Source organism: Pipistrellus hanaki (assembly GCF_964339955.1).
Source record: "Pipistrellus hanaki genome assembly, chromosome: 1".
NCBI lineage: Eukaryota > Metazoa > Chordata > Mammalia > Chiroptera > Vespertilionidae > Pipistrellus > Pipistrellus hanaki.
Window position 1 is genome coordinate 67,804,084 of NC_140503.1, and position 482,666 is coordinate 68,286,749.

A 482,666-nucleotide genomic window follows, 5' to 3' on the forward strand; every position below is an offset into this window, starting at 1 on the left:
TAAATTAGATAGTGTATGTAAAGCCTACTGTTTGGTACATACATACAAGGTGAGGCAAAAGTAGATTTACATTTATGAGTATGCAAAACAGTTTATTTTTACATTATTATTTATTAATTATTGTATTACGAGAGGCCTGATGCACGAAGATTTGTGCAAGAATGGGCCTTCCTTCCCCTGACTGCCAGCACCACTTTGGCTCTGGCCAGACCCACCTTTCTGCCTTCCCATACTGCCCAGGGGCCCAAAGCAGCTGGGGTGATGCGGAATGCCTGCATCATCACCATGGTGACAATACAAGTGTCTTATCCCTGGCTGCTTGGTGCCTGAATATGCAAATTAACCTGCAATCTTTGTTGGGTTAATTTGCATACTCACTCCTGATTGGGTGTCGTAAAGGTATGGTCAATTTGCATCTTTCCTACTTTTGCCACACCCTGTATTAAGTAGTTAGTAAAAACTGAGTTTAAGGCATGCACACACACACACACACACACACACACACACTTTATAGAACTGGAAAGAAATCAACAAATGTGTAAATATGGTGTGTGTGTGTGTGTGTGTGTGTGTGTGTGTGTGTAAACAGTGGTTACTTGGGGGTTGTGGGATTATGGGACAATTTTATTTTCTTTGTATTTGCTTTATTTTTCAAGTTTTCTATGATGAGTTTATAATCCATAATAATATATACTAATAAAAGGGTAATATGCTAATTAGACCAAAAGACCTTCCAGGAGACCTTCTGGACATCCTTCCAAACAAAGCCATGGTGGTGGGGCTGAAGCAGAGGTGGTTAGAGGCAATCAGGCCAGCAAGGGGGGGTAAAGGGGGACGGGAGACAGTTGGGGACGATCAGGCTGGCAAGGGGGGCAGTTGGGGGTGAGAAGGCCAGTGGAGGAGGGAAGTCGAGGGTGAGCAGGCCCATAGGCAGAGAGGTTAGGGGCAATCAGGCAGGCAGGCAGGCAGGCAGGCAGGTGAGCAGTTAGGAGACAGCAGTCCCGGATTGTGAGAGGGATGTCTGACTGCCGGCTTAGGTCTGATCCCACATGGATCGGGCCTAAACTGGCAGTCAGACATTTCCCAAGGGGTCCCAGATTGGAGAGGGTACAGGCCAGGCTGAGGGACACCCTCCCACCCCCATGCACAAATTTCATGTACTGGGCCACTAGTAAAAGCACAATATGCTAATTAGACTAACATCCTTCCGGATGTCCTTCTGGATGAAGACAGGGCTGCGAGGGAAGCCCAGGTCCTGGTTGTCTGCTGATGGCCAGAGGGAAACCCATGTCCTGGGTGCCAGAGGGAAGCCAGCACTGGCTGCCAGGGAAGGAAGACCTACTTTTGCATGAATTTCATGCATTGGGCCTCTAGTCCTATCTACTAAAGACAGAGTATGCAAATTGACTGTCATTTCACTACAAAGATGATGCCACCCACAGCCAATAAGGAGGGAATATGCAAATTGACATGACAAAGATGGTGGCAGCCAAGCCGGGACACCCTGGGCCTCTGGGCAGCGCATGAAGGCAAAAGGGGCAGCCAGAGCAAAGGTCCAGGTCCTGGATGCTGGCAGCCAGGGGAAGGCAGGCCCACTCTTGCATGAATCTTCATGCATCAGGCCTCTAGCGTATTTATCATGTTATAAAATCTTTTAAAAGATGTACTAAACCAGGATAGTGACTTTTTTGACCGAAATTATTGTACATGGATGTTTCTATGCCTTAAAAAAGAACAAAAAAAATGAAAAGATAAATCTTAAAACATGGCCTCTAGTAAGTAGAGATCTCAAGGGAGCAAAGGCTGGGAATGAATTCAGTAAGGCCAATGGGAAGAAGAAGAGGCAGGGCAGCAATGGCCTAACACCCGAGACCTTCAGTTTAATGAGCTCTCTCAGCAGATCTCTGAGCCCCAGTACTTTACAATTGAGGTAGAATGAGCTTTTCCTGGAAAATATACCTAAAAAAGATTGAGAAAACGAAGAACCACAGCAGTTCAAGCCCTAAGGGAAAGCAGAAAATCAATAACTGATTAAAGTCCCATCCAACTTTTTTCCAACCGTGAGGTCATGCCAAAGAGCTCAAGACAAAAAACAAACAAACAAACAAAAAACACACACACACACACACACAAAACACACACAACAAAACAAAAACACAATAAGACTTTTCAGACTTCCCAAGTCACCCAGTCTGTAGACAATGATGGGAGCTGAATTTGCAGCAGGTTCCGTTAAGTTCTGGCACTGGGCCTGTGAATGGTGAGAAAGGTATTTCTGCCTAGCGCTTTGTCTTGTCTCACACCACGTCTCTGCCAGCAGTCCTGGACATGGGAGATTCAGCTTCTCTTGCTACTAGGTTGGGCATCTTCTGGTTTCTTTTTCTCAGGTTCTGTCACTGCAGTGAAAATAACCCAAGAACTATAACTTTTAGTTAAAGTGATTCTTATGATTCAGGCAAAGGAGAGCCAGAAGAGTTTTTGTTCTGCTTGTACCACTCTGTGAAGTATTCATACCATTGACTGATTTTTACCAAAAATAGAAGTTGCTGTGGCATCAGGCCTTCCCTCCTTTCCCCTTCCCTCTCCTCCCTTTCCCTCCCCTCCCTTTCTTCCCTCCTCTCCCCTCCCCTCTTATTTTCTCCTGCTCCCCTCTTCTCCTGACCTCTCCTCTCCCAGTGTTCTTTCCTGTCTCCCTCCCCCTTTCCCTCCCTTGTTCCCTTTCTCTTATGCAAATAGCTCATTTAATAGCCTAACAATCGCCTACTATGTGGCATCCAGCAATATGCACTATAAATATAAAAATACATAAGACATGACCCATGCTGACATTATACTTTCCTTGTCTTTGCTTGAATTCTACCTAAACTCTACCATCTATGCAGACAGTGCTGCTTATTAGATGTCTGTCATGTATCTGGCACTTTCACAAAGCTTATTTTACTTACTTCCTTCACCCACCCAGAGGTAAGTATTACCATCCATATAACACAGATAATTGAATTTAGACTCCAGGAGTTTAAATATCTAACCTAGGGTTCCTTCAAGAAAGACTCAGAAATTTATTCTAATTTTTCTGACTCCAAGTTCAGTGTGTTTTCCCCTGTGTCTACATATTGACTGTGAAGGACGATGTCATACTTTTATGCTGTTGCCTTTTGCATACTGTAGTGTACATGTAGTGTACAGAGTAAAAACTAGCATGGAATGAGGTTGGAATTGTATTAAAATGGTCTGTAAGATTTGCCTTTTCATAAACGGTACTTGGCAGCATTGCTCAGAATTGTCGAGTTCATGCATTCTCCATCTATGGCAAACTGACAAATGTTTTCCTGCTTATGTGCAGAGAGCAAGGTGGGTAGCCAGGAGTTGACCCTCCTCAGAAGGCAACAGAGCAGCAGATAACAGTAATATGGGCTTGTATGTGTTTTGAAAACTTGCCTAGTAATTAGAACTGGTAATAGGTGACTCATAAGATGGAGAAATCCTCAGTGCCCAAATGATGATCAAAGTCACTTGGAATTCTGATTAAAAGACCAGATTCCATCTTTTTTAATTTTAAGAAAATTAAAAAAAATTATATTTAAAGAGAATATCTAACAAATAACCATCTACCATCACCTAGAAATTAAAATGGTCATTATTCTGTCATATTTACTTCAAGATTTTTAAAAATAATTTTTTTAAAGCATTATTAAGTTAAAATCTCTTTGTCTTCCATCCCTGATTCACCCTCCTCCATTCCATTCTGGTGGGCACCACCTAAGGTCTGGTTTCCAATCCACTATTTATACATTTACATGAATACATATGTTTTCATAAACAATTTATACTGTTGTTTTATATGTTTATTATAAAATATACATAATGGTGTCATACTGTTTATATCATTTTGCAACTTCCTGCTTTTCTTAAAACATCATTATGTTTTTCAGGTCTAGGTCAAAATATAAAAATCTAGTCCATTTCTGTTAGTAGCTATACAGCATCATTATATGAATAAAACAATTTATTTTGCCTTCTTGTGTTGATGGACACCAAGATTGTTATAAACAATACCGTAATAGAAGTGCTCACGCAGTTTTTAGTTCTTATACGTGCACTCAAGTTCTTCTACAGTGTTTACCTGGAAGTGGGATAGCTGGGTGATATACTAGGAGCATGTTTAATTGTCACTTATTGACAAACTAGAGGCCTGGTGCATGAAAATTCATGCACTGGGAGGGGGGTTCTCCTCGGCCCAACCTGCACCCTCTCACAGTTCAGAAGTCATCAGGGGATATCTTACTGCTGAGGACATCCCCTGGAGGGCTGATCAGAATCAGGGGATGGCCCCCAGCCCCCATCAGCCTGCTGCAGTCTCCTCCTGGACTTTCTCTGTGGGATCAACCCAACGCAGCCCCCACCACCCCACGGTGACCAAGCTGGTGGACTCCCTCTGCAGGAGGCGACAGGGCAGGCCCCCCCCACCACCTCCCTCCACCACAGCTTGTCGCCGCCCCTCTCCCCCATTGCAATTCCCTCCCTCTGCCTGCTGACAAGCACTTTGGCTGGCCTGGTGCAGCCTGCTCACTGGGCCCACCCCCCACCAACTGGTTGTTCTGTTGTTAGGTCGATTTGCATATTATGCTTTTATTATATAGGTTACTCCCTTGGAATGGTTATGCCAATTGATACTCTCAGTGGAGATGTATTTAAGTGCCTGCTTCTCTGTACCCTTTCCGATGCTGGATATTGGCAGACTTACATCTTTGCTAACCTGCTATATAAGCAAGGGGATCTTTTTATCTTAGTTTGCATTCCTTCAATTTAATAGTGTAACCTAGCATCGTTTTATGTTTATTGGATATTCAATTTTCTTCTTTTGTGAAGTGTCCAGTCATGTGCTTTGCCAACCTTTTTGTTCCTATTACGTTATTTGTGGAGTTCTTCCCTTATTAGTTTTAAGAAAACTCCATTCTGGACATGAATCATTTGACTGTTATTTGATCATTGCAAATATCTTCTTTAAACATTGTCCAATTAATTATCATATTTTTTAGAAAGGGCATACAAGATCATTTCCGAATGAATAAAAGCTTTATTCTTCTTTCATTTAATACAAGATGGCATACATAGCAGATGACAAGATGCTGTATATAGAGAACTCTAAAGATTCCACCAAAAAACTACTAAAACTGATAAATGAATTCAGTAAATTAGCAGAATACAAAATAAATATTCAAAAATCAGACATTTTTATACACCAATAATGAATTATCAGAAAGGGAAACTAAGAAAACAATCCCATTTATAATTGCATCAGAAAATAAAATACCTAGAAATAAATTTAACCAAGAATGTAAGAGATCTATACTTGGAAAATTATAGGACACTGAAAAAAGAAATTGAGGAAGATACAAATAGGTGGAAGTATATATTATACCATGTTCACAGATAGGAAGAATTAACATCATTAAAAAGTCCATACTACCCAAAGCAATCTAGATTTCACTGCAACTCCTATCAAGATACCAATTGTGTATTACACAGAACTAGACCAACTATTTTAAAAAATTATATGGAACCACCAGAGCCCCTGAAAGCAACAGCAATCCTGATAAAGAAGAACAATATTGGAGTAATCACTCTACCTGATATCAAACTATAGTACAAGACCGTATTAGTCAAAACAACATGGTGCTGATATAAAAACAGACATACTCTACTGGTTATAGTTCATAGTAGAGTGTGGTATTAAAATTTGCTAAGAGAGTAGATCTCAAGTGTTCTCACCATACACAAACAGAGAGGATCTGTGTGAGGTAATGGTTGTGTTAATTACCTTGATGGTGGTAATCCTTTCATAATGTATAGGTATATCAAATCACCATGTTGTACATCTTAAATATATACATTTTTTTGTCAATTATATCTCAATAAGTCTAGGAGGAAATAAAAATATAGTGCTTAAAGGGAAAAAACAAAAAAGCAAAACAAAAAAAAACACTCCAAGATGGCATACATAGCCTCTGCAATTAGGTTGAACGGCCACACACAGCTTTTGCAGCTCTCAGCAAAAGCTTCCCTACAAAGGCCTTCGAGGTTCTTCTCCAAATCCGGAGAGTAGTTCCGTCTTAGCATCTTGGGAATTGGATGAAGACACATTCTACAGAGAGGTGAGCAAGCAGGAAAAATGTACTTTCCTTTTACAAACCAATAGCTGAGCAGGATCTACATATCTCACAACAGCCCTAAAGTAATTTAACACTAGTTTCTGTAAGTGCAATTTATCATTTATTGATCATTGTTTAGGTCTCATATTTAAAATGTTAACTTCGACTACATGGAGTCATGCTATTTCTTTCCCCTCTTACTGAGAACTGGTTTCAATTATGTAATTAAAGAGGGCTGAAGCCCTGGCCAGTTTGCCTCAGTGAATAGAGTGTAGGTCTGTGGACTGAAGGGTTCCAGGTTCGATTCTCGTTAGGGACACATGCCCTGACTGTGGGCTCGATCCCCAGTAGGGGATATGCAGGATGGTTCTCTCTCATCATTGACGTTTCTGTTTCTCTCTTCCTCTCCCTTCCTCTCTGAAATCAATTAATATATTTATATGTATGTGTATATGTATATAAAAGAAGGCTAAAGAATTTTAACTCTTTTGCCTTCATCCTGATTGGATAATGGTTTGCATTGACTGGTTGAGAGCTGTGGCAACACAAATATGAGGCAAAAAAAACTTGGATACTGAAATAAATATTTGCGAACACACTAGACTATAAACTGTGAGGTGAAGGCCTGTGTTGGTCACATTCCTGATGGCTATGTCCTCAGCATCCAGGTGCAGTTGATGACTCCAATTCGTGGGTATGTGCTGAACGTCCCCAATCCACAGCTACTTTCGGAATCTTAATTCTGTGTTAGACACGCTGCATTCTGTGTGCATCGTGCAATCAGAATGACCAAGATAGACAAATCTCTGCCCTCATGAAGCTTCTATTCTAGTGGCAGAGAGAGGTCAGTGGCACTGAAGAAAAATGATGCAGTGAAATGGGATAGAGGGGTGGGGAGTGGGGGATCAGAATGTTTCCATTGTAAACAGTGTATTCTGAGAAGTCTCCTGGAGAGGGGTCAGCATGATGATCAACATCTTAATAAACGATTGAGATACACAGAAGCCACTGATTCAGGGCTCCAGAGCAATTTCTTCCAAATCAGCAGGTAAGTATTTTTATTTGGGGTGGCTTATATGAGTCTTGGAGGGGAAAGTGACTAAAGCATTAATTCTTAGATTAGAAAGAGTTGGTAAATTTGCAAAATAAGAGGTCTTTGAACGGATAGTTTACACAATGAGAGGACAGCTTGGTGGTGGGCTTGGCGGAACTGTTAATTGCCTAAGTATTTTGTGTATTTCTAACTCCCTACCTCTTCTGCGGCCATCCCCACCAGGGAAAGTCGTGAAGTCCTGTTGAACGTTCACATCCTGCAGGCAACTACAAACTGTGGCTCGTGAGATGATTTAAAAAACAAAAAATTATCGAAAACATTTAAAAGTGTAGCACTGAGTTCATGGGGGAGAAACTGCCCTTTGCACGAACAAAACATTCAAAGGATGGAAGAGTCTCTAGATACGGAATTAATGCAGATTTCCTTCTTGTTTCATTTGTTTTGAAAAATTGACTTCCAGTATCTAGTAGGTGTTCACTGTGTGTTGTGCCCCATCCCACGCTGCCTGCCCGCCCCCTGCCCAAAGCAGGGGGGAAAATCATGTTGTTTGGAGGTTTTGTTTTGTTTTGTTAGCCAAGTACTTAAATCACCACGGTTTCATAAGTACCTTTTGATGGGTTTCATTGTTTTGTTTATTTTGCTTTAGTCAGTGCAGAAACCCTCAAATTTCCTCCTATAACAAACTTCCCCCTCTTCCCCCCAATCTAACCTGTCTGAGGGAGGCGGTATGCAGACAGGCCTCGCAGCCAGCCGGGTTGGTTTTTACACGGGCTATGACTTACACACACACAAAACTCACGGCCTCTTTTAAGAACCAGTTTTCAAGCTTAGAGAATAAACGAAAGTGCTAGCTCATCTTTCGAAAAAAACAAACAAAACATGCTGTTGGTATGTGTTTGCCCATATCCATCGGGTTCTCGGTAATGCATACAGACTGTGGCCTCGGGGTTTTCACATACACAAGTCTTGCCTTAAATTTCGGGGAAGTTGTTTCCTTGTCTGACGGTTTATTCTCCTGGTTTATTCCATCTTTCACATGCCACACAAAACCCCCTCTCCTAGAGACTATCTCCCTTTTGAAAACGGCTGGGGAGTGAAGAATTTAGGCTTATTCTCCCATCTCCCCCGTTATTCCTTTCTGCACACTCACAGCCCAGACCGCCGGCTTCTGAGCTGGAAGAGCCCGCGGCGGCGAGGAGAGGACGGGGTTCCTTTGACGACTGGCTCCTGCAGGCAGCGACGAGCCCGCCGGGGTAAACGGGGGGCGCCAGGGTCAGAGCCCTCGAAGTTGGGGGCCTCGGGCGGAGCCGCGCGACCGCTCCACCTGAGCTCCCCGCACGCCCGTCCCCTCCGCGGGGAAGGAGTCGCCCCTGTCCTGGTCCCTCGGAGACCTCGCTCTCCGCGGTGCCACCTCCGCGCCCTTGCCCGTCGCGGGGCGGACGCCGGCGGCGGAGCCTGGGAGAGCAGAGGCGGGCCCGGGGCGGAGAGGGAGCCGGGGGATTTCCTCCCGCGCTTCCCCCTCCACCGGGAGCGGAAAATGTGATTTGCTGTGCATTCCAGGCGCGGTTCCCTGGGGTGACCTCTCCCGGCCGGCCGGGCGGGGGGAGCAGACAAAGAGGCGAGGGGGGCGGAGAGGGGACCCCGCGGGGAGCAGGAGGGGTGCGGGGGCGGGGGCAGCCCCGGGAAAGGGGGCGGACGGCGGGTCCCCGGCGGCGGCGGCGGCGCCTGGCCAATGGAGAGGCGCGGCCCCCGGGCGCCGCGCTCGGCCGCCGGCATTTAAACAGGAGCCGGCGCGATGGCCCGCACTTGGTGCGCCCTCCGCGGACCGGGCACCCAGCGTGCGGCGAGAGCGCCCCTCTCCGTCCCGCCGACCCCGCGCCCAGCCCGGTGGCTCGGGCCGCGGCTGCACCCCGCGCCCCGCGTCCAGAGCGCCGGCCGCGCCCGCCCGCCGCGCTGACAGGTGAGCGTCGAGGCGCCGGGCCGGGTGTGCGTGTGCGGCTGTGTGTGTGTGTGCGTGTGTGTGTGTGGTGGGTGGAGGGTGCGTGTCTGCGCGCACAGGGGTTTCCAAAGCCACTCCCGCGCCCCGCTCCGGGTGGACGCGCGGCAGCCCTCCGTGCGATAAGCTGCGGCCCTGCTGTCCCCCGGGGTGAACCTGGAAACGCCGTCGCGGGGTTTTCCCTGCCCCAGGCCTTGGCTGCTAGACCTCCCCTGGCGCCGTCTTTTGGGGAAAGGCCGGGGAAAAGGCGACCCTGAGCGCAGAGCGGATCCCGTTCCCGTCTCTAGGGGCCCCGCCGACGCTCCCCCGGGGCGCCCGCACTGCGAGGACGCGGAGCTCCCCGCGGCCGGAGTGCGGGAGCGGAGGGCCCGCGGGGAGCAGCGGGGACCTGCCGCTCGGCAGCAGACCGCGGGGAGCAGACCGCGGGGCCCGTGAAACGGAGAGGGTTCACGTTTTTGAGGCGGGGAGCCGGGCTGCTCCAGGTCTGGGGCACCGGCCGGAGCGCCCTGGATGAGCCGGCCCTGGGCTGGAGGAGCAGGAGAACCAGCGATGGACTCGCGCAAGAGTCAGGATACGTGGTCCGAGTGCGGACTCAGCGCTTCATTGGGGCTCACACGCCCACGTGCCGGCTGCGCACTCGTGCCCACGTTTCGTGCCTCGGTTCCTCGTTGTAGGCTCCTTTCCGTCCCTTGCGCATCTCCAGGAACCTCTGACCTGCAGGCGCCGGGCAGCGACCACGCGCCGGGTCCCTCGTCCGCGGGTGCCCCTGGGTTTGTGTTTTGGAGGCCCCCGCCTCGCCTCGCCGCGCCTCGCCGTGGACGGACCATGCGGGACGGGCGGCGGAGGCTGGTCTCCGGCTCAGAAGCCCAGGGAGCCTCTCGACCTCTCGCACCCCTCGCTCACCCATGGACCCCCCTGCAGCGCGGGGAGTGAGGCCAGGGGCTGTGGGGCTGAAGAGCTGTCACCTCATCAGCCAGAGTTCATTGTAGGCATTAGGCTTGGGGAGGACAGGCGCGCCCCCACTCCGGCGTGGCATTGTCTTCAAACCCCAGCTTTGCCTTGGGGGCGCCCCTGCCTGGCGTTCCTCTGCGCCTCCTTTAGTGACGGTCCTGGGTCCCGGGGGCACGGTGGGGGACAAGCGTGAGGTGAGCGAGGCCCTGCCATCGCATCCTTCCTGTGCGTTCGGAGCTGGCCTGGATGGTCTCCCGGTCGGACCCAGTTGCCGCCTCCTGCCAGACTCTTTTAGACAGAAATATAGCTTCGAAGTTAGGGGTTAATATCTTTTTTAAGAAATGGAACGAGGGCAGAGAGGCGACCATGGGTCGGTAATTGGATCTCCTGCTGGAAAGAGCAGATCCCAGCGGTGTACGGGTCTGTTTATGTTCCCCTTTCGAGATGGTGCCAGGACAAGCATCGATTAAAATAATCTATTGTGTTAAGTGGGTCATCAGGGATTTAAACTGTCCCCGGGACCCCAGCGCAGTGGCCTCCCTCTGGCTGTACACACAAGTTAAATAAATAGCGGAGAAGAGGTTAAGATAACCCCGTCCCCGGGTGAGGAGTCTTCTTTCTCCCCAGGGCTTTCCAGCTCCCCCTTCTCTTTCTCTTTCTTTTTCTTTTTTTGGAGGGGGTGGGGGCATAGTAACTTGAAGGGGTGGATTTTTCAAAGCAATGAGGGGAGATCTTAAGAAAACTACAGATTATCATCTCCTCCCTGGCACACCCAAGTCTACAACAGTAAGTAATTTGATTACTATCACTGGATAAATTGCACTTTCCAATGGTTCACTAATTATTTAAGGGTTCTTTAGATCTGTAGTTGCTCTGTGTGCATGTGTGTTTAACCCCCCGGGTCATTTAGAAATGAAAGCCTTTCATAAACTTAGTATAATTTCACAGATTCCTTATTTTCTTTAAAGTTCGTTTTGAGTGAGATGCTTTGGCAACTCATGATCTATAGGAAATTTAAGTTGGCGGACAGTCCGTAGTAGGTGAGTGCTCACACAGGGAAGGATAGAAGCTTATAAGTCCCCACATCTCTGAACGAGAACTGCCTGCCTGCCTTATCTTCCCCAGTCTCAATGTTTCAGTATTAAAAGTGATATCAATCCAAGAAATGCCTGTCAAGGGCAGAGCTGTGGAGCATGTCCTAGAACAGAGAGTGAAGAACCGGTCAGCCCAAGCCTGCCATGGAAGGTGAAGGGGTACCAGCCCATGTCATACATCTGCAAGGAATTTTCCTTCCTTTTAACATATGCTCTTAGAAATGCCAAGTGCAACAGTAATTCCTGGGACAAGGAATTTCCTTCACAGCGAACATGAAGTTACAAAAGAGAGAATCATTTGAGTTTAGGGTATTTTTCAAACGTTATTGCATGAGAAACAAGTCCATATGTCCTTTGTTAAATACTGTGGTGGGTGCCCACAGAACAGGGATGAGCGCTAGATAGAATTGGACTCAAACCTTGACTCTCCTAATTGGGAGCCCTGTAGCCTTGGACAGATTCCTAACCTCCCTGATTGGTAAAACAAACACAATATTATTGATCTCATATTGTGTTGTGAAAAGTAAATGATAAAATTTTCTCGAAATTTAGCAAATCACACTCACACAGGGGCCAACATCTTTTACTACAAGACAGAACCTATAACTTAGCTATCTCTCTTAGTGCTGCTCAGTGAATATTTAATGTTTATTCCTTTCAAACTTATTTCCTGTTAACTGCAAGAATTGTATACAATCGTTGAAACTGGTTTGGCTTAGTGGATAGAGCGTCGGCCTGCAGACTGAAAGGTCCAAGGTTCGATTCCGATTCCGGTCAAGGGCATGTACCTTGGTTGCGGGCACATCCCCAGTAGGGGGTGTGCAAGAGGCAGCTGATCAATGATTCTCTCTCATCGATGTTTCTAACTCTCTATCCCTCTCTCTTCCTCTTTGTGAAAATTCAATAAAATATATTAAAAAAAGGAATCGTATACATCATTAAATTCACACACACACACACACACACACACACACACACACAAATTTTCAATGAGCTTAGAGCTCCTGAGATACGAAACTACCAGGTTCAAAATCAGGAGGTCATAGTTATGGTACTTGCAACATGTACAGGTTGAGACTTTATGGTCCACTAGTTTGCCAACCACCAACTCTTCTTGGTACAGCTTGACTTAAAAGAAAGAAAATCAACCCAGCATATTCCTAAATTTTCTACTTAATGTCTGAAAGTTGACTTTTTAAAAAAGTAGAGATCAAAATAAACTTTGCCCTTCTCAAAGATTTAACTCTAAGATAAAGGAGTAGATTATTCTAAAATCTGGCCTGCACTTAGAGCATTTGCTTTCAGTTCCATTATATATACATATTTTTTTTATGCTGGGAGAATAATTTGATGCCATACCTGTTGAATTTCTTTCTAAAAATTTATTCACCAGGAGGAATTGATCAGATATCGCGGCACAGACAGCTGGCTTGCTGACCATTGTCTCTTCACTGTAATTCCCACTCAACACTCCATTTAACTGGTGATAAGCAGGTTGGTTAGCTAAAATGAGAAATATAGCAAGAAGAGGGCGGAAAGAGCTAGCCTAAACTTTTTCAAAGACACCAAGAACATTAGAAATAGTAACATGTAGCATTTTCATTTTTTATTCCCCAGAATTAGATTATGTGCTCATAGTCTTGTAAAGACAGGAATAAATCATGTCCCACTTAGGACAGAGGTGGTTAAACTGATTTGAGAATATCTATATTCTCTGGTACAAGTGCATTGGAGGGGAGGACAGTAATAAAGGAAAAAATAAAAAAAGATGGGATGGATCTTGCTGGTGGGGAACAGTAGTAGGGAAAGCTCACCACGACAATATGATCACATTACTTGGAGGAGAAATGCATTAAGGGGACATTGAGGTAAGGTTAAAAAATACTGTCTGTAAAGGAAAATCAAGGGAGGTTTTTGTGGGTGTCATGATGCAGTGTGGATCTGAGTTACAGCTTTAATTTAAAGATGTGAATGGGTCATTTTGTAAATGCAAGTTACCAAAAAAAAAAAAAATGTTTGCAACTCATGGTTGCACATGGGTGATAATTCATAGGAACCTAAATCTGAACTAGCGTTTGGGTTGAGTTTTGATAATGGGACACTCCACTTATTGATATGAAAAAGAATGGTCCTCAAATCTTCTTGATTTTCTCCATGTCTAGGATATTTACAATCCTAATGCTAATTATTTGGTGGCCATACAAATGGGATTTCAAGAGCAAAATAGTCCTATATCCTTCACTGAGTCATCAGGACCAGGTTGGGGTGTGTGTGGGGGGGTGGGGTGTGGGGGAGGAATGGGGAATGGAGGTGGGGGTGTGGGTGGAGAGTGAGTTGGATGGTTGGCCACAATCACTAGACAGAACCCTGGTTCCAGTCCTCATTGCCTCATCCCCTCACTCTCACTCCTGTGGAGTACTTACAGTCCTTCAGAGCACTGCTCTTCTCTAAGAAGCAGAGGACTCTGTTGGTTGAGATTCCAGAAGTTGGTTTTCACTCCTCTCCAAACAGCTAGTTAATAAGATTTAAGAACTCTTAAAAACCTCGCAATTAGCACTTGAAGACCTTTGAAGAATAGGCTTTTTAAAAATGAAAAAAACAAAACAAAACATTTCATAATATTTTCCACATCTAATAAATCTTATTTAGAGGCAAATTTACTTTTCTTATTAAAAGAAACCACCAGCCTGCCATTCTAGATTCCTTTGGCTTATGGGGTACACATACTCCCATAGGAACAGGAAGTCTGCCCAAACTAAAACTGAAAACCACAGTTTACTAATTTGGGGTTTACTGCTTGATTGTTGGTTTCTGCCGTAGTGAATACAATGACTTCAATTAGAAAATTGCCTTCTGCTGGGGATCAGGTAGAAAGTAGTGGCTATTTGGGGTTCTCCTAGAGAGAGGAAGGCAAGTATCTAGAAGCTCCCTAGACTAAGGAGCTTGCTATACTGAGGGTGAGAATGAGAGGACTGCAGTCGGCTGCACTGCTCACTGGTAGGTGGGAAGGCGTTTTAAAATGAAAAGAAACGGAAACTCTATAAATCCCACATGGTCTGTAATAATCACTCTTTTAAGAGCACCTACTGTGTGCCAGGTGCTGAGGATAAGGTGATGAGTACACCCTCGTGGCTCTCAGTCTAGGTATTTATGTAATTACAGATGTGAAAATGCCAAGAAGGAAAAGCCGAGTACAAAGAAGGGCCTACGTTGGGGGGGAAAAAAGACATTTTTAGACAAATGCTTGTGGGAGGGATGGCCTCATGACGTGAACCCGTCATACTGCTGTCAGCATACATTGCCAGTCAGCCTCAAGTTGGCCTCTGTGACGTGGGCTCTGCCTCCCTTGCTCTGGGAGGGCTGCGTTATCCTGTAGGGCTGAGGGACAGAGGGGGTGTAGGCCCGGGGCTCTCTTATATGCTCCTCTTTGAAATGGGCAGAGACTGTTTTAGTTTAGACCCTGTCCCCGAGCTGAATAAATGGCAGAAACTGGTGAAAGCGTTTTCAGTTTCACTCTATAGCAGTTGTGGAGGAGACTGAACGGTCCTGGCTCCAGCTATCCTGGGTTCTGGAGAAAATCAGCCCTGTTTTATAACTGGACTTTTCTCGTGAGTGATTTTTTTTTTAAAAGACAAAACAAGAAAATTAATTTTTTGGGTGGTGAGGCAAAGAAAAAAAAGGCTCTGTTTAAAGAACAGGGATGTTGTAACATAAACTGACAAAAGCCAGGGAGTCTGCAGTCAGAGCAGAGAGCTAAATGTCACATCATCAGCTCCAAACTTGAACGCGCCCTAAAGTATTAAGCTAATGTTGGGAAGATGGTGCTATTTAAGGATATTTTATTTATTTACTTATTATTATTATTAAAAAAAATTCTTTATTGTTGAAAGTATTACAGATGTCCCCGTTTCTCCCCCAGCCTGCCCCCGATCCAGGCCTTTAGCACCCTATTATCTGTGTCCATGGGTCACTTAAGGATATTTTAGATTTAATATCTAATGATCTTAATTTGACAGCGTCCTTCAGGTTGCATGGTGTTTACTGACAGGGGTGTCCTGTAGAGAATGTAGAGTCCACATTGCCTTTGTCTTTGAAAAGTGATTGCTCTAGCTCAGGGGTCTTCAAACTACGGCCCGCGGGCCACATGCAGCCCCCAGAGGAGTCTGATCCTGCCCGCCAGGTTTTTTGGGCAGTGAGCGCAGCCAAGGTGTTACAGTAGGAATTAGTTCATATAGTCCGGCCCTCCAGCTCTCTGAGGGACCGTGATCTGGCCCCCACTTTAAAACCTCTGCTCTAGCTGATAGTTCCTTGGGGGGCTGTGATAAGGTTTCTCTTAAATTGCACTTCGTTGATGACCTTGGGTAACACCAGTGTCCAGAAGAGAGCAGGGAAATGATGCTGCACATCTTTGTCCTTAAGCTCAGAAAACCGTGCTGAGTCCAGGGCAGGGCAGGCCAGGGGAGAAAGTTTCAGGATGCAGGTCAGATTTAGTGTGATGGCCTGAGGAGGGAGGCTGTGAATCTGAAAATGCCTGTCCCTCTGTACGCTGTGGCTGTAAGTGCTATAGGCCTTCCCGCTCAAAGCTCATTAAAAGGCAGTCCTGCACTCTCACAGCGTCCGTCCCCTGGTGACTACATGCATGTTCAGGTTTGAGAAGCTGTCCCAGGAGAATCCTCAGAGTCTCTGATGCTTCTCTCTTGCGCTTTCCTTTTAAAAGTATGCTCCTCCTGCTCCTCTTTCTCCTCTGTCTGCCCTCCCTTCCCGAACACCCTTCCCCAAAACAAATCTCCTTTTCCCAATTTACATTCCTGCCTCCATGAACTTTTCTCTCTCTCCATCCTTGTTTTACTGTTTTATTCTCTTGTCAGTTTTCCTTCTGCCCCCCCCCTATTTAATTTTTTGTCATTGTTCATATGCCATTTTCCTCTCTTATCTTTATCTAAATCAAGACCCACCCACAATAATTCATTGTCACCAATCTATTTAACACATCTATGGCATTTATTAATGCAAATATTTGCACACACCTGTTCTCTTGTGTCTATTTTCTGCCTTCTAAATTTTACACATGCGTGTGAGCGTGCATGCACACACACACACACACACACACGTGAATGACACATTTCATCATTTAAAGTGGAAAAATATATATATCTTTGTGTAAAGAATGATATAATGAATATCTGAATTCAGTTTAAAAATGAGAATAAGTGAAGGGTCCAGGAGTCTTTGTGAATTACGAGATCTTTGTGGTAAAGTAATTCATTCTGTCTGCAGTACTGTCAATCTCAAATTGCTTTCACTTTTACATCAGAACTTATCTGAATAGCCTGTCTGGGGAGATGCGGTATATACCGTTGCTTAAATGAAGTCATTTATTGAAAAGTAAAGTGATTTTCCTCAGCTCAGGTAGCAACTTTATGCTCGAGGAATTCCAGTAGAAACTCAGTCTCAACTTTTCGTTCAGAGCCCTTCCTGTGAAGTATCCTCCCTCATCCGGTCTCCCCACCGGTCACCTTCCTAAGCCTGAAAACGGTGAACATCATAAGCATCCAACCAGGGCACAACTCGGAGAGCACTGAGGCTAGTCAGGGGGAAAGACTGGGAGACCTGCCTGGTGTGTGAAGCTAACTTATTTTTGGGAAAAACAAGATACATTTCCCAAAGAGATGCAAGGTAATCTGGCATTGAAATAGTAGGAACGTACTGAATACTGTCAAGTTTAGGAATGAATACAGGTAAGTGACCACGATACAGATCAGAAGCCAGGAAACAATGGTGTCAGAAGCCAGGAAGCAATTCCCCGGGGAGTACGTGGGACGAGGGAAGAGAAGGGCCCTGGCTGAGTTCAGATCTCTACTTAGTCACTGTGTGATCTTGGGCAGGGCACCTCGCGGCCTGATGGCCAGGAGGGTAAAAGGAATAATAGTGCCAATTCATAGAGATATTGTGAAAAGTAAGTGAAAAATTTTACCTAAATGTTTATCAAGTGCCTGGTGTCATACTAGCTGCTATTCCATGTGCTGCCCAACACGGGATACAGTAGGTGATGTCCTCTGTGAGCCAACAACATAGAGCTCATGGGCCTAGACAGTATAGGCTACTGTCCATCAAGCTATAGGGGATAGCCTATTGCTTCTAAGGTACAAGCCTGTGTAGTATGTTGTTGTAGAGAACAACACAGGATTAAATCAAGCACGAGAGAAAATGGTTTCATCAAAACATGTGGTCAATACTAGATGTATGAGGCTGTTTTACAGAAACCTTTTTTCATAAGTAGGAAGAGTGCGTCCTAAAATAATAAAAACTTGGTATAATAAATGCATAAACTAGTAACATAGTCGTTCATCATCACTGTCAAGTTTATGAACTGTACATAATTGTATGTGCTGTACAGATATGTGACTGGCAGCACGGTAGGTGTGTTCACACCAGCATCACTACAATGTGGGAGCAATGCCTTGTGCCACAATGGCTACCGTGTCACAGGCCATAGGAGTTTCTTAGCTCCATTATAATCTCACAGCACCACTTTTTGTTTGTTTCTTTCGTTAATCCTCACCGGAAGACACTTTTCCATTGATTTTTAGAGGGAGTGGAAGAGAAAGAGAAAGACATGAGAGAAACACATGGATTGGTTGCCTCCTGCAGGAACCCTGAGCAGGGCCCGAGACAGAGAGGAGCCTGCAACAGAGGTATGTGCCCTGGACTGGAATTGAACCCTCGACCCTTTGGTCCACAGGCCGAGGCTCTATCCACTGAGCCAAACCAGCTAGGGCCAGGACCACTGTATCTGCGGTCCGTCACTGACCAAAATGTTGTGATACAGCACATGGCAATATTAACATTTTAATGAATTAACGTCTCTATTTTTCATGTCTTCCCTCTCCGTGTTTCCTTCCTTTAGCATGAGCCGCACCGCCTACACTGTGGGAGCCCTGCTTCTCCTCTTGGGGACCCTACTGCCAGCTGCTGAAGGGAAAAAGAATGGGTCCCAAGGTGCCATCCCCCCGCCAGACAAGGCCCAGCACAACGACTCGGAGCAAACTCAGTCTCCACAGCAGCCTGGCTCCAGGAACCGGGGGCGGGGCCAGGGGCGAGGCACGGCCATGCCCGGGGAGGAGGTGCTGGAGTCCAGCCAGGAGGCCCTGCATGTGACGGAGCGCAAATACCTGAAGCGAGACTGGTGCAAAACCCAGCCGCTCAAGCAGACCATCCACGAGGAGGGCTGCAACAGCCGCACCATCATTAACCGCTTCTGCTACGGCCAGTGCAACTCCTTCTACATCCCCAGGCACATCCGGAAGGAGGAAGGCTCCTTCCAGTCCTGCTCCTTCTGCAAGCCCAAGAAATTCACCACCATGATGGTCACACTCAACTGCCCCGAACTGCAGCCCCCCACCAAGAAGAAGCGGGTGACACGTGTGAAGCAGTGCCGTTGCATCTCCATCGATTTGGATTAAGCTGGGACGCCTGTCCCAGGGATGCAGCCCCAGGCAGTCCCAGAGCCAGACCTAAAGCAGCCTGATTTGTACTTGGCTTAAATCTAGAGACAAGAAGAACCACCAGCTGCCTCCTGACGGGCACCTGCGAGTGCGTAGTTTGCATGCATGCGTGTGCATGGGTGGATGTGGCTGCGTGCAGACACCAGAGGAAACAGTTTCTGCTGGAGGGCACTTCCTGTCACCCAAATGAATCTGCTTCCACAGGGGACGGCCCAGAAAGCCCACACCATCCCAGGCATCTTCAAAGGTGCAGGTCCGAGCTCTGGTTCTGCCTTTGTCTTCTGTGTGCCCTCTTAGGGACTCTCCCTTTAGAATGAATGTTGATGGAAGAGGCCGCTCTGAGGGCAGGAGACCTGTGTTAGTGCTGTATTACACTTGGAAGGGGCTTTTCAACCTGTGCTTGCTTCCCGCCTCCCTCCTCCCTTCCATAGTCAACCCCTTTGTAGGATCTCAGTGACTGTGTCAGTCTAATCTCCCATTTGCTAAGGGTCCTAAATTAACTCACTGGACCATGGACGTAAATGTTTCCCATCTTTGGAAGACCCTTCAGACTCTAGGGGAGCTGGTGCGGACAAGGACAAGAAGGACAGAGGAGTGAGAGAAGGGAGGGGTTGGACTTAAGGACCACTTGGGCCCAGCAACATTCATCAGGGAGATGTGCGGGATCTTGGAAGGCCAGCCCCCAAACACAGTAGACCCTTGTGTTAGCAAGTTTTCTCCTGGTGGTTAACAGAACCCAAGAGAACAGGGGAGAAATGAAATTGTGGAAAATAAAATCATTAACGTTGGCTGTCACTCTGATTGGCTGAAACGAGTTGGAGCCCAATTCCAAACTTTAAAATACGAGTACTGACCACTTTGAGTTCTGCCCCTTCCTGCTTTGCTTCTCAGGCAGACAAATAGATGTAGCTCAGCACCCCCCACGTAGGGATCAAAAGAGAACAGAAACCTCGTAAGCAGGAGGCACTAATTCCCTTTGCTTGGTTATAATCACCTCTTTTCCAATTCACTACTTCTGGGTAATGCTTGTGAGAGGCACAGCCTGGCTGTAAAGTCTCTGCCTCTGCTGGATGTCCCTGACAGTGAGGAACCAGGCTCAGAGGAGAGCGTGTAGGGCCTGCTCCATTCTAGCCTGAAGAATCTTTTGCTGCAGTCATTGAGAGAAGTTTGAGCTGGAAAGCAGAAGAGAGTGAGGACGTAAAGGAGGTTGCTTCTGGCTAAGGAGTAGTTTAATGCCTGGCAGGAGATGTGAGGGACGTGATCTCCCCCTCTTCCTTTGCCCTGTGAGGGCCTAGTGGGAAGCCCCGGTAAGAAATCCGAGCATTTGGGTTCATTAGCTGTCATGGTCACATTGGTGGGATTCATGGAACATTGTAACTCTCCAGAGTGTACTGGTAGAGGCTGTCCTCTGATTAAAATTAAACGTGAGCTACTTCTCAATAGCTACTTAAGATTTATGTAATGGCCCAAGTGTGGTGTGGATGAACCTTACTGCATTTGGGGTTTGTCTAACCTGTTCCTCCAAGCCTGAGGTTTTATATGTAAACTGTTCCCCGCCCCCTAACACTTTTTTTTTGTTGTCTTGTATCATCTCAGCCTTACCCCCAAGTTATGTGTAACCTGGGAAACCAATACCATAGATTCATGTTTCAGTTGCCCATCAAGGCTCCAGCATTCGAAGGCCCATTGTAACTAAAAAAGCTGTTTTTATTTTATTTTTTGTTGTTTTGGTTCAGTGTTCTCCCATTTAATAACTAAACAAAAACCATACTCTGCAGCAGAAGTTATTTTGAACACCCAAAATGTTGGGTCTAATTTTAAAACTTTAAAACTCACTACTGATGATCCTACTACACTAGGTGAATTTGTGCATTTCTTATACACTGTATGCCCCTGTCCTAAATCTTTCTATCATTCACATCCTCCAGCAATAAACCACAGAATGGATTTAATTAAGCACACAACTGCTAAGCCGGAGTTTTTGAGGGTGGGGGAAAGGACGAGAAAGGGAAAGGAACTGAAAATATAAAACCATACTCAAGAGGAAAAATGACATTCAGAACCAGCGTCACTGAATTTCTCTTGTTTTAACTGTGCCAGAAGCATGCAGTTGTATTAAGAGAGATGACTTAAGTTGGCAGCAGCAATCTTCTTTTACTAGCTTGTACCACATCTTGCATGTAAGTTGAATTTGGCTTAAGTAAAGAGAATTTCCTCAAAATGAACTTCACTGGGATAATCAGCAGCATAACTGCCCTAAAAAACACAGCCTAGCCAAAGAGGGAACTGTCTGCTTTTCTTATTGTGCCTATATTAGACTCGCACAAGTACGGTGTGTCTCCCAACATTTATTAAAAGTGCCATATCTGTTACATAGTGTATTGGAGTCACCGATGATGTACTGATATGTTTTTTCATTACTATAGTATAATTTTTTTTTTAAGTGGCAAGCTATTTGCAATCTCGATCCTTCCTTATTAAAATAATGCCAAACACCAAATATGAATTTTATGATGTACACTTTGTGCTTGGCATTGAATGAAACACACATCCTGCAAGTCTGTAAGTTGTTTTTGTTGTTGTTGTTATTATTGTAGTTCTTCAAAGTTTAAAATGTAAGTGAAAAATCTGGAGGAAAGGATAATTTCCACTGTGTGGAATGTGAATAGTTAAACAAAAGTTATGGTTATTTAATGTAATTATTAATTCAAATCCTTTGGTCACTGTGATTTCAAGCATTTTTTTTCTCCTTTATTTGACTTCCTTTGAGTTGAGCAAAGAAGAGGCGGGCACATTGTATGCTGTCGGAGGCTTTTATCAGGTCAGCGGGAAATAAGATCTTGACACATCTGAACATGCATTACAGAGTCCAGACCTGAGCTTTTATTTTTTTAAATTGAATGTTCCTTAAAGGTTAACATTTATGAGGCAATATTAAGAATCATTTTAACGGTTATTTTGGAAGACTTATGATGTGTGTGTACAAATAGTGGATAATAATGAATAGTTCACAAGCCCTTTTAAGGAGAAAATCTAAAAGGGAAAAAAGTGTGTGCAGAACATTTATAAGTGACAAGTTAATGCTTAAAGAGTGAAAGTAGTTCTATTGATTTGTCATTCTCAAGATATTTAATATCAACCGCATTGTGTATTATGTCTGCTTTAATCATTTAAAAACAACAGAGGATTATATAGACTATGATTAAGGTACTTTGCTGTGTATGAGGAGGAGAGGGGATTTGATAGTGTCATGGAAGTTAATTTGGTTTCAAGCAAAGTTTTATGAATCTGTAACTAGAATGTAATTTTACCCAAATTATGTTCTATATAACTTTCCCCAAAGAGCAATAAATAGAACCTCTTCTCTCTCTGTGTCTCTTGTGTGTCTGTGTAACTGGAAGTACTCATGGGATAGAGGTGACGCAAGGATTCACTTGTTGTGGGAAGGGATATAGGAAAACAATTAGATCCTGTGACCTCAAAAGGAATTTGTTTCTTCCACCTACCTTCCAGATTCTGCTTGGTGTCAGATGGATACCTCAGGCTATGGCAGTTAGAAGAGTTAGAAACATGAGAAGCCTTCAAATGGTGGAAGAATTGTCATAGAAATGATAATAGCTCCATTTTGAGGTGTTCAAGGGAAAAATGGGAGAAAGATTTAGGGCTCAGTACAGGAAGAGCTCTCTATAGATGGGAGTGATTCAGCAAAGCAGTGAGTTGCCATGAGATGGTGATGGTGAACTCCCTGCCCTGGGAAATACTAAACCATATTTCTTTGCTTAGAGACTTTGTCCAGAAAAGTCACTAAGCAAAGAAACAAACAACAAGCAGCAGCAGCAACAACAAATCCTGGTGAGGGGAAAAGAGACTGATTTCAAGAGTTACCATATTATATCACTTAAAATATCCAGTTTTCAACAAAAATTGATGAGTCATGCAAAGAAACAAGAAATCATGGCCCACATACAGGAAAAAAAAGAACAGCCCTTAGGAAGTCCAGACATCAGACTTATTAGACAAAGACTAACTCAACTCTTTGGATATTCAAGAACTAAAGAAAAATATTCTAAGGAACTTAAGGAAAATAGGAGAACGAAATTTCATCAAATCCTGAATACAAATAAGAGAAATTGCTTTTTTAAAAAAAGAAACAAATAGAAAGTGTGAAGCTTAAAAGTATAACTGAAACGAAAATTTTACTAGAGGGGCTGAACAGCAGATTAGAGCAGGCAGAAGACACCTTTACCTAGACTAATGAGAGGGAGGTAGGAGAGAAAAAGGACTCTATTAAAATCAGAAAATGAAGATTCCCATAAACTTTCCACAAATACCAGGAGGATTATAAGGGAATAAATACTATGAACAACTGTATGCCAACAAATTAGATAAAATGGACATATTATTAATGTAACAAAAAGTTTAATTCCATTTTTTTCATGTTTGACTCCTAACATCTTTTATGCCTCACTCCTCTCTCGTTCCCTCCTGCCCCACATCTGGGCAAGCTGATAAGAAAGCCCAGGCTCTCCCTTATTTGGCACTGATGCGATCAAACTATTCAAGGACCGGTCTGCATGTGAAAACCCTCAGCCTAGCTCACTCTTTAACCACCATAAAAATTCAGTCAGTTTTCTGTTCTCAGATCAGGTTGGGAGGCCTGCCCTGCTCTCCACAGAAAACCTTGTCATAAAACTTTCATTTACTCTTGGTGTGTGTAGTCGTGTCATCAGTCTTGACATCTGAGCCAGATTTTGAATAAGGTCCATGCTGTTTATGCTGGTGTCTATAACACCTAGAAACACACAAAGTATGAGAATTACTTGAGAAGAAATAAATATTTGAATAGAGCTTTCACAAAAAAGAGGTTGAATTAGCAATAATAATACACACACACACACACACACACACACACACACAAACAAACAAAAAAACAAACAACAAAAAAACTTGCCACAAGAAAAGTCCGAGACTAGATGGCTTCACTGGTGAATTTTACCAAATATCTAAAGGATTAATACCAAATGTTTACAACCTCTTCCAAAAAACAGAAGAGAAGGGAACACTTTCTATCTCATCCTATGAGATCAATATTACTTTGCTACCCAAACCAGACAAATACATTACAAAATAAAACTATAGACAAATATCCCTTAGGAATATAGATGCAAAAATTCTCAACAAAATGCTAGGTAATTGAATTCAGCAGCACACACAAAAAGTCATTATATAGCATGACTAAGTAGGATTTCCCCCTTGGAAAGTAAGGTTGGGTTAATCATCAATCAGTGTAATACATCATATTAGTAGAATAAAGGACACACATCACACAATCATGCAGAAAAAAATCACTTGACAAAATCTAACACCCTCTCGTGATAAAAATCACTTGACACATTAGGAATATAAGGGAATTCTGATAAAAGACCCAGTAAATGACATCTATGAAAAACCCACACAGCTAACATTACTTAAGGGTGCAAGACTGAAAGCTTTCCTTCTATGTGTATCTGCTTTCACCACTTCTTTTCAACATTGCACTGGAGGTTCTAACCAGGGCAATTGGCAATAAAGGAAAAAAGAAGTCATCTAGATTGGAAAGGAAGAAGTAAAACTATTTCTATTTTCAGATGACATAATCTTGTATGTAGGAATACTAAGGAATCCATAAAAGAAGTATTAGAGCTGTCTTGGTCCATTCAGACTGCTATAATAAAATATCACAGACTGGGTAGCTTATTAAAAACAAACATTTACTTCTCACAGGTTTAGAGGCTGGAAGTACCAGATCAGAGTGTCAGCATGGCCAGGTGACAGCTTGCTTTCAGGTCTGGAGCCTCTTTTACAAGGAACTAATCTCATTCGTGAGGGTTCCACCTTCTTTTTTAAAATTTTATTTTTATTTTTTATTAAATTATTATCTGTGTACATATCTTACCATTGTTCCCGCCCCCCCCCCCCCATATATGCCCTCCCTCCCCAGAGTTTTGTGTCCATTGGTTGTACTTATATGCATGTATACAAGTCCTTCGGTTGATTTCTTATCTTGATTTAAGCACCTCCCAAAGGTCCCGCCTACTGATACCATTACCAATGGGGATTAGGATTTCAACATATGAACTGGGGAAGAGAGAGGGCACAAACAATTTGGACCAGAGGAAGAGCTAATAAATGAGCGTATCAGTGTCACAGCAAGATCAAGATAAAAAAGTTAATTGTATTCTATTAAGGAAAAACCTAAAACTGAAATTAAGAAAATAATTCCATTTGCAACAGCATCATAAAGGATAAAATGCACAGGGATAAATTTAATAAGGGAAGTACTAGGCATGTACTAGTAAGATGAAAATACAAAACATTCTTAAAAATATTAAACACCTAAAGAAATAGAAATATATCCTGTGCTCATGGATTAGAAGACTTAATGTTACTCAAATTCAACACATTCTCTATCAAAGTCCTAACTGGTTTCTTTGAAGAAATGGACAAGCTAATCCTAAATTTTATATGAAAAAGCAAGAGACCCAGAATAGCCAAAACAATCTTGAAAAAGAAGTCTGAAGTTGAAGGGCTCACCCTTCCTGATTTCAAAACTTACAGAAAACAATTGTTACAAGGCAAACACCCTTTTAACAACCACTAGGATTTTTTCCAGCCTCTTCAACAGGTCTTCCTATGATCCACCTCTGTTTTAATCATTTTCCACACTTCAGTAGTAACCACTCTCAACTTTTATAATAATTTCTTCTTTGCATATTTTAATTGTTTTATCATCAAAGTGTGCATCCCTAAACTCCACACTTTAATCTGGTTATAACCCAACTAGTGGCCTGGTGCACAAAATTAGTGCACTGGGGATGGGATTCCCTCAGCCCACCCTGTACCCTCTCCAACTGGGGACACCTTGGAGGATGTCTGACCACAGGGATCAGGCCTAAACCGGCAGTCGGACATCCCTCTCACAATCTGGGACCGCTGGCACCTAACTGCTCACCTGCCTGCCGATCACCCCTAAATGCCCTCCCCTACCAGCCTGATCTTGCCCCCATCTGCTTTGTCCTGCTGGCCTGATCTCACCCCTAACTGGCCTCCCCTGCTGGCATGATCACCACTAACTGCCTCTGCATGAGCCCCCATCACCAATGCATTGTTCAGAAGGAAGTCGGATATCTGGAAGATGGCCAGTTGACCCGGTCTAATTAGCATTTTATTCTTTATTAGTATAGGTAGATTATATAGGATAGGATTGCTTAAATTGGGGAGGGGGAATGGAAGGAGCCTTTTTCAACAGGAGGAGATGCTCTTGGCAGACAAAAATACATAATTCCTATATCTGGACTGATAGCCATATGCACTATACTGCCAAACTGGTCATTAAAAAATTGAACCTTTCTTACATATTACACCAAGCAGCTGTTGCCCTTAAAACCCCTCCTCAGCCCCCACCTTATGTTCTGCCTTCGCAGTACACCCAGATTAGCTTATGATTGGTTGGTTTCTATGCCAGTCAGCATCAAAAGCTCTGCCCCCTAAGCAGCCATTGGATCCTTGCACTTTACCCAGATTAGGTTCTGATTGGTCTGTTTCTATGCCAGTCAGCATCAAAAGCTCTGCCTCCTAGACAGCCATTGGCTCCTTGCATTTCACCCAGATTTGGTTCTGATTGGTCTGTTTCTATGCCAATTAGCATCTCTGGGCTTAGCAATGGGCCTGATCAGGGAGGCGGGGCTGATAAGCAGCTCCAGCAGAAGCCTGAGAGAAAGAGAGGGAGGGCTGCTGGCCAGACCCCCAAGCGAAAGAGAGAGGCAAGTGCTGATCATCAGCTGCCATGGAGGCTATAGATCAGACCCTGTTTTTCTGTGCAGGCCTCAATCCAGGCCTGATCTGCAGCCCCCTTGACAGTCTGTGCTAGGTTGCAGAGCCCACAGTATTGGGCAGACAGTGCTGGTTGCCACAGCAATCCAACACTGACTTCCAGTTGGTCAAGGCTTACGGTCATTTTGGATGTTATGGACCATGCATTTTTATATATTAGAATTAAGTGAGAAAAGATGAAGGTCTAAATTAAGGCAGCCCTAAGCCCCTTCCTGTGATCTGGGTGGTGATTACCAAGCAATCAGTGTTCACTTCCTCCTGTTTCACCAACAAGTTTACGGGGAAGAGGTTAAATTAATTAGATATTTTAAAGTATTTTAAACAATTATTTTGTTCCTCATCATAAAAAAACAAAGCTTAGATTCTGATGGTCACAAAAGGATTTTATCATTTTCTATGTTTATAATTGAAGCTACCTTTTCTCCTCTGCTTATCATTAGCACATGTAGCATTAGTCCATTGCAAATGAACTTCATTACCTTGCAGACGTCCCACAAATCCCAATACTGACCCCTAGAATGTAGACATTTATTATTATGCACAGTGATAGCAGAAGTTAAAAATGGGAAGTAAATACCTATTGTTTTTTACTTCTGCACCTCTTTTTCTTAAAAAATTTTTTTAAAAGAAAAACTCTTGCCTTATGTGATGCCATCCAGACTTATTACTGTGCCTTTCATCCTTGCTCTCCCTTAGGCATAGGGCTGACATAAGAGCACATCAGAAAATCAGAAGACCCATTACATCTGGACATTTTGATTGATTTTAGAAATGGGTTTGAAACAACCTGGATGCAAAATAATCTTCCTTAAGATTTGAATTTGGAGACTGGGAGAAACAAGATGTTTTTGCTTTTCTAGGATTACAAGTTATAATAATGCTGTAGACCAAAATATGATGATAGTGATCTTTCCCAGGTAAATGGATGAAATTGTCTGAAGAATGAAGCCTCAACACACAAAAAATCAGAGCCAAATAAGGAGTAGGTATCTCAATGAAAGAATTTTTTTCCTATATGGGGAATCAGACCAACCTCTGGGTCATTCTGTATTAGTTATGTATCACTTTATAACAAATTATGCCAAAACTTAGCACCTTATAAGAACAAACATTTAGTATTTCACACATTTTAATAGGGATCTGGAAGTGACTAAATTGGATGCTCAAAATCTCTCATGAGTTTGCAGTTAAGGTCTCAGCAGGGGCTTGACTGAGGCTGGAGAATCCCTTGCTCGTAGGGCTCACTCACATGGCTGTTGGCTGGAGGCCTCATTCCTCACACTGTGGACCTTTCTTCACAACATGGTAACTGGCTTCTTCCAGCATGAGTAAGCCAAGAGGAAGCAAGGAGGAAGCCACAGTACCTTTTATGACTTAGTCTTCCAAATCACATTTTACTATCACTTTATTCTAATTGTCAGAGCAAATCACTAAGTTTGCCTACATTTGAGGGGAGGATTTTTAGGCTTCACCTCTTACAGGGAGAAGTATCAATGAACTTGTGGTCCTATTTAAAAATCAACGTACTCTTGCCTGGCCAGCGTGCCTCAGTGTTTGAGCGTTGGTCTATGAATCAGGAGGTCACAGTTCGATTCCTGGTCAGGACACATGTCCATATTGCAGGCTCTATCCCCAGCATGGGGTGTGTAGGAGGCAGCTGATATATGATTCACTCTCATCATTGATGTTTCTATCTCTCTCTCTCTTCCCCCTCCCTTCCTTTCTGAAATCAATAAAAATATATCTTAAAAAATCAAATCAAATCAACACACTCTTAGTTACACCAATCAGTAAATTTAATCTTTGGCTTAGTTTGCATTGGTTTTATGTCACTTAAGACCCACAGAACCCTATACCTGTGTCACTAAGGAAGTTTTAGATGTTACTATTTATTGCTTTTACTCTGTGAATTGATCTCTAATGATAGAATGCAGGCAAAGCAGAGCTACTTTTAGTGTCCTGCATCTGTATCACCAGTAGCACCAAAACGGGTTCTACAGAAACAGGATCTTAACCCATAGCAGAGAGAACTTACCTTCCAGGAGGGCCAGAGGCCCACTTAGTAGACAGAAGTTGATATTCAGTGCCACTGAGGGACCAGCTATGTGCCTTCCAATTCCTTCCCATTCCCTCTGCAAACCTCAATCCCAGGCATTCTCTTCATAGATAAACATTTTTGGATTCAATTTTTAATTAAAAGGATGGACCTAGTCAGCACTTTCCACCTTGCCATTTTCCATTTAAGGGACCAGGAAGAGACTCTTCAAGTTGAAGATTCTAAATATTACATTTTTTGAAAACTTATACCGGAGGAGCAAAGTAAACGATGCTTTGAATAGAAGGGGCCCTTCGCCATGGAGAAGAAATTGTCACTTGAATTACATTTATAAACTTGTTTACTAAAAAAATTATCACAGATTTTAAAAATTCTTATTTTTTATTAAATGTCAGTGAGTGTTCTTGCTTACAATAAACAGAATCTATATTTTAGGTTGTGGGATCAGAAAGAGGTGTATTCAAAGTGGTTAGGTAACTCACAGACCCTCTGAGGGTGGGGCAAGAATCTTGTTTGAATGCTACAGAGGAATATAGAGTCCAGAAATAAATGGTCATGGAAAAAAATGCCCTACTCACCATGGTGCTATTGTAGGAAAGTATTCCTGGTTTGCCCACCACCCCTTCGTTATGCCACTAGAGACAGATGTAGAAACTGCAGCCCAGATGCCCAAGAGCCCAGTCACTCCCTCTTGATGACAGACAGAAGTTATGCGATCCTATGAATGGTTGCTGACGCAGGTTGGTTGCTTCTGCTGCAGGTCTGGTGTGGTGTAACTGCCCATTAGAATCTAGGGCAATTTACAAACATAACTTCAAGGGAGTCTGGGAAGTGTGAGTGTTCTGCTTTCGATGCTCTACATTACAAGGAGGCACCCCGATAGGTTCCTGGAGTAGGCACCCAGAGAGCAAGAGGCCACATCAAAGTAATTTGCAAACATGGGTGAAAAAAAAAACACGTGACAGGCTTATTTGAAAACATCAGTCTCTTGTCCCATCTCTTCTACCTGATCTCCTCCACCTCATTTCTGAAGGTCAACCCTTTTCAATTCCTTTTGCCTGTTTCTTCTGCCATTGCTGAAAGTTCAACAGGGGCCAATGCCCAAAATGACTCACTCACATGGCTGGCGGTGGATGCTGGCTACTGCGGGAAGCTTAGCTTTAAGTGGTCTCTTCACATGTCTTCGGCTTCTGAAAGCACAGTGGTTGGGTTCCAAGAGCAAGTGTTCCAAGAAAAAGAAGAAGATAAAAGCTGCCAGTTCCTTAAGACTGGGTCTGAAAAGAAAAAGAAAACTCTGCCATTTGTGATACCACGGACGGAACTTGAGGGCATTATGCTAAGTGAAATAAGTCAGAGAAAGACAAATACTGTATGCTTCTGCTTATACCCTGTTTCCCCGAAAATAAGACAGTGTCTTATATTATTTTTTTTCTCCCAAAGTTGCGTTAGGTCTTATTTTCAGGGGATGTCCTATTTTCGGGGAAACACGGTATATAGAATCTAAAAAGATTGAACTCATAGAAACAGAACAGAATAGTGGTTGCCAGAAGAGGGGCTGTGGGGTGAAGAGGCTGCTAAGAGAGAATATCTGAAAAGTTCTCATGTCAAGAAAGAAAACTGATAACTATGTGAGGTGCTGGATATTAATTAAATTCATTAATGGTACATATATCACATCACTATGTTGTATACCTTAAACTAACACAATGTTATATGTCAGCAATATTTCAATAAAACTGGGGGGAATGGGGTTAAAAAAAGACTGGGCCTGAAAACCTATAGTGTCACTTCTACCATAGTTAATTGGTAAAAGCCATGTAAACCTGCTACAGTCAAGTGAGGGGATGAGAGAAATGTCAAAAAATCTGGGGCCGCCATTAATCTAACTCATCTAACTTACGGGAGGGTAGAGGGACATGGGGTTCTGCTGGCCTGTTATAAACTCGGATGCAGTCTCCTGTGTTCAGCCTTGCAGCTCATCATGACCTGTATCTCCTGCAGCACTTGCCTCTGAGCCTCGATTCTCAGGACTTTTTTTTTTTTTTTTTTTTTAAACTCAGTTTGAAGTTTCTTTCCTTGTGCTGTCAATGTTCACTCTTCTGTCTCCCTTACATCTCTGAAACTATTTACTGAAATCACTCAATTGCTATTGTCTTTTTTTCTTTTCTTACTCTTCATCCTTGTATGTTTATACTTTTAAAATTCCTTACTTTCACTTTAGTGGAGTTTCACAAGAAAAAAAATAGATTAATTTATATAGTGTATTTGTCTGAGTCCAACAAAAATGTATACCCATTGTTACTTGGTAACAATTTGATTTTGTAGAGTGCTTTAAAAGGGAAAAAATGCACTTTTGTATACATTCTATTTGATCCTCATTAATTTTTAAAGAAAGGCAGAACAGGTCTTTAAGTTGTCTTCATTTTAAAGGTGGAACAAGCTGAAATCAGAGACATAAAATGATTTGCACAATCTTGCTTTAGTGACGTGCTTTCTACCAAATCCTCCAAAGAAAGATTCTGGAATTAAGTGTAAGGGTAACAAGGAGAAGTCCAAGAAAATAATACTAGTTTTTCTTTTCATTTGAGGGGGAAGATGCAGTACACAGAGTTCAGTAAAACTACAATTTGTGTGGCATTGGAGCGCCCAATTCACAAACTGGAACTTGTTTTTTTTTAATGTAAGTGTGCAATTGTGGGGGGTGGGTCAGGAACCTACTAGAAAGAAACTAAGAAGACTTTGATGACCTAGCTCAGCTTCCTATTTCAGGCCACGCTGCTCATTCTATTCACTTGATCCACATGCTGGGATGTGAGAATTTTCCCCCACATCCCCTTGCAGGAGCCCATTTGGGCGGTTCTTATGGTAGTGGCTGAGTTTCAAAGAGGAAGACCCTGTAATGTCTCCCAGGCATACTACAAAGGAAATATAAGTCATCAGATAGTTGGATCTGGACCGGGGCCAGGATAACTCGACTCTTCTTGTAGAAGGTGCCATGGGATCTATGGTGATGGCAGGTGATGGGAGAAGTGGGTCCCCTCAGCTTTATGTCTTGTCTGAAAGATGATAACCATGCTAATAAATTTAGTGCCACATTCTTTACAGTGTGCTCATCCGACCCCTAAAATAAGGCCATAAACCATAATGGGGTCCACGATGCTTTCAATTATTAGACATTCATTTCTGCTCTTCATTTTTCCCCCCTCTCCGGCCCAAATTTGGCTTTATTGATGTGCTTTCAGGAGGCATGGGAGAGGGCAGTGTTAGGGGAAAAAAAGGTCCACTTTTTAGCAGTCTGAGAAAAATTATATGTCTATCAAAGTAAAACCTAGGCTCCCTAAAGGGAAAGACATAGCATTTTTGTCATTGTATCCACAATAAACACGTAGCCAGATCAGAATGAATAGAGCCTGTTTGGGGTTATTCCTGAGCATTTTCGGAATCATAGGTTATTTCATGTTATTAACACTCCAATTAAGAGAAGCATTAAGCTTTTCCTTTAGTAGCTACTAGTTAGGATAGGTACAACCCCACCTCTAGGGCTTTTTTGAGAGCAGGAAGGCATCCAGAAAAGTTTGTGGGATGTGGCACTGAGCCCCAGAGAGAGGCTGAGTTTGTAAAAAAAAAACAGTGTTACAGAAAATACATTATTTGGGTTTCTTGCCCTGGTACATAACACTGGAAATTGGCCTTTCTGGCTGTTTGAAGCAAGGCTGGAAGGATTAATTTCTTCACTACTGATCTCTCCCTCTTTCTCTGTTTTTTAATTAAGATTTTAAAAAAATTATACCTGACATTTAATATTATATTAGTTTCAGAAATACAACTAATGATTAGACATTTATATACTTATGAAGTATATGTCTTGTATTCATTGGACATCATACATAGTAGTCACAATATTATTGACTATTCTTCATATATATTTTATTAAGCATTTCAATGCTTTATTCTTTTCCAGATAGTCAACACTTGAATTCTACACCCATACCAAATCTAAATTCTGATGTTCATCCATGATTCGAAGGAAACTGGGCACTACTCAAATAGAGTTAAAGAACCATTAATGTTGATAAAAATACTAGATGGGAAAATCTTAATTACAACTCCCTCCAGAAACTGAAAACCTTTCAAATATCCTTCTACTCTGAGACCCTGTCATGACCAAAAAAAAAAAAAAAAAAAAAAAAAAAAAAAATTCCCATTCATTCTTACTTCTCACCTAAGATTCTTTGTATTTGTGAACAGGCCGAAGCCGGTTTGGCTGTGGTAGAGCGTTGGTCTGCGGACTGAAAGGTCCCAGGTTCGATGGTTGGTTGGGGGCACATCCCGGGGGGGGGGGGGTGCAAGAGGCAGCTGGTCGATGTTTCTCTCTCATCGAGATTTCTTTTTTTCTTTCCTTTTTTTAGAAATTTCTTTTCTTTTTAAAAATAATATAATTTTATTGATTTTTTACAGAGGGGAGGGGAGAGAGATGAGGAGGGGAGAGAGATGAGGAGGGGAAAGAGATAGAGAGCTAGAAACGTCGATGAGAGAGAAACACCGACCAGCTGCCTCCTGCACACCCCCTATTGGGGACACGCCTGGAACCACGGTACATGCCCTTGTCAGGAATCGAACCTGGGACCTTTCAGTCCGCAGACCAACACTCTACCACTGAGCCAGCCGGCTCTCATCGACATTTCTAGATCTCTATCTCTCTCCCTTCCTCTCTGTTAAAAAAAAACAAAAAAACAAAACAGTTTGGTTTAGATGAGAATAGGTTAGGAGAAGAGAATGTTAGGTAGTAGGTGAAGATAGAAAATTTTGATTTGCTATTGAGTTTTCAGAGGGCCTTTAATACAGGGGGAGAACCAAAAATCAGTAGAAGGAAATTGTGGTGGAAGAGAGGTGTACCAGTAGGACTGAGCAGTAGCAAGGAGTTTATGTGGCTCCTTCAGTAGAAAATGTCCATTACATTGAAAAATGAGTGAACAATATTAATCAAACAATGCTGCTGGCAGCTTTGGGTGAGTTCCCAAATGCAGGTTCATATTGCCATTGTCTGCATTCCTCTGCAGACTTTCAGAGGTAAGGAATTGGTGAGGGGAGAGAGGGTTGCGTTGAGGCATTACTAACAGGAGATTGTTCTTAATTGTGGTGCTTACTTCTTTGATCATTCCCCTTTGAGACAACCTGAAGGAAAAAAGAAGCCACACAAATATCTTGCATTTGTGCTACTCACTCAAGAGAACAAATGAAATCACAGCTGTGTACTGATGAAATAATTCCGTGTTTGGGATATTAAAAAGGGCCTTTAAATGGCTGTAATTCCCTCATCTGCGCCAGAATGGAGATTTTGCTTGGCAATTTAGACCTGAATTGTATATAGAATGTGTACATACATTAAATTGCTAGACAATGAGCATAATTAAATTTTTGTTCAAAAAAAATGTATGGTAAGGCAAATCTATGCTTTTATAACCAAAATGGAGGAAAAGAAGCATGAGAGTTTTCAATTAAACATTCTGTGACTCAGTTTGAACTGATTTTGGGAAAAGATTACAATAACCTGACATGTACATGTACCTCAATTATGAAGTTATCGTTGCAAACTAGAGAGTTCTAGCTTTGGGGGGGTGGGTTATAGGAGTGGTCAGAGGCCTGGGGAACATGATGACAGCCTGACCATGGCTTTGAGCTCACGAAGGCCTCCAACATGACCAAAGAGGCACAGGGTTGAACCCGTCATCACGGTTTTATAGGATCCCAAGGAGTTTGTTTCATTTCAAAAGGATGGGGAAGTTTGACTGAGTCACCCAACATGCTTTGCTAAGAGTTAAAAAGCCACGTTCTCTAGACCTCAAGATTGAAAGGACGGATGAATCTAGCGATTGGTAGGTAACGTGATCTGCCTTTTGTAGCAAGCCAGAAGCCAGATGTCCCCTCCCCTTTGATCTGAATAACACTTTAGGCTGCAGACAATAAGATTGGTTTTAAATTTATTGTCTCTTTGATTTCTGCATTCTAATGCTTTTTAAATTCTTTACACAAGACAGGGCTATATATAGGCAACTGGGGTGGTTCAATGGAGGCCAAAAAAAAAAAGTAAAAAAAAAATGCCAGTAGCTTTTGAGGAGGACAGAGTGGAGCCTTATGCATATTTCTCTGCAAGGAAACAGGGATAATACTCTCGGGGACACGGACTTTTTTGTTTCCAGGCGTATTACTCCGAAATGAAGTTTCCCATTCCTGTTCCAGCGAGATTTGTGAAAAGTTCTCGGCAGCACGCCCCCACCTCCCTCAGCAAAGTGCTGCAGCAGAACCCAATGTAAGCGAAGGAACCCACATCAGAATGCCTTCCTTTCCTAAGCCCTCCGTGACCTTCACCCCAGGTAGCGCTTCATTCCTACCCTTGGTACCCAGCTTGGGGGAGGCCGTCCGTGGAGGCCCAGAGCTTGAGTTCATCAGTCCTGTTGACTGTGGAGATGCGAACGTCTGAATCCAACCTCACCCGCCGGAAGTTACGTGGCATGTGGGAATCTTTTACTTTCAATTACTACTAAGTGAACAATAGTGACTGGGCACTCAATCAAATGGGGAAAAACCTTTAGCCCAGTTCCTTCACTCAAGGACATCCAATGCAGGACAAATTGCCCAAGAAGGCAGCGAACCAAAACCGGTTTGGCTCAGTGGTAGAGCGTAGGTCTGCGGACTGAAAGGTCCCAGGTTCGATTCCGGTCAAGGGCATGTACATTGGTTGCGGGCACATCCCCGGTGGGGGGTATGCAAGAGGCAGCTGGTCGATGTTTCTCTCTCATCGATGTTTCTAACTCTCTATCTCTCTCCCTTCCTCTCTGTAAAAAATCAATAAAATATATTAAAAAAAAAAAAAAAAAAAAAAAAAAAGGAAGGCAGGGAGTTCTGGGAGGAGCAGGAGCAGGGGTTCCAGGCTCCATGCGCTTCCATTAAAGCTCTGTGACTTTGAGGAGGCACGGCTTCCACTCATCTCTGTGTTCTCTTTTGGGATATTAGGTGAACTCACACTGACCTAGCATTTTATTAGATTAAAAAGCATTTCCCAGTCAGATCTTATTCGAGCCCAGTAATCACCCTGTGAGGCAGCCAGGCAACACTGCATATTCAGGATGAAGAAGTGGAGCTAAAGGATGAAGACTTTTTGGAAGACTCATTACTAGTCTGAGACAAAGGCAGGACTGGGACCCAGATCTCCTGACACCTTCTCCCTAGCTCTGTGCACTTCACAAAACCCACCCAGCCTCCCGGCCTGTGAGCTAGGAGGACCAGAGGGTTTTTATCTGTAAGAAGGGTTGGCAAAGTGATTACAGCAAAATTCTGATTCCTTCTCCCCAAGAACCCCTCTGAATGCCTCCCAGAAGGAAGGACAGCCACAAAAGCACGGGGGAAGGTGAGCAATTACAAAACAGCAGAGACTGATTCTTCCAGCAGGCTCATCTTGGCAGCGTGGGAGCGGAGTCCCAGGGGCTCTCCTTTGAGTCGATACATCTATCAGATCTTCCAGTTCGTTTTCAGTCATTTCCTTCAATATCAGGTATTAGGCCCTAAATGCACTTCTTCCTGCTTTATGGTTATGAAATATGAACAGTGGCCATGGCTGAAGCTTTCAATCCGATGGGGATGGCCCCAAGACAGGCTCTTAGAAACCTGAGTCAGGAAAGGCTGTGCAGTTGGAAGCCAAAGCAGACCCTCAGCACGGCTAATAATCAGGTCTTCCCATACTTTGTCTTCTGTGGTCCATGGTCACAAAACATGGTTCTAGAAATTTTTCTTTTTTCTTTTCTTTTCTTTCTTTTTAAAAAAAATCTTTTAAAAATCTTTTCCCCCCATTTTTTAAAAATTAAGGTATTATATGTGTACATATCTTACCAAAGCCCCCCTCCCACTCCCATACATGCCTTCCCCCGCGCCTCCCCCCCCCGCCCAGTGTTTTGCGTCTATTGATTATGCTTATATGCATGCATACAGGTCCTTCGGTTGATCTCTTATCTCCCCCACCTCTCCCTAATCTTCCTGCTATAATTTGACAGTCTGTTTGATGCTTTACTGCCTCTGTATCTATCTTTTTGTTCATCAGTTTATCATGTCCTTTATATTTTAAAAAAATATAAAGAAAATATAAGACCCAGTCTGTATACCCAAGAGCATTACAGACAAAATGGCAGCAAAAGCACTTAAAAAAAAAATCTGTGATGTCAGCAATTATAGCATGCTATTGGAATAGGTGTACATGGAGATAGACTCTCAGCAGTCATGGGACTGTGGATGTGATTGACTTCATTCATCTTCCATGAAGCAGTCTCTTAAAGTGACTACTTACTGGGACCTGGTGCCCACTTGCCTCTTCTCTGCACGTTCATCCTATTCCAAAAACCTTAGAATTTAACCAAGCTGAAGAAAGACCTCCATTGTATTGAATGAATGCCACAGAGGTTGTTTTTGTTTTTTATTATTTTTTAAAAATATATTTTATTGATTTTTTTACAGAGAGGAAGAGAGAGGGAAGAGAGGAATAGAGAGTTAGAAACATCGATGAGAGAGAAACACCGATCAGCTGCCTTCTGCACACCTCCTACTGGGGATGTACCCGCAACCAAGGTACATGCCCTTGACCGGAATCGAACCTGGGACCCTTGAGTTGGAAGGATGACGCTCTATCCACTCTATTCACTGAGCCAAACCGGTTTTGGTGCGCAGAGGTTTTAACTGTATGATCCAATTTTGTTAGATGGCTTGATAAAGAACTGTACAGGGACTATGGGATTTTATTCCAAAACACCAGAACCTCAATCTGTGCTCAGTGGCAGAGAATGAGCCCCATTTTCAGTTCAGACATGCAGTTCTGCCTCCCAGTCTGGCAAATGCAATTGGGTACCCTCAGTGCTGAGGGCTGGTCTGCAGGTGGCACAATGCTGTGGGCAGCGAAATGGGGTGCTTCCTTGGATTCTGCATGAGGGAAAGATCATGGCTAGGGACTGAGATGGGTAGTTCCGTGTGGCCTTTCCAATCCTGGGATCCAAATGTGCACAGGAATGCAGAGGAGCCTGGAAAGTCCATTGCTGGCCCTTGGCCTCACCCAAAGCAAACCGTGAGCAAGGACGCCAGGGGACCCCCACTTAAATAGAAATCCTCTGCTCTACATAGTAGCAGGTATTTAAAAATGAAAATGTATTAGGAATATTCCAGTCCTACTGTTTTATAATGCACAGCAACTTGTTTTTTCTAAGGTGCTAGTTACTCTGATATCTTTTAAAAAAATTTCTTTATTGATTAAGGTGTTACATATGTGTCCTTATTCCCCCACCTGATACCTTTTGATTCTTCTAATCTTGTGCGATAGGGAGGAGTGAGAGCACATTTGGCAGACTGATAAAGATCCTAAAGGGTCCAGCGACTGGCCTAAAGTCACAGAGCACAGTTGTGACAAGAACTCAGCCGCCCAATGCAGAATTCGGTGCTTTTCAAAGTATTTGTGTATCTTTGGCCACATAGTCTGATCTGCATGAGTCTCTGAGGCTCCCTGGGCTAGGATGGCATTGTGGCTTCTGTGTTTTGTTTTGTATTGGTCCTTTTAAACATTTCCTTTCTTCATCTTGCTTTATCATGCACAGACAGAAAAATACACAAAAACAGAGTTTATTGAGTTATTAATAAACAAAGACCTTTGTAGTAATACTGGCACTGTGGAGGCCTTTTATGGGTGCTACCTGGGTGGCTGTGAGACAGGAGCTTGTGTTTAGGAGGGCATCATGCTCGGCTTGGTGCTTTGCTGCCGCTGCTTTGAAATCGTTCATCATCTGTGAATAATTTTTTGTTTTGCACTGGGCCTGTCAAATTACATATCCAGTCATGCTCCTACTCAATCATGTTTTCTCCCCCAAAATGACTATTATCCTAATTTTTTAAAAATTTTAAATAAATATTTATTGTTCATATTATTACAAATGTTCCTCATTTTTTTTCCCCCTCCATTCCTCCCCTCAACCAGGTTCCCACCCTACCCTCTGCCCTTTCCACACCCCCCATTGACCTCATCTATAGGTACACAGTTTATGTTCAGTCTCTTCCCACACCCCTTACTCCTCTTTTCCCCCAAAATTGTCAGTTCACTCTCCTTCCATACCTCTGATTCTATTATATTCACCAGTTAATATTGTTCATCAGATTTTTTAATTCCCTTGGTTTTTAGATTCACTTGTTGATAGTTACGTATTTGTTTTTCATAATTTTTATCTTTATTTACTTTCTCTTCCGAAAGAACCCCCTTCAGCAATTCATATAATTATGGTTTGGTGGTGATGAACTCCTTTAGCTTTTTTTTTTTTTTTTTTTAATGAAGCTCTTTATCTGGCCTTCGATTCTGAGTGATAGCTTTGCTGGGTACAGTATTTTTGGCTGTAGGTTCTTGCTATTCATCACCTTGAATATTTCTTGCCATTCCCATCTGGCCTGCATGGTTTCTGTTGAGAAATCAGCTGGGTCCTTTATAGGTAACTACCTGCTTTTCTCTTGCTGCTTTTAATATTCTCTCTTTGTCTTTTGCTCTTGGTATTTTAATTATGATGTGTCTTGGTGTGGTCCTCTTTGGATTCCTTTTGTTTGGGGTTCTGTGCACTTCCTGGACTTGTAAGTCTAATTCTTTCACCAGGTGGGGGAAGTATTCTTTCACTATTTCTTTCAATATGTTTTTGGTATCTTGCTCTCTCTCTTCTGGGACCCCCATAATTCTGATGTTGGTTCGCTTGAAGTTGTCCCAGAAGTTTTTTATATTATCTTCAACTTTCTGGATTCTCTTGTCTTCTTGGTTCTGTGGACGAGTGTCTTCTGGGTCTTTATGTTCCAAATCTTTGACTTGATTCTTGCGATCTTCCATTCTGTTTTTAGGACTCTGTATAATATTTTTTATTTCAGACAATGTATTCTTTATTTCTAGTTGATACGTTTTCATATCCTCATAGGTCTCGTTTATTTTATCAGCCTTTTCTAGGAAATTCTTGAAAAACCTTATAACCGTGGTTTTGAACTCTATATCCAGTCGTTTTTTGTCCTCCATTTCTTTCGTTTGTGATCTTTTTCTTTGTCTCCGTATTTTTGCAGCTTCCCTGAGTTAGTAGGGTGGCTTTGTGTGCTAAAATGTCCTATATGGTTCAGTGGGTCAGCCTCCCAGTTACCTGAGGTGGATACTCTTGGTTCACGCCTTTGTGGACTGTGTGTACAGCCTTATTGTAGTTAAGTCTTGATTGTTGTTGGTATCACTGGAAGGAACTGACCTCCAAGACAAGTGGTTGTGAGGATCAGCTGTGTCTATGCCGGGAGACAGCCTTATTTGACTAGACTTGGAAAATTGCAAAAGCCTCTGTGTTCAGCTTGGATGGGGTGGGGTTTCAGGGTGGAGCCTACAGATTTCTGTCAGCCCCGCCCTATGAGGTTCCTGAGTCTCAGTGTTCCTTAGTGTCCTTTGGTACTCTCTGCAAGCACCTCTGAGAGAAAGGTGCCCTCGAGTTTCGCCCACTACCAGACAGTCTAGTCTCTCCCCCAATGAGCCTGGAACTGGGGTTCAGTGCAGTTGGAAGTGGGGTTGGAAGTGGGGTTCAGTCAGTTGGTAGCTTTTGTCTCCTTCCCGCTAGGGCAATCCAGTGGTACAGTCAACAGTCGTCCTCTGTGTGCAATGTGCACACCTCTGGGACTCTACTTTTTGCTGCTCCCCTGAGTTTCCGCCTTACAGCCCAGATTCCCTCTGTATGAATATGAGCCTGGGTCCCCAGGGTCTGGTCTAGAACTGGGGTTCAGTGTAGTCAGAACTGGGGCTCAGCACAGTCTGGAGCTTTTGTCTCCTTCCTGGTAGGGCAATCCAGCGGCATGGTCAACAGTCCATTCTCTGCGCGCAATGTGCGAGACTCCAGGGCTCTGCCTTTTGCTGCTCCCTGGAGTTTCAGCCTAGAATCCCTCTGTATGAGCTTGGGTCCCCAGGGTCTTGCCCAGAACTGGGGTTCAGCACAGTCCTGAGCTTTTATCTCCTTCCTGCTAGGGAACGCCAGCCAGGCACTCAGCCACCTCCTCCTTTCCGATTCTGTTCTCTCCCCACTCGCGCACCATGTCTCCATACCTTAGGCTTTTACAGCTCCTCTGATTTTCCTTCTGGTTTTCTCTTTCCTTCTAGTTGTAGAAATTACAGTCAGTCAACTTTCCTGTAGTTCTAGATAATGTCTATTTTTGTATTTTAGTTGTATTTTTTTGAAATTATTGTGTGAGGCTGCAGTTAGGTGTTTACCTATGCCACCATCTTGGTTTCTCCTATTATCCTAATTTTTATGATAGCCCTTTTTCTCTATAGTTTTGTCATCTCACTATGCATGTGCAAAGATTATATTTTATTTTTGAATTTTATATAAATGAAATATATGGAATATTATGTTATGTTTCAGTAAATTAAAAAAAAATTTTTTTATTGGTTTTAGAGAAGAAGGGAGAGGAAGAGAGAGAGAGAGAGATAGAAACATTAATGATGAGAGAATCCTCTATCAACTGCCTCCTGCACACCTCCTACTGTGGATGGAGCTCCCAATCCCGGCATGTGCCCTGACAGGAAATCCAACCATGATCTCTTGGTTCATAGGTTGATGCTCAACCACTGAGTCACACCAGTGGGGCAGTAAATCTTTTTTATGAGACTTACCTATGTTATTTGTAGCTGTCATTCATTTGGCCTTATTACTGTATGACATTCTAATATATGAATATCTATCACAATATATTTTTCATTTATTCTACTTTTGATGGAAATCTAACCATTTCCATATTTGGCTATTATGAATCAGGCTGCTTTAAACATTGTTGCATGTGTATCTTTGTACAAAAGTGCTTGCACTCCTGTTGAGCACTTATGTCTGAAGGAAATTGCTAGATCATGAAGTGTTTGCTGAGCTTTAGTAGATAATGCCAAACTATTTTTCTAAAGTAGCTGTCTCAGTTTACATTCTCTCCAAAAGTATGAGAATTTTCTTGTTCTGCATCCTTACCAATATTGGGTATGGGACAATCTTTTTTTTTTTTTTTTTAAATATTTTTTATTAATTTTTTTTACAGAGACGAAGGGAGAGGGCAAGAGAGTTAGAAACATTGATGAGAAACATCAATCAGCTGCCTCCTGCACATCCCCTACTGGGGATGTGCCTGCAACCAAGGAACATGCCCTTGACAGGAATTGAACCTGGGACCCATCAGTCCACAGGCCAACACTGTATCCACTGAGCCAAACCAGTTAGGCCCGTGATCAGCAAACTGTGGCTTCTTGAGTGTAACTCTTCCACAAAATACCATGGTCTGAGCAAGTCAATTTTGAAGAAGTTGTGTTAGAGAAAGTTTAAAAAAATTTGGCTCTCAAAAGAAATTTCAGTTGTACTGTTGATATTTGGCTCTGTTGATTAAGAGTTTGCCGACCACTGAGTTAGGCTATAGACAGTCTTTAATTGTAACCACTCTGGTGCATACAGGGTGGGGCAAAAGTAGGTTTACAGTTGTGAGTACACTAAACAGTTTATTCTTGTATTATTATTTTTTAATAATTGTGCTATTTTCCATACAAACAACTGTAAACCTACTTTTGTCCTACCCTGTAATCAGTGATATCTCATTGTGATTTTAATTTGGACTTTCCTGATCAGTAATGAGGTTGAGTATCTTTTAAAAAATGTATTGTCCACTTGGATATCTTTTGTATAGTTTCTTGTTGATTCTTTTATTACATTATTTGGGGATCTTTTGGTATGAATTTATACTAAAAGTTCTCTTTGTATTCTGATGGGAGTCCTTTTTCAGGCATATGTATTGCCAATATCTTTACATGGTCAGTGCCTTAGAGATATTTTTGAATAAGAGGTCTTACTTTTAAAATAGTAAAATTTATCTATCTTTATGGTTGAAATTTTTTGTGTGTAAAGAATGTTTTAGTCCTTAATGGAATATGATGAAAGTGACTGTGTATGAGTTCTGCACCTTAGTCAAAAATGCATAAATGTTTCACCTTGGATCACTCACGCAGCCTGGTGGAGAGGCACTGAGGCCCCCAGCCTAGAGCCAGCACCAGCATGGCAGCCAAGTGAGTGAGATACATCCCTATCCTATTCAAGCATTTCAGCTTTCAGATGATTACACACCCAATGGACATATTACTAAACCATTTTTTAGATACCAAGTGAGAACTGTCTTGGTGAGCTCTTCTCATACTAATAAAAACCACGGAAAAGAAGTGATTGTTGTTGATTTAATCCACTTAGTTTTGGGGGTATTTTGCTTTGCAGCAAATGATAAGTAACATAGTTACCATCACTTACCATTCACCCTCACACAATGATGGGCATGAAGCAAATGCTACTTTGGGGAGACTGACTCAGCGCCATCCAAAGCAATGCAGGCATCCATGCAGGCCAGGCCAGCGCAGGCTGGCCAACTTTCAATGAATACAGCACGGCCAGGGGAACAGTGGCAAAGTCCAAAGTAGAATATTTAGTCTCAGACATTTTAGGCCTATTAGTTGGATCACCAGCAAACACAGGTAGGTCATTTAAAGAATAGGCAAAAAATGTATACTTATAAAATTCAACAAGTATCACTGTGCTCAGCCAAGGAGAGTAAGCCGTGGTGGAACCAGAGAGGACTTTTCCTAAGGTTGGGTTGATATATTTCCTAGGTCCTTATGATACACAGGCCTCCACTCTCTCCTAGGAGCTCTAATTCAGAACACAACTTCAATAATGGTTTCTACAAACTCTTAGGATCATTGGGTCCCCTATTTTCCATCAACAGTTCTGGAACATGTCTCCATAAGGGAACATGGAAGAAGACGACAATTTATTATTTATTTATTTATTTATTTATTTATTTATTTATTTATTTATTATTTCGTTTGAACTGCAGACTTTTCCAAAGGAATATGGTTAAGTACACGCGTGTCCCGTGCATGTGGGGGACAACTGCACCGGATTCCATCGGATCTGCCCGCTCTGAGCCGGCACCTGGGTGGCCCTGGGTGAGGCTGGGAGGTTGGGGGGAAGCGTGCCTGTGAGTCTCTGTCCAGCTCTGAAGACAAAGGCGGGTCCACGCCTTCTTCCCACGAGAAAACATGAGCAGATCCCTCGGGCTGAGAGATCCCGCCTTTTCCTGCTTCCCCTTCCCTCCCTCTATGGGAACAAGGAACCGGGAATGGCCAGTAGTGGCCCCGAGAGCCCAGATACAGAAGAGAGGGATGGCACCCAGGCACTGGTGGGTGGTGCTTTCTGGAGGAGGACTGGAAGGGCCAGTCCAGACACAGGGAACAGTATGCGCGGAGCCTCCGTGTTCAGGGAAGTGTTTGCAGAGAGGCCCCACTGGAGAGAGGCCTGCGTGTTCAGCGAGATTCCGGATTCCGATTCCAGGACAACGAGGTGTCCCCGAAGGATTTTCCCAGGGGGTAACCCGACTGATCTGAGTCACGTTTGCTTTCATTGGATTGCGAGGGAAGCAGGGCTATCGGCGTTCTTCCTGTCTTTCTCACCGATGGGGAATAACCTTAACCGTTGTAAGGTATCGCCCCTTGGTATTTTTTATAAGGTTCCTTGTTTTTCCCTTTTATGATTTTTAAACTACAAAAGGTTGACATTTTTATAATCACACTTTCATGTGCAGGTCTTTCATTATTGTCATCTTCAAGAAGGGAAGACAACAATTTAATATGGTAAATGAGCTGAGCCTCTGGGAGGGGCTTTTGGCCTTGAGGGGTCAAAGGATTGGGATTCTAGTTTTGATATGTTCACTAAGTGTGAAGTCTCTTGAACCTCAGTAGTGTTTATTCTGTGAAACAGCTTTTATACAATGTCTAAAAAATGTCTATGACTATAATTTAGAAGATTTTCTAGTGGTAAAATGTCTCCCTAGATAATAATTCTGTCTATTTATTAAATGTCAATAGCCTCTGGGGCATATCTCAGAAAACTTCTAGAACTCAGGAGTGCATGGCATTCAGGAACACTGGATTCATCAATTAAAAAAACAACCACACAGAAGTGGATTCTGCTGGAATTATTTTAGTTTTTTTGTTTACAAATACCTACAAGTGTCATATCATTTCTTGAAAAGAATTTGTACCTTGTGTTGAGCGATGGACTACAATACCACTTTATTTCTGTTCTTTCCCTAGTATATTATTTACTAATCCACAACTTGAAGTCACCAATCCCTGTGGTTCTCCTCCCACTCATCCCGTCTTGGGTAATACATGTTTAGGTAGTGCTGTTTTTGGGTCAGCTTAGCTGAGACAATGCCTGGCTGGGTTTGTGTGTTTGGTGGTAGCCTTTTATGCCCAGGCAGGTTGCCATGCTGGCGGGATGGACAGGGCAGAGAGAAGGAAATATGAATGACAGGTTTACTGAGACCCAGCTCTTGCAGCTCAGTGGTAATGCAGAGATTGGGCAGCAATGAAAGTTAGAAGTGACTGGTTTCTCTAATGTAGAGTACTGTTGGAATATTTTTCCAAAATACCTCCTGGAAATAAATCTGCACTGCACACCAGATAGACATGAAACCAAGATTTATTAAAATACCCTTAGCATATTTACCATCGGAAGCCATGAATGCAGTTCTCTACAAATTGCAAAAAAATAGAGTTCTATCTCTTAAAACAAATTAACAGAGGTATCAATAGATTAGAATAAATATAACCTATCATAGAGATAGAATCCTTTGAGTAGACAATCTACATTTTTCTAACCAATATATACTATGTACAAAAATACACTTGATGTGGTAACCAAGTAGTGTCAAGGAGGAAAATATACATATATACGCACACACATATTTTCATTATGTACAATCAATATTGGTTCCATCACCTTTTCTTTTTAAAAATAAATACTTCATTTGGTTGCAAGTGACATTTACAAATTCAACTAATGAGCATCTCCAGCTCTGACAAAATTAAATAGGCAAACAAATGAGAAATATATATTTTTAAAAAATTTAAAGGAAAAAATACCTGAATCCAATTAGCTTATTACAGTAAAAATATCCAAGACCATGTCATATAAGGTTTCATGTCTTTAAAGTGCCACCTCACTTCTCAAAATGCCTTCATTATTGCTTAAAATCCTTTAAGATGACTTCTACAGATTGGTCTAATGCAAGTCAAACATTTGACTATCTGAGACATGCTTATACTTTCTCTTTATGCCCTTTCAAGAGTGTCACAGTTACTGTTGATCTGAAATCCACCACAAATTGTCAACGTCTGATACAGATGTATGAAGATGTTTGAATCGTGAGTAGTAAGAATGGAGTGGCAATAAAAAGCCCATGATTCAAAATGTTTGTACAAAACTGAAGTCAATTTGTCCAATAGCACTGAAAAGTTATTTGAGCTTCAAAAATTCAGTCACAGGCAGCATGGCTGGACTGATTTGTAATTTATCAAAAGAATGGTCCCAGTTAGACAGTTTTAAAGTAAAATCTATGAGAAGTTGAGGAGAACAACCCTCCCCCTAACTTTCTTAAAATAAAATAGAATAAAATGAAAAAGAAATGTATTTTCCATCCTTTTTATGGATTTTTCCCTCTTTGCCTAAGTGATGAGGTGATGCTGACATTAACAAGAGGCAGTAATAGTAGTGTGTCTCACTTGGTGACAGAGGAGCGCCCTGTCCAAAGGCCTGGGAGGCAGAGCACTGGGTGTGAGAGGAGGGAGTGAGGGCTCAGAGAGACACTGGGCTGTCTGTGAGGCAAAGGGTTAAAAGAGCTGGGTCCCGGAGAAACTGTAAAGTGAGAAAAAAATTAGCTGTGGGCGTGAAGGAAGGGGAGGCCACAGCATGTATTGAAAGGAGAAAACAGAAATGAAGCTAGATGCCAAAATGACTTTTGGACAGGCTCAGAGAAAAGAGAAAGATCCCTGGACCACCAACCCCTTGGCAATGACTCTGAAATTGAATGACATTATTTCAGCAGGAAATGCCAGTTTCCTTGGGGTACTGACCAGTATGAGACACTGGGGACTCCCATTTGCCTAATACAAATTCCCTAAGTGGCCATTGGTACAACCATCGTGAAAATGACCAGCTCCCTGACAATGCAGTGATCAGCCAAACAGTGCACCCTGGCCTTGTTCAAAGTTTCCTTCTTCCCTGTCACCTCTTCTCCATCAGCCCATGGCCTGCTATCTCACAAGGTAGAATGAACACACATGACTACATGGATCCAATGCATTTGAAGAAAGCAGTGTCCATTTTAAGAAAGGGTGTTGCTAAGAAAATCAAACATTTAAGCACTTGAGATAATTTACATTTCTGTTAGGCCTGATTCCTATTAGGATGCTGACTGACTTCACTTAGGTTTGGGTGTGCAGGCCAGCGCTGATTTTCCAGGCCAAAGCACGATTCCCTAAATCAAACTCTAGGGGCACGCTGCTCCCCACAGTAGTCTAAATTAAAACTCAATGAGAGAAAAGATGATAATGAATAAAAGACATGTTTTGTCTAAGGAGTCTTAAAATTTTTCCAGTTTTCATTTTAAAAGTTTCTGCCTTTTTTAGAATTATCTCAGATTGTTTATTTAAAGAGAAATCCTTTTTAAAATGCTCATATTCTTTGAAGATTACATATTCGACTGACAGTAGAGTCATATTATTTGTGTTTTGAGAAACTGAAGAACTGCGGAATTATAAAAGTAATTACGTGGAATAGTCCTATTCCTCTGGTAGACTAAAAAATCCTGGGAATGTCACCCTGAGCAGACAGGAGAATTGTTGCTAGACTTCCCCCTCTCTCATGGATTTGTTTCCAAAGAAAATGGATGTTTTTGGAGGATTACACAGAGTGGAATCTCAGTGGGACTGAGACAACCTTCTTTATGTCTTGGTGGTCAGATGTAAAGAAATAAGACAATAGTTAGGGACCAATTGCCAAGGAGCAAGGAAAAAAAAGTTAGCTAGTTAGTTTACTTAAACTTATTTAAAATGCAAAGATTTTGAATATGTTTTTAGTCTATTATTGGAAAGAGTAGTACATTTTTATTTGTATGCTATACACCCATTTTTATATATCTCATAGAAAGAGACCTGGAATTCAAAGTTCATCCCAAGAGTTCTCAGAGAGTTCATTTCTGAACACATTCATGAGAGGGAGAGAGTAATTTCCCTGTACACTCGGAGCTCTATGGGAATAACTTTCATTTGGGAAGCAGACTTATTGGTAAATAAAATTACAGTTGTTCCGTGAGACAAGAATGGAAATAAGCCCTGAAAGAGAACAAGAAAGCAAAGTAGGTACAACTTTGCCAGAGATGTTGACAAGCCAGCATGAATGCACACCTAAAAACACTTGACTTCTTCATTGCTAAGCATAATGTGTTGGCAACTCACACTATATATGGAGAAGAGTTATTCACTATCTTCTTGGACATTTTTATAGTTTAAAAGACAAAGAGCCCTTTGGTGCCTTGGTGTCTGTACAGACAGAATTTAGGAAATGCTCAGCCTACAAAACAGCTTAGGTCTGGTAGCTGGCTGTTTACTCCGTGGAGAAGAATGCCAAATTCTTTGGAGGTGAATTTCTACAATTTTGCTAAGTCGAATGCTACAGAATTTCACATAAAACATTTTTTTTTACAAGCCCATAAGAAGTAAGTATCTCGATCAGCTTTTAGAAAAAGAGGCAGACTGGAGGTTCTTGGTATTAAGGAAAAATTAAAAAACAAACAAACAGAAAATTATATAAACAAAGATGGAACATAGAAGAATAAATGAATGGCTTTAGCTACTACTTCCATATAAAAATTGAGATTAAGTCAGTCGTCCCCAGATCATAGAGAAGAAATTCATGAACAAGGACTTCATAGATATACCGTATTTTCCGGCGTATAAGACGACTTTTGAAAGGAAAAAAAGTCAACCGAAAAATCTGGGGGGTCATCTTATATGCCGAGTATATCCCGAAAAAGTCTCGATATACCGCTAAACGAATTTTCCAACTCGATCCCGAAAATCGTCTGGATATGCCATCATTGTTAATATTCTCTTTTGGATTTCTTGTTTCTCGGTCAAGTTCATGGCATTGCCATTTGTGAAGAGACCTTCCATTTATCGTATCAATATACGGTATATTATGGTATGTTCAAAAAATGTCATTCATTAAAAATTTAATTAAAAAAAGAACTGATGTTGCCTCGGAAGTTGGGGGTAGTCTTATACAGCGAATATAGGCCTAAACATATGTTTTAACTATAAAATTAGGGGGTCGTCTTATATGCTGGAAAATACGGTAATATGCAATAAAGTCTGGGGTTCATTTGAGCTGCTGATTGAAGTGAATCATCATACCAGAGAAAGGAAGGATGAGAGGGAAAGGGTCCTCTATGTTACAATCAGCAGGCTGCCTGGGAGAGGGGCTGGAGATAGAGGGGAAATGAGTCCAATACGCTCTATCTGAGGACAGCTAACCTACTGAATGAGGCTTGATTTGCTTCCCTAATCTCTGCACTGGTAGAAATCTCCCAGGGACTTAAGAGACAGAGTGAGCTAGCTGCCATTTTAATATCATTATGCTTTCAAGTAAGTTGTCAACCATACAATATGCTTCAAGTTGGACACATTAAAACTCTCTTAAATTCACTACTGCCCAGCAAAGCATTGATCTGGAGGAGGGTTTGTTAGAATGCCCATTCCTTGGGAAGGAGATGAAGAATTGTGAAACTAACATTCAATGCTTCTAACAAGGTGTCAACAACTGGTGGGTATAAGAAATGACACAAAATGGGCCGCTCAGTCCCATACAGCTGTTATGGAGCCTACTCTTGCCTGGGTTTAATTGCTAAGGTAGTTGTACATACTGATATGTGAGCCTAAGGGAGCCAGATATGCCTAGGCCTGTTTCTGAAGGTGCTTTTCTTTAAGTGACTTCTGCCCCAATTACAGAGAAGGTTCCAAGCAGCTGGATTGTTACTCTGTACAGCTGGAAAATGGACATATGTCCAAGTTATTTGCACTTTGGAGGGGCTAAAAGTGATTCCTACTTTTCAATTCCTACTAAATATTATTAGGTTGGCCACACAAACTTGTTTCTCTTATGCTGCAGATTTTTTTTTATGATGACAAAGTAGCTGACATGAATGAAAGGTCATGACTTTATTGAATCCACTCTCTTCAGTGGTATTGTTCCTGCAGGTACAATATGTAATATGTGAAATGTGATAGTCATGGCCTTCTGGATGTTCCATGCATTTATAAACTGCTCTTAAGAAAATCCAGAGTAAGGAAACTTAAATGGTCTAGCATTTCGACTACACCATGCCACTTCTCCTTCTACGTGGCTTTTCCAAAAATTAAATGAATTTCACAGTATGTTCATTTTTATATTATTCAGAAACCAATAAATTAATTTGTAGATTGCCAAATCTGCTGATGCTTTTTATTTTCCCTTCTATTTCTTGGCATTTTGTTTATTTCATTTGTGATTTTTTTTTTCCTGATTAGAACAGGCAGGATCAAATAAAAATAAAACTCAAATCCAGCAGTTCTTCCTAGTGATTCCTAAAGACAACTTAACCTGTTAACCGGAGAGTTCCCTTTTTAATTACGCAACGTACAGCGGGCGCATACTCTTTCACTAGGACGTGTCAGTACGTCACGCCCAGTGGACGTAATTTTGTATTATTATTTTTTTATTTATACTTAATTAAAATAAATGAAATATATACTTTTTCATTTATTTATATATAAAGCACAAAGGAAAATACGAAATTACAAACAAATAGAAAAGAATACCAACAAAAAATTGGAAACATCGAATTAAAAAATTATAAATTTTACAAACAATTATAAAGATTACAAAAAATATATACTGTCCCTTTCAGGGCGCAACATATATTTCAAGGATGTATTCATACATCCTACCCGTTCCCAATATTGTTTACGTTTGACGTATTTATAGGTCCCGCTCGATTAACAGGTTAAACTACTTTATAACGTTGTATATTTGATATTTTTGGGAAAAAGCTTTTTTTCCCTTTTTTTTCCCTTTCTCTCTTCTTGACACAAAAAGCCCTAAATTGATTTTATCTTTGTTTGGGGGAAGGGAGAGTGTCAAAATAGATCAACTTATTAGATCAAGGAGTAAAGAGGTTCCCTTGCCAAAGTTAAAGCCTGGTTATTGGGAAAGAGACTGTGGTTTTGCCAATTCCCTCTCACACACTGACTAGCTGCTGACTGCTGGGATGCTGTAGGCAGTGATCTGCATGAATGACAGCAGGCAAGGAAGGAGAAATAGAAATGAAAAAACATAACACTCAAGAAAGCAAGAATAATTGAAATGAAAACTCCCCCATTGCAAGGAGTGCAATCTATGGAGAGACATGCACAAATGCACTTACATCCCTTCTGCTATATCCAGGCCCATGGAAGAACCATACTGATGACTATCTGTGGGGAGATTTCCAATGCCACCAAAAATCCCTTTCCTTTCTTCAGTTTCTCCAGTTGCTCCACCAGCAGCATACGAGTTTTTCCACTCAGAAAACACCTTTCCTCACGGTGCTTATGGACAAAGGGGTGCTAAAGAGAGGTTCAGCAGATATGCAGCTTCTACTGTCCCTACTTGGAGAACAGGAGGTCGGAGACCAGCATCCAATCTGACATTCAATTCCTCAACCACATTGCCAATTTGTTTAGGCTACAACATTTCCAGATGTAATAGCACCACCAGGTTTCCTTATCCTACTTCTCAGGTTTTGGAAATTCTTCCTCCATAATTGCTAGGTAGTTGCAGCAAGCATTTGAAGAGACATCACGGACATCAATTCAGATATTCAAAAGGCAACAGATGGGCAGCAGGTCCATCACCTGTGATGGTGGGGGAGTCACCATCATCAATTTCTGCTTCACCAGACTCTTCCCTTTTTTCTCCCCCGGTAAGCTGCCTCTTCTTGGGTTAAAAGCCATAGCGCACACCTCTTTCTAACCTGATTTTTGACAACTCACAGGCCTGAGGTTTTTTGTTTGTTTGTTTGTTTGTTTTTACCTAAGATAGTTACATCATGCTCTGGTTTAATATATGATATACTTGTGTGCTGGAGGGATGATGCCAATTCCTCATGCAAGAATGTGAACTGCTATCAACTGTGCCCTGATGTAATGAATCTTGGCTAGAAGAGAAGATGATGTTCTCAAGCTAAGATTTCCCAGAGTCTGACTTAACCGATGTGAGTGTCTGGTTAAGCAGAATAGCAGTACCGGCCACTCTCCCGCTTGTTTGGGGAGGGCTGTGCTTAGAATAGCCACTTAAGTCCTGCTTGCCTGAAATGCTCAAGCTCTAGTGGTACCCCAACTATTTCCTCTCCAGGAGAAGTTCAGAGACACCTGGTGTGTGTAAACACAATCTCAACTGCATTTTAGAGGCAACATTTTAAGGCCTGCAGGCTGTTTTAGATGGCCTACCTTGAACAACTCTTGTGAACCTTGACTGATGATCAACTTAAGTTAGAAATAAAGGTGATGTCAACAGTGTAGCATGTGTGTGGATTGAGGAGGGGGTATCCGGATACACACCACGGCATTCAAACTGGGTGAAAATGATGGCGATACTACCCTGGTGTCTTAATATACTAACATATTGTCTTTGACTAATCTTACAAAATCACTGTCTCCCCAACATCGGCAGGCAAACTTTGCTCTTTAGAAAGAGGTATTTTACTGCCAATTTCTAGTCTATCCTTGAGGATAAAACCCACCTCAAGCTGCATTTGTCTAACTTTCAAATTAAATGTTCCCACTCGTTATTCCTCCCCAATGATTCCCTGAGAGCATGTCCCTGCTGGGTTATGTGGCCAAAGTGACAGTCCTATAAGCTTATCTTCAGTAATTTTCTTAGGAGACCACGCTTCAAGACTTAAAGTGGATGATGGCGACTCCAATGAAGGCCACTGGCAGCTGTCTCCCATCGGGTCTCTAAGGACACACATGGATCCAAACATATGTGGGGCTTACTGAACTCAAAGTTGATTCTCAAGGTATAGGCAAAACAGGCACTTTTTTTTTTTTTTTTTTTTTTTTTTTTTTTTTTTTTTACGATGATACCAAAAGGCATGTCACAGAGCCCAGGATGGCTGTAAGCAGAATTTGTTTTCAATTGATTTCCTTAGGTTTTCTTCACAGTTCAGTGAGAAAGAAGAAACAATATAAGAAAACAGTCTAGTCTAAAAAGCTTCTTGCTCACAAGTAACTTCTTTTAGTTATGTAAGTTTCTTACCAGCTTTCCTATTTTGCTTGTCTCATCCTTTTTTTTGAACTGGAAAACACAACCACCCAACTATGCTACCATATTCCTTTCTTTTGAAAAGGTGGTTAGCACCTGCATGAATATGGCTTCAGAAACTTGATTGGATCCTGACTGGGCATTCTTGATTCCCAAGACGGGCATTATAGTAGGATCTGGTGCCACTTCAATAAGCTGGATCTATTATGGGTCCCTGAGGGGGTTGATACCTGGCAGGCATGTCCCGGGTAAACATTCAGCCACCTGGAAGTTGAGAGGTTCTGGGAAGATCATGGGACAATCCACACCACAGCTTGATTGGGAAGGGTTTTAAGGTTGATGCTCTACCATTTGGAGGAGAAAGCTTTCACCTCTCTCCCTTCAAGGCCCAAACCTGATAGTCTTTGATCCTATTATCAATTCATCCTCAGTCCCCACTTTTCTCTACTCACAAGGTAGATTCCTCTCTCTTGTGACTCAAGGGGCAGTGGTCATGTCGGCTCCCAGGGTCCAAAAAAGCTGCACATACATGACGTTCCATTAGTGTGAACACCTTCTTTGCATTTGCGTGTAAAGAACTTTTCTGAAGTTAATTTTTCAGACACCAAAGACCTCTGTCACATGCCAGTCCATCAAGGGTCAAGGTCAGAACAAAGGTCCAAGTAACATTTGCAGTCCTGTCTGGAAACTGCCTCCTGGGGTTGGTGGGAAAGATCTGACTGCACACAGTCCGAGAACAAGATGTAGAGTTCAGGTGCACATCAACAAGACATTGCCCATTCACGAATGTTCTGAAATGTGAAATGTGCTCTGTTACTGGGTCACTTGTCCAAGCAACTGCTTTGACCCCAAGTGTCTCCCTGCTCAGGTATCACTGTTTCTTCCAGAATTTGGGATTGAGACTTCCTGCTGGTCCAGGATACCACAATTAATTGCTTAATGGCTGATGTCAACTCCCTGTATCATAATGTGTTCTCCAGGTTTATGAAGTTTATGGTTATTTAACCCCTTCTCCACCATGTATAATCCCATTTCCGCTCCTTACCATAACATGAACAACAATAAGATAACCATTTCTCTCCTCTTAGAAATACATAGTCTTGGACCTCTTTAAAAATAGTTTGGGCAAATGTCAACATTTTTGGTGAGAAAGAGACTTTAGGATCTTGATGCAATAGGATCAAAATGAAGGTCAATAGTTAAACCAGCAGTGTGTAAAGGCTTGAACTCTCTCAAGGCAACTGTCGTCTTATCCCTCTCTTCTTTGGTCACAAATTTACATATATCAAGAGTGGGTCAGAAAGCCTAAAATCTTTGCTTTTAAAAAATTTTGGAAAATCTTGGGGATTTCTTCTAATCTTATAACAAAGTTGACTTTGGACCTTTGCAGAAACAATCATCAAATACTCCTGCAATGTTCCCTTACACAGCTTGTCATTGGTTCTGTGGCTTAACCAGGGACTTGTTTGGGAAGGCACGAGTTCTCACTGCAGATGACCTCATAAAGCCATAAGCAAAAGCAATATTTAGTAACATGTCTTTCAATAACTTCCTGCAGCGCTGGTGTTGCAAAGGATAAGCAAGGTACTCAGTCTTGCTGTCACCTTCGGTGTCTCTTTTTTAGTTGGTGGTCACACTGGCTTCCTTTTGACGTAGTCTTTCTTTCTGTTGTTTAAGAAAAAAACAACAAGTTTATTATCATTCCTTTTCTAATTTTTCAACTTCCCCAAATTTTGATAAGTTTCTAAAATTTTGGTCTAGAATTCTAGAGTTGTACTACATTCCCTGGAGTGTTTCAGTTACCAGCCCCTGCCAACCTATCACCCTTACTCTCCAACAAACCAACATAATAATAACCAGCTAGTAAACCAAGTATATCCATCTGAAACACTGACCATTAGTATTCCAGGTTGTTGTTCTGTGACAAAAGTCCTAGTTTTGTAGTGTTACTCAATGGGTCCTTCCATCCCTAACCATGGCCCACTAATGGAATTATGGAATGCTCAAGAAATAGTTTCTAGGGGATCTAAATACGAAAAGTCAAACTGGAAGATGATCAGATGAGGTCTACACAGAATGGCAGGAGCTCTGGTTCACCGTAGATGTTCTGCTCTGTTTTCCCCGAGCTTCCCTCCCAGGGACAAATTTCTCATGGGAAAGAAGTCTGCTGGCAGGATGTAAACACAAACAAGAACACAAAACAGAAACACAGGCCCTCACTGTGTCTAGGGCTTTAGAGAAGTAAATATAATAAGAACAGTGATGGGTGTGTCTGCTTTTAGGGGTGGGAGAATAGAAGGCTAAAGGAGAAACAGGAGAAGTACATTCCTTCGGGAAGAGCAGAGGCAGAGAGAAGCCCTTTGAGAATGGATCCTCAGCTGCTTGTGATCAGGGGATATGATGTTACAATGAATTATTATATTGGTCTAGATGTAAATACATGTTGATGACTTTAGTTTAGATCCCATCCCTGTCTTATAAAATTAAACCAGGAATCAGTTTTCAAGCTCTTCTGTAATTTCTACCAAAATAAACAACAAAACAAACAACCCTAACAAGTTGAGGATCACAATTTGGAGCTTGCTCATAGTGGAGGTCACCTACAAAAGAATAGCACTGAGTCTCTTTTGTCTAAAGCAGATATTTTCAGCCCTTTTCGTCTCATGGCATACATAAATTAATTACTAAAATTCTTCAGCACACCAAAAAATATATTATCTTTTTTGCCAACCTGATGACAACAACAACAACAACAAAAAAAGGGTATAATTTTGATTCATTCACACTGGATGGCTATTGTTGTGTTGGCTGTTGTCATTTTTTAAAATCTTGCAATCTAAAGGAAACAAGGTCAGCACCTCTGAGTAAACAGTCAGGTATTGTATGTTTTAAAAATTCTTGTGGTACACTGGTTGGAAATTACTGGTCTGTTGAGCTATGTCCATTCTCTTTGCCACTGGATATGGGCTTGGCTATAAAAGTTAGGACAGAAATCCAAATAAGAGTCCTGGGGGAAGCGGAAGAGGCCAATGAAGACAGAATGTAAAAATCAGGGTTGAGCCCACTGTCACTGAAACCCTACAAGTGAGTGTAATGAACAGAGTGTCAATGGGCATGGAGGATATGTTGGCTCAGATAGGGGCTCTGTGCACTAACCACTGCCTTTGCTAGCTAAGCTGTGTGGCCCTGGCGTCTCTATTCCTCACTCATGAACTTAACTCAACATTTCATTTAGCTGCTGATGGGGTTATGAGAGACACCACAGTCAATCAACAGAAATAATCTCACTTTATAACTTATCTTCCACTTGGATTGTCACAGCAGTTGAAGCAGCTGGCAAAAAGTACTGTGACACAAAAGGATTATACCAAGTAGCTGTAGGAGGTCAGGACACAGGGAAGGGAGGGTCTGAAAATCAAAGTGAGGAGAGTGATACTCCTACTTTCCACTCACTGCTGTTCCCCATTGCAGTGCCAACCTATGTTGCCAAATTTCATAACAAGGAAAAGAACTAACACTTACTGAGCTCGTATTATGTGCTAAGCACTTTACATATCTCCTCCTACCTTACTCAAAATAACCCTAAAGCAAAGATAATATTATTTCCCTCTTTTCACAAAAGAGGAAGAAAAAAAAAAAAAAAAGAACTTCACTTAGGTTTTACAACTAGTGAGTGGCTGAGATAGGATTTGAACCCTGACACCTTGGGTTCATAACCATTTAGCTATTCCAACTATTGTCTGTGACAAACAGGTGGAGATTCATTGTGATCCACCCTGGAAACATGACCTTGGGGGACAACTTGCCCCCACAGGTAGGAAGACAGACCAGACTGCTGGTTTCTAGGACAGGGAGGGACTTCTAGGGCTCAGGTCCTGGCTTTTGTTATCCATCTGTGAAGTGGTACAGGTAGGCTGTATATTTTCTGCATCTCAGTTTTTCTATTGATCAAAAGAGGATAAGCCTGCCCCTTTCTTTACTGGGGAAAGAAAGTGATGAGAGTGAAATGCTTAAACATATTAGGAGAAAGGTGCTTTGAGATGAGAGGGATCATGGCATGTGGGGGAAGGGCAGTGGAAGGGTATAAAATGACAAGTGACTCATTTTGGTTTATTAGAAAATGACCTTTGTTGAGTTTGGTGGCAAATGCATGAAGTTGTTTTGTTCCTCACTCCCTCCTCTCATATATGTATATATATATATGAGGCCCAGTGCACGAAATTCATGTACTGGGTGGGAGGGGGTGTCCCTCAGCCCACCCTGCACCCTCTCCAATCTGGGACCCCTTGAGGGATGTCAAACTGCCTGTTTAGACCCAATCCCGGTGGGCAGTCGGACATCCCTCTCACAATCCAGGACTGCTGGTTCCCAACTGCTCACCTGCCTGCCTTCCTGATTGCCCCTAACTGCTTCTGCCTGTCAACCTGATCACCCCCTAACCACTCCCATGCCAGCCTGATTAATTTCTAACTGCTCCCCTGCCAGCTTGTTTGCCCCCAACTTCCCTCCTCTGCCAGCCTGGTCACCTCTAACTGCCCTCCCCTGCAGGGTTGATCGCTACCAACTGCCCTCCCTTGCATACCCGGTCCTCTCAACTGCTCTCCCTTGCAGACCTGGTCCCTCCCAACTGCCCTCCCCTGCTAGCCATCTTGTGGTGGCCCTCTTGGGGCAAGATCTTTAACCACATGGGGGCAGCCATCTTCTGTGTTGGAGTGATGGTCAATCTGCATATTACTCATATTATTTTATTAGAGGCCTAGTGCATGGCTGGGGGCCAGCTGAAGGGTATCCCTGATCAGGGTGGGGATTCCCTTGGGGTGGGGGGTGGCCTGGGTGAGGAGCCTGTGGCGGTTTGCAAGCCAACCATACCCCCCACGACCCAAGCCTAGAGCGGAGTCAAGCTGCCTGCTTGTTCTGTGACTGCCGCCATTTCTATTTGGATTTGTTTACCTTCTATAATTAAAACTTTGTAGCCTGGAGTGGAGTTCTAGGCTGACCAGGGCTGTAGAAGCTTGGCATCCTTTATTGCCTGGGAAACCCAAGCCTCTCTCCTGCTCTCTGTGGCTACAGCCATCTTGGTTGGGGTTAATTTGCATACTCTCTCTGATTGGCTGGTGGGTGTGACTGGTGGGAGTGGCTTGTGGGTATAGCGGATTGATGGTTAATTTGCATATTACTCTTTTATTAGGTAGGATGTACATGTATATGTATATATACATATATATGAGTGTGTTTATACATATATATACACACATATATATGAGTGTATATATATATACATATATATCTGTGTACACACACACATATATATGTGTGTATATATATGTGTATATATATGCATATGTATACATACATTTAATCTATACACTACTCTGGGGTGGGAACTGAGAACCTGGATACTAGCTGCCATTTCCCTGAGTTTTGTCCTTTAAATTCAGAAACACTCCTGGGCACACATCAGTTACAATGAAAAATCTTGAGTTTATGCTGAAAAATGTATCTCACCAGACTGGCGGTAGGATTGATTTTCTTTGTCTCCACTTTCTTCTCTGATGTCAACTTGCTGACTGATTCCTGAGCCATTTTCAATCTGAAATTAAAATTGAGTGGGGAGGGAAGAGGAGAAAAAAGAAGGAAGGAAATAAAGAAAAGAAGAAATAGGAAGAGGTCAGGTTAAACAGAAATCCAAATGATGTTGAGTTAATTAACAGTTTAGAAATATAAGGAATAATTTCAATGCTTTTCATTATTAAGTTCAAACTCTAATTAGGTATCAAGGTATATCTTCTCTATTATCAAAGGTGAACTACCTTGCCTGGCTAAGGGACTCACCTAGATGACTTTGGAAAGTCTGTGCTTTCGTATCCAATACAGTAGTTTAATCTACAGAAAACTAGATGCAGTTACTTTATTCTCCATGTGCACATCAAGACTATCTGACTTGTGATCCATCCACTCAGCAGACAATATGGACACAATTTTGAAAACTGAAGTTTTCAGGAAACATGAATATGAAAAATATGAAAATTCTCCAAATGACATCAAGAAAGTGAAAAACAACCCAAAGAATAGGAAAAAAATATTTGTAAATCATATATCTGACAGAGGACTTGTACTGAGAATACATGAAGAACACTTACAACTCAGAAGAACAAATTGCCCAGTTAAGAAATAGGCAAAGGATTTGAATAGATACTGCAAAGAAGACATACAAATGACGAATAAGCACATGAAAAAAAGACAACATTTTTAGTCATCAGGGAAATGCTAATAAAAAATACAAGATAGATACTTTTTTATATGCGTTAGGATGGCTAGAATGAAAAAGAAAGACAATAACAAATGTTGGAGGCAAGGACTTAGAGGAATTGGGGATAACAACAGCCTACTACATATAGTCATTGAAAGGATGGAAATAGTACAACTTCAGGCACAGTGCAATCACTCAGTACATGTTCCCTATTATTGTCTGTGCATGCAATATGCTACATTGTGTATGTTTATAAATAGAACCCACAAAACAGTATTGCTCATATGTGTGTGTAAACTAAGGTGACCAGATCATCCAGGTGTTGGCGGGACAGTCCTGATTTCTAACAATTTTTCCTGAGCCCCGCAGCATTTTTAAAAAGTCCCAATTTTTGGAAAGATTGGAAGCATTGGAAAGATTCTTTCCAAAAATCGCGACTTTTTTAAAATGCCACGGGACGTGGGAAAAATTGTTAGAAATCAGGACTGTCCCGCCAACACCTGGGCAATCTGGCCACCTTGGCGTAAACATACATATAAACATCTATCTATATGTATATACAGATTGGAAAGATACTCATTAGTTTCATGATGGAGATTATTACTAGAAAAATGGAAGAAGCTAATGGCTTTGGGAGGTGGTGTATAGAATAGTACAATTAGAATTTTATAATGCCTCATTATTTTTAAATTAAAGACTCTTAAATAATACTTGGTAAATGTGAAGAGGTAATTCCAGGTGATGGGAATATGGGTGCATATTCAAAAATCCACCAACTCACAGACTCTTTGAAAAATGAATATGCTGATGAAAAGCAAGGACCTACAACCAACATTACTCTATCCAGCAAAGGAGAGATAAAGAGCTTCCCAAAGAAGAAAAAGCTTAGGGAATTTATCACCACAAATCAGTATTCTAAGAAATGTTAAAGGGACTACTCCAATAATAAGAAGAAAGAATATGAATAAGAAAATATTGTAAAGAAAAATATTTTTACTTTATATCAGAAAACACTAGACAAATATCAGAAAACACTAGAGCTAGTACACAGGTTAAAAGGCGAAAGTAGAAAGATCATGTATAATTCCAACAGTAAATTAAGAGATACAAAAAGACACACAAAAGAAGCAAAAATAAAAAATATAAACAGAGAGGGCATGAGTAAAAATGGTAGTGATTTTAGAATGTATTTGAACTTAAGTGATCATCAAGTTAAAATAGACTGCTATACACATAGCTTCCTATATATGCAGCACATGGTAACCACAAACCAAAAATCTACAAGAAAGCCTATATAATAAAAGGCTAATATGCAAATGGATTGACCAATGGAACAATCAGATAACCGATCTCTATGATGTGAGCTGACCACCAGGGGGTGCGCGTGGAACATGGTGGGTGTCAGTCAAGGCGAGATGGTGGAACAGGTAAGTGAGGATGTCAGACCAAGGTAGGGTGCCAGTTGCTGTCATTGGGGTGAGCCTCTGGTGGATACTGAAATTTTTTTACTCTGGTGTGCTGTGGTTCTGCCCTGGGTTTGCACCTGCTGCCAGCGCTGGCTCCGCTGCTGGCGCCTGGCACTGGCCTCAATCTCTTGGCGTTGTCAGTGAGTGCAAGCAGTGGCTGCTGGCCCTGATTTCCCCTGAGGGCTTCTCCACCTCCCACTGCTCCTGAGGGGTGATTGGGCAGCAGTCACTGCTTGCACCAGCTGATGGCACCGGTCCCTCTTACACCTGCTGCTGGTGCTGGCCCCAATTGTTCCGTGTCATCAGCAGGTGTGGGTGGGGTTGGCACCATCAGCATGTGGGAGCAGCAGTGGCAGAAGTGGGGCTGTAGGCAAATAGGGGACCAGGGGCCATGGCAGTAGAGGCCAGGTGGGATCATGGAGGATGGGCCAAGACCCGCCCCTGTGCCCACTACAGCTCATGGCCCACAGTTCATTTAAAGGTGCATGAATTCTTGCACTTGGCCCCTCGTAAATAAAATAAATCCAAACACAACAAAGAAGTAATCAACATATAAGAAAGGAGAGCAATAGAAAGAGAACTACAAAAACAATAAAAAACAATTAATAAAATGTCAATAACTACATGCCTATTAATAATTACTTTAAATGTAAATGGATTAAATGCTCCAACCAAACGATGAATGGATAAAGAAAAGGTGGTACAATGGAACATTACTTGGCTATAAAAAAGAATGAATCACAACATTTGTGATGACATGAATGGAACTAGAAGGTATTATGCTAGATGAAATGTCAGACAAAGAAAGACAAATACCATATGATTTCATTTATATGTGGATTCTAAAAAAAAAAATCAATGAACAAAGAAAAACAAAAACAAACTCACAGATATAGAGAACAAACTACTAGTTGCCAGATGTGACAGGATTGTGAGGATGGGAGAAAAAGGTGAAGGGATTAAGAAGTACAAATTGGCAATTATAAAACCAGTCATGGGGGTGTAAAGTTCAGTTTAGGGAATATAGTCAATAATATTGCAATAACTATACATAGTGTCAGGTATGTGCAAAACTTACGGGGGGGATCACTTTGTAAGTTATATAAATGTGTAACAGCTATATTGTGCACCTGAAACTAATAAAATATTGAATGTCAACTCTAATTGAAATGTTTTTAAAAGAAAAAAAAAACTCTGATTTTTCTTCAGGGAATTAAATAAAAATATATTGCTCAACATTAATCACATACTTGCTTAATATTGAATAAGTGGCCAAGGTCTTAGCTCTTTATTAGCTAATTTTACACAATTTACTTAAAACATTTGCTTAATCTAATCTAACCTCTCAGTCCACATGCTAAAGTTAGTTACAATGAATTCAACATGCTGACGTGTGCACCAGGAAAGAAATATAAATGAGACAAAGATGAGCAATGATTTACAAAACCCACGAAGAACTACATCTGCAACGCTGCCCTGAGAACGGGCACTTCCCATCACTGACATAGGTCTGAGTGTATACACCACAAGGCCTACTCAACTTTTCCATTTGTAGCAATAACCATGACTATCCCCCCAAAAAAGAAACGAATGTACTAAAAGGAGCAAACCCAGGTCAGACTGCATTGGAATCTCTGGCTATTAAGGGATTTGCAAACCACGACAATGGTGTTATGAGGTCATAGCTTGGAGCATCTACTCCTCTCTCCAGCAAGGATGGTTTTCAAAGAGAACACCTATTAGTGACCCTCAAATTCCAGTTCCAACTGAGTGGTTTGGAATTACCATTTCTCTCCCGGCCCCCTAACTTTTAGGGAACTTTTTCTAGCCACCTTTTGCTTTCATAGTTCCTTTACACCTTTGAATTCTGGTCTCTTCTTTCAGAATTGATCTTCTACCACCCTCCTGCTCAGCATTGCCTTTTCCAGCTTCCATATCTTTTGGAAGCACTACAACTTCCCTTCACATTGGCCAGGTAGAGGCACAGGGATGGGAGTCAACCTAAGCCCTGTTTCCATTGTAAACCTTTTCCTTCTGGTCCTGGCTGTTGTGCAGGCCCCAGGCAGTTACCCATACCCCCTTCCCAAGGCAATTCCAACCTTAGTGACCCCATCCTGCTCTTCTCCTAATATTTTCATTCAGCGACTATGTCTCCCTTTCACAGGACACTCTTGAAAATCACACTGATGGGAAGAAGGCAAAAGTTGGGGCAAGTAGTTTCAGCATCTGCTAAATTTGAGTCTAAATCTAACTCTTCCAGTTATTAGAAGACTTGGAGCAAATAATCAACTTCTTTAAATTTCAGTTTCCTTATCTATGAAATTGTGGTTAATATCAAACACAAGGTAACATCATTAAAATGTCCACACTACCCAAAACAATATAAAGACTCAATATAATCTCTGTTAAAATATCAATGGCATATTTCACAGACCTAGAACAAACGCCAAAAATTTATCTATACTAATAAAAGCCTAGGTGGGCCACATACCCTCACATCATCACAAGATGGCCACCCCTACATCGTCACAAGATGGCCACCAGAAGATGGCTACCCCATATCATCACAAGATGGCCACCCCATGCCATCACAAGATGGCCGTCTCATTCCATCACAAGATGGCCATCCCCACATCATCACAAGATGGCAGCCACATGATGGCCACCCCCCATGTCAGCACAAGATGGTTGCCCCCACATTGCCATAAGATGGACACCACAAGATGGCTGGTGGTGGGGTGGTGGGGGAAGTGGGGGTGACAGGGCCTGCTGGGGGCGACTGTGCCTAAAGGGGATGGAAGTTGGGGGCAACCGGGTCAGCAGGGGAGGGCAGTTGGGGGTGATTGGGCTGGCAGGGGAGCAGTTAAAAGGTGATCAGGTAGGCAGGCAGGAGAGCGGTTGGGAGTCAGCAGTCCCGGATTATGAGAGGGATTTCTCAGTCGATTTAGGCCCAATCCCAGAGATCAGACCTAAGCTGGCAGTTGGATATCCCCTGAGGGGTCCCAGATTGATGAGGCTGCAGGCTGGACTTAGGGACATCACCCCAGTGCATGAATTTCATGTACCGGGTCTCTAGTATGGAATAAAAATAAATCCTGAATAGCCACAGGATTCCAGAGAAAAAAAGAACAAAATTGGAGGGATCACAATACCAGATATCAAACGATATTACAAAGCCACTTTTCTCAAAACTGCCTGATACTGGAACAAGAACAGACACATAGACCAATGGAACAGAGAACCCAGAAACTGACCCAAGCAATTATGCTCAATTAATATTTGACCAAAAAAAATATATATATATATATATATTTGATAAAGGAAGCAAGAGCATACAATAGTCTCTTCAATAAAGGTGTTGGAAAAATTGGACAGATGCATGCAAAAAGATGAAACTAGACCACCAACTTACACCATACACAAAAATAAACGCAAAATGGCCAAAACCAGTTTGGCTCAGTGGATAGAGTGTCGGTCTGCAGACTGGAAGGTCCCAAGTTCGATTCCGGTCAAGGGCATGTACATTGGTTATGGGCACATCCCCAGTAGGGGGTGTGCAGGAGGCAGCTGGTCGATGTTTCTCTCTCATCGATGTTTCTAACTCTTTATCCCTCTCTTTTCCTCTCTGTAAATAAATAAATAAATAAATAAATAAATAAATAAATAAATAAATAAAATATATATTTTTAAAAACCACACACACACAAAAACAAAACAAACAAACAAAAAAAAACACAAAAACACCTCAAAATGGAAGATGGTGGCATAGGCAAATACTTAAACTTCTGCCTTGCGTAATTTCAAAACTACAACTAAAAGACAGAATGGACATCATCCAGAACCTCAGAAAAGCTGGCAGAGTGGAAATTCTACAACTAGAAGAAAAGAAAAAATCTCATGGAAAATCAGAGGAGCTGCAAAGGACTGAGGAACGGAGACTCTTGTGCAGAGAGGAAGGGTGGCTGAGTGCATGGCTGGCTTTCTCTGGCAGGAGAGGGAAGGAAGCCCCCGACTGCACTGAATCCCAGTTCTGGGCAAACCCCATGGACCCAGGCTCACACGGGGGGAGTCTGATCTGTCAGGTAGAGAGAAAGGCACACAGAGACTCAGAGACTCAGGAAAACACAGTGGGCCAGGGGTGTGATGTGTGCGTGCAGAGAAGACTGACTACTGAGGTTGCCGCTAGTGGAAGGGAGTAAGAAGCTCCTGACTACACTGAACCCCAGTTCCGACTGCACTGAACCCTAGTTCAGGGTGAGCCTGGGGAATCTGGACTGTTAGGCAGAAACTCGGGGGAGCCGTGGAAGGCAGAGGTCTGGAGGTGCGCGCAAAATGGCAGGCTGATGGGAAGCCAAGACTGTCTGATCAGCCCTGAGACTCTGCCGCATTAAGCTGAGCACAGAGGCTTTTGCAATTTTGCAAGTCTGGTCCTATAAGGCTGTCTCCAGCACAGGTCTCCTGGAGTAGATACAGCTGATACACATAGCCAATAGGCCTGGAGGTCAATTTCTCCCATTGATGCCAACAACAATCAAGACTTAACTCCAACAAGGCTGTACACACAGACCACAAAGGATTGCACCAATAGTGTCCACCTCAGGTGACTGGAAGGCTGACCCACTGGGCGATATAAGAAATTTAGCACACAAAGCTACCCTATCAACTTAGGGAAGCAGTGAAAATGTGAAGACAAAGTAACAGATCACAAACAAAAGAAATGGAGGAAAACAAATGACTTGGATATAAAGTTCAAAACCACGGTAATAGGTTTTTCAAGAATTTCCTAGAAAGGCCGATAAATTTAGACAGACCCTCAAGGATATGAAAAAGGACCAACTAGAAATTAAACATACACTGACTGAAATAAAAAAATATTATACAGAGATCCAACAGCATACCAGAAAAATGTAAGAATAAAGTCAAAAATTTGAAATACAAAGAAACAAAAAACACCCGACTGGAAAAGCAAAAAGAAAAAGGAATCTAAAGGTTGAAGATAGTGTAAAAAGCCTTTGGGACAACTTCAAGTGTACCAATATCAGAATTGTGGGGGTGTCAGAAGAAGAGAGAGAGCAAGATACTGAAAACTTATTTGAAGAAATAATGTCAGAAAACTTCCCCCCACCTGGTGAAAGAAATAGACTTACAAGCCCAGGAAGCACACAGAACCCCAAAAAGGAATCCAAAGAGGACCACACCAAGACACATCATAATTAAAATGCCAAAAGCAAAAGACAAAGAGAGAATCTTATGAGCAGCAAGTGAAAAAAAGTTAATAATCTACAAGGAAGCACCTATACGATTGTCAGCTGATTTCTCAACAGAAACTATGCAGGCTAGATGGAGTGGCAAGAAATATTCAAAGTGATGAATAGCAAGAACCTACAACCAAGATTACTTACCCAGCAAAGTTATCATTCAGAATTGAAGGTCAGATAAAGACCTTCACAGATAAGAAAAAGCTAATGGAGTTCATCACCACCAAACCAGTATTATATAAAATGCTGAAAGGTATTCTTTAAGAAGAGGAAGAAGAAGAAAGTAAAGATAAAAATTATGAACAACAAATACATATCTGTGAACCTAAAAGTGAACCTAAAAATGAAGTGAATAAAAAATCTGATGAACAGAATAAACGGAATATAATAGAATCAGGGGCATAGAAAGGGAATGGACTGATAATTCTCAGGGGGAAAGGGGAATGGGGGTGCAGGAAGAGACTGGACAAAAATCATACACCTATGGATGAAGATAGTGTGGTGGGGGAAGGTAGTGGCATAGGGTGGGGTGAGAACTGAGTGGGGGGGGGAGTTATGGGGAAAAAGGAGAAACTATTGTAATAATCTGAACAATAAAAATTTATTAAATTAAAAAAAACTCAAAATGGATAAAGGAATTAAATGTAAGATGGGAAACCATAAAAATCTTAGAAAAATCCATAGGCAGCAAAATATCAGACATATCTCATAGCAATATCTTTACCGACACATCTCCTAGGACAATTGAAACTAAGGAGAAAATAAACACATGGGACTACATCAAAATAAAAAGCTTCTGCACAGCAAAAGAAACCATCAACAAGAAAGCCCACTGCATGGGAGAACATATTTGCCAATGTTACATCTGATAAGGATTTAATCTCCAAAATTTATAGGGGACTTATACAACTGAACAAAAGGAAAATAAACAATCCAATTAAAAAATATGCAAAGGACCTAAATAGACACTTTTTGGAAGTGGACATACAGAAGGCCAAGAGATATATGAAAACATGCTCAAAGTCACTAATCATCCGAGAGATGCAAATCAAAACAACAATGAGATACCATCTCACACCTGTCATAATGGCTATCATCAACAAATCAACAAATAACAAGTGCTGGTGAGGATGTGGAGAAAAAGGAACCATCATGCACTGCTGATGGGAATGCAGACTGGTACAGCCACTGTGGAAAACAGTATGGAGTTTCTTCAAAAAACTAAAAATGGAACTTCCATTTGACCCAGTAATCTCCACTTCTAGGAATATATCCCATAAAATCAGAAACATCAATCAGAAAGGATATATGCACCCCTATGTTCATAGCAGCACAATTTACCATAGCTAAGATTTAGAAACAGCCTAAGTGCCCATCAGCAGATGAGTGGATTAAAAAACTGTGGCACATCTACACAATGAGATACTATGCTGCTGTAAAAAAGAAAGAACTCTTAACCATTTGCAGCAGCATGGATGAACCTGGAGAGCATTATGCTAAGCAAAATAAGCCAGTCAGAGAAAGATAAATATCACATGATTTCAGTCATTTGTGGAATAGAATGAACAACATAAATGCCACCTGAGTATATCACCAATGCTCAAAACTGAAGCTTTGAAATGCAAACCAGGAAATTCTCACTAGATTCTCTGTATGTTGTTAACAAGAGTCCATTGTCATTTTTTTCGAGGGCAAGGCTGTTTCCCAGCTGCTTTTGTGTCATATCTATGATAAGAAACAAATCCTTAATATCATGACAATCTAGCTGTATTATGAACAATGGAAGGGCAGAACACAGAGGTTGATCTTAAAAATTGCTTTGACCTTACTAGAGATTGATGGTCTGTCTATCTATCTATCTATCTATCTATCTATCTATCTATCATCTATCTATCTATCTATCTATCTATCTATCTATCTATCTATCTATCTCATTTGCTTGAGAATGTTCTACAAAAATTGTGGGCAAAGTGTCCTACACCTGCTGCAGAAACTCCAGCAGGTGCTGCCGCTGATGGCATTACCTGTACTTGGAGTCAGTTTTCTGGAGATCACGTGGGAGAAGACTGCTAGCTAGAGGTCTGCCATGTGCTCCACCTCAGAGGGCTTATATACATTTAAGTTCACTTGCTAACATTTGTAAATGCAGAGCTTTTACAAGAATTCCCGCTTTGACCTTCCTTTTAAAACTGGAAGGTTCGGCAACATCCAATGGCATTTCTGTGCTGCAGCCTCTCAGTTCCTGCCACTCCCTGTCACCCTTGAAGCCCTGTGGCTGTCAGCCATGCCATGCCATCCGTCAGCCTTTTGCACAGTTGGTTTTTCTATACTCTGCACACTTTGCCCATTTTTGCTGCCTTCCTGCACTCTCTAAGCTTTGAGGTTTGGGCTGGGAGACTTACTGGAAGGCTACTGTGATACTCCAGGAGTGCAGACCACTAAAAGGGTCTTCCAATCCATCCTCCTGCCAGTGGAAATGGTCTCAATTAATAATGCATAACTCACTCAGCCAGCATGGCTCAGTGGTTAGCATCGACCTATGGACCAGGAGGTCACGGTTTGATTCCCAGTCTGGGCGCATGCCCGGATTGCAGGCTTGGTCGCCATTAGGGGGTGTGCAAGAATCAGTGGGTCAACGATTCTCTCTCATCATTGATGTTTCTATTTCTCTCTCTCTTTCCCTTTCTCTTTGAAATCAATAAAATATATCAATAAAATAATGCATAACTCTAAAAATGTCACTTCTCTGTTTGAAAACTTTCAATGTCTCCTATACTGTAGCCATAATAACAAAGGTTTTCTGAAAAGGACCAGATAGTAAATATTCCAGGCCTTAGTGGTTCAAATGTTCTCTGCAGCTACTCAACTCTGCTGCTATGGTGTGAAAGAGCCATAAGAAATACATGTATGAACAACAATGCCATGTGTTCTAATAAACTATTAGAGAAACCGGTGGTGAGATGGATTTGGCCTATGGGCCGTGATTTGCTGCTCTTTGAACTAGTTAGTGTATGATTCAATTTCTTACACTCGCAATCAAAGCTCACCCACTTTCTAAACTTAGTTTACTTGTCTGTTTGACCTTTAAAGACCCAGGTCTGGTTTTATATTGTCCTTAGACAAATCACTTAAACGCTTTGAGACTTAAATTTCCTCGCCTACTAAAAGTGGGCATAATACCACACCTCAGTAATACAATCACTGTAAAAATTAAAAAATATACTGGTATATGATCATAGTAGGTCCTCGGGTTACATTGGAGATCTGTTCTTACGGTGCGATGTAACACAATTTTTGCTGTAAGTCAGAACCCACTTATGTCACTCACATGGAACACATACACAGCAATAATGAAGTGAAACAGTAAAAAAATTTAAAAGAAAGATAATGATTCCTGACCTTTACTTGTAGTAAATAAATAACAAAAACCATAAAGCACATATGTACATATGTCGAAATGACGGAACTTTTTTTTTTATGTATAAATGGGAGATGGCAATGTAACCATGAAACAATGTACACTGAGTCCAATGTAACCTGAGGATTGCCTGTACTTACCAAATGTGATTATTTTCTTCACTTCCCTGTCCCAAGCAAACCACTCACCATTCTTTATATAAGGCTTTTCTCACCTCTGCATCTTGCTCTTACTGTTCCCTCAGTGATTTTCTTACTCATTTCCATGTGCTCAAATTCCTCTCATTCTTCTATTCCCAGCTTAAGTGCCCAAGTCATGAAAGCTTCCTTCATCTCTCTTAGCCAGAAGTAATTGCTCTTTTCTCAAGTGAAAGGGCACTTTGTGCCTCTCTTAAGGCACTTAGGACTTTTAATCTAAGGACTGACTAGGTGTTTTATTTCCTTTACACCACTGGGAACACTTGAGGACAATGATCACATCCTAAGCATATCTGGTCTCCTCCCTGTTCCTACCCTTAGCACTGTGTTGCACACAAACAAGTTATTAGCAGATATCTAAGTAACAAATGAATGACTTGCATTGACAGTTTTTCTTCCCTACCTTAAAAAAGTATAAATATTTAGTAAATACCTAGAGTAGTGGAATGACTATCTAATGCATTTGCATGCCATCTATCCTTGGGGAACAAAAGTAAAAACATTTAAAAGTCAAGTTCCAGGGAAAAACCAAGATGGCAGCATAGGCAAACATCTGAACTTGCTGTCTTGCACAACAACTTCAAAACTACAATTAAAAGACAAAAGAAACATCATCCAGGACCACAGGAAGGCTGGATAAGTGGAAATTCTACAACTAGAAGGGCAGAGAAAAGCACATGGAGACTTAGAGGAGCTGCGGAAGTAAAGGCAGAGGTACAGAGGTGTGCATGCGGAGAGAGCTGGTAACTGAGTATGCGGCTGTCTCTTTCAAGCAGAAGGGAGACAGAAGCTCCCAACTGCTCTGAACTCCAGTTCTGGGTGAGACTCTGGGGACACAGACTCATACAGGGAGAAACTGGACTGTCTGGAAGCAGGCAGAACTCAAGGGCAGCTTTCTCTTAGAGGTGTTTGCAACGATTACAGCAGGACACTGAGACGCCTCTTAGGGCAGGGCTGACTAGAAGCCATTGCTGTTTGCTCTGCCCTGAGAGACTCCACCCCATCCAAGCTGTGCACAGAGGCATTTACATATGAATGGCCTGGTCCTTTGATTCTAAACTTACTTAACAAACTGCAGCTGAGTCAGAGAGACCCAGAACATCCAAAAGAAGGCCCAAGGCCCCACAGCAGCTTGCATTGCTTCACAGCTGGACCTCATTTGGCCCCCTTAAAAACTCAAACAAATAAGAGGAATCTGCATATCTCTCCAAAGCTCCTGCTGGGTGGCCTCACACAGAGTCTAAATTAGTACCTCCTTGGAGATCCAAGAGCCAGTGTACCCAGGGATCAGAGTAGGACCATCCAGATTACAACTCCTCATAAGGGAAACACTCAGGGGACGGACTCAGTGAGCACCAAAGCCCCACTGAAGCAAGTCTTGTCTCATAAGGGTGTCTCCAGCCAGAAGTTCTCCCATTGTAGACAGAGCTGATCCTTATAGCCAATAGGCCTAGAGGTCAATTCCTCCCAGTGATACCAACAATAATCAAGGCTTAACTACAACAAGACTGTGCACACAGCCCACAAAGGGGTGCACCAAGAGTGTCCAACTTAGGTAACTGGGGAGGCTGAGCCACTGGGCCCTATAGGACACCTATGAACTCAGGGAAGCAGCCAAAATGCAGAGACAAAGAAACAGGTCACAAATGAAAGAAATGAAGGAAAGCAAACAACTGGATACAGAGTTCAAAACTACGGTTATAAGGTTTTTCAAGAATTTTTTAGTAAAGGCCGATAAATTTAGTGAGACCCTCAAGGATATGAAAAAGAACCAAATAGAAATTAAGTATACACTGAGATATATACAGAGATCCAACAGCAGACTAAAGTATCCCAAGAATCAAGTCAAAGATTTGAAATACAAATAACACCCAACTGGAAAAGCAAAAAGAAAAAAATCCAAAAATATGCAGATAGTGTAAGGAGTCTCTGGGACAACTTCATGTGTACCAATATCCGAATTATGGGGGTGCCAGAAGAAAAGAGAGAGCAAGAAACTGAAAACCTATTTGAAGAAATAATGACTGAAAACTTCCCCCACCTGGTAAAAAGAGCAAAAGACAAAGAGAGAATTTTACAAGCAGCAAGAGAAAAACAGTTAATTACCTACAAGGGAGAACCCATATGATTGTCAGCTGATTTCTCAACAGAAACTATGCAGGCCAGATGGGAGTGGCAAGAAATATTCAAAGTGATAAATAGCAAGAACCTACAACTAAGATTATTCTACCCAGCAAAGCTATCATTAAGAATTGAAGGTCAGATAAAGAGCTTCACAGATAAGAAAAAGCTAAAGGAGTTCATCACCACCAAACCAGTATTATATGAAATGCTGAAAGATATTCTTTAAGAAGAGGAGAAAGAAGAAAAAGGTATAGATAACAATTATGAACAACAAATACATATCTATCAACAAGTGAACCTAAAAATCAAGTGAATAAAAAATCTGATGAACAGGATAGACTGGTGAATATAATAGAATCAGGGGCATAGAAAGGGAGTGGACTGACAATTCTTGTGGGGAAGGGGATGTGGGGGGTACAGGAAGAGACTGGACAAAAATACACCTATGGATGAGGACAGTGGGGTTTGGGGGTAAGGGCAGAGGGTGGAGTGGGAACTGGGTGGAGGGAAGCTATGCGGGGAAAAAGAGGAACAATTGTAATAATCAGAACAATAAAGACTTATTAAAAAAAATAAAAAAAACCAGATTGGATTTTTATGTTGACATATTTGGGTCTAGTGCAACATATTTTGTATGCAAGCAGTTTCAATAAAATTTGATCTTCCTATGCTAAAAAATAAATAAAAAAGTTACTGATTAGCTGATTGAGTCCTAATAAGGAAACAGAAAGGGTGCTGGAGGCCACCCAAAAGTGCTGTGTTTATATATGTCAACTTATATATTCCAGAATGTCTAAAAGTAGCCACATTACTTTCCCACAAAGAGACTGAGGCTCAGATAGGTTATACGCAAATACTAATTTTGGTTTCAAACCTTATAATACTAATTTTGGTTTCATTCCCCTTCGAAAAATAGATACATAAAGAAAATAAGTTAGAAAGAAAATTACTGTTCTTAATTCATAAATGCCTCAGTAAAACAGACTTCTGAAAACCCATCTTTCTTCTTCTTTTTTTTTTTTTTTAATACTGCATATAATCCCTACAGAGTTATTGAGGGCCTCAGTAAATTTCATTTGTTGCCAAAGTCTACTGAGGAAAGACACGGAGTGAGATGGGACAGATGCATGCTTTCTGATGTTCCTGCTTAACTCGCACTCTGTGGAAGTGATTTGTAGCCTTTGTTTCATAGAAAAAGTACCTGGGGAGGGAATTTTGTTCCCAGTTAGAAAGTAGAAAGCTAGAAGAGACACTATTCCTATCCTAATGATGAAAACAGCTAGAAAATGTACAAAATCATATTTTCTAATATTTTAAAATTAATTTCAGAGAGATGAAGGAAGAGGGGCAGAGAGAAACATCAATGAGAAAGAGAAACATCAATCAGCTGCCTCCTGAAGGCCCCCTACTGGGATCTCAGGCATGTACCCAGATGGGGATTTGAACCAGGACCTCTCAAGGCATGGGACAACACTCACCTAACCAAACTACACTAGCCAAGGGCAAAAAGTCATACTTTTTTTTTTTTTTTTTTTTTTTTTTTTTTAATCAAAAAAGCTGGGATTACGTGGCACCTAAGTGAATGCATCCTGAAGAGTAGCAGGCCTTTCCAATTAAGAGGCTAGGCACCCCAGGACTACAACTTCATCTGGGAGGTCGTAACACTGGGCATACTGTGGGCTTTCTACAGGCCAGATTTATATGCCCACAGCTAAATCAAACCAATTCAGAATGCAGCCATATAAGACTGAAGAAGTACAATGTCTTTGTTCTTTTGACATTCAGTATTTCTTTGATTCATGGTGCACAAGGCAGAATATACTGAAATCAGCATGAAGTTTATATAAGAGAAGTGCTGTCATTTTTCACCATAGGAATGAACCACACCAACCAATCAAGAGATACATGAAATTATTGAGCAGGCGTGGTAGATAGAATGTTTAGACTCTTTTATACTCCTTGTCACTATTGGAAAAACCAATATTTTAGAGCAATGTTTTCAAACTGTCTCCGAAAGAGCCTTGATATTCAACAAAGATGTTTCAGGGAGAGGAGGAAGAGTTAGGGGACCTTCTAGTCCCCTAACATCTGCAAGCCCTGCTTCACCAGAAAAGCTTTATTTTATCTGTTTTATATATTGGGGCTTCAAGCATGTCTTCATTTGGACAAAAAGAGCTCTGCTGGTTTTTGTTTGTGTGTTTTTTCAAAAATAAAAAGTTTGAAAACCGTTGTGCATAGAATTCAATAGAACCCATAGAAACCCCTAGGGGACAAAAAAAAAATAAAAAATAAACACCTTTATCTTCAGGAGAATGAGAGCCAATAGAAGTCCTTTTCCTAAGGAACTATTCAGAGATATTGTGGAGGTAGACAACCAATTTAAGAAGACAATGTGTTTTGCCCTAGCTGGTTTGGCTCAGTGGATAGAGCATGGGCCTGTGGTCTAAAGGGTCCTGGGTTTGATTCCAATCAAGGGCACATGCTTAGGTTGTGGGCTTGATCCCTAGGAGGGGGCATGAAGGAGGCATCTGATCAATGATTCACTCTCATCAATGATGTTTCTATTTCCCTCTCCCTCTCCCTCTCCCTCTTCCTCTCCCTCTCCCTCTCCCTCTCCCTCTCACTCCCCCTCTCCCTCCCCCTTTCCCTACCACTCTAAAATCAGTAACACACACACACACACACATACACGCACACATATATACATACTAGAGGCCCAGTGCATGAAATTCTTACACAGGAGGGCGGGGGGGGGGGGGGGATCCTTCAGCCGGGCCTGCACTCTCTTGCAATCTGGTCCCCTTGGGGATGTCCAACTGCCAGTTTAGGCCCAATTCAGCTTAAAACGGCAGTTGAACATTCCTCTCGCAATCCGGGACCACTGACTCCTAACCATTCACCTGTCTGGCTGCATGATTGCCCCTAACTGCCTCTGCCTTGGCCCCTGCCACTGTGGCTTCGTCTGGAATTATGTCTGAAAGGTCCTTTGGCTGTCCAGTCTAATTAACACACTATGCTTTTATTATATATATATATATATATATATATATATATATATATATATATATGACAATGTGTTTTGAAACGATGATTCTTCTGACAGCCAGAGCCACTAGATTTAAGATTTTGGGCTCTAGTAAAATATCACGTTTAAATATCAGAAACATGGCCAGTTCTACCATGATCCCCTGCTTCTTATATTCCAGATATGTTCTAATGCTGAGAGATCAAAAGTCTCTGGCAAATACAGACAGGCCCTGTGGGGATGGATTCATATAAGCTGAAATGTGGGGAAAAGTGCCCATTCATAAAGAAAGGAATGACCTCACATTTCATTATGGATCATTTTCTTTATGGTCTTGCTTGGAATTTTGCATGATCTTCCTGATTTTGATCCTTATGTACTTTTCAATTTCTATTTTCTATTTTCTTCTTTTGTTTAAATAAACCTGGAACAAAAATGAAATTATGGACCCATGTGATTGCATCCTGCCCAAGTTTCTTCCAAATTTAATTCTGTGACTACAATTCTCTCTCTCTCTCTCTCTCTCTCTCTCTCTCTCTCTCTCTCTCTCTCTCTCTCTCGTGTGTGTGTGTGTGGTCATATCTTTTCCTTTTCCTTTTGTTCCATTCCGAATATCTTTCTGAATTGTAACAAAACTGTTAGCCTATTAACTTTTGAATAACTCTTAAGTATGAGGCCACGTCATATTTTTAATGAAAATATCACACAGGCAACTAGTTGGTATCTGGTCTTAACTTATCTCTCTCAAATCATGGCTCAGGGTGGGGGCATATACTCTAAACAATGGATTTAATTTTAGCGTTTAAAAATGATTCAATGTTATGGAAAAGGCAAAATGATGAAGACAATAATATCAATGGTTATGGAGCACCAGGGAGCCATGACTTGGCAGAGCACAGAGGATCTTCAGGGCAGAGAAAATACTCAATATGATATAGTAATGGTAGATAAGAGTCATCATACATTTGTCCAAACACCAAGAGTGAACCATAAGATAAACTATGAACAATGGGTTCATCTTTGTTTTTATTTTTTTAAAGGTACTATTCTGATGAGTAATGTTGATAATGGAGAAGGCATGCATGGAAAATTTTTGTACTTCATTCTCAATTTGGTTATAAACCTAAAACTTCTCCAAAAAATTCAGTCTTTTAAAAGTGAAAAAAAAAAAAAAAAAAGCTCCTGGCCAGGTGGCTGAGTTGGTTGGGAGTGTCATCCCATACACTAAAAATAAAAAGGTGTGGGTTCAATCCCCAGTCAAGGTGTGTACAGGAAGCAACTGATCCATATTTCTCTCTCTCTTCCTCTCTTCACCTCTCCCCCCCCCCCTCCAATCTTTCTCTAAAATCAATACAAACATATCTTCAGGTGAGAATTTTTAAAAAATGAAAAAAAAATACTATTCTAAAAATATTATTCTAAACAGCTGTTGGAGATATTTATTAGAAATTCTCTTAAATGATAATGGCTAATTAATTGATTTTAGCAAGTAGAGAAATATACAAATAACAAGGCATACATCATTCACTTTTGTAATGCAGACAACAGGACCAAGTACAGAAGTTTTTGCCTATAGTGCTACCAGCCTCAACGAGGAAACTATTAGACATCAGGTGCTTTGTGATCTAAAACATAAATCACTGCATGACCTGGATCAGGTATATCTTTACTGAAGACTCCGAAAGTCACATTGGTGGATAAAGGCAAAGAAAAGGGAGGCATTGCAGGGAATACAGGTAATTGGACCAGCTGTAATGTGGATTTCTTTAGAGAAGACTTAATATCCCTCATCACTGAAGAGAGGAGATTAAAATAGTCTCGAAGCAGGAAAGGCAGCTTCTGTGCACCAGCATTTGTAGTAGTGGGCCTCAAGCCAACATGCCACAGAGAATGCCTAAAAAGTTTTCTAGAAAAGCAGAATCATAAAAGTGAAGGTCCCAACCACTATACCACTAGACTAATCCTAAAATTCGGACATGTTAATCTGAATCTCTCTAACAAGGACAAGAACTTTCATTCTGGTGACTATTTTAAAATCAAGGAAACGTAAGAAAAACATGCCTCTGTTGCTGGCCCAGTAAATTCTGGCTTTGGGCTCTTTGAATGGTGGATAAGGTTTTGGTGGGATGGAAAAGTCATTGGTACCTACGGGAGATTGAACGTGTAAAATAACTTGCCAGTCTGACTCCCCTATGTGGGCTGGCTTTACAAATCATGATGAGAGAGCTGCTTCTAACAGCAAATGATGGCATTTTTATGGTCTCCCTTTAGGAAAAATAGTCACAAAAGAGGTATAAGAAGCTGCAAAGATGAAATACCAACTGGTTATTTATTCTTTGCCATGATCTCCTTGCAGCTTTGAAGTAAGTAGCGTCAGGCTAAGGAACAAAGAAAACCATACAAAGAGACTTTGGAAAGGTGTGGAAGTGTCTTACTCAATTAAGAAAGTTCAATACATTTGATTTATGCCACTTTAGATGGCGAAGTTTGAGGTTAATATCTTCCTCCTCTCCTTCAAATAGTATTTTTTGTTTGTCTCCATTAAATATCTAAATTTTAAACAGACTATTGGATTAGGGCCTCATATCCATCAGCTCATTCAACTTTAGCACCTGTCTCATCTTCAGTCGCTTTTCCAGAACTGCTGCCTTCACTAGGAAGCTCCATGAGTTTTCCAAGTTAAAACTGGGCTTCTCCAGCATTTTGACTTTTCTAACAAGACATCATACAGCAGAGAAATAGAACAATAGGGTTTTTCTATGTCTCTCCCAGAGCTCTCTGGAATCAGCTTATTGACCACTTCTTTCAAGTCATTTGCCTACACCTCTTGGATCATCTTGTTCAGGACTTGGCAGACCTGCTGATGCTGAGCACAGAGGTCTTCTGAATCTGATTGTTGCTGTTTTTTTAGTAAAACCAACACAGAATAGACAAAGCAAATGACCATCGGTTGTCTTGACATCAGTATGAGCTTCAATGATGCTCTGCCATTTTTTGACCATGAAGCACATTTTGTCATAGGTAAAATCCTTGCCATGAAAATTAGGTAGTTTTTGCCCTGAACACCCTCAGTAATTAGCCTGAATTTCCTAAATGTAACTTCATCATTCTGCAGATCAGCGAGGCTCACTCCAAAAACACGACCCTTGTGACCATCAGCTGCGATTTGGTTCCTTGAGTTCTCATGACTAGTATTTTTCTATCTTTCGTATAGAACAGAGCTGGTGCTTTCATATCATACCAATCTTTCTTAGAAAATGGATCAACCACTTTCTTCTTGGCTGCCCTTCGGCCGCTTTTTGTAAGATGCCTGTTCTTGCTGACAGCCAGGGTACTGCCAAGACAACCAAAAAGGAGGATCACATTTCGGTCTTTTTCTCATGAGGTTTACATGAGGCGTTAACATTATAGAGTGGTTTTGAATGCTGTGCTTTTAGAAGGACTTAGCTATGTCAGGCCATGCTCTAGCCACTGGTAACCTGAACATCAGAAATAAGGCTGTGTGTGCTCTCTGGGTTTGTTTGGGGCCTTTTGATAATCCTCAACTCTCCAACAGGAACTATCCTCAGTTCACTGAATCAGCTTGTTTCTCCACAGCCAGGGGGAAAGGGGCTCCTGCCCAGCTTTAGTTCTAAATTACTAAGTGCAATAATGGACACCTGCCAGGGGTTGTGGAAACCTCCCTGAATTCTATTCTCCTGGACAAATCTCCTTCACTAGGTATTGCTGAATTCTTTTTTTAAAATATATTTTTTATTGAGTTCAGAGAGGAAGGGGAGAGAGAGAGGGAGAAAAGGAGGGAGGGAGGGAGGGAGGGAGGGAGGGAGGGAGAGAGAGAGAGAGAGAGAGAGAGAGAGAGAGAGAGAGAGAGAAATAGATACATCAATGATGAGATAGAATCATTGATTGACTGCCTCTTGCATGCCCCCTACTGGGGATTGAGCCTGCAACCTGGGTATGTGTCCCTGACCAGAATACAACCCAGGATCCTTCAGTCCAAAGGCTGATGCTCTATCCACTAAGCCAAACCAGCTAGAACTATTACTGAATTTTTGATATAACAATTACACATGGATAAAAGTTATGAAAGTGAATGAAATCAGTCTGTCTTCACTGTCAGTAAAACACAAACACCACAAAGACCAAACTCCTTAGTTCCTCAATGTAAAGAGAAATTTCTTCCTCATTACAGCAGCTGATGAAAACATTATTGACTAGTTTATGTTTCCAAAGGGCAAGGAAATAAAACGGAAAGAAGAGAGCCATAAAATATGAAATAATGAATATACCGACAATTATGTATCTCAGACACACCAACAGGACCACAGACTTGAACAGACACACACTCTCCTATGCTCATTCTTTCTTCAGAGTCTGATCCCTGACCCAGACTACTCCACCACCCCCGTGTTTCTTACTAGCAGGTCATACGGTAGATAAAAAGACTTAGCTCCTTACACATCAGAATCTAGTCTCTAAAAGTTAGTCCATCATAAATCAGCCCGCCACTTCTACTTCCTAAATTTGACCATTTCCCTAACTCATTCTTAAGAGATTTTTCTATTTACAATGAAGGAAGTCTTCTTACAGACCAAATTTCATCAGCTACACAATCAGCCACTTCATGGTTTTAGCGGCCTATCACTTGTAGCACCCAAACACATTTTGACTGCAAATGATTAATGGCAGAACAAAAGCCGCTTCCGTTTGCGGAGCCTCTCCCCCAGGCCACAGGGGAGTGGAAGCCGGGAGGTGGGGGGTCCCTGGACTTGCCCTGGAATGCACGATCAGTTAAAGCCAATCACTCTGCACTTGGTAGAGGAAACACCCTGAGCCGCCCGGTGATTTAGGTGCGGAGTGAAAGGTAACAGCATTACATTTCCTTGTTCGGGGAGAGGTAGGTGTCTGGGAGACAGATTGGAAACCGAAGGCGGCCCTGTGTCATAAATCTGCACATTTAATTGCAAAGCACGGCTAGGCTTTGGAGGGCCTTTCCAATCCTGATAATGAAGACATGCATGTGCTCGTAGACGCCAACTCCCCACTCTTTGATTTTGAAATCTGCACCACCTACCAAGTCTCACCAAACAACGAGAGCTGATCAGAGGCTCTCTGCGCAGTGACTAAAACAAAAGGGCGAGGGAACAGGGGAGATTATGTGGAGCAGGCAGCCTTTCTGGCGCCCCTTAAATCATACTTCCCGGGCAGACCCCTATTCCATCTAGTCTATGCCCAAGGCAGGAGCTGTCAGGAGGCCCATAGATAAGCAATTTAGAAATATTCTAGCTGAATGAAGGAGACTTACTTTGGGTTTCCACTGCTGTCTGCCAAACTAGGGAAATAGAGTGCAGACAGATGCTCTCTAAGGTTCTTATTTGAGCTCCAAAGAGGTTTGAGGCTTGGCACAGCCATGAACCCCAAGGATCTTCACTTTCTTTTCTTTTTCTTTTTTTTTTTTTTTTTTTTTTAAGATAAATTGAAAGTAATATAGTCAAGAACAGAGAAGGTGATTGTTTTACTCCATTGACTAATCTTTCTTGTCCGGAACATGTCTATTCTTTTTAACAAAGCTCTTAAGATTTTAAATCCTTGGAAAAAAGCAACCCATATGGGATGTATTTGGGGAATTCTACCACCAAAATCCAAATAAATAAGATCTCTCATCTATCAGCAGCAGACAGAAAACTGTAATCAATTTCAACATGGCAAAAGAAATCACAGTGATTGTTTATTTATTCAACAGATGTGAATTGAGCACCTACTATGAGTAAGGACAAAAAAGGTGCTACAGAGAAAATGAAGTAGAAGACTTTGCCATGGTCTTCTAGGACTTAGGATTTATTTAAGAGAGGAATTGCCTGTAACTAAAAGAATGAAAAAGAAATCATTAGTGCTAAAATTGAAGAGACAAAATTTTGGAGGAAAGTCGGCTCACAGAGATTGGGTAAAACTTCATGAAGGAGACAATATGTGATCACTAGATTAAATTCTTCCAAAGTAGGGTTTCATAGCTTGTACAGCAGTTAAAACATACCAGTAATAGGTACTTTAAAAGAATCTGTTTAAATGAAGCTGATTAAACTGCAAATTTATATTGTGGAAATGCAAAATGCAAATACAGGTGAGGCCGATGTGGACTGAGCACGTAGAGAGGCAAACAGAAAACCCAGCAGCTAGGCTGGCCCCACAAATCTCACTGTCATTCTTCCAAAACGTGAGTTGAGCCTCCCAAGTCCAGGCCTTCGCCTTGTGATCTCTAAGAATGCTCTTTCTCCTTTCTTCTCTAAGGAGCTGAATTCATCAGTTCTGTCAATGCCCAGCTCATTTCCTATCTAAAATCACAGTAAATCAGGGTTGGAAGAGACCTTCAAGATCACCTAAGTGTAGCAGTTCCTAAACTTGACTGAGAATGTCGCAAGATCTGCTGGGGAGGTATCCTTCTCCCTCTCACCTACAAAGTTTACCCTGGGATTACAATTAAGTTTGTGTACATTTGCACAAGGTTCTCCAGGAGATCTGGCAGATCTGCCACATTTGCAAGCCACTGATCTCCATCATTCCCCCAGTGCCACGGCTGGTCCTGTGTGTGACTAAACATTTTTCTAAGACCCTCCCTGGCTTTCACATGGCTTTGGGGTCACTTCCCCCTTCAGTGCAAAGTCTTGCACTGCCAAGGATCTTCCATGCACACTTTAAGTCACTTTGTTTTATGCTGTGAAGTCCTTTTTACATCAATAAACAATTACTAGGCTCTGTGCTGAAGAATGCACCATAGAAGACAGAACAAGGAATGGGTTTCTATTGAACAGGTGGGAAAATGCACACAATTGTTAAAAAATAAAATAACTTGCAATGAACTGCTAAAGGATGGAAGAAAAGTATGTTGTCAGAGGTCAGAAGAAAGGGTGGTTCTAATTAGAGGCAACTCAGAAAATATCTAGAAGAGCTGGTTTTGGAGGTAGTCCTTAAAGGATGACAATATTTTGACCAACAGGAAATAACCAGGACAGTGCAATGTAAAGAAATTATCCAATGAGAATTCACTGCAAGAATGTGCAGGTGTGAGAAACAGTGAGTTGTACATGCGGGTTGAGGATATAGAAAATGAGATTGAGGAGTGAATTAGGGGAAAATTTTTGGAGGCTCATACTCTAATTTTGGAGGGAAAGTGAAAGAGCTCAGGCTTTACTGTCAAATAAGACCCAAGTCCTTTCCCCCAATACTGCTGATACTGGTAAAACTGTAACATTGGCAAACTGTTTACTCTCTCCTTTGCTTACCTATGAAATACCAATACACCTTTTTAAAAATAATTTTTAAAAATATATTTTTTATTGATTTCAGAGAGGGAAAGAGAGATAGAAACATCAATGATGAGAGAGAATTATCAATTGTCTGCCTCCTGCAGGCCCCCTACTAGGGATGGAACCCAAAACCCCTGGCATGTGCCCTTGACTGGTATAAAACTCAGGACCCTTTAGTCTGCAGGCCGATGCGCTATCCCCTGAGCCAAACCAGCTAGCGTGCAATACACCTTTTCAGGGCTGTTCTTTCAAGGACCCAACAAGTTAATGAATATAAGTACCAACCTTATACATATATGGCTAATTCTCTTACCTTTATTTCATTAGTAATAGAAAACAACAGAACATGTTTGAAGAAATAGATATGATCTAATGTAGGTTGTAGAAAGACAAATGGATACAAAAGAATATTGAAGAGGAAATAGAAAAACTATAGGCAGAGAGAACAGGTAGGAGGATGTTTTAATAATCCAGGTGAGAGATGGATTAGGGCAAAGCCACTGTAAAAGCAGGGAAAAGCAGAATATCAACTGAGGACGCAAAACTGAAAAATCAGCAACTGGTGGGAAGTGAATCTGATAGCATTAAAAATGATTCAGGTTTCTAGCCTGTCTCTTACTACTAGGAAGATAGTGGTGCAATTGAAAGTTAGGGGACCCAAGAAGAGTAGGCCTCCGAGGGGCCAGAATAAATTCTTACTGGGATGTACTGTACTGCAGGTGAAGGTTGGGCATCCTATGGGGAGGTCTGGTGTGCTTTAGGAGACTTGGGTCTGAGGATTAGAACTAAGAGGTTGGCTCTGGGTAGGAAGACTCAGGAGGCCTTCACAAAGAAGTGATAGATGGAGCTGTAAAAATCACTGAGACTAGATGGGGAGAGGGTATCAAGCAGAGAAGAGGAACACTGAGATCTGAAGCCTGGGGAAGGTTACTTAAGATAAAAGAGAGTGACAACCTTCCCAGAAACATACTCAGAATACTATGAGAGCCATGGGACATTTCAAGATGGAAGCAACTATCATCAGAGTCAAAAGCTAGTAGTGGTAAGGAGTTAGAAAAAGCTATTTGACTTCACAATTAAGAAAGGTGGGAAAGCCAAAACCGGTTTGGCTCAGTGGATAGAGTGTTGGCCTGAGGACTGAAAGGTCCCGGGTTCAATTCTGGTCAAGGGCATGTACCTTGATTGCGGGCACATCCCCAGTAGGGGGTGTGCAGGAGGCAGCTGGTCAATGTCTTTCTCTCATCGATGTTTCTAACTCTCTATCCCTCTCTCTTCCTTTCTGTAAAAAAAAAAAATCAATAAAATATATATTAAAAAAAGAAAAAGAAAAAAAAGAAAGGTGGAAAAGTCTCCTAAAGGTCTCAACATCCTTTTTCTCCTTCTGCCTCTAGTAATAGAAACCATGAGTCTTTAGTGGGCAAAGGGCTCCCAGACAATCCTACATTTCCTGGTCTCCCTTGTGTACGGCCATGAGACTAAGTTTTGCCCAATGAAATGTGTGTGTCTTCCAAGCCACATGTTTGAAAGGAAAGTGTGTGCCCTCTCCTTCCTACTGGCAGGAACTTAAGGAACTTAGCAGTAATGGTGCTGGTGGACGGGATGTGAGCCATCTTCAACTCTGTCAATAGGGACCTCATCTTAATGATGGCTGCCACAGGACAGAAGGAATCTAAGACCCTGACATTCAAGCAACTTACACTCAAATTATTATGCAAACCAAACTAAATATTTCTTGTTTAAGCCCTATTGGATTTGGCTCAGTGGTTAGAGTGTTGGACTGAAGAGTCTCTGGTTCCATTCCAGTCAAGGCCATGTACATTGGTTGTAGGCTTGATCCCCAATGGTCAGAACACGTGCGGGAGGCAACCAATCAATGTGTCTCTCTAACATCGATGTTTCTCTCTCTCTCTCTCTCTCTCTCTCTCTCTCTCTCTCTCTCTCTCTCTCTACCTTTCTCTAAAAATCAATGAAAAAATATTCTCAGGTAAGGGTTAACAATAACAAAATTTTCTAATTTAAGCAACATTTATTTTGATCTTTATTATGGCAACTGAGACTTTGTCCTTAATGATACTGGAAAGAATAAGCATATGCTAAGGAAAAAGAAGTAAAGACATTAACATAAATTCTTCTTTTAAGAAGCCAAAAGAAAAAGGAGAGTGAGAAAGAACAATAGTTTCCATAGGAAAGGGACTCAAAAGAGGTGTTTGAGTTTTTAAAAAAATCAATAATTTTATCATTCTTACCATTTTTAAAGTCTATCATCTCCTCTCCTTATTCATAGCATAGTTTTAATTTTGCAGAAGTAATTTAAAATTTATTGCTTGGGAAATAAGCAGTTTTATTTTTCATGATCATGATAATGTGGTTTAAAGTTAGCTCTTTGGGACATTTACTGTTTATGGATTTGTACAAAGCTGCCTTCCAATGTGACTTGGGGAAATTCAAAGTTTTGCCAGTCAACCAGAGGGTGATTTGTATTATTAAAGGGGTCCCTTGAAATATGAAGCTTCTGAGCAGTTAAGTGTACACAAACCATTTAACCACATAAGAGAGGGCCAGTGAAGAGAAAGTTAAGTTGTGAGAAGTTACTGTAATGATCATGTTTGCATGTCAGCAGGAAAGCAGATTTCAATAAATAAAAATGTTAGTTCATGGAATTTTTTCCAGGAAAACTTGCTCATCTGAAGAGAAGAATTCCTACATCGTCTACACTGCAATCAATTGCCCCTTTGTGGGCTGAGTGATGGTCTCTCTAAGTCCCCAGCTCCTGCTCCTAAAGTGACCTGAGCAACAGGGAGCTCTGAGAACAGCTTTTGGGATAACCCCACAGCAGCTCTGAACCATCTGCTGCCAAGGGAATGGCAGTTACATAATTAACCATAATAGCTGCAAATGATATAGTTACAACAAAAACCCTGTTGGTATTTAGCTGAACTAAAAAAAAAACACACACACACAAAACAATGGTGTAAATTATAGCAATGTGTATTATAAAATTTCTTATTTGCATTTCACATAAAATTCACCAAGCTCCTTATTCACTCATTACTCACCCATTATGGGTTTTTTAAATGGCACTTTGAAAGTTTGCTTTGGCTCGGGGTGAATTATTTGCCAAGACTTTATTCCTGGAGTCATGACTCCTTGGGGACTTCTTTACCTTTTGGCAAATTCATAGCTCATTTTGTGGGTGGTAGTGGTTTGTGGCCGCTATGTATGCATGTGTGGTCATATGAGGGGAGTAGTCTTAGGATATCCTAAATAGTGGTGGAATATTTCATAAGGAAGGGTCCTATATCCCAGAGTAATTAAACAGAAAAAAGAAAAAGTAGAAAATGAGTAAAGCATAGTAATAAACGTAGCAGCAAAAATTAGTTTGGTTCCTTCCAATTATGCCTGTGCTTGAATAATCTGCTGACTTAATAGGTGGAAGAGATGTGCATTACAAATATCCATGGAATGTTTGCATATCAAGAGGCACAAAAGAGCATGAGAAGGTACAATTGAGGCAAAGCTGTTTCTGAGAATAAAAATTGCGATGAACTTTAATAAGCCATAGGCACAATGTTGGATACAGATGAGCAAAGTTTTTTTTTTTTTTTTTTTTTTTTTTGCATGTACACTTCCATAAAAAAATGTGGTCGTTAGGGCCAACATTAGTATGTTAGGGGAAGAACTGGGGCATAAGACAAGGTAGCTGTAGATATTCACCAATCCCAAGAGGGCAATGAAAATTCTTCCTCCCCAAACCTCCCGACTCACTGCAAGACATTGGCTTGAAATAGCTTCCAATGGAGTCCTTAATGAGCTCAAGACTAAAGGTAAAGAGAAATTCCGAAACGAAACACAGTTTTTGGAATAGTAGGAAACTAGTTTCTAGATTTATAGAGATTTCAAGCTAGAAGATTTCAAGCTTCTCCCAACCTATACACTTTACAGATGTGATATGCCGTTGGGTCCCCCAAGAAATAATAAGTGACTGGCCAAATATTGTGTAGCAAAATAATGGCGTTAGAATGCTGGTTCCTAACTCTCTATCAAGAGGTCTTTTTCACACCACTGAGGGCACACTGCCTGCACTCATAAGGGGAGGGGAAAGGGCCTGGTACATTTCCCTGGAGGATGAGTTCCGAGACTAGGAGCTGCATGAGAACTGGGCGGGTGACAGAAAGGAGACATAGGGGTGGTGCATTATGTATTTGTGCCCGGACACAGACGTTTCCTATCTTGCCTAATATTGGCTTAAATGACAAGGAAAGCTAAATGCCATCAATATACCATCATAAAGTAGCTTTCTCTTTTCCTGGGTATAGTTAACCTGCAGGTAAACCATATCGCTCACAAGGCACAAGAACAATGGGAGCTTTTATAGTCATTTGTGTGTTCAGAGGTTGTTCTGGGTCTCACAGTGGACAGTTGTTACCCTGACATGGAGCCGCATCAATGCAATTGTGCATCAGGCTAACAAATGTGTTTTCATGGAAACCATACTAAGCAGAGCAAGAAGTAAAGAAACTCCACTACCTGAGATTGACCTCAAGTGGCTCAAGGTAGTTTCAATACTTCCATTCCATTTAGGAGTGATTCTGTCCCTTTAAAAACACTATTATTGATCCTTCATTTCCCCCAATATCTGGGGTTTTAGTTGGGCTTCAAATATATCTAAAAATCAAGTGGGTGCAATTTCTCCTGATGCTATCAGAACCAGTTTTTTTCCCCTTATACAAGCCATGAAGTTTTCATTTGAATTTTGTTTCTGAGGACGACTTTGGACTATGTTATATTACCTTGTGACATTTAGTGTTGTTGGGATTTATTGGATCTCTGGGAATTGTATAATAAAAAATGATAATATCAAACATCATTAATTAGGTGTCAAACAAAGTACTATTGTTTCTTACTTTAATTACAATAGAATTCAAGTTAATTTGCTTATTTTATCAGAGCAATATGGGATTCCAACCTTTTAAAATCTAAAATCTTTAGCAGACAGAGGACAATTATAAAAAAATCCCCACTTCACAAGAAGATATTAATCAATTTGTTGAAATGGCTGAGCACTAATAAACATAACGTGCTAACATCTCTTAGCAAATAGATTTTTGTAAACAAGCTGCTTTCAAAAATATTTTATGAGGCATCGTTAACATTCAAAGATGCTGCTGTTTAGGTTGGAAACCTCGGTGATCCATCTCGCACAGCGCGGCTGGAATGGAGAGACCCCCTCAGTGAGAAGAACTGGAGAGGGGCCTGTAAAGTCATGACCCTTGGAAGGTGTTGGTTTACAGAGTGTGAAGTGGGCAATTCACCAGCTGCACCCAGGAAGCAGTGCTGCAAATGCCTATGGCGAGGAGTCAGAGGACACATCATTTTAAAGGACACCAACCATCACCCCTGCAGACCCACAATTTATCTGGTCTAACTTCAGTGACGGGGAAAAGGAACTTCTTAAGTTAGAACACACTTGCCTATTTTGACTGAAGATTACTACAATGAAAAGCAATCAATTACCCTCTCAGTTGTTTTTGTTTTTTGGACCACTTTAGCGCTCCCACCTCAAGGACAAATTTAGTAAGGACTATGCTCCACATGTGAGGTGCGAAATCTTAAGCAAAGGCCACACATTCGGAGCTCACTGCTGGTCTCCTGGCTGTCAGGTGTGGACGTGGGGAGGGAGAGGAGCTTGGTGCTACCACTTTCCTATGAAGCTCACAAAAGAGGATTTATTCCTTGGAAGCTAAAAGGGTTAAATAAGCAGCTGCAGGGCAAGAGCAAATGAGGTGGGTGTCAAGGTTTTTAGAGTTTTTTTTCATGTTATTATCAATGATCTTTTTCTTTAAAATGTCACTTAACTATTTCTCTGCTCTGCTTCTCCATATAATGGATGTACTAACGTTAATTCCCATGTTCCCAAAGAGGTAATGGTGGAAAGATATGTTGATAAACATTTTTAAAGCTCTCTGACTTCCTTAGAAAGAAAGCAGGCTTTTGAAAAAAGAACACATTTAGATACTCTCAGCAATACTGGGTCAAAAAATCTCTAACTTTTGATCACTTTTAAAAATAGCTTTTTAAGGTGAAATATATCAGTGTATTGTGTGTGTGTGTGTATAGATATACTATACATATGCCTTTTCTCTGATTACAAAGTAAAGAAAAAAAGTACTGATCTTAGAAATTTTAGATCTCAATTTTAGTGAGATATAGATGCTTTGATTAAATAAATCATTTCCCTTAATTTGTAGAATTTTTTTTGTTTGTTTCCTTCCACTCTCCTTTGAGTGACACTCTTATGCATCTGTTCTGCAGGGGTAGTAGCAAGACCTGTTTGAAGTTTAAATCTGTGACACCTCTGTAGAACAGTGGCAACCTGATCAAAACAGTGGTCAAGCAGAAATGCTCTCTTTCTACGAATGAACACACACACACACACACACACACACACACACACACTCACACACCCCTCCCTGCATTCAGAGCCGAGGTTTTCCTTCTACCCCCAACTAATAAAACCAGGAGGCTGCAATGAGGCCTAGCGGCAGGCAGTTTGATGTCCTCAGCAGGATACGGGGAGTCAGAAGTGGCGCTGTAAATCCAGAGCGGGGCTTCAACACTGTGTTAAGTGTGGCCCGAGTCTCGGAGATTTCCCTTTGATGCAAGTTCAGTATATTAATGGGAAAAGCATTCACTTTTATTTGTCTGTACTGTCTGCGACAGCAAGGCTGCCTCATTTAGCCCCGGCCAACATGAAAATACACAGAGAAGCAATCTGTTGCAAATTAGCACAGCTCCCCTTTCATTTACTAGCTAGTAATTGGAAGGGGTTAAGAAAGTGTAACTTATCGGACCACGTGAGGGTATCTGCTTGTGTGGACAGCAAGCCTCCCCCGAATTGCCCTAGGAGCCCCGAGGCAAAAATCCTTCCCCATGGCCACTAGGCCTGAAAGACAGCACTGACGTGTGTGAAATGTGTGCGTGTTGCTAGGCCTGAGAAGGCAGTTTTCTGGACTCCCAAAGGGGGTATTTGTGACTTTGTCGGAACTTACCTTTCTTTAGATATGTTTTTACTCTCTCGTTTCCAAATCGTCTTGAAGTCACTGCAGAACTCGTACCACACCATAAACACATAGTTTGGAGTGATCTCCTTCTCACCAGACTTTGGCTTCATCCCAAAATATCCCACTGTCGTTTCAAAACTGCAACAGGCAAGAGGGGAAAACAGAGTGAGGGAGAGGGTGAGAAACTGTCAACACCAGTAGGGTGATGGGGGAACACAGGGAGCGGTTTCCTGCTTCTCCACTCTCTGTCTCCATTACCCGTTTGCTCAAATCTATTTTCTAAGAAATTCAGTTTGACTGGGGATACTCCTAGATATATCTCATCCATGTAAAATCCAGTGTGTGTGTAAGTCCAGGGGGTATACAGGTAAAACTTTTTGAGTTTGTTCTTCATCTCCAATCTATGTCATGTAACTGTTCTTCACTTGACGCTTAATGATGATGAGGAACACTGCTGGCATATTGGCTCTGTGGAATTAAGCTGTGGTCAGTTAGAGAGCCCAGTGGGAATAATTAATCGGTTGAGTGTTTCATGGAAAATCAAGACTGTTCTCTCCTATTCTGGCACCTTCTGGCATTGTAACCTGGGGCCAATCACTCAGCATCAGACTCAATTTTCTCAAGGGTAAAGTAAGAGACTGAGCCCCTATGATCTTTAAGAAGGCTACAGTTTTAAAGCTTTATATGATACGAGAATACAGACCACCAAATGCACAAAAGTATAAATACAGTTGAGGGCATAGCAAGATTTGGATGGAAAATCATCTTTGATCTTAATAAATGATCTCCAACCTGGTCCAGGTTTTGCAAAGTAGATTCCCAGAGATTATTGACAGCCTCCTGATCTACCCCATGGACTCTCACATCAGACTAGCTGGGCCTCCCAAGCAGCCCTTCTTGGAGGCACTAGCTTGGCAGCAATTTATAGCTCTGCACTCAATCTTTCTACCCAGCCACCCCCACCCACCCCAAGCCTCACAAGCTCATTTGCCATGAGCAAGAACACTTAAATAAATGGCTCCCTTTTCTAGGGTGTTGGAAACTAATCAAAGCAGGAATGGCTGGCCAGGTTTATTACTACTCAATGCTCTATCATCTGTTCAGACACAGAATTTTTTTTTGTGGCCATCCTGAATACTGAGTTCCTAATGGAACTCTATTCAATGGCAATTGTAAAACCCCGAAGCCCCATTACTATTACAGAGCATACTTTCATCTCGTTCTCAGTTATTGGCCAATATGTATCTCATAAGATTTTACCACAGTTCACAGATGAACTGTTAATTGATTCCATGGCTATGATTAGGCGAGATCCAAGCTGGGGCTGCAGCTCTGAGTCCCATAAATTCTTTGTGCTTCTGTAAATAATAAATCTGTTTTTAATGCAAATTAAACTACTGGTCAGGGAATTTTGGCTCCCAGTTATTAAAAGACTGGGAGTGTATAAGTGGAGAAAGGCAACAACTGCAGTAATTTCTTAAGGGACTCTCTTATAATACTGAACATGCATATTTTGGCGCAAAACCAGCAATGGAAGAAAGTAGCAATGTTCACTTTCACCAGGCGGGACCCATTTTGTGGCAAGAAGAATTCTGATAACACCAAAGCACACTCTATGGCATGTAATTCTATTTCATTCAAACTGAAAATTATATTAATGCAGCATGGAAATAAATGCATTGTAGAAAGTTTTGGGAGCTATAGGATCTGGCCATGGTTTTCTTACAGAGTGCTGGGGCTTTTGAATCAGAAGAGAAATTACATGTCAACTTGTCCAATATTCTCATTTTACAGACGAGAAAACAAAGACATGGAGAGACTGATTGTCCCTTTTTATTGGCAGTGTTGGGCTGATCTTGGGCCTCCTGATTCTCAGGGAAATGCTTTGTCCTTCCTCCCTCCCTGTGGCTCATGCTTGCTGACCTGGGCATTCAAGAAATACCACAGTTTCCCCCCCCATTTTCCCTTTAGACATAGTTGCTCCTGTATCTTTCATAACGTGTGCTACCCCCAGCAAAGGACATCATTATTTTCTTCTCTTCCAAGATGCTAATCTTCTATACAGAAACATATTTCTTTGTGCATTCATAGAGCGGAGAAAGTCTTCCAAGGTGAGTCTTTAGGGGAACAAACGGTCTTCCTACAGCCCAGCAGGACCCAGTGAAGAGCACAGAGTCCCAGTCCGGGCTCCTCGGATCTCCCCACACCTCGAGCGTTATTGGGAGTCTCGAGTGCAGGACCAAAGCATTGCATGCACTGGTGCAGTTGCAGAGAATGGCAGCTCTGTTTGGGGGCTATCGCAGAGCTTGAGGAAAGCATACCATCGTCTGGAGGCCTCGCTTTCCCCGACTGAACTGAAGCTAACTGTGTACCTCCCTCTCTCCCCTGCGAGCTGTGAGGTCCTGCTTACTCACCCTCAGAGGGGGCAAAAATAAAGGAAAGGGAGAACTTGAGCATTTCCCCACGATGTGCTTTGGGAACTAAGAAGGCAAGCGAGCCTCTTTAGAAGAACCGAAGTAAACAGAGTCACAGGGGATGGCCTGGCCTTGGCACCGCAGCCGTGACGGAGAGCAGCTGATCCGAGGTGCGCCTTGTTTGGATCCCGTGTTCTCCCTTTGCCCAAGGAACAGCTAAAAGCCCATCTATGAACCTACAACTACCTGATAGTCTAGACTACTGTCCTCCCAAACAAAACTCTTCCTTTCAAATTCAATTTTGACTCACAGAAGACTGATGATTGCAAACCTTCTGCCATTTGGGCATGAAAATTATCGATCCCAAGCAGCCAGGAGAATTTTCTCCAACAAAGGGGCAATCATGCTTTCTGGAACATTTATTTGCCAGCAGATGACTCTAAATTAGCTTTCGACTTTTAAAAAGTGGATGGATTTTTGATCATGTTTCACATAACTTCTTGACTTCACTCTAAACTCTTCCCTGACTCCTTTTCTCCCTGCTTCCATTCCTCGTCTGAGCTGAATCCTTACAATTCAGCTAAACGTTTTTAGAGTGCAGACAGTCATTCTACCAAAGAGCGCGTGGCCAACTGAACGGTTTTCCTTTTGCAGCGTTGAGAGGCCAGAGCGGAACACATCCCCTTACTGTTTCACATGCGTGCCTTCAGAAACTGCTTAGGAAAAGCAAATATTCCTTCGCCTCAGAGTAAATTGTTTCTCTTGAGAATAAAACATAAGAATTTCCTAAATCTCACACGAATATTGCAACACTGACCACCAACCTCCTTAAAGAGGGTAACCAAACAACTGTGGTTTCTACATTAAAGATGGGATCGGACATATTTCATGTATGACATGAAAGCTAGACTACCTTCACCACAAAGTCACGGAAAACGCTGACAGCCAGAATTTATGGTCCCCCTCAGCATGGCTAATGCGCAGCAGCAGCTTCAGCTCCTCGAAGGTGGGCCCCCTGCTCCTGACGCAAGAATCCTGAAGAAGTATTAGAAGTGACATCCACCCCAGAAGCTGAATTTCTGTTTGGCCTAATACTCATGTGCCCTCATTGAGTTTCCTTTATGCATGCTGGTTATTTCTGTCTCACAGACGGAGTACTTGGACACATGGAGGATGGGAAGCTTCCTGTAGGGATAAGGCAAAGGGCACAGAAATCCACACACACACACAACCAGGTGACTGTCTTCATTGTCAAAGATTATCATGTGAAGATGAAGCCACGATTCAAGAACATGTCTGCACTTAGGAAAATGCAGGGTTTACATTAACCTCACTCTCATCTGCATTTTAATTTCATTAGCGAATACAGTGGAGAGCAGGGCAGGATGTGGGACTTGTCAAAGCAGAGCAGACGGCATGGCCCTGTCTTTCAGAGCCCCCAGGAGGAAAAGGGCTCATTTGTAAAGTTTGTTCATTTGCATTTAGTGATCTCCTCTCCTCACGTATTTGTAAAGCCCGTTTTTCTGTATTTGCCTCTTCCTGCTCTTATTTAATTTTCTAGTACTTTTAGAATTATACCAGTAACATTTATCTCAGTTTTCTGCGCTGGATATGAGAATGCCTCAGTATATTCCTATTCCTCCTCTAAGAGGGAGGGATAGCCACACTGACTAAGCTGGTCAACTGATAAAAAGAGAATTCCTCTGGGGCCCACAGCCGATGATTACTGGCCTCTCCCACTCTGATGGCCATTGAGAGAGGGAAGTAGGGAAGAGCTTGACTAGGAGACCTCTGAGGTCTCTGACCAATTCTGTGGGAGTTTTCCCTATAGAGGTCATCCCCTTCTCCCCACAATGTCCTCTAGGCTCTGAGGAAAGACACAGTAAATCTCTTAGGTGGTTGGATCTAGTTGTAACACTAAGAAGGACCACGTTGTTCCTGACTCCCAGGCAGTGGTTCAGGAGCAGAGTGATGGAGGAGAGGCAAAGAGATGGAAATAGCGTCATGACATGAGGCAGGTGAGTCATTTCAGAATGATCTCCTGCTTTTTAAGAAATCTCCTGCTTCTTTGAGGAAGAATATTCCCAAGTCCTGTCACAGTGCTTTCACTCCAGCTCTCCACAGACTGTGATTGTTCATGGAGGCATAGTATTAACAAATGGGGCCAAAAGAATGGTCAGACATTATTCGAATGAAACAAGCCAGTCACAAAAGGAAAAGTACTGTCTGAGTCCACTTACAGGAGGTCACTAGAGCAGTGTCAAAATCACAGAGACAGATATTAGAATGGTGGTTGCTAAGGGCTGGGGGAAGGAAATGGGGGAGTTAGAGTTTAATGGGTCCAGAGTTGCCTTTGAAGAAAATGAAAATTTCAGAATACACATGGTGCTTATGGTTGCACAGCAATGTGGAATGTACTTAATGATAATTAATAATAATAATAAAATGGCTAGTCAAAGAAAGGGCTGGGGCCAAGTTAGAACTGCTTACCTTTTCTGTGCATTCTCCAAGTGACTTTCTTCCATTTTATGCTCTTTTTTGGCTGTGAAAGAGAAATAATTATGATTAAAATAGTATTTTCTTCCATCATATTTTTTACATAATATTCTAACTTTGATTATACCCATTCATTATGGAAATAAGCCCAAATTCAGGGGTTGGCAGCTCCTACCATGCATAGTGGAAAAGGCACTCAGTTTACTATATTTATCACCACTGTGTTCTTTTTCTTAAAATCTTCAATTGAGGATGTGCTTAGAGAGAGAGAGAGAGAGAGAGAGAGAGAGAGAGAGAGAGAGAGAGAGAGAGAGGGAGAGGGAGAGAGGTGAGAGAGAAACACCGATTGGTTGCCAGCCCAGGTATGTGGCCTGAGGACTGGGAACCTTTTGGTGCATGGGACAGGGACAACGCCCATCATGCTCAACCAACTGAGGCATTCTGGCTAGACAGCATTGCTTTCTTGATAACAGGTGTAGCTAGCAGCATGGGGTAGGGGGCATTTAATTTATGTTCTTACTGGGACACTTGTGAGAGTGAAAGAAGGTGACAGTAATAATTGCCCCTGGACAAAGTCATACACTGGTACAATCCTGGCCAGGATGAAACATGTGGTCACCTGGCTATGGTTGGCCTCTTTGTGAGCCTTGGCCTGTGCTCAGCACTTCCCCTTCTCTCCCAAACATTATAAACCCAGCACCGTTTGCACTTATGCTCAGATTCAAACAAATTAATTGAATCCTTGTACACTCTCTACACTCACAGGCCCCTTTGACAATCTGGGGAGGCCTCTGATTTCCTTTCTCAGAATAATGTGTTGTTTTTAAAAAAATATATATTTTATTGATATTTTACAGAGAGGAAGAGAGAGTGACAGAGAGCTAGAAACATCGATGAGAGAGAACCATCAATCAGCTGCCTCCTGCACAGTCCCCACTGGGGATGTGCCCGCAACCAATGTATATGCCCTTGACTAGAAACGAACCTGGGACCCCCCCAGTCTGCAGACCGACACTCTATCCACTGAGCTAAACCAGTCTTGGCCAGAATAATGTTTTTAAGTGCATTGAAAAAATACTCAAGATAACTCAAGAAATTGGTGATACTGAGATACAATTCTGAATTTAAAGATTAGAAACTCATGCTCTGACATAGATGTGTGAGAGAAACATTAATCGATTGCTTCCCATATTTGCCCTAACTGGGGATCGAACCCACAACATAGGGATGTGTCCTGACCTGGCATTGAAACTGCAACCTTTTGGTGTATGGGACAATGTTCCAAGCAACTGAGTCACTCAGCTAAGACTCACCATTGATTTTAAAATGTAAATGTTATTAAAGTTACTCTCATGATTAAAATCTTCCAACAACTTGCCATTGTCCTTGACATAACCATTTGAAGTCTTCACAATGTCCCAGAAGGCTCTGCAAGTCATTACTTTTTTTTAAAATCTTCACCTGAGGATATTTTTTCCATTGATTTTTTTTTTTTTTTGAGATAGTGGCAGAGAGAAGGAAAGACAGAGAGAAACACATAGATTAGTTGCCTACTGCATGTACCCTGAGAGGGCCCAGGCCAGGGAGGAGCCTGCAACGGAGGTATGTGCCCTTGACAGGAATCAAACCTTGGACCCTTGGGTCCAGAGGCCAATGATCTATCCACTGAGCCAAATCGGCTAGTACCTCTTCTTTTCCATGCTCATTCCTTTCCAGGATGGCTGGTCACCTTGCTGATGCTTGAGCACACTGAACACATGCACTAGGATCTTCGCACTTGCCTTTCCACCTCCCTGGGAAACCCTACCCACAGTCTCTGCATTGCTGGCTCCCTTACCCCAATAGGTCTCAGCCCAAATTTCACCTTCCCTGACCTCATTCAATAAAAGATCATCCTTTGCCACGCATCCTCTCCTCCCCTTCCTCCTTTCCCCCCCATAGCCATTATCTACCTGATGCACTAATTCATTTGCTCATTTGTTTATTATATGACAACTGAATGTAAGCTGCAGGAAAGAAGCAACTTCACCTGGCTTGTTTTTTGTTGTGCCTTAAACATGGAAAGTGCCTATATATTAAATCACTTATTTTAGCTTAAAAATGTGTATACTGACCCTGGTTGGTGTGGCCCAGTTGGTTGTGCATCATTCTGTGCACCAAGAGGTTGCTGATTTGATTCTTGATCAGCACAAATGCCTGGGTTGTGGGCTCAATCCCCAGTAGGGGGTGTGCAGGATGCAGCTGATGGATGTTCCTCTTTCACATGGATACTTCTCTCTTTCCCTTCTTCTCTCTCTCAAAATCATAAACCATTCTTTAAACAAATGTATATGTTGCATATAGGTTACTTAAAAAGAGATATACTAGGATTCCTAAACATAAAGCATTATAATTAGAATATTGACATAGGCTAAAGAAGGTCATGAGGATATAGTTGTATACTATATTCTCTAAGTCCAGTACATTTTAGCTAACAAAAATAATTTCTTTTTATATTGACACTAGAGACTCGGTGCATAAAATTCATGCATTCAGGGAGGGGGCGTGTCCCTCAGCCTGGTCTGTGCCCTCTCACAGTCCAGGACCTGACTGATGGCTTAGGTCCGCTCCCACAGCTGTGCTCGCCAGCTGTGAGCCCAGCTTCTGGCTGAGTGGTGCTCCCCCTGTGGGAGAACACTGACCACCAAGGGGCAGCTCCTACATTGAGGGTCTGCCCCATGGTGGTCAGTTCGCATCACAGTGACCGGCGATTCCGCCATTTGGTCAATTTGCACATTAGCCTTTTATTACATTGGATGATTTGGCTTTGATAGCTATACCATTTTAGATAAAGCCATAGTTATGGGCAGCTATTGTGATATAATTTCCCCCCACTCTCCCAGCAGCAATCTTAGCCAGATACAGAGAAGTGACCTATGTCTCTCATAGGTGACACCAAGTTCCCCCAAATGTGAAACAACCTAGTAGTTTGTTCTTATCCAGTGGTTCTTAATTATCTGCCTGGTCAAACAAGAGGAAAATTCTTCCGAGGCCTAAGTGGTCTTCCTGGACACCTTTGCTGTTCTCCATCACCAATGGGCTCTAGCTGGATGCTCTCATGCTGTGTTAAGTAGACTATGGTCAAGCCGTCATTGCATATACACATAGTGACAAGAAATACGCTCCCCAAACTGAATTAAGCTTTAGATAAGCACTTGCAATGGCTCTATGAATATGGTTATGGGGGGGGGGGGGGATGGCCTCCAAATACAAAAAGAGGTATTCCTAAGAGGCAATGCATATAGTACAACCTCTGAGGGTTTTGGGGAAAAGAGCCCTCAGAAAAATGGTAAGAATCTAGAAATCTCAATTTTTCCCAAGCAAAAGGTCACAGAAAGAAATGGTAGCCTCAGTCCATGGTGTGACCTGGAAGGTCTCCCAGCCTAAAATACTTCTGCCACAATGTGTGACATTCCTAACCATGTTATTATCCATTTTAAAGTCTTCAGACAGAACAAAAAGATATTATCTGTAAGGAAAATATTTAAATATTGGAGTCACATACACAAATTCTAACATCTCCAACAAATAGGGCAACCACAGGCCAGGTGCAATATGCTGATATTCTAAAACTTGACCTTTAGCTTCTCAATATTGGTACTGATTCAATTTCAGTCTAGGGAAGCCAGAGGGCATGGGAAGGCTACACCCCATTCAAGGGAGGAAAGGCACCTGGCAGTGTTACCAAATTTCTATCTTTTTCACAGAAGCTAAGATTTTTAAATGGATGTTCTCAACTTAGGAAAAAATGTTTCAAGCACTCAGTAGGACAAAGAGTACATTCCTGTTGGCCATATCTCATCCTGCAAGCTCTCACTTAAGCCTTCAGTAGCTTGATATATGGCATAGGTGGAAGTGTGCATTCTTCTGTGTGCCAGATGGGTGCATGGAATTCCCCACTGAAAAAAGGCAGACAAGATCCCGAGAGAACTTTTTTCCTGGCAATGGTCCCTAGAGAACTTGCCTTCTGGCTCGGGAAGGTAGACAATTAAACCCAAGAGAATAAGATCAGGTGTGAGCAATTTTTGATAAAGGGTAGCAAAAAAAAACCCCAAAACAAAACAAAAGAAAAAAATCATTAGAGCACAAATTGTTGCCTATAAAAGGAGACTCTATGTGGGTTACTGCATTAAGGGGCACCTGGGCAGCAAGGGCATGCTACAAAGGTATTGGGTACAAAAAAGGGGCAGTGTTTAATTGAAGATAATAAGTCTTAGATAAAAACTGTCCTAACGTACAACTTTGGCTACCAGTGGCCTTGATCTTTGTGTGGGATTTACCTAGACTTCTATTTTACATAGTCACCTGGATAGTAGTATTTAGGTGCTTCTTTTTCAGTTTAAACTTGGCACTATTTGTGTGGTCGGCGGGAGGGCAGACTTATTAAAAGTTTGGAGAAGTTGTCAGATACTGACACTGCACCAGGAGAGACAGAAATAACATGTATCCCCAACCTTGCTCTTCTTTCTCCTTTTTTCTTTCACAAAAAGATGTCTCATTGTCTGCAATGAGTTAAATATAATTGCTTTCCAAGTTGGTGTACTAAAGAAGCTGCTTAGAATGCAGATAGTCTCAAAGATTAAGACAATAAAGAAACAAAGGAAAAAGTCAGAGTACAGAGTACTGAAAATGAGAACTTTTGCATAACATCAATTTTGTCTTCCGAACTCCTTTATGAAAGCTACATATATACTGTGGTGATGTGAATGTTTGGAAGTGCTCAGAGAACACTGGGTGGCAAGTTTGTATGATGACCTACCTACAGCATACATGTTCTGTCATTGGTAGAACTATGTTGCTTTTCTTCCACTTCCATTTCCTCCAATAAAGAACATCTATTACTTTTCATAATTCCATGTCACAGAGAGAAAACAACATGGCTTCTTTAGAATGATTTTTGTTTGTTTAAGAAACATCAATGTGGGTTTTATTTAATGCAGCCTTTACTGAACAAAGAACATTTGCTTTTGCATAAATCTTCAGTGCCTTGGAACTTGGTTTCCTGATTAATTTCATAGCCATTGTCTCATTAGTGATTATAAAATTTCTCCATAAAAACAATTCTGAAATTCATAAGTACTGTGGCCTACCAAGTGAAGCAGAAAAGGCCCTTTTTATTCAATGGTTATAGGCCCAAGGAATGCAATCCAGAACTCAAGAGAGCTAAATGTCAAGTTTTAAGCCCAGCTCTGCCGTTCAAGTGTCATGGACAAATTGTATGTATATCCCCTGTTCCAGTTTCCTCTGCTCCAAAATGAAGATGTTAATTTCTACCTCCCACATAGTTATGAGAGCCAGACGCAAAGGGAACAGTGCTCAGCTGCATGAGAATCCCTGCAGTCAGATCTCTGATGGCTCCACCTCATGCTGAGGCTAAGAGGCGGTTCAAGCTTCCAGTTGGACAGCTGATTTGACAGAGTTAAATGCAGGTATAGGCTAGTGGGAACAGCGTGAGCTTTGCATCAGGTGGACATGGGCTGAATTTCTGCTCTGCCATTTATTAACTGAAAGACCTTGGGGGAAGTCACTTAATCCCATTGCGCCTTAACCATAAAACTGGAGTAATAAGATGTACCTTGCAAGATGGTTGTGACTATTGGATGTGCTGAGCATGAGAGGTTAATGTAGTGAATAACATGCTAGGCCCTCAAAATCAGCAGCCATTGATTACTGATTGACTGGTAGCAAATGCTAGGAATCACTATTCTGGCTCTCTGTCTTTGGTATGGTTAATACAATAATTCAAGCATAATGCTTTGTTCTTTCTTAAGAATGTCCACAGCCACACTCAGTGGACAATAATTTTGCTAGTGATCAGTTTTAAGTTAGACTAGGTATCCTCTGCTTAAAATCTCAGTTTTCCTTTTTACTCACAAAGCCAGTGTCCCTACCATGGCTGCTAAGGCTTTTCCACAGAAGCGTGTTCCCTGTCCCATCCCATCTTGTTTTATTTAATCCCCAGGAGTGAAAGAGAGTAACCAATTTATAATTTTTTTTTTTTGGGGGGGGGCAGGCGGGGAGTGTAGGCATGAGCGGACAGGCACTTATGATTATTCTCATCTAATTCTTTTTCCCACTTAATGACCATTGAGTTTTACAATCTCAGATCTGATTTAATCAATCACTTTCTAATATTAAATGAAAGATAATGATGCAGGAGTCTGTTTCTAAAAGGTAAGGAGCAAAGATTCCTCCTTTAAGTTCTAGATTCTATATAGTGACCTATTATAGGTTCCCTGCATGGCACATAAATACAGTTTTCTCTATTGACACTAAACTGTCAACTTAAAAAGGCAAACTGACTGCAATCCTTATCAGAATACCAACGGCATTTTTCACATAACTATAATAATTAATCCTAAAATTTATATAGGATCATGAAAAACCTCAAATAGCCAAAGCAAATTTTGTTGTTTGTTTGTTAATCCTCTCCTGAGGATATTTTTCCCACTGAGTTTTAGAAAGAGTAGAGGGAGGGAGGAAGGGAAGAAGAAGAGAGAGGGAGAGAGAGAAGAAAAAACTGATGTTAGAGAGATCAAACCTGCAACCCATGTATGTGCCCTTGACCCAGGAATCAAACCCTTGGCCCTTTGGAGCAGGGACCAATACTCTAACCACAGAGCAACAACGATTATGGTAGCAATCTATTTTTTTTTAATTAAAAAAATAATTTTTAGGGAGAGTGGGAGAGGAAGAGAAACATTGATGTGAGAGTGAAATATTGACTGGATGCGTCCTACATGCCTCCCACGAGGGATGGAGCCCACAATCCAGGCATGTGTCCCAAACTGGTAACGCTTTGTTGCATGGGATGATGCCCAACCAACTGAGCCATACTGGCCAGGGCTAGCCAAAGCAATCTTGAGAAAAAAGAACAAAGTTGGAGGTATCACACTATCTAACAGCAAACTATATTACTGGGCAAAAGTAATCAAAAGAGCATGGTGCTGGCAAAAAACAGACATATAGATCAATAAAACAGAATAGAGAGCCCAGAAATAAACCTATACTTTTATGGTCAATTAATTTATTAGGAGGCAAGAATATATATATATATATATATATATATATATATATATATATATATATATATAAAACCTTAATATGCAAATAGATCAAATGGCAGAACAACCGAATGATAGAACAACTGGTCTCTATGACATGTGCTGACCTCCAGGAGGTGTGTATGGAACATGGTGGGTGTTGGCAGCAGGCAGCAGAGCATGGAACATGGCAGGCATTGGCTGCAGTGGGATGGTGGGGCAGGTGAGTGGGGATGCCAGACAAAGGCAGGGTGCTGGTCACTATCATTGGGGTGAGCCTCTAGTGGTTACTTAAAATTTTTTGCTCCCATGTGCCATGGTCCCGCCGGGCATGCTCACCCACTGTTGGCGCCAAAGCTACTGCTAACCCCAATAGCCCTCGAGGCCTTCTCCACCTCCCCCTGCTCCTCAGGGGCATTTGGGAATGGGAGCCATCTCTTACACCCACTGCCAGCAATGGCTCTGCTCATACCTGTAACTGGTGCCAGAACTGCAACTTGCACCTGCTGCCAGTGCCCTGTGCTGGTCCTGATTGCTCAGCGCTGTCAGTGGGTGTGAGCAGTGGCTGCTGGCCCCAATCGCCCCTGAGGGCTTCTCCACCTCCCCTTGCTCCTGAGGGGAGATCAGGGCAGTAACTACTGTTCACACCTGCTGCTTAACGCCAGTCCCACTCACACCCACTATTGGCGCCGCTGACCCCAATTGCTTCGTGCTGTCAGCAGGTGCATGTGAGGCTGGTACCATAAGGACCAGGAGCTTCAGCAGGCGGGGCCAAGTTGGGGCACAGAGGATGGATTGAGACCTGCCTCTGTGCCCACCACAGCCTCGTGGCCCACAGTTCCTTTCAAGGTGCACGAATTCATGCACTGGGCCTCTAGTGTGTGTGTGTGTGTGTGTGTGTGTGTGCGCGCGCATTATGCAATTAGCAGGGCAGAGCAGGGCCCACAGAGAGTAGGGAGCAGGGAGGGCCTGCCTGGGGCATGCCAGCAGTCCTGCCTCTGCATATGAGCTGTAGAGGAAACACCTTTTCTGACCGCTTATTGGCTAAGCTCCCAGTATGCCATTTGCAATGTTCTTGGTAACTTGTGTAATGAGAATCCAAGAAGGTGATCTAGGGTTTTTCCACCTCACTCCTGGAGGAAAAACTAAGGTCTGCTACTAGAGGGACTAAGAAATGTCATATCCTACCCTAGCTGGTTTGGCTCAGTGGATAGAGTCTCGGCCTGCCAACTGCAGGGTCCGGGTTTGATTCTGGTTGCAGGCTACTACCTAGGTTGCAGGCTACTCCCTGGCCCGGGCCCAGGTCAGGGCTCATGCAGGAGGCAACCAATCAAAGTGTCCCTCTCACGTTGATGTTTCTCTCTCGCTCTCTCTCTCTCTTTCACGCTCTCTAAAAATCAATGGAAAAATATCCTCAGGTGAGGATAAAGAAAAAAAATGTCATATCTTATAAAAGAGACATCTTGAAAATGCCTGAAGAGTGCTGTCATTTTTTTTCATAGTGAAGGGACTGGAGTCCATGTTAATGAAAACACCTTTGCAGTTATGGCAGCCAGCAGTGGCTGCAGCAGTGGGGTGATGGGGGCAGCGCCTTCCCTTGATCAGCCTGGTTGCTTCCTACAGAGGGAGGCCAGACTGTGACATCAATAGGACATCCTCTGAGAGCTCCCAGATTGCAGAGGGTGCAGGTTGGGCTGAGGGAACCCTGTCCCATGCACAGACTTTGTGTACTGGGCCTCTAGTCTCTCTATATAAAAGCCTAAATGACCATTACTACCAAATGACTGGTCAACCAGTTGCTATGATGCACACTGACCATCAGGGGGAAGATGCTCAATGCAGGAGCTTCCCCCTGGTAGTCCGTGTGTTCCCTCCTGTGGTCCCTCTCCCTGGCTATCTGGCTCCAATGAGCCCCAATCAGGACTGAGTGAAATGGCTCCAATTGGCCCCGATTGCCAGCCAGGCCATGGTACCCTGCCTGTGCATGAATTTGTGCACTGGGCCTCTAGTATACAATGAAATAACAACAGTTTCTTCAATTAATGGTGCTGAGGAAACTGAACAGATACATGCAAAAAAAAAAAAAAAAAAAAAGAAAGAAAATAGACTAATCTTTTTTTTTACCATATACAAAAATAAACAAACAAAAAATGGATTAAAAACAAGACCTGAAACCATAAAACCTCTATAAGAAAACACAGGCAATAAACTCTTTGGCATTGGTCTTAGCAGTTTTTTATCTGCATATGTCTCCTAGGGTAAAGATAATAAAAGCAAAAAGGCAACTTATTGAATGGGAGAAGACATTCACCAATGATATACTGATAAGGAGTTAATACCCAAGATATATAACATACTCATACAAGTTAATTTAAAAAACAAAACAAAAAACAGACCCAATTAAAAAATTGAACACTGTTGGTGGGATTGTAAATCGGTACAGCCACTATGGAAAACATATGAAGGTTTCACAAAGACTTTAAAAAAGACCCACCATATGACCCAGTCATCTTTATTTCTGGGTATTTATCAGAAGAAATCCAAAACACTGATTTGAAAATATTAAGTATCGCTATGTTCACTGCAGCATTATTTATAATGGACAAGAGAGGGAAGCACCCTAGGTATCCATTGATAGATAAAGAAGAGGTGGTGCATATATACTATGGAATATTTAGTAAAAAGAATGAAATCTTGCCATTTGCAACAACATGTATGGACTTAGAGGTCCATGCTAAGAAAATAAGTCAGACAGAGGAAGACAAACACTATATGATTTCACTTCTATGTGGAATCTAAAAAACAAATTAACAGACAAAACAGAAACAAACTCAGATACAGAAAACATACTGATAGTTGCCAAATGAGATGGGGGAGGGGGGGTTGAGGAAATGGGTGAAAAAGGTTAAGAAGTACAAATTCCAGTTTATAAAAGTCATGAGGATGCAAAGTTCAGCCTAGGGAATATAGCCAATAATATTGTAGTAACTATATGGTGTCAGATGGGTACTAGACTTACTGGGTGATCACTTCATGAAGTCTGTAAGTGTCCAATCACTAGTTGCATACGTGAAATATAATACTGTGTGCCAACTGTAATTGAACAACAGCAAAAAGAAGGCAAACTGGATCATGCCACTACTTGGATAATGTGCTGACTAGCACCTCCTCTGTCCAGATGAAGAACACACAGTGCACAGTAAGCCCTTCACAACCTGGCTTCTGCTACTTCCCATTAAAACCCTCCATGCTCCTGGCACTCCACTTGCTTTTTTTACGCCTTTATTTTGGGCCCATTGCTCCCTGTACTTTGAATATCTCTTGCCCCTTTGCCTTTCTCCTTCCCAAACACCACTATTGTAAAAGTCTTTTCTTTCTTCAAACTCAAGATTTAGAGTCACCTCCTCTGTGAAGACCTCCGCACGGGCCTCTGATCACAAAGAGCTGTTCTCTCTGTGGAGCTCCGGTGGCCCTGTGCTCACAACCGTGGGACGTGGGCCGAGACCATCTGCTGGCAGGTGGCTCATTCTACTAGACTCCACGCTGCTTGAGGGCAGCAACCAAAATTCATTTCAGTGTTTCTCTCAACTAACACTGAGTAGATCCTCCACTTACTTGACAAATAGATAAACTGGCAGTGAGGGACACACACGAACAGAACCTGTCCCTGCTCATTATCTTCCACTGGGGCACCAGAGCCTAATCGCTGGCACAACAATGTCTAATCTCCCGTTTTCTTTTTGCAACAAAATAGAAAAGAGTCCAGCAGAGAGTATTTGTTTTCATCCTGCAATATCCTGTTTTAGATGGATATACTGTTTAGATTGATATATTCTAGGCACAAATAACATTAATCTTTGCATTTCATCTGGTTCAGACTGAATTTTTAAAATATAGAGTAGGGCCGAAACCAGTTTGGCTCAGTGGTAGAGCGTCAGTCTGCGTGCGGACTGAAAGGTCCCAGGTTTGATTCCGGTCAGGGGCATGTACATTGGTTGCAGGCACATTCCCGGTGGGGGCTGTGCAGGAGGCAGCTGGTCGATGTTTATCTCTCATCGACATTTCTACCTCTCTCTCTCTCTCCCTTCCTCTCTGTAAAAAATCAATAAAATATATTAAAAAAAATAAAATAAAATATACGGTAGGGCAAAAGTAGATTTACAATTGTTCATATGGAAAATAATACAATAATTAATTAATGATAAGAATAAGCCCTGTGTTTTGCATACTCACAACTGAAAACCTCATGTAGTAATTATTAAAAAAGTAAAGTTTTTATAAATAAAATTAAACTTCCAGAAAATATTCAGACTAAGACTATTCATCATCTAAATATACTAAAATATCCAAATTTTATTCTCAAAAAGGTGGCATTCATGTACTTGAAAGTGGCTGAAGGAGGTCACTCTTCAAAGAAAGTGGGAGTTTATGCCAAGCATGATTAAGTCATGTTTACGGATACCTATCTGGGAGGTAGTAAATTGTGGAATGAGGGGAAGGGATCGAGGTTGGAATATCTTCCAAGTATTCTTTACACAGTCTATTACACTTTAATATACCATGGTTTATAGACCTGACAGGGCTGGTATAAACCAACAGGACACACAGTAAAGAAGCTGTTTTTATTACTGCTCTCCAAATAGAGGAGCCAGGGGATGCTAACAAGGAAACAAAGGGACCTCACTCCCCTTCATGTGGTATCCATCTGATGAGAACACGGCAGTCATTTTTCATTCCTTACAAATCGCTCCGTCATGCTCTTTCCAGGAGAAAAGAATGTTTTCACCAACACCGGCCACAGCACACTGACGATGGGAACAGGGATGCCTTTTTAGCATTGATGTGAGAGGGGAAATAGGAATACGTGGATCCACTGGGTTTTGGAGAGGTCATGCCCTTGCATCTTTTTCTCTTAGTATGCTCACCCCCGGGGGGATGATGTCTTCTCAGCTCATCTTCCTATTGTATTGCTTTTCCTTGTTGTGATTGAGTCAGAAGAAAGATCACTGCTGATCTTGTCATAGAGTTTACATTTGCAAATGTATAGCTGGACAGTACATCTGAAGAGCTTAAGAGGCCATTTGTGAGATTTGCTGTATAAATTGGTATGAGGTTGTGTAAAGGCATGATATCAACATTTCCAAAATATGGGTATAAGTTGATTTCCAGGTCACCTGTCGAAGGCTAAAGTGGACCAGAAAACTCAGCCTTTTGATGAAAGTACCAAGTAGAAAACATTGTATTAGAAGACTTTAAAGAGGTCTTTTAGAGTCATAAAATCAAAAGGACCCAGGTAAAAGGAGTCTTGAGAGTCATCTAACTCTCAGGCTGATGTTTGAGACAAGATCTGTTGTGTGCTCAGTCAGACTTTCCAGATCTCATCTTTTTTCATCATTTTTATCTGCCATTTTCAGTTGCCCTTTATAAATGAACCTGAATGTTTTTATGGGCATCAAAGAAAGGCAAAATGCTGGTATCACCTAACTTGGGCACCTGGGGCCTTTCTCAACCAAAGTTCTTCTGAAACGCACAACTTGGAAACTGATTCGAACAGCTATTCTCTGTCTCTTCCCCCGAGTGCACATAAGCAGTACCATTCTAAATGCACAGGGAGATGCCAATTCTTCACACACAACGGTGGCCATAATAGGGTTTAATTCTTTCATAAAAGATTGAAATAATTCCTGATGCCATCAAGCTTACAAATGACTTACGATTTTGTGCATTACATTTTTTTTAACATTTCTAAACCACGGCACGATAAAATTCAATGCCTCATAAAATAGCTTATTGCTATACTAATTTGAATTAGAAAAATCTCTATGATTTTATAATAGAAAGAAATATACTATTTTTTTAATATTCCGTGATGACTATAATCATTATTGGTGTTGGTGATGAATACAGTTGGAGAGACTACAATGCAACTCTAAGTTGTCATCCGACTATGCATCTGGTTTTTCTCTATAGTAACTATTGCAAAAGTAAACATTTATCTGTTCACAATTCTAGGAAGTAACCAGATTATATGTATGACTGGAATGTAAGTGAAGTAAATTTATCTGCTATTTATGAATGACTCATGAGTCAGCTCTCTGTAAAAGCTGTATGACTACTTTTTTTTCAATATACCTTCACCTTTGATGAGACTTTTGTCTCCACAGGTAAGTTTTTCAGCCAATCACAATAATGACACAGTCCTCAACCTTTAGACTTTATGAGGAATTCTGCTCTTTGGTTTTTTGTTTTTTTTTTGTTGTTGTTGTTTTTTGAAGGAAACCGTTTAATTAGCTGCTACTATTCTACTACCTTTTCACTTTTGCTTCTGGTAGTCTGGTGAAGTCCCTCAATACTGTATAACTATCTGTATATAGCAATTTTTTTACTTCAAAGTGATACAGATACATTACTTCATAAAGTTGGCAAGATAGTATAATCAATGGCCTAGTATAATCTACTCCAATAATTTGATTTTATAAAACTGAGAAAATGGATATCAATGAAAGGAATTTTCCTGGGTCACACTGATAGTGTCAGAATCCAGGTCTTTTGACTCACAATCCAATATACTTTCCAATGCACCCTGCTGCTTCCTAGGAGGGGAAGGAAGGGGAGAAGGCAGTGTTTTTCTCCAGAATTTGCAAATACTAAGGTGGTACCTTGCAGCAGCAGCACTGTAGTGCACATTTTCTATAAAAGTATATACATCAGAGAGAAAGTGCCAAGATGGAATTTCAGCTTTCACTCTAAATTTCCTGACTCTTGATGCTTTAAAACAGACCATGGGGGTAAAATTTTAGAATGATCTGGTGAGAGGCTCATTAACATTAATGGGAGTCAGGTGGTTGCAGTCTCAAATAGGGCCTGAAATTCTCCATGTATCTCCTCCTCTAGGCCCATATAGACCTTTAACTTATCAGCATTAATAGAAGTGACATGTCTTTGTAAAAATGGTTTTTCTTAGTCATTTTAAAAATAGGTACTTCTAGAGAAACATATTGATAAATATGATTTTGTCTAAAAAAGAATGACAAATAAATCCTGTTTCCTGCCGTGTCTCACTGCCATCTCATTCCCAGTGGGAAGGCTCAGCCCTCCTACCAGACGTTAGAATTTTTGCAGGGGTCATGGAGGAATAGTGAACTCTGTCCACAGCTTCATCATTCAGGGAGCAGGCACCCAATGAATCATCATTTAGGAAATATTAGGAATTGCAAAGAAGCTAGATTTGTAAAAGTGGGCTGCCCACATTTTGTTCCATAAAGAACCTTGCTGAAATCTCAAAGACCGCAGAGTTCAGAATCATGAGACTATAAATGACCATTTGGTGATAAATGGCAGGTATACCAATGCTGGAAGGAGGGCTTCTTTCCCGCACACCTTTGTGCTATCTTGGCATTAACACTAGCCTTAAGTTGTATAATTTCTGGAAGGCATGGACTATATATATTTTTTAAACTTTATATTTCAAATGCTTAGCACTTGAGGCTATAAACTTAGTGTTAATAAATCAGTAACCTGTTGCTCCATTAATTGGTGAGAATGACTACAAAATGCTAGTCATTTGAATTTGAGGGCAGGCTCATGAGCAAAGTGGTAACAGGATCTATGCTCATTTTTTTCTTTCTTATTTAAAGTGGTGCTTTTTAAAGCAAAGGGCTTATTTATTTATTTATTTATTTATTTATTATGTCAGAGCTTTTTAATACTTGATTTTCAACAAGTCTTTCTTTAAGCATCATTTAAAAAAATTAGAAAATAATATTCACCAATCGGCTTTGTTTGGTTTCCCATAATTGCTTCTGATGACCATCCATGCTATTTAGAGACAACACTTGATTCTTTTGTATCTAAATTTGTTCATCTATATACACCATACGGATCAAACCTTACACTTGAGAACTTTGGAGCTAGAATAAATTAAATAAATTCCCTTGTATACGCTTCTCAATCTACAAATGAGTTAAGTTAAACAATAGGGGACTGAATTAAAAAAAATATTAGATTTATGATAATAGAATAGTGTCCTGAACCACGTGTGACCCCTTCAGCCCACCAACCACAGCTAATGGGATCCAAGGAGAATTAATCTACTGGCTGATCAGTTGCTTAAGAAGCAGTTTAATACAACTGATTAATAAGTTGATCATGGTGGTGGTAGTGGTGATGATGACTATGATGGACATTCACTGAACATTGAGTGTGCAACAGATAATATGCTAAGGTAGTTACATTGATCATTTAATCATTTCAATGCACACATGGGTTCTATATTGTGGACGATGACAGGGCCAAAGCTTCAAATTGCTCCATTAATTTCTAGCTGTTGGCCTTGGACACGTTGTTTAACTTGTCTAAGACTGAGTTTGCTAATCTACAAATAGAGGCAATAATAAGATCTAAATCAGACAAGTGTTGTGATTAAATGAGATGTTTGAAGGTGCTCATTCATTGCACCTGGCACATTAGCTCAGTAAATGTAAACTATTGCAATCATTACCACCACCACCACCAGCGCAAATCTTCGTCATCCAATGACATTTGCTTGTTCCACTTTTCTTGGGCTCCCATGAGATTTGTCTGAATAATTGAGCCTCCTGTTTTTCCTTAGTAATGTGTACTCCTACAATAAACTCCCCAAGACCTGAAGCAAATGTACTAGACCCAAATGCTAAAATTATGCTTTCAAATGATATTATGGGGAGATGCTATGATGTAGCTAAAAGTACAAGAATTTAGAATATAAAGCAGTAGATACGGTATGACTAAAATTACATTAAAATTTATATTACATAAATAAATGATACACCTATATTTAAAAACAGCAGAAGTTATAACAAAATATTATAGTTGCTCTATCTCTCTTTAATAGCATTTTTGTTTTACATGTTTTTAATTTTATTTTTGAAGAATTAGCATAATTTAATATAATAAGTAAACAAAACAATCACTGCCATTGGAAGCAGCAGCAGCACCCACTGAAAATAAGTGACTTGCCTAAAGGCATACAACTGGTTTTGGCAGAAAAAGACAGAATTGTCCCCTTACTTCAGTCTAGTTTTCCTTACATCACATTATTATTCTTTATAAATTCCTGCTTAAAGATGATAGAGTTGTCATATCATCACACAATAGAAAATTAGAGAAGTCATAACTGAAAAACAAGCATTGAATGACTAAGTTAAATTTAAACACATAGTCACCTATACAGTATTCAGTCCTAAAGTCCTTTATTTATACTTTCCATATATACACACAAATGTGAAATTCTACAATCTCTATAAAGTAACTATCCACATATTTTTATAAATTGTTCAGAAATATATTCAATATGGAGAATGGTTTTAATCATATTTTAAAGACTAAAACTCAGATAAAAAGCGGTTATGCATGGTCAGAGATCTTAATAGCTTAAGATTGATCTTAACTAATCAAAAACAAAGAGGGGGGGAGCCATACTCATATATCAGATAAAATATAATATGGCACCCATACCTTTACAAAGGAGATTTCTTCTTCGTCTAGGTCTATTTATATTAAACTTCTGACATCTTCGTTCATAAGACATTTGCTAAATAACTGAAGCTCTCTCAATAAGTGTTCAGATGTTAGTGATGAACATGAATGAATGGGCCTCCAGAATGTCCAGTTACTCATCACAAAATACCCATTGCTACCCTTAAACCAGTCTTTTAGAACCCTGGCAGAGGCTTCGTTTATTTACTAGGAAACTGATTTACAGAGCCACGGTAATTGAAAAGAAAAAAAAAGTCTAGCTTTCCTGACATCTGCTATTGCTTTGAACATTAAAATACTTTGTTGCCGAAACTGGTTTGGCTCAGTGGATAGAGCATCAGCCTGCGGACTGAAAGGTCCCGGGTTCGATTCCAGTCAAGGGCATGTACCTTGTTGCGGGCACATCCCCAGTAGGGGGTGTGCAAGAGGCAGCTGATAGATGATTCTCATTGATGTTTCTAACTCTATTCCTCTTGTAAAAAATAAATAAAATATATTTTTTAAAAAATACTTTGTCTACTTTTCTTTCATATTGTCAAGAATTTGTGATAGCCGGGGACTTAAATTGGCCCCCTGGAAATGGTAACCAAGAATTCCCCTAACTTCAGTAGTTGTGATGTTACCTAGAATCTAGGTGCAGGGAAGGTAGGTAATACTCTGTATCTTGGGCAGTATTTCCAAGAAAATAAAATTTCTGGGAGAACTGGGATTCCCAAAGAAGATGCTACAGAAAATATTTTCCACATTAAAGACAAAAAGTGGGTATGGAACCTATTCAAATAAAACAAAATAATTTTATAAAAACCTAAGATAGCATTTCAAACTTTTGACAGTATTTCTTAAATGAGATTTTTGCAGAAGAGAAATGTTTGGTTAGATAGTACTATTAAAATATTAAAATATTATCAAGTATAATTAGCAGACATTAATCTTTTGATTCAACTTGAAAATAACTCATTGCTTTACCCCTTAGTCTTCCTTTTTTGTGGCTTAGTAGAGAAATGTTTTAGAAGACCACAAGTATTTGAGTTGTCTCTAATGCTGCAAAATAAGTTAAAATATCTGCCCACTATGTTTAAACCCAATATACTTGTTCTGTATTTGAAAAAATACAGGATAAAAAATACCTTTAATAGAAAAATATTGAGTTCAGTATATGTTTGAAAGCAAGTGTGAGGCCTCTGAGCGCATAACAAGCCACACACACCTGATAGGAAATAGGTCTCTCTTAAAATCTGAGAGAGGTGGAAATATTTGAATACTAAGTAAGTGGGAACAGGACCTGAAGTTAATTGTGCAAATGGTATGAAGCTGATTTGGGAAAGAAAAAACACACAACACAGCCCAACTCATGAAACCAGAGGCCTGAAATGTTTTACTGGAGAAAAACCATAGCATTACCTCCTCCTGTGGGATGATAACCATGATTTATGAAGCTGAAGTCATTTCTTGTGATTGTGCTTTGGGGAGATTGGTTTCACATGATCTGCGAAGCCAGGCAATGGGAGCTGAAGAAGAACCCCACATGTTCAATGGAGGCTAGGATCTGCCCTCTTCAAGGGGATTCCAGAGCTGGGAGGAGGGGGAGGAAAAGCTATTGCTTTCTGATCCACGAGCCCCCTCCTCCCCTCCCACAAGCTCATTAGGTGGACACACTGGCTCTCTCATTCTCTCATTCCTTTTAAAAGTATTACCACTTCTGCTGTGTGGGAGTAGAAGCTCATTGTAAATGCACAGCAGGATAGTAGCAAAGCCCAGATTAATTCCCCATGGATTTATATGGCTCGTTCTCACCCACGATGACTTGTACCATTTCAAAGGTGCTTATGCTGCTGTTTTTATGGCTGGTCACTAACTTTATTCTGGCATATGGCGGTTGGCGCCATGACACGGAGTGAACATTTTATACCTGAATTAAAGTGGCTATTTGACAGTTTCTGTCAGAAAGTTCAGAGCAAAGAATTTGTGGGACAAGATTTATTGCATATTTTATATGGGACACATCTGTTTCTTTGCTAGCTTTGTTCCCTCCTTAAAAAAAAAAAAATTAAAGACATTTCCTAAAGAAACATAGCAACTGATAGAATAAATAACTTTCTAAAAGCAGAAGAAAAATATGGTCAAAAGTTGGGTACTTAGGACCTAATTAAAGAAACAAAACAAAGCAAAAACAAACAAAAAACAAAAAGAACCAGCCCCACTTCTCATTTTGAGAAGGAAACATGACTCATAGTCATGAATAAAAGCTCAGTTGAAACAATGCAGTTACCATTGGCAATTATTTTATGGTTGGTTTAATGCCATTTATAGAATAAAATTAAAAATTTAAGTTCATAACCTATCACTCTCCACATCCTTGAAACAGGGTTGGAAAGAATAACCTGCCTTTGATGTACTTTTAAGGATTTTGCCATCCTAAGTGGTGAGCTAAATAATAAGTCCAACCAAATCAGCATTAAACAAACAAACAATTACCCATGCTTGAATATTAAAATGGGTATACCTAACAATATGTATTGTTAGGTATACAATACAAAGTGCAGACAATTCCCAACCAGAATTCATCAACACAATGTGAAGGGCACATATAAATTCCACCCTCAGGTAAACACTCCACCTATTGTAGGTAGTGAGCAGTGGGACAGAGATTCGTGATTGCAGAAATAACAGGCTCACCAGAAACTTGGAATTGTTAGCACACTGGCCACTTTATCCTATAACTTCCATGGGGGAGCCTTTAGTTCTAAACACTGAAAATAAACTTCCACTCAAAGATTTTGAAGAATTACTTTTCAATTACGTTAGGTAATACTCATTCTCCTCATAAAGATATTAAACATGACAGATGTTCTCTCTGAGAGCTGTCTGCACCGCACCCTTCATTACCCCCAACGCACATGCTCATCCTCTCCTGAGTCCTGGCTGCTGTTACTGGTTTGAAGACTACCCTCCCGGGACTGTTGAGCGTCCTTGTGCAAATGTGTAAAGTTTTTGTAAGTCAGATATAGAGAAGAAAATGTGCTTGCTCACCAGGTATGTATGGTTTTCACTTTAGTTGAGACTGTCCAATAAAGTGGTACTCTAAAGTTGGAGTACCACTTTATATTCCCAACCAGTAAGTGATATTGCCAAACTTTAATTTGTGCAAATCACGTAGATTTTGGAACAAATCCTTACTATATGTATTGCAAACATCTTTTGGCATGCTTTTGCTCGCCTTTTGACCTTGCAGTGTCTTTTACTTATACATTTAATTTTGCCAAAGTAGTAAGTACTTTCTTCATATCTTCATATCTTTTGCTTTTTTAATTCACTTGAAAAAAAAAAAAAGGCCTTGGTATACGGGGGGCAGGGCGGGTCAATGGTGATGGAAAAAAAAAATTAAAAAAGAAAAAGAAAAAATAGAGACCTTTGCTACTCCCAAGTGCACAAACATATCCCATATTTTTCTTCTATATATCTTGTTTTTATTCATCTTTTTATATTTAGTTGATTCATCCTTTGAAATTGTGTGGAGCAAGACTCCTTTTTTTTGGAAATGGATAAGCACTACTGGAAGAGGACTGGTTTTCTAAAAGATAATTAGAGAATGAAAATAACCACAAGTTTGTTTCCTCTCTCATATGTAAACATGCCATTTCTTTTTCCTTCTCATTACTATGGCTAGTGCTTTCAGCTCTTGAGTTGAGTTGATCCTTTGTGTTCACTGGGATTACAGATGTATTTGAATTTATCTCCCTCATATTTATTTTTGTACTTTCACTTACCAGTCTATTTTCCTTTTCCCCCTTTCCTGAACTTTGTTGGCTTCACCAAGTTGTATTTGTCTTCTTTTTCCTTTACTGGCTTGAAAATGATTAATTTTTTACTTTTTGATTGGTGGATACATTTAAATTTCAACACCCATAACCCAATGTCTGTGATCCTGAGTATCTAGAGTTAATTGTAGCTCTCTGCCCTAACTCTGAACAGTATAGGTGGCCTGATTTTTCTTTCTCCATCAGCCAAATCTCATGGCCACATTCTGTGCACATCTCATGTTGATATCATCTACAATTTTACTTTTAGATTGCCTAAAATAAATTTTGTCTATTTAATACTTAATCACCATTTTATGATTTTTTTGTTGTTGTTGTTGCTCATTGTGCCTTTTGCAACTCTGCTTCTTCCTGGATTCTCTTTCTCACCGAAGGACTGCAACTTCAAGAGTGGATGTATGGACAGTAAAGTACTAGGCTCTGTATGTCACAAAAACTCACTTTTCTTCAATCTGATGATGTTTTTAACTAAATATAGAATTCCAGTTCCAAAATTATTTTGTTAGAATTTTAAATTTATTGCTTTATTGTCTTTGTGTATCCAGTGTTATTGCTGAGAAGTTTATTGTTTAGCTCACATAATTTTTCTAAATCCTTGTTTCTCAAAGTTGATTATAAAGAGTTAAAGTGTGCATTTATCTCTTGTTGCCCTAAACAGCTCTTAAAAAAAAAAAGATGCAATGTCTTTCTTTTATAGGAAACAATCTCATACTGTTTTTTTGAGTATTTCATCCTCTCTTCTTTTAACTTGTATTAAATAGATTCAATTTCTAGAAAAAATTTCTAGATCTCAACCTTTCTCCACATTATCCATATGGTTTTCACTTTATGCTCTATTCTAGAATAAGTCCCTTGACTTGAACTATCTTTCAACTCTCTTAATTGCTTTTTCTGTGTTGTCTACATTACCATGCTGTGAATTCATGCATTTTTTAAAAAATGTTATCTAACCCAAATCTCATTTCGATGTTATACACTGGCTTCTTTTTTTATGGGGTGGTGCCCTTTTGTAATTTGCTGAGATTATAAAACACATATGACCTGAAGACCTGTTCTGTCTACAAGTGTATTTTCTCAGGTGTAAGCTCTTCTGCCTGTTGAGTTCGCTGGCTTTCCTCAGCTGTTGATTCTGGAGTAGGAACCAATCTTTTTAGTTGAGCATCACCATTGGATGCAGGAGTGAGAGTGATATGGCAGCTATATCCTAGTTGTTTTGGAGAGAGTAGATGAGGGACAGAATGTTTAACTAGGCAGCATGTTCCCTCATGTCCTGAGAAATCTCCAGTTACTCAAGGCACTGCTATGACTCTACCCTCATAAGCCCCATTCTTGACTGTGTCTCAGAGTTAGATGCTTCCTATTGTGGTTGTCTACTCCAGGGGTGGCCAAAGGAACTGCCTTTGCAGAATAAGAAAAGTCTCCCAACAGCTGTCACTGCAAGCAATTGCTTAAATTCAAACCTCAACATTTTATACGCCTTCTCCATAATTTATGATAAGATACCTTATGCATACTTTTCTTAGATTTTAAAACCAAATAAATTGCCAAAGTAGCAATTTTACTATTATCATAAGTACTGATGTGGGGTATAAAAGATTGTAATTAACCACTTAAAAATCCATTTTAAAGGAGCTACATGGAAACAAAGCCTCTGAAACACACACTGTTCCAATTCATACTAGAGTCTAGTAGTCACACACACTGCACAGGTAACACATTTGCAAAGCATGCTTCACAGAACGGGCTTCCCTGAACCCACAAGGGAGAATGCACAAAGCCCGGAGCTGTAACATCCTTCTGCAAAAATAGTGGAAGGCCAAACTGGAGCTGTGTGCCCCTGACAAAGCCATGTGCTTTCCTTTTTACAGTTCTATAAAATGGCATCTGTGAAGAAATAAGATTTCATTTAAGTGCTGGAAGCCACACACATTTGGAGAACAAGGGGTTGGGGATGCAGCACATGGAATCACAAACAAATACCATACTGCAGCCATGGGGAAGATTGGGGGTAGAAGTGAAAGCAGGGTTGAGTAAGGAAGGAATTTTTAAAAATCCTTGACTACTTTATTATTAGTTACTAGAGGCTCGGTGCATGAAAATTCATGCACTGGAGTGGGGGTCCCTCAGCCCAGTCTGCCCCCTCTCACAGTCTGGAAGCAGGAGGCAACCTGGTGATCAGAGGAAGGTGACGCCTTATCACACCTTTGCTGCTGCCACTGCTGGCAGTGCAAGCCTTAGCTGGCCCTGGTTACCTGAGCCTTGAGTGGCCCTGAGTGGCTGGGCAGCCGCCATCTGAGGCTTGCCCGTTCTTAGGGCTGGCCCTGGGTGGCTGGCGGGTGAGGGGACTGGGTGACTCCAGAGGCAGGGGTGAAGCAAGGCTGCCATCCTGGCGGGGCTGAGGGGACTGGGTACCACCATCTTGTAGCTGTGGGCACCACCACCTTTAAGGGCATGGCAGTCAATTAGCATATTCCCTCTTTATTGGCTATGGGCACTGCCATCTTTGAGGGTGGGACAGTCAATTAGCATATTCCCTCCTTACTGGCCATGGGCACTGCCATCTTTGTGATGGCACGAGGGTCAATTAGCATATTCCCTCTTCATTAGATAGGATATTATTAAGTAAATGTGAGAACCATTTGAAAAGGGACATGACCTATTTCCTGCAAGCCATGAAGTATAAGTCTACTTGAGCAGGGTCAGGAGTCCAATAGTGATTGGCAGAGGTTTAAATTTTTACATGGTTCCCTTAGTTCTAAATAAACCACATGTTATTGATGCATTAGTTACATATAGATAATGATTTATAGTTTATCATACATTTTCAGAAACAGTGTTTTGTTAAAATTATAATGAAAGGCAAGCCAGATAGGTACATGTTTAATACTGGTTAATATCTCAACCATTCTAATCACTTCTTGATTCCCTTCACTAGCTTTCTTCTTCCTCCTCTGGCACTCGAAATATATTTAGCCCCCAAGCCTATATCTCTTGGCTCTTTCCTCCTCCTTTATCTTTATGCAATTATTTAGACATACAACTACCATTCTTCTGCTGATGAATCTGAAGTGTATATTGTGAACTTCAATATCTCAACAACAGAGTTGCATTTTTCATGTCCTGCAGGACACCATGACCTGAATAGCCAGCCTGGAATTCAAATTATCCCTGACTCCCCCACCACAACACAAACTTGTTCTTTCCAGGCGCTTCCATAGTTCAGTGAATGGCATCATCATTCACTAAGATGATCAAAATCTGGGAATTATTTTTGGTTCCTCTCTTTGCTTCAAATACAAGGTCAAATTGTTATCAAATCCCTGTCTTTTCTAATTCCAAAATATATGTTCAATTCATCCATATTTTTCTTTCTTTTTTGGTTAATCCACACCTAAGGATATTTTTCCATTGATTTTTAGAAAGAGTAGAAGGGAAGGGCACAGACAGAGATAGGTGAGACACATTGGTTGGTTGGCTCCAGCACATGCCCCGAGTAGGGTGAGAATCAAGCCAGCAACCTATTTAAGTGCCCTTGGCCAAAATTGAACCTGGGACTGTTCAGTTCAAGGGCCACTCTAGCCACTGAACCAAACCAGTTAGGGCCATCCATATTTTCCAACTGATTTTCCACAATCCTGGTGCAAAGAGCTTTTGGATTTCACTTGAGTAATTTCAGTAATCTCCTTGTATCTTCTCTTTCCCCCTCTTTCATTTATTTTCTACATAGCAATCAAATAATCTTTAAAAACATAAATATAGTCATATTACTTTTATTTGAGCAACTCTTCTGAGGTTCCCCATTGAATACTAAATAAAATACAAATTCCTGTAGGCCTTCAAGGTTCTGCATTCGCAGATTTGCCCTACTTCTAGCTGTGTTAGCCTATGTTAGTTTCTCAGTATGTCAACCTCTTACCCAGCTCAGGGCTGCCACCGTGATATTCCTTCTGCTTGTGGTGTTTTTCTTCCTACATTTCCTGAGAGTAAATCCTTTCCTGGCCTAAATGTCATCACTGTAGGTTTCTTTAAAAAATATTTTTATTGATTTCAGAGAGGAAGGGAGACAGAGAGAGAGATAGAAACATCAATGATGAGAATCATTAACTGGCTGCCTCCTGCACACCCCCTACTGGGGATCAAGCCTGCAACCTGGAAATGTGCCTTTGACTGGAATCAAACCTAGGACCCTTCAGTCTGCAGGCCAACACTCTATCCACTGAGCCAAACCAGCTTCCCCCCCTCCCTCTTTCTCTTGTTAATTATGAGTTTGTCTGCTTTATTCACAACTACATAAATTGTGTCTACACAGAACCTGACACACTGTAGGCTCTCCACATTGGCTGAATAAATTTTCTGTTAGTCTCTGTGCTGCAGTTGCTCTACTGTGCAATTATCTGTTTGGACTGGCTCTCCAGGGTAGGCTGAAAGGTCTGTCTGCCAGGGAACTGCCTCCCACCTTGACTTGGCACAGTATCTGACACATTATGGGCCTATACACGAGAAATGAATGGTGGCAATTAGGTTCTCAGTAATCTTTTTTCACATTATATTAGAGCTGACATGTGAAATCAACGTAGGTGATGTTGTTTAGAGTAAGTAGTCTTGAGAGGTTTAAAAAACGGTGGATGATAAAGACCTTTATAAACTGATGAACCAAGAGACAGATATAGAGAAAGTAAAGCAACAGGCAGACTGTCAAATTACAGTGGGGAGGGTAGGGATATCAGGGGGAGATAATAGATCAACCGAAGGACTTGTATAAATGCATATAAGTACAACCAATGGACATAAAACTATGGGGAGGGAGGGGATGTGTGGGAGGGAGGGAGGGGGGCAATAAAAAAAAATCAAGAAAATATGTAAAAAATAAATAAATAAATAAATAAATAATAATAATAATAAAAAAAAGAACATAAAAAAATAAATAAATAAAAAACACACAAAAAAGAATTGGTAATAATGAGAGGCCAAGGGAATCATGGATAAGGTCTGTTTGGATAACAAAACCTGAATGATGGAAACGAGTTCAAAATAGTAGTCAGAAAGAACTCAAAGAGAGGCCCCAGGGACTGACTCTCCCTCAGGATGTCTAAATCCATTACTGACTTAGCAGATAGTCTACTGTCTCTTAGAGCATCCCTTCCCTCATTTGTCAAGAGGCCTGATAACGGTTTTCTTCACAAGGATAGTGGGAGTACAAATGAGGTGGTAGGATAGTAAGTGCCCTGCAGTGCACTGGAGAAAAGGATCTCTGAGGAGAATGGAGGGCTCTGAGGACCAGCTCACTGCAGCCTGAGAGGCTGTATCTCAATGGTGAAGCTACTGAACTAGATCAAAGTTGAATTCCTTTGAAAAAAAATGTTTATCTGATATTAAAAATTTTTTAAAAAGTAAACAAACCAAGTGTGTATGCTCAGAAACGAATGGAAAGAATTGATGCCAACCAACCAAGCAGAAAGATTTAGTAAAAAGAGACCAAAAACAGGACAAAAGTACCCTAGGGCAGCACAGACCATTTTCCTGAGAAACAGAGAAGCATACAGAGAAACAAGGGTGGCCTCTGGATAGTCTCTCTAACCCACTGCCGAGCCCAGACTTCTTGACACGAAACTCCAATGCGTTGGTTCATTTCTAAGTGAATTTACTTTGAAATTTTGTGTAGAAACCGAAAGAGACCTACCTTACATTAGAACACTAGGGATATAATACTGAGTTTCATTAAAATATTCTAGGCAGTTTCCAGATAGCAACAAACTACGGAAATACTATTCTGTATGCCCTTTACTGGTTCTTTCCAAAGGTACTCGTTCTTATCACTTTCAACTACTTTCTAAACAAGTTCAGAAAATGCAAATGTCTGTCTACAACTGATGCATTCACCTTGCAAATAAAACTGAAAGGGAATTAGAAGAGAGGATGAAGGGCTCGCATTTTCCTCAGGCTGGTTGCCATGTCTCCATTAGATTCTGGGTATGTGTTTATTTTTATAGCTCTCTTTTGTGGATAGATGGTGTGAGGCAGAAGTCTTATTTCCAAGGTTCATTTTACTGAGTGGCCTATAGTCAGCTTTTCCAAGAAGAAAAATGGAAAATTATGGCTCATGAGCGTTACTGTCCATCCAGGGACCAAGGAGAATTCTGGACCGCATCCACTCAACAGCTTAAATGGTCATTTATGAGCAGCAAAATGATTGTCTTGTCTTAGCAGCATTATTTTGGGCTGAGTTTATGGTTTAAAGCCCAGTTAAACACAATGATATAACTGCATTCCCATCACTTCCACATATGCACTATCACTACTGCATTATTTAAGTAGAAAAAACCCCCCACAAACTTGAGGAATCATGTTCTCTACGGAAAGCAAAGTATAAGAAATTAGAATTAGTTTTAATGCTTGTATCATTTCATAATAAAAGAGTTCTAGTCATGTCACATAATTGTCTTGTTTATCTTTCCCAATGAAGAAGAAAGGATATACAGATTACTGGCTCTCCTTTAGAGTGGAGTTCCAGACTGATGTGACTAACTTAATGATAGCAAGGAAAAGGTGTAGAGATAAAGAAAAGCATGGCTTATTCATACAATGAAATAATTGATAGCAGCTAAAGAATTAGACCCACATGTATCAATATGGGTAGATTTTAGAATAATCTGAAGTGAAAATTAGGGTCCAGAATGATAAACCCAGTAAGCTTATGATAAACCCAGTAAGCTTCAGCCTATCTATTGTTCATTCACTGCCTCCCTGAAGAAAGTCAGAAATTCTTAATCTAAATTTGGTAAATTTTGATCACTGAAAGTTATCCAAAGATAATTTCAATTATCTAAAGTAATGAAGGCAATTAAAAAAGTGGTCTTATCTTAAAAAAATGTTTCTATTGATTTCAGAGAGAGAAATGGAGAGGGAGAGAGAGATACAACATCAGTGATGAGAGAGAATCATTGACTGGCTTCCTCCTGCATGCTCCTTACTGAAGAACCAACAACTCAGGCATGTGTCCTGACCAGGAATAGAACCATGACCTCCTGGTTCCCGGGTCAACACTCAACTACTAAGCCACACTTGCCAGGCTGACTTATCTTTTTACCATGTAGAATTTTATTTCCACACTTGGCTTTTGAAACAGAGAATGGAGTTTAGTCTGCTGGTAAGACCTAACAATTTGGATAACAGTTCTGCACAGCATCTATTGCATTCTGCAGAGGATGATCCAAAGAGGCTACCCATCTCCTCTGAGAATGAAGAATAAATATTTGTGGTTACAATGGTGTCACGATTCTCAGATTAAAGGAGGCATTTAGGCCTACCACTTGGCTCATGCTCCCTTCTAGGAAAACCACAAATTTTATTTATTTATTTATTTATTTTTAGCAACCTAATAAAATTATTGGGGAAAGAAAGCACGCTCTCTGATGACTAGGAATGTTAACAAATAAAGGAACCTTTTAGTAATTTCAATGTGTTTTAAGGATTTCAGAATTCCTCCCTTATGTTACGTTATGGCATTTCCAGTAAACAGAGAGATAGGTAAAACATAGTATTTCTTGGAAGATGACCTAAGGCAAATCTCTTTATCTGCTGGCACCTTTATGCATGTGCCACACATCAAATGTTTTGTCCTCCTTTAAAGGAAAGGTCCTGGTGGATGCAAGTATGGTAATAATTTCTTTCTTGTAGCAACAGCTAGCCATTTGGTCACAAACTCAAAACTCAATTTGTAAGAACATGCAATTGGGACAGCAAAACTCCAGCCAAATTGGAGAAAATGTCCTCTCTGCTTCCTCAGGGTCTACTCTAACTTAATATGGATGCAACTAGCCAAATACCCAAGAATAAAATGTGTTATGCAATATCTAGTCTAAGGCTATACAACAACTCATGAAACTATTCAAATCTTCTTATGTTAAAAATAGATACTGAGACAAGTTCTGTAAAGCTTAGGGCTCCACATAGTGAGATACCAGGAGGATTGGACAAGCCATCTTCTCGTTTCCAGCTGCTAGCTGATGAATAATAATCCAGGCCCCAGGATAGTCAGGGATGGTTTTCTCAGAATGAAAGATTTCCTCCAATTTACACTTTCTTTAATATTCAGGGCTCCATCCGTGGCTGCTGAGGCAGAGTGGTGCAAGTCAGGTCAGCTGCTCACACCTTTCTCGGAGGCCAGTCTCCTGGGATTGGCTCTCTGTGCCTCTATTGCATGAGCTGGAAATAGATGTATGCAATCACATTCCAAGACACCTTATTTGGTTTATTATAACTGGCCTACTGTCTCAGCTTTTGAAAACAGTAAGGATCTGTAGACCCCTGCCAATCCATGTAAATCACCCTTTTCTCTGTTTAAGGTCTAGGATCCATGGGTGATGGAAACTGTTATGACTCTCCTGTTGCTGGCATGAAAAACAATGTTCCACATCTAGATATAACTCTGACCATGAATTTAACCCTTCTCAAACTCAATGAGGAAAAGGAAGAAAAGACTTAGACAAATACTCCTGCCGAAATGAAGAACAGGGACATGTTTCTCCCAGGAGGTACTGAATCCAAATTATGTACTTATTTAGAGACCTTATGCTAAATGAAAAGGAGAAATAAATAACTAAATAAGATTACTTTTATTTGCAACTCATTTTAATGTCTCCTTTGTTTTTAAAATCACTTGGACAAGTGAAGGGAATTTCTATATTTCTCTGGGTAATACATGATCCTACATTTAGATTGTACACAATTTCAAGGAACCCAGAAGGCCCCAAAATTATCAGAAAATATGGGCTGCCTAAAAAATGTCAAGAGACAAAGAAAATCTCACAATCCTTGCATTTGACTAGACATTGATTATTAGATAACAATAGATTCCCGCCCCCCCGCCCCAAACCATCAGGAGGGTAGACCCAACTGACTCACTGTCTGTCTTCCATTCTTCATTGGTTTGTTCACTGATCTCATTCCTGACCTTCTTCTTTTGGTTACACAGTGGTAGGGAGTCTTTGATATTCCTTTTTAAATTTCCAGATACATTTCATCCCATTTATGATTTAAATGAGGAAGAAGAGCTTTAAATATTCCTTTCCTTTTCTGGACAAATTCGTGTGTTTACTGAGCTCCCACTGCATACCAAGCAGCATTCGAAAGTGATCAAAATAGATACTTTCCCTCTTTTATTAGCTAATACCTCAAATGTTTAAAAACTGGTGGAAGAGCCATAGAGGAGACAGGAGTGACAATTATATTAATAACATGGGGAACAGAATATTCGCAGGGGTATGTCTAAGGAAAACCTTACCCCTCTGAGAGGTTATGCCACCCAAATACCCCTCACTTCTATTCTCTCTCTCGACTTGCTCGACAACTCTAGTCAAAAACCATGAAAATCCTACACTGAAATCTTAAGATACTCTCACTGGGGCCTTCCCTTGACATCAAACTAATACATCCTGTCTGAGCTTAGTTTCCTCATTTGTAAAATAGAAATAGTAATAGCCCTGCTTCACAATCTTTTTAAAATGAGACTTAGACTAAATATCAAACCTGGCTGAGGACATTAAATAAATGTTAGTTCATACTATTTTTATTATTCTTAATAATAAAGAATAAATACCTTAGGAGCTTGGGAGTTTGCATAGAAAAGGTGAGATTTGAGGACAGGCTGGAGGGATGAGTGGGGTGTGTGAGGTGTAGGTGTGTGTGTGTGTGTGTGTGTGTGTGTGTGTTTTAGGGGTCAGGGAGTCAACAAGGAGACTCCCTAGACTGGAGGAAAAATCTTTTGTGGGAGCAGTTAAGCTTAGACAAGTAGAACAGAGACCATGGATATAACATTTTAGAGAGTGACCCAAATAATCCACTCATGCAAATAATCCCCAAGAATGCAGCATTCTTTTCACTAACTTTTGATTCCCTGGGGTGAGGAAGGCAGGTAGAGAAGGGATGCTTGTTTCTGGTGTGTGGAATAAAAGCCTTCAATGAGGACATTGCGAAAATACTTGTAGGTGAAGTTCAATGCTTTTCAAAGTGGGAAAAATGGCATCATCAGGGATTTCTGTGTTCCTGCCTGGAAATGCTGGGCTTCAATGTAGGGCAGATTTGAACTTTTGCAACTCTCAAAAATATCACCATCCCTGAGGGCTGCAGGCTTTGCTGAGAAAAGCTATTCTGTCCCATAGGTTAGCACCAGCCTACCAGAGTTCCTGTGACCACTTACGACTTAAAACAAACTCAGCCTTTGCATGTTTTTGCAACATCCCTATAACTATGGGTTGTTTAAAAATAGCTATGTCCCAAAGAGTTTATTTCCAACATCTGACATGATTGTAGTCTGCAGTGATTTGTTATGTAAATAATGGTAGCAGAGGAGAAATATGAAAAAAACATTGCCCCTTCTCAAAGCCCAGTAGAGTTAGTGCTTTTGTCAACTCTGGGTTCCCAATCTGCGGGTTGTTTGTCTGTTTGCGGTGTGTAAAATGGGATACTCTATGCCTGCCTCAGCTTTTCTTCTGAGGTAGCAGCAATCTGCAAAGGAACTCTTGTTCTTCCATGGTGTCCCTAGCTTTCTTTGGAAGACCACCGTGCTTCGGTGTGGAGAGGGGTTTTAATGTGGTGACTGTTGAGATGATGCTGTAAATATGTGTAAAGCAAAGGGAAGAGCTTTCTGAGATAATGACTCAAGTAGTGTTAGAAAATGCCAATAATTCAAGGCTTGATGATGTGTAAAGGCATGTGCCAAGCCTCTATAATGCAACTCTCAGCTCTGTCCCAGGGCTACCTGAGCATGGGATGCTTTCTGTTTTGGGGTGGGGGGTGTATGGGAGACAGCAGGAAAGACAACATATTCTTAGATTTGACGATGGGAGAAGAGCAAGGGACAGATTGTTTTCCCCCAATTCTGTCCTCATTTCAGAACAGTGTCTCATTATCTCTTCTCTTTCCTCTCTTTTCATCATTTATTGAATGTCCACTGTATGCTAGCTTTCTAATTTCCTTATCTTTTATGGTCATATTTTAAGATGCAGTCCCTCTAAATGGCTGCTTCCTCTTCTAGAGCAATCCTACTCTAATTCTTCTCTTAGAGGATGAGTAGGAAAGACAGTGAGAGAAAAATGATTTTGGTCTGCAGTTAGTTTCACTGATGGGGGAAGGGACTGGATGATGGGAATGTCTTTTGAAGCTATGGTTGTGTTGGAAGGCGCTTGCCTGGGTAAGTGAGATGCATCCCATACGGATGAGGAAGAAGACCCACAGAAAGCCAATTAGCAACAAATACAGTCTTGGAAGCCAAGGGCAGAGAAGGGGAGCCTTCTGACCCATATTGTCCAAAATTCCTCCAAATTAGATCATTGACCAGATGGAGCAATAGCCCAAGGAATAGTTTGCCACCCATATCATCGATCCAAAAGTGTAAGGGGGTTTGCTTTGTGATTACAGCTAGGCAAAAGGGGTTAATAAGTCTGAATATTTCTCTCAAATCTGATGATGTATCAGAATATCTTTTCTGAAGATCTCCAGTCCTCCTTCATGGAAGTTGCCAGAAAGTGGTATTTTCATACTTCTCAGTGTAACATGAAAAACTTACTGCCTTTCTTTCTTTCTTTCTTTCTTTCTTTCTTTCTTTCTTTCTTTCTTTCTTTCTTTCTTTCTTTCTTTTCTTCCTTCCTTCCTTCCTTCCTTCCTTCCTTCCTTCCTTCCTTCCTTCCTTCCTTCCTTCCTTCCTTTCTTTCCTTCCTTCCTTCTTTCTTTCTTTCTTTCTTTCTTTCTTTCTTTCTTTCTTTCTTTCTTTCTTTCTTTCTTTTACTTTTAGCAAATAATCTTAGGTTCTAAACATATTAAAGCCTAAATAAAGTTAAAGTTCAATCTGTAGGGAAAGAAATGTGCACATCTTCATTTAATTATGATTTTTTAAACTTCTTTTTCATTCTTGGGCTCCTTCATAAGTTCAGGCAGACACTTCTCACATTGTAGCAGATTTTTGAGACACTCACTCTATAATCTCTACTCTGACCCTCCCCATTTTTTCCTGATCCTCAAAACCTCCTAGTTTATTCCTAACCCTGTTCTATTTGTTTCTCCCTATCTCTAGTTAGATAAGCCCAGATCCCAGCATGCCTACTTTGCCATATTATAATGAAAATAAATTAAGCCCTTAAATGTTGAGCTCTCTCTTCTTAAACATTTTTTTTCTCCAAGAAAATTTGAAAAATTGAATTTGTCATATCAACCATGATCTTGAGTACAGCTCAGTATTCTTTCTGTCCCTTAACCAACAAGCTGATGAAACTGCCTAACTCATTCTCCTCCTCCCACATGGCTTTGGAACAGAATGTGGTCTCCCTTGGGATTTTATAGTAGCAAATTGAGGGAGTAAGACCTTACTCATATATAGATATGTTTCTTCTCCTATGTGAACTCTACTCCTTTGCCTTTTCTTTTCAAGTTTGCCTCAAGGAATAAAATAAAAGATATATAAAACAAAAAACACAAACAAACAAAAAAGCTAAAGCCCCAAATTAAGATTGATACTAATTACCCCAAGCAAAGAAACCCAATTGCCATTGCTCAAGTCTCCTCAGCTAATTCCTCTTCTCCCCCAAATGTGGCTGAAACCCTGGTTCTCTCTCACTTCCACTATTATTTTTAGCCATTTCTTAGCTCAAGAAAAGGAGAATCATCGAGAAGCGAGCAGATAAAAGTAATCTAGATAGCATCTTCTCAGAACAAACACTTTTGTGCCTTTTTCTTATTACTACTAATCCTGAAAATGGGAATCAAAGTTAAACAAATGGTGGTGGTGGTGGTGGTGGAACTAATCAGCACTGATCACCTGGTCAACTTCAGAACCGGGTGCTTCATAGTCATTGATAGAGAAGTTTGAGGCTTTCACTTATTTAAATCCTTCAAATGCTAACAGTATGATACCCCCAAAATTCAGAGCTTTGCCATAAAAATAACTGCCGTGCAGTTGGCCTTGTGTTTTTAGGCATTGTTGGCAAAGGCATCACCATTGTTACAACGTGTGAGTTTGAATTCTGTAGGGTTGGTTTGGAATCCAGTTCCTCACTTTCCAAAAGCACACAGCTGCTGGGAGAGACTCGAGGAGACAACAGGACTTGAGGAGACAGTGGCACCCATCCTGTCAGGGACTCACATCAGTCCTGACTACATAATCACAGATGCTCATGCACATGGGATAGCAGATCATTCAGACACAATGAAAATGGGCTGACTTCAAATAACAGGCATCCCTTACTTGAGTTTATTTTCTTCTAAATCCATGACTCTAAAAAGTAAACACAGAATTATTTTCCTCTTCCAAATTGATATATCACTTTCCTTCCTGGCGCGGACCACCAACCAGGTTTCTGCCACCGGAAGTGGGGAAAGGACTGGATATTCTGTGAGGAAGCCTGATCGAATGCCCTATTCTTCCAACTTCCAAACCAGACACTTGGAGATGCACACACATTTTATTTTTTTTTGTGTGTGTGGTCTAAGTTGCAACCTCAAAAGAACTTGGCAGTTTTCTCACCATGGCCTGTGATTTCCGTGATGTGATGGTTTGCAATGTTTTTGTTTTAAAATAGATGTTATGGGTAATTCCATGGGAATCCTTTTTCAATTCCCCTGAATTGATAACCTTTTCTTCTTAAGTGTGACCTTGGTGTTCGGATAACCTTGGGCCATAGACAAGGAGGATTCCCAGTGGTAAATGCCTGTCTGGTGCAAAGGGGGGAGGAGGAAAGTAAAACTTGTGAACTCATAGAAATAAATTAAAAACAAAACAAAACCCAGCTTTGTATGTGCTGCCCTGCCCACTGCCATTTTTCTTTTAGGAATATAGAGAAATGTTTGCATCTTCTCCTGTTTCACTGGTTCTATTCATTGTAATTCATAGCAATAGTAACTCATATTCTTAGCTTTACTTCAGCAAATCCTTTTCTTTTTCTCTTTGATTTCAAGACTAAAATGCCCAGATGCTCTCTCCCCAGATCCAAGTTCTTCATATTTTTCTACCTAAACTGTATACATCTCACAAACTTTGCACTTGGTGAATGGGAGATGGGCCTCACCCAGTGAAGATGATATCCCATGATTTGAGCACATCTTCCTTGGCCTCTTTATTACATGCTTAATCAACAAGAAAGTCTCAAGCTTCTATCCACTACAGAAATCCTGATGACGAGGCAAAGGGCTTCAATTAAGCAACACAAGAAGAGTAGACACCATGCAGGTACTGCTGTGAGAGGTGTTCTGGGAACAGGGAGAGGGGGCAGCCAATGTCCACAATGCAGGGCTATGCTCCAGAACCTTTGTATCTTTCCAGTTCCTCTCCTAAGCCCTCAGAAGAGTGCACTAACATACTGAACCAAAATGGCAATTTTCATGTTTTCCCCCCAAGGCTTGATAATAACGCCACAGTAGACAAATGCTTTACTGTTGTAAAAATATGTGTTAAGATTTATTTCTCTGTACAAGTAGAAGACAGTCTTCTGGCAAGCTTGGGTCTGAGATGCAAACATATGGTTGACCGGGATTCATGGCTATGGAACCATTAAAGAATGATGTGATTTGAATGCTGACTCCTGAGCCCAGAGGTCAGAAGCCTCCTCACTCTACTCTCACTATTGCACTGGCAAGTTTGTGACCCCAGGGTCACTTCTTATCACCTGTATCTACGCTCGAAGTGCATAATTTGGCTTATGGTGACATTCGATACTCATTTCCTTCAACCTCTGCAATATTTAACACCGCTGATAGCAGATCCTTGGAATTCTCTTCCCTTAGCTTTAGTGCTTGTACTTTCTTAAGTCTTCTCCTATTTCAGATAGTTTTCTATCTCTTTGGTATACTACCTAACATAGCCCACCTCAACACTCTTCAGTGCTTTTGTCTTCCTCTTCTCTCTCTCTATTTTCAATCTCATAATAGTGCACCAATGGCTGACTGTTAGATTCAAGTATTCCTACCTCTGGACACATGGTTCAGGTATAATCCTAGAATGTTCCAGAGTAAAGTCAAGCTTTACAATACATGTTCACCTTCAAGTGTTCACCATTTCTTTTAGTGGTAATCTATTCCTTCCATCACTGAAGTTCGGAGTCTTGCTATCACTTTCAATCCCTACTCTCCTACACCTAATTACTCTTATTCATCCATCAGCAAACACTTAGTGTGCACCCATTACAGGCGCTGGGCATACATCATTGAACACAACTGAGGTGTTTTCTGTCTTCATGGAGCTTGCATTCAATCAGGTGCCTAAATCCGGGAGACCTGGCCTCGGTAATATCACTCATATTCAACTTCTAACATTTTTTCCCATAAACATGTACTCTACTGCAGATCTTCGTCACCTTTTTTCTTAATATTACTGTATGTCTTCTTAAATGATCACTTAAAGTCATTGTCCTTCCTGCCTCCAGTATCATCTTTTAAAAAAAATATATCTTATTAATTTCAGAGAGAAAGGGAGAAGGAGAAAGAGAAACATCTATGATGAGAATCACTGATTGGCTGCCTTCTGTACGCCCCCACAGGAGATTAAGCTTGTAACCTGGGCATGTGCCCTTGACCAGAAGCAAATCTGGGACTTTTCAGTTCATAGGCCAACACTCTATCCATTGAGCCAAACCAGCTAGGGCTCCAGTATTCTTTTTATTCCACAGGCCTTATCACATGATTTTCCTGCTCAAATCTTTAATGGTTCCCTATTACATATAGAATAAAATAAAAACCTTTTGGCCTAGAATTCTAGACTCTTCACAATTTATACATATTTTTCAAAATTTTCCAACTTTATTTCCTATGACTTGTAGATATATAGAATGGTGAAGCCAGATGGGACCTTTGGGGTCCCTATAACTTCAATTTTATCAATAAAGACAAAGGCCCGGAGAAGTAAAGTACCAAAGGGGTTCAATGGAAGGAAAGCCCAGTGTGAAAAGAAGCTTTCAGTGTAGCATTTAAAGATGGGTAGGACTTAGATAGATGGAAGGCTCCTGATTGATACAGCTGTAGAGTATTATCAAAAAATTTTTAGTTTTTAGAAATATATCCATACGACTTACAAAATGCCTCTACCAGTTGATTCAATCTTCACTGCCTTTCTATATCTACTTTTTCTCTGTCTTCCTCACACTCCCCCAAAAGCAATTCTGTGGTTGTGCCAAGAACACCTCTGGTTCTATCAGTAGCCTGCCATCTAGTTACCTTCTTATGGGTCTAACACTGGCTGATCAGAAATCTGATTTATGCAAGACAAATGCACTTAGATCAGAGTGGTCAGGAGCACAGCTAGAATTGCCTCACTTCCTGCTTTATCCTCCTGGACAGTTGGGACACTGGGTATATAATGCTCCAGTTACAATAAGTATATTTACTGTACTTTGTATGTGTTCCATGGAATCAGTCAATTGAATTCCCTTGGAATATTCTTTACATTCATACATCAGTAATCAGCTCACAATCCACCTTAATTCCTGATTTCTTTTACCTCTGAGTTACATGGTATACCTTTTATGCGTGTCCACAAAGGTGCTGTTTTTATTCCTGAATTTGAAAATATTTATAGAGTGCCTATATGGAATAGAACAGAATTCCTGACCTTGAGAAACATACATTTTACGGGAGCAGACAGAAAACAATGAAAGGAATATATGGTATGTCTGATGGAGATCGGTAAGAAGCTATATAAAGCAGGAAAATGGGAAGAGAAGACTAGAGTCTGTAGAGATGTTATTTTATCAGGTGTTCTCTTTTATTTTTATTTTATTTATTTTTTTAATATATTTTATTGATTTTTTTTGCCCCCCTCCCTTCCTCCCATACATACCCTTCCTCCCCAGAGTTTTATGTCCATTGGTTGTACTTATATGCATGTATACAAGTCCTTCGGTTGATCTATTATCTCTCCCAGATCTTCCTCCCCTCCCCACTGTAATTTGACAGTCTGCTTGTTGCTTTACTGTCTCTATATCTATCTTTTGGTTCATCGGTTTATAATGTTCTTTATTATCCATAAATGAGTGAGGTCATGTGGTGTTTCTCTTTCATTGATTGGCTTATTTCACTCAGCATGATGTTCTCCAATTCCATCCAGGTTGCTGCAAATGATGAGATTTCCTTCTTTTTTACGGCAGCACAGTATTCCATTGTGTAGATGTACCATAGTTTTTTTGATCCAATCATCTGCTGACGGGCACCTAGGCTGTTTCCAAATTCTGGCTATTGTAGATTGTGCTGCTATGAACATAGGGGTGCATATATCCTTTCTGATTGGTGTTTCTAGTTTCTTGGGATATATTCCTAGGAATGGGATTACTGGGTCAAATGGGAATTCCATTTTCAGGCGTTCTCTTTTATATTTCAGCAAGGATCGGAATGAAGCTTGGGAACAAGCCATGTAGTATCTGAGGGAAGCAGATTCTGATCAGAAGAAGAGACAGTATACCTCCTGCAATGGGAATATGCTGGAGAGGCTCAGATATCAGTAGGAAGGCTAAGGATAATGGAGAGAACAAGGCAAAGAGACGTGAAAATTGAAGACAGTAAGATCATTGGAGTCAGAGACTTGTAAGTTATAAGGACTTTCAGTCTTATGATGATTGAAATGGAGAGTGTTTGAAATGTTTTAAGAAAATGAATAACCTAATCTTACATTAATTTTAAAAGAATTTGAGGGGCAAGGCTAGACGCAGAAAGACTAGTTAGAAGATATTCCAACAGTACAAGTGAGAAACGATAGCTTGAAATCAGTGTAGTAGCAAGGGATACGAAGAGGAATTGTTGGATTCTGGATATATTCTGAAGGGACAGTGATAAGATTTGCTGATGGATTGGTTATGAAGTGAAAAAGGTGCGAGTTTCCACAATTTTTGAACGACAGTTCCATTTACCAGGGAAAGCAGATGTGAGAAGGTGAGAGGGTGAAGTGGGGAAGTCAGGTTGGTTTGGGAACTTCCTCAGGGCCTCCCACACAGTAGAGAGCCTAAAAATGCTGAATGGACAACTGATTTAAAAAAAAATAGTTGTGATGGGTCACAGAGAAATGAATGTGCTCTCTGCTGCTTCCCTGCCCATCAACAGATGCCTGCCCTAGGGAAAAATGGGGAAAAGGTGACCATTCCCACAGCTGTCATGCTGAAAGGGCCACCGGGTGCTCTTGCCTCGTCTATGCGCCATGACACAGGTTCTAGGAGGTGGAAGAGGATGGCTGGGAAAGGAATGAATGCAAGAGGGAAAGTGATGAGGAGAAAAAAAACACACACACACACAAAAAAAACAGGACCAAAATGATTGGAATGCCATGGGCAACTATAATGATTCCTGAATAAGAATGAATCTGGAGAGCATGTCACAAGAGACCAAAAACGTAAGTGGGGGAGGGGGCAGCAGAGAGAAAACAGAAAGCTATGAAAGAAGGCAGAGAAAACAGAGGTAAGAGGGGCAAGAAAATTAAAAGCAGAAGGAGAAAAAGAAAGAAAGAAAGAAAAAAAAAAAAAACTTGAGGAGGTGAAGCCAACGTCTGAAGAAAGAACAAAGGAAATGCCATGCCATCAGCTTACACTGAGAGCGGGGCCTGGGGTCTGATTTCAGTGCACCTCAAGGAGAGACAAACAGGGGGAAGCCCTCCACAGAGCCTCTAGGCATTTTGAATCCAAGAAGAAACACACAGGCCAGGATGAATGCTCACGCAAACAAACGAAAGCAGCCCTGGGGTCGTGAGTGAGCGGACTGCATGTTTGACAGGGCCACGGCGGAGCAGCCCCAGAGACTCCAGCCCGGCCCGGCCCCCATCCGTGTGTACAACATACAGCTGCTTCAACTGAGTGACCTCTCTTGTCAGCATTTGGCTAATTAAGGAAAGATATTACCTACAGACCTCTATGTCTCAGTCCTATTTCCTGCTCATTAAAAAAAAAAATAAAAAAAAATGGTTTAATGAGAAAAAGAATCAAGGCAAAGAATCTAAATTATTTTCCCCCCAAAGTGAGCTGAGTGGCAGTGGTTGCTGTTGCCAAAAATGCTTGAACAACAGGATTTTGACACGAAGACTGGAATCTAAACAGCATGAAGAAATCTTGAAAGCCAAGCAGCCCCCATTATCTCATGCTTGCAAGACTATAGTCCAAAAGATGAGTGATGAGTCTCCATTTGTGCAAGCAGAGCGGTGGGCCAAGGCCCTGACAGAGTCACTAATTGCCCATCCGCTTGTTTACACACCCCAGAGATGGTGACTGGACAAACAGTTCATTTCCCTTGAAATTGGACCAAAGTTGGGGGGGAGTCAGGGGAGCCAGTTACATGTGATAGAAGAGGAGCAGGCAGAATTCTCCCGGGAATAAGACTCCAGATCAAAGCAGAGACCAGTGAGCTGAGCAAAGACTGGTTTGAGCAGCTAGCTTTCCCTAAGCAGCATTAGGTCCAGGCTTTCTGCATTCTATCCACCTACAGCCCCACGCCCTGCCCTTTAGGCCAGAAATTTTGTGATATTCAGATGCAAGGTTCAATGGGGGATGTCAACACCAAGCTTACTTCCAAGGCTTCTGCGGCTAAGACAAATGAAGTGAGCTTCTTGCCCGTTTTGGACTGCAGTTGACACTTAGCATTTGCTGCACGGCACAACTGCTCACCACTTCAGTGTCCTCATTGTCACCTAAACTACAATCTGAGCTACTTGAGGACAAGGATTGGAAGCCTCCAGATTCCATGGCAGGACACGCCATGTGGAGAGACACCAGCCAAAAATGGCCATGGTTGTTAATGACTATTAGCAACTCCTCAGCTTATGCATTTTTTCTTTGTCTACATCAGAAGGTTGGTTTCTTGAGATAAGAGATCCAGACTTCTCAGTTACGCCCTTGGCTGACCTTGGAAGTCAGTAATGCCTGGCGCTGAGTCCTGGAAACAGAACTGAGAGGACGCTCTTGAAGACCTATTTTTCCTCAAAATGAGAATGGGCTTAAAAAATAAAAAAGCTATCGCTGTATTGCCCAGCCCACAGTTATTGTGTTAATGTGCAGAAATATAGCCATGAAGTACGAAGCAACTGAAAATTATCACTTTCAGTTATCTAGAACTTACTGTGGGTATACTGAAGACTCAACTTAAGAGGAGGGAGACCTATGTTGGTAAGTAAACCCAATACATTTCAGGTTTCGCCCTCTGAGCATTTAGGGTGCTACATATCAGAAACGTAGTAAACTAGGATTGATCAAACCTGAGAAGGGACCAATCTGCCCAGGGAGGAGTACCACACCCTGGAATCAAAACATGGGGTGAATAGCAGCCTGAGGTTGTGAGCAAAACTCAGCAGTCCCAGCCTGATGCATCCTTCACCCATAACTTCAGCCTTCCTCTTGCCACTGTGTCCTAGCCCCAGGTGAGTGGGATTTCATGTGCTGTCAAATTACAGGGATCCCGGAGGCTTGGTTAGTTCACTTAGCATAATGGCAAAGGTGGCTGCTTGGGAGGAGAGCAGTCACTGGGGCAGTAGAGCAAGGCTTGGGATGGCAAGAATAGGGCCCAGGTGGGAGGTGGAATGTACGAGGAAGGTACTGACACAAGAGGAAGTTTACAGCGTTCACATGGCCCGTCATACAGAGCAGTAAGTGGACTGTGATTCTGGACAACTAGAGTGCTGGATAGGGAATGCGCACAAGTGGTGAGGTCTGGAGCCGCATGAGCAATAGTTGTTTAAAAAGAAAAGATGACTCCTCACTCTACCCCCACTGCCCCTGATCTTTGGAAGACACACTCAGACAGGAGTGTTACACAGTACAAAAGGTTTGTATTACACAGAAACTGTTGCTCAAAGAGGAACTTACACAGAGGAACAAAATTCAAAAACAAACAAACCACCCCCATTTATCACAGTTGAGCCATCTAGTGGTTTCTCTATCCCTTTGGCCATTACTTCAGATATATTTGCTAGAATTTTTCCCCCCTCCCTTTTCCCTGACAGCTCATTGATCTTAGTGGAGTTTGGATAATCACAGTTTGTGGGAAACAATCTAGGCCACTCTTCTAGTGTGCTGCTCCTTAGATGCTTCTTGGATGTTGTCCATTTAATATTTTTTGAGAAAAAAAATTACATATTCACACACACACACACACACACACACACACACACACACACGATATTCTATAATCTCAGGGTAAATGTAGTGTGTCTCTGAAAAGAAGTTACATAAATCCAAGGGAACAACGTCATTATTTTAAATTAAGACATATGGTATTTCAAACCAATCCACCTGGAACATGTAATCAAAACTCATGAACTTTTATATAGATTCCAGATTCTGATTTCTTATCTATATTTCCAGGAATAGAAAACTGGTAGAAAAATTAGCACCTGAAAAACAATTATTTTCAATGCTATATAGAAGTAGCTCTTAAATCTATACATTCCATTGACCCTCCCTTGGCCCCATCCCAACCAGAAAGCATTTTAAAGTTTATCTATGTATATTGCAATTGGTGATAACTATTTTCTCTGTTATTCGGCAGCTCATAGTTAAGACTTTCAGCTACAACAATCTTGATAAACACAGAAAGAGCTCATATAAGTACAAAGGATATTTCCTGATTCCACATGACCAGGCTGCTGTAGCTAAGAAGAGTCTTCAGAAATCTGAATTTATTATTTTATTTTTTTAATTTATTTTATTTTTTTAAATTAAATTATTATTCCAATGGTGGGAATGCAGACTGGCGCAGCCATTATTGAAAACAGTGTAGAGTTTCCTAAAACAATTAAACATGGAACTGCCATTTGACCCATTGATCTCACTTCTAGGAATATATCCTAAGAAACCTGAAGCACCAATCAGAAAGAATATATGTACCCTTTTGTTCATAGTGGCACAATTTACAATAGTGAAGAATTTGGAAACAACCCAAGTGCCCATCAGTAGATGTGTGTATAAAAAATGCTGTGGTACATTTACTAGTATACCATGGAATACTATGCAGCAGTAAAAAAAAAAAAAGAGAGAGAGAGAGAAAGGATGCCTTATCCTTTGAGACAGTATGGAGAGACTGAAAGAGTATTATGCTAAGCAAAATAAGCCAGTCAGAGAAAGACAAATATCACATATTCTCACTCATATGTGAAATCTAGTGTACAAAACCAATCCAGAGACAAAGAAGCATGGAAAAGAAGGTAGAATCTCAGAGGAAAGGCAGGGGAAGATAGCTGGGTGGGAAGAGATCAACCAAAGAACTTGTATGTGTATATGCATATCGCATGGACACGGAAAATAGGGTGGTGAAGGCCTAGAGCAGAGCAATCTAGAAGAAGTCAATGGGAGGGACCTATTTATGTAATGCTTTCAACAATAAAGATTTAAAAAAAAATAACACACCAACACATTTCTTGCCTTCTTGGGGGTGGGGGGGAACCCTCAATTTTATGATTCATATGAAAGCAAAATGCTTTTCTGACAGTGGAGCACAGCTGGTCTTCAGCTCATCAGGGCAAGCATTACTAACCTGGCAATTGAAGGACCAGACAACAGGTCAGAACCCACTGAAACGGCACTCAGAACTTACGGGTTTTTGAGTGGACAGTTTTATTAAAGGCCAGACTACAGAAAGGAAACATTCCTAATTTTGTCAAATTTCTGATAATTTCATCACTTGAAAGTTGTAAAATCCAGACCTTAAATCAGTTATTTATACTGACAAGAATAATATTTATTGCAGCTTAAACTTACATTTTTCTCTCATGCTGGTGTTGGGAAAGTTGACTTGTATGCTTTTTTTTTTTTCTTTAAACACACGAACCATATTTAAGATGAGAAGATTATAAGGTTATTTGAGGCCATGTGTCCCTGGAAAGAGGAGGGAAGTATGTCTTCATCATGTCTTCTGCACAAAGTGCTGAGTTGTTAGGGATTCAACTCCAAGGAGAATCTCTTGAAAGGAAGGGAGTAGAAACCTCAGCAAATGGGACTTTATATTAAGTTCCAGAAAAAATACCCTGGCTGATGCTTGGTTCTCCTGTAGGGTGGATTTGTGAGGCTACTCTTTTTGAGGTGTTTCTTTCCATGTAGAAACAGACAAATAAGGACTTTTCTTTAGAGAGAGATTGAGGAGAATGAAGAAAACTCATTCCCTGGAAACTCTCTGTACTAAAGAAGTTTTAAGAACCAGAGCAAACACATTTGCTATTTATCTGATCCCTAAAGACAACATGGACCCCACTGCCTAGGGCAAGCTTCACAAATCTTGATGGACTAAGTCAGGTAAAGCCAGAACCTACAAGGTAAGAGTCTAGATATTAATCGAGGAACAACCAGTTATGCTCTGTGGTAGGCTGCCTCCAGATGTCCACCATCAATCTTGCCTTCCCTGTACATATGCACTGCTCTCCACTGAGAGGTGGAGTCTGTTCCTCCACTCCATTGAAACTTAGCTGGCTTGTGACTTCTTTGACCAAAAGGGACACTATGTTTTATCTCTCGCCCTTAAGAGGATTAGAAGCTTCTGTTTCCTTCTTTGGAGGGAGTGACATTTGCTTTGGAAAGAGACAGCCATTGGTAAGAAATCTAATACCCCACATCCACCATGCTGTGGAAAAGCCCAAGTCATGTGGAGAGGCTACACAGATTAGAAGATGTCCAGTCAGGATCTGTAAATGTGTATCAAGAAGTTTTCAGACAATTCCAAATCCAGCCACCTTCTGACTCCAACTTCTTAGAAAACCTAGTTGAGTCTAGTGGACTCATAGAACCATAAGAGATAGTAATAAATTGTTGTTTCAAGCTCCTAAATTGGTTATGTAGCAATATATACCAGAATATACTCCAGGGAATCCTGATACCAACAGGCTATAACCTTTATAGCAAATAAAAATCCCAGGTGCAAGGACTGTGTTCATCTTGCTCATTATTATATCAACTAGAGGCACAGTGCATGAAATTTGTGCAGTGGGGGGGTGGGGGGGAGGTGTCTCTCAGCCAAGCCTGCACCCTCTCCAATATGGGACATCCCTCTCACAATATAGGACTACTGGTTCCCAATTGCCCTCCCCTGCTGGCTTGGTCCCCCGCAACTGCCCTCCCCTGCCAGCCTGGGTCCCCTCTAACTGTCCTTCCTGTAGGCCTTGTTTCTCCTCCCTCCCCCAACTCTCCTCCCCTGTAGAACTCGTCCCCAGCAACTGCTCTCCCCTGCCGGCCTGGTTCCCCCCAACTGCCCTCCCCTGCTGGCCTGGTCCCCCCCAACTGCCCTCCCCTGCAGGCCTGGTCCCCCCCAACTGCCCTCTCCTACTCTTCTGGTCTCCCCCAACTGCCCTACCCTGCAGGCCATCTTGTGTCCACATGGGGGCAGCCATCTTTGACCACATGGGGGCGGCCATCTTGTGTGTCTTGGTGTGATGGTCAATTTGCATATTACTCTTTTATTAGATAGGATAGCAACTAACACAATCTCTAGAACATAGTAAGACCTGAATTAACATATAACTAATAGTTGGGCTAGATCTGTGCTAGTATGGCAAAAGAAGGACTCATGGTCAACAAATATCTGAGATGGAACTAAATCTGACTTTGCTTAAGTAATGTAAGTCACACCAAAGTACAAGTGAACATAAGAGGAATGCAAAGGAAGGCAGAGAACAAATATTTATGTCTATGATCATGTTAGGTAGTATACTGGGTGGCTGATATATGCTAGCTGATTTGATTATCAAAACAACCTTATGGTATTGGTGTGATTATCTCTTGTCTTTGAGATGAGAGAACTTAGCCTTGTGTAGATGAAGTAAATTTCCCAAGGTCAGACCATTAGGAAAGGGATTTGAACTCAGGTTTGTGAAATTCTGAAGCCAGCCCTTTTTTCACAAGAATCTCCCAGGAGACTGAGCTCAACAGAAACATTAAGGAAACAGTTTGAAAGAGATACAAAACCCATCCCTTGAATCTTACCCAGGACTATGGAGCTCCATCAATTGTGGTCAACATGTTGGAACCTATTTCACCACATGAAGCTCAGATCAACTACAATTAATGCCACAGCCATGACTACAAACTGGGAACCCACGCCAGAGGAAGCTTAAGTTTAAGAATGCAGATGATCACGCACATAATATTATGTTAGCAATTAGGCTTAATCCTAGAATCATGAAACTGAAGGAAAGATATTAAGGAAAGAATATAGTGTCCTCCTGGGAAGAATAACAATTTCAAACAGATTTTTTTTGTGTGTGTGGATTTCTGCATTACCAAATTGAATATGTTACACTCCCCTAGAATCATTATAATTTCTCACTCCACATTTAATTTATTTCAGCAAGAAACTGGGATGATGCAATGAGCTCAGTAAGCAGATGGTTTGTTCATTTCAATGAATAATTTGAATGTCAACAAGTCAGTAGATGCTAGGAGGAGAGGGAAAGTGGTAAATAATAAAGGTCCTTGTGCCAAGCTTTGAGGTGGAGTGAGGATGTGCTACCAAGGACTGGCACTTTAAGAAGCCAAGCACTCAGATTTTGCTAAGTTTATGAAAGGTTGTGTGTGAACTGACATTGCATATTTCCTATAATGAAAAACCATTCATTGCTTATCCCTGTTGAAAAAGGTTGTGATCTGCTCTAATACACTTTTTTTTTTTTAATTTTCAGGAGGGAAATAAAGATCAAGAAAACTTAAATATATACACTGGTAGAGAAAGGCAGCTATATTTCTTTTCAATCCAAAAAATTAATACAAGGATTAAGGAACTGACCACATTCTCTGTTTTCAGCCTGCAACCTTTCAAAAGTCTCATCATTCTCCCACCTACAGGAAAGCAGAGCTTGAATGTTCTAGTTAACAGTTATCAAGGATAGTTAAAGTCATTTACTCTAGTGGTGTTTACTGTCATTTCTAATCACATTTAGTCAGAAAAGGCTCTCTCTGTGGGTCCCAAGGATCATGTGTTTGCAGTTCAACTCAGCAGCCACTAGATGGTAATATTGTTGATTTGGGTAGCCATGACATGAGATCCATAAGGCATGCCTTCCTTAAAGGAATTATGTAAACACTTTCTCTCATTAAGATGTAACTATAGAAATAAAAATTACACTTCAAAATAAAATATTTTAATGGTGGAAGAATACTATGCTTTAGAAAAGCTCCATACCTACCTGCCTACCCGATTTTTACTCTAATTACATACATAATGATCTACAAATTATAACAAAAAGGCAGCTTCAGGTCCTAGGGAAATCCAGCTTAGGTGAATTGCATTTGGCTTACTTTGAAGGGAGATGAACAAGATGAACATGATTTTCTAAGATCTTGCACTGAAATTATTTATTATTTGCCATTTGAATTTGGAACTAGAGCTATTCACAGGAAAGGAACACTTCTGTGATTGACTATCTGAGCTCCACCCTCTACACCCTCTGATAAGACTGTGACAAAATGACTGAGACTATAGCAGCAGCAGCTACTGACATCTAGTGCCAGGCTCCGCTCTCAGTGCTCCGCAAACACTGTCTCCCTCAGCCCTGGCCTCTACTGGTGTTGCCACAATTCTCCTAAAGCGAAATGAACTCAGCAGAAGCAACACTGGTATTATTTGAAAGAATAAAGAGGTCTTTCCAAAGTTGGACATTATCTGAAACACCACGTATTATTTAATACATATCCTGCGAAATGACTCCCAGAAGACAGTATAGGTGTTAAGTTCTTCCAGCATGAAGAAGACAATAACTGAGTAATTCAAAGAGAAGTCATGTGATACCAATTACAATCAATCACTGATTAAAACCTCAATGATGGCTGTAAAGAATCCAAAGAGGAAACGATGGCTGAGCCAACGATTATATGAAGCAATTTATCCTGAAAACAACTATTATGCAAGAATTTGGAGCTCAATATTGACTCCATAAAACACTTAACTACTTGTCACCACGGTTATTTCCAGAGTACAAATGAAACTTCTCCGTTGTTACTGTTGGGGAAGGTGGTACAGAGTCTCCATCAGGACTCTAGGAATGGGAGTCCCTGGGGTTAAGCTGTGGTGGCTAGGTCTGCTAGTCTCACATTTTTCTTGTTTAGATAATGGGAGCAAAACTTTCTAGTTACCCACAAGGCCTTGGGACACAGAGAAAAATAAATGATTTTCCAAGTCACCAGGATGGCATAGTATCAACACTGAGATTGAGATCACACTGACCTTGTAGAAGTTACTGAAATCCTCAGACTCAGTTTCCTCATTTAGAAAATTAGGAATTACAAAATAAGCTTTCAAGGATTGCGGCAAAGGTTCAATGACGCACTGTGCATCAACTGTTGAAGTCGGGAGGCATCCTTCCAACTCCCTGTCTGAACTGAAAACGCAAGGGAAATTTCCAGCCCATTGGTGTTTTTCATGGAGGGTGACGGTGAGGTAATAATTGTGCACTAATTAGTAATGGTTTATATAGTTCATACAACGGCTTTACATATATTTTGTATCATTTAATATTCATAATGACACTCTGCAGTAGATATTTCTATTTCCGTTTTATAGACAAGAAAATAAAAACCTGCCCAAAGTCACATAAGAAGTTACAGTGGGGAAGCGAGGGTTCAAACCCAGGTCTCCTAACTTCAAGTACAATGCGTTTTCTGCTACATTCAGAATGCTTAAAGAGTGAACACAAACAAACAAACAAACAAAACCCCTATTTAACCTAAAAGTATATGTGCAGTCATAACAAGAAGATTAAATAATGCAATTATGGCTCAGCATCAGGAATAAAACTTTAGAAGTTCCTAAAATCTTGCTTATGGGGAACATAACTTAGTCTACTTCCAAAACAAACCAGTGAAATATGGAAAAAGAAATTCACAAATGGATGACTTTCTATACACAGGGAAAAAAAAAAGCCTGCCTCACTTGGCTTCATCCCATACTTTACCTGCGGATGTTTCTACTCCTCAGAAAGGAGTTACAATAACTGAGTAATTCAAAGATGAATCATGTGATACCAAATGCAATCAATCACCGATTAAAACCTCAGTGATAGTTGTAAGGAATCCAAAGAGGAGATGAGGATGTACATGTGTGCATGCATGTCTGTGTACGCACATGCATGCTGGCATGGCTCCATTGCCTAGAGCAGTTGTGGAGGGGTGATGCGAAAGAGAACCATAATGAAAGAAAGCAAGGTCCCAGCTCATTGACCTGGTTGTCCATTCACAAGAGAAGGAAAATACAAGAGGCCCTTAAATTTCCTTCTGTGATCCAGTCCCACCCCTGGGAAAGAGTTGGTGAATGAGCACATTTAATTCCCAGTCCCTTGGAAATTGAACATAAAGGGCTAGATTCAGTAGTTGAAGGGACTCCAATTGGTATCACAATGGGGAAGCCTGAAAAGGAGGCAGTCTTGAAAGAAAAAAATTAAATGCGAAAATTTAAATTTTGGGGTTAGGGGAAAAGCAAGTTGTTTTTAAAAAATATTTTAAGTTTTTTGAAGAGGTTCAAATTAATTAAAAGTTTTATGGAGTCTACGTACCACCAGTAGAATACCAGCCCTAGATTAGTTTCTTATGTGTCCTCAGAGATTTTCATTAATATCCATTTTTTCCCTTCTTTACTTAAATGGTAATATAATATATTCACTCTTCTGACACTTGTCTTTTTCCACTTATAATACATCTTAGAGATTCTTCCCTGTCAATGCATAGTAAAGAATTCACTCATTATTTTCTCTTTTTAAAACAGATGCTTAGTATTCCATCATATGGAAGCACCATAATTTGACAATTCCATTATTGACGATCACTTAGGTTGTCTCCAATCTCTTGCTATTACAAACAATGTGACAATAGTAACATGATACATGAATCACTTTGCATGTGGGAGCATAAATAATGGTATGCATTTAGAAGTAGAAATGCCAATTCAAAGGCATATGCATGTGTAACTTTAATAGATATTGCTAAATTGACTTCCATACAGATTGTAACAACTCACACTTTCACATGCAATATAAAAAGTGAAGTTTACCCTACTTCATTGCCAATATAGTTTATCAAACATTTTAATTTTGCCAATATTATAGATGAAAAATGAAATTTCAATGTAACTTATTTTGCACTTCTATTTTGAGATATGCTTTTTAAACATATTAAAAGATTCTTTTTAAACAAATTATTTGTTCCTATTGGATGTTGGTCTTTTTAAAAATCATGTCCATGAGGTCTTATGTATTAGGTAGATTTTGTTTATGATATGAGTTATAAATTTGGGACTGTGACATATTTATTTTTTATTATATAAAGTAATGTTACTTAATGTTTTATTGAGCTTTTGAATGAAGAATGCATATTGAATTTTGTCAAGTGCCTTTTTAAAAAATCTAAAGAGGTGTTTATATATAAAAATCTGAATTTTCTTGTTAGGGCTATTAATAATGATGAATTATATTAATAGACTTCCTAATATCACATATTATCCTTATGTTCTGGGAATAAACTCCATTTGGTTGTGAAATGTACTTTTTATTTAAAAAATTTAAAACTACAATGAGTTCAATCTTGGGTCGGGGTACATACAAGAGGCAGCTGATTGATGTTTCTCATATCGATGTTTTTTCTTTCTCCCTTCCTCCTCTCTTAAATCAACAAAAAAGCATATCCTCAGTTGAGAATTAAAAAAAAAAATAAACTACAGTGAGATTGACCTGTAGGGTCTTTTTTTTTTGGGGGGGGGGAGCTCTACCTTTTCCAGGTATTTAAGTCAATATTATAAATACTTAAAAATAATTTAGGTATTTTTGTTCTTTTTGCCAAACTATTCATTGGAGAGAAAAAAGAGAACTAGAGTTATTCAAAAGACAATTTATTGGACATTTGTCCAAAAAGAAAAATTGAGTAAATTAAAGATAAAAAGGGAGAGGGATTGAGAGAGAAACAAGAGAGCAGAGATGGGGCTATAGAGGGGAGAGAGAAAACTGGTTACTGAGGGGCAGAGGGATGTGCTTTTTACAGAAATTTCTGGGGGAAAAACAAATAAAAACAACTAATTTAAACTAACTCTTTCTGATAAGAGTCTAATAAACCTCTGATAAGACAGCTTACTCCATCTTTCAAGATTACTCCTCTGTTACACTTCAGTGACCAAGAGATCACAACAGATTACCTTAATTCTTGGCCATCTAATGTGGTTTGAAGCCATCCCTGCTGGTGCCTTTTTTGAGTAGTTGTGAGGAATACAAAAATCCTATTTGGCCCATACAGAGTGTTCATTCCTGCAGCCACAGTCCTTCCTTCCACAAGCTCTTTAAAGAATGTAAGAATTACTTCCTCTCCTAGGTCACACTGTCCAGATGACTTGAACATGATAACTCAGATGGTTTTCTTCCTACATTTTGGGGGTTGGAGAGATTATTTAACAACCTGCTCTTATTCTATAGTTTAGAGATTTAGTTATGGTTCTTGTCAATCTAATCTGAGCTAAGTATTTATTAAGAATGAATTGTAGCATGGTCAATATGGCTCATCCACCTATGAACCAGGAGGTCACAATTCGATTCCTGGTCAGGGCACATACCTGGGTTGCATGCTAAATTCCCAATAGGAGGTGTACAAGAGGTAGCTAATCAATGTTTCTCTCTCATCATTGATATTTCTATCTCTCTCACTCCCTTCCTCTCTGAAATCAATTATAGATATGATGGATTGTAAGCATATCTATAACATAGATGTTTTGATATCCAGACATGCATTATTGAGCAAAAATTGCACTTCACCAGATTCTGGCATGATTTCCCAATTCTAAAAGAATCTAAGTAGGAAAATCACAAAGGAAAACAAATACCCTCCAGGAACTTTGCAAGACTCAGGCTGTTTGTTCACTAATTTAACAAATCATTATTAACACCTTTCGTGGGCCAAGGATGATCCTTCATTATTTGGGATAAGAAATGTAGGACACATAGGCCTAGTATCAGCTTTCATGGAGTATTTGGCTATTGAGGTCATTCTTTTTTTCTTTTTTTTCTTTTTTAATATATTTTATTGATTTTTTACAGAGTGGAAGGGAGAGAGAAAGAGAGCTAGAAACATCGATGAGAGAGAAACATCGACCAGCTGCCTCTTGCACACCCCGTACCGGGGATGTGCCCGCAACCAACGTACATGCCCCTGACCAGACGAACCTGGGACTTTTCAGTTGGCAGACCGATGCTCTACCACTGAGCCAAACCAGCTTCGGCCATTCTTTTTGCATTCAATGTGGGAAATCAGAGTTCTTGTTTTATTTGTTTTTAGTTTTGTAAGTTTATTTACTTCTTACTAGAAAATAGTTTCTTGACATTTAGAATATCTCTAATCTCAGATGGTCAAAGAACCTTACAGGATAGTTTGATTAACTGGGACAAGCATGGCTCATTCAAATTCGTTTTGATTTGGATCCATTCATGGATGCCACATAAAATTAATGGAGACTGAGATAAGGCCAAGTGTAGGAGAGGGCTGGTATTAGCACCAGTTTAGGTTTCAGCCCTCCCTGCCAAAGCCATAAATACAAATGACCAATTTAACAGCATGAAAAGACCACCTACAAGATCTATACCTCGGACCTAATCAGTTGCTCTGCGCCTTCTTTCAATTACAGGATCCCTGCCACGTTTATGGGGACATTTAATGTGAGCATCACATTTTGGAAGGCCATATCATTATGAGCATGTTTGATCTGAGGGTGGGAAAACATGCGCTCACATAATGCCTGCACAGAGCTCCTCTGCGCTGAGCTGTAAACTGGGGTCAACAAGAGCCTACTGTGGAAAAGGAAAACCCTATAAGGAATGGGGGTCAGATGCTGTTGAGATTGCAACTCTTGAAAAGTGGTGCCATTAAAACTGCTTTCGGTTCTGCGCAGGAAATGAAATTATTAACAAGTACCCAAGATTCGTCAAATAATACTATTTAAGGGCATTTTAAGTAGGGAACGATGATAAAAGACAGGATAAACACATCGCTCCCACTTGTGTGTGGAAACAGGATATGATTTACAGAAGAAAAATTAAATCATCATGATTGTTAGAACTGAATTGCAACTCATGTAAAAGTTAGTCTGACCATGAATCAACTGAGTCACAATGTCTGTATGCAACTTCTCAGGCATAAAGAATGCAATTGCTTAAGACTTCATGAGTGATAAGACCCTTAAATAGAAAAGTAGCCACTTTCCTGCCAAATTTCCAAATATTATGAAAGTATAGAAGTATCTTTTCTCAATTATAGTTATTATATCCCATCCTATGCTCAGATACTCTTGAGGAACTTCTTATTCTACATGCATTCTTTGTGCTATCTCATTCATGCCTGCTACCCTCTGAAGTTTCACTCAGTGCACTCCCATGAGTCCAATATCTCTACCTCTGTGTCTCATCTGTATATGAAATCAAGATGCCCACATTTATGGCACTCTTTCCCATCCCAAATCTGGTCCTTCTCATCAGTATCCAGCCAGTTATTCAGGCAAGAAGAAGGAATTATCCTTTTCTCCCACCACTTTTTTCTGGAACTTTTTGTATTGCCAATGAGTTATCTAGTCCTATAACTACTAAAAGCTTTATAAATGTCCCTTCCTTTCTCATTCTTACTGTGATTGCTTTTGCTCAAGTTCTAACCATCATTTTCCTAGACTACTATTCAGAAGAGCTTGATGGACTGGCTTCCAGTCTTTTACCATCCCAAGTATTCCTTATATTGCACTTTTTTTTTTTTTTACTATTCATTTAAAAAAAATAAATCTTTATTGTTCAGATTATTACAATTGTTCCTCTTTTTTTTCTCCCCATATCTCCCTTCTACCCGGTTCCCACTCCACCCTCTGCTCTTAACACCCCCACTGTCCTCATCCATATGTGTACAATTTTTGTCCAGTCTCTTCCGCACCCTCCACACCTTTCCCCCCCAAGAATTGCCAGTCCATTCCCTTTCTATGTCCCTGATTCTACTATATTCACCAGTTTATTCTGTTCATCAGATTTTTTATTCACTTGACTTTTGATTCACTTGTTGATAGATATGTATTTATTGTTCATAATTTTTATCTTTACCTTTTTCTTCTTTCTCCTCTTCTTACAGAATACCTTTCAGCATTTCATATAATACTGGTTTGGCGGTGATGAACTCAGCTTTTTCTAATCTATGAAGCTCTTTATCTGACCTTCAATTCTGAATGATAGCTTTGCTAGGTAGAGTGATCTTGGTTCTAGGTTCTTACTATTCATCACTTTGAATATTTCTTGCCACTCCCTTCTGACCTGCATAGTTTCTGTTGAGAAATCAGCTGACAATCGTATAGGTGCTCCTTTATAGGTAACTACCTTCTTTGCTCTTGCTGCTTTTAATATTTTCTCTTTGTCTTTTGCTCTTGGCATTTTAATTATGATGTGTCTTGGTGTGGTCCTCTTTGGATTCCTTTTGTTTGGGGTTCTGTGATCTTCCTGGACTTATAAGTCTATTTCTTTTATTAGGTGGGGGAAGTTTTTTGTCATTATTTCTTCAAATAGGTTTTCAGTAACTTGCTCTCTCTCTTCTTCTGGCACTCCCATAATTTGGATATTGGTACACTTGAAGTTGTCCCAGAGGCTCCTTATACTATCTTCATATTTTTGGATTCTTTTTGCTTTTCTGGTTGGGTGTTTTTTGCTTCTTTGTATTTTAAGTCTTTAACTTGATTCTTGTGATCCTCTAGTCTGCTATTAGATCTTTGTATATTATTCGTTATTTCAGCCAGTGTATGCTTAATTTCTAGTTGGTCTTTTTTCATATCCTCGAGGGTCTCACTAAATTTATCAGCTTTTTCTAAGAAATTCTTGAAAAACCTTATAACTGTGGTTTTGAACTCTATATCCAGTTGTTTGCTTTCCTCAATTTCTTTCATTTGTGACCTCTTTGTCACCTCATTTTGGCTGCTTCCCTGAGTTGATAGAGTAGCTTTGAGTGGTAGGTGTCCTATAGGGCCCAGTGGCTCAGCCTCCCCAGTTACCTGAGGTGGACACTCTTGGTGCACCCCTTTGTGTGCTGTGTGCACAGTCTTGTTGCAGTTAAGCCTTGATTGTTGTTGGTATCACTGGGAGGAATTGACCTCTAGGCGACTTGGCTTTGAGGATCAGCTATGTCTATGGTGGGAGAACTTCTGTGCTGGAGACACTCTTATGAGACAAGACTTGCTTCAGTGGGGGTCTGGTGCTCACTGAGTCAGCTCCCTGAGTGTCTCCCTTATGAGGAGTTGTAATCTGGATGGTCCCACTCTGACCCCTGGGTACACTGGTCCTTGGATCTTTAAGAAGGTGCTAATTTAGCGTCTGCCTGAGGCCACCCAGCAGGAGCTACTGAGAGATATACAGATTCCTCTTCTTTGTTTGGGTTTTGGAGGTACCCAGATGAGGCCCAGCTGTGAAGCAATGCAAACTGCTGTGGGGCCTTGAGCCTTCTTTTGGATGTTCTGGGTCTCACTGACTCAGCTACAGTTTGTTAGGTAAGTTTAGAATTCAAAGGATCAGGCCATTCCTATGCAAAAACATCTGCACACAGCTTGGATTGGGTGGAGTCTCAGGGTGGAGCAAACAGCAATGGCTTCCTGTCAGTCCTGCCTTGAGAGGCCTCTGGGTCTCAGTATACCACAGTAATTGTTGCAAGCACCTCTGAGAGAAAGCTGCCCTCGAGTTTCACCTGCTGCCAGACAGTCCATTTTCTCCCCGAATGAGTCTGGGTCCCCAGAGTTTTGCTTGGAACTGGAGTTCAGAGCAGTTGGGAGCTTTAGTCTCCCTTCTGATTGAGAAAGCTAGCCTGGTACTCAGTTGCCAGCCCTCACTGTGTGTGTGCGTATACCCCTCCATACCTCTGCCTTCCATAGCTCCTGTGACTCTCAGTGTGCTTTTCTCTTTCCTGCTAGCTGTAGAATTTCCACTCAGCCAGCCTCCCTGTGGTTCTGAATGATGTCTGTTTTGTCTTTTAGTTGTAGTTTTGAAATTGTTGTGTGAGGCAGCAGTTCAAGTGTTTACCTATGCTGCCATCTTGGTTTCACCCTTTATTGCACTTATGTATTTTTAACAACAAAAAAGCAACATGATCTCACATACCAAAAAAAACAAAGGTAACTATGTTACCCCCACAGATACTATTTTTCAAAGGCTCTCTGTTGCTTGTAAGACAAAGTTCGCACTCATATTGTGACTCTCCTCTCCCTTTTGGTCTTGTGTTCTTCCCATGTGCCATGTGATCTAGCTACACCAAGTCAATTGCCACTCACCAAACATGTCATGTCTTTCATCCTGAGATTTGCAATGTTTTCCTCTGCCTGGAATACTCTTCAGAATTTGTTGGCTGAGAATTCCTCATCCTCAATTTATTCATTTGTACAATGGAAGATAATAGTGTTTACTTCAGAGAATTGCCATGACAACTAATAGGAAAGATCTCCTATAGTGACTGACATACGGAAGCACTCACCAAATGTTAGCTTAGCTATCATTGACATTGCTGAAAGTCTTCCCTGACTTACCTATTCTAGTTGTGTTAGGCATCTATCCTCTCTAATTCTATATGTCTAATTAACCACATTACATAAACTTCAAAACTGACAAAAGTTTCATATTTTAGCACTTATGATATTACAATAAATCATACAATCTATGACACATCGAGGTTTAACTGCCAGAAATTTTTCTTTCTTAGTAATACTTGTCATAATGTTTCTTACAATGAATGGCATATTAAATGATATACTATAGTTAAACTATATGATAACTGCCATTAAAATTTTATTATTCAGGGTGAATAATGCATAATTATTATGCATGGAAAATCCTATATTTTCTATGAATCAGTGAAATATCAACATAAGAAAAGGGACTATTAATTAGAACTTCATAGAAGCAAAAAAAAAAAATTCCATTTGTATATCCTACAATTTGGTCAAGCCCCACTCACTCCTGAATCACAGAGGAGTAGTCAGGTGAAGTGCATGCTGGCATATTTTTCAGTTAAGCACCTCACCTGAAAGCCACACAATGGGTACACCCAGAGCAAAAGTGGGGATGGACTAGCTTATAAAACTGCATTCCCACAATCTAGGATTCACATTGAAGAAGGTAGAATAAAACAGTGAAGAGGAGAGTGAAGGAATAAGATGAGAAAGGTCAAGGGACTATGTCTTCTGGACTAGCACTTTCCAATAGAAATGTAATGTGAGCCACATATAGAATTTTAAGTTTTTGATGGCCATGCTTAAAAACTAAAAGAAATAGGTAAATTAATACTAGCATTTTATGTTTTTAACCCAATATATTTAAAATATTATAATTTTATCATATCACCAACACAAGAATCAGAAATGAAATGTGTTTATTTTTGCACCAACTCTTCAAAATCTGCTATGTGTTTTAGCCTTACACACATCTTAAATTGGATTAGCCTCATTTCCACTGCTCAACAGCTGCGTCTGGCTAGAGCCTGCCATTTGTATTGGACAGTACAATTCTACATTGATTTTGACCAACTCAATTAAGTAATGAGATAACAGTAACAGGCTGTTTCAATAGTGGCTCTTTTTATCACAAAATACTAGACATGTTTAAGATTCAAGAAGTATTTACTTATATATTTTAAAATTCTTTATAGGATGGTAGTTTTCCTTTAGAATCTTTTTGTGCTTTGTTTTGGCTGATTTTGTTTTAATTATGATTTGAGGTTATTCTTAATGTCCTTCCCATATCCCCTTAACTATGTTGGTTAGAGAAGAGCTGACTCCTTTATTCAATTAGATCTTTCCCCAACAAGGCAGTCCTTGGGAGACAGCAAGAAGTGTGATTCATCTCAATATTCCCAGAATTTATCGCAATCCCTAATGGAGAGCGAACTCTGAAAAATCTAGCTAGACAGTAGTGGTTTTCACCCTGGGCTGCACACTGGAATCGTCGGGGCGGGGTGGGGGGAGATAAAAATCCTGAGGCCTGGCCCGACCCCTAGAGATGCTGCTGGTAGGTCCAGAGTTTGGCCTGCATGTCAACATTTAAAAAATTTCCCCCAGGTGTGCAGCCAGGTTTGAGAACCACTATACTAAGGTTTTCTTAGAACACCATTCTGTAACCATGTCCTTACCTCTCTGACATAAGGCCCACTTTGCCTCAAGTCAGTTTCCTCTAGAACAGGCCAGATGTTTCTTGAGAAACCTAGTAGGAAAGACACTAACACAGAACCCCAAAAGGAATTTGCAAGTTCCTTTCCCAAGGCACCAAAGAAGATATTCAAGGGTCCAAATATTTTCATATTTATCTTTTTCTAACAAAAAATAAAAATAAAACTCACTATTTAAGTTTTAAGAGTCAAGCTGGCTTAAGGAGAAAAAGTAAGGCCACTATAGCACACAGGCAGATAATACCCAGATACAAATATTGCAGAATATGCCAGTTATTGGATAATAGCAATTAAAAATAAAAATGGAATCTAAGTACACATGAGCCTCCTTTCAAGTGAAGTCCATACATGTCAAAAGCAGAAATTCTTAATTGGGGGTCAGCAAAGGGAAGTATTTCATGCTTTTCTTCAGCCCCTTGAGGTTACATTTACATAGTCATAAAGCAATACATCCACTTTGATAAGTCACAGGACACATAAGTGTTAGTATCACTGTTTGCTCTCATGGCACTTTGCCTGAAAACATTACTTCCATCAATCTGAGGTTCAGCAGTGTCCCAGGGAGAGCTCCGACGTCCACTTCAGCACAAACACGCTCTCACCCAGGAGGAGGGGAAGCGATATCTGCACGAAGGGAGCAGCGGAAATGGAGTTCTTCTGAATCATGGACTGAGGTTCCCTGCCAACCCCCGAGGTGGTCTGTCCATATGGTATGGATTCACCCTGTAACGGTCTTACTTGATGGTGTGCTATCATGTGACCTTATTAACAAATAGAAACAAGAACATATCCCCAAATGTCCCTACATGCATTTCCTCTGGCTTTCTAGCAGATACAAAAGCTCCCTCTAACTGCACCACACTTTTTTTTTTCCTTATTGAAATGTAATTGGCATATAACATTATATTAGTTTCAGGTGTACAACATAACGATTCAATATATGTATATATTGTGAAATGATCATCATAATAAGACTTTACCCCATTACTCCACAGTTATAATTTTTTTTCCGGCGATGAGAACTATTAAGATCTACTCAGCAACTTTCAAATATATAATAAAGTAGTATTAACTATAGTAACCATGCTGTATATTACATTCCTGGGGCTTACTGGAAGTTATGCTCCACACTTATTTTTGTTTCACATCTTAAGCTGAATTTGATAGAATAAGAGGTATCCAAAATGCATTAAACTTCCACATTCACTAACAACAATCAACAAAAATCCCTTATTCCTGCCAAAATCATGGAGGAAGAAGCACAACTTGATAAGCTTTCTAAGTAAGTACTGGGTTTTGTGCATATCACTCCCATCTACCAACCCTGAAGGGCTGATGGGTGTCAAATGATTGAATGTGACATTCACCTGGCCCAATGTTCTTTCCTGAAAAATAGTGGAAAATTTACAATACAAGCTCCCAAATTGCTATACTCATAAAACCAGGAAGATAATAACTATCCACCTGTCCAGGCTGACTGTGAATCTGAAATGTCTGACTGAATATACTTGGCATGGATATCATTTGTCAGTTAATATGTTCTAAGGATCCTCTTGGGTTCCATGAAGAGACAAAGATAAATTCTCCTTCCCAAAGTTTAGAAAAACAAAAGTAATATTAAAATTTACAACATGAAAACAGATTTGAAAGATGATATGAAAATTATAGGACAACTCCATATACATTGAATGTGTAACCACCACGGGAAGATGGACTCATGGAATCAATGAACCTGTCGGTGGTCAGCCAGGATGCATGGGGAAGGAGGCCCCAAAGAAAAATTGTGGAATGAAGGATGTTTCAGGGCTTCCTACCTTTCTGGAAGAACTCCTCTAGTTTGTCCTTGAAAGGTTGGAGGTACTGCTTTGGAGACTCCTTGCACACCACTGCCATCTGTTTCTCACTTGCTGTGAAGAGAAGTTTGGAATTAGACTCCCCAAGCACATGTATTTGCTAAATTCATGCTCTGAGCTATGCATTTGGGGATCGTGTGAAATCCTGCTTGATCACTGTTTATCCAAATTCAAGGGTGGGAGGGAAGGGAGCAAAAACAAAAACAACAGGAACAAAAGTAATTAGCTCACTCTACACCTTTCTTCAGGAACTGGCAAATGTATTTTAATTTTCCTTTTAGAGATGCTGCAAAACTTCTGGCTTGGGATGGCGAAGTACTCTGCTTTTGGTCTCTCAAAAATAGGTGCAAAAAACTACTGAAGAACTGAGGGTCCTAATTCTCTTCAGATCATACTCCAAAAGTAGAGTTTGAAATTGATTTTACAGAAATTCTCAGGCATTCCAGTTGCCTTAAACTACCAAACTGGCTATTCCTCAGGGTGACATCCATATCCTAGCATGAGAAACTAAGCCCAGGTAGGGAGAACCACATCTCTTTTCATGCTTCCCATTCACCTACCCTTCTCCTTTAAATTCTGCTAACATATGTGAAATCATTTTATTTGTGACTTATGTCCCTAGATTCCAAATTCTTAGAAAGGGAATAGTCGTTATTGGAAATAAAAATCTTGATAAATTCTTAGAGTCAAGCATTCCACCATCCCCAAATGAGGACTTGGTTGTTATCCAATATTCTGACTTCAGGGAAATGGCATGTTGTCTTTCATAACAGATGAAGAAGGATTTTGATCTGTTTCAGGAGAAGAGATGGACATGGAGAGAAAAGGGTAGCAAGAGAGAAGAATAATTTATTTGGAGAAGAATGGTCTCTGGGGCATCTCCACTGCTTTAGCAAAGCCTCCTGAAATCACAGTGTTTGCTGTGAGTGAATGTGGGCTGTGGGCACCAAATTAGGGCTTAACTTTTCACTGAGTTTGGAACTAGTGCAGAACAAACATACCTCACAAGGAGGCAGAGGTGCCTTTTCCTATGCACCCCTCTAATCTTTTTTCCTTCAAATCTTATAGATAGTTCTATTTTTCTACAGAGATTGGATTTTGGCATAAATTATTCTTAGATAATAGGAGATAGGTTGGTTTCTAGCCCTACAATGCAAATATATGGGTTACACAAACACTCATATATTCAAAGTATTCATTGAATATCTGAACTATGCCACTGTGCTAAATGTTGGGGGAAAATATTTAACCAGATCTATTGGTCATCTCTCCTCTAAAAACATTAAGTGTCTAGTCACAGAGAGACAAGGAAATCAACAAATTATAATATAGTGTGAAGTTATGGGATACTTAGTAGGGGCTTCCAATTCAGATTGGGATTGGGTGGTGGCCAGGGAAGATTCTCCAAAAAAGATAACATAAGTCGAACTGCAGAGGTCAAAGAAGAGTTAGCCAGCCAGACAAGGGAATAAAAAAAAGTGGGGAGTAATTTCAAAAGACAGGAAATATACTGAGTAAAGAATTATAGAAATGCATAGGTCTTTTGGGATAAGTTAAATGGTAATAGTATGACTGCAACTCAAGACATGGACCTTCTTTCTTTCCCATGTCTACAGTTTCCTGTGTCTAGATTTTGATTCAAAGGAACAAGATTCAAGGAACTGGACTTAAAGGAACTGGATCCAAAGGGATTGGAACTACTCTGATTAGGGAAGAGAGGTCAGATAAGGCCACAGAAGTAGGAGACATATAATTTTAAATAACATGATCAGGAAAAGTTCCCCTCTGAAGATATTTGACTAGATACTTCACCAATGAAAAGAAGGAAGCCATGAATAAGTTTGAGGGGGAAAGTCAAGAGGTATTTAGGATATGTTAAGTTTGAGATGCCAATTAGACACTCATTATATACAAAACTCTACAGCAGGGGTCTTCAAACTACGGCCCGCGGGCCACATGTGGCCCGCAGAGGAGTCTGATCCGGCCCGCCAGGTTTTTTGGGCAGTGAGCGCAGCCGAGGTGTTACAGTAGGAATTAGTAGTTCATATAGTCCGGCCCTCCAGCTCTCTGAGGGACCGTGATCTGGCCCCCACTTTAAAAAGTTTGAGGACCCCTGCTCTACAGTTTAGGCTGCATGGCTGGGATAGAAAAACATTTCAGGAAGTCACATGCATAAAATTGGTATTTAAAGCCACAAAAATAGATGAATTGGTAGGGAAAGAATGTAGCCAAAGAAGAGAAGGGTTTTCAGGACAAACCCTGAGGCTTGTAAGCAGTGGAGGAGAAGCCAGAAAAGGGTAGGGAGTGAGAAAGTGGAAGTATGGAATCACACGATCTGAGAGGAAGCCCATATTGCAAGAAAGAAAGAGCAGTCAGCACTGTGCAATACTGTTGAAAGGTCAAGTGGAAGACAGAAAAGTAACCATTGATTCTAGCGGCATAGAAGTCATGGTCATCTCAGGAATAATTTGGGGAAGTGAGGGATGGAGGGAGGAAACCAAATTGGAAATGGGAAAGGTAAGTGAAGACAGATTCTACAGCCATTTGTTTAAAAAGTTAAGCCAGGAAAAGAAGAGTAAAATGAGGAACATCCTTCTACCCAAGAAGATGTTCTCTGGAGTTACTCCAATTCAGAGTGGGTGCCCCATTCCCCAGAGGAATGTTGTGTAAAAATAAACCCACCAGGGAGCCTGAGCTCAGGGGAATCCCATGACGCTGATTCATTTCACAGAGGGAAGCCGCCTACGATGAAATTCACCTTAACGTCCCATGATCATGAGCATTCTCCATGAAAAAATTTAAGCAGAAGTGACAGGGCCAAGTGAGGACATGCCAACATGCTTTAGGACTTTTGGAAAGACTTGCGAAGCTGGGCCACCGACTACAGCCTTTGCACGGAACCATCTAAAGCGCTATTCAAAGATCCCTCCTATCAAACATCACAGCTGAATCAGAATTTCCACTGTGATGATTATGTGGTTATAGACGCAGCCTTGATCTGCGAAACATTAGCATGAAAAATATTCATTAATCACCTACTCATGACTAGGCCTAGATGGATGGGTTGGGAATGATTTGATTTATAGGGTGCTAAGCAATCCATCTATTTATTTAAAAACATCCTTGGTTGCATGAAAATCGCCATCATCAGAAGCATTCCCTTGATCAAAAGATGCTAACTTCAGAAGATCTCCTTAGAAATACATATATATGTTAAAAATAAAAATATTAGCAAAGAAGAATTTATTAACACTTTAGTAAAAATTTATTTCTGAGACCTGTTTGGTAAAGGCTGGGTCTCAAACAATTGACAGAAATGTTGTGTTAAAAGGGACATTCCTGTGGATTCTGATCTCTAGGTAGACTGTATAATAGGAAGCCTTGGGCAGATAGCTCCAAACATGAAGTTCCTGTGCATCTTAGGGAGAACAGCATTAATTTCTGAAAAGTATTATGAAGGTAATACAAAGAAATACAAAAGGCATTTATAAAAAGTAGCAGGAAACAATTCATGATTCCATGACTAGGACAGTTGCCATTTCATACTCTGGTACCTGTTTTTTAGTGTCTCAGCATCACACAGGCCCTCCATAATTTGATAGGAGTTGCCTTTATATGTTATTTTTTTTTTACACTTCCATTTGATAGAGAAATTTGTGTACCTTATTCTTTCTACTAATCATATCATGCACACTTTCTCATATTATTTCACAAAATTCACAAGCATTGTATTTAACAGCCATATAAAATTTCATCCAGTTGTAAGTGTCCTAGTTCACTGAAAAATTCCCCTGGAGTTGAATAGTAGAATCATTTCTAATTTATTCTTACAATAAATCATTCAGGCTTTAAGTAATATCAGTGCCCAAAAAACCTCTTATTCTGAGTTTAAGATTACTTCTTTAGGATAGATTTCAGAAGTGGAATTATTGGTAAAATAGAAAAAAAACACCAACTTTTAGAGTTCTTGATACAAACTGCTTTTAGTATAACATGGATTGTACCAAAATGAGGAAAACAAAGGACAGTGATTTTGAATATAAAACTGTGGCTTCCCTACTGCTTTGCAGAGGTGGCTAGCTACATACAAGCTGGAACTGTGCCTGTCACTGTACATGGGGCCTGTGATCCTTGCACTGAAGTGAGCACACTCTAGAAGAGCAAACATAGAGATGACCATCCATGCAATGAGGCAATTTATTCAAAGGCGAAGACATACAAAAGTAGATGCAAGATAATGTTGGGTTAATTAACTACAGGGTAAGACTAGGTTTGAAGCCTGTCCCTGAAAGTGGCCTTTTTTGAAAGGTCTTAGGAGTGACATTTAATTTGAATGTACACTGTCAATACCAATGGAGCTATCTGAATTTTGGAAAGGTCTATGGTAGATTTAAAATTTATATCAAATGTTCAGATTTGAACACATATACATATATGCATATAAGTTGGTTAATCTCTTCTCAGAACCCCTTCCCTCTGAGATCTGTCAGTCTGTGGCATGCTTCCATGCCTCTGGACCTATTTGTTCATCAGTTAATTTTGTTCATTAGATTGCACATATAAGTGAGATCATGTGATATTTGTTTTTCTTTGACTGGCTTATTCCATGGGGAATAGTGTGGTGAAGGCCTGGGGTTGTGTGGGAGCAGGATAGAGTGGGAAAAAGGGGGATAACTGTAATACCCTCATCAATAAAAATAAAAATACATATACATTTATATACTTAGAAATGCATAATTTTAAGATGCTCAGACCTGTGGATCAACAATATCAAATAAAGCCGAGACCGGTTTGGCTCAATGGATAGAGCATTGGCTTGGGGACTGAAGGGTCCCGGGTTCGATTCTGGTCAAGGGCATGTACCTTGGTTGCGGGCATATCCCCAGTAGGGGGTGTGCAAGAGGCAGCTGATTGATGACTCTCTCTCATCGATGTTTCTAACTCTCTGTCTCTCTCCCTTCCTCTCTGTACAAAATCAATAAAATATATTTAAAAAAAAAACAAAAAAAAACAATATCAAATAAAAACATGGACACATGATTACAATTCAATCCATTTTGTGAAGAACAGATAAGAGCCTACATTTTGGGGCAACCAAGTGAGCATTACTTTAAGAAGTATTTTTAGTAAAAATCAGTGGGTAAAAATTAAGAGGTTGCTGATGGAATCAGCAAAGGCAGAGAAAGCAAGGCCCTATTGGCTAAGATGCCTCATTCTCATAGAAATGATATTAGAGGTCAAGCAATTCATCCTATCCAGCGCTCAATCCAGGACAGTGGTTTTCTATTGGGAATGCTTAAATAAAAAAGACTTCCTCTGGAGCCAAAGTGCTTAATGCATGGCAATTTTTACTAAAATTAAGTGATGAATTTCCTCATATATGTAAATCTTGAAGGTGACAGGCCTGCCTCTAGTATATGATCCAAGGAAATGGGTAAGTGGAAGAGGTAGCAATGCTGATTTGGGGATTATTTCCTTCCAGCAGTGCAACAGCTGGCTAAAAAGAGACCGGTGATTGAGATACATGTGCCCATTACCAAAAAGCAACCTGTTTGCACGTCGCTCAAGCAGCACAGCTGCAAGCCTTCCTTAGTGTCTCTGACCTCTGTTGGGGCCCATGTTCTGGTTTCAGCTTTTGCTGGTCAGTCACATTAGCTGTAATTCTGGAAAATGTTTACATCTAAATAAAACATGAAGAAGTAAAAGAGAAAATATGGAGAGGCCTGAGGAGGAGAGAGAAAGGAAAAGGATGGAAAGTTATTTCACAACACACCGCCGAAACTGGTGGATGAATTCTGGTGTCTAATCTTGGCGATAGGAATCACTGGCGAAGCACGAACCTGGCAACTACTGCTAATCAGTTTGCCACTGTCTTCAGATTTAATGCAATATTTGGCTCAGACCTTTTAAAAAATCCCCCATTCCAGCTAAAATATTTACACAGTTCTATGTGTCTCACTTAATGCCTGTTAAGCAATCGTCTTTTAAAACTCCACAGACACTTGTAAATCTGTCGGGAGAACTGTGGCCTATAAACAAAGCTTCATATAAAGCGGGCTGCACTGTCAATTTGCTGGGAGTTGGGATTTCTTAGATGCATTTGAAAATAATGTTGAAAATCAGAACTAGTTTGGCGTGGGTAACAAAGTGGCCAGGAATCTCGCTGGCGGGATGCTCTTAGTGTTATTAACGGGAAATCTCCAGACACTGACCTTGGCTATTTAAAGCCCCACTCTCCTGTAACCCTGTCATTGATCTGCCTCTCTGCTGAGTTATGGCACAGGGAAAGTTACTGGTCCAGCAGCCCCGTGTAGTCTGCATCCCAGGGCCTGCCCGGTTAGAGAAGGTGAGGTGGTGAGGTTTGTAACAGGAGGCTACTATACGGTTCCATGACACTTGACCATGTGTAAAAATTTTAGGAAAGATGGGGATTCTTAGAGGAAAGGGGAAGTTCTCCCCTAGGGGGGAGACTAGGCATAACAGATTCTGAAATGCTTATTAAATGCCCTATCGTCTTTAGCCTTGATGTTAATGAGCACAAGTGATAAAAGTTAAAGGCAGGGGAGGCCTAGCAAAGCTGTGTGCTGCTCTTCAGGGGCCCCTAGGAATTTGTCCATGTCTTCAAGATGACTCAGGTACTTGTGACAGGACCTCAAGCAACTTGCCCAGTTGTTTAATTATTCCTATTAGATTAGCTTCCTTTTTATTTCTACTCCGTGTCACTGACTTGGACATGTCATTGAGTATGACTCACAATTAATTTTATAACATTTTAAGGAAGAAAAATAATACACTTCATTTTAAAAACCCAACCCCCACTTAAAACACTCAATTTTGGGTAGGAGGATGAAGAGAGGTGTGCCCAGGATTAAAAAAATAAATAAATAACAACAACAACAAAAAACACACTAGGTATTTTTAATTCCAAGATAAGGTTCCTTGAACAGGAGGTAGCAAAACATTTGTTCGTTGTCTTTACACTATCACCATCAGAAAGGGTTTTGCAAATTATTTTGTGAATCTGCCGAGTTCACAAAACTCTGCTCACCTTCCCACCTATCACACAGGCAGCAGGTTTAATTGCTGTTCTTAGACACAGATTACTGCTCCTGCCAGAAGAGAGATCAGAAGAGAAAATAGGAATACATTTCTCCCCTAGAAAACGAAGGCAACACTTGTGCTTAAAATGGGTTTACAAATTACTTAATATGTCAGCAAGTTTATTTAAAATTAGCAGCTAACTCCGAGCTTTGAATAAATATTTGCTCAACAAATAAACTGATGGAAAAGGTCAAACAAGGTCCTCCTGGTATTTTGGAGATTTTTCCTCCCCCGGATATGTGGAGATTTGATGGTCTTCTTAAAGACCATCAAAAATAGTTAAGAAAGGCAGTTTTAAAACACAGTAAATGAGTAGTTTGAGTACATCAGCCATTGTAGATTTTCTTCGGGCTTTCCCCTTTCTATGCATTATGGCACTGGAAAAGTTACTGGCCATGTACACTGAATTATACATAAATTCATCTGGTTTTATCTCTGTACTCAATGATTTTCTGAAAACTATACCAAATTATCAACTTGTATGATTAAAAACGAACGACTCTTAATGGTCAAGGGTGTCTCCAACCTCAGCCTGCTTTATATGTCCCGTTTCATTCCTCAGAAGAACTCTCTGAGCTTGGTCCTGCTCTCATCCCTATTTGTAGGTAAGAAAAGTGAAATCTGAACTAAAGGATGTCCCACCCATTAGCCTTGTGATGTCTTGCTTCATACTCCCAAACCATCTACAGGAAAGTGCCAGGAACCAATGGAGTATCTATGAAAGTGCTTTGCAAAAGTTAAGGAACAAGGCAATGAAAGCTAAAAATCACCAAGCATCACCAACTGGGACCCTTTCATTTTAAATGAAAAAATAGAAGGCTGGAGAGGTTAGATGAAGGGTAGGAGAAGGTAAGGTTATTCAATGGCACAGAGGAGACCAGAACTAGGGCTGCTGATCCCAGGTAAGTCAATGACCTTTCAACAGGTACTTAAAAAGTAGAGTTACAGTCTATGACCTCTATCCATTTAAAAGCAATGCTGCGGCTAAGAAATCTGAGAGAAATAAAGATGTTGGCAAAACTCCAATCCTCTTTGCTGGGCTTAACAGGTCTCCCTCTAACTTTCTTCATTTGGCAGTTTGACACACAAAGACTCCATCTGTGACGTGTGAATCCTCCCTAGGGTCCAAGATACACAATTTTGGGGGGCAAGAAAATATTTTGATATTCACAAAACCACCCACAAATCTATTTCTGTGAAGAAAATGTCTTTTTTGTTGTTGTTAGGAAGGGTTTTTTCCCCACTGGTTTTTAGACAGAGTGGAAGGGAAGGGAGAGACAGAGAGAGAGAAACATCAGTGTGAAAGAGACACATCAATGGGTTGCCTTCTGCACACACACTAACTGCTCTCCTGATGGCCTGATTGTCCCCAACTGCCTTCCCCTGACAGCCCGGTCACCCCCAAATGCCCTCCCCTGCATATTCCCTCTTTATTAGATAGGTTTTTCTTTAACATATTGGACAGCCCTAACTGGTTTGGATTAGTGGGTGGAGCAATGGCCTGCAGACTCAAGGATCCCAGGTTTGATTCCAGTCAAGGCCATGTACCTTAGTTGGGGGCACATAGCCAGTGGGGACTGTGCAGAAGGCAGCTGATCGATGTTTCTCTCTCATAGATGTTTCTAGTTCTCTATCCCTTTCCCTTCCTCTCTGTAAAACATCAATAAAATTTATCTAAAAACCCCCCCAAAAAACATTTAAGGTTCCTCCATATCTACCTGGCTGGTGTGACTCAGTGACTGAGAACCCTGACTGGGCAGGGAGGGAATCTCTGCATGGGTGTGGGCACCGCTGCTGGCTTGAGACCCCAGGCTGGGAGTGTGGGCCCAAATCACCTTTTGGTGCTGGAGCATTCCCAAGTGGCTGTGGGCGAAGTGGGAACATCCCCATGTCACTATGGTTCCCGCCCCACCCCCAGCCGCTTGGCTCCTGCACTCATGGGCTCTGAGTGGCCAGGGGGCGTTCTGGGACCCCTGCTGCTCAGGGCTTATGGGCCTACAGGCTAGGAGTAACCTGGGTCCAGAGGATCTTGCTGTTGCCTGGGAAAACCAAGCCTCCCTACTGCTCTCTGTGGCTGTAGACATCTTGGTTGGGTTTATTTGCATACTCACTCTGATTGGATGTTGGGCATGGCTGGTGGGCATGGCTTGTGAGTGTAGCAGAGTGATGGTTAATTTGCATATTACTCCTTTATTAGGCTTGGCAATCAAAAGACCAAAATTGAGTAATCCCAGCCATATTGCTTCCTATGCTGGAGACCTGTTTTCTCCACTCTATATGCCTGCCTTACCCACTTTAAAGAATGAAGTTCTAGATACAGGTATACTATCACCATTATAATTATCTTAGTACTTTTTTTGAATGGGACATATAGAAACTACTCTTGCCAATGACTTGCCAAATTAATGCTATTTTACATTGCTTTTACTTGTATTTAAAAAAAATATTTTTTTAAACATTGATTTTTAGACAGAGGAAGGGAGAGGGAAAGAGAGAGAAACATTGATGTGAGATCATAACATTGATTGGCTGCCTCATCCACATCCTCCAAGGGGATCAAGCCCAAAACTCTAGATGGCATATGCTCTTGACCAGAAATCAAGCTGAAACCTCCTGGAGCACAGGCTGATGCCCAACCAACTGAGCCATACCAGCCAGGGCCCACTTGTATTTTCTATTCCTTCTATAGCATGCTGAAAGTTTGCAGCTAGAAAGCTTCTCTCTGGTTTTCCTGGGAAATTCTTCCCACGGTTGAGTAGAATCCTTATCAAGAGCAGTATGCTGTTTCTAAACAAGTGGAAAAAGTTAAAAATACTGCTGTTAAGTACAGGTGTAAGAGATCAGTGAAGACTGAGGAGACATGGTAACTCAATGCAATGTGGTACTCAGGGTTGGATCTTGGAACAAAGACAGAACTAATGGAAACACTGGTGAAACCCAAATAAACTGTGCCAGTTCCTTAGTTTTGATGAATATATCATAACAATGTAAGATGTTGATGGGGGAACTGGATAGGGGCTATATAGAAACTTTATATACTATCTTTGCAACTTCTATAAATCTAAAATTATTCCAAACTGAAAAATTTTTTAAAAGCCCATTTTTATGATCATGTGAGCATCCTGGCTGCTGGACAGCTTAGTTATTTGGAGCATTATCCTGACATGCCAACATTGGGGGTTCAGTCCCTCATCAGAGCACAAACAAGAAGCAACCAATGAATGCATAAATAAGTGGAACAACAAATCAATGTTTCTCTCACTATATCTCCTGCTCTCTCTCTCTCTTGCCTCTCTCTCTTTTCTTCCCTCCCTTCTTTCTCCCTTTTTTCTCTCTCAAATCAATAAATAAAAATGGAAGAAAAAAAGGTATGGGCAAGACATATGTAAAAGATTGAGAATAATTATAACTATCTAGAAAGATTCTGTGTTGATATTTGCAAAAACCATGACTCCACTTTAAAAATTCAAAAGGAAATCACAGCTGGTCTATTATAGATGTGGAGTGTGTAGGAAAGACCCATAAAACTCCATTCAACATATCTATAATTAAAAAAAAGCCTCAATCCTGCACCAAAAGACAGATGAATGCTACTATATTTAACTTGTTTTAGATTAAAGGTTAAGGAATGTTATATTATTTACTATGATTTCTGATTTGGGCTAACTTTGTTCCATTAATCAACTATACTGGCTAAGAATTCTACTTATAAAAATTATTAAACGGTATCAACATTAGTTTTTGAGATCAAACCTGATAAGATTTTACAGTTGACTTTAGACCCTGTATATGACCAGAATTCCAGGAATTTTTAGCTGTTCTATTTAACTAAGTCTAGGGAAGAACCCAATAAGCCTTACTGCATAAGAACTGTAGAATGCACTGAAATAGCATAGTAATAATAATCACCTTAGAAACTCAGAGTTGGAATGCACTTTTAAAATCATCCAGCACAACTACACTCTTTAATGTTACCTGTCCTGCACATCCACCATAACACAGTCTTCTAAGCAGAAGTGGGCGAGGCACCTACTACCTCTCAAGGCCCTTTGGGCAGCTTTAAAAATCTGTCTTCCTAAACCTGTTTATGCTCATGTGACATCTTTGCCCATAGGAAACAATCTAATTTCTCTCTGGTAGCAAGGTCAGTGATTACCTGCAGTAAGCTTAGCCTTTTTTACCTCTTATTCATTTGCTCATTCACCCACTCAACAAATATTGGCTGAACAGCAACTACGTGGCAGGTACTGACCAACACATAGTAAACATAAACACTAAAAAGGTCATTGGATCCATTGGAGAAGGGGAGGGAGAGAAAATTCACAAATAAATATACAAACAGAAAATAATACAGTATCAAAACTGTGGGCTATAAAAGACAGAGACTATTAAAAGTGGCTGCTGAAGTTTGCGGGGGGGGGGGGGGGGGAGGGGGGTGTCAGGGAAGGCCCAGGGCATGGAGATATCTACATAAAGAACATTCCAGGCAGAGGGAATAGCTGCCCCAAAGGTCCTGAAGCAGAAACAAGCTCGCTGTGTGGGAACCCAAAGAAGGCCCATGAGGCTGGAGTTCAGTGGGCAGGAGGGGAAGAGGTTCCGTGCGATGAGTCAGGGAAGGTGGACGTGGGCATATTGTGTAGAAACTCAGAAGGCACGGCTACACGTTTTGAAGCTGGATTTTATTCCAAGAGCAATGAACATGAGCCAACAAAGTGCCCTGACCTGTCTGGTATGTGGAGCCTCCGTGAAAGGGAGGGCAAACGTGGAAGCAGGGCTCCTGGGGAGGAACCTGGTGCGAAGGCCCACGCGTGGAGGTGGAGGGCAAGAAACTGATTCAAGGCATGTTCTGAAGGAAGAGTCAATAGGATTGGCTTATGGACTGGATGTCAGATATAAAGGCACAAAGGGAATCAGGAGAAAGTGTTTTCCTTTTGCTCCTACTCTGCAAAGGGGCTTCCTTCATACAATCCCCCTCTCAAATAATCTGGAGTGGGCAGGATACCCTCTGTTTCACAGAAGGACACTGAGAGGTGGGGGTTGACACTTCCGGCCAAGGGTGACACAGCTGCAGAGGCACGCGTTTGAATTCAGGGATTGTGACTCAGGCTTTTCCATGACAGTAGCCTTACTTCAATATTTTATGTTTCTTATTAAAGAAAAAACAAAATAAGTTCTATTTACTGTGTTGATTTATAAATAAGGGTAAGAAACAAAGTGCAAACTGAGAGGAGGGAACCAGGGCAACATAACTCATCCTTCCCACCTACAGATGTCACAACTGTGGCTTCAAAGAAAAACACAAACTTCTTCCATTAATTAAAGGGATGAATCGGGTTTCAGTTTCCGTGTCCCCTCTCCTTTCCATACAGCCTGGCTTTGAAGGCGTTCCATTTGGGAAATGTGTGACCTTTACCCATCATGCTGCACTTAATTGAATGCTTTGCATCAAAAGTCTCCGCGCTAATCAACATTTTACATCCACTGCCCTTCTGAAACTCTCACCCGAGTTCCTTATGTCTGTTTAGTTGAAATCGTTTTACAAAAATAAATCATATCAAAGTTTTTCTTTTATTATTTCTAAAACTTTGCTAGCAAAACTAAATATTTTTAACACCATGGCAACGTGGTCAAGACTCTGGCTAATGTATCCAGTCCATAGCAGAGTTCAGACTCAGCACACCATGGCAGTGGACAAATGGGCTACGAGGAGGAAGGAGCCATGGATTAGTCAATAATCATTCAAGGCATGTCTTCTGGAGCTTCCTAAAAGGTGATAAACTAGCCAGGCTTGTCCTAACCGATCAATTTCCCCTCTCTGTTCTAGGACTCACCAATATGCACACACTGAGCAAACTGCATGGCTCTGAATGAGATTAAGTAATACCTCCCTCACCTTCGCAAGTACTTCCTCAGCCATCTGTTCATCTGACCCTTCCTCTATCCCTCAGGGTTGGACAGGCTCACCGAGGTTAAGTGATTTGTCAGAGTTGTATGGCTTATCATGTGGTTAGTAACAGGCAGAACTAAATTTTTAAACTGTATCTCTTATGTCTCAGGTCGGTACTCCTTTCCACACACTAGCTTCCACTGTTGAATTTAACTAAACTGTTATAAATGCTGTGGGGTTTTATTTTTTGTATATTTATTTATTACATACATGCATGCACATAGTTAAAAAAAAAAAAAGAAAGAATTCTGTGCAATAGACAAAGAGCAGATCCCAATCTCCAGTCACACCCACCACACGGGAGTCCCTCACAATATAGCAGCACTGTGACTTTCAGACTAGTATCCAGTGTTGACATTTTTATGACTTTGCAAAAACAACTCCCAGTCCTAGCTGATATATGTAAATTCTGGTTAACTCTCCTTTTCTAAAACACTGCTGCCCAAACTACCTAATCCATGATTTGCTTTGCTTTCTATGCATTTATCACTAAATGGGCTCCAAAGTTACTAGTTGTATAAATCCTGTCAAAGAATTCAGACACATGAGACTGCATATTTCTCAAGAATCTTCTTCATGGTTCTTCTGACCTAATCTAATCTGGAATGTTTGCTCTTCGAGCCTGGTTGCTATCCTGAGCTCACTGTCTGTGGGCACCCCTTCACCTCCCTTTTCCACTGGATTTTTTATTTCCCGTCACCTTTGTCTTCCCACTTGGTGGTAAAGCACATTCTCTAGCAACATCTTGAGGATGGTTGCATGGAAGGTAGGTTTTTTGAGAATTTACATGACTGAAAACACTTTTATTCTACCCTCATGTTTGATCAATAATTTGGCAGAGTAAGACTCTGGAATGATTTTCCCTCTGATCTATTTCTAGCTTCCAGTGTTCCATTCTGCTTGCTGATTCTCCCTGTGTAATCTCTTTCCACATCTCACCCTTTCCTCTCCCCAAAAAGCTTTTCTTTTTGGTCCGAGCATTCTGAAACGCTCTAACAATGGTATGGATGTTTTATTCTCTGAACCTTTTAAAATTAGGAACTTGTAAAAAAATAAAAATTAAAAAAATAAAATTAGGAACTTGTGTCCATCTTTTTATGGAAAATGTCTTGAATAATTTTATTGATTTATTTACATATGAATGTTTATGAATGCATATCTACAAGTTTACATGTGAGTTTGTGTTGTGTATAAGTCTGTGGTAAAAATTGTATTGCTTCTCACCTTTCTCCACTCCTGGAATAGAATTCAGCTTTCTTGTTTGGCTAATTTACTTATCACTTGTCCATCTACAGAAATATTGTGGTCATGGTTTTCTCTCTTGTTCTGTGCTCTTAAGTTCATGATTTTAAAGAACTCTCTCTACTTTTGTTTTACTAATTTTCAAGTGGAACTGAAATCCCACAAGAGTGTTCAATTCAAATGAGTGTTCAGTTGGCCATCACTTTTCAGAAGTCCCAGAGTTTTCCAAAATGTTCCTCTTTTCTTCCTAAAGCCATACTGCTTTTGGACAATGCACATATGAATAGTTAAAGAGATATTCACTTTCATGATGAGATCTAGTTTTTCTCTTTTCTTTTCTCTCTCTGATCATACAAGGTGGTAGAAGTCATTCATCCTGCAAATCAGGGCTGGCTCCAAGCACAGAAGCAATGGTCTGCTCTGCTGTGTGACTTTTACAAGTCCTGGAAGGTTCTTGTACTTTCACATCTATGTCAGAAGCCATGTAATTTCACAAATGGAAGTCAAAACCACGTGGGTTGCCTTGGAGTGCCCTGTAATACTCTGTTATTTGTCTGACTAACCACATCGGGACATGTAGGGACAAAACATAGGCTAGATAATTGTCAGAGAGATAGTTGAAGAGTGAGTATGTTGGAGAAACCAAAAGAGACTGAAAGGCAGGTCACTGGAGGATGGAGATTATGACAGGTAGATTAGTTGAGTGGATATGGGTAGAGAGAAGAAAAAGCCTAATTCTAATCCAAAGATTATTTGTATTCCCTGTAGAAGATGAACTAGAGAACTACGTGGACCTTATTCTCCAAACTTTATTATCCTAGATCATTTGTTAATGTGTGAGGGTTGGGTCTGCAAATAGTAAAAGATTAAAGCATGATATAGTGGAAAGAGTATTAGCTTTGTAATCAGATAAACCTGTTTCAAATCTCAACTTTGTCATTAGTAGTAAAGTTGCTTCAACTTCTTTACTGTAAAAATGCAGGCAGTAATTGTTTTGAAGTAGTTTTAACAAATAGAAATGATGAAAGCAAATTTGGTAATTGATCATTAAATGGTAACTTGTCATTAGTGATTGTGGAAATGGACAGGCACCGTACCCTTATATTTATTGCACCTGAGTCCATTGTCTACCCCTGCAGGGATTTTATGAGAGATTATTTAGAATTGTCAGCACATAATGGTAATAAAATGTGAACCAACTTTTAGTAGGTTTTAATATTTCTGCGAAATTCTGGACAGATGTGCCAGGTAAAAAACAGGACACCAAATTAAATTTGAATTTGAGGTAGACAAGAAATAATTTTTTTAATGTAAGTGTGTCCCATGCAATACTGAGACATACTGATGCTCAAAAAAATCCCGTTTACCTGAAATTCAGATTTAACAAATCTGGCAACCCTGAGGGCATCCCATATTGCATGCTCTATAGTAGGTTCCCTGACTATATTTATTGCAAATACAAAGGAACAGCCATTACAGACTTTCTTTAAATTGTTTTTTTTGCTTCCTGAGATAATATCAATAGGCAATAATTTTTTAAAATTTCTGGCCCAGTCAGCATGGCTCAGTGGATGAGCAATGACCTATGAACTAGGAGGTCATAGTTCGATTCCCCATCAGAGCACATGTCTGGGTTGCGGGCTCCATCCCTAGTGTGAGGCCTGCAGGAGGCAACTGACCAACGATTCTCATCATTGATGTTTTTCTCTCTTCCTCTCTGAAATCAATAAAAATATGTTTTTAAAAAATCTGTTTTGGGATCAGCAATACTGACTTAAGTCGACCAAGGCCACACTTTCATCCAAGTGTTGGACAGATACATAGATTCTAGGCTGGGGAGAAGCCAACATGGTTTCAGGAAAGACAGAGTCAAAGAGGCCAATGGAGAGGCAAACTGAAACCAAAAACTGGATAGTGACCCTGGCTGGATGGTTCAGTTGGTTGGAGCATCATCCTGTACACCAAAAGGTTGCAGGTTAGATCCTGGTCAAAACACATATCTTGGTTGCAAGTCTGATCCCAGTTAGGGAATGTGTTTGGGAGGCAGGCAATGTTTCTCTCTCACTCTGATGTTTTTCTTATTTTCTCTCTCTCTAAAAATTAATTAAAAACAAAACAAAACATATCATCAGGAGAAAATTAAAAAAACAAAACAAACACACACACACAAAAGCAGTCATGAGCAAGAGGAAGTGCACATTCTGCTAACTGCCCTTTCTACCTTCCTCCACCATGGGGACACCAATGCTCTGCAGGCAGAACCATTTGCAGATGCCATCAGTGCTCAAAGTGTCAAACTGCATAGATGGAGTTACACATATGTTGATATATATGCGATTTGATATGTATTCTATGTTGTTGTATTGACAACAAGCTTCAAAACTTCATATGTCAAATTTGCTGAAGGTGATAACATCATAGATATTTTTACACTTAAAAATGTCAAATTTCATACAAAAAAAAAGGGCATTTGTGGGAAGTTTTAATTCATTACTTTATTTTTAAGAAAAAGTGCTGGTGAATATTTTGGGAAGCTTATGGTGAACACGCTCCATCTCAAGATAGTTGTGACATTGCTTTAAAAATGATGATTTTGATGTGAAAGACAAAGAACGTACAAGTCAACAAAAAAAGTTTGAAGACCAACTATTACAAGCATTATTGGATGAAGATTCGTGTCAAACTCAAAAACAACTTGCAGAAAGATTAAACGTTGCTCAGCAAACAATTTTCAATTGTTTACAAGCAATGGAAAGATTTTAAAGGAAGGAAAATGAACAAAAAACAAATGGAAAATCGAAAAGTCATAAGTAAAATGTTGCTTCAACAGCACAAAAGAAAGTCTTTTTTGTATCGAACTGTGACTGGCGATGACAAGTGGATTTATTTTGAGAATCCCAAATGCACAAAATCATGGGTTGATCCAGGTCAACCATCAACATCGACTGCAAGGCCAAATCGCTTCGGAAAGAAGACAATGCTCTGCGTTTGGTGGGATCAAGAAGGTGTGGGGTATTATGAGCTTCTAAAGCCAAGTGAAACCATTAATACTAATTACTACTGACAACAAATAATCAATTTGAACCATGCTTTGATGGTGAAATGACCAGAATGTGCCAGAAGTCATGGCAAAGTAATTTTGCTTCATGATGATGCACCATCACACACTTCAAAACCAGTTAAAGACACGTTAAAAGATCTTGCCTGGGAAGTATTAGTCCACCTGCTGTATTCACCAGACCTTGCTCCTTCAGATTACCACTTGTTCCTATTGATGGCACATGCACTTTCTGGGCAGCACTTCAAAACATACAAACAAGTAGAAAATTGGGTTTCTGAATGATTTGCCTCAAAACAAAAAAAGTTCTATTGGGACAGTATCCACAAATTACCTGAAAGATGGAGGAAATGTGTAGCTAGCAATGTACATTACTTTGAATAAAGCATTTTTTATGTTTCTCTTGAAATTATCATGTTTTCTTTGATTATAAAATCTGCATTATTAACCGGTACCCTAATATTTGCTCAGACACTTAAGTGAGCTAAATGGCAAAAGAGAGGACTCTTTCCACCTTTCAAGAGAAATAACAGGTAGTCTACTGCTTACCATGTAGTTTCAAACAAGAAATATTTTCTAACATGCGAATAATATAGCTCATAGTGATTAACATTACAAATAATAGACTAATATGTAAAAAACTATGACTAATCCTTAATCATAGTACTCTACCTGTCTATAACTGAGAGTTGACCATAACTTATGTGTTGTTGTTTTTACAGATTAAATATATATATAATTTTTATTGATTTCAGAGAAGAATGGAGAGGGAGATGACAGAAACATCAGTGATAAGAATTAGTGATCAATCACCACCTGCACACACTCTAGTGGGAATAGAGCCTACAACCCAGGCATGTGCCCTGAGAATCAAACCATTACATCCTGGTTCATATGTCAACACTCAATCATTGAGCTATGTTGTTCTAGCTAACATTTTTTAATTGATTTTTTTAGAGGAAGAGGAAGGGAGAAGAGAAACATTGATGTGAGAGTGGCACATCAATAGGCGGTCTCCTGCATGCCCCCTACTGGTGATCGAGCCCCAACCTAGGCATGTGCCCTGACTGGGATTCAAACCAACAACCTTTCAGTACATGGGATGACACCCAACCACCTAAGCCATACTAGCCAGGGCTATAACTTATGTTTTTAAACTTGATTTTAATTGTAAAAATTTCATATGCATATCCTAATAGTCAAACTATTGCCACTACACCAGTCTTAGCCAAGAACCATGAGAAATGTATAAATGTTCTCACTTCATGATTTCACATGTGTAGGTGTGTGGTTTCCTCCCTAATTTCCCCTCTTTTACTGATTAAAATGGTTTTGACTGCATGATCTAAATAACATGTTAGTATTTTTGGTGAGCCTTTAGAAGGAAGTGGAGCTAAATGAATGAATTCAATCTGCCATTTTCATCTGGACAATATTGACTATATTTTGACTATAATTTCAACATTGACTATAATTTAGAAAATCTACCACCACCCTTCCCCAACAAAAAACAACCACTCTTTCTTGAACTGTTACTTTCATATATGTATGAATTTATATCCTTCTATAATTTAAATTTTGAGTAGAATGTTTAAGTACTAGCATTATACAAACAGAGGCTCATCTGGATGATATAGGATTTATCTGGTCACTTCATTAAAATAAGGACATCAGAATGGAAAATGCCTACAGATGTATTTCAATATAAAGTTAGTTTAGAACTATTACTATTCAAACTTAAAATAAAAATGTTAGCATTTTTCAATGTCTGGACTATGAATTTCACATAGCATCTCACTTTAAAAAGGCTTAAAAGAGTTAACATTTTAGGATAAACATTTATCAGGTAAACATTTATAGAGTGGCAACAGATATCAAAAAAGTCAACAGAGACTCTTGCCTTTCCAAAAATGTATAAGTGTATTTCTAAATATTTCTAAATGGCTCATCAGAAAGGACATGTTCAAATATATAGTCTTAAATATTTAGGGAAAAAGACATCATTGAAATGATCTTAAAACACACACAAACTTGCACCTCAGCCAACATTCTTAGATAAGTTTGTATATCTTACACTGAGGGTTAACTGCTAATTCCATTTTCCCAATTTATATATGCAATAACAGGGTTCAGAATGCATCATTTTCAATGCAGATTTAGATCATAGTTAGCTGGTTAAGTAGCCCACCCTTAATGACAGGGATTACTAAGTAACTTTTGTTAGCTAAAATGACAATTTATTTTTATAAAAATAATTTTCTAATTGATTTGAGAGAGAGAGAGAAACATCGATTTGTTGTTCCACTTACTTATGCATTCACTGGTTGATTCTTCTATGTGCCCTGCCAAGGGATCAAATCCACAACGTTGGCATATAGGGACAATGCTTTAATCAACTGAGCTACCCAGACAGGGCTATTTTTCTTCTTAAACTTTTTAGAATAGGATGACTTTTCAAAACCTATCTGAAGAGTTCTGACTTATCTTCCAACAACAAAAAAATCATTAAACTTCTTACTTTCATAGCCAGAGTGAATTTTTCACAATTAAATACTATTGCAGGATGATGTGAAACAAATGTGGATTTGGGAGTGGTGACACTAGGGTAATTTTGAGTAACACTAGGGCTATTCATTTTGGTTTTCAAGCATCAACACTTCCAAGAGGATGCGACCCACTCTGTTTACATGGATGACAGCTAAGGACAGTGTGGTCAGGGAGTATTAAGAGCAACATTAATGGGCAAAGAGCATGATTGTTTATCACAGCTCCTCCTGTTAAGGTCATCCAGGAATGACGCTTTAATAAATAGTTGTGTCTTTATATTAAAAACTTGATAGTCAACATCATTCCTTAAGCTATATTTCACAGAATGCATGTTCTGCAACATATTACTAAGTATTTAGTGAAAGAAAAAAACACACAAAACATACATATACACACATGTTTCATGTTTTAAGTTGAGAAATGTTGCTTTAAAAAGGGATAAATTGTGGGGTTTTTTTTTGTGTGTTCTTTTTTTAATTGCAGAACTTCCTAAAATCTTTAATAAGCTCATGTGCACTATGAATTCCTATGATGTGATTTCAGGATAGAGCATATTTCCAGGTTTATCGGACTAGCCACTCTTTCTTTAGAAAGCACTATTCACATTTTCTGCAGTACTGGTGAGCACTAGTACCAGGGAAATCCCACATCTATGGCCTCAACATCTGTGTGTGTGTGTGTCTGTGTGTGTGTGTGTGTGTGTGTGACTGGTATCAACTGACACAATCAGAAACGCACCTTTGGTGTGTTTGTTTTCTATTGGTACTTTAACAAATTGCCACAAACTTAAGTATCTTAAAACAACATGAATATATTACCTATAGTTCCCATATGTTAGAAGTCTAACCAGGGTCTCACTGGGCTGAAATCAAGGTGCTGACAGGCTGAAACCCCTCTGGAGGCTCTAGGGAGAATCTATTTCTTGCCTTTCCCAATTTTGGAGGCTTCCTGCATTCTTAGGTTCATTGCCCACTTTCTCCATCTTCAAAGCCAGCAACATCGCATCTCTCTGATCATTCTACTGTACTACCTCCTGCTGACCACAGACAAGGAAAGTTCCCAACTTTTAAATATCCATGTGATTAGATTAGGCACACTTGGCTAGTCTAGGTTAATCTCCCCATCTCAGTGTTAGCAAAGTCCCTTTTTGCCATGTAAGGTAGCATGTTCACAGATTCCAGAATTAGGGTTTGGACACCTTTGGGAGCCATTATTCTGTCTACCACCCACATAGGTTGATAATCATACTTTCAAAATTTTGGCCAGCAAGGTTGACAAGTACGAAAGAGAGCAACTATTCCTACTGCTTGCTGGATTTCCCTCAAATATTACTTATATCAGAAAAATCAAAATTATCATCTCATTAAGGGCTGTAGAACAGTGAACAAAATTTGGAACATGCTCCCAAGCACCAAGAACTTGGTTCTGTTTCCACAATGCAGAGAAGAGTGTACAGTGATCTGGGAATTCAATTCTCCATAAACAGCCAGCTGGCTGACCAACATTAGGGGCCTGATTCTACAAGTTGTGCATTTTCCAGTAAGAGGTACTCACATACCCCCAGTCGGCTTTATTAAAGCTTTCCTTACTCAGTAAGTGTGCATTCATGACCTCCTATGGTGTATGTACTATAATTGTCCCATTTTGTGAGTGAGAAATTAATACACTCTATGGTTGTTACTTGACAAGATCCTACTTTCACCAAACCGGTAAAAAATGCATCTGATTCCAAAGCCTGAGGTCTTAATCTTATGCAATACTGTGTTAATTCACTTTTATAACCCATCTCTCCCACAGATCCTCCCTCTTTTATCCCCAACCCAAGAGTTTCCTTATATGGTTCCAGGAGTATGAATTGTACTCATGCACATGTTCAGTGATGCTCTTTCTGTATTTTTATGAGTCCTAATGTCTTGATTATATATATGCCTTTCTGTTTTGATCCATGATAAGGTATGGAGACTGCTGGGCCACTGGCAGGATATGTCATTAGCACATGGTTTAAAGTCACATCTAGTTTTAAAATGTAGCTAGGTTGTCACCTGTGAAGTAATTTAGCATGTTACATGAACACCATTAACTTCATTTTCCTCCTCTTATGAGAGATTGGTAATAATATCTGTTTCAGATGGTCATTGTAAGAATTCAAGAAATGGTATATGCAAAGCACCTGATAGATAACAATAATGTATTATTATTGTATAATGCAATAAACTGAAGTTGATATTACTGTCATCAATTCCTTGCTGTGTTTACCAACATACCGTATTTTCCGGCGTATAAGATGACTTTTGAAATGAAAAAAAGTCAACCAAAAATAGGGGGGAAAAGACCAAAATTGCACAAAAATTACCTGCAGATCTTGACAGCAAAGTAAGTCTTTTCTTTGAAGTGGGGGGTAGTCTTATACAGCGAATATAGGCCTAAACCTATGTTCTAACTGTAAAATTGGGGGGGGGGTTGTCTTACACGCCGGAAAAGAGTGCTCTTCAAAGTTCTTGTCTCTATGAAAGGTGCTTATTGAAAACCTCTACTTAAGTCAGTGACATTTGTCCAGCCAACAATTCTAGTTTCATTCTCCTCCTATGGTTAAGGTGTGGTTCAGGCTACTCAAAACAAAGTTCTCCTGAAGGGCCACGACTGCCAGGAGAACCGGGGCTTGAGACTTCTTGAAATTTGCTAATCACATCTGGTTTAGCTTTAGACATTTTCTGGGGTTTTGCCAGCAGCCACGACATTTTAATGGCTACAATAAACCTCAAAGCCTCATCAAATCTTTGCTGTATGTGTGAAAATTATGTCCTCTTCAATTAAACATTCAATCTAGGCTCACACCACGGCCTTATGGAAAAGGCGGTGAAACCTGAATGGGGACGGGAGATGAAACGGACCGCCACGACTCTGGCCATCTTGCCAGATGGTATTTAGAAGAAAAAGAAATTCATTAGAGAACCAACGGCCTGTATTTTCTTTAAATATTTACTAGGTACCTTTCATGTGTTAAAAACACTGGCATCCCTCAAGATTAGCAGGGATTTTTTTGTTTAAATATTCAATGTGTGTGGGGGAGTCCTAGTTTCTTCAGTCGCCTTTATGGTACTTCCTTGGTGAAGTCCAATACAAAGAAGAAAAATAACTGTGATGATCTGCTTTCCTTCCCAGGGCAGCCCCTCCAGCTGCAGAAGTTTGATATCTCCTTAAAATGGACTGAGAAAAGTGTCAGTTGAGTACTGAGATCTGCAATGACAGCTAGGATTTCCTTAGAGAGAATAAGAGACACCAAAGTGGGGAGCTTTGGGGAACCCCTGCCTGTCCACTGTCTTCCTCATTTACTCTTCTCATCCCTTTGCTACTTATCATCAAACGCACGGGTGTCTAGGGTGTTTAAGGGAGGTGCCGAACCAGGATGCCTTAAAGAGGAAGTCCCTGGAAGGAAGGCCGGAGAGGAGGAAAGATCACACGCAGATCAGGCTTCTGTTTAAAAGACAAGAGGAGCAGCAGGCCCAGGCTGTCAAAGGGGCCAAGAGCTGGGGGATGGGTCTTCAGGGGTAGCTGAGGAGTGAACAAACATGGGTCTTTGCTGCCACTGCTCACCTGCAGCCATCCTGGGGCCTGGCCTGGATCCTAATTCCACCTCTGGAGAGGGACAGAGGAAACTGCTCCATGATGGCTTACTCTGCTTTGCTCAAGTAAGAATCAAGCTCCTCATGTTAGACAAGAACAAAACTGTCATTTTTTATTTTATTTTATTTTTTTAGGAAAGGGAATAGAATAACCACAAGTCCACATATTGCATTCCTCAACAAAGCATTCATTTGGTTGAATTCACGCTCTCAACCACATCAACAAGAGGCGGAAAAAGTCCACATGTTCCTTTAAAAATAATTTACAAGGTAAAAATATTCACTTGTAACCACTGTCCTTATTTAAGCAAGTTTATGCCCAAAGTAAAAACAAATGGTTTTCCCTGCCACTCCAAGCAGACCTTGCCCCTTCACTTCCAGTCCAAGCTGTTCTCTGTCTAAGACTTGGGTTTCTGAGCACTCTTTCACAATAAACATTTTTTGAATGTTTATTTTATGTCTTAGTGTAAAAATATTCCTGGTTCAAGCTCTTCATTTCCTCAAGCTCGCCTTTTGGCACTCTGGGCTCCATTTCCACATTAACACGCTCCCTAAATCCTCCACAGAGCTCTTCAGTTGGAGCTACAAATGCTCCAGCGCAAGTATTTATATTCTTGGACAAGGAGATGTCTCCACAGTGAAAACACAAGACTCTCGTAATGCCAAAGGAAAATTCCTGCCCAAGAGAAGCATATTTTCACCTTTTAAAAAAGCCCAAAGGGCTTTTAGAATCTTGCTTTGAATAATTAAAAAATGTAAAATAAATGAAAATAGAATGTCTTGCCATCCTTATTAGACTCATATATATAAACCAAATATATAGGAACACGTGTGTGTGTGTGTGTGTGTGTGTGTGCACGCTCGCGCGCACACGCACAAGCATGTGTATGACAAGAAGAGGGAGAGGGCATGGGAGCAAGTGGGAAGAGGGAGCTGGAGAGAGAGAAGGCAGCATAGTAAACTTGTTTAGAAAATGCATAAGTTTTAATCAGATAGAATTCAGTAAGTCTGTTTTGCACTGCCTGTGTGAACATAACTTCTCCAAGCCTCATTTTTCTTATCTGTAAAAAGAAAGTTAGTATAGTTCCTGCTTATTAGGTTTGTTATAAGAATTATATGAGACCCCAGTAAGCATCCAGTAAAGGGTTTGGGTTGTTAATATTATTATTATTATTATTATTATTATTAAAATTATATCTATTATGTTTTGGGAAATGTGGATAAAACAAGTACTAACACTAGTAAAAGAGAGAGATATATGTAAGTCCAGTGTCTCCAAAAATACCTAGAAATGGAACGCTTCGTAAGGGTTGTAGCATACCTTAGCTGAACTCTGCACCCATTCCATTCCATGAGCCACACACAAATAATCCTCTTAAATCATTTTTAAAAACTCTTAGCTATTATCATAACAGAGCAGTTCCTGTTACCTTCCAGTTGCCTCTTCAGTTTTCTCAAGTCTTTGATGAGGTCTTCAAACTTGACCTGGGAAGCCAGAAAGAAATCTTGTGGTTCAGGCAGGGGGAAAACACTCTTTTCTGTTCCTGCTTCCTGAAAGACATGGTGGAGAAAAGCACATTATACTTCCCAATAGTCACTTTCAGTTGGAATTCCAAAGCATATCTTATTGAATGTTTGAATAAACATCGCAGCAACATTCCTCTGGGGTTCCTCAGTTTGGACTGGTTACTTTGAAGTGCTTTGTTGTCTTTCACAAAATCCTTTTGTTCATACTGGCATTTAGATTGGCTATGGCATGGGTGAGGTTCCATTTTGCCTCATGAATAAAAGAGAAAATTGTCAGGTATGTCCTGATCTTGGGCACTCTATGTCCATGGAAAAGGGCATAGGAGGAACACATGAAAGTATTTAAATTAAAAGTCCCTGTATGGGTTGCATATGGTAGCAATTAGAAACTCATCATTGAGGTCTGCCAATGGGTGTGAATTGGAAGGTACTGAGTAAGATAGCACTGCAATGGAAGAAACAATTACTCTGCCTTACACTTTTACCTACCTTCCTCTGCACCTTAAAGCATGCATGTACACGTGTGTGTGTGTGTGTGTGTGTGTGTGTGTGTGTGTGTGTGTGGAGGGGGGTTGAATTCTTCACATATTTGTAAAAATTTTCCAAATGTTGTTTGGGTACTCATACCACATATTTAATGTGGACATGACTGGGTATAGTTTTTGACAAGTCCCACAACTATCCCTCAAAGACCTGAGCTAAGAAACATCTTGAGGGACAAAACGTTCATCAGGCACATTGAGAGAAAAGCTGAGTCTCCAATTTCTTTTCCAGTCTATCTGGCTTCTTCCTGGGTTGTTTAATGTAGCTTCGTATCTTGCTCATCTCAGACAATCCTCAGGTCTCTCCACATAGGCTACTTTGCCAGCTTTCCTTCACATTCCATTTTTCCTACTGCTATTAGGACTGGTTCCAGACTCTAAAACTGCTTTATAAGGCACTTTATGATCTGGTCTCTGTCTACATCTACAGCCTTATTTCTACCTTCCCCCTATTTCTAACTCCCTTCCCCAACTTTCATAAAAAAAAAAAAAAATAGGACAAGTCATGGTCTCTTGCCTCTAGGCTTTTGTAAAACTTTTCTATGAAACCGACCCTTCCCCAGAACGTCCTCATACCTCCTTATTCATACTCATCCTTCAAATCTCAAAACAGATATCACTTCCTCAAAGATTCCCCTTAAGTCCCAGCAACCAACTCTTGATGTTTCCAAGAGCCCCTTGTATTTACCATTCCCACAGCACTTACCAACATTAATTTATAAATTTCCTGTAAGTTTGTACGTCTTCCCTATTAGACAAGAAGGCAGGCACTGTGCCTTGGTCTCCATATAGAATGTAACCTCTGGCCTCTCAATAAATTCTGTTTGGAAACATCACAGAGGAGCTACAAAACACTGTTCTGGGAAATATGTACCTTCAGCAGGAGACATCTAACTTACCTTCTTCATATTTTCTTGTGGTTTCAGAATTCCCTTGACTCTTCCCCTTTCTTTAAGACCTTTAGCTTTACTTGGGATGCTAAAAGAAGGTGGTTCTCCTCATGTGCATAGGACAATATTTTACATGATCAATGAACTTTTTTCATCGTCCTATACTTATTTGACTACTTTAATGACCATGGAAGCAGTATCGAGTCTGAGTGCCAAGATGGAACGACATCTAAGACGCTTGCCACAAAACTCCATGGTGATCCACACTGGAAGGACTCATGAATAATATCTCTTCCTATTTTCCAAAACTTTTTATCAAACTCAGTCCAGCTTCATTTTTCTTTTTTTTTAATTGAGAAAATGCTCCTGAGCCAATCAGCCTAGTAGTAGTTCTTGTGAAATTTGCTCAATTAGAGTTCAAAAGACATGGCTCTAGATGGGTTTCTTTAAACTTCACAGACCTAGACTTGGACCCAAAACCTGGCATGAGTGGAAGAAAGCCTGGAACAGAAGTCACCTTTCCTCAGCTAATTGCTCATCACTACTAACCACAGAAATCATCGCATATGCTCCTAACGGGAGAGGATCGTTTAATAAATCACAAAATTCTACGCTCTTGTTGAGTGAAATGCATTCTGCACAGTGAAAACTAGGCGAGGACCACACGAATGTTGACTTCTTGTTTTTCCTAAGCTGGACCATTCCAAGTTTGAAACTCTTCTTACGATAAGATTTTCCTCTGGAAAGCTGATTTCACTGGGTTTGTCTTTCTTCAACGGGAGCCATATATCATAGGCAAATCTCAGTCTTCCTACACAATGTATCAGACACCAGGAGGTATATCTGCTCACGTCAACCTGGGATTAGAAAGGTCACCTCTCAGAATGCTTCTGCCACACCGGTACCTGCTGCCAGAACTTAGGGTACGTACATATTGCCTGAAGCAATATACTTCCCCACTCTACCAGAAATTAGCTTTCACCTCCTCATACCTAATTCTTTACAGATGGCTTTATTACATTCTTGTCAATATTCGCAGAACATACAACTCAGCAAGTATTTATCAGGCACCAACATTACAGACACTAGAAAGAGATAACGAGTTCTGGATCTCAGGAAGCAATACCAGGGCAATGGTATTGCTCATTGATATCTGCAGATGAGGCAGAAAACGTATTTTAAGTGAGTCATGCAAACAAAGTGTTCCTGGGCTTAAAACAATTAAAAGAAAAGGAACTGAGCAAAACCCTCTTGGAAGAAGGGTCATATTGTAAGATTGCAATATTTTTTATTATATCTTTTTCTCCTTTTACAAAAGTGACACATGTTCATTAGGTTTAGTAATTAAAAGGAAGAAGAAAGTAAAAATCTCTTACAATTCTTTACTTTCCTTTGTTTACAATTCTATCCATAAATAATCAAACATTTTAATATATATCTTTCCAGGTACTTCTGAGTGTTTGTGTGTATTTATATTTACATATTGGAGATTATAGTATATATTATTCTAAACACATTTGTAATTTAAAAGCAGATCAAGAGCATTTTCCAATGCTAGTAAACATTCTCTTAGACACTTTCCATGGTAGTGTATTCCATTTTATGATTCTAGCATAATTTATTTGACCTCAGTGTCTACCTTTGGACGCCTACTAAAAAATTCTGTGATATTTTGCTACTACAAATTATTTAAAATAATATAGTGATACATGCCCTTACTTTTTTCCTAAGGATAAAAACCCTTAGAAATATGTATAATATTACACATATTCATAGGGTTTCAAATACAAAAAGGTCAAAGTCTCACTAGCCCATACAGCGCATCTGAATTAGGAAAAGGGGTTCCCTGTAAGCAGGCACAGCTCTCTGGGAAAACAGCTTGAGAAGCACATGATGTGAAATTTTTTCAAGATACCCATATGGACATATAGCTCAGTGAATCCAGAGCAAACCAGATAAGGGTCTCATTTGACCTACAGATCTTAAACAGATAGGAACTCAGTCAACCATTCAAGCAGACCTGAGAAAGGTTGGATCAGTATAGATTGCTAATTCTATACATACAGTTGGCAACTTATATCTTCTATTTGTTTTCTGTGGTTACCTGCAGTTTGTTTTGCCACCTTTTTTAAAAAAAAAAAAATGAGAAGGAATAAGATGATTTTTGCTAATTGATTTTGAAGAGCTCAATATATATATTTATATTAGTGGAAGCTTTCCCCCCAAAAAAGGTATTTTAAGAGATATTCATAAGAAAAAAGAGAAGTCTTATAAAAAGGCTAGTGACAAGAATAATTCCAATTAGGGAGAAAATCAGATGTAAAAACACATCAGGAAGAAAGCACAGGGTGTGTTTGGAAAACATCAAGTCTTGAGTTGAAGCATAGAATGTGCACAGAGGGAAAGTAATAAATCTGGTTGTAAAACACTGGCATTAAATTGGATAGAGTCTTAATTCACTTGAAAAAGGGGAGCCATTTTGTTTTAGAGTATAAAAGTGATGTAAAATGATCAGAACTATAAAATGTAATCAGGCCGAAGGCTATGGGATAGACTAGAATGGTAAGAAGGCCACCCGGGAAATCAAAATTCCCCTGGGTGAGTTATCTTAAAGCCTGAATGGTCTGGGGTCACTTACGATAGAAACCAGGGAAGAACACGACAGACAATTTGAATTGAAGGACAGAGATCAACCAAAGAGAAGCACAATTTCTTGTCTAAATGACCAAAATTATAATATCTTTAATAGAAACAGGGGAGAAGTTGAGGGGTGGGGTGGGATGAGAATCCTGGTTGTAGATATATTGAGAACAGTTAGATAAACCCACCAGGAGGGCAAGAAAGGGAACTAGGAACCTCATCAGTGCTTAGCTGGTCGTCTGGATGAAATTGTAGGCCCTTAAAACTAAGGCTCTGGCATCTTTAATTTTCCTTCCCTCAGTACCTAGGAAAAACTCTGCTTCCATGGATAGTTAAGCAGGAGTCCTGACAACATTTTCCGGAGACTTTTTCCATTCATCTTGATTGCTAGATTTCTCAACATCTTACAACAGTACCTCTTTCTTCTCAAAGCTAGGACTCCTTGTTCTCAATTTAATGAGGAGGAATAAAATACAGAAAATTATGCTCAGGTAGATTCTCACAGAAAACGTTATTTCTAATTGCAAATGTAATTTAAGCAAAGAGAAGGGATTTCAAATTCCACATCTGCAACTTGTTCCCAGATGAACATTTACTGAGAATGTATTGGGCATTCTGAATATTAATTTCCTAAATTTTGGTCTGCATCCCAGAATCTAGTTTCAAATATAACCACTTACTGAATGGCTATAGACTTCACAAAGGCCCTGGCAGCCTGGTCAGAAGGCACGGGGGTACTGGGGGTCTCTCCAAAGCTGTGACACACAGCGGAGTGAGAGTCAGTAGACCTGTACCACCAAATAGAGCTTCTCTTCACAAGAGTCTGTGAAACACTCTTGGCTTCAGTGTTTCCATCCATAAACCAAGGAGGCTGGCTAGCTCTCAGATTCTATGTTGGACTTGAAATCCATCCATCCATCCATCCATCATCTGATTGCTGAATGCCAACAATGTGTAAGAGTTGAAGCCCCATTTGTGTAGTTTTCCACATAATGCCATTTCTTACCTGATCGTAGTAACGCAGGTAGTATTTCACGACATAGTCCACCAGATTAATCCCATTATCCTAGGTTTAAAAGAGAAGCTTAAATGAAAATCATTCATACGAGACTCTGCTGTATTATACAGCGGAGAGCCAAAAATCTTAGTTTTTGACATTTAACACTTTTAGTTTGTGATACCTGGCCCTAATTCTGAGACCGGCAATATTTCTCTCTCTCCTCTTTGTCGCATCCATTTTTTATGGTATCCATGCAAAGAAATGACACTATACTGCTCTTTGTGGAGTAAAAAAAAACACAAAAACCTACAAATAATCCATAAGACCTCTGAGGTCATGGCTAAAACAAACAAACAAACAAACAAACAAACAAAATAAACAAACAAATAAATAAATAAATAAATAAAATGGTGTCTCTATATTTTCTGGCATAAACCAAGACAGGAGGGGGCAGGGAGTGTTAAAGGGAATCAGGGACTAGAACAGAAAACCATCCCTCCCTTCCCACCTTTCAAAAGATGTGTGTTCTTAATGGTGTGAAAAACAATCAGGACAGCTTAAAAGGAATGCCATGCCACTTTATGACCCTGGGAGGCCAGGCCCTCCTACAAGGCAGCCTTTGAGTCTTGTTCACATGGATCTAATTCTAATTTGCCTCTATGTTTCCCCTCCCTCCACTCCCACTGCCCCCGTATAGGATGCCTAGGTATGGCTGGTTGTTTCTAAAGAGGTGGCTCTGCAGGGGTGTGGAGCCAAATGATAATCAAGCTCAGAGAGTTTGACAGTTAACCTCCAGCCTTATTGTTGTGGGCAAAAGAATAAGTCAAACACTCAGCTCAAGTGGTGATTCAACATTGGTCCATCCACAGGAATGAATAAATTACAAGTGGTCAACAATAAATTCAAGCCTGTGCTATGGCTAATACCATATGCTATCTGTTTTACTCTCTCACTGCAATTCAACATCTAACTGCATTTTAGAGCAAACAAATATGTAGTGGGAATCTTGACATCAAAATAAGATCAAACATTAAAAACAAAAAGCTAATTTATTCCAAAGTCAAAGGAAAAGTATATTGTTATGAGAAAGATGGAGATAAATGGAACAATCAGAAAAATGTTTTCTTTTTTTTAATTAAAGGGATATAAGAAAAATAATGGCAGATCATAGACATTTATTACAAAACAAATAAATACCCGACTTTTGACATCCTTGAGTTTGGGCAGGATTTCTAAGCTGTATCCATCTGCTTGTCCCCGAGTCCTATTTCCTCCATTCATGTAATTTCCAAAAGCCAGAATGAGAGCTAAAATATCCTTCACACTTTTCATGTTCAGCAAGCCCTGTAACGATAAATACCAATTATTATGCAGCTGAACTCCAAATATAACTATGTTCATTCAACAACAAATGTTTATTGAGAACCCAATTGGCTGTTTGGTGGCATGTTACCAACAGAATTAATAGTTAGCAAGATGGAAAATACACTTTAAACCAAAAGTGTCTTTTAAAAAATACATAAGAGTCATCATTTCCTATCCTTTCAATGAATGACAATCTGTGTGGGTTAAATATTAGTATTTACATTTCCATTTGAGCCAGTTTTATTTTGAAAATACTTGAAAGTATTTATAAATTGAGGAAAGAGCTGTTATAGCTAGGCTTCACATTCGATGACTTGCAAGTAGAAAGTGGTTTAATATCATTTGAGGATCTCTTTTTGGACTATTATCTATGTAAACAGTACAGTTAAGTGTAGGGGAGTTATAATAAAAAGTCAATTCTTCTTTATTTGTGGTTCTAACCTCAGAGGTGAACTACAATCATGTAGTTCAAGGCCAGAAGCTACCTGTAGTAAGTGTTTGCTGATATGTCTATTCAGTGTTATCATTTCAAGCTGCTTAGACTTTGCTCCCTATTTCATTTCAAGCTGCTTAGACTTTGCTCCCTATTTCATTTGTGTTCTCTCCTGCTCTCTCTCTCTCTCTCTCTCTCTCTCTCTCTCTCTCTCTCTCTCTCTCTGCTTCAAGTGCACACTTCCAAATAGATACTTTTCCCCTTTCTCTATAGTCTTAGTTGGCTTTATTTTTCTTTTATTTTAGGGAAAAGAAAGCCAAATGCAGCTCTAAGCTGACTTCTGATCCTGACTCTCTGGGCACTATTAAAGGGTATATATCATACTTTGGTGTATATATGCTTTCCTTATTGAAATCTCTTATATTTTAGAAAAAAAATAGTGCCTTCAGATAAGTAACTAAGTATTAAACTAAAAGCTACAGTACGTGTGGAGAGTGTTCTTAAGGACATGGGTCTTTGGGAGAAAAAGCCAAGTGCTAGAATTTAACTTTATAATGAATACCAATGTGGTAAAGCCAACAAAAATTTATTGCTCATCATTCATTATCATAATCATTTGTTTCCTTTAACAAATCTCTAGAATCTTTTTATTTCACTAGGTAGCACATTTCAGATGATCAAATTCATGGGCCTGAGGCAAAACCGCTTTTTTAATCCAGACAGTCAATTTTAAGTGAAAAATAAACTATACTATTTGGGTTGGTATTAAATGGCCAGTATGTACATTGGAAGGTGTTTGGAATATTTGAGAAGAAATCTGTAAGAATGCAATTCTCCCTCCCCCCCGTCCCCCCCCCCCACACTCACTTCTTTCCCTTTCTCTCCCCCTCTCCCTCGCACTTCATCTGCATGCACACACATACTCACACTTAGGCAGGATAATAGTCAGCCTATTATCCAGCCTATAGTCAGCCTAAAGAATAGAAAAACACACAATCTTAAACCCAAAAAGTTTTTGCAAAGGGACTCTAGCTAATCCCTCCCACTCCCAGCTTTCTCCTTTATCCCTAATAAGGACAAATTTGTCTTTTTAAATTAGACAGCAACATACCTTAGAAGCTCGTGTGATGATCTCTACCTTTCGATGCAAGGAGGTGATGCCTTCGGAAAAGACAGATCTGAAGATGATGCACTGAGCACGCTCAGCAAAATTAGGGATCTGGGCTAACTCATGTAAAAATCTGTAAAAATTAAGAAGGAATCATCTAGCTTCATATAAAAATCATAAGGAAAGTAAAAAGACAACTGGAAAAGATCCATCATGAGAGCATTCCTTATTTGACAATTAATTTAACAAATTTAAAAGGTACCAGGCTAACTTAAGCGACTGTAAGATGATGTGTTCTACTGTTGATAACAAAGCCACTTTTTTTCTTAAGTGGGTTTTTATGATAGTAAATAAATGCATAGTGGCCAGCCAGCATAGCTCAGTGGTTGAATGTCCACCTATGAACCAGGAGGTCATGGTTCGATTCCCAGTCAGGGCATATGCCTGGGTTGTGGGCTTGATCCCCAGTGTGGGGTGTGAAGGAGGTAGTCAATCAATGATTCTTTCTCATCATTGATGTTTCTCTCACTCTTTCTCTTCCTCTCTGAAATCAATAAGATACATAATTAAAAAATAAATGTCTGGTATATAAATTGCCAAATGAGAAGTGTTAAGTCTTTAGTACATGAAAAAAAATATATACAATACACTTGCTGTATAGTGCAGCATTCTCTAGGTATATATTTATACAGGCTGAGTAAAGTGAGGACTGGAGACAAGTGTTACAGAATCTCTTACTGAAGTGAGATTTTTGCTTAATAAATTAGATAATGTCCCTATTCTACAGATCCCTATTCTACAGAGATTTGGTTACTCTTCCACATCAACTTACTTATATAAACAGAGCTCAGAGATCAGTGCTTAGAACAAAGCAGCACTCATTAAGTGGACACAACCTAAAGCTGCTTAAAAACTGCGGCAAGGCAGATCTTAAAGCTAAAGGCGAGTACTAACCTACACACAAAAGCTCACTGTCTGAGAAGTTGCCCAGTGCCCTTTGCAAAATTAAGTTGGAAGAACTACATACTCTCCCGGCCAACCACCAGAGGAAGGGGCATAAAACTAAACGGGTGGAAAGAGTTGGACATGAATTCAGAAAAGGAGAGAATCCACTAACAGCAATTAAATTCATAATGGGGTCGAAATGATTATTACCTGACATTTCTGAAAGCCTCAGTCAACTCATAACATCATTACTTTGACATTTTGCAATCTCTGCCCAAGAATGCTTGCGATGCTGGGGCCTCCTTCTTTCCATTCCCAAAGCAATTCCCTTAGCTAACACTCAGCGCCTCTTTTACTTTATTTTAGGGAGCGCTGGGTGTTAATAAGATTCTAATTATCAGCTGTTTTTCTTATTTATCCCACAACCAGGTAATATCTTCTTTAAAAATTTTTTTTTCTTGAGTGGACTTTCTATATTCAATCTTCTAAGACAACTCTTCTTGTTGTTTTTAAAGATTTTTATTGACTTTTAGAGAGAGAGGAAGAAAAGGGGCAGAGAGAGAAAAACCTCAAGGCCAGAGCGAGACATCTGTTGACTGCCCCCTACACGCCTCCCACCAGGGTTCTAAGCCACAATCTGGGCATGCGCCCTGAACGGGAATTGAACCAGGGACCCCTTGGTGCACAGAACAACACCCAACTGAGCCACACCAGCCAGGGCTCCTCTTCTTTTTTTGTTTTTAAATTACGCTGGGATGAGGTAAAGAATACGCATAAAGAAACCACACCTGTGCTTTAAATTTCTGTATTGTATTATTATGAAAATCATGTAATGGATATAAAACCCATATGATTTCTCATTAGGACAAGATGAAGAAATTATATGTTTATATAAATTGTGTTTTTTAAAAAATAAAATTAGTATTAAACCACTGATTTATTTATAACTGGAATTAGGGGTATCAACAGTTTTCACCAATATGAGTAGTAAAAAGCTGTGGGACAGGGGCATTTGGTACTGTGGTAACTCAGGGAATTTACTCAGATGCTGCTGAGAGCTACCTCAAGAGAGTGCCCTGCATTCCTTCATCTTCCAAATGTGACCCTGAGACTCTATGCACAAGCAGGACCTGATCCCCAGTGTGTGCACACTTCCTAGAGTAAATGAACACAGGAGTGAAGCATTTACAGAGACTGTGTGGGAGAATATATGACTCAACACCTGACCTCAGCAAGAAGGACACACAGATGAAAAGGAGAGCATGATGTATGATCTAGTTTCATAACAGGAGGATTGGGACCAATATGAGAAGACAAGCCCAGAGGCTCACTGACTTATGTTGCACAGAAGAGAGCAAAGTAGAGCTGCAAGGCAGTCTGAATTAAGGCTCCCTGGAATCCGGGCTATCACCAGGAAGGCTGACAGACTCTCAGAGCCAATGTGCTGTGCATGGAGAAGGGTCTGACATATATCCAGAGTTGGAGGGGGAAGGGAAGTTCAGGAATTTTACATTTTTGGATGGAACTGTAGGAAATGCATCACAGAAAATACAAGAGCATCAGTCACCAAGACTGATTTTGGTCTGTCCTCAGATGCGTGTGAAGCATTTACAGTGTGTCAGGCACCATACTAGGAGCTGAGGACAGAATTTTACTTCATAAACAGTACCTTATTGATAGCCTGAGAAATAAACCAACATTTCTATGGAGTGTGACAAGTGTTCTCAGTGATGGGGCTATAACAGGAACTACGAAAGCCACATGCAGGGCACAAAGTCAGAGCACTGAGGGACCGGGTCAGTCAAGGTTCCCTGGAGCTCTCTCTGGTGCTGTGCAGAGCCTAGACAGCTTGCATAATAATTGAGGAGGAGTCAGATGCTAAAATGGGGCATGGTGTTCTAAAGAGTTTAAACTCTTTCTAAATGAATGTAGGGTTTTAAATAGAGGAGTGACCATTTCAGCTTATTGTTTTAGAAAATCACAATGGCCCTGGGTTGGCTGACTGATTGGTGGTGACAGCAGATCTGAGGCTGGAAGACCTATACAACCTCAGTTGCAATATTCTAAGAGGGAAGGCAGGAGGGCCTGCAGTGTGAACGGAGAGGGCAAGTGCATGAGAAAGCTACTAAGGCAGCAAGAACCAGAGTAACTGACCAATCGCAAAGGATTCTGAGTAGTGTCCACAATGACTTGTAAGTTTTTGACTTGGATACCTGGTGGAATGTGAAGATGTGATATAATGGGAAAGCAAATTTAGGGAGGGGGTGTGATTTTATGTCACATTCTGTCTAAAAATAGCCATGCAAAGCCTTCAGAAATGACACCATACTCCTTTTCCATTTATCTGGGAAAATATCAGAAGCATAAGTAACCTCAATGGCTATGAAGCAAGTATCTGATAAATATCTTATACTCCAATTGTGTTTTATTCACTACCCATAAGAACTCTGAGTTTGGACTTTGGGTCTTGGTACTTAAGATTATTTACAGATTGATTTCCTTTGGACTTGTCTAAGTTTATACCCTAGTGTCAGTGATAGATAGAACTATCAATACATACCCGCCCTCCCCAAATAAGCCTTTCTTTCCCCAGGTTATGCTTATTTTCCCAGGAAGAGCTAAACTTTCAGCCTGTTTATAGGAGGGAAGTTCTACATCTCACATCATGCGGGTTACTCATCCACAGTAGCAACTCAACTGAGAGATGGGATGAGGTAATGCGGCCCATTGGTTTTAAGGACCTAACATTTGGTTTATCCTGCCCTAATCCCCCAAATGGTATTATCTTAAGTGTGTGTGAGCACACAGGGCCATGTACACAGGATCATTTCGTGTTGTAACCTGTGTTCTTCCATAGAAGACTCCACTCTCAGAGCCTTGTTTCAGAATCCATGTATCTTCCCAAGGCACCTATGGGCCCTAGTGGAGCATCCCGATAGGCTGTAAATAGTGTCCTCACTCGGCCACAGAAAGCTTGCATCAGGCCTAATCAACCCAAATCTCACCTCACATCACCCCACCTCCCCTCCCCAGCCCAAGGTAGACTGTAAAGAGTCAAAGAATCCCAGGTGGATGACATCTTTATGGGAAATGGCTTTCTAAACCTGGCACTGGAGTGCAAGAAAGCTGATGAGGTGAGTAATGAGGCCAGCCTCTCCGTGCTATGATTTATAGGACCGGGCATCACACGGTTCTTAGGAAATTGTAAAGCCGAGACTTCATATTTTCCAGTATGCACAATATGTGTATAGTCAACTAACTTGGAGTTAATGGCAAAGGAGTTGCCAGAAAATCAAACTCTGGCATAGATCAAACAAACGCTGTACTGTGCAGGAGACAGAAAGCAAAGGTGGCATTCACTCGGGCCTGAACTCCCCATCTCTGCGCCTTTCCCTCCAGCAACTGAGCCCAGGCACATCACCTTACCAGGACAACACACAGGCCTCTTTGCTGTCAGTCACACCTTAGCATGTCCAGGAAGCTGTTACAGTGACCAATTACAAACTTTAAAAAATGGGCTTCTATCCAAATCATTAGGAGAGAAAGCAGGAATAGTAAGGTATATGTAGCCCTGGCTGGTGTGGCTCAGTTGGTTAGGCCTCGTTCCAGGAATTGAGGGGTCACTGAATCAATTCCAGGTCAGGGCACATGTCTGGGATTCCCCACTGGGATGTGTGCAGGAAGTAACTGATTGATTTGTCTCTCTCCTCCTCCCCCTTCTTCTTTCTCTAAAAATCATTTTAAAAATCTAAAAAATAAAAAAGTTATATGTTAATTACCTGCCACCATTATTGTGTGCAATTAACCTTAAAAAAAAATTAATGCTAGAAAGGCATTAACACAAAAGGAAAAGGGGAATACTCCCAGGGACAAAAACCAAATATTCATTTCACTGGGCTGGCCATGCCCATAACTTAAAGCAGGTGTTAAAAATTACAGCCCTCAGCCAAATTCAGCCCACCACTTGTTTTGTATGGCCTATCAACTAAGAATGGCTTTAACAATTTTGAATGTTTGAAAAACATCAGTAGAAAAATACGTAAAGTTCAAATCTCAGCGTCCGTAAATACAATTTTATTGGGACATAGTCACACCCATTTGTTTAATGCATTGCCTGTGGTTGCTTTTGCACTACAACAGAAGGCTTGAATAGTTCCAATGGATCATATGGCCCACAAAGCCTAAAATAATTACTATCTGGCTCCCTACAGGAAAAATCTGACAACTCTAGGCTTAGAGTATCATTGCTCAAGGTGGTATAGTTGGCCTTAATCAAAAACTTATTATCCTTGTTAGGGAGTAAATATTGTGCCCCAGTGATGAGGGGTCACAAGGGTAGAACCTGCAAGAGTGCAATTAACGCCTAGAAACACAAGAGCTTGCTTCCTCTCTTTGCTTTCGACCATGTGATTATACAAAGAGAAGTCAGCAGTCCTATCCGGACATCCTGATCTTAGACTTCCAGCCTCTAGAACTGTGAGAAATAAATTCCTGCTGTTTATCAGTCAACCAGTTTAGGGTATTTTGTAATAGCACCCCAAGCTGACTGAGACAGTCTTGTCAGTGTCCAAATATTCCATTATTACTCACTTTTCAGTGATTAGCTCGTTAGTGGGGATTAGTTTACTTATTAGGAAATACAATTTGAGAGTGGACCACGGAATTCCCCAGCAGTGGGGGCTGATAAAGAGGATGGCTCAGGCTGGTGGAGCAGAAGGCCAGTGGAACTCGTTTGCATTGATTCACTACTAGGCTTCATGGACTAACTGGGGCCGGGTGTTCTGACCTATGTAAGAACAATTCACCTAAGGTTCCCAAAAGTATCATGGAGGTTTGTTAATGACTGAATAACCCTAGAAATCCCCTACTCAGCCCAGGCATCCAAGGGAAGAGGTGCATTCTAGAGCAGCGGTTGCCAACCGGTGGTCCGTGAGGTCCGAAAGGTTGGCGATCGCTGTTCTAAAGGACCCAAGGGCAAGGCAGGAAGGTTTCTGCACAAGCCACAGAACCTCAGATGCCTCCAGGGCTGACTCGTTAGCCTAAACTTGATCACTCTTCTCTTTGTTTCCCACCCTTGTCTCATCTGCAGGCTGAGAGAGGTGGCCTGAATTGGATATGAAGCACTCAAAACAGCAATAGGCTAAGGAGCCCTGTGTCTGCTCTGGACCCAAATGTGCACAAAGTTTGGACTTTGAGTCTTTGGTGGGACCTGGGGGCTGCAGAGCCGCAGGAGCTTCTCTCTGGTTTGCAGACCTAAGTGCCCAGCCAAGGACAAGAGTCACTCAGTTACACATTAGAGTTCTGGGTTTTCAAAGGGTGTGGACAGACACCCCAAACTATAGAGCAAAAACTCTAGATAGTGAATGGAGAGAAAAGCACACTCCAAGAGAGGATGAAAAAGTCACATCTAAACTGGGCAGAGCTGGTGGAGAAGTCTGGGGGAAAGCTGACACACTCAGGCTACGTTTACTGGATGTGCCACTTAGGAAAATCAAATTCAGTGCTGTGCTCTGACATATCTTCTCAACTGCATCAGCAAAACCTTAAACAGAGCAATGACTTCTTCCTTCCTCAGTTACCCTTTTGGCCAGAATGTTTAGTCTAGGAGGGATTAATAAGTTGCTAGAACGAGAAAGGGCAGTCATGAGGGTGGGGAGAGGGGTTGAGAAATATTCTATCCAGCAGCACAAATCTCCCTGGTGCTTTTCCCAGCAGGCATGTCATTCTGCTACAGGCAATAGGTCAGAGGCATGGCAGAGCTAAGGCTTAGCTCACTGCACAGCTTAGAGGTGATTGCTCAGAGCTGGGAGGGAGGGAGAGAGGGGCTGCACTGGGGCCCAACAGAAAAGTGTTCAAGCCTTCTTACTGCTCAGGTTTGTCCAGCAGCTTCAATTCTTCCTCTTTGGATGTCTCATAATACTTTCTTATTTTAACCAATTCATCTTCTTGGGCTCTCTGTGTTAAAAAAGAAACAGAACAAAGCACACCCAAAATAATAAGCACTGAGAATCAAGCAATAATTCATCTCGTAGCTCATATAAACTAATAACTAAAATTCTACTGCACACCAAAAAAACTATATTTTTTTTGCCAATCTGACAAAAAGAAACAGGTATGATTCTGATTCACTCAAACCAGATGGCTATTGTTGTATTGGCTGTTGTCATTTTTTTTTCCTTGACAATCTAAGGAAAAAGAGGTCAGTGCCCCTGACTAAATAGTTAGGCATTGCATGTTTAAAAAATTCTTACAGTACACCAGTGTGCCATGGTACGCTGGTTGAAAATTGCTGGTCTAAAGCAATATGTCTCAAAGTGTGGTCTTTGAACCAGCAGCATCAGTACCACTTGTCACTAGTTAGAAATGCAAAATTTTGGCCCTACCATAGATTTAAGAAACTCTAGGGGTGGGATCCAGCAAGCCTCCCAAGTGATTCTGGTGCATTCGAATGTTTGAGAGTCCCTGGCTAATGCAAATGGTCATAACAAGTGATATCAGCTGATTATAGAAGCCAGGACATTGGGCTGCTGCCTTTGAATCCTCTCTCTGTTTGCCCATAAGCAGATAAGGGTCTGCTTATGGGCAAACAGAGAGAGCATTTGCTTTCTGACTCTCAAAAGCCCTCTAACTTATATAGGCTTCTGCCTTTTTTAATTAATTAATTTATTTTTTTTAGCATTCCTTGTCTATACTGCTCATTTTGGCATTTAGTTGCACACTTTCTCAATGTATCCAACTATTTCAGTTGGATGCAGCTTACCTCTACTGTGAGCTAACAATTACTGACCATGTATACAGTTCCGAGCTCAGGGTAACAACAAAAAGCATTAGAAAGGCACTTTGCCTTCTGCGAAGTCCTTTAACACAACCGCTTATCCTCATTATATAGGTGATTCCCTTGGGCCACGAAATACCTGGTACAGAACCTGACTCGCAATCTCTCTCAACAAATGCAATGTCAGCTCCTGATGGCCTCGTATTTGTGCACCTTCTTGTGTTTTAATGAGAGCCTTACTGATGGAAACGTGAGAAATTCCCACCCAGTAGTACTAGACAACTCTTGATACATGTAAAGGATATAAAAATGTGTAGGGAACTGTCCAGAAAACCTGTAATTGTGCTCGTTATTTCCACATACAACCCAAATTTAAAGACCATATATGTGTATAGTGCTGTTTGTTTTCAAAATACATTCCTACTGCTACATATATTGAATTATCTTTTAATGCTCATAAAATCAAGTAGAGCACATTAGAATTCTTGTTGCACTGATAAGCAGACAGGCTTAAGGAATTTAAATGGCCCAAAGTCGCTCAGCAGTCAATGATAGAGCTAAACATGTCTGTTTCTAAATCCAGAACACACACTCACCATCCTATGCTACTCCCCACATTCAACACCGTCAGCTCACTTGGACTAAAAGTAATCCTCCTGGCTGGTACTAGTGTTTCCCTTCCTCATAGGAAGACACTGGTGTACACCAACATTGAGTCAGGAGCTTACCTTCGTTAACTCTGATAGCAGGCCCCAGGGCTGAGTCCCACGGCACAGAAGTGGACTCCACCTTGAGCCACCCTCCCTTGCTGGTGTGCAAAGTGATCTACTAACTCAGGTACCACAGTGAAGGTGAGAAACCTTGTGCTTTTCTCATGTCTGCTCTTATTTGAGCTTACATTTCTTTCTGTGCCTTCACCTCATCCAAAATGCTTACCACCAAAGAACATGAATGCATGGCTCAGCAATTTTTCAGGATGGAGTCACTTGTAACCATTATTTTCAGACCTTAATATTTTATTATTTATTTATTTGTTTGTTTATTAGTAAAGACATGGAAATATGGAAACTCCTGCTCAGAATGGCTTTGATACTCACATTTTCATATAAGGCCGCCAGGGTCTCCAGATCAACCACAGAGTCATCCACATTGAAAATGGCTGCCGAGCACCCAAAAAGGGAGAAAAAAGAATAACAGCTTTGATTAGACTCACCCATGCTAACGTTTATTCTGTGCCTAGCTCCCAAACAATACAATATCACCCTTTCTTGTACAAGGTGTGTCTTTCAGCATGTCCTGTCTCTTTCCCTTTGCATTAGGGCTCTGGGAAAAGAAACCAAAATGGTTAGCTGCTATTGCTGGCCTGAGCCCTCGCCCCGCCCGGTTCAATTTCTTGAGCTCCGTGTCCTTTCTGCGGTTTAATTTAGGCTCCACGGGAGAAGTGTATGTGATTTAAAACTAAATCAGTTTGTAGGTTTAAAGCACATTTTTAAATCTTTCTTCCAGGCTGGTAATTGAAGAGATTTAGTACCTAATGCACCAGAACTGACTCTTGCCCATTACCAGGAAGAAAGAGAGAAAAAGGACAATGTTGGCAAATTAAATGAATTCAGCCATGTGATTTTAGGCACCTTTCCATGGCCACTGCAAACATCTTGTTTGGATTAAAAAGACAAGAAAGAGCAATAATTGCATCAATGGCAAATTAAGATTATGGAAACCTCCCAAGAGTTGGTCTTAAGGCAAATTTTCATTCCCATGGTTTTATTAGGATTCCTCTTGTTGTTCTGTATCTTAAATAAGTCACTTAGCTGTTAACTGATATGCTTATGATTTCATCTAGAGAGATTCCTTTCCATATATACCAGGATACAAATGCTGAATTTAAAGTCTTAATGCATTTGGCAATCAAAGTGTTTGAAATAGGCTGCTCCACATCTTTAAATAATTATTCAAAACTAATAAGGTTTGTTCCCTCAACCCCACCTCCCTTCTCTGACTTTACATTGTGAAATTAACCAGCACGCTAGTAAATTTTCTCTGTGGCAGGCTAATTAATTTTATTAAACCAACCAGTGATATTTAGAATGCCTTAAAATTCTGCTCGTCAACCATTATTCTATTCATTGGCATTACACCATGGTTTTCAGAGAAGGTAGGGATCAAGGTAAAGGGCAGGTTGCTTTCAAATTGCTTTGCTTCTTCTGTAATTTAGAATCATATGAATCCCTTTATACAATTTTAACAAAGTTAATTAACTCAGCTAAGATCATGTAACTTCACAGGACACCGAGAAATGTACTTAAAATTCCTTCACAGGCCGCCTTTCTCTAACTTAGGAGTTAGTCAGCAAGCTATTCCCAGATACATGGGCTAGTGAGAAAAGAAGAGGTTAGCACGCTAGAGACAAAGTCAGTCATCTCAGATTCTACCAAGACAAAGAAAAATTACCCTTCTGAAAAGGCCAATCTGAAACCACAAAGGAAAATGTAGTTTGAGAAAGAATTTACCCTCCCAGCACTGTTCTTTGTACATGGAGATAATATGAATTCACTAATTTGTTGGATAGACTAGGTACTTTTAATAAGTTGCTTTAAAAAAACAGAAACTGGCCTGGAACAATGTTTTGTTTTATAAATGTCAATTCCAACATTCTCCTACAAAAATCAGCCAACAGTAATGCAATGAGAAAAGGTGAAATTCTAAATAATGTATCAGAAATATTCACTTTTAATCATACATCTTAGTTACTATATATGAACTAAATAAGCGTAGTTATAATTAAGAACTTTTATGAATGAGAAAGAGAATATCTGCGGGTTTCTTTTCTTGGAGAGTAAATATTTGGTTTTAAAAGTTAATCAGGCCCTAGCTGGTTTGGCTCAGTGATTAGAGCATTGCCCACAGACTGAGAGGTCACAGGTTCAATTCTGGTCAAGGGCATGTACCTTGGTTGCAGGCTCAATCCCCAGCAGGTTGTGCAGGAGGCAGCTGATCAACGATTCTCATCATTGATGTTTCTCTCTCTTCTCCCTTCCTCTCTGAAATCAATAAAAATGTTTGTTTGTTTTTAAAGTGAATAGTATGGGTCCCAGATACACAATTCGATAGTTTATAGTCAGCCAGTGCCTCTCCAGTGGGCCTGGTGGCAGAAGGAACACATCTAGCAAGCACGGGGCAGAAGTACAATCATGGGCTCTGGAGACATTTGGTTGCTCACTCACCCATCCCTTGAGTAAACATTTGTTGAATGTGTACTAAGTTCTAAAAACTGTTCTAAAATGCTGTGATTATATATATCAAAAGTGTATAAGATATTCAAAACACTTGACCTCTCGACATTTATACTCTAGCTTAGTGGAAGGAAAAAAAAAACAAGTAAATTGTTTCAGATATTGATACATTATGAAGAAAGTAAAATAGAGAAACGAGTGACATTAGATAGAATGATTGATGAAGGCTTCTATGAGGAGGTCACATTTTAGCTATGCACTGAAGGGGTCAGTTCTTCAAATGTCTGGGAGAAGAGCATTTCAGGGAGAGGTAACTGCAAAAGGAAATTTCTTTTTCTGGTGAAGAAACAAGAACAGGGTACAGAAAAAGACCAAGATGATTATTATGAAGGGATCAAGACATCCTCACTATGTGATCCTGGGCAGGTTAAACTGTCAACCTCAAACATACAAAACATATACCCATAAAACATAATACCTATAAACAAGTAATACCACTTACTGAAAATATTAAGGGAGGTAATGTGTATGCTTGGCATTGCACAGAGAGCATATAAACTCAAAGTGGTATCTATGAACTATGACTATTATGATTTTAAATATACACATTGTTCATGTGTTTTAATGTTTGTTAATGCCTTATTTGCTCTAACATCTGGAAAGAATTAGAGAAAGAAGACTACAACTACTGAGTAGTTTGCTATACACAAATTTCCCAGAATTCTTGAGTGTTTAAGGTAGGAGGTTCAACTTTAAAGAAGCATTATTAATAGAAAAGGCATATGCACAGATAACACTACAAAAATAATGTATCAAATATGTCTTAAGGTTATTATAAGAAGGCTTCAGGTCCATTCAGAATGTTAACCTAATTTTATCTTTAGTTTCCATCTTTCTCACTAATATACCCTTCATCATACCACCAAAGCTATTTTTTGAAAACATGAGTCTCAAAATTTTACTTTGATGTTTAAAATACCTTGGATGTCTTTCCTTTATCTATTGGGTGAAACCCAAGCTTTTTGGCCTGATTTTTAAGCCCACCCACTTCCTGCCCCCCAGCTACACTTCCAGTCTCATTTCCTACCACTTCCATTTCTCCCATATACACTGTGCTCCAGCCAGATTGGACAGCTCCCCATTTCTGAACATGCCACACTTTCTGCCTTTCCCACCCTCATCATCCAAGGCCCTGGTGCAAGATTTTCTGCCCTGGAAGAATCCCCTCAATCTTGGGATCCTTAATCCTCACTCTTTGCCTCTTCCATGGTATAGTACTCTATTCTTATTTTAAGAACCTGTAGTATGGTATATTGCATAACAGTTTCCTCTCCCATTGAATGGTATGCCCTTGTAGTCAGGGATCATTCTATGCATCTTGATAAACCCTGCTCCCAGCAGAATACCTGGGTTGTAATAGGAATAAAGTAAACATTTGTGGATAGGAAAGATGGTACAGGAATCCCAAAGACTGATGAGTCCTTCTGCTAAATGTCAAAGTTTCTTTTCTTTTCTTTGTTATTAGATATTTTAAAAGCTTGATTTGAAAAAGTATGGGAGAGGGAGAGATAGAATCACCAATGAGTGAAGGAAACATCAAGTGGCTGCCTTCTGCATACTCCCTCATGGGGATTGAGCCCGCAACCCCAGGCAAGTGCCCTACCAGAAATTGAACCGGTGACCTCAGTGCATGGGCCCATGCTCAACCAACTGAAACAGGCATCAAAGTTTCCTGATAAAGAGAGCATGGGGTCTTGAAAAAGAAAACATAGTACATTAGAAAGGAATAATATGTTGACAGATAAAATAATATGGAAATGTATCTGAATTAAAGTGGTTTGCCCACCCCCATTTATCCATGTTAAAAAAAAAAAAATCAAGCCGAGACCGGTTTGGCTCAATGGATAGAGCGTCGGCTTGGGGACTGAAGGACCCGGGTTCGATTCCGGTCAAGGGCATGTACCTTGGTTGCGGGCATATCCCCAGTAGGGGGTGTGCAAGAGGCAGCTGATCGATGACTCTCTCTCATCGATGTTTCTAGCTTTCTATCTCTCTCCCTTCCTCTCTGTACAAAATCAATAAAATATATTTAAAAAAAAAAATCAAGGTTTAGCCCTGTCCAGCGTTGCTCAGTGGTTAGAGTGTCAGCCCATGCACATACCTGGGTTACAGGTTCTGTACCCAGCCCCAGCTGGGGTGTGTGAGGGAGGCAACCAATCGATTGTCTCTATCACATTGATATCTCTCTCTCTCTCTCTCTCTCTCTCTCTCTCTCTCTCTCTCCCTCCCTCCTACTCTCTCTAAAAATTAATAATAATAATAAAAAAATCCTTCATGAGAATTAACTAAACAAAACAAAATAAAATCAAGGTTTAGTTAATACAGTTGCATAATTATGCCCTTAGTATAGGTGCATTGCTTGCAAATATTCCATACCAAAACATAACTAAGTATAACAAGTGAATTTTCTCATATTTTAAGAAAAATATTTTCCACTTCATTCTTGACCTTCAAAAACTTTTAAAATAGCAGTATCATCTTAGGGAAAAGGTTACCAGTAAATATTCAATTGTTATATGGCTTCAGGAAGACACCTGAAACACCCATTTATTAATCACCATTAATTAAGCTAAATTCATCCCAAGCCATGGCCAGTGAGCATCGACTGGAAGGATGTGGGACATTCCCAATGGAAAAAGCAGATGCAGACAGGCTAATGGAACTTGCAGGCAATGGCAGGTAGTTCAATGTTGGCTTGAAGAAAGCATCAATTAATTGGACTAAGGAGGTAAATTCCAACCTAGTCTGGAGAAAGAGATTGTGAGATTATTAATGCCACGATGAGGAGTCTGCAGTGCACCTGATATATTGCAAGGAAGCACTGAGCAGTTACAAGTGGGGGAATAAATTGGATAGAGTTATAATACACTAGAGGCCCACTGAACAAAATTAGTGCATGGGTAGGGTCCCTAGGCCTGGCCAGCGATCAGGGCCCATTGGATCCTTCCTTTCCCTGGTTGCTGGCTGCCGGCCAGGGCCTTTCTTCATTCTGCGCTGCCCCCAGGTGGTCACTGCCCATCATAACGAGTGGTCAGACTCCTGGCTGGTTGAATTCCTGAGGGACAATTTGCACATTAGCATTTTATTACATAGGATAGGACACATCAAAACTTGGAACCATTAGTTTCAAACCCCTTCCAGTGGCCAAAGGGAACAAAAACTTGAGTACTATGGACAGAAAGAACAGGAACAGAGGAGAAACACAAAGAGAGCATACAGAGTTGTATCACTAGCTAGCTCTGGACTGAGGAAACGAGTATAAACTACTCAGAGGCTTTGTGCCTAGACATGAGGGAAGAGCTTTGGGTTACCCACAGAAGTAGGCAAAGGAACTTAAGAGCTGGACATCCTAAGTGATCTTCTCACCTCTACCCCCACCCCCAGGTCATAGGGAAGGAATGGGAGAGAGGAAATGAGTGGTGAAGGAAGAAGTAGATGATAGAGCAATTTAGGGCCAGCACCAAGTACTCCACTGAAGCTTCTCATCTTCCATGTAAGGATCTTAAAAGTAAATGTAAAATAAAATCCACAAGTGGAAGGAGCACTATGAAGAGATCTTTGGGTTGAGCACATGAGCTTAAGGATATTAAATTATCTCTATTATTTCTATCCTACACAATGGCCAGGGGAGGAGGTTAGGTTATTGGCCAAATGTCTAAAAAGTGAAAAACAAAACACAACAAAAAAGCTTAAGACTCAGTTCTTCTAGGAGAACTGTCTTGCATGTACTCAATTGTGCCTCCTATTTACCAAAACAGTTTAAATTCCTACATACGGACAGAATCAATACTTGATAATTCTATTCCCTAAAATTCTGGGGCAGCGTATTAGAGAATTAACTCTTAAAGATACTTACCATCACACTGATAAGCATTACACAAACCCATTTAATAAGTTAACTGATTATTATGATATCAAAATAAATCAATCATTAAACTAATTTTGTAGTTACCTAGGATTGGATAGTGCCATCCATTTTCTACTTTAAAATCATACTCTGTTTCTCTTGCTCTGTCTGCCTCTCCCTCACACACAGACTCACACACTCATGCACCCATACACACCTTTTATCTTGTAAGTTGAATAAGCAAACCCCAGCTTACACAATTCTACAGCACACCTCAAAGCCCTGATACAGTAATTCCAAGTAATCCTAGCTTTTGTTCCCTGTGTACAGGGCTCATTATACCAACACGCCTGCAGATGGTGTCAGAAAGGTGAAGTGTCAAATCCACAAAGGGGAGACCCCAACAACTCATTGCTACTGCAATATCAATCATTGCTGGTGGGTTTTACTTTTATCTCTCTCTCTCCTTAGTTATTCCGACTCACACTGTCAGTTCAGCTAGAATATTTCACCTACACCTCACAATATGCCGAAAGGAAGTAGACACACGCTGTGAAAAGCTGGTAATTTTATTGGGTTCCTTTACCTTTAAAAATCTGTTACTTGGTCAAGTCTGGTTTCTGGGCTCCTTTTTTGCAGGGAAATTGAGGCAAACATTTTTATGTGGTCCTCTGGTGCCTGCTCTGTACTCCAAGAATTATATACACAAGGATCATTAGAGTCGTGTTTCGCCCATTAAGATATAATAACCGTCAGCAAGGACAAAAAGCAGATCAGTATCACAAATTCAAACTAACAGGCGCACATAAAAACTATGCGCCTGCTCAGGGCACAAGCACAGGGTCAGGGTCTCACACAAGAGGTAAATCCCCCCTCCCGTTTGCAGACAGCTTTGCACAGACCAGGGTAAGCAGAAAGAATACGCAGGAATTCTCAGCCCTGTAACCACTTTTAACCCTGAACACTGTTCTATCCCCGCGTATACCTCGTCCAAATAAACAAAGGATGGCTGCTCGCTGTTTGAAGGGCTTCTAATTAGTAAAAAAACAAACAAAAAACAAGCAGTTACTCACAGGAGCTGATTTTAAAAACTATGTTTGTTTGTTTTTTATTGATTTCAAAGTAGATGGGAAAGGGAGAAAGAGGTAGAAACCTCTTTCAATGATGAGAGAGACTTATTGATCGACTGCCTCCTGCAGCCCTACACTGGCAATGGAGCCTGAAACCCAGGCATGTGCCCTGACCAGGTATTGAACTATGACCTCCTGGTTCATAGGTTGATGCTCAACCACTGAACCACACCGGCTGGGCAAGAGCTGATCTTTTTGATTGAAGGAGCTGAAGTGGGCAAGAAACAGGGGAGATGGAGGGAGGAAGGCACATGGCCTAGTCAAGGGGAATCTTGTCATCCAAGGTGTAGAAGACAAGACCGGGTCGGTTTACCAGCTTTGGTAATGTTGGCTTTAAACATAAGCTCTGGGTAGCCTGCTTTATTCTTCTTTGCATTTCCTAAAGTAGTTGACCAGGCTACCTTACACAAAAGGGGATTTTAATAATCATTTGCAATTGCAGTAGCTTTGTTCTCAGCCCAGGAAACCAAAGATTAATAAGATTATTTGACTGTATGAACAGAAATTATTTTGTTAATATTGTTAACTTCCAAATAGCCAATATACCTAATACTTAGCTGTTTTTGCCCAAATAACTAATATTTTTGGGACTTGATAAATACTCAGTTTGTAAGGAAAAGGAACCAGAATGTGGAAAGGAAACTAAGAGGCCATGGGTTTTTAAAACTCTCAGGCAACCTGTCCCTGAAAACTACCACAGACTAATCCCTGTGACCTCTACCAAGGAAAAGGCAAGGGTGTGGGAGCGTGGAAGGAGGCGGTGGAGAGTCTGAGATGAGGAAAGGCAAAGCAGAAACATCTCCCAAAGTCTCACTCCCAACAACAGCCCATCACTGAGAAGAAAGACCAAGTTCATGACAAAACTGGGCAAAAGTTAAAAGAAGGGAGGAGCATGGAGGTGAGCCCCCACTGAAGGACTCTATAACCACGCCTCTTCACAATGTCAAAGCTCTCTCATAACCTTTCCTCAGAGTGTCTCACTTTTTCCCCACTGGCCGCTACGCTGCACCTCCCATCGGCACCACGCACGCCTGTGCAGAGAGATGCGCATGAAGCCTAGCTCTGCACAGATAACCAGATGAGTGCTGAGGACACCCACTATGAAGCAGCTCAAAGGGATCTCTGTCCACTCCACCAGAAGGTGGGGACAGTAGGCAAACCTTACTGGGGGGATTAATGCTTAATAAATTATCAGCCAGCATTCATCGGGAGCTTCCTATGTGCCAGGTATTGCTCTGTTTTATATTTAATCGTATAAAACAGATGCTAGTGTGGTCCCTAGTTTTACAGATGACGATGCCAAGGCACGAAATCACACAGCTTGGTTTCCAAAGTGCGGTTCCACAAACACATTTGCTAAACTAGAGTATACTTCAACCCTTCAAAAGTGTTAGCCAATAAATGGTCACTCCACCTAAAACCTTCACCACTTGAAAAACCACCACACAGACAACTCAGTTAACCAGCTACCCACAATGTCTACACAGAGGCCTTGGAAAACAGCATCGCTGGGCTTTGCATTACCTAGCAGTCTCCCAGAGGGGCCACATATGGCCCTGACACAGGAACTTCACTTACACATGCTTCACAACCATAACTTCCTTACTCAGTTGTCACTAATACTTAATTCAATTTGAATATGCTGTCTCAATATGTGGAATAAGATGATCAAAATTCAATCTGTTTAGCTATTTGCAGTTATTCAAAATAATCAGGATTGCAATTTTGCTATGAAGTCATAGAAAAAAAATAAAAACAAAAACAAAAAACCCTAAAGAGGAGAAATCTGGAACTTGAAAAGTCATTATCTTAAAATAAAACAAAATATAAATGTAAAGATAAAACATAATAGGAAGACTTATTTTCTCGAAAATATATTAATAACTGCAACTTGACACTGCATGCTAGGACTAAGAAGGGAAGCAGAAGCACCAAGAATGAAGAAACACAAAAGTTGCCTTCAGACACACAAAGAACAAGAATTACCCAGGGACTATAGGTCACAATCTTCTCTACCCTGCGGAATGCCTGCTGGTGCTACCGTAGTCCATGTAGACCTTACTTGGGGCTTTGATGGAGACAGGAGGCAAGTGTAAAGGGCACAGTGAGCAGGAGCTGGCCGGAAGGTGGAAGAAACAACCCCAAAAGGGACACTGATTGAATCTCTTCCAAAACCTCAAAATCACTCAATGTTATACAGTAAAAACCCCAATTCTTGCCCAAGTCCAGACATGTACTATATTTCTGGAAATGCCCAAGGTGCCATTTTATAGGTGCAATTAAAATTGTCCATGGTTCAAACCTCAAAGAAGGGCTACGGCATAGAAGTCACACCACTTCCCCTCCTTCCTCTCTCTTCTCTGTAGGGCAGTGGAATGAGAAACAGTTTGGGTTAAGCTGCTTCTGTTCTTCCATTAGTTCTGGTTCTTTCAAGCCAAAATTACATTCCAGGCAGATTGGATGGTCTCAGCCAGTGCCTGAAGGTAAAGTACAAAGAACAGCCACCCTCTGCTCTCTGGATGCAGCCCCGAGTGAAGGAATGTACAGTGGTTCAAAAAGAGGTGGGCGGACCCCGGCTCCTCAGGTGTTTGACTCAGTGGGAGGATGAGAAAAGTGGGAGAGAGAAGGGCAGCATTAGAACTACTGTTTATATTTATCTAAAGATTTTTTTAAATGGAGCTCTGCCGACATATAATAAGTTGACTGACCCTGGCAGCTTCATTCAGTATGTCTGCAGGTCATGATTGCACGTCACCTTGGGTGGGCAAAGGCCTTCATACGTGCATCCTCCTCACGTGTTCTTTTACTTTCAACATATTGTGATGGGGGAGGGAGGCAATTAAACAAAGGTTTCTGATTCTAAAATCTGGTTTTAACTAAATTTGACAAAACAAACAAGTTGCCTTCAAAAGGTTCCTGGAGAGAAACCCCAGATTGAAGATAATCCATCAACAATAAGAAAATGACAGAGCAGACACTTTGATTGTTAGTACAAGTTTCTTCATCAGCCATGGAATGAATTAAAAGCAAGGACACTCGAATCAGATTTGCCAAGACTCTGACCTCCGTAAGTCATAACAGAATTTATCAAGGGACTGTTTGAAATCTGGGTTTAAGTCCACTATTGTTAAGAAGGAGCCTCCCCCTATTTATAGATTGAGCCTTGAGATATTAGCTAATGAGAATCCAAAGCCATCAAAATTAGCAAGATACTTAAATTATTATTAATCTCATTTTAATTAATTAATATTTTTGCATATGTTTCAAAGTGTCAATATTAGTTCTGACACACATTTACATGATATACACATTTTAGAAAACATACCCTGAGGAGCAGGCTCTAAAACTTTGTTATGGAGATGAGTACACAGTACAAATTTAGGAGACCAACTGCCTTTGAGAATAGGGTGTTTTAGGCTAGAACCTCAATGTTCCTCAGGAAAATCCTAGACATGCACGGTGAATTTGAGATTCCTGGTTAAATTAATTCTGGTTAGCCCTGGCCGGTGGCTCAAGAGGTTGGAGTGTTATCCTGTCCACAAAACGGCTGCACGTTCCATCCTTGGTTGGGGCACATATGAGAGGCAACAAATAAATAAATCAATAAAAACAGCATGGGGTGAGGATTAAAACATTAATTATGTTTTAGACAGCTAGCCTAAACCTTGACAGATACTTCTAGAAATTATTAGGCAAAAGTGAGCAAAGTCCAGTGGGCATTCTCAGATCTGAGATTCAGACTCTGGGAATATAACTAACTGGCATCCTCTTACATTTTAATTTAAAATTTACATTTGAAATAGAAAAATAATCTTTGATGCTGCTGCACTCCCAAATTGAGATTCTGGGCTAGTAGAAACTAAACTGAAAAATGTTTTATTTTGATGTTAGATTAAATGTTATAAATATAAATCCTGAGTGTACGGGAAATTTCCAAATGAGTGCCAGGAGGTTTCTGGCACCCAGTCTGTTGCAATGCATACGGAGGTTTATATCAAGAATAGTCAACAGCAATTTTCCATCCCCCTGGGAGAATAAGAGGAAATCACTAACGTGGAATGAAAACACTAATTTGCAATCATGCAGGCAGTAACTGTGCCCAAGGATGCCAAAATGCTTTTAAATGCAAGTCATCCAGTTTAGTGGATGGATGAAGTAAATCACTTATTTAGAGCCTCTCCTGGACCACATACAAGCGCTGTGGGCATTACGGTCAGTCTCCTGAAACCACTCTTCCTCCATGACTAAGACCCTGCCTTCACCATGCATGGCTTTAAACTGCAGGCAGTACTGGATTTGGCTTTCTCCCACAAGATGCCAATTCCATCTTGGGTAGAGAGAAACAGATAGAGGCCGTTACCTTTCTGGGGATGTTGTATTTCTAACCTAGCTCTATCTCCTTAGCATTAGGCCAGAATGTTCAGATGCTCTTTGAATACTTCAGCTTAAATATATCCAGTAATTTCAGATTCAAATAATCCAAAACAAGGAACCCTCGTGCATTGCTGGTGGGAATGTAGACTCGTGCAACCACTGTGGAGAACAGTATGGAGCTTCCTCAAAAAACTGAAAATGGAACTCCCATTTGACCCAGTAATCCCACTCCTAGGAATATATCCCAAGAAACTAGAAACACCAATCAGAAAGGATATATGCACCCCTATGTTCATAGCAGCACAATTTACAATAGCCAGAATTTGGAAACAGCCTAAGTGTCCATCAGCAGATGATTGGATCCAAAAACTATGGTACATTTACACAATGGAATATTATGCAGCCATAAAAAAGAAAAAATTCTCATCGTTTGCAGCAACCTGGATGGAATTGGAGAACATCATGCTGAGTGAAACAAGCCAGTCAATGAAAGAGAGACACCACATGACCTCACTTATTTATGGATGATAAAGAACATTATAAACTGAAGAACCAAAAGATAGATATAGAGACAGTAAAGCAACAAGCAGACTGTCAAATTACAGCGGGGAGGCTGGGGAGATCTGGGGGAGATAAGAGATCAACTGAAGGACTTGTATACATGCATATAAGTACAACCATTGGACACAAAACTCTGGGGAGGGAGGGTATATACGGGAGAGGGGGGCATTGGTATATGTACAAAAATAATAACTTAATAAAAAAAATATATTAAAAAAAAGAATCCAAAACAGAATTGACCTTTCTGCTTCTACCCAGGCTTTTTCTCCTCTAGTTCCAGTTTATGTTTTCAACATCATTATACACATGCTTGTTAAAGTCAGAAACCCATGGTACATATAAGATTTCTTCAACAATGCTTGCACCTGATATGAGAATTAGCAATTCTCTCTCCAAATATCCCTATATATAGTGTCTCCTCCTCTAAATTTCTACAGACACAATCTTAGTTCTGGCTTTTATCGTTTATCTCAAAAATCCCAATCCCAATCCTGGCCGGTGTGCTCAGTGGTTAGAGTGTGAGCCCCTGCGCTGAAGGGCCTCAGGTTTAATTCCCAGTCAAGTGCACATTCCTGGGTTGCAGGCTCAATCCCTGGCCCTTGTCAGAGAGTGCATACAGGAAGCAATAAATAAATATGTCTCTCTCACACCGATGATTCTCTCTCTCTCCTCCTCCCTTTCACCCTCTCTAAAAACCAATGGCAAAAAAAAAAAAAAAAAAAAAAAAAAAAAAAAAAAAATCATCAGGTGAGGATTAACAAAAAATAAAAAATAAATCCCAAACCCTTTCTATCAGATTTATCCACTTTCAGACCTTTTTTTTTTCTGTGTGTGTGTGTGTGTGTGTGTGTGTGTTCATTCAACAGACACTTGATAATCACCCAGGTGCCAGGCACAGTACAAGGTGCCAGGGACACCAGTGAGCAAGCTCCCTCTTAGAGAGTATGTTCTGGAGAGGAACATAAATGAGAACATAAGTAGATGAACAAAAAATGATTAAGTGCTGTGTAGACTAGGAGAGAATTAACTCAGGGTGACTTAAATTAGGGAGGAGAGGTCTGGAAAAGTATTTGAACCAAAGCGAATGGGCAGTGCTGTTCATTTGAAATGTGCTGAGCCTTCAAAGACTCAGAGGAAGGAATGGATATGCCCTTTTAAGGAGTGAGAGGACCACTGTGGTGAGAGGGCAGTGAGAGGGAAGCAAGCACAGTCAGCTGCAGTAGCTGATGAGCTCTGTGGCCAGTCTTCCCCAGCCTGAAAGGTATTTCTGCACTCAAAGTCAGATCACAGCACTGCCCATCTTCAATGCTGTCTCCCTGTTACTGATGGGATAATGTCCAAGCTCTGTGTGATGAGACTCAGAGCCCTTCCTGTGCTGGACGCTATGCCTTTCTAACCCTGTGCCCTGAAACAGTCACACGTGATCTATACACTCAAGCAGGGCCTCCTTTACACAAGCCTCCTTTCCATTGGAAAGGCTCCTTCTGTGTGTGATGACCATCGTTTCACCCTCTAAGACTCATCTAAAGTTTTACAGGAGGAGACAAGACATTGCTTTGTTATTTCACGGGCAACTCTTGTAATCTTGGGCTGCTTTTTACATTTCTCACCATCCTGTGAACTCTTGAGAATCTTAGAGTCTGGATCTTATATTGTGGTCATCATGGTACCTGATACAGAGCTGGCTTCAAAACATGTTTACTGAGAGAAAGAAGGAGGGAGGAAGGAAAGAAGGAAAAGAGGGAGGGAGGGAGGGGAGAAAAGAAGTTTTGTCCAAATGCACTAATGGAATACATGACATTCAGATTCCATATAAGGTTCAATTTATTTATTAAATCAAATTAAAATTTAAAAAAAACATTTATTGAATGACTTTTACATATGATACATTAGCCCAATTAGTTGTGCCAGTAAACAATTCTTAATTAGCCGAGAAATTCTTAGCAAAAAAATGGAACATGACATAATGGAAGAGACACTGGGACTCTACTTGCAGCTTTAAGAAGTTGAGGTATAGAGCCCCAAATTGCACTTCTTGATTACACACTACAGCCAGCATCTAGTGGACATTGGAGAAATGTCCACCCTACAAACAAGGATAATAAGGTTTCTTTTTAAGACTTGAATCAGTAAAAATTCGATCACCCATCTGTGGGAGGTAATTGTGGACTGAAATACCCCACACTGTCATCTAGGTGACCAACCTGCAATCTCAGCAAAAGGGAAGAAGGCATAAACAATATATCATGCCCAGAGGAGACAACTGACATGGAGGTGATGATGATGAACAGATACGATAAATATTTTCATCTCGACAAGGAAAAGTTCTCTAAGTGAACACACTGGCTGTACGGCTTATACCTTAAGCACCTTATAAGTTTGAAAAGTGAGAGTTAGTGCATTTGTGCAGTGGAAAGATGAACACATGACCAGGAGGCTGAAGAACAATGTCTGAACTATGGTCATTTTACCACAGTTGTCGTGCTGTGCGACCTTGCCTGGCTGCCAGGGGGCCTGCCCCAATCAGATCTCACTGCAGCCACACACCCCGCATGAAAACAAATGTTTTAGGCCAACGTCAGTACAGAAAGTCCTTTCATCGGGATGACAACACAAGGCCAAGTGCATTCCATTCACGACCAGACATGGACTCAGAATGAAATGTAACTGACATAGCCCAGCTCCTAAGTGACCTTCAGATGCCAGTGTCAGTCAAATGACTCTAAAGAAAAATTAAGCTCAGGTTATAGTGCCGAATTCATCTGGAGTGCATTACTAAATGAAGACATGAAATGGAGCTTAGGAGCCAATTCTGTGGTGAATTTCAGAGGTGCCTGGAGCAGGAGGAAAGTAAAATGGCGCCTGCACGTCCCAGGAGCCTGCAGTGCTACAAATGATGTTTCTCATGCTCAAATGTTAGTTCACTGATGCTTCTCATAAGCAAGTTCTTGTCCAGAGTAGAATATTGGAAAGGTCTCTTACATGACTCACAATGGGCATTTGATAACACAAGGCTTATGGTCCTGAGTTGGTGACTGGGCTGCCACATGCTGGAGTGAATCTTATCCACATGGCAACCTGCTGTCCTATAGCAGGACATGCTGAGAAAGAACTGAATACAGCCTAAGAAGCTGTCACCAGTGGGAAAGCTCATGTCCATAGTGCTATGCACCCTGGTGGTGAGACCACACATGCTTGGCTTCCCCAGGCTTCTGAAGAGCGATGTTGTTTAGGACAAGACTCTGCCACTGAACCTGGAAAGACTGTTTTCTACCTTCAATGACCACATCAAAAATGTTAGGATCCTGGACATAAGACTATACACTTTCCTGTTGATAGTTTTCTGTTTTGTTTTATTTCTGCATTTTTCCTTTGTCCTAGCATCATTATTTCTTGGTTTGAATTTACCCAAAACTCAGTTCTTCTAGAAGACCTATTGCCTAAAGTTACTAAAGAATTCCTTTCTAATTCTGATGGCGGACATTTTTCTAGTCATCCTCTGCCTCTAATTCAAATCAATTACTCCAACATCTTTGGATGTTTAATATTCGTATTTATTTAGTTCTACTCTTAAGCTTAAATACTAAAAATAGACAGCTTATTTGTGTGTGTGTGTGTGTGTGTGTGTGTGTGTGTGTGTCTGTGTGTGTATTTCAAATATATTTTATTGATTTTTTACAGACAGGAAGGAAGAGGGATAGAGAGAAACATGGATAAGAGAGAAACATCGACCAGCTGCCTCCTGCACACCCCCTACCGGGGATGCGCCCACAACCAAGGTACATGCCCTTAACCAGAATCGAACCTGGGACCTTTCAGATGCTCTATCCACTGAGCCAAACTGATTTAGGCATGAATATATTTTTAATGATTTTAGATAGGAAGGAAGAGGGAGAGATAGAAACATCAGTGATGAGAGAATCATTGATTAATTGCCTCCTGCATGCCCACTACTGGGGACTGAGCCTGCAACCCAGGCATGTGCCCCAACTGGGAACTGAACCCTGAGCTCCTGGTTCATAGGTTGATGCTCAACCACTGAGCCACACCAGCTGGACCTAGACAGCTTATTTGAATACTCTGAAAACTTTTTAGTTTTATGTGGAATTTTTAATGTTTGCAATAAAGCAAAATGTTAAGACCTTAACAAAGCTCCTTTGAAATGAAGAGTAGTGCGTGAAAGAATAAGCATTTTTTAGTTCAAGACCTATGGGAGTCTTCTTCTGGCTACCAAAGCAAATTAACTTTGGGGCAACTTGAACTGAAACCTGGGTAGTGTGGTTTGAGAGTGTCTCCACTGTTACACTCATGCTAAATTCTATTGAAAATGTCTACAAGAGACTGTATTATTACTCAGGAAATATTTTCAGTGACATGTTAAAATAACGATTTATAGCCCTGGTTGGTGTAAAGTGGTTAGTGCCAGCCTGCACACCAAAGGGTCTCAGGTTTGATTCCCTGTTAAGGGGATGTACCTGGGTTGCAGGTTCAATGACTGGCCCTGATTGGGCACCTGCAAGAAGCAACCAAGTCTCTCTTTCACTAACATATTTCTCTCTCTCTCTCTCTCTCTCTCTCTCTCTCTCTCTCTCTCTCTCTCTCTCTCTCCTTTTTCTTTCTCTCTCCTTTCCTCCTTTCCACTCTCTACAAAGCATTGGAAAAATATCCTTGAGTGAGGATTAACAAAACAAAATTTATATTTAATAGATTACTAAGAAAGGGGAGTATTATTTTAATGCAAGAGGAATATTTCAAAAGGCAAAATCACTTTGGGTCAACTTTTTTACTAAGAAAAATATTTACTAAGAAAAAATTAAAAATTTCCTCTTTAAATGTCTCAATTCAAACTGAGTCAAAGATAACCAAATTGAAATAGTGTCATTTAAAAAAAAGAAGTGATTAACAAACAATAACAGAACAAGTAGATAAATCAATGAGTTTCAAGGTCTTTGAGAATATTATCTTAAGCAAAATAAGTCAGAAAAACCTAAGAACCATAAGATTGCATTCATATATGGGATATAAAACTGAGACAGACAACAATATGGTGGTTATCATAGGGAAGGGGGAGGGGCATGGTAAAGGATAAAGGGAACCAAATATATGGTGACAGAAGATTATTTGACTTTGGGTGGTGGAAACATAATGAAATATACAGACTGTATATCATAGAAATGCACACTTGAAAACTATATGGCCCTCTTAATTAATGTCACCCCAATACCTTTTATTAAAAAAAGAAAGACAAAAAAAAGTAGAAAAAGTGTTTCTCCAGAATAGTGTCCCAAGTAATGAAGAAATGATGGAATTTATATATTATTATTTTTAAAACTTCTAATAAAATAATGAATCTAGGTAAAGATCATTAGTGCTCACTAACATCATAAAGAGATGATTAAATGTGATGTACCTCTTGATAGAATATTCAATAGTATCTATAAAGTATTTCCCCACCATTCAGGTTAAGTCCCTAGCAAACTAACAGTTTATAAGAACCACAGGGGACAGAAGAACATAATAAAAACATGGCAATACAATCAGCAAATTTTGTGGAAAACTCCACAGGACAAAAGGACATGGTTTCGTCAAAATATTAATTACAAAGGGCAAAAAAAAAAAAGATGGATGGTAGAAACTTTTAGATCAAAAGAAACCTGAGAAACACATCAAAGGCAATGCATAAAATTTGTTTGGATTTTCAATCAAACTAACTATAAACAAAAGGACGAGTTAGTGAGTATACAGACAATCAGGGAAATTAGAACTACTACATATTTGCTGATCTTGAGAAATCACTGTAAATGTTTTTAAGTACATGATAATGGCACTGGAGTTATGCTTGAAAAATGTCCTTATCTTTTAGTCATGTACTAACATTTTTAATAAATGAATTATGTCTGAGTTTTGCTTCATAAAAATCTAGTTGGTGAAGAAAGAGTGTTTCAGATGAAATAAGAGTAAGCTGATTGTTTTGAAGCTGGACAATGGGCACATGGCATCCTAATTTTGTATATGTTTGAAATCTTTCACAATAAAATGCTGAAAAATATTAAAAATTTTTTGGGAAAATGATAGAGAAGACTTACCCTGCTGGATATCCTTCATTTCTAAATGCAAACTAGATATCAAGATTCCCACAGTTTGAGATCGTTTTCCATCCAATAACTTGATGATCTGGAATTTAAACATAAAATTAACACAAGCTCAAATGACCATGCAATTTTTAGAAAGTATGTAAAAAAAAAAAAAAGATTTTTATATACTCTGATTGTTGAACTAAATGGACACTATAGCCGAAACTGGTTTGGCTCAGTGGATAGAACATCAGCCTGTGGACTGAAAGGTCCCGGTTCGATTCCGATCAAGGGCATGTACCTTGGTTGCGGGCACATCCCCAGTGGGGGAGGGGGGGGGGCGGAGAGGGGGGGGGGAGTGCAGGAGGCAGCTGATTGATGTTTCTAGCTCTCTATCTTTCTTCCTTCCTCTCTGTAAAAATCAATAAAATCTATATTTTTAAAAATAAATGGACACTATAATTACTTTATTTTAATAACCTTTAATTTAAAAGTAACTTATCCACAACTAAAGATATTTTAGAAAATTAAAAAAAACATCATCCCAATCTAATACAAGCACACAAATCTTTATAATATTGGTATATCTAAATATATTCAAATCATGCCACAATATGGATGAACATGAAAATATCATGCTAAAGGAAAGAAACCAGTCACAAAGGCAATATTATATGATTTCCACTTATATGGGTGACAGTCAGTTTGCATATTACTCTTTATTAGATAGGATATATGCATATTAAAACTTTTAATTTTTTGAAGAAACTCCAAATAGCTCACTGCCAATTATTTCAACTTTTATGACTATTCCATAAAGAGGGCCTCATAGTTTTGTTTCCTCTAATCCCAGCGAGCCAAATAAGTTCCTAATAACATATCACACAGTAGTCACCAAGGAGAAAAGGTTATCTTTTTTCCCACGGGACATGGCTACAAAAATCAATATGACATGCACTCAAAACATCACCAATTCTTGTGTTTTGTTTTTTTAAAGCACTTTCTTGGGCAAAATACAAACTAAATAGCTATGACTCCTCTCTCACCAAGGTACATATAAACTTACCAAAATATAGTGAAAACAAGATTAAACAGAAACTAGCACCTGCTTGTATATTAGTACTAGACTAGCTGAATTGTTTGCTGGTTGAACAGTAAGAGATACCATAAATATGTTCCAACAAAGATTGTCTAATTACCTTTCGATTGATTGATCCTGAATCAACTATTGCCAGCCCTTTGTCTTTTCTTTCTTTCTTTAAAAAAAAAAATCTTTATTTTGAAAGTATTAGTCCTGTGTTTTTTTATTTCTCTGCTCAGGATGGCTACTTTAAAAATATATATATATATATATATATATATATATATATATATATATATATATATATATATTTTATTGATTTTTTACAGAGAGGAAGAGAGAGGGATAGAGAGTTAGAAACATCAATGAGAGAGAATCATCGATCAGCTGCCTCTTGCGCACCTCCTACTGGGGATGTGCCCGCAACCAAGGTACATGCCCCTTGACTGGAATTGAACCCGGGACCCTTCAGTCCGCAGGCCTACGCTCTATCCATGAGCCAAACTGGTTTCGGCAGGATGGCTACTTTTATATAACTATCAGAACTAAAAAATAGTAAATACCAAGTTTTCATCAAAATAAAAAGAAAATCTGATTTTTCAATTTAATGTGTTTAATAATTTCAACCTTAACCTTAGAGAAAAATTCTGGGGCATACAGAATTTCAAGAAGTGTAAAATAAATAAAGAATAAACTTGGTATTATTTATTTATTTGTATATAAAAGCAAAAGCAGAGGAGGAAGAGATTAAGTATAATCAAATATCTCCTTTAAAGGTGCAAAATCTGGCTTTTTCTTCGAGAACACAAATTTAAAGTGAAATGCTATTTAAAAGTCCAGTACCAAATTTAAAAAACCCACATATGTTTTAAATAAATATTTAACCACTCTAGACTCTGAGTGTGGGAGATGACTGTCTGTTCAAGTATGCAGAGCTCAGTGATTTTTAAAAAAATTCTGAAAAGAAAAAAAAAAGGCAAATAAAACCATCACTTGAGCTAATTGCAAATTCAAATTCAAAATAAGAAAGGCTTTGGGAATTGACTAGATTTATCCTTAAATGTCCAGGATAGTGACTGATACAACCTTGGCCATGGCATGTACATCAATGTCAAGGAGGAAGATATGAGAATCGAATGTATGACAAGATCACAACTGGGTAGCAAAGATTCCTTCAAATAAACATTCCCCTAGCTATCCAGTTAGAGTTCTGAAAACCAGGGTAATGCAGTCAACCAACAGAGAAGACAAAGTTCAAATGTTAGTTTTTCTATTAGCTAATTAAAAGAAAGCAAGAGAGCAACCTCAAGAGAACTGAGAGAAAGAGAGACTGAGAGATTGAGATCATCTGTCATTAAGAAACCAGCAAATCCATCCCCACCTCATTGCTCAACAGGCTGAACTTTGGAAAGAGTGTCACCAGTCAGTCGTCCTTGCAATTTTGTCTGATGACTTGGCATGGCAGACATTTAGAGAAAGAATGCTACTTTTAGCTGAACCAAAAACCTTAAGAATTTTCTGAAATAGTTGGCATCAATTTACACTCCTACAAATATATAAGAGTGACCATTTTCCTGTTCCCTCACCCACTGTGGGTATTATAAATTTTTAAATTTTGGCCAATATGATAGATAAAAATGTTTTTATCAATAATCTGCATTTTTAATTATTTAATGGTAAGGTTAGGCATTTAGTTCTTGGTCACATGTTCTTGTAAATTGTTTTTGTATAATTTTTGCTGTTTTCCTATTACTAAGTCTCTTAATCTGGTACAGTAAAAAAAAAAAAAATAGGTAAGAACATAGCTCATATGATTTCACTCATACGTAGGATATAAAACTGAAAACAACAAATGAATAAACAAGAAGAATAAACAAGACACAGAAAATATTATAGTGGTTACCAGAGGGGAGGTGGTGAAGGTAATAGGTAAAGGGTATACAATTTTGGGTGGTCACAATGTAATATACAGATAGTGTATCATAGAAAAATACACCTGAAGCCTATAATATTATTAACAATGTCATCCTAAAAAATTAGAAAAGAAGAACATAGCTGAATTCATAAGAAGAAAGAGCTATACACAGAGATTACTGTGGATAAGGGGCATCAGGAAGGAGAGGGAAGAGAACTACCTTGTACTGAACCCCCACTAAATGCTAGGTATTATGCTCACAACTAATCCAAATGAATAGTTGTGAATTGGGGGCAGTGAACACCACAATATTGTAAACTGTATTCCTTTAGTGTATCCCACTCTCCTGCCCTGTGGATTTCTAAAGTAATAACAATACTTCAGCTCAAGTGTCCTGTGAAGTGAGTAGTCACCTTAAAGCAAGGCTCATAGAAATGAAACACTGTTCTGCTAACCCAATACTGCTTTTTGATATGTGATCAAATTTCATAGTCCTTAGCCAGCTATATACCTACTATTGGTCTGGTGCACATATTTGTGCACATTGAGAGGAAATTAATTAGAAGAAATATTTAAATATTGCTATTCACCTTTTTTCTATAATAGAAGTGTCAACCCAATTCATGATCAACAATGACAGATGGAAACACACGCGTGCGATTGGTGCCAGTGAGAGCTTTATATATATATTGAGTACTTGTGAGTCAACTTAGCCTTTTATAGATACAGAACACACTTGCTTAATTAATCTGCCTTCTGACTTAGCTAAACTTTTCCACCCCAGTGAAGCACCCCAACTTCTCTTTCAGGTAATTGCCAGCAACATAGAATTAAATATCAACATGAAGCAGATTATTATTGTAGATAATGCAGAGCAAACAAAGGGTAAAATATCTAACTTCAGCAGTGAGATATTCTGTGCAGTGAGAAAACCTGAAGTAATTTTCAAGGTTTACTATTTCTTATTTCTTTTCAGGTGGGTCAAGTTTCAAAACTTTCTAAATCTTCATTTCTGGCTAAAGAAAAGAAAATAGGATTCCACTGAGACTCTATCTACCTATTCCAGGACTTCTGTGAAGATCAAATTAGATGAGGCATGGGAAAACACTTTACAGGCATTTGGTTAAAGTGTAAAATGTTTCCACCTGGCTATAAAGCAAGTTGTGTTCCTGGGTTGAAGAAACTGCAAGGAGACTAGTCATTGCTAGGGAGAGGAAGCTGGGTGTAGCTACATGAATTACCCGGATGGAGGGAAGTCCTACCTCAAGTCTTTTATATACATATATTATCTGAGGTGTTTACTTTCACACTAGAATAGTTAAAAAGAAAACATTAAAAGTGAAAGAAACAAAGAAAACTGATAGCAGGAATAAAAAAGGGGGGGGGGAAGAACAGATTTAGAACATGACAAAAGTTTTTTAAAAAGATGTCTAATTAGTTGTCAATCAAGAATTATTTCATCATTTAAAAATAATTTTTAGGACCATGGTGAAGTTTCAAATAACCATGTGCAATTTATGTAGAATCTTTTATTAAATGAAAATTCCCTCTTTTTTATTGTACTATATGAATTCTCAGTAAGCCAACTTCAAGACAAAGTGAACTTCAAAAATTTCTCTCTGAAGAGAAAGAGCATATGACAAAAAGATAAACTAATATTGTGTATTTATTCTCCCCAGATTTTCTAATATATTCTGGGCTTGAAAAAAAAATCAAATGCAGCCACCTACACCTTCCATATTCACATTACTGCACAGTATGGACTGGTGATCATAATGATCACCTGAAAAATTTTTAGAAATCTAAGTTGCCTGAGATTGTCTGATATTTAACAGTCTGCCCTTTCTATAGCAAGAAATTTAACTAATACATTAAAAAATAACCACAGCATTTTATTTAAAAACTAGAGGCCCTAGTGCACACAATTTGTGCCTGGGGGTGTGTGTCCCTCAGCCCAGCCTGCATCCTCGCCAATCTGGGACATCCCTCTCACAATCCAAAACTGCTGGCTCCCAACTGCTCGCCTGCCTGCCTTACTGATTGCCCCTGTTTGCCAGCCTGATCACACCCTAACCACTCCCCTGCCAGCCTGATTGATGCCTAACTGCTCCCCTGCCAGTCTGTTTGCCCTAACTGCCCTCCCCTACAGGTCTGGTCACCCCTAAGTGCCCTCCTCTGCAGGCCTGGGTCCTCCCTTTTAAATTTAAATACTATTACAGGTAGCCTGGCTGGCATGGCTCAGTGGTTGAGTATCCACCCAGGAACCAGGAGGTCACTGGTACAATTCCCAGTCAGGGCACATGCCGGGGTTGGGGGCTCGATCCCCAGCGCAGGGCTTGCAGGAGGCAGCCGGTCAATGATTCTCCCTCATCACTGATGTTTCTACCTCTCTCTCCCTCTCCCTTACTCTATGAAATAAGTGAAAATATAATTTTAAAAATAAATTATTACAGAATATTTCATACAAGGCACACAAATTTATAGCCATTTTCTATCACCAAACAAACAAAACACAGTCCTACCTTAATTAACTGTAAACATAACGTAAACTTCTCATGCTATTCCTATACCAAGATTACTCCCATACCCATTTTTCATTCTTCTTTGTCCTCATATACATATTCTTGATTTGTTTAGTCCTCAAAATCATTTCCTAGAATTAAGTAGCTTAAGCACCAAAGCATTTTATTTTTTCTGACTCAAATTCCTCCTGCTTCCATGTCAACGTTTTCTGCTCCCAGAAAGCCAGACAATAGCCAGTCTCACCATCTCCAACACAAAGCTCCTTCATAAACTTCAAGACCATCTTTTTTTTTTTTTTTTTTTTTTTTAACAAGAGATGCTTTATATCAAATCCTTAAAAATTCATGTTTGAGAAACGTTAGTAAGCTCTCAGTTTATCTTGGTCCTATCTGGAGTCAGCTGAACTTGGCAGCACAAGGCCTTCTCCCAGGTATAATTATAGTCTGCAGGAGAATGCAATTTGTGCAGCATTCCACTGGCCTACAAGATGACCTTGTGCAGGGGCAAATTCACAGGTTGCGTTAAACCCTATTAGACATGCCTAGTTTAAGGCCAAGCCTTTCCAGACCTCCGCTGCATGCTAGGATTAGGGCATGTCACACATGCGTACTATTATAACGCAGAAGGATCTCTCAAAATGCCTGCCAGAAGGGGAAAAGCAGGCCCACACCCCACACTGTCTAAACCTGCACCTTGAGCCAGTGTATCCAAATTATTATTATTTCTTACATGTGTGGATTGTTTGAAAAACCTGCCTCTTTGAATGAGAATTAAGACAGAAATGGGAAGAAAGATTTGCTGCACTGGAAAACCACACCCTGACTACTACTCAGCTAGAAAAGTCTTGCCAGACAGACTGAGAAATAATTCCTGCCAGGTCCAGTGGGACTTTCTCATCTACATAAAACCCATATATATCTCCAGCTTGTGCCTGAGTTTGGAAGACATGGCCAGAAGTAAAAATAAAAATACACGGTCTGAACATGCCATGAATGTTGGAAGCTTGCTCAGTGAGTGAGTTTGACATAGCTACAAAATGAAGATAATCATACAAGCCTTCTTCTTCCAGAGAGCCTTCCTAGCTGGAAATAAAGATGGCTTTATACCTCCACCCTCACTGCACACCAAACACTCTCGAACCTATACTAGATCAAGTAGGTATTCTCTTCTTTGACTTAGTCTTCACGGCGACTTTTCTCATTTTCAGTTCCAGGATTTCCATCTCCAACAGAGTCAGTTTTATCATAGAACCTGGAGAATAGGCTCCAGGCCTAAGTAAATACAGCCACACGAATTATCACCAATAAACTTTTCCTAGGCACTGAAAGCAAATAATGGCATGTTGCTTCTTTCCTGTCCAAATCACCCTCCCTCAATGAAGAGCAAACAAATAAAGGATCCACATATGAGCAGATATCTGTTTTTATGACAATGGTATATATATATATATATATATATATATATATATATATATCTCCAAATGTAGAACATTTTCAATATTAAAGAACAAATGAACAAATGAGTACATGGTTTGCCTTTCTCAGGGAGATTGACTGCCACAGTGGAAAATATACAGAGGGTAGACAACATGACTCTCCAAACAAAAAGTCTAAAAAACACCATTTCTATATTTGCCTTCTGACTTGCAATATCTTTTGTTTATGCTTCATATCAACACCATTGAATGCCACTACTTGACAAAATTATAAGCTTTCAGAGGCTGGAATAAAGCAAAATATGCTACTGATGACAAGCCAGCCTGTCTCATTAGCAGTAAGCCTTTGCATTTACAAGTCACCGGATTCCAAAGAGATCAAGGTGCTCTCATCATGACTGTGGCATTTATCTTGAAGACATTCTTGTGGACTTGAAGGCAGGTAGAATCCTGTAGAGACGTAGACAACGATGTGGACACTAGTCCCATCCTAAGGACTACCAGCTCAGATGATCAAGCTGATAACTTACTGGATACCTCTAACTCATACATTCGGATACCTCTAACTCATACATTTAAATCAGTATGGGGTCTGACTTTGGCTGGATTAGAGAGCAGTATTTTCTGGGAATGACGTAGGGTAAATCGAGGGGTGACCTAGGTTTAATTTTACTCTCATTTAATTGTCACCCATTCACATACCACCAAATTAGAAATTCTTATTTTTATATGTAATAAACATCTAATTTGGAAAAAAGAGTGATAATTTCCCAGTGGAAGGAAGTTTCAAGAAGTGATATAAGATGGTGCAAGGCCATGAGGCATGGTAATGAATAGGTGCAGACCTTACATAAAAACAAACAAACAAAAAACATCATGCAGCCAATAGACACAGGCCTTATGTTAAAAAGACAACAACACCAAAACACAAAACACCATGAGAGGATGCAACTGACACAGCCCCACTTCATAGCTGCAGCTATTCTTGTGCCCTCCTTCCATTTCTAGAGCTGCAGTGACTAGAGATGAGACAGATAAGCGACTGCTGCTCCCAGCCAGTCCCAGGAGCTGAGGGCCAGCTGGAGAGTTACAGCAGGACCAGAGCTGGCAGTCATCTCGCTGTCTCTCCTCAGGGAGAGTGAGCGCTTCTTTGGAAACATTCAACTGTTTCTTGGCAGGTGCCCAGGAAAATAAGTGCTGACTCAGCTTCCTTGCTCCCCGGTATTCTCCCCTCTGCCACTCTCTGGCACCACACCCAGAGGAGCTGGATGGCTGGCTCCATGGGGCCACGTTATGAAATGTCACCTGACTTGGTACAAACAAGCCCTCACTGCTGAGGGCCATCGTGGCCGGGAATGCTTCTGGGTAGCAGCCTCCGTCGACGGGCCTGAATAATGTCACTAAAATAAGCTCTCCACACGCAGCCTGATTAGCTGTCCCACTAAATGTTTCGAGGCACACTGAGCTGCACTGTTCTGTCAGGCTGCTAAGTCTGAATCTCTTCCAGGGTCTTATTTTTGGGGACACATAAAACTGCTCATGTGAAGTTTACTTTAAGGATTTAGGCTCTTCACCAAGAAATGTGAAAAGGCAAATTGTCACCCTGTCCTGAGTCTGAGAACATATTTGGCATCCCATTCCTTTACTGATGAGACACAAAAACCCTTTTATTGGTTTTCAGGCTAGTGGATTCTGTGCAGAAAGCAAATGGAAAGAAGGCCATAGCAGGTGAAGGCTGTAGCTAGGCAGGGGGTAGAGGGTACTGTGGGATGGAGGAGAGTGGGAACGTGGGCAGGAGGTAATTTTGGTGGTTTTGGAGTTTTTGTGCCATGCATGAAACAAACTCCAAACCAAAATCACATGCGTTTTCTTACTGATTAGAGACTTAGGAGAGAATATGACCAAGAGACATCAGTTCATTCATTGCTCTGTCTTCAGACAATGCCAAAGCTACCGTCACACAAAGGTACAGATACAAAACATCATCTTGTTATTCCTTAGAGCTCAAGGCCCCTTAAAGAGTGCTTGCCTGTAATAGTCATGAAACAATTCTAAACCACTGTCCATTAACCTAGTGGAAAACAACTGGATAGAGGGCTACAGAGTAGATTCTCTATCAATCTACAGTGAAGAAGGAAACAGAAGGACTATGAGAGATTCAACCTATGTTAAAACGTAAAACTAAAACAAAACAAAACACAGGCCAACTGTCCAAGACTCTACTTTTCAAACTGATGGTGTGAATATTAAGAAAATGAGAGAAACTAGGACCTTTGTTTGGGACAGAAAAAATTTAATTCTGTACCTTCACGTGGCCTCCAATTATCATGGTTCAACTCTAAGGCCAGGAATGTATTCCATATATGTAATTCAACTTTTAACAGCAAGGAACATAATTTACTTATTCTCTGATTCAGGAGGGATGAGAATTCAGAGGCTTACCATTCAAGATATACCAGAGGCCACAGGTATATAAGTTTGTTTTACTACTCTTCTCTCTGTTCCTCCTGCCCCCAAAATCAATCTGCATGGCTGTCAGTGACTGGTAGATGAAATGTCCCTTCACTTTCCTTCTCCACCAGCATTGAGAAGAAAGCTTTTTTTTTTTTTTTTTTTTTGATCATTCCTAAATTGCATGATCATCCTATATACATATTAGGCAAAGCCCTTAGAAAAATTTGGTAGAGGCACTAGAAAGTTGTCTATAGTATAAAGCAATGGTCAGCAAACTGTGACTCGTGAGCCCCATGTGGCTCTTAAGCTCCTTGAGTGTGGCTCTTCCACAAAATACCACATGTGGACGTACAGTGCGATTGAAACTTCTTGGCACATGCACAGAAGTCAATTTTCGGCTCTCAAAAGAAATTTCAATCGTTGTACTGTTGATATTTGGCTCCGTTGACTAATGAGTTTGCCAACCACTGGTATAAAGCAATCAAGAATTTGTGGAATGTCTTCTAGAAGTTTTGTGTGCATGTGAATTACCTGGGACCTCATTGAAAACACAGCCAGTGTGGCTCAGTGTGGTTGAGCATCAACTTATGAAGCAGGAGGTCACGGTTTGATTCCAGGTCAGGGCACATGCCCTGGTTCTGGGCTCAATCCTCAGTAGAGGGTGTACAGGAAACAGCTAATCAATGATTCTCTTTCATCATTGATGCTTCTCTCCTTCTCCCTTCCTCTCTCTGAAATCAATTAAAAAAAGACATATTAAAAAAAATATAGGTTCTCATTCACTAGGAATTGGATGGGGCCTGTTTTAGATTGAATTGCAGTCCTAAAAAAAACATATGTTCAAGTCCTAACCTCTAGTACCACAGCATGTGACATTATTTGGAAATAGGGTCATTGCAAATGTACTTAGTTAAGATGAGGTCATACTGGAGTCACATGGGGCCCTAATCCAATATGACTGATGACCTTACAAGAAGATGGCCATGTAAAGACACAGAGACACAGAGGAATAATGACAATTGATGATGACGGCATAGACTGGAGTTATGCAGGTACATGTCAAGGTATGACAAAGATTGCTAGGAAACCACCGGAAGATAGGAAGACAGTAGGATTCCCTACTGGTTTCAGAGGAAGCATGGCTCTGCCAATACCTTGATTTCAAACTTTCAGTCTATAAAACTGTGAGAGAACACATTTCTGTTGTTTTTTTTACTCACCCAGTTTGTTGAGACAGCCCTTGAAAACTAATACAGGGCCTGAAATTCTTATATTTCCATTAAAGTGCTGCTTTTGCTTTTGGTCTGTAGACCACACTTTGAACATCCAGGTGACCACCATTGAATGCATTATTTTGTTTACTATCACTGGCACTTAGTGCAATGCCTGGTATGTATGTATGTATGTATGTATGTATGTATGTATGTTTATATAATCCCTGATTCCCAGAGCTTTTTCGGTTAACTAGCTGAAAATGTTTTCCCTTCTCTATCAATCTCCATAGAGTCTTTTCTTAAAGCTATGTGCTCAGTCCAGGAGAAAGGCTTTCTTAGATAAGTACAATCCCAGGTACACAGATAACCACATTGCCTCCTGAAGATTCTAAATAACAAAGTTTATAAGACCTTTGGACTTCTTGTCTCATCTATATAATTTCTCATTTAATGTTCAGACATTGAACCCAGTCTTGTATATATTCCTGATGGCTAAAATAGGGCTTTTCTCTCCAAAATGTAAAGTGTTAGGCTTTTGGAAAGAACACATGCTAATAATTACTCCAAGCTGTTTAGAGATAATGGACAACAGAAAAGTTATTATCTTCAATGTCATCGTATGTCTTTGATATGATAATCATTGCATTCAAGATATCAGAAATGATGGATGGCCTTTGATTTAGAGTGTATCATGATGCAAATTACCTGGCTCTTTCCCACTCCTTAGAAGGTGAAGAGCTCCTGACCTTGGCACTACTAGCTCCAGGGCCTTGGGTCACTGGACAGCAAAATCTGTGACAAAACTCAAAGGGAAACACTTCCTTCTTTAAAGATCCAAGGCTACTTTACTTTTTCTTTTTACGGACATACTTCACCTAGAACCATCTCACCTCACGCACAGTCTTAACTTGCAGCTATTGCTGTAACATACACTATTTATAACTGAAGTCACTCTACTCTGTTCACTTTCTGGCTAACAACAGTTGACATAAGTAACATATTGCTCTGGTAGACTCACTGAGTTCCTTCCATAAACATAAAATGACTATTCCAGGAAATGTTAGGAAGAGAGGAAAGATGAAAGAGCACTCTCTGTACATACATATTTTTAAATTGCTACAAGATTCTGTTAGGGCTTACGGTGTATAACCCAGCACATTTCCCCTATAATTAGTCTCTACCATCCTCCTTACTCTCACAGCACATCCATCATACAATCCACACATTATATTCTATCCCTCAGTCATCCATATGAATGAATAACAATGATCCAAAATATTTACTCACCATCATCCATGAAAAGTGAGCCAGCCTTTTCACCCACCCTGACTGGAATCATGAAGATGTGTACCTAGAGGTTCTCTCATACGGATGAGTCACCTTCCGATACGAATGCCACAAACACACGGTAGGTAATTTGCCCAGAGCCACTCAGGTTGACTACAAGTCCTATATCCTTCACCTTGAAATGCATCTCATTCCAGCAAAGATGCACATGTTGCAACAAGGCAATGGCCTCTAAGATGTGAAAAGCAAAATTACTACTTTGAGTTTTAAGCTATCAGAGTAAAGACTTATTCACTTCCTTTCTCCTATAAAATAATCTACATAAATGATAAGGCTGAGGATCAGAAACACAAAATCTATCTTTAGTGAACTCCTAGACCTCTGTGGTTTCAAAACAGAAAATGGGAAGGCAGAAGTAGTTGTTGTACATTTCATGCAGAGTGATGAAAGGACAAACCTAATTTTGTGCAGAGGAAGGCAGAACCTTGGACATGTGCAAATTAGAGTCATCATGTGCTTAGAAAAATGTAAGGGTGAGGCGATGGCTAAATATAAGGGGGTTATTTAAAAGTTAGACTATGGTGCACCCTGGCCAGTGCAGCTCAGTTAGTAGATCATCATCCCATGCACTGAGGGTCCCAGGTTCAATTCCCAGTCAAGGCACATACCCAGGTTGCAGATTCGATCTCCAGTTAGGGTGCTTACCGAGGCAAGCAATCTTGATCAACATTTCTGTCTCTCATTGACACCTCCCTCTCCCTCTCCCTCTCCATCTCCATCTCCATCTCCATCTCCATCTCCCTCTCCCTCTCCCTCTCCCTCTCCCTCTCCCTCTCCCTCTCCCTCTCCCTCTCCCTCTCCCTCTCCCTCTCCCTCTCCCTCTCCCTCTCCCTCTCCCTCTCTCTTTCCTTCTCCTTCTCCCTCCTCTCTTCCTCTCCCTCTCTTTCTCTTTTCTATCCCTTCTTCTCTCTCTCAAATCAATAAAAACATATCCTCAGGGTGAGTATTAAAAAACAATGACACAAAGTTAGTCTATGGTGCAATTAGGTGCCAGAAGTAAAATCCCAGCTATCGTGATCAGAAAGTATAGTTTCCAGAGAAAGTCAACCAGACAGACTCACCATGGACACCAGGCACACTTGGATAGGGTTGAGGTATTGTGCTAGAATGGAATGATTATCAAAATTCCATATCCTTTCTAGGCTTCCCTCAGAATGCTAGCAGTAAGGTTGCACCCACTCCCAGCCCCAGTCAGGGGCCTGGAGAAGTTCTGTCCGGAAAAATTGATTGGCTAAGAGCTAAGAGCTTATCATTTGGGGGGGAGGGGTGGGGAAGAGAAGGAGGGGTAAATGAAACAGCTGGTCTGCAACAGTTTGACCCACCTTGAGATCCATCACTGGGCAAAACTTGTCCAATTACATTGAACTTCCACACAGGATCATCACATCCCAATCTTATATATAAAACAACAGCCAAGCATCACCAAGTATTTGAAGAAATCCTCTAACTAAAATTCGGAGGTCATTATATATAAATGGAACTTAGAAGAAGAAACAGAAAGTAATAAACAAATATAAAGAAACATTTAGACTTAAAGTTTGCATTCTTTTTAAAAAAAAAGTTAAATGAGCTTTTATAAATTAAAATATAATTCTGAAATACAAAAATCCATGTCTATCAAAATAGGAATTCCATAGTAACTATGTAAAACTGTACAAGCAATAGATAATATATGCCAGAGAAACAGGTAAGAGAGTTGAAAACTGGTACCTCTGGTGAGTCAAGGTGGGAGTGAGATGGGGGCAATAGAGAACTTTTATTTTTACTTTTAAAAACTATAAAATATCATGCAAAATAGCAGCATATGTACATTTATGCATAATTTAACCAGTGTCAAAAATAAAGCATATACTCACTTCCCCCCTTAAGAAGGTGAGTACTACTAATATATCTTTGAAGACTACCTTCCTCCATAGTTTTCCTCCAAAGGAACCACTCTTCTGAATTTTGTGTTCATTATTCCTTTGCTGTTGTTTTTAATAGTTTGGCTACAAATATATGATTCCATAAACTTACTTGGTTTTTAATGATTTTTTAACTTCAGACCAATGATCTCATTCTTTTGTGACTTTTTTTTTAACTGAACATCAGGTTTATGAATCATTAATATGGATGCACATGGCTGTAGTTCATTCTTTTTCAAAGCTATATAGTATTCTATTATGTGGCTTTACTTCAGTCCATTTATCCACTCAAATGACAGTGAATAGATTTTTGCTATTATAAACAAGGCTTTTTACAAGCATTCTCATATGGGTCTTTTGTACAAATGTGCAAAAGTGTGAACAGATGGTATATACATGTTCACATGAGATTGGTACAACCAAACGATTTTCCAAGTATATGGAATCTGACCCTTCCATTAATATTAATAAGAGTTCCTACTGCTTGACCACCCTCTCAATATTTCAGTCACACTTTTCAATTTTTTGCCATACTGGTGGGTCTAAAGTGGTGTTTCTGTGTTTCCTAGTTGCTAACTTATCTTTTCATGTTTATTGATCATTCATTCCAAGACAAGCCTGTTCATATCATTTGCCCATCTTTCTCTTATTGATTGGTATGAATGCTACCTGCATTTTGGGTAGAAATTATTCTTTAGTTATTTATGTTACAAACATCTTCTCTAAGCTTGTGGCTTATCTTTCCATACTCTTTGTATTCTTATCTTTAGATGAGCAAGAATTTGTATTTATTTTAATGTAATTTTATTTTTAAATTTTATTTTATTGTTTAAAGTATTAAAAATAGTAGTACATATGTCTTCTTTTTTTCCCCATTGACCTTTCTCCGGCCTCCCCTATCCCCTAGCACAAGCCCTCACCCTCACCCCCCAGTGTCTTGCATCCATTGGTGAGACTTATATGCATTCATACATGTCCTTCAGTTGAACTCTTACCTCTCCTCCCCCCCTGCAACTCTCCCCATCATTCCCACTGTAGTTTGACAGTCTGTTCGATGTTTCTCTGCCTATGTATCTATTTTTGTTCATCAATTTATAATGTTCTTTATTATCCATAAGTGAGTGAGATCATATGGTATTTTTCTTTCACTGACTGGCTTATTTCACTTAGCATAATGCTCTCCAGTTCCATTGTGATCTGAGAAGATGCTTGGTAGGATTTCCATCCTCTTGAATTTGGAGAGATTTTGCCTGTGTCCCAGTATGTGCTCTATCTTTGAAATATTTTGTCAGATACAAGTATTGCTAACCCTGCTTTTTTTTCTTTTTCTTTCTTTCTTTCTTTTTTTTTTTTTTCATTTCCATTTGACTGATAGATATTTTCCATCCCTTCACTTTCAGTCTGTGTGAGTCCCTTGTTCTGAGGTGGGTCTCCTATAGACAGCATATATATGGGTCATGTTTTCTTATCCATTCAATCATGTTTTCTTATCCAATGTCTTTTGATTGGAACATTTAATCCATATACATTTAATGTTATTATTGATAGATACTTGTTTGTAGCCATTTCTGTACTTTATGCCTGTGTTCCATTTCTCCCTTTCTATTTCTTCTTTTTACAGCATTCCTTTTAGCATTTCTTGCATCACTGGTTTGGTAGTGATAAACTCCCTTAGTGTTTTTTGCATTTGGTTGTTTGTTTGTTTTTGTCTGTGAAGCTCCTGATTTCCTCTTTAATTTTGATTGATTGTCTTGCTGGATAGAGTATACTTTGGGTCAGACCTTTACTTTGCATCACTTTGTATACTTCATTCCATTCCCTTTTAGCTTGATATGTTTCTGTTGAGAAATCATTTTGTAATATGATGGGGGATCCTTTGTCGGTAACTCTCTGTCTCTCTCTTGCAGCCTTTAAGATTCTCTTTTTGTCATCAACATTTGCCACTGTAATTATGATGTGTCTTGGTATGGGTCTTTTGGGATTCATCTTGCTTGGGATTCCCTATATTTGTGTAATTTTTCCTTCCACATATCAGGGAAGTTTTCTGTCATTATTTCTTCAAACAAATTCTCTAAACCTTGCTGCTCTTCTTGTCCTTCTGGCATCCCTATTATACGTACATTATTTTGTTTCATGTTGTCCCAAAGCTCCCTTACACTCTACTCCTGCCTTTAAATTTTTTCCTCCAGTTGCTGTTCAGATTGGGTTTGTTTCTCTACCTTGTCTTCTAATTCAGTTCTCTGCTTCTTCTGGTCTACTGTTGAAACCTTCCATGGCATTTTTGATTGTAGCTATATCACTTTTGATTTTTTCCTGTTTTTTGCATAGGTTGTTGATTTTCTTATTCATCTAGTTTATGAACTGTATGACCATTACTTTGAATTCTTTTTCTGTCATGTTGCATGCCTCAGTTTCATTTATTTCCTTTCTTGGCAATTCCTCTTTTTCTTTCCTGTGGGGTTTGTTTCATTGTCTCCCCATTCTAACTATCAACAGAAAGTCCAATCACTGAGTTGTGGGGGCCTGGGCTGTGTGCAGTGGGAGCTTTGTGCCACCTAAGTGTCACTGAAGAGCTCTGACACCAAGACGTGTGGCTGCCGTGGGTCTGTGGGCCCCACTCGCCCAGGATCAGTCACTGCTGCTCAGTGTGGCCTTATGTCCCTGATACATCTAGGATCAGGGACCCCACTTGCTCAGTCCCTGATACACCTAGAATCAGGGACCCCACCTGCACCTTGCTGAAAAAAAAAAAAAAAAGACCCCTCTATTGTGTGCTGAAAGTCAGATTCCCCTAGCATGCTTCAGGAGTCAGTGTATCCCTATGCCTGAGCTGAGAATTGAGTACTGGAGTCTCTGTCACTTGGTGTGGCCTTGCACTGAGAATCAGGTCCCTGTGTGTGCACGTGCCGACTATTGGAGTCACTTCTTTGTATGTTTTGAAGTGCTGCTCAGAAAGTGGGTATGCCATCGATCAGAATAAGTGGTAATCTGAAGGAGCAAGGTATGGTGAACAAGGTGAGTGGGTTAATACTTCCCAGATCTTTTAAAGTGTCATTAACTGGTTTTGAAGTGTGCGATGGTGCATTATCATGAAGCAAAATTACTTTGCCATATCTTCTGGCACATTCTGGTCATTTTATGATCAAAGTGTGGTTCAAAATGATTATTTGTTGTTGATAGTGTTCAGTATTAATGGTTTCACCTGGTTTTATAAACTCATATTATACCACACCTTCCTGATCCCACCAAAAGCAGAGAATTGTCTTCTTTCTGAAGTGATTTGGCCTTGCAGTCCATGTTGATGGTTGACCTGGATCAACATGATTTTGTGCATTTGGGATTTTCAAAATAAATCAACTTTTCATTGCCAGTTACAATTTGATGCAAAAAGACTTTCTTTCGTATCATTGCAGCAACAATTTACTGATGACTTTTTGGTTTTCCATTTGTTTTTGTTCAGTTGATGTGACACCCATTTTCCTTCATTTAAAATCTTTCTCATTGCTTGTAAATGATTGGAAATTGTTTGCTGAGCAACATTTAATCTTTCTGCAAGTTGTTTTTGAGTTTGATATGCATCTTCATCCAATAATGCTTATTATAGTTGATCTTCAAACTTTTTTGTTTTACCTGGACGTTCTTTTTCTTTTATATTGAAATCATCACTTTTAAAGCATTTAAACCAGTGTTCACAAGTGTCCTGAGGTGGAGCATGATCATTATAAGCTTCCTGAAGTATACAATAACTTTTAGCAGCACCTTTTCTTCAAAATAAAGTAATGAATGAAAACTTCCTACAAATGCCCTTTTATTTTGGCATGAAATTCTACATTTTTAAGGGTAAAAATATCTATGATGTTAACACCTTCAGAAAATTTGACATATGAAGTTTTGAAGCTTGTTGTCAAAACAAAATAGCATACATATCATATCACATATATATCAACATATGTGTAACTCCGTTTATTGAAAAAAATCTGCATTATTAACTGGGACACCTGGTATTCCAGGACCCCTTGGGGGATGTCAGAGAGCTGGTTTCAGCCCGATCCTCGCAGGCCAGGCCAAGGGACCCCACCTGCCAGAGGGACTCTGCCACTCCACAGACAGTGTATGTGGCAGGGGAGGTGGAACCACGGGAGGTTGGATCCACAGAGTGTCAGGCCGATCTCGCCCAGTCCTGCCCTGCTGGCCATCTTCTAATTAATTTCCTTTCAATGTGCATGAACCCATGCACTGGGTCACTAGTTTTACTATAATTTAGCCCTATTGCATCATTTTCTTTGACACATCTTGTGGACTGTCATCTTTGAGCATGGAGCTTAAATTAATTTGCTTTAATTACACAGTGTGTCTGAGTAACACAGAGAGAAATGATAGGATAAAACAAAGATCATGCAGCTCTCTGGTGCTGAGGAACCATTTCTGAATGAGAAATGAGGCTTCTGGTTGGAACCTAACCTTCTGTTCTCCTTTTAGGGTGACATGAGGATTTTTCTTCAGTCTTATTCCTTCCTACTCCTGATTGTAATGATGGTGATGGTATGGTGGCAGCAGCAAATATTTCTGTATCAGGCACAAAGCTAAGTACTTTACACAGATCATTTTAATCCTCATAATCACCCTTGGAAGTTGGCACTATTATTTTTCTCACTTTGTAGATGAAGGAACTATACAGAGGAGTCTTAGAGAGATGAAGGGATTTGCCCCATGGATAAAGTGATGACTTAGCAAGAAAAAGGCCTGTGTGGTTTCCAGGAATTGCTATTGAACCACACTACCACCCTCTATACTTAGAATAGTGTAGCTCTCAGTGCATGGGAGTGTTGAAGGAAGCAATCTATATATAAAAAAAAAGCCTAAGCGACCGAAAGAACCACCGAATGACGAGTCAACCAGTTGCTATGATTGCACTGACCACCAGGGGACAGATGGTCAATGTAGGAGCTTCCCCCTGGTGGTCAGTAAACTTCCACAGCCAACCTCCTGCAGCCCAGGCCCTCCCCCCCGCCAACCTCCAGCAGCCCTGATTGGCCCTGATCACCAGCCAGGCTGAGGGGCCCCACCTGTGCACAAATTCGTGCACCAGGCCTTCAGAAGCATTATAACTTGCTAATTATTAATAATAGGAAAGGAGCAAAAGAGAGGCCAGACATTGAAAGCATGGTCATCAAGGCAGCTTCACCAGACAACTGTGATTTTGCACTCCCTAAGAAACCTTTCCCTGCAAATCACTGGGGGAATAACTGGGGAAAGAACTGCCCAAAAAAAGGGGAGATGGACGCATGCTCGGCAAAGTAGGGGGGACATAGGGAAGGTGCCTGTCAGTCTAAGCTGGAAACAGATAATTGGCTAGAGGGGATGGGGCCATTGCAAGTACCAAAATCTTAGAAGGTTAAATTAAAATCCCCAGACAAAGGAGTTCCTTCTCTTACTCTCTTGTTCTTCTGGCTGTGTTCCTGCTCATATTCCCCCTACAGCCATGTGGCCAGAAGCTGCATAGCCCACAGCCATGTGGACCCCACATGCAATGGTCTGATGGACTGCAGCTGGGAATATAAGCTAAGCTAGCCTGATTCTGGGTTGGACTGTGAAAATACGGAACAGAAACTTTGGACAATGGCTTTAATCTAGCTCTGCTAAGGACACAACTATACTTCTTTCATGGCAGGACAGAGGTAGAAGGGACCTTGAAAACTCAGAGGTTTGATTCCATGCAAATAAATGCTGCTCATTCTCTCATGCAAGTCTCAGAAAATTCCTTTTCTTGTGACATCGCAAGAGGCCCACCTCCCCTGCAACAGGCAGGGACCCAGAGAGCTCCCCACTGATAACAGAAGCAGCTGGTCAGAGGCCTGGAGCTTACGCCTCTACGACAGCCCTATCACTGGCTTCCTGGTGGCTCTGAGGGAAACACCACAATGGTAGGTGATAGACATGGACACGCTATGCTAGTCTGAGTCCTATTTTCTCTGTCAGCCTCTGTGGCTCATCCCTTTCTTTGATGGCAACTAAAGGGCTGTGTCCTACAGGGCTGAATTGTTCATATATCCCCACACCGGGAGAATATATGTAATGCACAACAAAAGCATCACATGGCCCGGTTTCTCCGATGTCTTACTAAATCATTCCCAACATCATATGCTTTAGGCCTTTTGCTGCTACATTGTGAATCACATTCTTCTCTAATCAACACTCGCAATGTCTCAGTTTTTCCATTAGTAAGATGATTGTAGTACAAAGTGAACTATTTATAATGAGCCCCAGCTCAAGCAATGAGGCTTTCAGTTGGCTTCATCTTAAATAAATCTTTCTTTGTTAATTAATGTACCTTATCCTAGTGTTATAAGTAACATTTATGTTCCTGAATTGGACAGGGAGGAAGAGAACCACACCCAGAGTGGAGGATCCAAAAATCCTCAGCATCAATATGAATGCAATAACCATTTGAAAAACAAAGTCTAAAACTTTTTGTGCTTGTTGTAAACTAAGGAAGTTGTACAAGAGAGTCTACAAGAGAATAAAAAGTGATGTGATAATTAGGTCATGAATTAACCCCCTGGTACTTGTAGCTCTATACTATTTTTAAAGACCTTCTCACCTCCTAGGGTATTTTTCACATGCAAAAATGCCTAATGTGACTAATAAGGTACCTAGCATAAAAGTTAATTAATGAAAATGAAAACACTAAAACTCAGGTTCTTTAGTAACCAGGGCCTGGAGCCAGATCCCAATTAAACCACTCTTCTGGTGAAGACGGGGATCAAAATGTCCAATAGGTCCCATCTGGCTGCTCTCTGTGGGTCAATCTAGAGCCTCATAGCCTCTTCAAACTGGTCTTTCCAAGCTCTCCTTTCCATTGCAAGGAGAAGCTCAGGGCAGCCCCCCTCGCCCTTTTACTGGGGAACTCTCAGCCTCTCCCATTCCCTTGTAAGGGGCTTGGAAGCTAAGGAATCCAGCTGGAAGCAAGCAGGATTCACTAACTCTTCCCTGCCCAATCCCTTTTGTCATTCATTCCAGTGGAGGGGCCCCTAACCCTCCAATCCCATTTGTACCCCACTGAGGAGATCTGATAATGGTGCTGGCAGAGCTGTGGCTTTTCATAACTTCTGGCAGGGACCTCACTGACCCATAGCATGGCTGCACACATGATTTCTTCTCATACTGTCTTTGTAAATTGACCATGGCTAACCTTGCTGCCCTAATCAGATCAATCAGAATAACATTTCTTTAGCTGCTGCATGCCCTTGCTGGCAGCCTCCTGGGCTGAGGCGTGACTCAGAGTCAGGCTCAGATACTGAAGGCGGATTTTGGAGTTTCCAGTGGTCTCAGGTTTCCTTTGCTTTTATCACAGTTGGTGAGCTTTGTAAGGCCTGTGTTTACAGCCATGCAAATTAGCCTCAGCTGGAGAGAAATCAGGCCAGGCCCACATGATTCAAACTCTGGCCAAAAGGTATGTTATCAAAAATTGAAAGTGTGGCCATAGTATTGGAGCCAAGCCAGGCTGTCCTAAGGAGCCTGTGACGGCTTTGTCTGGTGTAGCCTGAACTCCTGGCTTGGCCTCGGGACCCTGAAAACTGAGAGGAGGAGGGGAAAATGGAAAAGGACCATGCAAGCCAGTTGGGGGGCTGGCCAGCTCAACCAAGGGCTGTCGCTGCCCGGTGCATTCTTTGTTAAGTAGAGACAAGTGTAAGGAGGGAAATGTTACATCTTTGAGAGAAGAAACACCATGGTTGAGAGGCTGGTTTGTAGTAAATCCCCTGTTATTCACTGACAAAGCAAGGTCCAAATTCACAGTTTTATTCTACTCATACACTCAGCTTTAAAATGTATGTGTGAAGGCCTCCATATACAGAGATGATCTTGTATGTTGCATCGGAAAGAATCTTTCAAAACATCCATCTCAGACATCAGGACAGTTACGGAAACTAAGGCGGGACAGTCTACATGACAGAACACACAACAATGGCTAACTACTGGTACCTTCCCGACAAGATCTCAGCCACCTTCCCCCTGCAGCTTCCCCAGCATGTTTCCCGTATCCTAGCATACACACAAGCCTGGCTGACTTTGAAATAATTCTCCAATACATGTATGTCTCAAGACTGGGAGGTTAAAATGCTAACACTTATTCCTGGGCTCCCTCCCACATTCTCAGGGCCCACACCACATGGTGCCCAAGGTGTCAGGCAGCCTGGTCTATGGGATGCGCCTGGAGCTCAGTGCTGAGATGTGGGATCACACGTGAATGTCTTGTCCGTCTGCCCTCCAATAAGCTAAACAAAAGCTGGTGGGTCTTAAGTGTCCCCATTTGCAAGTGGAAGTCATGACCAGATTGTTGGGATTCTTCTAATTAAAGTTCTCATTGTTTAATATCATAGATAAAGAGATCTGAGACCAGAAAATTGAGGGGACTTGCCCAAGATCCAATGGTTGGTTAAGGGCAGAGCCAGAAGTGAAAAGCAGGTCTGCTGACACTAAAGCCAGTGGGCTTCTGACCCTGAACAAAGACCAGAGAACAAAATTCAGACTCTCCAAGAGAATGTAAAGTCGAGTCTTGTAGCTACATCCATACCAAAAGCCCATGTGTCAGGTAACTAAGAGCCCAGACTCTGGGGCTGTTGCCAGATTCACTGCCTGGCCACTTAAGAGCTGTGTGATGTTGGGCAAATTACATAACCCCTCTTGGCTCCAGCTTCCTCCCTCACCTACAAAATGGGAATAATAATAGTACCAACCTTACTAGGTTCTTGTGATGATTAAGTAAATTAATACATGCCAAGCACTTACCCAAAACCCACTTACTTAGCATTAACTATTATTATTATTATTATTATTATTATTATTATTATTACTATTGAAATCTTCACTTGAAAGATACTAGATGAATGCAAGGCCATTAAGACTTCTCTCTGCCCATGTTAAGCGTGTACCTGTGAGAACATGTGCATGGGCAGAGGCTGTGTGTATTGGAGATGTGTGCACTTCCAAAGCATGCATTCAGTTGAGAAAGCATCGCTGTGGCCTGGGTTTGTGACTTAGACACACATATAAGATCTTTGCCTGTTCTGTTATCTTCTCACATACTGCTGAGCTTAGACTGGAGGTCAGAGCAGTCGCTGCTGGGACCACGGTGCCAGCATCAGCACTCGCCCTCAAACCACTGCCCAGCACTAGCCTTGGAAAGGGGCCCGTGTTAACCAGAGATGAACACGGTCCAGGAAAATGCAGGCAAGACTTCAAAATGTTCCTCAACTAGGCGGGAAGGATAAATACTTATTCAAAATACAAATATTTATAATGGTTCTCTCACAGACTATCTTGTAATATCCAATCACTCATTTTTGTTTTCCAATTAGATAACCCCAAATCCATATTGAAATAAATCTTCACTCCCTTTAGATATTAAAGATTTAAAAAGCATGTGTGTGTGTGTGTGTGTGTGTGTGTGTGTGTGTGTGTAGGTGATTCCAGAATTAGACCCAAAGGGGCTAAGTCTAAAACTTCATAAATTTTTATACTGCGGTCATTCATTCTAAACACTGGAACTATGTCTACTAATGATTTCTGTTCTACTAATACCTACAAGCCTTTCTAATATGCATTTGGCTCCCAATACTGTCTGTGGATAATTTGCTGTGAAATTTGGCCCCGTGGCCCACCATAAAGCGATTTAACAAGACTAAAGAGGGTGCAGAGGGGCAGTTACTCTCTGGTAGGTTCCCCTTTTCAGGGCTCCGGGGAAGAAGCTAAGTTAGATTCTAAGTCAGCATTCTAAGGTGCCCTCTGGTGGTTTGGGGTAGGTAATGAGCATCCTAATGACACTGCAGCTGGTCTGAGGTGCAAGTCCAGATTAAGTTACTGTTTAACAGCCAACAGGAGAAACAGAGCTGAACTCCAAGAATAATATTCAGAGTCTACATTCTGAAAGAATCATTGATGCCCACACTTGACAAGTTCTAACCACCTTTCCCCCACCCCACCCCCAATAAGTAAATAAAGTAAAAGTACAACTTAACTTCTTGGGCCATCTTATTTCCAAATAAAATTTACAAGGCAGAATTTTTGTAAACTAGTGCCTGTCAGCTCCTGTTTGCTTTTAATAGATTTAGCCAGTGATGGGGCCTTTAAGCTGAAAAACAGGACAGCCCCAATCACCCCAGGTGTCACTCAAGGAACCTGGACGTAGCATTGATGACCCCCAGGTGCAATATACTGGTGCAATAATCAACACACACGCAAGTTATTTCACTCATTTCTACAGATGATAACCCCTAACTCCCCTGCTCATTTTTTCCACACATGAGAAATATAAAGGGGGGGTTGCAACCTCACCCCCATTCCTGGAGGGGAAAATAATGCACATACCTTACCCAGGCAGCTGGATAAATTATTTTTGTACACAAAAGCTGAAATTATATAAACTTGGAAGGAAACAGGTTATGAAACCCTATAAATTTATGTTCGGGCTTCCAAACAACGTTCTCCGTCCACCCTTCTCTCCCCACTCAACTGAGACACCAAGTCTGGGATTCGAGAATTACAGCTAAGATCCTCGCCAAAGTGACCAAATTACAACTGATGGCTTTTGGCTCCAGGACTTTTCAACAGACGAGTGTCTGCTGAGCCATCCCGCACCCCTCCCCACCCGACTCACCCCCCCTCACCCCCAAGAGCTCAGGGAAAAGCCATTAGTTCATTATTCTTAAGAAATAGCTATCAAAAACGAGGGAGAGGAATGATCTCACGTATCTGACAGAGGAGGGAACGAGCACAGAGATTATAATTCAAAGTGACATGGTGACATTTCAAGAGAAGAATAATATTGGCAGGTCATGCTGATTCTCTGAAAGTTGTTGGGCAAGTTTAAAAAGCAACTGGAGAGTTTATCAGAGTAGCTACTTCCTTGACAGGCACCAGGAGAAAGAATTTCAGACAATGAAGGCAGATTTCTGGCTCCTTGTCAAGGTGCTGACCTGTCTTTCCCAGGAACAAATGTAGCTGAGAGGCAGTATAAATAGGGGCATATTGACAGTGGAAACTTACTCTACAGCACAGAGAGACTATATAAACCAATGTAAGACAAACTGTTAAAAGTCTGTATGTGTCATTAGAGAAAGTTGTGGAATTCTATAAATATTGAAAAACAGAAATGGTGTGGAGATTACCCTCTGCAAACAGTTTCAAGAATGGACATACGAATGTTTTAAGATCTTCAACAACCTGTGGGAATCAACGAAGTTCAAACATGTATCTCTGTAAAGCTTTCATATTAGTTGGTAAACTAAGAGATTAATACATAGTTCTAGAGAATACTTAGAGCACTTTCATAACCATAATTTCACTTTACCCTCATAACAACCTGTAAAGAGTGGTTATGCCTTATTTTATAGAGAAGGAAGTAGTGTGTGACAATTAAATTCTTGCTCTGAAGGTTATTACAGAGCAATAAGTAGGAGACAGTACTAAGTTCTGGTGGTGCAAACAAGGGCTGATGTTTTGAACCCTGGCTCTCAGTTTGGTTGTGGCTCTGTCTGTCCTGGCAGAATGGACTGGTGCCACAAATGACATTGGCACATGCCTTAGTATCCAAAACAAATGTCATGGTTAGTATTTATTTACAGTTAATATTTAAAATATTGGTAGAGTCAAAGGGAAACAGCTCCCTCTCTACGTATTTCACAATTAGATGCAAAACATCTTTTTATTCAAAGATTTGGCTTCCTATTGAAAGACTCTCAAGAAAACTGCATGATTTTTACAATGTAGGAAATATTTTCAATTTAGACAAGTGTAAGCTATATTTTTTGATGATTTTAATAATAGCTAATCTCGTTTACAAACATCAAATCACTCATCTCAATAAATGTTGTTACCATCACCAAATGTGGCAAATTGCTGTGTAAATAAAGGGGCAATGAACATGCTGTGGCTCTTGTACATCCTCTCAAGGGCTTATCATTATCAGTGTCATCCCAGAAAAAGTGTGCAAACCCTAGAAGCCACTTCATCGTCCTAGTCCAGTTTCTCATGTGCCAGATAAGGTACTTAGTGAGATGATTGGGACGCTATGGTATAGAACAGGATACCTGCCCAATTAATGATATGTGTATCTGTTTACCTTAAGCTAGTGCCACTGATGGGAACATCAAGTGCTAGTACAGAAGATGAAACTAGAAACTACTACTAGTATCTGTGTTCAGCAGAATCTTGACAGTTATTTCTGAACTAGGAATGTGGTCTGTGGAGAGAGATGAAGACCAGATCCATTTAAGAGATGTTCACATGTATGTCTCAGTGCCGGCTAAGCTCACAGGCAAGATTCAGAATGCTGGCTCTCTCTATCTCCAACATATACTCCACCTTAGTCCTTAGAAAAGACCTATTTGGCAAGTGTCCTCCTGGTCATCTCGGTAACCATTTTGTGCTTAAGCAGATGAAGTTAGCCTCTAATGCTGAAATCCCTCAGTTGCTCACAACCTCCAACATTCACTTTCATTTTAAGATTAAAAAAAAACAAATATCTGACTCTTGGAAGAGACCAAGGGGTCCAACTTAATGCTGGCAATCTGACCACAGGCATGGAAAGAAGGCTTACAGGAGGCATGTTCAGAGTTTTCTGGCTTTGATTCAGCTTGTTATTTTCCTTAAAACTTAAAATCTCAGCTCTAAGGTAGACCACAAAGCTCACTAAAACTTCAAGCAGCCTCAAGACCATCTAGCCCACATGTGTCAAACACAAGGCCCGCGGGCCAAATCCAGCCCGCCAGGCCTTGCAATGTGGCCCGCACTGCGCTGTCATCACTGCACTCCGCTGTCAGTTTATGAGATTGTCAGTTTATGACTGTTCAGTAAACCATTCGGCCCGCGATTTAGGCTGGATTTTAGATTTTGGCCCCTTCTCTGATTGAGTTCGACACCCCTAATCTAGCCCAATAGACCTATATTCTTAGCTTTACTTAAAGAAAAAAGTGGAAACTACACAGGTGCCGATTATACGGGTTAACAGCAACCTCACGGTTCAGAAAGATTAAAGAGTTCAAATGAAGGGTATTTTCCTCCTCAGACAGTGAAACAAAATAAACACATTATGTACTAACTGGCTTAGTGAAAATCCTTTGTTGAACAGGCAAACAATTATGAGATAAGAAATAAGAATAACCAACCAAATGCTTTGATCTTTTAAAAATACTCATTTGCCAAAACAGAAATAATAACATGTTACCAAGCGCCCAAAGAGAGAAACAAAAGAAGTAATAGCAATCTGGAAAGAAACAGAGAATGAAATTAAATTTAATATGATAATGAATAAGAATGCATTTAGCAGAGTTCCTGGTTAGTCAGAGGCAACTTCCTGGAAGGGGCAAATTGAGGTGAGCTTCTGGAATACAGAGGTTCTTCTTTTGTGTGTTGTATAGAATCTAGTCTTCTGTTTCTGTAGATAGCTTTTGAAAAGCCAGCTGGCCTATAAAGCACACTTCCTTCCATCCCACACAAATCTCACTGCATGGGAATACATTTTATAGTATATCAGTTGACTTCTTGCCTGGAACAAATTGTTTTAGTAGAAAAATTCAAATTGTCCTATGCAATATTTCTTTTTATTTCTTTTATTTTTTATTTTATTTAGAGAGGGAGGATGGAAGAGAAAGAGGGAGGGGTAGAAGAGAGGGAGGAACAAAGGGAGAGAGAGAAAGAACAAGAGAGAGACATTGATGTGAGACACACTGATTAGTTGCCCCTACCCAGCACTCACCCTGACTGGGGTTCGAACCCACAACCCAGGCATGTGCCTTGACCAGGAAACAAACCCACCATTCTTTTGTGCATGAGACAATGCTCCAACCAACTGAGCCACACTGGCCAGGGCTGCAATATGTTTTCTCAAAAAGTTTGTTGTGAAATTTAATTATTGTCAGGATTACACTGTTTTCTCATAAAAATACAATTACAATGGATTTAAGAGGTGAGAAACTTTGATTATGGTTTTCATTCATGATTCAATTCAGTGGGGAAAATCTTTCATTAACAGAAAACTACACTCAGACTTTTGCCATTTTTCCCCTGTAAGGCACAGCTGATTTCATAATCACAGTGTTACCTGAGATCTGAATCAGGGGATAAACCCAACAGTATAATTTAAGAATGAAGAGTTGATGATAACATCATTCAATATTACAAACTTTTCAAAACAGTTCCTCAATCCCTCTTAAATTTCACAACATTCTGGTGAGTCATGTGGACTCAGATATTATTAGTCCTCTTTTATAGAAAAGGGAAAAAATGATCTAGAGAAGAAAACCTACCATGGCAAATCAATAGCAGAGTCCTGGTCTGTGTTGCTCAATGGTTAGAGTGTTGGCCCATGCATCAAAGGATCATGGATTTGATTCTGGTCAAGGTCATGTACCTGGGTTGCAAATTTGATTCCTGGTCCCAGTTGGGTGGGATTGGGGTGAGTGCAGGAGTCAACGTACGCTTCTCTCACATTGATGTTTCTCTCCCTCTTACACCCCTCTCTCATCTCTCTTTTTTCTCTTCCTTCTCTCCCTCCCTTCCACTTAACCTAAATATCAGTGGGAAAATGTCCTCAGGAGAGGATTAAAATAAAACAAAAAATCAATAGCAGAACCAAGTACTTTACTTTTGCTCAACACCATCTAGGCTATTATCAAAACACTTAGGAGAAAAAAGAATGAACTCTATACAAAAAAAAAAAAAAAAAAAAAAAAATATGCAGAGAAATAACAGCAGTGGCAGCAACAGAAGCAAAATGAGAGTAGCCATCATTAGCTGAGTGCTGACAGTGTGCCAGGCACAATGCTAAGCATAATATATATACATATATTCTTATTTAATAATTAGAATAATAATAGAAGCAGATGCCATCTCATGTCATGGTTAGGGGACGGAGACATAGGGTGGAAGAATTTTGACTTAGGACATAGCCAGTGCATGGCCTGGTTGTGATTCAACTTCACATCTATCTGATACTTGAGGACCTTAAACCTTTTCTCTGATGGGATGACTAGGAGCCTCAGATTTCAAGTCCTGAAATCTTTGCTCAGAAGGCACCTTTCTCAATGAGGACTACCCTAAACCTCCATTTAAAGCTGTAACCTCATCACCACCATACCAAAGTCCTTAAATCATGGTTATGTGACCTAATTTTTATTTTTAAGATTGATTGTTAATATAAGCTCCAAAGAGTAAGAATCATTGGGTGTATTTTTTTCACCAACAAATCCCAGATGCTTGGATAGTGCTAGCCAGTAGAACTTTCTGTAATGACCAAAATGGTTTATATCTATGCTATATGGTAACCACTAGCCACAGAACAAAACTGAAAAGTGGCTAGTGCCACTGAAGGACTGAATTGTTTATCTTATCTAATATTTTAGTTTAATTTAAATAGCCATATTTTTTCAATAGAATTAATGGTTAAAAAAGGGTTCAGATTAAATTAAGGAAATCGCTTAAAAGTTCAGGAACTATGACTAAAATAGCAAGCACACATGCTCAAACTTTTGGCTCCTTTTTGTCATCTGTGACATGAAATCATCCATAACTTTTTTTTGAAAGCAAGGAAAGCAAACCAGCAGCACATAATGAATTCCCATGTATGTGATTTATATATGATTACAATGATTATGATAATCACGCAGTACCTTTTTGACCTTGTTTTTTTTCTCATAGGTCTCTGACAGTGGTTTTTTCTTCTGCTGAGTTGTGTCTTTGGAGAATAAATACTCAAATTCACTAGGATCCCGAATATCAGGTTCTTCTAAGGAGTCCCATAAGGTTGGTGTAGCACTTTGGCTTAAAAGAGAAAATGATAAGAGATAAAGAATAAACACAATCGCTAATTCATTTTTTAACTAATTAAAAAATAATAAAAGTTTACAACTGGATTTAAAAAATAAGTCAACAAACTGCAAGCCCCTGTTAATAGAGCTCTTAATTAAAAAAAAAAAAATACACACAGCCCTAGCTGGTATGGCTCAGTGGATAGAGCATTAGCCCCCCCCCCCCCCCCCCTGGACTGAAGGGTCTTGGGTTTGATTCTGGTCAAGGGAACATACTTTGGTTGCAGGCTCGATTTCCAGTCCCAGGTTAGGGGGAGTTTGGGAGGCAACCGATCAATGTGTCTCTCTCATATCAATGTTTCTCTCTGTGTGTCTGTCCCCCTCTCTTCCACTCTCTCTAAAAATTAATGAAAAAATATCGTCGTGTGAGGATTAACAAAAATATATACATACATACACATACATATGCACACACATCCTTACTAGAGCTCAGAGTAAAGCTTTTTGCAAAATACGTATTTTTAAAAATTTTTATTGATTTCAGAGAGGAAGAAAGAGGGAGAGAAAGATAGAAACATCAATGATGAAATGATGAGAGAGAATCATTGATCAGCTGCCTCCTGCATGCCCCACACTGGGGATTGAATCTGCAACATTGGCATGTGCCCTTGACTAGAATAAAACCCAGGACCTTTGGGTCACAGGCTGACTATCCACTGAGCCAAACCAGCCAGGGCAAAACACATTTTTTAAAAGTCAAAATATAATATAGAACATTAAAGCAAATACACATTTCCAAAACAGAAGTGTCATTAGATATAATCAGAGAGAGATCTAGAGAGAGAGAAACTTGTGGGACCAGAAATCCTGGGGTTCAGACTATTAGAGCCATGTGAGCTGCTTCTCCCTCAGTCTGTAGCATTTCCATGGTGAATAAACATGGGCATCAAATAAAGGCTGAGGGATAGCCAATCTCGAGACAGTGATGGGATAATTCTTAAACAGAATGAAAGTGAAGTACTAAGGTAAAGATTTAGCCTCTCTTTGGATTTCTTCTACTGGTTTTAAATAGGGTTTTCTGGTGAACTAAGTGCAGGACCTGTAATATGTGAATAGGCTGTGCTCATTTAGAAATATCAGATTTATAATACCATGCTCCAACAACAGTATTAATAATAAAAAATATTATGGCTCAGTGTTTGAGCATTGACCTATGAACCAGGAGGTCACAGTTCCATTCTAGGTCAGCTCACATGCCTGGATTGCAGGCTTGATCCCCAGTGTGGGGCCTGTAGGAGGCAGTCAGATGATTCAATGATTCTCTCTCATCATTGATGTTTCTCTCTCTCTCTCCCTCTCTGAAATCAATAAAAATATATTGGGGGGAAAAAACAAAAAACAAGCCAAATAATAAAAATGGCCCTCACTGGGATTTCAACTAAAACAGCCCTAGGGGGACTATTTTGCTTTGTCTTCAAAAAACAGGGTCACTACCAAAACTGGTTTGGCTCAGAGGATAGAGCATAGGTCTGCGTACTGAAGGGTCTCGGGTTCGATTCCGGTCAAGGGCATGTACCTTGGCTGTGGGCACATCCCCAGTAGAGGGTGTGCAAGAGGCAGCTGATTGATGTTACTCTCTCATTGATGTTTCTAACTCTCCCTCTTTCTTCCTCTCCTGTGAAAAATCGATAGAATATATTAAAACAAACAAACAAAAAGAAAAAACAAAACAAAAAACAGGGTCACCTTGGTCACCTTAGTTTTGAAACAAAGAAAGAGATGAAGATATGGAAAATCAGATACAGAAAACCTGCCTCTGAGAGCTGATGGATGGGTTAAGATCCAGATTCCCTTCAGTCAGAACACATTTTCTCCCAAATGTCTGCTTTCTTAACTTGGTTTTTAATCTCATTTTAAAATACTTTTAATGCACACAGATAGAAAAAAAATATATCTCATTTACATGTTTGTTTTTCAAACATATGTAGATGTTATTATCCATAATATCTACAAGTACTTACCTTTGTTTCAATATATATTTTCTCAATCAGTGAAAACGAAAAGACCTATTATTATATAAAGTGGCCCATACAATGTTTTGATACTAAAAGATGATTTTCATATTCGAAATTGCTTTTCAGATCTGTATTCACATTTTGCTACATGTCTGCCTTTCCCATGAAATGTGATATTTTGGTTCTGGGCACATTCATTTCTCTCCACTTGTTAAATTATAATTTTTGCAATATATCATTTGAGCCATTTAAGAGCATTTATGTGACATATGTGAGTTATAATATATAACAGTATAGTAAATACCTGTAAAATCATCATCCACTGGCTAGAACATTTTCAATGAAGTATATCCATCTACATGCTCCTTCCTCAGGCCCCACCCTCTGTCACTCAACTTCAATTGGTGTTTATCTCAGCTGCCCTCAGGAAGGGGATCTTAGGGTTGGAGCTCACAAAAGTTCTGGGAAGCTGGGAGAGGATGCTTGGAGGGAGGTGATGTGATGCGTAAGGCAGATTGCTCAGATTCACCCCCATCACTTCTGTACCTGTACTGCTTGGCCCAGCTCCAAGGACTGAGCTTGGGCCAGTACCACTAGGGCTATACCTCATGTTCTGAAGCAAATTGGGCCTGGCAGTCAGGCTGAGCACTTCATTGCCATTTACAACTTGTTTCTACGGGAAAATACATTTCCAATAATGAATAAAGAAATTCTGAAATACCACCTCTCAGTGAGTTGGCGGTAACTGGCATTTAGTGGGGGCAGTGACAAGAACTCACTTGCAATGAACCATCTGCCCTCTAATCAACTCTTATCTGACCACCCGATTTATAGTTTTAGCTCAAAAGAAGAGGAAGAGGGAGGCAGAAGGAGGATGGAAGAAAAAGAGTGGGGATGGGAAATTGAGAAGGGAGGAGGAGTAGGAGGAAAGTGAAGGGAGGAAGGAGAAGAGAGTAGGAAGATAGATATTTATCAGGAAGCTGAAAAAGTAGATACATGAGGATTTCTTTTTCGTTAACTAAATGTCTCTTCCCTTTTCTAGAAATCAGAAAATAGATTTTTTTTTTTTTTTAAAAAAAGCAAAATGGCAAGAATTAAAAATCAGTTCTCATTAGTAGTGAAAAGCAATCTAGGTGGATGAGATGCCATGTATATATATAACTTGGAAAAAATTCATATTTTACTCCCAGTTCCCTAATAGACCAAGACCAAAACTTTTCATGTGTATATTATACAAGGTGCTTACAACATCCAGTTATATAAAATATTAAAGTACCATTTCATCCCCTTTGAAAGAACATATCCCAAATAATTTTACTTTTTTCCATTCATAAATACTACACAGAATTTTTAGACCATTTTAGTTTAAAAGAAGTAGTTGGCCCTGGCTATTGTGGCTCAGGTGGTTGGAGCACTGTCCCATGCACCGAAAGGTCTCCAGTTTGATTCCTGGTCAGGACACACATTCAGGTCACAGATTCAATCCCCATTCAGGGTGAAAATGGGAGGCAACAAATCAATGTTTCTCTTTTACCTCTCTCTCTCTCTTTAAAAAAAAAAAAAAAAAAAAAAAAAAAAAAAATATATATATATATATATATATATATATATATATATATATATATATATATATATATATATAATAAAATAAAACAAGTAGTCATGGTCTGAGGAACATAAACTCTTGCCATAATAAGAGAGATGAAATGTGTGATGCAGCAGGAAGTACCATGTCCCAGTCTTCCCCCGAAGTCAGGCTCAAGCTGATAAGTTCACCTAATAGGGCTCTCCTGACGTCCGGGTCAGGAAAGTCAGTACATTCATCCACTTTTCATTAGGCTCAAAATGAAGCCCTAAACTTACGGTAAAATTGATAAGAACTTGAACATTCAATTGTTTCCTTTCTCAAAATGGCCAAGTTCATAAGGAAGGAAAAACACCAACAATGATTACCTGCAGCTTGACTTTGTCCCACCTTGAACCCTGATAAAGGGCCCATAGCGCCTAGCAGCACTGTAATACCCCTGCTGCAGTCATGATAGTGGTTGCTCAGAAAGTCTTGTGGGGAATGAAGTGTGGGCACAGGTGTGAGACACACGTGTGGACAGCAATGTGTGATCTGAACAGGTGGGATTCATCACCCAGGAAGGGCTGCACATTAATTTCAGGACACTAATAAGGAACACAACTCCAAATAAATATTCCAGGAAATTATTTCTTAGGCAAGGCCATCTGAGTTTTGAATGGGAAAAGGGGAATACTAGTAGTTCACAATATGCTTAGTATTCCAACTCCTCCTATATTGATTTCCAGTTATTTTATAATTGTGAATTATGTTATCTTCTTCAATATCCTGTCTTTCCTAAGTAAAATGTTATATAAATTGAAAAATTCACCATTGTATCTGGATTTGTGAATAATTTCAAAAACAGCCCAACTGCCATCAGCAGATGAGTGAATAAAAAAGCACTGGTACATTTACACAGTGGAATACTATGTGGCTGTAAAAAAATAAAGAACTCTCACCATTTGCAACAGCATGGATGGACCTGGAGAGTATTATGCTAAGTGAAATAAGCCAGTCAGAGAAAGACAATATCACATAATCTCACTTATATGCGGAAACTAATAAAGAAAATAAACTGATGAACAAAATACAACCAGAGACTTAGAAGCATGGAATAGGATTGACGAATTTCAGAGGGAAGGCAGGGGTGAGGGGAAGGATGGAAAAAGAGTGATTAATGAGGGAGCTTACAAGTACATATACATAGCCCATGGACATAGACAATAGAGTGGTGAAGGCCTGGGAGGGGCAGATGCTGGATAGAAGGGATTAATGGGGGCAAAACCAAACAAAGGTGACACCTTTAATGTTTTTAACAATAAAGATAAATTAAAAAACAAAACAAAACTTAAGAAATGTGTTCTGTATTTTCTGTTCACTATAAACAAGTGAACTTCAAGCCTAGAGAGCAGTCAAGAAGCAACTCAGCATCTCTCATTATCCTCTCAACAGGTTCCAAAATAAGGCAGAAGAAATCCCATTCAAATTACAGACCCAGTTTAACAAGCTATCCAAATGGAAGATGCTCTTTAGCTATTCACACACTGGCACTTTCTCTGATGGGCAGCAAGGTATAAGAGATGAGGGCGTTCACCGCAACCGGTTTGGCTCAGTGGATAGAGCACTGGCCTGCAGACTGAAAGGTCCCAGGTTCGATTCAGGTCAAGAGCATGTACCTTGGTTGTGGGCACATCCCCAGTAGGAGGTGTGCAAGAGGCAGCTGATTGATGATTCTCTCTCATTGATGTTTCTAACTCTCTATCCCTCTCTCTTCCTCTCTGTAAAAAAATATATTTAAAATATATTTTAAAAATATATTAAAAATATATTATAAAAGAAAAAAGAGAGAGATGAGGGCGCTGAGCAGTTAGGGGAACCAGAGTTTAAGTAGAATTTCTATTCTCTGACCTGAAGAACTAATGACTTAGTTATGTCTTGTTCTTGTAGTAAAAAAAAAAAAAAAAAAAAAAAAAAAAAAAAAAAAAAAAAAAAAAGAAAAAAAAAAAATTACACATACCTATTAGAAACCAGACATATGGTTGATGATACTATCTAAAGACAAGACAGATATTTAAAAAATCTTCAGTGAATCTTCAGTATAGATCCCAGTTCAATGTCTTTGTGATTCCTCACTAATTGTAGGAACGTTGGAGAAGGTTCTGGCTAAGACCTGAGCTCTTCTCTAGTCTGTAAAGTGGAATGTTTATCCTAGAGAGGGACCTGACCCTGAACACATTGTTTCTCTCAGCAGCAAACCATAGAGAATACAGACAAAACTCTCCAAGGCATTCACTGTACCACACTTGAGAATGAGTGCTGCACTGCACATATAGAAATTAAATTGGTAAGGATAAAACATCACTTGTGCAAAAGTCTGGGAATTCACAAGCTGAAAATGGGCTGGGGGGGGGGAGGGTTGAGCTTACCTCTTATCACTTATTTGTATTCTAGTCCAATACAGAGGCTTCATGGGACAACTGGGCTCAATGGCTGGCTTCCGAGGACATTGGCTAGAAGAAGGGCCGACTCCAAAGAAGAGGCCAGGAGGAGGTGGGGGCACAAGTCCTGGGGGTGTTGGAGCAGGAGGAGGCCCCCCACTGCTGGGCAAAACGGTTGAGCTAGGAAGTGGTGGTGGGGGAGGAGGCGGGGGAGGTCCAGTGCTTGGAGGCAGAGGAGGTGGCGGAGGTGGTGGTGGCCCTGCACTCATAGGCGGTGGCAGAGGTGTTGGTGGCACAGGCCCAAGCCCAGGTGGTAGGGGAGGAGGGGGAGGAATGGCTGCTGGTGGGGGTGGAGCTAGGGGGAGAGGCGATGCCTTCTCCTGGCTCGGTGAGATGCATCCCACAGACTGAAGTGGTGCAAGGATGTCTTTGTTGTCATTTGGGGGGGAGAGTTGGCTTAGAGAGGAGATGTTCAGCTTTTTGGGTATTATTTGGTTACTTCTGGTTGTCTTGCCTTCCCCTTCACAGGGTTTGAGGAAAGTCTCTCTGTCTGTCTGGATGCACACATTTCTGTAGGTCTTGGGAGGGCAGTCATCATTGGTGGAAATACACACATCTCTCATCTCTTCACATCCTTCTCGCCATCTGTGCTCTATCTCGTGTTTGAGATTTTCGATGGTTTCTTCTAGTCTCGCTGTTATCACTGCATGCTCACCCCGGATGTGAAAGGCCTGAAGTTGAAACTGAACCTGGAGACATAGCAATGGGAAAGAAAGGAGAGCGTTTATAAAAACAAATATCATAAATTAAAAAATGCAATACCTTCCCGTGCCACCCGAGCGTAGCTCACAGAAACGTGGGACAATACACAGATGTTCTTTAGAGAATCCAATGGGGTGTAAATTTCACTTTATGAATTTTCCAAGGACTTAAACAGTTGGAGTAGAGGCAGAATTTCATCCAGTATGAACTCATGGGGAATAATTATCATGGATTAAGGCTTAAAGTAAAACTGTCATCTAAGAACTTTCACCCGGTTTTAATATCAAATGCAAGACAAAATTTTTAATAAAGGTCTGAACATGCATGACTACATCTTTTATTACTTTTGGATTTGGTTTGGAAAAAGAACATTTTAAGAAAAAAATAGATTTGGAGATCCTTGGAGCTGCTGTTCTCACAGTCTTCCTCAGAATGTCTGTTCTATGGGGATTCCTGGTCAATACAGCAGAAACAAAAGGAGCAAGAAGAAGCTATAATCTATGTGTATTTTCTTTAAAAGTTTCCATAACAAAGCTGCTCATGATAAGTATTGATATCTTTCATAATAATTCACAATATAGTAATAAATAAGCAATATAAATGCATTGAAAATGAAAATATAACTATTTGCTATTTTTCTCTTTTATATACCCAGCATTTTAAACTATACTTATGACAGTCTTTTTAATACTTTTATATTTTCAGTTATTTCAATCCGTTGAGTCTATGATTTTATACTTATTAGCACAGACCTGGCACAATCCCAGTATTAACTAGTCTATTTCCAGGTAGCCTATTACAGTTAACTGGGAAGCAGTCAAATTTACAACTTTATTTAGAGTTTCAGAAATCTAATTAAGAGTAATTAAATATTCCCAGTGAATTTATTTAATTTCTGCCTACCCATCCGATTGTAAATGCCACGAGATGAAATCAGGGACAGTGCCTTAATTTCTGTATCCCAGCAGCCTGCACAGCACGTATGCAGTACTGAAGAGATGGATAAAAACCACTGCCACAGTTCTATTCAGTTACTGTCCCAAGAGCCTTCCTGTGTTTAACAAAACTGTCTTCACTCTAATTTAAGCTCCCAAATATCTACAATACCAAAGTGTATATAAGGATAGATCCATTTTGCCTCGAAAAGGAAAAGAAATATTTTTTTAAAATATATTTTATTGATTTTTCACAGAGAGGAAGAGAGAGGGATAGAGAGTTAGAAACATCGATGAAAGAGAATCATCAATCAGCTGCCTCTTACACACCCCCTACTGGGGATGCGTCCGCAACCAAGGTACATGCCCTTGGCCAGAATCGAACCCAGGACCTTTCAGTCCCCAGGCTGACGCTCTATCCACTGAGCTAAACCGGTCCTGGCAGGAAAAGAAATATTTTTAACTGCCTACTCAGAAAAGATTAAAAGACATAGGAAGATTTCCTACTTTCATTAAGACTCTTCTTACTGTATTTTTGTTAGGTTCACCTTCCCCCCAATGAGTCAACCCCCTAATAACTATGGTCAATAGAATTAGAGACAAGGATTTTCTGAAGCTGACTTTCTTCATATGTGGACATGGCAGCCCCGATGCAACTTAGAAAGAATTATCCAGTTCGGGGCACCACGTATTTCCTGTCTAACACAGAAAAGTTAGCACCTGACTTCTGGATTCATGCTACCTCGTTCACGTCTGCTTAGCCACCAGGCTAGCTCTATGTTCTTGGGCAGGTAACTTTGTGTTTTCAAGCCTGAACTTCCTCAAATGTAAAGTGAGGGTAATAGTGAACCACCTCTAGGTTTTTATAAAGATAAAAGGAGATACTTCCTATAAAGCAATAGGCATTATACCTAAAATATGGTAAGTTCTGAATAAATGGTACTGTTAGCTACTGTTGCTCATGACAATATTATAGTAAGAGACGAACAGACCTCTAATTCTTAGACATTTCCAAATCATACCACCTTTGTGGAGTGATGGGCACCAAACGAGGAAATGCTTAGTCAGTATAAACAATGTCCTACAAATACAATCATTTAGCCCATCTTTCATGAGTTCCACTTACCAAATGCCTGGAAGTAATTTCAAGCTTCACTCAACTATGTGATCAAGATAATCTTTGTTTCAACATCTTATGCCATCTCCTTCTCTGTCTCCCTCCCCTGCCCACCTCCACCCAGAGTTCAAGACTGATTCCCATCCTGAAATACTTGCCACCATTTCATTTTAGTGAATAGTTCAGTTCGGCCACAACAAACTAACTCTTGGTTGTTATTCCCAACTAACTTTCCTTCAAGGAGGTTAAGTGCCAAATAATATTGATGGGCCAATAATTTTACTCAATCTTCATCTTCTTAATAATATGAAAAATTTGTAAGGATATGCTCGCAGAGAAACTTGCCCTTTATCTCATAGCTGGCCTGTAACTATACCAAAGACCCTGGTCCCCACCTCTTTAGCTTTCCATCCAATCAACCATCTTTTGAATCCGCTGAAGCTGAAGTACATCTAAATACAGTTTTTTTGTGGTCCTGGAATGCATTTGCTTAGTGTAGAGAGCAGAGTACAAATTGCACAGATTATTTTAGCTCTCTGTTCCTCAGTTTCCTCATAAGTAAAATGGGGATGATAAGAGAATTCACCTCATAAGGAAATTATGAGAAGCAGATGAGTTAATATGTGTAAAACAACATTTAGAGGAGTTGGAACATAGTAGGTGCTATGTTATCATTATTGCTATCTCCTTCCTATGGGACAGATAAAAGAACTGTGGCCATATCAACTTGCTTTTGACTCTTGGCACACTCCCCTGCTCATGTTCTATCCATATAAAGCAAAAGTAAAGAGATCTAAATCCTTCTTTACCCTTCTAGATGTAACCCTTTCGTTCTCACTACCTCTTTCTAGTCACAGCAGAATTTTTTTTATAAAATAAACCACAGGACTCTTATCTATTTTCTCATTCATCTTCCTTTCAAACAATTACAATTTGGTCAGCACTTTTTAAGTCCTTTCAGCTGCATTGTTAAAGTTGACCGTTGCCCATGCCTTGAAATTCTTAAAATTCTCTCTGCTTCCCTAAACTTCCAATATACCCTCTGGACCCACCCACATTTCCCTCCCACTGCTGGGCTCTCTCCAGTCAATCTGTGGACTCCTCTTCCTCCATGCATTCCTTGCATGCTGTTCATCAGGCATCCTCCTTGCCATCTTACATACCCATATAAAATGACACTTGCTATAAATTGTAACTTTCAAATTGTTACCTTCAAACTGTAATTCCAGCTATCCTATAGTTTGGTCTACCTGCATATTTAAACAGCCATCTCAGACTCAATACACCTGAAAATGTAGTCATCATTGCTCAACCTCAAGTTATCCCCCCTTTAAAATCCCTGCTTGCAGTTAATAGCACCCTTGTCTTCCCAATCATCATATCCAGAAGCCTGGATGCCATGCTGAGTGCCTTGTTCTCTCCCATTCACAACATGTTATCTATTAGTTACATTAACTTCTCTGATGCATCCCTTTCCTCCCATCCCACTGCCTCAACGTTTCTTTACCTGGACAATGGCAAGAGCCACCTAATTCATTTTCCCATCCCCCATCCAAGTTTGGCTACATTGGTTCTAGAAGGATGAAAAAAAAAAAAAAAAAAAAAAAAAAAAAAGGCAGATCTTTATTTCTTAAAACCCTTTCAATAATTGGCCATTATTCTCAGACTGACACTGAAAACCCTTTAACATGAACACACAAAGCTCTTCCCATCTGTTTTCTAACAACTTTCTCCACTTTGGGCTCCTGCCCCTCTCCCAGATGTGTCCTGGACGCCAATGTTACATAACATCTTGCCTCTCCAGGGACCACTTTCTTTCATGCATCTGAGCTTTTGCAAATGGTGCCCTCTCTCAGTTCCCCTCTGCCGAAAACACTTAAGGTAAGGGGACAGATTGCCAAATACAGATCCCATGAATGGCTTCCTTACAAACTGTATTCACTGATAGGAAGATTTACCAAATAAGGAGGAAATATTGAATGTCCATGTACTCCATATCAATATGCTGAGATTATAGTAAGAAACCCTTCTGAGCATTAAATTTTAAATGGCCCACATAAAGAAACAACTTACCTTTGCCCTTCCCTGTTTCACAACCCCTTTGATCATTCTGATTTTGTCTTGGTTGTGTTCAGAAGCTCAGCGTGACACAGTAATTCAAAGTGATTAAAGTAATAAGCACCTCATTCATTCTGTATCTGTCCATAACCTATCAATTATTGCCAATTGTGTCTGGCTCTGCTACAAATGAAGCATCTCAAGTCCATGCACACCATGAGTCGCGCCTTTGGGAAAGCTCGTTTTTAGCCCCATTTTTCACTCTACTTCCTGTGAAGTGCCACTTCTACTTTGCACATGGAAACCATGTGCTGTTCCCCATCCTAGAGCCATAGCTAGAAGGACTGTTAATGATTTGTGAATCAAACACAGAGTAGAACTTTCTGTTGGATCAGAATGTATTGCTGGATAATGTTTGCCTGGGATCACGGGAATCTTTATGAAATGTCAAACCCGGGTTCTTACAGCCAAAATTATAGCTAAGGCTGGGTCAAGGGAACATAATGCTTTTAAACCCTGCCAATTCTCTTTTCAGTGTCCTCTACTTTCATATCGAACATAGTGTTTGTACACAGAAGACAAAAGAAACCTTCCATTCACTTTCAGAGAAATGCTCTTTAGAACATTTAAAACATTATGGGTCTCCCTCTCCCTGATCCTATCTACTAAAAATCTGTTTTTCTGCATTCATCTCAATATGTAAGTTGAAAGGACATAGATGCTGAGGTTTCACATTTTTCCAGTTTTCCCCAAGTTTTATCTACCAGACTTCATTCAGTCTATCTACCTTCCTTTACTCTTAACTTGATTGCTTCTCTTTTTTTCATGTTTAATCACATCCTCTTTCCACTTGCAATAATAGATTTACCTACACCCATCGCCTTCTAAACAAGATTCAAATTCACAGTCTTTCCGAGAATAAACCCAATTAAGCAATTCTGTTTCAATTATCCTTTATTTCACTGGCACTATTTTTATGTTTAATGTACTGGCTCCCATTAGACAGCTTTGTAAAAAACAAAACAAACAAAAACAACAACTACAAACTCGCTGATGGGCAGGACCATCTCACATATCATCATTCAATTGGTCTGAGGTGGTGTCCTTAGAGCTCCCCAAGAAGTTCCAATGGGCGGCCAGAATTAATACCAACAGTAAATGTTCTTAATCTTAATTGTGCTCTAAACTCAGCAGAGAGAGTATACCACCAGAATATCAGTGGGTTATTTTTGGTAATGACTTTTACTTGGGTCATTTCAGAATCTCCAAAGTAACTTGTGTTACTTAAAAATGCCCCTTCCTGATTCTGACATGTCCCCATAAGGGGAGAATCCCTCCATCACCAATACTGAGGACAGTTATTCTCCATAGCACATAAGCCTAAATCAGGGGTCTTCAAACTATGGCCCTCGGGCCACATGCAGCCCCCAGGGGAGTCTGATCCTGCCCGCCAGGTTTTTTGGGCAGTGAGCGCAGCCAAGGTGTTACAGTAGGAATTAGTAGTTCATATAGTCCGGCCCTCCAGCTCTCTGAGGGACCGTGATCTGGCCCCCACTTTAAAAAGTTTGAGGACCCCTGGAAATGCTTTACATGGCTCTTCAAAACATGCCCTCTGCTGACCTCTCCAGATACTTCTCTATCCTTTCCCTATGTTGCACCATTACAGATATAAACATATGATCAACTCCCACATCTGTATGCTTTCATGCATATTCTTCCCCCTACTTAAAACACCCTTCCTCTCCATTTTCACCCCATGAAAGCTCCAAGGACAATTCAGTCCATCTCAACTGGACCTTCTGGCTTAAGCTTTTCTTAATTCTTCCTGACAAAAGTTTTCCTTTGATTTTGTTGCCAAAGAACTTGCTAGGTTCACATTACATTAGAGTCATTTATGTTTATCTTCTTTGCAAATCTTAAAGCTCCAGGCAGTTGGGGACCATATCTTATTTGTGTTTGAACTTCCAGAACAGTGCACACTGCTTCTCTGGTTAGTGATCCATAAATGCTTATTGGATGGAATTATTTCTTTAGCCTTCAATATTAAGACTTTTTTTGTTGTGCCTTTGTACTGCCCACCAAACTAGACTTGAAGCTCCAAAATTTTTTATTTTATTATTTAAAAAATATAGATTTTATTGATTTTTTTACAGAGAGGAAAGGAGAGGGATATAAAGTTAGAAACATTGATCAGCTGCCTCCTGCACACCTCCTACTGGGGATGTGTCCGAAACCAAGGTACATGCCCTTGATTGGAATTGAATCTGGGACCTTTCAGTCTGCAGACCCACAATCTATCCATTGAGCCAAACCGGTTAGGGCTCCAAAAATTTTTAAATAGACAGGCAGTTGCCTTCCTCTTTGTCACCCCATGCACAGCACAAAGGATGCGAATCCATAGTTGTTATTGCCTAGAAAATTCAGATAAAACATCTAGGCTTTTTAAAAAGTGCAGGTATCTCTAAAAGTTGATGTTGACCATATTTAATTTTAACAATTCAAAATACTTCATGTAGATAAGTGTTCTCTCTACAGTAAGCTTAAAGACTGTTCTCATAAATATGATAAACTATCCAGTAGAATTGAATCACGTTTGTGATTCTAATCTGATTAGAAATTGGGCTCTAGGCAATTTCCCCAGCCCTCCTTGGGGGCTGGTCCTCCCTTCCCCTACCAAATCCTCATTATTTTTTAATATCCTCCACATTACCACTGCTCAGAGATATCATCAAAGGAACACATTGTACTGAAACCCAAGCAACAGAGGGAGACTTTAGCTTGTCTGGTCCCCACAAATGTGTCTGTCAAAAAGAAAAGTGCCCACTGATGAAAGATATCATCAAAGTGCCAAGCACTGTGGAAAAATCATCCATTAGCATTTTGTTGTTACGAACATTCTCTCCTAAGCGTGCTGCCAGGGCCCATAAAATTCAGGTTATCTGCTATACAACTTGAGTAAGTCAACCTTTTCCAGGTACTCTTCCAAATATGACATTCTTAGGGTGGGAAAAGCAAGAGAATTCCTGAGACTGCTCAGAAGTACAATGAAACTTTACCGCTTCAGAAAAACAGTGTAAGCAGAGGAAATGGAGGAAAATGGGGCTAGAGAACATGAAATGCCTTGAAGGGAAGGGATTCCATTCATACATACTTCATAGGTTAGGCAAGCAGATGAAGGCTCTATGGCTTTGCGTGTATGCATCCTGGCTTTTCTGTTCTGCTCATAAAGGTTGCATAGACTTCAAAACCCCCCTACTTAACTGACACTTCCTACTGTAAAAACAAAAGTCTCAATTAATGAAAATAATGGCGTTGGATTTGATGAAAATCCCATAAGTTAACAATATGTGGTTTTAATTAACTGTGATCAATACTTTTCTTTTCTTATCAGAAATAGATCACATTGTGTTATAACTAGGAGGCCATCCCGAGGACACTCGGAAACATGACACACATCTGACACATCTCCGTAATTGGAACTTGCTAGGAGGGATAAAGACATAGAAGAAAAGAGCAAGAAAAGAAGGGATAAAGAGCAAACAAGAGATGAAACAGCACTTGAATTGACTCAGGAGTAAAACCCAATCCACACAACGCTCAGGAGTCCAAGTTAAACCACACAGGTGGAAAAGCAGTGCTATCTCCAGGAATTATCTGCGACGCTGATGGCCAGTCCTGATAGTGAGGGAAGTGAAACCAACATGGAGTAAGTGTGTGGACACTGCACTGGGTGCCTTCATTTAGTCCTTGCAGCTCTGTAAAGCAGACAGATGTTCTGGATGATGTGTTAACTTGTATAAGAATATAACTTGTACAGTGAGAAAGGAATTTGAATCCTGATCAGGTATGAAAATTGATGCTCTTTCTTCTTTACCATTTTGAATTGATATCAAATGATAGTGGCTAAAATAATAATTCATAATTATTTACTGGCAACATTACATACTACCTATGCCTTACCATACATTTGTATTATATTAATGCATATAATTATGGCAATATCCTATAAGAATGCTGGTGTTGTAGCTGCTTCCTAGATGAAGGAAGGCAGAAAGAAATTAAGTAAATTGCCAATGAGAGACTCAAAGCCTGACTTTTTACCCTAGTCTAATGCTCTTTTCACGTCATCAAGATCCTGAGTCATCAGTAACCTTCCCTGTTCAATAGTACTATTTAGGTCGGGAAGTCAAACTGCTAACACAAAAATGGAAATACTTTCTCATTAAAGATGCTTTCTTTAAAATAGATGCCCTCCATCCTTTTGGGAAAGAACTGGAGTCATTGAGTAAATAGATCTGAAGTTTTCTGGTTCCTAGTCAAGTGGGAGGGCAACACTGCCTGAGGGTCAACAGATCTAGATTCTGCTCCATTACTCCAGTCATTAGCTACTTTCACTTAGCCAATTCTTTCCCACTTCCTGTAATCTTCATTTTATTAGTATCCAATATGAAAGGTTTCATTAGTTAACACTAATCTGGTTATAAAATGCTATTCCTACACCCAAGACTTCATTGTATCTTTCTATCAAAACTTGCTAGGCCCAGCCAATATGGCTCAGTGGTTGAACATCAACCTATAAAACAGGAGGTCATGGTTCGGTTCCTGGTAAGGGCACATGCCTGGATTGTGGGCTCAGTAGAAGGTATACAGAAGGCAGTTGATCAATGATTGTCTCTCATCATTAATGTTTCTATCTCTCCCTCCCTCTTCCTCTCTGAAATAAATAAAAATACATATTTAAAAAAACTTTCTAGAATTCAGTTCTGCTCATGAAAGTTGCATCAGGACTTAAGCACAGTGTTATCTAATTAATATAAATAAAGAATCCCAACACTCATTATAAATGCAAAAGTACACACAAGGCCAAAGAGCTCATTGAGGTGCTCTGAAAACACACAGTAGTTCAGTATGCAGTGCAGGTGGAAACTGTAAATTATTTTTGAAACATGATAGTGATCAAAAGTATTCGGGAATATACTTCAAAAATAAACAAATATAATTACGTACTGTCATCCAAGGAAGTAGTGGGGAAGAAAAATACACAAAAAGTCTTTGAAATGTGGAGTGAGGTTCCTACCTGGGACATAAAATAAAGAACCACTGTAGCCAAGAGCGATTTTTGTGAAATAAAAGGAAAAAAAATCGTTATTCATGGGAGATTCTGGTAACAATTTATTTTTTAAAGTTATTAGACTCACTATATATTGTGTGGGTCACAGAATGGGTATACCTGGGGATATCCATAGAAATGATTTTCAGACTTCATTTTTCCAAAGAGTAATTCTATAACTAATGAGCAAACCCAAGACTGTACATTTCTAGGCAATGAGCCAACATACTAAGTCCTTCTCTATTAAGAGAGATGACTTGGAATTTTATGTTGCATTATTATTATCACTACTGAAACTACAGTTAGGAGAATGAGGTATATACAACCCATTCCAGAGAACATATGACCTTAGAAGCAACAGGTGGTAAATCCTGACTCTTAAAACTGACAAAATGAAGCACTTCAAGTAATTAGAACAATTACTTTAATATTTCTTTCTTGCCTCATGCATTTCTTATTTTATTATTATTGATTTTTAGAGAGAGGGATAGAAGAGGGAGAGAGAGAAAGAATCATCAATGTCAGAGCTGAACATCGATTGGCTGCCTCCCACACATTCCCTACCAGGGATTGAGCCCCCAACCTGGGTATGTGTCCTGAGCTGGAATTGAACTAGGAACTTTGCAGTTCACAGGACAATGTCCATCCAACTAAGCCACACTGGCCAGGGCTCGGCTCATACATTTCTATGAAAAGATACCTTACTATGGCCAATGCCCATCTGTCGAATAGTATCACTTTGGAAACTATGAAATGGATCTCTCAATTATGTTTGCCTCACATACTCCCAACTTTGTATTTTTTAATTGAAAAGGGGTAAGAAATTAAAAATGGCATTAGGTCACTTAAATAGCATTGTCCAATTAGAGCAAGTAAGGAGGGATCACTTGTTGAATTCTTTTTAATATTAAAAGTAAAGATGAAACTTCTGCATAAGACTCTAGGATTGCTGATTAGAAAAACATTTTCCATATCTTTACCAATTATAGCACTCTGGCAGTGAGAAGAGGCTCAGGAGACAGAGTGTGATAAATTTCCTACTTATGAGCTTACTCTTCACAGTGGTGTTGTTAAACTCAATAGACTGAAAAGAAGTCTTCATTATAGCAAAGTGAGATAAGACTGTGGTCTCTCTACCATCTAATATTCAAATAAGTTTTAATGAGCATTTACAATACAGCAGGTCTTGTAAAAAAAAATTAAGGACAAGAACTGTATGATTTTATTCATATATGAAAAATAAAACAAGAACAACAATGAACAAACAAACCAAACATACAAACACACACAAATCCAAAACCAGCTGACACAGACAACAGAATGGTGGTTACTGGTGGGGAAAGAGTGAGGGGAGGACAGAGGGTAAAAGGGATCAAATATTTGGTGATGGAAGGAGACTAGGCTTTGGGTGGTAAGAACACAAGGGAGTATACAGATGTCATATTATAAAGTTGTAAACTTGAAATTTGCATAATGTTACAAACCAATGTTATCCCAATAAATTTAATTACAACTAAAAAAAAAAAATCCACCCTGGCTGTGTAGTTCGGTTGTTTGGATCATTATCCTGATTGTTGGTTGTTTGTTCAATCCCCATGCAGGGTGCGTGTAGGAGTCAAACAGTGAATGCATGGGTGGGTGGAATGACAACTCAATATTCCCTCCTTCCTTCCCTCCCTCCCTTCCTTCTCTCCCTCTCTCAATAAATCAATAAATTAAAAAATTAAGAAAAAAAGAAACCATCCACACTTTGAGAATTTCTAGCTGAAAATAGATAGTTGTGAATTATTTTTCATTTTCAACACAGCTGAGCTATGTGGGTCTTACATTACTATTATTACTAGAGACTTGATGCACAAAATCCATACAAGAGTAAGCCCTCACAGCCCTGGCTTCATCATCTGGACAGTTGTTCTGCTGTTCAGCATTTCAGTCAATTTACATATTATACTTTTATTATTATAGATAATAATTATTGTTATTATTCAGACATAACTTTTTCATTGATAACTGAAAAAAACCAAAGATGGTCAATTTGTGCAGCAAAGACATCCCAGGTTGTCTGTGTTGCCTTCCTTATCCAGTAATGAGACACTCCAGGCCCAAACACTCATAACTAACCTCCCTGAATATAAGCTCATGAGTCAGCAAGGAATATTTGGCTTCCTACGTTAATATTTGAACAAATGACCAATGACGTGTACCTAGGCCACAACCACCTTCTCTTTGCCACTTCGAGCTTTCCCAGGGATTAGTCACTTGATAAATCTGCCATTGAGTGGGTTTTAAATTATAGGGTAATCGACAGGGAAAACAAACAAAGGGGTTTATGTGTTTTTCATTAAGATCTGGGCTCTGGCCTAAGATGCCTCCTTAGAGGAACCTAGGAGGAGAAATGTCTTAAATATCCCAAAATTGCACACCCCAGCCAAAAGGAGCCCTCATTATACAAGACATTAGGTGAAATGCCAAAAAAGGGCTCACAAAATTGAGTATAGTCTTCATTCTCTAAGTATCAGACCCAAGGAGAAATATTTTCTACTATAATTGGAGAGGCTGGGTCCAATAATGGAAAGAACACTAAAATCATGGTCAGAGTGCCTCAATTTAGTTCAGCATTAGACTGCTGTATGATCTTAAATTTGCTTCTTATCTCTGGCTATTTTCTTCATCCGTAAAGCAAACAGGTCAGAAAAAGATTAGGAAGCTTACAAACCAGTTTTCTAGGGACCCATGGAGGTGTTTCAGCAGTTCTGCAAACACTTAGTTTTAATGTTATTTTAAAAGTACATTTAACCTGTAGTCCCAAAGTGTCTAAAGAAGTACCTATGTCATAAAGAGACACAAATGTCCAAATTCCCTGAGATAAAAGTTGAACCTTTCTCACCAAGGCTATAGTATTTTCACTTCTGTAGCCTACTTTCCAGAGCTCTCTCTCTCTAGGTCAGGGAAAAGGGGTTTAGTGGTAATTACCTAAGATGGTACTGCCACATTCAGTGTCATTCTCACGTTGCCAGAGAGTGAGTGACTACTGAAAGGTCATAGTGTTAGGCAGGATGTTACATTGCCTTTAACACTGTGATGTCTCATTTCTTTCTCTTTCTCATGGTCTATTTTCTACCACATTGTTTATAATTGATCTGATTTTCTCAAAGTAGTTGATCAATAAGCTCTTCCAAGAATACATGGTCTCAATTTTCTGTTCTGTAAAGAAAAGGGAACTCACATCTTCTATTCCCAGGCCAACTTGAAGAGTTACTAATATTTTCCAAGTTTAAAAAAAAAAAAGTATTCCGTTAAAAGTACACCTTGGATTGATAATTTTTCTTCCCTCAGTTAGAGATACCACCTATAAAACCAGTCTGTTCCACAGCACAGTCAGAACAGGTTCTTTCTCTACTTATAGGGGCTCCAAAAATGCCAAGGTCTATCCTAACTCCAGTATGATAAGCTTCAAGTTTTCTCGAATCTGTAAAATGAGGGTAACATTACCTGTCCTGTTTCCTAATCTGTATTTCATGGGAAGTTAAAGGAATCCAGAATAACGTAGTCAGAACAAATTAAGAAACTCTGACTGAAAAACACTCAGAGTTTATATAATATTGGGTAAAACTTACAGCAACTAGTTGAGTTTATAGGTGTATTGTCAGTTGGAAGCTACTAGCGCAACCCATATGTCTCATATGAATAGGTTTATATGTATTTTTAAAATGAGTGAAAACAATGTGGTTTAAACAAAAATGAACATTTCTTCTAAATAAATTGCATTAAATAGGATCCATATGCCGGAGAATGCACATTAAAATAGACTAGCATTGTATCCGAAAACAAAAGCTACGGTACCTCTTATGTACAAGGTACATCGATGCTTATGTCAAGATTCTTCTCAGGCAATTTTTACACATTCATTAATAGGTACCTCTCTTGCCTTTTTACAGCTACCTAAAAAGTACTCTCTTTTCACTTCTACCCACTCCTCACAAAAAAGCAGAACGCTTGACTAATGCTGCCACTCCAACCACAAGATAAAACCTCCCATTTTGTTCACTTACAAATGTTACTCCCAAAGATTTTCAATTACCTACCGTCTTTGCATCTTTTTGTAAAATAAGAAAAAATTCAGTTTACATTCAATATTATTTTGTATTCGCTTCAGTTGTACAGTGGCTAACCAATCAGATAAGTTTTTGCATCTTTGTGTAATTACCTTTGTGTAATTTTTCAAACACCTAATTTAGGTCACCACCATTATACTGAAAAATCACTAATAACTTCCCCAGTTACCCAATTTGATGGGACTCTACAGCTGAACTTGAAGGTGGCCTCTCTTGCTTTCTCTGGTCCTCCTCTTACCTTGGTGGTTATTCTGTCTACTACTGTGCTAGCTTCTCTTCCTCCTTCCACCTTCTAGCCAGATCAGCTTTATAAGGACTCACGATTTTGTCTCCCTCGCTCACTGAGCATTCCTAGAACCATGAGTATTGTCTGGTGTGTAGCAGGTACTCAGATAGTAATGCCCCTAGCCAACCTGTAGAAGTCACTAAAGTTATTGTGCCCATGACTATTGCATTCATAGAGAAAGGCAGAGAATGGGGCAGAAATTCTGAACAGCATCCATGTAAGCCCTGTTACATGTATGATTAAAAAGCCTCTAATCTATATGATGACTGCTATCAGCCCTCAGTGAGGTTCTAGCTCATAAATGCATAGCTGTTGGAGACCATGTTCTTCCCAACAAGTCTCATGTAATTCCAGCACTCATAAGCCCAAAGATGCAGGCCCAGCTCCATTCAGACCCAGTAAGTTTGTTTCACTCGGTGGACCTCCAGGCCTGATTACTTTACAATATGCTCGGGGCCTAAATGAGAGATGACAAATGGATGGACCCCAAATTAGTCAAAATAAACCTTCTACTCCAAAGACATTCATAATGTCATCATTGTGAATACACAATCTTTTATTGGTAAGAATTTTTATAGTTCCCAATACATTTCCATTTCGAAATAATTGAGGAACCCACAGACATGTTTTATTCCATGTACTTCCAAGTGTTATGAGTTAAGTTTCCAATTTTCTTTTGCTGGGACGGACACCAAAATGATTAGAACGTGGGTCATATAAATGCCTGGATCAACAAAAAGAACTTGCAAACTGCACCCACAATAATGTGGGTGACAGGTTTACTCTTCACCATGGTGAGGCTCTTTTAGAGTTTCTGTACGCAACAATAAAGCTTATCAAACATCTCCGGTTATACAGCCCTCTTAGAAGAGGCACAGATATTTCCAGAGCTGTGCTTGCTTCATTTGGAATATCTGCAACTGAGGACGCACAAGTGAGAAGGTCCACCCCCAGCACCTAAACTCATAGTCTGGAAAACTCAGGGAAACAGAATACCGTAAATGTTCTTTTTGAACATCGAGAGAATTCTGAAACTTCCTGACTACAGGGCATCAATACCCATGTTTTTTTAAGAAACAATTTTGACAAAGTAGCATGCTGATTTATTTGTGCTCACAAAGATCTGAAGTAATATTTAAAAACAGATCTCTTGCTTTCTGTAAACACAGATTAAGAAAAATGTAAATCCCCCATCTAGGTTTATTTTTTTTTAATGAGGATTTTAATTATATATTTATAAACCTGGGGTGCTCAATGCCTTAAACAGTTAAGAAAATAAATGGAATTTGGCAGAACATTTGTTCTGATTACTAGATGTTTAATGATACTTGGAACATAGAGATGCATGTGAAATTACACTCAAGTATGATGCACACAGAAGAACTTGGAAACGGCCAGATCTCATTTTGACTTAATTCTTTTCTCCTGGAATACAGACAAACCGCATTCTTGTTTTCCTCTCCCACTCCACCTCCCCTTGGGTTAATCTAGTGTATTACTTTTGATTGATATTCATCACCATAATTTGTGTTTCTTGAAAGGATAATTATTATAAGAATTACATTATCTTACTTCTTCCAGAAATTGAAGTATATGAATTTAAATCAGTATTCTTCTTTCCTAACTGACCAAAGGGAGAGCATAATTCATGAAATAGTTTCAAAATTAATGTTTAACTATTCTATGCAAGGTTTAAATGTAGTTTGACAGAGGGTTATGGCTGGCTGTAATTTTTTTTTCTCCCTGGCAATATTTCCATTTTAAGTATTACAGCTACACATATTAATAATGTGAAAAGACAGGGGCACTATTACCTGAAAACTCATATATAATTTCTTCAGAAGGCATTCAAAAGTTATTAACTAAATATACAGGTTAATGAAATGCAGGGCCAGCTATAAAACGTCTATATCACTACATAACCGCTGTAGCATTTCATATCAATGCACTGCTTTCTCATGTTCTGGGCCTGTCAGCTACAAGAGCTCATAGGTACCAGGTCGTGCCATGCACCCTTCATGAAAAAATGAACTGACTCAAATACCCACGCCAGTCGTCTATTCTAAATAATTACAACCTACTTACACTCTAAATATTTAGATTACTAGGAATCTCGGTGTTGGACCATCACCTTTCCCACACTGCCCAGAGCAGAAGGCGCTCCAATCGCATGCCCTTGAATACAGTATTAATACACATATGAAACAGATTAGAATGGCTGAGGTGTCTGAAAGAAAGGAATTTTGATTTTTATAAAGATTGGCATGAAGATCATTTTTCTTGGTCCAGATTTACTTTGTTAAACATACCCCAACCTCCACTGTTGTTGCCAAATATAAAAGCAAATGCCAATTTTCTTCCAAGTCACTTTCTTTTTTATACTTTTCTTTCATGTGTTTTCAGATTTTCATATCAACATAGCACAGGTAAGAATAAAAGTGTACAGTGCAATCCAATCATGATGTACCAGCGGAGAAAACGCTGATCAGCCCAGCGCTATCGGGGCTCACGAAGAAGAAAGCATTAGTCTTTTTGTTTCTGGTTATGATTGGTTTTAATGCTGATTTGTGGGGAGGGGAGGGAGAGGGTGCTATGCAAAATCCCCTCACAACATTCATAACTTCTCAGTAATAGTCCTTTGTTAAGGGTGGTGCTTGGTTGCACAGGTTTGGGGCGGGGGATGTAAAATTGCCCCAAGAGGTATTTCTGACAACTGGCAGCCTCTCTGTCTCTCCACTTAGAAATATATAAATATATACACACACACTAGGTAATCAGTTTGCTAATGAGCAGGGAGTGAGCGAAGCTGTGGGAATCCAATGGTGGAGTCTAAGTCACAATAAAACAGAGCAGAGTCAGTCTGAACACCGATCCGTATCTCACAAATCTAGAAAATCTTGTCTGAGAACTATGACATAATCTCTCAAACTCCTATTTATAAACCCTGAAAGCCATTTTTAATCTTGCAGAGATAAAAAGTGAGGAAAGAAGAAAAAAAAAAAGTCTTAGACAATCGTCTGACCTTAAAAATCAACAAAGTTGGAAACGAATTAAACGTTTGGAAGAGGTAGCCCTATTTTCCTCCAATTGATCTGTGCATTCCTAAAAGAACTGTGTTTAATTTTGTTCGTGTGGCTGAAGACTGTGGTTTTAAACATGTCATTTGAAACCTCAGATAGCATGTACTCAGGACTGCCCGCCATTAAGGGCTCCATGGCAGCTTCTCTGCCCATCACTTAATTGCTGGTAACACTTTCTCTGCTTTTGGCAGAACCATCTCCGTATGGCTTAAGTGATGAAACACTGGATTGGGACAAATCCTGACTTCCAATCATGGTACAGCTATCAGCTGCCCACAGATTCTTGGGCTCTATTACTGCTAATGAGTAGTAACCAGAGGTGAACCTCAATGGGTGGTCGCCCTCCTCCACTAGAAAGACCCCTGTCCAGCCAAAACCGGTTTGGCTCAGTGGTAGAGCTTCGGTCTGTCGTCTGAAAGGTCCCTGGTTCAATTCCGGTCAAGGGCATGTACCTTGGTTGCGGGCACATCCCCGGTAGGGGGTGTGCAAGAGGCAGCTGGTCGATGTTTCTCTCTCATCGACGTTTCTAGCTCTCTATCTCTCTCCCTTCCTCTCTGTAAAAAATCAATAAAATAAAATAAAAAATAAAAAAGACCCCTGTCCTGTTGGAGGCATGCTGCTTCCCTCAAGGGCACTGAGGAAGAGAGGTTTGAGAACCATTAAGCTCCATTCTAAGATCAGCTCTTTCAGCCTTCAATTCCCCACCTATAGAATGCAAGGGTTAACAACTTACCACAGATTCAAATGAGTCCATGTTGCTTTAACCTAAACGAATACAAATGACCCCTCATCAGAAGCTGTCTAAACAGGCAACACGTGATAAATGTGCATCTAAAACAATGAGAAACAATAAACACCATTCTCCCCGAAGAAAAACATAAACTGTAAAAAAAAGATGTCTTTTAAAAAACCTTCTGGGAACATAGTTTTCTTTGTATAGTTATCTGTCTGTACTGAAGAATACTGCCTGTAAAATCACTTCGGTTTAAGCCCAGTTTCCATTACAGAAAAATAGAAAGGGAAACCAACCAGTGGTTGATTTATGCATTAATGCGTGCATTACTGTGATGGTAGACTCAACTGTGTGCTATTTACTGAAGGTTTGTGTCCCTCTTGTGCTCAGCACTGGGGGTGGGAGAAAGAGGTGACACCGCCGCTTTCATGGCTATGGGAGTCCGCTAGGTGCCTGGGTGAGGTATGAAGCGCCTGAGGTTTCAGAAGAGGAAGCCCTAGGCAATCAGAGATGGTTTCACATATGAGGATGAACGCTTGCCAGGCTACAAAGGATTGGCAAAAGGTGAGCAGACTGTGAGCAATCCAAGTGGGAGAACAAGGCAGAGAGATGGGAAGGCATAGGCAGCTAGTGGAAGAGAAAACTAACATCATGCCGAAACCGGTTTGGCTCAGTGGTAGAGCTTCGGTCTGCGGACTGAAAGGTCTCGGGTTCGATTCAGGTCAAAGGCATGTACCTTGGTTGCGGGCACATCCCCGCTGGGGGGTGTGCAAGAGGCAGCTGGTCGATGTTTCTCTCTCATCGATGTTTCTAACTCTCTATCCCTCTCTCTTCCTCTCTGTAAAAAAATCAATAAAATATATTTTTAAAAAAAAGAAGAAAACTAACATCATATCTTTGAATCGGATTTTAGAAGGTTTTAAATGCATGTGCAAGACTTTGAACTTCACCTGATAGGCAATAGGGAGCCACCAAAGGTGTTTAAAAGAGGAACAACGGTCTCTAAGTAATTTATAACATGGCTGGAGTACAGGCAAGCTATGAGAAGGGCTACATCTAGGATGAAAACACAGGGTGCCAAGGAACAAGTGTATATAAGGGACCGGATGTAAAATTAGCATAATTTAGCAATGAACTAGATGTAGAAAGTGAGGGGCTAGGAGTTGCCAAAGAAGCGCCTGAGATTTTTGGCCAGGACTTTTACTTTTAAGAGAAAAACAGAACGTTAAATGTATAGGGCAGCTAAGAAAAGAGATGGTTTGTATTGTGTTTATAGTGGGGGCAAGGGGGTTCAGCAAATCATAGGCAGACAAGTCCTTTCAACCCTGGGTATTTTTTTGATAATTCTGATTTGGCAATTTTAAATTTGTGATACTGAAAACATTTCCCAGTGTAGGTTTTCTAGAGAAAAACAAAACAAAACAAAACAAAAAACTAGAATTTCTCTGGAGCTGGAAAACTTGAATCCAAATAATTAGGTCTGAAAAGCCTTTATACAGCAATAAATGAAATCTCCAAGAGATAATGCATAGAAAGTGAGGTAACTATAGGCCACCTTTTGGAGAGTCATGGTTGGGAGTGCTGCAGAGTTAGAACTGAGTGATAGCAAGTAAGATGTAGAGACACTCAGAGGAGGAAGCACAGGAGAATTCAGTGTCTCAGATGTCCAGGGAGGAGATTTTAGCACTGACACAATGAAGAGTGGTAGGGACCAAAAGAGTTCGTAATTACTGCATCTGTGGCCTCAGCTGTTTCAGAACAGTGATAACAGACAGCAAGTGGTGTGAGAATCGTCTGCATGGAACTAAGGTTTGAGAACATTACCAGTGAGAGGAGAGACGGAAGCTCTAGGAAGCAGAGTGGTCAAGCGAAGGGATTTCAAAATAAAGGATGGCTGAATTTATCCTTAGAAATGGGGAAAGGCACCTGCCAAAAAGAGAGCAAGGGATGAGAAAACGTGCAGAAGGGATGGTAGGGGATGGCATCAAGGAGCTCTGGTGGACAAATATTCACTGTTTGAGTTTCTTTTTCTATGCAGAGGGGCCAAAATTAAAAACGAGGCAAAGAGCCCTGGCAGGTTTGGCTCAGTGGATAGAACATCGGCCTGTGGATTGAAGGGTCCTGGGTTCAATTCCAGTGAAGGGCATGTACCTCGGTTGCAGGCTCCTGGTCCTAGTCAGGGGCATGCAGGAGGCAACCAACTGATGTGTTTCTCTCACATTTCTGTCTCTCCATCTCCCTTTCTGTCTCTCCATCTCCCTTTCTGTCTCTCCATCTCCCTTTCACTCTCTCTAAATATCAATGGGAGAAAATATCCTCAGGAGAGGATTAAAAAACAACAAAAAAACACAACAACAACAACAAAAAACGAGGCTAAGAAATGAAGGTGTCAATAGCCTATAATCAAAGGCACTCATTTTTAAACTATTGCCTTCTTATTTTAAAATAAATCCTCCCTTTCTCTACCCAGAGTTAATTTAGCCTCTGGAGTCCCTATTCTCACTCTCCTCCACCTTCTCAAGGACGTTTTCTTATCAATTTGTTCCTGACTGGGCAGCTCTCCCCTTCACCTACACAGATTTCCTGTGGACAGTGCAAGGCTGGCTCCGCTGGTTCCAGGCCTAATCTACACCTAGTGCACATCTGTTCTTACTGTTGGGTGGTAACTTCCTAAATATTTCACTACATAATCCGGACTATGTACTCTGTTGGTGAAGGTAGGATCTGTGGACTGTCTGAAACCACAATCACACACACAAAGCGTCAGGGCAATGCCTCAAGGCTGGGTCTGACGCTGAAGCCTCGTGCTGCTTTCTCATGCGCAGGCCTCTCTCTAGACACTTGTCAAGAGGCCGCGGTAGACTCTGTTTCTGTCTAAACATTACAAAGTACTGGCTTGCTGTCAGAGACCAAACGCTAAATGGCTGCAATCGCTTGATAGATTGTGTGAAAATTTTATGGTCCTTCCGTCAGACACCATAATTTATTATCACATAATACACAGTCAGAAGAACCAAAAGAAACCATCCCACAAGGGCAAACAATGTGGAGGCAGTGGCCCTTTGACACTCTGAGGCCACAGGCATTACATGGATCCAATAAGAAAGCCGCCTCCAAGAGCGAGAGAACCACCTCTTGATCTTGCAAAATGTTTTTGGACACCTAAAGGCTCTTTTATTGCTGGGGCTGATTAAAATGAAAAGCTTAAACGACTAAAATGTTCTTTTTGATGAGTTTTTGCCATGAACTATGGACCCTGTAGTCCAGTGGGATTCGAGCCCTTTGATCCTGGGCACTCACATAAATTCAGAGTCATAAAACAACATTGGATTTGATTTTACTAGTGCGGCTGATGTGCCAGATTTGTAATGCAATCTTGTTTTCTCCCCTCCTTGTTTCTGGGCCCGTCCACCATTGTTTTATAGCAAAAGGAAAGGAGTTTCCATTTGCTTTTGGCAACCAAGCTTCAAGATTGAGCCACTACTCTGCAAAGTGGGAATTTCATACAAAAATAATGATACTCTATTACAGTCATCACCATTAGAATCCATGTTATTTTATGTGCTGAAAATAAAATACAAAAAAAAAACACACCCTTTTGTGCATAAAAAGAATTACAGTTTCATTATTAAAGAGGGTTAGAAGATCATGTGGTTGGAAACTATAATAGAAGTTTTAAGTAGGAAAAATATAATCAGGGTAACATTCATAAATTTATAGCAGGACTAACTGAAAATAAAATTTAAATAATAAAAGACGCCCAGGTTATTTAATATGTTAGTGTTCAAATTTCAATTATCTAAAAAAAAAAACAAATTGGTATCTGTGAGGGAAGTAAAGGAAGTAGTCAGAAACATTTGTGAAAATATATGAAAGGAATGTAGCTGAGATATTTAATTCACTTCCTTACCTAATAGTCTAATCATTTTCCTGTGTCTGTATCCATACAATAAAATAATCCTATATCTTCTAACTTGGAAGTGAAAGTGTAACTATAAGACATCTATGAGGGAACAAAAATGCAGATAATTTTACAAAAACTTGTATAACAGAGACCAAACTGATCAGTAATAGATCACAATTATGTATTTTTTCATGGCATAAAACATCAGTTTGGGCTCATTTAGAAAGCGCAATGATATATTCAGCCTGTTCATTAGACCAGGGAATGCTAATTTAAGTTGTATAAATAATTTTTAGCAATTTTATTTTTCATAGATTATCTGAATACTGGAAAATGGCTCACCAAAATTATTTTGTAAATGACATGGGCACAAGAGTCATTAGAGGGCTCAACGATTCTAATTTGAAAAGAAATAGGGTTAAATATAACAGTGTCATTATCCCATGGGCAATGCAGGATGAATTTTCAGCTACAGTCTCTCAATCCATGTGTGAGGCCCCAAGAACATCTCAGAGAATGTTCCATCCAGAAAAAAAAATTCCAGCACACATTCACCTCCTTGTCTTTATGTGTGACTATATTAGAGTAAACCATATGAAATGTTTATTTTATCAGTTAAAATAGGTCAAATATCAGCAATTTCAGATGGATAAAATCCATAAAAATGGGGGAAAAAACTATTAATTTGTTCTTCCAATTAATACTTCAAATTGTTATTCTATCTATAGCAGATATAGGTCAGTCAGGGGATCTTTTGAAAACCCAAATCTATTTATGTCACAGTCCTCTGCTCAGAATTAGCAGATTCTCATTGTTCTGAGGATAAAATTGGGAAGCCTTAAAAAGGACCAACAAAGCCCTCCTGAATCTTGCCTCTGGCCCTCCTCCACTTCATTGTTTTCCAAGCTTCAGTCCAAGCAAACCACCTTATGCTTTATCACAGCATTTTTTTCAAGAGAGTTGAATACACCAGGAGATCAGATTAAACAAATTCTGTTTAATAAAATTATTTCTCATATAGACATACATACACATGTAATCTGGGTTTCAATATGAAATGCGTTTTTTATTCTGAGATGCAGCCTAACAAGTCTGAAGTATGCTACTCCAGAGATTCACCCGAGCCTTTCTCCTACTTGTCACTTACTGCTCCAGTCACACTGTCTTTCCGCAGTCCTTCAAACCAGCCAAGCTCCTATTCACCCTTTGGACCTCAGCTTAAATGTCACTTCCTAAAAATTATCCTCCCCTGACCTTCCAAATCTACATTATAGCCTATCATAGCATCTTGTTCTATATATTTCTCCAAAGCACTCATCTAATTATATTTATTGAGTAGCTGTTTTATTAATATCTGTCTCTCTAACTGGACTACAAGGACCAGAAATTAAGGAACAGGTCTGTTCTGCTCCCTAAAGCATCTACAGTGGTACAGGACCTGACACCCAGTACGTAATATATAGTGAATGAATGAATGAATGAATGATAGAGTGACCTCTAATTTCCTTTTGATGACTTCATTCTTAGATGAAAGATAGATAACCAATTTCATTAGGCACTATTTTTAGATGGCTTTGTCTTTTTTGCATATAGAATGTGTGTGTGTGTGTGTGTGTGTGTGTGTGTGTGTATGCGTAAACACATCATATATTGCTTCTGTAAGTACATTAAGCATTATGCCTATGAGTACAGACCTATATGCACATATCTGTGAATGCTGCTCTGTGAAATAAGCTAAGGGAAATTTTATTTTTCATGTGTTTTGAGCAAAGCTCTGAACTGGAATGCTGTTTCAATCATCAAAAGAAAATCTACTTGAGTTTTAAGAGAAAAGGGGTCAAGCTGACCTCCAGTGGTGAGATTGGGAAATGCCTTCTAAAATAATTGTAAAATATCCAGATTACCTATCACACAAAGGGATACATGATGCAATATACCTGTCACAATTGATACTTTCAATTATACGTGTTATATCTATTTGAAACAGGTAGAGGTCATACAGAGTATTAAAACAAAACAAGCACAAACAGTTTTTACAGAGATACCTACAGCAGTTTCCAAAGACAGCAAAAGAAACTGCCACTCATTTATTGCAATCACTAAAATCTGAGACTTCACAAATCTTAGTTGAGATGTAAAATCTGGAATTCACAAAACACATTAAAAGCAGATAAATTCTAGATACTAACAGTCACATTAGCATAGGTCCTAATATTAGCTCATATTAAAAACTTAGTTTAAGCTGCCTTAGTTTAAGTTATCATTCAGTTATTGCTTCTCAGGCTAGTATAAATTCTATTCTCCCAATTAAATGGTAATCACTGAGTCTAGAATCCAGGTTATGTGCTGAGTATAGTGTCTGGTATATAGTAATAGGCAATAAGTGTTAGCTGCTATTGCTATCATCATTATTAAGAGATGTTTTATTCTCTAGCACATCTCTTATATTTGACAGATGCTCAATTAGTATTTGATTACATAAAAGATAAATAATAAAAAGCACAGTTAGCATATAAAACTAGAGGTCCAGTGCACAAATTCATGCATCAGTGGGGTCCCTTGGCCTGGCCTGTAGGATTGGGCCGAAACCGGCTCTCCAACATCCCCTGAGAGGTCATGGATTCTGAGAGAGTGCAGGCCAGGCCGAGGGACCCCAATGGTGCACGACCAGGGCTGGGGAGAGACTTGGGAGACTGGCTAGCCAGGGAGGGACGGCAGGAAGGCTCCAGGGTGTGTCTGGCCCATCTGGCTCAGTTCTGGATCGGCACTCCAGCAGCAAGCTAACCTACCAGTTGGAGCGTCTGCCCCCTGGTGGTCAGTGCACATCATAGAGAGTGGTTGAGAGGCCTTAGCATATTATTAATATATTACACTTTGATTGGTTGAATGGCTGACTGGTCAACCAGACATTTAGCATATTAAGCTTTTATTATATAGAATTATACTTTAGAAAGTTAATCTTCATAGCAAAAACAATTTTGAAATGCAAATGCAACATCTTCCTCAGGCCCCCCAAATCTATGCTATAACTATTGGGGTGTTTTTACATATCAGATATTTTCTTCATAAAATCATGGCAGCAGTAATAAAAATAAGATAACACTGTTATAGCAAAAATATTAAAAGCAATGCTCTTTGAAACATTATGTGTACATTAATCACAGAATTTTTTCTTTTAGATAGGTACATGGTTTATATTGGGAGAACTTTGCCACCATAAAATACTCAACAGTAACTGACTTAAACTAAATAAAACCTGCTGCTCCTCAGAACAAATGCAATAGTTACCACTTATTGGACATCTACCACTTGACATTGTACTTCCGATCCCATACTTAACGATCACAACACCTGCAATCAGTATTCTATCCACCAAGTTAAGATATCATCACAACCACTTTTCAGAGGAGAAGCTGAAACTCAGAAAGGTTTAAATAATTAGTTCAGCAGATAGTGGAGACAGAATTCAAACTCAAGGAAGATTTCACATCTGTGTTTCTACTCGCTGATCTGCCTATAGTTATGCTGCATTTCTTTCAATGAATGACTAGATGACTTCAATATACAGATCTATTCTTTAACATATTTTTCTCCTGAAGTCCATAACTTTTAAGGACCAATATTCTACCCAGGGACAGATCAAAGAAATAAGATCATGTCATGAATACTCTCCAGGCAAGGACCTTTAAGGTATAGAAACTTCCATAGGCAGTTGAGTACAGAAGTCAAGAGTGCCATCTTATAGGGTTGGCATAGTAATTCATTTGATCCTAATTTAATTCTGGCACATAGTAGGTGATCAATAAATACCACTAGGACTCAGAGCAAGCTAGGACACAGAATTGCTGTGAAACGGTCAAAGCATACACATGCTTACTTGTATGTACACACAAAGACAAAATAAATTCACACTATGGACTCCAAAACTCATGAGGTTGTACTTATTTGAAGAGGTCCCGCATTGGGTCTAAACAGGCAGTCAGATATCCCGCTCACAATCCAGGACTGCTGGTTCCCAACTGCTTGCCTTCCTGCCTGCCTGATTGACCCTAACCGCTTCTGCTTGCCAGCCTGATCACACCCTAACCACTCCCCAGCCAGTCTGATTAATGAAAGTTGTTATTTTCTCGTGGTGAAGGGACTGGAATCCATGTTGATAAAAACACCTTGGCAGCTGTGGTGGCCGGCATTGGCAGCAGCAGCAAGTGATGGGGGCAGCACCATCCCCTGATCAGCCCGGTTGCCTCCTACAGAGAGAGGCCAGACAGCAGCTTAAGCCTGCTCCCCATATGGAGTGGGCCTAAGCTGTCAGCAGGACATCCCCTGAGGATTCCCGGATTGGGGAGGGTGCAGGTCGGGCTGAGGGGACCCCCCTTGAACAAATTTCATGCACCAGGCCTCTAGTTCATTATATTTTGACCAGTTGCCTAGCACTGTTGCAGGAAATGTGGGACATGGGGACCTCCAAGTCTTTTAGATTGAATTGAGGTAGACACATGGAACCACTCTACACAGTCCACAGTAACAGAACTTCAGAAGTGGAAGGAAACTTAGACCACTTAATCCTACACTCTTAATTTATAGCTGAAGAACCTATTATTAATCCAATGGTACAGGATTATAGAAAACTCACAGAATTATTGGGTGAGGCAAAACAATTCTGGAGAGAAGGAAGCACCTCCACTGGCACTAACATACCTCCCTTCCTCCTTTATGAAGAGTTAAGAAAGCAAAGGATACCACTCAGAAGGTCACCTGCTACAACATCAGCCTGTCACCTAAAGTATAAAAACAAACAAAACAAAACAGATACAAAAAAGCAAACAACTATTGTAAAAAGGAAAATTATGTTAGTCCACACAAGTGGCTCATGTTTAGACTTTAAGACTCAGACTCAGCAAAGGTGATTGGAGCAGGTGGTGCATGAAGGGGGCATACACAACCTGCACCAGCTTCCATGATACAAATGAGTAATATACATATTCTTTGTTCTACAACCAGCTTCCCTCCATTTGCAAGCATGGCTTGACATACTGTCTGACTCACATGGGACCAGACAGCACCCCGAAGGCTGAAACAAAGGACTCCTGGGGTAAGTCTGCCAGGGAATTAATTGCTTTGTGTTTTTCATGAAAATTCAATTCCAAAGATGTCTTCTGGCTTCGAAGTAGCCAGCAGCCTAAAAGGCATCGCAACACCAGTGAACTAGCAAGTGTACTAAATTCATAATACTGTATTATACACCCACAATGAAACAATGAATTAAAACATTTCTCAGCATTTAATTTTCTTTCCTTCTTTTTGGCATCTCAGAAATGAGTTATACTAATATCAGCACTTAGGGGAATACCATAAGGGTTTGATGAAATCATTATATTTCATTTTTGTGAAAGATTTGTTTATTGTTCTATAAATTACTCCTTTTCCATTGCAGTAATCTCCAGGAATTAACAGATTTGAATGTATTGTGTTGATAACAAAGAACATAATAAATGGAAAAGGCTCAGGATTTATGTCTCTATAAATTTAAGCTGTATCAGCCTAAGTGTAGTCTGCACTCAATTTTGTTTCAATGACAGCAATGTGTAACCAGTGGAGTGGTTTGAGAGAGAGAAAAGTAAGGAAACCTGTAAGTTTCTCTTCATGGAGGCCAACATACCATTTGGTTCTCTGGGGGACAGCAAGGTACAGAGTAAGTTAATTTCCAGTTGGCATTCATCCCTGGATCGTTTCACAGAGAGAGTTACCATATTAGAAGTGTGACTGCATTGCACAATGAGCAGGGCCTGCCAGAGGCCATTGCTCAGCAAACTTTCCCTCAGTTTAGGGCTATGGTTATGATGAATGGGGTACAAGGAAAAGGTTCCTCTAAAGGAAATGTCACTGTTGGCTAGTCCTTTGTCTTCAATCCCACAACCCAAAGAACATTAGTTAAAAACAGATAAAAACAATCTGTCATTTCCATGGCACTTATTTCCAAATTGCCTAAAGTACTGGTCAAAAACCAATATTCTTAAATTATCCAAAGCTGCTCAAAGCCAGACAAGGGGTATGCAGGTTATTTTTCAACTTTCAAAGTTGAGGAAGCAGAGAGCCAAAGAAGCCCTACCCATCCTAGGCTCCCTCTCCCTCTCCCTCCCTTTCTGAAATCAATAAAAATAATAACAAAGTAAAAATTGTTTTTAGAAAAAGTTCAGTTCTATTATTTTTCAATCACAAGTTATTATATAAGAAGTATTTGCATGTCATCTATATGCCAAGCACTTTGGTAGCACTTTGAAGAGATGTAGAGACAAACACCACTGCTCCCCCAGGGTGTGTGGCCTTGTTGGCATGAACATGATGCTGAAACCACTTCAAGAGCTTAACTTAAATCTTACATTGAAATGATAAGATTATATAAATTAACTTAGAATTGTATTCCGAAACATAGGTTATTTGGGGGAGGGGGGAATTATGTGGGAAACAAGTTATACAATTTTCTCTCTTGTAGTTCTTCTCTATACATGGTAAAGTCCCAAAAGGAGAATCAGATATTTCTCAAACTTATACAACCATGAAATCTTCTTGTCAATAAGCATTTCAGAGGCTCCCAGTTCAGTTGAATGAGTTTCAGGAAACCTGGCATAAACTACCCTGATAGAGAGCACATAGGCAGAGAACAGCTGAAAGATCATGGAAAAATCATCCTAAAAGAATAAGTCAAATGTCCCAAGGAAGTCCTCAACCAAGAGAGTCCGAGGATCACTCTAAACTCAATCTTGCTTAATCATAAGGAGATCTGTGCAGAGAAAAGGAATGAGAAATAACACATAACCAGTATGATTGGGTGTGCCCTGTGCCAAACAATCCTAGAAAGACATTATCAGCAGCAGCATGAGTATTATTGTACAGATGTGAAAACTGAGAAAACTAAGTCCCAAAGAAGTTGATTCATTTCTTAATGTCACAGTGGAAGGAGCTGGACTGAGCCCTCACTCAAAGATCTGAGTTCTTTCACATTCTCATCACGCATAAAGTAAAATCTCAGCTTTACAGCCACACAGCCTGTACAACAGCCATGATGGTGGTTTTCAAACGTGGCTCCTAAGCAAGCTCTCAGAAAAAACTCTATGTGTAGCATGAAAGATTTAGTTTTACCGTATGCTTTGGAAGGGCATCTCTGAAGTATGTTTCTACCCAGTAGTCGTGAACTATGTTTCTACCCAATCATCGTGAACTCGTGTAATGTCTACCACAGGCAAAACTTCTCAAATTAGTGAAAACCTGTAAAGGTAGATGGTAACGTTTTAAAATTAAAGTCAGTAACACAGAATTATCTAAAAGTTAAAAATGAACCAGATGATGCCCAGGATCATGAAGTAAGAATCATAAATTCTCAAGGTACAGTTTGCTAAAGAAAGGGCCCACTTGGACAAAATTTAGTAATTCTGCTGTGGCTATTTATCAATGACACAAAATAGAGAAGCCACAGGGAATGTTCAATGCAGGAAGCCACTGCTTGCCAATACTATTATATCATGAGAGTGCACCAAGGGATGCAGAAGGCCAATGGACCCTGAGCGTTTGCAGGGCTGACATTAAGCACTGATTGTTGGTGTTGAGAGAGTGGTGGCTCAAAGAAATCTCCTGACTTGATAGGCTCCAAGAAAATGTTTACTGGACCTTACTGATCTTTACTGACCTTAGAGATGGTAGGTCTGCTACCTGTTTGCCGTGCTTTACTGAGGGCAAGATATGTACCTAAAACTGAATAAAAGCAGACGGGACCTAGTTTTGGTGTGTCTCTTCAAGAAAGAGGCCCCACCTGACCCCAATGCCTTCTAAATTCATATTTCTTGTATTTTCATTTGTGCGTCAGCCCCTCCTTCAGAACCTGAACCCCACCTCGAAGGTCATGGCAGTTCAACCTGCCACCACTCTCCTACCAGAGATTGTAATAGAAAAGTCAGCTAAGTTGACTTTGTGTAGAAAAAATAAAAACATAAGATTCCTGAAATAGATTCATTCACATAAACAACAAACCTATGTTTTTTTATAAGGGGAATCTGTATGTTACTTGTTACACATCTTGAAAAACTGTTACCAAGACCAAGCCCTGTGTCCTCTCTATAGTACAGCACTTCACAATGGCAGGAATGTGATTCGGAACTCCCTACTCTCCCACTTACAAGACTTGGGACTCTGGGCTAAAAATGTCAACCTCCAACCAAATTATTGTAGGTGGTAAGAATCTCTTTTGCAGGTTGGAGAACTGAACAATTACGGTTCTCTGAATTTAAGGTCTCATGTTGTTTCTTTAAACTCTCTGAAAACATTCAAAAAATTAAATGTGATACATGTCAATTCTTGTATTTGGTCACATAATTAATCACTATTTCCTAGTCCTTTACCCATGAAATCTTCCTTATTCTAGAAGGGCATGCTGAAGAAGTCCTGAAACACGCTGGGTTGGCCATGAGTTATAAGTGGAGAAAGAAACTCTAACAGGCAATTGAAGGCTGCCAATGGAAACCACATACTAAGAAATGGACATCGCCACAGCAGTCCTCCCACCCATTCATTGCCTTCCACAGCTCCTGTGACTTCGCTGCTTTGTAGACTCAAGCAGGTAGAGGTGATATAACGGGGGTGCCCATGAGGACAGCAAGGCCAGGTTACTGTCAGTTTTATGCGCACCTTCTGTGCAGACTAGTTGTGATGCTGCCAATCTAGTTACTGTATTTTCAAGATCTCCCAGAGAACAGGGGTTAATGAAAGCATATAGGAACCAGGCCAGTGAAATGGCCCAGAGTAGGACAGTGGCAAACCAGAGAACAAGTGTACCAGTTGAAGTGGATACCTGCTATTCAACCCCTGCAGGTTGAAGTCGTGCAGGAAAATAAGCCACTGTTGACATATTTTCCTTTAAAACAAACAAACAAACAAAACCAGCTAGAAATCCCTGCATATTTTAAAATATTTATCCCTAATTCAATCTTTAAAATGTTGTTTGCCAATAAAAACTAGAATATGAGTTGCCAGTTTCCTGTTGAGAGTTATCTGTGACTGCTAAAACAGTTCTGGACTACAGTTAACTGTACAGACTGGGCACCAGGCCTTGCCCTGGTGACCTTGGTATGCCATGGCAATTAGGTATAAATCACAGGTATATGATTTCAGCAATTAGTTATAAACCACAAATATGGGACAAAAATATTCCTTATAGTTTACTGGAAATAGCATTTTAAAGAGCAGATAATTCTTTCAGAGATACATAACACTTAAGATATAACTAGAAACACTTTTTTAACCTTTACTCTTGCCAGTCATACCTTGTTCTGATTTTATTTTTAAATAGAGATCACAATTTCAATATACTTTTTTCTTTTCCATTTACTCTTCTCTTTCCCTTCCCCAAGCTTCCCTTCATTTGAGATGGAAGATTATAGGACTTTTATGGAGATGACACAAACTAAAGTATGTAATGTCTAAAACAATGGCCAGCACAAAGTGAGAACTCAAAAACTGTAAGTGCTTGCTATTTCTATGAATATCATTGAGCGGTCAAAGTCCTCTACAGGGCTGGTCTATAGCCTGTGGAAAGCTAGTGTTAACTTTTAAAACCAAACTGTTACATAAAATTTCTGCTCACAGAACCACTCTGTACCTATTCGAGTTAGCAACCTGTTTCTTAAATTAATCCCATTTCAGCTCCTCTGAGACAGCTGAGAATCTTTTGCACATCAGAACACAGATAAAGAAAGAGAGGTCTCTGTAGAGCATTTTGCAACAAAGGAGATAAGGGCCTCTGCCTCTCTTTTTCCCTTAGGAGACTGAGGTACTTTTCCACCTTTTTATTTCTTTGTGCAATAGACTCATTCCCTCTTCCAAACTACTTAGACCCAGCTGGATGGGGGTGGCATGAATTTATACACCATACGACTTAATGATCTTTTTGCAACTTGCAATTGCTTCATGTATATTCCAACACACTGTCTGAGTTATTATAAAAGTTATTTCAGCATTATCGCTTACTGAAAAGGAGAATATCTGATCTACTATGTTATTTAATTAACAAGCAATCAGTTAACACTAAGCACCAAGTTTTATTTAAAGTTTGCTACTGTCCTCTCCTGAGGGATGGAGTTTACCCAGTCATCAGTGAGCTAGAATCGGTGCCTGATTCGATATTCACTTATTTGAAATTAAGACTCTGAAACTTCCTGTTACAGGCACAGCAAGCAAACCCCCAAAATAAGGGGTTGACAATTACATGGTGGGAGGAAATGAGGCCTCAGTCTTTCTGAGCTTCGCCAAGGAGGATCAAGTCAGCCATTTCCAAGCACACCCCAGGGACACACAACTCAACACAACTTTTCCTCCTAGGAGGCTCACTTCCTTAATGCCTTAATCTGCATGACATCATATTGCAGGCATGTGCTAACAGGCAGACAAATACAAACACATGAGTGGAAGTAAGCCAAACAAAATGATTTACACTGTGCCTACAAAAATAACTATTTAAATACTTCTTATAAACAGCAAAAGGCTAAATACACCATCATCTTTCCTGCTTTACAAATAAGCCCATCATTTTTCCTGATCAAATTCTTTCCCCATGCTAATGCATTTGTGGTATTTTTTAAAAATAAGAATTGAATTATATTAAAAACAGAGTCCAACGGTTTCATCCCCAGGGCAGACTCAGTGCCCACTGGCAGGTGCAAGCTGCAGGTGCCGTCCAGGTAAATATGCTTTCAAAGGGGATGTGTTTACTTCAGCACATGAGAAAACTAAGAATCAGCCTCAGTAACCAGTTCAATAGAATCAAAGAGACATACCTGTAGGTTTTCAATTTCCTCTTTGTGCTCCCTCTTCAAGTGTAAAATAGCAGCTTGATATTCTGCAAGATCACAAAAGAAGCCAGTTACAAAGAAGCACAAAATGATACACAAAATTCCAAGTGAGCATCTCCAAGATTCCAGAGGTGCTTCTACAAGTAAACTTACTGAAACACACACATACAGACAGACACACATATGAGGGAATAAATGCCACAATTTGATATTCACTTGACAAGAGATGTTGCAAACTGAGACAAAACAGAACAAGGAGCTCAGGATAAAAGGAAGATTTTCTTCCATTTAGCAAACTTTGAATTATCATAAACTCCAAATTAGGCAGATAGGAGAGGGTTAAAAAAAAAAAAAAAAAAAAAAGCTTGATGAGTGTTCCAGATAAAGACTGGGTCAGGGTTTGTCTTTAAGGAGGAGTTGGAAGCTAAGGCCCCACAGAGAACAAATACAGATGTGTTAAGAACAGACACACAGGAAATAAAACTTTCTATGTGAGATCAGAGAATTCAATTTTTAACTCAATTTTTAACTCCCCCATTCACTCCCCTCTCCATTTGAATGCAAGGCTAAGCAAGCACCGAAGGCTGATTTTAATCTTTAGATCAACTTCAGAAAGTCAAGACCATTTGTCATTTGGGTGAGAGAATAGAATGTAGGGTAAGTTGAAGTTGAAAGGAGGACAAAAATAAAATCCTGGTCCAATTTTAGTCTGAGTCTAATAATGTTTATTCCAACAATAAGTCCCAAGTGTACACAGGAACTGCAGCCAACCACTAAAACAGCCATTCCCTGGCTAAGCATGAAGCAGCTATGACGACTTGATTCCCAGCAATACGGCTAAGTATGTGGGGTCACAGAACTATGCAGGCTGCAGAGAACCACAGAGCAAAATGCTGTGAGAAAACGTTTTTGTGGCATAAGCCAGTTTTTTACAAATGGGTCTGGGTTGTGAGTATGAATAAGAAAAATGTCAGTTAGATGTCATTTCAAGATGTGCCAAAAAGACAGGCTATTTCTTCAAGTGAATTTCAGAATGAAAGGCTAGGTTTCAGTTCCAAAGTGGATGCGGGAAATCTTGGGTAAAGCCATAACAAGAGGAGTGTTGCTGTTGATAATTATGACTAGTTACACCACTGCTCTTATGGGGAATGTGGTTCACTGAGCTGGGAATCTGCCAGCAAATTTTGAGGTGTCTACATCCATACCATGCCCTGAATCGAACCACTCCTACCATCCCACAACCACCACTATGGTCCAAGCCACCAGCATCTTTTCCCTGGACCACTTAAGTAACCTGAAAAGGTTACCTGCTCTCTCTTACCACCACCAAAACCCATTCCCCTCACAGCAGCCTGAATGATCTGTTAAAGGCATGGACCAGATTACCACCCATCTCTGGGTTTCTGCTGCACACAGACTGAAATCCAAACTCCCTCCTACAGCTCATAAGGCCCTTTGGAACCTGATTCCTATATACCTCTTCCTGTGTTTTCCTTGCTCATCACACTCCAGGCACACTTACTATTCGTTGAACTTATCAACTTCTTTTCTACCTCAAAATCTTTACTAATATTGGGGACAGTAATAATGAATTATATTTATTGAGTACTAACAATGTACCAGGTGTTACCTAAGCACTTCACATGTATTAACTCATTTCATCCCCACAATAATCCTATGATGTGGATACATTTTCCTCAGTAAAAAAGAAGAAACTAAGTAAGTTACAGAGCCAGAAGACACAGATAATTCAATGAGTGAATGTATAAACAAGCTGTGGTATATCAATAGAATGGAACACTCAGCAATAATAAGGAATGAACTATTAATACATACACCAGCATAGATGAATCTCAGAAGCATTATGTAGAGTGAAGAAAGTCTCAGGAGACTATTGTTTAACTCAATTTATATGACATTCTGGATGAGACAAAACCATAGAATGAAAACAGATCAGAAAAGAAAAAGTGGCTAGAGGTTAGAGATGAGAGAAGGTTTGACTACAAAGAGTCAGCACAGCACAGCTGGTGTGCCTTAGTGGTTGAGCATCAACACATGAACCAGGAGGTCACAGTTTCATTTCTAGTCAGGGCACAAGCCTGGGTTGCAGACTCGATCCCCAGCAGAGGTTGTTTAGGAGGCAGCCGATCGATAATTCTCTCCTATCATTGATGTTTCTCTCTCCTCTCTCTCTCTCTCTCTCTCTCTCTCTCTCTCTCTCTCTCTCTCTCTCTCTCTCTCCCTCCCTCCCTCCCTCCCTCCCTCCCTCCCTCCCTCCATCCCTCCCTCCCTCTCCTTTCCTCTCTCTGAAATAAATTTATCATATTTTTAAAAAATAGTCAGCCTGGTTGGCATGATTCAGTGGTTGAGCAACAACCTATGAACCAGGAGGTCACTGTTCAATTCCCAGTAAGGGCACATGCCCAGGTTGTGGGCTAGATCCCCAGTGTGGGGTGTGTAGGAGGCAGCTAACTGATGATTCTCTCTCATCGTTGATACTTCTATTTCTCTATCCCTCTCCTTTTCTCTCTGAAATCAATAAAAATCTATCTATCTCTCTATCTACCTACCTACCTACCTACCTACCTACCTAAAAGCTTATATGCAAATTGTCTCCTCGGGAGTTCAACCAGGAGACTGGGAGTTTGATCGCTCGCTATGATGTGCACTGACAACTATGTATGTACATATATAAGAAAATAAAAATTCCAAAATTCTCTAGATTTAATATGTGAGTTTAGTAGGGTTGCTTGATTTAAAATCCATATATAAAAATTCTTATACCAGCAAGAGTATGAAAAAATAAAACTTAAGATAACATTTACAGTGCCCTTGCTTAGGACAATATACTTAGAAAGAACCTTAACAGAAATATGTAAGACCTGATGAGAAACCAGAAATGTTATATTAAAATATATTACAAAGGAAAATATAGACAGGTAGTGGGCAAGCCATTTTTGGTAAAACTCAATATTGTAAAGATGTTAATTTTCTCAAATTGATCTATGGATTCAGTGCAATCCCATTCAACATTTCTAATAGTTTTTGTGTTTGTTTTTTTTAAAATTGAGGAGCTCAATCTAAATACCAGTTGAAGCACAGAAGTGGAAAAAAAAAAAAGAGCAAAAATAATCTTAAAAAAATAAATAAAAGTAATAATTATTTTTTTAATATTTTATTGATTTTTTTACAGAGAGGAAGGAAGAAGAATAGAGAGTTAGAAGCATTGATGGGAGAGAAACATGGATTAGCTGCCTCCTGCACACCTCCTACTGGGAATGTGCCCACAACCAAGGTACATGCCCTTGACCAGAATTGAACCTGGAACCTTCAGTCAGCAGGCCAACACTTTATTCACTGAGCCAAACCAGTTAGGGCACAAATTATTTTTAATTATCACCACATAATTAAAGTGTTGTGGTACTGACCCAGGGATAACAAACACACTAAAAGAATAGACTAGAGAGCCCAGACATAAACCATGAATCTATGGTCGCTTGGTATATGACAGAGTAGCATGGGAGATATTTGTTTACAATAATTATCTTTTCATTAACTATGAGTTGGGAAAAATAAATATTTACATGGAAAAACATGAAACTGGACTCCAAATTTGCACCATATAATAATCTATTCTAAGTTGTTTAAGAGTTAAATTATAAAAAACAAAACCATCATTGTTTTAGAAGATAATATAGCATAATTTTTAAAACCTCAGGCTAGATAAGAATTTGATTCAAACTGCATTACATATTAAGAAAAATAATAAATTTCACTACATTAAAATTAAGGACTTTTTTTTCATAAAAATACACCATAAGAGAAAGAAAAGGCAAGCCACAGAGGAGAATGTACCAGAACTTGAAACAAATAATACTATAAATATATATGTGTGTGTGTGTGTGTGTGTATACACACACACATATATCAATAATTTCTACAAAATTATAGAAAATCTCAATAAGACATACAAATAATGTATAAATATATTAAAAGGTGCTTATTCTCATTAAAATATTTAAGGCCCAAACTGAGGGTCAGTGAAGATGTGGAGCAATGGGAAATCTCATACACAAGTGCAAATTGGTACAATCCCTGTGGAAAATGTTGGTTTTTTTCTAATAAATTGAAAAATATGCCTACTCCCTATCCAACAATCCTAATCCTAGGTACACATAAATGAAAAGCCACTATAAAAGAAAAGAAAATAATATTAACAAAAGTCAGGATAAGTGGTACCCAGGAGAAGAGAAATTGAGTTAGGTCATGATAGATTGAGCAAGGTGGTGTCACATAGGCATTCGACGAAAAGTTATTTTTTTAACCTCTGTGTTTTATGCCATTTTATGCATACTTACAATATAAGAAATAAGATTGCTCTGGTTATTATCATATATCAAATAAAGAGTATTACATAGGCACAACAGAGCCTTTCGATTCATAAAATAAGGACAATTTAGTAAATGTGAGTCGTATAAATGTTGAGTCCTAAACAATATGATGATCAATAACTAAACCTTAATCAATTCTCAGATTCTATAAAGTATGCAAAGGATGGTTAGCTAAACCAACCTTCTTGCAAAACTGATGCTCCTTAGGAACAATATCTACATTCTAAAAATAAATTACGTAGAATATATTTTGAAATGATTAATTTTGTGTAAACTGTGCCTGTAAGGGTGTGACAGACATGGTTATGACTAATTAACAGCTTGATAAAGGAGATCATCACAACGCTAACACCCAGGAAATACTGATTCATATCCTCCTTAAACAAATAAATACTTTTACCAACAGCCCCAGTGTGACAGTTGGCAAGAAAACACATCCCCATTCGTGACAAGGATGACGCAATATGATGCCTGGGCAGCACATAGAAGCAGTAAGCTAACGCCCTCACTTGTAGAATACACATTTTGGGAGTCCACAAGAAAAATGATGAAAAAATAAAGATTACAGAATAATGAGTTAGGGGGTTTGTTATTGAAAGCTCCTGGGTTTTAGCATAGTTTGCCACAGAGCATTATTGCAGCGATAGCTGATGAATTCATTTGTTAAGTGTCTAGCTGGGTTTACTTTGGAAGATCAGACCATTTTGGAGGCTTAAAATAACTGGAATGGAGTCTCACCAACCAATACAAATAGACAGGGCTCAGGAGAAGAGGATAAAAGAAGCAGGGGAAGAGCAACATATTTATATCATTTATGTCAAAAAATTATCTCAGTACAGTAATGGTTCTTTATGTACTAGGATGCTGGTATGAAATATATACAAAAGTCAGCTATGTCTCTTTGATTTTTACCTGGATTTCCCAGGTAAGTATTAAAGACCAAACGCCATTTGATGGACAGCTTACCATGGAGAAAACAGTCATTAAATTAACTCCTAGCTGCCAACACTTTGATAAACTATCTTTTCTTTTTGCTTCTCCTCTTGTATTTATTTTCTAGTCGTTAAAATAGGGATGCCAAGAAGTTTTGAACTCTAGGGACACAAGCTCAGATAAACGTATATTCCCTTTTCTATCTATGTAGATTTATGTATGCAGAGTAAAGTATATGATTGTCTAACCACTATGCTGTCACCTGAAAGCTAATACAAAATAATATTTAATGTAGACTGTAATTGGGAAAGAAAAAAAAGTCAAGCTAAATAAAATAAATAAAAGCCACAAAACACCTAAAGAGACACAAAACTTGTCAGAAAAACATTTAGTCTACCCAATGGCTGCCACTAGGTGGCAGACACAATACTTTATATTTAAACAAAACTTGCTACCAAGTGGCACAGTAACACTTGGAGTTGGCAGGGGCAGGCAGGTAGGGAGAGATGAGGGTGCACCGCAGCTATGAAATGAACGTTTTTATTTGATATGAAGGATAAACTAGTATGGATATGGTAGCTATATGAGAAAAATTAGAATCAGTAGGGGATATTTACAGCCATATTTCCAAAGTTAAAAGTGACCCAATAGACTTCCAGTTGTTATAGGTTCAACCTTTTTTGTTCCCTCCTAAGTCTGCATAGCTATGAAATCTAAAATACGAAGCAAGAAAGTTTAAAGTCATAGGCTAGTACCAAACAGAATAACATCTCTCAGAAACAGCAATGGAACAAAGCAGCAAAGGGGTGCTCTGGGCCGGAAGCTCTGGGCCTGCTGCTCCCCAGTCCCAGAGGCAGTCAGGTGGCCTGGAGTTAGGTTACTGCAGAGAACAGGGGCTGAAAGGGACCCTGTGGGGCAGGAAACCAGGGCCAGCCTTGTGGCTTAGGAAAGGGGACAGAGTGGGATTCCCAGATGGTAGAGGGAAGCTAGAAATTGCTGTCAATTACTCCCTAGGGGTTAAACAGGAAGCTATAGGCAGGGATTAAGAGCCATCTCCAGTCCCTGTCCATTTCTGTCCCCAGTGACGAGACCTGCTACATCCACATCAACACCTTGGGTTGGGAACCCCAAACACAACTGTAAGACCCCCTTCTGGGCTGGGGGTCTTGCAAGGACCAGGGGAAGCTAATGCAAAACAGACCAATATAAAGGGGAAGAGGAGACATCTTTTTTTTTAAAAAAAGCATCCTACATGTCATGAGACTTCAATCCAAACTTCCAATAGACATGAAGGAACCTAGATGTCCAGACAGACAACAAAAACAACTGAGACAGGAAATCACACAAAACAAATTTTAAATGTTAAAAACTGAAATATTTTAGTAACATTTAGAATCCTTACAAAGATAAAATGATAACAACCATTATAAATAATTATGACAGGAACAGCATGCTGTGAAAACAAAATAAAACAACAGTAGGTGACTATAAAATTTAGAAATATTATAAATGTAAAATACAGTCATTAGAATGCAAAGGTCAAGAGCTGAATAAACTCTAGCACAGTCAAGGAAAGGATGTGTGAATAAAAGAAAATGCTGAAGAATAATAGAAATGTAGCAGGAATAAGAAAGGGAGAATACAGATGAATCATAATTAAGAAACTGGCACTGATATAGGGATATCAGGGTAGACCATAAAACAGAAGAAAAGAAAGTCTGTAAAAAAGAGACATGCACGTATGGAAACTGACTGTGTGATCTCAGATTGCATTGAAGACTGGGGGGAGAAGGAAAAATAGACTATTTTTTAAATCCAGATTTAAGAAAAATATTCATTCTTTAAAAAGAACCAATCCTATGGGATTAAAAATCTGTGAAAGCTTAACAGAAAAAACCTTGGAAGAACATTAGATTTCTTTTTTATTGATTTTAGAGAAAGAAAGAGGAAGAGTGAGAGAGAGCAAGACTGAGAACGAGAGAGCGAAAGAGCAAGAGCGAGAGCGAGCAAGCGAGAAAGAGAAAGTTTGCAGGCCTATGTTCTAACCATTGAGCCAGGGCAAGGAAAACATTTTTTAAACCCAACTATATTAAAATTACCAAAATTTAGTATATTAAAAGATATCATTAGAAAGTGATAAGCTACAGATTGGCAGTGTGGCTCACTGGTTGAATGTCAACCTATGAACCAGGAGGTCATGGTTCAATTCCTGGTCAGGGTACATGACTAGATTATGGGTTTGATTCCCAGTGTGGGGTGTGCAGGAGGCCGCTAATCAATAATTCTCTCTCATCATTAATGTTTCTAACTCTCTCTTACTCTTCCTCTCTGAAATAAAGAAATCAATAATTTTTTTAAAAAGCTTTTTTTTTAATTAAAAAAAAAGCAATAAACCCCATACATAAATGGAGAAGACATTTGCAAAACATATGACCAACAAAAGATTAGTTTTCAGAACAAGCAAGTACTATAAAAAACTTTTGAAAAGAAATCAATATAAAATTGAGCAGGGAAAAACTAAGATGGCGGCATAAGGTATACACCTGTATGTGCTGCCTTTCACAACCACACCAAAACTACAGCTGAAAGACAAAACAACTATCACCCAGAACCATGGAAAAGCTGGCGGAGTAGAAGTTCTACAACTAGAAGGGGTAACCAGACTGGCAAGAAGGTCAGTTAGGGGCAATCAGGCCAGCAGGAAAGGGCAGATAGGGATGACAAGGCCAGCAGGGAAGGGCAGTTAGGGACAATCCGGCTGGCAAGGTGTCGATCAGGCTGGCAGGCAGAAGCAGTTAGGGGCAATCAGGCAGGCAGGCAGGCAAGCGGTTGGGAGCCAACAGTCCTGAATGGTCCAGGATAGGGCCTAAACAGGGACCCAAATTGGAGAGGGTGCAGGTTGGGCTAAGGGACATCCCTCCCCCCATGCACGAATTTTGTATACCGGGTCACTAGTAAACATATAAAAAGATATGCAACTTCACTGGTCCTCAGGATAATGCAATTAAAACTATAGTGGATGCCATTTCAGACCTATCAAATTTGCAAATATTAAAAAGTCTGGGTAGTTCATTTGAATTTGACTGTTTTAATATCTTTTGTTAATAAAAAGAAATGCTTGCAAAACAAAAAAGGTCTGCTAACACTATTTGTTGGTGAGAAAAAGTGGTATTGAGAAGCCCACACACTGTTGATGGGAGTGTTGTTTAGAATCACTTTAAAGATCATTTTGAAAATATCTAGTAAGTTTAAAGGTGCACATAAATAAAACCAGAAATTCTACTCTAAACTTTAGCCCTAGTGAAGGATTTATTTTACAAATGAACACAAAGGTTTAAAAGGACACTTATGGACACATTGTTTCAAACCATAAAAAATAGGAATAAACAAATTTTCATCAACAGCTATACAGATAAGCAAATATTGAGTGACACATTCACTCAAAGTGATGCATTGAAATGAATGAATTAGAGCTATACATACCAATACAAGTAATCAAACAAATAATCTTGAAAGAAAAAGTTGCTACAAGATGCCATTTCAAACACATAACCATATTATATATAGTTTGGGGATTTTTTCCTAAGTATTAATAAGTACATAGGACTAAGAAACAAGTTCACCTAAGGTAGAGGGCACATAGGAAATTTTAAATGTATTTCTAATGTTTTATTTCTTAGCTGGTGGGTATAATCATGAACTTAAATTCAACTAACATCTTAGCCTTAAAATATATGAAGTAAAAACTGACAAAAATGTAACAAAATTAACAAGTAAATCAATAGGAGATAAGTAGTACCAGTCTATTAGAAATTGATAGATCAAGCAAATGAAAACAGTGATTAACACAATTAACAATCTTGATTATATATATATCTCAGAGCCCAACCAAAGACAACATGCATCCTTTCAGGAGCATATATTTGCAAAATATTGATGATTCATTGGAACAATGCCACTCTGGAGCCACCGTGACGAGCCATAGTGAACCCCACCGTGTTCTTCGACATCGCCCTCGACAGCGAGCACTTGGGCCACGTGTCCTTTGAGCTGTCTGCAGACAAAGTTTCAAAGACAGCAGAAAACTCCCGTATTCAGAGCACTGGGGAGAAAGGATTTGGTTATGAAAATTTCTGTTTTCACAGAATTATTCCGGGACTTATGTGTCAGGGTGATGACTTCACACGCCATAATGGCACAAGCAGCAAGTCCATCAATGGGGAGAAATTTGAGGATGAGACTTCATCCTGAAACATACAGGTCCTGGCACTGTGTCCATGGCAAATGCTGGCCCTAATACAAACGATTCCTAGTTTTTCATCTGCGCTGCCAAGACTGAGTGGTTGAATGGCAAGCATGTGGTCTTCGCCAGGTGAAAGAAGGCATGGATATTGTGAATGCCACAGAATGCTGTGGATCCAGGAATGGCAAGACCAGCAAGAAGACACCACTGCTGACTGTGGACAACTCTAATAAATTTGACTTGTATTTTATCTTAACCACCAGACCATTCCTTCTGTAGCTAAGGAGAGCACCCCTTCACCCGATTTGCTTGGAATGTTCTCTAATCTTTGTGCTCTTGCCATAGTTCATTGGGTTCCATAATTTCCTTACCCCCTCCCAGTCTAGCTGGATTGCATAAAGTTTATGATTATGAAATAAAAACTAAACAGTTGTCTTTAAAAAATATTTCAAAGTAATATTATCATACAGATGATGTTCTTTTTCTATAATGTGGTTTCAAAAACAATAAAAGAATAGACTGTAAATGAGAAAAAACTAAAACTAGCAAATCTAAATAACAAGTTTGTGAAAGCAAACAAACCATACAACTATGCAGAGTTTATTCTAAGAATGTAAGATTTGATATATATTATCTGAAAATTGTATCAGTGATATATGCCACATTAATATACTAAGAGAGAAAAACCATTGCCTCAAAATGATACAAATGATAAAGAAAAAAGTCTTCATAAGCTCAACACTTATTCATTTTTAAAAAATAACGCTTAATTTACTTAGAGTAAAAGGGAATCGGATTCACAACTATCGATCAAAAAATTTCAGCAAACTTCAAACGAAATAGTGAAACTTCAGGAAACAAGATTAATAATGCCCACCATTGTTCTTATTTTTCTACTAGTGGCTCGGTGCATGAAATTCATGCATGGAGGGGGGGTTCCCTCAGCCCAGCCTGCATCCTCTCCAATCAGGGACCCCTTGGGGGATATCTGACTGCCAGTTTAAGTCCGATCCCACAGGGCAGATCAGACCCTGCCTCTCTCTCTGGGCCTAAACTGGCAATCAGAAATCCCTCTCACAATCTGGGACCATTGGCTCTTAACTGCTCATCTGCCTGCCTGTCTGATCATCCCTAACTGTCTCTGCCTGCCTGCCTGATTGCCCTTAACCTCTCTGTCTGCCTGCCTGATCACCCCTAACTGCCTCTGCCTGCCTGCCTCAATGCCCCTACCTGCCCTCCCCTGCTGGCCTGATCTCACCCCCAACTGCTCTCCCTCTCCCCTGCTGGCCTGATCTTGCCCCCAATTGCTTCTGCCTGCCTGATTACTCCTAACTGCCCTTTCCTGCCAGCCTGATCTTGCTCCCAACTGCCCTCCCCTACCAGCCAATTTGGTTCTGATTTGGTTGATTTCTATGCCAGTCAGTGTCAAAAGCTCCACCTTCTATTCAGCCATTGGCTCTTTACAGTTCACCCATATTTGGTTCTGATTGGTTGATTTCTATGCCAGTCAATGTCAAAAGCTTTGCCTCCTAGGCAGCCAATGGCTCCTCACAATTCATCCAGATTTAGTTCTGATTGGTCAGTTTCTATGCCAGTTACATCTCTGGGCCTGATCAGAGACATGGGGCTGATCAGCACCCCCCATGGAGGCCCAGAGAAAAACAGGGGCGTGGCAGCTGCTGGTGAAGCCTGGAGAGAAAGGGAGAGGCAACGGTTGATCAACAGCTGCCATGGAGGATGCAGATCACACCCTACCTCTCTCTCTGGGCCTCTCTCCGGGCCTGATCTCCAGCCCCGCCTCAGCAATCAGTGCTGGGTTGCTGCACCCACACTGGCAGCAGTCAGTGCTGGGTCACCATGGCAACCAAGCACTGACTGCAGGACTGACTTCCGGTATTCGTAGAGCCTTCGGTCATTTTGGACCCTGGGATTTTATATATTAGGATATGCTAGTGTGGAACAATGCAATATGAAGAGAAATGAGATGTAAAAACTGGAAAGGAAGAGACAAAACTGGTATTATTTAAAATGATATGATTGTCAAAATTTAAATGGTGATACTGATACCATTATAATATCATGGTTATTATTTAACAGGAAGGGAGCAAAGGGGAGAGTAGATAATATAGGCATGCATTTATACAGCTTTGCCAGGAAGCTGCAGTAACATTCTCCAAGTCTGTTCCTCACAGATCACCAGGGGAAGGGACTGGGCAATAGACACATGCCCAGCAAGTCTGGGTGACATGGAGAGATGCTTACCTGTCAGTCACACCTGGGAGGGGTAATTGGCCAGAAAAGGCGTGGCCATGGCGAAGGCCTGGAATCTGAGATCCCTACCTCCTGAACAAAGACAGTTCTCTCCTTAGCGCTCTTGGCCCTCTTGCTCTCTTGGGATTCCAGTTGCAGGGGGTGAGCTCCCCTGCACTCGTCCACACAATGGACAAATGGACTAAATCTAGCCTGATGCTACATCAGACTCGACTCCACTCTGGAATGGAAACTCTGGACACTGGCCCTGCTTTTAGCTCTGCTAAACGCCCAGCTGCACCTTCTTCAGGTCTGGTTTAAGGGACATGGGACGTTTGAACCCGAGGGATAGAATTCCACACAAATAAAGCTTTCTACAACATCTCATTCTCCCATGGGACCTTCACAAATTCCTATTCCAGCGGAACTCCAAGAACCCCACTCCCATTCCAACGAAGGAATTCCACCCACCCAGTCCTCCCGCAACAATACCATGTGTACAGGGTTTAGGAAACCCGTACTACGTATTGCCTGGGGGCACATAGGTTGATTGTGAATGGTACCACCCCAAGTTCTGCTGGTGATGAACCCCACACAAACCTTGGGAAAGTGGCTATCTCTGGGGAGACAAGCAGATGAACTGAATTAAGAGGGGTTTAAAAGAAAGCCTCAGCCACTGGCTTTAAAATCCTGAAGAAAATATGGCAAACTGTTTAAATATAGATGGCTAATATACAAGTGTACATTCACTTTGTTATTTTTCTATTAGTTTGAAAGTATTCAGGATTCTCTTCTATAAATGGTAATGACATGTCCAAAATTTCACATGTAGACTTTTTTTTACATAAGACTAGTTTTAGCTTTATAGTTAGTGAGGCAAATTATCTACCTTCAACGGAATGAATATACAAAATCCTAATTAAAAAAAACCAAACAGAATAGAAACAAAAAAGAAAACAAAACATATAAGCATTAGTTGACTTGACTGAAAACCCTGGGAGAAGTTCCCTGCTCTGTAGAAGGTGCCTGGACTCAGGAACTGACAGAGTCCTTTATTTGAAGCCGAGAAAATGAACTTCAGGAAGGGGGTGAAGGGCAGTCTCTGGAGAGGCAGGTGAAAGCCAGCCAGCTTTAACTCGAATGAGAGTGGAATTTTCTAGTAAACCAGGCCAGACAAGTACCCAGGAGGCCAGGCCACCTGCCCAGGTTTCTAAGGGAGACAGGACACTTGTGTCTCCCACATGGTGGAAAAGTACTCCAGATGAAAACATATTGCACCTGCCACCGGGCTTGGTGCCTATTAACTATAAGGTCTTAACCTGCATTACTTCTACCATGCAGAATTTAAGGACTGACTTTTGTGGCTATTTTCAAGTCTCTTCTTATCAAATATAAGAAAAGCTATTAGACATACAGGGGAAAATAACAAAAAAAGTGAGAGCTTGGGATGGAAAGCCGTGTACATGTAAGGTCTTAACTCACATTACTTATACCAGTCAGAATTTAAGAATTGGTGTGTGTGTGTGTGTGTGTGTGTGTGTGTGTGTGTGTGTGTTTAAATCTGCCATTTCTCAATCCTAATACCAAGATGAGATGAGAAGACCTATTAGACATATAGGAAAGCCAGTACAGCAAGCATTTGAGGTGGAAAGCTTAGTAGCTTCTCAGTAAGAATATGGTGAGAGGTAAGGTCACACCAAGGAGATCCAGCTCAGAAAAAAAAAATAAAAATGGACATTTCTCTGGCCCTCTGGTTCAACCTCCACAAGGCTTCCAGACTCAGAAAATAAAGTTAGAGGATACTCAGTTAAATGTGCACTTCAGATAAACAACAGATACTTCTTTAGTATAAGTAGGCCTCACGCAATATAGGGGATGTACTTATACTAAGTAATTATTCGTTGTTTATCTGAAGTGCACATTTAACTGGACATCCTGTGTTTTATCTGACGACCCTAATCTAAGATCTCTTAACACTCTTAGTGGAAACTGTTCAATGGGCCATTCCAATTTCTGGAAACTGGAGACTGTGTGCACACATACAGAAACAGGCATCCCCCAAATACTGCTTCTACACATTTCAGTGTAACGTCGTCACTAAAATCTGATGTTTTAGTTTTACTGTGGTAGTTTTAGCTTTATTTCCCCCCATGTAATCTGATTCCCCCCCCTTTTTTTTTTAAAGATAATTCCTCACGGAAACAGCTATGAGGAAGTCGATTATCTAGTTTTCCAAATGAACAGAAAGAATAAGGCACCAAATGAAATGGAAACAACACACATCTTCCAAATGTACACACCTCCCACTTTTCATTCTGATACAGCATGAGGAACCCACCGATAGAGCATGTGAAAGAAGTGTACACTCACTCACAGGCAAAACACAGTTGCTACTCAAAGGTTGTAAAAACACTTCTGAAAAATCAGTCCTGTGCAGCTGGCCACCTCGGATCCTGCTACTGTGTTACGAAAGGCAGAATCAGCACAGTTAAACTGGAGACATAATAGCTCACTTCTAAAAGCCAAGACTTCTCCACCAGCCAACCAATTTAATGCTCCCCTATAAAGGCTTTATTCAGTGCTTCTCAACCCTGCTTACATATTAGAATCACCTGGCGAGGCTTAAACACTGTGCATGGACCCAGGCCCAGAGACAGATTTAATGGGTGTGAGATGCATGCCAGGCAAGGGGGTTTTTAACTATCCGGGTGATTCTGACACACAGCCAGGCATCAGTGTTATCCTCAAACAACGATGTCGGCGAGGTGGAAAGCGATGCATTTGCCTAGGTTGTAAAGGGCCTGCTCCTCCATTCGTTAACTCCAAGCTCTCTCCTCTACCCGGCTGACGAAGCCACAAAGGCCAATTGCATTGAGCCAAGAGCTTATACAAAGGAATTGAGTTCTTGCCGCACCACAGTTTCTCTAAAATTTCAGAATCCAGAAATAATGTTCAAATACTGGGAATATATAAAAGGGACTTCAGATGGGAAAACAAAACAAAACAAACAAACAAACAAAAAAAACACTCTTTGAGGAAATCCCATTTTTATCAGAAAACCCCAAACTTAACCAGCCAGATTATTGTTTTAGAAACAGCTGGCAGCATGTGAAGGCTATCAGCTGGTTTCACAGAGACCTTCAGTTTGGTCTGCAGCACAGCTCCAGGCCCTGCTGGCCCACATGCCCCACCCACCCTTTGGAGTAGAACCCAGTCCCGAAGCACATCCTTCTTCCTCTGAAGCCCCAGGCTGAGGTTCAAGGCAAAGCTTAACTATTACAGAAACAAGACACTCTTAACTCTCTCCTCCTTCCTATGGATAAAATAAATGATGGGCCAAACCATAAGTCATTTCACCAGTTCAAAAATAATAAAATAGTAAAAGAATCGGTCTGTCATATTAAAAGGTAACGTGCCTTACAGGTTCCTATGATAAGTGAGACGATTCCTGTTTTACTTAAGAAATAGCATTGTCAGAACTAGTCTCTATCTGAAGATGAAAGCTGGTTTGGAAAAAAACAACAATCATATATAAAACTTAAATCATAAAATCACAGAACCTTAAAGATAGAGTCTCAGATTTCACTTAGTCCAGTACCCCTCCCTCAAAGAACACAGGCAAAAACTAATACCCAAATAAAATCACTTACTAGTAACCACTTTACAGCGTAGAGAACCTCCGATCAGCACCCAGGGGAAACACATGTTCTGACTACAAGAGGAGAACAAGGTCACATGACTGTTCGGCAGCTTGCAGGTGTCCTGACCACTTCCAATCCACTTCCCACCATGTTTCACAGCCTCTTTACAGCGGTTAAGTGAGGTCAAGTGTTCAGACAAGAACTAGAAGTCCTGAAGCAGTAGAACATTATTTGAAAAAGCAGCTGCTGCAAACCGAACAACAGTACAGGCTAGGTACACATATTAGGGTCGGAAGTGAGAGATTGAAGGGAGGGCAGTGAGCAAGGCCCACTAGAAATTAGAGACCAAAAGTCACAGCGGCAGATCCTGGACAGTTGTGTCATTTTCTCCAATAGCTTCTCCCGTTCAGACACAGGTAGGGGGCAGAGATTTAGATATCTGCAGGGCCAGGGCTTTGTCAGGTGGCTGCTGTGGGTGGTGACGGGGTACAGAAAGGAAGAGCATCATGAAGAATGTCCCTGAAGCGATACGTAGATCACAGAACCAACATCATAAGAAGGAAGTGAAGACAGAATGGTTGGCAGCCATGTAGAAAGATGGAAAGATGCTTGGGGTCAAACTCCTGAGAGAGAAAAGGGAGAACTCGGGGAGAAAGCTGGAATGATAGAATGATGGACAGAAACTGGGTTCTGCAACTTATCACTTCAAAGTTAAAGCTCTCTTGAGTAAGTTTAAGGTCTAGGATGTGGACAGAGCATTAGCTGACTGGAAGGGAAAAGTATAGCACAGGAATGGAGGAGAAGCCAGGATTTGAAATAGGTTATCCATGGGTCTGACAGGAAAGCAGAGGGTGTGGCCCGGCCTGGGAGGGCCATGGTAAGTGCAATAAGGAAAGTCACACAATTCAGCCCTGATGCCCCAACAGACCAAAAGTTCATGTGAGTCTTTGTGGATATATCTTCTGCCTTCTTACTTGGGGTTTTGTTTTGCTTTAAAGAACTCTCACAGTATAAGGATATGGAGCTTGCAATAAATGTATCCTTTCAGGTTTATTAAGGCCTTTGGATCTGGTTGTGATTATAAAACCAGGTAAATGGTAACTAACAGTAGCATTTTCTATTACCAAGTCATGCCTAATGCTTTACTAATAACATATTTCATCAAATACAGAACACCATGAATCCTAAGATGCATCAGTATTTATATGTCTATACTTTCTTTATCAGAAAATAATTATAATTCTAAAATGTAAAACATGCCAGAATTTCAAATGTGGAAAATGTGCATCGGACGTTAGATAAAATAAGTTATTAACTCATTGAATTCTCATAAAAATTGTATGTGGGAAGTGTTGTTATTGCTACCCCAGATTAGAGATAAGAAACCAAGACAGAGAAGTGGAGTATTTTCCCATGCTCACACAGATAAAGAACACAGACCAGATTTGAACCCAGAAAGCTTGGCTATAGAATATACTCTTAATATCCGCACCATTCTATCCCAGCTCAGTAAATATTCATTCTAGAGGACAACAAACAGCCGGATACACCAACCTACACGTGCCTCATCCCCTGCGGGAGGGAGCTGGCATGTGTAGCACCTGCTGCTGGCGCAGCCTGAGGACATGGACTTCCTGAGAGACTCACATTCCCTGTTCTGACTCAGAGGACCCGCCCCAAATAGTGGTTTCCTGAAATTCACTGCTCCAAGCACCAACTCATCCCCAAACATCCACAGGTGTTCTCCACGTGGCCGTTCCTATGCTCATGCATCTGTAGCCACGTTTACTTTTCCTCTTCTTCCAGTTGTCGTCATGAGCCACACTTCACGAAAGGCGACTCCCGGAGCCACATTCACAGCCGCCACAATAAAGAAGCCTCAGCTGAACGAGCACCAGATGCATGCAGCCATCAGATCACACCGCCTCAGGCTGCTCCCATCTCTGGCTCTCATGAGGCGTAAGCTGGGCCGGGCTCATGAAAACCACACACTCCCTTTACAGCTCGCTGCCTTAGTTACTGTGGGAACAGATATCACACAAACACAAAGTCCGTGTCACTGTTTCCATGTCCTATAAACATACGAACGAATGTTCAACCCTGCCAGGCACTAAAGAAATATTAATAAAGCATAACATACTGTTTTGTCCCTCCATGTGAAAAACAATTTTAAATCAAGAAATCTAGTGTTGTCTAAAAGGCAGTAAGTCATGAATTGTCAACAAAATCAACAACAAAAAATTACTGCAGTTAGAATTACTGTTTGCATTAACATTTATTGACTATCTCCTATGAACCAGGCATTGTGCTAAGTAGTTTACTTTCTCTAATCCTTGGAATTAGGCACTAGAGTATTCCATTTTGTAGGACACTGAGGGTCACTGGTTAAGAGAAATGGGTACTGCCTTTTCGAACAGGGGTGGGGAAATGTTTTTCTGCCAAGGGTCATTTGGATATTTATGACATCATTTGCTTAATATAATTCACTTAATAAAAATTTATGTTGCTATGATAAAAGCTCCTAGATTTATTGAATTTCGAGTCATTCCTTATCCCTATTTTAAAAGGTGAATTTGGCAATTGGTATCATCGTGACTGAGAGCAGATTCTGAACTCAGGAGGCCTGGTTCGAATCCTAGCTCTGCTACTTATGCACAGTAGGGTCTGGATTGTGTTTGTTTACCTCCTGTGTCTCTGTTTCGTCATCTGTAAATGGTGATAATGATGATTTCTATCTAACAAGGTCGTTGTAAAGTTGAAATCTAATATTTGTACAGTGCTTAGAGCAGTACCTTGCATATAGGTACTTCGTAGGATATCCCCTGAAAATGTATATACACACTTTGAATAATTATAAAGGCAGTGTTTATTAAAACATATTTCATTTTCAAAATTGAGTTATCAACTATTAAAGTATATATACATTTGGGGGACACCCTGTGTGTTCTCAGCTGTTATTACTATTATTATTGTTTCATCTTCATTCTTAACTGATAGCTTTGCTTACTACTCCATTGACAAAAGTGAAACAGCCAGGTGAATTTCCACATCTGCCCAACTCCCAGCACTGATATCCACGTTCTCCACCTTTGAATTTATTACCAGAGATGACTTTCCATGGTCCAATCAAAGCCAATCCCTCTGCTAGTCCACAACATCTCCATGAATCTCCTAATAACTATGACCTTGGGCCTACCTATCCTCACACCTTCCCACCCCCGTCTCATCCCCAAACTCTAGTCAAACAGCAGCCAGAGTGAGCTTTCCAGACACAAGAATAAACATGCCAAAACTCCTTAACAGTGCCCCATTTCACTCTCAGCACAAAGGCCAACATGAAACAACATCCTACATTGGCCTACAATGTTGCCATAAGGGATTCTTTCATCTTTTTGTGCCATAGAAATTGGAAATGTCTACTGACCCCTTCTCAAAATAATATTTTTAAATGTATAAAATACAATAGATTATAGAGGAGACCAACTGAGCTATCAAAATATTTTTTATGTAATACAGTACCACTGTACCCCCTTCTTAATACATCAAATAACAAGATCTAGTGGCAGGTATAACTGCTAACATAATTTCAATGTGACATGGTGATGAACACTACCACTACCTATGATGTGATAATATCTGTGACTTCTGACAAGGTTGTAGACTTTATTAAGTTACTGAGGTTTTTTTGGCCTACAGTCATAACTGAAAGAAATGTTAAATTTCTTTTTTATTTATTATATCTAATTTATTACATCTAAATTTCAGTTAGATGTAATTTATATATTATTATCCTATTAATAAAAGAACAATATGCAAATTAACCCAACCAAGATGGCTATGGAGTGAGCAGGAGGTTTGGGTTTCCCCAGCAATGAAGGAAGCCAAGCTTTCCGCACACCCTGGCAGGCCCAGGCCTCCACTCAAGGCTACAAAGTTTCAATTATAGAAGATAAATAAATCTGAGATACCAGGGCCTCTGCTTGGGTGGCCGGGAAGAGTGGCCAGCCTGCAAACCATCACCAGGCCCTAGCCCATGCCACCGCATGCCCCAAGAGAATCCCCACCCTGATCCGGGACCCCTTCAGGGCAAACCAGCTGGCCCCCATCCATGCACCAGGACTCTATCCTATGTAACAAAAGAGCAATATGCAAATTGACCATCACTCCAACACACAGATGGCTACCCCCATGTGGTCAAATGGCTGCCACAAGATGGCCAGCAGTAGAGGGCATTTGAGAGGGACCAGGCCTACAAGGGAAGACAGTTAGGGATGACCAGGCTAGCAAGAGAGGGCAATTAGGAGTGACCAGACCTGCAGAGGAGGCAGTTAGGGGCAAACAGGCTAGCAGGGGAGCAGTTAGGCATCAATCAGACTGGCAGGAGAGTGGTTAGGGGGTGATCAGGCTGGCAGGCAGAAGCGGTAAGGGGCAATCAGAAGGGCAGGTAGGCAAGCAGCTGGGAGCCAGCAGTCCTGGGTTTTGAAAGGGATGTCCAACTACCGTTTAGGCCCAATCCTACTGTAATCGGGCCTAAACAGGCAGTCCAAGAGCCCTCAAGGCAGCTGATAAATGATTCTCTCTCATAATTGATGTTTATCTATCTCTCTCTCCTCTTTTATCCTCTCTGAAATCAACAGAAATATATTTTAAACTAGAGGTTCAGTGCATGAAATTTGTGCAGGGGGAGGGGGGAGTAGGGGTGGTGGTCCCTCAGCCCAGACTGCACCCTCTCCAATCTGGGTTTCCCTCTCACAACCCAGGACTTCTGGCTCCCAACTGCTCACCTGCCTGCTTTCCTGATTGTCCCTAACCACTTCTGCCTGCCAGACTTATCACCACCTAACCACTCCCCTGCCAGTCTGATTGATGCCTTAACTGCTCCCCTGCCAGCCTGGTCACCCCTAACTACCTTCTCCTGCAGGCCTGATCCCCCACAACTTCCCTTCCATGCAGGCCTGGTCATCCCCAACTTCCCTCCTCTACCAGTCTGATCACCCCTAACTGCCCTACCTTGCAGGCCTGATCCCTCCCAACTGCTCTCCCCTCCTGGCCTGATCGCCCACAACTGCCCTCCTCTGCTTGCCATCTTGTGGCAACCATCTTGTGTCCACATGGGGACAGGATCTTTGACCACATAGGGGCAGCCATCTTGTGTGTTGAATGATGGTCAATCTGCATATTACTCTTTTATTAGATAGATAGAGTCCTGGTGCATGGATGGGAGCCGGCTGGTTTGCCCTGTAGGGTGTTCCAGATCAAGGAATGTGGGACGGCCTGGGTGAGGGGCCTGAGGTGGTTTGTAGGCTGGCCACACCCCCTGGTGACCCTAGTGGAAGCCCTGGGATCTGGGGTTTATTTATCTTCTGTAATTTAAACTTTGTAGCCTTAAGTGGAGGCCAGGGCCACCCAGGAAATTTGGCTTCCTCCATTGCCAGGAAAACTCAAGCCTCCCGCTTGCTCTGTGGCTGCAGCCATTTTTGTTGGGATTTATTTATCTTCTATAATTGAAACTTTGTAGCCTTGAGCAAAGGCCAGGGCTGGCCAGACGGGGTGGAAAGCTTGGCTTCCTCCATCACTGGGGAAACCCAAGCCTCCTACTTGCTCCATGGCCAGCCACCATATTGGCTGGGTTAATTTGCATTCTTACTCCTGATTGGCTGGTGGGCATGGCTTGTAGGCATAGTGGAATGATGGTTAATTTGCATGTTTCTGTTTTATTAGTGTAGACTGGAGACCCGGTACAAGAAATTTGTGCACTCTAGGGGGAGGGTGGTCCCTCAGCCTGGCCTATGCCCTCTTGTAGTTCAGGAGCCCTCAGGTGATGTCAGACTGATGGCTTAGGATGTCAGTCATTCTTAGCACTGCCACAGAAATGGGAGAGACTTCTGCCACCATTGCTGCATTCACCAGTTGGGAGCCCAGCTTCTGGTTGAGCAGCACAACCCCTGTGGGAGTACACTGACCACCAGGGGGAAGCTCCTGAATTGAGCATCTGTTCCCTGGTGGTAAGTGCATGTCATAGAGACTGGTCATTCCACTGTTTGGTCAATTTGCATATTAGCCTTTTATTATATAGGAGAATATCCCACCAGGGTTGTTACCATTCACATCTATTTTTTTTTTTTAAACAACATTGAACTCTATAGCAAGAGACTTATTTCTGACCCTTAATAAACTTCAGAAATAAAGTAAGGCAGAAACCACACTCCTGTCTTGCTGATCCAGAGACCAAGCTCATGTTTGGAAGACCAGCTCATGCCCCAGACAGAAGCCAGTTGGTTCCCCATGCACAGCACACAGGACAGACTCCCTTTGTTCCTGGTACAGACATGGGTGTTCTGACACTCTCCCTCAAACACCCTACAGATAATCGGAGGGGAAAGAGGTGTGGAGGATTGAAGGAGAGAGATTGGAAGTGTCTTCCCTAAGACCCTACAAAGACAGGCTGGCTCTACAGGCAGGGGAAGGGAGGGACACAAGTTCTGAGCAGGCTCATGCTTGAGGGAATTGGTTGTGTCCTTTGTAACCTTAGGTTGCAGTTACAGCCACTGAAAACCAGGCAGCAAGCCATGGGGAAGGAGCTTTGCCATGCCCTCGGGGAAAGACAAACATTATTGACATGTTTTGTAGAAATAAACGTCGCGCTTTCACTAGCTCTGGCGCACAGAGCTATATAAATGTCAGCGGTTATCATGCACATTATCATTCCCTGTGGGACACAGTAATTTACATTTTTAACATGATCCCAGGAGACTCTCATGCAGTGTGTTCAAAGAATAAACTTAAACAGTGCTTTTCAAGTTCTTCTGCTCATGCAAAACATTTTTCTAAAAAATAAATTATTTCTCACAGATTTTTAAGTTGACATCTAAAATTTTCATTACAAGTTTAAGTAGCTGCAAAGCACAAAATCATGGGAATTTATGAATGCTGATACCTTAAAAACAAAACCATTACACTTAATTTTTTTTTTTTTACATTTCACCTTAAATTTAAATATAATTTATTTTTTAAAATAAATAATAACCCAGTGGTTCAAAATTCAAAAGATAACAAAGGGTAAACATTAAAACATAAGATAATTTGAATTTCAAGTCATATCTTTGTCCAATGCTGAAATGAATGTGGGACTTAATAGTGATGTATGTTAGTCTTCATTATGTTTATGGATTACCCAGTTTTAGATAAAATGTATGTTCAGCTCTAGGTCAATTTGCCTGAAATGAACTCACATAAAAACATTTGTCTAACAGAAGTTTACCTAAATTAATATTATCAACAACATTTTTCTATTTTTAACAGTAATTGTCATGCTTGCAACAATCAAACCAAACAACCACTGCAATTGCACCACGGTCTCTCTCTCTGATGAGCCACATACAGTGGAACCTCAGTTTTCGAACTTAATTTGTCCCAGAAGGCTGTTCAAGAAGCAATTTGTTCAAAAACTGAATCATTTTTCCCCATTAGAAATAATGTAAATTGAATTAATCTATTTCAGACCCACAAATAATTCCTTGTCTTAACCTTTGTTACATATAGTACATGACTAATGTACTGTTTTATCTTTAAATATTTATTTTCTTAAAGTTGTCAAACCACCTCCTACTAGCCTTAAACAAATCACTTTCAGCACTCATTTCAGAGGTGTCTTTAAGATGGTTAGCATCTTGACTTTTGCACATACCCATTGCCTCTGAAATGCTATCACTGGCTAATGGCTACCTGCTTTCATTTATCCAAATCAGCAACAACATTTCTACCTTTTCAATTGCCTGTGATTGTTGTTTTGTGGGTGCTTTCACATCCTTAGCAACGTTAGCACTTTTTTTCTTCTCTTTTATTATATTTATATGTTTTGTTGAAAGTATTACAGATGACACACACCCCCCCCCCTTTTTTTTTCCCATTGACCTCCTCCACTCCACCCCTTGCCTCTCCCAGGCCTTCACCACACTATTATCTGTGTCCATAGGCTATGTATATATCCATATAAATTCCCCTGTTAATCTCCTCCACCCCCCTTACTCACCTTCTCACCCCCCCTTTTTCCTCTGATCTGCACCTCTGGATCTATTTTATTCATCACCAACATTAGCACTCTTGATATGGCCTCTATGTTTTAAAATTGTGCTAATCATGGATTTTGGATTTAACTAGCAGCAAAAGCATTCCCTCCTTTAAGGACTAAAAGGGTTGTCTGATGGAGAACCAAACTAACCACTAACCGCCCCACTTCCACCACCACCACCACCACCACCACACACACACACACACAACTGAGACATTTTTTTCCTTGAACTGAATAGTTCGAGTTGGGAGATATTCAAGAACCGAGGTTTGAATGTACTTTCTAAGGATGTTAACTGCTACTTTCTAGCCTACAAAACCAATGTCACACTTTTCAAACTTGGTAAGTTTTTTGCCTCAGCCTAGTTATCTTTCAAACCTTTCCCACCTTCCCCCTGACTCCCCTCCAGTGTAGTTTCTTTTATAAAGCCTTTGGCTATCTGATCTGCTCCTGAGCTCTTCTGAATATCTTGGCTACTAGACACTGCCTATGATAGGTGTTTTATTGTTGAAATTTATTTAAATATTATATTGATTAACATCTTATGTGTTTGCTTTATTATCCAAATTTAGTTTCAGTCTTCACTGGGGGAAATAATCATCTCAGGAGTCTGTTATAATTCAAATATCTAGAGTGGGGTCTGGATATTTGTTTCTTTGATAAAGAAAGCACCAAAAAATCTGTCCTAATTACTCCAGACAGGATTGACCAGGCTCTCCTTTGTGTTTTACTATAAGCCACGCATTCTTCATTAAGAGCATCAGGATGCTTTAATACACTTACTAGTGCACATTTTACCTCTCCCGACCCTACTCTCTACCACCTACCTACACTACCAAGACCACCACCACCACAAACCCAAAACAGAACCATAAGCTGTTTGAGGGCAAGGATCTTGTCTTATTTACCTTTGTATTCCAGTACCTATCCCACATAGTAAATGCTCAGTAAATATATGCTAAATGAATAGACAAATATGTTATTATTTGTAATAATAGCATTAGCAACATCAATAAGTGAGACACTAATCATGTGCTAGATGTTACTAAATAGAGTTAAATGTGATCTAGGAGCATCAGTAACTCTGATGTCACAGCCATTTACCTGAAACTCTGAGATTACAAAACAAGATAGAACATGTGTTCGAAGTCAAGGGAAATCAATCCCCTAGGAGTCAATCTTAGCCTTTCCATGCAGCTCAACACACAATAGCAGCTTTTTTTTTTTTTCTATTCAAAGTTCACTTCTACTTATCCTGGTTGATGGTATACTGAAGTAGTCTTAACATTAAGGGTGATAAAAAAAAAAAAAAAAAAAAATTAAAAAAAAAAAAAGGCAGAATAACAAAGAGCAGATCTGAAAACCATTCTAGTGCTCTGCTGTGGAGTCACTGCATATTTTACTACTGAAAATATAGAAAGTGTCTCCATCATTTCCTTTAGTTTTCCCTTAACTTGAAGTCACAAAATTCATTATTTTTGGCTAAGACCTTTCCTAATTTAAAATGACCAAAAAAGTCAGTAAATCAAATTCAGCAATTTATCATGACAAAATAGGACTATTTCAAAAATGCAGAGATGGTTCTTCACTAGTATCTATAAAATGTAATCACTAGATAATCAGGTTAAAGAAAAATCACATGACTCACACAGTAATTTCAATAAATATAACCCTAATACATACATTCAAACTACTTTTTGTGATGCCAACACTTATGAGCCGAGGTATATAAAGAATGTTCCTTAACTTGATAAAGGTTATTGATCAAAAATATGACCAACATGCTTAACTGGAAAACATTAGAAGAAAGCCTATATAAGCAAGAATAACACAAGGAGGCCTACAACTCACTACTTTTCTAGCTTTGTTTTGGAGGTCCTAGGCAGTAGAAAAGGATTAGTAAAAAAATAGGAAGCAATTTGTGTTTTATTTTCTAATGTTAAAAACCTGCTTGAAAATGAGCAAAAGACTGGAATACACATTTCTCCAAAGAAGATACACAAGTGGCCAATAAGCACATGAAAGACACCCAACATCACTTATCATTAGGGAAATAAAAATCAAAACTATAATGAGGTACTACTTCATACTATTAGAGTTTCTAATAGTAAACAAACAAGATAAAAAAAGGGGGGGGGGAGACAAAAAACAAAACACCCGAAAACAAGTGGTGGCAAGGATGTGGAGAAACTGGAATCAGTGTGCACTGTTGGTGAGAACGTAAGTGGTGCAACCATTGTGAAAAACAGCATGGAGGTTCCTCAAAAAATAAAAAAGAGTTGCCATATGATCTAGCCATCCCACTTCTGGATATACACCCAAAAGAACTGAAAGTAGGGTCTCATGGTGTACATCTTTGTAAACCCCTGTTCGTAGCAGCATAATTCACAATAGCCAAAAAGTGGAAGCAACCAAAGTATTTATTGATATTTGAACAGATAAACAAATATACATACAACAGAATATTATTAGCCTTAAAAAGGAGACTGCCATGTTACAACATGAATGAATCTTGAGGATATTATGCTAAGTGAAATAAACCAGTCATAAATACTGTATGATTCCAGTGATTGCCCCTTACGAATGGTTTCATTTTCCACAGTTTTGGTTACCCGTGGTCAACCAAGGACTGAAAACACAAAATGAAAAATTCCAGAAATAAACAATTCGTAAGTTTTAAACTGTATTTCATTCTGAGTACAGTGATGGAATCTCATGCCATCCAGTCCCATCCCCCGCAGGACATGAAGCATTCCTTCATCATATTCCTTCCGCATATTCACCTTTTACAGTATTGCAGTGCTGGTGTTCACTTAACCCTTATTTTACTTAATAATGACCCCAAAGCCATTCACAAAACTTCATTCCAGCATATTGTTACAACTGTTTTACTTTATTATTAGTTTTTATAGTTGATCTCTTACTGTGATAATTTATAAATTAAACAGTATCACAGATATGTACGTATAAGAAAAAACATAGTCTATATAAAGTTCAGTACTATCTGCAATTTCAAGGCATCCACTGGAGGCCTTGAAAAGTCTCTCCCACAGAGGAGGGAACACCTAAAGTATATGAGGTAACTAAACCCATCAAAAATGCATATGAACAGAAAGTAGAATGGTGGTTGCCAGAGTCTGGAGGAAGGGAAGAAATGGGAAGTTGTTTAATGGGTATTGTTCATAAAACTTCCCAGGCCAAGAGACCAAAGAAAGGGGCTGACAACTCCATCATTACATCAAAAGTTTTCTAAGGGAACTTACCTTCCATGCTGCAAGGCAGGCACTAAACAATTATATGGATATAGGAAGGATGGATAAGGGGAAAATGCTTTGCATTCTTGCCCTGGGAAGGCCTAGGGCCTGTTCCAGAAACCAGAAGGCCTGGGGCTAAAGGGAGGGGTCTCTCTGACAGTCTGGGTGAGGATTTACTGGACTCAATCTCAGTTCTGGCCTGGATCTAGTTGGTGGATCCTGCAGAAGTGAGCTTATGGAACAGTTTCCTCTCCAGGAGTATAGTTTCAGTTTTATATAAGAACAAAAAGTTTTGGAGAACCATTGCACAACATGAATATATTTAAAACTACTGAACTATACTTTATATATTTTTTAATTTTTTAAAATATATTTTCTTGATTTTTTACAGAGAGGAAGAGAGAGGGAGAGAGAGTTAGAAACATTGATGAGAGAGAAACATCAATCAGCTGCCTCCTGCACACCTCCTTCTGGGGATGTGCCTACAACCAAGGAACATGCCCTTGACCTGGGGATGTGCCTACAACCAAGGAACATGCCATTGAACATGTCCCGAACCTGGGACCCTTCAATCCGCAGGCCGATGCTCTATCCAGTGAGAGCTGAGCTATACTTTAAAATGGCTAACACTTGCCCTGGCCACTGTGGCTCAGTTGGTTAGAGCATTGTCCCACACATGGAAAGGTGGGGGGGGGGGGTGTTGATTCCCAGTGAGGGTGCATATGGATACGGATCTCTCTCTTGCTCACCAATAAAGCATATATCCTTCAGCTCTGCACATGAATCGGTGCACCAGTAGGTCTCTCCTGTAGCTCTCTGCCCACTGCTCCATCCTCCTGTAGCTCCTTCTGTTCCCCCCACCCACCCCCTTTCCTCCCCATCAGAGCTTGCTGCCCTGCCCCCTTGTGTAGCTCTGGGCTGTCAGCTTGTAGTTTGCTGCCCCACCCTCCTGCAGATCTGTGATCTGGTCTTTATGTGGTTGGTTGTTATGCCTCAGGGCATAACAGATAATTTGTATATTCCTCTCTTATTATATATGTGCTACATACGCAAAGTGAATAAATGCTTGTGAGTGAAGTGATAAATTTTAATGGTTAAGCCGAAACCGGTTTGGCTCAGTGGTAGAGCATCGGTCTGCGGACTGAAAGGTCCCAGGTTTGATTCCGGTCAAGGGCATGTACCTTGGTTGCGGGCACATCCCCAGTAGGGGATGTGCAAGAGGCAGCTGGTCGATGTTTCTCTCTCATCGACGTTTCTAACTCTCTCTCCCTCTCCCTTCCTATCTGTAAAAAATCAATAAAATATATTAAAAAATAAAATAAAATAATGGTTAAGATAGCAAATTTTACATTATGTAAATTTTACTACAATTAAAAAAAAATAAAACAAATTGTTATGATTTTTTCTATCTCTTTGCCCAAAAAATCCAAGGCTCTCAACTAAAAAACTAGTGGAACTAATATGAGTATAAAGTCAGAATTAGAAAACATAAAAATCAATTGCTTTGCTATACCAACAAGACAGACTTGAGCAGAGCAAGGACAAGCTAGGTACATTAGGTCAACGGGGTGGACAATCAAGTGTTGGGTGGGACCTCACCCCAACAGTGACTTTTCCTCCTCAAGCATATCGCAGACTTGGATCCCTGACCTTTCCTCCCTAAAGATAACATCTAGGCCTCTGTTATATTTATGCTCCAGGCCCAGATAAGCAACAAAACAGCCACAGCCCTCAGGACCAACTGCATTAAATAATGACCCTTTATTGCTGGCTAATCCATGGAGATCACAACCCTGAGAGGACATGCCTAGAAAGCTACTGAATACTCTACTGAGATCTTCTCCTAGGACTTCCCCTAAAATCTCCACCCTTAAAACCCTTAGGAAGGAGGACCCAGTGAGCTCTCCTTCCTGGGAGCACATCAAGGCCTTTCCCTTTCTCTTCCCTCTCCCCTCCTACCTCAGGAATGTTACCATTAGTTGTCTAACTCCCAAGCTCCAGGGGGCTTTCCTTTACCTCTATAACTTGTTTCATAAGCCCATTTCTTCTAGGAATTACTTCTACCTCTGTGATTTGCCCAATACATGTTTTATTATAGTTTTGGGTCTTGGTTATGAATTCTTTCCTAGCCAGAACCCAAGTACTGAGGTTGCTGAACTCAGGTTTGATCTGACCCCCCCTGGCTATATACTAGGTGCCCTTCCTGTTGCCTCCAACAAAACAAATTAAAAGCAATTAAGCCAATTTAAAATGGAAAATTAATCCATCCTATCTTTAAAAAAAAAAGAAAAAAGAGTAATATGCAAATTGACCATCACTCCAACACAAGATGGCTCCCCCCATGTGGTCAAAGATGGCTGTCCCCATATGGACACAAGATGGCTGCCACAAAATGGCCAACAGGGGAGGGCAGTTGGGAGGGACCAGACCTGCAAGGGAGGGTAGTTGGGAGTGATCAAGCCTGCAGGGGAGGACAGTTAGGGGTGACTAGGCCAGCAGAGGAAGGAAGTTAGAGGTAACCAGGCCTGCAGGGGAGGGCAGTTAGGGGCAAACAGGCTGGCAGGGGAGCAGTTAGGCATCAATCAGGCTGGCAGGGGAGTGGCTAGGGGTGATCAGGCTGGCAGGCAGAAGCAGTTAGGGGCAATCAGGAAGGCAGGCAGGTGAGCAGTTGGGAGCCAGCAGTCCTGAACTGTGAGAGGGATGTCCGATTGCCCATGCCTAAACAAAGGGTCATCCTTCGAAGGGTCCCAGATTGGAGAGGGTCCAGGCTGGGCTGAGGGACACACACCCCTGTGCACAAATTTCGTGCACTGGGCCTCTAGATTATAATAAAATATGCAGAAATTAATTTAAGTATGCACAAGCTATAAGAAGAGAATTATACAACTTTACAGAACATAAAAGAAATTCTGAACAGTTAGATAAATCATGCTGTTGGATGGAAAGATCTTATTATCAGGCCCCTTGATATTGATCTTAAATTTAATATAATTCCAATGGGATCAGATCTTGAGAAACTAACTTTCAAATTCATATATAATAATTTATGTTTAAAACTATCAAAACAACATTTAGAAAGGAAATAAGAATACAGGTGAATTGAATCACCACATATTTGAATAACTAGAAAACCACATTAATTACAAAGACATGCAATTACCACTGGGTCTAGCTAATCATCTCAACAACAACAATAAGAACAAATATTAAGGGATCTAGAAATAGATTAGCAGGTAGAAAGAAATTTATATATGAAAGTTGGCACTCCATATCTGCTGAGCAAGAATGATCTATATTAAAGAGTGTTGGAGCAAGTAGTTACCAGGGGAAAACAAATTAACAGCAGTTTACAATGTTTGGGTTTTACAATGCTCCAGGCTAAGGTGTTTAAATGCATTATTTCATTGAATGCTAAAAACAACATTTTTAAAAACATATAAGGAACTCAAGGCATAAATGGGTGATTAGCTTGCCCAGTAACTTGTCCAATAAAGGTGTGACTGCTTCAGTAACTACTGAAGCCTTGAATTTGACTCCACATTAGATTCCATAGCCCAAGTTCCCCATCATTACAGCACACTGCCACCCTTAATACACCTTTATTTACACAAAAACAAATTCTAAATTAAAAAAAAATGTAAACAAATATGTATGTATTTTAGCTAAAATATACTTATTGTTAAAGTTTAGGTTAGGAAAAACTTCCTTAAACTAACAATAAATCCAGAAAAGATGTAACTACTGTACATAAAATATACAATGTCTATATAATGAAAGAACGGGAGATAAAAGACATAGCAAGCTGGAGATTAAGAATGTAATATAGCCGAAATCCGTTTGGCTCAGTGGATAGAGCGTCGGCCTGCGGACGAAGGGTCCCAGGTTCGATTCTGACCAAGGTTGCGGGCACATCCCCGGGGGGGAGAGGGGGGGTGTGCAAGAGGCAGCTGGTTGATGTTTCTCTTTCATCGACATTTCTAGGTCTCTATCCCTCTCAATTTCTCTCTGTGTAAAATCAATAAAATATATTTTTTTAAAAATAATGTAATATATACAACAATCAAAGGATTCATTTCCTTGATATATAAAAAGCTCCTTCAAGTCAAAAGAGTAAAGACTAATGATGCAATTTACAAAAAAAGCTAAGTAAGTCACAAAAGAAAATAAAATGAACAAGATATCCAACCATGCCAGTATCAGAAAAATAGACACTTAAAACAAATGTATGCAACTTTTAATTGCATAAATTGGCATAAAATTAATGAACATTGGTGAAATGTGAGTAGTGGTCATTCTTATTTTAATTTAGAATTGGTTCAATATTTTGAGAGGGCAATTGTGCAGTGTCTACCAGTGGTTAAAATAGGCAAGGACTATAACACAGCAATTCTGCTTCTATCCTATTGGACTATTTTTTAAAATATATTTTATTGATTTTTTAACAGAGAGGAATTGAGAGGGATAGAGAGTTAGAAACGTTGATGAGAGAGAAACATTGATCAGCTGCCTCCTGCACACCTCCCACTCGGGATGTGCCACAACCAGGTGTATGCCCCTGACCAGAATCGAACCTGGGACCCTTCAGTCCACAGGCTGACGCTCTATCCACTGAGCCAAACTGGTTTTGGCCTTTTGAAGTATTTATAGGTATGCACAAAATAGACATGAGAATTTCATTAAAGCACTGTCTATAATAGTGAAAGAATCTAAGTGATTAAAACATCTGTCAGTAAAGGAATAAATCAATATTTTACAGTTACTATTTTATTGAGTACTATGCAGCCGAAGCAGGTTTGTCTCAGTGGATAGAGCGTCTGCCTGTGGACTAAAGGGTCCCAGGTTTGATTCTGATCAAGGGCATATATCTTGGTTGCGGGCACATACTCAATGGGGGTTGTGCAGGAGGCAGCTGATCAATGTTTCTCTCTCATTGATGCTTCTAACTCTCTCTCCCTCTCTCTTCCTCTCTGTAAAAAAATCAATAAAATATATTAAAAACAATAAAAATAAAAATAAGGTAGAATGAGAATACTCTTTGTATGTACTGCAAAGATCCTTATTGGGAAGAGCTCCTCATTCTTCCAAAAGAAAAAAAGCTGTGTGGTAGTGTTCTCTCTCTCTCTCTCTCTCTCCTCTTTCCCTCCATCCATACGTCTCTTCCACATGCTCTAAATATCAATAGAAAAACAACAAGGAGCACACCTGGAAAGCTGATGAATATTCTTTTGAGACACTCCCCTAAAACCTCCCCTAAGAATCCCCATCAGTAAGAGAGGGGACCCAGATCATGCCCCGCCCCCCCCTCACCACCACACCACACTATCCCTTCTTCCCTCTCAGGGACCCCAGACACTTGCAGCCAGGGGAGCAATGGTCAGTGGCAGCTCATCCAGGCTAACCCCCTGAAGCTATCCTCAAGGCCCTCTCTTCTCTCACTTCCCAGTGAGCCAAAGCAGCCCAGCCTAGGCTCACCTGCTTCTTCTGTGCGCTTCTGTCTCACTGCCCTAAGTGTATTTTTACTGTGGCCAAGAAATCATTGGATTGCTTTATTGCACTTTGTCTCTTGACTGAAATCTTTCCTTCAAGAAAACAAGAACAGAGGTTTCATCACCTGGCCCGTAACAGTAACATATCACACAGGCCTATAAAATAAACAATGCACAAACTCATTGCCTAAACCGAAAAAGAAGAAACTTAGCATAATCCTGTCTAGACACAGAACATTAAAGAAAAATCCATTCATGGCTAATGAAGCCTGTTAGCTATGAATGGAGAAATTTTTCATAGTATAATAGGCCACTAAAATATTCCAAAATATTTATAGCTTTCCCTGGCTAGTGAGGCAAGGATGTCTGGCTCACTAAAAAGGGTAGCCAACAGCTCTATAACTAAGGGAACCCAAATTAGAAACAAACCAAAAAGTAGGCACTTGATGAGAGAGGTGAGTTATTTCTCTATCGGATCCAAAAATATTCTGAATAAGGATGTTCCTGAGCTACTCCCAGGTCTGGGTGCTGTGAGTAAGCCCCAAGGAATGCCACATGCATCAATAGCTTGCTCTCCAATCTCCAGTGGCCATGGTGCCCCCTGCTAGGGCCTCTTTCCCATGCGCTTACTCTCAGGAGGGCAGTCTATATGCCATGCCCTGGCTGCAGGCCAGCTCTGAGGTACAGCCAGAGGAGAAGAGCTTTTCCAGATGCACATTGGAAAAGAAACCAAATATGCACAGTTCATTTTGTTTCAGAAAACATGAGTACTTTTTTCTCCCTCATTTCATGGGTAATTAAGTTACTGCCAGCTCCCCAAATGGTACCATTTAATCTCAAAACATTAACTTCATTAGGAAGACATGGGTCTGAAATATATGCAAAATTAACTGCAGTGTCTTCTATCATTGCTCTCTATCATCACTGGTTTTTAAAGGCATCACAGAATATTAAGAATTACTAATCAGAGCTGGTTTTCATGAGTCACAAGATTCTTAGGAACGCAGTTGACTTTTAAGGAAAATAAATTGCAAGACACAAATTTATTCATTGTATTTATTTTTTTAAAAATAATAAGCCTTGGAATATATTTAAATAAAAATAATAAAAGAAAATTTGAGTAGTTTTATAAGCTATGTTCCTAGGCAAAAATACTAAGCATTTTAAAGATCTCAACTTTCATACCCACCCTCACATCAATTTAAAAATTAATGCAATTCCAATAAAGGTCCCAAAGGAATACTTTTGAAACTTAACCAAGTAAACTAAGATTTTCTGTAAGAATAAATAAGAGAAAGCCACAAGCATATTTCCAAAAAGTATGCATGACAACTTGAACAGATTCTGAGATACAGTATCATGCTGCAATAATTAAAATGCTGATACAAAATTTCAAACACATCAAAGAGAGCAGAAAGCCCCAAATAGTCCCAAACGTAGCACACAGAGGGATAATTATTCCAGAAGCCTGCTGTAAAATTAACAACTTAGAAAAAAAGAGATTGGCTTGGATTTCTACCTCAGGCGACACACCAAAATTATTTTTTTTATATGAAATTGAAGGAAAGCGAGAAGAAAGGAAGAAGTAGAAACAAATTATTTAAGAAATTTGAAGGTATAGATGATCTTTGAATACAGAAAAATCTTCATAAGCCAATAGAAAAGATACACAATAAAATGAGAATATATGACTACATAAATATTTAAAACTTATGTACCCCAGAAATTACAATTAAAATTAAAGGCAAATGATAAAGGAAAACATTATTTTCAGTGTTCTAAAAATATTAATTTTTATCTAAAGATATTCAGTATGAAAACATAACTTTGGCTATTTATTAATATGCATCAAAACCTTAAAAAGGCATATACCCTTATATTTAGCAATTCTACCAGAAGGAATTTTGTTAAAATGTAACAAAAGTCATTAAAAAATAGTCAAGTTTTCAAGTGAAAAAAGCAGCCTGCAGAGTGTGATCAAATAAAATTTTAAGTCTTAAATTCGCATTGGCCTATCATGATGCAAAATGTTGGCAATGGTTTCTCTATGGAACAGGATAACAGACAGTTTCTTTTGCTTTCTGATATTTCAGGATATTTCCAAAATATTATTTTGCAATATACAAAAACATTTCTAAAACTTTGAAAGAGAATGATCTTAGATGATGATCTGAGATGAGAAAACAAAGCCTCTATCTATATTAAGGAGAAGTAGATATCCACAGAGCAAGGCTCTGAATGATGGCCATTGTATTTTCTATGAACCAACTGGAGCAGAAAACATAATGCTTCTACAGGATAGTAAACAAACAAACAAACAAGAGTTTTTGTTCATGCCATTGTATAAAGCCTGTGTGGTCAGGGGTACTGATGTATGTACCAATCCTGTCCATGCAGGCCAAAGAAGCGACCGGTGGGAAACCACAGAGCAGAAGAGGGTCAGGGTATAGGAACCCACTTCCCCACCCCTCCCCCATACACACACATTCCTCTCCCTCCTGGGGAGATCACTGCAGTCCTCCACCCAAGTCCCAAGTGCCCTGCTGGGTTCCTGTTAGGCAGTGTTTTCCATACTACTAAGCTTCTCTCTGAAGTTCTGGGTTTCCCAATAGCTTCTCCGACTCTTGCCCCTTCAGGTCCAGGACTGCAAAATTTTCTCACTATTACCAACACAAACTACTGCTTTATCTCTTGTTCAGTTTCCTAAACCCTGTCCCCACCTTTATAAAGTCTAATATGCAAATCAACCAAACTGAGGAAGGACCAGTGGAAGGACTGGTGCACTGACCACCACAGAAGCCATCCCCTGGTGGTCAGTGTGCTCCACAGGGGGAGCACCACTCAGCCAGGAGCCGGGCTCACAGCTGGCTAGTGCAGCAGTGGTGTGGTGGCAGGAGCCTCTCCTGCCTCTGTAGCAGTGCTAAGGAGCAGCCAGCCAAGAGGTAAGGGGCAGCAAGCAAGCGGGTGGTAAGAAGCGAGAGGTCCTGGACTGTGAGAGGGATCCTGGACTGTGAGAAGGCACAGGCTGGGTTGAAGGATCCTTCCACAGCCCCGACCCCCTAGTGCACGGAGCCTCTAGTTCTCTAATAAACTCAATCAAGTCACCCAATTGGCATGTTGCCTGATTCCCAATGGGACTGTGCTTGATGTAGTAATACACACAATGAAAAGAAAATAAGGTCAAGTGCCTTTATACTGCACAAAAGATCTGACCTAAGGTGGTTAATAAATTATTTTCATTCAAGTGTGAGATAAAATGTTTAACCCTATGTTAACTCTTATTATTCAATGATTCTATGATACCGAGAGCATCTTATGCTTTCTAGGTTTTTGTTTTTAAAGACTAAGGAAGTTACTAACCCTTACATAACCTCAGCACATTCAGGACAGTGTATTAGAAAAGGGACAGAATACTGGCTATCTATTTCTCATGAGACAAATTGCTTTTGCCACAAATTTAAAAGGTAGGCATTTTCCTCTCAGGTCCCCCTTGTATGTGTCACAGAACACCTTTTTACTTTGTTGTGATTGGGTTTTGCTTAGCCCCGAGCTCCACAAGTTCACTGCTATTTCTGGTCAGCTCCACAGGAAAGTGGCAAGGACTCACACTGGGCTGACTATCTGTGAAGATGTGAGAAGTCCACTAAAGAATTCCTTCTGAAAATGTACAGGAGCTTGTTTCAACAGCAAGCTCCTGTGCTCTGAGGGGAAAAGACGGTTCTGAGAAGAGAACATGGGGTTTGTTATTCAGGTTGTCTCCAGCTCAAGTCCAAGGAAAAGGGGGTGGGAGGATTCTCTCTTCACACAAAACTGCAGTGGGGCATTCCAAACACAAGGAAGAATGTAAGAAAGCACAGCCCAAGAGATGGGAGGAAGTGATTCTCTCTCCTGGAGCAGAGCAATTCAGGCACAACAGTGAGCCAACACTGGGGCCCTCCCAGAGTAGTGGAGGTCAGCTCCAACACCTGAGAGTCCCCTGAGTGACAGCTCTGGAGATTCTGGTGTTTCTCTCAACGGGCACATCACCAAGGCTCCAAGAGCTCAGAGATTGGCAGCAGAATTGCCCTTGATGGTGGGCACAATGTCATCAAAATGGCATCAGAGACTCTTATGGGAGCCAAAGGCTTTAGCTGCCAAGGTAGTCACAATGATGCCGAAGGCCTTGGGAATGACAAGAGAGAGAATCCTTGGCATTGGCACCAGCAACAGCGGCTAGCTACCATCCTGTGGCAAAGAGGATTCAAGAAGCAGTAGTTTATGGAGACAGCTTCTCTGATATCAGCTCTCTCTTACTTTTTATTCTTGAACAAAGTGAGTTTACAGTATTAGGTGTTATCTTAAGCCTCAGAAAAAAGAAGATCATTGAACGATAAGCTCTGAATAGAGGGAAATCTAAGCAGTGGCAAGTCCGAAGTGGCCGAGGGCAGCATAAGGACAGCGTGAGACTCATGATGAAAAACATCATCTCTTTTTCATCTCTGCCAAGAACTACTAGTAGGCTCAGATGTCAACAGCTCACAATTGCTTTCGCACAACTGAAATATGAATGCTAGAGTCTTGACCTCCTGTTTCACTCATTTAATGAATAATACACCCTAGAAAAAGTAAAAGCACTGAAGGCATAAAAGCGTAAGATTTCAAATACCTTGAAATATTTTGTATCTAGTTTTTCTGTCTCTGTGATTCCTATAGAGTGGCAAATTTTGTATGTTTCCCTAAGGGCAGGGGAATCAATGAAAATACCATAGACTGCATTGTTATAGGCCAGACGCTTATTTCTCAACAACAGAGACAATAACAAGGAAAATGTTAACTTCCTCAAGATTAGCAATAAGTGACAAGGTCACCATGCTAATATTGAGTACTGGGTTAAAAACAAATTTCCTTCAGACATGGGGTATCTTATTCTTTTTATATATCCACCCCTCACCCTTCCCAAGTGTATCCACCCCTCTCTCCCCAAGCCTATCCACAGGGTATTGTGTACCCCCCAAGGCTCTCAAGAACCTGAGCACTAGCCCTAGGAACACAGTAATTAAGCCACAGTACTGTCACTCGTGAGAACTGGCTGGGGACCTAGATGCCTTTCCTTAATAGTCATTCTCTCTCTGCTGCATGATGTCATTGTGCCGTCAGAGCCCATCTAGGAGAACTATCATTGTCCGGCCCTTCATCCTCATTTTCCCCATCTCACCCAAAACCTCAGAGACCTCTCAGGACACAGATCATTATATTAAAACAAGAAAGTAAGGAAGACTGGAAAAGCCACATATGAGGTAAACTAGGGTGCTCCGCTGAGCTCAGAAATAAAAGAAGACAGAAGTGAAACCTATGGAATCTCTGTAGAAGTATAATCACCCCCCAAATACCACTGAGGTTTATTTCTTTCTCTCTTACCAAATGGAATTTGGCTAATTATTCCCTGAAAGTAAACATGTTAATTCTAACATTAATAAAATTAACATTAATGGCCAGTTACAAGGAGGATGCCATGATACATTGGTAGGGATGAGACTATTACTAAATCACCTAAACTTTGATCCACTATATCTACCTAAGAGTAGAACTGAAGGAAGCACTTTTTTATAACCAAATAGATTGACCTTAATATGCACACATACCTAAGGCAACCAGCAGAATATAAGCATGCATAAGTAAGCTACAAATGCTAGGATGACAGAGGATTCATTAAAGACACATGCATTCACACATATGCAATTAAAATACACTATCCTCTCATCTTTCATTTCTCTTTACAATTTCATGTGAACCTTTCACTTACAGAGTAAAAACGTCTAGATCCCCACTCCACTTAAATATATTCAAGCAAAACTCTTAGGAAGGTTTCCAGAGAGTTAGGTTCCTTTAAAAATGGCCATCCATGAAATAAAGCTTTTGTCTAACACAAGTGAAAGAGTAACTGATATGGGATCTGTGCATTCACTCTGCACAAGGTTCCTGTGGCTGAAAAGCATTAGTCACAGACAAACAGCAAATCAGATTACAGCTCTGGAGAACCATACTCTGCCTCTTCCAGCAACCCAGCCAGCTCACACATTATAGAGGGCCAGCCACCTGCTTCCTGAGGAATTTGTAATCTACCTTCTCCATTAGTTCCCCAAAGGGTCTCTTACTTCACACCGGTGGCCCCCTCCATTCATTCCACTGCATTCACCTTTCATTTCGAAAAGATTCGTTAACGATAAGAGTGTAAGGGTTCCCTTTAAAGGCGCAACCAAAGAGAAAAGCCTTCGGCATTACATTTTATAACAAAACAAAAACTCAAATTCCGAGAGTCTCCTGAGTTAGGACTAAAAGCCATTGCAGCAGGAGACCCTTTCCTGGGTGCCTGGCCTGCTTTCACATTACCTGCTTCAGTGTACTTCAATCCCACTTTTTCTTCGGTGTCCTTTGTCTTTGGGGGTGGCCAGACAGCTTGGAGTCTGCCAGGAGTCCTATCGTCCTGCTCAGTGGGGCTGTGCTCAGGCTGTTTAAAAAGCGGGCAAATAAAATAATAAGTTAAGTGAAATACGGCTAAAGCTAATTACTCCCCAAAATCAACATGTTAACTCTAGCATTAATAAAGTAATGGCCAGTTGCACATTGCATTCAATGATCTTTTCCCAGACATCTAAAGTGACCAGTGGGAGTGAAAATTAAAAAGAAAAAACACCTCAATGCTATAGGGATATAATTAATGTACAGCACAGTAACTATAGTCAATAGAGTTGTAGTTTAAATTTGGAAGTTATTAAGAAGGTAAATTTTAAATATTCTCATCGTATGAAAAGAAATTTGTAATTCCGCATGGGGATAGAGGGTAAAAAGCCTTACTTACTGTGCTAATTGTTTCGTGATTCATACAAATGTTAAATTATGTTGTATACTGGAAACTAATATAATGTATGTTGATTATACTTCAATAAAACACACACACACACACACACCTCAAGGCCAAGTATTACACAACCTTTGATAGATGATTTTTATGATGTAACTATCTTTAAAAAAAAAAATCACAAATACACTTTCAGCTGAAGTTATGCAAACGTAATCCAATCAAGCACACGTATAGGATTGTTTACAAGTGTATCCCAAACAACTCCATGCTTATTTATGACATAATGACTACTTTTCTACTTTCCCTCAACATTAGCTGTATGCCAAGATACATTTCTCAAGCAGCCCACATTGCTATTTCAATCCTCTTTTTCTTTCCTATTAAAAAAAATAATAGTGAAATAACCTTCAAGCTATTTTTATCCATTGATTTTTGTAACTATGCAAGTGTTACAAAAATAATTCTACCAAAAACTTTTTAATTTTTAACATTTTAACTGATGAACTATATAAGAGGAAATAATTGTATTCTGAGTTGATATAACCCAAGACATTCTATTTGTTGTCCTTATGAACCTCTAAGAGTTCTTGGACAGGTAGTCTATACATTACCAAATTAATTTTCTTTGAGTAAAAGCTTTTATTAATTAGTCACCATACACTAACTTCGCTTAATCTTCACAACCACCGTATAGGTTGAGGGTTAGCCCTTTCTTTTTTTCTTTTCTCCTCATGAGGAGTTTGAGGCTCAGAGGTGATCAGGGTCACCCAGACAGTAAATGTCATTGTCAGAATTAAAATCCAGGTCTCATTTTAAATCCAGTGCTCAGTCAGGATGCCTTGTAACCAACACGGAACATTTCAATTACATCACAAACAAGTATTCCGCCGAGTGAGTGGCAGACATATACAGGAAAAATAACTTCTCATGGAGGTATATAATTAAGTGGTGAGGAAACCTGAGCTGTTTCCATATTGCATCGCATCCTCATGCTGCTCAGTTTTATAAGAACATTTACTATTGATGTTTAAACTCCGAGTGACAGCTTCCCTTTCCCACCAGCACATAATGACATACACCTCTCTTATACCAACCCATAAAAATATAAGGAAGAAAGCGCTGCTGTCCTACTCCTTACAAGGACAATTTCCATAGTAGTCATCATTCACCTCAAAGACAGTCACTAACAACAGGTGACCGGAATTCACTTTGACAGGACACCTTAAATACAGCAGCATCACATTGCATAACAAAATGGAAGACCTAAGTCTACATACGCTTTTGGAATCAGAGGGGCTGTCCGCTGGCCTTGCCTTGGACCGTTCAAACACGGCCCTTAGGGACTCCTTCTCGTGCCTCATCTTGCGCTTGAGAGCCTCCAGCTCGGAGGTGTCCGCTGTGGTCCCCTTTTTGGGGGGACGGATGAACAAGGCTTTGAAGGCCTCCAGGGCGGTTTCTGGTGGCTTCGGTTTGACCTCTCCACCCTGGGTCTGTGCTTCTTCTCCTGGGCCGCCCTGGCTCTCCTGGCCAGCGCTGCAGCCCATCTCTCCTTGCCTGGGCAGCTCAGGGTCTTCTGCCTTCACCTCAGCCCTGGGCATGTCGATGCTGAGGAGCTGGGAGAGCTGCTCCAGGAGAGTGGGAGTGGCCTTCAGGTCGCTGGCTTTCTCCCCAGTCTTCCCTGTCTGGGGCGCTGTCTGAGGCCCTGTCTGCGCTAGGGACTTCTGCACGGGCTGGGTCAGTTTGAGCAGAGCCAGGTCCCCATCCTTTCGTTTAATTTCGGTGATGGTCTCCCCACCGTCGGCGGGAGCCCCCTTCTTCAGCACGCGGAGCCCGCTGAAGAAAGCTGGCAGCTGGAATGACTTCTCTCCGGGGGCTTCTTTTTTAGAAGAGGTGTTCTCGGTGACACCAGCACTCAAGGTCTGGTCTGTCCCCCCAGGCAGACCTTGGGCACCTTCTTCCCCAGCCTGTCCTGGCCTGGGGCTGTGCTCCGTCTGAGGACTACCATCAGCAGGTTCCCGTGTGCTACATGTCTCAGGGGGAGCCCCCCGAGGAGGACCTTCCTCCCCGGGCTCTGCAGCATCCCTGTCCCCCGCGGCAATGTCCTCCCTACAGTCTCCTGGCTTTTCCTGGGGCTCCTCGGATGGCTCGGATAAAACAACACTGAGGGACTCTGGGCCATTGGTGTTGCTTCCCTCTTCTGGCTCCTGGCCACCATCATCCTCATCAGAGTCCGAGTCACTGGTGGTGGTCACCAGGGTCCCGCGAACCAGGATGGCATCGTCTCTGCCCACACTCAGAGCATTGAGGGGAAGAAGCTCTTGGCCAGGGAGAGGAGGAGTCCCTGCCTCTGCTTTTTTCTGACTTCCCTCCGACTCCCTCTCTGTCTCCTCCTCCCTCGCGGTCTTCCCATCACCTCTTCCTCCGAGGCCGCTGGGTGCAATCTGAGCCCCTGCCTCCTGCCCATCAGAGCCCTCGCCGGGCCCATCCTGTGGGCGCGCGGGATCCACCACCAAGGCGTGGAAGGCTTGCAGCACCACGTCTTCCTCCTCGGGCTTCGCAGGCTCCAGCTTACTCGCAAATCCGAAGAGGGATTTCATGGAGAACTTACTCAGGATCGACTGGGCCATCTCGGGGGCAGCTGCAGGCGTGTCCGGCTGCGGGACATCACTGCCATTCACAGGGTCACCCACGGCCTCCATGCCTCACAGCCGTGCCCTCGATGGAAGTCCGGGCTCCGGTTACCTTCCCCTGCTCTCAGTCAGTCTATCCACTCCATCGGCTCTTCACTTACAGGACGGGATGGGAGCAACAGGAGCCGCAGCCCGCTCCGCGGCCGCCCGGCAGGCAGCACACTTGGGTTCTTTCAGGCCGGTCCCTGCGCTCCCCTTCCGGTCGGTCTGTGCGCCCCGGGGCGCCCGGGGCCACTGTGAAAAGTCCGCGGAGCTCTGCGCCCAGGAGCTGCCTGGGCTGCGCACCTTACTACTCGCGGGCCGGGAGGCTGCTCCTCTGGGACTTCCGTATTTATTTCCTCGGACAAAAGGCTTTTTGTCGTAAGGAAAGTCAGCCGGGCCCCAGTCATCCCAGCCCAGGACTTGGCCGCAGCTCCGCCCCAGCGCCCGTCTTTGCTCCTGGTTGCTTTCAACTTCCTCATTGGTGAGCAAGTGAGGCTCCAGAAAGTGCTGAGCCGGCAAGCTGCTCCTGACAGCCCTCCGCCACCCCAGCAGCCCAAGACATTCAAAAGTGAATCAGCAGAAAATGACTGAAATACATTTTTTTTTTTACGGGCCCTAGGTTGCCATCTAACTTTATGGTCAGAAGCCTGTGTCATCCAGGCCAAAACACACACACAAAAAAAAACTAGCAGTGCACACAGAGCAACAGCCACTCACAAAGCCCAAGGCAAAGAAGTAAAAGTAAAGAAAGAACTAGATCATCTCAAAAACCCTGCAACTCAAAAGCAGTTAATTTACTGCCCTTGAAGTTTTTGTGTTTTTTTTTTTTTTTTAAGTGCTTTCTTCCGCTTCCCTGCAGGTTTCATCTGGAATGCAGATTTTAGCTGCGGAGGCCAGAGAAGGAAAACCAACGCGACTGGTTTCAGATTACTGCTGTTTTAGCTCTGCCCTGGTGTCTCAGTGTTCCACAAACAGGTACTCAGACAAGCACGCCCACCACACCCAGTGTCCACCAGCCTCAGGGTGGCAGAGTAAACAGCCCCAGCCGGGCAGGATTGGTTCTTCTCCACGCTCCCTGCCAACCTCAGGCTTCTTCGTCAGCGCCAACTTCCTGGATCTCTCAGGAATCCGGGCGACTAAAGGGCACCTCTCTCTGCTTCAGTGATCCAATCACCTAAAGGAAGTCTGGCATGGTACATGGTAACACACAACCTGCCTTGTTAGGCAAAGCAATTCACAAAGTCCCCGAGGAGCCACATTCCTCTTAGGGACAAAACATCTGAAAGGTCTCTACCAGTCGGGTCTCTATCAAAGACTCAATTTGCCTAAAACAGAAACAGAACAGACAAAACAACTGCCCGGCATCAGCTCAATGTAGTTCCCAACCCTCTGATTATACGCTGGGAACCTGGCAACTGAGGTCGTGAAAAAAGTGCAGCCCTGTTTCCCAGCTGCATAGTTGCCTCTTGGGACAGCTTCCAGTCGCACCTGAAGCTCTCAGTGTTTCTCTTTCAAATCCTGTCCTGTCAGCAGGCATTGAGTAAGCACCTGGGATAGGCAAGGCACCGTGCTGGATCAGGAGAGGCAAGCTAGCTTAATAGTTACCATCCCTCAAAAGTAATCACCGACTCTATGTGAGCCCAAGTGTTAAACACAAACAGCAATTAATTCTGCAAAATAGTTGTTGCCACAAGCCAAAGGACAGTCTTGCCTCTTCTGTAGCAGGGAATGGCTGTGGGTGCCACGCTGATAACTTGTATCGTGTTCCCCAATAAATATGAACACTAAGAAATTCTGATTGCAATAGCACGTCTAGCAATGTGTTCTGAGCTAAAACAGCAGTACACAAAGGAACCCTGGCACAAGAGGGTACATATTGTATTCCATCAGTCCTTATAGGAAAGTTAAGATAGCACTTCCTAATCCTGGATTTCACTGTGTCTAAATGTATATTTTCCTGTTTGCTAGTGATCCTAGTATATTTTGGGATAATTAACTAGGGCACATGCAACAATAATAATTAAAAAAGTCCACCACACATGCAGAAATATTCATTGGTGCCATTTAAGTCTCAGAATCAGATTCCTGTCCAGAGAAAATGCACATTGATCAAATCAGACTTCTGTTTCAAGGCGGAGGGAAAAAAAGGAATCATCACACCTGCCCATAAGATCAGTCTTCCAATATACGGGTGACAGGAGGAGACGTGGCACATATTTGGTGCTTTCCCTCTTTAACTGAGAAGGCTCCATTTTCTCAGACATATCAGAATACATTTCAAGAATCCTCAGATTTGGCAAAATGTCACATAAACTAGAGAGACTTGTTGACCATTCTACACTATAGCGTGGAGCAAAATTATAAAGTTTCAGAATCCTCTCAATACCCACAATGCCAATACATCATTGGGGGGGCAGCGGGAAAGCCATGGGTCTCTGGAGATGATGTGATTCCAGCCCCTCAAGGTGGGTAAGGTATTATTAGGTTCATTTTTAAAAGTGAAGCAGTCATGGCCAAGAGAACATAACTGCCCCAGGTTGCACAGCTAATGAGTGGAGAATAGTAATCATATCTAACAGTTATTAGGTGTTTACTATGTGTCAAGCACTGTTCTACATTAACTGACTGATACACATAACTATGAGGTCGGTTTTATCCTCTTTTTCCTATTTGGAAGCACAGGAGGATAAAGTAGTTTTCCCAAGTTCATAGCATCGGTGAGTAGTGAAATGAGAACCTGAGTCCAGGCCATCAGGCTCCAGAATCCACACTCTTTATCACTCTCCTAAAACCCTGACTTCTACCTCCTGCCAAAATAGGATGCCACACACACCTGAATTGTGAGATATAAAGGCATATTGGCTTATGTGGTTGGTGGTCTCAGTAGGATGCGTAATGTACTTACCCTCTGATATGACACAGAACACTGACTTCACAAAAAATGTAAGAACAGCCAGCCATTCTTTTCTCTTGTTTTAATTTAGGGGGGGGGGGGGAGGGGGGGAGGATCTAGAGGCGCTGCTTAGAAAAATCAAGCAAAAATTCCTATCTGGCCCTGGCTGATGTTGCTTAGTTGGTTGAGCATTGTCCCATGCACCAAAAGGTTGCTGGTTCAATTCCTAGTCAGGGAACATGCCTGGGTTGCAGGCTCAATCCCTAGTGGGGGGCTTGCAGGAGGCAGCCATCAATGTTTTTCTTTCCCTCTCCTTTCTGTCTAAAATTAATAAAAACATTTTTTAAAATTACTTTTTAAAAATATACTTTTTATTGATTTCATATAGGAAGAGAGAGAGAGAGAGAGAGAGAGAGAGAGAGAGAGAGAGAGAGAGATAAAAACATTAATGATAAAAGAGAATCATTGATTGGTTGCCTCCTGCATGTTTGTTACTGGTGATGGAGCCCACAACCTGGACATGTGTCCTTGACCAGAATCAAACCTGGGACCCTTCAGTCAGTAGGCTGATGCTTTATCCACTGAGCCAAACCAGCTAGGGCCCTAGTTGACTTTTCTGCTGGTCACAATCAAGACATTGAATCCTCTGGACTAAAACACATCAAGAGGTTGTCCAGCTTGCCCCTATAATTCCCATTCTTTCAAGAAGCATGACTCCTGCCCTAGCTGGTTTGGCTCAGTGGATAGAGGAGTCCCGGGTTTGATTCCAGTTAAGGGCACATACTTCGGTTGTAGTTCCCCAGCCCTGGACAGGGTGTGTGCAGGAGGCAACCAATCAATATGTCTCTCTCACATCAGTGTTTCTCTCTGTCTCTCACTCTCTCTAAAAGTCAATGGAAAAGTATCCTCGGGTGAAGATTAATAAAGAAGAGGAGGAGAAGCATGATTCCTATCACAGATATATTCACCCAAAAATAATTATTAAGCGCTATGTACAAAGCTCTGGTGATATAAAGGTGAAGAAACTCCAGCCCTCCACAGTCATGGAATGTGTAGTTTAATGGGGGAAATCAGCCAAGAAAGAGGTGATTCTATCCATAGACTGTAACCAAGTGGTTTATACCCCAGCTCCAGACTGAACAGCAATAAGTGGACCTAAAACAATTTTGAATGAAAGCAAGCCATGACTGCCTAAATATGAAGCTAAGAAAGAGCAGCATGTTCGTTCAAATAAATCTCTGAATATTGACTGTCTTGCAGGCCACTGGTCCTCATGACCATGAAAAATATTACTACTTCTGGGCATTTAGGGAATTAAAATTTATTTCAGACTGTAATGTTCAAATAAGCAACCAACAAATTTGATCTTAGTTGGTTTGAAAAATGATTCCATTTACTGCTATAACATTTGCAGGAGAGAAATATCATTTCTCTTGGACATTATTTAATTCAGTGTCTTATTCCACTATAAATACTTATTAAACACCTAAAAACTACCTCAAACCAGGGACAGTCAATACTGTCACATTTACAACCTTGCCTGATTTTTTTTTTTTTTGTTCTAATCTCAAGACACTTCAGCTCTTTAATAGCTACACTTGAGAGCAGAAAACCAAATAAAAATGATCTACCTTCGACAACTAAGAAAACAGGCATGATAAATAATTAGGTAGCATTTGGCCCACATGATGTTCTTTCAACTATTTGTTAAAAAACAATCAGTACCCAGCTTCTTGAAATTGGAACATAGTACATATTTGTGTGGAGAATTTACTACCAGTAAATTTTCCATGTTTATCTCATCTCACTATCCTCTCAAATTGAGGCAATAAGAACATCTCATAGCAATAAGAACATCAGTCCAACTTGGTAAGATAAACCTTAAAAAAGTGATTACAACAAAAAAGGTGCATCACCTCATGGGAGCAGTAGAACCAAGCTCCTTGATTCTCACAAGATTAATCAGCATTAAAAACTAAAAGAAACAACAACAAAAACACAAAATAAAATAATAAAAAACACACACCTATAAGCCGAAGTTAGATGTTGCCTAAAAAAAAAACTTCCTAGAACCACTTCCCCTTACTTTGTGTGACTTTCACCCATATCATTCAGTTTCGATAATCCCTTCCCACATTCTCATAAAACCCTGAAAGGCAAGGGAAAAGTAAAGCAATGAGATTACATTTTACAGCATTAGGCTACTTAATTCTCATGTTTCTCTTTATCCAATTTATTTCAAATTCTGGGCCTGAATTGAATGACTAATAATTGCTTCCAGCTTCCTAAAGTGGTTCAACTAGGTTCATGTGAGGCTTGCTAGAGACAGCAAGTAGAATTTACATTAGTAAGAGAAAGTAAAAGAGAAGAAACTATATCAGTGAAAGAAAAAAGTTTGAGCAATAGATTGGGAAAAGTAAACTATAAATAAGGTCTGAGTGGGGTAATGTATGGAGATAAGTTTTGGGGGTTCAGGAAGTATGTTTTAACTTACCAAATGAAGTTGAGATCTGAGGAAATTATGACATCACAAGTACTGATACTCCAAAGACATTTGTTACATGAGTCAGAGGCCACATGGAAGGAGTAGGTTATGAAAGAATGTTGGTAGAATCAAATAGTTGGGAGGTTGAATGGGACTTCAGAAATATTAGAAACCAATTAGCTTAACCTTATTTTATTTTATTTTAAATTTATTTAAATTGATTTTTTACAGAGAGGAAGAGAGAGGTTTAGAGAGTTAGAAACATCGAAGAGAGAGAAACATCGATCAGCTGCCTCTTGCACACCGCCTACTGGGGATGTGCCCACAACCAAGGCACATGCCCTTGAACAGAATCGAACCTGGGACCTTTCAGTTCGCAGGCCGATGTTCTATCCTCTGAGCCAAACCGGTTTCGACAGCTTAACCTTATTTTAAAGAGGAAGTCAAGAGAAGCTAAATAACTGGTACCAGTTCACACTTCTCAAGCACAGCAGCAAGATGGAAATGGGTGTCCTGACCCCTGTCCACCCCATATCACACCCCCTGCTCCTGCCTTGGCATGTGTGACCTTACCTTCTTACAGGTCAGCATCCTTCTTATCCTCATTCTCCACATCTTCAAAATCAAATTATGAGGCCAAATGAAAGACAAAGCCAGAGACCTCCATAAGCTTCCCTTCTACTTTAGTTCTACTAGTATAGCACTTCCCCTGCCAACTAACACAACACTTAATACAGCCCTTCTGCATCAGCCTATCAGAATCTGGCAACTGTTTTTACTAATTCGTTAAGAAAGAAAACAGGCTTGGCTGGCATGGCTCACCAGTTGAGTGTCGATCTATGAACTAGGAGGTCATGGTTCAATTCCCAGTCAGGTCACCTGTCTGGGTTGTGGGTTCGATCCCCAGTGTGGGGCGTGCAGGAGGCAGTAGATCAATGATTCTCATCATTGATGTTTCCATCTCTCCTGCCCTCTCTCTTCCTCTCTGAAATAAAAATATATATGTTAAAAAAAGAAAGAAAGCAGGTTGCACTTGCACTTGCCTACTCAAAGAACAAGTTGCAGTGATTAAGGCCTTTTTCTAGTGAGCAGTATCAAGGATTGTGTGGAAATGTGTTGAATGTTGGTAACAAACTAGAAGACTCTTAAAGGGAAAAGAAGCTGTGGTGAAGCTAAAAGAAAGAAGAGAGCAGTGGGTATGTGATCTTTCAATGATCAATTCAAGAACCTTTCCCTGAGTCCTGGGCTTACATCCTACTCTGCTCCTTCAAGAAGCTTGACCTCAATAACTGATATAAGCTCCCTCCTCAGCTTCCTTGCCTGGAAACTGGGAATAAGAAAAATACTTTATGGGTTGTTAAGAGCATTAAATAAACTAATATCTGTTTGACACCCTCATCAATGCCTGACACATAGTAAGTACTATATGATACATTTTCATAGGAAAGAAACTACTTTCTTAGGGATGTCAACCAGCATCCAAAAAAATTTTTTTTTAACTCTGTCAGTATGAAACAGGTATTTACTGAGAGCTAGAACATGAAGGTGCCCCTCCCCTACATGTGCACTTGGGCAGAAGGGCCATTTGGTCTGAACAGGATTGTTCACTATAGAAAGACCTACTAAATATGCCTCGCCACGCCACATGTGTGCCACGAGTGAATGGAGTTCCAAAAAAAATTCTTTTAAGGGACCCCTTGGGGTGTTTCAGGGCAAGTGCTCTCTGGATTGTTTTTTTCCATCATCTGAAAAGAGTAATTAGCTTAAAGTTTTCCCAGGTCACCACTGTAAAAGGTGACAGAGTTCACCCTGTTCTTTATTGCTTTTCCTATGTCCCACGATGATTTTTAAATCAACTCAATCACTCCAGGGAGGGGAAAAAAATCCATAAATTTGGATTCTCTAAAGAAAATCCTTGCCCTAGCCAGTTTTGCTCAGTGGAAAGAGCATCAGTCTGTGGACTGAAGGGTCTCGGGTTTGATCCCAGTTAAGGGCACATGCCCAGGGTGCAGGCTTGATCCCCAGTGTGGGGCGAGCAGGAGGTAACCTATCAATGATTCTTTCTTAACATTGATGTTTCTATCTCTCTCTCCCTTCCTCTCTGAAATCAATAAAAATATATTTTTAAAAATCTTTTTCTCAAGAGCCTATTGATAGACACTGATGATGAGACTGCATATGCAGTCCCTTAGCCCTGTTATGCTGATGAACAAAAAATGTAAGAGGGAAAAGGAAAGGCTGGGGCTTACTTGTGAAGCTGGAGAGGAGAGCTGGGGGAAAGCAGGCATTGTTTAAGGTAAAGATATCCTGGGACAAGTTTTTGAAGGATTTTGAGCTTTTCCAAAATGAATAATATGATGTCCCCTGTGAATAATCGCTGCACAAGCCATGAAATCCATGCAGAAAGCATTTTATTGTGGCGGAAGTTGATCATAATAAACATTTTAGATGAAGGTCTGGATTCTAATAAACCATACGTACTTATTGCTGCCCATATGCTCCTGCTTCCCAAGTCATTAAACTAGACAGCCATTGGCTGTGTTGTTACTGGGTATCTTTTTTTTTTTTTTTTTCCTTCCTTAAGTTTTTTTTTTAAATTAAAAAAAATATATATTTTACTGATTTTTTACAGAGAGGAAGAGAGAGGGATAGAGAGTTAGAAACATCGATGAGAGAATTATCGATCAGCTGCCTCTTGCACAACCCCTACTGGGGATGTGCCCGCAAACAAGGTACATGCCCTTGACCAGAATCAAACCTGGGACCTTTCAGTCTGCAGGCTGACACTATATCCACTGAGCCAAACCGGTTTTGGCCCTTTCTTAAGTTTTTAAAGTAAAATTTATTTTGAGACTAATATTTCAAACAAACAATGAAGTTTCAGGTATCATTTCCCCCCTTTTCTTTCAGGTATCATTTTTAATTATTTTTTTAAATGTAAAGGATGCAATATAAAAATTAGGAAATGTGAGGATTTACCTAAAATAAAATGAAGGTAGATAAGAAGAGCACCCATAATGGGAAAAAAAAACTAGCATTTTTTTAGTGTCATTCTTGTCCTAAGTAGATACCATCCTAGATTCTTTAGGCAAGTTTTCTTGTACCTTAACTCCCTCATAACTCTAGAAGAAAGGTATCAGTGAGTTCATTTTATAGATTAGCAATGTCCAGTGCAGTTCTCTGCAGTAATGGAAATGTTCTATATCTGTGTCATCAATATAATAGATACTAGCCACGGGTGGCCTCTGAACAGTTAAAATGTGGCTAGTGTGACTGAGGTACGGAATTCTTAATTTTATTTAATTTGAATTAATAGCCATGTGTAGCTAGTGACTACTGTTTGGACATTGATGGAGATGTTAATACTGAGGTTCAAAGAAATTAGGTCAATTCTAAGATTAAACAACAATTTATTGGCAAAACCAAAATTTGGACTAGATCAATCTGATTCTAAAGGTTCATTCTTTTCATTAAGTAAAAAAAAAAACAAACAAAAAAAACCAACTATGGTATTTTAAAATAGTTCTCTTTCACATTGAAACATCAGAATGGGGGCTGAATAAATCACCTGGTTACCGTTACCAAATGGCTATTGAAGTTATTATAGAAGGAATTTACAGAGAATAGAAAGGACATAAAGATTATGAGTCCTGATTTTATCAGTAATGATTTCTTGAAGTTAATACTCACATGAGTTAGTCATTTTAAGAGAGAAAAAATGGAAACAAATGTAAATTCATTAAAATCACAAAGGAGAAAGGAAGCTAGGCATTGCCACAACTATGAGCCTATTCTTGAACACAGCTGAGGTGAAAACAAAGTCACTTAATGTCTATGAGTGAGTGTCTGCATGTATAAAATAGAAAAAATAATTAACTCAGAAGGATTGCACTAGGAATTAAAAGTGCTAATAGTCCTAACGCAGTGCCTTCTTGATTCACCACAGATTCAGCGTGTAGTTGCAGGAATCATCGGGTGGGAGAGAGGTGTCACAGTCCCACAGTTCTGAAATATATTCGCTATTGCCTCCACTTCGTACACCATTTTAATTTGGTGTTTAAACAAGTGCACATAGCACTGCTGTCATTTTCAACACTTTAAAAAGTATCATGAAATATTTTGAAAAAATGTTCTAACAGTTCCTAGAATCTACAGCTGGAGAGGAAAGGTTACAATGTTCATGCACAGAACAGTTATGTAGCAGCTGCAGTTCGGGGCCTTTAAAAACTGAAACCTTATGTTAACATAGACATGCTCTAACATTCTCTAGGCAAAGGCTACTACACTTCATATTCTAAATAGGACATGTGGGACTGAGATTTTAACCACAAATTACCATTTTTATGCTGGAGAGAGAAGAAAGAAAATGCTTTTCAGAAATATAAACATGGAACATAAATGATATGTGTAGAAAGAGACCAGGGTTTAAAAAGACCATATGAAGTTTATAGCACCCCAAGTCCAATAAATGCACATGACCCTGCAGTTTTTGTTTGTTTTTTTTAAAAAAATACAAAACAGAGAGGCTGAAAAAATTGAACTCTTTGAAAAGGGGGCAAAAAAGAAATTATTTTGATTTTAGAGAAACCAAATAAGATATTTCAGCTGCAACTCATTTAAATAAAATTCCTAGATAAATTTCTCAACAGTTGTATAAAATTCAACTCTATTCTGTGTGCTCTCAGGCTCTGAAAGCATACCAATACTAAGTGTTCTCTTTGAAACTCCCAAAAGTCCAAACTTTACATGAGCAACTAATATATTTTACATCAGAATAGACCTACGGGCGGCAAACTCATTAGCCAACAGAGCCAAATATCAACAGTACAATTGACGTTTCTTTTGAGAGCCAAATTTTTTAAACTTAAACTTCTTCTAACGCCATTTCTTCAAAATAGACTCGCCCAGGCCATGGTATTTTGTGAAAGAGCCACACTCAAGGGGCCAAAGAGCCACATGTGGCTCGCGAGCCGCAGTTTGCTGACCACTGGAATAAACAAAGAGAGCATCAGCACACTGAATGTTATCAAGATCAAAGAAAAAAGAATCTCAGAGTTCCATTATCCACTAAGGTGGTTCAATGATTAAGTCAAATTTACTGTTCCTTTTGTTTTACAGAGAAATTTGAGATGATGCTAGATTTGAGAGGACAGGTGGGTGTTAAGGGAAGCAAGGGAAATGCCATAAGAACTGAACTTTATGATTGCCTACATTTTCCATTTAATTTAATGTGATAACAACCTCCCACACCAATTTCAAAATTGGTACTAATTTGAGAAAACTGGGTAAATTTCATGGGGTTTAGAAGTGAAACCAGATTACTTTTTATCAATTGTTTTATTATGACTTAAAGTGATAAGGAGTTTGTAAGGTAAAAGAGGGAATTCTCCAAATTGATCATTAATTCATCACTTTCCGCTGTTATTTTTCCCTGTGTCATTTCTTGATCATTTATCATACAGCCAACAGACACTTGATCTCTGTCTTTTGTTGTTAATCCTCACCCAAGGATATGTGTCCACTGATTTTTAGAGAGAGCGGAAGGTGAAGAGAAAGTGAAAGAAAGAAACATCAGTACATCAATTGGTAGCCTCCTGCAGGGCCTGGGATCAAACCTGCAATCTAGGTACATGTGCCCTTGACCAGAATCAAACCTTGAACCCTCCAGTCCACAAGCTGGTGCTCTATCCACTGAGCCAAACTGGCGAGGGTGACCTCTTTCTTCCTTTCTCTGTTTTTCTCATTCTGTCTTTCACGCGTATATACTCATATACAAAATAGCACACCCCTTCAGAAAACAAGCTACTTTGCTATTTCTGAATTCACTTGTACATACAAACCTCATTGTCATGATTATCCTAATGTTTTGGGTAAGTCTAGCTGTGGCCTTCAGCCTTAGGTGAAGGCTTTCATTGGCTTCCATGAAAACAAGATGAGGTGGCCCTTTTCCTGTGCTGAAAAGGCACCATCCAGAGAGCACTGTGCACTGTTTGCCATTGAATTAAATTAACCTGTGGAGTTTGACATTTAGGAGTGAAGGAAGGTGGAAGGACTGATATCTGCTCATGCTCCCATCAGTGTTTCCTCATGCATTTTAAAGGGACAGGATCGTTAAAGGGCACGTTGAGACATCTAGTGTTCCATGGTAGCCACTGCAGAATCTTCACTGGATTGAGGTCTATGGGGTGATTTGATTGTGGTCTAGTTGTTTAATTCTGAGCCTGAGTCTCAATCCTTCTCACTGATTATGGGAGCTAACTCATACCCATTAAATGCATGGCTTTGTTTCGTACATTATAAGCAAAAGAAAACAAACAAACAGAAAAGTATCTGTAATAATGGGGAGGTAGAGAGGTTTACCATTTAAGCACTTGGGTCTAGACCCAGACTTAGATTCAAGTCCCTGCCCCTCACTTTACTGAGCCTCTCTCTTTATTTGTACAGTAGGTATAATGATATCTCAAAGGATGGTGCCTGGCAGTTAGGAAGTGATCAGTACCTGGAAGTTTTTGTTACTGGGTAAGACGGTAAAGGTTGGATGTGGGCTTGGTAATTATGTCATTCCATTCATAAGATACAATTACTTGGAACCTGATGCTATGTCCTTCCCATCCACTTAGGCCAATTCAGTCAGAAGAGTTCAGAGCTCCAGAGGTGAGAGGGAGATTGTGATGATCTTTGGAAATCAGAATCACTAAGAAGAAGTCAAAGTTTGTGTTTTAAAAACTGGCAAGCAAAATCCTACTTCCAGGATTTGTGCAACCAATAATAATCATAATGACTGCTTTTCTTTTTCTTTCTTTTTTTTTTTTTTTTTTTTTCAATCTCAGGTCACACCATTTTTAGTGGGGTTTCTATCTCACCCATGTCCCATGTTTACAGACACTTTATATACCATCCTCTATGGGGAGAATCCTCTCAAATGTGATCTTTGGGAAATTTCACTTCTAAGAAATTAGGCTGCATTTGCTCTCCAGTATGTCCATCTTCAGTGCCTTTGGCATTTCTGGATCAAATGCGTTGGGAACTGAGGGGCATGGCTAATGGTAGCTTCTTGTTTGGTGGATACAAGAAACTTTCCTGCCGAAACTGGTTTGGCTCAGTGGATAGAGCGTCAGCCTGTGGACTGAAAGGTCCCAGGTTCGATTCCAGTCAAGGGCATGTACCTTGGTTGCGGGCACATCCCCAGTAGGGGGTATGCAGGCGGCAGCTGATGGATGTTTCTCTCTATCCCTCTTCCTTCCTCTCTGTAAAAAATCAATACAATATATTAAAAAAATTTTCCTTTAAGTGTAACTTTATAATATTCAGCTCTAAATGGGGATTCTGGGGTGACTGTTTACCATACACAGATGCCACTGAGGGCAATTCACACGGTTGGTGCATTTGAATGCTGCCTGAAAAGTGATGCTTAGGGTTGCCAGATTTAGTAAATAACATAAAGGACAACCAGATAGATTTGAATATGAGGAAAACAACAAGTGATTTTTCACTCTAAGTTCATCCTATGGACTATTTAGCAACCTCGGGACCTGAATGGAAACTGACTAAGCACTGGGTTGAGTATTTCAGGAGTTTTGTAGGTCACCCAGAATGGTCCACAGAATTTGCTTGCACAGGTGTACAGGATAATCACCTAAACAGAACCCCTCTACACGATAGTCTGGCTGACATTCACCCAAGAGGCATCAAGACTAGCACTGGTTGTTTGAACATTAAAATACATACTGGTTGGTAAACAGATGCTGCCCTCAATATCTCTAGTGTCTAGCCCCACATCCTGCCATTTCCCCAAGGATGTCCAGGACCTTTTCACAATTTAGTGATTGAAAGACAAATATCACAACATGGATGGCTCTGAGGCATATGCTATGCTAAGTGAAATAAGTCAGACAGAGAAAGACAATACTATATGTTCTCACTCATATGTGGAATCTAAAAACACACACACACACACACATACACACACACAAATCAAACAAACAAACAAACAAACAAACAAACAAAAACTGAGCTCACAGAAACAGAGAACAGTTAGGTGGTTGCCAGAGGTGGGAGATGGGGGGTAAGGGAAATGGGTGAAGGCAGTCAAAAGATACAGACTTCTGGTTATGTGATTAATAAGTTCTGAGAATCTAATGCATAGTATTGTTACTACAGTTAATAATACTGTGTTACATTGTTAAACGTTGCTAGGAGAGTAGATCTTAAAAGTTCTCATCACAAGAAAAGAATTTGGTAATTGAGGTGATGGATGTTAACTAAATATACTGTGGTGATCATTTTGTAATATACACATATATAAAATCATTATGGTGTACACCTTAAACTTATACAATGTTATATGTCAATTATACCTCAATAAACTGGCAGGGGGGACTGCACTGGAGAAGCAGAAAGCAGTGGTGGGTGCCTTCAAATAGAGTTAGGAAACTACAAATTTTGGTCTTACTATCAGAGATGTGACATTATTTCTCATATAAGAACGAAGATTCACATTGGGAATATTGAAAGGTTATTTGTTTCCTTTAAATAAACTAATTTCCATTCTAAATATCATTACTCCGGTTGATTTATGTTCCTATAATAGAATCAGGAAAACCAATATTTTAACTAAAAGGAACTTTGTTTCATCTGTTCCTGGTCCTCACCATTCTGTTAAAACACATTTGATAAAAACAAAACAACAAAAAGAACACACATACAACAAAACAAACCAACAAACAAACAAAACCCTGAAGCCCACAGAAATGCAGCAATGCCCAGGGTGCCATGGCTAGTTAGTGATTGAGCTAAGAGGAGAAGTGAGAGAGACCTTCAACTCCTGGTCTAGAGCAGGGGTCGGTCCACTTCCTGTTTCTGAGTGGCCTGGAAGCTAAGAGTGACCTTTATATTTTTCTTAATTTAAAAAAATTGACTGTTATTGTCTTAAATATTGATATTCTAAGTGAGATTTTCCATTTGGAAGGGTTCTAGTGACTTGGTAAAAGTTTATATCCTGTTAATAATCAGCACACCAGCTTACAAGGACAGGTTTCTCCAGGGAGACTTTGAACACTCGGTCAGGGAGGTGTTTATGACTGATATTGTGATCGGCCTTACAGCTTTGACAGGACTGCTCTGTTATGCATTGCCACCATCAGAAAGTTCCTTTCCCAGTCTTTTCCTGTGGATGTGCTGCCACTTATTAGTATGCAGGGCGATAGCTAAACCTTAATAATCAGTGGGAGTCTGGCATCCACCAATCAAAATCGTAACTGGAAGGGGGGCTGGTGCTACTATGAAGACCCTTTCTTTAGCTTTGTTTTTTTTTTTCCTATAAAAAGCCGAGAGGCGATAAGAGTCAAATGGTACTGAGGGGAAAGGGCTTGGAGGTGAGGAGCCTTAGGGCCCAAAGTGTAAAGAAAAGATAATGTAGAAAATAATCTTTAAAAAATTATCCTAATTTGTAAAAATTATAATTAATAGCAGACTAAGAAACATATAAATATATTTTATTATAATGTATATAATATGTTAATTATGTTTTATAAATGCACATATTTGCCACAAAAGGCTAGTTCAGGAAATAATGCAATGATATGTATCAAAAGCCTAAAAATACTCAGAAGAGAAAGGGCATAGGATAAATTATATGTGTGATAGTGCTATTTACTTCCATATTATAGTATACTATTCCAAAATTGGAAAGAACTTCAACATCCAATAATAGAGAGTAATTAAATAAATTTTGGGATATGATATAGTGGGACAATATACAGTCATTTAAGATACATCTAGAAAGAATCTGAAGCAACATGGGTAAGCAATGTAAAAGTGATTGATAGAGAAAAAAAGAAAGAGAGAAAGAAGGATATAAAATCTATGTTTATATGTCAAAAAAATTCCTTACTGAACATAAATAATACATAGTAAAAAGCACAAAAAATTATCAAATTTTAACACTATTCTTGGCTATTGAGATTACAGATTATTTCTTTTCTTTCCATTTAAATACATATTTCAAGTTTTCTAAAAGGGTTGGGTAAGATTCTTATAACTAAAAATAAACTAAGTAAAATGAAGAAATAATTTAATTCACAAGGGAGAAGGCAAACCTATTTAGCCAGCGCCTAAAAAAACACACACATAAACACAGAATTTTTTAAAAACACACACAAAAAATAAGTCTTTCAGAATCCGTTTCTGAACTTCCATGTTCTAGGCCTTCTGCAGCAGCAAGCTGCACTGAGAAATCTGACCAGGAGATGTCACTGTTCCACTTCTTACTTGGAGCACATCTCAAGATACACAATTGTACTCTTTCAGAGGGACAAAACAAACTACCAATTCCCATGTCACCTCATGAAGGGTTGTAGATTTTCCATCTTTCAGTTCCATTCCAAACCTCCTTTTACAATAACTGGGATGTCAAGTGCTTTTCTAAAAAACATACTGTGACTAAGGTTTTATAGTTATAATACAAGGTTCTATTGTTGGTTGCTTGAAAAAACCCATCACCCATATGAACATCACAGACCTAACCCACACTCGTCAAACACATACTTCCAGGCCTGAAAGTAATGAATTGAGAAGTATTCAAGATTGTCAATAGGCATGAGAGTTAACGGGGGAAATAAGTGCTCTCTGGATTTCCAATGCTCAAGTCCGTCTCTGACAGGAAACTGGGAGGTAAAGGGGGTGAAGAAGGGTGGTGAGAATGGGGCAGTTGGTCAATTCTGTCAGGTCACTACAATGTGGAAGTAGCTAAAACTGAGCCCCCTGCTTTGTATAGGGTCGTCAGTGCTTCTGTGTCAATGAATACAAGAATGACTGAGAAAGAAGAAGGCTGTATTTTTAAAATGGGTCATCTTGCATTCTGCAGATTTCCTGCCAACCAGATCACCTGTTTTTTGGGTAGCTGAAGAGAGAAGAAAAAAAAAAAGGTTTAGGAATATGCAAGAAAGGCAGACTATTTGGGTTTCACTGGAAAATCCAGAGCCTATCAGTCAGCTAACATATGTCCTCACCTTTTAAGAAAAAATGATATTAAGAGATGAACAGCATCAAATGATCATTCCCACAATGAGGTTTAGGCAGCTGAGCTGATGTGAACAGAGGACTTGAAAGGCTCAGATAAAGTGTAAACACAGTTACTTTCTAGCACATAAACTTCGGATAACCAGGATCTGTTTTCTGCCATCAGTTGATTTTTAGACAATGACAGTCCCCCCCCACACACACACACACACTCACACACACACACACACACACACACACACACACACACACAATGAAGCTTCAGCAGCTTTATGAGCATGACTTACATTAAATGCATATTAAATGAATCTATGCTGACTGCAAAGAATCACAGCACAATCACAATATTTCTACTTACATGGAGATCCAAGTGCAATTCACTTCTGTTTGTCTTCTCTCTCTCCTCAAGGAGCAGAAAGGGACAGGCTGGTCCAGCTCTATGGCCCAGGACCCACGCACCTCCATCCCTGACGGTAAGGTCCTTAGTGGCTGACTGCTCATTGAAGCAGTCCCGGGGAAAGCTCTCGGAGGAGATGCCTAGACAAATACAGAGAAGACTTTCAGTGACACAGTGGCCAGAAAAACATCAAGCCACCATGTTTGGGGACTCGTGTGGGCCATTTCATACTACCTTCCTTTCTGTAAGTTCTAGAATTTGCTTTCCTCAAAAGTGCTTTTCTTAATTACTCTTCTGAATCACACTAACAAAGAATTAAAATATGTGCCCTCATACCTGCTTAAAAAAATAAACCTATTAGCTCAAATCTATGCTCCCTATTCTTGCTTACCAATCTTGCTATGCATAACATTCTCTTTCAGGATTGAATCAGGGAATGAGGTGGAGGACAGAGGCCGCCAGAAGGCTGGGTTGTTGGCTTTGTTACTACAAGCTGTCACATGAGCCACGTCACTAGTGTGTGTGTCTTCTGGGTTAGGAACTACCCAGTGCTCATCTTCATTGTGGGGGATGGAATCATGAGTGGTGCATGTTGGCAGTTGGTCAGCTTGTTGAATGTGTGAGGCTGCCTGAGTGAACTACATGGAACTGAACTCACTTTTCTCATCCCCAGAATGAGGGTGTTCTGCTAGTTCATATCTATCTGCTAGGATGAGAATAGGCAAGTGTGTGCCAGGCACTGTTCTCAGCCCTGTGCTTTAATTTTTTTTTAAAAGGACTCTATTGGCAGGTATCGTTAGTGTTCCAGTTTTAGAAGAAGAAACTGAATCACAAAGATCATACAGTCAGAAAATGGAAAAGCCAGAAATTGAACCCAGGCAGCTAAATGCTAGAGGCCATGCTCTCAAAGACCAGACTATATGGCCTCTGCCTGGCATTCTTGTGATGACAATGTGTGTTCTAACACAAAAGGACTTTGTGGTTGAATAAGTGTGAGAAAAGTGGCATGTCTTATCCCTTGACCTATGATTCATGTTAGCATATTACAGACCTTGAGTGTCCTTTAGTAAATAAATTTAGCTCTGTATAATAGTATTTCCACACTCATCTGACCACAGAATCCGTTTAAAGGGGCACCCAATAACCTTGTTGAAAGCCATTAGCGTTCCAATGGAACACAGTTTGGGAAAAACTAAGTTAGATCTCTAAAGTTCCATCTGACTCTCAAGTTCCTGGCCCTCTTTTAATTCCTGGTAAGCAACCCTGGCAAAATATTATGCAACTAGGCAGAAGTTAAGGGTTTAGGCTCAGTCTACTTTCACAATAGAGATCAGCATTGGATATATGATAGGGTGTTTATTACACATAATCCTTGTAAGAACGTCTCTTTGGCAGTGGCCCAAAGCCAGCCAATGACTTCCGCCATGCTGCAAGCCTGACTTACCAGTGACCCGAGCTGAGAGTAAGCAAGCTAACAGAGGAATCATGGGGTGAAATGTTTCTCCTTTCCATGAGAATGGCATTTTAGAAAAAAACAGTATTTAAAAACGGCCAAGATTTTGCTTGTTGTTTGCTTGTCCAGTCAGCTGATTTCCAAACACCTCAGAGTGAAAGGTGAGGCAGGTCCCAGCGTCTCTACAGTTGCCCTCTGGCAGGCTGCCCATAGAACAATCTCTGTGGAGACTGAGAACGTGGGAGTCCAGGGCCTCAGGTGTTTACTCTGCTGACATAGGGTGTCCAGATTATTATAACTAAGCTCTTCCTTTCTCTGTGCCAGATGTCCTACAGAGTTGTTTCAGTCACCTGGCCTCACCCTCTCCATATGCTCCTTAGTACCTACACTCTCCAGAGCATTTGCTTTGGCTCTCCTGTTAGTGCCCCCACTCTGGCTCTAAGAAGAGCACTCTGCTAAGCACCTTCCCTTAATCTTCATGGTGACCCCGAGAGGAAGGTTGCTGGCCATGCTTTCATAGACGAAGAGATTCAAGCCCAGAGCCTTTTTAGCTGCCATTTATATGGCTCATCACTCTCCCAGAATATTTCTGCTCATATTTGGCAAAAAATGAGAGAACAGACCTTGTTAAATATATGGTATACTCTCACCACACTATGTTATCTTCAGAAATTAATTACTAGCCCTATTTTTCATTTTATGGCCCTCCACTTTTCATTTTTATTTTGGAATAGCTGCCGGCTTTGAGTAAAGTTTATACTGCTTAATAAAACGACATAAAGCATAATATATACATCACAGAGAACATAATGTACAACACCTAAGTTAGACACCCAGATCATCAAAGGCACATTGTCTGGTGAGCAGAAGTTCATCATTTGGGTTTAAGAGAGTGGTTAATTCCCACGATAACTAGGATCTGTGTCCTTAGAGAAAAGGCAGATGCACACACAAACTAGCTCGTACACCCTGAGGTGCTATCCGGCACAGCATTCATGAGGTGTGGAGTACAACCCAATCCACTCCTGTGCAGAGGAAAGACAGTGTGCAGTTCAGGTAGAAACAATACTAAGGGACTTTGTTTTAGAAATAGTTTTAATTTTAAAGAGCCAATTTCTCAGACCTAGTGTTTAACCAGACAAAATCCCTATGAAGGAAACATGCAAGGTAAAAATCATGGCGCACAGTAATTTTGGTGAGGATCAATTTGATAGCACAGGACCAAGGGCAAACGTAAGTAACATTAAAACATTATTCTTAAACGTCTGACAACGTAGGTTAAGACATGGGACAAATTCACCATTAGAAAGCACATAAACTTATAAAGTAAGTTTTTTAATGGAAATTTTAATAACACCAACACAAGTTTTTTTTTTTTAATAGTTAGAAATAAAGCACATGTCTATATTTATTAAAATGGGTAGTAGCCACACTCCTCTCTTCAACTGAATAAATTTAATAAAAAGAAGGAAAACTTACCTAATTTTAGGTAACTATATTTTGTCAAAAGTCAAATGTCATTTAATTTTCTGATACAGATTTTGAGGTATTTGATTTTCATTGAACATTTTGTAAAAAACTTACAAGTCTAATCAACCTAATCATGTATCTTTCCCTTTCATGTGCATATTGTGTATTTTTTTACTCAATATTTATTGCTTATTTTGCTTCTCAAAGACATCCCAACAGCTGGATGGACCACACATACACACACAGGTTAATTCCACAGCTGACCACAATTAATAACACACAGCACAGTCACAGTACGGTAAGGGCGACTTACCTTGGGACAACCTGGAAAGTCTGCTTGTCTCAACCATTCAAATGATGAGCTGCACTTCCTGATGCTAACCTATGACATCAGACTGGGGTTTTGCTGTCAATTATCAATGTAATGGAAGCAGAAAGAAAGGAAAGGTAATATGCCATTTACAACTGAAAGTAGTATCCTTACCTTATCTTTCCAAAATTGAATGTCTCTCTACCTATGGAGTATTGTTACCACTTCTTTACTCTCACCCTGTATGATTATTATGCACTCAAGGCCTTACCAGTTGTCTTGGTAGTTCCTCCCATTGGCCCATGGATATTGGACCTGGCCTCATGACCTGTTTTGGCCAAATTGAATGTGGGCATTGTGACACTGTGCCAATTCTGAGGAAAAGCCTTACTAGTAAGAAGCACTGTGTGTTTTTACACTCTGCTTTGTGTGTATGCCATCATTATTTGACAAGTCCATCCTAGGGAGTCTAGAATTAGACATGCAGAGCAGACCCAAACACAGTCTTACTGCCTGGAGCCAACCTGGGTCAAATCAAATGAACCTTAGCCAACTCCTAAGCCAATGAATGGGAACAATACATTTTGCTGTGAGCCATTGAGATTTGGGGTTCATTGTTGAAATAGCTGCCTAATACACTCTTTATCATCTGCCTCCACCAAAAGCACTACACTTTACCATTTCACTTGAGCAGGCTTAAAGACTACAGTAATCTAATTTGTACTAAAAACAATTATTCAATGTATCAGGTTTCAAAAAAAAAAAAAAATCAAGTGAATACTCATAGCATGCCCATTTCCTCATTCATAACAAGATTCACACACAAACTACATTTCATTTAAAAAAGTTAAACTTATTTATCAGGTAATGCTTTTAATTATCTAAAGAATTTATGTCCACATATATAAAGACATTTTCAAATAGAAGCTTGCAAACATACTATGTAATTTTACAAAATTACAGTGCCTTTTAGCCTTCCTTTTTTAATTTTTCTGTAATACCAAGCCCTCACTTGATAGCAATGAAGTAGTTATGCCTCCAAAAAGAAAAAAAGGAAATAAAGCCTGAAACTCTCAGGATTTTTTTGTTCCGATGCTGTAGTTCCCAAGGCTATTCATTACACTCGACTTAAAATAAATCCAAGAGGTGAAGTTTCCCCAACCGTGAAAATCAGAACTGATATGTAAATGTAGACAGGTTGTCTTACGTTATGTTATTCAAACATGTACTTACAGGCAAGAGAGACAGCAATCTAGATGTGTAGCTAATGGAAAGTGACTTTAAGTACTTGTAGGGAGGTGTGTGCCTGTGTGTGCAATTATTCATGTCTATATCAAGAAAGGCAGCAATTTGGCAAAAATACAGTCTCGTGGCTGGTTTCTGTCAATTAGGGGTCAGCTCTTTCTCATTCTATTGCCCTCATTTTTATTTCTAGTGATGTTAAATGATACAATCCCAGCTACGTAGATATAATTCTGAAAAAGCCTCTGATCTAGCCATCCCAGCCTCTAACTCTTCTTGCTAGAAGTATGTGGAAAGAGAAATTATGAGCAAGGGCATGTAGGTAGAAGGCTGACTTCCCCTGACTGGGATTGTATCATTTAACATCACTAGACATGAAAATGAGGGCAATAGTATGAGAAAGAGTTGATCCCAAAATGACAGAACTGGGGAGTAAGCTATGTCAATTTCAGAATCCTTGGGAAAAGCATCCATATCCACTAATAAATGCAATGTTGTCCATATTCAAATTCAAGTAAAATATAATAAAATTAGATCTGGAAGGAATTTTGCATATCTTTCCACCCACCTGCTCATTTTATAGTTGAGGGAACTGAAATCCAAGAAGATTGTGATATTTCCAACACAACCATCTAGTGGCAAAGGCAGAACTAAAATCCAGATTCCAGGGAAATCGTGCATGCTATTTAGAGAACATTATTGCCAATCCACAAATGGCGATACTGAGGTCTGAGAAAGAAGATGTCAAGGGTTGGACAGGTGGGTTCAGCTCCTGACTATGACCTTGGTTAATTGCTAGACCTTGGTGAAATTATTAAACCACCCTGAATATTTATGTCCTCATTAATAAAATGAAGATAATAAGAATATACCTATGCTCAAAATTGTGGGTTTTTTTTTTCAAGAACCTTTCCATGGGTGGGGGTAATGTATTCATGAGAGATACAAACAAATCCCTTTTTCAAATAAAGAAGCCTGAATGTACTGAGAGCATATTAGACAACACAGGCTGATGTTAAGAACTATTTTTTGCCAAAGAAGACAAAGAGAAAAATAATTAAACTTATAAGAGTTCTCAGTAGCACTGCACTGCAGCAGATTCCAAATCTGTTTGAGTCCTAAAAATAGAACTCACGTCATCAAATGCAATAGCTCCAAGTACATGGATGATAATCTTCAAAAAGAGCAGCTCTTCAGGGGCCTTCACAGACACCCTATGACAGTCAAACATGAGCCTGGAGCCATGAATGAAATTATTTATAGACATAGGTTTAAATGAAATCACATTTTAAAGAGGTATATGAATACATATTGTTATGATTATTATATTAACCTCTCTCCATGATAATTTCCCGTGAAGAATACAGATGATAGGCAGGAAGCAAATATTACTCAGGTCAGGACTCATTTACAGCAGTAGTTATACTGAGTATTTTAAACACCTGAAAAACAGGGGCATGTATTTAAAGTAGCACAAATGATGCTGAGTCACTCAACTTTAAACTGAATAAAAGGGAGGAGCAGATGCATCAAAGTATGGTTTGGTACAGAGAAGACCAAGAAAGAATCAAATTTGGAAGACTGCAGAATTCACTGAGATTTAAAAAAATATATATTTTATTGATTTTTTTTACAGAGAGGAAGGGAGAGGGATAGAGAGTTAGAAACAGCAATGAGAGAAACATCGATCAGCTGCCTCCTGTGCACGCCCTACTGAATATGTGCCCACAACCAAGGTACATGGCCTTGACCGGAATCAAACCTGGGACCCTTGATTCCACAGGCTAACGCTCTATCCACTGTACCAAACTGGTTAGGGCAGCATTTTTCCTTCTTATGTAATATTATTTTAGTTATTATGGGGATAGTTGAACCAATGGGGAAACTGACTCTTGAAGAGATATCACATAATCACTAATTATCTCAATATCTAAGAAGGTGTAACAAAATCTACAAAATACTAAGTCTTGGATAAAAAAAAAAATATCTACACTAATAAAAAGAAACATGCAAATTAACCATCATTCCACTATGCCCACCAACCAATCAGAGCAAGTATGCAAATAAACCCAACAAAGACGTGGTTAATTTGCATATGAAGACTTGGGAGTGAAGGCTGAAGACAGAATAGAAGGAAGAGGGAGACACAGCTGAAAGGGAGGCAGAGGCGGCTGTGGCAGCAGGAGGGAAAACACAGGGTGGGGCGGTGGCTGTGGGAGGGAAAGCATAGGGGGAGGCGGTGGCAGCAGGAGGGAAAGTGAGAGTGGGGGGCAGCAGCGGGGTGTGGGGGTTCGGGAGGGGTGGCAATAGCAGGAGGGAAGCCCGCTGGAAGTCCTGTTCTTGCAGGAATATTCCTGCAATGGGCCTTGTGTGTGTGTGTGTGTGTGTAATGACTTTTTAAAGAACTCCTTTTAAGAAAGAAATGATTTTAAAAGATTCACAAAGACCAAATATATATAACAAGATTAATAAAAATAAATAAAGGCACATATGTCAATATTAAGGATAAATATTTAAGAGATTAAGAACAAAATATGCCTTTGAATGTCCTTGCAAACAAAGCAAGAACATTTGGTTATTTCACTCCTATTATCAAAAGAAAGAAACAGTCCAGCTGGTGTGGCTCAGTTGGATGAGCATTACACCATGATAAGATAATCTGAGTCCCAGCACCATTATGTTGGTGAAATAGCACTAGAATATCACTGGCAATTGAAACTCAGGTCAGCAACCTCAGTTCTTGAGTTCTGGCTAAGAAAGAATTTGGATCCAAGACTCTATAAAAGAAAGTTTATTTAGAAAGTCACATAGAAAGAAGAAATAAGTGGCAGAAGAAATGAGCTCAAGTTACAAAGGGGAAAAAAGGGCCTTTGGAATGTAGGAGAGAGAAAGGGAAAGGGTGAAGAAGAGGAAAAGTAGAGGCATGGGCGTATTTCTAGGAGGGCGAGTGCCCACAAATTCATGTTTTTGAGGGCCAGGGATGTCCTACTTATGGGACATTTACTATATGTCACACACTTTACGTACATTTCACATTATTGAGAATCTTTACAATAATCTAGAAAGGTAGCTATAAGCAAACCCTACTTTAAAGATGAGGAAACAAATGAAATAGAGATGTTAACTTTGTCCAGGTTCAATCAGTAAGTAGTAGTACTAGCTTCTGAAACCAGAGCCTGGAATTAACCTCCTACCATAAATAACTAGGAACTAAGCAAAACATAGCAAACAACTATTTTTAAATATTCTATTGCAACCAGCACAGTATTATAATACTTGAGATATGTAAAATAAATTAAGTGAGTCTAATAATCGCCTAGGCTAAAAGGTGATTTCCAAAAATAATTGATAGGGTCCCAGTTACCTCTGGAGCAGTATCAATTAGTCTAACATATGTAAAATTAGAAGCAGGGGTGTAAGAGAAACAGAAAATTATTTAAGCCAATACTGACTAGAATTTTACAAATTTGATAAAAATTATAAACCTACAGATCAAAGAAGCTCAATAAACCATAAAGGAGATAAACACCAAAAAAAAAAAAAAAATCTCTATATATAAAAGGCTAATGTGCTAAGTGTCTGACTGACTGGTCACTATGATGTACACTGACCACCAAGGGGCAGATGCTCATTGCAGGCGCTGCCGTAATGTGCACTGACCATTTACAAAGAAACAGCACCTTAGACCTGACGTCCACAAAGCAACACCCAGCTTCCCCCAAGTGGAACACAGGCCTGGCTACCACCACAGAGTGACAGCCGACCAAACCACAGCCCATGCTCTTGAGACCCCATGGTGCAAAATATGGCCCACAGCCCAGCCCAGCCCAAAAACGGTGGTTGTGGATGCTGGGTAATGATGTCATGTAGCAATGCCCACCTTCCTCTCCCTAGTGACAGGCCTTTTAACAATAAACAGCACTATGAACCTGGTGCCCACAAACCAACACTCAGCTCTCCCCAAGTGGGACACAGGCCCCACCAACACCCCAGATTGATACCCCACCAATCACAGTCAATGATGCTGAAACCCCATGATGCAAAATGCAGCCTACAACCCAGCCCAGCCAGGAACGATGGCGGTGGGTGCCAGGTAATGACATCACATAGCAACTCCTGGTTTCCTCTCCCTAGCAACAACTAGCATACTTGGAATTTCTTCAGCCCAGGAACACAACTTGCTTTATAGCCAGGTGCAAACATTTTACACTTTAACCAAATGTCTGTGAAGCATTTTCCCATGCCTCATCTCATTTGATCTTCACAAATGTCCTCGAGTAGGTAGATAGGACACTCAGTGAAATCCTATTTTCTTTTCATTAGTTGGAAAATGGAGATTTAGAAAGTTTAGAAACTTGACCCAACTTAAAATAAGTAAAAAATAGTGGATCTTGAAAATGACTTTAGGTTTCCCCATTGCTCAGAATATAGTCAAACTCTGCTACAGTTAAATATTTTACCCTGTGTGATTTACAATAATAATCTACTTCATGTTGACATTTACAGCTGTGTTGCTAACAATTACCTGAAAGAGAAGATAGGGTGCTTCACTATGCTAGAAAAAGTTTAGCTAAACCAGAAAGCAGGTCTAATTAAGTTTATTCTATCCTATACAAAAAAAGGCTAATATGCAAATTGACCAAACTGTGGAATGACTGGTTGCTATTACGAACATTGACCACCAGGGGGCAGATGCTCAATGCAGGAGCTGTCCCCTGGTGGTCAGTGTGCTCCCATAGGGGGAGCGCTGCTCAGCCAGAAGCCAGGCTCATGGCTGGCAAGCAGAGCCTCTTCCTGCCTCTGCTGCAGCACTAAGGATGTCCGACTGATGGCCTAGGCTTGCTCCCCACAGGAGTCAGACATCCCCAGGGCTCTCAGACTGTGAGAGGGTGCAGGCCAGGCTGAGGGATGCCTCCCTCCCCCAAGTGCATGAATTTTGTGCACCGGGCCTCTAGTAATAAATAAAATTGCTGAAAATCAGTGATAAAAAGAATATTGTAAAAGAAGTCAGAGAAAAAAGTAATATTATATATAGAAAACCAAAGAATTATAACAAACTTCTTGTCACAACATGCAAGCCAGAAGACAATGGAATGACAATACTGAAGTACAGAAAGATTTAAAAAAATGCTAAAAAATAAAATATTTTAAAATTTAACCTAAAACTTTATTTTATTTGTTATTTTTTGTTCAACCTATAATTATATATCTAGCAAAAATACCTTCCAACATGAAAGAAAAATCCTACAATCAAAAGCTAGACAATTTATCTCCATTTGACTTAGACTAAAGAGAAGTGTTAATTTTTTTTCAGGCAAAGAAGGAAAAAAAATGACCAGAAGAAAATATAGTAAACACGAAAACTAAATAAACATACAAATAAGTACAGAAGACATTTTTCTCAATATTAAAGTTATTTTAAAATATAATTAACTATAGCAAAACAAATAAACAAAAACAATGTATTATGGAGCTTATAACATATGTAGATATAAAATATTGACAATAATAGCACTACATACAAGAGGATGAAATGGAAATATTCTGTTGTAAGATTCATATATTTATGAGAAGTGGAAAATATTATTTGAAAATAGACTGAGATAAATTAAATTTGTATATTATAAACCCTAGAGTAACCAGTTCTTAAAAATAATATCTTCAACAGCGAATATAATATTAAATCCTAGAAAGTACTCAATCCAAAAGAAGACAGAAAATTATGTAAAAGGAACAAAGAACAAATGGAAGGTAGATTAAAAGCCATAGTGATAGTTACTTTAAATATATATAATCTAAAAATCTCTTATTTAAAGTCAGAATTTATCAGACTTGAATAAAACAATAAGACTAAACTATATGCTATCAACAAGAAAATCTTCTTAAGTATAAAAATCATATTGATAAATAGATTAATCCTAAAAGTATAGAAAACATTATATGGTGAAAACACTGGTCTCAGAAAGCTTGAGTTACTATTTTTTAAAAATTAGTCTTTATTGTTGAAATTAATACAGATGTATCCTTTTTCCCCCAGTGATCCCTTCTAGCCTGCCCCTTGCCCCCTGCCCCAGTGACTATTTTAATATTAAAAAAAAATAAACTTCAAAATGAGATATGTTAACAGGAAGAAAATCACTTAATAAATTTAAAAGGCTCAAAGTCATTAAACATGTTCATGCCCAGCGGGTATGGCTCAGTGGTTGAGCATTGACCTATGAACCAAGAGGTCATGGTTCAATTCCTGGTCAGAGCACATGTCTGAGTTGCAGGTTTGATCCCCAGTGGGGGGCATGCAGGGGGCAGCCAATCAATGATTCTCTCTCATTTTTTTAAAATATATTTTTATTGATTTCAGAGAGAAAGGGAGAGGGAGAGAGGGAAACAATTAATGAGAGAGAATCATGTACAAACAATTAATGACTATGAGACATCTGAGGAGAATGTTTTTAAAAATATATAAATAAAGAGCAATAAAGTAGAGAGAAAAAAAAAGTAAAAGAGGTTGCATCACTCTAAACCTGCTGGTTCAAGATTGTGGAGGTGGCAGCTTTCTTTGGCAGCTCTTCCACATGGCTCTCTTCCCTTCCTTCAGCCCTGGCCAGCTTCCTGTGATTCTGTCCCCACCCTTTTCTCCTAGGCCCAGGTGAAAATGGCTTTTTGCCATTACTAATTTCCGGTAATCCCACAAACCCATGCTGGTTTCCTTAATCAGTCTGGACTTGATCTCTTCATTAAGTTATTTTCAGTTTAAACCCTTTTGAATGTACATCTCTTTTCTGCCAGGACTCTGACTGATAGGGCAATTGTTATCAGAAGTATTTCCTACCCTTTAGCATGCTGGTCTATTACTAAGGCAGCTAGTGTGCTTGCTACCTGATGTTTACCATAGCCAGTGAGAATAATAGCAGCAATATAATGGGCCAGTGTAGACTTTTGTAGCATATGAAAATGATCAAAGTCCTTTCAGATTATATTATGAGAAAAGGAAAGTTGCCAAAGCCTTAAAGTAAGGCAGTGACAAGTGTACTGGCGTCTTTTCCAAATGAAGATAAATTGGTTGGTATGAAAACAAAGCATCTTCTGAATCAATAAGTGCACATAGCTCCCAGGGCCTGTTCTGATATACTCAGTAAGTGAACGATATCTGAAACAGTGCTTGCAATTTGCACCCTTGTGTAATTAAGTTTACAATAATCCAATCACTCTCTAAAAGCCATCTGTCTTCTCAGAGCCCTAAGAAAATTTAAACAGAAGTATGATATGAATCACCATCCCTGCATCTTTCAAATCTTAGATGGTGGCACAAATCTCTGCACTTATCCCAAGAATGTAGTATATATTTTCAACTACTGAGGGGAATACAGTACTATTTCTCCCTGAACATCCAAACCTGGAAACCCAAAGTAAAGTGGCCCTTCTCATTGTTATACCTAAAAAATCACTTGGACAATTTTTGCAACCTTGGGCTTGGTGGGTTTGGAAAACTCAGTGCCTAAAGGAGGAAATGCTTCCACTAGGACAGTGGTCGGCAAACTCATTAGTCAACAGAGCCAAAATCAACAGTACAACGATTGAAATTTTTTTGAGAGCCAAATTTTTTTAAACTTCAATTTCTTCTAATGCCACTTCTTCAAAATAGACCCGCCCAGGCCGTGGTATTTTGTGGAAGAGCCACACTCAAGGAGCCAAAGAGCCGCATATGGCTCACGAGCCACAGTTTGCTGACCATGGCACTAGGGAACAAAGTCATGGTTGAATGAAGCTGAGAGTGCTCCCAGGCCTTTTAGGTTCTTCTACATTAGAGATACATTTATTTGACTTTAGTGTCTCATGAAATAAATGTCTTTAGTAGAATATCTTGAGCTGGACCTAGAATATTAAACTTCTGCAATCAAAGAAATAATAGTAGTTGTTGAAGCTGCATATTTTAAAAAATACTATAAAATGAATGTCCTCATATGAATATTAATATGATTAAAAAAACTGCTGTGAAGCATATACTTTCGAAGCTTCCCAGTAAAAGAGTACATTGGTATACATCCCTGAAAAGTTATTGACAATATATATCTGAAACAGCCTGTAAGCTAAGAATGATTCTTTCATTTTTTCATGTTTAAAGGAGAGGAAGAGGTGGAAGGGAGAAGGAATAGAAGAAGAGAAAGAGAATCAGCAGCAGTAAAAGAGACCTATGACCTTTAAAGTAAAAAATATTTACTATTTGTCTTTTTACAGGAAAGCTTGCTAGTTCCTGTTCTAAAATGTTAACATATCTTTTAACTAGCAAGATTGACTTGTGTGAATCTATCCTAGAAAAACAGGTGTTTTGCTGTTCAAGATCTTTGTGAAAAATACATTTATGGACCAAAGAGGGGGCTCTACAGAAAGTAACCTCCCATTATAAATTCCTAAGTGGGCAGGTCACAGTGGGCAGACATGGCCCAGGCATGTAAGTTCTTTAGTAAAAATTTTTGTGCATCTAGTTTAACACAATTTTGAAATAACCACCCTCAAGAAAGCACATAATCTTAATTTCTTCTGTAATTCAATCCCTGCTTCACTTTCTCTCTCCTTTATGTAATCATCCTTACTTTTCCTCCTTAATTTCAAATGCATAAAAGAAATGCAAAACTCATCATTTGAGATTTTGCTTCTAGTAACTGTTGCCAGTTTGACTCAAATAAAATATTATGAAATTCCTTGCCTTGGCTAGTATGGCACTAAGAGGTCATTGGTTTGATTCCCTGGGATGCAGACTCAATCCCTATAGAGGGCCTGAAGGAGGCAGCCAATCAATGTTTCTCTGTTTCCCCCTTTTCCTTCCCCTGACTGTAAAATCAATAAAAACATATTAAATTTTTTTAAATAAAAAATTTTATGAAAATTCTTTTAAGCTTTCTACATTTCTTACATCAACATATTATAAGTATAGGTGGCATATCAAAGTGTAATTTATGAAAGAAAAAAGTAGAAAACTAAACACCATAAACATATAAACCCTTATTGTAAGAACTGTTACTTTTTAAAATATATTTTTATTGATTTCAGAGAGGAAGGGAGAGATAGAAACATCAATGATGAGAGAGAATCATTGATCGGCTGCCTCCTGCACACCCCCAACTAGGTATGGAGCATGCAACCGGGCATGTGCCCTGACCAGGAATCGAACCTGGGACCCTTCAGTCCATAGTTTTACGCTCTATCCACTGAGCCAAACCAGCAAGGGCAGAACTGTTACTCTTTGTTCAGTGCTCACTGGAAGCAAAAAGGAAGAATGAGACAGAACTCCATTTCTCCAATGTGTTTTCTTTCAAGTTCAAATGAATAGTTTAATAAGTATGTTCTCATGTTCTATTTTACTCATTTTGAAACATTTCTGTTATCATTTCCCTTCTGCTCAAAACAAACAAACAATAGATCCCAAATGAAATCACTTTGCTAAGCCCCCACCAAGACTTAATTCCTAACCTAACTGCAGTGTCAGCCTGTCCTAGGAGTGGAATTGTAGACCAACCAATCTAGAATTTCTTAGTGGGCACCAAGGGGGTAATCTGCCTGATAGACCCCCTAAGGGAAAGTGACTTGCCTGAAATAATCCACTCTTTTAAATTTCTTGTCCCACCATATTTCTGTCTCTAAAAACCTTCCATGCAGTACAAGTCCTTAGTGCACTCTTCTAGTTGCTTTTTGGCATACTGCCTGGTTTATGAAGACAATTAGATCTTCAAGTTTACTTGGTTGGATTTTGTCCTTTAACACTTCAAACTATAATATGTCCCCAAACATTACAAAACAAAACATCTAAGCCACCGAAATGAATTTCAGGCAGAATATTAGAGGATTTAGTGTGTGTGTTTTTTCCCCTCAAATTTTTATTTGAGAGGAGAGAGAGAGAGAGAGAGAGAGAGAGAGAGAGAGAGAGAGAGAGAGAGAGAGAGAGAGAGAGACTGACTTATTTGTTGTTCTACTTATTTATGCATTCATTGTTTGATTCGTGTAGCCCTAACCAGGGATCAAACCTGCAACCTTTGTATATGGAGACAACACTCTAACCAACTGAGCTACTTGGCCAGGAAGTGTCTTTTCAGAATGTTTTGTTCAGCTAATCTTTTGTTTATCATAGTTTCTTTTTCTTTATACTTTTCATCTATTTGGTCGAACATAAAATCAATTTACTAAAAGAAAATTCACTTGATAGGCAAATTTTTCAGCAAAGCAACTGATCCATAAAGTAAGCTAAATCTATACTAAAAATAAAATGGAGTTCAACATATATTTTTCAGCCAAGAAGAACTTATCAATATACTCAAGTTCATGATAAACATTTCTCTGGAATGACTCCACCAAACAAATAATAGAATAGAAACTTTTGAATCTATCATTGCTGAGAAATTATAAACAAGCACAAGATGGTCAATAAAGGCTTCAGAAGAGCAAAGAAAATCACATGGCAACAGCATGGATGGACCTGGCAAGCATTATGCTAAGCCGGTCTGGGAAAGATAAGTATCACATGATCTCACTCATTTGTGGGATATAATGAACAACATAAACTGATGAACAAAAATAGATCTAGAGACAGAGAATCATCTAACAGACTGTCAAAGCTCAGAGAGAAGAAAGGGGAGGGTGAGTGGGGGGATGGGAGGGTGGTGAGAGATCAACCAAAGGTCTTGAATGCATATAAGCATAAACAATGGACACAGACAATAGTGGGGTGAGGGCCTGTGCTGGGGGTGGAGGAGGCTGGGAAAAGTCAATGGGGGAAAAAGAAGACATATGTAATTATTTTAACAATAAAGAATTAAAAAAACAAAAAGCAAAGAAAATCAGCCTGAATTGTATTGTGCTGACAGTATTTTAGGAGTAAGATTTTTACGATGGGTTCATGTTTTATTTATATACATAGAAGTAGACTTTCTTATAAAATGCTCACAATTTACAATTTAAAATATAGTATTGGGCACTGTATTGACTTATTGCTTATGAATGGTGGAAATGTAGAAAATTCCTAGAGAAAGCTACAGTCACTGAGGTACAAGGTTAGGGAAAAGTACTTATTAGAGGATTGAGCACCATTAGAACATGAGCTGTATCCAAGCTGACTCAAGCCATTGAGAACTAAAGAAAATGGAAACATAATTACCAGGGAAATTTGTAATACGTGTCTATTACTATAGCAATGTCTTCCAACTAATTTAATTCTAAAAATAGTTCCGTAATTTGCCAGGAAAGCAAGCATAGATTACATTAACCGAAAAGAGAAAATAGTAAAGAAAAAAATAAATAACTTGATGTAAATCAGTAAAGGTATTAAACTTTGCTGAAGAGATTTGATGCTATTTTCTTTGTAGAAAAAAGGAAAAAACATTTCTATTTTTAAAATAATGCCAATTTGCATATTAAAACAAAGAGCAAAAGAAAGATTTCATTGTGATGGCTTCTGTGGTAAGCAGAAGGTAGAATTATTTTCTCCAAGGGTTGGTTCTCAGAGAGATGGTGGAGCTGCCCTGGGAGGCAGCATTTATAAGCTGGGAAGTGTCTGGAAACATGAAGTACATGCTCTGACCTAATGACCAATGTACATGATGCTATCTCACTGCTTGGATACAAAGAACCAATATCTAAGGGGTTAATAGCAAATGTTTTTATTCTAGTTCTAATGAATCTAGGCCCAATGCTGTGGGTGGTCTGGGTGTTTCATTACCTAATGGAAGTATGCTCCCACTGGACAAGGGTGGGAGGCAAGAGTCTCCTCCAGAATTAGAGACATTCTCTGGGCCATTTTTAGCTTTTCCTGTCAGGAAATGAACAGGTAAAAGAGGGTCAGGGGTTATGATTAATAGCTAGCATGATTTATCCTATTAAAGGGAAGTAGGATTATTGGAGAATAATGAGAGGAATCCAAAGAACAGGTTAGCAGAACACTCTCATAACATTATCTAGTCTATACTGGATCATGAAAGTTCAGATCCCTAAGAAATAAAAGATTTCCCATGCTCCAAAGAAATTCAGACCAGCTAAAGCCAAGGACAACTTGACATGTGTAATCAATGGGGAAAGACCCAATGCAGTTCATATGATTAGGTGGATAGGAAGGGAGAGGGAGAGAGAGAAATATCAATGATGAGAATCATTAGATCTGCTACCTCCTGCATGCCCCCTACTGGGGATTGAGCCCACAACCAGGGTTTGTGCCCTGACCAGGAATCAAGCTGTGACCTCTTGGTTTATAGGTTGACATTCAACCACTGAGCCACACCAGCTGGGCTAAACCTAATATTATTTACATTTTCTTTTTGTTTTCATAACCTACTGTCTTACTACTATGCTATATTAATTATAGTAAAAATATTCATTTGATTCATAAATTGCAAAATATTGAAATGGATTGTGATGGGAGAGAGGAGGAATGAACACTGCCCAGTAACTGTGAACTCAAAGAACAATGTCCCCATAACATCACTTCTGGACTCAGTAATTGTATGAGCTTGTGTCATCTCCTACTAAGGAAAAAGTATTTGTGTTTCTGCCTGGCAGGATTAGAGCAGAACTATTGAGGACCTCTTTGGATATATAGATGTTTAGAATAAAGAAGTGAGATCTAGAAGGTATGTCTTGGCATGGCTGTCTGTCCCTTAACTGTTCTCCCTTTTCTGGAAAATCCTCCCAGAATCAAAGGAGAAGCTCTGAGCAGCCATGCCATAATGAAATGTGGACTTTTCAGAGCTGAGTGGTCAATAAACAGCTATCTAACCCAAGTTGATGTTAAATTTATGCTATATATTTTAAAATATATTTTTATTGATTTCAGAGAGGAAGAGAGAAGGAACAAGAGATAAAAACATCAATGATGAGAGAGAATCATTGCTTGGCTGCCTCCTGTACGCCCCCACTGGGGATCGAGCCCACAACCCAGGCATATGCCCTAACTGGGAATTGAACTTTAACCTACTGGTTCATAAGTCAATGCTCAACCACTGAGCCATGCCAACCATGCTACATTTTTTTGTTGTGGTAAAAACAAAACAAACAAACAAACAAAAAACAACAGAGAGAACAAAATATTGAAAGAGACTGAAAGGATCATTGGATCTGGGTCATGTAAATGATAGAAATGATCTATGGAATCTTGAAAAAAAAAAAAGGTGGATGATAGCTTTCTTCAATATGTACTTGGTTTTTAGAAAAATGTATAAATATCATCATTTGAATTTATTAGTCTTTAAAGGAATCTTGGATCCTATGGATGCATCCCAAAGTCTTCTATCTTACAAAAAACCAGTGGTCAATCCTCAGACCTCATGTCATGAAATTTAGTAGTATCAAGCAGAGCTGAACACATTTTCCCCCTTGAAATTCCTTTCTAGAAACCATATCCTTAACGCTCTCCAAGTTTTCCTCTTGGTTCATTACTCACTCCTCTGTCACCTCTTCATCCTGTCTACTTTTAAATCAGGGTTCTTAGCCTCAGTACTGTTGACATTTGGGGCCAGATAATTCTTTGTTGTGGGAGGATGTTCTGTGCATTGTAGGATGTTTAGTAGCATCTTTGGCCTTGACTCTCTAGCTACCAATAGCACCCCCCTGTTCCAGCCAATTGTGACAATTAAAAATGCCCCCTGACTCCGACCTTACCAACTATAACTTGCATGAAAACCACTGCACTTATTGTTCCAACACCCAGAGATCTATCCTGATCCCTCTTCTCTTCTTTATCTTCACTCATTCCCTTGGTTAAAACTATCGAAACTAGGGACTCCCACATTGGTATACCGAGCCAGAACTCTCTCTTCACCTATCTCATACAGTTACTGACTACTCATTGCAGGGTTCAGATGTACTCTTCTTAATCTAGATTTTCCTCCTAACCTTGCTTTTTCTCAGTCTTTCCTACTTAAGAAAATGGCATCAATATACACAGTTTCTAAGATTAAAAATAGGTTCCATCTGTAATACTTTCAACAATAAAGATAAATTAAAAAAATAAAAATCATATAATGTATGTGGAATGTGAGTCCTTTCTGTCTCTCACATTCCACATACATTATTTGAACAAGACCTGTTTATTCTACCACTAAATGGTAACCTAAATCTGACCAGTTGGCATATGGCTACCACTCAGTCTAAGCCACTATCTAATCTCATCTGGGCACCTGAAATAATCTCCCAGCCCACCTCCTTTCCTCCACTCCTGTCCCCCATAATAGTTTCCAAAAGCACCCAAGGGATCCTTTAAACATCACACTAGCCCTCCGATGAAAATCCTGCAATGGCTTCACTCCTGCCTGTGGCATTGGCATGTGTGTTTCCTCTGCTGGAATTCTGTCCCCCAGATCATCACATGGCTGACTTCTTTGCATAATTGATATTTCTGCTCAAATACCCTTCCAAAAGAGGTCTACTTGTCACTGCTCCTCTGCCAACATTTTTCTTTCTGAAGTATTGTAACCATAACTCTTATCATGACCTGACACTATATAGCTAATGAGTCTCAGACAAAGTTGACTATAGCAATGAACATTACCAGATCGGTTTTCCTCTATACAGATGACATTATGGTAGTCCCTCTTTTAAGAAAAAGGAGAAAAATGCCAGTATATTTCAGATGTTTTATGTAGATCTCTGGTGTTGGAACAATAAGTGCAGATGTTTATTACAGTAAACTTGAAATCCCAGAAGCATCTCTGTAGATCTTATATTAAGACAATAAAATAGGTTTTAGCTTGGAAGCCACATTATTGGGAATAATGGCTAGAATGTAACATTGGCAAGAATTCGAGGCCGTGTTCAGGCTCAATGGGAAAGAAGCTCAGTGATTGATTATTAATGCCTTTCCTAACACAAGAGTAAAAGAGTGGTTGTGCATGTGCCAACTCTTGGATCCTTCTTTTGTCTGCTCACTATCTAGCAGTTCTTAGTCATTGGCATCCTCACCAACTAAATAAGAAAACAGAAGAGATATGAAACTCAAACAGACAACTCAAATACTTGTGACTCCAGTAATAATTTTGATGGAGGAGGGGAAAAATAACCATGTAAGGCTAAAGGATATGCTGAAATAACCAGAAGGTGTGAATCATCTATATAGTGCTTACCTCCCACAATTAGAGAAAGGAGATATGGCATAGGAGAGAAAAAAAAAAAAAGAATTCAAACATCGGTTTATAAGAGTATGGGACTATTTTATTTTCCTTGTCCTTCAAGAATAGACAGATTGAATAATGAAATTATGAGATTACAATGTGAAGATATTTGAAGAATCTTTATTTTCTAATTCCCTAACTCTGCTGTTAAATAATTAAGCAAGGACAGACAGAGAAACTAAAGATGGAGGAGAAAGAAAAAAAGTGAAAGAAAAGGTCACTATATGACAAAAACTTCCCAGTCATCCATACTCCCCTCCCCACACTTAAGAAAGGTCAACTGATAGCCTTTGGCTCCTGACTTGTAACTATATCCCATTCCTCTTTTGATGTTCTCACCAAGAGGGATTTAACTGCCCTTTCCTTGATTCATTAGATGATTACTTCAAAGAAACTCCAAAGAGGCATCATTTACCCAAACAACTCCCCTGTCTTAGTAAATCCAGACAAAACCTTAAAAGCAATTAATCCTAAACTTCACACATTATTATCTTTAGCCCCTGTCAGTGACCTCAGCCTACAATATTGATTACCACTCTGCCTCCTAATATGAATCATTCAGATGATCAATCAGTTTCCAGAACAGGGAAGAGTTATAGGCATTCTAATACTGAAAATATGCCACGGTCCAAAATTAGCCCAAGAACAAACCAAACTTAGCAAACTTGTCATAAGTTTATTACAATTTATAATCAATTTCTTACCCCAAACTCAAGGAAGGAATAATCCATATTCAGTCTAAGGAATGCTTCAAGAGAAAGTGCATTTAAAATGAAGATGGGAAATAAGCCAGTTGGAAAAAGATGTATATCACATGATCTCAATCATTTGTGGAATATAATGAACAACATAAACTGACAGAGAAGCATCAAACAGACCATCAAACCTCAAAGGGAAGGCAGGGGAGGGTGGGAAGGGGGAGGGGGTAAGAGATCAACCAAAGGACTTGTATGCATGCAAATAAGCATAACCAATGGACACAGAGAGTAGGGAGGTGAGGACATGTGCTGAGGTGGGAGTGGATGAGGAGAGATCAACGGGGGAAAGGAGACATATGTAATAGTCTAAACAATAAAGAATTTAAATAAAAATAAAATAAAATGAAGATGGGGGATTACGTGAAAAAGGTAAAGAGATTGGGAAGTACGATTGGTAGTTATAAAAGTCATGGGGATGTAAACTACAGCATAGGAAATATAGTCGGCAATATTGTAATAACTGTGTATGGTGCCACGTGGATACTGGAAATATTGAGGGAATATTTTGTAGAGTTTGTGATTATGTATGCTGTACATCTGAAACTAATATAAAATAATATTTAGTATAACTTGTATTGAAAAAAATCAATTTATAAAAAAATGAAGATGTGCATTTGATTTAGTAGCAAATGTACTAAAACACTATTAAATGAACAAATATTTCCAACTATTCTAACATATAAATAAGATTTGTGAGGCCTCTGTGAAAGGACAACATACAAATCCATGTTAGTTTTCATGTTATATTAAGACTTTAAATAGTCAAGGGGCAAATAAGATCAATGACCAATGAATATGGAGAAATGTTCAACATCATTAGTAGTAAGAAAACAAGTACAAGTGAAAGGAGCAATAAAATACATTTCCCCATCAATTCAGAAAGATAAAATCTTGAAAACGTGAACATGCAATGTGGGGAACAGAGCAGTCAAGTAGGCTCCCTGCTCTAAAATCACAGCTCAGCCGAGACCGGTTTGGCTCAATGGATAGAGCATCGGCTTTGGGACTGAAGGGTCCCGGGTTCCATTCCAGTCAAGGGCATGTACCTTGGTTGCGGGCATATCCCCAGTAGGGGGTGTGCAAGAGGCAGCTGATCGATGACTCTCTCTCATCTATGTTTCTAACTCTCTATCTCTCTCCCTTCCTCTCTACACAAAATCAATAAAATATATTAAAAAATAAAAATAAAAATAAAAAATAAAAGCACAGTTCAGTGCCAGCATGCTCTTTAGCTCCAGCCCTCCACAGGGGTGAACATAGCAAGTTTTCATTAAATATCTGTTGAGTAAATAAATAAAATAAGTGCATGGTTCTTGGCTGGAGGGAGTATACTGAATAAAATTTGGAGAAGCAATTGGATAATAAATATTAACATACAGATGATAGTCATACTTTTGACACTGCAATTCTTCTCCTAGGAACCCACTATAAAGAAATTCTTTAAAAATGTAAACATCCTATCCAAAAATGCTTATCACATTATTAAAACACTGAAAAATTGTAAACCCGCCAAGATCCAAAATTAGGTAAATGATAATAAACAGATGGCCCATTCTCTGTACAGAATATCTTACAATAATTAAAATATTATTTTAAAATGTTTGAAAATATGGGGAAAGGCTTATAATATGTTAAGCCAAAAATTATGTTTTAAGTATAGGAATTTTATATAAGCACAGTGAAAAATAACTTTAAAATGCAAATTTTAACAGTATTTCTTCTAAGTGTGGTGATAATGGAAAGGTGTTTTCTAGTCTCATAAATCTATCTATATTCTATAATTCTGTATGAATTAGAAAGATCATCTTCTCAGGATTATTCTGCCCCCCCCAAAAAAAAACAATAACAAGTAACAAGGATAGGATATATCCCCCACAGCCTCTCAAATCAGGGCTTCTCTACTATTTTTCAAAATTGTAAATAAAAAAATAACTTATTTGTTTATTTACTAGAGGCCCAGTGCACAAATTCGTGCATTGGGCGGGGTCCCTAAGCCTGACTGGTGATCAGGGCCAATTGGGGGGTCCGGTCGGCTGCGGGGGAGAAACAGTGGAAGGTTGGCCATGGGAGGTTGGCCAGCGGGGTGGGGGTGCCCATGGGAGATTGGCTGCTGGCTGGGGGGAGAGACTGCAGTAGAGGGTGGGAAGAGGGACTTCAGGAGGTTGGACGGCTGCAGGAGGGTGGCTGTGGGAGCACACTGACCACCAGGAGGCAGTTCCTGCATTGAGCACCTGCCCCCTGGTGGTCAGTGCACATCATAGCAACCAGTTGACCAGTCGTTTGGTCATTCGGTTGCTAAGGCTTTTATATATATATACTTGAGGCCCGATGCACGAAATTCATCAATGGTAGACTTTCACAGCCCCGGCTGCCCCATAGCTTCGGCAGCCAGAGTCTTTGCAGCCCCAGCTGCCTCCTCAGGTCTGGCTGTCTCCCAGCTGTCTCATGACCCCACCTCCAGACCCCATGTCTGCACCCACCTTGGCCTGGCACTGCCCGCATCTGCCACCACACACCCTGGTTCCCTGGTTCCATGGAGCTCCCCAATTGATTGCAGAGGGTGGCCTGGGTCTCCCTCTTTAGGGTGATAGCCCCCTGGCTGGTGGTCTGGGCCTTCCTCTTTGGGGTGACCACAGAGCCCCCCAATTGATCACCCTACTGGCTGTGGCCTGGGCCTCCTTCTACGGGGCAATCTTGGGACAATGGCAGGCCCCCCCGATTAATTGCATCACACCCACCTTGGCTGGCCTGGCACCAGTGTGTGTCATAACATGGTTGTCTGGACTGTCCTTCTGCTGTTTGGCTGTTTGGTCAATTTGCATATTACACTTTTATTATTATGGATTAAAAAAATATGTTTTTATTGATTTCAGAGAGGAATGGAGAGAGAGAGATAGAAACATCAATGATGAGAGAGAATCACTGATTGGCTGCCTCCTGCACAACCCCTACTGGGGATCAAGCCTTGACCAAAATTGAACCTGGAATGCTTCAGTCCACAGGCCGATGCTCTATCCATTAAACCAAACTGACTAAGGCCCATTTTTAATTATAATGTTTGACTATTATTCAAGAAAGGTTTTATAAGTGCAAATCAAAAAGGCATATTTTTTCATTTTCTTTTTATCTTTTTATTAAATTTACTGCATGGTAATTTACAGCCTGATACCCCCACCCCAAATGCTCCCCTTGCTGACCTGCTCACTCCCAACTTCCCCCCCACCAGCCTGTTTACCTCCACCTGCCCTCCCCGCTGGCCTGCTAACCCCTAACTGCTTTGTCCAGAAGAACATCTGGAAGTTCTCCTGGAAGGTCTCCCAGTCTAATTAGCATATTACCATTTTATTAGTATAAATAGAGCCTGGTGCACAGGTGGAGATGGCTGGTTTGCCCTGAAGAAGTGTCCTGGATCAGAGTGAGGGTTTCCTTTGGGGGCGGGGTGGCCTGGGTGAGGGCCTGTCATGGTTTTCAGGCTGGCCATGCCTCCATTGGGGTTGGGTCCCCACTGGGGATGGTGCCGGCCTGGGTGAGGGGCTGAGAGCCATTTTCAGGCTGGTCACATCCCCTTCAGGGTGGGGGTCCCTACTGGGGTGGCTGGCCAGCCTGTGTGAGGGGCTGATGGCTGCTTGCACGCTCGCCATGCTCCCCAGTGGAGACTCTCACCCCATGGTGGCATGGCCAGCCTGGGTGAGGGGCTGAGGGCTATTTTCAGGCCCCTCCTTCAATGGCTGGCCTAGGCAACACAAGCCTCCCGCACACTCAGGCTGGCTCAATGGCCACCACCCACAGGCCCCTTCTTCAGCAGCCAGCCGAGGCAGTCAAGAAGTTTGGCTTCCTCCATCACCGAGGGCAGCCCATGCCTCCCACCCATTCCAGCTGTCTCCGAGGCTGCTGCCATCTTTGTCCCACTAATTTGCATATCCCCTCCTGATTGGCTGTGGGTGTTGCAGAGTGATGGTTAGTTACTATATTTCTCTCTTATCAGTATAGATTGGCATGACCTTGGTTAATAAAAGTACATAGGTTTCAAATGTACAATTCTATAATACATCATTTGTATACTGCACTGTGTGTTCACCACCCCAAATCAAGTCCCCTTCTTCACCTACCCTGTTCTACCTCTCTCCACCCCACTTTCTCTCTAGTAATCACCATACTGTTTGCTGTGTCTATGAGTTTTGGGGTTTTTTTGTTTTTTGTTTTTTGGCCTAGTCTCTTCAACTTTTTCATCATCTAACCCTCCCTCCATCTGACAGCTGTCAGTCTATTCTCTGTATATATGAGTCTGTTTTTATTTTGTTTGCTAGTTTATTTTGTCCATCAGATTCCACATATAAGCAAAATCATATGGTACTTCTCATTCTCTGACTGGCTTATTTCACTTAACATAATACTCTCCAGATCTATCCATGCTGTGGCAAAATGTAATATTTCCTACTCTTTTATGGCTAAATAGTATTTTATTGAATAAATGTACCATGGCTTTTTTTTATCCACTCAACTACTAATGGGTGCTTTTAAATCTTGGATATTGTAAATAATGCTACAATGAACATAGGAGTGCATATTTCTTTTAAACAAGTGTTTCAGTTTTCTTTGATTTTTCTTCCCTTTTTTTCTGTATCCTTGCCAACTCTTGTTTGCTGAATTATTGATGGTAGTCACTCTGGCAGGTATGAGGTGACATCTCATTGTGGCTTTAATTTGCATTATTCTGCTTAGTGAAATTGAGTATCTTTTCATATATCTATTGGCCATCTGTATGTCACTTCAATAAATTTTTTAATAAGCAGCATGGTATTGGAGTAAAAAAAGAAATATAGATAAATTGAGCAAAATAGAGAGTCCAGAAATAAACCCATATATGGTCAATTAATATTTGACAAAGGAGGCAAGAACATAAAATGGGATAAAAACAGTATATTCCATTGGACAGATACATGCAAAAAATGGAAGTAGACCACCTTCTTACACCATATACAAAGATTAACTCAAAATGAATTAAGGACTTAAATGTTAGAGTCAAAACCATAAAAATCCTAGAAGAAAACATAGGCAGTAAAATCTCATATATTTCTCATAGAAATATTTTTTGCCTGATATATTATATCTCCTCAGGCAAGGGTAACAAAACAAAAAATAAACAAATGGGACTACATCAAACTAAAAAGTTTTTGCACAGCAAAGGAAACCATTAACAAAATGAAAATACAACCCACTTTGCTCCCATACACTTTGGTTCTGCCTGGCGCTTACACCTGCTGCCAACACCAGCACTGCTTGCACCCACTGCTGGCACTGGAGCTGCTGCTCGCACCCACTGCTGGCACTTGAGCTGCTGCTCTCACCCACTGCCAGCACCCCGCACCTGCCAGACCCGATTACCTCTCAGGGCTTCTCCACCTCCACCTGCTCCTAAAGGGCAATCAGGGTAGCACAGCAGCTCGCGCCCGCTGTTGGCACCAGCCTAAATTGTTCTGCACTGTCAGCAGGTGTGAATGGGGCCAGGGTCACAAACACATGGGAATAGTGGTGGCAGGAGCACTGCTGCTGGCAGACAGGGGACCTGAGGCCATGGCAGGAGGGGCCAGGTGGGAGCATGGAGGATGGGCAGAGACCTGCCCCTGTGACCACTGTAGCCTTGCAGCCCACAGTTCCTTACAAGGTGCACGAATTTGTGCACTGGGCTCCTAGTATAAAATAAATGACAGTAGTCATGTAAAAACACTATAAAAAGAGTTGAGATGATTGGATTGTGGAACATTTTTATTATTGTTTTTTTCTAATAGTTTTCTTATATAAACTTTTAAATTAAAAAATAAAAATTTGTTATTGTTTAAACCACTAATAAGCACAGAGATCCAATAACATTAAAAGGTTCTCTGGAGATACCTAATGAAAGAGCATTTGGTACATGTGGGGGAAAATTTCAGGCACCAGTTTTTATTTTTAAATCTATGACAAACCAAAACCAAAACACTTTGATGACATTAGAGGCAACAAAGTGGTTACAAAGAGCCCAGTTCATCAAGTGAACGGCACATATACCTCTGGTATATACTTACTATCTAGTGTTTTTCCAGTGCTGCTCAATCAATAGAAGTGCAAGATATTGTCCTTGTTCTCCCAGGGCTCACAACTGGAAGTGTAGGAATAGCATAATAACTAGTACTTAAGTAATAGGAGTGTGCACACTGATGCTGTGAATGTGCTTTGCTAGGAAGTGATGTGGGGAGATGGCAAGAAATGAAGGACATTCAGGCAGAGTGAGGTATACCGATCTCTAGGGTTATAGCTACTGTGCTTACACTTCTGAAAGATTTAGCCTTCACATTATAGTTGTCCTCAGCAGTGCGGATGCACAAGGCATCAGTTGAAAGTAGAAAGATACTTACTACAATAGAATATTTGCATTAGGTGTATTGACAATAGGCCAGTATGTATGTATATATGTATATATGTGTATGTATGTATACATGTATATATTTTGCAGGGAATGAGGAAACGAAGTTCTTATAGGCAAAGTACAATAAAAATATTTGATTCCCTCCAGGCACATGTATTTAAATGCTAAATAATTGTTTTCCAATGTCTATATTGATTGGTGTAACCTGGATACCATACTCCCAAAGCTTGACCTGTGTACAGTGTGATCATTTGTTAATGAATCACTCACTTTCTGACATATTCCCCAAAAGTTAACTGTCTCCTTGACATGAATTCAATCAACTTCCACATAGGAATTAAACAAAATGAGTATCTCCATGAATTTTGACTTAGGTGCATCACAATCTTTGAATCATCTGTTGTTTTTAACTATCTAAGCAATTTATCCCTTCAATGAGTAGTTAATAAAAATGAAGTAATACTGTGAAGCCTGAAAAATTTGGTTAATATCCTTCCTATGTACCTTTTTTCAATTAATTGTTTTATTATTCATTATTAAGGTAGAATTTGCTTATGGTGAAGATTTAAAAAATACCTATGAGGCCGGGACCGGTTTGGCTCAGTGGATAGTGCGTCGGCCTGAGAACTGAAAGGTCCCGGGTTCGATTCTGGTCAAGGGCAGGTACCTTGGTTGTGGGCATATCCTCAGTAGGGGGTGTGCAAGAGGCAGCTGATCGATGATTCTCTCTCATTGATGTTTCTAACTCTCTATCCCTCTCTCTTCCTCTCTGTAAAATATCAATAAAATATATATATTTAAAAAAATAATAAAAAATACCTATGAGTAGAAAGAAAAACAGCCAGCCATAGACTCCATATTCAGGAATGACTATCACAAACATTTCAGTGAATTTCATTCTGGTCTCTCTATACACAATTTTTGTTGAGACCCTGTATTATTTCTTTAAGGAACATAGCTTAAACATAGGTATACACAATTATAAAGTATACTTTCCCCAATGACAGTTTGCTCCTCCATGAAGCACAACTCTGTTCCCCAACCTCCACCTCCAGTCAATACCTGGGCATCTGCCGAAAACAGAAAAATCGCCCTGGGTCACATACTCAGGCACCTTCCTCCATAGCCCACACCATCCCCCAATGTAAAGGGTCCTACTGCTCACCTCTGCTACTACTCTCTCCCTTCTAGACAAGAGCCCCTGGGATACTACTACCAGTCACCATCAGGCAGACATACCACGTCAGCTAGAACACTGCTCGCTGCTTGTTGGATTTCTGGCATTACATCTCAGAGCCAGCTAGAGGCTACATCAGTTTCTTCAGCCCTGTTTCCTTCTAGACCTTAGAGTTTAGCTCCTTACCATAATTCAAAGCAGAGCCTTCTTTAATAATATAGCCCTGACTGAAAACTGATCCTACTGTCCCTTTAATTATTAACATTTATGTTTTTATCTACAAGTGTGGGAAACAAGATAAAGGGATCCTTAGCTCAGGAATTGCTCCAGGACCAGATCTCCCCTCCCCCACCACACACACACCCAAGTCCTAGTCAAGCTCCTCCCTGGTCAGCTCTCCATGAATTGTCTCCTAGGCTGGTTTCCTACCTCTTTCCTACCTTCCTGCTCTTGGAATAGTTTTGTTCAGAAACTCTATCTGGAGGTCCTAAAGGACACCGCTGCTGGTGCTTGCTCTTCATCTCAATGCTCTGCAAGTGTGGACAGAAGGTTGCTCAGCCTCTGCCCAGTCCAGGCCTCTGAGGTATTACTCCCGGGTCCAAAGAGGAAGAATCAAGCAGCCAGGACTCGAAGAAAGTACTGTAACAGGCTAATTTTAGGGCAGTGACGTAAAAATAAAATTGGCCTCTCACTTCCTGAATATTTAGACCTAAATATAAATAGAGAAAAACCATGAATATCTGAATATTTTCTAAGAAGTTTTCAGAAAAGAGTTTAGTATGTAATGTGTTGTTACTGGATTCCCAGAAACCCGCCTCTGCCACATCTGTTCCTTCTCAAGACAAGTCATTATTGCTTCAACATCTGAATCATCCAGCTGCTTATTTGTGTACACCACAGAACACCACACAAACGTGAGTCTCCTCGCCTCATGACCGAAGCACTTAGGATTTCCTTCCCGGGCCACATGACTACAAGGCTCCTTTCTTAAACACAGTGAGTAATGGCTGCTGCGATGTCTCACCCAAACTATAAAGTCTGTATTTCTCATTGCCTGAATGAAGGCACAGCCCTAATGCGCATAAATATTGTAATTAAAAGAATGAAAGCAATCCTACTTTTACTGATCAGTGGAAGGTGTTTGACTTCCGGAAACACATTTTTTTTTTCCTCCTTCTTTTTGCCTATTGTGTTAAAAAGATGCAAACATTTATATAGTTACTGTTCAACCAACCACTGAAAAATTGAGGGGTCTAGGTTATTGAATGTACCTTGAAAGGTAACTGACCTGTGCCCATCTTTAATCTAATGCATAATCAAAGCATTGATTTAACACATAATATTCACAAGGTCATCAAGACTTCACTTATCCATTCAGTCAAAACACTGATTAAGCACCTATTAGGTCAGGCACTGAATCATGCAATACAAAGATAACTAAGACAAGCCCTTGCCTTCACAGAGGCCAGTAACCCATAGGGAAAATGAAGAAACAAACAAATCCTTGGGATGTAAATGCTACAAGAAGAATACTAAGGAAATAAAGAGCAGAACTAATTGAGTCAGTCCCAAGGAGAGTGGTGTGTGTGTGTGTGTGTGTGTGTGTCTGTGTAATGGGATACTTCTCAGAAGAAATAATACTTGTTACATAAAGAACAAGATTGTGTGTGTGTACAATGAATTTATACATATGTATTATTAATCCTCATCTGAGGATATTTTTTCCATTGATTCTTATAGAGAGTGGAAGAGAGAGGGAAAGACAGAGAGAAATATCAATGTGAGAGCAACTCATTGATTAGTTACCTCTTGCATGTGCCCCAACAGGGGCCCAGACCTGGGAGGAGCCTACAACCAAGGTACGTGCCCTTGACCTGAATCAAACCTTGGACACTTATGTCCACAGGCTGACACTCTATCCACTGAGCCAAATCGGCTAGGATGAGTTCCTATATTTTTAAGAATAAGATGTAATAAGAAAGGACATGCACATGTAAAAGAATGTGTCCACTCAGCAGATGGCACATGCCTCACTATGTCTGGAATGTGGGCTGCCGTGGAAGAGGCAGGTGAGGGCCAGGTGGCTAAGGCCCTTGTGTACAACTTTGCTAAGGAAACTAAATTTCATCCTCAAGTCACAAAAATATTTTTATCAGAGGAGACCTGATGTCTTGTCAGTCCTCTTAATTGCCTTGCCCCCATCCTTTTAAATTCAAATGGTTTATTCTCCCATAAGCCACAATGCACTAAGCCTGAAATCCAGCTGTGGACTGTACCTGCAGGTAATTGTCTGGAACAGCTTACCTGTTTCCTTAGACTTATTCTTCCTTACTCTTCTTTGCCTCTCAAATACCTAAATCTATTCTTAGTTCCCATATTGCTGCTTTCTGCCATGTTTTAGTTACCACTTAGGAGTTCTCTTTCTGCATCACTGCTCAACTCTTGACTCTTTCTGGTCAGGTGACCTTACAGGCCTTAGCTTCAGGTTACAGGCATTCCTCATCACAGTAACCTGTGATCCTCTGCCACCAGACCCATGGTTGCATCACTATTCCTCTAGAGGCCCTAACATGCTTGCAATAATAATGTTTCTCAGGGTTTTTAGCTGTGAAAGAGTTTTCTTACAATGGATGGAGATTGTAGCCCTTTAACTTGAACACACACACACATACACACACACACACACACACACACACACACACACACACACAGACTAGGACTGAAGGGCCTATTAAGAAGGAGAACCCAAATTTTAGCTATGTCCCTGGTGCTTGGTTCATCCTATGACCTTTTTAGCCCTAGTTACTTGAACCCCCATTTTATAGAGAAGATAGAGACCCAGATACATTTTCTTACTGGAGTTCAAGTCTAGAAGCCTAATTTTCTTCTTTCCCTTGCATCTGGTTGGGAAAACCTTTTACGTCTTTTAAAGTATCATTGGCTCACATTATTTCTTGCTTCACCCAATGACAAAACTTGGAAATATTTAGATTTGCATTCAACCTCCAACTATTAAATTATTCATGTTCACTATTTGGCCCTCCATTCCAACCTCTCCCAGCAAAATTAAAAGATCTAATTTTGAGACTGTTCCAGTAGTCATAGGGGAGTTTCTAGATGATTAATGTAGAAAAAATGTTCATAACTATTGAATGTTGGCAAACAACTTACTCCCCTCTATCAGCTCCCACCAGCACTCCACAAGTGATAAAAGCAGGACTGGAGGGGAATTCATATTAAAGCCCAAACATGATTACCATCCATATATTTGGGCAAGTTCTTCATCTATAAAATGGAGATAATAGAACCCTCCCTCCCACCCTAAGAATTTTGTGAGGATTAAACAAGATGAAATAAAGTACTTTATATTGCACTCAAAAAATTGTTGTTAAGCCTTAGACAGTTTGGATCAGTGGCTATTGTTAGGTTTGATCAAATAATTGAATCGATATCCCACCTTTGGGAACTGGCCTTTAGGCCATTTCACTATGGACATTTCCTTTTGCTGAGACCACACTCAGATGATCGAATAAACTGGTAATTTCTCACCATTCTGGCCTCGTGTGTTCCTCCTTCGGTGACCTAACAGATAGAGCATTGGCCTGAGGACTAAAGAGTCCCATCTAGTCAAGGGCACATGCCCAGGTTGTGGGCTTGATTCCCAGTGGGAGGAGTGCAGGAGGCAGCCAATCAATGATTCTCATCATTGATGTTTCTGTCTCTCCCTCTCCCTTGTGACTCTTTCTGGTCAGGTGACCTTATTGGCCTTAGCTTCAAGTTACAGTGGTGCCTCGCATAAAGAACGCCTCGTACAGCGAACTTTGGACAGGTTTTTCATGAAACCATCGGCCAAAAAGCAGAAAATGGATGAAGATGTGCAAGATTCGGTAGACTCTACTTAGTCTGTCTTAAAATTAAAAAAATGTGTGTTTTTTTTAAAAAAAAAATTATGTTTTTAGATGTATCTAAATAAAAATAATAACAAAAAATTTATCTTTTTTTATGTCATCTTAGCATATTTTATGCTACAGAACGAATTATTTTTTTTAACATGTATTGTTATGGGAAAACGCGTTTCACATAACGAACTTTCCGCATAAAAAACTTGCTCCTGGAACGAATTAAGTTCGTTGTGTGAGGCACCACTGTACAGGCATTCCTCATCACAGTAACCTTCCTCTCTGAAATTAATAAAAAAATTAAAAATATATTTAAAAATTGTTGTTAATACTTTTATTACTATTAATACTACTAATATTACTTTTACTACCATAACCAATGAAGTGTGACACTAAAGTCAATGGCCCACCTTTAAGATGAGCTAATGGATGATTCTGCAAGGATTTAGAAATATTCTATTTAAAACTAAAATTAGGCTTATATCCAGGCATATCACTTATATATCAAGAGGGATGAGAAAGTATAGTGTAAGGAAAAATGAAAAGATCTAATTTTGAGACTGTTCCAGTAGTCCCAGGGGAGTTTCTGGATGATTAATATAGAAAAAATGTTTTTAACTATTGAATGTTGGCAAAGAACTTACTTCCCTCTACCAGCTCCCACCAGCAGTCAGCACCCACTCCACAAGTAGGAGAAAGAAAACAAATCCAGTTGCCACTGCTGGAAGCTATACGCCCTCAGTTCTGGCAATAACAACAAAAGCATTTGCAATTTCCTGCCATAAAGAAGACAATGCAGAAATCCTGCATCTAAGCAAGAGTAATTTAAAGTCTGGAGGTTATAGAAACTGCAGATGCATTTTGATTCCTGGCATTCTGGGAAATACAGGGGTTGTCTGTGAGATTGACAAGATGCATTCATTTCTTGGAGTATTCTTATTGAACTAGGATATGCTATTAAACATCTTCTCCCCAAAATACATTATTTAACCTTAACAATTGCTGTTGGAAAATCTCTATGAATTGAGTTTATTATTTGTTCCTTGCAACTCAATAAATTTGAGTTCACTTCTGAGATCAAAATTTATAGATATATAAAATAACAAATTAAAGTTAATAAATAAATAAATGATTCCAATAAGTAAACATTAACTTCTGAAATGGGTTTCACCTACATCTAGTAGAGATAATCATACTGCAAACAGCATTTTTTGTATCATTTTGATTAGCTAGAAAGTGCACACTTAATCTACTTATAGGAAGAACTACTAAAGCAAATAATGGTCATAAAACATATTCAGGCCCTAACTGGTTTGGCTCAGTGGAAAGAGTGTCAGCCTGCAGACTGAAGGGTCCCAGGTTTGAATCTTCCAAGAGCACATGCTCGGGTTGTGGGCTTGATCCCCAGTAGGGGGTGTGCAGGAGGCAGCCGATCAATGATTCTCATCATTGATATTTCTATCTCTCTATCCCTCTTCCTTCCTCTCTGAAATCAATAAAAAGAATTATGTTTTAAAAAGAAAACAAAAACATATCCAGGATCATATAGCAAATTAGTGCTTGAACTAGGAATAAAATTCTGATTGCATTCAAATGCCTATTATTAATCTAGTCTAGGTTATTGGTGATGGGATGGTAGTAGGGAGGGGAAAACATACTCCCCCTTCATGATCCTAGAAAGAAAATCTTTGTTTTCCCAAATCAAAATAAATGTGTTACAAATTTAAACAGACTTTTTATAAAACTTTCTGATTGTCACAAGATAAAGTCATATGAATTCTGAACAAATATGTATCTCTTTAAGAAATGCTTTTAGGTTACAGAACACAGCTTGCAAACTTAAAATTATTTGACTCACTGCCTAATATTCTCCATACAAAACTTTAGCCTTTTCTATTTTAATTACTAGTTCCTACTAAGCAATTATAACTCAAGGAATTTTCTCATTAGCTTTATTAATAACTTTCCTCATAGTTTACTTTCTACTCTATTTGGAACCCTTAATGATCCCCTTTCCAAACACAGAGATTCTCAAGGGCATACTAAGAAATCTGCCTAAAAGTTGAGAGGAACCAGAGAAATAGAGATTATGGCTTCTAATAAATACCAGCAAACAAGGAGAAATAGGAGAATAAAAAATTGTCAATGTCTCTCTTAAGGCTAAAATTAATTTAGTTTACATAACTTATTTTTTCTAGGTAACTTCTCTAATTTGAATATAAAGTTAGATAGTATCTACCTCACAACCACAAAACTGTGTTTAATAGGATTGAGGGACTGGTCTTGTAGGAAAGAAGAAAATCTCTCCCTCTGAGATTTTTATAATGTCCATATTAGATATTGAAAGCAAAGAGCATATTTAAACAATGTCCATGTTAAAGATTAGATGCACAGTGTTTTTATATACTTTGGCTAAATAATACGGATTAAACATTTCTTGATATTGAGACAGCTATTTATGACATCAACTTATCTTTAAAGAACTGTATAAAATCTTCACAAAAATACAACTAATCGCATTCACACTCCAAAGTCTTTTTTTTTTTTTTAATCTTTATTGTTGAGAGTAACACTCTGAAGTCTTTACAATGAAAATCTCTCTAAATGAAGATTATTCCTAGGCTTTCCTTTACAAATTAATCAACACACAAACTCTTAGCTTTGTTCAATAAAATTGAATGAGTATATTAATACTCAGCTAGTAGGATTTCTAAAATTTGAGATCAGCAGCCCTGCAGGTTACAACTAGAGAACACCGGAACGTACTTGTCCTGTGCCAAACAATGACCTTCACCAAGAACTCTTCTTTCATGGTTCAGTCCATAAACTCTAGCAAATTAAAAGCATTGATTAAGTAAAGAGGAATTTAAACTCTGATAATCTGAAGAGATTTATCTCAACTTTAATAAGAAGCCTTTCTTTCCCCACCTGCCGTCAAGAGCACAGGCTTCTGCTTACCTTCCTCTGGGGCCACTGGCCTTCTGTGTCGGCACTTCCAGATCTTGGGAACTGAAATTGACTGACCATGTCTTGGGTTATAGTAGCAGCATGCACCCATGGTGCCAAAGGGTGGGGAGCCTGAGGCAAACATGATGGGCTCTCAGGACAGTTTGAGAGGAAGGAACGTGTGGAGGATGCCCTTCCCTGGCTCCATCGAAGGAGCAACTGGTACAGTGCCACCTGGGAAGAGACTCTGCCAAGCACTAATGAGTCAACCTTCCGTATGCACAGTGGGCCAGACAGGTTTCACCACTTTACAGTCATATTAATGACAAGACCAACACTATTTTTCAAGAGCTTCTTTTTATTTTCTTTCTCTTTCATGGGAAAGGAGGTGATCAATTTTCAAAAGATGTTTTCAATTAAACACAGAAACCTAACTTTTTTTTTGACCTTTTTACCTATGGGTTTTTTGTTGTTTTGTTTTTTTTTTGTTTTAAATCATTCCTGAAAACTAAGTTATATATGAACTGTCCCTTATTCCATTCTAAAAACAAATGATTCTAGTATATCTGTCTTCAAAATGTGTTAGGGACTTCATCTTCAGATTTCAAAAGCCAAATCAACCTCCATCCCTTCCTCTATGAAGTGACCTGCAACACTACACTTAGCCTTTTATGTAGATCTGAACTATGAAAAATCACTATATAATTACCTTAATGAGACTCTGTGTTTGTATATCGAGCCTTTTATCTAAAGAGCTCAAAGCCTTTGGCTAACATGATCTTATGAAACTTCATAACACCCCACTTAGGAATGCAATACTAAGGAATATTACTATCAATTTGAACAGGCGGGGAAAACTGAGAGGTTAGTGATTACATGACTCAATTTGAGATCCCAATGCCAGCTGAAGGCAGTGTGAGGACTCTGACCGTTCTTTTCAAGGACATACCCAATTGACCAGAGGAGGGCTTCATGTTGAAATGAGAATTAGCTTTCACTTCTTTTGCTCTATGGTTTTAAAAAAACATAAAAATAAGGAAAATATAAATTATTTTGTTTGCAAATTCTGGCACATGTGCTGAAGATAGCAGATGTGCTAACTCCAGTAACTTTATTGCCCTCTTTCCCTTTCCTTTCCCAAGGCCACCACCATCTTCCAAATAGGATGGTTAGCCAGTGCACTTTTTTCATACACCAGGAAGAAATAAGTTTTCAACGTTGGCCATCCTGTGCATGTTCACTGTGAGATATTCAAACACTATGGAATTATACCATGTTTTAGGTGGACTTCTAGTATGCCCTTGAGAATCTCTATATTTGAACAGGGGATCATCAACAGTTCTAGAGTTGATAATAAACTATGAGGAAAGTTATTAATAAAACTAATAAAAGAATTCCTTAAATTATAATTGCTTAGTAGGAGCTAGTAATTAAAATCTCATTCTGTCACTCCCAGAGATTAACACTGTCATATGTGGGGATGTATGAATACACACATGCAGTGAAGCCAGACATTCCGTTCTGCATGTTTTGGTTGTCTTCATTTTCCTGTATTCCTTGGTCATCAGTTTTTGTCAGCTCATATATCTATACACCATTCTTTTAAATGACTACATATCCCTTTATTTTGTAATCCTCATCTGAGGATATTTTTCATTGATTTTTAGAGAGAGTGAAAGAGAGGGAGGGAGGGGGAGAAAAGGGGAGAAGAGAGGAAGAGAGAAAGAAATATCGATGTGAGAGACAGATCAATTGATTGCCTCCCACACATGCCCCAACCAGGGCTGGGATCGAACCTGCAACCCAGGTATGTGCCCTTGACTTGAACTCAAACCCAGGACCATACAGTTGGCACAGGCCAATACTCTAACAACTTAGCTACACCAGTCAAGGCAATATACCCATTTTTATGTATATATGCATAAGAATATATTAAAATTTATTTCCCTAACCCCTTTTACTGGACATTTGGGTATTCCTTTTCTTTTTCCATCTTATACAATGCAGTAAATATCCTTGTATGCTAACATTATGTGTTTCTAAAATATTTCTTTGGATCTACTTTCCATTTTTTACACGATCCTGACCTCTTGTTTGTGAGAATATACCTGTTGCTCTATACACTGAGATGCTGATGGTATTGTGACCCTGAAGCCTCCGATGAAAACTAGTTTCCTCTTTCTTTCCATCTCTGCTTGGTTTTGTTTGTTTATTTGATTGATTGATTGATTGATTGATGTATGTGTGTGTTTACTTTATTGTTGATAGCATTACAGATGTCTCTTATTTTCCCCCTTCTTCCCCCTTTGTCCAGCCCCTACCCACACCCCAGGTTGTTTTGTGTGTGTGTGTGTGTGTGTGTGTGTGTGTGAATATGTTTATTGTTTTTAGAGAGAGAGAGGAAGAGAGAGGGATAGATGGAAACATCAACCAGCTGCCTCTGGCCCACCCCGCCAACTGGGGATTGAGCCTATAACCTGGGCATGTGTAATAACAGGGAATCAAACTGGTGACCTCCTGGTTCATGGGTTGATGCTCAACCACTGAGCCACACTAGTCAGAGGTTTTGGCTTTATTTGCAAAATACTACTTTGCTTTATCCATATGACCCAAAAAATGTGAACTGGAGAACATTCCACATGAGATAGATGGAAGGACAGCTAGTGATGTTGCAAGAAAACAATACATACAATCACCCAGATGGGACTCACAACCCATTTTCTCCAAGACAGTCCAACAAAAAAAATTAATTCCTGGACTTCTACCAAGACAGAGTGGTGGGTCCTATGTTTTTGTATTTGTTTTCCCAAGGGGGGGGTATTATACAAATAAGACTTAGATCGTATGCCTAAATTTGAATTTGAGCAACATAGTAACTGATTACATTGTGCCTCTGCCCCCTCAGACCAAATGGAAGATTCAGTGTCACATTCAATCCAATACCAATGCCCTTCACAATGTTGTGGTTTGTCTATAAATTGAAAGCCCAAAAAGAGTGTTCTATTCCCTTGTTTCCAAAGGTATTACCCAAGTATCACAATTATTTCCACATGGATATCCTGTCTATTACCGTGTTTCCCTGAAAATAAGACATCCTCCGAAAAGAAGACCTAGCACATGGAAAGATAAGACATCCCCTGAAAATAAGACCTAGCGCAACTTTGGAAGAAAAAAATTAATATAAGACACTGTCTTATTTTCGGGGAAACAGGGTATCTTACTTCCAAATAATGCACACAGCTCAAATTTTACTTTGTATTTTAAAAACTGAAGGAAAAAAAAGTAGTAGACTTAGAGAGCCACAACATGCAAAATCCAGAACTTAAGGCAGTCACCATTATTGTTTTTCCTATTAATTAATTCATTTGTTCACTTGCTAAATATGTACTGCAAGTAAACAATGTGAATAAGACACAGTCCATGCTTTCAAGGAGCGGACAGAACATTCAGAGCCACTGACAAAGAAAACAGGCAATAAAAACAATACTCCTGAAGAGCAAGGAAGGGTTCCCAGAAACTGTTACAGTTAACAAATAGAGAAACAACAACAGAAAACACACACCTTGCTAACACAATGAAGTGCAGTGTTCTTGGGCTTGTGAAGCCTAAAAGATTTTGAATACCCTTAGCTCCCCTCACCAAGAAAGTAAGCTGAAAAGCCTTATTTATTCCAATCATATTCCAATTCTATTTGTTTCTATCCCCCTTCTTAAAATATTGCCATGTTCTCTAAGCTCAAGTAGCCAAGTAATTATACACTTCAAAAAGAAAGAATTTTTTTAAAACCAGTCATTTAGTAACACTCCAAAAAAGTACATGATATAGTAGGAAGAAAGATAATTCAAAATAGGTTTTATAAAATTATATTGATTTTAGACTATGCACATTAGGCCCACCCACTCTTTAAATGTTCCCCCATAGTAAGTTTCATGCCTGCCTGCTAGGTTTCCTGAGAGTATAAAACACAGCAGGATAAACAACCAGGCCATTATCCTAACATCACCTTCTAAATAGTTCCACTCAATAACCCAGCAATGTTTGAATCTCATTGCCACTGACAACCCATACAATATGTGAGAGAGAAACCTTGTGTCTATGTCAAGTCCATGAATGTTGAATTGACCCATGTTGGCCTGTCCTACTTCAAGTATGCTCCTCCAAAGAGCTGAGAATAAGGGTCTTTGTTCCAATTGCTGCCACGATCTTGCTATATAATTTAAAAGAAGAGGGAATTGATTATATTTCTTATAGTAGGGATGGCAGAAGATTGGCATAGTATAGACTATCTAATCTTAATAAAGGACACTAATATTTATTTCATACATATCAGATATTAAAACTAAGTATTGCTGTAGTCTTACAAGTAAAGCTCAAATTTTGGAACCATCTAGAACCGTTCTCTCTCAATGCCAGAACATTAAGCTTTGTGGATTTATCTGTACAATCTATATAATAAAAGCCTAATGTGCAAATTATCCCCTCAATTGGGAGTTTGACAAGGAGGGTGCCAGCCAGCCTACTGTGGGAAAGGAGGCCCTGGCTGGTGGTGGTGGCAGGCAGCTATAGGAAGGGAGGTCCCGGCTGGCAGCCAGCAGCCAGTAGGTACCCTACCTGTGCACGAATTTTGTGTACTGGGCCTCTAGTGCTTTTATATATATATATATATATATATATATATATATATATATATATATATATATATATATATTATTGCTTTTTTACAGAGAGGAAGGGAGAGATTTAGAGAGCTAGAAACGTTGATGAGAGAGAAACATCGACCAGCTGCCTCTTGCACACTCCCTACTGGGAATGTGCCTGCAACTCAGGTACATGCCCTTGACCGGAATCAAACCTGGGACCTTTCAGTCCACAGACCAACACTCCACCACTGAGCCAAACCGGTTTCAGCTCTAGTGCTTTATTATATTTACCTTTTTTTCTCCCAGCCCCTGTTTGAGTTCTCATCAATTGCAACCATGACCAACTGACCTTCATTATTCTAATATCTTGTTGCTCTTCACTCTACTGTCTAGTTAATCTTCCTGAATCACTGGGGATCTATCACTTCTCTACTCAAAGGTCTTCCATGGCTTTTCATGATCCATTAAATTAGGTAAGCATTCCCCCACATGGTGTTCAAAGCCCCCTACACTATCTAGGATATAGATTTGACACAACCAATGTTCAGTGAATGAATACAGGACACAAAATGAATGCTCACTGTATGTGCAAATAGTTCTCCAAAGTAGCATCATAGCATATCAACTATTGAATATATCTTCAAGAGATAAATAATGTCTGGATCTGTTTAGCCCTAAAACCAAGAATGTCTATTGAGAAAAAAAAAATGAAATCTCATGTATCTGGGCTGGAGAGATGGTATGGGATATTGCTCAAATAGAGGTGGCTATTTGAAGGAATGTGTGCTTTAACACAGACTCACATATCCCAGAAATATATGTCCCTTCCATGACTCCAATAACAACATATTACTTTCTCATTTGGCCTATTGGACCCAATGAAGAGAATCACTTAGCAAGAATTCTTTATATTTTAATAGAAATACAACTAAACTAACATAAGAAAAAGGGAATTTATTAGCTCATATAATAAAAAAGTCCAGGGTATAGGCATGGCTGGTTCTAGGTACTCAAATAATATACAGAATCTCAAATGATATAAGGCATATTTTGATCCTGTTTTCTTATGTGGAATTAAGATAGTTATTACAGCTTCACAATTATGCCCTTCTACCATAAGTTACAAAGTGTCCCAACTGTTCTAGAGAAAACCCAAAGATCACTCCTCATAGAATAACTTGAAAAATGTGCCCATTCCTGAACTGATCATAATAGCCAGGTCTTGAGTCACATGACTGGGTCACATGATCTCTGGGAGATTAGCCTTATCTTTTTTTCTTCCTTTTTTATTGAATTTATTGGGGGAACACTGGTTAACAAAATTATACAGGTACACAATTCCATAACACAACATCCATACACTATATTGTGTGTTCAACTCTCAAGTCAAGTCTCCTTCCATCCCTTCATACCCACCTCCCCTACCCCCTTCCCCAGGCACTCATGCTGACCATGTAAAGTGAGAGGTGGCTCCTGGTAGGAAAAGTAGGGCACTATTATAAGCCAAAGGGGAAATAGATGCCATGTGAGAAAACACATTGATGCCTACTGTAAAAAAGTTCTGAGACACAGAATGAGACAGAGATGGTCAGCTTGTTATGTTGTTATAACTTCTCTGTGCTATTATAGCTTCTGACCAATGAGGGAGCCCCTCAGTATGTTTCACCCACCCTTGTCAGTTGACTTCTTTACCAGCAATGCTTTCGATGACCCTATCACTCCTCAGGAGAGGGCCCATTGACTTCCCCCCTGGAACAGAGTCTGAGGATTGCTTTCAAGTTCCCAAGTGATCTCAATTTGTGGCCTGGGCTGAGAATCACTGGAGTAAAGAAGCACTTGGTCTTCACCACCAAGACATATAAACACCGCTTCAATCTTACAGCATCTGTTTTGTTTCATCTAATCTGCGTTCTGAAGACAAATCTGGGGTGGCTGCTTTCATTTTCAGCAACATATCCACAGGTTTGAAGGAAGAAAGAGTAATATCCACAAATCAGATACTAGGCTCAACAGCACTCTGTTGCACTCTTATTATATTTTTTGAATAAGATCAATTTAATATGAGCTGGAGAAAAGGGGCAAAAGTGGGCTTACAGCAATTTTTATTACTTACAACTTTTCTTTATTTGAGAAGAGAAACAAACCATGGAGCCTTACTTGACACAAGGACAGATGTTGAAGTTACTGTGTGCCACTTTCATCTACTGAAGTCAGAAGCAGTTCAAGGAGGTTACATCCTGCAGTATATCACTGCTACCCTATCAAAGAATTCTGAGATAATTTAAAGGGACTGAGTTTATCTGTATCACCCTTCTTTCTATAATAGCATAAATCCATACAACAGATTATATCCAGCGGGGAGGTCATATGATACAGTAGAATGCAGAGTTGGAATCCCTGATCAAAAATGTACTAGCTGTGGACACTCAGGTTAAGAAAGTTAACCTTTCTAAGCCTAGTTTTTGTCATTTAGAAATGGAGGCAATATATAACCTTTCTCAAACACTCTTGAATGGCTTCCAGATAATATAGAGAAAGCATCTGACACACAGTAAACTGTAAGTAATTATTAGCTATTATCACCTGGGAAAGTAAATTTTTTTTAGCCCAGTCTTGAGGATTAGTTCTAAATGAAAAGTTACACTATTCCTGGGTTGTAAATGCCAAGACAGTAGAACAATACCTGTAAACAGTTATTTAAAGGAAATATCTATGGAAGATTACAAATTAATGTTGGTGTTTAAACAAATGCTCTTGAATCTGGATGTTTAAATTATACTTAAAAAAAATAAGAATAGGGCTCATTAAATGAGCAACTTTGTATGGTGAAAATTTCCTAGAAGCTCCCACAGTTTCAGTAACTGGGGTGTTTTTCCTCTTTATGTGAGTTTATCAAGAAAGTGTTTCATTAACATTAAATATCTAAATTTTTAACTTCCTAAATAGGATTGATTGCTTATTTACATCCCATTTAAAAATGCCTAATTTCTTTCTAAAAACTATCTCTTTCATAATCCATGATTAAAAGCTTTTCTTTACAATAAGTCACTGGGCTGGGACTAAAGATCTATACATGAGATAATAATAATAACACCAATCTTACAGTGAAGAACCAGATAACACAGATGAAAGGGCTTTGCAAATGATAAAGCACTGTCTAATGCTCCCCTTTGGCAGTTGCAGATGCCACAGCTGCTGACAAAAAGGAGTTTATCTTTGGTCACATGGGGTGTCCACCCTCATTAGAAACATAATTGTGATCAAGCACCATGTGATGGGATACAGAGAGTTCTCCTAGATTGAGAGTGACAGAAGTAATACCGGGAAGAAGGCAGAATAGGGGGAGGGGAGTGGCCTCAAATGGGCAAGAGAGGGATGAGAGGAAGGAGAAGGTCATTATGGGAAGGTGGTCCAACAGAGCAGCATGGAGTGTTCACAAATAATATGGAGCCTTTAGATACAGAGTCGGTGCAGGGAAGCAAATTGTGGATAAAGCCAGAAAGGAAGGTGATTACAGGTGATGAAGAGCTAATGCCTACAACATCCAATATTTTTTCGAGTAGGTCAACTCTACATGTATTCTTACTATCCACTGAGTACTTATATTACTTACTAGAGGCCAGGTGCATGAATTTGTGCATGGGTGGGGTACCTCAGCCTAATAGGGAGGGACTGCAGAAGGTTGGCTGCCTGGCCCTGCCCCTCATTGAGGTGATGGGAGGGTTGGGGGGAGAGGAGAAGGGCTAGCCAACCAGCTGTGAGAGTGCACTGACCACTTGGGGTCAGTTCCTGCATTGAGTGTCTGCCCCCTGGTGGTCAGTGTGCATCATAGTAGTCATTCCGGTCATTCTGGTTGTTCAGTCATAAAGGTCATTTAGGCTTTTATGTACATAGATATTTAAGGTTATCATTTATCAGCCTCCATAACTCATTTTAAAAGTCCCACAGATGAAGGATGTAGCTGAAGGGTCTTGCGCTTCTGCTATTCTTCAGTAGGTCAGAGAGATAAAGGGAAGAGACAGGAAATTGGCTGAAAAGGGAGAGCTGCATATCCTGGCAGCATTCCCAGGATGGAGGCAGCTCCGTGGATGTAAAGAGATAGCAATAAAGCAGCAGTGTAGGCTGCAGGCAGGTTGGAGCAGAAACCAGGGGAAGGAAGGAAGACAAATGACTGTAACTACCAATTTGCAGGGCCATGAAACCTGAACTCTTCTGGATCTGCCTTCCTGGTGAGTCCTCTGGCTCCAAAGCCCTGGAAAGGAAAACTGATACCCATAAAAAAAAACTGGCTGAGTAACTACAAAGTGTGATAAATGCTTCATCTTGATTAAAGGCAGTGGTTTTTCTGACAAAGAAAAATTGTGGCTGGTTGACTCCACAGAGAGGTTATAATGCATGGTTACACGTGGGAGTTTGAGAAAACTGAATAATGCATGTTGCAAACAGCATTAGGAGCTGGGAGGAGAGAGGCAAGTAAGACAGAGTCCTATCCACAATGAGCAAGGAGGAGATGTCACATCTTACATTCCCTCCAACAGAGGGAAAGTCAGGCTGAACTTGTTTTTCTTTGGGACTGTGGTCTCCAATTGTATCAATAGTAGGCTGAATTATCGTAACTCAACCACAGATATCCATTAAATTTCAGTAATGCCATGGTTAATGCTCCTCTAGTTTCCACCTGCACCCTAAGCCCTTTTAACCTACTCGATTCTGCCTTTACATGGACCGTCACTTAACCCCAGTCTCCAGGGATAGACAAGCATAACCAACAAGTTGAGTCAATAAGTGAATTAAGATTTAACTGTCAACAAAACAATCCCTATTACTCACTAAACAAAATTCTTGTTAAATTGAAGAAATATTATTTTAAACATTGGTATACCTTTTAAAATAGGAGTCAAATCTGTACGTGTACTAAAGCTACTCAACCAGGATTAAAGTTGAAATAAATACTATGTTTCCAAATCAAACTCAGCTCCATTCTAACCAAAGCTCCCTTGTTTGAGCTCCTCTCTGGGACTGTGGAGCTTCCTTCTCGTGTATAGGCTGTGCTGTGTGCCCAGGAGACGATTTCAGGCAGGCTTTATTGTAGTGATACTTATGAGGACACCAATGCCACATTCACTTGCAGTGTCAGTGGAGAAGTAGGTGCAGCAAATCCAAGATCCTATCCCTAAGTCTTCCTGAAGGGTTACAGAATGAGATGGTGGCTATACCTCTGAGGGATGTCATGTCTCTGTTCATGCTAAAGGAGGATTTGGATGGAGGATTTGGAAGAGGCAGCAACAAGATAAAGGAGAGATGCCTGGCCAGGGTGGTTCACTAGTTGAGCCATCAACCTATGATCCAGGAAATCATGGTTCAGTTCCCAGTCAGGGCACATGCCTGGGTTTCAGGCTTGGTCCCCTCTCTCACCATTGATGTTTCTATCTCTCTGCTTCTCTCCCTTCCTCTCTGAAGTCAATAAAAATATATTTTAAAAAGTAAAAGAATAAAAAAGTGAAGAGAGAGGGAGAGAGGGGAGAGGAGGAGAGAGATTGAGGATATAAATGAATAAGAGACAGAAAAGTAGATCAAGGCAGATGTTCAGACACGGAGATGTGAGAGATATGCAGGCTGCAGGCTTGTTGAAACAGAAACCAGGAATGAGGCCAGAGGAAGGAAGAGGAGAACATGGTGGTGGGAGCAGGAGAGATGCCTAACAGAAGTAGGATGGAGAAACAGAGAAAGCAAACAACTTGTCCTGGAAAAAGAGAATAGAAATCAGATTTGTGGATCACCGAAGGCCATAATTTCTAACAACCTCAGAGAAAGACAAGGAACAGATGGTCATGACTGTTCCTTAGACAAGAACAGAAATGAGGGCTCTAATTCTGGGCTTTGGATTCCTGAAGGGTCCTGAAGATTCAACACCACTCTCTGTACTCCCATAGCCTGCTTTTGTTCACCAGGGAATGCTCTCTCCATAACTTTATATTACTATGATGTTTCCAGGCCCATTTATGAAATGCCTCACAGCAGTTACCACTGTCATTACACTGAGACATCTAGATAGTTTATGTAAAGACGTATTTTAAAGGTGAGGTAACACAACTCTCAGTGGAAACAGCAATCAGGCAACCCCACAATGTGATTAACTATCAGAAGTTGAGGGCAAGAATTGAAAAAACTCAGTGAAGTCTCAAAACTTTAGATTATAAATAAGTGCTTTACATACAAATACTTTAATATATCAAATAGAAAAGGTTGGTAAACCACCAATCTTAACTGAGCTGAAATAAACCTGAGGCTGGAGTGGCAGTCTGTATAAATAATATTATTTTTTAAAATGCTTAAAACTCAGTAACTTTTAGAACTTTGTCAGTACTTGAGCCCTCCCTCATTACTAATTTTTTAAAAGTATATTTTTATTGGTTTTAGAGAGGAAGGAAGAGGGACAGATAGAAACATCAATGATAAGAAAGAATCATCAATTGGCAGCCTCCTTCATGCCCCAACTGGGTATCGAGCCCGAAACCCAAGCATGTGCTTTGACAGCGAATCAAACTGTGTCCTCCTGGCTCATAGGTCGACACTCAACCACTGAACCAACCCAGCTGGGCCCTTATCACTAACTTGAAATACTTATTTTTAACATACATTTCATTAGCAGGTTAAACTGGCATTTTCTGATGTCTACTTTATAGCACACATTATGTGAGACACCCACATGATCTCACCTAATCTCACTACCGGTGTTATTATCCCAATTGTACAGAAGAGGAAACTGACTCTGGGGGTGGTTAAGATCACATGACTGGGAACTGGCAGAGCCAGGATACAGACAGAGGACTCAGAGTCAAAGTCTGGCACATCTTGTAAGATACCAGACTGCCTCCATCATTCATACCTGTGGCCAGAAAGGAGTTGGCTATCATCCAGAAAGTAGGATGCTGGAATGTAAATATTATCTTCTTGTTCATCTACAAGCATGTCAAATATTTCACAATAAAAATATATAAGAAGTAATGTAATAGACTAGACTATGTTCCCCCAAAATCTGTATGTTTCTCTAACCCTTAGGACTTCAGAATGTGACTTTATTTAGAGATAGGGCCTTTAAATAGGTGATTATATATATAAAAGCCTAAGTGATCCTTGAACATCCAACCATCTGACCGATAGCTATGACATGCACTGACCACCAGGAGGCAGATGCTCGACACAGGAGCTATGGTGACTTGGCAGCTGCAGTTCTCAGGTGACACACCCAGAACCAGAGAGGAGGGAGTCTGATTCCAGGATGCATCACCCGAGAACCACCCTCTTGCAATCTGGGACCCCTTGGGGGATATCAGAGAGCTGGTTTCAGCCCGATCCCCACAGGTCAGGCCAAGGGATCCCATTGGTGCACAAATCTATGCACCAGGCCTCTCATATACTATAAAATTGGAACCATACAGAGAAGATTAGCATGGCCCTGTGCAAAGGTGACACACAAATTCATGAAGCGCTCCATAGTTTTTGAAAAAAAAAAAAAAAGTATAAATAAATAAATAAATAAATAAATAAATAAATAAGCAAGCTGATGTGGCTCAGTTGGTTGAAGCAATCATCCCCATACACCACAAGGTTGTGTCCAATTCCAGGTCAAACAATTGATGTTTCTCTCACACACCGATGTCCCCCCCCCCTCCCTTATTCTCTCTCAAAAAATTATTAATAGTTAGAAAATGGACTGACACCTTTCAGAGGAGAGGGGGTTGAGGAGCTGGGTGAAAAAGGCCATCAGGATATTGATCAGAGCAATGGAAAAGTGGGAAAAATTCAGTTAACATTAGATTACCACTAGGCAAATGCCCTCTAGGGGTAATCTAGGCTCAAGTGACAGAAACACCTCTCTCAGCCACTAAATATTATTTAAGTAGATGTGAAAAAAGCTATTTCAGACCCCGGTAGAAAGCCACTGACCAGATGTAGTATGTTATCAAGATTTTCCCATGCCTGGACCCTTTCTACAAAAGAGAAAACAGAGATAAGGACTCTAGGAAGTGCCCTGAAATGACCTATGCCACTTAAAGCAATAATTTTCTTTTTCTTTCTTCATTTCCACCACTAACTCAAACTTGTCCATCTTCCCCTGTCTTCCTTTCTCCTTCTTTCCTGGTTGTAAATGCTTTTCTGAATTCTGATAGTCCAGATTATGAGCAGCTGAATGTGTCCAGTAAGACAGCAATTCCCTAAAACTCCTCTCCACCTTCAGCATCTCCAGTGAGGACTCTATTAGTACTTCTCCTTTCTGCTCTTCCATGCTCTGTACAGGGGAAATGGGCATCACATTTCTTTCTTGGGACTCTGTCTTCATGCACTGTGATCTGTCACTTTAACAAAAGATGGAAGAATCAGCTGGTCTTTTGCCCAGGCCTCAACACACAGGTCTCAGGTGTGAAGAAGCTACCTGCGTGCCACTGGTGTCAAGAGGAAACATTATATTTCTTCCCAATGTAACCCACACTATGTCTTTGGAAAAGGAGCCCCAGACTGGGACTGGCATGACATCATGCATATTACTCACTACTCCTAAGAGCAGAGGGGGAAATCTACAATAGAAACATTCAAACCTGCAGCTTTTTAGCCTGCCATTCTTCTTGGTCAGGCATTAACCTGAAAAGAATTTCTGGTACCCTGGTGATCTGTTTCCCAGGAATACCTTTCATCTCCTCTGCTGATTCCGAGCAGCACAGCTTCTTGAACTCTCCACCACAGTCTCCAGCTCCTCCCATGTGCTGTCATGCCCAGACTTGCATCTCTTTCACCACACCCTCCAGGTTCCTCCACAATAATCCAACTTGTAAGAGGAGCCTGGGGGTCTGTTGGTCTGTGAGCACACACTACCCTCTACTGGACAAACACAAAGGAACATACAGGGCTGGAGGACCACAGAATTCCCCCCAACAGGAAGAAACATCTAAGTCACTATCCTTACCCTGTATATGAGAAAGCAGAGACTTACAGAAGTTCCTGGAATCAACAGAATTACAAAGGGAATTGGAGATCGAGCCCTGCATCTCTCCGCCTCCCATGTCAAGCTCCATCATGTGAAACTATGTCCTTCTAGTCACAAGACGAGAGCACTGACTGAGTTCATGGGAGTCTCTAGTTCTGAGATGAAAACCTCTCCAAGGCACAGCCATCTATGAAGAAGTAGAGTGTTGGTTAAAAAGCACTGGGTTGGAGTTAGAGGACCTGGTCTCTAGTTCCATGTCTAGTATCTACAACCTCTGTGAAGCTGGACAAGACCATTTAATGTTAGAGAACAGATGATCTCTAAGGGGGCCTCTCAGAATAGGAGCACAATTGTAAATGAGTGGGCAAACAAGTGCAAACAGAATCACAGCACTCAGAGGAAAGTGCATTAACTGGAAACCTTATCCTAATCCTGGCTCTAGAACCAACCAGTTGCTTGACCTTAGGAAAATCTGTTCATCTTCAGAACTCTGTGTTAATAATATGGATCAAGCTAGATGATCTTGGAAGAAAGACTATACCTTCTCAATCCCTAAGTTCCTACAGTCATGAGTAATGATAACTCTGAATATGAATGCTTTCTTCAAAGGATCCTAAAGCCACAGGGGCAAGTTAATACATTGACCTTTCTACTTGTTTATAGTATAAATATACCTAAGAGTACATAAATTCAAATTATCTACATGAAGTTCAAAATTATCTGCACACTTACTTCAAACCTGTATAATGGATAAGATATTAGTCTAAGATCCTACCATCAAGAGCTTCTGTAAACCACATTACAGAACATCCAGGAGATCACTGTTTTCTATGAAATAGTAAGTATAACTAGTAAATTATCAAATTAGATAATTAATTTCACTAATTTTAAATTAGGCTGTAGGAATTGACATAAAGTTTAAAAGAAGAGACAAAATACAATGGCAAGGTTATTTTCCAATGGCCTAAGGATGACTCTGGAAGCAGAGGGGAAGGGCCACTGAACTATCAGGTCCAGCCCACCTCACTCCAAAGACTCAATAAACAGAAATCTATATAAAAATAGTGTGCTTGCCATGGAAATGCAGTATCAAAACAGGTTCTGTAGGTGTATTACCATACACCTCCAACCTGGCTGCTACTACCCTTGAGTTTGGATTCCTGCAGACAAAAGGGGACACAGTCCCCTGGAAGAACTTCATCACCAACTATAGGACTGGCAGCCACAAGGTCAAGTGGAAGGACAGTGAAAGGTTAAAGAAAACTATGATCCTGGAAGACTTGCTTAACCTCTCTGCCATTCATCTATCTCACCTTTTCTTAAAAAGACAAAATTAAAAATAAAAGCAAATACATCTGAGTCACAATGTTTTGCAGCTAAATTTAAGGCAGCCTATACATTTAAAATATTTTCTTTATTGAGTTTCTCCATCCAAATTATTTTCCAATATCCCTACCTCCTTTCTGGCCCCTCAAGAAATTTTTTTGAAAGTGTTAAAATTCAAATGATGTTCTGTTTGACCTGTACCTACCAAGACTAATAAGCACTTTAGATATTATATACACAACTAGTTGAGGACCTTGTTCCAGAAGTTTCTCTACATATTTTTTGTTCCAAAAGGGCTGTGTAAAGTTTTGAGTCTTCAGAATCTCACCCCCTGTCTTAAGTCCTCTTTTGTAAAGATGCATTCTGAAAAATAGAGAGAATATTGCTGTCAAATGTTGGTACAAACTGAACAAGGGTAGGAAGATCACACAGTGAGATAAGCCAGAGCACAGACTAACCCAGTTAGCAAGGAGAATGTTGGCTCTGTCAGCTAGCCTTCCCTACTGCTGCTTCCCACTGGCATCCAGTAGGAAAGATCCCTTTCACACCTGACACAAGAATGCACTGTCCTCTGAAACATGAGCAAAGCCATCCCCTGGGGAACAGGAGGCCTCTTGGCAGGAGTGAAGCTAGAGGAACCAAAGCATAGCTGGCAGGGCCCATGTAAGAAGTGACTCTCCATGGAATACTGTTGGAATCAGTTAGGTTGTGCAATATTCTTAAAATATATTATTTAAAACTGGGTAGAATCATCACTGTGCATTATGGACCAATACAAAGCTTCCATAAAGCTATGGAACAGTATCCTGTTTTTTGCCTTGTTTCTCTCCATTACACATATCCCCACCAAACCAGTGCATAAATGACTGATTTTATTTTGGTCCACAATGTGAGCTTCATGAGGACAGGGATTAGCTTATTAACTTGTTTATTTATTTATTTATTTATTTATTTATTTAGGTTTGTTTTGTCCACTACTGTGCCCACTATATCTAGAATAGTGATGCATATATGATAGGTAGTCAATAAATACTATTGAATGAATGAATGATTTTTGAGTGCCTCGCAGAGATATATACACACATCACCGCAGTGACAGGGCTGTGTTTGCTGTTAGAGTTCAGAGAAGATGGCTCCATGGCCACAGGGGACATGGCAATGTGATGAAACTGCGGACAGTGATTTGATATCATCTCTCCTCTGCTATTTAGCAAGTCACGCTCTCTGAATCTTCTTCCATCCCCGTTCAGGTGGAGATGGCATTCTCTGCCTCTGGCACAGGCGGGTTAGGAATCATCCAGGAAGTACATGGCATTGAAGAGGTTTAAACCTCTTGGGAGATTATGAAAACTAAGCATTTTATGCACATACACTTCATACCCATATAGACAAGGACAGAAGCATAGGCATAAAGAGAGATGGAAGAGTTTGGGAACAATTTCAAATAGGAATAGAAAGTAAGTACCTACTTCTGCCTATGGAATAGCTTTTAAACTGCTGCATCCTAACCTTATATGATAATATTTCTGGATGAAAGTGTCAAAGCAAGTGATTTTATTGATGAATAATGTTATTTTTCCCCCCTGAAAATGGAGCAAGGGTGGTGTTAAGGGTCCCAGAGTGTTTTGGATACAAAATTTAGGAAGGTCAACAGAACCCAACCAAAAGAATGTTTTTTTCTCTATTTCTTAACATTTTTTAAAAAAGCATTTTATCTCCTATATTTCATGCAAATTTCTTAAATCCTTTCAGAAACAAGGTAGGGAATAAATCAATAAATGATTTTTAAAAAGCAAATAGAAATATACCCACTCATCCAATGGGGGTTTCTGTGTGGGTCTGATGATAAGGTATGTGGAAGTTCCAAGTAAGCAACAGTATGTCCGCACAGATGTCACTGCAGTGGGGGGTTCTTACCCACAGCTTTCTTTAGCCAACACAACCCTGTCCCCTGTCCCCTGTCCCAGTGAGACCTTCACTACTGTCACCACTCTGCAGGCAGCTGCTCTTCCACATCTGCCTCTTCTGAGAGGTAGGGGCCACAAGGTAGGGGTTTTGAAAGCATTCTGGAATGGTGTCTCCTTTCTCTCTGACTATCTTAAGTGAGAAGGGTAGTTATAGATTCCTTAGAGAAAGAAAAAAAAAAGAAAAAAAAAAGAAGCCTACCTGATTGTGAACCCTAGTAACCCCTGAAGGGTAAGCATGACACAACTAGTCAATAAAGGCTGTTGATTGATGTCACCAAGGAAATGTCCTTCCCAGGGAAAGATTTTGAGTCTTGTTCATATTCCACTCAAGAAATTAAATTTAAATTTTTCTGAAAGTAAACAATATATTTCCTTTCACCAAAGCTATGTGAAAGTCTTGCATATTTCTTTACTCTGGGCATAGCTTTTCTATGTGATATTAGGCCTTAGGGAAACTAGGGGAGGCCCAGGTACTGCAATCTCTTCCAGCAGCCTCCACTGTGTGGCCCTCTCAACACACTACCCTGCTGCTCTGGTTCCCGGCTTTCCTTCCAGTCCCTGTCACCAAGGAAGAAGTACAGCAATGAGGCAGAGAGATGAGGGACAACAGTGGTAGTCAGTTGAACTTTAACTGCCACTTACTAGCTGAGTGACCCAGACAACTTACCTCATTCTTTCTGTTCTTTACCTATAAAACGGGATAGTAGCTATTGTATAGATTGTGGTTTGCACTAAATGTAATATTTGTCAAGTGTTCAATTCAGTGGCTGGTACATTAGTGTTCAATAAACAACAGTTGCTGCTGTTGTTACTATTATATTTTGGCCAATGTCCATAGGCATAATCTGTCTAGGACACAGGGAGGGTCAAAGTCAGTGCAGGAAAATGAAAGGGATGAAGGAACATGAGAAGAGAAAATAAGCAAATGCCTTCACAGGAAAAGGCCTCCAGGAACTGTCTGTCAGGGGGAACACGATCACTCATTGCCTGCACTTGTGGGAATTACATTTCTATCAGGTAATCTAAAGAGGTGTAGGGAGAGGATATATCACCATCTCCTGCCAATGGATCCTGCAGCTGTTGTTCCTCATCCCCGAGAGCTTCCTCCTGTTTCATTTTCCCTTCCTCTTGCCAATGGGACGTGTACCCTCTACACTCACCTGTTCCTATATTCCCATTATCTCCTCCTTTGTTGTCCTCTCCCCAAGATCAGCCTGATGTGTCCCCCAGTAAGCCTCCCAGAGAGATGCTGCCCTCTTCTTGTCTAACCTTTTAACGTGGACAGCCAGAGGCTTGAATTAACCAAGCAATTCTTCATTTTCATGGTTTGCTAGATAACCTGAATCCACCTAGCAGTGAGGACACATTGCTGTCTGTCCAACTAGGCACACAGCTTTGATTATTCTAATCAACAGGCTTGTTGAAGTATGATAGCTATGAATTAGGGCTCCTGAACACACTCAGAGTTACATCCTGCATGAGGAGGTGAGGACCATGGCAGAGGTAAAGGCAAAAGAAAGGGCTCAAGGCAAATGACAGGAGCAGCAGGTACCTAACTCTGCTCTGGACCCTCGCCATCTCTGACCTAACCTGAAGGCCCCTCATATTTCAAATCCTTGGAGATCTTCTTCATGAAATTTCATACCCTGTCTACTCTGTCACAGGGTGACGTGCCTGGGCTTCAGTCATCCCAGAGAATATTGCTATTCTCTAAGATGGGAAATGAATTAAAGAGGGGGGTGGAAGGAAGAAAAGAAAAAAAGGGAAGGGAAGGGAAGGGAGCATGCTCACCCACAGATCCAACCCCAGACCTAGGGAATGCTGCTGAGGAACCTGACCATACACCTGACTGCTCAGTGAATCAAGAAGAGCAGCCAGAAAGTACCTTCAAAACAGATCACACATTGAACCTCCTTATTTCATGAATAAGAATGATGAGGTTCCTGGGAAACAGACTTACCAAGACCATCCAAGCCGAGACTTACCCCAGTCTTAGGCAAACTTGAAGTTTTATAAAATTTAAAATCAAGTTTTGCTTGTTTGTTTTCTCTGAGGATTCTGCTTTTGTATGTATGTATATGTGGGTGTTGTAAGGTTTCCAAAAATTGTCTAATGAACATTTCCAAATATACATAAAAATAGAAAGAACATATAATGTAGCCATAGAAAAGTCTTACTCAACAAAACAATTATCAAGATTTAGCCACACTTACTTCATCAAATTTTTTTAAACCTCACCCAAGGATATTTTTTCCATTGATTTTCAAACAGAGTGGAAGGGAAGGAGGAGGTGGGAAGAGAGAAACATCGATGTGAGATAGACACATCAATTGGTTGCCTCATATTTCAAATCCTTGGAGGCACAACCAGGGCCGGAGATCAAAACCACAATTGAGGTATGTGTCCTTGACCAGGAATCGAATCCGCAACCTTTAAGTCCGAGGGCCACTTTCCATTCACTGAGTCAAACCAGCCAGGGTGCTCCATCAAATTTTTACCTTCATTTTAAATACTGTAAAGCCATTCCTAGATCTTATATCATTTCACTACTGCATACTCTTTTAAAATGTGGATATTTTCTTGCTCAGCTGGCATGGCTCAGTGGTTGAACATTGACCTATTAACCAGGTTCAATTCCCCATTAGGGCACATGTCCGGGATTGTGGGCTCGATCTCCAGTGTAGGGCATGCAGGAGGCAGCCAATTAATGATTCTCCTCATTATTGTTTCTATCTCTCTCCCTTTCTCTCTGAAATAAATAAAAGTATATTTGTAAAAATATGGATATTTTCTTATATCAGTGATTCTCATATTTTTGTTTTCCCTTCCTCCCAAGAGTTTTATATTCAGTAGGTTTGGGGTGGGGCTGAGAATTTTCATTTCTCACATGCTCCCAGGTGATGCTGGTGATACAGTCAGAGGCCACACATTGAGAAGCACTGTCTTACATACTTACAATGCCATTATCATATCTAACAGACTTAACAATAATTTCTTGGTGTTACCAAATATCTAGTCTGTATTCAATTTTCCTGATTGTCCCAAAAATGTTGGTTACAACTGGATTCTTTCAATTATATTTTCATGTCTACAGATTATATTTGCTTGTTATATTCTTAAATTTCTTTTGTATGTTTACCATACTAATCAGTTTCCCCTTCCTCCCAACCTGTCTCTTTCATTTACTGCTTTATAATCTTCAAAGTTGATAAGATTTTAATTGTTCTCACCACAAATAGGAAATAATAATTATGTGATATGATGTAGGCTTATGTAATGCTATGGTGGTAATCATATTGCAATATATAAATTTATCAAATCTACATTATAACTTATACAATTTTATGTCAATTATCCTTTATAATAAAGAGGTAATATGTAAATTGACCACCATCACTCCAACATACTAAATGTCTGCCCTCATGTGGTCAAAGATAGCCACCCCCATGTGGACACAAGATGGCCACCACAAGATGGCCTGCAGGGGAGGGCAGTTGTGGGTGATCAGGCCAACAGGGGAGGGCAATTGGGGGCACCAGGCCTACAGGGGAAAGCAGTTGGGGGGGACCAGGCCGGCTGGAGAGGGAAGTTAGGGGTGACCAGGCCGGCTGGAGAGGGCAGTTAGAGGCAATCAGGCTAGCAAGGGATGGAAGTTAGGGATGACCAGCAGGGGAAGGCAATTGGGGATCACCAGGCCTGCAGGGGAGCCCTTTGGTGTCTATCAGGTTGGAAGGGGAGTGGTTAGGGGGTGTTCAGGCTGGCAAATAGAAGCAATTAGGGGCAATCAGGCAGGCAGGCAGGCTGGTGAGCAGTTGGGAGCCAGAAAACCTGGATTGTGAGAGGGATGTCCTACTGCCTGTTTGGAATTGGGCCTAAATGGGCAGTTGGACACCCCTTGAGGGGTCCCAGATTGGAGAGGGTGCTCGCACATGCACAAATTTCATGCACCAGACCACTAGTATCTTAAGAAAAAAAAGAACTTCAGTACAGTCCCACATATGGACTTATTTGTTTGCTTGCTCATGGTGCTACTTAATATATCTCTCTGGCCTCCATATTTCCTGTGGACTGGAAATCAGCTCTGGGTGTCTAATTACCTATACATTCAGCTCTTTGGTAAGAATACTCCAGAGATGGGGCTGGTGTGTGGTAAAAATCAAGGTTTATTTAAAAAAAAATTATTGAGAGAGAGAGAGAGAAGAATGATTTGTTCCATTTTTAATGCATCTATTGGTTGCTTCTTGTATGTACCCTGACTGGCATATTGGGGTGATGCTCTAACCAATTGAGCTATCTGGCCTGGGCTCAAGGTTTAAATTTTAAACTCAGATCTGAAACATAGATTTTTATATATTTGGAACATACATTTAAAAACACTAACTTACCTATCTTTAAAGCATTTTAAAAATAATCTATGAACGTTATACTAAAGCATACCTTTCTCACTTGAAAGGTTATGGATCCCCCTTTTTTTCTAAGGAAAAAAAAAAAGAATTTCTCAGATCCCTCAGTAAGCCACACACCTGGAACTCAATTCTTGGTGACACCACAACACAAATGTTATAAAACCCTATACAAGTTAGCATGCATTCCATGAAATGCCTGCAATCTAATGAGGATACTGATTTAGTTTGTAAACCACCAATACTATTATTTTCTACTATTACTACTGTTTCAACACCCACCTCTAAGCTACTCAGATCCCAACAGAAATGTCCTCTGGCTTATGCCAAGCAGGAGCCTGCCTCTCCAACCAGCACAATTCCCCAGGTGGATGGTGTCCTGATGGTGAGGAAAAACAGAGCAAACTGTTGGGGATGAAATGTGATCTAGTGGAGGAAAGTGAACAAAAAGAGCCAGCAAACAGAATTCTTCTTGAGAATAAACTGATTCCTAAAAATTAAAAAAAGCATGGATGGCATTTTAAGTCATTTTGGCAGATTCAACTTTTATCAAAATGGTTTATATTGGCAAAATGACTTTCTCAGTCATAAAAGAGCACTTATCTGAGTAATTTTTAAAAAATATTCAAAAGATAGAAGTGCAGAAGGCAAAACAAAACAAAAATTATACAGTAGTAGGGCTCTCCTTCAGCAAATCTCATTTCTTTTCTTTAAATTTATTTTTCACTTATAGATTGACTTTAGAGAGAAAGAGATGAAGGGAGGGAGATAGATGATAGATAGATGATAGATAGATAGATAGATAGATAGATAGATAGATAGATAGATAGATGATAGATAGATGATAGAACGGGCATAGATTTATTCTTCCACTCATTTATGCATGCATTGGTTGATTCTTGTATATACCCTGACCCCGAAACTCCCACCTTTGATATATCAGGACGATGCTTTAACCAACTGAGCTACCCCACTGGGCCATTTCTTTTCTTGTACACACACAGGCATGAGATGGTGTGAAAAGCACAGGCTCCTAAGGGTTAAGTGAAATTTCCATTTAATTAGTCTAGCACAGTAGGACACACTATAATAAACGTTACTTCCCAGGTCTCAGTCAATTTTATAAACTTCCTTGTTGATGTTTCTAGAATTTTATGCCTAGGCAAAGGAGGGAAAAAGAGCTGCATTCTGGCAGTCAATTGACTAATGATGAATAGATCCCACTAATCTCTTCTGTTGAAATGGAGAAATAGAAAACATTGGTAAGTGCAAGCAAAGATAAATAAATTTTGTACACTGTAGCAAATTTTTCAGTTATTTAAAAAAAATAACTGTGAGTTGTAATAATCAACTCTGAGCAGCAGTAGGGCACTGATAAAAATACTTATTTTATTTTTAATAAAGAATCTATATTTTATTTTGTTTATTATATTTTTATTGATTTCTGACAATAAGGGAGAAAAAGAGAGAGAAATAAGAAGGAAGAGGAGGAGGAAAAGGAGGAGGAGGAAAGAGAGAGAGAGAGAGAGAGAGAGAGAGAGAGAGAGAGGTGAGAGAGACTTATTGATTGGTTAATTCCTGCATGAGCCCCAACAGGGGCCCCGGGATCAAACCTGCAACCCAGGTACATACCCTTGACTCTTCCTCCCTCCCTCTCTTCCACTCTCTAAAAATCAAAGGGGGGAAAAAATCCTTTGGTAAGGATTAACAAGACAAAAATCTTGTTTGAAATAATTAAGGTTTCTTATGTATTAAAACATTACTCAGGACATGGGCTATGGTTTAAGTTATGAAATTTCCTACATACAAAATATTTATCATTAGAATTTAGATGGTTTTTCCTCCTCCCATGAGCTCTATAAAATGTTCATTACTGAATTTATTTATGCCAGCTGGGTTATGGAAATGCAAACATGAACAAAACCTAGCCTTCTATGAAAGAAATTCACAGTCTACTGATTCCAGCTTCTAGGGAATTTACCCATTGGTCTTTTTTGAAGACCTTTGCAGAAATCCAGCAATCTTTTTCCTATGCTATTTCCACAGAACAGAGGGGTGGGAAAGGAAAGTGAAAAATTTGTGGTGGAAATCAGAAACAATTACTCCCATCTTCACCAGCACATAATATTATGACCATTGTGAATCCACAATTAAAAAGTAAGTTTTTAAAAATACTTACTGCAGGATAGTAACAGCAAAGCACTTAAAGCTTCAGTTAGATCAATAGGAAAAGTGGATGTCAGCACCAAAATGAACAATTGTACTGGCATTTAGAAGATCTGAAGTATTTTATCACTAAACAGTTAAAGCACTTTGGATGGAATCTCATTTTCATTACCTTTACCATGAAGGCATTGGGCCAAAGGATCCCTCTCAACTTTACTCTTTTATAATCACAGTCCATTTGGTACACCCTAATGCTTGGCCTCTTATTTACTCTTCATAAGAATGCTATGCAGTACACTTCGTTACTCACAAAGTAGAAAAGAGAAAACTGAGACTAAGAGAGGTTGTATAACTTGCATTAGGCCATAACAGCAGAATTCAGATCCAAATTATATATATATCTGTGTCCTTCCATATAATGCCCCGTTAAAACCTTAAGTCCATCCAACCAAGCACAGAAAAGCCATGGGGTCTGGAAATTGTAATTTGTTTACTTTCAATAAATTGCAGTCATACCAAGTAAATGAAGGACAGAAACACATATATGGAGACTAATAAAGACAAAACAGAAAGACAAGACAGCATTTCAGTGATAGTCACTTTTCAAAAACAATAATGAAGAAAACCTTCTTTGTTAAGCAATACCAAACATCAGCTAACTTTGCAATCCAAACCAAGTCTAGACGACTCCTCTGTTATTACAATCACAAAATGAAAATATTTAGACTTGAAAGATTCTCAAAGATAGATTGTCCTCAGAGATTTGTTATAATTATTCATTTTACCAATGAGCAAATGGAAATACAGATATATTAGCAACTTTATTTCAATTATCATATATGAGTATTACATTTAAAAGAATATCATAATTTACTTAATAAATGATTAAGTAAAAATTTAATTTATTTTACAGGCCTTCACCTTTTACAACATATTGACATGAGCCTAAATAATTATAATCCTTTAAATGGAGTTATTTTATCCCCTTGAGTTTAGGTGTTAATGAAAATTAATTATTAATGGTACAAAGGCCATCAAGCAATTGCTTATTGGGGAAATTTCCAGGGCTCCAAAGTAAATACTTAAGTAGTGATTGTAACTCAAAGTCATTGAAAATCCAAAGAAGCTTCTTGTTACCTTCAAATTGGTGATGGGGACAGGATATGAAGATAAGGAAAGAAGCATAATTGAAGTTAGAAGATCTGACGTACTCTATCACTAAACAGTTATAGCACTTTAGATGGAATCTCATTTTCATTACCTGTACCATGAAGGCACTGGGCTGAAGAACCCCTCCTAACTTAAGTATTTTATAATCACTATAAGAGGTGACAAATAACAACTAAATCATATTCTCTCATGTGGAGTTTGTAGAACAGCTGCTGTCTTTTAAAAAAGAAATTTTAAAAAAATTTCATATGCTTTAAAGGTCAATGTCTCCAAAGACTTAACTTTCCGGAGGGATATACTTATATATACGTAAACATGTCAACATATTTCATCTCTCTGGGCAAAGTATACTTCTTTCATTTTTTTTCAGGATTAAAAATAAATCCTAATAGTACCTCTAAGCAGCAATACATCTGGAAGAAAAGCAATGAATAATAAAGAAAAATAACATAGGGACAAAATAAGTGTTATTTTTCTTCATTATCCATTGCTGTGGTGAAAAGAACCAGCTTATCTGCTTCTTTAAACTAAGGGTGGGAACCACATCTAATAATATGCTCCATTATAGGTAATGAGTATTAAACGCTCTTTACAAAATAAGAGTTTAATAATATTATGGTGCTGGTTGGATATTGGAAATATCAGGGGGAACACTTTGTAAAGTATATGATTGTCTAACCACGCCTGCAACTAATACAAAATAATATTGATTGTAAACTTTAATTGGAAAAAAATTGTTTTAAAGGATAAATTTTTTTAAAGAAAAAATCTGAAGCCCAGAGAATTAATTTCTTTAAGGTAAAAAAAAAAAAATTAGAGCTGATCATGAACTAATTTTAGTGATTAGATAAAAAAGAAAACAAAGCAAGCAGGACAAAGCATTTGACTTGCAGCTCCTATTTTATTTGTTGTTGTTTCTTAATATGTTTTTATTAATTTCAGAAAGAAAAGGAGATGGAGGGAGAGATAGGAACATCAATGATGAGAGAGACTCATTGATCAGCTACCTTCTGCCCTTGACCAGAATTGAACCTGGAACCCTTCAGTTCCCAGACTGATACTCTATCCACTGAGCCAAACCAGCCAGGGCTGCAACCCCTCTTTTAAAGAAGTCTGATCTTATGGAAGAAACCACTGGAACTAGTCCATCACCCACTGAATACATACCAACTGGTCAAGCACTGGACAGTATGATAAATGCCAGGGGCACACAAACATTTTATGATTCCTGACATCCAGGGGCTCATGATCTAATTAGTGTCAGAGACTTGCCTGTAAACAACATGTCAATGCCAAGTATTTTAAATGGAAGAAGCACAAACTCTAATCTGGAAGATTAATGGAAAAGATAACATTTGTGCTGTCTTCATGGATGAGTAGTTTATCATGAAAATAGCATGTCAAAAGCACAGAAGCAAAGAAAGGAAAGAAGGAAAAAAGGAAAAGGTATTATAAAATACATTTAAAATTATTTTTTACAATCTGATATGTGTGAAATAGGATCTTATTTTAATTGTCATTTTCTTTCTTTTTTTTAAAATATATTGATTTTTTACAGAGAGGAAGGGAGAGAGATAGAGAGCTAGAAACATCAATGATAGAGAAACATCGATCAGCTGCCTCCTGCACACCCCGCACTGGGGATGTGCCCGCAACCAAGGTACATACCCTTGACTGGAATCGAACCTGGGACCTTTCAGTCCGCAGGCTGACTCAGCTCTATCCACTGAGCCAAACCAGTTTCGGCTTTAATTGTCATTTTCCTAATTGCTGTGAGACTAAGCATATTCACATACTCATCATTCAGACTTTCTCTTAAGTGAAGTGACTATTTATCATTTACCCCCATTTTGTCCTCCTGGGTAGTTTGCCTTTTATTTATTAATTTGTATGAATTCTTCATATATTATGGATACTAATTCTTTGTTGCTCATAAGTACTGCAAATATCTTCTCCCTGCTTTTCTTATTACTTTTAAAAATGATACCATTTGTGACAGTAAATGAGTTTAAATTTACCTAATTTTAATTTCATATAATTTTAATACTAGAGGCCCAGTGCACAAAATTCATGCATGGGGAGTCCCCTCAGCCCAGCCTGCACTCTCTGCAATCCAGGACCCCTCGGAGATGTCTGACTGCCGATTTAGGGATTAGGCCTAAACTGGCAGTCAGACATCCCTCTCACACTCTGGCTCCTAATTCCTCATCTGCCTGCCTGATTGAACCTAACTCCCCCCCAACACACACTGGTGGCCTGGTCACCCCCAACTGCCTCCTCTGCAGGCATAGTCGTCCCCAATTGCCACCCCCCCCCCCACACACACACACTGGCCTGATCAGCCCCAACTGCTCCTCTGCTATCCTGGTGGCCACTTAGTGCTCCCCCCACCAGCCTGGTCACCCCTCACTACCCCCACCTCCCTTGCTGGCTTCATTGCCCTACACTGCCCCCCCCCCCCAATAATTTTCTCTATGGTTTGTGCTTTTAAGAAACCTTTTCCTGCTCAGCTGGTGTTGCTCAATGGTTGAGTACTGGCCCATGAACCAGGAGGTCATAGTTTGATTCCTGGTCAGGGCACATGCCCAGGTTGTGGGCTTGATCCCCAGTGTAGGGTATGCAGGAGGCAGCCAGTCAATGATTCTCTCTCATCATTGATGTTTCTATCTTTCTCTCTCCCTCTCCCTTCCTTGCTGAAATCAATAGAAATATATATATTTAAAAAAAAGAAATGCTTTCCTAAGACTTACATATTTTCTACAAAAAGCTGTAAAATTTTGCTTTTCACATTTTGGTTCTAAATCCACCTGAAATAGGTTTTGTGCATGGCACAAGGTAGCTCCAACTTCATTTTCTCTTTTCATATAGATAATCAATCCTTCCAGCATTGCTTATTCAATAATGCATCATTTCCCAGTCTTTGTAACATCAGCTGTTGCAGGTAGGATTCCCTGGGAAATGGACTGAGAAGAGATTCTCATGCAGGCTGGTGGAGAAAGGGAGGGAGGCAGGACTGGGCAGAGTAGGTGCAGCTGCCACAGAGGCCTCAGTTCACCGGGGGAGCTCTGAAGCAGGGGTGGCCCTTCAGAGTTGCCCTGCACAAGGCACCAGGACTGAGCCTTTGGACTTTCACACACAGACCAGTCACTGGACAGGACTACCCTTGAGGAGCAGGTGGAATTGCAGGAGAGGCAGCTACTTTTGGCAGAGGGCAGTTCTGAGGGGTGAAGTTGGGGTGGGGTTGGGGAGAGATGGGATGACTCAGCCATGAACCATCAACCAGCAACTCTCCCAGCAGCTGAGGGAACTAGGGCCTTGATTTTAATGGAGAATTTGGGTGGCACACACAGTATCTTCTACAGCCTTTGTCATGTATGCCCTTTCCAATTTTATGGGCTCACTATTCTTTTGGAGTCTTTTTCCTATTAAATAACTTCCAGAAATGTCTCCATTCTGGTCCCCTGAATGTAATCCAATTTGTCAATGGCCTCCTTCCAATATGTTCCCATAATTACATCCCAAACGCCGTATTTGTCAGACTATTTACAGTAGAGTAGTACATTTTTGCCCTTGATATCAATATCTATTACTAATGTAGTCTGGCTTTTGCTTTAAACAGTCACATCACCCAACTGCCTCAAAAATCAATATGTTGTCAACTAAAACTGAAACTAAAGTCCCTGATATCCTTTACTGGTAAGTAGATATTTTATTCTAAATGCAGGGTGTTTCCATTATCCTCTTGAATTCAATCTTGTTCCATTTAGCTTAGGAAGGATTTAACAAGCTATGATTCTGTCATCTAACACTTCTTCTCCATCTCAGTTTTTCTCCATTGACTAAGAACACCAATAAGATGTTGAAAAAAAAAATAACTGAACAGGATTGGGAACTGTGAGGAGCCTTGTGACATGCAAATGATACCTTTCCGTTTTTTGGCACAGATCCATTCATCCACACTGTAAGGCTGAGGGCTCCTGGCTGCAGACCCTGTGTGTCTGTACACAGCACTTGTCTTCCCAGTCACTGGAGGCAGGGACCTTAGCGTGATCCTTGACTGTTTCTTTCCTCAACGTTAGAGCCAATCATCTTGTTTTGAGTCCACAGAATTTTGGAATCTATTTCTTATTATTAGCAAAACCAAGACTATTACAGACTTATTTGATTATTACTCCTATTTGTAATTTAGGACATTCCCACTGTGGCCAAAGCTATTTGCCTTGGAATAAAAGCTGATAGCTATTCCCCTTTAGGGGTTCCCCACCAGGAAGAGATAAGGGTAAATAGTGCCCCTGCGGGAAGAGAAGATGCATGTAGCTTCCCAGGATGCAGTCTGCTGAGAGCATCCATAGAGCCTCCAGACTATTGGGCTCACTGAGGATAATGGAAAGGCGGCAGCTCTTTGTGAGGCTGTGATTTGTAAACATAAATCAACTCTTCACATGTGTAATGCACATTCATGTATGCTGCCTCCTTTCATTCTCACAGCAACTCTGAAAGAGTGATATTATTGACCCGTTGTTGAGTATGAGAGCTGGAGGAGTATGTTACTCAGGGACACATAGTTAGTAATTGACAGAGGCAAGATTTAAACGTGGGCTTCCTCATTTCAAGGCAGCTGTGAATCGGGAAACTAATTTCAATGAAACAGTTGTGTGAATTATGGTTTATTTTGCACAAAAAAGAAAAAGCCATCTAAAGGCAGAGGGGTTCTGAAAGAACAACCCCAAACTTGTGAAAGGAAAATATTGCCCAGAAGACACAGGAAGTGATTTTTCTTGTGACACAGAGGCTGAGATGGGTCAGCTGCTGCAGCTGAGAAGCAGATGCTTTCCTGATTTGGGCTCTATGTAAGATTAGTCATACGTTATCATATGACTTTTCAAGACATTTGCTCTTAAAGGAATCGGAAAGATGGCAACAAAATAGCAGTGCTGTTCTTTAGAATAAAACTGCAGATGTGTGATCGCAGTATCATAGATACTTACTAGATGGAATCCTGCAACTCCATAATATTTGCTGATAACATAAAACTGGTCGTAAAAGCTATATACTCAAAGCTTAATGGATGCTTAAAGACAATTTGGAAAAGTAGCATCTTGGACCACATGGCAGCAGCTGGCACTTGGAAGGTATAGGTAGTAATTTGAAGACATCTGTATTGAGGCCAGATGTTAATATTATGATTAATGCAAAAAATAAGTTGTGATCACAGTAACAATTGTTAAACAAGAAGCTAGCATTCTACCTTCAAGAATAGCAGTTTACCTTCCTATATTATGCAATGTACAATGTCAGTAGAATAATACAAAAACAATAAACTTTCATGTTTACAAGTGTATAGGTCCCTATCTCTGATACAGTCTATAATAATTATTACAAAAATGGTTAAGTGGGAATTAAACTGTTTCTTAAGGACAACTCATCTATATCATTTCCCTTTAATAAAATATTTGCACTTACAAGATTGTGAATTCATTTAACAAAGCTATACTTAGTATAATAATTTATATTTTACCTTGGTCTCCACTAATGTGGCTTAAGATGGAGAGCTCAGCCCCACCCCTAGGAATTCTGATGCAGTAGGTCTGGAGGATGGGGCCCAAGAAACAGCATTTTAATAAGTTTCCAGTTCTGGCTATAACACTGAGTGCTCAGGAAACCACACTTCTTTATAAACACCATTCTATAGCACATTGACCCTCCCTTTAGTTAAAATTTCAAGTAATCACATCTCATCTTTTCACAGTGAGTCTTGTATGCACAATAAATAAAAACCCATTTAACAATCAGCATGTATATAATACTAGAGGCCTGGTGCACAAAATTCGTGTATAAGGGAGGGGGAAGGGAGGTGGGTGTGTTTATCCCTCAGCCCAGCCAGCACCCTCTCCAATCTGGGATTTCTCTCACAATCCAAGACTGCTGGCTCCTAACCACTCACCTGCCTGCCTGCCTGATTGCCCCTAACCACTTCTGCCTACCAGTTTGATCATCCCCTAACCACTCCCCTACCAGCCTAATCAATGCCTAACTGCTCCCCTGCCAGCACGATTGCCCCTAACTGCCCTTTCCTGCAGGCTTGGTCACCCTTAAATGCCCTCCCCTGTCAGCCTGGTTGCCCCCAACTGCCCTCCCCTGCAGGCCTGGTTCCCCCAACTGCCCTCCCCTTTTCCTGGGTCCCACCCAACTGTCCTCCCCTGCAGGCCTGGTCACCCCCAACCTCCCTCCTCTGCCAGCAAGGTCACCCCTAACTGTCCTTCACTGCCAGCCATCTTGTGGCAACCATCTGAGTCCACATGGGGGCAGCCATCTTGTGTGTTGGAGTGATGGTCAATTTGTACATTACCTAAGGATATGTTTTAAGCTGTATCAAATGTGATGCTGTATTAGAGATACAAAGGTAAATAAAGCTTGGTCTCTTCGTCCATAAAGTTTACATTTATCATAGATGGACATGCAAACAAATAATTATGGTGTAATACGATAATGTGTAAAGTTCTATGAAATTTTTCATTTTACAGTGAGGGATGTTTTATAATGGAGATAACATTTAGAACTTTTAAAAGACTTTTTATCTTGAAATAATTTTAGACTTACAAAAAAGTTGAAAAATAGAGAGTTCCCTGTACCTTTCCCAATATTATGCAAACATTTACATTTTGTATAACCAAGGTTAGGGTGGATTTTGAAGAATGCCTAGAAATTTATCAAGAATCTCATATAAAGAAAAAATTTATGAATAAACCCACTGAGTTATAAAATACTATAATAATACCTAAATATTTTTGCAGAACTATTGTGCCAAGCTTTTTAAATATATCACATAATCCTTAAAACAACTCATAAGTATTTAAAATATTATATCTATAACAACTCCCATTTACATACTGAGGCAGTTGCCAATCTTCTGGTAGGTAGCAGAGTTGGAATTTGACACTGAAGTGTTCAGCTTTCGCACACACACTCTCAACCAGTACACTGTGTTCAATGATCCAGAAATGGAGAACAGTCTGTTGTACATACACATTAGGTTACATTAGGGAAGGCTGTGGGGACAGTGTCTGACAGTGGAAGGAGAAAATAAGACCAGAAAAAGGATGTAAAACCCTAAATAATGGAAGGATACCTTGAAAGGCAGAATTCTAAGCTAGTTCCTGTCCCCTGGGGGACATGCCCAGAATAATCCCCTCTCCTTAAATGTCAGCAGAATCTGTGAATATGAATGCATATCACTTCCATGATCCAGTTATGTTATACGACAATGGCAATGACAAAGGAATTCTGCAGATAGAATTGTGGTCCCTGGTGTACTCACACCACTCCATTGGTTTGGGCCTCAAATTCTCAAGCCATTTTCTAGACCTAATTACTCTTTTTCTGGCCTTGATTCCTGCTTCCACTCTTGGAACCCTGTCCCACACTGTAAGGATCCTGCTCTGCTAGGTAATAACAGGCGTTTTATGGGCAAATTAATACAGTGAGTTTTGTGCAATCACACGGCCTCAACTTATATTTGCATTGTATATTCTCATAACAGTGCTTTCACATAGAAGGCAAACTTCAATAGTGGACACCAGGCACCCCGTGGGAGAGCCTTGTAGGAGCTTTGAATCAGCCTAGAAGAGCTTCAAGTAGCTGCCCAGTCTTCTGGTTCATCAGCGTGTGGGTCATAAAGTAGCTTGGTGCAAATGTGCCGCCCTTTGATCATGCATAATACAACATTGCTGGTTAATCTGTGACCAGCAAAACACATGACACGGTAAGCTGCCTCTGGTTTCCATTTCAAGTTTGATCACTTGGCTCCACCTCAGTGACTGCTGTTGACAATAAAGTTAAGTCTCACTTAAGACTAAAAAAGGTCTGTTGTAGTAAAACTGATTATGTTGCAAAATTATTCCAATTAAAAGAACAGTTTCTTTGTTCACACAAAAGTTTGGCTTTGAGAACACAATTTCATTTAATTTCAGCCCCATCCCCTGAACATATTCAGATTCTTAAACCTATGCGGAGATGAATACTTTTAAGGTTAGTTTAAAAATAAAGCATCATCTATTAAACTAGCATGATAGTAATCACATAATATGATATGAAACCAATTTCATTCTGTTTAACATAGGATAGGTGGGGAAAATTTACCCCTGTTACCGGTTTGTAGACCAAGTTTTCTTGTCATCCATTTGTTCTTCTACTTATACATTCATTTAATGAAACATTCATTGAATACATGCCATTGTCAGTTACTAAACCTGACTCCAGGTAAATAATGAGCATGACACTGTTATTGTTTTTTATTTTAAAAAAATAAGAAAATATCTGTTTCAATTCTGACATACTCTATCACCAGCAGAAGCAGGTTCCAAATGAAGAAGGAACACAAAGAGTATGGCAGGGACAAACCCACTTCACGCTGCTGTATGGCAGGGCTGCTGAAGGGATTCTCAGACATTTTGTTAACTGCTCCTGGGGCAATTTGTCACTCACAGTCACTGCCTTGTCACTTGTAAATTGGAGGGTGTTTTTTGTGTGTTTATTTTTAAATCCTCACCGGAGGATATTTTTCCCATTGATTTTTAGAGAGAGTGGAAAAAAGGTGGAAATACAGAGAGAAATATTGATGTGAGAGAGACACATTGGTTGGTTGCCTCCTGCACATGCCCTACCAGGGCCTGGGCCAGGGAAAAGCCTACAGCCATGGTATGTGCTTGCCTATGGGTAGAAAGACTCTTCGGGCCACAGGCCGAAGCTCTGTCCAATGAGCCAATCCAGCTCAGGCTGAAGGGTGATTTTTTAATATATTTTTATTGATTTTTTTTACAGAGTGGAAGGAAGAGGGATAGAGAGTTAGAAACATCGATGAGAGAGAAACATCAATCAGCTACTTCCTGCACACCTCCTACTGGGGATGTGCCAGCAACCAAGGTACATGCCCTTGACCAGAATCAAACCTGGGACCCCTTAGTCCACAGGACAATGCTCTATCCACTGAGCCAAACTGGTCAGGGCTGGAGGGTGCTTTAAATTAAAGTCAACAACCAAAAATTTAAATTAAGTCAATGCAGATTGACCACCAAGGAACTGCAAATCATCCATTTGAAGTATAAGACAGGGTCCTACCTTCAAAAGCTTGATGGGAATTCAAGACTGACATAGAAAACAATGAGAGAATGTTGTAAAAATATACTGTATATACTAACATAATAATCTATATATATAAAAAGCCATCGGTATAATGACCCTAACGAACAGTTGCTATGACACCCACTGTGTCCAGTTAAGTGGCCTGATCAGGGGGTGGCGCCAGCTGGCCAACCTCACAGCCCCTTCCCCTGCCGGGTTGCCCCTGTTCAGACTTTCCCACCCCAATCAAGGATGGGGCCAGATAGCCAAACATCCTCCTTTCTCCCCCATTCCCTCCAACCAGCCCCACTCCTGATCACCAGCCCCACCTTGATAGGCCCAAACCCCCTCCCCCTGGCCCGCCTCACCCCTGATCACACCCCACACACCAATAGGGGATGGGGCTAGCTGGCCAACCTCCCCCAGCCTCTCCCACCACCTAGCCCCACCCAAGATTGCCCCCCCCACCCTGATCAGGGGCAGGGCTGGCCAACCAACCACCCATGGCCTTCCCCCAGACCTCTGGCCCCCATTCAGCTGGGGCTGGGGCTGGTTGGCCCACCTCCCACAGTCCCTCCCCATGGCTGGCCCCAACCCCCAATGGATCCCCTAACCCCAACAGGGGCAGGGCCTGCTGGACAATTGCCTGCGGCCCTTGCCCCCAGCTGGCCAGCCTCCTGCCATCTCCTCCTCCCAACAGGCCTAGCCCTGATCCACCTTGATTAGGGCCGGGCCAGCCAGACCCCACCTGTGCATGAATTCATGCACTGGGCCTCTAGTATGGAAATAATGGAAGTCCAAAATGTATTGCCTTCACAAAAAATAATATAGATATCAAGAGGGACCAAATTATATTTAGTTGAAAAAATTGAAAAAGCTTTGTAGGGGAACTTATGACTTCAGGTGGCTCAGAAATAATTGGTAGGAAGAAAGAGCACTTTAGTTTTTCTTATGCTATATCACCCTTTAACTTATGATTTCATAAGGGAATGATAATTAGTATTTGAAATGCAATTTTAATTTATTTTTACTTACTTTAATATCAAAATAAAATTTCACTGATTAAATTCAAAAGCTATTGAGTGAGCCAGTTTCAAGCTAGACTGTATAATTTTTTTAAAATTCACTGGAAAATCAAAGTTAACCTACAGAAAACAATGAGACAAAAAAAAAATCTATTTAAGTGATTTAGAAAACAGAAGTAAATGTAGAGGCTTTCATTGAGAACAAATCAAGAAATTCACATTGAACAACCAATTGTGAGCTATTATTTGTAGCATCGTTTCATCACTGAGAAACAACAAAAAGTAAATTATTGAATTTTTTTCTGGTCCTCTGAGTCAACACTGGTCTGTAATTATAATAAAGCTATTACTTTCTAATATTATATGAAGTATTTTCATCAACATTATATTACTTGGTTCTAAAAAGAACCCTATGAATGTGATATTATTCTTTCTAGCAAATGTAGTCAGGGAAGTAGCAACCAGGTGCAAAATCGCTTTCTCTGGCTCTACCAATGCTGGTGCTCCCCGCCCCTCCAAAATTTCTTCTAGTTATTCTAGGAATCACGTGTGCTCTCAGATGCAGTCCTCCCATCATCACTGCTGCTCTCTCCTGTTCTGTTTAATGTGCCTCTAGACACGCTAGAATCGTCAACTGGGCTTTTGCAGCTAAGATGCCAGATGCATTCCCAATGGACTACTGCCCTCCTTGTGCTCTTCTCCTTAGTATGAGGTAAAGTCTGATTCACTCCACAAGCTTCCAGTCACACTGCTTCAAAAGCATTTCGAGTAGGGATTCTACATCCCCAAGTTTGTTATGCTGTTATGAGACCCTGCCTTCAATATCTGAAGGACATGTTAGTGAAATTACTCTGTAACTTTCTGCACTGCTTCTTTCATTGCAGTCTTCTCTCCCTATCATCCAGTCACTGAGAGCTAGGTCAGCAGAAAATCTGGAGTACATCCATCATGCTATTTTTACTGTTGTTCCTCCCCTGAGGTTGATACCCTCTCCTGCTCCACCCGGTGACAATCTTCGGAGCACTGAGGCAACAAGCTCTCATTAGGTCTAACCATCTCATTATCCAGACATGCAGAGACTCCTGTCTGAACTCCAGACAGCATATGTTTAGGCTTAAGCCACATGTGTTATTTGCTCTCTCCACAAGCCTTCTGGGCTGACCTGGAAACCAACAGCTTTAATCAGTCACAGGATTATTTCTGGAGCTCTCTTCCCAAATGCAAAACTCTGAGTCAAAATTTTAATTAAGGCTTAAAACAAAAAAAAACTACACCACAACATTTTAGAATAAAATATGCGAAACCTTTATGATCCAACTTACTGCCTTAAGTTGAGAATACAACTGTCACAGGAATCACAATAATCGGAATCTCAGTATCTGAAGCTCTCACTCACTAGCTTGGTAGGAAGTGAGGTCTTAGACTCTTTCTCCCATTATGCCCTCCAGGGGGCCCACAGGTTTCCTGCTTGGGAGCCTATGACCCTGGCCCCCTGGGGCTCTGTTACTCTGTCACTCTGCCACCCTTGGGTTGCAAACAACCTCTTACTGACCCCTGTAGCCGGGGCTGTGCTCTCCCTCTGGTCAGAAAGTTTCTGCTTCTCTCAAATAGCTCTTCCACCTGACAAACCACTGGGCTTCTGATGACCAAGTCATTTCTTCCTAGAGCATAGTTAGGGCCCTTCCAGGAGTTTGAGAAAATATCTGTACACAGACTTTTGGTCCAGACTTGTTCTCTCACAATACTGATACTTCCCTTTCCATTGTCCATTGTTCCTACCTATTATCGGGTATCCTTCAAAGACCCCACAGGTCCCTCTACATCCTAAACATATCTGAATTCCAATCTAATGCGGTTTCAAGTTCTTTTCTATAAGGCATGGGGCCACAGAGACAGCCTCTGGCCCATGTGCAGAAGCAATGCGTAACTGTGGGGAACTCCCAGGACCTTCGGGAGAGTGAAGAAACTCTGGAGCATGGTCTGGCGGGCAGCTGAGCTACCAGGGCACAAAGGAACACCAAGGGATGGTATGGCCTAATGTCACAACCCAGAGGCCACAAAAGTGTACTCAGTAGCATGGATTGATTCCCATTTGAGAACTAACAGGAGTTAAGATCTTTGTAAGTGATCAGAGAATGAAGTAAAATAGGCAGTGAAGGTCATTTACCTGATTAAAAGTGATCAAGAAGAAGAAAGTGGGCCCAGAGCCGTTGTGTACTGTTTTCAAAAGCACCCTCTCCCAGAAGGGTCCATGATGAATAAAACAAAACATACAGCTTCAATATTCAGTACTTTACTTTGTCAATTTGATTAAATGCTTGTAATTCAATTATAAGCTTTAAAGTTTGTCTTTTTTAATGCCTCCCAGCAATGATGCTATGAGGTATAATAGTTGAGTCATGTGAAAATACAGGATGGGAAAAAAGTAGGTTTATAGTTGTTCCTATGGAAAATAATATAACTGTTAATAAATAATAATACAAGAATAAACTGTGTTTGGTACACTCACAACTGTAAACATTCTTTTGCCTCACCCTGTACATATGCAATAAATCTTCAAATTTTAATCTCTTTATTTAAAAAATGGGTTTTATCTCTCTTTCTTTTAAATGGTCTTTTCTTCTAGATTTTTCAGTGGCTATTACTTTTAATCACAGTGTTAATTCTGCCATTTCTATATTTCTTCAGAATCACTTTAGATGGATATATTTGGCTCAGGACCACAGACTGCCACCATTGCTTTAAATCTTATACTCTGAATCCAAGAATAGAAAAGAGACAAATAAAAAACAATTCAATAGAAGGTGTTATCCTTATGGCACAAATGGATACTATCCTGGGGAAAAAAGCCATTTACCTAAAGCTGGTTTGGGATTTTAAAACATCAGATCTTGGTCATGGTCTTGGCCTTTAAAACAAATTCTCTTTTGAAAAACAAAATCTTAATAAGAGAAGCACTTTATTTTATATAGAATCTGACTCAAAATATAAATTGTTCATTTATAGAAAATCTATTTCATATTTCATATGCAAATTAGTTACTTTCAATTTGCCATAATCGGAGAAGATATTTTTAAGTTATTTTTGTGCTTTGCATAAAAAGCAACCAAGCGCAATGTGTTGTCAATCACTGGTAAACATAAGAGCTATACATTTAAAAAACAGGTTAACCTTTCTGAATTAACAGACTGAAACCTGCATCAGAAGACCTTCCAATTCTTTCACTTCCTCTATACTTAAACTTTAAACAATAAGACAGTTGACCTAATTAAATTGAGAGGTAGAAAGGTCAAACAACAAATACATGAAACAGTGCAGTGATTATTTATTATCAAGATAACCAGTGTTCTATAACAAAACATATACTGCACATACACACATCCTTCTTTACCTCATTGCTCATTTAAAATATCATTCTATCTTTCTACACTTTTTGGTCCTCATGGCGCAGTCTGTCTGCATTATCTTGTCTCACTCTTGCCCACCCTCCGCCTTTCTGCACATGCTCTTGGCTCCAAAGGCTGACCTTTTAGATCGCATCTACCAACTCTCTTACACTTTGCTTTATAGTTGGTCCAGTGCGAGGAGTTTTCTAGGCAGAAAAATCAAAGAAAAGTAAGGCCAGGATATTTGTTCCCAAAACTTCCTCTCTGCCAGGTACCTCTACCGCAGGCCACTGTTCCTGCCATATGGTCTACCTGATTAAGCTCCCCTGTCAGGTTCCAGTGACCCAAGCTGCTTCCCTTGTTCCTTCAGATCTGGGGATGTGAGTTACCTGTCCGGACCCTGTCTAACCCAGGAGCCTTTCTAAGCTTCCTTCTTCTCTTGGTTTCTGGATAATGCTCTGTCCTCATCTAGTCCTACCTCCCTGACTAGTCCTTTTTGGGCATTGCTTTCACAGGGCTCCAGAAGCCTGAAATTTCCTTCATAACATTGCTGTGTATCAATGCTGCACTTTTGCTTCATTAAAGGACAAAGGTAAAATACAAAAAAGTGTGCTTTTAGCTATAATCTTACCATACACGCACATCACTCTAGAAATATCTCTTTTCTTTAAAAAAATAAGTTTGGCTCAGTGATTAGAGTGTCAGCTCATGCACTGAAGTGTCACAGGTTTGATTCCCAGTCAAGGGCATGTATCTGGGTTTCAGGTCCGATCCCTGGTCCCAGTCAGGGCGCATGTGAGAGGCAACCAATCCATGTGTCTCTCACAATGATGTTTCTTTCTCCACCCTCCATCCCCCCTCTCCACTCTCTCTAAAAATCAATGAAAAAATAAAATAAAAATCCTCTGCTGAGGATTAACCAAAACCAAAAAATAAAAAAGTAGTTACAAATCACTCTTTAAAAAATCATAGATGACACATTCACCACAACCAGTGCAACAATGTAAATATAAATAAAGAAAAAAGTGTGTGCTCTTCCCCAGTGCTTCTGGAGCCTTCACCTTAGTCCCCACCTTCTCCCTGCCTTGGCCATAAATACAGCATTGAACAGCCTGGCCAGTCTTCTCTGTACTGGTCTCCATGATATTCAAACCTAGACCAAAATATATACTCACACATGGAGAAGGTGATACACTCTCTAAAGAAACTGAGAGCATCTTACTAGATGTAGATCTAGTTCGCTACCTTAAATAGTCTCATAATATTACAGAGTATAAACATACTATAATTTATCTAACCATTTCTCTACTGATGAAAATTCAAAAAATTTTCAGCTGTCTTTGGTACTACAAATAATGCTGCAATAAATGCCTTTATGCATATATTCTTATTAATGCATCTATTTATGTAAGCTAAATTCCTAAAAGTAGGTTGCTAAGTCAAAGTTTTATATATATATATATATATATATATATATATATATATATATATATATTTCAACTACTTAAGTAATTTTACTTACTTTCTTAAAAGTATATAGCAATGTATTTCCTGTTATCTTAATTCCTTATTTGTTCTATATGGATATAAGATGGTATATGCAATTTTTGAACATTATTTTCTTTCTTAGCATTAATTACAGATAATTTTCTATATGTTTCCTGCAATAACCTTTCAATAGTAAATCTTAACATCTGTCCATTAATGTTGTAAAGTTTCTTTAAAATTTTATTGGAATTGCCTCAAACCTCAATATTACATCTACTCCCCTATAATATATATGTAGAGAAGAATTAAGGGTTTGACAGTAGCATTAGATATAATAAAATCTATTACACATATGCCTCTCAACCCTCAATCAGTTGACTTAACTACATCTTTTCATGGGCACAACAATTGGACAAGTGAGTCACCATATCAAGAAGAACTATGCCTGAGGCATATGCTTCCATCACCACCCCAGTGGTTTCAATCAAAGGGAAAAGATCACGAGATGGCTGAGGAGCACACTGCAGCACTGGACATTTTCCTGAGGATGGGGAGCCAAGTTCCATGTGATTCTGCTGGCTTTAAAAGGGTCTACTGAAGATCAAAGGTAAAAGAAACCATCGAAACAGAAAGGAATTCAGCCCCAAGGCTGCTGCTATGCAGGCTGGCACAGCTAGAGTCTCGCAAGGTTTGAGAAAATATCACAAAGGCTTGGGAACATACTACAGCAGTTTCCACCCCAAAGTAAAAGACCATAAAACCAATTCTAAGGTGGGGGAGCGGGGGAGAGAAGGAGGATGAGAAGAGAAATCTGGCCACTACTCATTGTTAGTATATTCTCTATTTGATCATATCACCACCAGACAAGAAAGTCCTGTGTGTACCCCTTGAAATGGAGAGTTTGAAAAATTACAAAGCTAGCAGGATGTGGGCCAATAGGCTCTGTGATACCTCTGAGCTATCTCCTCTGTGGATGGAGATGTTGGCTTTAACGGCTTGGTCCTGTGGGAAGGAGAAGCGGATTTCACTCTTTCCTGGGAATTACTGCTTGTCCATAACACTTAAGAATCTTCCAACTGGAAATGGGTCTGATTACTTTTGCCAGGCTTAATATCCTACTAAAGCAGTTAATGGGAGCTTTCAATAATGCTAATCACATCACTTCAGTAAAATACCTTCATGTTATTTCCACAGGAAATAAATGTCCACAGACCATAAACTCAACGTGGTAATAGCTGACATGGGAGAAAAGTGGGGAGTGGATGCAGATAAAGGCGCACTGTGCAAAGATAGTAAATGAATTACAGACCCCTTCTCTGGGCTGTAGGGACTGCCTGAGGCCTCTGTGGTGGGAAGAAAATAAAGTTAAAAAGGCAGCTGGAAGCAGGAAAGTCCCCCTGTCTAGATCCACCAACTGCAGGAAGTCACTGATGGGTCCAGAATAAGAAGAGGACTCATGGCTGCAGAAAGGGGGAATTAAAGGGAGGGCAGGGGACAAGAATCCCTCCTTTAATGGTTTTCAAAAGAGGGCCAAGCTAAGAGCTAAAATTTGGATGTCCTGGGGCAGTGGTCAGCAAACTTATTAGTCAACAGAGCCAAATATCAACAGTACAACAATTGAAATTTCTTTTGAGACCCAAATTTTTTAAACTCAAACTTCTTCTAACACCAACTTCTTCAAAAGATACTTGCTCAGGCCGTGGTATTTTGTAGAAGAGCCACACTCAAGGGGCCAAAATGCCGCATGTGGGCTGCGAGCCAGTTTGCCAACCACTATCTTGGGGGAAGGTCCTAGCAAAAGGGAAGTCATTCAGGCCAGAAAAAAAAATGGTCCCTCTGAACCCCTATTTTCCTTTCCCTTTCCAACGCCTTTCATAAAGTTGGATGCACAGGGTGTGTCCCTAACAAGGAATCCCTGTGATTCTAATGACTGGCTCAAGATCCCAATGGAAGACCTGGGACTAAAATACAGGAAGTGGTTTGAGCGATTGTATGGAAAAGCCAAGGAAGGAAGTGATCATCTGTTGAGCTTGCCTCTCAGTGGGCTCATGGTCAGTCACCTTGAAGCTGAATGTCCTCCGGGTGCTTGCATTGACCCACGTATGGCAGATAATGTCTTTTATATAGAAAGAGAACAACAAAATAAAAAGATAACTATAAGTCAGGGGGAAAGGTTTATGGATGCTCAATGCATGTACACTTTCTGGGATGAGGAACACATAGAATCCTAGGATTTGGTGATTTCTAAAAAGAACCGTCAGAGTGAAGCTCGCCATTCTCCAGGAGTCTCTGACGTAATAATAGTAGAGAGCTTATGTTCCAAATATTTCAAAGTATGCATAGTATTCAAGAATTTTCATCACTAGGGTTTCAGGATACATGCTTATAAAATCTACAATTCTATGGCTTTCTTGATGACACAGATTGGTTATATTATGAAAAAAGCAAGAGTTATCAAACTAAGATCAATATATTGCAAAAACAAAATGAAACCATATACCACGTTGTTTAAAAGCCAGCCCCTGGACCAATGATTTAGAAACATTTATTAAAATGTCAAGAATTCAAAATAGAAAGCTTTTGAAGTTTTTCTTTACTACATAAATATTTTTATTTCAAAAAATTGCCATGATGTTTGCTCTAACCTGTGAGAGACCATATATTATGTTACAACTATTCCCTAGACAAAGCATTGACCATATGGTGCTAAAGCACTGCTGAAAAAGAACCTGTTATCCACACGATGGCACACAAGACCCTGCGCATCTGGCCACACTGGCCTGAAAAATGTAATGAATACTTCTTACACACTGCCATTTTTGGTCTTATTGGACCCACTTACAGAAGCCCCAAATAATGTTCATGTAAAACCTTAAAATCACATTAAGCACATGAGCCAGATTGTCTCTGTAGCACCTTTTGCATAAGAAATGATGTTGCACCAGGAGTGGTAGGAACCCATAAATAAGTTATAACTTCAGAGCAAATGTTGCTTTGTGCTCCTTTAGGAAATTTAAAAAGAGAGAAGTTAAAAAAAATCGGAGTTAATTCTCTTCAAAGTAAACTGAATTCATCTCTCTTCTGTTAAAAAACAAAAAAAGTTTTTGTCATAAAATAATGATGTTACAAAGGTAGATTACTAAAAAGAAAAACAAACAACAAAAACCTCTAACAATAGACAGAGCACGCTTTTGCTCTTTTCCTTGGAGAATCCCAACAAACTCAAGCCACTCAGCAGCACCGCCAGCAAAATGCAGGCCAATGGGCCGATTACCCAGGGTTTGCATCAAAGGCAGCGACAAGTTGCTACTTCTCCCTGCTCGTTCGTTCCTGTTCCTTTGAGTCCTGTGGTAAGCAACCACGGAGGCAGCCTTAGCGTATGCCCACCAAAATAAAACAAAACAAAGACATTTACAAAGTATTGCTTCTGGAAGCAACTACAACTTTGACTCCGTAAGTAAATAGCGTCCTCTCAATCTCGGCACTCCCCTATACCACACCCAGTTTTCTTGCTAAAAGCAGAATTGACTAACAGGCCCAGGAATGTTGGTCCATTGCTCACTGACCTGTCCCTGAATAGCACAAGCAGTTTGTGAATCACCCCCCAAAAAACTATGTAAACCATCTGAAACAGGGACTAACCTGGAGGTGACTGGTGCTGAGGCTGAGCTGTGATCCTCCCGGGCCCCAAGATCTTTTCCAAAGGCTCCCCAGGCACCAACCGAGGTTGGTCTGCTCTGAGGAAGGCCGAGCTGGCTCCTTTGGTCTCCGTGACCTTCGCAGTGGATGATGGCTCCAAGGTGTCAGCAGGGGTGGACCCAGGGAAGGTACCACTCTTTCTACCAGGAGAGTCATCAAGAGTGGCCTCGCTCTCGCCAGGCAGCCGGAGGAGCCTGTGGTGCTGAGGAGGGCTGGGGATCCTTGGAGAGAGAGGCGAGGGAACAGGTGACATCCGTGTGTGCGTGCCAGACTGAGAGGATGAATTATTAAATACCATGCCCAGAGCTGGTGGGGGCAGTCTCTCACCACCTCCGCCCTGTGAGGAGTCAGGGCCAGCACTGCAGGGCAGATCCAGAAACAAGGTCTTGTGGCCGCTCAGAGACTGCCCAGCTCTCCTCTTGCTTCCAGTGTCCGGGAGGGTGCGGGGGGCCGTCCTGCTGAGGGGGAAGCCCAGCCTCTTGCCCTCAGTGGCTTCAACTAACTTCTCACTCTCTATCACCTTCAGGAGGACCTTGTTCACAGCCCCCTCGGTGCTGGCTGGAGGACACTCCCTGGCCGGTGACTGCCATGACCCGTCCCCACGCTGCTCCTTGTCCTGCTGCTTGGAACCAGGAGCCCCAGCCTTGGCTGCTGGGAGGGTGAGCAGGTCTGCGCTGGGAATGAACTCAGCTTGGGCTGCTAGGCGAACAGCAAGCCTTCCTTCACCCTCAGGACGCGTTTGAACTACTCTGTGCACCTGAGCAGACAGGTCCTGGACTTTGGCCACCACTTTGGAAACATGTTTCTTCCTGTGAGTCCGCTCAGCACACTTCTCCCTCCGGCCCCTCTCTGTGGGTGGATGCTTCTTCTCGGGGTGCTTGTGACTTCCAGAGAAACCGGTCTGCTGATGTGCCGGCCTGTGAGGCGCCCTCGGTAGCCCCCCAGCACCACGGTCCCCTGGCTCCGTGGAGCTGCAGTCAGGGGGCGACCCTCCTCTTCCAAGCTCAGCATCCTCAGAAGTGAGCCCCAAGCTCCCAAAGCCAGGGTCAGGGTCCAGCGTCCTGGCGATCTCCGGGGAGCAGCTTTCTCTCTGCCGGGAAGAGGAACGGGCCCTACGTGGGAGCAGGTAGTCTCTCTCCTCTAGAAGCCCGTGATTAGGCCTCTCTCCAGAAAGAGGAAGGGAGTTGCCGGAACAGATATGGTCCCTCCCCATCGGAGGAGCCGATTGCTGGCCCCCACGCCCTTTTCTTCTTGTCCTCTTCTGTGGAAGCGCCTCCGTACTCGCTCCCCCTCCCCCAAACCTCCGGGGCTTTTTGCTCCTCTTATTGAGACAGCCCACGAGGGGTTCTCCCTGCAAGTCGCCAGCACTCTGGAAACAGTCGTCCTCAGGGGCCAGACTCATGGACAGCTCCGGCAGCTTCCCCTCCTGGCTCCCCATCGTGATCCCCAGGATGTGGTCTGAGCTGAGGAGATTGGCCAGCAGTCTCTCCCTCTCTGCTGTGAGTTTGTACAGCTCAGTTAGGATGTCCTTCGTGGGAGTCTGCTTGAAAAATATGTCCCCTGGATGTTCATCCGGCTGTAGACTGAGGCTGATGGCGTCTGACCCCTCCCTGACTTGGTAGCAGTTCTGAAATGCCTTATTGGATCTGTCTAGGGTTACAGTGCCCTTGTATGAAAATCCTCGGACTTCCCCCCGTGGAAGATAGAAGCTGATGTAGCAGAGTTCAGTAATGGGCTTACGCAATCGGAGGGAGCAGTGAGTGCCTTCCATTATGCCTGCCTAATTATTCATGCCTCAGAGATGCTGGTCTGTGGTCAGGCTTCCCAGGCTCCGAGGCTGGGGCATGTGATGGTGGCCACGCAGAGAGAGCAGCTGACCGTCATCTCCAGCAGTGAGACTGCCTGAGGAACAGGGGAAGAAAGTAGCTTGTCTAACAGAGTGGATAAATCACACACCAACATAAATCAAAGCATCCCCATGACTTAGCCTTCCTCTCAGGCTGACCTCAACCAATCCAGACATTAGCCAAGAGGCTGGCTGCAACCTCTTCCCCACTCCCACCCCGCCCTGGACCAGGCAGAGCTTCTCTATAGCTGAGAGATGCGAGAGTGCTCAAATTTTAGCCCCAAGAAAAAAGTTCCTTCTCCCCACATGGAAACTCACTATATCCCTTAGAGAAGGTCTCTCAACTTCACTAGGCTTCAGTTTATGTTCTTCTATGTATCTCCCATAAATCCTATGGTAAGGGGACTTTGAGATCCTTGGAAAACAGAGGCATTTTAATAACCTGTTTTTGGAATATCGTTTTTGCAAAAATAAGACAAGCCTTTTTATTCTCCAAAAAGCACTTTCTAAGATTTGACATTATCTATTTAACTTAGAGTACAATTGGGAAAAGGTATTCAGCCACATATTTGGATTTTTTTCTAAACACAATTCATATTTTGCCAAAAGAACTAAAAGTGAAAAATTTAAAGTTTAAAATTTAAATAAGTGATTCAGTAGTTTTAATCAAGTTTTTTTTCTTTTTCTTTCATCCTTCTTGCCCACTTAAGACCAAATGGAATAAAGAAAAAGCAAAAATCCGACAGCCAATGCTAGCCCTATATGGGTTTTCAAATATCTTCACCATTGGAGTGACTAAAACATCACATAATCAGTAAAGGTGGCTGTTCTCTCCTATAATTTGAGGTATCCCAGGAATATCTCTGTGGCTAACATCTTTACACACAAGCATGGAGATTAGAATTCTATAATATAGCATTTCATTTCTTCATTTAAGGCTTCCATGCTTAAAGGAAATCTCCTTGGGAAGGAAAACACAATAGTCATTTATTCACCATTGATATCTTCAGTGAATGATTTTTCTCAAATCTTTTCTAACTGGTTCTAAAGAGTAAAAAGCTATACAAGGGTTCATTTTAAGTGGAAGAAGAGTAAAAGGAAGATTAATTTTATAATTGAATCTCCTCGAAGAAGAGTGATAAAATGAAGGTTAAAAACAAACAAACAGAAGTGCCAGGTGGGCTCAGAGTATTTTCGGAAAAAGAAGCGGAACAACATTTTTAAAGTACTGAAAGAAAAAACCTGTTATCCCAGAATTTTATATCAAATAAAAAATATTTTTCAATAATAAAGATAAAATAAAGGCATTCTCAGATAAAGTAAAAGTAAAAAAATTAGTTGTAAGCAGACTTGCTCTAAACAAATTTCTAAAGAAAGCTCTTCATACAATGAAAATGTTACAGGAAGAAACTTGTAACATCAAGAGTGAAGAAAAAGCAAAGGAAATGATAAATATGAATATAATATTCCTCCTTTCTTGAGTATTTGAAACGATGTTTGGGGAGAAAAACCAAGATGGTGGCATAGGTAAATGCAGATACTCACTGCCTCCCACAATCACATCAAAATTACAACTAAAATACAAAACAGTCTTCATCCAGAACCTCTTGAAAGCTGGCTGAATGGAAGTCCTAGAACTAGAGAAGTAAAGAATAAAGTACATTGAGACTGGTAGGAGGATGAGAGGCACAGAATGGGCTGGAAGGTGGGCTGCTTTTTTAATTCAGAGGGAGATTGTCTCTGCAGGGGCCGTCATGAGGAGCAAGGGATCACAGACCCACATCAGATACTCCACCAAGGGACCAGAACTAGGAAGAGAAGTCCCCATAACATTGGGCTAATAAAAGAGTAATATGCTAATTAGACCAGACAGATTCCAAACATCCATCCTGACAAAGCCAGGGGCATAGCCAGCCTGCAAAGGACCCTAGGCCCCTTGCCCAGGCTCACCATGCCCCCAGTGGGGATCCTCATCCTGATGGGGGCATGGCCAGTCTGCAAACAGCCTTCAGCCCCTTGCCCAGGCTAGTCCCACCCCCAGAAGAGACCCCCCACCCCAAAGGGGGTGTGGCTCGCCTACAAACAGCCCTCAACCACTCATCCAGGCCTGCCTTACCTTCCAGTGGGGATCCTCACCCCAATCAGGGGCATGGCCAGCCTGCAAACCACCAGGCCCCTCGCCTAGGCCAGCCCTGCCCCCCAAGGGGACCCCTACCTTGATCAGGACCCCCTTCAGGGCAGACCAGCCAGCCCTTAACCATGCACCAGGTCTCTATCTATACTAATAAAAGGATAATATGCTAATTAGACCAGACGTCCTTCCAAACAAAGTCATGGTGGCAGGGCCAAGGCAGAGGTGGTTAGGGATGATCAGGTCTGCAGGGGAGAAAAGTTAGCGGGATCAGGACAATAGGGGAGAGCAGTTAGGGGGATCATGCTAGCATGGGAGAGCAGTTAAGGATCAGGCCGACAAGCAGGCAAGCTGTTAGGAGCCAGTGGTCCTGGATTGTGAGAGGATGTCCTAAACCAGCAGTTGGACATCCCCCAAGGGGTCCCGAATTGGAGAGGGTGCAGGCTGGGCTGAGGGACACACCCTCCACATACACAAATTTTGTGCACCAGGCCTCTAGTAGAAGATAAAAGGAGTGAATTTTGGACTGTACAAATGTTAAGTTTGTGGTAGGGTACACAGAAAACATAAGTCCCCATCAATTGTAAAAGAAAAGTGTCCCATTCCTGGAATTATAAAAAAAATTTTTAAATGTTGCAGAGTACCTGGCTGGAGTGGTTCAGTTGATTGAGCATTGTACTATGCACCAAAAGGTTTCTAGTTTAATTCCTGGTCACGGCACATACCTGCACTTAGGACTGTAGGTTTGATCCTCAGTTGGTGAACATAGAGAAAACAACCAATAGATGTTTCTTCTCTCTCTCTCTCTCTCTCTCTCTCTCTCTCTCTCTCTCTCTCTCTCTCTCTCTCTCTCTCTCTTCTGTCTCCCTGCCCCTTCCTTTTTCCACATATATCCTCAGTGAGGATTCAAAAATGTTTTACTTTGCTTCTAAGGTAAAGTACTCTTCTAAAAGTTTCTGGGGAATCCAAATCCAGGTGCAAATAGGCTCTTCATGCCATGTGTTCATAATTTCTGAGTTTCCAATGATCATATAAGCAAGTAGAAAAAATACTTCTAGTACCTCTTTCTCTAGGCCTTATCCTTTAACAAAAAGTTCAAGCATAAGACATTATAAGCAATGAAAGGTATGGGTTGACAACTGAACTGAATTATTTTAATTATAAGGATTGTCACTGGAAAAGAAATTTCTCCTCTGAATGCCCAACAGCACAGGTATTAATACATCAGTGGCACAAAGACAATTTGACTTGCCTGAATTTGGCAACAATAAAGCATGTCAGAGGAAACTTATTTTAAATTTTTCTTGTTTTCTGATCATAGGAGGAGTTTGCTTTGCTACAATTGGGGGCATCCAAAGTCTAAATGATTTAAGATAGATTACTGCAAAGAAACACAAACATTTTTCAAACGCTTAGTTTCCCATTATCTTCCATAGTTTGGACTTATTTTTACAAAGTTGTTGTGCACATCCTCCACTATCCTCAATGAATATTTACTGTGCTGCCTCCATCTGGAGCACAGAATAACTATCCATGGCTCTTCCCAACTCTCTCTCTCAATCAAAGAAAAGACTGTCAGAATTTGGCCTAGCATCCTTGCCTGTGACTGTATCTAGATACATGCATCTCATGTACTTTCTTCTTTCAAATTTCATGTCCTTTGTGAAATGAGAAATTTAATCTATAAGTTTCCAATCCAATAATTAAAAATATTATTTGGTGATACCTACTAGGTGACCAAAGATCACAAAACTCCTTTTTGAAGAAGACAAAAGTATGCCCTGAGAAAATGAACTTGAACCTCACACTTTAGTGCACACCATGTCACAAGAAGGCTTTAGAGCAAGGCACACTCTTGCCTGTGACAGTCCATTAGCAAGTCAGAGTACCATGCTGAATCATCACACATATTTTCCATCTGAGAAACCAAAGGTAAAAGGACTGTTAAATCTTAAGAGGAACAAGAAGAATAACAAGGAAAGCACTATGGGGTGGAGTTAAACACATTAGCACTGCAATTTCATGCTGAGTTCACAGGACTATTTCAAGCAACACTGCGTAATTCTACTTGAACTAAAAGGCAGCAACTTCACAGGCTGCACACACTAAATTACACATCTTAATTTGGTCTATGAAGTGACCTTCTTTGCTTGTGCTCAACACAAGAGCACTTTGTATCCTAAGAAATCTTCATGTCTTCCATTTCCTCTGACAGAGTGCAGGCTGACATTCTCTACAAGACAATACTGCTAATGGTGACTTCTTCCCTGAATCTTTTTGTGACTCTACCCAAAATGGAAAGGGCTATTGTATCTCATTATAATGGGAAATTATCACCTTTTAGTAGATGCTATTCAATGCTCATAACATATTTCACCAATGCCTAAAATAAGATCCAAGAATTAGTTGGAGTCATTCTGTCTGCTTATGTCTGTAGATTTTCTAATTGATTTTGGCCCTAAAAGACAATCAGTGCAAAGCTTTACTCATTCAGCTATAGGCACAGTCATACCCTAGGACTCCATCTGAGCTAAATACTGCTAAGATAGATAACTATAACTTCCATTATTAAACTGCAAATTGTCTATTGTCCAATCAGATTCAGGCTACACCCTTCCATACACAAATATAAGCATCAAGAGACCAACTTTTATGGATTCAATCAATAAGTTCCATTGCACTCTGACTTCTACTGGATATAGCCATTGGTAAATACTAGCAGCAGATGGAAGGAAGAATGGAAGAGGGTTGGAATATACATTTCCTGGCTCCATCCTTCCTAGGCCATGGTTTTTCAGTAGGCGCGTCCCAGCTCCTCTTGGGTAGCCTTTCCCCAGCTATAGCTGCTTCCTCTGGGTATCAGTTACTGCTCCCTTCAATTACTCATTCAGGTCTAGATAGCTTTGAATCATGCCTCTCATGCGTGGTTTTGAAGGAGTGAGTACCTGCTTGTCTCCTTACCACTCACCCTAGAATAGAGTGCAGTGCTATTGTTCTTCGAATAGAAGATATAAAAACAAAGGTAGATCTGCAATAGCATTCTAGCCATTTTCCCCCTAGAGGAATTTTTCTTTGAACAATCTACACACTATAAGAATACAAGAGTAATAACTAAATTACAACAATACAAAGTAGAAAGAGGCCCATTTAATAAGATATCAAAGAACAGATCAATAAAGGTCAAAGAAAGGAGAGAACACGTTGTGTGGATAGATTCAAGAAAATCCTCAGGAAGAAGAATGCATTTGAAGTAGCTCCCCACTAAAGGGTAATATTTGGACAGGTAGCAATTAAAAAAGGGAATTCCAGAAGGAGGAGCATAATTTTAGACTGCAAGATTTGCTAAAAAGGGAAAATTACTCACTTTGCTTTTTGTTACATGTCAGGAGAGATAAGTCAAGAGATAGAGTGATAACACATTGTGGAAATATTAGAATCCAGTTAGAAAGTTAACACTAACTTCATAGACAAATAGGAAGCATTTGGTGTGTTTTGATCAGGGAAGTGGTATGTTGAGCACTATACTGAGGAAGATGAAGTTAGCAGTAGTATCAGAATAGAGTGGAGTAGGAAGAGACTAGTGCTAAGAATGAGGAGCTCAGAAAAACATCTTCAACGTCTTCAAAGAGTTTGAAAAAGAAACAATTAGAAAGGGAGATTACAGGCAAAATCTTAGATAGTAATTTCAATGGAGGAATAAAACACCAAAATACATTGCAAAGGGCAAACAAAAAGCTGATGGTTAGAGAAGGAAGAGTAATATCCTGTACAGCTATCAATGCTTTGTCTTTGTTATTATTTTTGTTTTATTTTTTAGGACAAAGGAAACTTTGGCATGCTTTTAAGTTGAGAAGGCAGAGGTAGTAAAGAGAGAGATGTTGGTGATGCAAGTGATAGATGTGATAAAATATGGGACAACAGATGAAGGAAGGCACCAGAGGAAGAAGAAGACATGGGCTGAAGGACACATGGGGAGGATCAGCCTTGCCAAGAAAGAGGGTTGTTTCATGCTCAAAGACTAAGGTTAAGTAAAGGAGAAAATATGATTATGCGATAGGAAGCAGTGAAATTGAGTTTACATATTTATCATTTCAATTATTAGTTTTCTTCATAAAGACTATAATTGTATGATTTTCTTTGCATTCTTACAATGTTACACGAAAGAAAGCACCAAACCAGTTTATACTGTAGAAGCAACACTTCTATCTTTGAACTCTGACTTGACTATGAAACCACCAACACCTCAGGCTAGGTCTTATAACATACTGGCAAATCTCTACAAAAATAAAACAGAAGCCAAAGCTTATTCTATATAATTATATTTGGTTGTGTGACTTGGATTTGTATTTGAGTCTACAACCACTCTGTGAGGCAGACATGACAGTTGTCATTGTCACTGCATACATAGAGGTTAAAGGACATCAGAAGGTTCAGAGTAACTTGTCTGTGGTTACACAACAAGTGAGTGATAAAATGGACTCTAATCCCAGTTTATACACTCTTGGTTTGGTGCTCTTTCTACTATCCCACTACAGCTGACAACTAATTAAAAAACAAACAAACAAACAAAAAATAGCCCAGCCAGCATGGCTCACTTCATAGGTCAATATTGACCTATGAATCAAAAAGTCATGATTTGATTCCCAGTCAAGGCACATGTCAAGGTTGTTGGCTTGATCCCCAGTGTGGGGCATGTAGGAGGCAGAAGATCAGTGATTCTCTCTGATCATTGATGTTTCTATGTCTCTCTCCCTCTCTCTGAAATCAATAAAAATAGTTTTTAAAAAAGTAAATAAAATAAAATTGAACCATGTCCAGTGGTGAACTTGAGGGGGTGGGGGTGAAAGATTAAAGAAAACAGATAAGAGAATATAGCTGGGGCCAGATGGGATACTGTTTTTGGATAGAGAGACAGTGCCCCAGCCTATAAATGGAGTCTTTATTTTATAGTCAGACCCCACCAGGCAGAGCAAGGGCCTGAACAAGATGCAAGTTTCAAATCTACTTGATTATGTGCATCTGAGAACTCTGTCAAGCTTTGTTTTGGCAGCACTTGCTGCACTTCCCACAGCCTACATCACTCAGCCACCTGGGGTCAAGCTTACAACCATAGCCTTTGGCTATAATTGTGCTGAGAGGGCTTTGCCACGAGAAGACTGTGCCCTCTCATTAGTCCGAGGCTTGAACCTATCTAAGCACTGTAGCTGCTCTCCACAAAAATAATAAACAAAATGTTATAAAAATATGTTGTTGGATAGAACTTTAATGTGATGTAGTACTACATAGAGTGAAGCAAGTGGGCTCAAAGCCAACTCCTTGGTAAAAGTTTCTCATTTAAATATGACTTTAGAAGAGGTCTATGTCTGAGCAAATATTCAGATTCCTACAAAAGACTATAATTTATAAATACTGGTGTTGTGTGTCTGCTTCCTCTTTGCTTTGCTGTGGGAGACATATTGGTATCAGGGTTTCACAAACTCTTACCTTTACCATGGGAATCAAGGAATGCCCTTATTCATCTTAATCTAATGCCATTCCATAAAATCTGCTTTAAGAGTTAGTTATTTTGAGATGTATTTTGCACAATACCAGTAACGCTATATAGAGTAATGGTTAAACAGAAGACTCTCCCAAGAAAGGGACAAGGCAACCCCACACTGTATTCTAATTCAGAGTTCATGGCCATTTCCACAAAGAAAGCTACCATCACCAGCATTATCCAACAGGTTCATTTTCCTTAGTTGACTAATTAAGAGGCAGAAAGATAATCTAAGGATAAGCAGTAAAAATCCATAAACATTAAAGATAGAGGTGTGGCAATAAAATAGGTAGATTCATACATGGTTGAGAAGAAAGGAGAGGAAGGGAAAGAGGAAGAAGAGGGGGGAGGAAAAGAAAAACGGGGAAGAAGAGGGATGAGGAAGAGGATATTTGCCAAAATTTCACGAGTTCTTAAGCAGGGCTAGGCTCTAGGCTAAGTGCTTCATATGCCCCATTTATTTAATTCTCACAGTCCTATGAGATGAATACCAGTAATTCCCACATTTTACCCATGAGAACCATGTAAGCTTAGAAAAGTTATGTAACTTGCCCAAAGTTACAAATTATTAAGTAATAGAATTTAACCTTTAATCCAAGCCTGAATGTCTTAAAAGTCTGCTTGTAGTGGTTATAAAATATTATATTTCTTAAAACTTCAGGGAAAGATAATGAATCTGTGATGAGAGACCCATAGGAGACTTCTAACACCTTTACATAAGGATTATTTCTCTTCTCTTTAGAAAATAACAGTTAACAGATTAAGGTGATTTAAGAAAGTAACACCATGACCTGCTATGCCCCTCAGCCAGAATATAAATTATGGCAGCAAGGAAAAAAACATGAAATGTTTACAACATTCCCGCTAGTACTGAATGTAAGATAATTTCCACAGAAGGTAATTACCATTTCCCCAGTTTCACCAGTTCTAAGGCTGACACCTTCTATGTCACAGCAACCACAGCCAGACCCAAAGGTTTGACTTAACAAAGAAAGCAGGACCCTTTTGGGCTCAATACACATCTTCCAATTAATAAACCGAGTTTCTCTGAGAATTCCATTTGATTACTCCTCACAAATTTCACCACTTTATGCAAAAATATCATGTCCACTGTTCCTATATCTGTAAATGTTGCATAGAACATGTCTAACAGGTTTTTTTTTTTAAATTCTATTTCCATATAAGTTTAGCAGCATTTCCAGATGATTCCACAAGTTCATTCTCAACAATCTGTTAACTAAACTCAATTGAAAGGCAAACATAAAAAGTGTATTACTATATTAGAAGTAAAAAATTGCAGCTATCTGAATGGCAGGTTGGAAAGAGTAAAGGTGAAGATAAGAATACATTTATGTAACTAATGAAGCAGTCAATACTTTGAGGTATAGATGGTTGCCCTAGATAATTTGTTATAGCAACCTCACACTGCTTTTAGAAATTTCCCATGTTCCTGGGATTCAAAACACATCTACAGGGGGAAAATCCTTTGGAAAACCTAAAACAATTTAATAAGAACATTTGTGAATTTGAGATTACTACGACCTTTACATAGATTGAAGAAATAACAATATGCAAAAGATTTTAACTGCATTTTGAGACAAATGGCTGTTGTTCTGGTTCCTAACAGAAAGAGTGGTGAATCTCTCCCTCTTACCAGCACACAAGGGAACCCTGGAGAACTAAAGGACTCTGAGCAGATTTCTGCTAGCAGGAAGATTTTACAAGGTCTGTAGCAAGTTGCAAAGGCAGCTTGAAATGAAAGTAAATATAATAAGTACAGCAAATATGTCTGAAAATGTTGTTAAAAATGCAGAATGAGAAGGAAACTAAGGCCTACCGTTTCATAACTTTTTATAATCTTCTATAAAAAGCTGCGATTGGCACAAATTTCTGTCTCATAAGTTGTAAAGCAAATCATGAATCACTAGGGAGTACACTATTATTTCTTTTTATAATCAGGTTAAATGATAATGTTCTCTAAAATGTACTTGCATGATGAATCAATTTTCCCATGGGGGGAGATCCTATATGGATTAAGAGATAAGGATTTACTAAGAAAATCCCTCTTAAAGGGCCTCCTGCCACCAGGAGAAACATCTGTTTGGCTGCACTGGAGGACTATGTGAGCCAAATAAATTTATAGCATTAAAGTCATTCTTTTAAAAAGCATGTTCTGGGGCATTACCTATTTCATTTTATAATGAAAGAACTGCAGGGCATGGAAACTCAATTCCACTAATGGCTCTTTAAATGTAATTATTAACAGAGGAAAAATTAACTATGGGTTTTTTTTTAAATTGGATATTGGGAGACAGAACACAACATTTACTCATTCTTTTTCTTCAGTCTCAATTGCCTTCCCAGAGCCAAAATGTTACCAAGATACCTTAAGTACCCTAAGGTGTTTCAGTAAAATCTACACAATGAACACATTCACAAATGCAATTAGAAATGGTGTTAATATCACTGGCTGTCATCATAATTTACAGCCATATGTAGTGTATAAAGCACAATGATTCAAGTAGGATGTGTGTTTTACATCTAAGGGGTTCACAGGTTTTACAGTATTAATGAAAATTTGACATGATCACTGATGTACAAAGAGGTAGAACATGTGGATTTATGACTAATTGATCAACCCACATACTAACTCAAGGTTCCATGATGAACTTCATAGAAAGGCCATCGGTACTGAGTGACCTGGGAGACTAAGAGGAAGATGAGGAAAGGCACAATACATGCTGGAGGAAGGTTACATGGATCTGCATGCAGTGATGAACTACAGCTGTACAACGCTATGCACCTTGTCACCAAGTGATGAGACACAAAAGGAATGAAGGAGGAGATTGACAGTGGTTATACATTAAGTTAGAAATTCTATACTTGTTGTCTCATTTCACTCTAGCAATTATCTTCTGCCTCTTAAGGTTGTCTATTTTCATTTTATATATCATAATAAATAAAATTCACAAGGAGGAAGTGGCAGTTAGGATTCAACACAAGGTTAGTCTAACCCCAACATTAACAGTCCTCTCAGCAGAGCACATTCAAGTAAGTGGGCTTGAAGACTGTCTCTCAATACTCTAGGTTATCAGAAAAGATTTTTAAAAAGAAAAAAAAAGTTAAAAAGAAAATTATTTCAATAAGGCCAGAGAAAAATTGAAGGATGGAAAATTAAAGAATGTCACTTTGAGGAAGAAGAGACTAGGGTGGGAGTGGGAAGTGATATCGCTTAAATACTACAATAAGTACAAAAATGTTCTTCCTAGAGGTCTTCTGATAAAAGGACACCATCATATATATCCCACAGGAAAATGATGGTGCAGCTGACCAATCTAAAGCTGATGTGGAACAGAGTGACCTACCTGAGCCTGGGCTGCGATATCCAGTCCACCTCTTTGTAAAACTGATGGGCGAGGAACCCTTCATGAGCTTATTATGTGAGCAAATACACAGGGAGAAGTTTTTGTATTGGAGGGACAGGAAAAGTAAGAAAGCCTATCTAGTTATATGAATCCAGAAAGGGCAAATTGTGGGTAATGTAGAGAAAGAGAGAGAGAGAGGGGGGGGGAGAGAGAGAGAGAGAGAGAGAGAGAGAGAGAGAGAGAGAGAGAGAGAGAGAGAGAGAAACAACTCCAAAAAAAAAAGGGAGAGTATGTGAACCAAACAGAAGAAAGAAGGCTGGAAATGTCTTTGTGTTCATAAAAGATTTTGTAATACTGTGACTAATCAGTGCTGCTTCAGGTTCCAGGTGAGCAAGCATTGGAAAAGCGGCCATTCTTCCCCAGGCACCATCTTCTTCAGTCCCCTAAAAACTCAGAAAGCCCATTACAGAAGCCCGCTGTGCTCAGCAGTGTTTTCATGGAGGGCACTGGTGGCAGAGGCCAGGCCAAGGTGTAGTGAGGACAAGGCTGGAGCACAGTGAGTCTGACTGCTGAGCATACGAGGCTCCAGGACACAACGAGGGAGGTTTTCCAAAGTGGATAAAGTCCTAAGTAAACAGGAAAAAAGGAAGGTTCGCCATAATATGATATTATTATTAATGTGGCCTCACTGGAACCCATAAATAAGTGAATGAATGCTGGGTTACTAAGTTTATATATGGTGAAAAAGAAGCGAGTAATACAAAAATGATGAGGAGAAACTCAATGATAAATATGGCTCCCTTCCCAAAGAAGGGAAAATCAAAGTTGTCCAAATGAAATAGGTTTCTTTGGAGGACTTGCTATCACTGCACATTGAAAGAGATCCTAAGGAAATTCAATCATTATCCAGTTGTATAAATCTACCAGTCCTCCTTAATGCCTCCTCCTCCTCATATTTCGGTCCATTCCCAGGTCCTACTGATTTTACCTCTGTGGATGACTAGGTGCTTGGATGAAGTGGCCTTCAGAACCACTTCCATCCTGAGTGGTATTATTTTCTGCATATGTTATAATATATATTTCTCATGGAAAGTCAAAGCGTCTTTGCTCTTTTAATAATATCCCACATGATTACATTTTCATTTCAAATAAAAGCAGTAGATCCCAATAATCATTAACATTTTCTTGATACAGTTACTGGGATCACTTAATTCTATAACACCCAAAATTTGATCCACTGATATTTAAAGGCAGCTAGCCTAATAGTACCCACCAGATTCTTGGGAGCATAGAATCAGATGAGCAAATATCATAGAGTTTTTCACATTCTGAACTCCCATACTGCATGGATGTTATTAATGACAAGATCCCTGTGTATGATCGACTCCTCCATATACAGACTTACAGAATAGTTGGGCAATCAGAAATATGCCCATGTTCCATACTACAGCGTTTCCTAAAGCCAAGGGTAATGGTTCGATTGCATCAGGAATTCTGTTTTAAAATGGATGTGGCCCACAGGGTAAATAAGGAGCCCAGGACACTAAGGGGCACTTTCAGATAGAGAGACCTTTTCCTACCACATGTTTGCTTTGATGAATAAAACGAGATTCCTTTCTGAGGAAAGAACTATTCTTTAATAGCCAGGGTCTCAATCATGGAGAAGTCCTAGGTTATTTCCGGGGAGGGAATTGACAGACTAGTAGAAAATTCCCTTGGTCTTCTCACTGTTTTACCTCCTATTTTCTCCTTTTATTACTCCTTAATAAGAAATTCAAGAAGGCAGGTGGCCCCTATTTCTCCACATCCACTCCCCTTTTCTTTGTTTTTACATAAAGAAGTAAATCATTAAAAGTTAAGAACACTTGACTGAAAACAGTTCACACAGTGCTTGCTGTGTGTCTGCAGTCTGGGAACTGGGCACAAACAGCTGGGAATGGTTCCAGTGAGGTCAAAGTTAATACACATCAAAGCAGAGACATTCTCAATTTACCTAATCCTCCTTCTGCCACATACACTTAGTAGTGCTCTCCAATGGAAGTCAAAAGCATCAAGAGATTCCCACCACTGTATGTCAACTCCCCCAAATGAGAGGCTCTGCCCCAACTGGATTATTTATTATTGTCAGAATTGAACTGAGGCTATGATACCTCAAAATTCCACAATGCTTATGCGTTCTGAAGAAATCTCACATACACAATCACATTTAAATAAGCAATTTATCTGAATTTATTTGAGGCTCAGTGCACAAAATTTGTGCATAGGGTAGAGGGCATCCCTCCACTTGGCCTGCACCCTCTCTAACCTGGAACATCCCTCTCACAATCCAGGACTGCTGGCTCCTAACCACTTGTCTGCCTGCCTTCCTGATCACCCCAACTGCCATCCCCTGACAGCCTGATGGCCCACAACTGTGCTCCCCTGCCAGCCTGATCTCCCCCAAGTGCCCTCCCTGCCAGCCTGATCATCCACAACTGCCCTTCCCTGCCAGTTCTTTTTACCCCCAACTGCCCTCCACTGCCACCCTGATCACCTCCCTGTCAGCCTGATCGCCCACAATTGCCCTCCCTTGCTGCAACCCACCTCCTCTGCCAGGACTGGCCTCCTCTGTGCTGCATGGAGCAGGAGGTCGACCAGGCTCTGCCTCATCTGTGTACACAGCCATCTTGTGGTGGCCATCTTGTGACAGCATCGCATGAGGGCATGACACTACCTAGCCTTTTATTATATAAGACTAGAGGCTCAGTGCATGAAAATCAGCCCAGCCTGCACCCTGTCCAATCTGGGGCATCCAGGACTGCTGGCTCCCAACTGCTTGCCTGCCTGCCTTTCTGATTGCCCCTAACCTCTTCTGCCTGCCATCATGATCACCCCCTAAACCACTCCCCTGCCATTGATGCCTAACTGCTCCCCTGCCAGCCTGATTTCACCTAACTTCCCTCCCCTGCAGGCCTGGTCACCCCTATCTGCCATCCCCTGCAGACCTGGGTCTCCCCCAACTGCCCTTCCCTGCAGGCCCAGTTGCCCCCAACTGCTCATCCCTAACTGATCATCCCTAACTGGTCATCCCTAACTGTTGATCCCTAACTGCTCTCCCCTGTAGGCTTGATCACCCCCAACTGCCCTCCCCAATTGGCCTGATCCCTCCCAACCGCCTTCCCCTGCTGGCCATCTTGTGGTGGCCATCTTGTGTCCGCATGGGGGCAGCCATCTTTTATCACATGGGGGGAGCCATCTTGTGTGGTGGAGTGATGGTCAATTTGCATATTACTCTTTTATTAAATAGGATTGTAGAAAACAAGATGAGCATAGGAGACTTGGCTGAAGGAGGTTTGAGAGGAATACCTGGGTACAGTGCCACTAAAACAAAAGGCCTATTTTCCATGGTAAAACTCTCCCTTTCTGGCCGGTGTGGCTCAATGATTGAGCTTCAAACTATGAACCAGGAGATCATGGTTCAATTCCCATGCCTGGATTTTGGGCTTGATCTCCAGTGTAGGGCATGTAAGAGGTAGCAGACCTATGATTCTTTCTAATCACTGATCTTTTTATCTCTCGCTCCCTCTTCCTTCCTCTCTGAAATCAATAAAAAATATATTAAACACTCAAGAAGGAAGGTGGCCCCTATTTCTCCACACAAGGGCCAACTGTATGTCAGAAATTGTATCCATATTATTCTAGATTTGTCTCTGGCTATTCTAACCGACCTCTTTGTGCTTCCTTTTTTCTCATTTATAACACATTCTCTTTCCTGTCCATAAGAAAATTCACTTTTAAAATATGACCAGATATGAATCATGTAGCTTTTGACTAAACTGATTTGGCCATCCCAGAAGTATTTTCATTCTCAGGATTACCCTATCAAAGGGAATGATAGGCTATGGAGCCAATTTAGATAATTCCAGCTTCACTTAAGAAGAGGTACTGAAATTGTCATGAGTCTTCCAGCATTGATAAAATCCTAATGCATCTGTCTGCAGCTAAGACGTGACTTAGGAGTACTAACAGTGTTTCTGAGCTTTCGTTCTCAAGCAAAAGTTGAAGAAATAGTCTACATCTTTAAACACTTAAGGTAATTGCTATTATTTAGTGATCACTCACACGGTACTGGTCACTCATCTTAGTGATTACCTGTTTTAACATGTTCATAGTCACACACTCACACACACACACACACACACACACACACACACACATACACATACATACAAAGTCTATGAGGTAGTTACGATTATTATCCCATTCTAAAATGAAGAAACTGAGGCACAGAGTGAGTAATTCACTTGCCTACAGTCTCACAGCTACTAAGTGACTGAGCTGGGATTTGAACCCAGATGGTTTGCCCCAGAACTCTGGCTCTGAAAATCCTTTACAGGACTGACTAGGCTCACTGAATCTCATTCAGAAGACAGACCCATTCATTTAGTAATTCCTCTTCTTTAAGGCATATGTTAGGGACCACTCACCCCATGGCACATTTGGGATTGATAATTTCACGTAAGAAAGTTCCCATCCAGGCAATGCAGACCAAGGAAAAAGCAATGACTTCCGAGTGAGAAGGCTTGGGCTCAAGTCCAGCTCTACCAGTTCCCAACAGCGATCTTTTGTGAGTCACTCTTGTTGAGCTTTAGTGTTCCCATCAGTAAAACAGCTTTGTATTGTCCCTCCCAATTCCATCACCCCTCATGCAGAGAAATGGAATCCACTCTCTGAATTACATTTCTAGGTGGATGACAAATTCAGGTCACACGTGGGATCAGAACCCAAAGACACCATAGGATGGTAAGGGAAGGAAGCAGGCAAGGAAAACAGCATAAGAAATTTACAATGAGGGTTTCACAGCCAAACTGTCATTAGTAATGCAAGAAACTAGAAAGAAGGCAAGTGAATTGTGGAAAACAAGTAACACTAAATGTAAAAATAACATGCTTAAAAAATAAAAGAGTTAACCAAGGTCTATTATTTCCACCTCTATTGTAAACGGAAGTTCACTGTCAGCTTCAGTGAGACCCAGCACACAGTGATCTTTTCACCCTAGCACCTCAAAAGCATTTTTCACCTGTGGTCCAAACACTTCTTTTTTTTTTTTTCTTCCCTTCCCTCCCCTTCCCTCCCCTTTTCTCCCCTTCCCTTCTCTTCTTTCTTTCTTTCTTCTTCTTTTTTTAAAATCCTCACCCGAGGATATTTTTCCATTAGTTTTAGAAAGAGTGAATGGGAGAGGGAGAGAAAGAGTGAGAGAAAGAGAAAGAGAGAGAAAAACATTGATTGGTTGCCTCCCAACACATGCCTCAACCAAAGCCAGAGATTGAGCCTGCAACTGAAGTATGTGCCCTTGACCTGAGTTGAACCCAGGACATTTCAGTCCATGGGTAGACGCTCTATCCACTGAGCCAAACCATTTAGGGCCAAACTCTATCTGGCACTTAGCATGTACTATATGAAGAGGTGTTTTAATCACTCCATGCACAAAGACAAAATCTGTAACTCAAGGTCCTTCTCAGGCTCTTACAGTCTAAACCAGCCTTTGATGTCTCTAGGCCCTGCTCTCAGTCTCCAATATTTTAGCCTTCTCTGGCAGAATGCTTGGCTTAGTCCTAACTGTGCCAAGGAACTCAGACTTCAGATGTCCTTGGGCTCCATGACTTATAGCACAGATTTAGGACCTATGATTCAAATCCTAGCTCTTCCACTCAGCATCGGAACCTTAGCTACATAATTTCTATGTGCTTCAGTTTCTCATATTATACCTAAAGTAGAGGTTATAATGATACCTCACAGGCCTGTTGGCATTTAGAATATTTAGTTTAATACATCTAGGGACTATGTAAATAATTGACATTTTTGTTATGTGGTCCAGATCTACACTATCCAGAAATGGAATCCCAATACACCCTGGCTCCTATTGTCCATTAACCTTTTTGTATGTATTTTTCCTATTTGACCAAAATCTCTCTAAGGCAGTGGTTCTCAACCTTTCTAAAGCTGCAACCCTTTAATGCAGTTCCTCATGTTGTGGTGACCCCCAACCATAAAATTATTTTTGTTGCTACTTCATAACTGTAATTTTGCTACTGTTATGAACGTAATGTAAATATCTGTGTTTTCCAATGGTCTTAGGCAACCCTGGTAGTGGGTTGCGACCCACAGGTTGAGAACTGCTGCTGTAGAGCCTAAGACCATTGGAAAACACAGATATTTACATTACGATTCTAACAGTGAGATTCATAACAGTGAGATATTTACATTACAATTCATAACAGTGGTTGAGAACCACTGCTCTAAGGGGAGGATGGTCATCATCATCATTGTTGTTTTCCCTACAGCACATGCCTTAAAGATGGAAGCTTTTCAGTAAAGAGTGGACCAAAGTGTCATTCTCTGAAGGTGTAAATCCAATGTGTTTCTGCCTGAAGATTCAGGTATACCATAATGTAGTCAGTACTAATGATTAATGATGACTCCAGTTTTACTTTCCAACCAACACAATTAAGATAGACCAAAAAAATCATAATAATCATCTCCATCATTACACATGTGCCAGGGAGAGAAAAATATAAAAATACACGCAGTCATATAAGAGAGTAAAAGACTAGATTGATACCAAATTTTCCAATAAGGATCAGATTAAAATGGAAGCAGGAAATGTGAAAAGTGAATATAAGATATTAAAAAAAACAAAACACTCCCAGATATTAAACAAGATGTGGAAAAAAAATAGATTTATGAAACCTTGACCCATACCGAAAAAAAAAAAATGAAAGCTGTGATTTCAGGATTTCAACATAAAATGAAAATACATATTTTCACAATTCCCTTTGCCTGAACTGCCCCAGAATCTTTATGACTCAATCTGTTCTCAGATGAGGCCTCATTGAAATACTGTCTTGGTGACTCAACACAAAACATGTCTATGACCTATGTCATTCTCCAGCCCTCACCCGATGCACCTGTGTCCATGAAACTTATCAGCTGCCAAGTTATACATCTCTGGTACTCAGTCTCTCCCCATGCACTGTAGGATTTACAGTGAAAGGAGAAGCTTCGCTCCCTGCTGTGTCCTGTGCTTGACAGGTTGCCTGGAAAGTTATAGGTGCTCAATAGAAGTCTGTCCAATGAGTGATCCATTTATTAATATGAATATTAATAAATATCTATGCAAAGTGTTTAAAATAGTGCCTAGCACACACAGTGGGCCCAATTAGCTATTTGTAGTGAGAGTAGAGTAGCCGTATTTCTTCTTCCATTCTTTTTGTTGGTCTAGTGATGTAAGTCTTCTGCCTTTGGGGACTTGGACAGAAGTGGGAAGAGTTAAAAAAGGGGCAGGGGAGGCAGCTTTAAAATCTAAGAGTGGAGATATTTACTTTACTTACGCGGCAACTGGAAACTGCTAAAGTGCTCTGTAGGGCAATATGGTCAAAGAGCATGCTTTAGTGGTATTGGGGATGCTACCAATGTGTGTGTGTGTGTGTGGGGGGGCGCGTGCAAGACTGGAACCAGGAAGCTGGGGAAAAGAGTGGGCCAGGGGCCAAGGTCCAGTGAACAGAAGTACAACGTGCGGCAATGATTTAATCCACCTTCTTACCTAGGTCTACATTTAGTTGGGCAGGTTCCAGGATTTGAGACGTCAAAAATGTGATACCCACAGGCCTGTGTAGAAAAAAAAAAATCAAGGCTTACCTGAAGCAGTTTGTACATTAGGAGTGTGTGTGCAAGTGTGTGTGTGTGTGTGTGTGTGTGTGTGTGTGTGTCTGTTGCTGCATTGCTTGTGTATTTGGGGGCAGCCAATTCCAAGGGGCTTTAAGAAACAGGGCATTATGATGCTGACCCTGTTTCCTCTGATGTGAACCTAGGAGAAAAAAAATCCTTCATCTTCCATGAGGCAGCCATAATCTCCAGCTGAACGGTGGCATAGCACAGGCTGACTAGTTGGCTGGCATGCCACAATGAAGAAGTTTCTAGGATGTGGGCCTTTCAGGGCTAAAACCAGCAAAGTCCTGGGCACACCAGTACCAGGTGGCCACCTGACCACCAGAATGCCTCCAGACTGACCTACGCCCCTTTATTTGTTATTCACAATTCAACCAGCACAATCTTTTTAAAACAAAAATCTGACTTTATCACCTCCTCACCAGTCACAGGCAGTCAAAACCCTTCAGTGGCAATCCTGTTCTTAAGACAGATTTCAGCCCTTAGCATGGCCTGAGAAGCCCTCTAGGAATAATAGGCCCCTACCTAATTTTCCAGCGTCATTTCCTACCAGGCCAGGGCCCCAGCAGCCTGTCGGTGGTTCACGGGCAGGCCACTTCCTCCCCGTGTGGCTCTGCAGATGCCGGTCCCTCTGCACAGAATGTGACCGCCGTCCTCCTTCACATGGTTAACTCATAACATCTCCGTCACCATCACTTTTCCAGAGAAGCCTTTTCTGATTTCCCCAAACAGAAAGCCCCCCTCCCTGTGCCCTTTGGTGCTGTAGCCACTGCCATCGTTGTCCACCCTTACACACTTAGGAGTTATCTCCTCACACCAAGTGCCACCCACTGCAAACACCTGTGGCTTTCTGCTGATGGCTGTGTCTGTCCATGGAGCACCCTCATCTGCACAGAGGCTGGTACCCGAGAGATCAAAGTGATAGGCAAGAGCTCCATCAGGTAGACCTGGGTAGGGGGTGGGCATCATTTAGAGTCCAGATTTTATTCTAAGTCCATTATGAAGCTATTTGAGAGTTTTAAACTAGGGGGGAACGTGACCTGATTACATTATAAAAGGTCACTCGGGCTGCTATATGGAAAATCAACCGTGAAAGGGCAGGAGAGGAAGCAGAGAGAGAGAGAGAGAGAGAGAGAGAGAGAGAGAGCGGTTGGAAGGTTAAGGCAGTAGCCAGATTATTCTTCTGGAAAGAATCGCTGTGGGAGTGCACTGAAAGCAGAATAAAAAGTGGCAGTTTGTAGCACAGAGACAGAACCTCAGGCTTCAGATCACCTGCAAACCGGCAGCTTACCTGAGAAGGCCCTCTGGAGTCTGTTTCATCGAGTTGGTTCTTAGGAGGGGGTTGAAAATCTTACTCTTTTTAAGCATGACATATAGTAGGGATAACATATAGTACATAATCAGCTAAACAGTCTATTTATGGTATTATCAATTCATGGGTGGGGGTGGGCAATTAAGGAAAAGTCTAAAGGAGAGGGACAAAGGGAAAAAAAACAAAAAGGTTGAGGAAGTGATTCAGAGCAGGCAGACTGCAGGCTCCTTAGGACCAGCAGGTGCTCTTACGCTGGCCTGGGATGGCCCCTGGCCTCCTGGACCAATAGCCCTAAATCTGCCCTGTCACGTTCCCTCAGAGCTGTACAGACACTGACTGATTCACCCTCTCAGTGGGAAGATGGTCCAGTAAGATACGATGGTCATTTGCAAGTCAGCCTCTCTAAATACAGATACTCCTGTGTGCACACTTTCGAGAAGTGCAGTGGAGGAAGGATGTGCTAGCAGTTGCAAATGCTGTGGGTCTCAGCAGGATCTCTTGTCCTGTGTTTTGTGTTTCTCTTCCTTTCCAGACTCCATCTACCTCTCACCTGATGCATTCCTGTGCTCACAGCAGAGCCCAAGCCCAAATATCTCCTCCCCAGGAAATCCAGGGTTCAAAACTATCCCTTCCTTTGAGTATCCAGAGCACTTTGTAAAATAATATTAATGGCACCTATATCTTGAGCACTTGGGGCAGGCATTAGAATAAATATTTTACCTGAATTTACTCCACATAATCCCTTCTACTATTAATTCCATTTGACAGATAGGAAACGGAGGCTTAGAGAAGTGAAAGAGCTTGCTCCATGTCGTATGGCAAATAAATAGTAGAGATTCAACCCCAAGCAGCCTCTTAACCTCCAGACTGTATACACATTATTATAGTACCCCACTTTTTTATAATCAGCAGTCCACGTGCCTCTTTTCTCTATTACCCTCAACATAAGTGACCCAGGCCAGGTGTAATGAAGCAAGAATGAGTTTTACAATCAAATTCTGTTGTATAACTCCGGGATATTACTTAGAGAGATTAAGCTTCCTCTCCTATAAAATGGAGAGTTAATGCCTACCTAATTGGTTTATTGTCAAGATAAAATTAGACATAACTTTTAATGCACTTACCACAGCTCACGGCACATAAAGGCCCATTCAATTAAACAAGTATTAATTGAGGGCTTATGAAACACTAGGCTTTAGGATGGGCACTGAGGCTAAAAACAGTAGAAATTTAATATATTTTGGTTGCTCTCGCTTTTAGAGGGCAGGGACTATGTGCTATTTAACATTGAAAGTTTGAAGATCAGTAATGCCCTAGACCAGTGTTTCCCAAACTTTTGACATATGTGTACCCCTTCTATAATTTTCGTAACGCTGAGTACCCCTTGTACTCATGAGAACTTAGAATTAGGTGCAGCTAAGCACGGTGCAGTGCATATCCACACCAAACTCCAGTGCAATGCGTACCCCCACCAAACTCTTCCCATACCCCTGGGGGTACCCGTACCACACTTTGGGAAACACTGCCCTAGACCAAAGAGGCACTCAAAATATTGTTAGTGAATGACTGAAAAATGGCTTAAATGGTTTCAGAGATCCTAAATATAAGGGATTATGAATGACTGTGTCAAATTAGTTGGGTGAAATTTATCTAATTGTAGGTAAAATAACTGAAAATAAAGTGCAAGGATATCCCACCCAGAGTATGTACACATTAAATTCATTTAAACATAGAGTTACTATTAAATGAATCTTAAAATTAAATTCACAGAGACACATGGAATACTATAACTTGAACAAGAACAAATAATAATATATCTAATAATATCTAGGAGGTAGAAGAGAAAGAGGGGAGAAAATTTCAAAAGTGTTACCCTTAAAAAATAAAGGGGGGGGGTTGATCAATTTATACTGTTTAAAGAAAAAAGTAGTCATAAAATCACCAATGAAATTAATGACAATAACTCCAACTTCTTAATATTTTATGACACTTTAGCCATAGATTTTTAAAAAAAAATAATATACCTTGAAATGAAGTAGCTATTTGAAGTTTGATTATTCTTTAGTTTCAATTCAGTTTATTTAAATTGCTTTAAATTTTAATTATTTTTGTTATAAATAACATCTCTATTCAATTTTTAAAGTTTTTAAAATTATAAAAGTATTTCTATTTAAAATTTCCATCAATAGATAGATATTTATCTGAAATGATGTTCACCTAGGATAACAATGAGAATTGTATTACTATTTGAGAGGATTTTTAAAAATTGTCTTTTGTACCTTTCTGCCATATTTTAATTCTTGATAATAAACATAATGCGATTTTAAAAAATATCTGTTCCCTAAAAATAGAGAGAAAGAATATGACAAAATGTATTTAATTGTTTCTTGAATATAGATCATTGTTATTTTCTTCTTTGTACCTTATTTGTAATTTTTACATTTCCAGAAATTATTTCTAAAGACTACATTTATGATTATATTTCTTTCCTTTCCTTTAAAATAGAAAGTAACTTTTATACTTATGTTGCCAATGGTATCTTTAAATGACTTGAGAATCCAATTTGCAAAGCAGAAGAGACTGGATCTTTTTGATTTTTTTTTTTTTTTTTATAAATGCAACCCACTCAAATAAAATAAATAGAGAGATAATGAATGGCTAAATGCATGTTTACATTGTAAAGGTTTTAACATGAAGATGAGATTATGAAAAGCTTCATGTTGTCAGACTTTGTCTGATGGAGTCTTTAAGACCAGATTTCAAACTAAGTGGCTTTCCTTGTCCCTTTGTGTTTAAGGCATCCTTATTGAATGTTGAGATCTGCTTGCTGTGGTAAATAACAAATTAAATCAATCCAGTATTATCCTCTAGTTAAAAATAATAATCTAAAATACACAAATGGTTGAATAGTTGTTAAAGGGACTAACTTATTTACACAAGACATTTCGGGAATGGTGGCTAAAGTCTGAGCTTCTTAGGTTTCACGGAAGATGCTGTAGTAACAATTTTCCATTATAAAGGTTTGGGAGGAAATTGGGATTCTGATTTACTTCTTAAAATAACTCAACAAACATATTCAGTTTCATGTAGCCTAGAATTCTAGGTATAATAACTCAATAAATCTATTTAGTTTCATGAAGCCTAGAATTCTAGGTATCATTTTGTATTCCTGGGTTTTCTATGGTTTTGTATGGTTACCATTAGAGAAAGTTGTTGTTTTTAAATTCAGTGAGCCATCTGGATGTAAAACCTTTAATAATCATCAATTTCTTTCTTTAATTTATAGAATATAAAATACATATACTTTTTTTTTTTTTTTTTTTACTTTCTGTTACTTTTTGGAACTGTCTTTTCTTAATAAAAGTTTGTAGCCTATGGTTCCTTTTCATCTTATAAAGAAAAAAAGTTTTCATAAAACTATATTTGTGAAATGCTTTAATCCTATTGCATTCTGTCAAAATGGGGGTTGACATTTTTTTTTAGCTATGAGTTAACAATATTCAGAGAAAATATTGGAATTTTAGATTTAAAGAAAATCTAGAATATAGTCTTCCCATTCCATCTCCCTCCCAACATAGGACTCTCCTTCATTGTAACCCTCATGAAGGACCACCCAGTCTCATCTTGAACACTTCCATGGCAAAGTATTCTCTACCCACAAGGAAACCTCATGGCATTCCAGACAGCACTAAATGTAAAAAAAAAAAAAAAAAAAAAAAAAAAAAAAAAGGCTCTTATTCTGAACCAATTCTAATTCCATTACCCTGGTTTTTGTTCTTACTTCCAGAGTTTCAATGACAGAATCCAACTTCTCTCCTGGCCAATAATCCTTTGAACACCTGAAAGCCAGTCCTGTTTCCTGAGACATCTCATCATGACTAAAGCATCCCAGTCTCCTCAGCAAGCCCTCAAATGGAAGTGTTTCCATCCTCAAAACCCTGCATATCATCTCACTGTTCTCTAGTGTGTCACTGACAAAGCAGTGTCCACAGCTAAAAACAGCTTCTCAAAAAATGCCAAAAGTTGTTCCAGGATCACAAATACAATTCTTGCAAGAGTCACTTTAAATCACTAGACAAATACGTGTTAAATAGTTAGATCCTATCTTACTATCTCATTACCTATCTTGAGTTTCAGCTTCCTTTTCACCATGTTTTTCTGCCTTTGCAATGTTGAAGACATTCTTAAATTACTCTGGGTTGCAAGCAACTGAAACTGATTGTGTCTACCTTAACAAAAAAGAAGTATATCCGATTTCATGAAATTCATGGGCAATTTCATGAAATTGGAGAAAGAGTTGAAAAGCCAACAGCAGGAAGAACAGTAAACAGAGCCTACCAGTGGCCTCCGGCTGGGCCTCCTATGTTGTCTCCCTGAGGCCTTCACTTACTCTGACTTAACTCCAGAGATTCTTGGTCACTTCAGTCCTTCAATCAAAATAACTCCTGGAGTTGTCCCTGATTTAGGTAGCTGGAGCCAGGGATAAGGTGCTGGGTATACGGCACCCATGCAGGTATCTGGGGATCGTTTTCAGAAAAAAGGAAAATGGATATAAACAAGGCAGACATACAAAATTATTGTACTTCTATAAGAAAGTAATGTCAGATATTTATCTCTTTCTTTTAATTTTTCTTTTGCTAGATCCCCATTGAGTCAGGTGCTTTGAAATTGGTGTTCACTGCATCAGGGGAGGAATGTAAGAAGAGGAAAAAGAGCAATAGCGGGAGAATATTTCTGGATTTTGTTTTCTAAAATCCTTCATGGATCTTGGGGAATTTCTTAAAGCCGATATAAGGGAATAAGATTTATGAACACAAAGAATCTTTGAGAAACATAGAGCAGTGTCTCTCCAGGGCTGTTGGGCAGGGAGAGAAGGAGGCCTATGAATATTGGAGGAGTGGGGAGCCAGGCCCTGCTGCCTGGCAGTGTCTCCAGAAAGTCCACAGACCCCAGAGCTGTGTGTGGTATATCTAGGAGAAGGAACCATTGGAAATATCACCAAAAGGTTTCTATGGACCAAGAATGACCTGGACAACTAAGAGAGCCATGTGAGCAGAAACCCTGGGTGCTACAGTGTAACCTGTGTGGTCAGGGGCCTTTGTGACCGAATGGTCCCCTCTCCCAATGCTGCCTGCCCTACAGTGTCAGCCCTGGCCTTGGCACAACTCTGGGGAGTGATGTGACCCTAAGAAGGACTGCAGATAAGTCTTCTGCCTTCCCAGAAGGAAGATGCCTGAGACAGAAATGAACATGGTTTGTAAAAAATAAAATAATATATATATAAAATATATAATATATAAAATAAATATATATAATATATAAAATTATATATAATTTTTTTTTTTACAAACCATGTCTCTTCCATTCAAAGGTAGCAGTGGAAGAGACAAAAGCAAAATGAGAATTGAATGGTTCTGCGTACTCTCTCTGAATTTGACCTCATCTTTTTCAAACAGCAGAATCTGTATATCATTCATGATTGTAAAGTTAAAACCCCTCTTTTAGAAAAACTGGCTTAGCAACTTTTGTCAAGTTCTCTTCTTATTCATGACCTTACTTTTCCTGATGCTGTTCTCCTGGGTCCATGCCATACCTCTGTGTGCACAGTTTTAGACATCGTCCCCTTCTTCCCTTTCCTGTGCATTTCTTCCTCCTCAGATGCGGTTCAAGAACAAGCTCCCTAGGCAACCCTTTGGAGTCTTCACCTACTTCTCCCTTTTGCTTTGTCATTTGCCCAACTAGCGACTATAATATTTTGTTTATCTTTTAAAATTTGTATTTGTTTTGAAAGAACACTCAATATGAGCCCTACCCTCTTAACAAATTTTAAGTGTGCAATACAGTATTATTAACTATTCATACAGAATTTTGTTTTTCTTAACAAATTTTGCATTAGTTAAGATCCTAAATCTAGTCAACACTGCAGCAATTTGGCAGCTATTGATAAGTTTTCCCAAAAATACCAAGCCCCAAATATTGCATCTGAGTGTTGACTATCCTTCCATTTTTGTGGTTGGCAGGGCTGTTACTTCCTGAAGAGAAGTTGAATGATGTAATGAACAAAGCCTGGGAGTCGGGTGACCTGACCTGGATCTGTTCTTGGCTGTGCCACTGACCATGAGTGACCTTGGGCAAATTACTTTTTATCTCCTCATCTCCGTTTCCTCCACTGTACAACTAGATAAATATCTTGTCACCTACCTAGAGAATAATTTGGGCACAAGAATTACGGAATAAGAAATAAGATAATGCTGCTTGAGAAAACAGTAAGTTTATTTTTTTTTCCTATCTACCACAGTTTACCTTATGACATTAGAGTATCTTCAAATAATCATGAAAGTTAGAATTAACCTATGTTTTCAGAACTTAAAAGAAATCAGGACCAGCTTATGAGAAATCAAAAAGTGACCTTGACATAAGTCCGGAGTCCCCTATTATGCATGATATGTCCTATCAGATCATTGGGGAGTTGGTTGGGTAGGAAAGAATGGATTCAAAAGCCCAGCTGGTCTCCTGTAAGTAGAAGATGCTACAGCAGAAACAGACATAAAAGGAGACAGGGACATTGGCGAATGGGGACAGGACAGATGCCAATTCTGTAAACGAATTCTGTTTTCTGCAGACCTGTGGGCTTTTAAAAAATTATGTGCAAAGCTTTCTAAATATGAGCCAAGCTTAGAAAACTTTCAAAAGTGGCTGTCTTTATTTAAAAAGAGAAAGGATAATCATTTTAATACCTAAAAAAAAAATACACCCACTCTTGCTTTGCACTACATCCATAACCAGAATACTAAACTATATTTATGGTTTATCCTGCTTTGAAAGTTTTAAAAAATTGAAAGTTAGGAATATTATCTGTGGCTTACTAGACAGAAGGTGGATTGCAAGCCCAGCAGGTAAAGTAAATGCCACCTGGATCTCATTTATAGCCATACTCTTAAGCAAGCACATTAACTTCTCTGAGCTCTGATTTGTTCATCTATACCAGAGGTATAGTACCATTTACGTACTGCACAGAGGTACCTACTGACAGATTAGGAAACCCAGGGAATGTGCTTAAAGCTCCTATTTTAAGCACAGGATGAACACAGAGGGAGCATACCACTCATACTCACTGCTTGCCCTTGGAATATACTCAAAGGGCATTGTTTTCTGAATATAACATCAAGTTATATGGACTCCATGGTGTAGAGATGAGAAGTCGGCCTTATTTGTACTGACAGAGCCAAGACCATAGAGCTTTCAGTAAGTGAACAGATCAAAGCAGCAATGCACCCTTTGGAAATGGGGACAAAGATTTTAGTTACTGCCTTCTGGGGACCAAACCCATTTAACATAATATCCATCCTGTTGAAATTCTCAGAGGGTAAAGATCATTAGATGCTAAGATAGCAACTGTCATTCCAAAATACTTTCCCCATCCTTGCTCAGCAATCTTTACAACATCAAAGAACAGACAAGCTGTTCTGTAATACTTAGAGAAGCTGAGACACTGGGAAGAGCTCTTGGGGAGCATGGGAAAGTGCCATTATCATCTATGTGCTAGTTATTCAGATGGCTTTCTAGCATACATAGACAATACCATTATTTCAGAGAATTTCATTGGAACTTCACTTGTGCAAATATCAAAACTTTGGAAACAGTGATTTCCCAAAATTACCATGGAGAGTGGATCACTGGGATTAGCTTTTCCTAATAAGTAGGTTCTCAGCCCTCAAACAGAATAAATCATTGGAGAAAGCATCTGAGCCTGGGTAAGTGTGGACAGATACTCATGTGGGCAAAAAACAGGGCAAGCATAGCTAAAGAGCACCCACACTCTGCTCTGTTAGATGATTTTTAAGTATTCGTCTGCAGGTCATCTCATGTTTTCTGGGCTGCTTTCACATGTTCTCTGTGCTGCTTTTCACTAGAGTACTTCTACGGGGATATTAGTGCCAGTGCCTTCAGAGTAGCAACAAGATGTTATTTCCTGCCCCACTTTAAAGTCTTATCTATCCTCCCCAATCAACTTTCTGGCTGCATTTGCTACATGTCCATATCCTAATGGCCAATATGAAGATTAAAAAGTCCTGCTACCCTGCATTCCTGTTGTTGTACGGGCCACTCCGAAAGTTCATCTGAACATGCTTTCACCAGAGACAGACTATTGCCATGGACTCTTCTCACTCGATCTCTAAGGGTGCTTGGAGGCATCTAGAAATGTTTACTGACTGTGCTGTGGTCTAAAAAACTGGAAAATACAGTGTTTTAACCATTTGCCTTTGTTTCTGTAAACCTCTCCCCTCTATTAAATGCCTGATTGCTCACACTATTGTTAGAAAACAGAACCCAAATGAAGTCACTTGTGCTAAGCGATGTCACCAAACCAAGACTGAATGCCTAACCTAACTACAGTGTAAGTCTCTCCCAATAATATCATCTTAACCAGTCAGTATGGAATGACCTGGTCAGCACTAGTGAGGTAATCTTCCTGATAGACTCCTGCCTCCCCCACAAAAGGAAGGTGACCTTGCCTGAGAAAATTTACTAGAATAACTTCCTTGACCTGCCTTCATCTGCCTATAAAATTCTTTCATTTTGTACAGCTCCTCAGAGGTATTTCTATTTGTTAGACGAGATGCTACCAAATTAATGAATCATTGGATAAAGCTAGTTAGACCTCCAGATTTATTAAGTTGAATTTAGTTATTATTATTATTATTATTATTATTATTATTTTTTACAGACTATAGCGTTCTAATTTAGGTGCACACCTGACTCCTTCCTATACCACTCTTCCCGGAAATGAGATACACTTGTTTAACTGGACTAACTTAGTTCCAGGACTGACAGACTGGTTCATCAAGATGGGCAATGCATTTAAATTTGTCATTTTTTGCTTTTTCACTCTTATTCCAATCTGTTTGTTTTCTCTCTTCCTTTGCAGATTTCTTTTCTTGCAAATCCTAACTCCAATCTCTCTATAGCTATCAGCTTGGCCTTTGATACATGAAACTTCCTAAGGGAAAAAATGAAGTTTCAAAGAGCAAAATGCACGGTATAAAAACACACTACCCCAAAATATGCCTCTTGGTATATGGATTATTCTGTGTTAAAGGCCATTGAGAACCAACAGATGTAGGAAAAGTTCTAAATACAGTGCACAAGTTTTCCTTTTGTAAAGGAAACATATATATAAAGATATTTCCATTCATAAAAAATATTTCCTCTTCTGCCAGATAGAGGAAAACTCTTAATAACACTTATGTATGAAGAAGAAACTGACTTAAATCTCTATAACAAACCTTACTAAACAACCCTTGTTTATTGTTCTTTTCTGGTTACATTCCCGTAACTTGCTTCTCTACCCAGATGCTCCAAACTCTTTTTCCTTTGGCTTAAGTTGGTATTTAAGCCCAAGTTCTCTCCCACCCCTTGGAGTTACTCATGCCTGGGTACTCTCGTATATAAGTGCGGTACACATGATAATAAACTTCTGTTTGCTTTTCTCTCATTATAAAAATAAAGTCCTACTTGCCTCCAAAACATTCCCTCCAATAGTCTGTGACTCAGAAGACCAAGGTAAGAAAGTATTTAATTTGAAATATATTGGTCTTTAATAATGATCTATGATTCTTTACTTTTTTATTTTTTTTAATATATTTTATTGATTTTGTACAGAGAGGAAAGGAGAGAGATAGAGAGTTGGAAACATCGATGAGAGAGAGTCATCAATCAGCTGCCTCTTGCACACCCCCTACTGGGGATGTGCCCGCAACCAAGGTACATGCCCTTGACCAGAATCAAACCCGGGACCTTTCAGTCCCCAAGCCGACGCTCTATCCATTGAGCCAAACTGGTTTCGGCGATCTATGATTCTTTAGAAAAGAGGAACAGTTATAGCCTTAATTAGATGGAACACAGTACATGTTAGTTTTTATTAAGGTCAGGAAACATGAATTGGTTTAAAAAAGCAAGAATAAAAACTGGCTAGCAGTCCAATTCCTGCAGAGGTGAATGAAGAGATCTTAATAACTTTAATTAAGAGGTTTAGTGAGGTGGCCCAAAGGGAAGATCAACTCTTTCCCCTCCACTAGCTTCATACTTATATACTATAGCCTGATATATTCAAAGCCTAAAGGAATACAAAAATACAGATTACTCGGGGACATGCTTTACATCTAGTCAGAGAACTTGAGAAACCCAGGTGGGATGGAATGGTCCATTTCTAAGATCTTGCCTTTTACATGTTGATAAGCTAAAGAGGTTCATAGCCTTTTACAACTTCCTACTTTTATAATCATCATATTACAGGCACACAGATGACTGCTTTGTCAGCTCTCCTACACAGACACTAAACACAGGGATGCTTCAATTCCCTCACAAGGCCAGCCTGTTGGTGCAAGCTCATATTTGCCTCATGGAGGATACAATTTACATGGTTTAGCATCTCTACAAGATCAAGCAAATTAGATTAATGCCTGTAACTCTGTCAGCACACAGGCTGAGGCCTGCTGAAAACAAAGCTGATTTTTAAGACAGAGATTGTGTGCATCCAAAAATAATGACTCCTGTGAAAACTAAGGCCCAACAAGAGATTCTGAGTAACCCCCAAACATGATCTGCCAACAGTGGGATCTCTGAATATTATCAAATATCTGTGATGAATTTTTATAATTATACAAGTAAAGTTTTAATAAGAAAAACATTAAAGGCAAGATCATCTAGAACACCTTTGCCTGGAGTGACATGCACAAGTCCAAAGCTTGAACAAAACTGGACTCTGAGTCATAGTATGTGAGGCAGGAGCCAAGTGTTTCTGAATCCTGTCAAGATTGCTTACCATCATCACATCCAAATCCAATATGCTCCCATTCCTCCCATTCCCCTTTCTTCAGGTCTACCAATTTTAGTCCTAGAAAAGGAGGAAGGCCAGGATATGAGATCCTCCCTCAGACAATGATAGTGCTCATAGGACCCCATTCCCTGGCCAGAACAGGGTTAATCCTGTAACCAGGACTGATCACAGTTCTTTCCTGAGATTTACTTTGGAGCCAGAGAAGAGAGCTATCCTTAGGTTACAGAGCTAGATGGATGTGAATCTAGAGTTCATGAAGGCACTGAGAGGACAAGGTCTGTGATAGAAAAGAATAAAGCCAAGGCAGAGAAAGAAAAGCCGACATAAAAGACAGAACTGAAAGAGATAGAAACAAAGAGACCGAACATCACCAATCAACCACAAAAGCATCTGAATATCAGGACTCGCTGAGGGTAGACCAACTTCCTCACCAAGACATGGTAGCTTGCTAACGACTCAGTTATGTTAGCCCAAAATGCTCATTTTTGCTTAGAGTTCTTTCTGCTGTCTAGCTAACACAATAGGCAATACACTAAATTTCAAAGTATCCAAAAAGAGCAGATAAGACTTTTAACCCCTCTTTCTAAATGAGAAAATGTAAGCATATAGATATTTGGTAATCACTTGCTGTTTTCTGCATGGGCAAAGACAAATATCTTATTCTTCAAGAAGAAAAATATTCTAAGACACAAGTTCTTCCATGCTGGCAAGTTAGAGTTTCTTCAATTCCCAGGGACATTAGAAGAAAAACAGTTTTGCTTCTCCTGGGCAGAAGCCAATGCATTCACTAGTTGTAAAAAAGTACAATTTACCAAGTCAGTGCACTGAAGAGCCAAGGAGAAAGGAGCAGCCTAGGACAGGCCCAGAGGTCCAGAGACCTTCTCTAGAACTGCATCTTCAATGCATCTTTGGAGAGCATGCTAAGCATTTGTGCAAGCTGATAAGAGAAATGTCCATCCAAATCCAACACATGTGGCTTTAATAGTGCCACCCCTCTGAGACCTGATGACTGCCACCACCATTAGCATCAGCTTTAATAACTACAAAGGGGTAAAAACAATGGGAAAAATACACATTTTAGGGCCAGAATACTGGCCTTTATTATCATTGTTGGCAAGTATTATTAATATTAATAATAGTTACCATTCATTTCCCACTTACTATGTGCCAAGAACTACTCAGCATTCTAATTATATTATCTCATTACAGTTTCCACTATGAGGCAGATAATATCATGATTTTACAAACCAGAAACTAAAGTTTAAGAGAGTAAGTGACTTGACAAAATCACTCAGCTAGTAAGTGGTTAGTCCAGGATTTGAACCCATGAGACAGGTTTATGAGTTTGGCCTTATGATATACTGTCTCCCAACTGTTATCTATTGCTTCCCTCCAGTGGAGCCACTGTTTCTTAGTTCCTAGAGTATATCTAAAGGCATTTTATTCATGGGATATAAACACAGTTGAGAAAAAAGAGGCTAGTGATTAGATATCTCTGACCACGAGACCAAGAAGACCTGGGACTTTTTTTTTCGAAAGAAGTGAGCGTGCTTGTGTGTGTGTGTGTGTGTGTGTGTGTGTGTGTGTGTGTGGAGAGAGAGAGAGAGAGAGAGAGAGAGAGAGAGAGAGAGAGAGAGAGAGAAAGAAAGAAAGAGAGAGAGAAACAGAGACAGAGAAAGAGACAGAGACAGACATTGGTTTGTTGTTCCACTTATTTATGCATTCTTGGTTGCTTTTTGCATGTTCCCGAGGATCCAACCTGCAACCTTGCATCTCGGAGCAATGCTTTAACCAACTAAGCTACTCAGCCAGGGTCAAAGACCTGGGACTTTTATAACATTTTTGGTGTGTCAGCAAGGCTCCAAACAATTGAGCCATACCATCCAGGGCTTTTATAACACATTCAAAGCAATATCTTCCACAATGACAATCTGGTGTGCAACTCTCAGCTTTACTGTTTTCCCTCCTGGAAAAAGATAAGTCTAAGATCCAAATGATCTTGTAATAAGTCCTAAGAAGAGCTGAACAACGGATATTGAATCCAAATGGTCTGCCCATAAGATGCTACCTGCTGTAGGTAACACAACATAAATTCTCTCTCCCAAGAACTTAAACCCTCCTAGGTAGCACAGCAAATGGTGACACTTATCTTGTATGCAAACATGGATCATGCTTTCATGCAACTGAACCGCTGTGGATGAAAGTCAGATGCTAAGCTACTTGATCTGGTCCTCCTAAGGGCCTGGGTCTGGACATTTACCTCTCCAAGACGGAAGCACCCATATTGCACAGGTCTGCAGCACAGGCCCGGGCCTCTGCATTCAGCCCTTCAGGAATGTGTGAGTGCCAGTGTCAAACTCCCCAAAAGGCAGCAAGCAGCAAGGTGAATGATTAAAACCAAGGGTGCTTTTTTTCCTTTCTTTCCTTCTTTTTGTGGCAATCTCAACTGGGAATGGAGATACGAAATTCCCCCAATTTACACTCTGCTGCCAGCTACTTGTCCTTTAGTTAAATGAGGACTTGGCTTTCCTCAGAGGGCAAGCACATTACTTGTTATTTGAGGGATCAGCACTTACATGCCTGAACAGATTCTGACCCTGCAGAACTTGAGGAGCTCTGATGACGAAGAGAAAGTATGACGGTGGAGGTGATGATGATGGTGATGAGGATGATGATGAAAGAAGAAAATGGTGATGATGAATGTCACCTATAAATATAAGCACAAAGCAGCAACAGATATCCTTCTATGCATTGCCAGTCATCGTCATGAAGCAGCTTCCGTCCCCAAACCAAACCCACTGAGGTGCTCCCCCTCTGAACTAAACACATCCAGCTTCAAAATAGAGCGCTGCATCCCTCCCTCCCCCGCCCGCCCTTCTCCCCATCCACCTTCCCGAGCCAAGCTGGGAATGAGGCTGCACTGGCGAGTCAAGAGGGCTGGGACCTGAGAGTGAACGACAGTTTTGTAGTGAAGAGCATCGGGGTCACCCTGGGGTCCCCACTAACGCACTTCAAAACCGCTCTGCTGGGGAGCTGAAGGAACGGACATAGAAGGGTCAAAACAGATTTGGTGCCTACTTGCGAGAGCCCTGAAGCCCCGGGAGGCGGAGCAGGCAGCCTTCGGTCTGAGGTGGGGGGAGAAAAAAAGGAGGGGCAGACCGCCAGCAAGGCACCCAAGTCTCTCTCTTACCTGAGCAGGTGCAGCAGCCCCAGGCGAGGCAGCGAGGATGCTGCACCGGAGTCCGGAGCCAGAAGCTACAGCGGCCGCTGCACCGGCCGCCGCGGAGGCCCCGCCCTGTCCCCGCCCCCTGCCCCGAGGTCCCGCCTCCCTAGCACGCGCCGGCCCGATGAGCTGTTTGTGGGAGGTGAGCTGGGGACTGATCGGCAGGGCTGCCGACCAATGGCAACGTGCAGTGGCGCCCGGGGTGGGCGGACAGCAATTGGGGCGGGTGGCGACGGCGCCCATTCAGCAGCCAAGGGCGCCCTGAGGTTAGGGGGCAAAGCGAGTTCAGGCTGCTAGGATGCAGGCTGAGGTCAGAGGTGACAGCCCTGCACATAGCCAATCTCCTGAGTCCGGGAAGCGGGGAGGAGGCAGGTCCATGATTCCCTGATTCTCCAGGTGTCCACGCCTCCAGGACCCAGAGTGGCTGTGCAGCTCCAGGGGTCAAGTCAACGCCCCTGCCCCTGTACCCACAAGCTGGCCATTCTCGGGTTATAAGCCCTCAAGCAAGCCAAAGAGGAAAACTCAAGAAATAGAATCCACACGTAACCCCAAATTCATGTTAGTCTTCCTCATACCCCCAATTCCACCTCCAAATAACTGTCAGCAGGTAAATTACCTTGACTATTTGGAGTTAAGAGCTAAATGGGTTGGGACGAAATGATGAGCCAGGGTTTTGGATATCTGGGAAAGAAAGACTGAGACTCCGTGTCAAGATGCCTGGGCATCACAGCGGGGGCCAGCTGCTTGCTGGAAAACCGCGGAGTTCTAGATCAGGTTGCCCCTGTTTCTGTGCTGGTGAATCAGTATGACCCAAGGTAAACTTTTGTCTCCCAAAGGTCAAACCATTCCTGAAATGAACAAACTAGGTATCTTCAAATGTTTCATAAGAGGATTTGAGGCCCTAATGGCATTGTGATTTGGTCTGTGATTTGGATGGCGTTCCTTCCTGATTCAAGTAGGTAGGCAAGAAAGAGCATTGCTTTTAATCTGCTTTTGGATAAATGCAAAGTTTATCATTCATCTGGTACGAAAGAAGAGACTATCCTGAACAGATTCTGTTTTCAAATAAGTGAGAAACACTTTGGTAAGTTATTTTAAAGCGATTTTTCTCCCTCAAAATATAATTTTCCCCCTGTCCGGTGTGGCTCCGCTGTTTGGAACCTCAGCCAATACATCAAAAGGTGAAGGGTTCGATTCCTGAGGGGACACTTGCCTGAGGCAACCCACTGATGTTTCTCTCTCTCCCTCCTTCTTTTAAAAATCTATTAAAACACACACACACACACACACACACACACACACGAACTTTTTATTTTATTTTTTCTAGAAATAATAGCTTATGGGAATTCTGATTTATTCTTACCCACAATATTAACCAAACAGGCTTTTTATCTATACTTATCTCCTTCAATCCATACATCTACTACATGTAAAATTTATCTTATAGATAAGAAAACTGAAGGCTCAGAGAGATCAGTCAAGTAATTGTTCCAGGGTCACATAATTAGGAGTTGAGTTGATACTAGGTTAACAGTTCTGTTTAAAACTTATTATTATGAATTAGAAGCAGTACTAACGCAACTCATTTATTTGAACTTTTGTTTGGGGTTTTATTTTTATTGTTGTTATTATTATTTGACAAACTATGTTAGAGGGACCCAATTCCCACACTACTGACTTCTCGAAACTGCAGCTTCAGAATCACTTCCAGGAGGGAAGCAGCACCTCTGACCTATGTTAAGAACAATTGCAAGTCAGTTTGTTCATAGATGGGAGGTGGGATTTGATATTGATGGGAAGGAGGCACATTTTTTTCTGGGCTTGAGTCTAACTGGATTTTCATTGAAGTAGAAGTCTTTGAAAGTAAACCAACAAAATATCATGGCCATAAGAGTTTAGTCCTAGGAATAAAAAAGAGAATATAACCCAAAATCTTATTCTAGCATTGTTTCAAAGCTTTCTGAAGAGATTCATAAATCCTATTGTGACCTTTAACTAAACTTGGAAATAATGTACTTGTTCTAAAATTGAGAGGGAGGAGTGTGTAGGAGGTGGCTCAAAAAGAAAGAAAAAGAAAAATATTCCCCAAAGAGGCTATTATAAAGACAAAATATAAATAAAGTTATAGCTCAATACAAAAATATACACTAGTTAAGAGTTAGTGATTTGGACATTTAGGGTTGTATATGCTCCTCATTTAATAAACAGTTACTAAATGCCTAATACTAGATGTTAGATGATGTACTAGACTCTGGGGATAATTAATTTCAAAAGATTAAACCATCCTTTTCCTGCAAAAAATAAAGAGAAACATAAGCCAGGCTCTAGATTCAAATGGCTTCTAACATATACCTAAAGCTCCTATGGTTGTATACTTCTACAGTCAATGAAAGCCACAGATGTCATAATTTAACCACTAAGTGCTTCCTTTCAGAGAATGAGATAAGTCTTCCCATTAATGTTCTAGCTTACAAGCCACTTCCTCCTGAAACCATCCCTCATTCCCTGTCAGAATTGATTTCCAACTCTGTGCTTCTGTAGTGTGTTGTTTGTACTTCTCTTCCACCTTTACCCTCCATAAAGGGCTGCAGATGTACGTGTTGTGTTTCTGCCTCTGGATTAAAAACAACTCATGGGAGAGAATTGGTTGCTCTTTACCCTTTGACCTCCAAAATGCCTTGCATATAATAAGTGATCTGCTTTGTTCAATTGAATCTCTGTTCTTCCTGGGGTGGGCAACATCAGTGTGTGACCTAGAAAATCAGAAGAGGGTCAAAAAAAAAGCAGAGAAACCAGACACACAGAAAACACAAACATTTTGGTGGCTCCATTTGGAAGAACTCCAGTCCAATGGGGATAAAGAGATGGGATGTGGCATGTGACGCCATCTTTTCCTCAGGGCCCCTCATTCCCATGATGTGGCCAGTCAGGACCAAGGATTTCCTTTTACCCAAGAGTTGATTTCAGGGAGCAGGCATCTGTGGAACCCACGTATGGATGTCAAGGAGGGGGACAGCTGCAATGAAAATGGGGACTACACACTGCAAGTGAATTCTGGGAGATGTGAAGAGAACACAGACAAGAAGAGCACCCCAGCAATCACACCTTGGGGAATGGCCTTTGTCCTCCCACAGAGAAAGACTGTGTTCTGACAGGATATAACAGCATAACAAATAACTCTAGAAAGGGCCCACCATTTCATTATACTCACTAGTTACATGGCCTAAATCACCTCAACCAATCTGGACCTCACCGCCCTCATCTGTCACAGATTTGGGATGAGGAAGTTATCCCAGAACACCTACCACACGACCCCCAATGTTGATGCTCTCTGTCCTGACTGAGGTAAATTTATACATGCAGCTTTCTCCAAGAAAGATTTTGTTAGATTTATTTCAACCACAAGACAAAGGGAAGAGAAAGGGTATCCATGGGAGACATTAAACATGAAACCAATGATCACATCCCTGTGAAATGTAGGACACTGGGAGCAAACCTAATCTCCAAGATGTTTCCACCTCATTTGCCCTCAGCTGTGTAATCAGCTTTTCCTTCCCTCACCGGATAAGTGCGACTTGCCTGCTGCCACATTCATCCTAATATAGATGCTGTCCTGTTGATCAATAGCTACTCATCACCCACACACTTCCTGAAAATACTCAATGGCATCAGAATGTCAATCTCTGCAGCACATCTAGGGATCTAACTCAGGTAAACAAGGCTTTGTGCTGTGACAATGATACTTACCGTGGGTTCACAGTCTGAGAAAAGATAAGCCGGTCTGTGGAAAAGCCAGGACTTACATAACAGTTGAAAATACTTACTGAAACTACCAGAATGGTACCACTTCATACTGAGTGGGCTCAATCTCTTCTGATGTATATTATTTATTTCCCAACTAATTTTGAAGAGGATTTGAAATGATAAATTCTCCTTGTAATGTTTCAATATGTAGGTGAACATAAAATGTTTGCAGACTGACAAGATTTTTTTTTTTAGCTCGCCTACAGAAATATTAAAAATAACTTAAATGCCACCTGAAGCACCATATGGAGAAATTACTCTCACTTAGCTACAACCATAATTGCATTTATGCAGTCCGTTTGTAGAAATATAGCAAGAACTTGGATCTTAAGCTGAAACCATTAATTCACTCACATAAATTCCCTGAAAAAGTTGAGATTTGACTCAACAGAAGTCATAATGATTATAGTTCTCTTGACGATGGGGGAGTAGAGTGGGATGATGTGTGAGGGTTTCATGCCCAGAAATATATCCTCAGACACTACAGCAGGGCTGACAGTCGGTGAAATCACACTGGCTCTTCATTAGCTGGCGCACAGGCGTGGTATGCAGCTTTGTCAAAGAGCCAACAAGCCACCAGGATGCACCCTGGAGGGCAGGAGAGAGAGAGAACAGCAGGATTCCACGTCACCTGCTTTGTGGCAAATTAGCTAAGGTGATGGGCAGGAAAGAATGACCCCACTTGGGGAAGAACTTCAGACAATGCAGCTTAGTCATATGCCAGTTCGTAAACTAGCCCAGAACAGAAGCAGCCAGGGGGATCAGTGCCAAAGACAGAAGGATCTGCAGAGGACAGCTGCAGCCTCACAGGGAAGAGAAGGCTTTTCTTTGAATTTTATTTTTATTATGAAAGTATCACATGATCATTGTAATTTGAAAAAATACAAAAAAGCAAAAAGGAAATAAAAGCTGATTGTAATCTCACCATTCATTTACCTAACCAGTATTTCTTGAGCACCTTGTAAATACCAGGATCTTGTCCTGGCACTAGAGATGGCAAAGTGAACACAAACCTGCTCTTCTTGAGTGTACAGTGCATGAAGAGAGACAGATAAATAATATAACCACACAAAGGAGAATGTCAGTACTTGCTAGGCTAAATACCACAAGGAAAGGAATGCATTCCCTAAAAACAGAAGATAAGGGAACCTGTTCACCTTAAGAGATAAGGGGACATGGAGTAGTGGTCTGAGGAGGCTTCCTGAGAAGATGACTTCAACTGAGATCTGAGAGATGATCATTAATTTATTAGTCAAAAGAGAGATAAATAACCATCCAGCAGAATAACTAATCTATGCTCCCTGACAGGAGGGACCATAAGGTGTATTGGAGAACCAAGAGAAGCCAGTGTTTATAGACTCAGAGCTCAAAGGAGAGGCTGAAACATGAGTCTGGAGAGGTCGGCAGGACCAGATTACACAGGGCATTGTTGACCATATGAAGCCTTAAAATATTTTACTTATGTATATATATGTACACATGTGGGTATATATGTCTACTTTAACCATTACTATCAAACTGCCAAATTTCTTTAGAAAAATATAAGCAAATCAATACTCTTCCACTATGAGTATCAACACTTCATCCTTGACAGCATTCATTATTTATTTTTAACTTTAACATTTGATAAGAAAAAAGCATATTGTTTAAATTTTCATTTAACAGTTCACAAATATGAGTTGCCAGCTGTTTCTTCACTTGACTCACAGAGAGCAGGACTTTCCTCCCAGTGAATTAAGTTCAGTATTGTTAATGTCAGACTAAGGCAGCTGGAATAGCCCCTCTGTTGGAGATCTCCTGCAGAGTTTCAGCCTGGGTACCTAATGTCCCCTCATCATTCATCCTTGAACGAAGGCATTATAAAATGTGAGAGCAATCCATCAGATTAGTGTTACCCATTAGTCTTAGTTCAAATTAATATATGAGATTAATTTCCTCCTGGCCAATCACATGGTATAGTCCTGTGTTGAGAAGAGAGAAAAGAGTCAGGTCTGAGCTTGATGGGCAATGGGCCAATGTGAAAGAGATAAAGGAATAGTGGGACCCAAACCAAGGATGCCCTGAGGAGATTCATGCTAAGGAGAAAGGGATGGCCAGTGAGAGAGTAAGGCAGCAGAGAGAAGCAATTTGAACACAAGTTTGATGGCTTCACCATTCTGCCTATAGGGATCTGTGCTCATTTGCATATATAACATGGAAAGGCTCACTCCTTTTACCCTAAAGTTCCTTCTGCCCAAACAAATTTTGATCTCAGAAGATCAATACTGTGATTGAGGGTGTGTAAGGGCTGTAGTGGCTTATGCAAAAGTCACGTGACTTATCTCTAGGACTGAAGTCACACGATAAGACTGGCAAAAGTCACATCTATAGGCAAATCTGGGGAGATATAGGAGTGGGGCAGGGAGGTTTACCTATTTTCACCCACTGGGATACCAGAATTTTGATAGTGTGGTCATGACTTATCCAGAAAACATGCTATAAGTAGTTAACTTGATAACTTAATGAAACAACTAGAGGCCTTGTGCATGGAATTGATGCAAGGGGAGGAGGGTATCCTTCAGCCTGGCCTGCACCTTCTCTCAATCCTAAACCAGCAGTCAGACATCCCTGTCCCAATCTGGGACTGCTGGCTCCTAACTGCTTGCCTGCCTGCCTACCTGATCGTCCCTAACTGCTCACCTGCCTGCCTGCCTCCCTGATCACCCCTAACCACTCACCTGCTTGCCTATTAACCCCTTACCACTCTGCCTACCTGATTGCTCATAACCACCTCTGCCTGTCTGCCTGATCACCCCTAACAACTCACCTGCCTGCCTGATTGCCCCTAACCACTCATCTGCCTGCCTGATGGCTCCTAACCACTCTGTCTGCCTGCCTGATTACCTCTAACTGCTCACCTGCCTGCCCGATTGCCCCTAACCACTGTGCATGCCTGATCGCCCCTAGCCGCTTGGCTGCTTGCTGATCACCCCTAACTGCCTCTGCCTCTGCCCCTGCCACCATGGCTTCATCCAGAAGGACATCTGGAATGACATCCAGAAGGTTATTCAGCTGTCTGGGCTAATTAGCATATTATGCTTGTATTACTATAGATAAGTTATGAAAGATTGAAAGCTCACTACCCATTGAATTATACATACATCTTACTGTATAATCTATATTCTACAAACTACAAATACAAAAAAGTGTGCTTCCTATATAAATTTCCAGTTCTGACTAACTAAAGGGACTCTGAGGCTGTATATGTTCTCTCCTCTCATCTATGTCAAATTCCTTTGTGTGTGTGAGTTGTTCTGTAAATGACATTCTGTGGGTTTCAGTTCCATATTGTAATCCAAGTACAACTTTATAGGCATGTAACTTGTGCAGTCAATATTGAACTATTTTAGAGGATTCACAGTATAATTGTGTGATTAAAAGAATATGTTTGGAACAAGACAGATCAGGGGTCACATCTTAGTTCTGTCACTTCCCAACAGTGTGATTTTTGATGTACTAGGTGTATTGGTTAATAATGTGGATTTTGTAATAAAAGAAAACATGATAATTTCAAGAGAAACATCAAAAGTAATGTACATTGCTAGCTACACATTTCCCCCATCTTTCAGGTAATTTGTGGATACTGTCCCAATAGAACTCTTCTTGTGTTTTTTGTTGTTGTTTTGTTTTTTGGCAAAGGGGACTTTTATTAGCTTTTCATCTCAAGGTACCTGTGTGTACTGTATACAAACAACAGAAGTTAAAAGAAGAGTAACACTCAGATTAGACATAAGTCTATATGTAGTAATTAAAACCAATGTATATAACAAACAAATATAGATTATTAACTAAACAAGTCCCTTAGGTCTGACAGATTCAGTCATTGCTTTCTGTGGGCAATTCCCTTTTGCTGAAAACCAATACTCTTACCACTGAGCCAAAACTGCTAGGACCATTTATTAGGCTCTCAAAGAGGATCATAATTAATATCTAATATAAGTTAAGGAGCTGGGCTAAAATATTTTAAATTATTTTCAAATGAAAAGATGGCATCTATACATAGTTAAATACACTGTTACATTAACCTGAATAGTAAGTTACCTATCTGTGTATTCTTCCTGAACCAGAATGGATCAGGGATCTGTGTATAACAGTATGAGTGAATGACTGACTGAGTGAATGTGTGTTTAGAAGGGAAGGTGAGATTCACTGTACATGAAGGACTAGTCCTCAAACACTCTATGAGCCAAGCACTAGGTGTCTGTGTTCATGTGCATACATAAGGCCCGTGATCACCAGGAAGCATCTTATGTGTATACAATGCCAATATAACAAAGCATTTTGGTGAGTCATATCTTAGATATTAACAGTTTCAAAACTGTTTCCCTCTTCAAGTCCTAGCTCTAAGAATGCCAATAATATCTGTATTCTTCCCCCCAAAAATGGACTCTAAGATTTCCTAGATTTGTATAGTGAGAATTTATTATTCAAAGTCATACCTTGCTCATTTATGTCTTCCCCTCTTTAAGAATGTAAGACATAACCAAATGCTTCCTGTAGAAACTAGGGCAGTGGGGCTCAGTTGGTTGAGTGTTGTCCCTATGTATCAAGAAGGTGTCAGTTTGATTCTGGTCAGGGCACATGCCCAGGTTGTGGACTCCCAATTTAAGTTTCTATCTCTCCCTCTCCTTTCCTCTCTTTCTCTCAAAATAATCAATAAAAACATATTTTTGAAAAAAGAATATAAGCCCATCTACTGTGGCTCAGTGGTTGAATGTCAACCTATGAATCAGGAGGTCATAGGTTGATTATTGGTCAGGGCACATGCTGGGTTGTGGGCTCCATCCGCAGTGTGGGGGCATGCAGGAAGCACTAGATCAATGATTCTCTCTCATAATCGATGTTTCTATCTCTCCCTCTTTCTTCCTCTCTGAAATAAAATATATATTTACATATGTATTTTAAAAAGAGAATATATTCAAAATATGGGAAAAAAGATATTTTTAAAAAGCATATAAGAAGAGGTAGCTATTAAGCACAGTTAACCTTTTCTTTTTATATGCAATTATTCTTTCATCAGCTTGCCTAATCCTATATAATAAGTAGGTAATATGCAAATTGACCATCACTCCAACACACAAGATGGCCATTCCCATATGGACACAAGATGACCAGCACAAGATGGCCGGCAGGGAAGGGCAATTCTGGGCGATCAGGCCACGGGGGCGGGGGGGGGGGGCAGTTGAGGTGTACTCAGCCCTGCAGAGGAGGGCAGTTGTGGGGGACCAAGCCTGAAGGGGAGGGCAGTTGGGGGTGACCAGGCCAGCAGGGGAGCAGTTAAGCATTGATCAAGCTGGCAGTGGAGTGCTTAGGGGGTGATCAGGCTGGCAGGCAGAAGTGGTTTGAGGCAATCAGGCAGGCAGGCAAGTGAGCCATTGGGAGCCAGCAGTCCTGGATTGTGAGAGGGATGTCTGACTGCCTGGTGGGATCAGGCCTAAATGGGCAGTCAGACATCCCTTGAAGGGTCCCAGATTGGAGAGGGTTCAGGCTGGGCTGAGGGACACCCCCCATACACGAATTTTGTGCACTGGGCCTCTAATCTTTCCATAATTCCGAGTGAACACAAACATAAGGAAGAAATGGATTTTATTTGATAATGTGTATTGTGAGCCTACCATGTTTCATGCAATGTGCTAGTCTTTGGGGATAAGAGAAAATATGACTAAATCCCTATAGTCAAAGAACATTTGTTATGAACACTATTGCATTGTTGCTCTGAAATATTACAAAACACATCTTTAAGATTCTGTAGTGTTAGAAATATAGCATTTTGCTTGAAGTTCTGGTGTGGATTACCAAAATTTTAATTTTACCAATCCTGAGGTTTTGCCTTTCAGACCTTTCCCTAATCCCTATTCTTCAGAGTTAGTCACTCTGATTTAATCTCATGAAAACCCCCTCTCCCCCAGCCTATAGTGTTCCCGGGCAGCTGTGATCATTAGAGTTCATCAGAGTCTGGCCTTGGTGGTTGTGGGTGTATGGGGGAGGCAAGGCACAGAATGAGGCACATATCTAGGGGCAAAGCAAGCATTGGAGCCAGAGAGGTCTAGTGAAGGCAACAGTCAAAGGTCACAGGCAGAGAGGTAGAATTTAGTTAAGAATCAACAGCAGGAGCTAAAATAGAGGTACCTGAATGGAGGGAATAAGTGGAAATATATAAAGATTATATAAGGCACTTCTGAAGCTTCTCAGAGGCAAAAGGGAAGTGTCATGATTTGTGGCACATTTATACAATGATCTCTTGGGTCAACAATTTCTAGGCCTTTAGGTATTCCTCAATTAGTCATTAATATTTGCCATCTTTCTATTTTTGCTTCCCTTTCATAGTAAGCTCAGCCATTCTATCAATAACAGTCTTCTGAATCATTCTGTCTCATCACTTCTAGTCTCACTGTATATAGGCACATCCATAAAAGTCAGTCTGGAATCAGACAATGTTTCCAAAGTTCTTCCAGTGACAGAACCAAAACAAGAACTTGTACTTTAAGATTAAGCATAACTTTTAAGAAGTGACTCTTCTTTCCTTAAATGAGCTGGAAGAGTCTTTGTAAACCCAACATCCTATATAATAAAAGAGAAACATGTAAATTGACCATACATCTGCTATGCTCACCAGCCAATCAGGAGTGAATTTGCAAATTAACCCAACAAAGATGGCGGTTAATTTGCATACACAGGCACAGGGCAGAGAGCAGAGTGGGATAGCTGGCAGGGAGTGGAGTGGCTTGGGGAACTTTGCTCCCCAAGCCGCCAGATGGAGAGCAGAGAGGGAGAGCTGGTGGCTTGGAGGATTTGGCAGAGCAGGAGGCCATGAAAAGGAGACAGAGCAGGGAGGGAAAACCAAGAGTGCGGGGAGCACCAGGAATTCTGGGGATAGTAGTTCTGGTGGCAGAAGGATCTCCTAGATACTAGAGCAAAGAGAGCCTGGAGTAAGTTACTGTTGCGGTGGGGGATGGAGGGAAAGCAAAGGTGAGAGACATAAGTAAAATCAGAGGGTCTAGGAAAAATTAAAGGGAAGATATCCTAAAACTTTCAGTAAATCACCACCACTGAAGCAAAGGAAAAAGAAAAGAAGAAGAAGAAGAAGAAGAAGAAGAAGAAGAAGAAGAAGAAGAAGAAGAAGAAGAAGAAGAAGAAGCCTCTATTATTCTGTGAGCAACAAAGCAAACAGTTGGGGTCTCAGACAATTCACTTATATGATTGCAACAACAGACAGAAACTCCTGGATTGGAGAGGGCTCACCTGTGGGCTCCCAGATTGGAGAGGGTGCAGGTCTGGCTAAGGGACCCACCCCACCCCCGTGCAGGTATCTTTGTGCACCAAGCCCCTAGTACTGATATAACACCAGTATATCACTTCATCTAAAGTTTATGGTTATGACCAGACATCCAGGCCCTTTGAAATAGGTACCAACTACTTCTGTAAACTCTTCAGCCATGTCCTCCTATTCTATTCATCTACTAACTTGGGAGCTGAGGCCAGTGGACACTGACAATCAGATCCATATATAACTATAAGCGACTCAGATTAACATGAACTTGCTCTCCCCAACATCCTGTACCTTCCCCTCCCTAAATCTTTTACCTACTCAGGAAACTCAGTAAAGTTTTTATTTCTTAGATTTCCTGAGTATAGAAGAACCAAGAAGATGAACCTAGACAGGATTTCTCAGCCTCATACTATTGACAGTTGAAGCCAGATAAGGCTTTGTTTGGTTGGGGAGGAGGAACCTGCCAAATGCATTGTAAGACATCAAGAAGCATCCTTGGCCTGTACCCACAAGATGACAGGAGTACCATCTACCACCCAGTTGTGAAAACCAAAAAAATCTCCAGATATTTTCAAATGTCCTATGGGGGCAAAGTCATGAGTGCTTCAACATTAATTATATCATTTAATTTTATATCAACTCTTTATAGCTCAGAAATTTTGAGATAAGGTAGAGAAGAACTGACTCTGGGCTCTATCCACCACATCATAGCTACCCCAAACAATTGCTAAAATGCTAATGGGCCAAGGGTCTTTGGATTTTTTCTCTTCAATGCTAATCCAGCTTTTAGAGATCAGAATGCAAATTAAAGTCCTTCCAGATGGCTCTCTTCAGATCTCTCCAGATCTCAAATCTCCCCAGATTGGGTTTACTGCTTCAGTGACTCAGCTTCACCTCAAGGTAACCCAATGTACTCACCAACAAATATCACTCCTGCTTTTGGATTTTTGGGTGGATTTCTCATTTAACACAAAGCACCTAATGCCTGGATACTGGAGTCATGTGAGGAAGAAGACAATGCTAACTACTGAGCTGGAATTTACGATTCCCTGTGGAAAAGGGAAAACAGGAGCAAGAGGAAGGCACACCTAATGGGGATCTGATCTTTTCTCCCATCCACACTGTTTACAGGCACTGTGGCCTATAAGCCAGCAGGTGGCTTAGTTTACTGTTATAGTGAAAAGCGTCTGTTTAGTCCTGAATTCTTGACAGGCCAGCTGTTTTACTAACTGGGATCATTAACAAAAATGCAATTATTTGTACAATGTCTCAGATGATTTTTTTAAAAACAAATCCACACCTGGAGTGAAGATAGGATTAAGGTGACCAGGTGCCGCTTCTGGAATTTTTTCCCCCAGGACATTCATTTGGCTCCAGATGCTGCAACAGAGACTCATTGGCTCCTTGCCAGAGGACACATGACATGAATTCCCAAATCTCACACAGTTCTAGAATATGAGAGAGGGAGAGAAGATTACCTGATAGGAGATAGTCTTCACCTTTGGCATTGCTTTTTTTTCCCCTTCAAGTTTTATTTGATTTATTCATTTTACAAGATATCCATACACTCTATTAAATTAAAAATTATCAAGCCCCAAACAATGTCTAAAAAAGTTATAGAACTTTAACAATTTGAGTCAAGTCCCTGGCTTAAAATAATAGCATCAAACTGATAACATACTATGTCAACTGAATCCTGTAAACAGGACAGATTTTAAAATATCACCCAAATGTCAGACAATAAAAACGTACTGAGAGTAAACCTACACAAATACATAGACCTAAGACCTTGATGATTAAAATAACAATTCATGAAGACTTATTGTAAACAAGTCAAGGAACAATTCACTCAGTTTATAAAGCCCAGTAGTATAGAAAGATGTCAATTCCCACCAGAAACATTTATGGATTTAATTCAATTGAAATTAAATGGTCTGCGAGGCTGGACTAGGTCCTTTGGAAAGTTTGTGGGCAGCACCATTAAGTGGGCATCCATCATGAGCAGCAACTCTTTCCTAGACCTGAAAACCCACAGAAATGTCACGTGCACCCTGAGTGATGCGAAGGGGACATTGCTGTGCAGGACTCCGAGTGGCCTCACAGTGAACACAGCAATGCCACCTCCCAAAGTTGGGTAAATGGAGGGTCCTTCACGCTGCAGGAGAGTCACATGCAGTCACCACCTCCCTCACCCGCGTGAGTGCACCAAGCAGGCCAGGCACCTCTACAGTAGTTTGTGAGGACACAATCCCTTAAAAAGCCAGGGCCGAATCCTTCTAATCCACAAAGTCATCCCTTTCTTAGGACCCAGGTGGTGGAGGAGGAAGGTCCCTCCAAGGGGTCTTAGGGTGAGCGAAGCTCTGTGAAATCAGGAGTCACAACAGAGTCTGGCACAGGGCCCTGAAGCCAGTTTGGGGGCTCAGCTGAAACTGGAGCTGGTGCAGCCTGGACTATATTCCGGGTGCCCTGCGCAGAACATCACCAGGCCAGGCTGTGGCCGAACACAGTGGGTTCTGCTGCTGGGAAGACCGGGAAAGAACAAGGTGGAGGGGCGCTGCAGAAACCTGGGCTCTCAGAGAACCCAGGGTCCCCGGTGAGCACAGGACCCTCTGGGGAACATAGGGCCCTCAGGGAACATGGAGTCCCTGGGTAACACAGGGTCTTTGGAGACCTCAGGGTCTCTGGGGAGCACAGGTTCCTTCGAGGACTCGGCGTCCTCAGCGTCCTCCAAGGGCTCAGAGTCCTAAGGGTCTTCCCAGAACTCAGGGTCTTCAGGGGCCTCTGAGAGCTCAGGGTCCTCAGCATCCTCCCATGACTTGGGATCCTCCGGGTCTACCCAGAACTCGAGGTCCTCAAGGTCCTCAAGTTCTTTAAATAACTCTGAGTCCTTAGATAATTCGGGGTCCTCGGAGTATTGCAAAGACACAGGGCCTGCTGGTGCAGGCCTAGGTGCAGGCGGAGACAGAGGTACAGGCGGAGGCCGAAGCACAAGTGCAGGCGGGGGCCGAGGCACAGGTGCAGGGGGGAGCGGAGACACAGGTACAGGTGGAGGCCGACGCACAAGTGGAGGCGGGGGCCGAGGCACAAGTGCAGGTGGAGGCAGGGGCCAAGGCACAGGCGCAGGTGGAGGCTGAGGCACAGATGCAGGCAGGGGTCGAGGCACAGGTGCAGACAGAGGCCAAGGCACAAGTGGAGGTGGGGGCCGAGGCACAAGTGCAGGTGGAGGTTGAGGCATAGGTACAGGTTGAGACAGAAGTGCAGGTGGAGGCAGGGGCCAAGGCACAGGCGCAGGTGGAGGTCGAGGCACAGGTACAGGTTGAGACAGAAGTGCAGGTGGAGGCAGGGGCCAAGGCACAGGCGCAGGTGGAGGCTGAGGCACAGATGCAGGCAGGAGTCGAGGCACAGGTGCAGACGGAGACCAAGGCACAAGTGGAGGTGGGGGCCGAGGCACAGGTGCAGGCGGGGGCGGAGGCACAGGTACAGGCGGAGGCCGACGCACAAGTGGAGGCGGGGGCCAAGGCACAAGTGCAGGTGGAGGTCGAGGCACAGGTGCAGGTTGAGACAGAAGTGCAGGTGGAGGCAGGGGCCAAGGCACAGGCGCAGGTGGAGGCTGAGGCACAGATGCAGGCAGGGGTCGAGGCACAGGTGCAGACGGAGACCAAGGCACAAGTGGAGGTGGGGGCCGAGGCACAGGTGCAGGCGGGGGCGGAGGCACAGGTACAGGCGGAGGCCGACGCACAAGTGGAGGCGGGGGCCAAGGCACAAGTGCAGGTGGAGGTCGAGGCACAGGTGCAGGTTGAGACAGAAGTGCAGGTGGAGGCAGGGGCCAAGGCACAGGCGCAGGTGGAGGCTGAGGCACAGATGCAGGCAGGGGTCGAGGCACAGGTGCAGACGGAGACCAAGGCACAAGTGGAGGTGGGGGCTGAGGCACAGGTGCAGGTGGAGACACAGGTGCAGGGAGAGGCGGGGGCCGAGGCTCAAACAGAGGCCCAGGCTGAGGCCCAGGCAGAAGGAGAGGTGGCCAGGATCCCGGGTCTTGGGGCACAGTCGTGACTTCCGGACTTTGCAGCCTGGATTGTTTCTGTAACTTAGCTTCTTTGGCCTGGCGGTTCTCGAACCATAAAAACACTTGGTTCAGATCGCAGTTCATACTGGTAGCCAGGACCAGGATTTCCGTAAAGGATGGGTCAGAGTTGTTCTTAAAGAAGTTCTCCAGCTTTTGCAGCTCTTTTTGGCTGAACCTGAACCATGGCTGCCTGGTCCCGGAGTAAGGAAAGGAACCCTTGAGAGGCCTGGATTTCTCCATCCTGGATGCTGCTGGGCCCTCTCCACTTCCCCGTTTTATTTTAAAGACGCATATTATTGGTTTTAGGGCAGTATTCTGCAATTCATTCTGATTACTTAAACTACTGACAGGATAAAGACACTTTATCTTGACCATATGAAATATATTTACATTAAAAATTGGAAGAGTGGGGGATGAAGCAAGCGTCTTGTTTTCAATTATTTACCCCAGTAAGCTAATTGGCTTATCTTTGATGAATGTAAGGGGTTAAGCTAATTTTAAGCGTCCTTTCTATCTGAGTTCTTGGAAGAAATGGTTGGGGAGGTTTATACATTTTAAAAAGCCCCACATAAACATATCATTTATATAAAGTCAATAGTAAGTTGAAACTTTTTAAAAAATAAACCTCTTTCATTTTGTGTATGTGGGAGATTAAAAATCCCCACCATTGTCAGATGATTGATAGATTTATTGGGGTGATCACTTTGTAAATTATATAAATGTCAAATCACGATGATGGGCACCTGAAACTAACATAATATTGCATGTCAATTGTAATTATATAAAGGTCCCACCATTGAACTTTTACCACTAGACAAACATTTTTAGTTTGATATAGTTGGATTACTCCCTCTTCTTTTTCCTTCATCTTTATATTAATGCATAAATGAAGATACTGTAGTTGAATTTTGAGCCTGCAAGAAACTGGGTTCTGCCTAGAGATAAACCTGGCAAAACTACACCCTCGGCCCTACGGAATTTATTTAACCACACCAACAATCAGTGCCCTAGCTGAGCTAGCAAATCCAGTTGAAATTTAAGTCAGCTGTCCCATATCCTTCACAAACCAGATTCTAAAGGTTCCCCCAACTGGCTAATCTGAAATAAAATAACTTGGGCAAAAAAAATACACACACCTATTAACCAGAATAATAAACCTAAGAGGACAGTTAGGCCATAATTTGACTCATTAGGGTGGAGTTAAGCTCAGTTCTATGCCATTTTCATGTCTTAGTTTAGTTTTCTTTTTAATGTTTTTCAATTATAACAAGAAAGAAAAACCCTGAATAACTTTAGATCAGTAATTATGGATTATATTAGGGCTTAGACACTGAATATGTGTTTGGGATTAGGGGACTATTGGGGAAGGGTTGAGCTCATGGTATTAACAATAGCATTTTCCAGTACCCTCTAGAACCTATGTTCTTATAGAGAGAGCCCAAGAAAATATACCTTTAATTAAGATTAATATGAGAACACATAAAGGATATAGTTTTATCAAATATTCAATTGTAAGAAAACTCTTTCCCTTTGGGAACACCTAACCAATCTTAAAGATTTTGACATCAAAGAATAAGAAATAAGAAAAAGTAAAAACTCTACCAAGATCAGAGTGCAGAGGATCCCTATTATCTTATAAAGTTGGAGAGAAACTCCAAGGAAAAGGAGCTGAAGTATGGGTTAAAAGTTGTTTTGCCTGGCTAGTATGGTTCTGTAGTTGAGGGCCAACCTATGAAGGTCACAGTTCAATTCCTGGTCAGGGCATATGCCCAAATTTGGGGCTTGATTTCCCTAGTATGGATCATGCAAGAGACAACTTATCAATTATTCTCTCACATCATTTATGTTTATATATCTCTCTCCCTCTCCTTTCCTCTCTGAAATCAGTATACATCCATATATAGGTAGATATGTAGACATATAGATATGTAATCTTTTTTAAAAAGTGTTGTGTTTTTATAACCTTCAATTTAGAACATAGATCATAAACAATAATTTTTTATTTATTGAATTTATTGGGTTCACATTGGTTAATAAAATTATATAGGTCTCAAGGATATACAATTCTATAATCTGTCATCTGCATATTGTATTGTGGGTTCACCACCCAAAACCAAATCTCCTTCCCCTTTTCTATCCTATGAGCCCTCTTTCCCTTTCTGTTGTCTGTATCTATGAGTTGTGGTTTTTTTTGTTTGTTTGTTTGTTTTTTATTAATCCTTTTACATTTTTTTTCACCCAGCTCCCCAGCTCCCCTCTCCTTCAAAAGCTGTCAGTCTATTCTCTGTATCTATAAGTCTGTTTCTATTTTCTGTGTTAATTTTATTTTGTCATTTGATTCCATATGTAAGGGAAATCACATGAAAACAAATAGAAAGATCTTATTTTAGTTGTCTAGCAAAGATTTTTACTCCATTTCTTGACTTTAGAACCACCTTGGAACCCCCTCCCCTCCCAGTTTTATATTATGTTCCCATTTGAACTTTTAGGTAAATAGTTTAAGATGAAAATTAACCTTCTCAGACACATTTTTAGTTTTTCTCTGCACATCACACTTACCCATTATGCTTTCAGAAGTATGATTACTTTATGGCTTACTTTAGGCACTTCATCATGTGTTCTACTTTTATATTTCATACTATAGTGTTAGAAAGAATAATTTTCTCTAACAAATATATTCAAAGGCTTATAGTTTTTATTTTCTTTGCATTTTATCAACAAATATGTAAAACACTCCAGAGTTTTCATTTTATTAAAGCTTAATATCAAACCTCTTATTGCTGGTGAAATTATATATATATATATTGCTCCTGACTGTGGATCTTTAACTCTTTCATTTATAGCTCCTGAATTTTAACAAGAATTCAACTTAATCATAAGAACATGATCATTAATTATGGCTAATAATTCTTGGAAACCTAGTATCTGCCATACACTATACTTATTGGAAGAGGCAGTATGCTATGAGGTTTGAGCATTCCTGCATGTTCTTGGTGGATATGCCAAAAATGCAAGGCTCTGACCACTCTAGCCAGACCATTTTTCAGAGTTATGTTTGCAGCAAGTAACAGTGAAGGATAGGTAATGTCTTTCCCTGGGCAATGAGCAAGCTTGCTTCTGCTTATTAAAAAGTGGTAAACCCACAAATTTAGTGTCTCTCTCTTGTAAGTCAACCCAATGTGTATTTGAGTATCACAGGCCTTGTGCTGTCTTCATAGGACTTGGGGGACATACAGAACCAAATTAAACGAGCATGAAGCTCTGGCTACTGCTTTTGCTGTGAATAATAACCTTTTTTGTTTCTGTCTCAGGAGTCTCCTATCTCTTGTTAGCATCCTGTGGCAGGCTAGCTTGTAAGCAGAGTAAAATTATAGGCCCTGCCTACATACTTCCTTATAAAGATTTGTATGTTGATTATTATATTTAATTTTCATCAAGCTCCCATGAGACTATGATCCCCACTTTTCTGAAGTTACCACAGCTTTTCTTTATTACTAAGTCTGGTCCCCATTGTCAATTCTCTCATCAGTACCCTCAACTTTGTATGCTTGCCTTGCAACCACCAGGTAATACCCATAAAGCTGGAGCCATCCCATTGAAACTTCTCTAAACCTGTGCTGTTGACAGCAGTCCTTTCACCTGTAGTCACTAAGATTCAGAACCTCCAGCCTCAGCTGTGCCTGCAGCACCATTGATGACTCCTCTTGGCTTGTCCTTGGACATCTCCTCCTTCTATTCTCCTCAGATGCTAAAACTCTACTCCCAAAGATTCTTCTAACACCTTGACTCCAGATTCTTATGTCATAGGAAAAATAGAAATTTCCAGAAAATATCTCCATCAACTCTTACACACACACACACACACACACACACACACACACACACACTTGAAGGTGTGTCCATGAACATGGTCACCATCACAATTTCATTCCTTAAAAGCCCAAGATGGTCAAGTCAAATCTGCCCCCACCCCAGGCTTTTGATATGGTCTCTGCTTATCTATCGCTAGTCACATTAGGCTCACATTTCCTCAGCCTTTAAACGTTCTCAGGTCTCTAGCCTAAAACAAAATCTTTTTCTCAAAACTTCTCCCCAAGGAACTCTTCTCCTATTTCTTTCTCTTCTTTTCACAGCCAAGATTATTTCTCCTCACTTTCACTCCTCCTCCAGGTTTCCCATCCCTTGCACCAGAAGTGCTCTGACAAAATTCAGCTAAGATCTCAGTCCAGTAGATCTCTCTCTTCTCTACACACTTACACCACAGAGACCTAAGTTACCAGAACCTTGGAGGAGGAGGGCTGAGTTCTATACTGGGGGCACAGCCAGCTGGAAGTAACCTCAAAGGGAATAGTCAGAATAATTAATACCCTGCTCTCATCCTTCTCTCTCCCTCTTATCTGCTGCTGGTGCTCCACACTGACTGAACCCAACGGAAATTGGGGAGCTACATTTATGAAGCCCATACAAGTCAACCTCCAGGGCCAGAGAGAACATGTAGAAAAGGGTGAGAATTGACAGGAGAGCTGGTTGCCAGAGGCTGGGAGGAGCAGAGAATGGGGAGTTATTTAGTGGGTAGCATTTCTTTGGAAGACAAAAAGTTCTAGAGATTGGAAGTGTTGATGATTGCACAAAATTGTAAATATATTTAATGCCACTGAGTTGGATGCTTAAAATTGTTAAAATAGTAAAATTTGTGTTATGTACATTTCACTGCAATAAAAAAGTTAAAAATGTCAAATTTCAAAATGAGTACTTAATGCCAAGGCATTTTTGTCCTGACTCCTTCCACTTCCTACAGACTCACCTCACCCTGCCTTGATTGTGTAGGTTTTGTGAACATCACCTTTTTCCCCTCTGAAAAACGACACCAAATAGCTTTATAACTCCAGAATTATGTTGCTTTACCCCACAGGCAGACTACTTATGTACTTTAAGAGAGTGCAGTCCCATAACAATGCAATGAATGCCACAGATGTATTTTAAAATTCTTTAGAAGTCATATTAAAGAGGTAAAAAGAAACAGGTAAGATTAATGTTAATGTTCTCTCTAAGTTAACACAACAAATCCAAAATATTGTCACGTTAGTGCATAATCCATATAGAAAATCACTGGTGAGGCATTTAACTACTTTTTATCTTAAGTCTTTGAGAACAAATGTGCTTTAGATTTACCTCACATCTCATTTTGGACTAGGCATATGTAGCTAGTGGCTACTGTCCTGTGTAGCACAGCTTCATGGGCTCCAAACAAAAATAAAAATTTCAAGTAGAACATGCTTCAAAGAATTTAACACTTGATTTTTCTACAAAACAGTGTAAGGGCTAGCATATGGAAATTTGTATCTTGTTCATTTTGTGATTTTCAAATTAGATTTAGAAATGGTGCGTGTTGATGATATGTGTCAGTTTAATTAGCAGTGTCTGTTCTTCCTAACAGCACATAATATAAAGGTGAGCCTTATAATTACTGACATTTTGGAATTTATGAAATATAAATCTTAACCCTCAGAGTCTTTGGTTCCTTCTCTATAAAGTGGGGCAGTAACGGACCTTTGATATAAGATTGTCGTTGAGGACTAAGTAAAATAACGTGTGTAAAATACTAAGCACCTTCTGGAGGCTGCCTGCAATCTTTGGCTCATGGTCTCCTTCCATCTTCAAAGCCATTGCTGTGACTTCTGCTTCTGTCAATCATATCTCCTCCAACTCTGACTCTCACTATTTCCTCCTTCATTTGTAACAACCTTTGTGATTATTACATTGAGTTCACTTGGAAAATACAGGATAATCTCCCAAGATCCTGAATCATATCTACAGAGTCTCATAGGCGGTACATTTTGACACCTTTCAGAGGTTAGAATATGGCTATCTTGTGGGAGGGCTTTATTCTGCCTCCTAAATCTGGAGAGGTGCTTTCCCCTGATCTCTATAGTCTTTCCATGCAATAGAAAGTACTCAGTATGCTAAAGAGACCGTTCTTATCAATAGGTAGGAGCAAATGTAGACCCAGTGGGAAAATGTCAAAGCAGCTCTATTATGAAGAAATAATAATTAGGATGGTGGCTTCATACTGAGGTGAACTCTGTCTTTCCACATAGAGCTGTCTCCCTGCCTCTTCTCACTTATTTTCCCAATTTGGAAATAGCTCTCCTCACCTCTGTGTTATTTTTCCATAGAGTCTGGCAGTTTCTCTAAGTGATTTTAGAGCAGTGGTTTGCAATCTTGGCTGCATACTGAAATCAGCTGGGGTGGGGAGGTGAAAGGTGCTTTTAAAAATTAACACTGCCCTTAAATAACATCAAAATACCTAGGTTGGGGCCCAAGCACCAATATTTTTAATATCCCCAGGTGACTCTAATGGGTGACTAAGGTTTAGACTCTGGTATAAAGGAAATAATGGATTCCTCTTTCACAGGCCCACAAAATGCCCTTTACTTTTTTATTTTCTTTACTAAAAATTTTTTCACCTTGGTCTGAGTATCTCTGGGAATCAGTAGCGTGGAATATTTATGAATTCATAATGATCAAAGTGGGAGGGTGCTGGAGGATCGCTGAGAAGATGTGACCACCGATGGGCCTGCAAGTTGGGTGGCGCAATTATGTCCTTGGATTGTGCATTCTTCCTGCTTCCCCACACTGGAAGGTGCCCCAAGGACATAGCCTTGAGAAAGTAAGTTGCAGTTGGTATATATGACTGAACCCAGTTAAGGCCTCTATATAAACTTGAAAGATTCTGGTGGGCAGGTGTGGAGATCTAGTGTTGGAGCCATTCTAAATAAACCTTGTAGGAATATTCCCTTTCTTATGAAGCCTGCCACCTACCAATCTCCAGTGATGTATCTTTTTCTCCAGTCTCCCCTGCTCTTTGTGTATGGGGGCCAGTTTGTGAACCATCAGAGGTCCCTTAGGGTTATTTGGTACATTCTCCTCCCACCATCCTGTCAAGGTCTAATCTATTGGAGGCAAAGGTTTATTGAGTCTATTTTGAATGATTAAAAAAACCCACACTTTTTTAATTGAATTTTTTTTAGAACGAGAGGAAGGGAGAAGAAAATAAACATTTATGTGAGAGCAACACATCATTGGCTGCCTCCTGCATGTCTCCTACTGGAGATCAAACCTGTAACCTGGGCAAGTGCCCTGACCAGAATCAAACCTGCAATCTATTGGTGTACTAGAGGAAGCCCAACCAACTGAGCAACACTGGCCACAGCTGTTTTGAACTCTTTCTTGCATAGCAAATATAAGTGAATAATTAATAATGTCTCTTGAACAATTACTAATCAAGTAAGCTGCTGTTAAGATTATATGTTGGAAGAATTTTCTTTGAATATTCAAAGGATCAGGGTTGCTCTAGTCTAGCCTCTCCCTGGGCACTTTAGTTTATTTAAAAGCCTGGGGGAGTTGGATCACTATCCCTTACCTTCCCTTCCTCTTCCATGGGGTTGAAATTGTGCCTCTCTGTCACTGCTTATATCAAATGACACCTCCCCATTAGCTCCTTCCTCTTCTAGATGTAATCTGTTTCCTGTGAGCCTCCTAGGCACTCTGTGTCCTCTTAATGATACTTCCCTCTGTCTTCTTTGCATTGCGGTGACTTCATACTTTCCTTTTTCCTTGCTAATAGATAAACTCTTTCAAGGTAGGACTTACATAAAACACAATCTTTCTGTACCTAAGATAGATAGGAGGGACATAACATCTTGTTGAAATGGCATTTTCTCTTGTAAGATTGGTCAATGGTGATCTTCCTTGTGGGTCAAAACCTTGGGGAGAGGATAAGTTTCCCATAATATAGGAAGTCATGGCTAGGCTCCAGGCTTGTGTCGGTTCAGCAATGTTCCAGACCATAGATATTCGAACCATAGCCCATGCCTGGAGAGATTTACCCCTTATGTCCATACTATAAGCTAACTGTGAACTGTAGAGGGTTCACACTGCCATGTGGTTCTGTTTAAAGCTGATTATAAATATAGTTCTAGGTTAAACTGGTTTAGAAGGTAGGCATCTCCTAACCATCTACATTTGCTGCAGGACAATTCTAGCCAAAGAGAGGATCCATAGCCATGGAATTATTTCCCTTTTCTGTCAGATTCTCTCATCTGCCATGCTCCCCTAGCCCTCACCTCCACCACGTCTCTCCTTCCCCTGCATTGTAATTCTTCCAAGAATTTCTTTATGTGTTATTCTCACAAAAAGAAAGCCACTGCCATTATTCCTTTCACTCTTCTGTGGCTTAGCTCAGTGGCTCTCAGAAATCCAGGATCTAAAAAAAGCCTGAGACGAGATCCAGGTTTCACCAACCTTCTAACAAACCTGCCAGAATAAAAATGAATACAGTGGTGCCTCGCATAAAGAACGCCTCGCACAGCGAACGCTGCACACAACGAACTTCATTTCATGATTCATACAACGAACTTCGTTTCACACAACGAAGTCGCCCGAGCTTCCACGACTGCTTCGCCCGAGCTTCCACGATCGCTGCCGATGTATTGCATCCTTCCGCGCAGGCACTGCAGGCAGTCGTTAGTCACTGCGCTTAACTTAAGCACGTATCGCGGCAATCGTTCTTCATTACGAATTAAATCACGCACGTATCACGGCAGTCGTCCTTTTAAGTTAAACTCAATATTTTTTTTATATCATGGCTTCTAAAAAAAGCAGGAAGGTGATTTCTGTTGAAATGAAACAGGAAATAATTAGAAGGAGTGAATGTGGGGTAAAACAGTGTGACCTCGTCAAAGAGTTTGGCCTCAGCAAGACCACCATTTTCACCATTTTGACAAATAAGGATGCAATCAAATCAGCCAAAGTAGCCAAAGGAGTATCAAAACTATTTCATGAAAAACATAGGTCTTCAAGCCACGAGGAAATGGAGAGGCTATTAGCGATTTGGATTAAGGACAGGCAGGTGAAAGGTGACGTAACAACCCAAGATATTATCTGTCACAAAGCCAAGAGAATTTATGACGATCTAAAGAAAAACGTCCCTGGAAGTAGCAGCAATCAAGATAATGAAGAAGAATTCAAAGCCAGCAGGGGGTGGTTTTTTAGATTTAAGAAAAGGTGTGGAATCCACAGCGTTACTATGCATGGTGAGGCTGGCAGTGCTGACAAGAAAGAAGCAGAAAAGTTCTCTATTAACTTTCAAAAATGTATTAAGGATGAAGGATACTGCCCACAACAAGTGTTCAATGCCGATGAAACGGGTCTTTTCTGGAAAAGAATGCCGAGAAGAACCTTCATTACAAAAGAGGAGAAGAAATTGCCAGGACACAAAGCCATGAAGGACAGACTTACCCTTATGTTTTTGTCTAATGCCAGCGGAGACCTCAAGATCAAACCTCTATTGGTTTATCACTCTGAAAATCCAAGAATTTTCAAGAAAAATAACGTTATTAAGTCCAAACTGCCCGTCCATTGGAAGTCCAATCAAAAAGCCTGGGTGACCAAGTTATCTTCAACGAATGGATTCTGGAAACCTTTGCTCCTGCCGTGAAGAAATTCTTGCTGGAAAAAGAACTGCCACTCAAAGCCCTTCTGATACTTGACAATGCCCCTTCTCACCCAAAAGACCTAGAGGAAACATTGCAGGAAAATTATCCTTTTATCAAGGTGCAGTATTTGCCACCAAACACCACATCCATTCTTCAGCCAATGGATCAGCAAGTTATTGCGAACTTTAAAAAACTCTACACTAGAGCCCTCTTTAATAAGGTGTTTGAAGAATGCGAGTTTGGTGGAGACAATATGACTGTCCGAAAGTTTTGGAAGGAGAAATTTGATGTCCTTATGGCAATACGACTTATACAGAAGGCCTGGGAAGAAGTGTCACAAAGGACCCTCATTTCTGCTTGGAAGATGCTTGTGCCTTCGTGGACCCAGGAAGAAGCAGTAGTTGATGACACAGAAGTGGTGAAGGACATCATCACAGTGGCCCAAAGGTTGGAATTAGAGGTAGAGGAAGAGGATGTAGAGGAGCTTATTGAGGAACACGAAGAAGAGCTGACAACTGAAGAGCTCCAAGCACTTCTGGTCCAGCAACAGGACAATGCTCAAAGGGAAGCGTCATCTGATAACGAGGAGCAACAATCAAACAATCAACCAATCCCAACTGCTGACATCAAGAACATCCTGGTCAAATGGAAAGCAGTTCAGGAGTTTACCAATGCCCACTATCCGGATTCAGCTGAAGCAAACAGGATCAACGATCTTTACTCCGATACTCTTGTCCGTTATTTCCGGCAGATGTTGGAGAAAAGAGAAAAACAAACGACTTTGGACAGGTTTTTCATGAAACCATCGGCCAAAAAGCAGAAAATGGATGAAGATGTGCAAGATTCGGTAGACTCTACTTAGTCTGTCTTAAAATTAAAAAAATGTGTTTTTTTTTTTTTTAAAAAAACTATGTTTTTAGATGTAGCTAAATAAAAATAACAAAAAATTTATCTTTTTTATGTCATCTTAGCATATTTTATGCTACAGAACGAATTATTTTTTTTAACATGTATTGTTATGGGAAAACGCGTTTCACATAACGAACTTTCCGCATAACAAGCTTGCTCCTGGAACGAATTAAGTTCGTTGTGTGAGGCACCACTGTACCAAGCTCCAAGCTGGGGGTCTGGCTCCTACAGATTTCTGGCAAAGGGCAGACAACCCCACTCTAGGGCAGTTCTGTCAGCTGAGACTCATAAGGACAGCACGCCAAAGTGAGTCCAAGCAGCAGCGTCTGCCCCCCGTGGTCCCTGCTCCCAAGGTCCCTACCGCAGAATTAGTGGCTCTCGAGTTCAAGGACCATAGAGCCCTCAGGATGCAAAAGCACTGAACCAACTCCCATAGGGTAGAAACAACTTTCCTGTTGTTCTTTTAAGCTAACATCCACATACAGGGGGTGATGACCACGGCGCAAAGGCAAAGGTTTCAAAGGAACTGATGAAATCCTAACTGGTGAGTATCTACAGAGTGTGGGAGAAAGACCCATCACGACCATTTCATTTGGGCTTTGCAGGTTATCAACTGGCAGGGGACAATGCCACCCTGTATTGGGCTGAGTTCCCACCGAGTCCAATTATGTTATACAAAAAGCTGTAACACGAAGGTGGCATAGCTTTGTGTGAAAAGTAAAGCTTTCACATGGGCTCCCTAAAGGCCATCCCAGACAAAGCTGTTCTCAATAGATTTATCATTCCAATGACCCTTCTCCCACCTGTAGTGACATTGGCCTTAATATATCCTTAGTCTTACCCTAGAACAGTGGTTGGCAAACCACAGCTCGTGAGCCAGGTGCAGCTTTTTGGACACTTGAGTGTGGCTCTTCCACAAAATACCATGGCCTGGGTGAGTCTATTTTGAAAAAGTAGCGTTAGAAGAAGTTTAAGTTGAAAAAATTTGTCTCTCAAAAGAAATTTCAATCATTGTACTGTTGAGATTTAGCTCTGTTGACTAATGAGTTTGCTGACCATTGCCCTAGAAAATTCAAGTCTCCCTGGTAACGCCTTAAGAAAGCATTTATCCAAGCCATTTTAATTTTAATGGGAATCAGTAAAGTATAATTAAACTCCAAAGTAAAATTTAAGACAGTGAATGGAAATGATATTGGATCTCTATAGCAACTGTAAATGGCTTACAGATGAGAGAGGAAATAGATAATGGAAAAGTAACCGATGACAATTAATATTCAATAGTTTTACTAATGCAGACTAATATTGGATTTGAAGATGACTTCAAGAGTCTATTATATCTGAAAATGAAAGGCAAGTGTCCTGGAGAAGCCCAGAGGTGGCTTTGAGGTCTGGCTCTGCCATTTACTAGCTGTGAAATGGAGACCATATGAAAGTGTCTAACATAGTGTCTGCAATATAGTAGTGATCTATAAGTGAGGCTATCGATAGTTCTGAGCCCTCATTAAACCAGCAGTTATACTTCAGAGAGACTTCACAGTTACCACTAACCTCGATGTTGAGTTCTGGGATCTGATACAACATTGAGAGTTGCTGAGGACATGATTTGTTGGCTATTTCTTGAATTGTCCCTCTCTCCCCCACTTTTCTCTGCATTCCTATGTATTCATTGTGCAGTGCTTGGCACAATGAACTTCCTAACTCATTCTTAAGATACACTATTTCTTCTCAAGAAGATAAGAATTATTACAGCATCACCCACTAAGACTCCTGATTAAAAAAAAAAAAAAAAAGTGAGGGGAGTACTTCCAGGTTTCCAGAGGGATCCCTGGTAAAAGAGGAAAGGGCGGGAAAGGCTCAGCTCAGTGGAAGGGCCGAGGCCTGACAGGCTGGAAGAAGGTGAGGAAGAAGGTTGTTTCTCACTCATGTAAGGACCTGAATGGACTAATTCATAGAAGCAAAGATGTCAGAATAAGTGATCTTAGAAAGCACCCAGAAATCAACCACAGGCCCAGAGAGTGTATGTAGCTGGTATAAAATCAGCTAACAAAGACTGGGACCAGGGTCTAAGGTTTGACTCCTTATTCAGTGCCTTTTTCAGGACAACACTGAAGTTTTCAAAAAGGTATTATAAAGTGCGTTTTTAAAAGACATTTTCAATGCTGTGTTTGAAATAGAAATGAAAGGGATAGTCTACTTAGGGTATGCGGTATAATGTTAAGAGATAAGAATCCTATTTCACATCAGCTTTCTCTTTTAAGGAAATTGATCTTTACCATGATAAAAAAAAGGGGGGGGGGTAAGTCCAAAACAGTAAACAGGTAATTAAGTTTTAAAATAGA

The 482,666-nt window shown here is 40.4% G+C and overlaps 2 protein-coding genes and 1 pseudogene across 6 annotated transcripts; 1 reads left to right on the plus strand and 2 right to left on the minus strand.

The window, feature by feature from the left end:
• The first annotated feature begins 8,945 nt into the window (after nucleotides 1-8,945).
• GREM1 (gremlin 1, DAN family BMP antagonist) lies at nucleotides 8,946-22,120 on the plus strand. The gene is made up of 2 exons (XM_084895458.1): nucleotides 8,946-9,166; nucleotides 18,155-22,120. The coding sequence occupies exon 2, from the start codon at nucleotides 18,156-18,158 to the stop codon at nucleotides 18,708-18,710; it is 555 nt and encodes a 184-aa protein (XP_084751584.1). The 5' UTR covers nucleotides 8,946-9,166; nucleotide 18,155; the 3' UTR covers nucleotides 18,711-22,120.
• A 30,606-nt stretch (nucleotides 22,121-52,726) lies between these two features.
• Nucleotides 52,727-420,994, minus strand: FMN1 (formin 1). 4 transcript variants are annotated; one of them, XM_084890795.1, is made up of 18 exons: nucleotides 418,723-420,994; nucleotides 340,558-340,736; nucleotides 320,659-320,776; nucleotides 282,006-282,067; nucleotides 249,071-249,831; nucleotides 242,925-243,075; nucleotides 213,396-213,483; nucleotides 195,202-195,263; nucleotides 193,196-193,284; nucleotides 186,388-186,517; nucleotides 184,676-184,822; nucleotides 183,485-183,544; nucleotides 178,310-178,430; nucleotides 153,323-153,415; nucleotides 93,972-94,023; nucleotides 89,056-89,205; nucleotides 58,470-58,554; nucleotides 52,727-54,629 (listed from the first exon to the last, which is right to left on the minus strand). In XM_084890795.1, exons 1-18 carry the CDS (start codon nucleotides 420,548-420,550, stop codon nucleotides 54,585-54,587), a joined length of 4,221 nt encoding a protein of 1,406 aa, XP_084746921.1. In that variant the 5' UTR covers nucleotides 420,551-420,994; the 3' UTR covers nucleotides 52,727-54,584. The 4 variants fall into 4 exon arrangements, with proteins under 4 accessions (XP_084746921.1, XP_084746924.1, XP_084746923.1 ...); XM_084890798.1 differs by lacking the exon at nucleotides 418,723-420,994 and adding an exon at nucleotides 343,833-343,884; XM_084890797.1 differs by lacking the exons at nucleotides 340,558-340,736; nucleotides 418,723-420,994 and adding an exon at nucleotides 322,408-324,371.
• On the minus strand, nucleotides 77,267-85,192 carry LOC311611998 (small ribosomal subunit protein eS1-like; annotated as a pseudogene). The gene is made up of 2 exons: nucleotides 85,170-85,192; nucleotides 77,267-78,036 (listed from the first exon to the last, which is right to left on the minus strand). The product of its transcript is annotated as a small ribosomal subunit protein eS1-like (transcript).
• Nucleotides 420,995-482,666: the final 61,672 nt, after the last annotated feature.

Bases quoted from the DNA above. Each gene is read 5' to 3' on its own strand.
- GREM1 (XM_084895458.1), top strand. From the start codon at position 18,156: ATGAGCCGCACCGCCTACACTGTGGGAGCCCTGCTTCTCCTCTTGGGG.
- FMN1 (XM_084890795.1), bottom strand. From the start codon at position 420,550: ATGGAAGGCACTCACTGCTCCCTCCGATTGCGTAAGCCCATTACTGAA. The intron at 153,416-178,309 runs GTAACAGGAACT...TTCTCTTCACAG, and splicing joins ACTGAAGAGGCAACTGGAAG to CAAGTGAGAAACAGATGGCA. The intron at 54,630-58,469 runs GTGAGATACATT...CTTAAACAACAG, and splicing joins TCAATCCTACCGCCAGTCTG to AAAGAAAGACTACGTCAAAA.